This window comes from Triturus cristatus, chromosome 9, assembly GCF_964204655.1.
Source record: "Triturus cristatus chromosome 9, aTriCri1.1, whole genome shotgun sequence".
Taxonomy (NCBI): Eukaryota; Metazoa; Chordata; class Amphibia; order Caudata; family Salamandridae; genus Triturus; species Triturus cristatus.
The window spans coordinates 913,059,256-913,591,838 of NC_140592.1; the positions used below are offsets into that span (position 1 = coordinate 913,059,256).

General features: G+C 44.7%; 1 protein-coding gene and 2 pseudogenes across 2 annotated transcripts; 2 read left to right on the plus strand and 1 right to left on the minus strand.

The window, feature by feature from the left end:
• Nucleotides 1-126,634: 126,634 nt before the first annotated feature.
• SYNE3 (spectrin repeat containing nuclear envelope family member 3) lies at nt 126,635-483,660 on the plus strand. 2 transcript variants are annotated; one of them, XM_085626453.1, is made up of 19 exons: nt 126,635-126,775; nt 213,196-213,325; nt 342,356-342,516; nt 345,246-345,418; nt 347,665-347,974; nt 370,516-370,674; nt 390,487-390,831; nt 412,669-412,805; nt 414,843-415,017; nt 415,330-415,512; nt 419,292-419,435; nt 424,523-424,657; nt 429,162-429,323; nt 430,141-430,313; nt 447,706-448,870; nt 452,039-452,194; nt 460,154-460,309; nt 470,034-470,072; nt 482,797-483,660. In XM_085626453.1, exons 2-19 carry the CDS (start codon nt 213,322-213,324, stop codon nt 482,989-482,991), a joined length of 3,972 nt encoding a protein of 1,323 aa, XP_085482579.1. In that variant the 5' UTR covers nt 126,635-126,775; nt 213,196-213,321; the 3' UTR covers nt 482,992-483,660. The 2 variants fall into 2 exon arrangements, with proteins under 2 accessions (XP_085482579.1, XP_085482580.1); XM_085626454.1 differs by lacking the exon at nt 213,196-213,325 and having other exon boundaries at nt 126,660-126,775.
• Nucleotides 293,337-293,433, minus strand: LOC146799051 (Nuclear RNase P; annotated as a pseudogene).
• LOC146799052 (transcription cofactor HES-6 pseudogene) lies at nt 421,108-421,757 on the plus strand (annotated as a pseudogene).
• Nucleotides 483,661-532,583: the final 48,923 nt, after the last annotated feature.

Below are 532,583 nucleotides of genomic sequence, written 5' to 3' on the forward strand. Positions count from 1 at the left end.
TTGCTACCTGCCTACATGTGCTGGCTGATTGCAAGGTAGCCGCCCAGTGTAGCACTCTCGGGCCTTCCTCCCAGACTGAAACCCCATGGGAAGCCTTGGAACGATAGCTTTGTGTCTTCCTTTCATTCACAGTGGGAATGCCCCAATTCCAGTATGTCCAACTTGAATGAGATAAGAGCCTGTATCTCCAGAACCTGTCCGCCCCTCCCAGCCTGTGGAAAACTACAGATGCCCATGTCTTGCTGGGCCACTGGACTGGCCCCGGCCCCAGCCATGTGCCAATGCCTGTCTGCGCCTCGTAACGTTCCTGTCAAACTTTATAATGCTCCGTCGTGTAGCACCTTTCATTGCACTTTCAATAAGCTCCAAATTGACCACACCCTACTTTGACGAATCCCCTTACAACTTCTGGGTTGGGGCGCCCCTGGAATGACTGGTATACGAATGTTGTACCTAGTGCTGTAAAACAGTTTACCAACCTACCTGGATCCATATTATGGTACATAACCACAACGTTGTCTAAATGTGCCACTGGATAGTGCCTGCGTTCGTCATCCTATCCTGCCCAGGTGTAAATTCCATAATTTATTTGGGCTTCTGACTATGTCAGTCTGTGAAATTAGTGAGACTGTCCGAGGACTCTTCAGAACACTCTAGCATAGATAAAAATGTTGCCGTCTACGTCTCTGTAAACGCCGGCACCTCCAGCCGTTTGCACAGCTCAAATTCCTCCTCTTTTGACCCAGTCTTGGCCCTTAGCTCCCTAGGTAATCATTTCAGTGTCTCCTCTCACTCCCTTCCTCTTACTCCCCGTTAGTAGCAACATGTGATGAGCCCCAATGGCCTTGGATGCCCAATATAAGGAAGTAACTCCCTACCCCTGTACACTTGTCTTTCCCGACTCCGCATTCTGGTCCCTTTTGCACCACCCCCAGTCTATGCTTGCACTCCTGTCTACGACATGAATGGGGAACCCATATTGTTCCGAAACTGGCTCCACCTACCTCCTGATGTTGGTCCCCCTGTCCCCGTGGAGAAGCAACTGTCTGTATGGTGAGCCTTTCCAAAACAAGACTTGTACCCTCCCATAGCGACCTTTCCTGAGATGGGTCTCCCCGCTCATACGAACGCCAACTTAGGCAGGCCTCCCTACTTGTATCACTCAGGCGGGCCTCCCCGCTCATACAGACACCAGCATAGATAGGTCTGCCCGCTCACACCGCTGTGGCGGGTCTCCCCACACACATGAGGCTCCTTCGCCTCCACCAGCATAGGCGGGCCTTCCCACTTGTACAGTTTAGGTGGGCCCGCTCCCAGGCATTTCCGTCACCTCCTCTAACAGATACCCTTTGCGGTGTCTGCCCTGTAGCAGCTTACCTGCACCATAGCTAGTGCCCGCTCCGGGACCCGGCACTTGGCCATGTCTTCGAGCTGCACAGTTCCACCCTTTCCACCCTTTCTGCCTTGAGGGTCCCGAGAACCTGCAAAGTATTACTGGCATGTGGATTAAAAGCACCCCCCCACCCAGATACTTGTTAGCAAAAACTTGGCACCCCCAATGTACCTCATCCTCACTCTCAATTCCTCTACCTCATCTTCAGGCACTTGCATACGTACGTCATGTTTTACCACCAGAACTTGTTGTAACAACTTATGCTGGGAGCTGTACCCTGCCCTCCAAAGCTACACAATGATGCAGGATGACCCATCCTGTTCTCTTGTCTGCTGGGGGTTGAATGAAGCCCTCCAGCTTGTTGCATCACCGAGGCCACGCCGGACCTATTTGGGGCAATGATCTTGCTGTACACCGTCACCGACCAGCTGGCCGCACAGCCCGTGCCTTTTCTCCCCCTCGGGGCAGTAAGACCCGCGCTAAGCTCTCCCGAGTCTGCCACCCCAATCACCCCATCAACCCTTGAAAAATAATTACCGGCCCGGCGGGCTGGTACCCCCTAAACCGAATGCCTCACACTACACTGCTTAAGCTCGAAACTCATGCCAACCTCACGTTCTGCCTGAGCCTGCAACATCAAACCCCTGTAGTACCGCCCAATGTCCTCTGTCAGGCCCCTGTCAGTCCTACCCTGCTCCAGGCAAAAAACATTGTAGCAATCAAAAGAGAGTTTTTCCTTAAATGATGTGAAGGGATCCCACTCAAATTCTTCCTGATCCTCTGAGGATCAGGGTGTGCTAAGACATTTTTTACTTTCTAGGGAGCACGCTTTAAGAAAAAGGTCTATATGAAGTGATGGTTAAAATTGCCAAGGCGGTGCCCATGTCAGTTTTCATTCCGGGGTCCATCTGGCAAGATAAAAAATTGGGGAAGAGGATCGAGAAGCACTCGATGGTGAAACATGTCACTAAATAACTTTCAATGAGTTAGAGTTCCTTTTAAGAAAAGGGATTTCTCCTAGAACGTGTGTGTGCTCCCTTCACATGATCCAAGATTGACTCTTTTCATTGCTAAGCTGTATGAAGCAGAATAAGTCTCAACCTCCTGTTCCTCTCTTTCTGCTCCCTCTCTTGATCTTTACACCAAAAAACATTGACACAATTGGCTTTGCCAGCGCTTGCTTAAAATATGCCCAAATTGATACTTGTACAACTCTGAATTGAAGGTTACCCATACTGTCTTACTATTATGATGGCAATTTGCAACCCATGTATTTTCTTGCACACTGGCTTACATTTAGTAACCAAAAATGGAGAGAAATGCAATTGATAATAACAAATGTTATAAAATTCTGTATTCCCACACCTCTCCTCAATATAAACAGCACCTCCTTTGTGTGGCTGGGACAAGGACTCACAACATGATAGGCTCCTAAAAGCAATGTGGAGACATCAATTTTTTACCATGAAAATTGACCTATTGTGGCGATGTGGGTAGCTGTGGTATTTGAGGCCGAACTCAGTCACAACCGAAAGAAGCATACTAACCCCACCTTTCAGTTCTAGAATTGTCAGGGATCCACAAAATTTCCCGAACCCAGCTTTCCCACACTTCTAATTAAAAATGGTGCAGCCCTAGTCACAAAAGCAAAAAATTAATTTAATTGGGATGTGACGGGAGCTCACTCGCAGTTTTTCAACAGAAAATCCATCTGTTCCTTACACAAGATGGATTTATTGCTTTGGTTTGGTGGACTAACCGTTCATGACAACTGTACTATAGCGTTTATGTGGTGAATGTGACATGTTTTTCCACTGCATTGAAGAAGCTAGGACTAAACGTTCACTTGCTGTTTTGTTGCTCTTTCGCGCGCGGGCACCTTCTGTTGCACCACGCGAATATGCTTTCCTCTGCTTGGTGAGGTGCCCTACAGAGACAGGTTGACTACTCTCCTCTCTGGGTTGCTTTGTAGACCAAATGCCTCGTTCCACTCCAGTGACACCAGGGGGTAGCTCCCAGGGGCTGTGCTAGGTTCCTAGGCACCCTTCAAGGCAGAGACAACCTGAAAAGGTCTGCTGTACACCTTCTCCTCCCCAGTGGTTAAATCTTGTTCCTGTACAGTGTGGGGGCTAGTCAAGGATATGAACAAAAACTTGTTTTGTGTATAAATAATTGCACCATTTTGTGTGTGTATGAATATATATAAATATATTTCACAAAGCCACGATGGTAACTTTAGTTATGGCTCAAATACTTTGTCCATTGAAAATGTAAATTTTTAATTGCTTAATAAGTCAGGGTCCTTAGGACAAATCTGCATAAAATGTGTCATCGTGCAGATCTGTGCCGTGGTAAAAAAAATGGTATGGGGCATGGGGGGATTAAACTAGAATGTTAGATTTTGTCTCCCATAGGGAATTTTGGACTTTTTTACAGCATAAGCAGATGAACTGGATTTACTCCAAACATGACATGACAGAAGAACTTCACTCAGAAATCATACTTTTTTGATTTGGTGTAAATCCTTTGAGTGACTTTCCTGGTTAAAGTTTGAAAAATGTACAAAATGAGCATGCAAAAGTTACAATTTTGAGAGATCTTGGCCATTTTCGTCCTTGAGCAGCCATCTAACCCTGGCTGAATTTTTGAAGATTCAGTACAAAAAATATATAATAAATGCATAAAGGAAAGCTAGAGTATGATGGAGCTAGGTTCCTCGTCGTCCATTTCGGGTTCACACAGGGCTGGACTGGGAACTGAAATCAGCCCTGGCAAATTTTGCCAGACCAGCCCCTGTCCGTCGTGTAGCGAGCGAGCGCAGTGAGCCCAACTACTACTAGAGGGGTGTGGGGGAGGGGGTTCTTCCGCCCAAGAAAATTTTGAAAAAAGACAGACCAAAATGCGCCACTCTTGTCCTGAAGAGGAAGCGCTCTCCTTGGCTGAGTTGTAGGTAATGAACATGAAATATAGGCGTTATTAACTACAAATCCTCTCTTTATTCTGGATGCTACCTGGTGCTGGCAGAGGGGACATTCCTGGTCGAGTCTAACATTGCCCAACAGGGGTATTGCAACGCAGCAGGGTGGTTTTTGAATAGCATGAAAATGTGAAGTAGTAACACATCGTGTATGATGGCGTCCGGGGGGCGTATGCTTCATTCAGACTGTGAGTTTGTGTGTGTGTGTAATGTGTGTGTTTATTTAAGTCATGTAGTGTGTGTATGTTTTAGATTGTGTGTTTGATGCAATGTCTGCTTGACAACGTCTGATTGTTTATGATTAAGATTGTGTATGTGTTTGTAAAATGTAATGTGTGAGTTGGTTTGGTAGGTCCAGCATGTATGTGTTTGATTACGCGTGTGCCTGTGTGTGTGCGCACATGTGTGTTTAGCTGTGGGTGTCTTTTGCTGAGACTTTGTGTTTAATTTAGACCAGGTGCTTTACATGGAGGTCGGGTGTCATTGAATAATATTGTGTGTTTTTATGCAGGTTGCCTTACAGTGTGTGCTTCAGCACTGCTCTGTGTGTGCTTGTTGTGTGTGGCTGTATATTATTGTTACCCAGGTCAGTGGTGCTTCCGTGTGTGCTTGATACTGTGTGTGTGTGTGCTTGATACATCATCACGATTATGGCTGTTTGCAGTGTTAACATACTTCATTTTCCTGCAAGTGCAGGCGGCGGAGCCTTCCTCCGGGTGTGTTGTGTGGTTAACCGACGGTGTGCTTCAGTGAGGCTGACCCGCGTCCACGGAAAAGACTGCAATGCCTCAGCAAATCTAGAGATGTCAAAGTGTCCGCATAAAAAGAATGATATTATAAATACTTTTTTTCAACATTCCAGTGCACACTACGTGCTTTTGCCAAATCATCCACCCACATTTCCATGGATTCAATTTGCCACTCCGAGTCTCATTTAACATAACCAGTAGCATTCTGGGAATAGGTTTGGTTCACATTTACATAAACTGTCAGATTACAATGTTTTTGAAAGGAAACCCGACGCCAGACATTGAACAGGGTCCTTTAATAACTCCCTTACATGTACCTAGAACACTACGATTCAAGTGCACAGGGTGATCAGATGGGTCCATGTCACCGGGACACCACTATTCCATTTAGTAGACTTACTTTTTACATACCGCTATCAGGTGTGTTAGTTCAAGTGGCTCAATTAAGATAACCCAAGACGACAAGTCCCAGAATGCACTGATAACTCAAAGCAAATCCCAGAAATGGAAAAGTGGTGTTTCGGGGGACATGGGTCACCTGGTCACACTGCAAGTGATGTGTTTTCACTTAAGGAGTGGAAGTATTTCGTAAGTTGCAGTGTTGGTAAATTCAGTTAAACCAATATAACTACCACTTCAAAAGTGTTTGTAGAAATAAAGTAAACTGAAACCGTGTGCCAGTGAAACAGCCCGTTTTTAAAAGGTTTTCTGGAGAAGAAAAAAAATGTCGACAAAGCACTATGTTGCATTTTTATGGGAATAAAACAACCACATAGGCGGGCTACAAGCAGCTGAAATTAGAGCTCCCAAGTTTTACCTTTATGACATCTGTATTTCATCCAGTCCAAGTTTATTCGTGTCATTCCGATACTTGTAGTCCTGTTTATCCAACTACAAATACAGGACTACAAATACCAGAGTGCAAAGAACCCCACTGGACTCAATAAGCTAGCGACGCCTGAAACTGGGAACCTCTGAAGAAGCACTGTGAATTTTAAAAACTTTGAGCATATATATATTTAAGAAAGTGATGCGTGAGCCTAGAAAAGTAAGCAAACACCGTAAAATGTAAAACCTCCCGCAAGAGTCACTGCACGAGTGCTGCCAAGCAGTACACTCTTATTGTGATCCTCTTCAGCCAGTCCGTGTTTTTAAATACAATACCACTTTGCATGATCGGCCTTATAATTTCACTGCCCTGCATGGGTATGAATTTATTGGAAATTATATTCTCCCTTACTTGCGTTATCTCTACCCAGGAGTCAGTTGCCACCACCCCAAAGCGGCACGGCACCACATATTTTCCCACTCCTACATTTGCATTACACAGACGTATTTGCACACTGTAAGGACGGGGTGTTAAAACGACTGAAGAAGATAAACAAACCTGTTAAATTCTATACATCGATGACCAATAAAACATGCCCAGAGGTCCCTTCCTACCAAACAGGCTGCCATTTTGTGCCCACCGTTTTAGGCTCCTTACCTTCGGATTCTTCCTCCAGAAGGAGCCCCGGAGGAACATAACCTGCGTCACCACCTCGCTCTGCCTACTCACTAATCCGCTGCGCAGAACCGGGCCGGGCCCTAAAAGGCTATATACCTTTTGCTTTTAATCCCGGCCCGGTCGCGATGCCCGCCCAGACAGTGCCATGATGAATGATGATTGTATACAGACGACTGGCAGGACTGACACTAGACTTACCTGCGGCAGGCAGACACGGGGTAGAATTAGAAATCATTAAATTATGGGTCATCTCTCTGGCCTCGGGGATGCCATCTCGACCTCGCCTCAGCAGTCATGTGCACTTATTATTGCGCGAGCCTCAATGCGCATGATTACCAGACACCAGCCCCACCCTAATGGTGAACTGCGCAACCGCGGCGGTGGAGTCGTGGAGACATCTACGCAGGGCATGTACGGTGCAGCATTATTTATGCAGATACTTGTGCTGTTTTTTCCTGCACGGAGCGGAGCGAAGAGACACGGAGTAGTACAGTAGTCTGTCTGATGACCTCCGCTGCAGCAGAGGACAGATAGACTAATGAACTGACACTGACTCACGAAAATCGGCCCCAGCAACAAAACTGGCCCCCTGTCAAAAAACCGGCCCCCACCCCATCCAGCCTACCGGGGATTTCCCGGTGCCCGGAATTCCCAGTCCGGCCCTGGGTTCACACACCATAAGATGTACAAATTTCATTGGCTATTCAGTTTTAATTCATAATATTGACTGTGGTACATAATCTGATATTGTGCCACGTTTGTATTTACTGTCATGACATAACCTCCGGACCCAATATCTCAACGATAGAATCTCCTTCCACGTACCCAAGAGAAACCTCTGATCCTCCTACCTCGACCTCGCCGAATCCCCGTGCATCTGCAGAGCAAGAACGGGTGGAAGAGCCTTCTACTACATTGCGGGCAAGACCTGGAACAAGCTCCCGATCGACATCAGACGCGCCTCCACCCTGTACATCTTCAGGAAGACCCTCAAATCCTGGCTCTTTGACTGACCGGAGCTGCTCCCCCCCCCCTCCCCCTAGCGCCTTGAGACCCTCACGGGTGAGAAGCAAGCTTCAAAATCCCTGATTGATTGATCGATTGAACTATATACACACATGAGGCTATAATTGCATCTGTGGGTACCTCTGCAGCAGTTTAGCTGATTGCAGTTAATAGCTCTTTTTAAATGATATTGGATAAGATTATCATATGTTCCTAACACACAGAGTGCAACTCAATAGTATGTTAAATATTCTGAGCTTAAACACACCGGCGGCCAACACGGATCAGAGGTTGGGGGAAGGGTACAGGAGGGGGGAGGACGCGGGAGCCGGGGGCATTCGGGGGGAGGACATATACATTTTTAAAATAAAAACTTACCTCTTCGCTGAGTCTCTCCTCCGTAGTCCTCCCTCGCTAGGCCACAGAAAGCACACCCAGGCTATCAGTCAGCCAATCACAGCACTGCCTTAGAGTTGTGATTGTTCTGAGCGTCGCGTTTTGCCGCTCAGACGCTGACTGGAGGCCTGAGCATGTTCTCCATGTGCGCTTTAATGCAGCCTGCATGGAGAACATGCAAAGTGTGCAAGACTGTTTGGGTGGCCCAAAAGGGCCGTCCAAGCAATCATTGCGTACTTTAGTTGGGTTTTACCACTCCTCTTGTGCCCCGTCCCTCACGCAAAGCTGTGGACAGATATAGGGGAACATAAAATGATAACGTGAGTTATAAATTAATTTTCTCTGTGTTTCACTGCAAAAAAACCAGTGGAGCGATGCCCCCCGGCCTTAGCAAAAGGGGCGCCACTGCTTAAACAAGAGACTGTTGGTCACTTTACCAAATTAACAGTTACTTTAAGACTAAAGGCAAGACAGCAAGGGCGGCTTACAGATCCGAAGTTTCTAAACCACTGTTCTTCCCTACTACATTCATCTCATCTGCTCCTTGCCTTATGTTTTGTATGTTACAGTAAAAAAAAACAATTGCACTACTAAAGCAGATTTGCCTTGAGTTTTCCATTAAAAAAAAAAAAAAAGAAAACACCCTCTCAGCGATTAAGGTTCATCATTATGTTCGTTTTCTATATTTGTACTTGTACTTTAAAACAGCAGGTGGAGCCAAAGATCCATATGAAGAACACTGACCTACATTTTCCTGTTGTGATCATTTTTTAAAGTTATTAAGAACCAAACGTCGAATCTGATCCATCGCGTTAACCTCATTCTTTCTTCTCGTGCTAGTATTTTGATATTGTGTGCCTTCAAAAAAAAATATGTATGTTGGGAGTATTAGCCCATACATGCCAAGTCAGATGGCTGTGGTGCAGTGCAAAGATTGCCCACCCTTTACACATCGCAGACCATTAAGAAACACACATATGAAAGTGCACTTAGCACGTGATTCATATATGGTTTAAGAACTAATGTAAGTGTTGCACTTGACATTATTAAATAGTGCTTTCACTGTAGGATTAGTGACCATACTCGCATAAAAGTTTTACCATAATTAAGTGTGATTATTCAAGAACCACCCTTGTTTAGTAGATAATGTACTCGCCATAGAGATGAAATGTAATATTCATAATGTGCGTGCTACTTCACATGAAGAACATTTGATTAATTGAAATTTTGATTAGACCCGTCCTCATGTATAGAATGTAATCTTCTTGGAAACGACATTGAATTTATGTAATGTGTGCATTAATATTCCATATATTTGATTTAAATGTAGATCTCAGTCATAATTACAATTGAATCTTTTAAAGACCTATTGAATATTACATGTAATATGAAACCTAATGCATTAGAAACATATATTCCTTTGTGTTTAAATGTGCACGCGCATATTAAATGTGCGCCATTACAATTAACGTTATACTTGACATGCGTAGGCCTGTATTTCACCATGCTGCATAAAATTGATTTAATTTGTCTGCTAACTTGACATTTCTTGTAGGTTTTCACATGCATTGTTCGTTTAGAAAAAATACATTACTATACTAGAGATAGGAGGAAAAGAGCTTGAGAAAAGGACCTTGACTAAGGTACACGGAGAAACAGAATGCTAACTGAACGCTAACTAAACTAACCGTTTGGCAAAAGTTACCATCTATTTGTGGCTGAGGGAGAGATGTCATTCCCATGTCTATTGTGGGACACACCACCAATGTTGCAGTCTGCAACTTGAGAATTGAATGAGTACAATAGGCCCCTGATGGTGTGATCATGGAAGTGTCCCATAATGAACTTTTCAGGTAATAATATACCGTTCCCCTTGGACTTCAGATCCAATCCCTTTCAGATGCTACTCAGATTCTTCACAGATGCTTTTTTGATCCCTTCTTACCTTTTGCCCCAGACAACTTAATTGAGTGCCTGTTAACTGAATGGGCTTTGAGAGGTTTTATACCTCAATGCTTCCTTTGATTGTTGCTTAAGTGCGGCTTAGACAAACATTTATTCCTGACCCATAGAAGACTCTTGACTGAGATTCTAAGATGCTAACGTTTGCCTACTTGACACCTTACTTCCTTTATGGAATTTCTCTGATTTGCTAGGGATTCAATACCCAAACCAACCTCTGGACCGTGATATTTTGGATTACTAATGTATAGGAGAGAGAACTTTAGATTAATATTGGAGTTCCAGATTTTGATGCTGTTCTGCCTTGCTGGCACATATTCACTTGTTTGTTTTAATACTAATTCACCTTAGTTTCTTAGTTAGGCGTTAGGGACTCACAGTTGTTATTCTGTGTCTTTACAGCACGGTGCTGAGAGGGGTGTATTTCAATTTGATTATTAACTTGTAATACAACTTGGTTGAATTTGGCTACCAATTCCTGGTCCTGATTGTGTAGCCAAATGGGTTGCACTGTTCCTTGAATTTTTAATGATGTCAATAGTAACTCCTATCACCTCTCAGTTGGAGAAAAAGGTCTATCAGAGGACCAATGATAAGCAAGTGGGCCCAGAAAATGCTGATCAACAGTTTTTATCCACCAACACCCTAATAGAAATAAAGTATATTATTGTCATATAGTGCTTGGATTAAGGCACACATTAGCTTCCATGTATTGATTACTATAACATCCTCCCCAGCCTGGGAGCAGGCAATAAATACATCACACACTGAGCTCTGTAACAGACATCTTTATTCCTCACCCTACTATTACACAGTGCACTCTCATTACGTCATAACCGTTAATACCACACTTTCACACCTCCTAGCAAGATGCATGATTCCCCTGAGCCTCTGAGTCTGCCCAGAACTGCAAAGGTCCTAGAGCACAGTCTCACAAAATGACATCTCCCCCTTTGTTAAATAGGAAGTACAATCAACAGTCTCATCACATTTCTTCAATAAGTCGTCAAGCTGCTCACACAAGTCGGCCAGATTGAGTGGTCTGAAATGGTTGAGATGCATTCTGATTGTGCACTGATAGCAACGGTGCTGATGATTGATCTGGACTGTTAAACATGATCGCCTCATTCATGATTGCAGAAGCTGGCGAACGTTGAGGTAGGTGCTTAAAGTGTGACTAGTCCTGTGTGATGAACTTTCTGGGACAATGTGCCATCACCATGTTCCTTTTGCACGTCACAACCCTCAGAGGATCGATGGCAAATGGAGTGTCTGATTTCTGCTTGACGGGAACTCAGTCACCTTTATCGAAGACTGTTATCTGAAATTGTCGACGCCGATCAGCATATGTTTTCATCTTGCACTTTTGAGACTTGTCTGTGACACGAACCTCTTCAAAATTGAAGGGTCGGTCTACTGCCCACCTTGGCAGTTTGGTTCCGATGACTCTCTGATACAGCAAGGTGGCAGGACTCTCACCAGTTGTGGAGTGAGGAGCTGAGCGATAAGCATGGAGGGCTGTACACAGGACTTGGCTTAATTTGATTCCCTCCATCGATGCTCGTTGAATTACCCTTTTGATGGTACCCATGATTGGGGCCTTAGAGGTGCACTCTTGTGATGCTTGGCATTTAATCTCACTAGAAACTCCCTGAATTTTATGCTATTGAACGGCAGACCATTGTCAGATTTGAGAATGGCACCGATACAACATGCTGCAAAGATGTCATCCAGTCGCTTGATGACCTTCTCATGGGTTATTTACTCCTCTTCTAAAGAAAAGTGTGAATACTCATCAATGACTACCATGAGATGATGTTCATTCCCTAAGGACCCAAATAATTAAATTGCAACTCTTTCCCAAGCATGGACTGAAAGGTCAGACATTGTCAATGGATGCTGCATCACTTTGGCGGAAAGGTAGTTGCAAAGATGGTATTCTTAGTTCCCGCTCCACTCACTCATCTAGGTGCGGGAACCAGCCTCAGTCTCTTTGGGCTCTTTTGGTGGCTACAATGCCACGATGTCCTTCATGGGCTAGTTAAATGACTTGCTGTCTTAGGCTTTCAGGTATGACTAATCACAAGTCTATCAATACAACACCTTACCTGGTCACCGATTTTTAATCCTGTACACTTTAGAATTTTCGAAATTCAAAATTGTCAGCAGAAGGTCGAGCATTCTTCTTACACGATTGAATCGAAATGATGTCTTTGACGATAAGCATGCTCGTTTCAGCAGTGTTAGCATCAATAATCTGTTCAATGGATGAAGCTGCTTGTGTGCTAGACCTCTCAATTAAGTTAATGTACTCCTCAGCTGGTTTGAATGTCAAACTGTGAAAATGTAGCAGAACTTGTGAAATGTAATCAGCAGGGTTCTCTTCTTTACCTGGCTTGTGTGTAATTGCATAGTCGTACTCTGGCAGTTGCAACCCACAGCTCTCCATGCAAGGGGGCATCCTGGCTTCCAGGTTTCCAAAAATAGTGAGCAGTGCTTGGTGGTATGCATTGATAGTGAACTGTTGTCTGTATAGAAACACATGAAAACATATGCCCAAAACTACAGCAACGCTCTCCTTCTCTGCCTGAGAAAAGGCACGTTCTGTGTCAGACAGGCTTTGACTGGCATAAGCTACAATTTGTCTCTGAGCATACAGATGACCATTATGCTGAGCAAGGATTGCCCCCAGCCCAACACGGCTTGCATCTAGTATGATCTCAGTATGTAACTAGGGGTCAAAATAGGCCATCTCAGTTGCATTTTCAATTGCATGGTCTATTCTTTTGAAACTTTGATTGCATTCAGCAGACCACTGGAAAGGAGCATTTCATTTTGTCAAGTCTCTCAATGGGGCACTCACAGTAGCAATGTCACAAATGTACCTTGAGCAATAACTTGTTGTGCCTAAGAAGGATCGCAGCATTGTGACATATTGTGGGGGGCAAGTAGCTGTCACTGCTTGCAACCTATCTGGGTCAGCCAGGAACCATTCCACCTTCAGAGAATATGTGCCCAAAGTGTTTGGTCTTGTAAAACTCACACTTTGAAGCGTTCATAATGAGACCTGCCTCAGCAAGTAACTGGCATACTTGTGTAAGAGCCTTGCCATGATCTTTTTGCATTGCTCTTAATACCAGTATGTCTTCACTGTAATTAAAAGCATGCGTGACAGGTTGAATTATTTGATGTATAACATCCTGAACTATTTCTGCAGCTGATGACACTCCAAAACACAATCTTTTGTAGCTGAAGAAATCAACATGAGTCAAAGTAGTGATGTACCTACAGTTCTCTTCCATCTCGAGTTGATGACATCATATAGTTGCATGATCATGTCTGCTATGCGTGGATCAGCATGTCTTTCTCTCTCGACTGCTTTGTTGGCTTGGCACATATCAACACAGATACACACTGCACCATCACTATGGGAGAGAGCCATGGCCTATGGCTGGTGGATTGCTCAATGATGTCTTATTTCAACAGGGTTTCTAGTTCTTTCTCAATGGCTTCTTGCAAGTGAAAAGTGACTCTGCAATGCTGCTGGGCAACAGGGAAAATGTCATCATTAGTATGGAGTTGCAGTTTCATTGTCTTGAGCCTTCCTAGGCCATGAAACAATGACAGGAATGGACTCACAATTTCAGATTGAGTGTGGAGGTTGTATCTGAGAGATATCAGTCCCATGTCGGCAGCAGTGGCAAAACTGACTAGATATGAACTGGACAAAGTTCCTTGAACGTGAACTGGCGCTTGCACTGGTAACTGCTTTAAGTTGCATTGTCACTTTGAATAACCCTTGACTATGCAATGATTTAGAAGCTGCCCATGTGTATAACTTCATGTTTGACGGGTCGAGGCGTGGCATATGAGACAGGCTATTGAAGTTCTCGACTGACATGATGTTAATTGCAGTACCACTGTCTATGATAAAGGTTATGGGACAACCATTGACTTTTATTATATTCTTGGGGCAGTATCCAAATAAATTCAGTTGTTTCATTTGGTGGTTTGCTTTTGTCTTTTGATGTTCTCTGCAAGCAGCCAAACTTACATGTGCCTGTCATTCCTCGGTCGATATCATCATCGCACATCGATCTTCTTAACTGGTGCTTAATAATGATATTGAATACCCTTTGAAGGATGAACTTGATGACGATCGACTTTGTCTGGGTTATGCTTGTCGTAACTGATTTTGCTTTTTGGCCTTTTGGGCATCGCGAGAATGCTTCTGGAACGTTCTGGGTCTCATTTTCTCTTCTCGTTGTGGCGCACTTGGTTTCTCTATTGCTTTACAGACCGTTACAAAGTGGTTTTCTTTCCTACAGGTTTTGCATGTCTGTCCCATGGCTGGTCATTTACCTTCATGGGGAAATGAAACCCACATCGGAAACACAACTTTTTCTTCTCTGAAAATGTTGACTTATGTGCATCTACGTTGTGCCTGCTTTGCAGGTTCACACTGATTCTCTTTGAGTTTTTCCAGTTTCCATATCAGCGGCCTGTCAATCTGCATGTTCTTCTGCGGCCATTGGCACTTTCTCTGAACTTGGTGTCTCTCTCAACATGCGTCTTCTGAACAAGTCTTCTTCATCATTGAATTCACTAAATGTGCAGTGTTTGATAAGTACATCAAGTCTCTCAACAAACTCATCCATTGTTTCACCAGCTTGCTGTCTTACTTGATTGAAAATGTACCTTTCGTAGTTGACATTCAGCATTGGATTGAACTTGGTTTCCAATGCTTTGCTGATCTAACATTACAATACTGCATCAGCCTGCCAGATTTGCTTCAGCACTTTTACTCCATCACCGGCAAAGTTCTTTAAATACTTACTTATTTTCTTATCTACTTCTTCTAGGGCATCAATGAAGTCATGGAACGTCTCCATCCATGTAGTCTACCTGGCGCCAATATTCTGCTTCTTTGTGAACAAGTCTGGGTGTGGCTCTAATCAGCAAGGCTGAGCCCAATAACTACGAGAACAAAGGAGTGCCAATGCTGATGCAATCAGTCAAAAAACTTTTACTCGACATGGAAGAAAATTTCAAACAACCATGGAGGTACTATTTAATAGTATTTATTATGAAAATTCTTCCTCTAATTTGTGTAAAGAAAATTTTTTTTTAGATACAAAATTCAGAAGCCGTCGAAACCACTTAAAGTACAAAAACGTACAAACATTTAACGCAAACTTTGTAAAACAGAACAAAATTATTGAAAGAGAAAAAACTACATTACATTAATCTGCCGAAGTGACAGACTGGAAATCATAAGCCACCATTCATACACCACTCCTCATACAACCAAACACCCAATCACACGTTTTTTCTTTCGTTTTATTCAAATTGACCCACAGGTCAATCAAACCTGGTGAAAGTTTAGCGAAATTGTTCGAAGGTGCATATCCGTACTTGTTAATCTAATCGTTCACAGTTCAACGAAATTCATATGGATGCACCAAGTTTTAATTACCACCAGTGTTTGAAAACAAAGGAAACTAAATTAAACACAAAAAGCAAAAGGTCGACGCGTTTCGAACCCCTGATCCTTGTTTACAGGTGGGGGGTTCTCCTCAGGACCAAGATTCAGAGTGGCAGCATGAATAAAGATTCTTCGACATAAACCAACTTTAATAGACTCTCCGCAAAAGCGCAAGTGCTTGCTTGAACGGCAGATGGATATCTTTATGAACTGGCGACGAATCGCAAAGGTGGAAAAACTTGATCAAAACGTCTCTGGGATGTCTCTTGTCCCAGAGCGCTGGAGTCTTAGCGAATAGGGACGGCAAAGCCGAATCTTGTATTTTCGGCGGAGCGCTCTGCTCTTTGCGGCGGAAGACGGGTTCCGCCGCAAAGAGCAGAGCGCTCCGCCGAGAGTATATTAAAGTTGGTTTATGTCGAAGAATCTTTATTCATGCTGCCACTCTGAATCTTGGTCCTGAGGAGAACCCCCCACCTGTAAACAAGGATCAGGGGTTTGAAACGCGTCGACCTTTTGCTTTTTGTGTTTAACTTAGTTTCCTTTGTTTTCAAACACTGGTGGTAATTAAAACTTGGTGCATCCATATGAATTTCGTTGAACTGTGAACGATTAGATTAACAAGTACGGATATGCTCCTTCGAACAATTTCGCTAAACTTTCACCAGGTTTGATTGACCTGTGGGTCAATTTGAATAAAACGAAAGAAAAAACGTGTGATTGGGTGTTTGGTTGTATGAGGAGTGGTGTATGAATGGTGGCTTATGATTTCCAGTCTGTCACTTCGGCAGATGAATGTAATGTAGTGTTTTCTCTTTCAATAATTTTGTTCTGTTTTACAAAGTTTGCTTTAAATGTTTGTACGTTTTTGTACTTTAAGTGGTTTCGATGGCTTCTGAATTTTGTATCTAAAAAAAATTTTCCTTACACAAATTAGAGGAAGAATTTTCATAATAAATACTATTAAATAGTACCTCCATGGTTGTTTGAAATTTTCTTCCATGTCGAGTAAAAGTTTTTTGACTGATTGCATCAGCATTGGCACTCCTTTGTTCTCGTAATATTCTGCTTCTTGGCGGTGTCAAATATTGATGGTGATTTTAGGAACGCGGTTGCATCATACTTCGGGCTCCCTTCTGCAGCCATTGAAAAATGTCACTATACCGATGGCTTTCATTACCCTGGATGCCACTTGCCACTGTGCATGCATCAGCCTCTCACCTGGTCCTGTGTCATCACACCCGATTCAAAGTTGTGTGGCACTTCCCTCACTCTGCTGGTAAGTACGTTTGTACTTTCATACCTGGTTATCAGTGCCTTTAGCATTTGCTTTGCATGGATGATGAATCTGTGTAATGGCACGATGCAGTATTTTTTCTTTGGCCCTTAACTGTGGGTTTCTGGTGTGCTTTTGAGTGTGCTCCTCTGCGGGGCCTTCAACTTCTTCAACGGCCGTGTCTGGGCTGGAGCGAGGCTACGACTCTTGTAAACTCTCAGGGAGAGCTTTTGTAACATACATCTTTATTCCTCAGCATACGATCACACATTGCATTCTCAGTACGTCATAACCGTTAATAACCACACCTTAACACCTCCCAGCAAGCTATGTAATTCCTCTGTTGAGTCTGCCCAGAACTGCAAGGGTTCTAGCACACATAGTCTCACGACACTACATCTACTGTGTTTTGCAAATGTTTGTTTTATTGACACTCCAGTGTTCTGACTAGCTTTTATTTTTGCATCTAATATTTTGTGGCTTATTCATATATTATTTATGATTACTGGAAATAGTACTACAGGATTACTCTTTTACATACTTTTACATGTCTTAGTGAATTTGGCAGAAACGTTTACCACCCGATAGTGAAAGTGTTAAAAGGACAGTCTTTTTCTATGTGTACTAATTACATATAACTATTCACATTTTAGATATTTTGGGGATAATTCACAAAGGGAAGTAAGAGTATGTAAAAGTCACTGAAGCTTTGAAAAATAGTTCATCAGACAAGACCCCCAGGCCTGATCGGGTTTCAGTGAGTTTTGTTTATGTAGAATATGGAATTGTGGGCTACTTTGCTGGTAAATGTTTTAAACTCTGTCAGTATTGAGGAGATTCAAAGCTCCTGGTCTAAATCAATTATTAGTCCAGTTTATTAAAATGGAGACCCATGTGTCTCAAAATGTTATCACCAGTTCTCATTGGTTGATTCTACTTTCAAAAATTCTGGGTAGAATTCTGGCAGCTGGAATCCAGGTCTGGGCTGCTACAAATTGCATCTGTGGTGCAAGTCCATCTTGGCTTTAGATCTGGGTAAGGCACTGTGGAACAATGTCTCAATTTACACCTGGTAATGTGTAAATAAATGGTTTCCTTTAGCGGTCCATTGCACATAGCTTTTATGGACCTCAGCTCGGCATTTCATAGAGTGAATAGGTCAAAGCTTTGGCCTATTTTGAGGATCATAGGTATAGAATTGACCACATTGTTTTTTCTTAATCCTCTCCATTGTAATTCAACAGCTACAGTTTGCATGGGGGAGAATTCTCTGAAAGTTTCTAATTTGACAACGTGTGTTCGCTAAAGTTGTGTATTGGCCTGTCTTTTTGGGGGGGGGGGGCTTTTTATACTAATTAATTAGAGGGTTACTTAAGGGAAACTAAATAAGACAGACCCAGGTTGGGTTCTGAATTTATACCTGCGTTTCTCTCTGAGAGTGAGGCTGTTGTAATATCTCTTGGTGCTAACGAATTAAAGAGCCTGAAACATTTGTGGCTTTTATGGTCAGCCTAGACCCCTTTATTTTTTTCTAAGACATATGGCATATCAGTAGGGCCCATGTCCACTAGATCTCAAACTTTTCTATTATTATTAATGATCTGATTGTGAAGAACATTACTTTATTTCCTACTTAAGCATCCTGTATGATAGTACAAAAAGATGTCAAAACTTATACAAAGCAGGCGTCCTCAATTAGTACATTGAGAACAATTTTTCATCTTTTTCCCAAGACATTTAGTAAAATTTCACATTTTATTAAGACCACAAGTGTGATCATATGAAGATCACATATGTCACTGGTGTAGGGGGACAGCACTGATGTTCAAAAGCTGCAGTGGAGGTTTGGCAGGTACTTACTGGGTCTTCCCAAGAGAGTACCCCTCATTTTATCTGCCATCTCCATCTGGGGTTAAACTATTTGGAGGATGCATTTAAACTTGTGCCAATTCTCCTGTTGATCTGTTTGGACTAATCCATCAGCTACTTTGACTCAGGAAACTATATGCAATTTTTTGAGTTTGGAGTCTGTGCTAAAATAAAACGGATACATTATATTGGGGCCTCCTATAATGAAATTGGCCATACTAAATTTTTTACTAGACAGTGGAATAATGTAAAACCTGGAAATTTGGGTAATAAGAGCTTTCATCGATAGAGTAGCTGTCCTGGAGGAGACCATTGTCAAGCAAACAGTTATATCTTTTGATATGATACACCTTGTGTTCTTCAACATCTATGAACGCAAACTCTTTCTAGATTCAAAGTGGGCATTGCATGCTCCCTTTATTCATTTCCAAAGGGGTCGGCTTTTGGTCAGCCATCAAAACTAAGTCTTATTGATCGTTAGTCTGCGCAAACCATGATACACTTTGTTTGATTGTGACATCTACAGACTGGTCCAAATTAAATACTCGGCCCTTTAATCTGCCAGGAAAGATGTTCAATTGCAGAAGTGCCTTACTACTGTCTCCATATGTGTTGGTCAATTTCTCAAGTGTGCTGTGAAGAAAAGATCTCGAATATAATAATGAGTATTTAGTAAAATGCTGGTTTTAAAGCTGTGTGAAAATGGATTACACATCCTCGTTTTTATTTATCGTATTTTTACAAAATAAAATTATTTTAAATGAACAAGTACGACAGGAGTGGGCGTGGCTTGCGAGCCGGCAATGGCGGATGTATGAAACCAATGCTCGGCGCCGACCTGTGCTATTCCCCTGGAGACGCCCTAGGAGTTTAATGTGCTCGAACTTCTCTCTTGGACTATAAAGGCTGTGGCAGCCCCACCCTGACCTCGCACAGATTGAGGACTGGCCCATTGTCATTCTGACTGAGGCTGATTGTCACATATAGAATGACAATGGGCCTTGGGGTAGTTACAGCAGGGGGTGTGCCTTCTCACGAATTTGCCTAGGGCATGACATTCTGCGTTTGTCTCGATGTTCTAAGTCCTGCATAAGAAATTAGATGTAAACTGATGGGAAAGCCGTGCATAAACTCCCTCAAAGGAAGCAACACGCTCCTCAAAGTACATGTTCAGAAAGTATTTTTGTGGGACCAAAGCAACTTTAAAGGTAAAACATACAACACATGAAATCCACAACCCAATTTAATGAAAGGAATACTTTCATGATTAAAACAACAAAAACCTTTTTTAAGGGGATCAAGATGCATGATTATTTTTTTTTTTTTAAAAGCAAAACCAAAATATGCCCTTAGAAAGCAATGACTATCTCATCTGTCAATGTTGGACTATGTGGATTAGGCTGGGTTGTAGGTACCTTTTCAGGCTAACCACAATAATGCACGGGTCCCAGCAGTTCGCTGTAATCAACAGTTTTACCTTGGGACTTTGGGGGGGTGTTTAAAAGTATGGCAGGCAGCCCAGTGGGTCAGTGGAGGCCCTTCCTCACCAACCTTGAATTGTCGACCAGGCTTGGAGATCTCCACCGTGTCCGCAGACATCATTTTGCCATAAGAGCTTCCACCAGTGCAGCAGAAGTACTTTTGTCAAAAGCAAAATACCAGCTGACCATCATGATATGGTGGCCAGTAGACATTTTATTTTGCAGACACAATCCCCCAGACTGGTTTTTATTTATGCAAAGTTAAACAACAGCAGCTCTAGCATGTAGGCAGAACATTTTTTTTAATAAATATTTTTTCTATTTATTTTTGATATGTATAATAAACAGATATTCATCACAACTATAGCATCTGTTGTGAAAAGTACCTTCACAAAGGACATCGCTACATCAGCAAAGTCCATCCGAGCAGATTTTCCAGACTACTCTCACCAAACATGCCTGCTTAGGACCATAAACTGTAAACAAAATATCAGACTGGACAACAGAGTGCAGTAACTATTGAAATAAATTATGATAATGTGAAATACCACAAAAAGACCTGCACAGTTGCTCAAAGCTGTGCGCATACTGAAAAACGGTGAAGTGCACGATTGTCAACCTAATCTAAACGTATTTTGACTTTTACTTATGTTGGTTGTCTATTTACTTAGTTATATACTATTGCGCGACCACCTCTGATGTGTCTGTAAAACATACCTTTTGTCCCAAATTTTTGTCCTGTGTTTTGACCCTCTGTCCAGAATTTTTGTCCTGAATTTTGATCCTTTGTCCTGAATTTTTACACTCACTGTCCTGAATTTGCACCCATGCCAGTTGGTCACCCTACCTGATCCGGGTGGATTGACCAAGGGTTGACCGCCCTGAATTGTGAGGGAACCGGGTGTATGCACCGAGCGGACCCTGGGGATGATCGATATATGGAGTGAAAGAGAGCCGACTGAGCGGCAGACCCGGAGCCAAGAAGGCGGCTTCAAAGTACGGAGGTCGAAACCCGGACTCTGCACTAAGACCTCACTGCCGGAGCTAGCAGGTGGCCGATCACTGTGTTCCACAAAGGCTACCAGTTGACCTGAGGAACCAAGTTTGTGGCAGTTGACCTTGGGAGAGTGTCACCGAGCGGCTGAGCTCTCTGGGAGGAGGGAATCCTTCGGCTGCGCGGCGGCGACTTGGTCCTCAGGCAGGCCTAGAGCAATGATGATTAAAAGGCCTGGGCTCTTTTTGTATCACTTATGATGCAGCGCAGCGGATCCTAGACCCAAATGATAACCGCTCAGAGCGGCAGGGACTGAGGCCTCCCATTGAGACCCCTCTATTGGACTTAGTAGAGGGTCGTGATCTACAGAGCTAGCCGACACTTGCCAGTCTGAGAAACTGGGCGTGTGTCATGTGGCCTGGGGATATGGTGCGCGGCGGAGGGAGAGCCTAGAGCTCTCCGCGAAAAAGGAGCTTTTCTGATGGTCCGGCCCGGATCTCTAACTGGGCCTTGGTTGTCTGAGGCTGGCCGGCCCGTATTGCACACGCAGCAGTTCCACAGAAACGGGGTGCGCCCCAGGTGAGAGCCGTGCTGGGAACGGGGGCACCTATTGGCTCTGAGACAACATGAGCCCTGGGGTGAGGCCATTGGGGTGAGACTGCAAGTGCCCCTTTCACTTGTTGCCCCTATTGCTTACTGATCTTGACATTGGGTGTTCCCCTCATGGTGTGGACGAGCCCCCGGCTCACCTCTCAATTTGGGGCGAGATGTAAACCGATGAACTTGGGATAGTGGAGAGCAGTAGAATTCATCCACGACATAGAATTAGCTTACTCTGCCACTCCCGTTACACTCTGGATGACCCGCTTTGGGAATACTGTTGCGAAGTAGTGCTAGGGGCAGCATTAAAATGTCTCCCCCCCCCCCCCCCCCCCCCGGAGTGGAATACTTCCTGACTGCTGGAGCTGAGAACACTGGCTTTGGGAAGTTTCCAGTACAGATTTGGAAGCCTAGGGGGCCTTTAGTGAATAATATAGCTGCCGCACCTATTTACTACCCCAGCATACGGTGGCCGTAGGCAAGATGCAAGCCACCTGGGAGGCTGGTGGGAGCACTGATGTATAAACCCAGGGCAAGAACGACCAGCTTAGCGGCGGACTAGGATGGGGAGAATTATACTCAGTAATCTGGGCCCGAGTTCGAATTAGACCCGATCCAGCAGCAGCTGGCCAAAATCCTGGAGGCAATAACGGACACAAAGTCCACCCTCGATCAAGACATCAGCACAGTCTCTGTCGGCCTGGGACTGCTGCAGGTAGAGCACCAGAAACTAGTGGAACGAGTGGGAGCCACAGAGACCTCTAATGCAGAGCTGCAACCAGCGCAACACAAGCTGAGCAAAATGGTGGAAGAGCACAGGAATTGGAACACAGGGCAGAGGGGCGTAACCGCCGTAATAATATACGAGTGGTTGGGAGGGAATAGAGGGCACCAACATGCTGGCATTCCTCGAGTCATGGATTCGCAAGGAAGTGGCCCCAGAGGGCCTCTCTACCTTCTACACCTTGGATAGAGCCCACAAGGTCCCTGCCTGACCACCTGTGCCTGGCCGACCACCGCAGCCCGTGGTGGCGCGGCTCCTGCACTTCTGTGATAGGGATACCCTGTTACAAAAGGCACGCTCAGGAGGACCCTTTATGATTGATAACAGCAGGGTGTCTATCTTCCCGGATTACACCCCGGAGGTGAAGCGAAGAAGGCCCGCCTTCTTGGAAGTGAAGAAGGTCCTACGCGAGGAGGGCTTTAAATATTCCCTTATGTTCCCGGCCAAGCCTTGCGTGATATTAGACGGGAAATCCCACTTTTGTGAAGACCCCGAGAGAGCATGGTAATTAATTGTAGTGTAGTTCCTATTTCCCTTATAGGCTCTGCGCATTGGAATAATATACACTATAGTTTTGTGCATAGGACTGAGGTCAGTATGCTCCTACCGAGTATATTAAACTTAATTACGTGTGTGCCAGCTAACTCGGAGGTCACTAGGAACTTCTCGAATGAACAAGAAGGGATTAGTTTCTGACAACAGCATAAACATGACAACTTTGTTTCCTTTCAGAATCGGAACGTGTCTCAGAGTCGTGGAAACAATAGATAACAGTTTCAAGTAGTCAATCGTGCATGCTTAGTTTCTTCAGAGTTACACAGAAAATAGGAAGACGGGCGTTTTCAATAAAAAAGGATTTATTGAACAGTATTAGTTCTTGTGTAAGATAAATGGGCTGTCACGATCATTAGACAGTAAGCAAGATATAATATGCACAGCGTCAGCAGTAAGAAGTAAAACTGCAACAGCATTGTCTTTTAGCTATGACCTATATCTATATACATACACATAAATGCACAGGCTAAAAGTGGATACTCATCTGGTGCTTCTAAATAATTCTACCCCAGTGTACCTGACTTGAATGTAGTGCGAATAGGGAGTAGGTGCAGATTTAAGCTATAGTTGGTCTGAGCTTAAGTTGGTATTTTATATGAGATGCCAAGAATTTCCTTAGGTTCTAGTCAGCTCCATACCTTAAAATGAGAGAGGTGGGAATCCCTTTCCAGATCGCGAACTCTAATACCCCGCAAGGGGAGTTGGAACACTGGAAGCTGGAATCTCTGCGTGCAGGGAAGACAGCGTCTGTTCAGTGCGTCGGCAGGGACTCGAACTCCTTCAGGACTTGCCGTGCGAACCGTATAGCCGAGCTGTGCCGTGCAATGCTTTGCTAGGGCAAGTGAAGGTATATTTATACCTGGAAGGTGTCTAGGAATGCTAGCATTGACGTAAAGTCTGGAAGAGGAAGACGTCATGAAAGAACCCCTAAGGAATAGTTCATGCATGATAGATGAATTCTTGGAGAAATCAATAATCCAAGCAGGGAAAATCCCAACGGCTTAAGGGTCTGGTTTCTAAGAACTCGTTGTGACGTGGGATGGACGGATGTAGGTGACCGTGCCTGTATTTGGATCTGCATGGCCAATGCCTAAATAAGGACTGGAATATTATGCCTAAATAAGGAGAAGTCGAATTGTGCCTATATAAGGACATGAATCAATAGACCTATATAAGGGTATCTAAAGCGACACACAACAGGATTGAAGCCTATAATTCAGGAGGGCCAATCACGAGCCTGAACCGCCTCAATGGGAGCCAAAACCCCCTCAAAAAAGGAAGACTCGTAAGAGACTCAAAAGAAAAACCCGCCCGAATCTATCGCAAACAGACAAATAAAGAGAGGGGGCCCTACGGGCATTGGTGGATATCATGCACGCTAGAGGGTCACTGCCTTCTTCCCACGCAGATAGTGTCCGAATGTCGGTCATAACCCCCAGGGCGGCAGATGATCTTTGACTTTGAGACCCTGATGAATGAGGCACTCTGTGCCTGTGTGCCTGAATATTTGAATGCTGTGCAGTTACAGGGATCGGCATCAGCTGAGCATTTTTTCTCCTTGGGTCGATGTGGACGGCCGTAGCTGCCAGGATGAGCTGACGAGCAGCCACCCCCTCACAGAGGCTCACACAGACGATGGGTTGTGTCCTTCTGTGGAACATTATACATTATTCACAGTTTGGGCGGATGGCCATTGCCGAAACCGGTCCCAGGATGTTTGTTTCCGCTCCAAGGAGGACCTGGCTTGGCAGTTCGGGCTGGACTGTTCCCATGAGGAACAGGAGCAAGACTGATTTGCATAAGGCTGGGTCTAAACTGGGGTGGCATGTTGAGCAAAAGAATAATGGATTCACCCCAGATCGCCTGACTGGGTGTGAATGCATGATTTATTCAGAATTCTGTCCATCATTTGTTTGCGCACAGATATTTCTAGAGCCACGGCTGACAGACAGTGGGAGTTGGGGAAACGCATCGACAAGATGTTCTGTTCTTCTCGGAGACCTGGTTATCGCCAAGTTCAGACCCAGCGCGCCTTCCTGATTACCTGATTCAGCGCTTAGATCGAACAAGTAGCAAGGGCGGCGGGATCGCTATTGTCTACAAAGACCATTTAATCTGCCGCATCTTGGCCAGCCCCCTCCTAGATTGCGAAAATGTCCAATTTTCTATTGAATTCACCCCCTCACTTACTTTTGTCGGCATTCTCCTTTACCGTCCCCCAGGAGCACAGGGACAATTCTGCATCTCGCTACTTGAAACTGTCCTAAATCTTGCCAGTGCGTCGCCCAATTTTAACCTTCTTGGAGATTTTAATTTTCATTTTGATGACCCCTTAAACAAAGTGGCTGACGACCTCGCCGCCTACCAGTTACACCAAAAGATTCACCAAGCCACTCATATGAAAGGTCATCTTCTTGACCCTATTTTCTCAAGTATAGCAGAATTAAAAGGAAAGGAGCCCATCCCCCTCCCTTGGTCAGACCACTTCCTAGTCCCTTTTTCGTGGCACCCATTCACCCCGCGCTCTCATTTGCTAGCGTCACGCATCCAAGCCCGCCGCTGGCCCAAATTGATTGTAGAGGACTGGACCCATGAATTGGAATTAACCATACCCACACACGACCCCTACCCTTCAGAAGCCAACAGAAAGTTCTCCTCGTGGATTGAGAATTCACTAGATGTAGTACTACCCAGAAAAACCATACTAAAAAAAAAACGGACCCAATAAATCCCCCTGGTTCACCCCTGAACTTCGCAAACTGAAATAGTGTAAAAGATTAGAAAGAGTATTGAGGAAAGACTTTGCAAATGAGAAAAAAATCAGACTACAGGGCATCCATTGCCTCCTACAAAGCAGCACTAAAAGCAGCCCAGGCTTCCTATTACGAGGAAAAAATCCTATCCTCCTCCAGAGAAATATTTCGGATCGCAAAAAAACTCATGAAAGATCCCGACCCCCCACAGTCCCTGACCCGTCTGGCCACCGATGCCAGGAATTAGCAGGTTTTTTCTCCACCAAAATATTCTTAATCTCCTCCCACTAGCTAACAATGAGCACTCACCGAGCCCCACGAACTAGAACCTCAGAATAATGCCTTTCACCTAGAATCATACACTCCACTCACTGAGGAACTTTTCCCTCCTATCCTAGACTCGATCAAGAGCGGCTCTCCGCTTGACCCTGCCCCCTCAACATCCTGAAGTTGGAAACACCCACCATCATCTCTCCCATCACTAACTTAATCAATGCCTCTCTAGCATCGGGTATAGTCCCCCAAGACTGGAAGAATGCCATGGTGAAGGCACTACTAAAAAAACCTCACTTAGATCCCACGGAGATGGGCAACTACCGCCCCATCTCCTTACTCTCTGGAATTAGCAAGGTCGAAGAAAAATATGTCAATCGCCTACTTTCTGCGCACCTCAAAACTTTTAAAAATGCTCCACTCCTCCCAGACTGGCTTCCGCCCTGGCTAGGGCACTGAGACTGCATTGATAGCGGTGGTGGAGGAGTCTAGAAAGATTCTTGACTCCGGAGGGTCCTCAGCCATCATCCTCCTGGACCTAAGTGCAACCTTTGACACGGTGAACCACCGCACCTTCGTACACCGTCTCAAAAAAGTGGGAGTGACAGGCACGGTCCTGTCCTGGTTGAAATCGTTCCTGGATGAAAGATTCTTCCAGGTATTCGAAGGCAACACCCGGTCCCAACCAGTGCCGCTCCAATGTGGGGTTCCCCGGGGCTCGTCTGAGCCCCACACTTTTTAACGTGTACATGTCCCCACTAGCAGAGATAGTAGCCCCTTTCGGAATGCAACTAGTTACTTACGCGAATGACACACAGCTTTTCGTGGCAGTGAACCAGGTAGAGCAGTTCCCCACAAACCTGTGCTCCTGTCTCAAAGAAGTCGCTAGCTGGAGCAACCAAGCAATTTTTAATTCTAACACTCTGTAGCCAACTTGCATGGGGCCTGTGAGGTTCTGTAGCGATCCGAACCCGTGAATTCGGTATCGTAGTACTGACACGATTTCGGTACCAATGAACCGCAAATGATCCATTACATGCATGACAGTGTTTTCGCTACGCAACTAGCATGAGTTCACTGAGAAATAGGGCATTCTGTTGTAAAGTCATGGCATCCATTTTAGTTACGGCATCCATTTTGTTTCTTGCCCTCACATAGTCAATGAACGGGCGATGACCCCGGCAGAGTCACCTTGTTAAGGACTCGTAAGCTCAAACCCCGAGAAAGGCTGACGCTACATGACTAGGCAGAATCAAGCTGCCTCCCCTGCCTGAGGCCAGTCCTGCTATACTGGTTCTCTTGTCCGTTGTCCTGACTGAAAGGCCAAAGACGGTAGCCATGCCCGTTTATGATCCATAAACACCTCTTATCCTACTTTTCAATCCTTTGCACCTGGCTCTGCTCCTCTCCTTCTGGGCTTTTACAATAGGGAGGTTACGATTTTTATGATGGGGAGGATCGGACAAAGAATGGAAAACTGTCAAGGGAACCTGATCGAATACCGAAATCCTACGACTAATTATTGTTTGATGTCTATTTACTGTTTGTTTGGGATACCGGGTTGGGTATGAGAAATATTTGTGTAATGTTGCCTAAAGACATTTTTCGTGTATTTAAAGAATAACCCACTTAATGCAATTCGAACAGTCTCGTAGATTCTGCCTCTGTGTGGTTCCTATGACTTCTGTGTCCCTGCAGTAAATAAACCTTGGTCTTTGACGCCACCATCGAGAAGCCCGTGTCTCTGTTTATTTGTGCACCGAGACAGGAGGAACTCAGGGGTCTTTGGGTGTTGTTTCCCTGACACCTCTGGTGCCCAACGTGGGGCGACGTCATCCGGTACCGGTCCAAAGCCTGAAAAGTTCGAGAAGTTTCGTGTGAAGATTCCGGAGGGAGGTACCCCGCTTCATCGATCCCTGCATGTCGTAAAAGTGGCCTGACGATCTCCTCCACGAGGGTTCCCGTTCCCAGACGGCTACAGAGGACCGCTGCCCTGACTGTCGCCCTGTCTTGGACCCGAGGTGCAGACCTTAGTACGGCGAGACGTAGACGGGTTCTCCTTGGTGACGTCTTCCACATTTCAGTTAAGTATTAAGTGGGCTACGCTCAGTTTGGTTGTTCCTTGTTGCTATGGTTTAATTCGTAGATTATCACTGGTTGCTCTTGTTTAGATAATCTTTGTTTTGGTATTAGTTCATTTTGGTAGGCCTAAGTTCTTTGCGCATTTTTGGTTGGAATTTGTCTTTGTCTGTCATGACTACCAGTAGTAATTGTTTCTTGTCCTGGTTACGTTGCAACGGGGATTCCCGGTTGGAGGATTCGTGTTCGGTTCCTCCGATTGGAACTCCTACATATGAGCTCTATTGTAAACATGGTGTTGGTCCTATTACGTATAATGAAGTATGGGTCCGTTATACCAGAAAAGATGGTGTCCTTAGTTGGCCACCGCATGGTAGCTTCGATACCGAAATTCTAGACAATCTAGAAATGAAGTTGTTTAAGAGAAAAGCCCGGCCGGCAATGTTTGATTCATTTCGCGTATGGCGCAAAGAAGCCAAACAGAGAGAAATTAGGAAGACGAAGAAAGAACAGAAAGAAAAAGGGTTGACTTTAATGGAGTCTGCTAGGCAGCTGCATGTCAACGAGACTGAGAAAGCAATGGAGATGGCGAATAGAAAATATAATTTGGCAATTGATAAATGTTACCCTGTATTGCCATCTTGTCCTACTAAGCCGATGGAGGATCATGAGAAGGATCCTCTGTTGTCTTACCTGTTGAATTCACCTCCACCGTATGCACAAGGTATTACAGTACCACAGTTACTACCTGTTGTACAGCCAGCTGCTGGTCAGCCTGGAATAGTTGCTCCACTTCCTTTGATTCCAGCTCCTGTCCTTCCCGTGGTTAATGTTCCTTCGGCACCCCCTCTCCCTGGGTCGCCTGCTCCGCCTTTGCCTGTCGTTACGCAAACTGCTTTACCTACTACTCCCACCCTTACTATTTCATCTGCTCCAGCTGCCCTGTCCCCGAACCCTGTGAACATTCTGACTCCGCTTTTCGTTCGTCGGAAAATAACCGACTCTGTAACTAATATCTTAACTCCTCTCTACAGGTCTTTAATTGGGACCCCCGTTTCTGACTCTATACAGAGACGTAGCCAGCTTCCTGGTCCTCAGGAACGAGACATGTTAGATTCGACAGCTCTTAGGTGGATGTCGAAAGCTGTGAAGTACGATGCACAAAGAGTGTTAGATACTTTTATGCAATGGAATGAACCAACTCAACGTTATGTTTTTGAGGTGATGTGTTCTCTTGTGCGTGAAGAATGGGAAGATGATGACTTAGATTCCGTCCCCTCTGATCTGATAAATATTCAACAGAAGTTCGCCGCAGGAATGGTGATAGGTTCAGAAGTAAGAGGAGCGATAGAACTGATTTTAGCCCATAGGGATGATTCCCCTCTTCGAGCGACAAGAGACCCTGATGGTTCACCGATTACTACTAGGAAAAAACGAGGTCAATATCCGATGAGGGAAGTTCCGCCGATATGGCGTGATGCAGTTCAAGCTGATGGGGCTAATAATATTGTAGCTGCCCCGGCACATTTCCAGAGGGTGTGGATACACATCCCTTGGAAGCGGGCCGAAGTATTAGCAGTAAAACAAGCGTTACCAGACCCACGTAAAAATCCTGCTGGTTATTACAAAGAGTTAACGCAGACAGTTCAAGCGTGCATCATGAATTTGGCAGACATTGAAATGTTATTTGGTAATGTAGTGCCACAGCCTATATGGGCCAAGATTCGACAAGAGAACCACCCAGTCGCCTTAGGAGGTGATTGGCCAGTAATTGTAGCAGCAGATGCGCAACAAGTTGGCGGTGCTAAACCTGAACCTCTGATTGCTGCCTTGCCTGGCAGAATAATTAATCTGATGAAAACGCTGATGCCAGCGTTACGAGTCAATTGGGATAAACTATCGGCATGCAAACAAAAGAAGGACGAAAGCGTTTCTGACTTTTTCACTAGATTTGAAGAGACATTCGTAGACCACAGTGGGCAAGATATGAGTACTGAAGGAGGCCAGAGATTGTTCGTCGACAAGTTTGTGTTTAATTTACTACCTGAGCTTAGTAACAAGTTAAAGGATTCTGAAAGTGCATGGGCAGTGTCGACAACAGCACAGATACTTGCAACTGCTCAGTATTACGAGAATAGAGAGAAAGAAGAGAAGGAAAAGTCAGAAAAGAAAACAAAAGATTTAAAGACTAAAGTTCTTTTGCAACAGGCGTATCCGCCTCGTTCGAATCAGTCAGATTCACAGCAGCGACCCCAGTTTCAGCAACAGCCACAATTCCAGCAAGGGACGTCCCAAAGATTTAATTATGGTTTTTCCCGACAACAGTTAGCATGGAATCAGTGTGCCTATTGTAAAAAGGAGGGTCATTATAAGAATGAGTGTCCGGTACTGCACGCACAGACTAGTGGTGTCCCAGCTCAGAGAGGTACTGTTGGATTTATGCAAGTTCCTAGAGGTAGAGGACGTGGTACTATGACACCACAGGCCGATCGCCAATCGAATTATTTCGATCAGCGAAATGCACAATCTGCGCAACCAGGTAGATCTTCACAGTATCATGTTGAAGATTATCATGATCATAATGAGGAGATTCAGAAAAGCGAGTACTAGGACAGCCACAGGCAAAGAGAGGGAGTAGTATCAGTTCCAGTTGATCAGAGTGGACCTTATGTCGCAGTAGTTACCTCAGGCGTGGTCGAACCGTTTCTGTTGGATACTGGTGCGGCAAAAAGTTCAATTATGCATGCGAAACTCCCTGGCGCACCTTTGTCTGGCTTAACGAACACTTCAGTAGGTTTCTCAGGCGCCCCTGTTCACAATCCTGTTTCTAATCCTTTGCCAATATCTGTGGGGCCATGCGAACTAGAAGCACCCCTTATCCTAACAACCGGTTGTAATGAGAATCTACTTGGTTTAGATCTGTTGAAACGCCTGCATGCGACACTGTACTGTTCTCCTTCGGGAGTACAGCTCACATTAGGCAAAAGAGTTATCTCTCCAATGTATATGTCAATGGATAAGCTCCCACCGGAGCTGCGTTCTCTCCCTGATACTCTTTGGGCAACTGGTCCTAACGATGTAGGCCTCTTGGAAATTCCCCCTTATGTGGTAAGTCTGAAAGCGAATGTTAAATTCCCACGAATCCCACAGTATCGGATTTCGAATGAAGGGGAACGTGCACTCTTACTGATTGTGAAAGACTTAATACAGAAAGATGTGATTGAGGAAACTAGAGGAAATGTCTGCAATAGTCCTGTTCTGCCAATTTTGAAACGCACTGACCCTTCCAAGCCTCCAATCTACAGATTTGTGATTGACCTCAGAGAGATTAACAAAATCGTGATTCCGCAGTTTCCTGCGGTCCCAGATATCACTGCATTATTGACGTTGATTCCTGCCTCAGCCTCATGGTTTACAGTTATCGACTTGAAAAATGCATTTTTCAGCATTCCGATAGCCGAGGAAAGTAGAGACATTTTTGGTTTATCCTTAGGAGGTCGCAGTTTCAGATTCAAGCGCGCTCCGCAAGGTTACTGTGAGAGCCCTTCAATTTACAGCCAAGCATTGAAGAGTCAATTAGATGCTCTTGTACTTCCTCCTGGTGTTGCTCTGATCCAATACGTAGACGATCTTTTACTAGCTGCTGATGACAAGGAAACTTGCAAAGCAGCTACAATTTCTCTATTACGTCATTTGTCAGACTTACATCACAAGGTGTCACCTTCTAAACTGCAATATTGTTGCCAAGAAGTGACCTACTTAGGTCATCTTTTGTCAAAGGAGGGAAGACGGTTGACCCCAGAGAGAATCAAAGCAATCTCGCAGATGACTGTACCAAGCACACAGAGAAGTGCGTGCGTTTTTGGGTATTACGTCATACTGCAGGCAATGGATCCCAAATTTTTCTCTCATGGCAAAACCATTGGTAGCCCTGACTGGAAAAGGTGTTCCGAGCCCTTTGCCATGGTCTGATGAATGTCAACAAAGTTTCTCCGACTTACGTGATGCGCTGTGTTCAGCTCCTGTGTTGGGTACTCCTGACTACAGTAAGCCGTTTACTTTATATGTCCATGAAAGAGAAGGTTGTGCGTTGAGTGTTTTAACGCAACAATTTGGTGACAAACAGCGACCTTGCGCATATTTCTCATCCACATTAGATCCGGTAGCCAGAGCATTGCCAAGTTGTTTGAGAGCTACAGCAGCAGCTGCAGTGTCTATTCGACAGTCTGCTGGACTAGTCATGAACAACATGTTAGTAGTCATGGTTCCACATGCTGTGGATACACTCATGAATCGAACGAAAACTCAGCACCTCACCAGTGCTAGACTATCAGGCTATGAGCTGACGCTTTTGGCAAGTCACATTCAGATCAAGCGATGCAACATATTGAATCCAGCAACGCTGTTGCCGACTACTCAGGAGTCGAGTGATTCAGAGCCCCATGACTGTTGTTTTAGAACTGAGGAAGAGACAAAAGGTAGGATTGATTTGAAAGATACTCCGTTACTAGATCCAGACGGCACCTTATATGTCGATGGGTCGTGCTTTAAGTTACAGAATGGTGATGTGACGGCCGCGTATGCAGTTACGACTTTGAGTACGATTGTTGAGACCGCAAGAGTAAGTCAGAATTCTGCCCAAGCTGCAGAATTAATTGCACTAACAAGAGCATGTGTTTTAGCTGAGGGAAAGAGAGTGAATGTGTTTACTGACAGCCAATACGCCTGCGGCGTATCACATAGCTTTGGACGTCTCTGGAGAGAAAGAGGTTTTCTCACGTCCCATGGGACTAAGATCCAACATGGACAGTTAGTCAGTGATCTATTGGAATCTCTGACCCTACCGAATGAAGTTGCGATTGTGAAGTGCAGTGCACATCGGAAGATTACGGATGATGTTGGCCGTGGGAATGCGTTTGCTGATGAGGTCGCCAAAGAGACGGCCAAGAACATGACGAGCCGAATGTATATTGCAACGTCTGCAAGATGGATTGCTGAATCAGGGATGTGTGAGAATACGATTGAAAGTGTGAAGGCAATCCAGAATGAAGCAACTGAAAATGAGAAGAATGAATGGAAGGAGAAAACGGGTAAAATAGATTCAAGTGGATGTTGGGTTGATTTGTCTGAGCAGCAACGTTGGATGTTACCTGATGCGTATGTACTTGCGGTAGTCACGATGGCGCATGGAGCGGCGCACATCAGTTCGAAAGGGATCTGTAAAATGTTAGCTCCAGTATGGAAGAACGATGGAATTACCAAGTGTGCGGAAAGAGTGGTGAAAAACTGCATGATATGCCTGATGCATAATCCTGGCAAGGGAACCCCAACCCCAACTGGTCATTTTGCTCCCCCTTCTTGTCCCTTTGAAGTGATTCAGTTGGATTATATCCACATGGATAGGTGTAACAATCTTAAATACGTCCTAGTGGTAGTCTGTGCCTTTTCAAGATGGATTGAGGCATATCCGTTAAAGGATAACACTGCTATGTCCACTGCCAAAATCCTCCTCAAAGAGTACTTCCCCAGGTATGGTATGCCACGGATTGTTTGGTCGGACAATGGAAGTGAGTTTGTAGGGAAAGTTATGAAGAGTGTGTGTGCGGGTCTGGGTATTACCCAGAAATTCCACAGTGCGAATCACCCACAGTCAGCGGGTTTGGTTGAAGGGTACAATGGCACCCTGAAGCTGAAACTTGCTAAAATTCAAGCTTCCACTGGTCTCTCTTGGCCAGACGCACTGCCTTTAGCTCTACTGTCCACCAGATCGACTGTACACTCTCGAGTAGGGCTTAGCCCATATGAGATTGTGTTCGGTCGTCCTGCTAATGTTTGGGGAGTCCCTAGGCCAAAGGAATTCAAACAGATTGAATACCCAATGTTGATTGATTATCTTTATGATCTGACTGCTAAATTAAGCCTTATTCATCAACAGGTATTCGAATCCTTGCCTAAACTGCCAGAGAGTCCAGGCCACACGTTGAAACCAGGCGACCAAGTTGTAGTTCGGAATTTCGAACGAACTCGGAACCTCCAGCCAAGATTCGTGGGTCCGTTCCAGGTACTCCTCACAACAAGAACTGCTGTACGCCTAGCTGGAAGGAAAAATTGGGTGCACGCTAGCCATACGAAGCGTGTCCCTCTCCCACTCCCCTATGACAATTGGGTTAGACAGGGATTTGATGTATCCGAGACAGAACCTGTTCCTAGGCACATCCCTTTCAGTGATGCAGAGTACATAACGGACCACCCACGAACTGAAACACAGAACTTTGACACCTCAGCAGGAACTGCTCCTTTGAATCTTGGACCAAGTATTGTACAAAGTGAACATTTGCCACCTGTGGAGTCGAACATTTCCGCACCTGTAGACCAGCTATTTCAAGATCAGACAAGACCCGGAAAGTACAGATATAATCTACGTTCTCATGTTATGAACTAATGACATTGCACATTTACCTTTTCTGTTTTATAACTGTTTTGATCTTACTGCATTCCATTCAGTCAGGAAGTTTGCTCTAAATTTTTTTTCTTTTTGTTTTTATTGTTTCTCTCACCTTGCCGTCTGGGTTACCGTAGGGTCGTAACGTGTGCCTTGTTTTAATTTGCAGGGAATCAGACACAAGGTCGGTTTCTTCTGTCTATCTTGGGAACTCCCAGGGTAAACAGAGGCAAGTTTTTAACAGGTACAAATCATCCGTTGCGAACGGTTATAGAAGATGGAGCTTCCTGAACTGAGACGGGTTAATGTCATAAATGTGCACAAGACAAAGCTATATGACATATTACATAGCAAATGTTTTCTAATGCAATGTACTCTGACACTTCTAATTGTTTTGATAACTTTGGTAGGCGGAATCATTTTTGGTATTCAGTTGATCTTTACACCTGTTACATCTACAGTATCTCCCCATGTTCCTGTTTCTCCGACTGTTGTTTCTCTCCATTCTTTCCATCCTTTTCCTGCCCACGAGCAAGCTCGACGCTCTGAGTTTATAAATAACACTTTCATTCAGCTCTTGCACCAACATCAACTAGTGGTTAACACAACAAACTGCTGGGTGTGTGGCTTGATACCACATACCATGGACAAGGGCATCCCTTATCTGGTCTTGCCCTTTAGTTATAATGGATCATTCTGGGCGTTTCAGACCATGTTCGCTTATGCCCTAGAGACCTATCCTCCACGACCTCCGCGTTCCACTCGGTATAACTCTGCTAATAGAGCCTTGGTAAAAGGAATCACTGACATGGTTAGAGATGTCAATAACACTCCGTTCATTCCCAAGGATGAATTGCGAGTTTACATGGGTTGGAATGTTACAGAATATGGCATTACTCTCGGTGAGAACAAACGTAAAAGCTCGACTCCGATCTGGGTCGTACCCCACCAAGGTCAGGTCTGTTTGCAAGGAAATGGGAGGAATCCGAAAGCTCGACTAGGGAAGAGTGACTGTATCGAAACATATGTTTTCCCGTCACAGTCTTCCCCTGCATTCTTAGCTGCTAAGGGTACCTATTTTGTTTGCCAAGACAGAGCATACACATGGCTGCCTGCTGACTTCTCAGGCTCATGTTATATCGCTCAACTGCTACCTCCGACATACACTGCTGCACCGGACTATCACAAAACTAGAGTTGTGAGAGGTGTTTTCAGTAAACAAGATACTGCTGGCCAAGAAGCAGGAGACTTCTTCAAAGGTTTCCTTCCGTTCTGGGGGCCTATGGCCAACAGTAGAAACTTACGTCAACTAACACGGGTAGTTGAATCCACTATCACCGAAACTGCGGGTGCCCTTAGTAACCTGACAGCTGAGCTTCAAGCGGATCGCCTCATGACGTTACAGAACCGTATGGTTCTTGATGTGTTACTTGCAGATCGAGGTGGAGTGTGTAAGATGATCCAATCGAGTTGCTGTGTTTTTATCCCAGATAATGCGCCAACGGTGTACAAGGCCATCTCTAAGTTACATAAGATTTCTGACTCTATTCATGTAGAGGAAGGTGATTGGTCATTAATGGGATGGTTCTGGAGCCTGTTGTCTACGTGGGGATGGATGGTTCTGATAGTCACTGGTGTTGCGTTGGTATTTTTATTTTCGTGCTGTCTCATTGTTCAGTGTGGTCCTGCCTTATGTAACCTTTGCATTTCAACATGCGTAAGAAGACCACCTGTTTTTAGAATCACGCCACGGGATAGAGTAATGCTTCAACAACATATCAGTGACCTGATGAACATAGAAATGGATTCTGACATAGAGTGAGTTATTGCCTATGTAAGGGCAAAAGGACGGTCTGAGGTTCTGTAGCGATCCGAACCCGTGAATTCGGTATCGTAGTACTGACACGATTTCGGTACCAATGAACCGCAAATGATCCATTACATGCATGACAGTGTTTTCGCTACGCAACTAGCATGAATTCACTGAGAAATAGGGCAGTCTGTTGTAAAGTCATGGCATCCATTTTAGTTACGGCATCCATTTTGTTTCTTGCCCTCACATAGTCAATGAACGGGCGATGACCCCGGCAGAGTCACCTTGTTAAGGACACGTAAGCTCAAACCCCGAGAAAGGCTGACGATACATGACTAGGCAGAATCAAGCTGCCTCCCCTGCCTGAGGCCAGTCCTGCTATACTGGTTCTCGTGTCCGTTGTCCTGACTGAAAGGCCAAAGACGGTAGCCATGCCCGTTTATGATCCATAAACACCTCTTATCCTACTTTTCAATCCTTTGCACCTGGCTCTGCTCCTCTCCTTCTGGGCTTTTACAATAGGGAGGTTACGATTTTTATGATGGGGAGGATCGGACAAAGAATGGAAAACTGTCAAGGGAACCTGATCGAATACCGAAATCCTACGACTAATTATTGTTTGATGTCTATTTACTGTTTGTTTGGGATACCGGGTTGGGCATGAGAAATATTCGTGTAATGTTGCCTAAAGACATTTTTCGTGTATTTAAAGAATAACCCACTTAATGCAATTCGAACAGTCTCGTAGATTCTGCCTCTGTGTGGTTCCTATGACTTCTGTGTCCCTGCAGTAAATAAACCTTGGTCTTTGACGCCACCATCGAGAAGCCCGTGTCTCTGTTTATTTGTGCACCGAGACAGGAGGAACTCAGGGGTCTTTGGGTGTTGTTTCCCTGACACCTCTGGACTCTTAAAAGTCCAGAACCTCACCTGCTACAACGCCAAAAAAGGAGATCAAGAGCCTGGGCATCTGGCTCGACCACGATCTCACTTTTAGAACCCAAGCCAGGAAAATCGCCGCCACCTGCTATGGGCTTGTCAGGTCCCTCGGAGGCCTCTCAGGACCGGTTCGTTGCTCAATGGGGTCACCTATTGACAACCTCAATTCCGAGTTGCCGTAAAGGCACGGAAGCTTAAGGGGGTCAATCGGGGGAAGGAAAGGAAGGGAACAGCGGGGAGGGAGATCTGTAAAGGAACAAAAGGTTTGTTAGCACAATACATTACAGACTATACTCAATGCCCCACTAGTTTAATCCACCTTAAACTTCTAGGTCCTGTAAAATAAAAGAACCAAATCTGGCAGTACCAGAAGAAGGGCGATTAATATTTGTCAAAGCCTCTTCTGGGCCACCTAGTCTCCTTTTGGGGGTAGGAATTCGATACGTAAAGCTCAGCTTGTTGAACTGTAGGTAAACAAACACCACATAAACACTAGTCCACACCACATGAGAATATGCACTCTGCCAAGACGTAACACAATTACCCACCCAAAAGGGTGTGTGCGTAGACTTCACTGGGGAAGATGGTTTTATGCTGCTGTCTAGCGACCACTCTACAAACCCCGGCTCGAAGACGAGACAAACACACACTTATCACACATAATTGTTTGGCATCATGTTTAGCATCTGGCATTGTATTTGCAATGAACTTATAAGGAAGAAACAATCCTGTCTCAAGAATCCATAGCGCGGTATTAGCAAAATAGCACCTGATAATGTCACCCAATAACGTGTACACACGTACTATATCGGCAACGAAATACTCAATCCACATGAAACACACTAATGGCAGTTGGCGCTGAGAGTCATAAGAGATTGCTAGCGAAGGAAACGCTAGCGTAAGTAACGGAGTCTTGGCAGTGTCACCGACACCCTTACCACACCCTTGGAATCACGGCAGGTGGATTCCCCCCATCAGGTTTTCTCCGGCGCTTCAGAATAATCTGCGGGCATTTCTTCTCCGGCTTACGTAGCCGCCCGGACCTCGCGCCGCATTACTGGATGCACAGGCCGCTGGGAGCTGTAGTTGCCTGGCTCCCGCGGCAGCCTGCCAAATGTACCGCATCTCGCGGAACAGCACTGTGGCCCGTTTCCAGCGGCCGACCTCCACTGTAGAGGCTAGGAAAGGTGCAGCGGTCTGGGCCTCATACATGACAGCTCTGCTCCAAACTGCACAAAAGGTACTTCCTCTTCTACCTTGCCACTCTAGAAAGCTCCTGATTCAGGCGCGTATCCTCTCCAGGCTGGACTACGGTAATGCCCTTTATCTGGGTGCTCCCAATTCAGTCATTTCTAAACTACAGGTGGTCCAAAATTCGGCAGCAAGACTTCTCACGGGCACAAAAAAACGCTGCTCAGTCAAGCCTGCCTTAAGAGCACTCCACTGGCTCCCGATACAGGAGAGAATACATTTCAAGGCCCTCTGCATCGCGCATAAAAACCTTCAGGGCAAGGGTCCGCCTATCATCAAAAACCTTATCAAACCATAAAAAGCCACCAGAAGCCTCCACTCGGATGAACTCCACCTGGCTGAGATCCCCAGAATTAAGAAGGCTCGGACAGGGGGCCGCCTTCTTTCCTACAACACCTCTAAGCTCTGGAACTCCCTTCCTCTCTTTATCCGCAAGGAAGCGAACCACTTAACATTCCACAAACATCTGAAGACTTGGCTATTCCCATAATCCCATCTGCTCCTCTATCCACCTCCGCAGCGCTGGGATGCCTCCGGGTAGCCATGCGCTATACAAATACATTTTACATTTTTCATTTCATTTCAAGTTGAGTCCTTGTGGCCAAAGCCCAGATTAAATTTCCTGCACTGCTTAAAGTTATGCATGATTATCAGATGCACAGCTTTGGGGGGAATCTGAGGAAGTGGATCAATTTATCCTGCAAATCAAGACAAATAAGCATAAGTGAGCATGGGTCCTGGAGGTCTATGGAGGCTATTTTCTTTTTTTAAATAAGCTGGAAGACTCAGTGGTCTAGCTCAAATGCCACATGAGAATAATGTTGTACAAGATGGAAGGGTCAGGGGAAGCACAGGGTCGAGAGCTTAATGGGGAAAAAATGTATTTCCTCAAAAAATAAAAACATATCACTGGAGAGGGTAAGAAGTTGCTGTTGGAGGGTGCTCAGGATTAGGCTGGGAAGCCTTAGATAGGCAGATTGTACAGAAAGGGGGTGGGGTCAACCGTTGTCATTCTTAACTTGGAATATAAATGGCATGAGGATAAAAAGAAAACCAGTTTTAGGGACTCAGTATTCAAGGGAATCACAAGGCAAATATAATGATAATTCAAGAAACCCATCTTAAAAGATCAGAATGTTTGACCCTTTTTAACAAACAAAGGTGGCTGGATCAGGTTAAATGCACTACACAATCAAGGTGCACAAGGGGAGTGGCAGTACTACTTAGGAAAAACTCAGGAGTGTAAGGCTTGGGATAAAGAGTAGATGTAGGGGAGAGGTGGGTAATAGCGAAGTTGAGAGTAGCGACCAAAGACTTGCTCTGTGTGGGTTTGTATGTCCCAAATATCGATAATCCTGGTCCTTTGAGGGAGGTCTTTTGCAACCTCCTGGATTTGTAAGAGCTGGTTATAATAGGTGGGGATTTCCGCATCATTTTGTATAATACCTTAGATAGATCAGTGAAATCTAATCTTGTGCATCAATCTAAATCCCTTTCATACCTATCCTTCTTGAGAGGGGTATGGGCTTAGCGTCATCTGGAGGTTAAAGGCTGGGAAGGTAATAGGATATATCCATATCTGTAAAGAAAACACACAAAAAAACATGGTCACTTCTTGCATACTTTCTTGTGATTGGGATAGAAGTTCAAAATGTGACATGTGTAGCACCTCCCTATCCACATATCCGATCATGCTGCAGTTGCGTCAGAGTTGCATATTGACTCCTTATGTGGGGACTCAAGATGAACCCTCAATAAGAGAATACTACTTGAAAAGGGGGCTCTTTTAGAACTGATGAAAAGTACCGCTACTTTGTTACTTGAATGAAGTTTCAGCGGAATTGCATGTACTGTGGAACACCTTCAAGGCCTTCCTTAGAGGGAAAGTATCAGGTCTGGCCTCTTATCTCAATAAAAGGAAGAGGGAGTAACTCCAGAAAATGGAAAAGGATATTATGGATATCCAACAAGAATTAGCTAATGTAATTTAGATGAATCTGCTAGGGTGCTGTTGGCACTGGATCTCCAGGATGCTCAAGACAAGTTAAAAGGGCACCTAGAAACCATGATGAGAAAGAAGTGGAAGGCTAATAAGCTGTCCCATTGTGAATATGGGGAGAAGTGTGGAAAGCTGTTAGCTTAAAAAGCTAGAGTTGATCTAAATAATAACCATATAAAGGAGATCAAGGATAGCAGCATGTCTGCGCCATTGAGCTCCAATCAGGAGATAGGGAAGGTCTTTTTTACTTTTATTAAGCCAAATATCCCAGAGTTGAGTCATGGCTCAAGTTGAAAAGACTGCCAAAGTTGAGTCGAGAACAGCAAGGGGAATTGGGAGAAGGAGAATTTAGTGAATCTGCGTTATATCACATATTAAAAAACAGAAAGAGGGAAATCTCCTGGCCCTAATAGCATCCAGACAAAAGTGTATTTGAAGTTAGCTGAATGTTTGGTTCCAGTGTTGTTACTGTTCAATATGATATTTGAGGGGAGTCTCCAGATGTCGGTTTCTTGGCAGGAGGCAGTTATCTCATTGATCTTAAAACCGGATAATCTCCCTGCAGGTGTAAATTCTTCGTCAAATATCACTGCTAAACTACTATTACAAGATATTCACTGCTATATTAGCAAAAGAGGTTAGCTCAGCATATACAAACATTTGTTCATGAGGACCAGAAAGGTTTTATTCCTGGCATGAACTTATACGACTGATGCACTATTCAGTAGGCTCTATAACCTTAGCCTCTATGTATTCTGTACCCTTAGCTTTTGTGCTAATAGATGCAGCTAAGTCTTTTGATCAGGTCAACTGGGCCTATTTGAGAGAGGTATTAACCCACTTGAGGGTAGTAGAAACATTCTTCAATATGATCCAGTGAATTTATAGTACACAAGCAACTAGTCTATTGGTAAGTGCCATCTTAACAGATCAAGTGACTATTAGGAGGGGTGCGAGGCAATGGTTCCCACTATCCCCATCTCTTTAACCTGTATGTAGAACCTCTTGCTCAGAGTCTTAAATTGAGTAACGGGATAGTTCCTTTTTGCTTTAAAGGTTTTGAGAAAAAAGTTGGCACTTTACGCAGACGATTTAGTCATTTACACAGCTACTGTTCAACAAACTTTTGGGGTATCTGGAGCTAGAAAAAGAAATGTGGGGCGAGTTTTCAGGGAATAAAGTCAGCTTAGGCAAGACAGAGACAATGTGCTAAAACTGTAACTGGAAAGGGGACGGAGAGAAAGGTTATTAGGTGTCTAGGAATAGCGGTAGTCAAGGATTTGAGGAAAATAACAAATAAATCTATGAAAGGCAGTGAAAGGAATTAGGTGGAACTTTAGCAAATGGGAGAATGTCCCGGTGACAATATATAGCCGGGTTAATCTTGACAAGATGATGACACTGCCAAAGTTGACATTCCTATCCAACCCCATTCCCCTGTCCTTTGATAAAGAAGATCAATAAAATTCAGGGCAAAATAAGTCGTTTTATCTGAGGGGTAAGAGTATCCTGTTAAAAACTGAGCAGGAAACTAATTAAGGGGGGTCTTGGGCTACCCGATATACAACTTTATTTGCTGGGCCTTCCAACTGAAGAGGCAGTTGACCCCTGTGGGGCTGGTGGGTTTTGGCACTGCTTGACAGAAGACATCTCAGAGTTTAGATTTATATATAAATTGTATAAATTCAGAGCACCAACATTTTTCCAAAAAGTGAGGCTAAAGGTTTTGCAGGCTGTGCCAAAGTTGTCGTTTGAAATTAGACATATTCTTGGCATCCCTTATCTTAGCTCATCAGCTCCCATTGCCCTGGGACCCCAGAGTGCTTCAATGATGGACTATGTTGTCGAATTACAAGGGAAAGGGTGGCAAGATGGGGGGACGTATGGTATGAAGGTGAACAACTGTCATGGGAACAATGGTCAGAGTGGACAGGGGGCTGAATTTCAATCTTTAAATACCTGCAGATAACTTCCTGGTTAAATGCTCAAGAGGCTCAGAAGCCAGGGGTATGTCAGATGGAAATTGTCTTGCAAGACACTACAGAAAAAAAGGGAAGCCTCAACCTGGTATTGGTATTTGGTTTCACCTGCTGATGAGAAGCTCTAGGCCCCTACACCCAACTTGGGCGAGGGACATGCCGGAGATGAAGGAGCTATGGTAAGTAACATTAAAATTGTCATATAGCACAGAGGAATTGACTGCACTTCAGATAAATCATTTTTCCCCATCCACAGGTGATATTGCCGTCATCCAAGAATGTCCAAGGTGGCTAGGAATGAGGTGTGTATCTGTAAGAAGTGCGGCCACCAAGAAGAAGGAGACATAAACATATTCCTGGAATGTCCGGCTTTAGGCCCTTTCTGGCAAGGAGTGGGTAAGGTTTAGCATCTGTTTTTTAATACCAACATTGAGGTGAGCCCATGTTTGTCCTTTTTTGGCATTAGCAAGAGAGTTAGCTCTGAGCTAAATGGGAACTGCAGCTAGTTGCTTTTTTGACGGTGTTTCTTGCAAGGAGGGAGACCTGCAGAACGTTGATGCAAGTGTACCCACCGATAATGATGGCCTGGCAAAGAGCTGCAAAGCAGTTGCATGTTATAGAGAAAACAGGGCAAGTTAGGGGCTCTGACAGACTCTGGGCCTTGCTAGAGACTTGGTCCTATGATTCTAGTTGATCCTCACCAGGAAATGGATGTGGTGAAACCAAAGCATCCATTGGGGTACTGGAGTAAGAAACAGAACTCCCTGGCAATGAAGTGGGACGCCTTCTGACAGCTTGATGTTGGTTGCACTTGTGTAGGGTGATATGAAGACCTAAAAATAAATAAATAAATATATATAAAAAAATAACATCATACCACACACCTCAAGTGAGGGATTATGAGACAACAGAGATGAAAATTCTTACAGCAGCACAGGTTAGAGTTTAGGAAACAAAAGACCGAAAATTAGAATACAAAAAGGCTATGCAATTTTTTAATGAAACAGGCGAAAGGATAGAAGAACTGATATTTATTAATAAGACAGTCAAAACGGATCAAGCTAAAATAAAACACCTTATGTAGAGAAGACTAAAAGGAGACGAGACTGTTGCATTGGTGTTCATATAGGACTTTCTTATCGCTTTCGAGGCCAAAGCTCTCCCTGGGTTTACGAATAAGTATCTGCAGGGGTGTAGGGTATTTGACTTTGATGTTGCTTGTGGATGTGAATGAGGATTGGCAGTGTGCTGCAGTTGTATTTTACCAGCATTATAGCATTGTACCATTGCGTGTGGAATGAGTAAGAGATAGATTTGCAGCTTGCACATACAAAGCCATAGTTCTTGTTAGTTGTGTCCAGTTGGATTTATATTTCATGGAGGCAACTCTCTTTCCTGCCCTCCTAAAATGTAGGTGACTGATGATTTCCCATGCTTTCTTCTGCAGAGTTTTCTAGAGAGTCCTTAAAGCCCAGTCTGAATCCCATTGGCTGGGTTAAGGTGTATAAGAGTTCTAGAGGTCACACACCAATGGAAGAGTCCCTGGTGCGGAAAGACCACCTGCGCAGGATTCTCATGGTGAAAAATGCATTTCCCTCACTTTTGTTTTTAAAGTATGTTTTATTGAGTTTTTTGTGATACACAGAAAATTCAAAGCGCGACAGATAAGGAGATCCCCATATACATATTATCAGGGGCTCATACAACTGCAAAAAACTTGAAAACCTTTGGACGTCTGTCCTAAAGTCAGTGTGAGGGTCAAGGAGCCTAATAATAGATATGTATATATTATGACAAAGTGGTGAGTAAGTGGTAGGTATATAAGTATCATAGAGAAAGTAACTAATAAATTAACATGCCTAGGGCCGTCAGAGGAAAGGGGCAAAGCAGAGGAAGAGAGCCAAGGGGTAGGAGAAGGAGGTGGAGGCGCTAGTTGCATCTAGGATGTGGGAGCGGGGCAGGCCGGGGGGCCCAGTCAGTGTGGATCAAATATTCAGCTGGGGGGGGGGGGGGGGGCAAGTGCTGGACAATCTCCTCAGGTGGGCAGCGTATCATCTCTGGGGTTCTCGGACAACGGCAGCCAGAGCTTGTCTTAGTCTTCTGCTATCAGATATTCCCATAGGCCTCTGCTCTCCTGTCTGTGCAGGATTTTGCTTTCGGCCCTTGACCCTACCTGCCAACTTGAAGAACAATCTCACAGTGTGAGGAGGGGGTGGGGCCTTGAAGGGGGGTAGGCCTTGTGTGGAGAATTTTTTAACCACACCCCGGCCTCAAGCACCCGCCTCCCAAAACAAAAAAAGCTTGCTGAGGCTGGTGCCAATGTCCTGGGCCGTTTTCACACCTCTTAATAGTGGCAGTTCAAAACCTCTTGAAAACGAGATGGAAAACCACTATTTACAGCTGTGGCACAGCGTGAGTTGGCAGGTATGCTTGACCATCTCCTCAATGTTGATGGCTAGAGTGGGACTAAAGTCTAAGAACAAGAGTTCTTTGCTTTTATGAGCGTGCCTGAAGATTCCTAGTGCACAATGCTCCCATGAGGGTGGAAAGAGTTTTCCAGTACAGCATGTCAAAGTTTGGAAAACCTGCGTCCAAAAAGTAGTCGGGGATGAACAGTCCCAGAGCACTTCATAGAGGTCCTGCTTGAGCGGTGCCATCGGGTTATGAGACAGACATCCCAGGGAAAAATCTATTGAGTCAGACGGGAGAGAGGTAGATTTGGTGGAGTAAATAGAATGTAATTAATTGAAAGCATGCATTCTGCCAAATCGTGCATGGGTATTCAAGCGCTTTGGTCCATTCCTCACAAAGACATTGCAGGGAGAGCTTTGGATTAGGGTTTTGCGATGTGTAAAGCCAGGTCACACAGTGATGCAGATGTATAAGGTGTGGTTTGGTAGAGGTATATTTGGTTCTTCATTCACCATTGCCCACGTGGTCTGAAGCATATGCTGGAGTAAACTGCATGTTAGGAATCAGCCCTTGTGAAGTTTGTGACAGTGGGCGAGGTCCTGGAAGCAGTGGTGAAGCAAGGAGGGGTTCCAGCAACCCCCGCTCGCTGCTGGGCGGCAAAAGCAGTTACCACTATGGGCACCAAAAGGTCTAGCTACGCCACTGCCTGGAATGATTGTAAATGGTTATTATCGTAAAGGGCTCCGTTATTGGGTATCCCCACCTCCATCCAGGGGGAAAGAGTTGGGAGTCCAGGTTTAAATGCTGGAGTGGCAAGCACAGGAGCGGGATATTAGATGCAAAGGGGTTTTTGCATTGCGTAAGAATGCAGAGTCATGCAAGAGAGTGAAGAGCCATTGTAATTGGGCAGCCAGGTAATAGGCTTCAAAATAGGGTAGATCCCGGGTCTCCTGGGTGGATGTAAGGTGTAAAAGTGATAAAGCCACTTATCTGCAGCTGGTTGCACATATGAGTTCCACCAACAATGAGTCTCGAGTTCCAGGAAGAACTGTCGCATGGGTGGTAGGGGGAGATTGACAAAATAATACATCAGTCTCAGGACTACCTCCATTTTAGAGATGGCGATATGACCCCTGACCGAAAGTGGAAGTGTCCTCCAGAAGGTCACCTGGGATCTTAGAAAGGTCATCAACCTGGTAAGGTTGCCATCCCAGAGGTCATCCTCATCATTGAATATATTAATTCAGAAGTATCTGAAGGTACCACCTTGCCATCTCAATCGGTCAGTTACTAGAGAAAGGGCAAGTGGGGGGTGTCTCCAAAAGGGGGAAGAGGCAAGATTATCCCTTGTTGACTACGACGCTGGAGGCTCTACCAAATGCCTCAAGGGCCAGAGCAATCAAATGAAGTCCCTCTCTGATACCACAGATGTATATGAGGATATCACCGGCATATAGAGATATAGCCTGATGGCTATCCGAGAGAGGGATTCCCCACGCCTGGCCCCTGATGCATCTTGACCCCAATGGGTTCTATTGCAAGGGCGAATAACAGGTGAAAGGGGGCAACCCTGAAGGGTCTCCCTACCGACCTCTATCGGGGGGGATACATTGTCCTCGAGCTTGACCCTGGCCTGTGGGGTCTTTAAAAAGGTTGGACCATTTGAATGAATATGGGCCTGAATCCAAACTTTCGGAGGACTGCAAATAGATACGACCAGTTTAACTTATCAGAGGCTTTTTCCATAATCAAGAATTAAAACAGCTGAGAAAGGCCACCATCCTGGGGCTTTGTTCCTGATTCTAAATAATCTCTGGTTACTAAGAGAGGTTTACCTGGTTGGTAATACCCGTTCTGGTGCGGGTTAACTATGTGAGAGATGACCTCATGTAGTCTGTCTGCTAATTCTTTGGTATGTATTTAATAATTTATATTTAATAGCTTGATTGGTGTATATTTTGTAGGGTTGAGGAAGTCCTTGTAAGGTTTTAAGATCAGGATCAGGGCCTCCTCATGCATTGAAGGGGGGAGATTGTGTCCCAAATCCAGGTCCACCTGAAAGAATTTGGACAACTTAGGAGTAGAAGTTGCTGAGTATGTTTTATAAAATTCAACTAGGAGGCCATTGATTCCCATAGTCTTGATCGAGGCCAAGTATTTAAGTGCCCCTTTTATTACATGGGAAGTGATGGGTTTTTCCATTACTGCACGGAGATCACATGAAAGTATTGGCAGATAGATCTCAGTTAGGAAGGGTTGGATTTCTGTCACTTGTCTTGTTGAGTGCATACAGGCGATCCTGAAAGGTCTCAAAGGACAGGGATGGGATGTCTAGGTAGGTGGTCAGAGAGGATCCAGGCCAAGAGTAGGCCTGATTTATCCACTTCAGAGTGGCCCTAGTGGCCACCCAATCTAGACAGTAACGTTTTTCAAGTAATACTGCCTCTTCTATATGAAGGGCAGGATATTCTTCCCCCATCATGGCATCGGACCCCATTTTTCATTCACTATAAATATAGGCATTGTTTTACACAAAGTAACTCTTGTTCCATGGACCTGTGCTCTCCAACACTGGCTTGAATACAGTGGCCATGAACCACCAACTGCATTGCCTTCCATACCAGAGCTCTTGTGGTAACTGTATTGTCATTTAGCTCAAAGTATTCAATTAGTCTAGTTGGCCAGCGTCTCTCGGAGGGGTGCATCCTCAAGAAGGGAGGTGGGAAGTCTCCAGGTTGGAATGGGTGGACGGGGCTTGCACCACTCCATGTCTAGGATCGGGGGGCAAGGGTCTGATGTATCCCATCCCAGGGATTCCATCTCTGTGATGGCTGGGGAGAGGCTGGAAGAACACTCCACCCTATCAAGGCAGACACATAGGTCGTAGACCAAAGAATAAATAGAATACAGTTGCAAGGTAGCCTCCAGATGTCAGTCTCATAATATTTTAGCATTCAAGAACTTTGGAGTGCTGGGGTAGTGGGGGTAGGACCTATTAAGGTCTACGTCCTGTATGGAGTTGAAATTGCCTCCAATCAGCAACAGGAGAGTTGCCCACCCTGCAAGATGTGCTGATAGGGATGCAAAGAACGAATATTGGTAGATATGGGGCTCATATGTTACTGAGTAGTAAAGGGAGACAGGCTAATCTGCCCCCCAAGAATATGTACTGACCCTCTGGGTCGAGGATGGTACAGGTGACAATAAAGGGAGCTCCCACACGTATCCATATCATAGTCCTCCTGGCGAAGTGGGAGTAGTTAGTCGTGAATAACAGACCTCTCCAGCAGCTCTGTAGTTTCAAACCCACATCGTGTGATATTGGACTCCTGCAATAATGCTATATGCAACTTCTGACTCTGTAATAGGGAAGCGGATTTTGCAGCATTTGGTTCAGTGTGGCATGCCCTGTATATTCCGTCTGAGTTTCCTGTACTTGTTAGGCGCCATTAATTAAGGAACCGCTTGCAGTACCCGAATTCATCCCCATCCCCGAGTACCACCCCCTCAATCAACTCCCGCCACCAACAGAAGCCCTGGCAGAATAAGAAAAACAAATCAGTAGAAACAAAAAATGAAAAAGAAATTGAACCTGAAAAGGACATGCTGCAACCAGTAGCCTGCTCATAGAAAACTTGCAATATCTTGGACAGTCCATGTAGGGGGGAGTGTCAGTAGACGACCAGAAGTGGCTAAGGCTTGTAACCTTGAAGGGTTGGAAATATCAAGATATGAGCATCTAATCTATTGCCTGCCCTCCAAGGGATGGGGAGGGAGGGTCCATCAAAGCTTAGGTGAAAACATTGAACAGTCTGCATTCATCTATTTGCTGACAACAAGGACTTTAGATTGGAGAAATTAAAAAGTGAGAATGTGCTTAAATACCAGACCAGAACAAGATATGGGCTTCTCCACAATCCCCTCTCAAGAAATTTCTGCAGACGTTTCATGCTGGGACTGGAATGTCTCCTGTGTGGCTTACTGTCATCTTCCCTCCGTGCACAAACTGTGAATGTCTGGTATCCTGGTTTTGAATATTGGCCACAGTATTGAGCTGATCTAGTGTGTGCACAGTGGCCTAAGCCTACCTTTTTATAAAGTGTCAAGTCTTGGACCTGGAGGTGCACATCAAGCATGCCCTCCACTGTGGCAGAGGACTAAAGTCCTCATTGTGGCTTTCTGTGTGTACCGTGGTGGTGGCGGCAGCATACCATGTTTTATAGCAATCTTAGTATGACCAGACAGGTTTATCTCTGTCACAACAGTGGAGACCTACTGGCCCACTCATGTAAAGTTCACTGGCTATCAATAAACCTGGATCTTACCACCAATATCCAGAGTGCGTGGAAAGATGTGTTTGGGCAAGTGTAGTACACACGGAAGGATTGTCTGAGTAAACCAGAGTGGCACAGTCTTCTCTAGGAGCTGGCTCCCTACAGCTTTTCCCTGCGGGAAAAAACTTCGCTGATCAATCCCGAGCAGTTGCAAATCAGGAAACGGAGCACACAGGCAACCAAAGCCTTATGTTTTATTTTCAAGGTAGCTATAGTGAGAAAGTATGTGACTCTGAAATAAACTGCAATTCATTCCATTTCTGCAGGCAGAGTCGAGGCAATAAGCTGCATCACAGCTGCTGGTGGTGCAATAAAAAACTCTGAAAGCAAAAATGGGAAATGGGGTTTACATTGAATGGCAATAAAGCCCTGCAGGGGGGAGGGGCTTGCAGGAAGAGGGTATCCCTGTGCAAGTAAAAACAAAAGAAAGCAGTTAGTTCAGTCCAGATGCCTCATCGGTGATGGAAAAATGTATGATGTTTCAACACTGAATAATATGTAACACCTCAAACAAAAGTGATGAACCCTTTAAATACAATGTTCTAGATTGATACCACTGGAGTAGACTTTTTTCATATCACTTAAATATTGTTTTTCGCAACTAAACCTCCTGGCATCATGTTATAGCAGTCTCTACAAATGGACCAGTTTTTAGCTCTCACCTGAGACAGTGCATGCGCTGTCGCTTGTAAGTCATTTTGTTGGATTAGAGGGCTTAGAGCCTGCCCATTGCTTGCCATTGGTGGATTGATTGTCACTCTCCTTCTCTTCCTTCACTTTTGCCAGTGTGTGCCGGCTTCATTGCCTCTTTGTGTGTTTGGTCCTCCCCTGGAGGATCGTCCAAGTACTTGTGTCCCTTTTTTGGTCGAGCCAGGGCAGTACATGCGCTGCTCTGCGAGGCATTTTGTAGTGTAGACTGTTTCTTGCAGCACCTCCCATCTTTTCAATTTGTTCGTGTTTGTGCCCTTCATACATGCCTGCTATTGACTGTATAGCATACTTAATTAATTTAGCTTTTTCGCATATCAGACTCTCCCAGCAGACTGCCCCTGCTACATTTGGTCTTTCACATATTTTAAATTTATGGTACTTCCTGCACTATTTTTTTTAAGGCTCTGTGGTGTTGCTTGTCTCCGTTGACTCTTCTCTCCCACTCTGTGTTGTTGCTTGGCAACTTCCACCCGCGCCCTGCAATGTTGTTGCGTGCCCCTTCCTGCCAGAAAAAAAAACTCTGAGGCCGCATCACAGCCTTTTCTTTCTTCAGCCATCTTGTTGCTTGCCCACTCTGTCCCTCCTGCACTAGTCCTGCGTTGTTCTGTCTCGTATACAAGACCCTACTAGTGTCCTGTAATGCGGTGGCAATTTTGTGAACAGTTTTTCCCTTTAAGTGCTCTTTTTTTTCTTTTTCATTCATGGAAACCAAAACGAGTAATGGCTCAGGTGTACGGCGTGGAGCGGGCGGGATGGAAAGTGCTTTGATAGTAGACTGAACAATACACAGGGCTTATGCAGAAGAGTTTAAATGGCTTAACATCGTAAAACCTCAATACATAGACGCAGGTGCACCAAGTTGGAAAAGGTAAAAAAAAAAAAAAAATAGCAAGAGTTCCCATTAGGTTTTGCAGTCATTATAGTTCATAGACAGAATATCGATGTAAAAAATATAGATGTAAAACATATTAATGAAAAAATAGAGAATGCAAAAATATCGACTCCCTATACTTACACAGGTAAGTACAAAAATATCCGAAAAAATATCGATGTTCAAAATATAGTTGTACAAAATATCGATATATATATATATGTATATATGTATATGTATGTGTGTATACATATATAAAAAATAGATAATAAACATTAAATATATTAAATAATAAAATTATTTAAAAAAATAAAGCAGATTTAGTATACATTTTAACAAATATAACAAATAAACGTAATAAAAAAAGGTAGACACATTCATGTTAATGTCCCCACAAAGTCCAATGCTGCGCTCTCAGTCACCAGAAAATACCAGAATCCAAAATAATATCCAAAGAGGTGTTTATTCCTCACACAACGCGTTTCAACTCTATGCAGAGTCTTGATCACGTAAGGAAAGAAAGTGAGTGAGCAATGGATAAAGTTTTCTACTACCCAAGATACATAAAAACTGTACAAAACCACCAGGACGCCCGATCGTGTCATCTAGGGGATGTGTAAAAGAACATGTGTCAAAGTATGTTGATTATTTCCTGAGGGGTTTTGTCAATAACTTGCCCAGTTATGTCAGGGATACAAAGGATTTTCTGGGTAAGATCAACAACTTACAGTTAGATGACGAATGTCTATTGATTACCTTAGACGTACAATCCCTATATACGATCATCGATCATGAACAAGGGCTTGCAGCGTGTGAACACTTTCTTAACACCAGGCCCCTACACTACAGGGAACACAACAAGATGATTTTGGGCATGATCAAGTTTTGTCTGTCTAACAACATTTTTCTTTTTGACGGTACCCTGTATAGACAGACTACGGGTACCGCGATGGGTTCCTGCTTTGCGCCGAGTCTCGCGAATCTGTTCATGGGCAAGTGGGAAGAAGAGGTATTCACTAATCCTAATCTTGTCAAATACTTAGGACAGACAGTTATGTGGTTAAGATATATCGATTATTTGTTTCTTGTCTGGAAGGGCACGGAAACTGAAGCCCTGGAATTTATTGACCATCTTAACACTAATAACTGTAACATTGTTCTTACCAGTACCATCAGTAAGAGTTCAGCAGAGTACCTTGATGTCAAACTGAACATTGAGGGCAAATCCGTGCTGACGACTCTTTACTCACTCACTCACTTTCTTTCCTTACGTGATCAAGACTCTGCATAGAGTTGAAACGCGTTGTGTGAGGAATAAACACCTCTTTGGATATTATTTTGGATTCTGGTATTTTCTGGTGACTGAGAGCGCAGCATTGGACTTTGTGGGGACATTTACGAGCCGGCGTGCTCCGCCGGCGTTTGCGCCACCTCTCTGGGGTCGAGCAATCCAGTAGGAGCGATCTGTGTGTTACATTCATATTAATATATAAATATTTATTTTAAAACAATATATATTATTAATTTTAATTTCTTTTATAATTTAAAAATTATATAAATATATACATATATATATTTTCACCAATCTCCTTAACGAGAAGAATGGAGCGTACTCATGGATAAAGATTCACAGTTTTTAATCCATTTTCCAATGTTACACAGACACATTACCACCAAATAACCAACACGTTTCGGTCACCCTGAGACCTTGGTTAGTTTTCGCGGATTCACTGTATCAATTAAATTCAAATACACAATCATGTGACTTCCTGTTTCTCCATTACCAAGCCTTATGTGACTTGTAGTTTTTCAACAAAATAGGGGAAAATGCATTCTACAAATAATCATATTATTAATAATATTGCATTCGCTTGTTAATATTCCAACAGGTTTACAGCAAATTTAATAATTTTTCCAACAAGTTAATCTTTAAAGGTTTAATCTTCATTATCCTATCCCTCCAGGCGTTCGTTTTACCGTAGATAACAGTCTTACTATAACTCCCTCTAGTGGGTATTTTTCAACCACAATGGTACTAATCCTACCTTGGTTATCCGGTAATCATTCACCTTACCATTTATCAAATGCCGCCTGAAATGTATTTACCTTTGCCTCCCTCCAGTGGGATGTGATTACTTGTGTAGATATGATTGCTAACAATACCATCTGTAATCCTATTCTGTATTTCATTACTTTTTCGTAGCGAACTTCAAATTATAAGGTTAACAATAGGTATTAAAGACACAAAGCGAAAAACAATTTTTGATTTTTATGTGAATTTAAAACCCAGTTTATGATTTTGGAAGCATTCTCCTTGAGCTTGTTCACTCCAAATGTACATACAGTTCCTCGTCTTGATTCAGACCGTGCGGTGTAAATGTACGTAAAGTCAATATATGGCATGATTCTCTCTAACAAAGTCTTTTTTCTCTGTTTCCACCTCGTACATGTTTCTCCACGGTTTCAATGCCATAAAATTTAAAAAGTTTCCAATCGGTTGCGTGTTTTTGTTCCATATGCTTTGCTACTGCAGTACTGCGATCCTTATTTATAGTAGCTCGTACATGCTCGAGAATTATTAGTCTGATGGTTTCAGGTTCCTCAATTGGTGTTTTCACTTTGATGATCACCTCTCTTTTTTCAGTTCTGATCTTTCACGACCTCTCTATCATTCTAGTTGAATATCCCCTCCGTTTGAATCTCTGTGCTGTACAGTTGCTGTGTTTTGTCCATTCCTTTTTTTCAGAAATTATCCTTCTGATTCTTAGAAATTCTCCGTGCGGGATATTTTGGATTATGGTATTTTGATGAAAGCTATTTGCATGCAGTACTGCATTTGTAGCTGTTTGTTTGCGATGTAAAGTCGTCTGAATCTTTCCTTCATTAATGTATATTTCCGTGTCTAGAAATATCACTCTTTCATGAGTGATGTTATATGTGAACCTTATGTTCGCTTTAGTAGAGTTTAAAATCTTGAAATATATTTTGAAATCCTCCTCTGACCCGTCCCATATTATCAAAAGGTCGTCAATGAACCTTAACCAGATAATAGTTTTATTTACATATGCGTCATTGTCAGGATGCCAGGCAAGGTGCTGCTCCCACCAGCCCATTGCCAGGCAAGCATAGCTGAGACTAAAGGAAAAACCCATAGTGGTGCCGTTTGTTTGTGTATAGATTTCTTTTCCCAACAGAAAGACAATTTTTGTTAAACATAAATTTATCATGTCTAACAGCATTTGGGTATGTTGATTGTAATGTATATTTCATTTCTTTAAGAAGTATTCACATGCTGTTATTCCAATTCTGTTTTCAATGTTTGTGTAAAAATAAATCACGTCCATTGTGATCAATTTATACAATTTTTGCCAAGGTATACCTTGCAGATGTCTAAGCAAGTCACTCGTATATTTAATGTACGATGTTAAATTTTGGACAAAAGGCATTAGAAAAAAATCCACATAATTTGCTACCAGTTCATAAAACAAACCTTTCGCTGCAATTATTGGTCGCCCAGGTGGTTTGGTAGGATGCTTGTGGACTTTCGGCAGAAAATAAATGGTTGCCATTATTGGGCGTTCGGTCATCATCATCATCATCCAACAGGTTCATATTAAACCATTCTTTCAACTTTGTATCCAGTTCTTTTTTTAAATTTGGTGTTGGATTTGTCTTTAATTTCGCATAGTACTCCAGATTTCCTAGCTGGTGGTGGGCTTCTTTGATATATTCTTTTTTGTCCCAGATGATGATGTTTCCTCCCTTATCCGCAATTTTAATTATAATTTGATCATCTTGGGTTGAGTCTGTTAGAGCCTTTCTTTCCTGTTCATTCAAATTATCCACATATTTTGATGTTTTCATGTTGTAGATATCATGTATTACAGTCTCATGAAACATGTCTATTTTGTTCCCCGGCATTAGTTGTGGATAAAAGTGTGATTTCGATTTCATTCCACTCCGGCCTGATCCCATCTGGGGACATACTGTGTCTAGGTCCACATTCCTGTCACTGTTTGTTCCATCCAAGTTTATGAGAGTGAGGAGAGGTACCGCATCATTGGCAGTCAATTCCAAAGTTGGTCTAGTTACCACTTTTTTATAATCTCACATTTTTTGATTTTCCTTTAAAGTTTTTGCCAGCTTGATTTTCCTGATGTATTAATATAAGTCAATTTGTGTTTGGGCAATACCCATTCGGCCAATGGGACAGAAGTTTAAGCCCCGCTTTAGTAGTGATATTTCCGCATCTGATACTGTTCGCTTTGATAAATTCACGATTGTTAGATCTTTCACTTCACTTTCTATACTTGCTTCTGTCTCATGCTCCTGGCTAGAGTGCCCACTTTTTCTTGCCCCTCTGCTCCTTTTTCCTCTCCTCGTTTGTTTCCTCGTTGTCCTCGTGGGTGGCATCTTCCTCTCCCCCGGTAGGTTTGTGGCTGGATGCTAATGTTCTGCTCCCGCTGTCGCTATTGGAGCACCAACCGCATGTCTCCTAAAAATTTTCTTTTAGCTCTTTCCGCATTTTTATCCGTTTCACCTTTACTTCTATCCGTAGATGTTAGGGAGGATAGACTTGTAGAGACATTAGATTCGCTCTCCACTTTTTCATGTTGTTTTAACATATCGAATTTACTGGCGCAAGTGAAGATTCTACCTTCCAAGTAATCCTCTGTGTCTCGGTAAAATTTTGATTGTTTTCGTACTTGAACACTTTCCGCGTGTTTCTAAATCTGTTTCTCTAGTTCTTCTTTGAACTTTCCAATCTCTCCATTCGAATCCATAGCTGATATTTCCATTTCTCGATTTTTTTTTTTCTAATGCGATTTCCAAACGTTTGACCAATATCACCATCTAACCCATAGATGAATTTAGGATATATTTTATATATATATAATATATATATATACCAATAACAAATGTATTTTTTTAAAACATTATATTATAAATTAAAACATTAAACTATTTAACAATCTTTAAACTTAAATTTACCACTCCAGTCAGTACAACAGTAGGAAAAGTGTTGGATAGCGGAGAGGTAAAAATTACTATTCCCACTCCAGTGAGTGCAACAGTAGGGAAAGTGTTGCATAGCGGAGGGGTAAAAATTACAACTCCCAATCCAGTGAGTCCAACAGTAGGAAAAGTGTTGCATAGCGGAGGGGTAAAAATTAAAATTCCCAATCCAGTGAGTGCAACAGTAGGGAAAGTGTTGGAGAGCGGAGGGATAAAATTTACTATTCCCACTCCAGTCAGTGCAACAGTAGGGAAAGTGTTAGATAGCGGAGGGGTAAAATTACTATTCCCACTCCAGTCAGTGCAAAAATAGGGCAAGTGTTGGATAGCAGAGGGGTAGAAATTACCATTTTCACTCCAATAAGTGTAACAGTAGGAAAAGTGTTGGATAGCGGAGGGGTTCAAATTACTATTCCCACTCCAATGAGTGCAACAGTAGGGAAAGTGTTGGATAGCGGGGGGGGGGGGAAACTACTATTCCCACTCCAGTCAGTGCAACAGTAGGGAAATTGTTGGATTGCAGAGGGGAAAATGTACTATTCCCATTCCAATTATTGTAACGGTAGGGAAAGTGTTCGATAGCAGAGGGGTAAAAATTACTATTCCCACTCCAGTGAGTGCAACAGTAGGGAAACAGCTGGATTGCAGAGGGTTGACTTTTAATATTCTCACTCCGGTCAGTTCAAAATTAAAAACAAACAATAGTAACAACAAAAATATTTAAAAAACAAAATAAATCAAAAAGATATAAATATGTTAAAAATTAAACTACAAATATATTTAACTTTAAAAAAAAAAAAACATGTTAGAATGTTAAATACATATGACAAATACCTAAAAATATTATATTAAATAAAAGAAAAATAATTTTTAAACAAAGAAATATTTTTAATGAGAAATTATTTAGAAACAAAAACATAAATTACATAAATTTACTTTTTTATATTTCCTACCCTATAAAACCACACAATTCACAACCCACATCTAAATTTTAAAAAATGTACTTCCATAATTAACATAATTAATGACCAATTAAAGAAATATTATTAATTAACACAAAGTAAAACTCATAAAAATATATAAGCTTCCCACACTTTACCCCTATAATCCCCACAACATACAGCTAAAAATAAACTGGAAAAAATTCATGGCACAATTAAAACTTATTTTCAATTAAAAAACTAATAGTATTTAACAACTAATTATAAAGGAAGTAAAATTAATTTACTCCCCAAACTTTCCCCCTTTAAAAGTAAAAATCAAACACAAAAAAATATAAACAATTACCCTAATTGAATATCAATTAATTAATATTAATGATCAACTAATTATTAATTAATTAAACATAAATTGCTTCTCACCCTTTACCCCTGTAAACTCAACCCACACCTAAAATTAATTACACAATTTCCATGTTTAATTTTTAATTAATGAATTAACTAATTATTAATTAATCAAAAATAAATTACTTCCCACAATTAACAGTATAAAATATCAATTAAATAAAAGTAAATGAAAAATAATCATTAATTTATTATAATTAAATTAGTTCCCACCCTATTCCCCTATAAACTCACAACATGCTATGGAACAAAAAAAAAAAAATTCTTTCAAATAAAATTGATAACTACTAAAAATGTAAAACATATATTAAAAAACATAAACAATACTTATACAAAAAAACATACACCACATACATTTAAAATATAAACTAAAATACATAACACTAATTAAAAAATCGATATTTTAAACAACTATATTTTTGCGAACGATATTAATGACTTATATTTTTTTTAACGATATTTCTTACCTTAAATTCGATATTCTTGACCACGATATTCAAACTGTTGATATTTCTGTGTCACATTTCCAACTTAATATTCTGTCTGCATACCAGTCATTATATAAGTATGCACTGAAGATCCACTCATTGCTTGTTACGACAAATAGCACTTATTACTTTAGTTACAAAAAGAAAGTTGGATCTAAAAATATATTATGTTTTAATGTTTACATTTACAAACTATTTTACCGAACCAATATCCATTGACTTTTTCTCCCAAGTATGCATTCAGTGAAGTTGCGCTTTTCCAGTTTAATTGAGAATGAGTTTAATGACTTCCCGAGTGACACTTGACAGGGTTAATTTTGGTGCTGCTTCAAGACTGGGGTCTTGTAGGAAGTTCAGAACGCCTAATCACTTTTGTGGTGAAATCTGCCCGGCACAAGTCCTAAAACAAGAAGGGGGGGGACTAACCAAGTTAGTCAGTTTGCAAGTGATATAATGGCGCGTGCCATTATAGCGCATGACGTCACGAAACGTGACATCTGATTTGGAATCACAGGAAGTGACCTCACTGGCAGTAACATCACAAGAAATTACATCAGATATTAATACCTTACACCTATGTGAAAATATTGGGTGGACACAGTGTACCCGGGTGTACCCCCGACTTGTGCCCTGGAAATACGTTTATGAAAGTGCACATTTCCATTCATTGCGAATATTCATATTCGATACGAGGGTATCCGATGTGTGATGCAGGAGCCTGGGCGGGACTTTAAGTGGGCCGAGTCCTGTCGGTGCTCAGCACTGATAGCTCTAACAAGCAGGTGCTGAGACAGGTCCATATCGACCTCTCCATTGTAGCCCTCACCCTCAGGGTAAAAAATAAAAATCTTAACTCTGCAGCAGTACCACCCTTCAGTAATGCAACTTCAAAGAGACTCATTATAGTTCTTTCACAGTCCCCTCATTGCATAACATTTTCTTATTTTCGCGGTTTATATAGCACAGACTCGACCAAAAGGTATTGGAATGCTTTATATGAGCACCAGTTTCATTACACAAGGCCATATTAATTTTTTGAATCACAGGATGTTAAGCCCATGCTGATGCTCAAACCTGCTTCCCGAGCTCCAAAGTAGCAGCTCTAGTCGTTTAAGCTCTAGCCGTTAAGCCACAATCTCTCCCACAAGAACTGAGACATTTTCAGTATTATATACAACGAAGCCATAGTTGTTGCTAATTTATCTTATGCACATAACAACCATTGACAAAGCCAATAGTCCTGACTTGTTGTAGGTGTAATGTTACTTGTTGTATTATATATCTTGATGCAATGTGTTAGTGTTTTTAAGCAACACCCTTAATTACATCTGCAAAGTCCCTTTGAGAGACCCCTCCCCCCCCCCCCCGTTTTTTCATCCCACTTAAAGCACTGAGCTTGGCTATCCTGAAAATCCTGAGGCTCAGAGACCAAGCATTGGTAGAGACAATAAAGCTTACTTTTTTTTGCCATGTTTCACAGCAGCACAGCTGAATTATTATTATTTCTTTTAAACCACTAATACGCAACTAGTGCTAACCACATTATAGCACTTTTTTGTTTTTACTTTCAGTCATGCTGTAAAGATGCCGCGGTGCGGTGAAACAGGGATAAAACTTTGACAAAGCCAATAGCTCACACAAGCGAGACCTATTGGTTCTGCCAATGCTCATTTACAATACATACTTCAATGCAGTAGTGTACATTACGTGTACTGTAGGGAAGCCATAGCACTTGTGTTAATAAAGAGATCTCAGTGATAGCAAAACATATAGTAATAGGCACTCCCCACATTACAAGTTCCAAAACAACGCCAAACCCATGGGAAATTTGCACCAAAGTTCTCCAACCGAGAGCAAATAGGATATGTTGTAAATGTTACTAAAATGGACAAGTGTACATTTTAAAGGGTGTCACAAACACGACTTCAACAACACTAACATAAATATTGATTGGAAATACATTTTTATCAAAGTGAATTTATGTATATCGAAACAACTCCTACTATTGTAGAAGACCAGGGACCAAATATAGTCAGACATGGATCCACTGAAGCATAGGTCCCATGAATGCAGGCCAAACTTCCCACAGTCAATCTACAACGTGGAGCAAGCACACTTTAAATGGAGTCACACGATTGTCCCATGCGCAAGCAAGCTTTTCTACAGCTAAATCAGGAAAGTGCTACCAGCTGCAAAAGGACTTTCCATCCCATAGCTAGATGAAAAGGACCATAATTATTAGGTGTTCACACGCCCTTTAAATGTCCTGTCTAGCTACTTACTAGCTGCACATGGAGCCCATCTTGGGAGAACACGATTATACTGTCTGCAGATCCTTTGGGCCAGTTCACTTATGAGTTGGAGTACAACTATTAACTCCCCTAACAGATCGTGGGTGTTTCCAACGTGGGTGTTTCCAACGCCTTTGCTGGTTGGGCGCTGCTTTGGCATAGGCACCCGATGCAATCTATACCATCACACTGCAACGTTCTATTGCAGGTAGGCAATATGTGCCAATGAAAACTCAAGTGATGGTGCAGAAGACTTGCTTGTGGAACAAGGCCAAAAGTTTCAAGGTGTCAATGCTGCTCTTATCAGATTTCAGGAAATGTTTAAAAAAAATAAACCTACTCCTTCCCTACGTGCCTTAGTCTAATTACCTCTGTAATCACAAATACCCCAGTAACCTTACAACGGTTTCCCATCCTCACTCTATCCCCAACTTACCTATCATCAAAACCTTGATACTAAACCTAACCTACCCCTATCTACCCTATCATTCTATCCCTCCTTAAGCCAGCCATCCATGATCCCTGGCAGCACTAACTAGCCAATCACCTACACCACACTGGCACCACTAATATCTGCATCTATATACAGTGGGACCCTAATGAGCCTTCTCTTTAGGGATGTGTCCTGCTATAGTCCTCGGGGCTGCAGATAGACTCCTGTGAGGCCCAAGAGGTGACACCTGCTCGTGAACTGGGAAGGAGGAAGTGGGTGGGCAAGGAGAGGGGCTTATGATGCTTCTGCCTCTGGATTTGGCTTTCAGCTAAGTGGCTGGCTGACATCTTCTGCCATTCATCCTGTTCCTGGATCCAGTTATACCCCACAGTAGGGTCAACTACCCATTTGCACATTATTAATGGCAGAGGTTTTGCTTCTCGCGACCTACTCTGATTTAAGCTGTATGACTACAGCTATGGGCTTTCCTTCTGTCCCACCTCTGCCAGATCTAATTTCATATAGCTGACCTGGCCCTTTAGCCTGGAGCAGAGGAAAGGGTATTGCTGGTTATGTGTATGCCAGAGGACAATGCCAGTTGTATCATTCTACCGGGGTGTATGCATGTTGATTGCTTTTCAAGGGACTGCTTTGAGACATCTCTATTATGTGTCTCTGATGCTTGTGGTAAGTTAAAGTTAACTTCTGAATAGCTGAGATTGGCAAGAACACATAGATGTGGCATTGAGGTAAACGCTTAGCCAGCTTTCTGGCTTGGGCTGTATTTTCCACATAATGATACTTTATGAAATGTTGATATATTGCGAGGTGAGAATATAACTTGATTGAATGTTCCATTGAGGTGGCAGATGCCTTGGTCAACTATGTTTTGCAACCATTTTGTGTGTTATAGTGCTATCATTGTGTACAATTAGTACTGTTCGTGTAGGGTGAAGTGTGAATATAACCTTACGGGTGTGTTGTTGAATATGCAAACATTTGAACTGCTGACTTGAATTATGTGGCTTGGAGTAGTGTTGTGCCCATGGTGGTGCCAAAGGTGTTTTTAGTGGGTACTGTTGGTGTAGCATGAGCTTGATATGCTGTTGAGGTTAGATGCATAGCTAACTATGTTGCTTGGAATTGTGTTGTGTGCATGATGGAGTCGTAGGTTGTATCCAATATGAGATATTCTAAAGGGAAGAAGATGAATTTGATTGTATTTGATATGGGTGTGATAGTGAAGGAGAAGAATATGAATTCGATTTTATTTCACGTGGATGTGCTGTTATGGGGGCAAAGAATAGTAAACTAAATGGCTTTTTGTTTAGGCATACCTGTGCAATGTTGCAATTGTGTACTTTGGTCTGTCTTCTATGTTCTGATTAGTTTTGACTTGCTGAAGCACTCTGCAATTAACAGAAGTTTTACAGTTAATGGTGCATAGATCACATAGCTGTAATTTAATTGAGATAAAGGTTTTTTAAAATAAATATTGAGTACAGAAGACAGTACATAATACACGCAAAACAAAGAAAGGGAGATTAGATGCTAGGTGTCCTGCCTTGTACTTGCGTCCACTCAACAATGCTTTAACAAACGAAATCCATCTGGTATTTAAGGATCCAGCTTGAAAACAGTCAAAAGAGGAAAGCCCTATAAGAATGCAGAATAACTTTCCCTACTAGAGAAATAATCAGAGCCTGGGCGGAACAATCTACCAAAACTAAGGCCTTTTCTTTTATTGTCTCCAAAACATTCGCTCCATATTGGCAAAAATGTGGCTTTCCACAACAAATGGAAGAATTTAAATGGAAGGGTTGTGTGATATAATTGCTGCAAAATTTAAAGTTCTCATGCAATGAAAATACTTAACGTGTTTTCTATATATAGATGATTCAGCTTAGTGCCTGGAGCAAATTAAGAAAAACAAAGTTTGGATGGAGGCTAAGGGTGTTGTGGTGAGAGGGAAACATGTTGGGCCTTGAGGGGCAATTATTGGAATGTTTCTCCAATCTTCACGCCCTTCACCTGCTGTGTGAGTTCTCCACCAGTAATTGGGATAAAACAGGAGTTCAGCTGCCGAGACATTAGCCATTGAGGGGAGGTGGGCCCTGTCATGATACTGTCCATGCTTATTTCTTCTTGTTGTTCCTGCACGGAGGCACATTACTGCAACAGTCCTGAAAGTACATGCTATTAGAAGCAGAAGATGCTGGCGGTGTGCGCAGTGTAAGAGCTTTGGAAAACAAGGAGAGGGGCTCATTAAAGTCCAAAGAGACGGAGCACCAGGAACTGTATAGTTAAAAAGATTTTACCCTTTGGACTAGTTAAGCGGATTTAGCTTAAATCACCCACTTGCACCATTCAGTCCGATTCACCAACTCCAAACTGTCATACACTACAGACCACTCCAGATGAGATGTGGAAAGATTACCCTAGAGAAAATATTCATTTGTTAAAAATCTCACATTGAGTTTATTGACGCATTAAAAATCCCATTACAACAATGGGTAATGCAAAGAAAATATCATAAATAAAATGTACATAAAAAAACTTGTCAATGTGCACAAGACAAATGCATCGTTAAAACAATAAAACAATATTCAAAATCTCATACATAAATGACAATGAAACATCATGTGGAAGGAAAGACAACAACTGACACAAAGATTGTGTCTTGGCAATGTTAATTTGTAACCAAAGTGGACAAGAAGGGAACTGGGAATAATTCACCCTAATTTCTAAAGTTCTTGTCCCAGAGCAAATTAAACCAAATGCTTATGCTTGTTCACTTTGGTTACAAATTAACATTGCCAAGACAAAATCTTTGTGTCAGTTGTTGTCTTTCCTTCCACATGATGTTTCATTACTTCATTACTTTTGTGAATAGCTCCGGTAGATTATAAATTTCCTGTAGTCGAGGTTTGCTGTACACCTGTGATACATAGTGGCTGCAGCTGGGGTCTTGTTGTCAGAAGTTTTGGAAACTTTGTAGACTCTTATTTTCTTCAGAAGTCAACAATAGACTGACCTGGATACAATTGTGGTATTCACGTAGAAAGGTAAAGGCAAACTGACTTGAACTTCAACTAGGCCAGCCTCACTAATCAACACAAATGCTAAAATCTGTTAAAAGTTGCTAGTAAACAAGGTGGGGGAGCTTCAACAGAGACGGTTCACCAATACAGGAACGTAAGAAGAATATGAATAAACATATGACTACTGTTACTGTGGAATGATTTTAGAAATTGGGAATTTTCACTGTGATAAAGAAAAGCCGCAGACCAAGTTGGCTGGTGATACTTATGGAAATGTCTTAAGACAATGGGCTTTGGAGAAGGCTTTACATAAGTTATAATTGTAATGTACCAGCAACTAGAAGCAATAATATGTATCAGCCAATTAGGAGATAAAGTTACCATAGAAAGAGGGACTAGACAACTCAATATCTGGCTAATTTGTTATTAGCAATATATATCAAATCTGCTGAAAATCTAAGAAAACAGAAAACATTACGCCAGTAATCATCAATGCATACGTTAGAAATCTATGCCGTACGCTGGCAAACATCTGATGTTCACCAGCAGCATATATCTATTATGGGCTTTTTTTTTAATTGGCAGTGAAACGTACGGGTATTGCATACTTCTAAAAAAGAAATTGTAATTTGAAACCAGACAATCCTATTTCCTATTTGCTAAACCCAAATATTAAGTACTTCAAAATCAATGTCACAAATATTCGATCAACTCTTTGACTAAACATCTGAAGCTGTGCAAAGAAAAAAGTAGTTATCCATGTCTGTGGTTGGCACAAAGACTCAAGCAAATGTTTGTCCTAGTCAATCTATCTTTGGCTCACCATAAGCAATCCCTCGCCCCTCACACCTCAGATGGATGCATGTCAAACACAATCAGTTAGGCTTGGAAGCTTTACCTCCAAAGCGATTGGATCTGAATGTGAATCCCCACAGGGCTCCTTCCTATCACCTCACTTGTTAACTTGTCTATGAAATCACCAATAACTGCTTTAACATCCGGCTGTCGAGTCTACAGTCATGCAGATGCTTCTCAACTAATTTTCCACATCGATAATACTCCAGCGTCACAGGGAAAGTTCCAAGGGGGGGGCTTACCAGAGCGTCCTCAGAATAATGTGGCTCAAAACGCTTGGGTTGATTATTTCAAACCCCAGTATGCAGCTACCAGTGATGAAGTAAACCCCGGTGTTATCTACAGCCATGTGTGTTATGAAGAAGCCATATTTCTTCTAAAAGACGTGGAACAGGCATTAGATAAAGTCATTAGGGGCAAAGCCCCTGGTATGGATGGAATCCCCGCAGACGTGTTTATTGGCAATAGACACTTATGGTGTAGATACATCATGCGCCTTGCTAATGCAATTGCCCAGGGAGCTGACATTCCCGTCTCGTGGAAGGGAGCAGAAATAGTTCCTGTATTCAAAAAGGGGGACAAGTCTATTGCGGCCAACTATAGGCCAATAAGCCTAATAGATTCAATACAAAAAATTGTGGGTCGTATGTTCCTACATAAGATCTTATTATGGACAGAAGATCAGGAAATTCTAAGCCCCATGCAGGCAGGTTTTCGCCGGCGGATAAGCACGATTGACCAAATCTTCCGCTTTGTCATCCTATATTGGAAGACGGTGATTTTAGGAAAGGGCGCATTATATGCGGTGTTTGTGGACCTTAAAGCGGCCTTCGATCTGGTTCCACGAACAAAACTCTGGCAAGTCATAAGAGATATGGGACTCGCACCTGAACTTCTCTCTGTAGTCATTCGCTTGCACGAGGATAATGATGCTCGGGTTCGTTGGGGGGATGTGGGAGAGGTGACGGAAGTCTTCCCGGTTGGCAGGGGAGTGAGACAGGGGTGCGACCTGGCGCCGACCCTGTTCTCGCTCTTTGTCAACGGGGTGGCCGACTTTCTCTCTCAGACCCCCACTGATGCACCCGTTCTGGCTGGTTCACGCGTCCCCATCCTCATGTTTGCGGATGACACGTTGATTATTTCCAAGACCCCAAGCGGCCTACAGAAGGCTCTTGGGCGCTTTGACAAGTTTTGTAAAATGAGGGGAATGGTAGTTAATACCGGGCAAACTAAGTTTATGTCCTTAATGCACATAAATCCTTCAGGGGGAAAATTCTTATGAATGATTTGCCCCTGGAGGAGGTAACCTCTTTTACATACTTGGGCATCACACTGCAGAGGGATATGTGTTGGGACTCCCAACTGGATCGTGCCGCTTTACTGCACAAACAAAAATCAGGTGCTCTTTTAGCCAGATTTAAAAGCTCATATACAAAACCAATCTCACCAGACCTTGAAGTTTATGGGACAATGGTATTGAGCACATGTCTATATGGGTCTGAGCTTTGGGGCTTTGGTAATCTGAACAATCTGATGGTGCTTGAAAATGCGTTTATACGCAAGATTACAAGCCTTCCAGTTAGCACTCCATTGCGTCCCTTATTCCTCGATTTAGGTAAAAAGCCAATAGCACATCTTGTGAAGCTTCGTCCAATACTCTATTGGCGCCGGCTTTGGTGCACAGACGAACTCGTACACTACAAGAGTGGCTTTAGTGATATATTAAAAACTGATCTATCACACAACATACACTGGTTGCGTAGTATCAAGTCTCTTTTGGGCAGCATAGGATTGATTGAACTATGGAATGACCCATTAAACGCTACTTTCCCTTCTAAAGATAAGCTGAAAGCTATATATTGGGAATGGGTCTATATGATAGAAACCACGCAAGGTCTTTCCACCCATCTAACAGGTCGTTTTCTCGATCTAAAAGCTAGTCCATCCCTCGAGAGGTACTGGGATATAATCGAGAGGTCCTCCGATTGTAAGTTGTATTTTCAGTTACGGGTGGGCACCCTGCCGGTTGCTGAATTTACTTCTGGATGGGAAGGCCATCAAAATAAATGTGACAAATGCTATAGATGCACAGAGGAACGTGAATCCATAGGACACCTGTTATTCTTTTGCCCTATGTATGCGGCCCCCCGGAAAAACTGGATAAAACCCGTTTGCAGAATATTGGGTATCAGGAGCTATATAATAGCCCTTCGTATTTTGAGTACTGACACTGCTCCTTTTATTTGCATAGCAGTAGCCAAGTTCCTAGGGTGGGCATGGGGCATACGGTCTAAAGCCTTGAGACATGATGGTAAATCCCTGTAAACATTTGTAATTGTACTATGTTTATTTAAAGTTAATCCCAGGTTGGAAATATAAATAACAATTTTATAAACTGTGTTATTTTATCATGAGAACAAATGTATTGGTCTTAGATTGATTTTCTAGCTTTCTGACGGTTGTTATATGAATTTAATCCTAGTTTTAAATATTTTAGGTAATTTAGATTGTATTCTATGATATGATTGTAATGTGCTTTTATGACTCAACTGTCGAATAAAGCTTGATTGATTGATTGATTGAAATCAGCTGAAACAAAATGCTGATAAAACCGAAATCGTCCTGATGAATAAATAACAGGACTCCTCTTTGGAGCGATAATATCTGGACTGCTGTCCTTGGCCCAGCACCCACTCCAGCCTCTTTTTGCCAATAGCCCAGGGCCGGCTTTAGCGCTGGTGGCGCCCTGTGCAACAATGTTGGTTGGCGCCCCCCCCAATGATCACCTGCACCACGGGTATCTCTCACTAGCACCCTTTAACAGTGACCAAGTCTCCACAACCACTCTCTTAGATTCTTTGAATTAGTTATATAGCGCCACTCATACCAGTAAAGGGTGTCGGAGCACTTTGCATCACACACACATTTCATAGAAACAATTAAACTAAGGTTTGTAAATCAGTTTATAGGAAATTTTACATAAGCTAAAGGACTAATAGTGTAGGAGTCACATGTCATCCATACTGGTAGGCAGTATAGTTTAGGAGTGCTTGGTGTGGAGAAGCACAAACTCAGAGTCGAAAAAGAAACAGCATAGTTGGGAGTTTTCTTTAATAAAAAGAATCGATTTCTACCAAAAGTTACCCTTTTTCCAACATTAATCTATGCTCTAATTTATACTTTGCAGTGTGTATGCAGCTCTATGATGAAACTTAATAACTCATTGTGCCATATTAGGACTTTAAGTTATCAATTGCAAGGAACAAAATTATGTCTCTTTTAAAAGCAGTAACCCGCTGATCTATGTATATTATATGCACTGTTTAATCTACATGGTACATGTTTTTTGCAGCAGGCACATTAACCCTCTGCACTACCTACACAGCAATCAAAACATCAACTATACAAAACTCCAATCTATCTCCACGAAGAACATTAATTACAAGTGTTAACTTTACATTTTTGTGAGGCCTGGTAATTACCGGAGGAAAGGAACGCGGCAGCAGGCGCTTTAAAAACTTAATAAACTTGAAAGCACGGCGCCCCCAGGAAGCCAGCACCCGGTGCGGTCGCACCGGTCGCACCGCCCTAAAGCCGGCCCTGAGCCTTGTGGTAGTGATAGATGGAAATCTCTCACTTAAGTCACAGATAGGAGCATTAGTGACAAAATGCTCCTTCTTGCCAAAAACCCTGAGGAAGATTGCACAGCTGCTGTATTTTGAAGCTAGGAAGGTAATTGTAACTTCAGCTTTCAATCCAAGGCTGGATTATGCAAACAGTGTCTATTGTGGTCCCCCTCACACTGCTCTGCATGAATGGCAGAGCATCCAAAATGAAGCGGCGCTTCTGATGTTTCTTCTTCTCTGTTGTTCACATTTGACGCAATTGCTTAGAGAACTGCCCAGCCTCCCAATGCAAGAGTACATGTGTTTTAAAATATGCAGCATGGCGTTCAAGTGCCTAAACAAAACTGGCCTGAACTTTCTGGTGGAAAGAGTGGCATACACCTGTTCACAACCTGAGATCCACCAAGGCAAACTGGCTGGGGGCGCTACCAGCCAGAATCTGTATGGAAAAGGACTTTCGTACATTTTGAAGATTCCTGAATACATCACTACTTACGGTTCAATTCTTTTTATTGAAATTTTTTTTAAAAAAGGAACAAAAAGGGCCGACAGCGGCATTGCTTGGTCCCCAGTGAGTCTGAAAACCATTAAGTGACACAGACATGTGTATGCTGCTGTGAAGTCGGCAAATAATAACCCAACCCCACCTCCCTACTATCCTACTCTTACCTCCACAGTGTGATGTATATAACCTATCGGCATTGGATTTGCTTAAGAATTGTCTGTTTGTGGCTGTGTGACCGATTTCGGAAAGTGCAGAAGGCAGAGATACCTAGGTCATGTCAGTTCCCGATAATCTTGTAAAAGTAGGGACAGGTAGGGGGCACCATAAGACTCTAAATGAGGCTCCCTGTCCAGCCAGTGTTAGTGTGATCTTTTCCATGCCCAATAAGTGCCACAACCTATGGAGCCGGCATGGGTGGGGACCTGCGGGGTGCCCCAGTGTGTAAGGATGTTCTCTATGGCTGATCCCAATGCTAAGCTGATCAGCCGCCATTCCTTGAATTTCAAAGGGTACGTTAGTGGATTAGGTAGGCCCAGGATAACATATGCAGAAAATTGTGGCAGTTGGGTGTCGAGGTGAGTATCTATGTCAATCATTATCTACGACCAGTAGTGCAGGAGCTGCAAACAATCCCATAAGATGTGAACCACTTTCTCCGGTGTACCACAGCCACACCAGCAATCCGCGATCTGTGTTGGGTTGAACCTGTGGAGTTATGCTGGGGTTTAGTACAAGTATGTGGTCACTTTTGTGAGCGTTTCGGAAAGAGCAACATCACTGGCTGTTTGTCTGGCTCTGTGATATATCCCTTACCATTCTCTGGCCCCTTGTGTCCCCCCCAGGTCCCTTTCCCACCTAGCCTGGCCGAGATTATGCATGTCTGTTGCGTTGGTTCAGGAATGCATATAATTGGGAGATTTGCCTCTTGTCTGATTCTTTACTGAGGAGCCATCTCTCGTACTAGGTACTGCCAAGTGTCATAGTTACAGATAATGGATTCACTCTGTCTCAGGGAGTCCATACTCCTCACGTACACGGAGAAAGGAAAGCACACCCTCTACGTCAAACATATGGCCCATGGAGTAACAGACTGATTGTTGCCACCTTGCAAACCCCTCTGCATCCACCCCTGGGGTGAAGTCTGGGTTGTCCAATAATGGTGTCGGGGAGGGGAAGGAGGTCAGTCTGTGTCTAATGCTAGTCTGGTCCCAAGCCACCATTGTCACCTGCGTGATCGGTGACCGGTATAGATTCCGCAGCCTACATGTTTTTTCCAGGAAGGGTAACCTCCATAGGGTCATTGCGGCAACCGCTCTATCTTGGAACAGCCAGTGTTTCTCAGATTCGGATCAGCTCCACTCAGCCAGGTAATGCAGCTGCGCCGCCTGGTAATAGAGTTGAAGGTCTGGGATGCCTAGGCCTCCGATATCCAGCGGGAGAAAGCCCAGGGCTTTCTTCATGCGGGGTCTCTTACCCTGCCAGATAAATTGTAATAATTCTGCTTGAAGTTTGGGAATCATGCCCTTAGGTGGAGGTAGGGAAAGAGTCTGGAACAGGTACAATATTTTTGGGAGAATTGTTATTTTAATTCCTGCTATCCTTCCTAAACAGGATATCTGGTGGTGTTTCCACCGCCCAAGGTCCCTGAGAATTTGTCTGAGCAATCAGTGATATTTATTCGAATCTGTGGCTTGCGTGGTAGCCAGCAAGTTGATTCCCAGGTACGGAATCTTCTCAGCCGCCCACTGGATATTAAACTGCTCCGTCAATTGCTCCACCAAGAGTGGTTGCAGGGAGAGGTCAAGGGCTTGCGACTACCCAACATTGACCCTGAAGCCCGAAACTTTGCCAAAGTTCTTGAGTTCCCTCAGGAAAGTCACCAGGAAAGTGGCCAGCCTATCTAGCGTCACAAGCACATTGTCTGCATAAAGACTCATTGTGTGCCGGTCACCTCCAAAAGTCACCCCCATGATTTCAGGATGGTCTCGGATTCTTTGGGCCAATGGCTCCATGTAGAGTGCAAATAAGGCGACAGGGGGCACCCCTGGCGTGTGCTTCTACGGATTGGAAAAGGTGCGGAAGTATAGCTATTGATCCGGACTGTTGCTGTGTGTGTGTGGTAGCAATTTAGAATTTGTGTCTTGAGCTTCTCCCCTAGGTCAAAATGCGTGAGACCTTCTCTGCATCTATTGCTCTGAGCATGTATTTGCCTGGGGCACGCAAGGCCTTTTCAATAATATGTAGGGCATGTTCAGTGTTATCACTCATCTGTCTCTGGGGGATGAAGCCCACTTGGTAAACATCACTATTTAAACAGGTTTATTGCAAAAAGTATCTCTCAGTTAGGGTTCAACTGCTCAAGGACTGTAACCCACAAAAATGGTGTACATGTTCTCTAGAAATATTATTAATAATGATAATAATATTATTAATAATAATAATACCATTGCCTCTATTATTCAGGACACATCTGATATACTAAAGTATTCATCTCATACAACACTCACAAGTTAAGAGTCCTCAAATCCAGACGATGCAATGGTGCATCTGGCCTCAACAGCATTCCTGCTTGCATTTTAAAGTACAGTCTCTATGGGCTGATGTGTTTCCACTTTGTATATCACCACTGCTTTTCAGCAAATGTAATCCCTGACAGCTGGTGGGTCTCGCTATTAGTCCCAATCCACATAAAAGGATTACAAGATCTCCTGAAAGCTATGGATGAATTGCCCTTTTGAAGGAGCTGGAGCATAGGGTGGCTGAGAAGCACCTGATACCGTATTTTCAAACAGGGTTTCAGAAAGGCAGCTGCATCGAAGGCAACATACTGACCCTTCTGGCAGATCAGACCACGTCAGAAAGGTCAGTCTTTTACACGCTGCTATTCGTAGATTTCACCACAGCATTTGACAACATCTGCAGAGGCAGCCTATGGCCAACTTAACAAAGTGGAACACCCTGCCTCTTTTTCTCAGAGCATTCATCAGCCTCGAAGCTGAGGCCTGGGTAACTATCAAGTTAACATGGAAACACATTAATTAATACTTTATTTGTCCAATTTCTTCAAATCATCACAAACATTACAGATCCATGAGTCAATAAATGTCACACAACATAATAAACGGACTAAAAACTAAAAACTTACAATTGATCAGTAAGAACGGTTAAGAAAGCACCATAAAACGAATTGACATTGGTTCCTAAATTCACATGGCCCCTCTTGTTCAGCTCTCAAGGTCGATTGGTTAATACAAGTTGACAAGAATAAAGGGCACATGCAATAACTATTAGGTGTATAGGCTACTGTTTTCAATCTTCCTCATCCCCCAGTGACCACCCTCCCTCGGTCTTTTAGGAGTACAACTTCATTGCTTTTATCCAGATTACCGACATCCCGAACCAGATGTGCCCTGCAGATGTCTTTAATTCCGAACAAACTGGGAGTAAAGTTCTCATAAAATAAGTATTAACTGCTGGGTCTAAATTTATAATTAACCATCAGTTAGGTTAGGATGACACCATTAAATACGAAATTGAGATTGAATTTTTAGTTAACATATCCCCCTCTGATTCGATACTCAAGTTAGATAGAATTTAAAAAAATAAAGTGCACGAACAAAGAACTGAAGCAAGGCTGCATATTAGCGCTCCTGCTCTTCACCCTCTATTTGGATGCTATGGAGAGGGCACTCTGGCCCGCCAGAGCCTGCCCCCCTCTCCCCCCCCCCCCCAAATTGGCGGCCTTATCTTGAAGATCTTACAAAATGCAGATGATAACATTTTACTCGACCAAAATTGCAGTGGAGCTTTTACAGCCCCTGGACAAATTAGCTCCCACCCATCAGAGCCACCTCCTCAGTTCTTGAATTCCACAAGAAACTGAAGATCTGGTTCTTCAGCTAGCTCGGCCCAGGAGATGCTTGCCAGAGCACTTTCAATCAGATGCTCTAAGATTTGATTTCCAAAGACCGGTGGAAAAATGGACACCAACTTTTTGTAAATGGATTCATATTTTGTGAGCTAGCGTATATATTAATAGGTCAGTTCACAAAATAGAGAATCGCAGAATAACCTGCCTAATTAATATTCATTAAATGAACCACGGCTGGTTTAAAACAAAGTGTGCAGTATTTTTAATCTGGTTGGGTAGGAAGCTGCCCTCTGGACCACTCCCTACCCCATGCCCTCCAGGCTGCCACCCGGATTCACAAAAGGGCAAGTCTTTCCCTTTGTGAATCAGTTAGGGCCCCAACTTGTCACTTATCAAGGGTTTGCAACCAGACTTGCAGTCATAAACCATTGATACCTACACTACTGAATCACACATTCCAAATAGAGATATTGTATGAGTCGCTATCCCCAATATGTGATTTGGAAAATCTTTTCCGATTTGCATAATTTTTTTTTTGCAGTTGAAGATTCAGTAATCATGTGAATTGCAGGGTTTGTAACTGGAAAATCCCTTCGTATAATAAATTATATTTTGCAAACCACATTTAGTGTGTTGCTCAAGGGTCCAATAAAATTCTTGTTGTGGAATGGTTTGAAATTTATGGTTGGGGTTCAAGATGCACAATGGCTTCTTTTGTAATGACCAGTGATCTGCAGGAAACCCCACAGTTTACTAATCATCTCACACATATTGTGTTTGCAGTATGCATACCCTAGTCGTTTTTGAACTTTTTAGCAAGTAGGAATGTCAATACAAATCTGGGGTTGTTGACCTTGTTCGGCAAATGCCAGTTTATTAATTCAAGTTTTTTCACGACATTGCACGCAGTTTCAAATATAGATACACATATCATTTAGGGAACATAGTATCTTTTTGTTTCTTCTCATTTAGCTGACTGTAGTTGTAAAACCTCATATGCTTCATGGGTTATTTAAGAGTTCACAAGGCAAGCATATCTCTAGAGGCCAGTACATGAACTTCTGTAATGTAAAACTCATTATTTTCACAATTCCTTCGTATCAGCAAATTGTCAAAGAGGCTGCCTGGTTGGTGAATCGTAATGCAGTAAAATGTTATGTTCTGCTCAACGTGCAGAACACCCTTCGTTTCTTTCATTGGAGAGTCTGACAGTAAAGCAATCAACTTCTTAGAACTATGACAGCAGCATAAAGTCCTATTATGTACAAGTCTGTTTAGAAAACCCATTCAACTTTGGACCAGATATTTCATGCCCATTCACAAACCAGGGAAGTGCACTTTGCACACTGACTGGTTTGTGAATGGAAATGCATGGCATTTGTGATGCTGCCTGTGTACTAATAGGTTGCATTGCAAATTGTGCTTTCCCAGAGAGTCACAATATTATTTATTATGAAGGCCTCAATTTGCGCCCCCCTGTGATTGTCAGCCAGTGTACGGATAGAGACCTGCAGTGCACTTCAGCCCTTCATCCCCTCGTTCAATTTTCAAAATAAAAAAGTCTTACTTGAGGGACCGGTGCAGCTTTTTAAAAAATGTCTTCCACTTGAAAGACATAAGCGAGAGAATGCAGTGGACCTCTGGACCAATGCATGACTCCGCCAAGGCCACAGACATGATTCACAAAGGGGGAGTTTCCCCAAAGGGACACTTGCCCTTTGCAAATCACTTACCGGACTAATTGTGGGGTTAGTAACTCATCAACGGTTTGCAACAGCATTGCTGTCCAAAACCATTGAATCGATCCATTCTGAATCCAACCTATAAGGGGGACTTGCCTTTCAAGCTTCCTTCTGTTTGCGATTCAGAAAGGATTGCTAAAGCAATTTTAGGAGTTGGAACGCATTTTCTGACTCCTAAATGGGATTTTGTACATTACAAAAAACACTTTTGCTGTTGCAAACCATGTGGCTTGCGAATGCATAGTTCGCAACTGCAAAATAGCTTTGTACCATAGTCTGTTTCCACCACAGCAGCTCTGTCCAACCTTCTTCTGATCGGGGAGCTTTCCTTGCACATAAAATCCGTTTGCGCCAATGATGTAAATTCAGATGCTACATTGACTTTTACTAGAGAGGGCTCAGGAATTTGGCTGAGATGGAAGACAATAGAAAACCTCAAGAATTGGAAATGACGCGGAGAGTCACAAAAGATTTCTCTCTGGTCCATAAAAAGTCTTGAACCCAAAGAAGAGATGTTGCCATCTGAACCTGTTGCCACACTGTGACCTCAAGCAGCAATTAGAAAAGCATTGCATCCAAGGATATTGTTGCTCAGGCTCCTCTGGCCCTTCAAATCACAGTCGTCAACTGCAGAAGCTTGGTAAAATACCAATGGGGTGTATGATGTCCAAAAGAATACCTAAAAAAACAGATCTCTTCATTTGAAGTTAAGTTGTGCTATTCAGTCTCCTGGTTAGAATATGGCCCACAGTTCACTCCAGAGGCACAGAATCTACAGATGCAATTAAAAGGCTGGAGAGCTTGTGTATTCAAAATAAAGGCTACTGAGACATTTTACACCATGTTTCTTAGCCAGCTGGTATCACTTACCACTTCTGATGATTCTCAACCTCCCACAGGTCGAATAAATCCTTACTCTGCATCTCCTCCATTAAGTGCTGGATTACACAGGAGTAAAACTGTACCCGTTGAAGACTTAACCAGGAATATATCTTGATGCTTTGATATTTTATGGAAATATACAGACAGGATGAATAGTGCTCTGCTGCCAGATTTAAGTAGGTGATACTCGGAACGGGAGTCGCTGTGGGCCTGTCGATACCAGTCTGCTCCTTCTTTGACAGATCGAGGAAATTGTCAAAATCCCCTACAACATCTCAGATGGGAAGCTCAGTCAACGTTTAAATATGTCAACTGCTGGCTCAGTGCTCGTCCTAAACAAAACTTGGAGACCTTTTGCAGGGACCTTTGTTTTTATGTACCACTCTCCAGTGAATTCAAGACTGTAAACAGATATCTTGTTAACATGCGTCTTAACTCCACACTAGCCTTTTTGTTTACCAAAAATAGACTCCTCAAAAAAATGTATTGGATGAGAATGCAATCAGCACTTCCTGAAACTACTTGAGTACCTCCTTGTCCGTAAGCGCACAATCTCTTTGCGGTGAATGGAATGGGAGTGGGTCTCTGGTTAATGAGAGGGGATAGGTGAATTCAAACACTAGCTAGAGAACCTAAGCATCCTTCAGTTCTCTTCTGCCTTCTGGGTAGAGACACCACACTTCTTCCCCTCACTGCTCGTCCAATGACTATGATGAGGATATTCACCGTTCGTAGAAGGATTCTTTACGTGGAAAAAGTGTCGGCTTCTATTCCTATAGAAGGAAGAGAGTGCTATGCTGCCTCTGCTCCTGGCACTAAAAGAAGGCACTATGGCCTTCCTGCTTCCAAATTCTACAAAACCGTCACCTGGAGGGTTTTAATTGAGTTTTGGTCTTCATTAAGGAAAGTGAACTTATCAAGGTCCTTCCCAAAATGATCTGGTAATCAAATACCTTGGACCACTTTTCCTGCTTCTGATGTGACTAGAGCACCCTACTTAGAGTTTCTGTATCAGAAGTCCTCTGTGACTCTTTGCTGAGATTTCACAGTTTATAATTGCCAAAAGGTATAAAGCCCATGGGTTCATCCTTCCAAGATTACTCGAGATCTTATTGTCTTGGAATCTTTGGCTTAATTCTGGACTTTTAACAGAGGCCTCATCATGTCAATCAGGGTGTCCTGGCAAAACTACTGAGATGTATATATCCCTTTTCTAGGGTCTCTAGTATACTTGGTCAGGGAATTGATTATTTTGGGGTTGATCTCTGAGACTGTCCCCTTTCCCTCTGATATCAAGTAGATTCCAGACACCTTTCTGAAAGTGTTTTGACACCCAAGAAGTTTGTGTTTGCTTCAAGAAGTGTGGATGCATATGGTCCTCTAGATTGAAGATGGGAACCTTCCCTCCCTTTGTGTGAGTCTGGATGACCAATGTGACTGCTGACTTCTAGTCTGCTCTCAAAGTCTCCTGGGCTGAGTCATAAGGCCCCATGGAACACAAAGTCCATGTTTGAGATGTGGAGTCCATAGTTGCCTCATCCTTTGACAGAGAGTCAGCAGCCACTTTAACACTAAGCTTGAGGGTGCTGGCAGTGCATAGAAACTGATTTTAAGGTTTATGTAGTTTATCAAAGGTATCATTGTATTCAGCCACATGATGTAGTTATTGTGCATTCCTTCATGTGGGAAGTTGATGCTGGTTAAAAAGTGCTTTTGTGGTCCTGGTTAAAGAGTGCTTCCTTTTCCAGGAAGTTTCTTTGCTGCCCTTTGATTCCATTTATCTTACTTCTAGCCTGGCCACCAAGATTCCTCTGATGCCAGCACTAAGGAACAACTGTTCAAATCAACGTATGCCTGGAGCTGGGCATGGGTTCATGGACACGTAAGATAAGCTGATATGGATCTGATGAAATAACTCTAGGGTTTCAGTGATAGCTCTTCAGACCTGGTGGTTAACAAAAGTATGGAAGCTACTGCTTGACTATGCACTTGGAGCCTAGGGCCCAGTTGTCTCAAGGTTACTCTCAGTTCAGGTTTGTGAGGCCCCTAGGACTCATATTGTGGGCAATAATTGAGCACTATTTGTGCCTGCAGCCCTAACCCAGGTGGAAGCCATGCAGTGTTCTTACTTGGCTGAAGATGGTCACTTTTTACATCTGATTCATTTGGTAATACTCTTGGCCTAAAGTTCCCAAAGATCATCCTTAACTGGTGAGGAAAGACCTCTAATGGTTAACTAGTGACCACCTATTATAGGCAAGGTAAAGGTCTTATAGCTGTTCCTGGGTCCTGCAGGAAGCATGGAGCCTCAAAACTTGTGGTATTTTTCAAAAAGCAGTGTTCGGCACTCCTCCACATATGGTGATATGAAACTAGTTCAGCACTGTGTCGGTGAAGACTTGCAATAATAAGATATTTGGACCAGTGCACTGTGTAATCTGAGGATACTGGGAATGGGCATGATGCTTTTTTGCTTTTTTTACCGAGTTCTTTAGAACTCTGACCTGCACAGAATCCATGGTCCACAGTCTATCATTTGATAGCATCAGTTATGAACGTCAGCCACATTTATACAGTGTGAAACAAAAGCGTCCATTGTTATGCTCATAAATGTTTCAAGGTAGAGAGCAGGAAAGAGAGGAAGCAAGAGAAAGAGACAGAGCCAAAGAGATATAATAAATAATACTCATTTGAAGAAAAAGTAAGTGTGATGGAAGAAGGGATTGGAATTAGGGTATTGCTGGAATAATCATGAAAAGACGCTGGGGATGGATAGGTCACACTCTCCGCAAGCCTGTATCAAACTCCGTCAGGCAAGCCCTGACCTGAAACCCTTAAGGGGAAAAGAGGAAGGCCGAGAAACACCTGGTGCTTAAGGCTCGAGGCTGACTGGAAGGAGATGGGTTACACATGGAGTCAGAGTGAAAGAAAAGCCCAAGACAGAGATGGCTGAAGTGTCCTGGCTGATGGCCTATATCACAGGAGGGTTAGTAGGCATCGATAAGTAATTATTAGCTAGAATAGTTAAATATTTTGATGTCGATCTGACCACAGAATTTCAGAAGATAGTGCCAAATGTAACCTTGAAATATTATTTCCTTCACTGCTGGGTAACTTAGTAAAGAACAAAAACATGGTAAGTACCTCTATATCTTGCCATAGGTATACTGCTGTTTTTTTAAAGACCACTGGTGCTTAGTAGATTAAATAAAGAGTGCTGATGCCCGATGTATGCAGTAAAGTTTACAGGAACTAATTATGTAGATTACTGAGGCACAGTAGATTCTGTATGTATCAATCCAGCACAGTTAATGATTTATGATTCACTGAGGCATTACAGTTTGCAATGCAAATAAACTCAGTGTATTTTCCCCAAAATACTGGTCTACACAGAAGTAAGACTATATCAGTTGAAGGTTTACATAAGGAAATGTTTTGAGTGACTACATATTTTAAGGAAAAAATACAGCGATCAGGATGAACAGCGAAATCAAGCTTGTAAGCAGAAGTTGTCCTATGTCTATTGATACCAGTGCACTATTTCTCTAAAAGATTGAGGCTAGAGCCCATAAAACAGCAATGTCTCAGGGTAGAAGCTCTGCCAACATTTTATTGAGGATAGATTTCTTCTGCTGGCTCAGTGCTACACATAACCACCCTGAACAAAACATAGATATATATCATAATGCCTGAGTGTGCCCTGTTGACTCTTCTCAGCTCTGTAGTAAGGGCCTTTATATGGATGTAACACAATCTCCTGCATTCAACACAAAAAAACACAAATCTCTTGCCCATGAGGTGGGGTAATTATTTCTATGCATGTTTTAGTAAGAATATTGCTGCTACTTCAGAGGCAACACTAGATCCTGCCAAGTTCTTCTAAGCCCAAGGGAAAATATTTAATAAAACTGGTATTTAACTTAGTAGTCAGCTGGCAAACTTAAACCATTCTGCTTCTTGAGAGTTTCCTGTTTACTCAATCAATTCTGTTGTGCCTGGTGGTGCTATTTTTTTTACCTTTTAGGTATGATACCTGTAGGCCCAGCAAGCCCCCGATAGTTTCACCTTGCCAGACACTAAATTATTATTTTTTATGTATATTTGCCCAGCTGGGAACATTCTCAGTCTTGCCAGTATCTAATTAGCTGCTCCCAGCATTGAAAAGTGCACTGTTTCCTATTATAAAAATATATACTGGATGTAAGAATTGAGGTGGGTTTAAATTAACCACATATAAAACATTTCGAGCACTTCCTGCCTGGTTCCATTTCCCAAGAGGGCTGTTTTCTTCTGAAGCAAGATCTGTACAAAGCTTCTTTTGTGTGTAGAAAGTGCAGGGTATTCTGAAAATAATTGCTAATCAGAGAGATTCTGCTTTCCTGTTTGACATTGGAAACCCATTTAATAGAATATTCCTTGTATTGCGAAAGTAGGCATTGGATGAGCCCTAATATTTAATTTGTGGCCTTAAACTAGGAGACTTGAGTTTGAAGCCCGGCTTCCTACTGTCAGAAATTGGGTCTGTAGTTGCTGGAGGTATGCATCCTGTCCATGTAAGGACCACAATTCTAGTCAGGGTAAGTCTGATAAACATCCTAAATTAACCTGTGCTCACCCTAGGGTAGCTTGACACAGAGGAGTCAGGCTTAATTTAAGAGGCAATGTGTAAAGTATTTGTACAACACTTAAATTACAGTAACACAATGAAAATACAACAAAAAGGCCCCACACCAGTTTAACAAAATAGAGAATATCTATCTGAGTAAAACAAGACCAATACAACAAAAATACAATAAGTAGAAATCGAGATCTGAATTTTTAAATATTAAATCCCAAAACAGTGCTTAGAAGTGAATAGCTCTATAAGGTTACTTGAGGTCGTGCTAGGGGTATATAAATCCAAAGTTCAGGCTGACAAAGATGGGCATTCCAGCTATACGACTCAGACAGATCCCGCTGAAGAAATACCTGGGCTGGAGCAAGTGTCAACATTGAGAGCCTGATGCGCCGTTGTTGAGCCGCGCAAAGGGGTTCCCGTGTCGTCATCGAGCTCCGTTGAACTGCAGGACTGTGTAATAGTCGAGCGGCTTCAGTAGTAGGATCACTGTCATTGTCAATTCCTGTTGGCAGTAGAAATGCTGTAGTCGAGCAGCTGCTGCATTGGCGTTTAAGGGCGATGTGTCGGTGCTGATCGGTGCAATGTCGCGTCAACTTTGATGTACATGAACCTGCAACAACCCACTTCTGATGCCCTAGGACTGGAGTTGGCACCTCAGACAAGAGAGGACTCACAGTTGGCAAAGTCCAGCAGCTTTAGCAGGATTGTGGGCACTGAGACTTCAAGAACAGGAGGCAACTCAGCAAGCCCTTGGGGAACCTGGGTGCAAAGATGTAGAGGATAGATCCAGTCCTTCTCCGTCCCCGGAAAGAAGCAATAGGGAGCAGGACAATACAGCAAAGCAAGTATCAAAGTGGCAGTCCTTTCTATAGCACAGCAATCAGAAGGCAGCAGGCCAACACACTAATGCAGTTACCAAAATGGCAGTCCCTCCTACAGCGCAACTTCCTTGAATGTCCCCGGTTCTAGTAGAGTTCTTATTTGGTGGTGTCAGGGGTCCAGTACTTATACCCAAATTTGCCTTTGAAGTGCGGGGGCTTCAAAGAGGCCTTTGAAGATCACAAAGTATCTGCCTTTCCTGCCCCCAGACTCACTACAGGGGGGTATGCAGCTCTTTTGTGGGGACAGGCACAGATCTATTAAGATTGCCAGCTCCTGCTGCAAGAGCCAGCTCCTCCATCCCAATCTACCTGGTGATGGGACATCAGGATGCAAATATGACACCCCAGCTCCCTTTGTGTGACCGTCTAGAGGACATGCACAAAGCCCAGCTGTCACCCAACCCAGAAGTGTGTTCAGAGACAGGCAGAGGCACAGAGTGGTTAAAGTAAGAAAATGCCAACTTTTTTAAAGTGTTTTTTTCAGACTTCCAATTTAAAATCCGACTTCACCAAAAGGTTGTGTTTTTAAATTGTGAACCTAGAGACACCAAGCTTCAAATCTCTATCTTGTCCCAATTGGAAACTACACTTAAAAGTTGTTTTACGGCAATCCCAGTGTTAACCTATGGGAGTGATAGACCTTGCAGTAGTGAAAAACACATGTAGCAGTGGTTTATTATCAGGACTTTTAAAATTCAAAGTACATGTTCTACCTTTTAAATACACTGAACCCTGCCAATAAGGCTGCCTAGGGCCTACCTTAGGGGTGACTTATAAGTAATGAAAGAGAAGGTTTGGGCTTGGCAAGTAGGTTAACTTGCTAGGTTGAATTGACAGTTTAAACTGCACACACAAGCTCTGCAGTGACAGGCCTGAGCCATTTTTACAGGGCTACTGAAGTGGGGGGCACAATCAGTGCTGCAGGCCCACTTGTAGCATTTAATATACAGGCCCTGGGCACATATAGTGCACTTTACTAGGGACTTAAAAGTAAATTAAACATGCCTATTTTGGATAAGGCAATGTTATCATGTGTAGAGTACAGAGCATATGCACTTTAGCACTGGTTAGTAGTGGTAAAGTACCCAGCAAAACAGGAGTTCAGAAGGGGGCGTGGCCTAGCGTGCTAACACGGCGGCCGCAACTTGGGCGAGCTCCACTGAGCCCGTCTGTATCATCCTGCTCTTATCCTGCCCCATCGGTCTGCATCCTCCTAAGAGACACCTGCGGAGCCACCTGAACATCTGGCGAACGCAACGACATTGCGGGCAACTGGCCGCCACCTCTACGGAGCTCGCTTTGGTCAGACACGCGTCAGGCAGGCCTGGCTGTGCCTGAGAGGGCGGGGCTCCCGTGACGTCTGCTGGGCTCGCGTCCGGCCAGCTTCTACGCCAGGCCCCGGCTTCTCTTGCCAGAGTGGGCCTGTTGATCGCGGCTCTTGGTGGGCTGCCGCCGGCGACTCGTACCAGCAGCCTGAACATCACCCTCGCCCTCATCTACAGAGCAGAGTGTCTGTGCTCCTCGAGGTCAGAGCCCACCATCAGGACTGTGGTGGGTCTTTACCTGCCCCTGCATCGTTGGCGCTGGGGGCGCCTGGGTCTGCAAGGGTCAGCGACCTTCCTGGCGACGGTTCGCTTCCTCCTAGATCCCACATCATCGGCGGTAGGTGCGCCTAGATCCGCTACATTGGCGGCCGCCGTGTGCAGTGGATCGCGCCAACTGGGCTTGGCGCACCAGTCCCATTGTCTTGCCCGCTGCCTGCGGAGGGCTGCTTGAGGGGCCTGCGGTGCTGCTATCTGCTCGCTCCTGCCGCACGGCCGTAGTGGACTTTCTTGTGCTGGCTGATCCTCGGTGAGATTCCTGGTCCATGCGGCCCTGGCGCCTCCCCCCAGAGTCTCCATCGGCGGTCGGTTCGGGCCATGGGAGGGTCTTATGACAGATGCTGGGTGACCCGCCGGCTTCCACGCGGCAGATGAGACGGCCGAAGCGGTGGGCTGCGGGGGGTATGCTAAGCTCTCCCCAACCTTCCTTTGCCCTCAGTCCTGACTGTGCCTGGACCACCATCTGGGGGATTTGAAGATCTGCGGCCTGCTGTGTCCGGAGGGGTGCCTTGCTCTGGTGAGGTGGTGTGCGGCGACAGTGGTCCTTCAAGGAGGTGGGTCAAACTCTAACTTCTTTCTGGCTGCGCTGGTCTGGTCCTGCCGGTGTGCGCCTGGGTGCTTCCTAGAGACGGGGGGTGACGGACGGGTGCATGCCCGGAGGGGCTGAGGATTAGACTGCCTCCATCTGGCTCCACTATCACAGAGGTCTTGCCTCGGGTGTCTGGCTGGTCGTCCATTGCCTTTGTTGGCCACGTCTTCAACCTCGCCCAGATCCTCTCCCCCTTTGTTTGCCTGGTGGCCCCCGCAGCCACCATGAACAGAGACAAACCCCATGGAGCGGTGGCAAAGCACAACACGATCGATCGATACACGGCACCCGGGGCCTCTGCGCCTAACTCGGGGGTCGGGCCTGTGTTGCTGTTTTTGGGCTAAAATTGACTTCTGGCCTGCATCACCGATGTGGCTTTCATATACTTCTTGTGGGGGCGTTGCTCTACGATTGTATCACCCAACCGATGGGGCTCCATAGGGGGCCCCTCCCCTGATTGACCGTCCGAGGTCCAGGGGTCAGGGCTCAAATGTTGTATGGGCTCTTTGGGATCCATTGGCAGGATGACCGGAGTGCTCCCGTTGGGGCTCCCGGGCTGTCTTGACCGCGACAGATGCTTCAATGGTTATGAGGTGGTGGGGGTGTTGTTGGGGTTCGGGGGGGTTTCTTACGCACTGTCTCTTCTCTTTTGTTGTTGATATACGTATCTTGATTGATCCTGCTCCTCTCCATAGTGATGGCATTTATTTTTTATACACTGTGTATGCTATTGCATTCTTAATGTGCCGTCTTGTAGAGGCGGGTCCTGGTGGTTCGCCCCATGGTGTCATTACCTCCGCAATGTTACTTATACATGTCTTCTCCTATGGCAGTTCAGCTGTCTAATACTGCAGGTCTTCGCATAATCACTTGGAATGTGCGGGGGCTCTTGATAAAATCAAGAGGGGCGCTATCCTCCGACACACCAAACGCGACCATGCTGATCTCCTGATGCTCCAGGAAACCCACCTGCTGAGTACCAAAGCCCCCTGTCTTCTCTGCTATGGTTTTGCACAGGTCTTCCACTCTGGCTTCTCCAGGGGTTCCAGGGGGGTGGCCATCCTTATTCACCGACGGGTTCCATATTTACACTCCAGAGCGTGGATGGATCTACAGGGCAGGTACATTATACTACAGGGATCCATCTACGGGGAACAAGTGATACTAGGCTCTGTCTTCTCCCCTCCCCCCCTGTCTTGGACCTTAGTGGAGCGCCTTTTGACTCTTTGGGAGGAAATCCCCTCTGGTTTGGCTGTTATTGGTGGCGACTGGAATGATGTGATGGATGTGTCCCGAGACCGCTGGAGACAGGGTGGCCTGCCCACGGCCTTCCCCGCAACTAAATTGAGTTCCCTTGTGACTGGTATGGGATGGATTGATACCTGGCGTGCATTACACGGTCTGGACCGAGGCTACACTTATTTTTCCTCTGTTCATGAGTCCTTCTCCCGCCTGGACTATTTATTTGTCCCGGGTGGTGCCATCCATAGGGTACAGGGGGTAGATATTCTCCCGCGGGGCCTTTCTGATCACTCCCCGGTGTCCTTCACATTGCAACTCAGCCCGGCGCGCCCACCTTTTCCGATGGCGTCTCTCCACATGGAGCCTGCAGGACGAGCAGTATCGTGCACATATGGATAAGGCCATAGATCAATACTTTGAGCTGAATACTGGTTCTGTGGAGGCGGCAGAACCCCTTTGGGAGGCCATGAAGTCCACGATGCGTGGGGTGGACATCTCCTTTTGTGCCGCGGCCTGCCGGGCACGGAAGGAGGAGTTGCTGAAATCTGAGGCTCGCCTGCTTGCTTTGGAGCGATCGAGCACAGAGGAAAGCGGTGCGCTGGCACGCCATCAGCTGGGCCTTGCATGCCAAACCCATGTGGATTTATTGATGCAGGAGGCCAGATTGGTGTGGCAGAGTCTGTCAATGGGGAGATAAATCGAGTAAATTACTACATCGTCTCTGTCAGGGAGCTGTTTGTCCCCTGACCCTCCCCGCTGTAGTAGGGCTGAGTGGCGAAACTCTGGACAATCCCCACGTGATCGCTGAAGACTTTGCGCAATATTATGCAACGCTCTATACCCCTCAGGAGAAGGTATCCGAGATGCAGATTCATCAGTTCTTGGATGCCATCCCGCCACATCGCTTTTCTGATGTGGCTCGCGATAGCCTGGATGGTCTGCTTACGGTGGACGAATTGGGGATAGCATTGGCCGGCCTAAACTCGGGTAAGGCACCGGGCCCGAATGGGTATCCCTGTGAATTCTATGAACGTTACTCTAATAATCTAGGACCCTATCTTTTAAATACTATAGAGGAGGCGAGGGAGCTTGGTTGTCTGCCACTGGACTGGCGACACGCTGAAATAGTGGTCTTCCATAAACCTGGTCGACCCCCTGATTGCCATACCTCATATCGACCTATTTTGCTGCTCAACATTGAGGCTAAGATATTGGCCAAGGTCTTGGCCAATAGGCTCGTACCTTATATTACCTCGGTTGTTCATCCAGATCAAGCCGGGTTTATGCCCCATCGGGCGACACGGCATAATATCCGCCGCGCCCAGGTCGCAGTTGATACTATTCCATGTCTTGGTCTCTCGGGAGCCCTCTTCCTCGCAGACATGGATCGGGCATTCGATTCACTCAGCTGGACATATTTGTTTGCCCTGCTGGACCCACTAAACTTAGGCCCGCGGTTTCTATCCTATTTAAGACTCTTGTATACAAATATTACAGCCTCAGTCCGCGTTGCAGGATCCATCTCGTCAACGTTCTCGATGGGCAGAGGAACCAGACAGGGATGTCCACTGTCACCATTTATCTTTGCCCTGGCCATGGAATCCCTGGCGGCATGGGTACGTGTTGATGCACAGGTGGCAGGCTTTGAGTGGGCACAGGGGGTGTCTGATCGAATTGCCTTATACGCAGACGATGTCCTTCTCTTCCTGACCGATGTTAATAGGACCAGCCCTAGATTGCTCCGGATCATGGAGATCTTTGGAGAGACATCTGAGCTATATATGAACCCTAATAAGTCCACTCTTTGGGTTCTTGGCCCTCAGCGGGCTCTTGGCCACTAGGCCTCTACGGTACAGACGACCGCGCTTGGCATGAAATATCTAGGGGTCTTTTTGACATCTTCTGTTGAAACTTCGTGGGAACGCAACATCCAATTGATTTGGGTGCGGGATGAATTGAAAACATGGTCCCGTATGCCCCTCTCTTTACCGGGCCGCTCGGCTATTTTCAAGATGGTCTCCCTGCCACGCTTATTATATCAACTACAAAATTATCCTTTTAGTATCCCTCCATCGTGGTTTTGCCAGGTTAACTTGGTGCTGGGGCTATTCCTGTGGGCTGGGAAGTCCTCTAGGGTGGCTGTACGCACGTGCTTCCAATCTACCTATTGTGGTGGCTTAGCAACGTCCGATATCCTGTCCTATTATATGGCCTCCCACCTGCTTGTCCTGAATGAGTGGTGGTATGGGGATCGTACTGACCCGGCCTACTTATTGGAGCGAACACTCATGGGAACCCACTCATTACATACCATACACTATTCTGCACCGATCCGTCGGGTCCTCCTGTCTAACACTACTGTGGTGTTTCTGGTTTGGAGGCAATCCTTGTGTAAAATTGGATGGTGGGGTAGACTTACCAAGGAGACCCCTTTGTGGTCATATGGATTGCTGCCCCAACTGGCTGGTCTGGCGGGCTTCCGAGACTGGGATGCCATTGGGATCTCCACTCTCGGAGATGTGATGCAGGGTACGTCTCTTAAATCTTTTATGCAACTTCAGCTGGACTTTACTATGTCCAAGACCCAATTCTACAAATATTTGCAGCTCCACCATGGCCTTCTCCCTAGTGTTTCTAAACTGGAGTCCCTTCCAGACTTCAGTCCTATTGAAGCCAAACTGTTCATGGGGGATCTCCAGGATCATAAAATCTCCAAAATATACCAGTCCTTAGTGACTAATAGTTCCACCACTTTGGGTAGACTCCTGGGGTCCTGGGAGGAGGATTTAGGCCCCTTGGAAAGCGAACCTGGATGGAGGCTCGGTATTCCCGTAGAGAGGCTGCTATCGCAATGCGGCTCCTCTTAATTCAATTCAACTATTTACACCGGGTGTATTATACCCGTGCTCGTCTATATAGGTCCGGCCTGATCGCCTCTCCGCTTTGTCTGCGCTGCGGGCAAGAAGATGGCACTTTTTTTCACACAGTTTGGCAGTGTGGGGTGATTGTGCGATTCTGGCAGAGAGTGTTGGCGTGCCTGTCGGAGGTTTTGGGTTGGGACCTTCCCTATTCACCTAGGCTAGTACTTCTACATGTTATGGAAGGAATTGGAGGCCACATTTACAAACGCCACCTAATGTTTTTGGGTTTTACACTAGCTAAACGCGACATTGCACGCCATTGGAAGGCGGCTGCCTCACCCCCCTTGACGGCATGGAAGAATGGCTTAGACTTCAATATGGGTCTGGAGCTCCCGATCTTCAAGGCCAGGGGATGTCCACGTAAACACACAAAGATCTGGAAGCGGTGGGCTGATTATAGAGGACTTTCGTTAGAACCCGCATCACTTGGTATGGACGCACACTGAAGGAGGTATGTTACAGTGTAGTACGGGAGTGGCTCGGCCTGGCCGGGGCCTTCCTCTGTACTTCTTTGTGATTTTGTTTCTCACTTTGAGGGATGAGCTGCAATTGCTGGGGGAGGGTATTTTGACAGTGCATGGGAGGTGCGGTGGGGGTTTATTATTGTTCTTTTGTTGTCATTATATGTTGCCTTATAATTTGTAAAGCATAAACGTCAATGCTTTTCTTGTATCACATATGTGGCAGTTGTTCTCTGGGTTTCAGGGCTCGGCTGGATATTTGTGGCTTGACACAATAAGATTTGTTTTTAAAAAAACAGGAGTTCAGAAGGCAAAAAGTCTGGGAAAACAACGCCAAGGATGCCAGGTCTGACACTACTTGAGTAAAAATATATGTGCTAAGGATGTAGCTTTAGTTCCCGATGCCTCAGTTCTACTATTTGAAAAAAAGGGATTGCTTAGAAACAAACTGAACTTCATTATTAAGTTATATTGAAAAGGAAATAAACACTATCTGACTATTTTATTTAACCCTTAAGCACCTTACAAAAGGTCCCTGGCTCACTACTGGGTATTGGCATTTTAACAGGGCCATCCAATGGGAATAAAATCTAATCCTCTTATCCAATGTTGCATCATCAGCATCAACAATAATAAGGGTTCTATCAAGTCCCCTTTTTAAGGAGTCCTTGTAAAGTAGTCAAACCTATTGTGATATCATTCACTGAATGGCTCCTTTTATGCCTCTTCCCAGAGCAGCAGGAAGGGGGAGTTGTGTTTGCTGCACCAGATAAAATTGGATCCATATCAAAGCTTCCTGTGCAAGTTTGTGGTTTATTCAGCTCTCTGATTTGAACCTTATGCTACAGTGTTTTCACATTGCTCTATATGAAGCATATTGTTTCTGAGACTGACTTTTCTTCTGCCCATATCCCTGGCAGTAACGTTTTTTTTTTATCAGGGGATCTTTTTCGTTTATTGCATTTATCTCATTATCACAGGCCAAAGGTAAAGGTAAAACGTATAGCATTTAAATAAGAAAATGTCATGCTTGCTGGCAGAGCTGAGAAGTAGAAGTTTACTATAGCAATGTATATATTAATGTATGAGGGACACTGCAATAAAAAATGTATAATCTCGGAATAAAAAAGTAATACTTCATTTAGCTATGGAAGCATAATTAAAGGGGCACATTATCGTGGACACCGACTAAGGAGTGTCCCACTGTGATTCTGACCTGGGGGCCTGTGTTGGACCGAGCAGGGACTGTAGCGCGGCTCACGGAGGCGGACGCTTTCCCCTGAGTGGCAGCAGCTGATCGAGCTTGTTCTCCCCCGCTCAGCGTGTGCGGGCAGAACTACGGATCCCAGGATTCCTGGCAGCACCACAGCCCGCTCCACACACGATCACTTCCGCACCTGGTGGCCTCAAAAACCAACGGCTCCCTCGGTGGAGTGGGAGACTTCATCGTGGACACCGAGTAAGGAGTGTCCCACTGTGATTCTTACCTGGGGGCCTGTGTTGGACCGAGCAGGGACTGTAGCGCGGCTCACGGAGGCGGACGCTTTCCCCTGAGTGGCAGCAGCTGATCGAGCTTGTTCTCCCCCGCTCAGCGTGTGCGGGCAGAACTACGGATCCCAGGATTCCTGGCAGCACCACAGCCCGCCCCACACACGATCACTTCCGCACCTGGTGGCCTCAAAAACCAACGGCTCCCTCGGTGGAGCGGGAGACTTCATCGTGGACACCGAGTAAGGAGTGTCCCACTGTGATTCTTACCTGGGGGCCTGTGTTGGACCGAGCAGGGACTGTAGCGCGGCTCACGGAGGCGGACGCTTTCCCCTGAGTGGCAGCAGCTGATCGAGCTTGTTCTCCCCCGCTCAGCGTGTGCGGGCAGAACTACGGATCCCAGGATTCCTGGCAGCACCACAGCCCGCTCCACACACGATCACTTCCGCACCTGGTGGCCTCAAAAACCAACGGCTCCCTCGGTGGAGCGGGAGACTTCATCGTGGACACCGAGTAAGGAGTGTCCCACTGTGATTCTTACCTGGGGGCCTGTGTTGGACCGAGCAGGGACTGTAGCGCGGCTCACGGAGGCGGACGCTTTCCCCTGAGTGGCAGCAGCTGATCGAGCTTGTTCTCCCCCGCTCAGCGTGTGCGGGCAGAACTACGGATACCAGGATTCCTGGCAGCACCACAGCCCGCCCCACACACGATCACTTCCGCACCTGGTGGCCTCAAAAACCAACGGCTCCCTCCGCGTCGCGGGACGCGCGCGGGCTGAGCCCGGGCAGAGGGCGGGCCGTCTGTGGCCGTCCGGGGCAGGAAGAGGCAGGGCTGGGCCCACTCTCTAAGAACTGTGTAACAACTTTAAAGGTACATTTTGCTTTATTGAGCATTGAAAATGTTATAATTTTATGGTTTCCTGGTCAGGATTGTGTTACCTGCTTTTCTGGTGTTTAATACTACTAATTTCCATCAATTCACTTAGTGGCCCTACCCAATTATTATTATGCCAACACGCACTCCAACACGTAGATCATCTCTGTTGGGAGGCTCACTGAGAGGCACGCTGGACAATTTTATTACAAGGGCAGCTTCTGTTCTTGAGAAGGAGATTGCCATGGTGGAGTGACGCTTATCGGCCGAACATTTACAATCTAAACGTTCCTCGCTCGGGCCTATTCAGTTGGCCGCTTCACCTGTGACGGCGCCGCCTATCCCTTGCACATCAAATACTTCTCAGACTGTTTCCAGATCATCTTCGCCTATTCAAGTTCTAAATACTGCGATACAACTTCATACGCATTTAACTCCGTGTACCTCTAATTCTCTTGTTAATCATTCTTCTGATGGTTCACTAATGGACTTGCAAGTACCTAGGGACACTTCCATAGCTATTGTCGCTAGTCCACAAAAGAAAGGTGGGAGAACTAACAATGTAGGCCCTCCCCCGTCGAAGAAAAGTAAGAAGGGAGGAAAGAAGTATAATAAAAAGATCCATCAAGGTAGCGACAAGTGCATCCGTGTGGAAAATCCTGTGATCCATTCTCCTCTAGTTGCTAAACAACCACAGGATTTAGAAACTCAGTCGGATTCACTCAATTGTGATTTAATAACAAATGAAATTGTGGGTCGTCTAGAACCACTTGTCAAAGTACTCCTCCTCCCCTTGATAGAAAGAATGAAGGGTATTTCGAAACAACTTGGGCTAATGGAGAAGTTGATTTTAAAAAACATTGACCAATCAAAAGAGCCCTCGCCCATTGTAGTGGCACCTTTAATAAGTACCGCTCACTCTAATCCTACGTTAGTGCCAGATGTTAGCCAAACTAGATCTGAGATAATTAAAAATAAATCCCTTTTATCCTCATTAAATCCTACTAATTTGGCACCTAATCGGAAGATTAATTCTGAGCTAAACCATCGCCAGATAACTACCAATGCTTGTTTTGATGGTCTTGATCTCCCGGTACATAATGTACCTTCTGTCCCTTCTTCGATTAATACTCCTGGTGCTAACTGTCATCATATAGACTTGCCCCCGGAAGCGGTTCCCTACGCTGTATGTATGGCAGGAGTCCCAGTTTTAGAATTAGGAAAGAAGGAAGGTTATTATGACCTCAAAAATAAGGTCATGCATTGGTTAGGAAAGAATAGGCCTCTGCCTCTTAACATCAATGGCGAAATTTTGAATGTTCGCAGGCTTGGTTGGGTGGGTTCAAGGCCGAAGGATATTGAAGGTGATGTCATTATTGTAAATTTTAGAGACAACAGGGCAACTAGCCATATAATTAATTGGTTTCAAGGACATTTCCAGAGTGCTATTAGAACCCTTGACTTAACTTATTTTTATCCACAATCACTATCCGGGAACTTAACAAAATCTAGTTTTTACCCAAGGCCCCAAGGAGGGTCCCGTAATTTTAATTTACCCATTTTTAATCGTTTTTCCCCTCTTACAGGATTAGAGGATATTGATTGACTCTCCCCAGAAATCTGTACACAACGCCCTTCTTGTGGTACATTGAAGGTCCAGGCAAATAGCGATGACTCCCCTTTTTCATCGGCCATCGCTGTCTTGGACAGCGGAGGGGGTATTTCTGGAATAATCCATATACTCTCCTGGAACATTGCAGGCCTCAAGAAGCATCTGGTTAATCCGGATTGGCATGACTTTGTCAATAACCATGAGATCTGCATGTTCCAGGAGACTTGGAGCTTGGATCCCCTTTACATGTCCGGTTACTCTACCTTTTACATACCGGCTGTGATCCAGGGTGTGGGTCGCCCCACTGGGGGACTACACATCTGGATCAAGGTAGCATTGAATTTGGATATTAAAGTCCATAACGCCAACTCAGCAGATATTTTGCATTTATCTTTTAAAGGGCCATGGGATGGTGCTAGAATTGATCTTTTTAATGTCTATGTAAGAGGAGGCCCTTCTAATCACAACTCTGTCACCATTTCCTCCCTGGAAAATATTTTAGCAGGTATCCCTCCACTTTCTAATATTATTTTGGGAGGTGATTTAAACTGCACATTTGAGCCGTTAAGTGATGAAGACCTTCTTGAGTCCAATGAGGATGATAATAAATATTTCATCCCCTCTTTAAACCTGAGTCCCATTAAGAAATGGACAGCGAGGGCTTTGCAGATCACTGGTTTAAATATGGAATTTAATCTTCGGGCACTAAATGGAAGAACCCCCTCTGACTCCCATGGGGCTATGACCTTCAATAGATTAAACGGGCCATCGCGTATTGATTATATCCTCCTAGATACAAAATCATGGGGGTATGTGGTTGACATGAAGGTAGAGCAAATGCCAGATAGTGATCATAACCCTCTCTGTGCAGTTATTAAGTGGTACGTAAAGGAAAGTATTACACCTACGAATTTAGCATCAAAAGCAGTAATACCCTCAAACTGCAACAGAAGGCTTAAATGGCATAAAGTGTCAGGTCATGAGGACATTTTATCTGCTATAGACCTTCAAGTGGCCTCTAGGGCAGAAGAATTTGCCCTCCTCAATTCTACGTTGGCTGGGAAGAACTGTATAGACCTTAGCAGTTCTTATAAAGCATTCATAGAAGGCATAGGCTCCTATTTTAAAACAAGAGGGTCAAAGGGTGGGACAAATCCCGTAAAGAAAAGAGGTAATCTCTGGTTTACTGCCGAATGCAGAACCCGGAGAAAGGCTATTTTATTAGCCTTAAAGGAAAAAGACCCGGTAGCCGTAAGGCTGGCTAGACAAAATTACCGAAAAACTATTGAAGCTGCTAAACGGACATGGGAGGAGGACCATTGGCAGGAATTAAAAAATGCCGCCTTTTTAAAAGATTCTAGCACCTTTTGGGCTTTAATAACCCAATTAACCAAAAGAGGCTCTGACCCTATCTCCAATAACATAACAGCTCAGCAGTGGTTTCTGCACTTTTCAAATCTGTATTGTAGTGAGGTAGACTCTGATCACCCCATGTCTGTTGATCCAGACTCTAGCCTAGTACCTATACATTCTGAACCAACAGACTTCTTTACACCTCTAGAGGTACAGTCAGCCATTAAAAACATAGCACCTGGGAAGGCAGCTGGCCCGGATGGCCTCCCAGGAGATTTGATCCTTCATGACCCCGCAGTATGGGCAAATCTTATTTGTAATTTGATGAATTTATTGCTGCGGGGCCATGCAGTCCCAGACTCTTGGAAGGGTGCAGAGGTTGTCACAATTTATAAGAAGGGGGCGAGAGAGGACCCTGCCAACTACAGACCGATAAGTCTAATCAACGTCGTCCAAAAGGTGGTTGGCAGGGTACTCATCTCACGTATGGGGACCTGGATAGAGGAGGGTAACTTTCTTACACATCTGCAAGCAGGTTTTTAGAAAGAAAGTAGGTACTATGGACCAAGTATTCAGATTCGTAGCTACCTACTGGAAGACCGTTCTAATTGGTGGGGGATCTTTGTACTTGGCCTTTATTGACCTTAAAACCGCTTTCGACCTTGTTCCTCGGGTTAAATTGTGGCAGGTATTACATGACATGGGACTCCCCCAATATCTTCTGGAACTCATTAAAAGATTACATGAGGGAACGTTTGCAAGAATTAGATGGGGGAGTGAAGGCCAATTGACTGACAGAATACCTGTTCAGAGGGGGGTCCGCCAGGGATGTGTGATGGCTCCGACTTTGTTCTCCCTCTTTATTAATGGGGTGGCAGACCATTTGAGGGAGGACCCAGCGGATGCCCCCACTCTGGCGGGGGAAAAAATACCAACCCTCCTCTTTGCAGATGACACTCTCCTCCTGTCTAAAACACCCTTTGGGCTCCAGAAATTGTTGGACAGGTTCGGTACCTTTTGCAATAGTCGTGGCCTCACTATAAATACCACTAAAACCAAATTGATGGTATTGTCCAGAAACAAAAAAGCTAGGAAAATTAAAATTGCATTAAATGGCGCCTTATTGGAGGAAGTGGATGCATTCGATTATCTAGGGGTCAGGATAAATTCAAAAATGAAATGGGATTTGCATATCTCTAAGATGTTACTAAACTTCAAGAAAGTGACAGGAGCAATTGTAAGAGATCATCGCCTGTCCTTTAGCAAGCCCATTAGCCCCGTATTACTGGTTTATGAGGGCAAGGCACTCTCTGCCGCAACTTATGGCTCTGAACTATGGGGTTCAGAAAGAGTCTCCGACTTGGTCTTAGCTGAACATAAATTTATGAGAGAGCTAGTGGGTCTTCCAGTTTCTACCCCGATTAAACCATTATTATATGATTTGGGTCGTCGCTCAATTAAAGATATCGTTGGGCTTCGCCCCTTACTTTTTTGGGTTCGCCTTAGAAAAACCGCAGAACTTAGCAATTATGCTTTAGTTCTTGACGAACTCATTGCATTAAATGGCTATGGGGTGATTCCGTGGCTGAAAAAACTAAGAGATCTGGTATTCAACTTGGGGTTAAAAGATGAATGGTTATCCCAGCAGCCCCCCCCAAAAGATACCATCAAGAAATTATACTGGGCAAGCATAGAAGCAAAGGATGTGGGTAATCCTAAATTGGGAACTCTTACTAACACATTTTTGACTCACAAGCCAGCACCTAAGCTGGAGCCGTTTCTTGATCTTATCTCCATACCTAGAGATAGAGCTCTGTTCCTCAAAATGAGGCTAGGCACGCTACCCCTGAATGAGTTTACAAACAGCTGGAAAAATTCTAAATCTCTTCACCCAGTTTGTCCGGGGTGTCCTGATCCAACTGAATCACTGGGTCATTTCCTGTTTGCCTGTAAGGCATACAGGGGACCCAGGAAAAAATGGCTAACCCCAGTTTGTAGAATCCTGGGAACCAGGCAGTGTTCAGTGGCCCTTCGTATCCTAACAACGGATACTACATCCCCGTTGATAATATGTGGAGTTGCTCAATTTTTGGGGAAAGCGTGGCAAATACGTTCAAAGCTTGCTGAATCAAATACTGGTTAGACCTTTTATATGGTGTAATTGTGCCACTTTAATGAATTTATGTTTGAATAACTGATATGTATTTGCTTGTCTGTATTCTCTGGATTTGTTGCCTTTTCTCCTTATTAAGGTATTTTAAGAAGTTTGAGTGTATTTGTACATTGTTTTTTAGCAATTTGTATTAATCCATTTTAATATTGAATGTCATTTGATCTACGTTGTATTGTGTTTACTTTTATGATACCTTGCTATCGAATAAAGTATATATCATCATCATCATAATTAAAGGGGCACATTATATAAGTTATGCTGTGTCAAGAGTGCCAAAAATATACCTACGCCATATGCGGAAAGGGAAACACTCATTGACCCCGCCCTGCGGGAGTAAGCACACAGCTACTCCTGCCAGGCGGGAGCAATGCTGGATCGCAGCGCATGCGGGTAGCCGCGGGGGCCCTGGGGCATCCTCGTGACCCCTAGCTTGCTGCTTGGTGGGGTCTGTAGGGGGGCACTGGGGCACACACCTAAATGAAAGACAGGCCCCAAGGGATGGGGACCCCTCCCCTTTTTTAATAACATGTCCCTAAAGCCTATTAAGGCTCAGGGAGGGGAGCTGCATGGTCCCTCTTCTTTTTTGGGGTAATTCACACCTGGGGGCTGGGATCACGGGCTCTATTGAGGCTTGGGGAGGGAGTCTGTGCACCCCCTTTCCCTTATTTTACAGATCGGCCCCAGAGGAAGGGGTCCCGAGGCCTCACGGAAGTTTACGTGGGGGGTGGGGGGTACATGCCCTTTAAATTAAGGCATAAATCTGAGGTCTTGTCTTTTAAATAGGAGCTTGCCACCATTGACCTTTGCTTGGGGAACCCCTGGCTAATTGTCTTGAAGATTCACACTCTACTAATTTTTGTTTTGCTAAAGCACTCTTCCAGAATCCTATTGGTGTATGAGAATATTTAATTTGACAGTTCCCCGTCAAATATGGATTTCATCATCTTAGTGTTACCAAAACTACTCTGCAGAGCTTTACCATTGACAGGGCTACTTGGATTATGAAGTATAGAGGGTGAAACTAGGCTGCAAGTTTATCTATTTTACTGGCAAAAAATGCTAATAAAACAACACAATCTTTGGCAATATTATTCTGAGCTACAACCAACATTTTTTGTGAATTCTGAAAACTATGCAAAATACGTGACAAATTGTGTGCCAAATGCAGTAAATGTAATAAACTCACGGTAAACACTGCTTGCATCCACAAAATCGCATGAGTCTACTGGTGTTCACCATTGTCCATTGTTTTACAAACAATGCATTCATGAAATGTAAACAAAACCTAAACATTCTAATTTCTAAACAAAAATGTTCATTTTCATAATCGTGATTTTGTATTAAAATCAATAACAACCTTTGGCAGATACATCAAGAGGGGGGAGTACGGTTAAAGTGGGGGTCAAAAAAGCTTTAATTTGCCAATAACATTTTCATTTCCCGAATCTGCCCAGAATCTGTCAGACTGCACTTTTAGCCTAGTTTTGTTAGACCATGCTTTGTGCGATTCTATCTGGGGGCGGTGAGTTAAAGGGGCAATAACTAGTGTGGTCCATTTTGAGTTCCACAGGAATTGTAGGTGCTGGGAAATGGGCCACGTAAAGGACACCATTAACTGTGCACAGATTTTGACCTTAAAAGTATCCTATTGGGCTTCTGTGGGGAATGCGTGGATATGTGAATGAAATGCACATCCTGATCAGAGACCCCCGCTACACATTGCTCAAGAATGTCATGCACAGCTGTTTAGGTGGCAGGGAGACGGGTGAAGGGCATGGATATATGCACTCCGAGCTTGAGGCACCTCTGCTTAGGGTGGCTGGGGTATCGAGGCATAGCCTGTGTTTTGTTATGCCTTTGGCCATGTTCTCCTCGCAGTGCCTTAGGGATGTGCAGATGTTTTTGGTGGGTCCGGAGCTGGGTGTAAGGTCTAACAGACCAGGCTCTGACCATGTGCCATGAAGCCATGATCTTTGAGGTAGGTAGGATATTTGCTGTACTGTGGTGGGCAATCGGCCAGACCCTTGCCCAGAGCCTTACATACACAGCTGGAGGCCAAGGTTTGTTGGCTTGGGTGGAACTGGGATGTTGTGGTACATCCATGACGTAACGTGACCTAGTGCTTGCCTTGGCTCAGTTCCATCATTTATCTTGAAAGCCAGGACTTTCTGGGTTGCTTAAGTGCTTAGGGAGGCAATCATTAATCATTCAATCCATTGTATTTTAAAACAAATTGCAATTCTATGGCCGATTTAAAGAAGGCCGACTTACGTTCTGACTGACCATCTTGATTGTGGTTTGCGGTGCGTTGCCTCGGCACTTAGGACAGTCCACCACTTGGTGGCGCTGTCTGTCTTACATTGAGATGGGCACGACAGTTCATTTAATAATTCCATAGACGTTCAATTGAATTACTCCTGCAGCCCACGCCATGCTTCTAGCTCTTGGTGGCCTGGAATTGTCTGAATATTCACAGGTGTCGGACGGTGCTGGTTGGTAGTTGTGTTGGTTCTGTCATTGACCGCACTGGCAGAGGCAATGGGTGCTGCAAGTTGGAGTGGCCTTCTGAGAAGAGCCCTGGCACTTGTTTTTTGAGTGGACAAATTAAGCACTGGCTTGTGACCTCATCATGTGTGTACTATTTCAAAGCAGTGTTAGTCATGAGGCACATCTAAGCAATTCACAGCACGAGATGGCCCAGGAAAGGGCCTGCCGCAGATTGCGATGTAGTCTGCCACAGTTGCCTCCCCCTGGCCGATGAGAGCTAGAGATGGGTGGGCCGAGCTCAGCTCGGGTGGGCAAGAGAGCTCCCTCTTCCGTCGTCGCCCATGCGCATTGCACGACCTATTGATTTAAGCTGCTCTTCTAGTTTTTTGTTGCACAGGACAGGCTGAGCCTTGATCCTGACCTGTCCAAGCCTGTCCTAATTCCCCCTTGCTGAAGCAGTGCCCCCGCCCATTGGTGCATGTGCCTGCACCTGCTCTGTTTCCCCCTGGCCCCGTCACTGGCATGACGTGGTACACGTGTGGTGAACAGCAGCCGAAGCTGCAGCATAACATCGATGCATGGATGCCTGGCAGGTCTCATACTGACTAACTGCGCGTGCTCCTCCGGAGGTGCGGGGGCTGCCTATAGTGCTTAGTGTTACACAGCAGCCCCTCAAGAGTCCAAGAGCAGCAGTCGACACACCTGCCCTGATTCTTTTCCCTTCTTTGTGACGTGTCCCTGGTGCTTCAGCAGTGCTACCTCTTGTAAAGTAGTGCTGGGGGAACTTGGGCAAGGCAGTGTTATGGCAACTCGCCACACCCAGCCCGAGAAAAAGGCAGCAAGACAAAGGTCAGAGGCCGGCAAGCCATGTCGAACCAGAATCCATGTCCCGTGCTAGCATTTCCAATTATGTGCTCCAAACTAATGGAGTGACTTGACGTGTCTGCTTGAAGTGTGAGTCAGTGAGCTCCGGATGTGACTAACAGCCAGTGTGCGGCAGCGCATCGAGCCTCAATCTACCAGGTAAGAAGAAGATCAAATTAATATCAGTTTCAAACTGAAATGCTATTAAAATGTAAATGCCCAGTGTAGGAAAGTAGGATCTGCTTTTATGGTTACCCCCACTTTTTGCCTGGTGCTATGTTGTTACTGACTAGTCTGACTGGAATCCTGCTAATCAGGACCCCAGTCTCTCTGCTTTCTCCCCTAAATTGTTATGGTAAAAAGTACTTAGGTACACCCCAGATTGGATACTAGGGTACCCTTATAAGTCCCTACTATATGGTACTAAGGTAACAAGGGCATAGGAACCCCAGAGGTCCCCATAGGCTGAAGCATGTATTATGCCACCTATGGGAGACCATTCAAACTGTCACTACAGGCCTGCAATTGCAGCCTCTGTAAGCTGGTGCTAACACCACTTACGACAGTAATAGGTTCTCTATATCTATGGTCACTGCACCTAAAACCTATAAGTCACCCCTACAGCAGGCCTTTTCAATCCTGAAGGCAGGGTGTTCGGCTCTAAGTGTGAGGGTGCCCCTGCATGAGCAGGACATCCCTACAGCCTTCGAAGTCCATTCTCCCGGGTTGTAAGTGAGACAGCCACATAACATATAGAGGGGCACCGCATCATTACGCGATGACCATCTCGAAACTGGCTGCAACGAACCCTGTCATGTTTGGTATTAAACATGTTGGAATCATACCCCCACAATGTAAACAGTGTAAACCGGCCCTCAGTGCTCCTGGACCAGTCTTCTAGACCCGGACAGCACCACATGCTGCTGCCGACCAGAGACCTGATTCTGTCCTCCTGCTGCTGAGCCAAGCTTGAGCAGGGGAAGGCAGAACAATAGGTATACTGTCACAGGGAGGTGTGACCACCTCCCAGACAGGGCTTAGTGTACTGGGGCCAGGTGGGAGTGCCTGCCAGCATCACTCAGTCTGCTTGAAGGGCACATTTGGTGTCCTCCTGGCATAGTCCAGATCAAACCAGCTCAGGGAGCTGTTGGCTCCCGCTCTGGCGCGACACTGGACAAAGCACATGGGAGAATCCTCCCCACTGTCCATCCACTCCCCTGGGAGGGAACCCTGAATTGTCCCAACCCTTTTATTAAGGTACTTAAGGGCTTACCTGAGGGTGAGTCCCTAGATTTGTCGTGGGACACGATTCAATTCAGACACCACTTCAACTTCGACCATCTGTGCACTCTGGACTTCGCTCTGGGCGTCAAGGCTGCAACCAGGAAGACTCCTGCAGATCCTTATCTCTTCATCTTGCTCATCTGCTGCAACGTCCATGCCTGTGCTCCATTCAGGAAACCTTCCAGGGCCTGTGGGCATCCAAGACACCTGAAGGAATCTCCCTTTAAGTGAAGGAGTAACTTCCCTGCATCTGAAGGTACCGCAACTAAGCTGACCGGTCTGCTTATCCTGGGCTCCCACGGACCTTAAAAGGCTCAGCAACACAGGTGGTAGTTCTTCACATCCCTTGAGGCCTGCCCTGTCCTCTCACCAAGTTTTAGGCCAGTATCCTTCGTCGGAGCCGCAGAAACCAAACCCCTGTGCACTGCGTCAACTTGCCATTGCAAAGGCCTGTTGGCCTCCTTCCATCAAGAGCTTCAGGCTCCAAGTAGCCTCAACCTCAATCTTCGACCACAGCACATCGCTTACACCATTGTCCTTCTTCTTTGATGAGCTACTCGAGGTCCTCATGCGACTCCTGTGCCTCCGGCCTGTGGGTCCTGTTGAGGGGCACCTTTGAATTCTTTGGGCTTTCCTGATTGCTCGGTGCTTGCCCTGACTCCTCTACTTGTGGTGAGTCCCCTGGACCTTGCTGGTCCCGACACAACACCTTTTTCGCTTTCCACGTTGTTTGCAGTTGCCGAGGCTTGTTGGTGCTCCTGACGGACACCGACCCCATAACTCTTCACATCTGACGTGGGACAGCTCATGAACAGCTCCTGGTCTTCCACAGCATCGCCTGGTCCTCACAGCTGCAGCTCCAAGGTCACCGTCATCCTTCCTGCAGTCCCCTTTGGTGGGCTTTCTTCTACTGTGCCCCCTGGTCACCCCGGAGTGACCAGGACTCCATCCCCTCTGCTTGCAGGTACTCTCCACCTTTAAGTCCCACCGGACACTTTCACCTTCTCCATCAGCGGCCTTTTCCTGAAGTCTCCCATTGAGTTTGACGACAGTTTCCGACGCCACTTCACAACTATACACACCACCTCCTTGGGGCTCCTAGATACTCACCTTGGATCGTTCCTTAGGTCCCCGGCACGTCTACGTCCTCCAAGTATTGTCTTGACTCGAGTCGTGGTTCGCATACCACTATTTTAGTATATGGTTTGGTCTCCCCCTGGGGACCACTGTGTATTCTGTGCTACTTACCTGTTTCTATTGCAAAGTATTGTGTGCATTGTATATATCTCCGGCTAGGAGATATCTGTATGTGTTATTGAGTGTCTTATAATAAAAACATATTTTTATAACTACACTGAGTGGTTCTTTTTCACCTAATCTATACCTATACGATTATATTCTGGTACAACAAGCTGCTTTACACTTCTTCTGGACTAAGCCTGAAGGCTGCTCTCCAAAGCTACCACTTAGAGAGCTTTCTAAGGGTCTCTAGGACCACTAAAATCACCATAAGTGTTGTCTGCATCAGTGCAAGGTTTCCACTTCCATAAGTATACATCATATACTTAGCCAGCCTCTCACACCAAGGATTATAAAACACATACCATGCAAAATAATGGGCCAATTTTCTTAACATTTCATGAAATGCAGAGCCGCAACCAAAGTTGATGCGTGAAAAGGAGAAACTAATACACTGCCATATCTACTAAGATATGGCACTGTTTTTCTCGGCCCCAGCAATGGCACAATGTAGGCTGTCATGCGCCAACGCATACACCCTTGCACCAAAGGGGATGTGCGTTCTCTCAAGTATAGCTTTTGTGGGGGACGGAGCTTGCCTGGCTTCAAGATGGCTGTGTTCTAGTGCAGCTCTGCCGTAACAGGCTCATTATCCTTCGATATCCTCATAAATAACAGGTGCCCTCACCACCAGTCTGCAGCCCCCTGCCCCGGAACAGAAGTGGATTTGACTGGCGGTAGCGGCTGGTTCCCTGGTGCACTGGATCACTGAGCCACGTTCTGAGACTGTTTTGGGCCTGGGTGCAGCCTGGCTGGCCTACCTTCTTGCGTGAAGGCGTGCGGAGCCTCGGCCACGGACCTGGGGCACGGGGCCCGGAGTCGGGGGCCTGCCTGCCCTGGACCACTATTGTTGGACACTGTGGACCACCCTGCTCGATACCTTGCTGAGGTGCAGCAAATCGACGCTGGGTTGGTTGAATTGGCCAACTGAGCTGGCGTGCGACTCTGTGCTGACAGCGGCTGGGACTTCGACATGGCTGGCTCTGTGGCTGGCTGCGCTGCACCCGCTGGTGCGGTGACTCCTGCATTGGGGAGCACTTCCACTGTAACCATCATAGACCCCCCTGGTGCCTGGGACTTCTCACGGATTTGGCACCTATTTGAGACACAGTGCTCTATCTGGAAGGGGCGCTGTGGCCTGGGCTCGTGCCCCGGTCCCGGACGTGCCGGGCCTCTGGGGTGGCATCTCGAGCTGTTCCGCAGCGCTCCACAGATTGTTGCTGTGGGTGCCAGGGGGGCACTTATGCTGCCTATTGATCGGACCAGTGCGCGCCCGAGGGAGCGGGCGAGGTACCGGAGAGGCTCCGGCTGCTGTTGAAGTGCATCAGCCCCTGCTGAAGACGACGATGCATGTGAAGGTTAGTGCATCCGCAGCATCGGCCCCTTATTCCTTCTTCGCAACCCGCATTTTGGGTCTGGATACAGCACCTGGGGGAATGCTGGAGCGGCGGGACGGAGCACTACCTGGCGACTGGGAGGCTGAGGGCGACCCCCCACTCATAGAAGGCCCCTCCATTGTGTCTGGTGCGGGGGCCATCTCAGGTGTGCTGATGACATTTGCTGTGCTGGAGGGGTGACGCTCCATACTTGCTTGTTGAGACGTGGGTACTTAGGCACTCTGCATCCGGCAGTCCAACTGCCACTAGGGACTGTGTTGATTTGGATGTACTTGAGGGTCCTTTATATTGCACTGGTGCAGTGGCCATAGTGATCCTGGCCTACGCTTGGGAGCTGTCTTCAGTGGCTTGAGGCACTAGTGGTGTTCTTTTAAAATGGGGAAAGTCTGACAAATCACAATCAAAGCTACCATTTGAGCCCAGGAAATCTCAAAGGCAGCAGGAACACGACAAGAACCCTTCAGAATTGGGCTCTGAAGCCAGCGATGCCGCCTCTGACACGAATCTCAAAGCAACTGCTCACTACTATGCAACGCTGTCTAAACAAGATAGATGGTAAAATAGATGCCCTGTCATTCAGAATGGACAGGATGTCAGAAAGATTAGACAAGCAAACGGGCAGGCTTGACTGCGTCAAACAGTGTGTATCAGAGGGGGAAGATACCCTAAATACTGCCTCTAGAACTCAGGCAGCCATGGAGAAGCAGCTCCAGGTGGTTCAGGCCAGGGCAGAGGACTTGGAAGCCCACTCCCGGCAGAACAACTTGCGGATTGTAGGTATTGCAGAGTCCACGAATATCTCCAATATGGAGCTATTTGTAGAGCATCTCCTCACCACGCTGCTGGGCGTGGATCGTTTCTCTGCGATGTTCATGGTAGAAAGAGTGCACCAGTCGCTGGTTCAGGCCGGTCCCGGGGGCGCCATAGCACCCCATAATAGCGAGACTCCTCACCTACAGGGACCGCCGTATTCGGCAAAGCTGTGGGTCACAGTGGATGACAAAAACACACATCTTCACTAATCCCTCCCAAGTGCTGCAATTTCTCAAGCGAAGGAACACGGGTGACTCCCAAAATGGCACCGGGCCAGGCAGTGAAAATGAGACTCTCTAGTTGGTAGAACTCCAAATGGCGGATCTGATATGGTTTGTAGGGAATCTGCAGGTGGTTGTATCACAAGCGGAAGCCCACCATATCAACCCAGGAACTTTAAGTGACAATCTATCAACACAGACACAGACACTAGTCCAGTGTGGGACTCATGCAGTGGGATAGCGGTCCCCGGGGTTACTGATATCTGGTGGGATGAACAGCTTGCCTTAGGCTTCCATTTGGGGGGGGACTGCTCTCTCCCCCAGCCGCTATGATCCCGCTGGGCATGGGCTGGGTGGGTGCGAGCTGCTGGTCATCATCGATGAGGAAACACAATATTGACTGAATGATAAAGATTGATAACAATGCTGGTTGGCACACTTTATGGTTTGGGGCCGGGCTACATCTACCCCGCAGTGTGATCCACAGAGGGAGTATTTATTTTAGGCCATTAAGGATTAATTGGTCTGGGTTCTAGTGGGTTTTACAGGATGAGTTAGGGGGGCCATGTGAGGGGGCTTTGTTTACGCACAGTTGGGGTCTGCATAGCGTGGGTGGGGGGTACTGGGGGAAAGGCAAGACATCCATTGGAATAGCAGAGGACTTCTAGATGCATCCATGTTTGTTGGGGCCAATACTGCTGAGCATATTGCAGGAAGGGCTTTGATGCGCGGTGTCGCTTTCACTTCCATTGACCATCGGTAGCACAGTACATCTCTTAACATGGAATATTTGGGGGGCTTAACGATCATAAGAAGACGCGGAAGGTTATTGCGTACATGAAACGGCATCAAATAGATGTTGGGCTGCTACAGGAGTCTCACTTGTCCTCACATAGCAGCATGTTGGCGCAGAAAATGTTTCAGGTTAAGGTTTCTGCATCAGGATTCACGTTGCATGCTAGGGTGGACTTGACTTGAAGTAGCCCGATGTCTGGGATTACAGTGCAGGCAATTGAAATGGACCCTAACAGCAGGTATTTTATTGTGCAGTGTCAGAAGGAAAGCCTTGAAGTCGCGCTTGTAAACATATATGGGCATAACTATGATGACACACAATTTTATCATGGCTTGGGTGGTAGTCTGCTCCACTACAGGGGCTCCTCAATAGTAGTGGGCAGAGACTTCAATTGTATTTTGGATCCTAATAAGGATGGCCCAAAGGGTCCACAGCGACGCCTCTATGGCGGTGTCTGGTGCAATCCTAGGTCTCATGCAGGGCTTAGAACTGACGGACGTCTGGAGGCACCTCTCCCTTGATATTGCTGTCTTTACCCATTACTTAACACCGCATGACACTCACACGAGAATCGACTACTGGCTAGCGTCCTAGGGCCTGATGGGCCAAATCACAAAATGCTACCTCTGGGAGACCTTTAAAGTCTATATTCGGGGTATGGTCATGGCTAAACATTCGGGGATGCTCAGATCACTAAGGAACCGTCTGACCAAACTAGAGCAGGATATTTCATTGCTAGAACAAAAGTTTCAGGAGACAAAGGGCATCAGTGTGTTGGGCGGCATTAAGGCCGCCCTAGAGGAATTCCAGGACACAGCTGACAGTGAGGTTAAACACCTAGGCAAGTATGCCACGGCCAGGGTTTATGAAGAAGTGGACGGTTCAGGGGCCACGTTTGCAGCACTGATGCACCCCAAGCGCGAAGTGGACACCATTACCAAAGTACTTGATGAGGGTGGTCAGCCACTGCACTACAGTCAAGACATAGCAAATCGATTTTGTAGGTATTACTCACAAATATACACCTCGCAGACCCCCCCGAATGTTGATGCTATACGTGATTATTTGAAACACATCCAAATGAACAGGTTATCGAACGTGCACAGTGAGTTTCTCATGTCCCCTCTCATGCCAGGAGAGGTTATGGTGGCTATCAATTCCATGCAACTCGGAAATGTTCCTGGTATGGACGGGCTTACTGTCTCCTTCTATAAGACCTTTCAAGACCTGTTGGTTCCACACCTCATGACTCTGTATGAACATATGGCTTAAGCCGGCATTATGCCTCCTTCCATGAGAGAAGCGTTGATCATTATGCTGCTAAAACCAGGGAAGCCAGCCAAGGCCTGCTCCTCGTACAGGCCATTGTCTCTTATAAATGTAGACACCAAGATATACTCCAAAATTCTAGCAAATCGTCTGGCCCCACTGCTTCCAATAGTGGTTCGCCCAGAACAGATGGAGTTTGTCCCACGCTGCAGCCTTACTTCTAATTTACGTACCATATTCGGCACCATACAATGGCTAGACCCGGGGATCAAAGCAGCAGCTGTGTTTTTAGATGCCGAGAAGGCTTTTGATTCTGTAGAGTGGGCCTTCATGAGGTGTGTCTTGTAGAGAATTAGGGTAGGTGATGTCTTTCTTCAGTTGGTGATGACCTTGTACTGCACTGGACGGGTCCGGCTTGGCAAGGAAGTTACTGCTCCTATACGCATAACCAGAGGGACTAGGCAGGGCTGCCCATTGTCCCCGCTTCTATATGCCCTGGTTGCTGAGCCCCTTGCTTGAGCGTTGCGGAAATATCACTCACACAGGGGACTGGGGTTCCCGGGATACCGGGTAATAATATCTGCCTATGCAAACGATACCCTGTTATATGTTCGGGACCCAGGGCAGAACCTCAATCCAGTCCTGGCGGAGGTGGTTCAATTCGGGAGTATGTCAGAACTACGTATTAATTGGTCCAAATCGCTGGTGTTTCCTCTTAACTCAGTAACTGCCCCAGTTGCATTAGACTTCCCAATGCAGTGCATCACAGACCCAATCCGTTACCTGAGGGCTCAAATAAACGTTGACTCAGCGGTTGTCATAGCAGAGAATTATGGGAAGGCTAGCTCTTAACTAGAGGATGACATCAACAGGTGGATGAAATTACTCCTATCGTTGGTAGGCCACATTTCCTTAACCTCTTCAGTGCCCATGACGAGATAGTCTCGTCATGGAGCACGGTCGCGCTGTGCCCATGACGAGACTATCTCGTCATGAACCCCACCCACTAATAAAACGCCCGGCACAGGAGGGGGAAAGGGCGTGGCACAGAAGGGGTTAATGAAGATGTTTATCTTGCCTAGGTTCCTCTTCCTATTTCTGAATATCCTGATCACACTCCTATGCTCTCTCTTTGGGGTTCTTCGCAAATTATTCATTAATTGGACTGGCCTGGGTCGGGAAACAGCCATGGGTCAAATGGGACACACTGACACTTCCCTACATATAGTGTGGCTTGGGGACCCCGGGCTTAGAACTTTACTATAGGGTTGCACAGGCTTCGCATGCATTTAGCTGGCTGTATGGCCCTCATGATCTGCCACATTTGTTCCTGGAGCGGAGTGCAGCAGGCCCTTTGATGCTTCCATAGATTCTCTCTACTCCTCCGGTCTGCAGACTCGAGATTATTGATTCACTGAATTCCACAACACATACATGGGGAAGACAACTAGACTTAAAATCGGGAGTACTCATGTACTTCCTGCTCATGCCTCTGGACTGGTGCAGTTTGCTCCCGATGTGCGTAGAGCAGGCAGTCCTCAAAGTCATGGCACATATAGGCATTCATACGGTGGGCGATTTTTACCAGGATGGGGAACTGCGCGGTTGGGAGAACTGCATGGCGGGCTTGCTTGGCTCCTCGCCATTGGATAAGTTCCAATATATTAGAGTTCGACATGCATGGCGTCAGCTGCTGGGGGAGGACATGCAGGAACCGATGGAGTTCCCGGCTCCTTCTTATATTATTAAAGCTAAAACACCGGTGAAACTTATCACAGTTCTATATTCCTTGGCCTAGGAGCCTTGTTAACTTCACACCCATAGAGCCAGGATTTAGTGGCAAGGCGACCTGGATACAGTTACAGACGACAGGTGCTGGGTGTATTGTTGCGAAGCTACGAGGCGGATGTCACTGAATGGTAGGCACTGACTGATTCATTATAAATATCTTAATAGAGTGTACTACACCCCCCGCAGGCTAGCGTGATATTGGCTGAGGGAGAATGTTAAATGTGACAGATGCGCTGAGCCGGACGCTGGATTTCTACACGTAGCGTGGGCCTGCCCTAAGATTTTTGCCTTTTGGGAGAAATTATTTTCAGTGCTGAGCAAGATCGTGGGACGACCCCTAACGCCCAGCCCTTTAGTCGTACTACTGGGATATGACAAAGATATTCATGTAGATTGCAGGAAACTGGTTGCTATAGTACTGCTACTGGCCAAGCGCAGGGTTTCAATTCGGTGGGCTAGGGGTCCCAAACCACTTATTCATGATTGAAAGTCAGACATGCTATACTGCAATACACAATCTGACGCGTATAATGATCTTCTTCCCCCACAGCATCGCCCTAAAGGCTTTTGGGACTTATATCAGCAATACTTAGTTGGGAAGGAATCGGGTGAGCTGGAGGGGGGTGATGAGTAGAGTGCTGTTTGAGGGGTATTGTCTTTTGTTACTGTCAGTGATATTTCGGTCTTTGCAATTTTTTTTATTGTAGGGGGACTGCTGCACACCTTGCTTATTCCTGATTCTTCCTATGTTATTTACGGGATCGTGCATTCGTGCGCACTTGTGTTCTTTTTCTCAGGTCCTAGGTGCTGTTGTGTGCCGCAACTACTTCAATAATGATATGGGTATGTCTTGCTCGTTGGGAGGGAAAGGAGGGCAGGGAGTTGTTGTTTACCACAAAAACATTTCCCCGCATGGAATTACAACATGGTCATTACAACGACTGCGCTCTAACCACGCATACCATTACTCCGCAAGTCGGAAGGAAGACTTGCGGAGGGGGGGAGAAGGTGTTGGATTTGAAATCCAACACCTTCCCCACTGTCACGCAGACTGGAGTTGGAATAGTAAATTATACTATTCCAACATCCAGCGCCCCCTGCAGGTCGTTGTTACGACTTGCGGGGTAATGGTGTGCGTGGTTACAACGCGGTTGTTGTAACTACCGCGTTGTAATTCCCTGCGGGGAAAAATGATGCATAAAAAAGCAGTATTTTCACTTACTATAATTCAACCAGCCACGATGGTATAATCGCTGTATGTTGTGCAACTCTGTTCAAATGTTCTAAGTGCAATAAATAAATTTATAAACATATTTTTTATTTTAAAGTATTGCTTTTGTACTGGAAGGGGACCCTTACAGTACAAAAACTATGTTTGAATCCTTTTTCCACTTTCTATATGTGCTGTGCAATGCAGCACACATGCAAAGTTTTAAAAATATGGAGAAATTAAAGAATTGCCCTCTGTTACACTTGCCTAAAGAAGGTGTTAGCACAAATTCCTGTCTACAGTTGTTAGTAGATAGGAATTTGTGTAAAAATACATGGGTGGTAGTACGGGGACGCCCATGTAACACCCATGGAAAGCACCCTTGACACAAAGTTGCCATAACACTTTGTATTATCTTGGCCAACTTTCCAATGGAAATCCTGATTTGGAGCAGATGTGGCCTAGTGGCTCGAGCTGCTGCTTTTGGAACTTGGGGACAGTTCCAGGTTTCAAGACTGGCCTCGGCACTAGACTCAACATTGTGTAATTCAGGGCAAATCACTCAACCTCCCTGTGCCTAAAAAAACATATGTGTGTAACCTGTAAATGACTCATGTAATGTACGGTGCTTCTATAATTCACAGATAGGTTTGCACTATATAAATACCCTTACATACAAAGTAAATACAACCACAGAACTTTGTGGAGGGCTTGTGTTACAAAAGTGAGAAAGCAAAAGACACACAATTGATGGACGGAATGCAGAACAAATCAAAACATTCACCCCCAGTCAAGAGATCTGGGTTAAATCCATCATTCTTTTGCTCACCATGCCACCCCAGTTTAGACCTGGCCATATGCAAATAAGTCTTGACCCTGTGCCTCATGGGAACAATCCAGCCCGAACTGCCAAGCCAGGTCCTCCCTGGACCGGAAACAAGCATCCTAGGACCGGTTTCGGGGTTTCACCCCTCTTCAGCCAGGATAGCTTGATTCCAGTGGCACAGTGAACCCAGGACCCACGTCTGGGCATACCTGGCGCACGTAGGGCGAGAAAGCAAAAGACACACAATTGATGGACGGAATGCAGAACAAATCAAAACATTCACCCCCAGTCAAGAGATCTGGGTTATATCCATCATTCTTTTGCTCACCATGCCACACCAGTTTAGACCTGGCCATATGCAAATCAGTCTTGACCCTGTGCAGAGATCTGGGACTAAAACCATCGTTTTTTTTGCTCACTATGCCATTCCAGTTTGGACTCAGCCATATGCAAATCAGTCTTGACCCTGCGCCCAATGGGAACAGTCCAGCCCGAACTGCCAAGCCAGGTCCTCCCTGGACTGGAAACAAGTATCCTAGGACCGGATTCAGGGTTTCAACCCTTTTCAGCCAGGATAGCTTGATTCCAGTGGCATGGAGAGCACGCCACGCCTGAGCATACCCGTCCCACTTGGGGTGACAAATGCAAAAAGAATTATTGATGGACAGAATGCAGAACAATGTCATACATTCACCCCAGTACAGAGATCTGGGCCTAAATCCCTCGTTTTTTTGCTCACCATGCCATTCCTGTACTGGGGTGAATGTATGACATTGTTCTGCATTCTGTCCATCAATACTTCTTTTTGCATTTGTCACCCCGAGTGGGACGGGTATGCTCAGACGTGAGTCCCGTGCTCTCCATACCACTGGAATCAAGCTATCCTGGCTGAAGAGGGGTGAAACCCCGAAACCGGTCCTAGGATGCTTGTTTCCAGTCCAGGGAGGACCTGGCTTGGCAGTTCGGGCTGGACTGTTCCCATTGGGTGCAGGGTCAAGACTGATTTGCATATGGCTGAGTCCAAACTGGAATGGCATGGTGAGCCTAAAAACGATGGATTTAGGCCCAGATCTCTGTACTGGGGTGAATGTATGACATTGTTCTGCATTCTGTCCATCAATACTTCTTTTTGCATTTGTCACCCCGAGTGGGACAGGTATGCTCAGACGTGGGTCCCGTGCTCTCCATACCACTGGAATCAAGCTGTCCTAGCTGAAGAGGGGTGAAACCCCGAAACCAGTCCCATGATGCTTGTTTCCAGTCCAGGGAGGACCTTGCTTGGCAGTAAGGGCTGGACTGTTCCCATTGGGCGCAGGGTCAAGACTCATTTGCATATGGCTGGATTCAAACTGGAATGGCATGGTGAGCAAAAAAACGATGGATTTAGGCCCAGATCTCTGTACTGGTGTGAATGCACGACATTGTTCAGCATTCTGTCCAACTGTTCTTATTGCATTTTGCACAAGTTATTCAACTATGGTGTATCTTTGTACCCTTTTATTTCATTTTTCACTTAAGTTACACAGGTATAATTTGTTTTGTGAACGAGGAGCTCGGTGTTCAAACTCTAAAATACTAATTAGCACACACTGACCTTTCTACCCAACCTGGTCACTTGTTGGCAGCAGTGGTGGTAGCAAACACAAGAGAGTAGGCAGTGCCCTGACGGTTGAGGGCAGCAGATGATGCCAGCGGTGGAATCAGCATGTAGTGCTGGCAGGAACAGTGGGCTGCAGCCCCGTAATGCAAGTTTTGGTACTTTATACTTTTATTTTTAACAAATTAAGCACCGATATATAATAAAGAAAGGTAAATTAAAAACATTGTTAAATGTACGTAATGGGCTGAAAGTTTCTTAAAAAATTATCATGAACCTCATATGACATCACAATGGCTCAGTGGATTTCACTGATGACATCTCATGGGACATGATTGATGACATCACCAATGAGATCATACATGACATCAGCAATTACCACGGTTTTAGAGATACGGGTGTTGTGTGTAGACTAGCTAAAAGCAACACGCTTGCCGGAGTCTGCACTGCACATAGCAAAAGACAGTGGGTTCGTTGCACTAACAAGTATAGATGATATTGAACACTGAGGCGCAGGGCTGTGCACATGGGGTACGTGGACTCAGAATTTAGGAGGTTACTGAAAAAAGATGGCAGCACTGGCAAACTACTAGTGTTTGTGCACTGTGCAAACACCACCCTTCATGTGACCGAAGGCTACCCGTTGCTGGTTTGAGTGGGACAGAGGTTGAATGCAGCATCTGACTATATCCAGGCTCTTTGCCAGAGCCTGCAGTGCACAGCAGAAGGCCGTGCACAGTTGGTTTATGTGCCAGGGAACTCGGTGCAGGCCCTATGCCCAGAGATTTCTGTGCACAGCCAGAGGCCATGAACAGCTGGCTTGTGTAGGGTGCGGCTTGGTGCAGTACATAATAAAAGAATGCAAAAAGTCAGTGAAAAACTTTCTTAAAGGTAAATACTGGGTGTTTTCGTATATAATATATTAACATCTCTTTATAAAATTTCCTTAACAAAATTACCGTTAAGGTGATGTTATGATGACGGTGCAAAACCTAAACAAGCATTTGCAATGCAATAGGTCTCGCATTTGCAAGAGTTTAAGCTACTGGCATTGTAAATGACAATGCTTTTTAATTATCTGTTTTAAAAATTAACACATAAATAAAAGGCATTGACATTTTAAATGCCAATAGCTCAAACTCTCGTTAATGCGAGACCGATTGCATTGCAAAGAAGCGGCCGCCATTGTCCCGGCTGCCTGGAAAGTTAAAGCGTGCATGGTGCGCTGAATGTTGCAGGAAAGCAGTTGTGCATGAAGTAGGATAAACTTATAAACGAAAATAGTGCTTACAGACTCAATAAAGCATCCCATGTAACAATCGAAGTAAAAGGGCTAGTCCACGTGGGAAGTTACAAGTGAAGACAATGCAGTACTAAGGAGGGACTAACAAGCCTATTAACGAATCAGAATCCAGCATTTACAAAGAACAATGACACAAGCCAATGAAAAATATGGGCAGAGAATGGGCGGAGCTTCAAGTTCATACTCGAATACAGCATGCCTCGCAAAGCAGCTCATTGGCTATCCAGGCTCGACCTAAGAATACCGCCTTAAACCAACAGACGTCATTAGACACCAATAACCACATCATAATATGTTTTTAATTAGGGCCTTTTTTATTTTTGGTCTTTTATACAGCGCATTTCATAGCCCAGTAGAAGCAGAGAGCATCTTATATTGCACTTTTTAATACACACCACCTGTTTAACGGGATTAATCTGTTTAAGTGTTTCATTTGCAGACTAGTAGAGGTCAAAAACAACATCCACTGGATCCAATATAAATCATTAGTAACTGGCCTATTGGAAATTCGATCAAGGTGAAACCTTAAATCCATCAGTTTAATCAGAAGGGATACTCTGAAAGATTGTCTAAACCTATAATCCACTTGTGCGTTTCAAATGTATATATGTGTACATGAGACTGGATAGTAAGTAAGCTATTGAACCCAGATCTCCTACCCAGCAACACGCTGGCTCCTATTTCATAGGTCAGCTGACTAATGCTCTATTTAAAAGCGAGACACCCCAGATACCAGCCTTTCCTCTGTGCTAATTGGCAGCAGGTTGTCACACAGAGACATATATTTCTGTTTAAGTTGTAAATAGATCTCAGACAAAGTTGCACAAACATAAATCGATCAGTCAAGAGAAAGCACAGCGCATCTGAGCTCTGCCACACAAAGATAAGGACGATAAACAAAAGGCCGCCTGCCAATAGCTTTATCGTACGCACTTGGAAAACTGTGTCTACCAACTGCGATGTTAATGGTGCCATTGAGGAGACGTGCAGTGTCTTTCGGGGCAGTTTTATTCGATGCGCCTTTACAGCACGTGCTTTGCTGACTAGTCTTAGTGTTTTTTGCCAGATTTTATTAATACATGCGGAAACTAATCAATTGAGAGGGCAAGATGTTAAATAGACACAATTGTGCTTGAAAGTGGCCAGCTTAGCGGTTCCGATAGGCGCAGTTTTCTATTCATCAGTGGCGTAGTTTAAAAAAAAAATGAGTTACGCAACGAGCTTTCTGGCACCAATATGGGACACTCGTTTTAGAGCATATTCTTCCGTGATTTTTTATTTAAAAATTGTGGTGGTCCAATAGGGTTTCCAAAGCTGGTTTGATGGAGTTGCTAGTCCGGAAAATGTGATATACATTTAGTCGGATTTATGGTGTTCTGAGTTCTTTCTTGCTGGAAGACCTGGAGAAGAATTGTATGAATGGCAGAAACGGCTCACTACCCAGACTGTTTGTTGCTTTTGTGAGTCTGGAGTTAGGCCGAACTCTGTTGTGCTCGGCTGGCTAGCAGTCACAACACTATAAAATGAACTTTGACTTGTATTACATACCAACAAAATTGGTTGGTATTCGCTGCCCTCCTTGTTAAAGCCAAGGGGGCGGATTTGGACCATATGTTCAGTACATGCCCGTCTCTAGAAGTACTTTAGCATGAAATCACCAAATTGATGGGAAATATGCTAAAGCTTGATGTTACTTTGACCCCTCACCTGATGTCGCTAGGCATGTTGTCAATCAGGGCACAAGTCCTAAACAAGCGGCCGTGCGGCCGCAAAAGAGATCGCGATCAAATATCAAAGCGGCCGCGAAAGTGAAAGTAATCGCAGTAAACATCAAAGCGGCGCGCGCACCCGCGGACATGCACTGTAGCTCTAGGCTGGCCTGGTAGCACTTTTTGAAGCCCTCTCAAAAAGTCTCGCCCAGACCAGCGCATGCGCTGGGTCAGGCGAGACCTAAAAACAGTGACATTCACTATCACTGATAAGGTCAGTATGACATCAGCAATAACCATGGTTCGAAAGGTGTGTGACTCGTTGTAGGCTGTGGACAAAAACCATACTCGGTTCTCGGACCCCAGTACGTACAGGCAGTGGGTTCAACGTCTTCGCACTTACGAATGATACTGAAAAAAATAAGAAATCCAGACATGGGGTCTAAGCTCACTGTGGGACTGGGCCAACGCTGCACCTCACCAATGAGGCCTGGTAGGTCCAAAACCAGTCTGGGTTTGCTTTTGATCCTGACCAGAGGGGACCTGGCCAGGTAGTTCAGTCTGAACTGTACCCTGTCGACCTGGATAAAACAGATTTTCTTATGGTTTGTCTATGCCTGTAATAGCACAGGTGAGCAAAAAAATGAAGGACTGACAAGTGGCCCAGGGTAATAATTTCAAGCATTTCACTTATCATTTTTTGTGCTTTCGATTTGGCCAGGCCATTTGCTAGAGCCGGTTATGCACGGCCATGCATAGTGTGCTTAGCTGTCAGGGAGCTAAATGCAGCCTATGGCTATGCCAAGCACCTAAAGTCTTGACTGTGCATATCTTATTTGATTGTGAGGGGGACATGGCACAAGGCCTGGCAGTGGGCATGCCCAGGCACTCAGAGCTTACTGTGTATAGCCAAAGGCCATGCTCCACTGGATTGGTTGGGAATAGGTTGTGCCCTGCATCCACAGACTACTGCACATGGCTGTGTGTGGCTTGTTTGGGCTTGAGGGGGCTGGGCGCTGCTCCATTGGTAGGCCTGGCTCAGGTTTGTGTAAACAAATATTAATTTGTTATAACCAAAGACCCATAACATCCCTTTAAGAAAACATTGTTTTTGATGTGTTTATTGTGGTGTGCATGTCTGTTGTGCAAGATACAGATTCTAGTCTTAACCATAACTTGCACATTGTCGAAGTTTTCAGATTTTAATTCATAACCATAACTCTATTTTAACTGTGTGCTTTCCTATTATTTTCTCGTTTTTTTTTAAATATGCTAATGTGTAAAGATAACCCTAACTTCACTTTAACCCTTGCTTTTTGAGTGACTGTCGAAATTCATTGATCATATACCACATGCAACAGTTCTCTGCACCCAACATCCATGTGCTGTCAGTCCTCTTAGCGCATGGCCTTTGGCTGTGCAAAGTTGAGGTTCTCCATAGAGACAGTCCGGTGGCTGGGACATGTGCCCAAAACTTCTGTAGGTGGTTGAACCTCACTGCACATTGTCTCATGGCCCCTAGCTCCGCGGGGCCTCGGGCGGGCTGGGCCACCTCCCACTCTGGTAGCAGCAGCCGGGATGCACAGGAATGTCGCATTTAAATGTAAGTATAACATGAATGCAATCCTGAACTACTAATAATATTTGCATTTATTCATAGATGTAAGTGTACTCATAGCCACATTTTAGCCACATTTTAAACGACCTCATTTAGTGATCTTGTTAACATTAGCCTAACTAGGCCTGTATTTCTAAAACATGAAGATATATTTTCTCATTTTTCTTGCAATACCGTTTTCCCTTGCATGTGCCTTCTCGTGACTTCATTAGCAAGACTTAGAAGGACAATGCATTAGAGATAGCAAGGCTGAAAAAGTAATCTTATTCAGGAGTCAGGAGTTTTTTGTGCTGTTGCAGTTTTTATTTATAGGAGACTTTATCCTCCCTGCCGCAATTCAGCCTCCATTTTCCTTTATAGCGTTCAGCATGATTGTTTGGCCAGTCTAAGCTCTTCATTGAGCCAGGGTTCAGATGGAGAGGTTCTATTATTATTGTTTCCTCATTTGGCTTGGAGTAAGCTATCAATAGAGTCACTAATCCATTCATGGTAGTCCTCCGTTGCTTGATCCAGGTTAGGTGCTATAGGCATATTGGAGTCTTTAAGGGCCCTTGAGAAAGTCTCTTCTGAGATCAAGTGACAGGGTCGATGACTAGTCGTAGTTACGCTCTTGGTCTCTCTCAGATTGTGATCTCCTACGTTCAGGTAGAGCATTACTGCCCTCTGGTCCGACCATGTTAATGGTAAAGACTGGGTAACCTGAATGAGAGGACAATCTGAGAAGATGCCATCTAGAGTATGGCCTGCGGAATGCGTGGAAAATGGTGGCACAGCACTGAAGCTCTGGAGGCCGTCACCCGTTATCCTGGAGGTAGCATGTGATATCCATACCCATCTGCATTATTGGATTGTACAACCCGTGCTGTCGCTGACCAGGCTGAAGGTGGGAGCCGATGACATTCCTCAAACTCAACACTTAAACTATCCTCTTGGAAAATACATAGCAATATTGTTCATAAGTAAATACTGCACATTGAAAAAGCCCTTCTGTGTCCCTGCCTGCATTTAAATAACTGCCCACTATTGCTCTGCCCGGCATTACCTGCCTCTATATGCTTTTTTGGTACAGGCGTATTGATTAACACTGTTTTAAACCCAACTGCTCCTGTTTGTTTGGGATCGATCCGGCCCTGTATGAACCACTGTTTTCTTAGAATAGTAATAACCACCCCTGGTTCAATTATTGGGGTTCCCTTGGTTTTTTTTCCATTACATGCAAAAGTAATCTTGGCAAGAACATGATGTCTGGCATGTTACAAGTGAGCGTTCTGTGCGGACTGGACCAGGAGAGGCAAGTTGTTCAAGGCTGAGAACTGCTGGCTATGCCGAGACATTGGGAATTTGGAGCTATGTTGCAAAGCACCTGAACACTGTTTTCTCATTGGATGCTGGTGGTTTGATCAAGTGAGCACCACCTGAATCTCATGTTTTTCCAATATCCTAGTGTTCATGCATTTCACTGTAGAGCAGATTCCCTTTGGACTTAGAGAGGTACAGACCTCTAAAACGTCTCTTATTCCTTTTTGAGTGTGTCTTCATACTAACACTTGATCTCTTTTGGAATACTTCTTCAAACGTTTCCACAATGCTGACACCTTTCCTTCATGCTCTTGATTCTTCAGAGACTCATGCTTAGAACTGTCCCTATTCTAATTTAGAACTCAGAGTAGATGATTTTACCTTCCTAAACTCTGTTTGGACTTTAACTTGATGACTTTAAAGCTTAATCATGCCTACTGAGGAGAATCAGGGTTTCCTTAAAGAACACCAATTTTAATTTGTAACTATATGTATCTTTGGAGATTGCTTTTGTTTCATGCCTTCTACTTCAAAAGCTGAATTTATTTTGAAATCTAAATCTGCCTATTGTAATTCTATATATTATTGACATTATAATGACTTGCATAAATTCTGGACTAATTGCAAATTTGTAATAAATCTTCTGAACCGTATCCTCCAATTCATAGTCTTCTTTGTGTAGCCAAATTGGTTGCACAAATAATAATTTTTCTTATTGCATGTTAACTCCCTTTTTGCCTCAATCGCGCCAATACGGTTAGGAAGGAAGGAGAAGCGAGAGCCATCTAAATTCACTCCAGCATCTGTAAACTAAATAAATAATATAGGTCGGATGTTGTATGTGATAGAGAATGAAATTAACTAAAAAGCAAGGTTAAAATGAAGTTATGGCAATCTTTGGTTGTAACATATTAACGTATGTTTAAAAAAAACTCTGAAATGTACTTAAAACCACAGTTAAAGTACAGTTATGGTCTTTTAGAACCAGAAAAAACACTCAATTTCATAATTGATGGTGAACTCATCAAGCCTCAATTTGCACAACTGCCACACAACTTAAAAATCTTACCCCAAATGGAATGTTTATGATCTCAAAGTATTTACACAATAGGTAATAAGTTAACACCTAAAACTACAATGTAATAAATAAGCACACATACTAAAATCACTAAATACAACAATCATAGTTGTCCCTCCCATAATGTTAAGGGAAATGTGATGTGTAATCTCACTGTAAGATTATTTACGACATTTGTAATTGCATCTGTCGCATCAATGATGAGGTCATGAGCATTGCATTTGGTGTGCGAGTTATGGTTTGCATGGCTGTTGAACGAGTTATTGATTACACAGCTAACCATATTTCAGTGGCTAAAAAACTGTGTTCTAAAGTGAAAATGTGTGTGTGCGCGCACATTGTGTGTGCGTGCGTGTGTGTATATATATATGTATATAACTTTGTTAAGGGATTCTGCTCATGACTTAACACATGATTTGGTAGATCACATTTCCAAATGACATCAATGGCATCACTACTGAAAGTACATGTAATTTTACCGCTGACAACAAGGATGACGTATACTAAAGCAGTATAATTTATTTGGGTATGTGTTCATATTAAATGACAAAGTTATCAATTTTTATTATTTATAGGCATAAATATTGTGAGGTTGTAAGTGGTGAATTAGGTGGGCAAGTAGATGACAACTGAGGCCAATGACACAAGTACTCTCTGGGATCATTGACGGTGTCAGAGAAGCTTATACAGAGTAGATCATTTCATTTCAAAAATCTTTATTCTGCTAAATAATGGCCATAGAAGAGCTAAGTAAGACATTATTTCACACACAAATAATAATAATAATAATAATAATAAAATAAAAAATGATAACATTTTAGCCAACATAATCAATACCCAGGAATTCATTTTCCAACGATGTTGCGGAGCCGAACTGCAGTGGAAATGTACTTATAAACCATAAAACAAGCGAATTTGTCATTTAAAAGAAGTAGGTGACATAATGCAGAGTAGATCAATCTATGCTATCTATGAAACATGATGCAAATACAGAGTGGGGACATTGGTACATGTACTACCTGGGGCCAGAGGTCTATTTATTGCCTCAATCCAATGATGCGTAGATTATTTGGGATTATTGATGCACATTCAGCCTATGACAATGTATGTATAAATTGCATTGGACAACTGATGTATTCTATTAGGATATGGTTAAGTGAATTTTTGAAGTTTTTTTTTTAAACACACCTTAAAGTGTTATGACTGAGGTGAACCATAACTTCGCATTAGCCTTGCTTTTTTTTCTACAGTGAATTTCTATTTTTTCATCTCATACGACATCCAACAGTTGAGAACAGGCCCTGGTTTACACCCCCATCCACTGGTTGGCCCACACCCACCCGCTGTGCACGTTTATTAAAATCAAAAGCAGAATCCCATGTATGCATCTATTCAGGAAATGAGTAGCTGTAGACATAAGTGTTTTCCTTCCTCTGTGTCTAACCTCCTCCACTCGGAACAGTGTCTGCTGGGGTGTGTTACACTGTAAATTCACTACTCACAGCGATGCACTTTTACTTGTGTTTCTGGGCCCTAACTAAGGGGTAGCATCCATGATATATAATATGTCAATATCTGCAGCTGTGTGGCGCGGGCATTTCTTATGCTCCGCTGCAAGTTGTGTTGTTTACATCCCTATACCAGGTGAAAAAGATGTTATGTGTTTAAAGCAGTCAAGTAAATGTGTTACAACACATAATGAACAGAACACACACCAACATCGGGCATATCAAAGCATGACACGGCCTAGCAGAACTGGATATACCATAACAGGGCATTATCCAATCTGACATAATGCTATGATTACTTACCGGTAATCCCCATTACTCTTAGTCCTACTCGTCCTCGACCCAGTCATCACTAATGAGGTATTCCACAAGACAGGAAACAAAACAGGAAACGCTTTTGTAGGCTCCACCCACCCTCCCGTCAGGGGCTATAAGAAACCAGCCAACCAAAAGCACATCCTGACATACCAAGCAACAAAGGCCTGGAAAGGGAGGGCGGGCGGGAAGTATGACTGGGTCGAGGACGAGTAGGACTAAGAGTAATGGGGATTACCGGTAAGTAATCATAGCATTACCTCTACGTCCCTCGTCCTCGACCCAGTCATCACTAATGAGGCATACCAAAGCACCCCCAACAACAGGCCTTTGGCAAACCACACAGAAAACAGAGACCGAACACAAAGAGGCGTGCAGCAAAAACAGTTTAATGAAAAAACACAGAATCAGGGAGGCGGAACAACCTCCACAGCACGCAACACACCACTACCGAAATTGGGTCGGTCAGACAGAGCACAATTCAAACGATAGTGCCTCACAAAAGTAGACTCAGAGGCCCACGTCCCAGCCCGACAGATTTCATCAAGGGAAACCCCATGAAAAGCAGCCCAGGAAGCAGAAACACCCCTAGTGGAACGGGCCTGAACACCAGAAGGACAAGGCAAACCAGATCCCTGATAAGCCAAAGAAATAACAGACTTAATCCAGCGACCAAGAGTAAGCCGAGACGCAGCTTTACCCTGACCAGCCAAACCAAAAGTCACAAAAAGAGAGTCCGAGGAACGGAACCCCGCAGACCGTGCAACATAAAGGGACAAAGCACGCCGCACATCCAAAGAGTGAAGCAACAACTCAGCAGGGGAAGAAGGAGAAGGACAGAAAGAAGGAAGAATCAACTCCTGAGAGCAATGAAACTTAGAACGAATCTTGGGAACAAAACCAGGATCCAAAGAAAGGACCACCGCGTCATCCAAGAAACGCAAAAAGGGAGGAGAACAACGTAAAGCAGTGAGTTCACCCAACCGTCTGGCAGAAGTCACAGCAACCAAAAACGCCACTTTAAAAGAGAGAAACTTAAGGTCCACCGACTCCAATGGCTCAAAAGGAGCAGACTGCAGAGCACCCAAGACCAAAGAGAGATCCCAAGGAGGAACCGGAGAGCGAGAAGAAGGAGATGACAGAGAGAAACTCCGGAACAAACGGGAAACCAACAAACCATCCTCAGGAGGAAGAGAAGCCGGATCCCGGAAAGCCCGAAGAGCAGCCCACTGGCCCCTCAGAGTAGACAAGGCATATTTCTTCTGAAAACCCTCCAAGAAAAACTGCAGAACGGAAGTGATAGGACAAGAGACAGGAGAGAGACCAAGCCCCGCACACCAAGAGGAGAAAGAAGCCCAATGTTTAGAGTAGGAGGACAAAGTGGAACCCCTACGAGAACCTTGCATCACAGTGATGAGGTGATCAGGCAAACCCCGGACTCCAAGCGACAGCCGTTCAACCTCCAAACCGCCAAGGTGAGAGGGACCAGGAGAGAAGGGGAGGGGGACCTCAGGGGAGACGGATAACGTGGCAGAATCCAAGGAGGGCCCACCGCCAGGCTCAACAACAAAGGGAACCAGGACCTCCGCGGCCAGTGAGGTAAGACCGCTACCACCTGGGCACCCAACCGCTGGACCTTCAGCAAAAAGGCAGGAATCAGGGGGAAGGGGGGGAAGGCGTACAGCAACCAAGGGGGCCACCGAAGAGACAACGCCTCCACCCCCCAAGCACCCGACTCCGGGGACCGAGAACAAAACAGGGGGAGTTGAGCATTCGCCCGGGATGCAAACAAGTCCAGCAGGGGAGTCCCGAACCTCCGACAGATCAACCGGAACACCCCGGGGGAGAGACACAGGGAGAGGGAAGATGGAAACCTGCGACTCAATGCGTCCGCCACCACATTGTCCACCCCCCGGATATGCTGAGCCGAGAGAGCCAGAAGATGACGCTCCGCCCAACCCGCAATTGCACAAGCCACCAAATTCAAGGAAGGGCTGCGAGTACTGCCCTGGTGGTTGATGTAAGCCACAGTCACGGTGTTGTCTGACCTCACCAGGACATTGCACCCCAGCAGACGGGAATGGAAGAAACGAAGAGCCCTGGCCACAGCCGACAGTTCCCTCCAATTGGACGAGCGACGGGATTCCATCCGGAGCCAGCGAGCCTGAACAGACCACTGCCCCAACGTGGCCCCCCAACCGGCCGCACTGGCATCCGTCGTCAACACCAAAGGGGGCGGCAGGTGAATCCACATCCCCTTCGAGAGATTCGCGGAATCCAGCCACCACTGGAGATCCGACACCACCCCCAAGGACACAGGCACAGACAGAGCATAGTCCCGAACTGGAAACGGCACCCAACGCTGAACATGCCACAGCAGAGGCCGCAGATGAACCCTGGCCCAGGGCACCGTGAAGACAGTAGCGGCCATATGACCCTGAACCTCGAGCCACTGAAGAAGGGGGGCCGCAGCCTGGGACAACAAGATCCGCAACAGGGACTGAAGACGTTGAATCCGAGAATCCGGCAGGAACACCTTGCCCAGGACGGAGTCGAAGATGGCCCCAATGAAAGTCCGTCGAGTGGCAGGAAGAAGCTGGCACTTTGGAAAGTTCACTAGAAAACCATGACTTTCTAGCGTAAGGATGGTCAATGAAAGGTGCTGAGACATGACCTCTGGGGAGGGAGCCTGGAGCAGCCAATCGTCCAGGTAGGGGAACACAGACACCCCCCGGAGGTGAAGCAGGGCCACCAAAGGAGCAACCACCTTGGTGAACACTCGGGGAGCGGACCGGAGACCAAACGGAAGGACACAGAACTGCCAATGACGACCCTCCAGGCAGAAACGCAGGAACATCTGATCCTCCCGGGCCACCGGTACATGAAGGTAGGCGTCCTGGAGATCCAGAGTAGTAAACACCCATCCGGCCTGAATCAGCGGGACCACTCGTTGCAAGGTCTCCATCTTGAACGGGATCTTCTTCACAAATAGGTTCAGACTCCGGAGATTGATGACAAGCCGGAATCCCCCCGTGACTTTCGGCACCAGGAAAACAATCGAATAGGTCCCCAGACCCCACTCCAATCTGGGGACGGGAACAATAGCGTTCTTGAAAAACAGGGCCTGAACACCGTCCCTCAAGGATTGGCGACGGAAGCGGCACAAGGGAGTCGGAGTCCGCACTACACCCGAGGGAGGCGGAGGGGACAGGAACTCGATCCGATACCCCCGGTCCAGGACATCCAGCACCCACTGATCCGAGGTCGACAGACGCCAGGCTGGAAGGAACAACCTCAATCTCCCACCAACCACGGGCGTCACTCCAGTGGGATCCACGAACGGAGGGGCATAGTCAGGAACGCTGCGGTCCAGGACCAGCATCTCGAGGAGGCTTCTTCTGGAACTTCCGAGGGAAACCACGACCGGCTCCACGAGAACCTTTAAAGGAGGATTGCTGAAACCGGGAAGGTTGACGAAAAGACTTGGCCTGCGAAGAGGAAAAATCTTTACGGGAAGGTTGCCTCCGGAAGGAAAGGGAATGTTTACGTTCTTTAAACACTTTATGCAGTTTGTCCTCCAAGGCATCCCCAAAGAGACGAGGGCCAGTAAAAGGTAAACGTAAGGCCATGGACCTCTGTGCGGCATCAGTATTCCAACCCTTCAACAGCAGATTCCTACGGGCAGCGATAGAGGAACCACAAGACAGAGCAGAAGCACGTACAGAATCAAAAGCAATATCCGAAAGGAATTCAGTCTGACGCTCCATAGATTCCAGCAAATCAGGACAGCAGCCACCCTCCTGCATAGTTGAAAACAAAGTCTTAAAGTCAGTCAGGAGTGATTGAGCCACATAAGCACCGTAGATACCGGAACGTATGGCAAGGTGAGAACCAGCATAGGATTTACGCAAAGCAGAGTCAATCTTCTTATCCACCCCATCCCGAAGAATGTTATCATCAGCCATGGAAGGACGGCCAACCAAACTAGCGACAATGGAGTCCACCTGCACAGACTCAGGAAAAGAATCCTCCATGCCCTGCAACGGGTAAAGCTTTGACATGAAGCGCGGCAACATAATATGATCAGGGTCCTTCCACTCATTCAAGAGTACATCCATCACAAACGGATGCACAGGAAGCGAAGACGAAACCGGCTTCCTAAATTGCGGTAGAACAGCATCCGAAGAAGTACTGGCCACAGCGTCATCCGGGAACCCCATGTTCACACGCACATGAGAAAGTAAGTCTGGCAACAGTTCCCTGGAGATATACTTTCCCTTTAGATCCACCGCATCCAAGGAAGCATCATCAGAGGATCCCGAAGAGGAAATGTCAGAATAAAGGACCGCGTTCCCACCAGAACGACCCCCAGCAGACTTTTTGGAGGACTGCAGGTCAGACAAGGTCTCCAAAATAAGACGTTTTAAACGGTCATCATCCAGCTTAGGACGCTTCCCAGGGGGAACAGGATCCGCACTGTCCAGAGGAGAAGAGGAAGAAGACACAGGAGACACATGCCTCCTCTTCTTATGATGCTTCCCCATCAAAGCAGCAGACAAGTAATTCAGAAGAGCAACAGTAAGATCACACGGAGCAGCGTAGACTGAGAATGAAAAGCAGCCCAGCAGACAACCAGCCTCCTTTTCAAGAAAAGGAACCGAGAAAAACTCCGCCCCCAACAACCCGGCAGAGAGTGAAACCGAGGCAAAAGGGGGCGTGGCCAAAAAACGGAACCAGAAAACAAGGCAGCGCGCGGCCGCCGAAGGTAGAAACCCACGAACTGCAACTGCGCAACCGGAGCCCACCCGGGCGCTGACCACATCGCCTGAAAAGGAAGGAGCACTCGGCCCCCAACCCGAGCGCTCCGTGGCCGGAGACGAGCAGCGCAACCGGAGCCCACCCAGGCGCCGTCGACAGCGACTGACAACAAAGGAGCACACGGTTCCCCAACCCGAGTGCTCCCAGGACCAGGAGAAGCAGCGCCACCGGAGCCAACCCGGGCGCAGTCCGGAGCCAGCGCCAGCACCGCAACAGAAAATCGGAGCACTCTGCACCCCAACCCGAGTGCTCCAGAATAGCAGCGGAGAATGGAGCGCCCGGACCCCACCCCGGGCGCCACACACAGAAGGCAGGGAAGGAAGCAGACGGAGCGCCCGGCCCCACAAACCCGGGAGCTCCAAACCCACCACCATGCCGCAAAGGCAAGGAGAAACTCACGTGACCAGCGAAACAGGCACCCAGGAAGCCAGCACAGCCCAGCAGGACCAGCAACCAGGAACCTGGAGAATCCAGGAAGCCCCGCATCCCGATTCAACGAAGTCCCACGGAGGTCCAGCAGCGCCCCCAAAGCCCAGCAGAGGAGGACACCACAGGACAACAGCAACTAGAAGCAGGTAAGTGCCCGGCACCTACCCCAGCGTCCCCGTCAGGTCTACTGACAGGAAACAAAACAGGATGTGCTTTTGGTTGGCTGGTTTCTTATAGCCCCTGACGGGAGGGTGGGTGGAGCCTACAAAAGCGTTTCCTGTTTTGTTTCCTGTCTTGTGGAATACCTCATTAGTGATGACTGGGTCGAGGACGAGGGACGTAGAGGTAATACAACATAGCCAAACAAAGTGTTGTATAACTCGGCATAGCGTAGCATAACCCGACCAGGTATGACACCGAAGAACACCAAACTACATAACATTACAAAACACGACATCACACTTCTCTGACAGTCGACTCGTGCCATTCCTTCGAACACAAACAATAATATGCCAACTGCTTGCAGAAGTGTCGGACTCCGTTGGCGGTTTTAGAGGATGTGTGAGCTGCCCAGCTACCTAGTAGCGGTATGCTGTAAGTGACCTATCTTACTTGTCTCCCAGAAGAAAGGAACATTTTAAACCTCATGGCGTGTTGCTAAGTACAATAAATGTGCTCGTACATCTCTGGGTCGGGAGGTATATCCATTCCTCATATCGCGTTTTCTACACTGATGCCCCTCATAGAACCAGGGCTTTAAGTGGGCCGGGTCTCACCGGGTCTGAGCACCGGCAGTTTTTTTTAAAGGAGGCCTCGAAACGGGTCTCTATCGGGCTCTGTTTTATGCCCTGGCACAGGCGGTCCGTTTTTTTGTTTCCGAACTGCAGTGACAGCAGGCACATCGATGTGCGCGTGATGAGCGTTGTAAAGGAAGGGAAATCCTTTAAAGAGAGTTATTTTCTCTCTGGATTTCCCTTCTCTTTGTAAAATTTAGGAGCAGCAACATTGTTGTGGTGTCACCAGGGCATCAAGTGGAAGTTTTTTCAATATTGTATACAAGCCATAGTTGCTACTTATTTATCGTATGCAACTCGCAACCATTGACAAGGCCAATAGTCCTGACTTGTAGGTATGATGTGACTTGCTGTATCATATAACTGGACGCAATGACAGGAACAGCAAAATACTAGTCGGGCGGCACACTGTGCTAAACGCAGATTTTTAGCTGACATGTTTTAAGCCACGCCCTTTATTACATTAGCCACGCCCCTTTGAGAGACCCCCGGTTTTTTCATCCTACTTAAAGCTATGCATAAAACCTCAAAGCCAGAGGAAGGGATTCAGCCACAGGCATTGGGGACAGTTTTGCCATCGGGTTTCAGCGCAAGCATCTCTCGGGTTGTCATTGCTTGTGGCCGGTGTGCTTCAGAGCGGGTCACCTGATTCATACATTAAAGCCTTGTCGTCATCAACGCGGGTCCGCTTCTTCTGCTGCTTGTGTTGTTGTACTGTGGGTCCTCTTGTTGCTGCACCTTTCCCTGGTCCTTGCTTGAATTGATGCCTGGTCGCACTCCTCGGGTGGCTGCACTGCTGATTGCATGGTTGTTTGGTAGTCATGCCGATGCACTGTTACTTATACTGCGTTGGCTGTTGCTTGCGTCGTTGTACTGGCACTTTTTACTCGTTGTTAGCTCACTTTTACCTGGGTTTTCTTGACTGATACCTGGCCCTGATCACCGTAGTGTACTCTAGCACTGATGAGAAGATGTGAGTGCAGCATCCTTTGGTCCTTCCCCAGGAGTGTAAATAGATGTGTGACGGTCGTGAAACAGCTGCACTCATTGCTGGGCGTGCTCCTGCTCTCTGCCTTCTATTGCTTTTCCCTAGCCGCTCGCGGCAGCGTCCTTCTCACAGGAGGAGGGAGCGACGGGGGAATGGAGGAGGAGCGGGAGGGCACCCTGTCACTGGAAGGAGAGGGAGTCTCCGAGCGCCACTCACACACGTCCGTTGCGGGTTCGCGGGAGGGCGTGAAGCGCTTCAGGAGGAAGCTCGGGTAGGTGCCGCATGTGACACTGATGTTGTGCATTAGTGGTGATCTGGTGCGTGGGGTGGGGGAGGCCGGCTGCTGTCACCCATCACTGACAGGTCATGTGTTCTGCGCACCAAAGCGACTAGAGTCACACAAGCGATGAACCAACGCATGGGCTGCTCTGAGGATGCAGGGGTGCTGAGCCCCTGCAGGGATATTCATCTGTCACAGTCTGCTCACATAGTACAAGCGGAGCTCGGGCCATCTGCGGCTAAGCGCTCGCTTCAGACAGGATGTGCTTGTAAACACAACGTCCCTTCAGCAGGACGTGCTCGACTAATGCATAGAGGTCTCAGCTGAAACAGGTGTTCTGTGGATGGGGGGTAGGGGGTTCTCGGGCAATGCAGGGGATAGTCGGCAGTTTCAAAGAGTGCGTAGTCAAGAGACATGCAGCGCTTTGCTAACCCATGGAGCCATGAGACGATCCGCAAATGTTGGTGGATGCGGGAGTGCTCATCTAATATATATGGGGGGGAGGGTCAGTTTATATTATCGGGGCGCTCCGCAAAGTCATGGGGTGATCAGCTGATGCGGGGAGTCTCAGGTGATCCAAGGGTGCTCTTCGTCTGCTCAGTTTCTGCAGGAGGTGCTCACCACAACATCCCTTCCGCGGGGTGTGCTCAGCTAATACACGGTCCTCCGATAAAATGCAAAGGGCTTCGAGCTATGACAGGCGGTGTTTAGCCAGCACGTGCGGAGGCGCAGTAAAGTAGTGGGTACCTCGTGAATCTAGTGTGGTGGCGGGGGCAGCGGTGGTCCGGGGGGAGACTGCTAATGTCGGAGGTGTTCATCCTGTGCAGGTGACATTCTCTACTACCTGAGGAGCTCAGTTATTGCGGGTGGGCGGGGCGGAGGAGTCAGCTGATATGCTGAGCTCTCAGATAATTCTATCGGTAATACTATCGGTTTATTTAGGGGGTGCTCGTTAAGCATAAAGTCTCTTAAACAAGAGGGCGGAAGGCTATCAGAACAGAGGTGTTCCATTGGGGAGGGGAGGAGTTATGTTCTATAGGGGGCGCTGAGGTGATGGGGGGATACTCAGGTTATATGAAAAGATAATCTGCTAATGTAGGGATGTACGGATGCTTGGCCACCGTGGGATGCCTGGCCTCACACAGAAGACAGGCAAGAAAAGAAAAAGCGACTCGTTTGTCATCTTCAGGGGAGTTTCCGAGTCATGCAGATCTGGGGTACGCAGCAAATACAAAGAGCACGAGCCAGTAGGAAATGTGATTAAGCCAGTATGGGGGTGTGAGTGTGTTGTTTTGACTCAAGTGCGGTGGCCGAAGGAATGTCTGGCCTTCGAATAGCAAACAACCTGGCTGTGACGTTTGCCATAAAAAGTTGCCAGACTGCATAACTATGAAAAATTAACCGGACTGTGTTCGCGTCGTTCCCTCACAGGGCGAGCTATGTGCAGGAGGTGCTCGGGAAGTACTGGGTGTGCCCAGTCAATCAATAAAGGGTGTGCTGGTCTGATGCCAGGTCGCTTATTGCAGAATTCAGCCAATACAAGCAGAGTCACTGTCAGGCTACCCTGGGGTTTCCGTGGAAGGGTGACTGGCGCGACTGGCATGCAGCATTCTTTCAGGACAAAGGAGGGCATGTGGGATGAGTGTCACCGGGTATGGGAGCTGTGCACACAGCACGGCGAAGGTCGGACTGGCCTTGAGGACAGCCTGGCAGTGCCAGGAGGGCTTTTTTGGTAGATCAGTATGTGTGTCGGTTTTGGGGTGTTTGTAGGCCTGCTTTTTAGTCTGGAGGGTGTATTTTATTGTTGGTTTCCTTGATATTACCACAAACCTTCCCCACAGCAAGCACACATACCCGTATTCTCCCACAACATGCCTAAAATCTCTACTGCATGTCTTTACAAGTTAAAAACTCCCCGAGACTTCCAAGTGTTGGCCAATGTTTTAGCGATCTAACTCACTAATGAAGGCCCTTTTATGACGGTGCCCGGGCCGAGTCTGAGTACGGTGTGGCCTCTCCAGTTAAATAGTGTTTTCAATACACACGAACATATTTTTGGTCCAGATATTCCTATCCGATTATTGAGTTTTTCAGGCTGTCCAGGGTCATGCAGGTGTTAACTCGAGCAGTTCGGTCAGTGCACAGACAGCATGCAGGGGCGCTGGTGCGGCAGGTACAGTGGCACCGAGGCCCGGTGGTGTGAGGGGCCCAGTGCACCCCACTTATGTCTGTATTTTGCTACATAAACCTGTGGTAGCAGGGGGCGTGGTCCTTGTCTGCATCAGGCTATTTTGCTGTGTGCATCCTGCAGTCGGACTGTGCAAGGGGGTTGTGCAGTACTGGAAGCGGCACCTGTTGAGGGGTGGTAGATTTCTGTGCCTGTTTCTTTCTACTTGCTGATGCTGGATTATGTTCGTCATTCACGAGAACGTCCTTGTTCAGCACTGTGTGCTTGTGGGCAGCGAGGGGAAACGGAAGCACGCAGAAGGAAATGACATCAGCTGGCATCCTCATGACGGGCCCAAGCTCTAACCACGGCCTCGAGCTGCCAGCACTGAATGCAACGGAGTCCTACCCAGTATATGAGATCTGAGGGGCTGTGATGACAGTGAACTTTCTTAAACTGCATTATACACACACTGCAGAAATTGTTTTCTCATTAGCGAGAAAGAAGTGGTAAAATAACAAACTATACAGTTACCAATTTCAGTTCGACAGTGACAAAAAAAACTCTAATTTCGTAACGGAGAGTGTGTGTGTGTGTGTGTGTGAGCGCGTGGTGAGGGTAATATCGGAATATTCTTCACAGGAAGTGAAGCGAATGCCTCAAACTCTCACCGTGCCTAAGCAGTTGTGACAAAACGGCACATGGTTTGAAAACCGCCCTGGGTGGATATGGGCACGGCAGAGTAAATCTAGAAAGTGCACAGTGTCTCGAGCGTGCAGGAAGTGAGCAAAATAGGGTGGGCCTGGCTTGTTTCTCTTGCATGCCCACGAATTCTTGTTACTATGCATATAAGAGTTGTCAAAAGTGTAATAATGTGCCGCCCACCTCGTGCTCTCTATTTTCGTCCCACAACTCTTGGTCTGTCAAAACTTCTTGAAATCTGCCCCGTTTAGTCGCTTTCTTCATTTTTTTACGCGGCGCCGCCCCTTGGGCACGCGCTGACTCGAAAACCTTCAAACATCTCTGGTAGTTCCTTGATAACAAGGATATATATATATATATGCTTTGCCTGGACTCTGATTTAGCGCCCGGATGCCGCTGCGTTTCGAGCTTAAATAAATCACTCTGTGGCTGTGTCGCCGGCAGCAGGCACGCCCTCCATGTGCAGCATGCACGCTGCGTCTGCAGTATATTTTTAGCTGGATCATACCGAATAACTGTCTCGTAAGGGGTTTGAGAGTATCTTTAATCCGATTGCACAGTCAACAGACCAGACAGGAAAGCGGCCGTGCTGTGGAAGATGTCGGTGCACACAGACAGACCCTGCTCGGTGCAGGGATAGAAAGTGCTGTTCGCAGTTGGGTGTAATTGTATCTGCGGGTGGCTCACGTGCTGGTGCCCATGTGGTGTGGGTTTATGTGGGGAGTCCACTGTCCGCAGCAGACTGCCTTCTCTGGAGCCAATCAGCCCAGGCTGTAAATATTCAACATTCCTGCGCGTCAGCCAGACCGGGAGACGTGTCCCGGCCCCAGGGCATGCCCGTTAAAGCCGCAGTCAACCCAGAGCGCGAGCAAGCTGTGGAGAACAATAGCGAAACAAAAAGACACAAATATTAACTGCGTCACATGGGTCAAAACATTTTTGTTTTCTGTACAAAACAGGAATGGAACAGCCAATCAACATCCAGCATCTTAGATCTAACAGAAAACGCCGTGTTGTGATGTTTTTCATTTGGAACTTGATACCTTCTCGGTATGAACAAAACAAGGGCACATGAGAGAGGAGCATCCAGAGGAAACAAACAGTGGTAATGCCAATGGGTGTCGCTTAAAAGAGAAGTCTTAGCTTTATCAGTGGTTTTATTTAACCATGTTGCACAGCCCCACAGCAAGTGTGCATTAGGGCTGAAAGTTAAGAAATTGAAAACAGTGTGAGGCAGTCAACTCTTGCTATGTCATAACGCTTTTTTTTTTTTAACTTTCAGCCATGTTGCAGAGCGGCACGCTGCAATGCAACATGGTTTAAACATATAGACAAATCCAGTAGTTCTCATATAGGCGAGACTTATTGGCTTTGCCAGTGCTTACTCAGACCAGCATCCCCAGCACTGTTTGAGAAAACATACCGCACCTAGGCCGCACATTTCTGAGTTGTAATCAAACTGGACACGGCCTGAGCATTCCAAAAGGTGAAATCAGAAATCTCCCAGAGCCGAGCACTGCACGAGCCGCAATTGTTTTAATGGCTCCAGCATGAGGCGAACCCTTGTTGCTTCAGAGCTTCTATGACGGTAATAATCATCTCTTGTACTGCTAAGCACACAATCTGTCAAAAGAGCTTCTGGAAACTACGGAAAGCCAGGATGGACAAACAGTGAGCGTTGGAATGAACGGGCTGCGCGAAACCTTAAGCAAGTTAGAATGCACATTTATTATATAACTGTCCGTCTAGTCATAGCTCATACAAATCTCACTATGATGGACGAGGTGGGGGGCACTTCTGCACAGCGATAACCTTTTTAATATAGCGTGGTCTCTAGATATACTCAAAGTCACACAGTCAAACAGGGATACGGACAAAAAAATGCTTACTCACATGCATAAAAATCTGGAGACCCAGTGCAACCCATGCTTTACTGCTGACGTCATTACGCATTACTTACAACCTGTTTACTGGCATTAATGAGTCAATGGGTCCCCCCCATCAGAAAGAGAGACAGCCTTTGGCGGGCACAGGGAATGCTGGCACTGAGGCACTGCACTGCGAAAAAAACAATCAAATTAGTGATTGCTGTTAAAATAAAAATACAAGAACTGTACCCCAAAACAAGCTGTATTACAAGTTGCTAAACTAGCTCAGTGGGTTGAGCTCCCATTTCATTGAGCAAGAGGCCAGAAGTTTCATCCAGACAAGGCCACCTCAACCTGTAATCCTTCCTGGGTCGACAACACTGGTACCACTGAGGTAAGTAACAACACAAAATACTGAAGCTTCAAGCGGCAATCTGCACCAGGTGAATAATCACTATTATTAAACAACGTGTCACAAAGACAAATACAAATTAATAACCTGTGATTCTTTAAAAGTGCATTTCACGCTTCAGCTTTCGTGTGAAGGTGTACAAATTCATGACATGCGCTACAAACACTTTCAGGAAATAAGATACTTAAAAAAGAATGCCTCAGATCTCTTTTGGGACTGGCCTTAGCAGAAGTCAGTGCTCCTTGAGTCGACCCTACAGCTTGGGGAGTTTAGTGAAGGTGTGTGTGGGATTGCAGCGCCTCAAAGTTGTGATGCTGTCAGCAGCCATTGCTTTGTGCTAAAATTAAACACGGCTGCAACAAGACCCCACGGATGGCTGAATCGTGAACGTGAAAGTGACTGCTGAGTTCTCTTATACACGGGAAAGAGTTGCAATGGTGAACAGCATGATGAAACAAGCAAAAATGCATTAAAGGGGGAGCAGCAGGAGTCAAAGGGAGGAATAAATATCAAATCAATCATGTGAGGAGCAGCGGATAGGCACTGATTAAGTGAAATCAATCTGTGCTTGGTCTGTGCTCCACAGCAAGCATCAGAAGTGACGTTTCGGCTGGACTATCCAATTAGAGACGCTGCAAAGAGGAGAAGGGCAATAATCGTAAGCAATGGGCGGGCTCCAAGCCTTTTTTGTAAACAATAGTGTCTTGCAAACGAGACACCTGCACTAGCACATTTTTTCGCAGACTCGACCAGCATTTGCGGAGCTTGAATAAATCCAGAAAAGAGATGAAATGGGCCTAAGCCTGAGCGAAAAAGGAACAGAAAAACAGTGACAGAACTGAAATAGTCAGAAAGGTGCCAGAACGGACACGAAAAGTGCCAGAGTTAGTTGTGTTGTTACTCAATATGTTTAATCTACAGTCTGTGAGCACTATTTTCTTAAATGATTTTCTCCTATTGCACGTACGACATGCTTTCCTGCAATGGCGCCCGCTTTTCCACTCTGTGACAGTATTACTTCATTATTTTGCCATTTTTACACTTGTTAATACTGTCTGTTTATTGGTTGCACCTCATTAGTGGCAGTTTAAAATCCAAATATAGCAACAAGCAACAGAAAGGTGACCAGTCAGCCTTTGCAAAGGGCCTTCTACTGCATGGTAACGTGTGTTTCTGTGTTTTTAATAGCTTTTTAACCATTTGAGCTACAAACTATTTTCTTTTTGTTAAAATCTGCAGATTATGCAGTTGGTGATGGAATATCTGGCAAATGCGGCAAATCTATAATTTAGGTGAAAAATGCAGCGGCCTCACCATCGCATAATTCCAGTGGCCCCAGATACACCCAGATAATTCCTGATAAAAAGCTTTCAACAGTTTTGCAGAGAGTGGCGCTTAGAGGGTACTCAGTCCAGAATATTTCATGATGTTTTATAATGTTCTTTCGTTGCAAAAGACCATAGATTAATTCATATTGATAGCGACTACGAGACGCCCGTATATATATTATAATGGCCATATTTTAAAGTATCTTCTACGCAATATTGTCTGACAGAAATATTGTGTCCTAAATCTTGCTTAAAAAATATTGTCCAGTTGGGTGTAGATTTTCTATTGTTGACTCCGTTGAAGAAATGTTTTCATAGATTATATTTCTTATATTTGGTTGAGACATTGTTTTACTATTACTCCAATCTGAATCTATTTGTATATCCTATTTCTTAACTGGCCCCTAGGCTGGTTCATACTGCATTACTTCCCTGTGCGTAGCCTTTTTGACCTTTCACTGATTCCCCCCAGTCCTATTACCATCCCTGCTGAAAGGTGGTCACTTGCATTAATGTTCCTTTTTTAAATAAATATATTATTAGTTTTGCATCTTAACAAGCTCACATGTTGTCCATATGGTATAGGACTGTCCATCCATTAGTAACCACTACCATAATTATAATTAAGATCTGAAATTGCGCATTGTATATAATAACCATTCTTTCATCAGTATAGAGAAGGTCCTGCCTTTGTGTGATCCAAACAATGCACCATCTTGGTAATGCCTCATGTCTAAACATTTGTGTTTCGCTGTAACTTAGACATACACCCTAGAGCAGCTGCAGCAGCATAACATTAAGAGATAGGTGCATTAATAAAGCTTGAATGTTTTAACAGTTTGTGAAATGCCAGTAAATTGGGATCAAGCCAGGAGACTATGCCAAATGTTAGTCCCCAAGACTGGCACTGACCTACCACCCATCATTCTTTCTAAGGCAGAAAGAGCGATACACTACTTATTCGCTTATTGTAAAACTCTATCTGGAGGGTACCATTCGCAGAGAGTCTTCAAACTTAAGTTGGCTTGAGACAGTAATACCTTGTGGCCTAGGGTGGCTGCCTTAAATATAATTGTTTCTCGAATGACAGCCAATTTCTTGGGTTTCATATGGTATTTCAGAAATCGAGTCCTAACTGTGTTTATGCCGAAATAAAGATTCTAAATTGAGCAAAATTTGTGCACATGCCATATATTTTTGTTTCCCGCAAATGACTTCAGTTATAATTCGGAGGAATTTATGTGGGGATAACAAACTGATAATGGGGAAAACGTGCTCTTAATGTGTGGAATGTGCTCTTAATGTGTGGTAAGACTACAGTCCTAAGTCTGGATTAAGCAAGGCAAACAAGCTGGAAATAAAAAGTATTAAACGGAACATAAAGCAAACCTTAAACCAAATCCGTGCACAGCCTAAAAAAGGGCCTTTACAAGATGTTCTACGCAGTTTAAAAGCAAGCCTAAGAAAGACAACCTGGGAAATCAAAAGACAGTCGAACGACGACCTCTGGGCAAAAATAAAGCACGATTCGAAACTAAAAAACAGTGCTAAATTTTGGCAAACAATCCACAGCCTGCAACGGCCAGGCCACCAAGGAATAAACTCCTACATTTCAGAGGCAACTTGGGCCGACTATCTTCACAACCATTTTAACGATACCAATGATATCCCCACATCTCTGATAACACTAGAAACAGATAATACTCAGAAGGACAATGAAACAGGAAAGAATGAAAAAGGGTTCAGAAACCCCAAGGAAATCACAACGGGAAAATACGATCAAAATAAGACTGACGGGACCCAGAACAACAGCATATTACCAAGCAATACAGAGAATAAAATCAACATAACAGCGGACCAGATAAAAACTCAAATAAAAAAGGGAAAAACGGAAGGAGCTCCAGGCCCAAATGGGATACCACCGATGATATTCAAACAGGACATTGAATTCTGGAGCAACGCATTAGTACCGCTCTTCGTGGGCATACAAGAACAAGAAACCTGCCCGGAATCCTGGCAAGGATCAATAATAAGCCCAATTTATAAGCAAGGAGACAGGAGCAATCCCTGCAATTATCGCTTGATCGCTCTACTTGATTTAGAAGCAAAGTATTATGCTGGCATCCTACTGGATGAATTGACTTCCTGGGCAGCATCAAAGCACATAATTCCGGCTAATCAAACAGGGTTCTGCAAAGGACAAGGAACTACCACCAATATCATGGCACTGACTCTGCTGATAGACGCGGCCAAAGTAGGAAAGAACTCGCTGTTTCTATGTTTCATTGATTACAGCTCAGCTTTCGACCATGTGGATCGGGGCAAACTCTGGCAAAAACATGACAAATTGGGGATACCGCAACCCCTCTTGAAGCAGCTAATCTTACTTCACACCAACACCTGGGTTAAGATCAAACTGGGAGACGGGACGTACCTCTCCAGGCGCATCGACACCTCTAAAGGACTTAAGCAAGGGTGCGTCCTAGCCCCCACTTTGTTTAACCTCTTCCTGGCAGACCTACCAGGGGAATTGGACAACATCAAATCACCTGCCCCACGGCTGGGGGACATCACTCTGTCCCATCTCCTTTATGCCGATGACCTGGTTCTAATAAGTCGAACTCCAATTAGCCTCCAGCACCTTCTAAACACCACCAGCACATTTTCACAGCGTAACGGATTAAAAATCAATCTAAAGAAAACAAAAACAATGGCCGTAAACTACAAGAAGGCCAGAAAAAACTGCTGGTACCTGGACGGACACAAATTGGACCATGTAACGTGCTATAAATATCTGGGAGTCCTAGTAGATAGCAGAGGCTCATTTAAACCGCAATTAGGGATGCTACAACGGAAAGGCTCCATGAGTCGTCTCGCGATGATCCCCTTGAAGAAAATATTGCCAGACTATACGCTTGATCCGCTCTTACAAGTATTGAGAGCTCGCCTTCAACCGACGCTAACATACGGGAGCGAAACAACGCTCGGAAAAGATGCTCTTACCCTTGATAATGTGATTAGTAAAACTTACAGGACCATCTTTCGATTACCTAACTATGTATCTCCTGCCCAAATTCGATTAGAGTTCGGGGTTCAAAAACAGACAGTAGAAAGAAGGGGCAGCTTCATAAAATGCTGGCATAAGATTAGAAACGCCGAGCAAGGCACTTTAAATGCCTATCTCTGGATTGAGCTGCAACGTCGAGAACGGTCAAACGCAAGGAAATACCTGATGGAATCATTAGAAGTACTTGAACTGACAGACCTCTGGAACACCCCTGTAGACCATAGACGTTTTAAAAAACTAGTAACAAAGACGACAAAAACAACATCACTATTAGAGGATAAAGAAACTTTAGCAAAAAGAGCACATGGATAGACAGTCCTAAGCGACTACAAATCATTAAAGATTCAAGCGTATATGGATCAAGGATTCACACAGAAGATCAAAGAGAAATTTTTAAAACTGCGACTCGGTATACTACCAATTCTCCCCCACCTGGCCCCATGGAAACGGACTCAGGAAGATAAAACTTGCCGTCTCTGCAACACAGGACCTGAAGACCTAGTCCACATAGTATGTATCTGCCCAAACTTAATGGACAAAAGGAGATCCCTATTACGCGTAATATGGAATCAGAAGGGCATTAGAACCTGTAGGCATGCAGTCAAACTATGCTTTAACCCGCAGGAGACTCAATTAAACTGCAGATTTACAAAATATTTCGACGCAGTGGCGGAGAGAATCAAGCAGAAACAAAACGAGAAAACTGAGTAAAAGCCAAATAGCGCCCCCGAACATATCTTATGGGCTCACGAACAATTAAAAAAAAAAAAAAAAATGCAAACCATTAATATGAATCCCACAATTTTAATTTCTGATAATTAAATTGTTTTTATCTTTGATATGTATCTCTTTTAAACGCTGTGTATCTGAAATTGTAAGTTTTAATTAACTGTGCAATAAACTATTACTCCATCCACCTGGTGGGAAAGAGACCCCCGCCTCACAGCGGCATGCTACAGTCACACATAAAGCTTTTTTTGCTAAATAGCTCTACCATTTGGCATTGTCAGTGCAGTAGAGCTAATTGGCGCTGTCATTTTTTGTCATTTTGTACAGCTGCACCGCAGCTGTGCAGCATCGTTGACGTCTATGACGTGGGCAGCGTTATCAGCATCATAGCGCTTTATAAAACACTTTCAGCCATACCGATCACATGGCTAAAACAAACATTGACAAAGCCAATAGATCTTGCACAGGCAAAACCTATTGGCTTCGGCTATCGTTGTTAAGCAGTGTTGCTGCTCTGGGATTGTTTGCCTAGACCTTTATGATGGAAAATTACTGAAATTCGCATACGGAATGCACAGCTGAGGCTTATGTGGTTTGTGGGTTCATGTGGGTTTTAACACGCCAGCAAAGGTTTTATTTGGTAATATGAGTGTCTTTTTGATACTTTTTTTTGTCTTTCTAATTAATGGTCGCATAATATTTTGTGAACTAAGAGATCAGATGACATTTAAAATCAGTTTAAAAACTGTATTTGAGGTAAGGAAATAAGGAAAAATTGTAAACAAGGTACTTTGACATAGGTGATCATGTAATTTTCCCCAGTAAAAATGTTGATGGGAAAAAATCTTTGCAGTTCATTAATGGTGTTATTCTCTTTGACCCTTGTTAACTGATTCTCTGTGCTTTTCAACACTCGAGCAGTAAATGTGTGCAGCACAGGATCTGGCCCCAAAGTTGGCTACTTTTTGTGCCTCCAAAAGGGGTCCACTTTGTTAGGTGTGAGGGCACCTGTGGGTTCTGGCCCCTTCTCTGCTTGTGCAAATCTCAGCCGGGTGAGGGAGACAGCTGTGGGTGCTGCTGGACATGTGGATTTTCTGGCACGCACCTTATGAGACTTGCAGGATGGGGACAGGAAGTTGGGCTTGTAGGTGTTGTTAAGTAAAAAAAAAAGGGGGGGGGTGGACCTGGAGCTTGTTCTGGTCCAGTGTCCGTGCTCCACAGATGACTGTTAAATCGTAAGGGACACTGTTCCATGTGGAGGGTGCAAGGTGTCACCCTGTCAAGAAGGAAAGATGTAGAGTAGGAAAGATGGGAGAGGAAGAATGAAAAAGAGAGAGGCACAAAGGTTCATCCCCAGTATCAAGGATCCAATCCCAAAGGGGAGGGCCAAATCTAGCATCTTAATTGCCCTCACTCACCCCGAAGGATGTCCTGCTTCATCATTGGGCTCTTGCTCCTCGTCGGGCCGGCGCTGCAATGCCCGATGGGCCCCCGAAGGGTCGCTTAGACGGAGGTCTTTTAAGTTTTAAGAGAAAAGCCATTTGGTGAATGCGGGTGTGTGGGTGGATCTGGTAAAAATAGGTGGTGAGGTGCGTGCAGGAACAAATGCAGTAAAACTACCATGGGGTATCCACTGGTAGACTCTTTAATAGTGTGGTGTCCCTGGTAGGTTAAAAAAACGAGTGGTTACTAAAGGGCTTGATGTGCCCGTGTAACTGAACAAAAGGTCGACATGTTACACGCCTTGGGAGTCTGAATGATCAATGGCGTTTCTTCAGGACCTATCCAGTGTGGTGAGTGTGCAGGTCAGAAGTGAAGGGTTCTAGGATAGAGATAGTAACCTGGGTGGGTGAGAGGTTGCTTGGAGGTGACCGCAGGGTTAATTGCCCTATAGTGTGGTCAGGAATCTCGTTATGTAGATATATCCAAGCGAAGAAAGTACCTTCACAGGATATAGGAGCATTCTCCCTAGGCTAAACACCGCTGGATGCCCGCACCCTATTGGGGTTTTGTCGGGTGCTAGCTCCTAAGCACCTACCCTTGACCAGCGGCTGCCTGCCTTGTAGGTGTTGTGTCACCTCCTTCAGTGACCAGGGATTTACCCGGACACTCCCGGTTTTTCACCAACTGTCCCGGCAGATTTCATGAAATTTAGCTCTGGTCCCGGTTATTGGAGAGGGTCGACTAAAAACGTCAGGAGGTGCTTTTATATGTTTTACAAAGCTGAGATAGTTAGCCATTGTTTCAAGAAAGCAATTTAATTAACAGGCACGCTTCTGGGTTTAAAAATTGTATTTTATGTATGTTCTAACTGCCTGTTCTGTAATTCTCTGCTTAGGAGCGCTGTCATTCTGTACGCTCCCTTGACGTAAACCTGTAGTCCTTCTTCTATTTCAATGAAATGTCCCGGTTTTTGGCTTTACAATTCTGGTCACCCTACGTCCACCCCCGCTCCTGCCATGGCCGGGGGGTATTATTGCAGGGCCATCATTCTCTCTCCCTCTGACAGCATTGCAGCGGTGGGGCAAACTGTGGGGCACTGCAGCAAAGAAGGCAGTCAGTCGCAGTGCCCCACCCACCCAACCCTAGTTGTTATGGGATAGTGAGGGTATGGATCTTGAAGGTTGCAGGATTTTGGCGCACATCCAATATTAATTCACAAAGACAGATACACACTCCATCGATTTCTGTAAGGGACAGCAGTTAGGTGACAGATCCCAACCATCATTCTGCAGTTACATTCACACTAAGTTGGGGACATGCTTGGCATAAATCAGAGGCGATTGAGAAAATAATGCTCAGTTAGAACCCTGTACTTATTTTTAAATATGCCCATGATACCCTGTTAATAGTAATTCTTTTGGGGTATACCATGAGGCATTTTTGAGACTCTTCTTTCAACTGAATCCCTGCTTTATCCAGAAAGATATGGTATATAAGAACTCCCATTCGTGGTTGAGTCCGCCCTGGTGGTACTACCTTACCAGGGTGTGGATAGGCATCAATGATGAAGCATGCCACTATTTAGTGTGTGAGGCGACTGCTCCAAAATCGTTTGATTTCCTAGTAGGACCTCTAAGCGGGTTCCCTCCTTTCTTCTTTGTTTGACTGGTTGCCCTGTTGTGTATGGGGGCATTGGTTCACAGTTCGAGAGGGTATTGGGCGTGGGGTTGTCGCCCCAGCATTGTGTACCCCCAGCATTGTGTAGCCTCCTTTTAGTGGCCTGGAGTTTGGAGGTGTGGGCAGGGCAGGTTCCCAGTGGTTCAGAGGTAGAGGATCTCTCCTCGGGTATGGAGTTGATGTCACATGTGTGGTCTGTGTAGAATGGAGGTAATTTCTGCCTGAGTGCTATGACATATTTCAGAGCACAAAATGTAACATTGCTGTAAATACAGAGTGTTGATATCCTTAGACAGATGCCAAGTGTTAAGACAGGTGAGCTGGGTTGGGCAACAGGGCTGGAATGTTATATACAATTATGCTTTTATGCTTAAATAGTTTCAAGCTTTTGTTATGTTTATGATGTATTATAAACATGCCTGTGTATCTGTCATTGATTCGTTTGAGTTGGAGGGGTGGGACACACACTTGGGGTCTGCCCAGCCTATGATAGCTCTGGTTTTAATTATTCAGTGGCGTGTCCCAGAAAGGACAAATGAAAGTGGAAGTGAATTTATGATTCCTGTGGCATTTTCACTTTGGCTGGAAAAAGAAGACCCCCCTCACGCCCACCCGCTGTCACCCTCCCAATGCCAACGCGCACTCTGCCAGCGCAGCAGTTATTAGGAAACAGCCCAAACGAACTGATTGGCAGCCAAATCCCCGCGCGCAGGCCCGTCTCGCGGCATTTCCAAGGTACATGCTGCACCATGCGCAGCATGCAGAGTAGCTTTCTGTTGGACCCGTGCCAAGCTGACTGACTTGAGCTCTAGACGAGCTTTCTACTGGGACCGGTGCCAACCTGACAGGCTTGGGATCCCGGCGTCACTGGAATTACCGGAATGGGACATGGCTTTTCTAAAAATGGCGCAGAACAGAGAGTGTCAAACACTTTGGCAGCTCACAATTTGTTCGACAGTAGATGTCTTTTTTGTGTGTGTTCCTGAAGCTTTATTCGGTTTTTAATAATGACAAGCAATACAGAGGAAACGAGGAGGGAGAAAATCAAATCAAATAAAAAACCTGACAATTGCGTGATGTGTACATAATTGTGGTACATATAGTTGTTGACATTAAAATACACAAAATAACAATAGACGTAAGCCCAACTCTCAGGTTATAACAAAAGCATGTGGCGTTGGGCCAGGGGCGGAGTCTAGGACTGGATGAGATGAAACCGGTGTAACTGCAAAGTGTACACATCTCAAGGAGTGTTCCTGATGGGGTGTGAAAGAAGAAAGGGGGGCAGGAAGGACAGGGGAGAGAGGGGGAGTCATGCAATGCCAGAAAGAGTCGGACATTTATTTGTCTTTTATTGGAGATACAGTTTTGTGAAGTTTAAAAACTGCCATTTGTGCATTTCCGGTAACACTACCAAACATACCAATTAGCCAGAAGCGGCCAGATTTAGGTGTTTTCCGTGAAAATATACATTTGTTGCTTTATTTCCCAAAATGTCTCACTAACTGGTTACCTTGTTGCCTATGGACAAGTGTTAGCTGTCTCACCAGCATCATGGTTTTCTGAAAATTAGTAAGAAAAATTATATACACTTGTAAAAACATATAAGGGCTTTTGGTTAGCCCCCTTCATCTCTGGGTGTGCAAGTGTTGTAGGCATTTTGCTTCTGTCCTAAGTAGCATGGGGCAGTGGTTCAGCCGCTTCAACCGCTGGCTGTCTTGTACTGTGAGTGATGCCATGTTGTCTGATCACAGGTGCTCAGTCGTCTGTAAAGGAGTGCACCCACTGTCCAGGAAGTGGTACCTGGGCTGCCAACTGACTCTTTTATATTTTTATATTTTTTTGTACGTTTGCCATTTTTTGCCTATTGCTAATGGTTGTTAAAGAATTGATTTAAAAAATTGCACGTTTCTAAGGCCAGGCCTGTTGTCTGTGGCAATGCTTTTTGGACTGTACCAGCCATGATAAAGTAAGGGAATAGTGACAAATTACCCTGCATAAATGCATATCCATTGTGTTAGAAATTTTAAAGTCAGGCATTAGCCAAGACCTTTCGTTTGAAATAACATTTCTTGTATAATGTACTTAATTAAAGGGGCCTTAAGCCAGCTCTTTCAATCTATTGGTCTGGATTGTGTCAGTCATATTTTTCTTCTGCCCACTACAGCGTACAGTATGGGGCACTGGATCAGACTACGCCAGCCAGTGACTAGCTTCACTTGAGTGATGGCGTTCTTCTCTTTCAAAGGGATCTCATTGACACTCAAGGTAGTCCCCTTCAGTGTTGGTGACTACTGTCTGTGTTTTTGGGAGCAAAATATATTTTTGCCAATTTGTTTCTGTTTTGGTGAGGGTCAGGCAGCTCCTCTAATAATAAAGATTTTCAAAAAACATGTTAAAACAAAACAATCATTGACAAAGCCAACAGGCTGGTATCCAGAGCCACATCTGTTGGCTTTGTCAGTGCTTGTTCAGAGTTGTCTGTTGCTGATCTGGAACAAAGGGGGATACAGATAGAGTGCCCAGATGTAATTCCACACTGTGACAGTGAACATGATGTCGCTGTCACATGCGCAGTTTTTGGTGTGTTATAGTGTAGCGATACACACTCTCCCAGGATACCACATCACCTCACGTGTATGCTCTCAGACTAGCACACAATAAGAGGATGTAAAATAAGCTCATGTGTTTTCCTACCATGCTGTAACAGTCAAGAGGATGTCACATTAGCTCACTTGTATGCTGTCACACTAGCACACACTGTCAGAAGTTTTCACATTACCTAACTTGTCCGTTGTCACACTAGCAGGCACATTGTCCGAAGATGCCACACATGCTCATGTTGAATCTGCCACCTTAGCAGACACACTCAGAGGTGTCAAGTTAACTTGTTTGCGTTCACACTGGCTCATACCATCACATTTACTCTGTACTCCATGCCACAATCATACTTCATGTTGTCACAATGGCCTACATGCATTATTTTTAAATAAGATTTACGTCATTCAGCATAACACATTTGTTCTTTCACTTGCAACGTACATGCATATTATATCACATGAGGCGTGATGTTATAATGTTCTCAATTAGTTACAGACTTTGTCACCTACCACAGTTGTCTAGTTATCTTACCTTTACATGCTAACACACTCGCACATGATCCCACTGCAGTATTCGCTTCCCAGCTAGTGTGCAATATACTCCTTCGAGTGGCACTCCCGCTGCGGGAGTGACTGAAAGTAGCATGCCCAGGATGGGCACAGAGCCTACGTATACTATTGGGTGTAACACTTCTCACCTTAAACAGCCATGGCGCGTCCATCCTGATTCAGACTTGGGACGCTCTCCAGCGTCTTCCCTTCCTCTAAGAATCCCATGATCAAAGCTGGCCGGGTTCCATACTCTTGCGAGGTTTATTGGAAAAGCCCTGACACAGCAGGGCAAATAAAAATGCAGAAGAACCACAGACTTTCGGAGATCCAGGTGAAACTAATCATTCACGGTCGAATGAAAAATTCTTGCTGCACCTCCCGCTCTCAGCACTAGTGGTTCATAAATAGTAGTGAGGGAACATCACTTCTGTCCATAATGGCCAAGTGGAATATCTCCATTCCTTGATAGCAAAGCATCCCAAACTGGCCTAGGCCTACTCTAGAGTGGTCGCTCACTAAACGGAACCCAGGCAACTATATCGGATGACCAGCTGTGGGTTCAGTCCGACCTTTAACACTCACCAGCCCATGCATTTGATGGGTAGGCCTTTAGTCTCAGTTTGGAAAATGGGAGAACTTTGATGCATGGCAATGGCTGGGAGTCAATGTCTCAGGAAATAAAAGCCCTGTTACCACTTCTGAAAAAGGTCCCCACCTAGTGCCCTATAACTGACGCATGATTTTAATAGATGTTAGTGGTGACTTGGTGCTTTTTGCCCATTCCCTGCCTACACAACAAATTGCCAGGTCAAGGTTTGACGGTTCCTCACCACCCTCTGAGGCTTGGTGCACCTCTAGAGGGAAGGCCAGTGGGATTGCCATGGAAAGCATTTGGAAATCTGCTCACTGGTGGCTCGGTAATGCCTGGTTGTGGGCCCTCTAGCTTTTGGGGTCACTCTGTTCCAGTCCTTCTCTGGTTAGTTTCCTGTCCTAATAGGCCCCCTCCTCTGAAGGAGGATGTACAATCGCCGCCACCCCTGCCAGGAATGGCTGGTTAGTGCCCAGTGGACGGCCCTTTATGCAGTAACCATGAGCACCACTCATGTTCGAAGGAACTTCTCTTCCTTCGAAGACAAGCCTTCAGATCCCAATTAATACTGGAAAATTTCACACACTGATACACTTCAGTGCATACACACAGTTGAAGCACACCGGTACCAGGGGGTCGCTGTCACTCATCCAGAAATCTGTTGTATTACCACAGCTTCCTTAATTTCCACAGCTTCCTTAATCCTACCTTCGTGGATGAGTTACACCAGCTCCCCAAGGCCTCCAAACACCTTGTTTGTCTTGTGCTCTATGGCCATTGCACCTGCTGCAAGCATACAGCGCCTTGCATGCAATACATAGATATCGGTTGGGAAAGTAGGCCTATTTCTTTTTTCCTCAGACTCTCACATATGGACTCATTAGCACAGCAAATTGTCACTTTGCTCTTTTACCACATGAAGCCTCATTTCCCTGTGATATGCTAAAATAGTTTTTTACACAAGTTAGTAATACACTCCATGTTATTACCCAGTTAAATAATCCAAATGTTAACTACTTCAAAATGCTAATACTGTGCACTCTGGATTTAAAGCCCTAAACTGCAGGCTACACACAAGTCCCTGGACCACGAGTTCACCCTGATGAATTCGTTCTTTCTGTTAAAGAAAGGCACAGAATGATCAAGGTTCCACTTGTTGCCTTAATTTCTAGTACTGTCTGATGTACTAAAGGTGAAAGAATAGTCGGGCCACGGATGTGAAATGAGTGATTTTATGGGGGCGTAAGCTTGGTGGGAGACAATTTATGTTTTCACTGCATGGAGACATTCCTGCTGACCGGGGTATCTTGTGGTGCTGGGCGAGTACAGCTATTTCCAAACACCCCTTGTATCTCATGCTCAGACTGCCCCAGCAGCCCTGCCTTCACAGCTGCCCCTCCACATTCCCCTTTGTTGGTGAAGGGTAATGGGCTAGGGATGCCGTGGCCTGCCACAGTCATAAAGGCCATGCATGTGTATTGAATCTGTAAATATTGTGAGACATTTTATCAGCATTCCGGGACAGTCAGCAAATACAGATCAGGATTTGTGGTAGCTATTTCTATTTACAATGCCTGTCTCCGGGCCAGAGGGTTTACTTTACTCTTATTGGATAATCAAGTTACACCCTTTGCACACTTGACTCTTCAAGTGTACAAAGGGGTCCCTCAGAGATCGCTCATTTTCTTACATTGCACCCAAGACATGGAACGGCTTCCCTCAACCAACACATCACATCAGAGCCTCCTTCTCACTTCTTGAGTACAGCAAGCGGCAGAAGACCTGGCTCTTCGCATAAGCACTAATTATAAGACTTTCGGTATTCACAGAAGGCATTTAGGAGTCCTAACTTTAGGACTCCTAACTTCTGTGAATACCGAAATGAGTAAGTGCCTTCTGTGAATACCAAAATGAGTAAGTGACTTCTGTGAATACCAAAATGGTAGTAAGTTTAGGATTTTGTTTTAAGTTAGTTCTGTGAATCGGGCCCGATGTCTCCTATTAAAAGAGTCATGAGGAGTCGGTACACACAACAACATGCGGTTTGGCGAGGGAGGGCAATAACACTTGAGGTCTGAACTTGCCTCATTGTAGCATTTCACCCGAGGTGTACTACAGAACGGGAGATGGTTCAGCACCCAAAGAACACCCCAAGAGGTACAAACACCTAACTGGAAAGCATCGCAACAAGTGTTGGTGGTCCAGGTGTACAGTTGGCAAGGGCACACATGCGGCCGGGTACGCGTACCGCACCTCAGTCTCCAAATGTAGAGCTGTAGGACTGACAGTGGCGTCCAACGATGACCGTGTTATGTAGAAGGCTATAAATATAATTTAAACACATTAAGGGGGATGAGCCACAGCCCAGTTAAAGTTTATTATTGGACCTGCGGTGCCTGGTGATGCCAGGCTCTAACGACTCTGCTTAAAACAGAGGACAGTCCAGAGCAAATGAAACTAGCCCAGACATTTGCATCTTTTAATGTGTCTGTGTAACCAGGGAGCAGGTGCAGCAGCTGCTGTATCTGAGTCATGAGCTCAAGGGGCTGGTGGCTTTATAACAGTCAGACAGGAAAGTAAACGAACAGGTGCAGGATATGCAAATATGTTCCCTGCAAATACCCCACTCTAGCAAACCTCTCACAAACTCTCTTCCGAGATTAGGAGCCAAGCTTTTAACGCAGCATAACCAATCGCCTGACGTTGCTGTACTGTGAACTAGAAATTGATAGACCATGAAGCGCTCTGAAGTTAGCTTGGTGGATTGCAGCGCTTTTCAAAAACCCTAAATGAATGAAGGCAAACTGGCAACAACTATAAGATAATATAAAACAAGGATGAATTATTTTGTCATAAGTCTAAATAAAAACTCCAAGTGGCTTGCATGTGTGGTAACAGCCATATTATTACAATGTCTAAAAATACAGCTACGAATATGTTTTGTACATCCAATGTTTTCATCGTTACACCTCAATTGCAGCTCATGTTTGCTCTATTCATAAGGCTGTTCGTTGATGGAGTCAAAGTGATGAACATTCTGTTTTGTTTTCATTTTAGGGTGCATAAAACACTACTGCAGGAGTATTACTTCACATACTCCCAAAATGCCTTTTTGTGTGTACCTCATTGAGCATGTAGATGGTTGGAATGCCCACTCAAATGAAACCATGGACTTTTGATTGCAGTCAATTGCAGATTTTGCTGATGGGCTAATCAGAGATCTTTTTTGGCACTGAACAAAAGTTGTGCCATTGTGCTTAGGTTGCCTGTGGGGTGGCCTCGCCTGGCAGTGTGGGATGGACTGTTCCCATGAGGGGAAGCGGCAGTACATTTTTTGCATAAGGCAGACATTTGTCTAGAGTGGCATTGTGGGTGAAAAACGCTGGACTGGAATGCGGCTAAGGGATTGCCAGTGGCTGAGATTAATTAAAGCATCCATCTGTCACCGTTTTGCAGGTTGCCTAGGAAGTTTGAAGAAGTAGGTGACATACAAGATGGAAACAGCAGGTGTAGCCCATGGCCCCTGAGACGGGCAGAGTGAAGGGTCCTTGTGTAGAGTGCTTCTAGTAATATGATTCATCGGCTGCTCTAACCCTGTCCAGACAACTATGTAAATAAGAAATTAATCTAATTAAGTGCCCTTAAGTAAGGGCCGGCTTCATGGCTTCATTTGCTTAGCAGTGGGTTTCTCGAGTGTCCCCTTTCACTGGACTGAGCGTTTTGGGAGAGTAGGGAGGGGAGGATTCCTCAATCTGTGGAAAATGCTTTCAGAGCAAGTCGCAGTCATGGAAAAGCTGCCAGGCAGCACATTTTCACTGTCATTTTAGACAATTATAGTTGTAACAAGTCGTAAAACTATAAGTTTGGTAAATGCACAAGCCCTGGGGTATCCGCAACATAGTCATAAACGTTTTTAAGGCTACTCGATGTAGCCACCAGACAGAGCAGCCAAGTGTGCTGTACGGATGAGCCACACAGATGGGGCTTGCCCCAGCATTATTATCAGTTTTGCTTTATCTTTCTCTATATATATATTCATTTGAGGCTAGTCTCTTCATTCCTCGATGCCTGTGTACTTTTTAGAGGTTGGATGAAGGATGGCAGATGTGGGGTATCATTTGGGGGTCGGGGCAGGGCACCAGGCAAGAAGTCGTGTTTGTGGGCGGGAGGAAAATGGCAGCCATGATGCCAAGTAGTGGTGTGAGTGGTAGGCTGGAGGCAGCGGGGGTGTAACCAGTTGATTGTCACCCATTTTCTCAGTCTCAAAAGAAAAGATGGAAGGAGGAGTAGAGAACAGCAGGAAGGCGGTGATGGGTGGGAGGCTGGAGCCGTTATATGTTTTACGGATTTTTACAGATAAATACAAACCGAATCCATATTTTCCTCCATCTGTATTTATTTTTAAACATAGTTAAAACTGGAAAACACATGTTTGAATGACTATCAGTGCCATCAGCCAATACTGCCAAGCCAGTAGCTGTATAAGACGACAGCTTGGGACTTTAAAAAAAGGAGAACGTTCTTTAATGAAACATGAACATAGCAGATATGAATGTGTGTGAGACTTTGTGTATCATATACGAGTATGTGTAGCATCAAAACCCATCAGACATTTAAGTGTGAATGTATGTTAAACATATATATATAGAAATATACTTGTTGCAGCTTCATTGTCTCACAGAACCTAATATAAATGCAGCTAAAATAAGCAAACAAATTAATATGAATAAATACAGACAGATATGTTAAAAAAGACATATCCCCAAAACGGGAGCCCTGTGTTTGTTTCTGGCATGTTTTAGGGGTATAAGCATTACTGCAGATGTTTTACTTATAAATTAAGAAACAAATAATCACTGTGACCAGCACAAGGATGTAAGTACTTAATACTCATGCAGCTATTAAAGTCTTCACAGTGTTAAATGTACTGCGCCTTTCTTCTGCTACATGTACGAGGAAGTACAACTTAATGATTATGCATCAGGGTTTAAAAGTCAATGTGAATATCAAGTGCAGGCTTTCTCACCTCCACTCCTTTTGCTCCAGTTTACAGCAACAGGTTATACATCCTGAGCATGAGAGTGATGTGCAAAATCTTTATTTACAATGTGACTCATTTGGTAATTTAATTGAGTATATTGCTAGCCTTAAGATGAATCAAGTTGCATATACTTGGTAAGTGGAAATGCCCACTGTACTCCTGTACTGCCCCTGTTTTCTTTGATATTTCTATTAAACATAGGATCACGTGACACATGTCCCACCAATCATTTTGACATACTGGCTCAGACTCTTCCCATGAGCTAACTATACGAATCCCTTCCCTTTTCCTAAAAGGCTGATGATCCTTCCAGGTATCATGAACTTAAGTGACAGCGTGTGTGCATAAACATGGTGACACCCTATTTGTAAAAGCATTTACAATTGTCTCTAAGTTCTTTGTCATTGCCAGAAACTGTCATGCGCACTAAGAACCTTACCTGGTAGAGCGGAGAGGAGGGAGTGAGGGCCCTTGAACTTGTGTGCTCCCTCTGACTTCATTGGAAGTATATATACATCACCAGGAATGCTCCTCCTCCCCACAAAAACATGAAGCGGCAGTCCTGGGAAGTAGGGGGATGGCGTAGGATCCTGGTTCCAGTAGCTGTTTCTGGCCAAGATCTAGGATCTGGCCAACTCAGGGAAACATGGCTAAAGTCGTCTTTGTGTCATTTTCCGACACCCAGACACAATTCAGTAGTGCCAGCATGTTGTCTGTCTGCATTCCTTTGATGCAGCAACCTGTAGGCAGGCAGGGGGCTTTCTTATTTCCACGTCCAGTAGGGCACAAACAAAGGCCTGATTTAAAGGGCCCATTGGCCCTTCTTTTGTTCAAGCATCATCCTTGCTAGCAGTTATCTGGAGGAAAGACCTAGATGCCAATGCAATGGAAGGAAAAAAAGGCACAAAGCTTATCACTTCACAAGTACTTCACAGAAACTATGACTTGGAGGCAGGGTTTTGACATTTTTCAACACCCTAATGTAAGAAATGTGAACACAGTTTTAGAATGCAAGATTTAATTGTGTTTATATGTAATGGCACTAATATTTATTTAAATGGCAGCTACCAATTTATTTTTTACATAGTCCTATAATAGTGCTATTCATCTCGGTGTAGGGCCTAAGAGTGCTTTACATCCCATACAGAGACACAATCAATCATATGCGTGCATATCAGTCTACAGGAAAATAACAACAGATTCAGAAAGAAACGATAAGGATCTAAACCCATGACTTACAGTTTGCATGCAGCCCCTTCATGCCGGTAAATAGATCACTGTGCTGTAATAGAAGGTTTACAACTGCAATATGCTCTTGGTGTCAAAAGCAGTGCCCCACATACCTATCTACATAAAATACAAATCTGTGATCTTTATTTCATACGCTGTCCTTTGCAGCAGGCACATGAATCCGTCTAAGCTACTTTATGAGTCAAAGCTGTGATTGGACAAAACACAGAGCTCTCCCAGAACTGCAATAATCAGAAGAGTTATTTTACCACTACTATAATCCCCTCATAATTGCTTGGCACACAGAGATCTCTGCAGCAGGCGTGTTAACCCTATAAGCCAGTTTAAAATTCAGCTTCTTTGTGACCACTTAAGTAAGCCAGAACAAATTTGCTGTCACATTTGTCATTGTTGCCAATTACTTTGCAGCAGATTTTTTTTGTAATAAATGTATAAGCTGAGTGTTAGAATCTACTTTTGAAGCAGCGCCCCTCGTGACTCCACCCCCTTTTGCTCTTCCACAGCTTGACTCAAAATTTAAAGGTGCCTGGGATACTTTTTTCCAAGTCTGGCACTGGGAAGCGTGCAATAGATTGCAGTGTGTGGTACTCTGTCCATAACCTCCCAGACACTTAAGGAAGTGCGAGTAAGCCTCTGCGTGGGACTTGGCTACTGACTTCACAGGCTCTTGTAGGAGTAGGCCTCTGCATGGGACTCTACTCTTAACATCCCAGACACTTAGAGGAATAGAAGTAGGGCTCTGAAGAGCGCTCTGCTCCTAACCTCCCAGGCACTTGTAGGAGTAGGCCTCTGCATGGGACTCTACTACTAACATCCCAGACACTTAGGGGAATAGGAGTAGGACTCTGCACAGGACTAACATCCCAGACACTTGGGGAGTGACAATAGGCCTCTTTGCAACTGTGATATGGTAATACTGCTTTATTGCAGATAGATCTTAGCTGGAGATGCTACACCCAGGCCGTGTTGCCTTGCAAACTAACTAACCTATCAGAGTTAACCTATAATATTAACATCATGCCTAGAACATTTGTACCTCATTCTTACTGTCCCCAGCGGTCCCCATTGTGTGAGCTAATGGTCATACCCCTTTGACTGAATGGCCTTTCTTACCTTACTGTGCATTTTCTAACTTAACAGCAATAGCTTCCCAACCAAATATAGTTTTGTTTATCTATGTGAAGTAATTGTCTTCTACCTAACCTGCTCTCACTGAGATAAAGTTACCTGTTCCTGTCCACATTGTTCTTCTTTATGCAATCCCTTTGTCTGTGTCCTAAAATGCTGGCAAAGCTTCTGGCACCCATACAGACTATCCCTCAAATGTGGTTACTTCTGTCTTTTCAGTGAATGCATTTTTTGCCTTATCTTCACTTCCCCATGCACCTTTGCCAAATAACTCCACCTCCCATTAAATGACAACTGCACGCCATCCTGACAAAAGAAATCAGAGGAGTCTTAAGTAACCGCGTAATGCTGGAAGCAACCTACTCCATCAGTGGAACAAATCCCAGAATCTATGTGTTCCCTTCTCCTAAGTCTTGTCAATAGCAGCTCTAGGCATGAACTAGCCTGTCTTAGGAAGGAGGAATGGGCAGAACAGCCAGCCAGTTGTTTACGCTGTGTAAACACTTTAAGGTTTCTTATAATGACAACGATCGGATTCACCCACGTTAGCTATAGCAGGTCATTTTTCAAATATATATTAGCAAACTTTCTGGCATTTTCCTGTGAGCCCTTCATTTCTAAAGCAATCAGCATCAACTGGTCCCATCTCATATCCCACCACTGTAACACTTAACCTGCTCCTGTTTACAGTGTAACCTCATCTACCCCATGAAAGGTCTTCCCCTATATGTTGATCTCCGGTCCACCTCGCAGTCCACATCCAGACTTCCTACTTTTCTGAAAGACATTCTGATATCATGTCTATAAAAATGTCCAGAAAAATGTATTTATATCATCACATTAGTTTGCCATTCCCGGTACTCTTACCCTGTAGTCTTAATCTTCTCTGTAATGCCAACCCTCTCTTTTTTTAGTTTATAGCAGGCTATTTTGTTTTAACATACTGAAAGCGTGTTGGGTGAGAGAAAATAAAAACAATAACTATATTGCTAATGAACAAAAGCGTAAGTACTAGGGTAAAAAAATTAGGATCAACGAAACTTGTTGAGATGGAAGTTGCCAAAGTTACATGTGTTGTTTACATTGTATGCGGGAGGGTGGAGGGGTGAGATGTGTGTCACGGGTTAAAGCAAGATTAGCATTGACTATAAGTGGGCACCAGCTGCACAATATCACCATGAGACATTCTAGAGCATAAGCTAGGAGGTGTTAATCAAAAAAAAAAAACATAAGGGATGAACGGAAAGATCTTAGGGTGAATCATTTAGACAATATTAAATAGGTTTAGAAGCCCACAAGACAATGGATCTTAGTCGTGCTCACTTCCGCCGAAGTGAGCGTAATTTTATTTTGCAATTAAAGCAGTAATAAGTACCACAGAAAGTAAGAAAATATTTAAAGTATATACATTATGTACAATCTGAACGTGATTTTGTGAGCCCCAGTAGAGTGACCATAACCTAACCGTGATGTAAGAAAAGTTGTAAGGTAACATAAGTGAAAAAGTGGCTATTGGAAGCATAGGGGAATAGGAGCCTTTAGAGTTTATGATACATTGGATTGTATTGGTGTTTTTCAGGCTCTCTCTTTATGCAGTCGACGATGTTTCGACCTTCTCGCAATATGGGGTCTCTTCAGGACGGGAGTGCTGGGGACTAGTACCGAGTGGGACGGGTATGCCCAGACGTGGGTCACGTGCTCTCCATGCCACTGGAATCAAGCTGTCCTGGCTGAAGAGGGTGAAACCCCGAAACTGGCCCTGATATGCTTGTTTCCAGTCCAGGGAGGACCTGGCTTGGCAGTTCGGGCTGGACTGTTCCAATGAGGCACAGGGTCAAGACTGATTTGCATATGGCTGGGTTCAAACTGGAATGGCATGGTGAGCAAAAAACGATGGATTTAGGCTCAGATCTCTGTACTGGGTTGAATGTATGACATTGTTCTGCATTTTGTCCATCAACTGTAGTTTTTGCATTTGTCACCCCGAGTGGGACGGGTATGCCCAGATGTGGGTCCTGTGCTCTCCATGCCACTGGAATCAAGCTATCCTGGCTGAAGAGGGGTGAAATCCCAAAACCGGTCCTAGAATGCTTGTTTCCAGTCCAGGGAGGACCTTGCTTGGCAGTTCGGGCTGGACTGTTCCCATGAGGCACAGGGTCAAGACTGATTTGCATATGGCTGGGTTCAAACTGGAATGGTATGGTCAGCAAAAAAACAATGGATTTATGCCCAGATCTCTGTACTGGGGTGAATGTATGATATTGTTCTGCATTCTGTCCATCAACTGTTGTTTTTGCATTTGTCACCCCGAGTGGGACGGGTATGCCCAGATGTGGGTCCTGTGCTCTCCATGCTACTGGAATCAAGCTATCCTGGCTGAAGAGGGGTGAAGCCCCGAAACCGGTCCTAGGATGCTTGTTTCCAGTACAGGGAGGACCTGGCTTGGCAGTTTGGTCTGGACTGTTCCCATGAGGCACAGGGTCAAGACTGATTTGCATATGGCTGGGTTCAAACTAAAATGGCATGGTGAGCAAAAAAACGATAGATTTAGGCCCAGATCTTTGTACTGGGGAGGATGTGTGACATTGTTCTGCATTCTGTCCATCAACTGTTGTATTTGCATGATTGCCAGTACGGCAGTGCTGAATAGTAGGAGCAGGGGTTAGGTGGGCTGACTTTGAACTGGTCTTGCATGCCACATTAGTTCATTGTAGAAATAAAATATTTGAATATTGTTGATGTTTCCTTTTTTTGGCTCCTGGACTCTGCTATCACTATGTGCTCACTCACACCGTGAGTGCACTGCTGGGAAAGAGCTGTCTGACGTTGTTTGGAGACTGCGGCATAGATGTTAAACGTGTTTTTCTGCAGCAAGTACTTTAACCCATTGTTCTATCTCAATAGCATTGGAACCTGTGACCAATAATGTTACGTTGAATTCTGTGCAGGGGGTACACTGACCCACTGAGCTTTCTCGCTAGGCTTTGAATTTGGAACATGGAGGGTACAAGCAGATACCCACTGCCCATTTACTGTGAGAGTTATGAATCATGACCTGAAAGCTACAGCCCCACACTGTCGCAGAATGATTGGAATTCATGAGCTGAAGGTCATAAATGGAACTCATTCATCCCATGAGCTTTCTCAATCTCACTTTAGGCGCAACATACAGAGTCTCTTTATGTTTCTGCCATTTCTTTCTATGGATTTTATTTCCTAGGTTCTCGATTGCCCTCACTATTGCACCACGAAAGCTGGATACACCTGGCCATACAGCGCGGATTCATGCTGCCTCTGCCTAACCATTACCTATGTATTAACTGCTAATCGGCACCGTTGCACCGTTGCATTGTACTACTTTGCCTGGGGTGATATTTGTCTGTTTTAGCTCATATAGTGTTTTAAAGGATTTCTTTATAATTAATTTCATTTTCTTGGGTGTTTGCCAACATTCTCAAAATGAGGCCGGCTCCGCTTTTGCCAATGGTGAAACTGCCTATTGGTGTCACCAGAGTACCATGGCCCTACACGCGGTCCGGCTCTTCCAGAGCTTGGGCACTCCTTTGTCCCCTCGCCCCAATCCCAAGGAATTCCCCACTGGCTTGGAGTCCCAGTGGTCCACTGAGGCCACACATATATCACATAGTTTACCAACATCAGATATGAGCATAGCTGCGGTGTGAGCCGAGGTTTCATGACAGGGGAGGGTCTGGTGCCCCCTCGGTGGGTGGTGGGGGGGAGGTCTACGTAATGCCACTGTCACAATTATGCCTCATCCAATCACAGCGAGCCACCTAGAAATATTATAAACATTTTCTACCTACAACGCTCTACCGAAGTAGTACCGACCTATGATTCAGATTTGGGCAGTCGTCCTGGTTTACACTTCCACCCGAGCCAGGTGCACAACAACACTTGTGACACTTGTTAATCTCACGCTCGGTGCCGAGGACAGGCGCGTTGGGCGTCTCTAGAGCGTCGGAGATTATAATCATTACATATCTTGGCAGGTTTGCTTTAACATGCCCGGAAGCTGCTCGTGTAATGAGTTTCTTACGTGCTCGTAGGGAGATTCCATCTCTCTGCGGGGGGGTTAGCGCAGTTTACACTCGGTTAGTGACTTCCTGCACTGCACATGGGCCGTATTGAGGGGAGAGGTCCGCTTGTACGACACAGAGGCACAGCAGAATTGTCCTCACAGTAGGTCGTGCCTGGAGATGTGCACTTGTTGCCAGTACACCTGCTGTAGTAATTGCTCCCGCCCAAGGGGCCCACACCCATCCCAGGTTTCGTTGATGGATCGCTGAGGCATGTGACGTACATCAGCAGCAGGCGGGCTCGCGGCGCCCTGTGATAGTGTGGAACATGCTTTCACACCAAGGGGCTGGAGATCACGGCCAAGAGAGATGTGTCATGTGCCCTGAGCCCCTTCCGCCGGCGTGCCGACCAGATGTGAATGATAACTGCAGCTTTCACTTCCGTTTAGTCACCGCTTTTTTGTGTACAGCGCGCTGTCCCTACTTTCTTAGCAGACGCTCGTAGTTTTGGCAAGATGAACCCGGAACTAGTCGCAGTATTAGAAGCCAATTAAGCAGGTATACTTACTGCACTTTTTTTCTCAAATATGTAAAGATACGCATGACATAGCGCTTAATTCTACACCTGCTGTTTATAAGCTCTGTAACAGATTGTTACTAGTGCACAATTTATCGTACACAGAAGAGTGGACGTCAGAAATTGCTTTGCAGGGTGTGAAGTCATGACCTCTAAAACGCAGCATTTGTCAGCGGCGAACATTCAGCTTACTGTGCCATATACACACCTTACCCCTTCGTGTCTCATACACACACGGAACTGGTGCCCATGCAAAGCGCTCCAAAACCTCCTGGTCAAGCGCGCACCATATAAAATTGCAAAAAAAAAAAAAAAAAAAAAAAAGGCTGGAGCAGTGTCAATTGAACTTCTTTTGGTCCAAAAAAGAATTCTGGCAGTGATAGAAAAAAAGTAACCATTTTAAATATCGTTCTTTTGCGTCTCTAAACAGTATAAATAACAAATGTTACTACCACACAATTTAATGGGATTCAATTTGATTTGCCTTTTAAGAATAAAGGTCTCAGTATTGCTCTGGTTCAGATTCTTGGCATGCCCATTACAGTGGACGTCAACTGCAGCTTGTTAGCTCGCTGTGCTTCTTTGCTGATTCATTCCAGATGGCGCTGCATTTTATTCTCTAAATGTCTCGCCAGTGTAGTTAATTCATCCGTAAGTAGAAGGCTCAGCAGTGGGGCCATGCTTGGAAGGGGCATAGAGGCTGAGGTTTTCAGAAAGGGGCCTTACCTCGAGAGCAAGGCTGAGGTGGTCGGTGAAGTCCCCACTCCCTCTACAGGTGCCATGTTTTGTGTCTCAGTTGTTTCTATAAATGATTGCAGCCTTGAGGTCGAACACAAGCCCCCCAAACTGATACAACATCTTTCCTTAGTGTCTGACATTTAAAACATGTGTGCCACAAGTAAAAGTTCTATCGAGGCGTTTTGCTTTCATTACCTTACTTCGGTGTTATTACCGTTAGATGGTGCTCATGTTTTCCTTCTTCAGGGGATAAAAAAGCAAAGGTCTCGGTAGCCTACTGGGATTTAAAACGGATATGCAGTCTGCACATTGACCTCCGCTGTAAATGTACGAGCCCTCTGAGCTGTCTATCCAAAATAATACGTTTGGTTGTTATTTATTAATCACAGCATGCTCCAGTTTTGGTGGTTGTGTAGTGCTTGGTGGTGGGTAGGAGGCGGGGTAGAAAATGAGAGCTCGGAGACTGTCCTGAAGATAAAGGACAGTCTACTTAGGTCTCTGGTGGAGTCTGCTTGCAGTCAGCTTCTTTACGGCATCCCCATGATGATGGATGGAGGTGGTAAAAGCCTTTGGTGGTAGCAATGCTCAATTCCAGCTGATGGTTGCAGGTGAGGCCCACCCGAATTCATTTTTGGGGACCAGCTCTTATTTTTCCTCATCAGACTTTGATCTAGAGCAAGAGAGAGAACAACAATTATGGGGGAAAGGAGGATAAATAATCACTCACAAATGGAAGAGAGCTAATTGCGTTTGCAGTGTGTTTTAGTCATGTTGTACAGCAACATGGCTTCTTTTTAGCATGTCTAAAAGTAAAAAAAAAGAAGCGATATGAGGCGCCATGGCTGGGTGCGTTATAGTGCTTGTTTTAAGCAACATTGATGGGGCAACAATGCGGTCGGGGGTAATGGGGCACGCAACAACACAGAGCCAGACATAGGAAGCAATACAAGGGACCGGTGGAGGACTGCAGGAGGGACCAAAGAACACAAAGGACAGTAGGAGGAGGACGGGAGTAGGAAGAAGGGTGGGAGGGAGAGGTCCTACTAGCATATTCACCCTTATGGAGTGCCGCTAGTAAAAGAAAAGGTAGCTTTGGTTCAAAAGCGCGAGCACCAGAAAGACACTCAATTGGGCAAATAAGCAGTATTTGGGTCATGTTCCAAGGGAGGGACAGACACACAAAGAGGAAGTGGAGCTGGCATGGGCTAACCAAAGAGAAGCAACAAAATGAGAGTGATAATGAAGCCAACCAATGGAAAGCAATGGGCAGATTGAACTCCCCTCAAGCTAACAAAATGCAATGGTGCTTGCAAGACATTTTTTTAGTTTAAGGGGGTTTGAGATAGCGCCTCTCAGGCAAAACCTAAAAATGGAAAAACAGTGACAAAGAAAAGAAGCAGGGATGAAAAAGAACCTGAACTATTGAGACAAAAGGGCAGGGACTGTCTGGTGATGGATGAAAGAGGCATGAGTTGGAAAGAAGGCTATAAAGCCTTTGTTCGCTACCTCTAACATTTCATAGCACCGGCTGCAAGCATATGAGCCAATCTTTGAGCCCTGACCTGTAATCATTTACAAATCAAAGACTCGGTTATAAGAGCCAGACATCCTAAAATGAAGAATGATATACAGTTGATGAGAGTAGCAGGTCTGCCAACTCAAACGGTGCTGGCATGTGACTCATGGATCCATCCCTCGTTATACAGGGATCCAGTGAAGAGGCACATTCACATGGTGTGCTGGAAACCTTGTCCAGAATAGGTTTCCAGTTCAGCTGTATATTCTCTTCACAGCTGGACTCTATTTACCACCTACCCAGGGCATAGATGATGCCTCTTGATGTTTTTGTTGTTGCTTGAGGCAGCGTAGAGGTGCCTCGTTAGTCAGTGCCGGGTCTCTAAAATACCTATTCTCCATGGTCCCACCTGTTTCTGTTTGGATAATCAGAGGATGGTAAATCTCCTAAGGTTGATAGGCCTGCAGTAGGCACAGTGTGCAAAAACAATAAACTGGAATTCAAACCAGAGTAATTATCAGTGGCTGAGATTAATCAACCATTCCCCATCATGTTTAAGATCTCATCACTTATAAGGTCTTGCTGAGACAGCGCATGCGCTGTCGCTTGCGTGACATATTAGTTAATAACATAACATAGGGCTTGATTACAAGTCTGGCAGTCCACGGACTACCAGACTTGCTGGTGCGCGGCGGTGGCAGTCTTCCGAACGTCCTATTACAATTAGGGCGGTCAGACCGCCATTGCCCCGCCGCAGCTGACAGGGAATCGCTGTTCCCTGGTGGTGTTGCAGCGGTCCTGAGGCCGCAATATGCTGGGCAGGACCGCAGTGGTCACACCTAGCATATTACGAGTTTCCTCTCTGCTATGGTTTTCATGGCAGGTCCTCCTCCATGAAAACCGTGGCTGAGGAAAACAAAGGGGGCCCTACAGGGCCCCCTAGTGCCTCAGGGCAATGGGGTGCATGCAGGGGGGCACAACATATGACCCCGTGTGCATGATCCCCAGTTTCTGCGCAGGATGAACTTTACAGTCCATGCAGTGCAGGAACTGTTTTTGGCGTTCCCATTACAGGGCTCATTTTCTGAGGTATCACTGTGGGAACGTAAAAAAAAAAAGCCCCGAGACACGAGAAACACTCAGAATTTGGAGGGTGGCCCAACCACAGGTTTGGCAGTGCGGCGGTGGGGCAGACCCAGAGCCACACCGTCACACTCATAATCAGGCCCTTAGTGTCCGTCCATTGCTTACAATTGGTTGGTTTAGTTGTCACTCTCATTGCCTTGCTTCTCTTTGGTCAGTGCTTTCCAGCTTCACTTTTACTTCATCTGTTTGTCCCTCTGCTGGAGCAAGGGCCACAAGCTGCTTTTATGCCTAATGTGAGTCTTTCCTCTGGCAGCACTTTTGCAGGTTTTTTTTCTTTTACTTGCACACGCTTCTCCCGTGGTGTTGCTTGTCCCATCTCACTCCTCCCCTTCCTTGTTGCTTGGGCAATGTGTACCATAACCAAGCGATTAAAAAATTGCAAGAGTGGTTACATTATGTTTACACAAAAACAACTAGAGAGTAAGGAAAAAGTTAACTTGTCCTTTTCCCTGGGTAGTACACAAATAAACAAAGTGGACAAGTAATTTTAGAAGTTATCAGGTCATAGGTCTTGACCCAAACTTTCGAAAAAAGGAGCGCAAACAACTGGAAGTTGTTTTAGGATACCCCTCACCCACCTACCTAGTAGGTGGCATGCTTCATCATCGGGGCCCAGCTGGATCACTTAGTGCAATCCAGCTGTGCTACAACGCCTGAATTACAGCGGAGCTGGTTGTTTGTGTGAGAGAAGTGAAGTGCTATGTGAAGTGCAGTTATGTGATAAAAATGCCTCTAGGAATAGCCCTTATAAAAGTTTTAATGAAAGGGTCCTAGGACTTAGGTAAAAACATCATCGGGATCAGCGTGAGGTTTTAAAATGTACCTCTGTATCTCTTAAAAGATTTAGGTCTACTAGTTTTAGCCTTCAGATATGTTCAAGAGGCTTTCGTCAGGACCATTTAAGTGTGTGGCCAAAAAGAAGAAAGTCAGTTACAGTAATGAGATGCACACCTGCTCTTCATATTTTTCTCTGCTTTATCCAATGTTATTCCAAGAATGCGTGCACACTGGAATGGTGCCATGCCCAAAAGACACCTTGAAAGTCACAACTTATTAAGGGGGGCGTCATCTCGCCCCCTCCAGTAGCACAGCAACGTTGTGCCGGATTGGCGATTATGTCAGTTTCTCTTTCATATTAATCAATTTGTTCGTTGGAGGGGCACAGCTAAAGCATGGGAAACCTGGAAAATGGCATAATATTCCGCGTGTGGAGCGAAGAATAAAATTCATGTTGAAGAGAGGATGAAAAGAAATGTGAGGAACACAACGAACAAATTGATTAATATGAAAGAGAAACTGACATAATCGCCAATCCGGCACAACGTTGCTGTGCTACTGGAGGGGGCGAGATGACACCCCCCTTAATAAGTTGTGACTTTCAAGGTGTCTTTTGGGCATGGCACCATTCCAGTGTGCACGCATTCTTGGAATAACATTGGATAAAGCAGAGAAAAATTTGAAGAGCAGGTGTGCATCTCATTACTGTAACTGACATTTAATGAAGATTGCCCAACATCGGGATAGCACCCATTAGGTTTAAAAAGGAGTAAGCAGTATAATTAAAGAACATGACATTTGTCCACATGCATGGTGAAGCAACTGGGTTCGTCGAACTTGCCGGTGTTAAGATTGAAAATGAACTTTAAAACAATTTATTTATTTATTATTCAGTGTTTTACAAAAAAAGTCACATTTATTGTGTTGATAGAAGCATTAAAATGTATTTTATATTACGAGCACAACTAGCCACAAGATGTATTAGAGAAACCCGACAACACATGTTTTAGTTGCAGCTCCATAAGTTAGCTGCATTATGGGTAATGCAGTCAGGTACTTGATAGGCAGTGAACAAGCAGATTAGATTGCGGGAAAATGCTAATTAGTCAGCCAATCGGGAGGGATTAGAACGGGTGTATTTGGTTTAAAATAGGGGTGGGATGCGAAGGCATACAACTATTATTCGTACCGTGAAGGGGATGGAAGAGTTTCAGTGTTTGCGGCAGGGTTGAAACTGACCTGTTATTGTGGATTTTGGTAACTCATAGTACAAGACGATTGTAAAAATATGAAAGCAGTCAGATGTTCTGATTAGATAAGGGGTAGTAGGTTGAGTCTAAGTGTATGAATGAGTTAGATCGAGAATATTCTAGTTGACAGGAAGCTTGTGCAGAGCGTGAAGGGAAGTGGAGCGAAACTGAAACTGTTTTAAAGAAAAGTTAGACGATGGTTGTGGAGGAGTAGAGGGGGAAGGGGTTAAGGTATTATCATGGTGTAACAGTAGGAATATTTGGCAAGACGCCCAGAGCACCATCATTTGCATAGTTCACGTAGGAATTCACTATGGGGGAACACGAGAGGGTTAGTATATTAACATGGCATTCTGGCAGATTATATATGTATTGTTGGTGATGGATTATTTAAGCTGAATAATAATAGTCAATATAGCAATGGTTATTTGTTTTATTGTCGTTTACAGTGATCCCTGACGAAGGGCACTAGTTGCCCGAAATGCATTGGGTATTTTCAATAAAACACTGTCTTGGACAAATCATGCATCAGTCGTGTTTTTTGCAAGAGGTCCGGAGGGGCACAGCTAAAGCATGGGAAACCTGGAAAATGGCATAATATTCCACGTGTGGAGCGAAGAATAAAATTCATGTTGAAGAGAGGATGAAAAGAAATGTGAGGAATACAACGAACAAATTGATTAATATGAAAGAGAAACTGACATAATCGCCAATCCGGCACAACGTTGCTGTGCTACTGGAGGGGGGCGAGATGAGGCCCCCCTTAATAAGTTCAAAAAGCAGAAAGGCTGCAGTGGTACAAATATCAGCACACACCCTAAAGTGTGCTGTGAGTGTGGTGGGATCTTGTTACTTACAGATCCTCAGTAGGGAGTACCTGTAAAGGAAAGAAGTATTAAGTGCAGGTACAATGCGACTGGTTGTTTTTCCATGCATGTCGTTATATATAAGCGCTCCTATATGCAAAGAATATTGAGATGATGGCATTATGCATGTGTCTGGGTGAAGGCATGCATGATGGCTATCCTAAAAATAACCATGCGTGGCTACAATGTGCCCAGGTGGTGCTTAGCTTGATTAGTGTCCAAGATTAATGGCACATTAAGACTGTTGTGTTTTTAGAGCAAAGGTGGACTGAATCTAGTCAACAAATGTATCGCGTTATGGCACATTTCGTGAAAAATGTAAAATTAAGGGGCAGATCTACAAGCCCCATGTGCCACTTTTGCGTCACTTTTCCCATGTTAAAAGTGACGCAAAAGTGGCGCAAGGGGCTTGTAAATCTGCCCCTAAGTATCTAGTGGTTGCACGTGAATTTTCACAAGCGAGAACACGTTTAACACAGACTAACACATACTGGTGACTGACAACATGTATGACTAACAATAGCGGCCTCACTTTGACTCTGTAGGAACATTGCCTCATGGATCCGATCGATCAATACTACTCCCCATTCTGACCCTAGAGAAGGAATAGAAATGGCCAGGACAGTGGTTGCGGTAAAATGCAATATTGAATCGCGGCTCCTGCATTTAGCCCGCGGGCGCTGGTACACACGTTTGTCAGGGGAAATAAATTGTTATGACCTACGTTGACGATCGGGTCCCGCCGTTTGCGGTGAGCGGTTGCTCTGTCTGTTTCTAGTAGGACGAAGGCGGAAGTGCTCGTATCACGTGGGCGTTGCTGAGCAGCTTGCCTGTCCATGCATCTAGTGCGCTGACCTGGCGCTGACTATGGCCCGATGCGCATGCGTGTTAAAGTGCATGTGACTGGGGGCTATGTATCTGAAAATCGAGCCCTGGCTTAACGCCCTCTATTGCTTGTCATGGAGGGACGTATGCCTAGGCTGGCCTTGTAAACAAAGTGTGGATAACTAAGTGCGTTTATATGGATTACTTACAATAAATGCAGCGCTGGCTACATAAATATCGTGGTCATATAGCTGTGATTTCATGGGGCGTAATTAACAAGCTGGTTAGATGTCGGTGGCATAAAGGTTCCTAAAGCTCCTATTGTAAATGTGTAGGTTAAATACCTATTTATTAAAACGTGAATGTGTCTGGGCTTTATTTCAGACGTGTCCTAACGGGATGCATTGGTATTACATGCTTCTCACAAGGAGTTTATTAAGGATCCCTTACACAGGTCTCTCAACTGTGGGTTCCTATTCAGTTGTGCATATCCTCTGATATGGAGTTTATCTAGGATCTAGGGAGGGTTTCCTTGTTATGTATCTTGATTGTGAGGTCCAAATGATGTGATGTAACTATTTTCGCTGTATACTATTCCATGGCACATTGTCATTAAGACCCTTTATTTGAGAGGCTAGTCTGTACACCCAACGTTGCTCTTTTTCCAACAGCTATTATGTTTACATCATTTGCTAGTGTGTTCAATATAGCGTTCCCTAGCTCAGTGAACACCTGAGCGCTTGGGTTATTTCAAAAGGGATTATCTTAGAGTCCCTTTACGTTTCACCATCTCAAGTAATCCCCTTGTGGATGGTAATGTTGGGCACTGAATTTTAATTACTTTGATAGCATTGCGTGCTGTCCTTCAATAGTGGAATACATTAGTGAGTGTGGCTTAATTTGGCACTGGATGATGGAAAAAGCAGGAAGGAAAGAGAAGCCTAACAAAATGCAGTGGACAAGGGCATTTAGAGAGAACACGTACTTTGAGTCAGACCCAAAGCATGGTAGCACATGGGTTGAGTCCCCACGAAATAGATTTGCGAGTAAGCCAGCCTTTTATCCTTCTTAATCCACTTGATGGGGGTATAATGGTTCATATAATCCAGAAACAACACTAAACATATGGAAAAGGTTGCAGTGTTACAAGAGGCTGTGTTTGACTATGGCTGGCTAAGTATAATTCTATAGCTGTAAAAATAACTGGCTTTTACGGTGCGTCTTACCACAGACTTGGCGTGGCGTACCTCTAAAACCTTGCATCACTGTACTCCTTTTACCGACTTAGAAAGGATCAAAGGCCGAGCTAGTCCCACTTAGAATCCAACGTGTATCTGTTTGCATAAAACATTTTATCAATGGGTCTTAGGCCACATGGAGGGACAGCTTTATTCCCTTTGTAATGTATTTAGGTGTATGCTTTAAGTGTGGCGTTGAGCAGTTTAAATCACATTCACTTTCTTATTGCAAACCAACAAAGGCAATCAAATACAGACCATATCTATTCACTAATAGCTCGGTTTCCCCGTGCATCTCTGCAGCAGACCCTTAGCCCACTGAGATGAAACACAGTGGGTTTTATTTTAACCAACCCGTTATCAAACAATATAAATAGAAACCTCAACACACTATGCAACAAGGGACAAAATATTCCACGGGCCAAAAAGTTTGGGCTGTGGTGGGATCAGGGATTGCAGGATGGCAGCCGAGGGGGTGGAGGGGTTGTAAGGTGGGCATAGGGGACACAAAGCATGCACATATAGTGAGTGAATAATAATACAGAAGCACATGCTCACATATAGTCCAATATATGAAAAGTCTAATAGGCTATGGAGTGCAAGAAATTAAAAGTGTCTTTATTTCTGCTTCCGTCCACCAGTTTTCATATGACTTGATTGTGAATTAAGGCAGCTGAAATGTGTTTCGTCAAACAATTACTTATTGAAGGCTGCAGCAGTATTTCAAAATAAAAACATAAATGTAGGAACGATGAAGATGAGACTAGATGTATGAAATTGCTTTTAATAGCTAAATGGAGATAGAAACCCCAAATCACCAAAATGTGTACTACCACAACATTCAAACAATCCGTAGGATATTTATTCAGAATGCACACGCCTACCTCCATCTGAGGTGTCCCTGCGCTAGCAGCGGATTCGGCAGTAAGAGAAAAAGTTGGGGGGGGGGTTAGCTACGGTAGTCCGAAAAGCCTGGTTTTCAGTGCTTTCCTAAATGCTTGTTCTGACTCTAGCTTACGAAGGTGGTCAGGCATAGAGTTCCAGAGTGACGCAGTTCTCACGGAGAAAGCTCAACCGCCAATCCTGGCTTTAGAGAAACGAGGATTCCTGAGTAATTTCTGGTGATTAGATCTCAAAGCCCTATCCTGGCGATATTTCTGGAGCCTCTGTTTCAGGTGTCCCGGGCCCCTGTCCCTGGTGGCTCTATAGGCAATGGACAGCGCCATGAACTGAATCCTCCTTTTGATAGGCAGCCAATGGAGGCTGCGCAGGTTGGGGGAAATGCGGTAGTGGAATGGCACATTCCTAATGAGTCTGGCCGCAGCGTTATGAATAATTTGCAGTCTTTGGATTAGATAAGCTGGAAGACCCATATACAGGATATTGGCATAGTCTAGCTGAGACGTGACCAATGCATGGACCACAGTCTTCCTGCAGTCCATGGGCAGGAGATGAAAAAATCTCCGCAGGGCTTTTAGTTTCCAGAAGCAAGACAAGGAGACTTGGCATATCTGGGGCCTTGCTGGAGAGGTTCGTGTCAAATTTGAACCCGAGATTCGTAGCTGAATCTGCTGGGATTGGTGGGGGGTTTAGCTCCGACGGCCACCAGAGTTCGGATAGCAGAGGAGAGGATTGATTGAAAAACAATACCTCTGTTTTATCGGTATTTAATTTCAAGCACCTATCCGTCAACCAAGTCGCGATGTTGATCAGATAATGCTTAAAGTTGTCGAAAGCTGCCCCGAAGTGTTCTCTAAAACAGAGCACCAGCTGAGTATCATCAGCATAAGAAACAACTTTCACCCCCCATTGCTCGACTAGCGATGCAAGGGGGGTAAGATAGATATTAAATAAAGTAGGGCTCAGAGCCGAGCCTTGGAGAACCCCACACACGAGGGGTTTTGGTGAGGAAACATGGGGGCGGAGAAATACTTGCTGAGACCGACCCTCTAGAAATGAATGGAACCAGGCCAGCCTGGTTTCCGTCACTCCCAGATGCTCAAGTCTCTACAACATAATCCGATGAGACCCCGTATTGAATGCTGCGGATAAATCCAGCAGCACAAGCATTGCGGAGCTGCCCTGGTCTTAGGATTCATGTACAGTTTTTGCCACTTCCATAAGAGCTGCCTCTGTGCTATAACCTGATCTAAAACCAGATTAGGAGCCTTGGAGACAGTTGTTAGACTCCAGGAAGTTGGATAATTGCTTCTGGACTTCCTTCTCAAGAATTTGGCCAGTGCTGGCAAAAGGGAGATAGGCCTAAAATTCTTGAGCTCTGCTGGATCCGCGTCTGCTTTCTTAAGAATCGGCAGAACATAGGCCATTTTTCACGCGGTTGGATAAGTGCTCGTTATCAGAGAGGAGTTCCAAATAGGGTTCAGTTGCAGATTGAGCTAAGAAGCAAGCAATTTAAAAAACTTAGCCGGGCATGAATCGCCGGCGAGCCCGATTTACATTAATGTGCTTGTACGTCGCATTTGTAAAAAGTGATCACATGCCTCTAACACCAATGTTATGCAGTTGAAACCAATAGTGAAAGATCGTCAACAAGACCCAGAGTCAACATGCATGAGCACCAGTGTGACCAATCTCAATCCATACTTAAATTGGTCCAATTTGATCTTGTGCTGAAGGGAGAAGGTATCATTCCTACAACCACAATTTAAATCAAACAAAAAATAAAATACCTTAGAATGAATCTTTGTGTGTGGCTCAAACCGTATTAACCAACATGATATCCAAGCGTTCAATAAATACATATAGTGGCTGAATTGTACAATGTGAAACCAGAAAAACTAGGATCAGCCCAGCCTTTTCCACTTGACCAAATTGTGTGATCCTTGACAATTGCTTTATTTCACGTTTCATCATTTTTCTTCATTATCACATTTAAGAGCATCTAGATATATATGGGTTCAGGATGTGAGCTATAGAAACCTTCTCTTGTGTTTGACTTAATCAACTATAATGTTGTCCATTTATAATAGTAACCCAGGCCACCCAGAGAATAAACATAACAACTGACTTACCTCTTAGTTCTCTGTTGGCATTGTTGTTAGTTAGGATGGAGGGAACCATGGATGTTTCTAAATTCCTGTTTGAAACGTATCACTAGGTGAAACACTCCTGCATGTTAATAAGATACACTTTTTGAATTTTGAAGAGACTATCATATTTTTGCACATTTGTTGCAAGATGTCTTTAAAAATGAAGGTGTTCCTAAAGTTAAGTGGTTCAGGACACCTTAGTTCCTTCCTTTCTTTAACTTAATTTAACCTGTAAATAAATGCTTTCAGGTTTACTTAACACATTTCCGAATGTTATTGCCGAGTCAAGTAAACTGCAGCCCAGCGCTGCTGTTGACCTGAGGGCTGCTTGTAAAAGGTCAGGAGGACTGCTGGCTCCTGAGCCTTACTTTCAGTGTCACTGCAATGTAACATGTTCTCGACCCTGAGAAGGCAGTTTACAGTACTACAAGGAAGAGGAGTTAAAACAAAGACGGGCTTTTGACAGGACCCTCATTCCTTTTTAGGTCTCGCTAGCGTAGGCTGCGCACATGCGCAGTCTCGCTGGCTAGATTTAATGCTTTGGGGATTTTTCAGTAAAGGGCTTTAAGCCCCGCCCCTTTTTCCCATTGGCCGACGTCACTGTTTATGCTAAACGGCGGCCAGCCATTGAGAATGAGCTGTTGGTGACGTTTTCGCTCGGCTTTTTCTGCTGTCCCACTTGGACGGCCTCGTCTGCTTTCCTTCTGAAGTAAAAGGTTTCTTATCTTTATGGGGCCAAACACATGGCCCCATAACGTCAACCGCTGCTGCCTGACGAGCGCTTACAGACTTGTTTACTTCACTCGAAAAGGGCAGCTTCTCTTCGCAGAACGCAGCATGGCAACAGAAATCTCAAGGCACAATGCGTGGTGTTTGTACAAAGCAATCCATAGCGGCTTTTACTGTCTAAGTTAGATGTAAAAGTACGCACAGCTGCAGTCCATTTTGTAAGAGAACCTGCGAGCATTCGTGGCATAGTAAAGGGCAGAAAAAAACAAGCCAAGCATGTGGTGCAATGGTCAGAGCTGCCGACCTTGCAGGTGGGGAACCAGGTTTGAATCTCAGCGTCTCTCTTAACATGCTGTGATTTTGGGCAAATCGTTTAATCTCCGTGTGCGTACCAAAAATGAACATGTCCTGTGTAACATAACTGGTGCTCATCTAAAGCGCTCCAATACCTCTGGGACGAGTTCGCGCCATATTAAATTAAAGTGCAAACAAAAAAAAATGCTGCAATTAGTCCTGGCGGGTACGTGGCGGGCGCTTACTCGTGGCAATGTACATGGTTGTGCACAATGTTTTGCAACCACACCTATTGCCACAAAGCATGGCATGGATTCACACTGTGAAGGCAGGGGGTAACTGCGGAGCTCGCTCTCTCTCTGCCTGTACCGACTTGGAAGGAGCTGACAGCGGTCCTACCGACTGATTTATGCTGCCTCCCACTTCCCATTCATAATGTTTAATTCTTTGTTGTGGCTGCTTACTATAAGGGGCATTATCTGCTCTGTTTCTTTAAGGGACAGGGATCTCAGTGCCGACACTGCAAATTCAGATGCTGAGAGGAACGTCTGCTGTCGCAGGCAGGTCACTGTCTTGTCATTTTGACTTTAGTGCGCCATTACTGCCCCATTCATAGCATGGAGAGAGGGGGTACGTCACTGCTCACAGCCCCACTCCGCTGTGAAGGATTAGTGAATCTTTTGCTACACAAATGCAGCTCGCAGCAGAACGGAAAGTTCTGCACAGCAAGCTCCCATGATCCCTCCTGCTGACATCACTCATCTGAACAGTGCATGTGTTTAAATCTTTATTTATATTCTATCAAGGGGTGTTCCAGTAGTTCTCCCCAAGGGAAAACAAGCATTACAAATGCAATAGGTCTCGCCTTTCATTAAGTTAAAGCCATTTGCTTTGCTATACAATACCATTAGCAAAGCAAATGGCTTTAACTTAATCAAAGGCGAGACCTATTGTATTTTCAATGCTTGTTGTCTGTGTCCCTGGTACTCCTTTTAACACTTGCTGGGCGAGGACCAAAATGACTCATGCGTCTTATAAAGGAGAGCAAACACTTTATTGCATCCAAAAATGTAGTGCTGCTTTTAGGTAAGGCACTCTAAGACTACCGCAAGGTGACATTATCACTGTAAGAAATGCTAAACAAACAAGCATTTACAAAGCAGCAGGTCTCACCTATGTGAGAGCTAAAGGTTTCATGAATGTTTTTTCTAGCCTTGTTGACCAATTGGCTTTCGCATCAGCAAAGGAGCTAAGATGAGAAAAAGGAAGAATGGGAGCCCCCCAGTCAAGTTGCTATTGACCTATCAGCTTTGCCAATGCTTGTTTTTCTAGTGGAGTAGGTCTTTGGAGTCCACCAGATCTTGGTAGTTGATGGAAGAGGACTAGTTGGGGGTGTGGGGGATCTAGTGATTGGAAATGTGTGTTTTCAACTCTCACTAAAATCTTAGGATTTCTCGTTTTGCATAAAGGTGTGATTGAGGCCATTCCAGAGGGTGGTGCCTTCAAAATATATTGTTCTTCCTCCTTACCTGGGTACGTAGCAAGCTAGGGTTGGAGGATCTTGAGCGTTTGACCAAGAGCTCGGCTACATAGTACGCTGCAGCCTGCAGAATGGAAATGAATGCGCTAAATAAAATAGACCTTTAGTGTTACGTTGAGTAAATGAAGTGGGAATACAAAATATGAAATCTGGTGCTGTATGAAAATATTCCTTATGATTGTTAATGCGTCATGCTTTTCCAATGAATACATTTTTCGGGTGTTTTTAGTATAAATATAAGGTTCATATGCAAATTTTCTGTCAAGCAAGCTCTGCCCTCATTTTGCCTCAATGTTTTCCAAACCAAAGCTCAGTATAATGTCAACATCTAAGACACGCACCAGGGCAGAACTACCCGTGCTTTGTTTGTAGGTGAAGGCTTTATTATTAATTGGTGTATGTTGACACACTTGAAGTGATGCTCCTGGGCTCGTGATCAGGTTTGGCAGGGTCAGGTGGGAATGGGATAACCTTCTCCCAGTTGTCCCCGAGAGGACATTCCTGAAGAAGGTGTGTCTTTCATGGTTAAATTCGAAGAGTTGACGCCTTGCAAGTCATTCGGCGTATCATGGATGCCGGATGTCACCAGTTTCACATTTTAAGCTGTAATATGATTATTTCTGGCACCAGTCCTTTTCAACTGACTCATTTCATGTGCAGAAGTAGCTCTGTTCATTGTGGGAACCAGGAAAGACTACCAAGTCACAGGGACCCAGGAAGACAAACTTCGAAGTTCTCTTTGTGCTTAGTTTTAAATGAGAGAACCCTTTGTTTCTACTCTAAACAAACATTCCTCCTTCAGGGAGAGACCTTTAACAAACTGGTTTTGGACAGCTCAGCTCACCCGTTAAATGGTAAATAAACGGTAGGGCATTCCCTCACACACATACATTCTCGCACATTCTCTCACACTCTGTGTTGAGATTTTCACTTCTAGGTAAACTGGATACTGTTCCAATGTACAGCAAATAACACGTTGAATGAGTTTGGTGGTCTCAGCTTGTGTGATGTCCATATAGTTATTCTTTCATTTGCTGCACACCCACAAAGCCATTACAACTGCTTGGTAGACATGGACATTAACTAAAGGCTCCCAATAGGAACACTTGAGTGAATAGATATCATTTTTTTACTCTAAGGTATTCAAGCAGGGTATGTAAAGCAAAAACATTGGCAAAAAAACACAAGGAGGGCCTGGTACCAGCCCTCTGAACTTAAGAAAATGAAACTGTTTCTTCTAGAAAGCAACTTCAGAATGGCTGTTGTGCATCTGGATAGTAGTAAAGCCCTGCTCCATTGCCTCCCAGACTCCACACTGGCGCCCCTTAAGGGCATTCTACATGCAGAAACACGTCTCATCCGGATCCTGAAGAAATATGATCACATCACCCCCATCCTGATGGAACTCCATTGGCTCATCTTGCTGGCCCGCCCCATCTTCAAAACCGGATGCATCATTTACAAAACCATCACAGCCGCCAGCCATGCTTACCTTGCAGAAAAGCTCACCATAACTGGTGGTTCTCGAAACACCCACAGCCAGAACAACATCAGACTGCAGACTAACAAGTGTAAGAAAAGGCAGCAGGCCTTTTCCATCTTTGCACAACATCCCCGTATCCATCAGATCTGCCCCAACATTACTCCAATTTAGGAAAAAGTTGAAGACTCACCCTTATAAAGAACAATACCTCACTATGCATAAACTGTCCACAACTCAGCTTCCTCTCCTGTTACTCTCTGACTTTATTCTTGCCTTTGACCCTGTACCATGCTCCTCTTTCTTTTGGCTAGGTTTGCATTATAGAAATACCATATACATACGTACATACAAAGGTTGGAATGAAAGGCATACTTCTATTTGCCTCCAGAATTGAGTAGAGTGTAGTTATTATATCACAAAAAACAGAAACCCAACTATGTCAAGCGGACGAAGCCTCCACTGGAGAATACAGAGTTTTATTGTAAAATCCTCATCCACTAGGGTTACCTCTTGGTGGAATGCTTCATCATCGGGTTCATCCCGTTCAGTTACGGAGCAGGGCGTGCTGTGACCTACGGACTACGTGGGAGCACTTTAGAGATTATGCAATAATAAAGAAGGTGTTAAAAAAAGGAATGGGGGTTTTGTGTTGAAGTGTAACTTAACATACCTGGCTAGTAGTAGGTGTATTCTATTGATTATGGCTTCTAGTATGCATGATTAACAAGCATTGGCATAGCCAATAGGTCTCGCCTTTGGGACCTGATAAGTGTTTAGCCATGCAACAGTTGCATAGCTAAATACTTATAAGGTCCCAAAAGCGAGACCTATTGGCTATGCCAAGCGGCCATGCGGCCACGAAAGTGAAAGTGATCGCGATAGCGATCAAACATCAAAGCGGCCGTGTGACCCCGAAAGTGAAAGTAATCGCGGAAAAGCGCGGTAAAGCACGGCGCGCGCGCCCGCGCATATGCACTGTAGCTCTAGGCTGGCCTGCTAGCACTTTTTGGAGCCCTCTCACTAAGTCTCGCCAGACCAGCGCATGCGCTGGGTCAGGCGAGACCTAAAAAGGGGAGGATTAGGAAAGTAGGATGATATGCACCGGCATGTTTCAAGCCGTACCCCTATTGGCTTTTCATCAGGAAAACTAGCTCCCTGGTCCCACTCCTGCTGATTCACCTGGACGCACACTCATTACATGCTCAAGAAAATGGTGCCTATACATATACCACCCATTAGGCGATCACTGTCTGTATGTGTATGTATATATATATATATATATATATATATATATTACCTACTGGCGGTCGCCAGTAGGTAGTTATAGTTAGGACCACGTTTCCATAGGAAAACCTCAACATTCTATTTTGAATAACTTTGGCGCCGGTCGACGAATCCTCGCGAATTTCTCAAAATAGGTGGGGCGCTATGCTCCGCTCCTACCCTGAAAGTCTCGGGGGGATTCGTCAAGCGGGGGCTGAGATAAAAGGGGGGTCCCAAAACGCGTTTTTCCCATGCATTTTTCCATAGGACCTTTAGAATGAGCTACAGCCCGAACGGCTGAACAGAAATACTATAAATTTGGCAGAGAGGTAGTCCCTAGGTCAAGGAAGTGCCTTTTGTAGGTTTGGTGTAAATCTGTTCAGTAGATTCTGAGAAAATAGCCTTTAAATCAATATATATATCTGAGCCCGCTTACGGTACGCTTACCGTACGCTTACCGTACGCGTACGGTGGCGTGCGCGAGCGCGATTCTGATTGGCTCTTAGATCTTAGTAAACATTCGAATCGGCCGAAACCAGGAAGCGGCGTCCGCCATTTTGTCTCTCGCATTGAGAGTTATTTATCAAACTTGATGCCCAAAAACATGTTACGGGGCAGTTTTGACAACTCCCTCCCACACAGTCATCTTGAGGGAGTCCCCAAACATCCCCAAAGAGCAAAAACGGTTATATTTTTTTTTCGGCAATTTCGCCGAGTACGCTTACCGTACGCTTACCGTACGCGTACGGTAATTAAATAGAAAAAAAAAAACACTATCCACACCTACCCCACCCCCTGTGCTTTTGGTGGCTGCAGGCCACCAAATGAACTGGGCTTATTCAAATTCTAAACACTATCCACACTTCCCCCACACCCCCTGTGCTTTTGGTGGCCGCAGTCCACCAAATGTACAGGGCTTATTAAGTGTTGAAAAAAGAACATGAAATTATAAAATCGAAATAAAAAAAACACTATCCACATTGACCCCACCCCCTGTGCTTTTGGTGGCCGAAGGCCACCAAACGTACAGGGCTTATTAAAGTTGATAAAAACCGTGCACGGAACGAACTGCGTTAAGTGGGCGCGCACGCCTCGAATGGCGTAAAGTAACTTAGCATTTAAAAAAACGTACAAATTCACTGAAAAAACCATAGGTTTCACACACGTTATAGTTAGGAATTAGCATTTAAAAAACCTTGCAAATTCACTGAAAAAACCATAGGTTTCACACATGTTATAGTTAGCGGAAATTTTACTGATAAAAAACCAATGAAATTGCCCCGTTATAGTTAGTGCTGGCAACTATAACTCACGCGACCGCAATCTTCTGCTGATGACATATGTGTCTTTATAAAAAAAAATATTTGTAATATATGTATAGCTAAAAATGTATGGAAGAAGACATGGGCAAATAAGTGTCTAAATACAGTATTAGCATCAGCAGAGGATTGCGGTCGCGTGAGTTATAGTTGCCAGCACTAACTATAACGGGGCAATTTCATTGGTTTTTTATCAGTAAAATTTCCGCTAACTATAACATGTGTGAAACCTATGGTTTTTTCAGTGAATATATATATATATAAGATGCTTCAATATCGCATCATGGTGCCTCAGGGGGAGAGGGTAGCCTTTAGTCACATTCACTCCATGGTTCCGCCTCTGCCTCGTTACCTACTTGGAGCACCGCTGGGCACTGCATATTGTAGTGTAGTTACGTCAGAGCTCTCATGTTTTCAAATCCACACACAAGTAACTCATCTGGGGCAGATTGCTCATTTAGATTCTGGGACTTTGTTGTGCTCATCCCTTTATAAAATGTTGACTGTAAGTCCCAGAGTGGAAATCTAGCCTAGAGGAATTACTCACAGATGGCCCTGGGGCACTTGAGGAATTGGTTAGTGAATATATTGATTCCCCTTTCTCCTCACTGTGCACACAGAAAACCCATAAAAGGTAAAACGTACACTGCTGTACCGTTCTGTGCTCAGACGTACAACACCAACTACAAAGAGTTAGGGGCTGCTCTGTGCATGGTAAGTTTCTTGTTTAGATATTTGTCTGATCAGCTGCAAATCCAAGTAGACGTGCATTACTTCAGCCCCCATGCCAGCCAGATCCTTGCCTTCATTCCACTGGAACCTGCCTACCCAGGAACAACTCGTCTGGCACCTTTCACAGGGGTTATGATTGGTGCCTATTTCCCTTTGCGACTTACGTTCCAATCTGCGGAAGAGTGGCAATATAATCCTGATTAAACAAAACGATTTTAGAAGCTTTCCCCATGGCAAGGGTTGATAAGCTTAGGCCTTAAAACCAATCTCTGCCTGGAAGACGGGAAAGTTTGTTACTGGCACAGCATCACAGAACACATCACTCCTGCAACAGGCATGTCTCGGCATCGTTTCCCAATAAATGGAGGCTCTGGAGATGGTACTTTTCTCGGTATCTGTAGTCTCTGTTCAATAACAACCCTGCTCCCTGGCCAGCTAAAGGGCCTGTGTGATGACGGCGTCCAGGGGTGTGGGTCCGTGTCGAAGGAACATGAAAGCGTGTCAGATGGAACAGTGAGAAATGAGAAGGCCACCTACACTAGCGCGGAATGCATCCCTGAGGGGAGAACAGTACTTACACGTTGAAAGCTTTGACCGCATTTAATGTATTCAAACATAATTATAGTGGTGGAGTCGGTGCTCCATAACAGAAGCAGTAGATGACAGATGAAGTGCACTGTGATGTTTTTAAAGTGCATTGTGTTACTTGTAGAGAGGAAGATGCCTGTACACAACATAAAATCGTAATGAGAAGCAGGTACCGTGCTATAAATACTGAAAGTTGGACTGCCCATAGAAGATACTAGCGCTTCAAGATGTGACAAAAGCCACCCTAACCTTCTTCAGGCGACCTACCCATCAATCCCACCCAGCCTACCTCCGACCACAAAGCCTGTCACCGCTTACATAGACCTTTCCTAGGTAAACCAGCTCACAAAAGGAGAAGATGGACGGAGCGCTGAAACCTTTCAGACACTCACCTCCAGTCACAGATCTGGGTTGAATCCATCATCATTCTTTCGCTCACTTCTCCACCCCAGATAAACCCGCTCAGCACCCCTAAACATCTGAGACAACCTAAGTCTGACATACATTTATCGTGTCGTGACATCCATCCTAAGGCTACATCTGCATACCCAAGACTGTCACCCTCCTTTAGGCACTCACAACTTGCCTCAGATTGCCCCATCACCCCTCGACTCGTCTGCTTCATATCCCTTTCTTTGACTGCTCACCTGAGCCTACTTCCTCCTCCTACACCTCACTTGGTTTTTCCAAGATCACCCACACTGACTCCAAACACACACAGAAACATATTCAATCTGAGGAAGAAGGTCAGCACCCAATATAACACATCTGCTGTTCTCCTTTTAAAAATCAGTGGGGCCGGTGGATTCTAGTGCAAGAAGTATCACATAATGGAATACAATACACCTGAATATTATCTGAACACTGAGCTGTAAAGCAAAATAAATATGAAAATAGAGGGCGTCCAAGTCTGGTTAAAGCTGGCTTAATTTGTACGTTTTCACCGGCCGTTGCTCTTTGGCAGCTGCTTAGCTATCTCCATGAAATAAACATGCAAACTTCTCCTAACATACAATGACTAGTGTGAGCTGCTGTGAATGTAGAGAAACGCATTGTACTCCAGGCTTGTATATTAGTTATAAATACCTATGGGAAACAAGCATTGGCAAAGCCAATAGGTCTGGCGTTGACTGCTCACTTTTTACGTTGCAAATGCTTGTTAATATTTGTGGTAAAACTGTAGAAGGGGACAACTTTTTGGTATCAGTGCACATTGTGCAAGAGCAGAATGCTGTCACCCAGAGAAGGTAAGCCAGTGGATGTTGTGGGATGATCGTATGCCCATGCTGTTTGCTGTGGTGGACGGAACAAATATGCAAATAACACACTAAAAGACCAGCTGATGAAGAAAATAGGCTGAAAGCCCCTGTAAATAAGTATATATGCATATATTCATTAAAATCCAATCTATGGTACTCCGTTTAACGAGATGCCACTCCACCCTATTACACGCCACTCCACTGTTCCTTATGCCACTCCACTGTTTGATTCTCCACTCTATGACACTCAATGCCAGTGCACACTTTGACACATCACTCCACAGTAGGACATGCCACTTCACTCTACCACATGCTGATCCATTCTATGGCACTTCACTTACACCCCTCCAGTCTAAGACTCTAAACAACATGTCAGTCTATGCCACTCTACTACTCTCTAATTCTATGACACACCACTACAGTCTTTGCCACTCCAGTCTACTCTAGCACACGCCATCCCACTGTACGCCACTCCACTGTACACCACTCCACTATGCCACAACACTCTGTCAGAACACTGTACAACACCCCACGCTACTCAGCTCAACTGTGTGCAACTCCACTGTACTCCATTTAACGAGACGCCACTCCACCCTATCACACGCCACGCCACTTCACTGTCCCGTATCCCACTCCACTGTGCGACACTCCACTCTACGAAACTCAATGCCAGTGCACTCTTTGACATGTCACTTCACTGTAGGACATGTCACTCTACTCTTCCACATGCCGCTACAGGCTACGGCACTCCACTTTACACCCCTCTGCTCTATCTCACTAAACAGCATGCCAGTCTATGACACGCCACTCCACTCATTCTCTTGACACACCACTACACTTTATGCCACTCCAGTCTACTCTAGTGCACTCCACCTTACTGTGCGACACTCACTCTATGTCACTTTACTCTACACTATTCCAATCTACGCCTCTCCACTGGTCGCTATGACAATGTACAACACAACAGTACGCCACAACACTCTATGCCACAACACTCAATGACACTCCACTGCATGGTACTCCACTCTATGCCACTCTGCTTCATTCTACACCCCTCCACGACACTGTTCTCTAAGACACACTACTCCACTCTACCCCACTCTGTACCACTCCACTCTAACACACTGTACAGCATGCCACTTTGTGCCCAATGCAGACACAGCGTAGTTTGCTTTGCTTATGTAGTAAGTTTTCTACTTTTCACAAGCTTTAAAGAGTGAGGTAAAAACATGAAAGCATGCTTTTGTCACCTGAAATGATCATTGGGATCCGCAGGGGATTCTGCCTGACGCGCGCCACACCTGCTTAGCCAGCCTCCCTCTGCCCATCAGAGTGTCGCGTCAAAGACTTCCCAAAGAAAGGGGACAATGCAAGCTTGTCCCCAGGCCCCTGCAGCAAGCGGCATGGTGCAGGGGTAACAGTACACTGGGCGCAAACAAAAGGACGTAGAAATGCAAGAAATTGGAGCTTACCTAGCCAGGAGCAGATGTAAACTGGCGTGATGGAGTAAATTCTAATCGCCGTGAGATAATGGAGGCCACAGTCAAAACGATGCAAGTAACAAACATAGGATTTAAGCTTAAGATGTCTGACGCCAAAACAGCACAAATAGGACATGCCAGGTATGCAAATTGCTCTGACATTCTAGATAGTTATCTATGAGCCAGTTGTGTTGTTCTTGCTGATACTTAGTGGCTAGATGGCCTTGACACTGAAAAGGAAGGGCGGATATTTTGGAAGCAGTAAGTTGATTGATGGTGCTCAGAACTTGCATACTGTAGGGTCACCTCCCATGTCATCAGGCAACAGGTGAATGCGCCCAGAGGTGATTTGTTAAGTGGAAGGCATGCTAGAAATTCCTTGCATACTATTACATAACTATACAAGCTGTCTCGGAGGGCACTGGTGTTGGAAACCTGCTCTTTATATAGTTGGTCTGGACAGCCCCAGCTTCGCCTGCGCGTGTCTGGTCTAGAATCTCGTGAGGTACAGTGTTAGAGGCAATGCATGCCAGTGCCACAGAAGAATGAACCTGATAACCATCAACATCTGTATGGATCTCCGCCTTCATGTTTTTGTGGAATGTGGTGTTGTGTTCTGTGCGCCTCTGCTGGGAGTGGGGGTGGGGGGAATCTTAATTTTAAGCTCTTGTCAATCACGCTTTAGCTTTTAGTCCTTGGATGTTCCATCTGCCGTGTGCTCAAAGTCTGAGATCTGGGTTTCATCTTCAGTGCGAGGGGAGGGGTGGGAGGGCAGGATGCTGTTTGGCTCGAAGTCAGTTTTACAAATTACACTGGGTTAATAATCTTTACCAGCTTTACTTTAGCAGGACTTTCTACCGTATGTAAATGTCATGTACTTTGCTAACCAGGCGTAGAGAGTGTCGTGTTTATTTAAAGGGCCCGCTGTATTCCAGCTGAATAGACTCCAGATGGTCCAAAATATCGATTCTTTGCCACTTCTCATACTCATCACAGGAAACAGGCAGCCGGGGGCCACGTCTGCTATTGAATTCAAGATCCTGTTGTTTGTTGTATGAGGGTGTCAACCTGGTTGTATGTACTGTGCCATCCTGGAAACCTGGCGCATGGCACAGAAAAGATCTTCTTCACCAACTTTCGAAAGACCACAAAAGAAGGAAGTAACCCCCTCCTGTTATCGGATTGTAGCTCTCGAAATCCCCCATACTGAATCTGAAAGTGTCACTGAAAGAGGAAGTGGTTGCAAGGTTGCCTTCAGATTTTTTCACTTCTTCCGTGTTTATTCAGTTCTATTTTGGCATTGTCCCCCCTCCCCCCCCCTTGATAATATAGTCCAGTGTCTTCTTTAGTGGACGTCAGTCAGTACACACCCCAGACCTAACCCTTGGAGCAAGTTATTTAGTAAATATGGGTGAAGGCTCACGTACACCTGCATCAATATTCTTCTAATTTCGAAAAAAAGGTTCTTGTTGGCTGTCCATCTGAAAGCAGTACTGTTCTGTGGATGCTTAGCTGATCTCTCTCAAAATAAGAAGACAGTAAATTTGCCCGTGACTCCAAAAATATCTCTTTAAGAGAAACATTGAATCAGAATTAATATTATTGTTTCTCTTCATTTATTTGTATGTGGCTTACATTATCTACCCCTAATACAAAGTCATTTCTTAAAGCTCCTTCATTAAAGGTTGCATAGTTTATAACCCCGAGGAATCATGATGCAGCCTAGAATGCAATCGCAGGAGTGGTCAAGGCATGCTAAATCTAAAACTGCCTATGGAGAGGGACTGTAGGACATCCACCGGGTGAACTGAGAAGGAGACAGTGCATAGGGTAGAGGCGAAGGACAGGTTGGGCACATTCTGTGGTCAGCAGTTGAACACGGTCAGAGGGACATTCATATATAGTCTTTCCAGGGTGGCAGACTACGCACCAGCACCCATGTAGCGAGACTGACGTTTGCGAAGGATGAAGGCACTGGACCGGGGCAATGAAACATGCACTGGTGTGGCCACAACAAAAAGATATGCCAATTCCAAAAATTCTTTATTTCGGTCATATAGACCATAAAAGATGCAATGAAACATTACAAACATTAAAACATTATTAAAATACATTTAAATAAAAATGACTCTCCCAGCGAGGAATGGTTTAAAATTGCATTTACAATGTTCTTTAAAAAGTTCAAGGGGCTTCAGACAATTTTTTCTTTCTGATCAGCCATATGGCCATAAGAAATTTGGAAACAGCGAACACAATGTGGCCCAGGGTACTAGTTTTCAAAATCCTGTATGCTTGTGCATACTCTCTGAACCCCAGGTTCTTACAGAGTGGTGCTATCCAATATTTTCTGGGCCTTTGGTATGCAGGGCACACAAACAGGATGTGGGGGTCGTCTTCCACATGGTTGTTACAGCAGGGACATGTTTTATCGCCCCCATTTGTCCACTTCGAGGTGTATGAATTGATAGGTAGTGTGCTATGCCTCCATTGAACATACAGTTTCCTTGCCAGGATGGGAAAGATAAAATCCATAAAAGGTTCGAAAACATAAGAATTTTTGGATTCTAAAAATCGCAAGGTTAGGGTGCCGCTATTTTGAGTGTCCATCAAATGTGCAAGGGACCTGGCTTTGTAGATTTGTGCCAGAGCTTTGCGCGAGATTGTACGGCAGCCTCGTGCAGGGTCCTCCCACAGGACACGGAGATTAATGGCAGACAGTTCGTTTTCCACAAAGGTGAGCCAGGGGATTTTGCCACTGGAGTTTAAGCTCATGACATGGGTGAGATCCTCCCTATAATGATGGAGTTCGTCCGTAGACCAGAGCCTGTGCCAGAACTTCACTGGCTTAGTCACAATCTCCTCTGCAATAGGGGGGAGACCCATGTCCATTCTTAGAGGCTGAAGTGGCGTGGCACTTGGAAGGGCTAGAAGGCGCCTTAGAAAGCTATTTTCCACTATTGATAGGCCCTTCACCGTTTTATGTCCCCATAGCTCACTGCCATACATGGCCGCAGCCTTGGCCTGGGTCTTGTAAGTTTCAAGGGCCGGGCTTATGGGCTTGAAGGAAGAAGTGTTAGCCACTTTCAGGATTGCACCCGACAGTTGGGATAATTTGGCCTTGGATCGTACTATCTGTTGATCCCATGCCAAGTTTTCCTGCAGTGTAACCCCCAGATATATGAAGGTGGACACCCTCTCAAGGCTAGTGGTCCCCAGGGTAGGATTGGGCCTAGTTTTAGTTGGTGGGTTGAAGATCATGAACTTGGTCTTCTCTGTGTTCACCTCCAACCCATGCTGGTGACAGAAAAGACCAAATCCATCCAGGATCCTCTGGATCCCCATGGGGGATTTTGAAAGGAGGAGGGTATCATCGGCAAACATGATTGCCGGTACCCTCCTACCTGCCAAACAGGGGGCGTCGTTGTCCTTGACGTTTTCCAGGTGTGAGATGACGTTATTGATGAATAAACAAAACAGGGTCGGTGCCAGGACACAACCCTGCCTCACACCTCGACGCACAGGAAACCTGGATGAAAGTCTACCATCTTTCCCACACCTAACTTGCGCATAGTTGTTCTCATGCAGCCTGGCCAAGATGTTAAGTAGCTGGGGGGGGATTCCTAGCTTTTCCAGCACCTCCCAAAGTTTCCTGCGCGGGACTAGGTCAAAGGCTGACCTCAGATCCACGAAGACCATGTACAATCTCCCGCCCTCGATCCTCACCGTCTTCCAGTAGAGGAGAACTAGGCGGAAGATCTGGTCCATGGTCGACGTGTTTCTCCTGAAGCCAGCCTGCAGGGGACTCAAGATGTCATTTTCCTCCACCCAGTCTAATAGATGGTTCAGAATAAGACGCGCAAAAAGCTTTTGGGGAACATCTATCAGGCTAATAGGCCTATAATTTACAGGACTCAAGGGGGACCCTTTCTTATAAATCGGGACTATTTCAGCCCCTAACCAAGAGGAAGGGATCGCCATACCTCCCAAAATAGCATTGAAAAGGACAAGAAAGTACGGGGCCCAAATGTCAGGGTGGTATCTGAACAAATCACCGGGTAGCTTGTCCAGCCCCGGTGCCTTCCCCAGCGCTAAGCCCTCCAATGCTAGCTTCACCTCCCCCAGGGAAAATTCCAAGGCCACATCTGGCAGACAGGGGGACTCCACCACCATCCCTTCCGGCCAGAGAGTGGTTTCTTGATATAGTGACCCAAAATGGGCCTCCCAAATAGAGGGGGCAATATTGGGTTCTACTGCGGATAACAGATCCCCTGTTCCATTGTTTACCAGAGCCCAAAATTTTCTAAAGTCTTTAGATTTAAGGGCTTCAGACAGGTCATGCCAATGACTCCAATCCCACTCTGCCCTTGCGTTGGCCAGTACTAACTTGTACCCCCTCCTAAGGGCAGCAATCTTCACCTTATCACTACCCTCTTTAATTGCGGAAAGAAGCTCAGACTTAGTTTTCCTGCAGGTGGAGGTGTACCAAGTCGGAGCACGAGTCTTTTTCCTTCTAGTAGGCAGGGCCGGATTGAAGACATCTGCAAGGTCCCTTACTAAGGCCTGGTGAATGCCAAATAGTCTCTCATTGTAATCTGAGGGTCTAGATTGGTTAATGAGGGCATCCACCTCCTGGAACCTGGGGAGTGCTATACCATAGAGGTTTTTTAAAGCTTCTTCTTTGTCAACTAGCTTCCCCCATTTCACTCGGCGCCTACTTGTAGTGAGTAATATGTCTCCCTGGTCGATTGCAAAATCGGTAGTTAGCATCCCTATGGCAGGGGCTGGGTGCTGGATCTCCAAGAGAAGGGAATTGTGGTCACTATCTGTCCTCGGGATCACTCTAAAATCTAAGACTTTGGGCCACAGGGAAATATCTATAAAAATGTAGTCCAACCTTGACTCATGGCCCTTTTTGTTGAAGGTGCACACCGAAGGAGTGTCAGAAGGGGTGCGCCCATTACACGCCCTCAGTGCAAAGTTCAGGGTGAGAGAGGTAAGTTGTACCGCCAACGGAGACCAAGCTTTGGGGTGAGGTGATGAGGAAGGAGGGACTCCCCAATGGTCGTCCTCGGCAGTAAAGGCACCCTCCATTAGGCCCTCCAGGGGTTCAAAGTGGCAGTTAAAATCTCCTCCCATCACTATTTTCAGGTTACCTGTCAATTGCCCTAAAAAAGATGAGAGATCAGCTAGGGTGGGGGATTCTTTGCCCACAGCGACTGGTCGAGAGTAGACATTAACAATAGCCCATGTACTTTTGTCAGGCCATCTGAGGAGCACACACTGAATGTCCGGTGAAAGTGTGTCCATTCCATCCACCTGACACCCAATGTGGCTCGCCACCCAGATTGCCAAACCTCCCGAAGGTCTCCCTCTCCCATTCGACTTTGCCGGGATTTCAAAAATGTCATATCCCCTCCTGAGCTGTGGTACCCTAGCCCATGTCTCTTGGAAGAGGAGTATGTCACTTTTGCTAACCAAAATTTCCCACTCCGGGGTATCCACCTTACTTGAGATGCCAGCTACATTCCAGGACAGGATGGTCAGACCTGGACCTTGGAATTGGGGACCTTCTTCACTTAGTGCAGACGGGATGTCATGTGCAGAATTACCCAAGTCACCCAAGCCAGTGGTAATGGGCGACCGGGTGGGTAATTCAACAACCTCCACCAATTGCGTTACAGCAACAGTTAATGTGTTTGGTGGATCCTCATCTAAAGCTTGTGTGCTTCCCAGTGTGGTCCCCCCGTCATTTGCATGGGCCAGGCACCTTTTTTTATTTACGGGAACAGATGTACCTTCCCCCCTGAATGTAGACCCATAGGCAGAATTTATTGGGTGTTGTGGGATGTCCCCCCTTATTGGTCAATCTACTAGGTCCAGACAGGAGAATCTATTCTGAAGGACAAAATTACCATGGGCGGGCAATGAGTTGTGCTTGGGTCTGTACCGTGAACCATCTACGGCGAAGCCCACTCTGGTCCAACTCTGTTCCCTCCCCACTACTAAGTTGGAAACATTTGGGTAAAAATGTGAGAGAGACACTACGTCTATGTTGGATTTGTCCGGCCTTACCAGCCAGTTGCAGATGTAAGGGGCAACCAGTGGGCTTTTAAAACTAATTATGATACAGTCCCCTGCCCTGTTTTTGGGGGTAATTCCAATCCATGGGATCCTTCTGACCATTAGCACATCACCTTTGATGTTAGGAGGGAGGGGCCTGTTAATATTAAGCCAACTAATTACCTTATTACGAAGTGAGTCCTGTGGCTCTTTGGTTTCACCAGTGAGCTCAGGAACTCCCACCATAATCGCTGTGTAGGGCACAGCCTCAGGGGGCAAATTAACCGCCCTGCGCCTAGTGTTAGGACTAATGGGGCTACCAGTATATTCATTATTAGCTCGCCCCCCACTCATTGGGAGGGGTAGTGTTGGTTGCTTAGATCTTCTGGGTGCCGGGACAGGGGGCCTAGACATATGTAAAGAGGGCAGTGGGGGAGCATGACTACCTGTAACACTATCTTGTGCCCCAACCGGGACCTGTGTACTTGTTCCAGCAGTAGATGGTCTCATCGCTGCAGAATCCCGGGGAGCCGTCTGTACACTTGGACCCAACCCCCTGCTAGGACTATTCCTGTTATGTGCATCTTCTATAGCCTTGAGTCTAGTTGTGGTAAATAGTCTTTTTACCTTGACTGAATTTCATACAGAATCTAAAATAAAGTAAAATAGCTCAGAATAACAAGAGGCAGAATCCGTGGTATAAGAGATTTTCTGAATGGGCTTTATTCCAAAATGGCCGACTCGAGTGGCGGCCTTCAGGTTCCGTCACCACGAGGGTTCAGGAAGTGAAGTACAATACTTTATTGACAAGAAGTAACTTTTATAGGTCATACATTACAATGAAACGAATGCAAAAGGCGTAACAATTGATAAGAGAAATGACATAGTGTTACGTAATTGAAACTAGGCGTAATAAGGAGCAGAAAGAAACATGATTGGCTCTGATTATCATGCATAGGTGGATCTATAAGATAATACTTAACATAGATGCGCGCGCAGCAGCATGACGTGTGATTGACGTGCAACTAGGGGGTGAAGGGGACTTGACATTTAGCTCTACATGTGGAGACGAGAAGTCTGGGGGGTCAAGTCAACCTAATCCCAAATCATATCTAACATCCTATGTTTAGAGAACTATGTTATCCACAAGAAAAGACTCTCGGACAGAATCTATTCTATACTGACTGTGTGCGTGTACAAGCGTCTAAGTGTCTATATGAGATGCGAGGGGCAGAAAACTTTCCATGGCAACAGGGCTATGAATTACTTGCAGGAGGACGGAAAGGCCGAGTCCTTTTGCTTATGAGCTAAAGGAAATGTTTACCTAAATCACTAGACAGGAATGCATCGGCTGAAGAGCAAAGTAGATAATTCGAAGGTGAAATACAGTTTCTTGGCAGGCCGGCAAAACTGGCCGAGGCAGGCACCGTTAGCTGCACAGGGAGTAGGACAAAGTTCATGGATACAGATACGAGCTCAAGCTGAAGCTGTCAGAGACAGAGAGCAGGGAAGGCTTTGAGGACAGAATCGGGCCTACTTGCCTGAACTGTAAAAATGAAGTAACTTAGCCATATAAAGTCGGTGGCCTTTCATACTTAGGAATCGAATATCCAGCCCATTGATGGCGGATCTGACAGAGAACATGTTGACGGTGGACGCACATATGTTTGCGTTTAGAAACTGGAACTGGAGGGAAACATACATGTACTTGTGACATGCACATAGAACCGTTGGGGTCCAAGATAGGGGACATAACTGATCAGGAAAATCCACATTTCCACATTCCCTCCTTGTCCCCTACTTGCCCTTCAAGAGATATCAATCTTCATCATTCCATCGATTTGCTCATGGAGCATCATTTCTTCTTCCTTCTTCTTCCGGCATTCTGAACGAGAACTTTGATATGGGATGCATGATGTGGCACACAGACCACAAATCGCTGGTCCACATTGCAGGCATAAACAACAACTGAAGAGCATAAGAAGGCCAATACCTAGGAACGATAGAACTCTCCACCCCCAGGCTGATATTACACTCCAAAACCACCCGGACCACGTCCAAGTGCCTGGATTCTCGTGTATCTGGCTCACAATCTTATGAAGGCGTGTTATAGCTTTATATACAGATGGCGAATTTTCTGGTATGAATATGCAGCAGCTGGATCCGATGACCCTGCAAGCTCCGCCCCTATCGGCCAGGATGACGTCAAGGACAAGACGATTCTGGAGAACAACAATTCTCATCACTGATTGTTCCTCTGTCAGATTGCCTGGGGCAGCTATAGTCTCGTTTACTACAGCTTCAAGAGTCTTGGTTAGTCTACGTATCAGCTTACTATTTGATATTGTACCTATATAGGGAAAGATACCTTTATTGAAATCTACATACTTGTCCCATGCCGTCTCAGTATAATCGACAACTGGGAGATCTCTTTGCTCTCTATTGTGCACTAAATGAACATTCCGATAATAATCAGGGGGAGCTAGGAAAACAGGTGGTAAAAGGAATGCTATGTAACAGGTACCATCCCAATCTAGAGGCAGACGCATATATGCCGTCTGACCACATATAAAGTAAGAATGGCGAGAAGCTCTAAATGAGGATTTACCTTGATCACTATATTCTATTGTAGTAACGCATTGGCTATGGCCCATATGTATGGAACCAACTTTTCTTACACATAATTCACCCTTAACTGGAAATACTGACATAGTGGGCAGAATTAGTTCAACTTCGGATTTGACATTCAGAATCATAAGATTAGGTGTAAAATTACCTAATTTATACACTTCATTTTCTAGATCAGTTCCTGTTCTACTGGGGCGACCCTCCTTATTAGGATGACAGACTTTGAATAAAACTAGATTCAGATTTCCCCATATCCAATGTTGTTGATAAACTGCTGTGTCTGGGTCTATGGAATTTAGTAAACTAAACCATGCTCCACAGGAGCCATTGTGTGTGAACGGATGTGGAAAGAAAGGCAGAACTCCTTTGTTATTCTGATAGGGAGGGAGTCGGCCACACACCCAACAATTGGTGGCATTACTAGTCTGATGGGAATGATGTAACATACTAATGAAGGTGTTATTGCGCAGCGCAAGTCTATAAGATAATTCATGTGGCGGTAGGTCACTAAAAGAATGTTCAGCAGCAACATTATAAACATGTCTAGAAATAGGATGATATATGTGCAAAATCACACTCGTAATAATTATTAAAACACTCAATAAAAACAAAATTAATAATGTCCTCATACAGTAGCTACGCAGTGATTTACAATACGCCTGTCGTTTCAACATTTCTCGGGTATTTTCTCTACTCAGGTCCAAGGGATACATGTCGGAGACAATTCAACCGCTTCACCTTGGAGAGGACTTAAACAATCAAATTGCTCGACTGTTTGGGCCTAAGCTTTAATTTATAGCACTGAGAGTCATTCTGTTCAACAAAAGGAAGTTTTGAATCAGTCTGTGAGGGAGTGCAGGGCACAGTGTCTATATCCGAGGATAGTCCGTGAAATTTCTTAATGTGGCTGGAATGTATCCAGCCCTTGCGGCCCTCAACTTTCACGGCTGTTCTTGTGGTCAGCAGGACTAGCTTCGGTGCTTTCCACCTGGGCTCCAACTGGGTCTTCCGATCAAAATTTCTCACAAACACCAGATCCCCCGGAGCAACGTCATGGGGTTTCACCTCAGTGTTGTCAGGAAAAGCTGCAGCTACCTGTGAACGACAAGATTGTAGTGCAGACATCAAGGAAGCCAAGTAATCTGTCAGCATATTACAATTAACATCAGTTATTTTACGTGGTATAGGCGTCCCCCACATATTTGGTGGTCTACCGAAGATCACCTCATACGGGGATAGCCCTGTTCTAGAGTGTGCTACCATTCTTATGTAAAAGAGTGCAACTGGTAATGCTACTATCCAGTCGACACCTTTCTCTCTGCATATTTTGGACAGTCTGATTTTCAGTATCTGGTTATGTCTTTCTACAAGACCTGCTGCCTCGGGGTGTCGGACACAGTGGAATTTCCACTGATATCCCAACAAAAGTGAGACATGTTTCATTAATTCGGATGAGAAAGGCTGGCCGTTATCTGAATATATAACACGTGGTAAACCGTACCGCGGGAAGAATTCTCGAACTAACTGTTTGGCAGTAGTCGGGGCCGTGTAATCTGATACTGGGTACGCCTCAGTCCATCGGGAGAGAGCGCAGACAACTACCAGGACATATTTGAATCCTCGACATCGTTCCATCTGGATATAATCCATTTGGAGCACTTCAAAAGGATGATCAGGAGTCTGGAATCCACCCTGTTCTACGGGAACACTTTTTCCTGGGTTGAACTGACAACATATCATACAGGTACGGACTTTTTGTTTAGCTGCTGCTCGTAAATGTTTGTTGAACCAAATGTGTTGAATGCTATCTAGCATAGCTTTCTCTCCTAAATGCGCTGGGCTGTGAATTGTAGCTATAATGGCTTGGACCATAGAGTCAGGAAGAAACCATACAGATTTCTCCTTCGTCATCCATCCCTGATCTGTCTGGATCCCTCCTAGTTCAGTCCATTTCTTTAATTCTTCTGCAGTAGCATGTGTCTGTATGTCAATTACGTCAAGTGCGGGATCCTTAATTGTCATACACTGTGTTGGTGTCTGAACTATTGGCTTTGTCATGTCTAATGTGCGATTCTGAGCAGTCTGTTTAGCTGTTCTGTCAGCTAAATCATTGCCTTGAGAAATGATATCAGTAACCTTCGTGTGTGCTTTACATTTCATAATCGATATGGCAGTTGGTAGATGTATTGCGTCTAACAAGGCATGAATGAGGGTTCCGTGCTGAATGTGGGTACCATGGGAGGTTAAATAACCTCTCTCTCGCCACAGCACGCCGAAGTCGTGTACAACTCCGAATGCATAACGTGAGTCAGTGTATACATTAACTTTCTTATTTGTGGCTTGAATACAGGCTTGTGTTAGAGCAATAAGTTCTGCTGCTTGGGCTGACAAAGTATCTATACAATTTGTCTCAATAACTTCAGTGTCTGTTGTGACTGCATACGCGGCCACTAAGTCTCCTGTACTTGCTCTCATGCACGATCCGTCTACATACAACGTCAGGTCTGGATCTAACAATGGAACGTCTGTCAAGTCTTGTCTAGGTTTCGTCTTTATTTCAATAATTTCAACACAATCATGAGCTAGTGGGTCTGTTCCAATTACAGGTAATAGTGTAGCAGGATTCAATGTATTACACCGTCGGATCTCTATGTGTGGCTGAAACAATGTCAGTTCATAACCGGTAAGTCTTGCTATGGTCAAGTGTTGTGTTTGTGTTCGGTTCACAAGAACTTCTACTGCATGTGGTACTTGTACTGTCAATGGATGTCCTAACACTATGGCATCGCTTTGTCTGATTGCTAAAGCTGTTGCTGCCACTGATTTCAGGCACGCGGGCAAAGCCTGAGCTACGGGATCTAATGTACTGGAAAAATAAGCACATGGTTTGTGTGATCCTGCTTGATCCTGAGTGAGTACTGACAAAGCAGTACCTTCGCGTTCTGTAACGAAGAGTGTAAAATGTTTGCTATAACATGGTGTTGCTAAAACAGGTGCTTGGCATAAAGCTTCCTTTAGGCTTTCAAAAGCTTGTGTATGTTCCTGAGTCCAAGGGAGAACAGTCGATGTGGCTGCCTCCTGTGTGGTTAACTGAATGAGTGGTTTTGCTAGAAATGCGTACTGAGGGATCCACTGCCTACAATATGAAGTGAGGCCTATGAAAGCCCGCACCTCCTTTTGTGTCTGGGGTATTGACATATTAGCAATTAACTGGATGCGATCTGGTGTAAGCTGCCTTCCCTCCTTGGACAGCGAGTGACCAAGATAAATAACTCGCTGGACACAGAATTGCAGCTTAGAAGGAGACACCTTGTGCCCCTTGTCGGCTAGAAAATGTAAAACTGTCAGTGATGCTTTTTCACATTCGGGTTCGCTTCTAGCGGTGATCAGCAGATCATCGACATATTGAAGCAGTGCAGTGTTGACTGGCATATGGATACTGTCAAGTTCTCGTTTCAGTGCTTGGCTGTAGATGCTGGGGCTTTCTGTAAATCCTTGAGGTGCGCGTGAGAATTTAAAGCTGCGCCCATTTAAACTGAATCCGAACAAATATTGGCTTTCCGGATCTATTGGGACGCTGAAGAAGGCATTCTTGAGATCAATTACAGTAAAGAATGTTGCTTCGGAATCAATTGCTGTCAATAATGATGATATGTCGGGGACCACAGGAAATTGTGGCACAATGCACTTGTTTAGTTCACGCAAATCAATAACCAATCGGTATACTGGCGGAGCAGTAGGGTCAGTTCGTTTAAGAATCGGAATTATCGGCGAATTACATACATTGGAGTCTGTTTCTACAACTACTCCTTGGGCAATTAGCTCATCAATGATTTTCGACAAAGCCACTACAGCATCTTGCGGTAACTTGTATTGTCGCATTCGTGGTAATACCACTCCTGTCTTTAGTGTGACTCGATATGGTGTAATGTTCATGCAACCAACATCAGTAGGGCCTTGTGCCCATAGATGTGCTGGTAAAGTCTGTAGTCGGGGATCCATGTCTCTAGATACATAGTGACCTTTAAAATCACGTAAAAACAATCTTACTCCTTCCGGAGAACAACATATTATGGCTCCTAGAGCTTTTAACGTTTTTATTCCTAATAAATTTTCTGGACATGATTTAGTAAGCAGTAAATCTGTAGTTCGTGTCAGAGGTCCTATCGTAAGTGGAAGAGGCTGCGATACTTCATTAACAATGGGCTTTCCTGAAAAGCCAAGGGAAATATTTTGTGAGCCTGAGAGGGGTGCCCCTGGAACTTCACTACGTTTTATAGTTGTTCGACTTGCCCCTGTATCGAGTAAAAATTTTCTATCTTGACCTAATAATTTACTATGTACATAAGGTCCTTCTTGATCTACAGGAATCTCGATAAGGGGTAAGTCAACTTCCCTCTCTAGGCTGGTTCATGCGTAACGCTGATACTCAGGATATTCATACTGTGCAGTCTGATACATTTGTCGTGTTGTGGTTTGTGTGGCAGTAACAGGCAACGGTGGTGCAGCTGGCACGAACTGTACTGGCTGTTGTGCGGCTGGCATGGCCTGGGAATGCGGCATAGCTCCTTGTTCATTCTGATCTTGTCTGTATGGCCTTGATCTTTCTTGTGTTTTACCTATGGCGATATTATGTTTTAAAACTGGACAATCGTGTACGTAATGACCTGGCTTTTTGCAATAATTGCATGTCCCTTTTACCGGTCCTGCTGAATCGGACTGTGTCATACCCTTTTTATGTCCTTCAGCCGGTACTGTCTGAGACACTAGCATTTTCATTTTTGTATCTTTCATACGTCTTTGTTCGTGTTCTTGTTCATCTCTAATTCTATTGTGATGATACTGTAACATTTGTAGCATTTGTGACGGAGTGTTACTTTGCCAGGTACTCTCGAATTTCAATATTCTATTCTTTACTGGAGGTAAAGCATTTTCTACTAATTTTGTCACAAATAAATGTGGATACGACTCACTACTTGTTTTTATACCACTATTTATTCCAAAACATTTTTCAAATCGGGCATAATAGTCACTTGTGTCTTCATCATGTTTTTGTTTACAGGCCGTGATTGCACCCCAATCTTCCTTTTTCGTAGTTAATAAACGTGGCAGTACTTGTACTAGTAAACCTGGTAATGCTTTGACTTTATCCCCGAGCCCTGAACCTGCAGCTCGGGCCTTTTCTTCCGTTTCTAATGCTGTCCAATCTATCTTTTGGTCTCCCACTTCCCACTCTTTTTCTTTCAGTTTTTCATAAATGCCAGCAGGTAAGAGCACCTTTAATATCGTCATAATATCAGGATAGGTATACTCTCCCATCAGCAACATGTCCTTAATTTCTCGGTGGAAACCCGCTGGGTCTTTGTCATGACTTGGTACTACTTTCTTCATTTCTAACAATTCAATTTTTGATATGGGTGTGTATACAAATACACGGTGAAACTCATTGTCTTCGCCTTTTATTGGGTGCACTTCTCGTAAGGGATTTTGTCTATCCATATAATACGGCGTTCTTTCTCTGCGGGGCAGCGAGAAAGAATCCGGACTTACAAAGAGGACATACTGTTTACGTGACACTAATATTTCCTTAATTAACTTGTTACTAGAACCTCTCCATCTGTTCGTGAGTAGTTCCGTTAATATATCAGGTAAAGGACCAGGGTCAGCATGTTGGCTCTTATATAGTATAAGGAGGTGCTGAATCATATAGATTCCAGCTAAACGTTGTTCATCTGCACTAAGGTTAAAAAACGTGTGTGCTACGGTCTCATCACCGTATTTTTCAGGACTGTCAATCCAGTGAACGGCTGATCTGGCTAATTCTTGTTCATCCATGGAATCGAGGAGATGGTAACCCCTTCGTTCTCGTAGTATTTTATCTGCGGCTTGGAACAAATGTTCAGGAGACTTTAAATTTATTACAGGCGTCGGATACGTTCTGCTATTATTTGGACATTCTGAGTGTATGGGATCAGAAAAGCATCTAGTATTATCACAGGATCTTCCTCTGCCTACGTATGCTATGGTTTCTGACTGTCTTGCGGAATTCCCTGATTCGGATACTTCATTTTGCTCGAACTCGTCTGTTTCCAATCTTTCTTCGTGAATACGTTCTATCTCTTTACGGATTTTTCGGCACATGGCTATTATACAGTTTTTCTTATCGTGTCTCCCTTCTGATATATTCTGGCTCCATCTTGTAAGAATAAGCATTGTATTCGGGTCTACCCCCGGTCGGTCTTGATTTCTGATCACACAGTTTATGAGGAAACGTAACAGTTCCCCCTGTATCTCTACTTTCTGGAATTCCATAGCTCTGTTAATACATTCTGGGTCTCGCCCTGTTTGGACAAAATGATATATTTTATCTAGATGCGTAATCATTCCTGGTAACCTCGCTAAATACTCTGCGGCTCGTCTGATACGTAAGGATGCCAGGACCATTTCGTCCTCTTTACCGACCACCGGGTCATATCTACAATCTATAAGGAGTTCCTTAAGCGTACGTTCACTTACGAATTTGGGTGTACGTGAATGCGCTGATTCTTGAAAAACAAGTTTATTTATTCTAGGTGGCGTAAAAGTATTGCTTGCACCTCCCGTGGCCCCTTCAGGGGCGTCGGGTGTGAATGGATTCGTCGAACGTGATACAGCAACTATAGGTGTCGATACCACTGTAGAATCGATTGCGGGTACAGATGCGGAAACAGATGCGCTTGCCGGAGCTCGTGTCGGGACTTGCTGTTGCACGGGGACAGATACCTGATCCTGACGTTGAACCCCTCCGCCAGACGGTCTATGTGGTGTGGGGTTAGCATACTCGGGAGCTGCGTCATCTAGATATGAGGAAAGAAAAACATCTTCTGCGGTTCTGGGATGCCCTTTTGGATGTACCTTAATTGGAAATAATGGGGGTGGTAAGTCTTTTGGCATCTCTGGAACAGCCTTAGGTAGTCCGTCGGCTAGGAGGGGATACATACCACTCATAAGAGCGTTTCTTTGTCTATCTACTTGTTCTGATTTCACTCGGATACCTTCCTCAATTAATATATTTTCTTGGACTTCCTTTGAACTCTCTTTACTCCTCTCTTTTTGTCTACGTGCTTTTTCTGTACGTCTATGAGATTCTTTACGCCATAACTCAACAGCGTCTTTCTGTGACTGTCTGACTTTTCTTTTCCATAACTCTTCCTCCACTTTCATGATGCACTCTGCATCCCAGGTTCCCGCTGCGGGCCACCTTTGACTTTCCGGCAATCCCTTGGTATAATCTACCCATAGATCAAGAAACAATATGGCATCTAAGCCATGCTTGTGGTACATAAAATGCCCTGGAGTGTCCCTAGGAGGAATAGGAACTGCTTCTTCAAGCACCCCTTTTCTGGTAGTAATCTGTCTTAACTTCGAGAAGAGCGGCATCTTGACAACTGATCTGATACTTACTCTTGAATTCACTTAATACGAAAAACACAATAATGAACGGTGAACAATGAACAATCATTCATACCACAATATGCAAGACATTTTTAACACTTTAAACATTAAACATTAAACATTTTTTAAGAAAAATGACCGACGATGATGACAGTCTGCATAACTAATCACCAAGCTGAATTCTTGACAATAACTAGATACTTCGGAATACTTGATATACTGCTAAACAGTACATATACACTGCTAAACAGTGCAGACCGGATTTGTGTACCCAAATCCGTCTTGACCGGCACAACCTATGTGCGCGTCAACACGCCTCCCCGGCGATGGTACTCACCGGGTAGCTCCTTGAAACGGAAGGCCTCAGAGAATGAACGGGACTCGATGACTGCGGACGGCGGACCCTCTGGACATCGGGATTTCGAAAACCTGGTGGGCCTCTGTATACCTCGGATCTTGCTCTCTCAGCTAGGCTCTGGTCGGGATACTTCGCACTTCTCACCGCCTCGTCTGGGTTGATCGCAGCCTCAGTCGCCCCCGCTTGACCGGAGGGAGCTTACAGGAAATCCTGCTGGTACGCGTTTATGGTCCGTCCAGCTGTGGCAGGAGACCGGGCCTGCAACGCACCGCCGGCGCGTGAGATGAGAAAGTGTCCCTGTTCGGGCGCCATTATGTGGTAAATAGTCTTTTTACCTTGACTGAATTTCATACAGAATCTAAAATAAAGTAAAATAGCTCAGAATAACAAGAGGCAGAATCCGTGGTATAAGAGATTTTCTGAATGGGCTTTATTCCAAAATGGCCGACTCGAGTGGCGGCCTTCAGGTTCCGTCACCACGAGGGTTCAGGAAGTGAAGTACAATACTTTATTGACAAGAAGTAACTTTTATAGGTCATACATTACAATGAAACGAATGCAAAAGGCGTAACAATTGATAAGAGAAATGACATAGTGTTACGTAATTGAAACTAGGCGTAATAAGGAGCAGAAAGAAACATGATTGGCTCTGATTATCATGCATAGGTGGATCTATAAGATAATACTTAACATAGATGCGCGCGCAGCAGCATGACGTGTGATTGACGTGCAACTAGGGGGTGAAGGGGACTTGACATTTAGCTCTACATGTGGAGACGAGAAGTCTGGGGGGTCAAGTCAACCTAATCCCAAATCATATCTAACATCCTATGTTTAGAGAACTATGTTATCCACAAGAAAAGACTCTCGGACAGAATCTATTCTATACTGACTGTGTGCGTGTACAAGCGTCTAAGTGTCTATATGAGATGCGAGGGGCAGAAAACTTTCCATGGCAACAGGGCTATGAATTACTTGCAGGAGGACGGAAAGGCCGAGTCCTTTTGCTTATGAGCTAAAGGAAATGTTTACCTAAATCACTAGACAGGAATGCATCGGCTGAAGAGCAAAGTAGATAATTCGAAGGTGAAATACAGTTTCTTGGCAGGCCGGCAAAACTGGCCGAGGCAGGCACCGTTAGCTGCACAGGGAGTAGGACAAAGTTCATGGATACAGATACGAGCTCAAGCTGAAGCTGTCAGAGACAGAGAGCAGGGAAGGCTTTGAGGACAGAATCGGGCCTACTTGCCTGAACTGTAAAAATGAAGTAACTTAGCCATATAAAGTCGGTGGCCTTTCATACTTAGGAATCGAATATCCAGCCCATTGATGGCGGATCTGACAGAGAACATGTTGACGGTGGACGCACATATGTTTGCGTTTAGAAACTGGAACTGGAGGGAAACATACATGTACTTGTGACATGCACATAGAACCGTTGGGGTCCAAGATAGGGGACATAACTGATCAGGAAAATCCACATTTCCACATAGTAACTATGGAATCCAATTTTACAGACAGGGGCTCCAACATGCTCCTAAGGATATCCCTAAAAGAGCCAATCAGAGCCTCTGTCGCATTTAGAGGATCTCCGCCGAATATAAACGGGCCAGAACACCCAGGTACCACTTTGGCTAATGGCGAGTCTGATTGATCAGACCCAGTTCCCGGGGAGGAAACCACGGTAGAAGCCGGGATAACTGGGCTAACATCTAATGTTGGGTTGATTTTATCCACTTTGGCCCTTTTTGCCCCTCTGAGTTTCCTTAACCTTTTCCTTTTCGGAGGATGGTCGACTCTACTGCCTACGGGATCTGTTGGCGCTGCAACCTGCCCTTCATCCTGCACCTTAGACATTTCTGCACAGTTGATATACGGAGTGGTCTCCACCGCCCCGAGGGACACAGAGACTCACTATCCCTCAATAGATTAGACGGAGTCCTCAGTTGTTGAAGGACTGTCTCGATTGTCTGATCGATACTATCCATGAGAGATAGATGGGTGGCGTCAAAGGGTATTGGAGTACTAACATCAATGGATGAGGAGTCCGAGGGGACCATTGAGACGGAGACATTTTCTAAGTTTACCTCAAGGAGAGTGTCTGATGCTGTGCGACCTTTACTGGCCGCAGCACTAGTCTTCAGAAAGAATTTGTCCAGTGTGCTAGAGCACTGTTGGGCAGGCTTACTCCTGGATACTCTAGTGGCCATGGCGAGAGGAACAGTCACAGCCGCAGGCTGATGGAGTATGGTGAAGAGCCTTGAGACAGGGACAACGTTAGAGGGGGGGCCCGGTCCGGTCTCTGCCGGCCTCTAACGGCCTAAAACGGCCCGCTCTTTGCCCGGTCTTCGCGCGCGTCCCGCGTACGCGTTCAGGGCGGGGTTAAAGTAGAGGAGGAAAGAAGGGGGCGGGAAGAGGAACCAGGTGCGCGCGGTGGACGGCGCAAGCACTTCTGGACCTCGCAGTCCCGCTCCCTATGCAGGTGACGTCTAAGGCACTCCCCCAGCCGAGATGACCGAGCCGCAATGCTCCCAGGCCACGCAGAGGGTCTTGATAAGGGCTCCGCTGCTGCTATTGCCCCTCCAACGACAAGAACACTATCCACACTTCCTCTGCTGCACGAGCGGCTCCCGCGCCAGCGGGGGCCGCGAGGAGTTAAATACACAACCAGGAGGGTCCAGGGAGGGTCCAGGGAGGTCCGAGGGAGAAGGGGGCGGGAAGAGGAACCAGGTGCGCGCGGTGGACGGCGCAAGCACTTCTGGACCTCGCAGTCCCGCTCCCTATGCAGGTGACGTCTAAGGCACTCCCCCAGCCGAGATGACCGAGCCGCAATGCTCCCAGGCCACGCAGAGGGTCTTGATAAGGGCTCCGCTGCTGCTATTGCCCCTCCAACGACAAGAACACTATCCACACTTCCTCCGCTGCACGAGCGGCACCCGCGCCAGCGGGGGCCGCGAGGAGTTAAATACACAACCAGGAGGGTCCAGGGAGGGTCCAGGGAGGTCCGAGGGAGAAGGGGGCGGGAAGAGGAACCAGGTGCGCGCGGTGGACGGCGCAAGCACTTCTGGACCTCGCAGTCCCGCTCCCTATGCAGGTGACGTCTAAGGCACTCCCCCAGCCGAGATGACCGAGCCGCAATGCTCCCAGGCCACGCAGAGGGTCTTGATAAGGGCTCCGCTGCTGCTATTGCCCCTCCAACGACAAGAACACTATCCACACTTCCTCCGCTGCACGAGCGGCACCCGCGCCAGCGGGGGCCGCGAGGAGTTAAATACACAACCAGGAGGGTCCAGGGAGGGTCCAGGGAGGTCCGAGGGAGAAGGGGGCGGGAAGAGGAACCAGGTGCGCGCGGTGGACGGCGCAAGCACTTCTGGACCTCGCAGTCCCGCTCCCTATGCAGGTGACGTCTAAGGCACTCCCCCAGCCGAGATGACCGAGCCGCAATGCTCCCAGGCCACGCAGAGGGTCTTGATAAGGGCTCCGCTGCTGCTATTGCCCCTCCAACGACAAGAACACTATCCACACTTCCTCCGCTGCACGAGATATGCTTTCTTGGGAGTTGGGAGGGACATTGGGCACTTCTTTTGGGCTGTGGAGAGGGAAATATAATTGACCAGAGTGGGAGAGCAATCAAGACAGGAAAGGAGATGTGGAGCATGGTTGGAGGAAAGTAGTTGTCATCACTGAACACACACTGGGAGTGTGGGGATTGAGTTTGGGCACTGGCAGGACATGGGGGAGACTAAATAAACATGACAGCAGAAGGAATTACATACACGCTCCAGGCTGGTGGGTATAGTAAGGCAATAGATGCAGGACGGACACATGGATTGAACTTTTACCTATGACAAAGCATACTTGTATTCAATGTGTCATGTTTAATTGGAAACAAAAGAGTTTGATGTGGTGCTGTAAGCTGCATCCTGTTGATAAATCTCAATTTAAAAAGAAATGCTTACTCCGGTGGCGCACACATCTCTGGTCTCATCCAATTATGCTTTCAAAAAAGTAATTATTGCTGGAATCAGTACATTTGTGTAGCACGTATTCTATAGTTTAATAAATTATCACTGTAAAAATTGTATAATGCAAATTGAGCCTCCACTTTTCATTTTAAGCGGGTGCCTCCCTGCTGAGGCACGTATATTTGATTCGATTTATGATTTTGTATAGCACTCGAATGCCCTGAGGCGTCTTGGCACTGCTGCTGTACCAAACAGGAGAGGAAAGAAAAGGCAGAGATATGAAAACTCTTTATTGATTGAAAAGCCAAGTCTGTATGCTCTTCTGAAATGATAGAACATCTGGGCATTTCCTTAAATTAGCGGGAAGGGAGTTCCATAGCTTTGCGGCCTCAGGACAAAACTCCTACCTCTCCATGTAGCTCAGTTGACCTTGGGTAATACTAAGAGTTTTGCATCTGAGGATCTGAGCATCCTCTGAAGGATGTACTAGACACATTTCTCACAAAGGTAGTGAGGTCCAATATTGTGCAGTGCCTTAAACGCAATACAGAGTGACTTGAATTCCATCCTCCCAACTGGGAGCCAATGTAATTTAATCAAGGCCTGTGATGCTGACTAATATTTTAGAATTCCTGCAAGAAGCCGGGCAGAGGCATATTGCAGCATCTGGAGTTTTGAAAGGGATGTTTTCTGGATGCCAATGAAAAGAGCATTTCCCTAAACCAGTTTAGCTAAGACTAAGGTAGTAACTACCGTTTTTTGAAGGTCCAGAGGGAAATAAGGACAGATCTTTCTAATTATTTTTAAGGTAAAGAATACTGATCAGGCGAGAGCACTGACCTGGTCTTCAAAGTAGATTTTATGAATATACAGATCTCTTTCCAAAGCTTATATTCATGGGCTTACATGAGATAACAGCACCCCTCAATCATCCCCTTTTCTCCAACTTAAACAACCAAAATAAGTTGATTTTTTTTACTCCTACTCCAAGTCCTCATCCTCTTTGTTTAATTTGGAAAAAAAATTCAATTCTTTGATATTCGTTTTCACTATTGGGTTTAAAATGTTATTATAAACATGGCATGAATAGGGTACTGTGCAGTGGTAAAATGGCTTCTCTCTCTTTCTTCCACTCTTCCAAAAATGCAAACTCTAGTATGTCAGCAGCGGCCTTACATTTGGGTATTTACAGCTAGTTTATCATTTAGGTACACCTCCACCAAGTTTTTAGGTCTCGCCTGAGCCAGCGCCTGCGCTGCTCTGGCAAGACATTTAGTAAGTGGGCTTTAGAAATCCGACCACATGCTTTTTGTGTGGCCTAAAGCGTGCGTTTACGCGCACAGTTACAAGCACAGGCGCCATCTGGCTTTCCTCTCTCTTGTCATGGCTCATTAAGCGAGCGGTCTGCCTTTGCCACTTCAAGCGCTATATTATCTTAATTGCCAGCTGATTCTGTTTGCAGCCGTGACCCGTTCTCCCGAGCAGCTCTTTGAAACTAAGTGGCCTCCTCCAATTCACCAACTCCTTTCCCCACTACCACTTCCCACTCGAACTCATGCCTGGCACGCCTCGGAGGTGTGACACTCTGTGACCTGCGCTGGTGTCGGTTCTCAGCTTGGGTTTCCCATGGCTTGGCAGTCACATGCTCCCGAATATGTTGTCAGTTGCTAGGAGATTGCAGGAGGGCTGTACTCGCCGAGATGCTGCGGGTTTTCGTTTACTGCTTCTTTGACACCCCTTCTCCGAATCGCACTTAAACCTTACATTTGCTTTATCAATATGGCCAAATTAGATCTGTGCAGCACATGGTGCTGCTGATGTGTGCTGTCATTAGTGCGGCCCTTGTGCATGGTTTAAGCTGTTGCAGGACATCGGTGAACCACGCCATTACGATTTCTGGCGGGCTCTTGGCATTTCATTGATGCAGCTTGTAGTAAATAAACTTCAGACTGGGCAGAAAGTAATGCAGCGTTGACACCATGTGCGTGCTTATTAAAGGTGCACTAACCTATTCAGGGTCTTCAGAAGAACACTTAAGAGAGGCAGTGGGGTGTTGAGAAAAACGCACTCCTGGGTTATTTTAGAAACAAAAATCAAGTTTGCGGTATTGAATGATGTTTTCAGAAAATACACGTTTGTTCACCGTTAACTGTTCAGACTTGTGTTTTTTTTTGTTTTGAGTCATAGATTTTGGCATCGGTAAACATGCAATCAGAGGACTGTTTGTTTGCATATTTCTGTCTACTGCTCACGAATACCCACTTTAAATCATTCAGTGGCATGCAAATAATTTAACCGTATCAAAGTGATACCTGTTAATAAATGAGAGGCCTGTTCATTTTCTCTCATACATAGAGTGCCTAAAATTCCAAACTTAACTAGGTACGTTTTATGCCAATGTGTGTGGATTACACTGTGTCACGGCAGCATCACTCAGCACCACCACAGCATCACTCAGCGCTACCACAGCATCACTCAGCGCTACCACAGCATCACTCAGCGTCTCCACAGAATCACTCAGCACCACCACAGCATCACTCAGCACCACCACAGCACCACTCAGCACTACAGCAGCCTCACTCAGCGCCATCACAGCATCACTCAGGGCCACCACAGCATCACTCAGCACCACCACAGCATCACTCAGCGCCACCACAACATCACTCAGCACCACCACAGCACCACTCAGCGCTACAGCAGCCTCACTCAGCGCCATCACAGCATCGCTCAGCGCCACCACAGCATCACTCAACGCCACCACAGCAACACTCAGCGCCACCACAGCATCACTCAGGGCCACCACAGCATCACTCAGGGCCACCACAGCATCACTCAGCACCACCACACCATCACTCAGCACAACAGCACCATCCCCCAACACCACCACAGCATCACTCAGCGCCACCACAGCATTACTCAGCACCACCACAGCATCACTCAGCACCACCACAGCATCACTCAGCACCACCACAGCATCACTCAGCACCACCACAGCATCACTCAGCTCCACAACAATATCACTCAGCACAACCACAGCATCACTCAGCACCACCACAGCATCACTCAGCACCACCACAGCATCACTCAGTGCTACCACAGCATCACTCAGTGCCACAACAGCCTCACTCAGTGCCACCACAGGATCACTCAGCGCCACCATATCATCACTCAGCTCCAACACAACATCACTCAGCGCCACCACAGCATCACTCAGCACCACCACAGCATCACTCAGCACCACCACAGCATCACTCAGTGTCACCACAGCAATCACTCAGCACCACATCATAATCACTCAGCAAGACCTGAGTATCATTCAGCATCACCTCAGCATCGTCTCAGCACCAGTCACCACCACCACCACCACCACTACCACCTCAGCATCACTCAGCACCACCTCAGCCTGCTCTCAGAAACTGTAGTTTCTCCCCTAGCGTCCGCCAACTGCTAGTGTTATAATACAGGTACTAGTTTCCAACCTTCACCCTCCGATTGTTTATGCCCCCTCAAAAAAAAAGGTTTAACAAACAACCATTGGAATAGGCAGAAACAAGTTGCCAGCATTACAAGAACAAAAGAAAACTGAGGAAATTTTTTATTGTAAATACTTTTTTTAATATGTTTGTTCAGTTGCACATAATGCCTTCTTGGTCATATATAAGGTAACAAAAATGCTTCTGACACTTTTTATTAAAACTTTTCAGCATGCTGCACAGCAGCCACACTTCTCTACAGCACAGCCTAAAGACATTGACAAAGTCAACAGCTCTGGTTAAATACTTATAAGGCCCCAAAGGCGAGACCTAGTGGCTATGCCAATGCTTGTTTTCTAATATGCACTGCCAGGTATCAGCTCATATTTCCATTTGCAATTTGCGCGTTTGTAGAAAAAACGTATCATAATGTATATATGCACATTAAATATAATTTAAGAGAATCTTACCTTTCAATATTTTCTTGATCCATATGCATAAACAATTCAAATTGTCACCGTGTCACACTGTGCTGAAAGGTTTGTCCTAGTCCAAATGTATATAATCCTACTTTATTTCAAGATCACATTTTTGCTCATCCACTCAAAACACTTGTCAGGTGGATTTGGCTGGGCCATGCTGACTAACAGTAGCTTAACTTAATATATGTAGGCAGTGGTGGCTGATACATAACGGCAGTGCTTAGATGGGGCTGATGGGCCATCCACATCCTGATGGGCCATCCTGGGCAAGATGGAAGGGAGAGCTGACACTTACACATGAAAGGGCTATGTCCTATCCCCACACAAAGGGCTACTTACTCCCATGTAGTGAGTCTGAAGCCAGGGCGGGAAAGGCAGGGACTTGTGCACTTCAAAGGCTTCTCTTTGAAGTTCTCCCCCACTGAAAGGGCCCAACTGGGTATAAGTACTGTATCTCTGACACCACCAACTCATAATACTTCTGGAACTGAGGTAATTCTACTGGGAAGAAAGGGTGATGTGCTGCTGGAGGGACTGCCACTCCCCTGGACTGCTTTGTTGTGCTGGCCTGCTGTCTTCTTGCCTGGCAGTGAGAAGGACTGGGCCTGCATCTCTACATCCCAGAGCCTAAGTATCTCCAAAGGCTTGTGGGCTTGCCTCCTGTAATGAAGTCTTAGTAATATCATAGACCTTCTCTTTAACCTACAAACAGCACCCAGACCTTGCTTGCTGTAATTCCTGCTCTGTCAAGGGGTGCCAAAGCAGCCCTGGGCCCTTGGAAATGAGTATAAAGTGCTGCATCTGACCAGAATCCAGGCATCGACTCCTTTGTGCTGATCGGAACCAATGCATTGCCGCTGTTGCGAGAGCCAGATCAATGCATCACACTTGGAACTGCCGCATTGCCTCTGGAACTGCCGTTTCACCTCTGGAACCACAGCTTTGGAACCGATGCATCACTGCCACTGCGCGGAGAAGATCAACGCATGACCTCTACAGCGTGGAGAAGCCTGGTGCATCACTGTCAGAACTGCGGCACCTCGGAACCAGCGCATCACTCACGAAACAGACGCATCACCGCTGTTGCGTGGAGAAATCAGGCGCTTTAACCCAACTGCATGGGGATCACTGATTCATTGCTCGGCTGCACCCACATTTCTTTTTTGTGACCAGAATCAAGGTATTTTTGCTCAGTGGGCCCTGTTTGGGTCCTGTATTCAGCCCGCGCTCAATTGCGGTCGGCCTAAACTTTTGACTTTGTCCCGGTCCAGCATGACCAATTAACTCTTTAACTGCTTACTGCTTTTAAGCATTACTTTTTAATTTAATCTTTAAAAATGTATATCTCGACTTCTGCTCATTGGATTTTTCTTGTTTTGGTCTTGTTTTATTTCCAAACTGATGTGGAGTCTTTTTGTGATGTTTTCAATGTGTTACTGTTTGATGTGTTGCACACATACTTTACACATTGCCTCTTTGAGCTTGGCACAGAGCCTAAATGCTCTGTGCCAAGCTCACAGAGATGAGCACAAGATAATATAGAGTGTGTTGTGACTTACCCTGACTAAGAATGTGGTTCTTGCTTAAACAGGGTGCATACCTCTGCCAACCAGAAACCCAATTTCTAACAATATGTGTATACATACATAGAGGGATTTGCATCAGCCTTCATCGCCTAATGGTCTATTCAACTGTTATTTAATGTTGCTTCCGTCCACCGCAACACGCAGCATGTACAAATGGGTCAGGCCACTTTAGTCATTGGCTCTCTTGCTCTGCATTTTAGCACAGCATTTTTTCTAATCACTTCTATGTATCTGCGTTGAAAGAGGTGCCCTGGATGGTGTGCCAGTACTTTACTCTACCAATGCTTTTTTTGTTTTCATTCTTTATCCTTTTTTATTTTTTAGCCCACCTTGTGTGTTCAAACTGTGCCTTCCGGTTACAGTAACTTCTCTTTGCACCAATAAGGATCATATTTTCCTGTGATGTTCAATAAAAATGAAATGGGTTTCCAGACCTGTTGTAAGTACAACTCCCTACTTCGAAGCACACATAGCATTCTATTGAATGTATATGGTTATTTTCTTAAATAAATATATTTTTTATTCCAAGATTATGGCGGTCACGTTTAAGGAGTGGCATTCCTTCTTTAACTTTTTGCAGTATCTGCTTGAAGGCTATATCTTTTGTTTTTGCCTATGCTTGTTTGTGGTGTTACTTACACCTTATCGTTCATTCACATTTCATATCCATGACATGCAATAAGACTGCATTGCACTTGCCATTATGTTTTTTAAGCCATTTATTGTGCTAACGAGGCATCCGAATTCTCTAGATCATGGTTGTTCATCTACATATACTTATTTTTCAGCTGAGTCTCATGCTTGTTAAAGCTGATGAGTTGAATGCACTGTAAATAAAGCAGTGTAATGCATTCCAGGAATCTAGAGACCAACCACATAACCTGTTATTTCAGAGCAGAGACACCCCTACCTACTTCGGACTATACATACATCCCAACTATATTTGGTGCACCCCTCAGGCTATCCTTCAAAGGCAAGTTGTTTCTGCCGATAAGGCTTGGGCTTGAAAAGATGACGGATATGATCCATGCGATAAACCTTTGGGTTGCCCAGTTCACTTGTGAAGAAATGTTTAATTCAAATAACCGATTTCACTACATTTCATTTATTGATCTTGACTTTTCCTACCTTATGAGGGTCTGACCTTTTTCGTTACGTCACTGTTGCAATCTCAGAAAAAATAACAACGTTTTGGTTTAAAAGGAAAGTCTTTCTTAATGCAAAACTCATCGAACTAGAAATGGCTGGTGCATCTTGGGGTGCTCCACCGATCCACTCGCTTCTGATTTCGTATTATCGATTATAATGTGCGATGCCAATGCCAGAATGATTGTTCTCTTCCCCAGATTTCGAATATTTGCATTTCTTAGAACACATGCAGAATTTGGTTATTGGACAGTTTGCCTGGGCAGATGCCAACCAGTAACTAACCTAGGTGTACGAGCCATGGCAACAGCCACAGGTATACGCCAATGTTGATTTTTTTCTTCGTTTGCGTTGTATCTGATTGAAGTCGTGCACAGACATTCAAAAACGGACCCACATGTATGTTTTTGCATCTAGACATGCACAAACACGTTTCCACAGAGAAACTACACGAGACCACAACATCTAAACACACTGATACAATTCAGCTTGGAATGAGGCAGCCGTCCGTGTGCCAACTGTGCACAGCCATATGGACATTCATACTTAGAAATATGCAAACCACGATGTTTATTCGCACTGAGGTGAGTCCATAGATGCATATCAAAGAAAAGTGTTCAGATGCACACATTTCAAAAAAGCGCATGCATAATGGCAACAGCATACACACATACATATGTATCTACACATGGACACACATACCTGGATGCACGCATGTGCAAACTCATGCATACACATCTGAATAGGGAAAGTTGTGTATATTTTAATGATTGGAAACCACTCACGCACATACACCTACAGACATGCAGCGATACACCAGCTCACTCACTGGACATAAGCAACAAAAAATCCTAGGATATACACATAGACACGTGCAAAGATTTGCCATCTACAATCACATCGACTCGAAATAATCAAACAAAAGAAGATCTTTGCACAGACACATATAGTGTAACAGACAATGTGCAACACCCGTTGGTACACACACCATGCACACGCGCCTGTTTCTATGGACTCCACTTGTAGAAATGCAACCATGTTCATATATATGAAAAGCATGGGTGGCTGGTTATTTTGAGCAATAGGGCTATGCCCACTCACATAAACACACTCATTTTCTAACTTCTATTATAATAGTAATTAGAAAATGAGTGATGCTTGGCTGTCATTTTCTGACCCTTGCGTGAACGAAGATCAGAGAGCCAGATACTTTTCACTGGCACATGCGCTAGTGAGCATGTGCCATCCTTCGTAACTTTGTGGCTAGACCAGGGCTTGCCTTAATTCTACCCAGGCAGGCTATTCTTCAGAGCTTCCTTGTCACACCCCTACAGTGACGCACAGCAAGCCGTATCAATTTCAAAGTGGTCCTGGCCCTTTAAGCTGCCTATGTAGGAAGTTTGGAGTGGGACAGTCTATAACCATGTCACCTGGCATCATCAGAGTCATGAGCTCTGATGACTCTGACGTCAGATCACATGTAGTAAACATACACTGTGCATGCTGTAGCTAGGCGCACACACACAGTGTATGTGTTTAAACAAGTATGTGCTTTCACTTTCTCCATTCTGCTGCTGTGCCTCTCATTTGGTCGGATCTGCAGAAAGGACACAACCAAGGCTGGGAGATCAGGTCATAAGCAGATGACTACCTGTGTCTCGTGTTCTGAATTCAGGGCAGGTATTATGGCACACCAATGTCAGATATCACCAGCCGCCACTGATGAAGAGACCATTTGACTGTAAACAAATAATTTCAGAAACTCCAGGCTCCAGACTGGATCCGGAAACTATGATAGCACTTCCCTTGTGGATTGGCAGGTTGTGTTGTGTGGCTCCACATCGGGTCCATCATTGTAGAATGTGAGGTTGCAGCCACTAAAAGACTGCAACCTCTGCATGCTTATGTTAGTTCCTTTCTTTAAGCGCCTTCTGACACGGATCCGGAGCTAGCGGTCCACTCTCTTGACAGAACAATTCTTTGCAGTATGAGGTTACGGGCATGAACACTACAGGGTTGCCAATGACAGATGTCTGTGACACGCACAACATGAAGTCATGTTCGACCTGTGCAACAATTCACCAAAAGGCAATTCAAGACCGTGCCACCAATCTCGCTGAGCTTCAGAGAAGTCGGTCCTGGATTTGGTCGAGGTCGAGGGTGCAGTCGTACTCCTACTCCCACTACCAATCCCAAGACCGCTCCCCTTCGAGATCTAGGAGTTCAGTTAAGTCAAACAAACACAAAAAACATAAGAATTTGAGACATTGTTTTCCATTGTCTCTCTGCTCCCATCGCTCGGAGTGGCGTGATGCCCTTGGTAAATCTAGGCCTCAGAGCCACCCCACAGAGCAAACTCCACAAGCGCTTCTGTTTAACCTTGTGCTTTCTCATAGTACAGCTATCTCTCTCTGGAGCACCTTCGGGCCCTATGTATTCAAGGTGCTAGCCTGTCGGAGGCTCATCTACAGATCCTACCCCAACTGCTCCACCTGACCTCCACCCAGGGTCAGACCTGCCCTTGTGCATGACGCCTCCAGCTCCGAATTGCTGGACACCATCCTGTGCCACCTCTGAGTGTAAGTGCCATTCATGATTCACTAGAAACAGGCGGGTGAGTTTGTTTGGTATGGCATTCAAATATCATTCCAGGTGTTGGGAGATAAGGGAGATACCCTGAGGATTCAGCCACTTCAGAGGTGCTGCTTTGGTATTTATTCACAAGATGAGGAATCTGCAGCTAGAAGCCTTTTTCAGAACAAGTTACTTACCTTTGGTAAGGTATTTTCTGGTAGTGACTCTATCCAACTGCAGATTCCCTTACTGACACACCCTCCTGTCTCTTCTGTGGAATGGACTCATATAGTCTATTAATAAAAGATCCACATTCAAAACCTCTGCACACAGCACTTCTGATTTTAATGGCTCTGTGTCTAACTATGCAGAAGAGGATCAGAAAGAAACTGACGTCAGCACGAAGAGGTGGTGGTCCTATAGTGGCCGTGACTTAACTATGCGCTTTAGAATTGTTATCAAAGTTTCCAGATCCAGTCTGGCACCTGGGGAAATTTTCAAGGTGAGGATTCTGCAGTGAGAAATCTATCAGCAAAGGCATTACCAAAGGTAAGTAACTTGTTCTTTATGATTAAATGTCTCTTTGGAGATGCCCCATTGTTGGGTGTTACATGACCCATTGCATGTTGGAGGTTACATGACCCATTAAAGACCTGTACTGAAGTTTTAAAGCCCCGAATATTGTTTAAGCCGAAGATTAAGTGAGTGGGAACTAATGGGAACTGAGTTCCACCCCTTTTTTAGGTCTCGCCTATGCAGCGCGCATGCGCTGCATAGGAAAGAGACCTGTAGCCATCGATTGCCTTTTTCAGGCTAAAACGTGCACGCGTTCCATTGCCTTCCATGGCAATGCGTGCACGTGTGGCGATTCCCTGGCTTACTCCGGCAAGAGAAACGCTTTGGTTGCTCTGGGCTGCACTCCCCTCAACCCTCCCACTGTTAGCGCGATGCGCCCGCGCTTGTTTTCCTTTCGCTATGGCGTTATGTCTGGATGTCTGTGAAAGGTACCAGATTCCGCTGCAGGAAGCAAAACCATCGTCGTGGACCAGGTAAGGCAGTGTGGACCTGTGAACGTTCCTTCCGGTTTGGGACATGCTAGTTTCGGCTGATGGAGTTCAACTGTGTAAACATTTTTAATACATGAAGAAACTTTCTTTGCTGCCAGGGATCTTCGAATGACTAACTGTTCTTTCTTTTGCGTGGACCACAGGAAGTTCTCTAAATCAAACAGCTCATTCTCATTAAGGGGGGACTGTGATAAAGTAAGCACAGAGGTGATTTTCAGTACTTCGTTGTGTGTTTTTTGGTCTGATTTGTTGTGGTTGTGTATATTATGAGGCACTGTGTCATCGCTGTACATTACTTACATGTAATGACGTTGCCTAGCTGACGTCATTGCTCAGGGAGTCTCGTGTCATTTAGGCCTCGCGTATGTTATGGTTGCCAGAAGTGATGGGGAAGGACATTAAAATTCCATAGTGTGGAACTGGGTGACCGATGCAGAGTCTATAACAGTCTAGCGCTTAGAAGGGAGAGATTCACGTGGTACCGTGACTACCTTGGTCGTGTGTAATAATCACACTGCGATTTTGGGTAAATTAGCTGTCTTGTTTGAAATAAATGCAGAAATCACCAGAGCATGATAGTCTGTAGTGAGAGTCGAGAGTGAAGGTCGCCATAAAACAGTAGCGCACATGGAGGCCTGGAATTTGATTCTGGCTAAGGCACCGTTTTACCTGCAGACTTCTGGTAACACTAGTTTGTTGTTGGATACTGTAGCCTTTTGTCCCTGATCATGGCCTGTTCCCTTTCCGTCCTCCTCTCCCCCTGATAATCCGGAAAGCTGACCTGTGACCTCTCAGAGGAGCTTGATGCAGCAGATTCACTGTCCCACCTTGCCCAGGGCAGACTCTGGGGTGTGCAGTTATGGTCATCACCCCATCCCACTTCCGGCCTGACTACTGACTCTTCATTCGACTACCATGGCCCAGCTTCTGTTTACCTACCACCACTGCTATCACACCTGCTATACGAGTACTTTGTTTGAGTCCAGGATAACTTTAGGTCTTGAAGTGAACACCACAGACCGGATCCCTGCACATGCGCATGACTTGGGCTCAGTGAGGCCACTCAAACATTTCCAGAGAGATGAAAGTAGCCAGCTGGTGTTTGAAATCCCAGGCAGAGCCGGACGGTAATGGTATTCCATAGCACAGGCTCAGCTGTGAGGAATGCTTCATTGCTGCTGGAAGCCAGCTGTGCCCTTGGAATCTGAACACGAGGGCATCCTTCGTCCTTGACCCGCTCAATGGTGTATTTGTGTCTAGGGCACAAGTCGAGTAAACCACCATCATCACACCTAGTGTCAATATCACCCACTTCACTGGAAGGTAGTTCATGATTATCAGACCGTTTTCATTTAATTATTTTAGGTTTGGTGACGCATTGTGTAGGCTGATTAATTCATTAAGTACTCTTCCAAGGCACACTATACGTTGAAAAGAGTGCCTTTGGGCTCCGTCTAGGCACTGCACATGGCAAAACCTGGTTAATAAAGACTATTCAACACAATGCAAAGTTACAGTAAGCGTGTTGATACTACAAAGATAAGACCAGTCCATCCCTCATTTACTTGCACATTTCAGAAATAAGCTGTAAAAATAATCGAGCAGCTTGCATCATGTCAATGCTCCCATTAATCATTCTAGGTTTGTTTTGATTGCTTCTACTGACTGGTGGTTAGTGAAGGTGTTTTTTGAATAACATTATTTTTAATTATTGTTTAAATTCCTTTAGTGTGCAGACTTGCCCTGTCGGGCCATGAATTACATTTCCAGTGTTCATTTAAATAGCACGAAAGCCAGACCGTGGGTGTGTGTGGTCTTTCACCAGTGGCACGTGTAGTAACAGTAGATGTTGTAGTGCACTGACCATGAGAGCCAATGATTCTCTGTAAGATTTAGCTGTTTTTGAGAGGTTACTATGTAGCCAAGCCGTAGTTTAACCCCATGAGCCTTATTCTAAAACATTTTTGCTCTCCTAGGGGTTACTTAGTTGAACAGGAAATAGGGTTTATTGCAATCTTGAATTGACCAACCATGGCGCCTACTGAAAATTTTGGGAAAATTTTGTGAAGTCATAACTTTGTGAGTATAAGAAATATTTCCAGTGGCGTTTTCTGCCGCATTTACATTCTCTAATTTACCCCAAAAAGGGGTATGAGTAAGTGCGTAAATGGGTTGAAGAAGTTGCCTAACTTCCCCATTTCTCTGGAAAAATGTGTGCCTGAGAGTTTGACCCATTAAAATATTTCACTCATGAATTTTGTGCAGTTACACATTTCCGCCACACTAACTATGGCTAGTCCATTTAGTGGACAAATCCGCATGGCTGATTGGAAGAGGCGTGCGCCTGATGTTGTAGATATTCCGAGTAACCCATAGATGCTGGAAGTAGGGTTGCTGCAGCATCCCCAGAATAACCATCCTACAATTTGGAAGGTGAACGAGCAATAAAGATGCCTTTACATTTGGTTTTTATCTGGTAACAGAGGTCGAATGTCAGGCAATAATGTCTGTCAAATACCTGTTTATTATTTTATCATAGAGAGTGCTGCTTACTTTAACTGGAAACCAAGATGATATTGTAAAGTAAACAACTTGGCAGTCTTGCTGGGATACAGTAGATCCAGTAGGTGTAATTTTCTCAAGCACATAATAAAATGTAACTACCTGTAAATGAACTATACAAATATTTCAGCCTATATCAGCAGTTCAGAAAGCACAAATAAAGCATAATTTTTTTGTAATTCTGAAGTGTGATGAAAACAAAGCTCTTACTAGCATCAAAATAAATCAAGACATATTTCCACATATTATCTATCACTTGTGTGCTTTTTATCAGTAAAAAAGTGTTTGAGCAAATTTAGTGGCCATTTCAAAGGGAAACAAGCATTGGCATAGCCAATAGGTCTCGCCTTTGGGACCGTATAAGTGTTTAGCCATGCAAAAGTTGATGTTGTTGCACCAAAGATATTATGCTGCATAACTAAATACTTATAAGGTCCCAAAGGCGAGACCTATTGGCTATGCCAATGCTTGTTTTTAATAGGCCTGCACGCTTTAGTACTATTTTCATAGTTCTCTACTTTCTTTTGATTGTTGATGTACACTACACTTAACTGTACAATTGTACATGATACTATATGAAGCTGTTTATAGTACTGGAGTGCTTGGTGAACTGAGGGGCTTTTAAACTGTAAATTGCTTTGCTAAAAAGCTAGAACCTGCATTGTGGGTGCTCGAAGCTTGTGATGCAGACATGACACCGGATCCTTCATCTTTGTAGCTGTACCCCACTATCTCAACCATCTCAGCATGTCTGTTCTCCTCGTAATGTTCTTCTTATAGATGTGTACACTTTGTACACATATGCACTATCATTGTACTAGATATTTAAACATGCAGATCCAGTTAGACTGTGTGTAATATTGAGAGTTGTGGTTACTCTGCAGTGCCCGATGTTCATCTTGGTTTTCTTGCTCTACTGCGATACAACTCGCATGCCCTTCACTCGTCCTTCTGCATTAAGTGACCTCGTCCACAGAGTGTGGTACCTGGGCAAGAAATTATTTTAACCAGTACATTTCTCTATTGAGATTTTGTATTTCCATTAACGAAGATAAGTCACTATGCTCAAGTTTTTTTAGGTAATGGCCAATAACATCATTTTCCAGTGCTCTCTCGTGTGTTGAGTAAGTGGATTTACAAAATATAGCAAATATTTGCAAAGTTCACACCACAAATTGAAAGGTGTTTTGCTGCTTAAAAAGATAAGAAGTTTAGCTAAATACAGAATTATATCGTGAACTTGTGAACTAAATCTGACAGTTCAGAACACTGATCTCATACTTGTAAGTGTTTCTTTCACATGGCTGAAATGTGAAGATTCTCAGAGGAACTGGATTATGAGGAGTAACTCATGCAAGCAACATTATGCATGCATGTATTTGCGTGTGCGCACATAAAGCCAGACATTGCTTTGCCAAAGCTTGTTATATGAGAGGCTACAATTAGAATGACTTTAAAATTCCCTGCTACATAATGGACATGGATAGGGACTGTGCTTCGGAAACAATGGTTGTTTCTTGTAATATTTAGCAAACAGATCGTTGCTGGTATTTCTAAGGCCTACTTTGACCTTCCCGAACCCATCATTTTGGGTGATTTTGATTATCAATTTAGTTTTACATTTTCATATTCCGCTCTTTGTCATGAGTGGATGTCTCGACTGAAGTGTGGGATTTCTAAATTGGCCCCAGGGAACCTCTATAAAAGTGTGTCTTATTCACTTCTTGCTAAAAGGCTTCTTGATTTGCCTTTATCAACGAGCATGTCTCCCAATATGTCTACAGTGCCTCAATCCTTATCCTTTTCATTTTTAGGATCCTATGTAATTAGTCCAGTACAACAGCAATAGCCTGGATATGCATTGTGGAATAAGGAGTGGATTACTCTAAGCATCCAGTGGGGTGTGTGAAGATTGATCTCCTAGCCATCCTTGCTGTGGAATGGGTATGTTAATCTATTTCTGAAGAATTACTCTTAGATTTCTGAATATCATTGAAAAGTATTAATGGGTACTAGCTTAGCCTAAGAAAAAATCTGAGATTGTATACTGTTTTTGGCTGGTGAAGGAAGTGTACAGCGTTTGCATTTATAATTCTAAGGGCTAAAGATCATAGACCATGGGTAAGTTTGGAGTTCAATGTAATTTAAAACACAGTGTAAAATTTCAATAAAAAGAGACCTAACGCAAATTATACTTCCATTTATGATGTTTCCAGTTATTGCTGTCATAATGCAAAAGCTAAAAAAACCTTATATTTTCAATTTTCATGGTTAATTATACAAATTCATCAGATGAATTTAGGTGCATTCAGGTTATAATAGACGGTAGATATAAGACTGTAATTATTTGAACCTTGACATTAACACGATTCTGGAATTTTATTTTGGGTGCTGGACAGCAAGACTGTGGAAAAGCGACCACATAAAATCACTCCAATTACTCCCGGTGCTGTCAAGAAATAAATGCAACATTTTGTGCACCACACGCAAAGCTTTCTGGTGGATTGACATAGGAGATTTACAGATACTGGCAAAACACAATATTCAAGTTAGATACTTGAGCTCAGCTACTTCCAACTTGAATAAACCACATGGTTTCAAAAATCAGAACCATGAAAGCAGCTCGTTAGCACCACAAGATCCCGAGCGGTGGATGATCTGAACTCTGGTATAATGCCATATTGCACAAGCTCATTTTTCATGTGACTGTGCCAACAAGCATTTAAATTATACTTCCTAGTCGGAGGCACCACATATAATTGTAATACAAATCAAGGGGATTGGAGTGTGTGAAGCTCACACCCTTATTTTACGCCTCAGACGTTTTATCAGTTTCCATTCTCATCCTGTGTCACTGTCACTCAGGAGCACTTTGGCTCAGTGTCATCTCATGATGTTGAGGTTAGAATCATTTTTGTGTCGCTAGAATCCCCACATAATCCCAGTACAAATACTTAGTTAATGATGAACTAGTCTTGTGTTCTGTGTAATTTTGCAATAATGTACTGTTGCGGTATTTTAAGGACAATATTTTGGCACCCCGAGGTTCAAGGAGAATTGTATTGGCTACCGAAAAAGTATTTTGGGCAATTCACAAAAGCATTTCCAAGCATTGTAAAGTGGAACTCATAGGGCACTCTTTTATTACGCTTAAATGCCTATAAATTGGCCACCAAAACATTTAAAATTGGAACAATATGTGAATAAACGTTGATTATTCAATATCTATTTTGTACAAATATTATGCCCCCTTTGCACTGTTACTGTTATGGAGTTGAACATTTTGGGGCCAAACCGCGAATGCTTGAAAGAGTCTGTAATAGCTTACTTATAAAGACTTTGTGGTGGGGCCCCATAGTTTTTATTTTAGAATGCAACTATTCTGTTGCTCACCATCTCAATTAAAATCATTTCTATTGGTTAAGGAGAACAGATACTTCTTTTTATGACGCATTACATTTAAAATTGGAAAAATGCATACAGTTTTGTAAATAAGTAAAACAATGTTCCCATGGCAGCCGGGATTTCTTTCCATCGTTTGTTTTCTTTCGTTTTGCTTGTGGTTCAGTCATTTATTTGGAGTGTTCCAGATGTTTAATGTTTAAGAATGTACGAGTTCATATGTTTGTTGGTATTCGTGTTTGGTCCCTGGTAAATGATTCAACCAGGCTTCTTTGCCAATGCCAAGTAAACTCTGTGAAAGCGGAATCAGCTGTGGCAGGCTGTGGGTTTGAGAGGAACCTGGGGACGATACAAGTGGCGCTTATCCACGGCAGAGGGAAGCATGGACCATTGCTTCGTTGGTGCTTGATGCTAAATGAATAATGAGATGAATAAATTAAAAAAAATATTTATAGCAAATAATAAAGAAACTTCTTGATGCATTTGTACAGAAGAATAAACTAAAACAGTGTAGTGGCAGAAACAGAAATCCTGGGCAGAAGTCTGAAGACGGATAGTCTTCCAAAAGTGATCATGGTTGGTAATTCTGCAGATGCAGAAAGGTTTTAAGTCTGTGTAGCGCCTCCCCATACTGCCTGTCTCCTTCCGAGACTCAGGAAGTTAGCAGTTAGAGTGATGGACACGGGATACGTAAACTCTTTGAATAGTGTGGACTGGAGATGAAGGTAACAAGATGACAGGATACGTGGACAAGTTAGGGTACAAACAATGGAAACATATATTAACATATTCACGTAAAGTTTACTCTTGGGGCCTCCACAGTGAAGGAGCCAATATAAAGAGCATCACCATACGCAAAATCATGCAGAATTGATCTTGAAACTGATTATGATCATATGATGAAATGCAGGTGACTTTCTCCAAACGACACAGAGAAGAAACACAAGACCCAAAAGGACGACCTTTGTGATTTAAGGCTCCAAATGTAAGGTTGTAAGCAAGAAACTTGACACTGGTGTTTCATGTTTTACTTGTGGAGACCAAGCCAATTCTCTCTATACCAGTCCCAAATCCTCATCAGGCAGGAGGAAACAAATTCCTTATCCTCTATCCAAAGAGATTGATGCCTTTCTTGGTGAGTACCACTGAGTAATGCAGTGTCCGTCGCTGAAACCCATCATTTTAATGAACTAGATGTTTGCATTACTATGCAGTGCACCCCCAGATTACTAGTCTATTAGAGAACAATGCAATGGTCAATGCTGTTGAGTGCCACAAACATCTACAGTAGGGCCTGATCTGTAGATTCCCCCCTCATTGTAAAATATCGACATACTACACCTGGACTGGAATTCATGCTATGTCATTTCCATTGTGTATGTAATAATAATGAAAATGTAAATATTGTGATATAAAAATATTGTGACATAAATGTCGAGAAGCAAAACATTGTGATGACAAATATATAAATGTGAGTATAGATGCATTATAACTCTACCTTTATGTACCTTGAAGATATAAAATACACCCTGCTGTACATTTTAAGGATTTTGCATTTCACTGAGGAGTTCCCTGACAATCTAGAGAAATTAGGACGAAGGACGAGTTCCTTTATAAGGTCATCGAACTCCGGGGTGACTTGCGGTATCCATATAATATACGTTTGGCGGTACTCTATTCCCTGTAATACATGGCTGCACCATAACCTTTCCCCTATCTGCTTAAATGCTTGGTGCTATAAAAGACATAGGATGTTTGCAAACATAAACAATAAAAATTTACAATCGTTAGCGCAAAATTAAACACACCAAGAACCAGTTATATATCTGTTGCAAAAAGATATTAGAATCAGTTTAATACAAGTCAGATTAAAAAAAACACTGTAGCTCAGAATATGGAGAAACATGTGGATTCTACATTTCCTATAATTCCTTAAATCATATACAAACAGTTTAAACAACAGCTTTAATAATGCTGTGTGACCTGCCTTTCACCTTGGCTGCTGGCTCTTGCAGCAGGAATTGAGTGGCAGTCAGAACTCTACTGTAATAAATAATTCCAGTTGAGTAGCTGCATAATTTCTTTATTACAGGTGACTAGAGACATCACAAGTGGTCTGTAATAAGGAAATTAGAGCCAATCATTACTTTAGGGAATGCAGGCTCCCAGGTATTTTGTATTTATATCATTCATTTACCTATACATAGAGTTCAGAAACCTATACCTACCTGAATATACTCACCTCCTTAATATGTTTTACCCACAATATTTATACATCCCAATATATTTGCCAGTATATTTTAGTAATATAACCATTACCAAGAATTCAGAGTTCAGTGTAGCTTTGTTTTATTTGCTGTATTTCACATTCCTCTGGACGATTGGGCTTTACCTGTGATTAATCATTCATAGATGGTGTCATGTTCAACTCTGCCTCTCTTATTTGTTATATTGTCTTAGTAGCAAAGGGACAGTTTCACTATCAAGAGTATATTGTGCTCCTGCATTTTTAATTAAGTTATGCAAGGTCACATGCTGCTACTGTGGGGTGTCCACACAGAGGCAGACGTCCATAGCAGGTTTTTAGGACACCTGCTGGCCAGGTACATGAACTCATTTTAGATTCATTCCTGTAAATGTATCTTATGTGGCTATTCTAAACATCTTGAGCTTTTCAAAGATGCTACTGGGCCATATTATGGTGTGCTACCTTCCACCTTCCTTAGTAGTTGTCAACCAGTTGTTATTCACCTGACAAAAGTGTTGCAACGTAATTGCACACCTTCTTTATTGCTCTTTCATCGAATATGTCCTTCTGTGGAAATCAGCGGAGTTTTACAGGTCTTTGATGTCTGTCAGACGTTTCCTTTGTGCCACCTGAAGCTGCCCGGGTGACAGTAACCAGTCTTCACACCGCCTCTTTATAGATATTGATTTCCCAAATGTTTTATTCATTGTAGTTGTCTTCGTCATTGAATAGGTCACGTGACTGGTGCGGCCCTGACACCCCCCCACCCCCGGAGATCTCTGTGCTGTAAGAGGCTGTCTGAGCACTGCTGCCTCCGCCCGTGACATCTCAGTCTCTGGGCCCGCGCGTGGCAGCGGCTGGGTAACCACTCGTAAACCGAGTACATTTCAGTGAACGGTTTATAACTTTCTGAATAAACGCAGGTGTGCACGATATAGCTTGTTCGGTGCCAGGAATGCAGAAGGTGTGGGATCCGTCAAGGGCTCGGGTTGGCAGACGCCGATGTTATATGAGATAAGGCGCTGTCTGTCTGTTTGCTGGAAGAGAATGCGGGCGCAGTGCCAGGGCAGCTGGTGGGGTGCCACCTGCGCAACTTCTGTTCTATATTGTAAACATGGGTGGTTTGGCATGTGACATCTCATTTGTGTCTACACTTTAACGCGTCAGCCTCGCCCAATAACTGGCTCAATGCGGCTTTTGTCAGAGTGAAACATCAATTGGTCCAAACGAAGATAATTATACCGTGTGTGACGATGAAAATGGTTTCGCAACGTTTGGTCTTGGCGCCAAGAGATGCAATGTGTGTTTCCTCACACAACAAACCAAAATATATTTATACACGCAATGATGCACTACATACTTAACATACAGAAACAAAAAAGCACAACCACGTGGAATCAACTAGAGCGAAGAAAGCAGGCACACACGTCTGTGTGTGTGTGTGTGTGTATCTATCTATCTATCTATCTATCTATCTATCTATCTATCTATCTATCTATCTATCTATCTATCTATCTATCTATCTATCTATCTATCTATCTATCTATCTATCTGTCTATCTGTCTATCTGTCTATCTGTCTGTCTGTCTGTCTGTCTGTCTGTCTGTCTATCTATATATACCGAACACACAAATACACCTGAACTCACTCACTACAAAAAGTACACAGATAAACGCACATATTCACTATATATAAAGCACCCACATGACACAAAATGCACTCATAGTATACACATTCCACAAACCTTTTACGCAGCGCAAATTTGTGCATGCTTGTTCGACTCCTTTCCTACTTCACCCTCTCTTCCGACCTCTCTTCTTTTTTTCGCGCCCTCTCTCATCTCTCATTTTGCCTTTTCTGGGGCGCCTGGCTGTTCTGTAAAAACTTTAATTCTGTTTGCTGCGGGTGTCAATTCGTCCCCCTTCTCCTACGTAGCACAGTTTCTCCCTCTTCTTCTAACTACTTCCCACACATATTTTTCTCTTCCTGTATGGTTTGTGTTGCTCCTTGACCTTAATGGTGCTTGCATTCTCTCTCTTTTTGCACTCTCTTGCAGAGTTTTCTCCCTCCATTCTCGTCTCGCTCCCTCGCTTCTTTTTCTCTTCCTCACGGCTCTGTCTGTTGTCTTCACCGAGGGCGTCTCTGCATTTTTATTCCGGAGTCAAGCTTTTATTTGTGTTAGCAAACACATTTGCCATGCAGTAAAGACAGTCCTTGATAAGGACACGGGGCTGCGATCATGCGCTGTGTTTATCTTATTCACAAATGGCCGCTTGAGGCCAAAGTACGCACACCCATGGCCTTTATTGGGTTCCATTACGCACCCTGTAAAACGCGGAACACAAAGCCGGTGGGAAGGAATGCAGCTGAGACGGGAAACTATGTTCCACATGCGGTTTTGGCATTCTGAAAATACAGCCTTAGAATGAGTGCTATTTATTAGTTTCTAAGTTGTGACGAGCTTCATTGTGGAGAGCGTTTCTGTATGCTTTAATTGAACAGGAAAACCCTCTTTGAAATATATATTTTGAAATACAAAAATACAAATATGCTCCTTGAAGGGTTGGCCTTGTATGGAATACTTTACATCTTAAGGCAGTACGGTGACATGTTTGGATGCGAAAAGGACACATTTATAGCAAACAAGCAACGTTCTTAACTGGAGTGGACCTTAAGGAGCAGGGTCATTTTGGCTGTTTTTTATGTCTCGCGACCTGCGTTGCACTGCGCAGCAGTGCTCGCGCAGGCAAGAGTCCTTTTGTCCGGGGTCCAGAAATGGACCCTGGAATCGCACACGCTCGTGCGTGTTCGTTTTTTTTTCAGCTCTTTCATTGGCCCTTGCGTGCGTCTTAGTCTTAAAGACTGCACGCAATTGGCCCGAGGCGCACGCATAGCTCCTCCCATGGCCTATTGGTGTCTATTACGCACACCAAGCACGTAATAGACACCAATAGGCCGTGGGAGGAGCTATGATCGTGCCCAGAGTCAGGCGGGATGCGCGCGCCACTTGCTTTTCTTTACTTTTGGTATAAGCGCGGCACCCGCGCTTTACTTATAACATTGAAAGTAAAGCGGGGGTGCCGCGATTATACCAAAGGTAAAAACATTTTTTTTTTCTATTTCTTTACTTTTGGTATAATCGCGGCACCCGCACTTTACTTTTGATTTTATAAGTAAAGCGCGGGTGCCGCGATTATACCAAAAGTAAAGAAATAGAAAAAAACATCTATTTCTTTACTTTTGGTATAATCGCGGCACCGGCGCTTTACTTATAACATTAAAAGTAAAGCGCGGGTGCCGCGATTATACCAAAGGTAAAGAAATAGATTTTTTTTTCTATTTCTTTACTTTTGGTATAATCGCGGCACCCGCGTTTTACTTTTAATGTTATAAGTAAAGTGCGGGTGCCGCGATTATACCAAATGTAAAGGAATAGAAAAAAACATCTATTTCTTTACTTTTGGTATAACGGCGGCACCCGCGCTTTACTTATAACGTTAAAAGTAAAGCGCGGGTGCCGCGATTATACCAAAGGTAAAGAAATAGATTTTTTTTTCTATTTCTTTACTTTTGGTATAATCCTGGCACCCGCGCTTTACTTTTAATGTTATAAGTAAAGCGCGGGTGCTGCGATTATACCAAAAGTAAAGGAATAGAAAAAAAAAATCTATTTCTTTACTTTTGGTATAATTGCGGCACCCACGCTTTACTTATAACATTAAAAGTAAAGCGCGGGTGCCATGATTATACCAAAGGTAAAGAAATAGATTTTTTTTTCTATTTATTTTTTTAAAATGTCTCGTTTTATTGAGGACAGGTCTTGCATGTTTTGATAAAAGATTCAAACCTTTTCTGCACTGAGATTACTCTGACATCTTGGTTCAGTGATGTTCCATAGTAGTGTAATATACATTTCAACATAAAACTCTCAAGATTGATCACGGACTATCGAATGAATGAGAAATATGTATTCACTCTTCTGCAGATTAAATAAAAGTCAGTTTGAAATGAAATGCCAAGAGCAGAGTAAAGTGATGTCCTTACTGTTCTCCGATGTCTGTCTTGTAGTTGCAAACAAGTCTCAGAGCAGGGGTTTAGCATCAGGCACAGCATTGCTTTAAGATAACCTCTTACCAATTTGCCAAAGTTCAAGAGACGAGCGACATACATGAACCAATTCACATCTGGATATTCTTCCTCATTTATTAATTCTCAGTCACCCTGAACTTTAATCTCTGCCACCGCACCTGTCAGTACCTACAGGAGTTTCATTGACCGCACTAGTGTAGCTGCCCTAACTGATATCCAGGCCAGCGATATCCTTCAAAGCCGAGCACCTCACACAACAACTAAATGATTACACAGGTCAAATCAATAGTAGCCCGTAGCAGAAATCACCCACTATTGGAAAGAGAGCGACACGAGAAAAAAGGATTGTGTTGTCCACGATTGATGATGGAGTGAATTCTAGGCAATAATCATCCTGACTTAAAAGCTTTAATCCCTGAGACATTGTCTCTGGAGAGAGGTGTTTCGTGAGGGTAGCTTCACAAATCAGGAAGTGCATTACCGAAGGCAAGAACAGGAGATCGATCTATATGCGAACACACACAGCTGCGGAGCACTTCAGAGTTATGGAGGCTTTGTTAGCTTCTGGACTAGGGAATATACCAAGAGCAATCACAGGTGCAAACAGCTGGAGATTTCCATGGCATATTTTACGTTACCGAGGGAATGTGGCAACAATACAGGTAAGCACAAGCAAACGACAGCCAGAGAGGACAAGCTAAGATGCCCTGGGCTGTTTGTGTTCTAATGAAAGTATGGCATCTTATAAATAAAAGTCCAACGACCCAGAACCACAGGCCTAGAAATGGGACCTGGACACGAGGGTATCTGAAGAGAGCGGATCTACTTTAAGCAACCTCTACATTAGTAGGGCATTGTGAATAGGGAGGCAGAGAAACAACTGCCTGTTTACGGGTCACTTTTCCACTGCAAAAGTGTCATTAAAAGACAAGGAAGGTGGCGTAGCAGGGTCATGGCAACTTGCTGATGGTAATCATGGCAACCTACCATAGACCTTTAAGAATGGAGAAGACTTGATAAACTGTTGACTTATGTCTTAGTAGATTACATTTGGACATATCTAATTTATAAACTGTGGTCTCTTGTGGGAGTTGAACAGAACTGCAAACAGTTTCAGAAGACAAACGCCCAATGGAATATAGCCTTACCTTATTTTTTTATACCGAATACATCCTAAAAGGCTGTAGGGCTCAGCTCTCACAAACTACATTTGGCCAATCAGGAAGGAGTTCTTCCTAGTGCAGATGAGAACAGTCACATTTCTTTAGGGGGCATTCAGATTGATAGGCTACAGTAGTTTACAAGCTAGTTTAATATGGCTGACCGAAATAAAAAAAAAAACAAGCATTTTCAATGCAATAGGTCTCGCATTTGTGAGAATTTGAGACATTGGCATTGTGAATGACAAGGCGTTTTATTTATGTGTTTTGAAAGCCTGCAAGCGCGCGTAAATTTTCACTTTGTACTTATAGTCCTTGCTTACGAAATGCACTGCTGGCAGTAAAACAAGCACAGTTACTGACAGCCTTGCTTCTCGTAAGCAACTACTATAAGTACAAAGTGTGAGTTTATGTACTGATTGCAGGTTTTCAAAACACATAAATAAAAGGCATTGTCATTTACAATGCCAATAGCTCAAACTCTCACAAATGCGAGACCTATTGCATTGAAAATGCTTGTTGTTTTTTAGGCAACAGCCCCCTTACCTTCCCTCCCCTCCACATGGACCCTTCGAGTCTCTTGAACTAACAGCCATCAGCACCTTCCATTGTGGCTACGGATGGTCATCCTCTCCTGGCCCTGTTAACAGAACCTACCAGTCCTTTGTGCTCTCAGACACAAAGTCCTACTCTTACTTTCTACCCAACAGTATTCTGCCCACTTAGGTGCTAGTTTGAGAAAGGCCAAAAATTGCCTTCTTCAAAACCTTTTTTTTCACAGACGGCGTGCTGGAAATGTTATGCATCAGAATGTACTTGTTTGAGTGGTAAGTATTCTAAATGTAGACCCTAATATGTGTTTTCACCTCCCCTATTCAACACTGCCCCAACACATGCTAATTTATTCTGAAATTCTAATACTCAAAGGGGCGTGTGAATCCGGAGGGTGCCAACAGCTCCAGGAGAGATGTGCAAGAGGGTACATCAGGTATGTTTGCACCAGTGCTTTAAATGGGCCGGTGCTGCCCAGTACTGAGTACCGGCACTTTTTAATTTTGAGAGGGGGGGTAACCGGCACTTCTCAAGAAAGACATAATAATTTTAATTGGAGAGTACCAGCACTTCTCAGAAACAAACTGGTAATCTGGTGCAGAGTACCTGCACGTCTATTTTTCCATTTCAAGCACTGGCTTGCACTAGCTCATTGACCTGCCTTTGCCCTCCAGAAAGGGGCACAGTGAAATCCATGCCTTTTTAATACCATGCACGTGTCCAGAACCTTCCAAGTTACAGAGTAATGGTAACGTTTGCTCTGAAAACTTTCCTCACCCTTCAAAAGAAACAAGCATTGGCAATGCAAATAGCTCTGGTGTTGGACGCCAGCCATTGGCTTTATCAATACTTTTGTTTGGTCATGGTTTTTGCAAAACTTTATTGGTAGGAAAGCTGCCAGGTCCTCACCAATCTAAGAATTATTTTTTGTCTAAAAGCCAAAGTATTGTATATTTCTCACAAATCACATCCTGCCATAGTAGTTGATTGCACTGAAGAGAACTACTTTGTGTATGGATGTGCTCCTTGTGAAAGAGCAAAATTCTGTCACTTACAGTGAAGGAAGCCAATTGCGGAAGAGGGCTGATACAGTGCCTCATGATGTGTGCTGTAGTGGGCGAAATAAAAAGGTAAATGGCACAATAACAGACCAATGGATAAAGAGGGCTGCTGAGAGCTCCTACAAGCATATTATATAATTAATTTTAACTGCTGATACGAGTGCTGTTCACATTACTGGGCCACTGAGAGGGGTGCTACGAGAGGACTGACATTCCCCCTGCGTCGCTGAACATCTTGGAAGAGAAGCGGGGAGAGCCGCTGCAGCAGGCGGTCGCAGGGGACCACAAGTCTCACAATGCCTGCTGGAGCCTGCACCTGGATCCAATTCCTGGCATTCAGAGCACTAGAAAAGTGTGCCGTGGTCCTGTGGCATGGGACATGCCCGTCCGTGGTCAGTCGAGGCTGTGCCACGCCCTTAATATCTGCATCTCTTACTGTGATGAGGGACCTACTACTAACTCTTCTCACTCGAGCTGGCAAACATTGATTGAGCCTCTCTCTGTTAAATTTGGTGCCTAAGTTACCTACATGCTGAGATAAAGGAGACTGGATTGAGTCGGACTGACTGCCATACCTGTTGTTATGCCTGGGATTCTCTGACCGTGCGTTATTGTGTGGTATCTTTGTTTTTGAAGGCCTTTTTGTGTTGTATATATTGTTGTGGACCCTAAAATACTGTTTCAAAGTTCCTAATATGGAGTCCTGGTCAGTGCTTGCTGAATTAATGGGATGGACCTTTCCCAGTATATGAATCCTGGTTATATTTGTACTGCATATTCATGCTAGCTAGTCAAGAGAGTCTCCCCGTAGTATATATCTCTACTGAATGGATTGACCAAGAGATGACCCTGGGGTTGTACTTGTAGGCATGTGCATGGCAGGTGATGTATCTCTGCTAATTCACACCCTACTATCCCATTTGCGCTGCGTTAAATTATAGATGGTAAGGGTATTTGTAGGGCGGGGGTGTGCTCCTATGAAATTTTAGGTTATTGCATTCTTTTTTCTTTTAAGTTACGGTCCTGCTTAGTCCTCATCAAGATAATACTTTCTACCTAGCTCCTCCTTCTTCACTAGCTGACAAGACGGGTCAGCGGAAAGCTCTAGATAATCATCCTTTATTTACCTCTACACCTCCAGCTAAGATCACATCTATATATAGGATGCTTCATAGAGGATGGGGGCACTCAGCACGGAGATAGAACTATCAGAGCTATGATTATCCCTCCAGGGAGAGCAACCTCCAGGGCTGAGTTCTCCCTCTTCACTCTGCAACCTCCAGCAGGAGCATCTGACATCTCCTTATAGTTACACTTGCCAGGAATCCCTAGCTAACACAGCATCCAATCCTCGACCCATACCCAACAGTCCAGTCAAAAAGCAGTCTGGGAGAGCAAAGCGTGCGAGGCATCCACCACAACAATTTGCTTTGACCTCTTTCTTAATATCCAGAAGGACTAGGCATGCTGATAATGCCCCCACCGAGGGTTGCGCCAGTGAGGGCCACATGAATAAGCCAGTGTGGACAGAGAAATTTATTGTAGACTGTATGACAAATATTAGACCTACTCAGGGTTGAACTTAGACCCCTCTGTGCCTGCCTTGAATCTATAGAAAAAGACTTCACGACCAATATTAAAGATTTACTTAGGGCTGAATTTAACACCTTTTCTGCCCGCCTTGAATCTATAGAAAAAGAATTGTCCCTTTTGAAGGGAGCGGGTGCCTATCTAGACACAGGAAAACCCAAAACATTAATAGCACTAATTGCACTGGGCCTCTTACCAGCCCACAGCAGATCGAAGGGGCAACTTCTGTAGCTAATCCACAACAGCCCCTCGGCTCCATGGACTCTGCTCATCCATTATCTATTCCCACTCCCATTCAAGATATACCACAACGTAGCAAAGTAGGGACGAACTGTAAGGGTACCCCTACCATGGGAGATCACAAATATAGACAGTACTGCAGGGGGGTCAAGACTTCCAAGAGTAAATCTTCCACCAGCCACATGCCCATATGTTGTTATACTAACCTGAGTACCGAAGTAGCATGTTGGACAGGATCAGTCCCACGACATGTTGTTTGACAAAACATTGGATCGGCTTGCAAAGCATAGAGACTTTCCCTTGGCACAGTCTGTAACATTCTACTTCCCCATGGGTGGCTTGGTTGGTGCTAGGCAGAGTGACTCGTGAAGGGGACTGTATTATTATTAACTTCAGGTTCCCCCACTTGGACCGCCAGATACTTACTAGTCAGGTGGGAAATAACTTTCAATCTAATAGCCGCATCGAGCCACTTCCGTACGGGTATTTTTTATAAGACATCTATTTATCCCCTTATGGCTAATTATCAGCAGCCACAACTGCTTACTCCGCCCTTCGACCATCCCCGTAATGTACAGACCAGAGGGGGAGATACTTATGCAATCCCAGTCCATAATGGATTCGAACAATTAGATGGAGCAGACTGACCACTAAAAAGTAACTCAAAGTCACTGTCCCCCAAACTGCAAAAGCCTTAAATGCGGGGACTTACTACTTCTCCTAGTCCCATTGCTATCAGTTCTCCTCCTGTGGAAAATGTAATGCTCACTAGGAAAGACATAGCAGCTTTTTCTAATGATGCTTGTGGTATGTCATCCCCCGGGGCTGTCGATGTAATCCCCTTGCCTGCCCAGGACACACACATTCATTTAATTTCCTGGAATGTGGGAGGTCAGGGTTATAAATTGTTCAACCTAGGTGTGCATTCATAAATTACTCTTATATTTGTCTCTTTGAAGAGACTTGGGCTTTATCGCCTTTATTTCTTCCTGGGTTTGTTATCTTCTCAAAGGCGGCTATTTCATCTGGGGTGGGAAGGCCATCTGGGGCCCTAATGACATGGGTAAAAACCTCCATTTTAGGCCAGCTGCAAGAGGTGGTGGTGGACTCTGTTGATTTATTATGTGTATCCCTTAGTTTGTCGGGTGGTGAGACATGTTATTTTTATAACTTTTACTCAAGGTCTGTGGGCCCTAAGTTGGAGTCAAATGCATTAGATATCTCCAACGCCAATCTGTCTATTATTCCGCCCCAGTCAAGGAAGGGGTGACAAAATTAATTGCCAATCAGAGCCTCTTAGCACAGATAGTTGGCCGCTCTTTCTCAATGAGTATGCTAGTTGGAATATTCCAGAGACAAGGATTGTAGCCGTTAAGAAATTGTCAACAGTTGCAATTCAAATTAACGCCCTTACTCTAAATCAGGGGCTGCGTGCATGCAATGGTAGAACTAACTCTGATAGATATGGGGCGCACACGTTTAATAGGGTAAACCACTCTAGCTCAATCGATTAGTTAATGTTAGGTGTCAGACATTGGCCAAATCTAATCGATATGGAAGTGGTGTCACACCCTGATAGTGACCATAATGCCTTGTCTTTAAACCTGACTATACCCAATAAAGGTAACACCATTGCTATAGAGGTACATTTTGACAGGAGCCTGTTAGTTGGTAGCAATAGGCGTAGGATCAAGTGGAGCAGGGTGTCTTATATGCAGGAGTCGATTAGTGAGGTCTTTAGTTTGGTTGCTGACTGGAAGAGCTGATTATTTTAGATCAAACTGGGGAGACCTTGGAGGAGGTGATGGCAGCAAATAGCCAGCTGTTCACAAACATTACATATAACTTCTTCTATAAAGAGGTTGGACGAGCTAAAGGGGGGAGGTGCTCCTGTACTTGGTACACTTCAAATTGTAGAGAAGCTAGATCTAAACTGGTTAAGGCACTGAAGGCATAAGTTGGACCAGAGATTTTGGCCACCAGGTGTTGTTATAAAAAGCTCTCCTGGATGCCAAAAAAGAAGGGGAGAGGTAAAAATGGGTGGGCCTCCTTAAGGCTGTGAGACCCAAAGACCACTGCTCCTTTTGGAATGTGGTGACAACTGGAAGTCGGGATGGTTCATGCACTATTGAAAGCAATATTGCAGCTGGTGGCTGGGTTGAGCATTTCACTAGTCTCTACACTGAAAGTGGGGATAGGATTGCCCCAAATCAGGCAATGCAGTATTTGGGGCTTTGGGAAAGGCCAGTAGTGCCAGAAGGAAAGAAGATACAGGCACTGCGGCTAGTCTTCATCAGACTACTATACATCTACCCCTTTGAGATCGCAACCCCGGAACTGCTAAAAGCTATAGGATGGATTGTCCCAAGTAAAGCCCCAGGTCTTGATAAAATTCCTGGCGACCTGTTTTTAAACGAACCAGGTGTTTGGAGTGCTTATTTTGCAGTTGTATTTTCTGCCATTATGAAATGGGCCCCAATTCCCACCACGTAGGCAGGGGCCGAAATTATGCCAATTTACGAAAAATTCCCCCAGGATTCCCCCCTCAACTATAGGGCTATTAGCCTTATTGACAATGCGTAGTAGATTTTTAGTAAAGTAGTACTGGGTCGGTTCCAGGAATGGATGGCCTCTAACGACATACTTACCCTGTTGCAGGCAGGATATAGGGAGTCTGTTAGGATTGTATCCTCCTGAGGCGGAAGCCGGGAGTAAGTTAGTTGTTTTTAAAATTTGAGTGTCACTGTTGTTGTATTTTTAAATTGCTCTCACCTTATTCCGGGCATTAATCAGGGCTCAAACTCGCCCCTGATAGGGATTTGCAGCGGTTTTAGCGCCGCCGCAGGACCTGCTTCACACACCTCAGACGCCATTACCGTCGATCCGTCAGGCCACGCCCCCTTAGTGTGGACACGCCCCCTACCGAGACTATTTAAAGCTCTCAACATCAGAATCAGTCAGAGATTGTATCCTCCTGAGGCGGAAGCCGGGAGTAAGTTAGTTGTTTTTAAAATTTGAGTGCCACTGTTGTTGTATTTTTAAATTGCTCTCACCTTATTCCGGGCATTAATCAGGGCTCAAACTCGCCCCTGATAGGGATTTGCAGAGGTTTTAGCGCCGCCGCGGGACCTGCTTCACACACCTCAGACGCCATTACCGTCGACCCCTCAGGCCACGCCCCCTTAGTGTGGACACACCCCCATTTACCCTCTCACTTCTCTCATAAATTATGTGTAACTTCCGGTCGCGCAGCGGACGCGCGCAGCGGGTGCGCCGCCAGCGAGCCAAAGGCGCGCTAAAGGCAAGCCCGTCTGCGCCCGTCCACGCCTCGCCCGTGCCCAGTGTCACCCCCCTGCACAAAAAATCATTTCTATAAGAGAAGCCCTACTAAAAATCAAACCAGACCCATTGTCCTGCACTAGACCACTTGACCTGACGACCTGGACTGGGTCCTGGAGCTGCAGATGCTGCAGTTACAGTCTTGGCCTCAAAGCGAGAAATCAGCCACCTATACGAGCAAGGAACCTACGGTGTGGACTGATCAACGTCAGGTCCATGGGAAAGCACGCCGCACATATTTTTGATCTCATAATGGAAAAAAAGCTAGACTGCCTCTTTATGACGGAAACCTGGCTGACACCCAATAGTAACCCTGATATAACAAACTCCCTCCCCCCAGGATACCTAATCTCTAGAGAGGATAGACCTATTCAGAGGGGTGGAGGTATTGTTATTGTCTACCGCAACACCCTGAATTGCCAAACCTTCGCCATACCTGGCCTCAAAGGGGCGGAAAATGTTGGCTTCGCGCTAAAAATACACGATTCTTTCACTTTCTCAGGGGCCCTGATTTACCGATCACCTGGTACACATACTGATTTCATGAATAGCATCGGTGAAGCTATAGGCAACTTAGCCCTCAAATCAGCCAATTTCACCATCCTGGGAGACGCCAATATACACTTAGACGCCCACTTAGACCAGGCTACAATCTGCTTCACCGATACTATGAATGTACTCGGCCTGAAAATTCTTACCACCTCCGCCACACATAAGGCAGGACATATACTTGACTGCATATGCTCCACTGCATATGCTCCAATATCGAAGCACTTAAGGTAGACACCCCACAAATATTAACTTGGACTGACCATAGCTATATCCCGTTCGAATTCCCTGTGACATTTCACTCTCGGACCAAGAAAGCCAATGACCTCCCAGGGTCTGCCATGAAAGGACCCTGCTGGAAAGATCTGATAGGTCAACCAGACTTCCTGATAAGAGCTGACAAATCCAGACCGACTCTGTCAGGAGCTCCTGACAGAGACAGTCAGGCCTTTAGGGAATGGATCAACACACTCATAAAGGGCCAGGAGTCCATCCCTCCCTGCTTGAGGACCAGGAGAAAACAGAGACCTACTGCACCGTGGTTCTCCCTTACTCTAAAAGAGGAACAAAGGAAAGTTAGGGCGCTTGAACGAAAGTGGCGACTCAACTATACAGATCCTGACCAAGAAATGTATAAAATCGCCCGTCGCCAATACCATGGGTCGATTAAAACGGCCAAAAGGGAATACTACACGGAAGCCATTAATAATAGTAATAACAAACAAAAAGAAATTTTCAACATTGTTACTACATTTATTAACCCTAAAACTATGCAGAAAGACATCCCCCCGTCACAGAGTCTCTGCAACACTATTGCAGACTTCTTTGAGGGTAACATTTTAACACTAACCAAAGACTTTTCGCAACCTCTCAACAATGAGGAGAATAAGGTAACTAACTCTGGATTAAAAACTAATATCTTAACTTCTTCTCAACCGGTAAGCAAAGAAGAAACTCAGACAGAAATCCTCAACATTACATCAGGATCCCCCTTTGATCCCTGCCCCCCGTTGGTGCTCCACTCACTAATAGAGATTGTTAATCCATTCATTAATAGTATTATAAATTCTTCACTTACCCATGGTCTGGTCCCCGAGGAATGGAAACTCGCAGCAGTCAAACCCCTGCAAAAAAAAATACTACTGGACCCCGCTACTCTCACAAACCTTCGTCCCATTTCCTTACTCCCAGCTTTCTACAAACTTATAGAGAAAGCTGTTGATAAACAACTCACTGCCTTCTTGGAAAGCAATAACATTTGGCATCCCAATCAAGCAGGTTTTAGATCCCAACATTCTACAGAATCAGCTTTAATCTTCTCCTCTGAAACCCTTCGTGGAGCACTAGATCAGGGAAAGAAAGCAGTCCTGGTTCTATTGGACCTGTCCGCGGCGTTTGATACGGTGTCCCATACCATTCTGTTGGACCGTCTAGCCGCGGCAGGAATTGTTGGAACCGCACTGAGCTGGATAAAAAGCTTCCTTACAAATAGGAGACAAGTGGTGGTCCTAGGACAGTACAGATCAGAAGAAAAGTTAGTAGGATCTGGAGTCCCTCAAGGCTCCTGCTTGAGTCCTATACTTTTCAACATATATATGGCTCCACTAATCACCCTTATCTCATCTTTTGGTATAGATACTATTGCATATGCAGATGATACGCAGCTCATTCTGGTACTGGAGAATGACACCTGTTAAGCCGAAAAAAGGTTCCAAAGCTGCCTTACCGCCACGTTCAGATGGATGAACTTAAATCATCTCAAATGCAATACTGGGAAAACTGAAATTCTTCCCTTCGGCAAAGAAAATACCTTCAATCCCTCATCGTGGTGGCCTAAGGATGCCATTGCCCCCCCCTAGCACTGCCTCCTCAGTACATAATCTAGGGATCAAATTTGACCCCTCCCTGAGCTTCAAACAGCAAGCCACAGCCGTAGCAGGGACCTGTTTCGGAATCATCAAAGGGCTCAGGAAATTTTACGACCTAATTCCCTTCTCTGCAAGGAAAACGGTCGCAGTAGCCCTCATTACCTCCCGCATTGACTATTGTAATAGTCTATATGCAGGGACCAACAGAGAAGTCTGCCATAAATTACAAATGGTACAGCATGCGGCTGCCAGACTAGTGCTAGGATGGAAAAAGAAAACCTCAGCTACAGCAGCAATGAACCTTTTACACTGGCTGCCCATCAACAAAAGGGTGCTCTTTAACCCCTTGCATGCCCGCCCCTTTCCCCGCCCAGTGCCGCGCCTTCCATTAGCGGGCGGAGTTCATGACGAGCTGGACTCGTCATGGGCACAGCGCCACCGCAGCCCATGACGAGTCCAGCTCGTCATGGGCACTGAAGGGGTTAAAATTCTATTGATCACCTTTAGGGCTTTCAATGGAAAGGGACCCAACTACATACTGAAAATGTTCAAGCATTATAATTAGGCCTGGGCGGCAAATTCCGTTCCGTTCACGGAATTTGCGGAATTTGGGTAATTTCGCGTTCCGCGGAGAACGCAAAATTACCCAAAATTCTGCTTTCCGCGACTTCGCGAAATTTTTGCTTGTTCGCGTTCTCAAAATGCGTGTTCGCGAGATATTTCTCCCCGAGCACGCGAACAAGAAAAAAGCATCGCGAACAAGCAATTCCGCGTGTTCGCGGAATTTCTGCGTGTTCGCGGAGATTTTTTACCGTTTCGCGGAGATTTGCGTAACGCGATTACGCGAATTCCGCCCACCCCTAATTATAATCCCACGCGATGCCTCAGGTCTCAAGCGGCCAATTTTCTTACCATTCCTAATTTCAGACTAAAGACTAAAGGAGGAAAATCTCTGGCAGTACTAGGCTCCAAGGCCTGGAACCTCCTTCCCTCTTCTCTCCGTCAAATTCCCTCAGAAGCAACTTTCAGAAAGGCCCTCAAAACCTGGATTTTTGCTCTCTCCGAACGGGAATGCAAAAATCTAGTCTAAATACTTCCTCTCTCCGCCTAGATCATTAGGATTCCTGAATCTCCTCTACAGCGCAAAGATGCTCCTTGGAGTGCAACCTGCGCTTTATAAAAACCCCATTACATTACATTAGTACTATCGATCAGATGTTCAGGCTCCAAATGCTTTATTGGAAAGCCATCACCCTTGGCAAAGGCCGATTATATGCTGTGTTCGTGGACCTACGCTCGGACTTTGATTTAGTCCCTAGAAAGATCTTGTTGAAGGTCCTTGCATAGATGGGGGCCCCGGCTTATTTGCTCAACATCTTGGTGAGGTTACGCATGAGATGTGGTAGTGCAGGTGAACCCACAGAACCCATCCCAGTGAATGGAGGGGTAAGACAACGGTGTCCTTGCTCCCACACTGTTTTTGTTGTATATTAATGGCCTTGTCGATTACCTTGAGCTGTGTGACAATGACGTACCCAGGCTGGCAAATTTGAGGATTCCTGCACTTATGTTCGCAGATGATATCTTGCTCCTCTCTAAATCGTCAATGGGATTACAGAAGCTGCTGGATTGTTTCCACAGCTTCTGTAAAGAGAGGGGTTTCGAGATCAACGTGAGCAAGACAAAGTTCATGATCTTGAACCCTGGGAGCTTTAATAGGGCAAATCCCAAGTAAGCAGGGATCTCCCTTGAGTGTGTAAGCATGTTTGATTATCTGGGTATAACTTTAACTGAGCACTCGGGGTGGCACACACACCTTATGAACTATAGGCTTAATTTGGAACAAGTAGCAGGAGGGATAATCAAGATGCTACTAAGATTTCAGTGTTGACCAATTATCCCTGCTCTAGAAATCTATAATCCCTAAACACCGGGGATGGTGTGCTATTGAGCTGAATTGTGGGGACATCTTAATGTGGGCTCTTTTACAGCAGTAGAAAACTGCTTTGTGCGGCAGCTGATAGGGCTCCCCGTATGTACACCCCTGCTCCCGCTCAGGCTGGAACTTGTGTTAACACCAATCACTGACAAAGTGGGGCTACGTCCCCTACTTTATTGGAGGAGAATCTGGCCTACCCCAGAGGTTACCCCCTATCCTAGGAGCCTGGAGGAAATTCTGTCTATACCTGGTTTTCTAGAAATTCCCTGGATAATGTATATCAGGGCTACCCTATTGGAGGTAGGGTTTGAGAGCCTGTGGAGCTCTCCTAGGGCCACTTCTAAGTCACCCCTTAAATTAGTGTTTCAGCAAACCAAAGATTCAGTGCAACTCATTCAGCGGAGCTATGGACCCCTGGGAGAAACGTTTCTTTCTGTCAAGGACTCATACTGGAGAATTTTCTGGATGAAATGCAACCGCCATTAGCTAGGCGATTGTACGTGCATCTTCAGCATGAAACTCTGCCCCTTGACTCATTTACAGCCAATTGGACCCAGTCTAAGGAGGCTCATGATGCCCAGTGTTTAATGTGCGGTGTACCCAAAGAAACTGTCAACCACATCTTGCTTTTTTACCCTCTTAATACTAACTGTAGGAAACAATTGATTACCCATTGTGTCGGAGTTTGGGAGCTAGAGAATTTAAAGAGGCCACTAGGATGTTTAAATTTGATGTTTCCTGTTGGAAATGTGGAGATTAAGACAAAGGTTGCGGGCTGGTTTGACATTAAAGGGCACGTGAGATATTATATATAGTCTACACCCCATCCTGTACAAAAATGTTACAGTAGCGCTTGATACATGTTGAACTCCGCTTCTTCCATATAACTAGTAATGCACTGCCTTTCATGGAGTTCTTCTTTAAGGAATAGTCAAGAACTGTTGAAAATGCACAGGACACTTTACGATGTGTTGTGTACTAAATTGTATATTTATGGTATTTTATTTAAAGATGTTTTAAACTAACTATGCACTTGGCACCAACAGAAACAATGAGAGTAGAATTGTTTTATAATGTTGTTTCATTATATAAAACTGTTATAAAGTGATTGGGAGACTGCACTAAAAGCGTATTATGGCCTAGCGGAATACATTTTATGATCAGGGCTGGACTGGCTGTAATTGGCACCGGAAGGTTTCCTGGTGGGTCTGAAGGATGGGGACTGGTTTTTGACCAGTGGGGGGGCATTTGTGTTACTGGGGTCCGGTTTTGCAGCAGTGCTGCAAAATCAGCCCCTTGTAACAAAAGCAGCAGCTGTGTTTGGCACCAGCAATCCCACCCCTGCCTGTCCAATTGCCAGGGCTTGGTTTCGTTCTCAGTCCGGCCCTGATTGTGATATACTTTTATGTTTTTATAATGTATTTTTTTAATTGAAGTTGATTTTATTATTTGAATTTTATATTTAAGTTTTATCTTGCTTTTATGGCTTTGTGCCGAAACAAAGCTCATTTGATTGATGTATAGTTAATTTTAAGGAAATCAAAAGGTCTTGGCAACCCTAGATTTTAAAACAAGTCTCTATTGATTTGAAAGGGTCTACTTTTCAAAAACGAACTGAAACAATAATCAATATACATTTATGGTCACTCAATTTGTCACTTTTTAGGTTTCGCCTGCGGAGAAATATATTGTTTTAATTATAAACTTAAAAGGGACTTACATCCCACCTCCTCTCTTTCCTGGCTTCTCATTGGTTCCTGTGCATGCCATTTACCTTTCCACCATTTCTATTGGCTGTAGCAGATTTTCCTGCATTTACCAATGCTTGTTCTGCATCTGCTTCTCTTATCAGTTTCCCGCCACCGAAATACTGTTAACATCCGCTTTGGTAAAACAATATTTTCATAATGTTTTGCCTTTTACTCTTGCAGCATATTTATATAACAGTTTTTCACCCAGAGATATCCAGTGATTTGCATAGAATCACAGGATGTTGTGCGGCACAGCCGAGACTCGAACCGGATACCCCAGCTCTCAAACCTGCAGCTCTGGCCGCTGCGCCACATCCTCTCCACTCCAATGTTATCTGTCAGGGAGCTCTTTCCTTCTTCTGGATGATGATTGATTAAAACAGCTCTTTATTCATTACATAGGCAAAACTGATGCATTACCAATGCTTGTTTAGGTTTTGCATGCACAGTGCTTGCTTTGGTGCTTGTAAAAACTCTTGTATTCAATATATCTTAAAAGGTAGCTCTTATCAGTTCCCATAGCCGAATTGCTGTGTTCATTCACTTTTGTGTGGAACTTCTTTTTTGTTAAATTCCCCTGGTTGCACGCATTTACAATACGTCTACTAAAGCTGTTTGAACTGTTTAAGCCCCATTCACTTTCAAGATAAGATCTCTTCCAAAAGGCAGACAGTTTCTAACAGTATGCTGGAATGCTTGCTTTCTTTACTTATTTGTGTAAAGCAGATGCTGTAGCCTTAGAAGGTTTGTGGCGTTTCCTATTCATGCGTCAGGACTTTTCTTTGCACTTTGTAGGCATTATTGGATTGATTTTTTCAACTTCATATATTTGGTCATTATGATCAAATTCTAAATGTTGTAATAACATTGCACATTAAAAATAAAGTCAATATATACAAGAGCTATGCTATATTTCACTACTAAATGGGCAGTAACAATTGCTTATATTTTGCAGTTAAAAGGGATTTGATTTGAATGGTGCAGCAGGTGCAGTGGCACCGGGGCCAAAAGCTGTAGGGACCCCACTAAGCCCAGATTATTGCTAAAATTGAAAACTAAACAGCCAGTCACAAGTGCAGATACCTTGCAGACAACAGGGTCATGATTTCAATGGTGAAGAAGGTGCAGTGGCATCAGGGGAAAAAGCTCTAGGCACCCCTTTAAACACCTAAAATTGCTATATTTTACTACTTAACAGGCAGTCACAAGTGCAGTTACCTTGACGACAACAGGGTCATGACTTGAATGGCAAAGCAGGCGCAGTGGCACTGGGCCCAAAAGTTGTCATAACTCCTCTAAACACATAATAGTGCTATATTTTACAGCTAAACAGTCATAAATGCAGTTATCCAGCAAACACTAGGGTAATGATTTGAATTGTGCAGCAGGTGCAGTGGCACCGGGACCAAAAGTTCCAGGTACCCCACTAAATACCTAACATTGCTATATTTGATTCCTAAACAGGCAACCAACCACAAGTGTAGCAACCTTACAACCAACGGGGTCATGATTTAAATGGTGCAGCAGGTTCAGTAGCACAGGGCCCAAAAGTTGTCACAACTCCTCTAAACACATAATATTGCTATATTTGACTATTAAACAGGCAGTCACAATTGCAGTTACCTTGCAGTTAAAAGGGACTTGATTTCAATGTGCAGTAGGTGCTGAGGGTCCGGGGGTGGGGGGGGGTGGGGGGGGTAAAGCTCTGGGGACCCCACAAGAAATGCAGAATATTGGTAAACTTTACTTCTAAACAAGCAGTCACAAGTGCAGTTCTCTAGCAGGCACTAGGGCCATAATTTCAATGGTGATGCAGGTGTAGTTTCAGAACTCCTCTAAACACCAACTATTATTATATTTAACTACTAAATAAGCAGTCACAAGTGTAGTTACCTTGGAGGCACTAGTGTCATGAATCCAATGGTGCAGCAGGTGCTGTGACACCAGGGCCCAAAGCTCTAGGAACCCCTCTAAACAACAAATATTGCAATATTTTACTCCTAAACAGGCAGTCACAAGTGCACCTATTTTACAGGCAATAGGGTCATGATTTGAGTGGTGCAGCAAGTGCAGTGGCACCGGACCCAAAAGTTGTCAGTACTTTAAACACATAATATTGCAATTACATCAATTAGTTCTATTATTTCCCTCTTTCATTTAATTTTTCAGAATTTTGCTATTATTTACCTGCACTATAGCACTAGTAACAGCACAATATATTGCCTTTTTGTACATAAACATAACAATTTAACAGACTTTCATGTAACTCATACTGTACAACTATAGCAAGCTACAACTTACAACAAAAACAGCCTATTATTAATCACATAGGCAAAACCTAATGCATTTACTAATACTTGTTCTTATGTGGGTTTGGTTTCTTTCACTTGCAGTTCCTGCAAAAATCTTTTCCACTACCCACTTGATTGCAATTGAGCAGTCGTAATATTCTGTTGACTAAAAAATACATTTTGATTCTGCTGAATCGATTATGACTATGAAATACTGTTTATTTCCCTTTAGACTCTTTTAGATTAATTCTAGACAGAACCTTGTCTGTCCTATTGTATACCCAGATTACGTCCACGCAGGATTTCCCGCCTTATTACATTGTTTTGCTAAAAATGAGTTCCATGTGTACGCTTGGTCCGAGTTCAAAGCCAAAACTGGGACATGCACACCTGAAACATCATTGGAGGTAATTGGCAAGCAGGCTAGGTTGTGCTGAAAGCAGCATAATTGCTAGGCCGAGGTACATATTTACTGGAGATGAAAGCAAGAACGCATGATTTGTTGAACTGTCATATGTACATGCCAGAGCCCCGTTCTTGCATTTTCCATCTGCGCTCTCGTCCCCTCCGGGTCTGCTGGATTCCGGAGAGGTCAGAGTGCAGTTGGGCAGGTATTTTCACAGTGCTTCTATTACTCTTTGCTTTTTTTTCTGGGTAATCCTGCTTTTCTGTCCGCAGAAGAGTTTAACGCGATTTTAAAAATATTTGAGCTATCTCAGATCTTCCCAAAAGAAAAAAATTCGGGGGGGCTGAATCTTTTAAGCCATAGGCAGAGTGGAGCTGCAGGGGCTCTTAGAAGGGGTGAAACAACAGCGAGGCCTCATTAACATGCAAATGGTCTTTTAAAGACCTGTGAAGTGCTCGGGTGCAGCTGTGTGAGCGCCGGGAAGCTGTCTCATCCCGGGCTGCCACACACGACAAGGGGGGGGGGGCGGGGGGGGGGGGGGGGGCGGAAGCCCTGTGAGTTCATCGGGTGTTGCGCGCCTGGCTCTGACGAATGTTCATCCTGATGTATGAAGGTCAGCACAAATAGTGTTTGGAATTGTCAGATCTTGTTTAGCTACGTCTTTCCTGTTTATGGGAGATAGGCCTCTTACTGTGCCTTTTGACACTCCATTAGCCATATTTACTTATTTATTTGTTCAGTTTTACATGGCAAACTCGACCTGAGGGTATTGGAGCACTTTACACGAGAAGCAGTTACATTACACAAGGTTACATTTATTTGTTTTTAGGCACGGGGAGATTAAGTGACTTGCCCAGAATCACAATATGTTGAGCCAACAGCAGGACTTGAACCCGGTTCACCAGTTCGAAAGTAATCAGCTCCTACCATAATGCCACATCCTCTCCCCATTTAATGGGGGCACCCAGTCTACCTCGAATCGTTCTCCCCTGGTCCCTTCCTGCCGGACCAGCCTTTTGAGTTCTACCACTCTCTGTTTCTTTCCCTTTGCATGCTCCCATCATTCCTCTCTCTCCATCACCTTTCTGTCCCTCCCCCTGCTCTGACCTGCCCGTACATTCTTACCCTTTTCAAGAGTTTGCTGTTGCTTTGCTTCCTGTTTGTCACACTCTGCTGTCTTTGGATTGAGTCAGGAAAGACAGAAGAGTGCGCAGCACATTCCAGGCTATTTTGTTGCCCTGAAGTACTCTTCTGGTCTAGCATTCATAATGTTTTAGGAAGTAGGCACATTTTTTGCCTACTTTTCTTTCACCCAGCCCAAGGTTTCAGTACAGGGTTGGCGGAGCTCATTTTGTCAATGAATTATTCCTAAATATACTGATGTTTTTGTGAAGTGGGCTTTTGCCTAAAGTGAACTCTACGGTTTGACACTGGACGCCAAACAGCTGCCGGATGGAAATGACCTTTGGCCACTCCTGATTGGCTGTCAATGGAACGAGCAAAATAGAGGGGAAAGGCTGTCCGTCTGTCCCTTGCCATTGGCAAGTGCCATTCAAGTTCCCTTTCTCTTTACGTTTTCAGAACTTCTGTCTATATATGTCAAATCTCGTATTTATCCATGAGCGATAGTCACTCAGTTGCTCACGAGAATTACACATTGTAATATTTTTGATGACTGTAGACTCTGTAGTAGGTGGGCAAGCATGAAGAATGAAGTTCCTCAGGAACATGTCAATGTCATGTAAGCTTCCTCGTGGTTCTACCCTCAATCTCTGTAAGAGGCCAGGAGCCAGGAATAAATACTCTTTTAAAATGAAATCAATCTGTATCCTCAAATATGTGTGCGATTTCATTACTTAGATTTAATTTCATTCACATTTCAACATATGCATTTCAAAATATCCAATTCAATCGAAACGTGCCCTTAACATTATGTGGTTGATTTGACACTTTTCATTTACACCTAACTAACAAGCATTGTCAAAGCCAATAGGTCTCGGGAATCCGAGGGCGATTGGTGTTGTCAATGTCAATGTCTTTTAGCCATGTTGCCTAGCAGCACGACTGCTGTTTAGAAATGCTGAAAGTCATGGGAAAAATGTCTTGGAAAAAAATGCAAAGATGCAGTCTGTTTCATAGTGCTAGTCTTTAACTTGAGGGGAGCTCTGAAGTGTAGCAGAACTACCAGTGTGAGCCCCTGTATAACGTGCTGCATGGGTGTCATGACTGCTTGTAGTTTGCATGTATGTGGTGGTTGTGTGCTTGCATTTGTCTAATGTACAGACGGCTGTGCTGTATAAAGTGTGTGCTCTGTCCCAATGTTGAACATGTCTGAATGTGTAAGTCGGAGGGAGGGCCGAGGTCTCAGCCTCCATTGCTAAGGTGCCATTGGGCAAATTCATAGGACGAGGGCTTTCCTACACAGACCACCCAGACCAGATGGGCAGAGCTCAGAGTAGATGTGTGAGCAGCTGCACCCAGGCTCATAGCTGAGGATGCAGCGCTTAGGGTTTTAAGAAAAGTAGACAGATGAGGAAAAGCAGAATATGAATGAGGGCAGGGTGGGGGCTAGGGTAGAGAAGAAACAGACGGGGCAGATGGACGGGAGAGAAAAAAAGCAGCATGAATAGGGACGACGGCCTGAAAACACAAGTACCCATCTGGAGTGCTTGAGACAAAAAAGTAGCTTAAAAAACGGGAGCATTGGAAGGAGACAAGTACTTGGTCCATGCTCTAGTGGAGGGCCAAACACAAGAACATGACATGACACCTGCATGACATGATGAATGGAAAGAGAGTAAATGCTTTCAGAGATGCTGAGGCTTACCAATGGTAAGCTATGGGGGAAGAGGTTTGGCGCAGCGGCCAGAGCGGCTGACTCTGGAGCGCAGGGCTCACAGTTCGATCCCCGACGGCAGCTCAGCTCAGATTCATGTGACTCTGGGAAACAGCTTAATTAATCTCCCCAATGTCCCCCAGCGCCTTGAGACCCTGGTGATTAGTTAGTGCTTTAGAAATACCGTATTTTCTATTTATTTATGGACGGGCTGTAGGCTCACTGATTGAAAACAACATGTCTAGAAGAAACAGAGCATAACTGTCTAGCCAAGACCTAAAATTTTGCCATTTTGATTACAATTTTCAGTGAGCAACATGTGGATCTTTCATGGCCGGTGCTGTTGTATCCAATGCGCCATCCAATGCCGTTCAATTTTAAAAACCTTGCACAAGTCAAACTCTCCCAAAAATCTATCCCAATCAGGGTTAAAGTCAAACACCTCTTTGACCAGTTTTTCTGCAATTTTCTACCTATTACCAGTCTTCTATTATTTTTGTGATGTATTCTAAGTGATATTTAAATACTATATTTTTCATTCTATTTAGGCGTTTTAAATAATTGTTATTTTAAATGAATATATATCAATTAATTTGTATTGTGATTAATTTTCTGGAACCAATTTGTGATCAATGCCTCCTAAATGCCATTTGTTGGTACTTATTTTGTTTATATGTGTGTCTGTCAATCAGTGTTTCATGAGTTTACAGAATGATTTTTTTTTTGCCATGGGAACCTTTTGTAATCTATTGACACCCATACTGTCTTTCCAAAGTGTGGATTCCTAACTTATTCTCCATTACATAAAAAAACTAGCATAATAGGATCTATATAAATAATGAATGTTTATAAGAGTTTACCTTTTCCTGCTGTCACCTTTGAATCCTTTTTCTTCCCTTGCAAAGAGATAGATTTAAACTTGCGTTGCTCAAAAAGCTAGAAATGACACGTAGGGCATATAGAAATAAGATTGACTTATTGGTAGGCTTTACTGGAGGTTTGCAATTAATTTTGTACCGTTGTGATTGGTGTTATTGTATAGCATGTACTAACTCATAGAAAACTTGCATGGGTACATCCTACCTCAATCAATCAATCAATCAATCATGGGTTTGTTAAAGCGGGACTACTCGCCCGTAAGGGTCTCAAGGCGCTGGGGAGGAGGGGGGGTGCGGGTTCCACTCCATCAAGGAGGGGGGTCTGTCGAAGAGCCAGGTCTTGAGGTTTCTCGTGAAGGTGGGGAGTGATGTTGTCTGCCCGAGGTGGAGCGGTAGGGCGTTCCATGCACTGGCCGCGAGGCAGGAGAAGGAGCGGCCTCCTGATCTGGTCTTTCTGGCGTGGGGGACCACAGCGTAGGAGAGCTGGGCTGATCGTAGGGTTCTTTGGGGTGCGTGGAAGTTGATACAGCTGTTGCGGTATGCTGCTCCAGTGTTTGAAGGGCTTTGTGTGTGTGGGTGAGGATCTTGAAGGTGATTCTTGCCTCGATGGAGAGCCAGTGGAGTGTGCGCAGATGTTGGGAGATGTGGCAGTGTAGTGGTAAGTTGAGGACCAGTCTTGCGGCGGCATGCTGGATGTTTTGTAGCTTGCGGGTCAGGTTTCTGTTTATTCCGGCGTATAGTGCGTTGCCGTAGTCGAGTCTGCTGGTGACGAGGGTGTGGGTGATGGTTTTTCTGTGCTCGAGGGGGATCCATTTGAAGGTCTTATGTAGGAGGCGGAGGATGTGGAAGCAGGAGGATGTGACAGAGTTGATTTGTCGGTCCATTTTGAGCTCGGAGTCAAGGATGATTCCAAAGTTGCGTGCATGGTCCGTGGGGGCGGGTGGGCTGCCGAGGGCGGTGAGCCACCGGGTGTCGTCCCAGGCATCGGGGTGTGGGCCTATGATGAGTACTTCTGTTTTGTCGGTGTTGAGTTGTAAGCAGCTGCTTTTCATCCATTTGGCAACAGCTTCCATGCCTTCTTGGAAGTTGTGTTTGGCTGTGTTGGCTTCATTGGAAAGGGAGAGGATGAGTTGGGTGTCGTCCGCGTAAGAGACAATGTTGAGTCTGTAGGTTCTGACAATGGGGGTGAGGGGAGCCATGTAGACGTTGAAGAGCGTTGGGCTGAGGGAGGACCCCTGGAGGACTCCACAGGTGGTTGGTGTAGGGTCCGAGAGGAAGGGGGGAGTCTGACCCACTTTGTTCTGCCAGAGATGAAGGAGTAGATCCAGTCGAGGTCCTTGTCCCGGATACCTGCGTCGTGGAGTCTGCGTATCACGGCGCGGTCAGATACCGTGTCGAAGGCCGCCGAGAGGTCGAGTAGGATGAGGGCTACTGTTTCTCCTTTGTCCAGTATGGAGCAGATGTCGTCTGTTGTGGCGAGGATGGCGGTTTCTGTGCTGTGGTTTTTTCTGAAGCCGGATTGTGACGGGTCGAGGATGTTGTGTTCTCCGATGAAGGTGGTGAGTTGGCTGTTGATGGCTTTCTAGATGACTTTCGCTGCGAATGGGAGCATGGGTCTGTAGTTTTTGAGGTCGGTGGGGTCCGCCGAGGGCTTCTTTAGGAGGGGGTTGATCTCGGCATGTTTCCAGTCATCGGGGTAGGAGGCGTTCTCCAGGGAGCGGTTGATGGTGTGGCGAAGCATGGGTGCGATGGTGTTGGCGGCTCTGTCGAAGATGTGGTGGGGGCAGGGGTCTGTCGGGGGCCCCAGAGTGGATTGACTTCATCGTCTTCAGTGTGTCTTCCCAGTATACCTGGGACTCATTGTGTTTAAAGACTGTGTTATATAGGCAGCAGCTCTATGATTTAACATATGGTTTTTGTTGGTCTATAAAAACCATGTGGGAATGGAAGAAAAGAGGGTCTTAACTACATACACCCTTTAAGTTAAAAGCAGAACGCACTTCCAGGTATGATGTCTAGATTTGATTTGATATGTGCATTTATATAGCACGCAAATGCCCAAGGCTTCTGAGGGCTGATGACCAGAAAATCCAGTAATGTTGCTGATGAAACTGTAGATGAAAATGTTAGTTGGCAAAGAGTCAGGTTTTTAGCGATATCCTAAAAGATAACAGTGTAGGTCTATTCTTTATGCTGGCCCGGAGCGAGTTCCATGTTTTGACCGTCCCTAACAAGAAGCTTCCTCCACCCCATCGAGCTTTCTTGAACGTGGGAATTTGTAGGAGTTTGCTATGCACAGATTTTAGATTTCTGGAAGGTACGTTCCAGTTCAGATGTTCCTTCAGAAAATGAGGACCTGCACCGTGCAATGCCTTGAAAGCTAGGCATTGGGATTTAAATTTGATCCTCTTGTCCACTGGGAGCCAGTGCAGGGTTCTCAGACAGCGGGAAACTGGCTAGGACCTTGGGAAATCCAGCAGTAGTCTAGCTGCCACATTTTGGAGATGCTGTAGCTTCTGTAGATACTGCGATTGTATACCCCTGTACAAAGCATTACCAAAGTCCAATCTGTACAGGGCTAATGCTGTTACAAGTTTTTTTAGGGAGTCGGTCGGGTTGAAAGGGCAAATCTTCCTGATTATTTTTAAGATGTAAAAGATAGTTGAGGTGAGGGTACTGATCTGATTTTTGAAGGTCAATTTGCCATCAAAAACGAACCCTAAGTTTTTCACCTTCTGCCCTGGAACTGGAAGGTCTCCCAAACTGTGGGAACACCATCTGGGTGACCAATAGGAGGTGTCAGAAGAACCTCTATCTTTCCGCCGTTCAATTTTAGGCAGTTGGAACTCATCCACTGGTTGGCCTTCGTCATGCAGCTATTAAACCGATCTGCTGTCTCTTCATCGTTACTTGAAACTGACACCATTAACTTGGTGTCATCAGCGTATGAGATCACTGAGAAGCCGAACTGTCTGATCACTGTAGCCAGTGGGGTAACATAGATATTGAAAAGCATAGGGCTCAGGGAGGAGCCCTGTGGCACCCCATAGGGGAGTTTAAATTGTTTGGACGAGAAATCTCTGGACTCTACTGATTGAACCATATCAGAGAGAAATTATGTCAGCAACTTATGGGCGGTACCTCTGATTCCCAACTCAGATAATCTGTTGGCTAGTATTTCAGGGTTCACTGTGTCAAAGGCCGCCGATACATCTAGCAGAATCAGGGCGATCTTACCAACAAGCGTCCAGAATTGCTCTTAATTCTTCAGCAGCTATGACCAAAGCTACCTCACTGCTATGCCCCTTCTGGAACCCATATTGTGAGGGATCTAGACAGTCCATGGATGAGATGAATAGTGTGAGCTGTACGTTTAGTATTTTCTCCAGCACCATAGCCGTGAAGGGTAGTCTACAGATAGGTCTATAGCTGCTGGGAGTGGCTAGATCGATATTGGGTTTTTTCAAGAGTGGGAGAATCGAGGTTATTTTCCAATCGTATGGGAAAGTGCCTAAACAGATTATCTCCTTGAATACAACCCCTAATTGTTCACTGATGATTTCAGGAAAAAGGTGCAGTATTTTGGGAGGGCAAGGGTCAGATGGAGCCCCTGATTTGGAAGTTTTTACCACCTGAGTAATCTGTTCTGTGGGGGGAGGGGAAAAGGAAGTAAACAGATTAGGTGGGACAGGAGACATGACTGCTAGAGGGTTCCCAGATATGGTTTTGTCACAGTCTCTAAACGATTTATACACTGTCTCCACTTTGTCCCTAAAAGACTGTGTTAATAAGTTACAAAATTCGGCACTGCTTTCCATCCTGGGTGACTCTGGTAGTTGAGCTAGGTTTTTAACTGTAGAGAAAAGTTCCTTACTAGAGTTCTTTGCCTGCACATTTTTTGAGAAGTATTTACTTTTTTCTCCCATTATCAGTTTCTTATAGTTGGCCAGTGATTGTGCATATTTCATTTTTTTTCTGTAGGGTCGTAGTTCGCTCTCCACTGCCTCTCTTTCCTTCTACAGACTTGTTACAGATGTATTGCAAATAAATATATTGTTTCCCTTTTGATTTGCATTTATCTTAGCTCAACTCCTTTGAGTGAAAATTCAGGTTTTATAAGCATATCAAAGGAGGCTTTTTTATTTAGTACTTGACAGGGCAAATGAGTCTTAATAGGTCTTTTGATTGCTCAACATTTTATGTCCATCTGGATATGTACGAAGTCATGCAACTGTTTACGAAAAGGATATCCACTGGCTCATGTGTATTTTATTTATCAATCAATCAATCAAGGATTTGTAGAGCACGGCAAATCACCAGTGATGGTCTCAAGGCACTGGAGTTACTGCTGCTTTGTGGTAATCTGTTCATTCAAACAGCCAGGTTGTGAGTCCTTTCCTGAATTGCTGGAGTGATAGGGTGGTCCAGAGGTGCAGAGGGAGCTGGTTCCACGCATTGGTCACTAGGTGTGATAAGGAGCGCCCTCTGCTTTTGCTTTGTAGGATCTGGGGGGGTGTCTGGGAGGAAGAGGGAGGTGGAGCATAGGTGTCTGCTAGGTTGGTGAAAGGTATAGCGTTTGTTGATGTAATTTGGTCCTTCATTGTGCAGGGCTTTGTATACATGGGTCAACATCTTGAACTGGCATCTCTTCTGGATAGGGAGACAGTGTATATTCTTGAGGTGGGGATGTGAAGTGGGACCATCTGGGCAGGTCGAGGATGAGTCTGGCCACTGAGTTATGTATTCTATGTAGACTCTTTAGGAGGCATGCAGTGATTTCTATGTAGAGTGCATTCCCATAGTCCAGCCTGCAAGTGACGAGGGCCTCTGTGACGGTCCTTCTGGTGTTGACTGGGAGCCACCTGAAGATCTTGCGGAGCATAGGTAGGGTATGGAAGCAGCCGGATGAGACTGCATTTACCTTTTTCTTCTTGGAAAGCTTGCTGTCCAGGATGATGTTGACTATACTCAGGCTAGTCCTAGATTACAATATGCAATATGGTCTGTTGATGAACATAAGAGCATTACAGTGAGCTATTTGTTTGAGGGTAAATACATTGAACTTAATTTCTTCAAAAACAGGTGCCAGTGCATTTGACAAGTAGCAGATGTTATATAGGCGGTCTTACTTCTGTTCATAACATTATTGTTTTCAACATTTTTAATGATTTGCACGAAGTGCACTATTCATTAGGTATAGTGTGTGACAAGGAATTTTAATATCTAAGCTTGGAACAAAATAATAATTCCAGCAATAATAGCAGAAACATTTTTCTCCAAGGGTGCTCAAAAATCTACAAGAAAATGCAGGGAGGTGCAAACAGCCTCAAAACATTGGTCCGCCATAGATTTGAAGTGATGTATTCAGGACTTTCTCAATGCTTTGTATAGTTCTTGGACATGGATGTTAGCAGTGGTGATGTTTCAACACAGGTCCGTCACCTTTTCATCCTGTTGAACTCTGGTTAGTATAGTCAAATCTGCCAATTTAAGTTTTATCTATTTGTAATACCACTACAGGTTTGTTGCGTTTATATCATGTCTTCTGAAGCTCTTATGCTGATTCAAAACATCCGTATAAAGAAAAAAGAAATGTGAAATGTTACATCCAGACAATGTAGGTTCAGCATACGGATTAAACAACTAATGGGGATAGACACAAATCCTGTGGTTTCCATATTTAACCAGTTCCTGGTCTTATTAAACATTCTCGGATATAAAGAAAAGTAAAAAACCATCTCTTACTGTGCTCAAATATCAATTTCACAGCTACAAAAATGGGCAGAAGTCTGCAGTAAGGGGTCTTGTATGTCCAAGGTGTCTTAAAGTTATATGAGTTTCATGAGGGTGGATTTACCTAGAATCATGGTAGTCAATATCCCAATCTACATATTCAGCAAGGCACTACATGTGCCCTGTATCAGTCATAACAGACCATCAGAAAAAGGGACTGATATTCTTCAGTTAATGGGCAAAGTCCATTAAGTGTGCCCTGTATGGTGGCATTCAGTGGAACAGGGACCTTGATTATAGCTGTATATTTTTTGATCAGTTATTGATTTTATCAACAGAGGAGATAGTTAATGGTTTCATGCATGATACTGAGAGAAGAATTGCTACCTATATTAGAGAAAATTACCAAATTGTTCAGAAAGAAAGTGCTACCAGAGCAAGGGGTTGCAGTACATTTATTGATTGCCCTAGATCCAACTCCTTAATTAATGCCCTCCATTCATACTTTATGACGCACAAATCATAACATAACAGGAAGAGAGGGCACCATTCGTCCCTAAAGCATTTATGTTAGGGCAATACCTTTGGGCATCAGTTTATTGAAGGCTTTCACAACACATTGCTACCAGTTTTACATCACCAAACATACACCATACAAGCTAAAGAGTGGAGCTTTAGAATTGTCAGTCGGTATCTTACTTAGCCATGAAGCGAAGACACAGAAGACATTTAGGCAAATAATATAAAGGCTGCCCTCCGTCAAACTATTCAAAAAATGAACATCAGTTACTTTATCATTACTGAATGTACAGTACTACTTTCTCCAGCAGTATAACACTTTTTGGTACACTATCTTCGCATTAACCCCTTCCATGCTCATGACGGAACGGTTCCGTCATGAGCATCGGTTGAGCTGTGCTCATGACGGAACCGTTCCGTCATGGCCCCGCCCGCGCTCGAACCCTTCAGCACCGCGGAGCAATCCGCGCAGCGCTGAAGGGGTTAAATAATAGGTCTTTAAACTGTCAATTATTATGATTAAGGCTTTCAATGTTGGCAGTTTGATTTTGTTTTCTAAAAAAACCAGGGTGCCGCCTACAGATGTTAATTGCGTGTGATAATGAAACACAACCTCACAGATATTTGCTGGTCATTTCAGCAGCTCTTGGTCTGTCATCATTTCACATTTCTCACAGTCTTTAAATTTCTTTAGTTACATATAGAACTAGAAAGTAATAAAACCATAATATTATCCACTCATAGATTCTAGGTGCTATAGAAAAAAAGTCTGGGTCAAGGGCATTAAGTCCTTTGATTAAATCTTGGACCTTTACCATGTGTTACCTGATTTTGAGAGTCAATCAGTTTTGTGGAGGCCAACAAGAAAGGGGTCCTGTGAGGTTTGGTCTAGGACATTTAGAGAGTATTACAATCACATAACTTATAGCCTTATATCTTCAACAGAGTGCTGAGTAGCAAACTTGTGAATGAATTTGAGAGACATCCCTCACCGATTACCTGAGAACCAGGAGAAGCTCCCAGGGTTGGGATCAGAGATGGGTGGAGGTTGTGGAAGATGAAAAATATTAAAAAGAAGAAGAAAGACGTTGTAGAAGGGGGTATATTTGTAATATTCTAAGGTATCTATGATTTACAATATGAGTGAAAAACAAAGAACGAGTGAGATGAAGTTGCCCAAAGGTCAATCTCCCTACAACTTCAAGTATACAAATAGTAGGATAGAGGGATGAACAAATTACTGTATTCAATCAGGATGCCAAGTTCTTATCCAGATTCTAGGACCACTAACAAAAGAAAAATCAAATGTTCTCATTTTAGACCAGTAACAGAGTTCGATAATAGAGTAAAGCATTGTGGCAGTACTTTACAGGAGCACCTCAGGGAGGGTTATTAGATGTGTTGTATACCACTCTTGACTTCTCATCATAGGTATTCCATTTGGACAAATTTCATAGATGCTCTCCTTGGTCAAAAATTATTCATATTGGTCTAGGTGAAGTGGGAAATTAGAATGTAGGGCAGATACCATAATTGTTTCCCCCTATACTTAAAGCTACCACTCTTCCTTATCATTAGGCTGCAGTAGCGGCTGTCAGGGATAGATGATGGATGGGCGACGGGAGAGAAAATAAAAATATAAATAAAAACAATACCACTTACCTATTCCCAGGCCGCCACCTCTCCTCCGTCGTGTTCAGCTTTCTTCTTCCTGCAGTCCCGGCAGCAGGAAGCACCCAGCTCCGGGGCTTCCCAGTGCAGCATTGTGATTGGTCTGAGTGCCGTGGTTCAGCACACAGACCGGGACAAGGAGGGTTTGCATGTTCCTCACCAGGTTGTGTAATGCAGCCTCATGGGGAACATATAAAGTGTGCATGACTGTTTGGTCGGCCCAAGAGGGTTGGCCAAACAGTCATGTGCACTTTGGGAGTGTGCAAACCACTCCTCCCCCTGTGCCAACAGCCCCACCCGCCATAACCCAGCCCCACAGCTACAAAAAATAAAATGATAATAACGACGTTATCATCATTTTATTTTTGCCGCTCTGCTCTGGGAGCAGTGGGGCAACGCTCCTCAACCTCAGCGGAGGCGCCGCCCCTGTTAGAGTGTACAATGGAGCACCGTCTCAAATCAAAACCATAACGCCAACATAACAAACTCAGTTTTGATGTCTGGAAGTACAGTAATTAAATGAAAAGCCCTTGGTGCTAGTGACAAAATATTCAAGTACTCTGCTCTACCTTACTGGTGCCGAGGACGTGAATGTTTCATCCTTGCCCCAAAGGTAGAACATCCATCTCGGGCTCTCACCAGGAGCATTTTCTATTTATACAGAAATCTCGAGCTGTGAGAGAAAGGCTTCCCTCACAGCCCAAGATTATGTTTATTCAATCAGCGTTAGGAGCAGCATGCCATGCACACTTACGTGACTCTGAGTGAAAGTGAAAACAGGCAGAGCCTCTAGCCCCTGGCTGCTTTTCCTGTGATTGGTGCTTCGTGGGGCATATGTCAACTCCCTGAGAACCAATCAAGATGGTAGAGTACCGTTTGAATGGGGAGAATGGCACCTCTTCCAGGTGGATCCCTGCTTGGGTATCACCTAAGGAGTATAATCCCCAACCAGGCATCCACCAACTAGCCACTAGGGATGGCTGTTTGTGGAAGTGCTCCCCAAAACATGGGGCATATTCAGTCTTTCTGCCTTTCCAGAGATGGTGATTGGTAGGTTTACCCTCAGTCTGCCCCTCAGGGGAGCAGAAAACCCACTAAATCCACAGATTTTATTTTAATTATCAATGGAGGAGGGGTGCCCCATCCTGGATTCAGGCAGTACCTCCAACCCTAAAGGCCCCAATAGTCTTTCTGCCCCCCCCCCCCCAAGGCAGATTGGGTGGTTTACCCCCAATCTGCCCTCCCTGGGAGGAGAGGGAGGGGTGAAAGCCTAGTACTCCCCAGTGATCAGTTATATATATATATATATATATATATATATATATATATATATATATATATATATATATATATATATATATATATTATCTACTGGCGGTCGCCAGTAGATAGTTATAGTTAGGACCGAGTTTCCATAGGAAATCTGAAAATTCTATTTTGAATAACTTTGGCGCCGGTTGACGAATCCTCGCAAAAGTTTCAAAACTAATGGGGCGCTCCGCTCAGCTCCTACCCTGAAAGTCTCGGGGTGATTCGTCAAGCGGGGGCCGAGAAAAAGGGGGGGTCCCAAAACGCGTGTAAATCTGTTCAGTATTTCCTGAGAAAATAGCATTTAAAAGCAGATATATATCTATACACGCGCAGGGTGCGCGCACCTTGCGCGCACCGTGCGAGCACCCTAACGTGCGCGAGCGTAATTCTGATTGGTGGTTACATGTTAGTCAACGTTCGAATCGGTCGAAATCAGGAAGTGTCGGCCGCCATTTTGTTTGTTTTCAGTGCGAGAGTGAAAAAGGAAGGTGGCGAACGTGAAAAGGGGGCAGGGTAGAGAGTTCCTGACCCCCTAGCCTTTGTCAGGGGGTCCCTGAAGGACCCCGAAGGCAAAATTTTTTTTTTTTTTTTTTAAATCGCGGGGGTGCGCGCACTGTGCGCGCACGGTGAAAAACACAAAAAAAACATTTTTTTTTTTTTTTTTTTTAAATCGCGGGGTGCGATAAATGTAGTTTATTGTAAAATAAATATATAAAAAAAATAATAATACATAAATAAATTAGCATTTAAAAAACCGTACAAATTCACTGAAAAAACCATAGGTTTCACACACGTTATAGTTAGGAATTAGCATTTAAAAAACCTTGCAAATTCACTTAAAAAACCATAGGTTTCACACATGTTATAGTTAGCTGGGCATTTCCCTCGTAAAAAACCAATGAAATTCCCCCGTTATCGTTAGTGCAGGCAACTATAACTCACGTGACCGCAATCCGCTGCTGATGACGTCAGATATTACATCACTGATGACATATGTGTCTTTCTGAAAAAAAAAAAAATTTAATATATGTATAGCTAAAGATGAATGGAAGAAGACATGGGTAAATAAGTGTCTAAATACAGTGATGTAATATCTGACGTCATCAGCAGCGGATTGCGGTCGCGTGAGTTATAGTTGCCTGCACTAACGATAACGGGGGAATTTCATTGTTTTTTTACGAGGGAAATGCCCAGCTAACTATAACATGTGTGAAACCTATGGTTTTTTAAGTGAATATATATATATATAAAATATAAAAATATCTCTTTATGTTTTTTTTCTTCAAAAAATAGTTGTGCCTGCTCAGCAACATATGGTCCAAAATGTCATTGGTTCCTGCTGTGGGTGGTATGCCCACCCATTCTACTGGGGTACCTTTTTTTGGGAGAAGTGTGGGGAGGCTGGATTTCGACATTTTGTGAATGCCCACAGATTTCAGAACTTTCCCTTAATCAATCAATCAAGGCATTTATATAGCGCACTACTCACCCGGAGGGTCTCAAGGCGCTAGGGGGGGGGAGGGGGCGGGTCCGCTACTGCTCGAACAGCCAGGTCTTGAGCTGCTTCCTGAAGGCAAGGTGGTTCTGGGTCAGGCGGAGGTGGGTCGGGAGGGAGTTCCAAGTCTTGTCGGCCAGGTAGGAGAAGGACCTTCCTCCTGTGGTGGCTCTTCGGATGCGGGGGACGGCGGCGAGGGCGTGGCCGGTCGACGAAGCTGGCGAGTGGGAGTGTAGAAGTTGAGGCAGCTGTTGAGGTATCCTGGGCCTTGGTTGTGTAGGGCTTTGTGTGCGTGAGTGAGGAGACGGAAGGTGATTCTCTTGTTGACCGGAAGCCAGTGCAGATCTCTCAGGTGTCCGGAGATGTGGCTGCAACGGGGGATGTCCAGGATGAAGCCCAGGTTGCGTGCGTGGTCTGTTGGTTTGGGTGCGCTGCCCAGGGCGGGGGGCCACCAGGAGTCATCCCAGGCGGAGGGTGAAGATCCCAGGATGAGGACTTCCGTCTTGTCCGAGTTCAGTTTCAGGCGGCTGTTCATCATCCACTTGGCTACGTCTGTCATCCCTTCGTGTAGGTTGGCTCTGGCGGTGGCGGGGTCGTTGGTGAGGGAGAGGATCAGCTGGGTGTCGTCGGCATAGGAGATGATGTTGAGGTTGTGTTGGCGTGCGATGGCTGCGAGGGGGCTCATGTAGACGTTGAAGAGGGTTGGGCTGAGCGAGGAGCCTTGAGGAACGCCGCAGATGACTTCGGTGGCCTCTGATCTGAACGGGGGGAGGCGAACTCTCTGTGTCCTTCCGGCAAGGAACGAGATGATCCATTCCAGTGCCTTCTCCTGGATTCCGACGTTGCCGAGGCGCTGCACTAGGGTACGGTGGCAGACAGTGTCGAAGGCCGCGGAGAGGTCTAGGAGGATGAGGGCCGCTGTTTCTCCGTTGTCGAGCAGGGCTCGGATGTCATCGGTGGCTGCGATCAGGGCGGTCTCGGTGCTGTGGTTGGCCCGGAAGCCAGACTGCGAGAGGTCGAGGGATCCGTTCGTCTCGAGGAAGGCGGCCAGCTGCTTGTTGACGGTCTTCTCGATGACTTTTGCAGGGAACGGGAGCAGCGAGATGGGGCGGTAGTTCTTGAGGTCGGTGGGGTCGGCTGATGGCTTCTTTAGTAGAGCGCTTAGTTCGGCGTGCTTCCAGCTCTCCGGGAAGGTAGCGGTGTCGAAGGAGGTGTTGATGATGTCCCGCAGGTGGGGTGCGATGACAGCGTCGGCCTTGTTGAAGACGTGGTGAGGGCAGGGGTCGGTCGGGGATCCGGAGTGGATGGAGTTCATCGTGCGGACGGTGTCTTCGGTGCTGATCGGTGTCCAGGCGCGGAGGGTGGTGGTGGGGGGCGGTGGTTCAGTCATGGCGTGCGTCGGATGAGTGCTGAAGCTGTTGTATATGTCCGCGGTCTTGTTGTGGAAGTAGGAGGCGAGGGAGTTGCAGAGGTCTTGTGAAGGGGTGATGTCGTTGTTTCCGGCGTTGGGGTTGGAGAGCTCTTTAACGATGTTGAAGAGTTCCTTGCTGTTGTGGGCGTTGTTGTCCAGTCGTTCCTTGAATGCAGTTTTCTTGGTGGCGTGGATCAGTTGGTGGTGTTTTCGGGTGGCGAGCTTGAGGGCAGTCATGTTGTTCGGTGTTGGGTCTCTGCGCCAGGCTTTCTCGAGGGCTCGGCAGTTCTTCTTGAACAGATAGATATGTGAGGAAACTTAGGCAAAGTTTGTAGTTTGAAAGGCATTCTTCTCCTTTTTTAGGTTTCGTCTGCACAACAGCTTGCGCTGTGCTTGAGAAATTTGTTGTTTTAAATATAAACTTAAAAGGGACTTACATCCCTCCTCCTCTGTGTCCTGGCTTCTCATTGGTTCCTGTGCGTTCCAATTACCTTTTCTCAATTTCTATTGGCCGTAGCATATTTTCCTGCATTTACCAATGCTTGTTCCTCGTCTGCTTCTCTTATCAGCAATTTTGACCGAGTCATAGCGCTTTCTTTTTGTAACTTTCAGCCATGATGAACAGCAGCTGCCCTGCTGTACAACATGCCTAAATAAACATTGACAATAGAGCTTGCATAGGCGAGACCTATTGGCTTTGCCAATGCTTGTCTGTTTTGACTTTGAGTCCCTGAGACAACTCGTTTTGTGGAAAGAGTGCTAGGCCTGTTTACGCTGAATCATAGTATAGTTCCATCATGTGCCTTCCACTAATCAGTGGGTCTGTTGTACTGGTGGTGTTTGTGCTGCCTGAAGCGTGGCAGCGTACTAATCGAACAGACGACAAGGGATGAAAGGAAGATTAAGCCTTAAATAGGGTTAATCTGATGAATGCTGTAGGCATTAGTCTGTATGTAGACATCAACCAAAGCGGCTGTTTTCACGTGCTCTTCCCATAGGCACATTATGGGAAAATCCCTTTCCAGGATGAAAGCTTTCCATCAAAGTCTGTTGTGGTTGGCTGCCAATGAAAAGCAGTTGAGAGCAGAAAGGATGAAGACCTTTAATGGCAGCGTGAGGGGGGCTGTGACGTGCGACGCAGCTCTGACTGCACTGTTCTGGTGTGTTTGCAAAGCCATGGTTAATTACTGCCACGGGAGAAACCCTGTTTTCTCCTAAAATGCACATGTCAAGTAAGCAATGTTTTCTCCTTTCCAGGCCTCTCAGGGTAAAATATGATATACTTATTTAAAGTGCATCATTCACAGTCCATGCCCCACTTTAGACAGGAACCTAAAGCAAGAGAAATATGAATTACTAGAAATAAAATAATAGAACCATTCTAGTGACATAAGGACCGCCAGAGGGGCATTTTCTGAAAGACGGGCCAAAAATAGGGATCTCCTGAAAAGAGGAGGTAACCCCTAGGCGAAGCCTACGCTCAGCCTCCGGAAATAAGTAAGTGAAATTGAACAATTGGTCTGAGAAGATGGGCACTCCTCATAGACGTACATCTCAGTCTCTGGCATGTAGAATATTTTCATCTATTTGTGAAAGTTCCCTAATCTCAGTCTAGCCACTGTCCACAGAATGGTAAATCCACAAACTTAGGTTTATAGAAAATATCCGATTGCACATTTTTCCCTTTTATATTCATGTGGAAAACATGTTTCCATGTGAATAAATACCTTTTACTTCACCCCCCCACCCCCCCCAAAAAATAGGAGTGCTAAAAGCTCACATGGCCTTAACCATTCTCGCCTTCTTCATATAGAAGTGCTGTAAGTATGGGAATATCGTTGTAACTTCATGTATATACTGAAATGTATAATTTGGGTGTATTTGCATATCTTCACTCTGATGAGAAAAATGTATTTCCCCTCCACTCTGTTAAATTGATTCTAAAAATTAAATCATGTATGAAGTAGTCCGAGTTAGATTGCTGTCATCGGTGTGTTTAGCTGTGCATAAAGGAGACTTTGCAGTTTATTCTTATTTACAATAGATACCATCGAAAACGTTACACCCCAATGTTTGGATTCTTGATAGTACTGTTGTATCCTTCGTTGTAGGAGAATGCACTGTGTCTATCTTTCCTAGCCCTTGAGTGAGTGAGTGTAGACTGGGCTGAGGGTTTTGTGGTATGTGTCTTTTGTCTCTGTCAGTTGGTTCATAAGTTAGACCAGCGGCTGTGCAACAATGGCACCTTTGCGCCTGGTGGGGTGTAAGTCTAGTCATGCACGACGTAAAAGGACGTAAAATGCTCTTCTGCTCAACCGCTGTTCCACGTGACAGCCCTGGAGAGTGACCCGGAGCTGCGTCCCCTCTTGAGCATCTTGGCTCCAGCTCAGGTGATAATCAAGGGAAGCAAACCTGAGTACAGACTGGCATCAGAAAATAAATCAAGGAGTTGGCTTATACAAAAAATAAAAGTCTTCCTTGCTAGTAAGAGCTGCTGAGCAAGCACGCTAAGTGCTAGAGTGGAGGACAAGTTGGTCTGTGTTGGACATAATTTTGTATGACGTGTAGTGCTGAGAGTAAAGGTTTTTTGTTCGTGTACATTGTGTCTATGTGTGCATTCATGAATCTACATCTTAAGCGCGTGTTTGGGCTGGAGGTTACTTTGTTGCAGAGCATGCACTCCTCTGGGCATGCTTGGTGTTGGGTGCTGTTGTTTTGGGTTATAAACTCTGGTGTACATCGTCTCTGAGTTTATGTCTACATAAGGATACATACTGTAGATGTAGTCTTTATGTGAGTGTTTAATATATGCTAGTAAACAAGGATGCTAGGTGTGCGAGAGTCTCATGTGATTGCAGGGTGCGTCATTGTCATGCACTACGTTTTTAGTTGGAGTTGCTAGAAAAATTGTGGTATAAGTGAGTAGGATATTGTTGGGATAGAAATGTCCCCTGCAAGGTATACCTTACCCTGAGTGCCCCCACTGCATTTATGTCTGGTATCCTTACTTTTTATTTTCGTCCTACCTTTATGCTAATCTAAGCATGTGTATGTAACAAGCCCCATTGTCTCAACAGGTAGTATTAACAGATGGTTTAACCAGGCCTGCTCCACTGTTCTAAGGGAACTGAAGTGGGTAACCCATGCTGTCCCTAGGAACATGGAAGGGATTAGGAATGTGAGTAGGGCCTACAGGCCTTAAGTCAAGGAGGAAGGAAATCATAGAGATGGCATGGGAGGATTTCCAGCTCGCTGGTAAATCTAGAGACTCTAAGGCATTTTGCCATGTGGATAATCATCCATATTTTTCAGCTGATGGGAACTCAGAAATAACATGCCACATCTCGCCGGAGGAGTGGTTGCTTCATTTCTCGACGAATTTTAGTTCCCCTGGCTCTAGTCCTCCAAATAGCCTTCCTTGTCTTCCAAATTCCCCCACCACCCAAGAGACGGATTGTATTCTCCCCATGCTTTCAATCAATGTGTCTGATGTCACCATTGCTATTTTGAATAGCTCCCCTGGGAAGGCCCCCGGTCCAGACGGGGTCCCAATAGATGTCTTTAAATGCAACTTACCATTTTGGACTCCTCTACAGGCAAATGTGTTTCGGGCCATTCTCCAGGTGGGATTACCTAGGTCCTGGAGGAGATCTATCATTGTCCCTGTCTTTAAGAAGGGTGACGGGGAAATCCTACATGCTATCGTCCAATCTTATTGTTGGACTTCTCTGTCAAGATTTTGGGTAGGGTGATCCTCCTGAAACTGGAGGAATGGGTGGAAGATAGAGGGTTTCTGTCAGAGGTACAATATGATTTTCGACATGGTGAGGGCATGGTCAAACAGTCACTCAACCTGCTCTTGATCACGGGGAAGTACGTAAGGGCCAGGGGCGGTGCTTTGCACCTGGCCCCTTATGGACTTGTCTACTGCTTTTGACCTTGTGGACAGGGGCAGGCTGTGGACTCTTATCACTGATGCTGGGGTTCATACTGGCATAATTGAACTTTTAAAGAGACTGCACAGGGACACTTTAGCACAGGTTCAATATGGTCTTTCCGGGTAGTGTACATCTGCTTTTAAGGTCACCAAAGGGGTTAGACAAGGACACGTTCTGGACCCCTTTTTATTTCTTTTTTATATTAATTCTTTGGAGAGGTTTTTCAGACAAATGAAAAGGACCTGCCTAGAATAGGAGACAGGCCAGCGCCTGTAGTATTGTACACCGATGACAGGGTGTTGTAATCACAAACTGCTAACAGGCTGCAACTTTTACTGAATTCTCTTAATGATTTTATGACCCACTTAGGTTTGAAGGTCAATCGCACTAAATCTTTTATTATGTTGTGTGGCCCTGGGAAAACTGGCTTACATAGATTTACAATCGATGAGACTCCTATTTTGAAAGTTTCAAACTTTAATTATCTAGACATTTTAATTGATACTAATTTTAAATGGGATAACTTATTGACTCAACAAGGGCTTAAAATGGGAAATGTGGTTGATGCAATATTTCTGTTTTCCAGGAAACCTAAACACAAACCAATAAAGGGATCTAATCACCCTATATAAAGCTAAGTGTCTTTACTTGGGCACTTAAGGGACGTGTGTTTGTGGGTATGCCAACTCAAACATTCTACAAATGGAGGAGAACAAATTCCTTTCCAGATTACTGGCAGTCCCAACGAGTACTTCCAAATTTATCACTTATACGGAGGACAACTTGCCATATATTGAGGACTTAATTAAATGACCTCCCCTTTTTCTCTGGGTAAAAAATTGGTGTTCTTCTTCTACAAATATTTCCCGCCTTGTCCTTACTGGCTGCAACACTGTAGACCATGGTAACATCATCCCTTGGTTGGCTTATGTTAGAAAGTCCTTCACAGACCTGGGTATGCTTCAATTCTTTTATTCTCCTACTGAAATTGATAGTAACTCAAAGGCTCTGATTCATTCCCTTTTTTGCGCAATAGTAATTTAAATTGATCTAAAAAATTCTCGGTGACGGTAACTGTAAGCTACCACATGGAGATGGTTATCCCGCCTTGACCCAGCTTTTATTTGGACTGGATCCCTAATTCAGAGCACCAATTTTATGTAACACGTTTCAGGTTGAACGTCGTTCATTTTATGGTTGCTTACCCTCTACCAGGGAGCTGGTTTCACATCTCTACTCTGTTACCTTTTGTAATGGTACTAGCCAGCAATCTGGCGTACATTTTATGTGTCTGTGCAGTTTTTATTCTGTTCCTAAGGGAAAATAATTACGCTTAATTTTTCGTTCTTTAGACTGCAGATCTGCCAAACAGTGTCTCAAACTTTTGCAGTGTCTATCATCAGAATTTGTCTGTCATGCTGTTATCAGTTTTATTTGTTCCTCTATTAGGATTAGGGAAACACACAACAGTGATTTGTGTTAGTTTTGCACTATTTTAAATGTATTTTATAGCAAATTTGTAGTGTTTGTATAAGCTTTAGATAACTTTCTTTTATGGCCTCATGGCTGAACAAAGCTTATTTGAACCTTTTATATCAATCAATCAATAAGATTCTTGTAAAGCATGACTACTCAACTGTGAGGGTCTCAAGGCGCTGGGTGGGTGGGGAGGCTGGGTCTGCTGTTTAGTCGAAGAGCCAGGTCTTGAGGTCCTTCCTGAAATATGGCAGTGATGGTGATTGCCTGAGGTGCAGAGGCAGGGAGTTCCAGGTCTTTGCCGCAAGGTAGGAGAAGGATCTTTCTCCAGCCATGGTCTTGCAGATCCGTGGGATGGTGGCCAGGGCCAGTTGGACAGACTGAGATGTCTGGTGGTAGTGTAGAAGGAGAGATGGTGGCTGAGGTATGCAGGTCCGGCGTTGTGGAGGGCTCTGTAGGCGTGCGTGAGAAGCATTGAGGTATTTCTCTTGTTGACAGGTAGTCAGTGAAGGTCTCCCAGGTGGCTGGTGATATAGTTGTGGCATGGGATGTTCAGGATGAGTATGGCGGAGGAGTTCTGGATGGTCTGCAGTTTTTTGGGGAGTTTCAGGGTGGTGCCAGCGTAGAGTGCATTGCCGTAGTTGAGTCTGCTGCTAACTAGCACATGCGTAACCATGTTCCTAGAATTGGTGGGGATCCACTTGAAGATCTTACGAAGGAGGCGGAGAGTGTGTAAGCAGGAGGACGAGACAGCTTTGATTTGGCGGTGAGAGCGATGAGTCCAGGATGATACTGAGGTTTGTGCGTGGTCTGTGGGGGGATTCTGAGCACTGCGAGTCAACCAGAGTCTTCCCAGCTAGTATTGTAAATGGCACTTTTAGAAAGTTAAAGAATGTTCAGGAGAAGTGAACTGAAGAGTTGTTATCTGAGGTCTAATATTTATTCCCAGTTCTGCCTTTGAAGAGGGGGAGAAGCTTCTAGAGGCTTTCCTTTTCTAGAGGTGCCCTGCCTCCTCTGCCCTGGCTCCAGCCTAACTACAGGGGGTATGCAGCCCTTTGTTTGGAGTCAAGACACAGCATATTCAAGTGTAAGAAGGGTTGTACCCAGCTCCTCCTTCCCATCCTGCCAGTGATGGCGCATCCAGACACACCTAAACTCTCTATTGTGTGTGACAGTCTAGAGGAATAAACAACGACCAACTGTCAACTACACCAAGTCTTGTGACCCAGATACAGGCTGCAGGCACTAAATGGTTAAAGCAGAAAAATGGCAACTTACTAAAAGTATAGACCAACAAATAGGGTGTACCCTACTTACTTTTATCGCAAGGAGTTGGGGTAACCAGTCTCAACCAAATTATCAAAGAATGATCCCTGCACATAGACATTTTCAAATGGGCTAAACTATCCACTCATAGGAGGGAACATGAACAGTAATTGAAAAGAGTAAAATATTTTCAAATACATTAGATTAAATTGAATCTAAGTACATGGACAGATACCTATGTACCCCAAATCAATCAGAAACCCCACCAGAACCTCCCTTTTAAAACACAACACCAATGGATTGTCTCACAATACAGGCCTCGCGCTCCAACAGGTATCTTGCACCACAGGCCACACAAAGCTGGCTCATGCTTAAAGAAGTATCAAGCACTGCAGGCGCAGAGCCAGTTGAAATATAAATGGTGATGGCCTGGAAAAAGGTAAACAATGTTGGTAAAAACATTGAGAAGTTAAAAAAAAAGAAACTCACCAAACATTTTGGTTCCACAGTACAGTAGTTTAGAAATATGGAGCACCCGGGCCATTAACAAACTCACTGCCCAAACCACTCACCAACACTGGAGGTAAAAGATAAGCCAATCCTTGTGAAAAGTACTGATAGAGTGTTGAGGTGCTCTATTTGCCCACTCATCGCCACTATAAGGATCAACAATCCAAGAAATGGGGTTCAGATCAGGTTTATTGAAAGTTCCTCATCCACACCAACATGTAATTCCAGTATCTGACTCAACTAACTAGGGCTACAATTCCAGGTTAGATCATCACCAATCTAGAACCACTGACATTATACCTTCTGCATTCTAGAATTGAGGCAATAGCTACGACAGATAGCGGTCTCAGACAGGGAAATCATTAGGCACTCGACATTGTATCACTCTCCCAATATAGGGCAGGCATCCATGGTCACGTCAGATGTACATCAGTAAGGGATTTTCCGATAATAGGTCCAGTTCTGGCTTTGCTATCAGAAAAATGTCACTTTTATTGCGTGCTAAATGACGCTATGGAGTAGTGAGGTTTGTGAATGGGGCATCTGCCAATTTCAGGCAGATACCTTGTAAATGTTAATATCTTTAAAAGTCTTTAATGTTTCAATCTACACTCGCCAACCAACATCTTCAACTTTGAATCAATTAGGACAACAGCACATCAATATTCCTCTAACAACCATGCAGAAATCCCAGCCTAGGCCTCCATTCACACAATGCATCTCATCTCCGGTCAAAAAACACTAGTAACACCTCCATTCATCTTCCATTCAATAGCTCTACACCACATCCACAAATCTCTAACCATATAAACAAACATCTACTAACATTAGCAACTGTCGTTGAAGCAACCACAGCAACAAATTAGTTTTCAAACTAGCCCATCTAAAACCCATTTCTACTCAAAAACAAGCTATTCGTAAATCATAAATTCCATCAGCCTTTATATCACAAACTAATCTCAGATTATAACAGTCATTCTCAGAACTAATTATCCTCGGAAAATTGTACATAAGCATGGTCCTCTGCAAGAACAAAAAAAGAATTTCCAGGTGCAAATATCCTAGTTCCCCTGAAAACCTTCCCCTTCAAGGTCCCCATCAAAATGACAAGAAACGTCCCAATCTTCATCTCCTCTCAGCCTCTGCAACACATATATATCGAATACACTACTCAAAAGTAGGGGGGCTAATCTTTATCTGCTCCCTCCTTATCTCTGAATATGGCATTACAGAACATACATATCACTGTCAATTTCAGGGTTGTGTTCAACTGTAGGGTTCCAAGTGACATCTAATAGATAATGAGAAAAAAACTCAAGTCATTTTTGTCACTTGGGGCACCAAGGTGGAAAACAACGTTACTGACTGCTACGACTGTTCAATGTTATTTATGGCCCCCTACCTCTTTTTCCCCTGGACTAGGTTAGAGAAGTAACGGATAAGCCATGAACAATATGGTCTTACCTCCCTCGTGCCCCTATTTTCCAGCTACATTTTAAAGGCAATATATACCTGCTCTACTGCCAACCCCCCCACAACCCTTTACATTACCCTTTTCCCACCAACATATACAAAACAATATCTATCATCCTTCCACTCCCAAAACCCTTGATACTACCCAGTCATTTACAAAATCAAATACCTGGCTCCTTACTAGTCTTAGTAACTCAATAATTTATATATATATAAAAAATACCTACCACAGTATCCCACTCATCCGCCACTATTGGAGCACTGTCTCTCCCTCCATGCTTGCATTGGCTATCTTCACTCTCAACTAGAAAACACAACACAAAGCTTCTTGTCAATCACAATCTACTCAACCTGTGGTTTAACAGTGAAGCAATAGTTGACAGCAAGAATGTCACCTGCATTCCCCTACTTTCCTCTGGTTTCTGAAGGTGTTCATCACCATCGCCAGAGCACCAGCGTTGGAACCCATTGTTTTCTGCTGCTGTGACTTCGGAGCAGTGGCTAACCAGGTTTCTAAGCTGTGCTTACAATCATGGGTTCCTAAGGAAGACATACATGGAAGTATGAATTCATCAAACAGGTCCAGGGGCAGAAACCCTGGCCTCATCTCTAAAGAAAGGGTAAGATAATCAGCGGAATCTTTATGTTCATTTAGAGATAAGGCACCCTCTCATGCCTGCCCCCCTGAGCAGCTTGAGAGGTGGGAACAACACTGGTCCTTTGTAATTTCTCTCTGGCTGGGCCCAGGAAGGTAGTACCAAATCACCTAGGTCAACAATTTTAAATATTAGTCTCATTCACTTTAGATCTCTTCCATGCCACAATCTATACTCTGGTTGAGGAAAAATAGTTTGACGCCCCATTTCTAACCAAGACTTGGCTCAATAACTGCTTCATGCCTGACATTAATCAAGCTCTACCCCCTGGATTGATTCTATATTTGTAAGAAAGATTGCACACATAAAAGTGGGGGAGGGATTGCTATTGTACTAAAAGATAGCTGTAACTGTTCATAAAACTGGGTTTCACTATAAATGTTTCTTCAACCTTCTCTTTTTCCGGAATTCTACTATATAGACCTTGTATCAGGTTTAAGGATGCCTTGCCTAAGATAGCTTACTATGAATGGATACAACTAACTTCACCCTGCTAGGGGATTTCAATATCCATTTTGAAGAGACTAACAAACCCATGGTCTCAAGTCTTTTGCAAAATTTAGGATGTTTGTTACTAACACAAAGCGCCCACTCATGACAAAGGTCATCTGTTAGACCCAGTATTTAGTAATCAGATCAGTCTAACTTAAAAATTAGTGGCAGTTTTCCTATGACCTGGACTGATCATTTCGGATTCTTTTTACCCTAAAGGGCCCTTCCCCATTGCTGGATATTAAGGACCCAACAAGTCAGAGTCGGAGATGGTGAAAGTGAAATAAAGATTCTGGCTTTCCACCTTAGCAGCTACTAGACCTGCTCCAGATCCCTCGGCAGCAGATGCTATAGTAAATTAATGAATTAATGAATAATTGGATTACATTATCCCCACCTCCATTTTAAAAAAAGGATATAAAGAAAAAACTTCACCATGATTCAGGGCACATTTAGTCTCACTTAAAAAAGGATATAAAAAATGAAAAAGAAAGTGTAGGCTAAATTACGATGGAGATCCAAAAATTGCTAGCCATCTGAAGGTATCATCTTAAAGATTAAAAATGCGCAATCTTCCTGGTATGAAGATTTAAAGGTCAAGGCATCCAATGCCACAAGGGAGCTGTTTCAGATAGTGAAATACTTTACCTCTCCTAAATCTGAAAATTCAGTGCCCATTCCCTCTGAAGCTCGCTGCAACAAACTTGCAGCTTACCTCAGATGAAGTTCATATCTGGAGATGTGGTTTGTCTTTTTAAGTTTCCCCTGATTACTGAAGATGTATTCCCCACCCTGTTTGGCAAAGTTAAATTGGGTTCCCCTCTAGATGCGGTCCTACACCTCATCCTACTACATGGAAGCCGAGAACTCTGTCCTCTTTATCCGGAACTTTTGGTATAATCCCCAGAGATTGGAAATATGCTGTGGTCAAGCCACTGCTAAAAAAGCCGAATCTTGAATCTGCTTGTCCAGGAAACTATAGACCCATATCTCTGCTTCCAGCCATAGTGAACAATTTAGAAAAGCTCATCAGCCAACACCTGTCTGTACATTTAGAAGAGAACTCCATACTTGATTCCACCCAGGCCAGTTTTTGTCCTAAACACAGTACAGAATCAGAGCTACTTGAAGTAACAGAGGCAGTCAATGGCTTCTACATAGCGGAGGGGCTGCAGCTATCATTTTCCTCGACCTGAGTGCAGTGTTTGACACGGTTGACCAGGAGATCTAGGTACTCAGGTTCAGATAACTAGGGATCAGAATGGTGCCTTAAAGTGTCTCTCCTCATTTTTAGAGGACAGGTCTTTTCAGATTTGTGAACCTTCCTGCTATTCAGAGGCTATCCTCTTGAAGTGCGGGGTCCCGCAGGGATCTGCTCTTAGCCGTATACTCTTTAACATTAATGTGCGGTCACTGGCGAGGATCGTTAGAGAATTCAGAGTGTCAATTGTCTTCTTTGCCAATGACACACTATTGGTTGTCTCCCTTGCCCCAGGGGTGGTATCCCAGCTTCAATTTGTGTCGAGAAAGTGGCCCACTTTCCACTAAAACTAAACGTAGACAAAACCGAATTGAAATTAGTGGGGAATGATGTAACTACATAGACAATGCTAGATTGGCCCAATTGTTTGGGTACCCCACCCTCCCCTTCCTCTCCAATAAAAAGTCTGGGTATGTGGCTCAATGGTTCACAATCCATGGAAGCTCAAGCAAAAAAAAGTGACTATTTCATGTTTAACTGTGCTGAGAACGCTATAAAATCTTAGACTTATTACCTGCACATTCCAGGGGAATTGTGGACCATGCATTCATTATTTCCCGCCTGGACTATGGGAATTCTTTGTGTTTGGACTCACCAAAAGTGGTTGTCAAGAGATTTCAAGTGGTACAAAATACGCAGCAAGGGCCATTCTTGAGCTGTTCAAGTACTCATTAGCCAAAAATGCTCTGACCTCATTGTACTGGCTCCCAGTGGAGCATAGAATAAAGTTCAAGGCATTATGCATGGCGCACAGGGCAATTAACCACAGAGGACCTCCCATGTTTAGGGATCTCCTGGACGCTAAGATGCTCTTAATCAGGTCTTTTGAAAATCCCATGCATTCAAAGGGCCAGATAGGGTGGAAGATCTGTTCCTTTTCTATCCCCAAAAATATAAAATCCAGTGCCAATTGATCTGAAGACTGAACTTAAGGAGAGGAAATTTAGAAGGCTGTTAAAAACGTAGCCAATCCAGTCTGGTATAGTTTTGGACATCTAACACTGCACCTCATTACTCACACAGCGCTGGGTAGCCTAAGGATAACTACGGGCTTTATGAACTACCATAACAAAACAAAACATAACATAACATCACCCACCACTTTCAGCTACTACTGTCATACAATCCTCATTTACCCCATCTGATGATCCATCTCCAACCACTGACTCCTACAATGCGGAGAAGCCAGCTTAGTCACAAGTGTCATTAAGTGGGACACCATTATACTGATCCTCAATTACCACTCTATGCTCCTACATATCCCAAACCCTAAAACACCCTTACCAACCAATACCCCTACCCACCCCATAACCCTAAAAACGCCCTTAGAACCCAATACCTCTACCCACAACCTAAAACCTAAACAATCCCCTTACCACCCAATACTCCTATCCATCCCATAACCCTTACAACACCCTTACCACCGTATTATAACCTTAACCACCCAGAAACCCTATTTGACACATATATATCATATATATATATATGTGTATATATATATATTACCTACTGGCGGTCGCCAGTAGGTAGTTATAGTTAGGACCACGTTTCCATAGGAAATCCGCAACATTCTATTTTGAATAACTTTGGCGCCGGTCGACAAATCCTCGCAAATTTTTCAAAATAGGTGGGGCGCTACGCTCCGCTCCTACCCTGAAAGTCTCGGGGGGATTCGTCAAGCGGGGGCTGAGATAAAAGGGGGGTCCCAAAACACGTTTTTCCCATGCATTTTTCCATAGGACCTTTAGACACAACTACAGCCCGAACTGCTGAACAGAATTACTAGAAATTTGGCAGAGAGGTAGTCCTCAGGTCAAGGAAGTGCCTTTTGTAGGTTTGGTGTAAATCTGTTCAGTAGATTCTGAGAAAATAGCCTTTAAATCAATATATATATCTGAGCCAGCTTACGGTGCGCTTACGGTACGCTTACCGTACGCGTACGGTGGCGTGCGCGAGCGCGGTTCTGATTGGCTCTTAGATCTTAGTAAACATTCGAATCGGCCGAAACCAGGAAGCGGCGGCCGCCATTTTCTCTCTCGCACTGAGAGTGTGGAATAAAATACAAAGCAGAAAAACATGTAAAGGGGCTGTTTGGACAGCTCCAAAACACCTAGCCTTATTGTGGGATTCCCCAATGATCCCCCAAGGCCAAAAACCGAATTTTTATTTTTTCGCTAATTTCGCCGATTACGCTTACCGTACGCGTACGGTAAAAAAATATTAAAAAAAAAAAATTATCCACACTCTCCCCACCCCGTGTGCAAATGGTGCCCGAAGGGCACCATTTGGGCATGGCTTATAAGAGGTGTGAAAAATGTAAATATTACCTTTCAAAACGAAGTGCATCATATGTCCTCAATGTGCGCACGGTGCGCGAAGCGCATCGTGCGTACATGGCCCATCTAGCGTAACGTGGGCACGCGGTGCGCGTAGCGCACCGCGTGCCCACCGTGCGTGCATGGCACTAACTGCGTAAAGTGGGCGCGCGGTGCGCGAAGCGCACCGCGTGCTCACTGTGCGCGCACGGTGCGCGTAGCGCACCGTGCGCGCATGGAACGAACTGCGTTAAGTGGGCGCGCACGCCACGAATGGCGTAAAGTAACTTAGCATTTAAAAAACCGTACAAATTCACTGAAAAAACCATAGGTTTCACACACGTTATAGTTAGGAATTAGCATTTAAAAAACCTTGCAAATTCACTGAAAAAACCATAGGTTTCACACATGTTATAGTTAGCGGAAATTTTACTGATAAAAAACCAATGAAATTCCCCCGTTATAGTTAGTGCAGGCAACTATAACTCACGCGACCGCAATCTTCTGCTGATGACATATGTGTCTTTATGAAAAAAAAATATTTGTAATATATGTATAGCTAAAAATTTATGGAAGAAGACATGGGCAAATAAGTGTCTAAATACAGTATTAGCATCAGCAGAGGATTGCGGTCGCGTGAGTTATAGTTGCCTGCACTAACTATAACGGGGGAATTTCATTGGTTTTTTATCAGTAAAATTTCCCGCTAACTATAACATGTGTGAAACCTATGGTTTTTTCAGTGAATATATATATATATATATATATATGTTATATATACACACACGCATATATACATACACATATATATATATATATATTATTCACTAAACAACATAGGTTAAAGGGACATTATAGTTAAGCACAGATTTTAGATGCTCACAACCATAGAAATTCAGCAGTTATAGTTACCTGAGCTAACTATAACTTATGCCCCTTCAATGGACTGCTGATGACATCACATATTACATCACCCGTGACATAGTGACATCACTGATGACATCTCAAATGACATCACTGAAAAATAAATCACTGATGGGTGAGTGAGTGGCTGTATGGGTGAGTGAGTGGCTGTATGGGTGAGTGAGTGTTGTGTGAGTGGCTGTATAGATGAATGAGTACCTGTGTGAGTGGCTGTATGAGAGAGTGAGCAGCTGTGTGAGTGGCTGCATGGGTTAGCGAGTGGCTGTTTGAGTGAGTGAGTGGCTGTGTGATTGGCTGTATGGGTGAGTGAGGGTGTGTGTGAGTGGCTGTATGAATGAATGAGTGGGACTGTGAGTGGCTGAAAGGGTGAGTGAGTGAGTGTGTGAGTGGGTGTATGGATGAGTGAGTCAGACTGAGTGGCTGCATGCATGAGTGAGTGGACATGAGACTGGGGGTAAGTGGGTGTGTGAGTGTCTCTATGGCTGTTAATTGGTGTGTGAGTGACTCAATGGGTGTGATAGCTGGTGTTTGAGTGGCTGTATAGGTCTGTGAGTGGGTGTGTTAATGGTCGTATGAGTGGCTGTGTGAGTGGCTGTAAGGGTGAGGAAATGGGTCTGTAAGTGGCTGAATGGGTGAGTGAGTAGCTGTATGAGTGGTTGTATGGGTGAGCGAGTGGCTGTGTGGGTGACTGAGTGGCTGTATGGGACAGTGAGTGGATGTGTGAGTGGCTGTATGGGTGAGTGAGTGGCTATATAGGACTATGAGAGGGTGTGTGAGTGACTGTGTGGGTGTGTGAGTAGTTGTGTGGGTGTGTACGTGGGTGTGTGAGTATGTGAATGGGTGTGTGAGTGGTTTTGGGGGTGTTTGAGTGGCTGTATGGGTCTGTGAGTGGGTGTGTGAGTGACTGTGGGTCTGTGAGTAGCAATATGGGTCTGTGGGTAGGTGTGTGAGTGCCTGTGTGGGTATAAAATGGTAATAGGTATGACAAAAATACCAAACCTAATATTTACCTACATTGGAAAGCATAATGCAGAACACTGGCAAAGTGTACCTAAAACCAACATGCCATCAGCTAATGGCATGTCATCACTATGTATCTAGGTAATACAGCAAAATAACCCCACATTTCGCTAAAATATAGTAGCAAAAGATAACACTAAGTTTAAAAGCCTTAAAACCTGTCAAATAGTTACACTACTAACCTGCATCATCCAAAATAATCATCTGTGCACCATAATATGTAATCCTGCCATATTTGAACAAAATCTGAATGACGTTTTTGCGCTCCACAAACGATAAAACTGGATGTAAAATACATTGGATTTAATTACGTTTGGGACCCCTTATTTTTTCTTTGCAACTCCTTGACCAAACCCCACTTAAAAATTTACTCCTCCAACAATAAGACGGGTGCAACAGGTTTGCAAAATTTGGCAAACATTCGTTAAACAGGATCAAAATTAACAAAAATCCAGATGTCGTTTTTATGTACAAATTTATAAACAAAAAAGTTAACCTATTACCATGTAAAATAAAGTGGTAATAGGTTGTTAAAACAATAAAACCCAATGCTTAAATATATGTAAGATTCTAGCCCAGAATGCTGCGAATCACTGACCGTACAATAATGCAAAATTGTGATAAAAACTACATGGCTAATTTTTACTTTTGGTAAACACATCCATCATCTAATTACATAACCAGGTCTCAGTACCATGTACCTTGGTATACCATCTACTTACCGTGGTATACGATAGCACAATATGTAACTACACTTTATACAACTAATAAGTTTACCATTACTTACACTATTCACATATACAACCAGAAAATGAATATTTACATATTACAATATTTATTTCAGAGATTTAACATTGACATCTTTGAACACAATTTAATGATAAGTTTCCTTTAATTTACACACTCCACTTTATGCCACTCCACTATATAAAAAGTTAACTTTACGCCACTCGACTAAACTCTATTTAGAGCATGCCACTCTAGTTTATGACATTCAAGTATATGCCGCTACATTGTATGCTAATCCACTGTACGTTACTCTACTCTAGTCCACCCAACTCCACTGTACTCCACAGCAGCCTGCACCACTATACTCTACGCTATTATACTGTTCACTCCTAAACCGTACTGCTCACAACTATATGCCATTCCACTGTAAGCAACTTCATGTTAGGATATTCCACTATATGCTATTCCATTATGCCCCACTTGATGGTACACTCCTGGAGTGTACGCTATTTCAGTATATGCTACATCACTCTACAGCGCTCCATTGTACTGAAATGCAGTAAATGCCATTGGACTATACCACAATCCACTGTATACTATTTCACTTTACAAGACTACATTCTGCGCCACTCCACTAAATGACTCTCCACTGTACGTCACTAGACTCTACGCTTCTATAATTAACCAAATTGAATTATACAACACTCTACTGTATGCTAATCCACTATGTGCTACTCCAAACTCACAAAACTCAGCATCAATATATTAAACACTACTCAATTACATGCTACTCCACTGTAAGGTATTGCAGTGTACCCTATTACACTGTATCCAACTGTAGTGTACGCTATTCCACTTTGCACCACTACACTGTACGGCACTCAACTTTACATAAGGTCACTGTAGACCACTCAATTGTAACTCACTGCTGTACTATGCCCTGTGTTCTGGCAGATAATATAATTTTAGATGTCATAAAGTGTTTTCATTAATGCTATAACTTATGTAATGTCCAAGGGTATAGCTAGTTTAGGGAGAAGGGGCGAGTTATAGTTAATGTAGTGTGGCGAGTGAGGTCACAAGACTCTACAGAGGTGCGTGACTGATATTAATTTAAAGGAGGTGTGTAGCTATAAATATGATTTATAAGTATGGCATAGTAATTTGAAAGTGGTGCATAAGTGAAATATTTAACACATTATTATAACTTGAATTTCTTATGTTAGTGTAGTTTAAGTTGGGCATATCAGAAATAAGACTTAAATAAGTGCTTAAGTGGTGCTTAAAACATAAATTTACGAGATAACTATAACTTTAGAATTTCTAATCTTTGTGTACTTTAAATTGAGTCTGTTTACCAAACCTAAATAAATGTTTCCTAACTATACCTTATTTTTAACCTTTGGTCTTTTTTTGTGAATATATATATACACACACATATACATACATACACACACATACTTATCTTAAATACACTTACATTGCACTGTAAAGGCGTGCGTGGTAAAGATATATGCGTGGTCAAGGCATGTGTGTTAAAGGCACTCTGTTGTAAAGGCAATGTGTGGTAAATGACGGATGGTAAACACATGCCTGGTAATGCATGCGTTGTAAGTTGTTTCTCATCAATAACAAACCACCATTGCATCCAAACAATAATCACGATGCAATGAAAGAATTGGTCAGAGCCTTACTTTTGTCTCTCACGTAGTCAGAGAGGACCCTGGTGAAGGTGCAACGAATTTTCTTTTACTTGATATGGTTTCATTTCAGACTGGGATGGGATCATTAGTGATTATTCCAACATTCGCAACACAGTTCTTGCTACTTTCCGATACTCAGTTTTCACATCTTTAAAACGTAAGACATTAATTGCTAATTTATTATTACTAAAGCTAAATATTTATCCTAACTATATAAGAGAGACAAATGGGCCCAGGGATAGAAACTGCCTCAGCAGAGCCATGTGGCAGGGTAGAGACTCTGCGAAGAGCATATTGCCTGCTATGATAACAAGAACATGTCTCTTGGAGTCACTGCCAGCCGCCCATCTGTTCACCATAGCTCCTGTTAGAGGCTTTCTACGGGGATTACTGTGTTCATTCATCATTGCTGGTTACTGTAAGTGCGCCGACATCAGCAAGACAAATGCCTCGGAGAGCTGCATTTTATCTTAGAGACGTTTGACATTACTGAAACTGCCTTTACTGTAAATCACTGGAAGTAAAATTTAATGTGGCTACCAACCCACATCCTAAGTCAAACTACGTTATCATTATTTCGGGTGAAAGACTCTGATGAACTTTATTTCACATTATTTGACGAATTTATATTGTGCAGAACACCGAATGGTAGGTACGAGAACGCTACACACAGAATAACCGAGGCGCGTAGCCTACTATGATCATCACTTAAAACAAAAACTTGTTCAGAAAAGTTGGCTGATGTACCAGCCATGGAAGTCTGCATTTCTCGCCATTAAATGCTAACAAACCATGTCGCCATAAAGTTTAAACGGGCTAAAATGGCTCATCATTTTTCCTAGCCAATGTTACAATCAACAATGGTAAGTTATACCTTTTTCAAGGGTTCTCATTAGGTATATCCGGGAAGATTTGGTCTATTGTTCCATCTCCTCCCCCCCAAAGTTTATTTATAGTCTAATTTTCAACCATTTCTAAACAGCAACTGCGAACGAATGAAATGAAAAGGGAGGGAAGGAACATTTGAGACAGACTGACTCCAATTCCAGGAGAATATTACAATCTACCACTTAGCTAGCCGCTTTTATTTAGCAAATTCCAATTTCAGGAAATAGGACATTTTGAATTATCAACAACTTTGAAACCACATCTCATTCTCCATCACTGTAGGGGCTCCAGTAACTGAGAAGAATCCATTTAAGGTGTCCAAGGTCAAGATTCCCATTCGGTATGAATCGGAATATGCCTGCCGACAACACGTACCTGCATATCTAAACCTCCCTTCAATCACCCTTTACACAACAATATCACCACATGTCATCCTGTACCCAGTTATCACAATAGAACATCCACCCATTTTCAATCTTTAAATAAGACCTAACAACATTCTAATTTATCCTCCAAACAGCCAGCACATTAAAAGCACATTCCACGCAACAACACCGAAACAAATAAGTCCTCTGTTTGAGACACAACCTTATGCAAACTGATAAAGTGCATCAGGGCTCTCCCTTCACTCTCCCTTCTTTAAATATCAGCTAACCCCCTATTCTGAGATGGATTGCCAAAACTAAATGAACAAGCATTGGCAAAGCCAATGTGTCTCACCAATTAGCTTTGGCAATCGAATGGGTGATGGCTATCAGGGGCAGGTGGGGCTGGATAACAGGATGATTTAAAAAGTGATATATAGCGGGCAGCGCTGTCTGCATTATAGTGCTTTTATTCCCCTTTCTGTCGGGAGGGGGAGAAGAAACAGAGACTGGAGGACAGGGAGGAGGGGAGAAGAAACAGGTAGGGGCTAAGGAAAACCAGTTCAGCACACATGCAAACCTGCTTCAGATAATTTACATTTAATTTCAAGGACTGGACCTCCGTTCAGTAGTTCTGGTTTCAATTTATAGTTTCCCTTGGCACTCAGTGTGATCTTGGACAAGTACCTCTAATGTAACTTTTTGCAGGAGAGCCAACAGTTGTTCTACAGTTAGAAAACACTGTCCTGACTGTGCTGTTTCTGCAGAGGAAAACTACGGTATCTGGGACGAAGTATCAATCACATTGGTATTTGTCCCAAGAGCGAGTTGGTTTCCAGCATTTTATGTTTGAGAAGCCAATTGAAACAAGCATTGGCATAGCCAATAGGTCTCGCCTTTGGGACCTTATAAGTGTTTAGCCATGCAACAGTTTCATAACTAAATACTTATAAGGTCCCAAAAGCGAGACCTATTGGCTATGCCAAGCGGCCCTGCGGCCGCGAAAGTGATCGCGATCAAACATCAAAGCGGCCCTGCGGCCGCGAAAGTGAAAGTAATTATGGCCAAGTGCGGCGCGCGCACCCGCGCACATGCACTGTAGCTCTAGGCTGGCCTGGTAGCACGTTTTTGGAACCCTCTCAATAAGTCTCGCCAGACCAGCGCATGCCCTGGGTCTTGCGAGACCTAAAACGAGGAGTTGATGTCTTTTCTAGGAATGCTGGAATTTCATGCTAAATTCATCCCTAATTTGGCATCTAAGACTGTTAATATGAGGCAATTGCTCAAGAAGAGGAAGTAATTTGGTGGTGGAGTGATGATTGTGAGAAAGATTGTGAAGAAAGATTTGGAGTATGTGAATAATTTGAAATGTTTTGATCCTTTGCAGCTTTGTTTTATAATGGCATATGCTAGTGCTGTAGGACTTGGAGTTGCTTTACTGCAGAAAGAGAATAGTTCAGGTTCTTATAAGGCATATCTCCTGGTCTTTGCGTGGAATGGAAATGAATTATTCGACCATAGAAAGAGGGGCATTCAGTGTTTTTGGGGCCATAAGAAAGTTCAGGAATTTTGTGTGAATAAGACCATTCACATTAATGACTGATCACAAACCGCTAGTGAGTGTTTTGAGTAAGAAAGGACTGGATGCAGGATCAATGCATATCCACAGGTGGCTAGTGGGTTCACAAGAACATTGTTATGAGATTTGTTATGTCTCTGGCTCTGGTAACAAGGTTGCTGATTGCCTTTCAAGATTAAGTATAGATGTGAAGGAGGAGAAATGTGAATTAGATGAACAAATGAAAGGGTGTTGTGTTACTGAGGGAACTATTTCACAGGAAGAGTGGTCACTTGCAGTTTCTAATGATTTGGATTTGCAGAAGCTGTGTGAAGTCCTATAGAACGGATGGAATTCAGAGGAGAACAAATGTTGGTTTCTGGAAATGTATTGGAAAGTGAGACATGCATTGTCGTGTGTTGTTGGAATTGTCGTACAAGGGACTAGATTGGTTGTACCAGTTACTCTTAAAGAGAGAATCGTTAAAGCTGGGGCATGAAGGTCACCAAATGATAAGTAAGACTACGGCAGGAATTAGGCCATAGTATTGGTGGCCTGGAATTGACATTCAGATTGAAAGAGTGGTTAGAGAGTGTTGGGCTGTGTGACAATTGATAAGGTTTATAAGGTGAAACCTCCCCCTGTGGAGTGTATGGAAATGCCCAGTAAACCATAGGAGATGATTGGCCTAGATAATATGGGACCTTTACACTTTGGAAGGTCATCTAACTATCTTTTGGTTTTGGTGGATCCATTTTCCCACTGTACTGAGATAGGGATTGTAGAAGCGAATGAAACAAAGAAAATAACAGATTTTTTAGCGATTTGTTTTTGCCGGAAAAGTTTACCCAATTCTATCCTCACGAATAATGGACCACAATTTATATCTAAAGCGATGGAAGATTTTCCAATTCAAAAGGGACTAAAACATACAAAGTGTTCCTTGTATCATATTGAATGTACAGGTACTCTAGAGAGGTTCAATCGAGCCTTAAAGGAATGTGTACAACTGGAAGTGAATGCTTGTAGGGACCTGAAGGAAGGTTTGAAAAAATTCCTGTTTGCCTACAGATTTTCTCCTCATTCCGATGGGTAGTGCCTTTTGAGCTGTTTAGAGGAAGAAAGGCTAACACATAAATGTCTCCAGGGTGGATGTGTTGGGGAAAGGAAGGTAGTGTGACATGGAAGTCTAACAATGGTTGTTTCAAAAAGACGAGGAGTGTGCAGTTGAATTAAGTTTTGCAGAAAGCATTCACACATAAACTCAGGGTGGAGACATTGTTCTGATGAAAACATCCTAGAAAACTGAAGGACATATCCACATTTTCTGGCCCACATGAGGTGGTGAAAGTACTTCGTAATGCTATCAGGGTTGAAAATGGGAGGATATGTAATTTCAACAGAATTGAGTCCTAGAAGGGTGTGTTGTCATGCACTTATTTGCAATACTGTGCTCGTATCCATCCTGCTTCATAAGGGTGAGATGTCTTGTATTTACTGTTGATTAAGGTACTGTACTTTTTAATTCACATATTTTTTACATTTTGTCATTATGTTATGTATATGTTTTGTTATTGCCTTTCTGATTTTAAGTTTTTGACCTTTTGTTTTTTGAGGAAGACATATGTTACCATTGCCACACTCATAGAATGTAGAGGGTATAATTAAGTCAGTAGATTATAGTTTGGTGATGATCTGTCTGGATTCCAGTCCTGGTCAGTTGAGTCAGATCCTGGGAGTACGTGTTGGAGTGGACGAGGTGGTTTCAATAAACATGAACTGAACTCCATTTCTTGGATCGTAGATCCTTATACATGCATGTCATGACCAAACTGGACAGAAGAAATAAACCCTACCCTCGCACAAGGTGGGAAAAACTAAACGTAAAAGACAATGACTTTTTGTTCTTCAAAATCAAGTTTATGCTATTTGGACCGGCCTGCATTCTTTCGTTTTGCCTAAAACCTATAAATTTTGGGGTGGGCTATGGATGTGGTGGCAGAGGCAGCAGGTCTCAGAACCCGTATAGTCTAGGTGTGTGAGGAGGGGTTTATGTGTCATTCTTTGGTGATCTGCAATAAGTCAATTTGGCCAACATTTTTTGTGGTTAGATCAAAGTGACAACAGTTTTGAGGATGATTTCACAACTGCATGGTAGACGTCTGCTGTTCTCTTGGAATTAGAATAATTCGGGCAGTGCGTGGGGACCTTCTATTTTCCTTCTGCTCTTCAGTTTGGCACAGTCGCATTGCAGATGTTATTTGTTTCGCTTATCTAAGCCACTACATTTGAAAACATGGCTTCTGGTTAAGAAATTGAACAATAGGCACCCTAGTATGAAATTAAAGTTATGAATTTTTAATAACATCTCATTTATGATCACAGATGTTGGGGATTAACTAGGAACCCTTTCGGAATATCGCAGTTGCCTAACAAACTGTCATGGCTGACAGACAAGAAACTAGTGACAGCAAATATTAAATTGTTTGCTGCTGCTTGTACCCTTACTGTTCTGCACAAACAAAGGATGCTTGCGCCTCTGCGTGCGTGTAGTGTATGATGTCACTTCATTAACACGTCTACAGTTATCTTTGCGAAGAGAAATTTGAAGACCTGCAGTGAAGTTGTTTTAAAGCCTTAACTGTTTAATATTCAGTCTGTCCCCATCTCTAGAGCGCTCCTGGCCATCGCCCATGACCCATGAGAACAGAATTGGATCTGGATGATGGAGAGGTTGCACTACTGCTCTCAAACTGTACCTGTTTTGAGAAGGAACAGAAGCTTGCACTGTTCTTGCAGCTCAAGTTGTACCTTTTCTGAGAGGGAGACACATGTGACCAAATGATGCTCCACAGTACATGTTTGGAAAGGAAGGGAGCATTACACTTCTACTGCCTAGTGAGTTGCGTCCTCAACAATGCAGGCTAGCCCTCCATCCAACCCAGAAAAGCTCACATACTAAGGTCCCATTGGTGCTTCTCGAACATGATTTTGTACTGCTCTCCAATTCTGAACCCTTCATTACTCCACCCATCTTGCCCCTGTACCGCGCTTTACCAAGACACTGCCATACTCTTAACCCCTGATTTCTGTGCTGTAGCTTCACCCAGGATCCTACTCTGCTCCTGCCCACTGGACCCTACCTTGTTTTTCCCTCTCTGCAGCCTGCACTGCTTACCTCACGGGATGTCTGGACTCTGCACTGCTTATCTCACTGATCTCTGCAGCCTGCACTGCTTACCTCACGGGATGTCTGGACTCTGCACTGCTTATCTCACTGATCTCTGGACTCTGCACTGCTTATCTCACTGATCTCTGGACTCTGCACTGCTTATCTCACTCGAACTTTATGATGCGCCTCTTCCCTGGAACCTGTGCTGATCCGTACCGGACTCTGGTGCTTCTCCCACTATAGCCTTTGCACAGCTCTCACCATGGACCCCGTATTGCCCCTTCTTCTCTGGACCCTGTGCTTATCCATAATGCCTTGTGCAGACTCTGTCGGATGCCCTTCCCCCTACCCCCTTGACCCTCACCTGCAATCCCCCAACCCTGTGATGCTCGACCTGGGCTCTTCATCTACTGGTCTCCATCCAGCCGATCGTGAGCTGCCCCTTTCCCACATTGGACCCTGCATGGATCTCACAACCTTTCCAGCCGTGGTCCGTGTAGGTAACAGCGGTGGGGCCATGTGTTAGATAAAACAATTAAATTCCCCTCAGCATTGTACCTCGAAATCCCCCCCCTCCCCCCTCAACGCTGACACACTGCCCTACCGCTGTTACCTGCATGGACCGCGGCTGATTACCTTTCCCTAACAGTAACCAGTTATTTTCACGATGGTACGGGTAAAATGCATTCGCCAAACTTCACTAAAATTACACACGGGTGCAGCATGGACACATCCATATACTGTAATGTTTTCCCTCTTCATTTTCACATATAGGTGTGGCACATTTCTTTCATCCTACACTCTCCACCCATTTATCACGAATTATACATTTGTTTAATTCTAATATACTATTTAGAGTCTTAACTTTTTCAAACGAGGCAAGAGAAATAGTGACTTTGTAGTTATGGTTGAGTCTCACTCTGTATTAAAATTGTCTTTGGTAGTGTTTGACAAATCTGCCCAAACTTTGACACACAAGTGGTGCATCTGATTGAGTTTCAGCAAGTCACGTTTTGTACAGGTCAGTCAGAGGCGGGAACAACCATTTTATAAGGTTTTCAAAAAGAAGCATTTTCCATTTTAGTTCTGAAAGAAATATTTGTTCTCAGCTGCAGGAGAAACTGCAGAACACACTCACACCAATCCAACTAACTTTACTCAGAATAGGCACTTTTTGTTCTTTGGTGTAATTTCATTTAGTATTTTTGCGATATTTCCATTATCAAAAGGTAATGGCGCAGCTCATATCTTATGGAGGAGGTTATCTGTCTAAAATGTTCAGTGTGTATAAAAGCCAACACATTTTACTCCATTATTGACTAAATTGTAAGACTGTGAACGATCTTATTTTGTTTCCATGCCACTACTACTGTTGGTGTGTGAGTATAAAACCTCTCAAGGTATAGGATTCACTTGAACTGTACTTAATGAAATTCATATACCCACATTTATTGAGGGTATAGGTGTTCACAGCAGTGATGCCATTGATCATGGCGTATGTGATAGCATCCTTGATGTTAACAATGACATCTTTTGATGCGACCAATGCAATTACAAATGACTTAAATGATCTCACGGGTGAGGTTACGTATCACATTGCCCTTAACACTATCAGTGAGATGGGTAGGAACAGAGTTTTTTTAATTGGCTTGAGTACGTGCTGTTTATTGATGTGCTGTTATTTGTTTTTATTTATTAATATCAATTTTGTGGGTCCATAAGTATTACATTTGGTGCGTGAGTTATGGCCAGCATGGTTGTTTTGCAAACAATCAATTGCTGAGCTAATGTATCTGGTGAACTTTAGTTTTTTAAAAAGTTTTCATATACTTTAATTGTGTTTTTTAAGTATCATTTTCAAATAATATTAAGGAATTGAGCTCAGAGATAACCATAACTTCGCTTTAAAGGTGTTTTTTCATTGAAATTCTTCTGTTTTTTTTAAGGCTAAACTACGCATTTGAACCCGCACAGGCAGCCAGATGTGCAACCCTGCTGGCTCAGCCAACCATTGCTGGGCATGGCCTATGGTCCTTCATGGCTGGGGCTGACCGCAGGGCCTGGCAGATAGCATTGCAGGGTTTAGAACTAAATGGGGGCAAGCCTAATATATATATATATTTATATATTTCAAAATACAAGGAACATCCATGTGAGCGAGGCCACAGAAATGTTGTGCAGTTGGGGCAAACAGGAGTGCAGGTAAGGTCAATCTTAAATCATGGGCATAGCCAGATGCGTTCCCTTCTTCAATGGCAGCTCAGTCCCGCAATTACCGTCTTGCTCAACTACCACCCTTTATATTCTTAGGACTGCCCCAGTGGGCGGAGCCAAATCTTTGGCATTCTGGTCCTAGTAGTGGAGTTGGATACTTGCTCAAGTGAGCGCATTTCGGTAAAATGCAGTAAAAAAATTAAAACACCCAAGTGGGTTAAAGAACCCTCCGCTTCCTTCTGTTGTCCGTCTTACAAACTGCTGTCTCGCTCGTTGCTCCCGATGTAAAGAAAACGCCGTACTGGCTGTATTACGGGCCCGCGCTGGCGGTGGCCCCTCTCGCGACCGGGCTCGGCCGCTTCAATTTCAAAATACAAGGAACACCCATGTGAGAGAGGCCACAGAAACGTTGTGCAGCAATTTTAATGGCAACAGTTGGGGCAAACAGGAGTGCAGGTAAATTCAATCTTAAATCATGGGCATAGTCAGATGCGTTTCGGGAACCCCGGTTCCCTTCTTCAATGGCAGCTCAGTCCCACAATTACCATCTTGCTCAACAACCACCCTTTATATTCTTAGATATGCCCCGGTGGGCGGAGCCAAATCTTTGGTGTTCCTTGTATTTTGATATACAAGACAAATGTCATAAATCATCCCACTGGTGATGTGACATACAACACTATGATTAACATTATGAACTAGATATCTATGTATACATTACAACTGCAATTATAACTGCTCTTTAAATGCATGTTTTTAGGTGAATTTCATAGTTTTATTTAAACATATGTTACAGTGTTACAACCAAAGTTAAGCAAAAGTTCACTTTAACTGTGTTTTTCATTGAATTTCATTTTTTTCATAATATGCTATATACACCTTCCAACGTGCCAAGTGGACAAATCACCCAACCCCCTCCTCAAGGGACATCCAACCCTTCTCAGGCAACCAACCTCTGCTGTGCACAGCACAGGTTAGCCACTAAGCCTGGCCTTTGGCCTGGCCAAGTGGCCAACCCTCTACAGGCGGCCAACCCCGTTGCACACAGCACTAAATCAACCTCAAAGAAACCATTTTTGCTTTTAGCTTAATATGTAAAGATGTACTAAATCGGGCCACTTTGCATAGTTTTCCTTGAGTAAAGAACCATAGTCAGGAGACCTTTTACACTACCCAGTAAGTAAAGCTCCATAGGTAGAGCCATTGGAATTAATATCAGTGCAGAATGTGCCATAGTTGCACTATTACCCTTGCATCTAAAGCACCAGACTCATTTAGTTTCATAATGCCCCAAAATGTGAAGCAACCACGCAATCAGGCAAGTGTCCTCCTTGCTCTGTATGCAAAGCACCATAACCAGTCCCACGTTTGCAATCCATTAGTATATAAGGCTCCACAACCAAGATAGTTTTCACAGTGCACCAGAATATGAAGTGCCATCATCCAGTTTTGCCTCAGTATGAAATGCACATTACCCCAGTATGAATAGCATCTTAACCAGGCTAGTTTACATATAGCCTTAGCATGGAAAGCACCATGACTAGGACAGTATGTCTGGGAAAATATCCTGGTCTTTTTACACAGAAGTATTATGTTAAGCACCATAGCCGTTCAAGCTCTACATCACCCCAATACGAAAAGCACCTTAGCTAGACATACAAATTCCTCCAGTGATGTGACCAGTTCCACATTATCCTAGTACACAAAGCAGCATAGACCAGACTTTTAATTTTAACAATATGTATTGTACCATATGCGGACCAAGTCCACATTGGCCCATATGTAAACCACTATGATCAAACCAGACTTTCCATTAATCCGCCATGTTGGTGAGCCCTTCTTTTCTCCTCCATCTCCCACTTACCAGTGCTCCTTTTTGTCAATTGCATGATGCCTCTACTAGCCACCTGCACAGTGAATCGGAATCACTTAGGGGTCACGCAGGATCATCCATACGTGTCCCCCCTTATCAACCATGTATGCAGAGAGTGCCATCTATGCCATAGCTTTGAACTCTACAGCACATCCCCGCTGGCCAAGTAGCCCTTGGCTATGTTACATGGAGAGATAAGTGTCATATCTGCACTACGCAGCGGGTCAGATCTCCTGGGCTGGGCCAGGCTGAATGAATGTCTAATCTGATGAAATGATGAATAGTACTTGTTGGAAAATGGATTACTCGTTGAGGGGTGTGAAACCCTAATCAAGCAGCAACCACAATTCTTGTCAGGATGAAACACAAGCAAGCCCCACATTACCCTATGGTAAACTCTCTGGTAGATCAGCACAAACCAGACAGGCTTAACCTAGAGGTAATATGTAAAGTATTTATGCAGCACTTCAAACAGTAATCAAGTGAAAACACAACACAAAAAAATCCCACAACAATGCAGGAAATTAGAGTAAAATGTAATGAATTATTTGAGACCAAACAACAAAAATTCCAATCGATAGAATCGGAGATATGCAATTATAAAGTTTTAAGTAAAAATACACCTTAGAAGCACAAAGCGCCAAATGTAGTTACCTGGTAGTGCCGGGCCAGCACAAAGCCACAAGTTCAGGCTGACCTCGAAGGAGCACGGGCCAGCTACAGGGACAACATTAGGCCCGCGGAACAAAGTACCTTAACCCCTTCGGTGCCACGCCCTTTCCCCCTCCTGTGCCGGGCGTTTCCCACGCGGGTGGGTTTCATGACGAGATAGTCTCGTCATGGGCACAGCGCGACCGTGCTCCATGACGAGACTATCTCGTCATGGGCACAGAAGAGGTTAAATCCTGGTTTACGGAGCGTTGCGAAATCCTGCGTTGAGAAAGTGTCAAGCAGCTGCGTTTTTGAGGAAGTTGTGGGGCTGCGATGGAAACTCTGGTCTGGTGCTTACGATGATGTTGCGGGGCTGTGATGCGAAGCCCTACATGATCATCAAGGAGGCTGTCAACGAGGGGCTTGCTGCAAAGGCCTGTGGTGTGGATGTGTTACATAGCAGTGGCTCAGAGGAGACTACGAGCTGCAATCCGAGGTCTGGCATCAGGGATGCATTGCTCTGTAGCTGTTCCGAAGTGGGTTGCGAGGAGATGCGTCACGCTGCTGGGTTCTGCTCACAGGACCACAGCTGGACTGGCATAGCACCATCAGGCCCACTTCCAATGGTCCAGGGTTGGGATGGTACCACTTGGGGATAGGACTCACAGCAGGCATTGTCCAGGTGCTGGATTCAAGGTGGTTGGAGCCTTTTCTGTCACTGAGGCTCTGATCAGTAGGCCAGCCAACTAGCCCTTGGAGACACTCTGATAGTCCTGGGTTCAAGATGCAGGTCTAGTCTTTTTTGCTCTGGCAGCAAGGCAGCAGAGTAGCAGCCCTTCTTGCAGAACAGCACAGAAGTCTTTCTGAGTTCTCCACAAGTCCAAAAGTGTTCTAAAGAGTTGGGTCTGAGGACCCAATATTTATACCAGGTGCCCACTTTGAAGTAGGAGAAGGTTCTGGAGGTTTCCTTCCTTAGAGGTTTTTGGAATTTACGAACTCCCTGCTCTGCCCCACTTATCTGGGGTCACAAAAGACTAGTGACAACCCCCGTTGTGAGTGTGTTCAAGCAGAGCCTTTGTGATGTGCAAGTGTGGCAGGTGACAGTTCCTCCACCTCAAGTCAGGGATGGACCATCCTGCCAACACCTATTTCCCCTTTGTCTCACTGTCTGGGAGCAATACACAAAGACGAGCTACACCTACTCATGTGACCTAGGATACAGGCTGCAGGCAACAAATGGTTGGGACAAGAACATTTCAACATTCTAAAAGTGGCCTTTTCAGAATTGTGATTTAATCTTCGACTTTACCATTAAAGAGGGCTTTAAATTACAATTCTATAGACACCAAACTCAACGTTTTCACCTGATCCCCAATGAAAGTTATCACTTATCAAATGTAATAAAGGATCCCAATGTCATCCTATTGGAGAGGTAGGTCTCACATTAATGAAAAACGAATTTAGGAGTTTTTCACTAGCAGGACATGTAAAACTTAAAGGTGCATGTCCAACATTTATAATACACTGCACCAAGCCCTCCGGTTGTGTAGGGCGTATTCTAGGGGTGACTTATATGTATTAGAAATGGGAGGTTTAGGCCTGGCAAAACGTTTATTTTGCCAGGTCGAAATGGCAGTTTTTAACTAAACACACAGGCTGCAGTGGCAGGCCTGAGACCAGTTTTAAGGGCTACTTAAGTAGGTGGCACAATAAGTGCTGCAGACCCACTAATAGCATTTAATTTACAGGCCCTCGGTACTTGTAGTACAACTTTACTAGAAACTTACAAGTAAATTAAGTGTGCCAGTTGGTTGTAAGCGAGTTTTACCATGTTTAGAGGCGAGAGCACACGTACTTCAGCATTGGTTAGAAGTTGTAAAGTGCACAGAGTCCTAAAAGCTAGGAAATATGGGTTCAAAATATAGAAGAGTGAAGGCAAAAAGTTTAAGTATGACCATGCAGAAAGGGCTCTCCATTGGGCAACTTACCGGGGATCCTATGGTGAATTGACTGGCCATCCCAGCACTGCTTAAGGTCAAAAATGTTTTGACTCTACTGATTTCAAAGTGGAAAATTCTAACTGGGGTTAAGATTAGGCATCATTTATGAAAATCATCTTTGTTTTCTATTATTTGTTGTAATTTGCAGTGCATTGTTGATGCATAGATTGCTCTCTTTACAGCACAACTGGAGCAGTTGAAAAACGCTTAGCCTTATGGGTTTTTTGCCTTCATGAAAACATTTTTTTTTGGGTGGAGTAGCAAAAGTGTAATTGGAGTATCCTTATTTTTCCAGAGCCGCCCAGCGGCCATCATCCTGGAGAATGGATCTCAATTTAACCAACAGCTGGAAAGCATTTAATGAAAACAAGAGCCTTTGCCCACAGCCCGCCCCTGCTAGATGAGTCTCTGCCAGCCAGAGCAGCAGAGGAACACAATGTCTCTTCCATGATCTTTGGCACTCTTTTCGCATTTCACTAACATTGTGTGTGGTGGTACGAGATGCAATGTTGTGTAGCCTGCACCAGTGGCATGAACAACTGTAAATTAAGGTTGTGAAACGACAGTTTGGCTACAATTGTCCCCCGTCCGGATAAGACACTCGGACACAAATTTCCGCCTCCTACCGTTTGTGACTCTGTTTCCAAAATTCTTCAGGTTAGTCAGGACTCGCATGCTTGCTCAGCCAATAGGATTTCCCTGTTTGATTATCAAAATCGCACGCAAACCAGATGTTTTCTCAGTTACAAACAATCACTCTATAAAACGACTGGAGGGAGAATGACTAACCAGTGGAAACTGCTGAAGCACAGGATAAAATGAGTCACAGGAAAACTGCCCACTTAATGTCCTTCCAAAAATATCCCCCCACCGCCGAAAAAAATACGACCCAGAGGGGGACACTTCCTCTTTCAGAAGCCTTGCAAACTGTCTCAACGTGACCCGTCTAATCTCCAGCACAAAGGAAATCCCGCTGCAAACTGCAATGTGTGCCACCCTGCTTCTCTGTGGCATGTTTTGCCTTAGGACCTTAATTACAAATATAAAATATTGTCCTATTGCACATGTACATCCCATTAATTGTCTTGCTTTTAGCTAGTTCCTGTCCATTAAATCTTATTTTAGACCTTGCTTCAATCCAGCGATTTGAAATAAAAGTTAGGCATTTTCTTTTTTAGCACAACTATATTTACACATTTTTTTGCAGTTCGTAATTGTTTTGTTTTATTGATAGCTTGTTGTTTTCTTGAAACCATTTAAACAACCACAAACCACTTATAACCTAAAAACAGGGATCTACCTCTTCAAATTCATTCCACATTTTACAAACATCCTTAATTATTATAGGACAGTCACTTGTGCTTTTTAAATGCTTTAATTACTACTTTGCTTTTATCTACCGTACTCTGTGGCTGTACATGCTGCAGAATGCTCATAAAAATAATGACATTAAATGTGTAAAAGATTTATTGGACTTGCAAAACTTCCAACTATGTTGCTCATATACAGTACTCTAGACCTGTTTGTTTCTGAAATTACATTTTAGGCATTGTTTCAAGGAAGGTTTTGGAGTAACATTTTGGCACCTTTTTAAATGTACCCTACATTTACAAATGTATGATTAAAGCGCAGACATGTTATTTTTTCATGTTAATTTTGAGGCTACTATTTGCAATTATAGTTGTAGCATGAGAAACACCAGAGCAGTGCAGTTTTTTTAACCTAAACAAAGCAACAAGCACAAGCCGAGTTAAAATTTACCCTTTTCAGTTTTCCATTGTTTCACACTTTGGGGCCGATTCCGATGTCAGACGGACTCTGGTCCATCTGACATCGGTCAGGAGCCGTAACCGACCGACCTGCTGTCGTCGGTTACGGCTCTGCAAGTACGATGCGACCGAACCCTGTTTGGTCGCACTCGTATGCTTCACAATGGTGGCATGCATTCCAAGCGTAATGCATGCTTGCATTGTGAAAAGCAGGGGTGCAGTTCATCCCTGCACCCTGTGGCCGGCACCCCAAGGTGCCCGCCACCGGGTGCAGGGATCAACAGAGGGTCACCATAGGTGCCCCCAGGCTGCCATTCGGCGGCCTCGCAACCATGGGGGCCTCCAAAGACAGTTTCCGACTGCCTCTTCGTGCCGGAAAGACCGGCACGAAAAGGCAGTGAAAAACTGCCATCGTACTCCCTCGGTCTTGAAGAGGCGGCCGGGGGAGTACTGAAGGATTTCCGGATGGCGGACAGGCTCTCCGAGCCCGTCGGAAGCCATCCGGAAATCCGAGTCGGATTCCTCTCCGACTGAGCCCATCGGAATGGCTCGTCGGAAAGGAATCCGTCTGACACGTTCCGATTCGGTCGGAAGGGCTCCGACCATAGTTCGGAGCCCTTCCGGACGAAATTGGAATCAACCCCTTTGTATTAACTTTATTTATTTTTTCTTTCCATTTGAAATAAACACGCCCCTTGTTACTCACTCATTCAGAGAAGAGAGTGCTTTGCATGAGAAATACCCCTTCCAAAGTGCTTAATTTGTTTTTTTTTAAAGTGCTGAGGTCCAAAGTTTTTCTTAGGAGCCATTGCTGCTAAATGCTGTGGTTGCTGAGTACTTAGGATGTCTAATCTTGATTCCTACCAATGCCTCCTCTTTCACCACCCTAAACTTCCTATCTTCTTATCACACTCTTGCAGGTTCTTTTTCATCCCTGCTTCCTTCATTTGTCCCAGTTTTCTTATATTCTTTTCCTTCTCTTTTTTCTCCCCTTTATTTCTTTTTCTCTCTCGCTCTGGGTCAAAGCCTTTTGTTGATTAATAAGTCCTGGACCCCAAAAATTAGTATTAATGTTCGCCACTTTCAGCCTCCAACGCAAATGAAACGCTTCCCTACCAGAATGCAGTTAAATTTAGTGAAAGATATTTCTTTTTCCATGGAAGGTTTTAATATGTTTATGTTTTGCAAAACGAATCAGTAGCAGCCAGCGCAGGTAAGAGCGGTGGGTGGGAGGAGTCGACAGACGATGATGAGGGGAAAAAAGAAATGGAAATCCATTAACCTTGCGCTTGCTGCATCGCAGAGTTGTATTTTTCTTTTTTTAATTTTATCTTCCCTCGCCGAAGTCTGTTGACTCTGCCCCAACCCCCCCCCCCCCACCCCTTCACTCTTCGCGGCAGAAAATAATAGATTCAAATAGTATTGCACAGACTAAAAACTACTGCCTTGTGCTTTTATTAGCAAATTAGTTCCCAGCAAAACTCAAAGTATACTTAGAAATGCAGTTTAGTAGCATACAATGATTGCTCTTTAACTGCAGAATGCCTGGATGTACATTTAAGTACGAAAGTTCTCAGCTTTCTCCCTCTGCTATTTATGTTAAAGGCTGTTATCACTGCAGTAGATTTGCTTTTCTGGAATTTTTTAACAACTTTATTAGATTTGTTTGGTAGAGAGTAGGGGTGGGCTAAAAATTCTTCTCCGCCGGCGGAGTTCACTGAGTTTTGCCCACTCAGCGCACCACGTAGAGCACAGAATTCCACAAAAATCTTAGAAGTGACGCAGAACATTAAGCTGCTGAGCGCGAGTGAGAAAAATCGTGCGCTAGACCTCCTCCCAGCGAGATTTCTCAATGCGGGCGGTCACAGCAGTTTGCGACCACTCATTTTGAGAAATCTGCCATTGACGTTGAGGAAGCTGCCGCTCGAGTAGAAATAAGCAGAAATAAGCAACGTTCTCTGGTGTTACACGTAGTGCCGTTTCAGTAATTTTACACAGTACGGGACAAACTCAGTGCGAGCAGCGCGATTTACCATACTCTTCTGCTTGCGGAACTCCGCAGAGCACGGAGGAGTTTATTTGGCACTTCGCGGAGTTCAGCGGAGCAGAACCCCACGATCTCCACCAAGGCCTAGTACAAAGCAGCATTCATCACACTTTCATATTGCTTAGTTTTTCATCAGAAGGGTCCATTAACATCTTTAGGTGGGGGTACACAAGGACGGACTGGTCGTACTTGGCATTGGGCATTTCCCTGGGAGACTGGAAGGGTGGGGCCGCTTTTGTTTCTAGCTGCCTGTTTTGTAGCAGTGCAGCAGTTTTAAAAGCACTGCAGAGTTCCTTGTATATCCAACAGTTTTCAGGCAACAATAAAAGTGCCAAGGTAACTCTGATGAATACTGTACCTGCTGATCTTAGTTTTGTCTAGTGGCAGTTTTGACTCATCTAAGGTAGCGCAGAAGGTTAATATGCCTGTCACAAAGACTGTGAACTATTCAGATCACAGCTCAGTGGGTTACTGCTTTTGTCACAGAGGTCCTTTTGTTACTGTGAGGTTCATAAATTACAGTTGTAATCTATGTTAGAAAGGTATGTTTTTTCCCCAGTTCTTTATTATCCTAATTTTTCTAAAATGGGTTTGTTTAGGTAGAAATAAATTCTTATTAGTAAAGTCAACCCTAACCACTGTGTTACGTTCTGAATCCTTAGTTTGTGCTTCCCCAGACCAAGGACTCCTGAAAAATGCCTGCCAGTATGGATGACATTAATCCTACACCTTGTAGTCCCCTTGTTTTATGCATCATTTTCTTTAAACCGATTTACCATGTATGATTCATTGTCTCCGTATGTGTGATGTAAAATGCTTTGACAGCCTATACTGGTATGAGAGGCACTATAAAACAAATGAAATACATGTGAGAGAGGGGCTATGGAGAGATGGGAGGCACTGTATGGAGGATGTAAGTGAGGGAATCATTGAAGAGACCCAATAAAGATTGCTGTATCCTGGTGTACTGTAAGGTCATCATTTACTGTGTTTTAAAAACAAATGCAATTAAATATATAATGAAAAATGTGTTGTAGAATGCACTATTTTTGCAATTTTTTCTCAAACTCAGAACTCCCCCAACCCAGTGTAGTGGTCAGGCTCGCTCGCGGCATTCACTTGCTGCTCTGCGCGGGGGCTGGGCTGGTCTGACAACATTTGCAAGGGCTGATATGGGTTCCCAGTCTGGCCCTGGTGGTACATTCTTATCATCAAAATTATTTATTTGCTGTTTTATATCGCATGAACTTAGTCCAGTTAGGTATCAGAGCACATTATATCATTTAAAGAAGGAGCATGAGTACATAAAAGGTAAAGGTGTGAAACATCTGTAGAGTGGCTGAGATGTTCATGTATATGAGTGATTATATACTACAAATAGAAATTTAGAAGGTATTTACACAAAAGGGAGATATTTGCTCGAAAGCATATCAGGTGCAGGGGGAAAAAGGCGAGTCAGAGAAGATTTGAGCTCATCTATTGTTGGAGGATTGTGAAGTAGTGGGTGTCATAGGTAATGCTTGAAAGGGCAGCTTCAAGTGTAGCACTGTCGAATGACTCGTCAGAAGTGTTAACGTATTCTTCATGGGTTATTCTTCGGCCATGTCATTTGTTCATATTTCGGCAGTTCATGAGTAGACATATTTGGTAATTTGTGGCGTGATAAGGTTTTGGTTCTTATTACTATTGGGATGGGGTTCCAAAACATAGGCACGTTGCCTGAGAAGGATTGGTTGAGTGAGCAAGATTTTTTGAAGAGAGAAGTTTAGAGACATAGGGAGTTCACACTTCTGAGAGTTCATAATCGTCCTGAAACAATACGTTTGCAGGCAAGATAATTTGGATTTTCACTGTGTAAGGCTTTGTAATGCCGGTTAGTTTGAATTGACTTCTGGTTTTGATTGGGAACCAATTAAAAGGGATCTGTATGAGTGTAATATAACCTCATTTGTTGATACTGGAAGCCAAGTGTGCAGCAGAGTGTTTTTCTCTTAGAAGTGCTAGGTGTCTTTTGAGCATACATCATGACAGCATGTCTAAATCACCAACAGGCACGGGAGGGTACGGGGTGGGGGGGCACTTCATCCAGTGCTCTAAAAAATGTATGTGGTGGATATTATCTGCAAACTTAACCTTCTTATCATTTCAGGAATTAATAAGGCTGCCACATTTGGCATAGGGTTGTTCTTCACATATGTAACAAATGGGGGCACACACCCTCTCAAATGTGTTGAGTGTTGCAAATTATCACTGTAAGCTTCTCCAAGGTGTAAACATTCCATAGTTTAGTCCTCCAAATTCTCAATGAAAGTGTAGTGTGCGACCTCCAGAATTGTGTGACCGAGAGCCATCCTTCTAGCAGCATAGAAAATAATTTCCCAGTGTGCTACATGGTCAGAAGAGCCGTGGGGACAGTACATTGAACCACTGGTGACAAGGGAACTTCAAATGACATATCAGTACGTTAATCCCTGGGGGACTACCCGTTATGCTGAAATCAAGAAAAGTGTATGGAAAAGACTAGGCTTGGTTGACGAAACCTATAGGATCCTATTACGCCAATTGTAAGAAGGCCCCAATGAAACTCCACAGGCATGTTCTTTAGAGTAAAGGATCTAACTGATACAAGGTTGAAACCTGAGACAACAAACAAAAGAGGAAATGTTACATTTATTTGGAACAATTTCTGAATTCCCTTCATTCCCCAGTCCAGCGTTGGGCAAAGCAACACAGCAATACTACCCTAGAAACTGCTGTGGATATAAGTGGGGCCAATAGTAGGGTCAAGAATCTGGGGGTATATGCGAGGAACCCTCCCAATACTCGTGAGGCCTCATCTGGCATAGGGGGTAAACACGTAAACATAAAGATTGGGAATGGGGTAGCCCCTACCAGCGGGAGTATCAACCTGTTATCCCAGGGCCTCAGTGTTATCAGTGTGGAGGATGGGGCCATATAGCCCTATTTTGCCCACAGTAACTCGAACCGATGGAGATCAGAGTGTCTAAATCCATCTTGTATGGGAAACGAGAGTCTGACAGTCCATATCTCTGTTCTTTGGAGGTTAATTGGGAACAAAGTGAGAGCCCTCATCAATACAGGGTGTCGAAAAATGGTCATGAGACCACATTTTTTGGCAGCAGAAACCCCAACTGCACACAGCAATGTTACTATCCAGTATGTCCATGGAGATAAAAAAAATATATCCTATGGTGCAGGTGGAGGTAGAATGAAAAGGGGCACCTCCCATTCCACTTACTGTCGGTTTGATTCACAGGTTACCCTAGGCTCTAGTTCTTGACATCGATTATCCACAGTTGGATGCCCTGGTACAGGATATGTGGAAAATCAAAGAATCACGGTGGCAGGAAGCACCTTTTTCTGACATAGACAGTTGTGAACGGCCTGTTCCTACAGAAAGGAAAAGGAAGAAACAAAGACGTCAGAAGAAGTAAAGGGGTATGCCAGTGCTTTCTTCATGAAAAGAAGAGACTATGGGAGAAGCAGATAGGAACTTCAAGGCAGGATCCCCTATTCCAGGAAGTCTGAGCCAGAGCAACAGAGGAGGAAAACCCAGAGAAGGAGGTAGGTACGTAGTCTGCTGTATAGAAAGGGGGGAAACCCAACTGGTACAGTTGTTAGTCTTAGAACCCTTAGAACCATAGCCATTCAATAAGAGGGCATTTTGGACAGGAAAACACAGAGAAAACCATTTTAGACCACTTGGCCAAGGGATATATAGCCAGGTAAAGAAATACTGCAAAGAATGTGACATCTGTCAAAAGATGAGTTGTTATTAACCCCCATGATCCCTTTTGTATCCTTTACCCATTATAAAGGAACCTTTCTCGATGGCGCAAATGGATATTGTCGGTCCTGTTCTACCCTCCCAGACTGGACAGTGATACATATTAGTTATGACTGACTATGCCACGAGGTATCCAGAAGCCATCCCTATATGGCAGCCCACTACAACTCAGATAGCCAAGGCTATGATAGAGGTCTTCTCGAGAGTAGGATTCCCACAGGAGATGCTAACCGATCAGGGATCTCCTTTTACCTCAAAATTATTGGCTCAGATTTGTCAACAGTTACACATTAGTCAGATCCGAGCAGCTGCCTACCACCCACAAACTGATGGGCTTGTGGAAAGGTATAATTCTACCCTAAAACTCACATTAAAAAAATTGTTGGAGTTTGAAAAGAGGAAATTGGATCTGATGTTACCTGTAGCGCTATTTGCCATAAGGTGTAAAGAATAAAAGAGTACAGGATTTTCTCCATTTGAACTACTGTTTGGAACGAAACCTTGAACCTTACTTGATATGGCAAAAGAGGTATGGGAATAGGAGAAAGATGAGTTCAAAAGTATCCTGGAGTATGTAAATCAGCTACAAACAAGATTAAGAGAAATTAGAGAAATAATCAGGAACAATTTAGAAAGAATCCATCAGGGATAAAAAGCATTATATATGACAAAAAACAAAACTATGGCAACTTTCCCAGGGGATTGTGTTCTCCTCTTAATACCCACAAGAGAGAACAAATGTTGAGGCAGTGGCAAGTGACTTTTAAAGTGGTAGAGAAAGTTACTCCGGTCACCTACAAGATAGAAATGAAACAAAGGAAATAAAGCACCCAAATATGCAACATAAACCTTATTATAAAAGTGGGAGGGGCCTATTCCTGCCTTGTATGACTAAACCTTAAAAATACAGACCCGGAAATCCAGTGTATTGATTCACAACTATGGGGCCGATTACGACATCATTTGGAAACTCTTCCGACCGAATCGGTTTCGGAATTGTTTCCGACCGAATCGGATTCTGCGAGTCCAAGCGACCGATTACGATGCTTCCCAACATCGTTCAGCCAGACGCGCATTGACTTCAATGGGAGCCTGTGTTCCGAATAAGAGTACATGCTCCCATTGAAACAAGCATTTACAATGCAATGGTCTCGGCATTGGTAAAGTTAGAGCTATTGGCATTGCTCATGACATTATTTTTGTTTATGTTTTTAAAACATTTAAAGAAACGGCATTGTCATGAGCAATGCCAATAGCTCTAACTTTAACAATGCTGAGACTGATTGCATTTGCACCCACACAGAGCCACACACACAAAGCCACCCACACACACAGAGCCACCCACACAGAGCCACCTACACAGAGATATTCACATAGAGCAACACACAAATAGAGCCACCCACACAGAACCACCTACACACACACTGTTACCCACACACAGACAGAGCCACCCACAAAAAAAGCCACCCACACAGAGCCACACACACACAGAGCCTCCCACACACACACACACACAGAGAGCCACCCACACTTACAGACCTTCCCCAAGGTTCATGAGTGACATACGCACTCTGCACGTGACCTCAGTGATGAGCTTCCTCCGCTTCATACCTATACGTCTCCCACTGCTTTATATATGCCTCCATTACATGCACTTGGTAACTGAGGGTGGATTATATAATTTTAATTAAGAGTGATTGAGTGGAAATATAAAGACAGAATACTGAGGGTGTGAAATACAATTCTAAAATGCACACTACCAATTCGCCAATAGCCAGGTTTCAAAATCAAAACAGATAATAGCTCGGGACTCCTAATATGTAAATCATGCTCTGACGTTTGGCTTGTCACTTGTTCCTAACCGCACACCCAATCATGGACCACGCTATGGAACGGCCATGTTGGAAAGGTTCGATTTTAGAGGAGCTAATTGCTTCCAGCGCACTGTGTCTTCTGTAAAGCAAAAGTACAACTTTCAGAAAATAACATGAAACCGTGATCCAGAACAGAGTGAGAATGCACACTCAGTCAGTTACCAAGGTAAGATCGTATCAAGAATTTTACCTTCCTCCAAGGAATACAAAACTACACGTTTTGTAGATGTGACTTCAAGTGTTATTACACCGTTTGCAGATAACAACATTATAATCACCCTTATGCATCAAGCCAAAATCCAGTCGGTAAAATACCGATTCCTTATTAGCTCCCGGTATTAAGTAAAAAATACCCAATCCCAATGCATCAACCCAAAAGCAGAAATCGGTATTTAAGGAATCCTTAAATAGCGAATCTTTAAATAGGGATTCCTTAAATACCGATTCCTTAAATAGCGATTGCATTTAAGGAATCCCAAAGTGAGATTCCTTAAATGCAATGCATCAAAGTTAAAAAATTAGCGATTTCGCTAATAAGGGGAGCAAATTACCATGAAGATGAACTGCATGGTAATTTGCAAAAACTTTGAAAAATGCACTTTTGTGCATTTTTCAAAGTGTCATGTTGCGCACACACATGCCCTTAGAGCATGTGTGTGTGCAACATATGTGCACATATCATTTTCAGGGGTGCAACAGGGTGTCCTTTTGACACCCTGGCACCCTTGAAAGTGCTCCAGCTATTAGCGATTCGGTAATACCGAATCGCTAATACAGAATGGCTTTACATTCATTCCTATGGGCCTCCAAGGCCATAGGAATGAATGGGTAGGTATTCCTTATTACCGATTCGGTATTACCGATTCGGTAATAAGGAATGTTAAGGAATCGCTATTTGAATAGCGATTCCTACATGCATAGCCTTTTGCTATTCCTTATTAGCGATTCCTTATTTTTCGCTAATAAGGAATCGCAAATGCTAATGTTGATGCATATGCCCCAATATCTTTTGGTCACTCTATTCTTTCCCCTTACTTATTGGAGCCTGTCGCTCTAGCCGCTTTGTCACTGCGTCATATTAAGCTAGTCCTTCTTCAATGTCAGTCATACACGCTGTATATAACTCACCCGGTTGAGAAAGGAGGTACGGGAGCTCAATTTTAGTGCACAAAACAGCGCTCCACCGCCGCTCAGCGGTGACATGACGGCCAGCACCAGATACGGGGCCGTTCTTCTGCCGAGAACGCGCACGTCAATGTCACCAGCCCAAGCTCCGTACACTGACGCATGCGTGCTGGCGACTCGCTGAGAGTCGTGTATGTTGCACTGCGCAGGCGCTAGATTCGTTCGGGTGAGATCGCGGAATATTAGTGTTTTAATGCTTGTGCAAGCACGACGATTGCAGCCTGTCTAGAGTTAAAACCTAATGGATAAGTAGTCTTTCGTAAAACCTGCCAATTTAGAACAAAAAATCATAGTTCATTTTTTTGTTGTTGATCTTTTGTGGGCCAGGGTTCGGTTGGAGGGCGCGTAGAAAGTGAGCCGAGGGTGGGTTTGTTATGGGCAAGTTTCTACAGCACCAAGTTAACCTCGCCCTTTACACCCCCGGGGCTTGTTTACATCGCCGTATTCGTGTTTGGTCAAATAATATAACATCTTTGGATTGCCGCTAATGAAGCTGCTTGCATTCCTTGCTGGACAAGAAAGCACTTTAACAACGATGCGGCCAACTTCTGGGGGGTTTGAGGAGGAAACCAAGACAAGAGGGAACAAGCACACCACTGCCTTTCTCCGAGGTCAGCCAGAAATGCCTCGGAGAAAGGCAGTGTCGTTTTCGGATTCGGGGGCGTGTTTTGCTTTTATCTCCTCTTGCCATTGGCTGGAGGAGATAATTAGACTTTCTGAAAAAAACACGCCCCCCGATCAGAAAAGGACGGGGCCTAATCGGAATGACGGACCTCTTCTCCAATGGCTGGCCAGCATTTAAGAGGCCAGCCAATGGAGAACAGGGGAGAAGAGGGGTGGTTCAAGCCCCTCTTCTCCAAGTCATTAAATCTCGCAAGCGAGACTGCGCAAGCGCAGCCTTCGCTAGCCGAGACCTAAAAAGGAGTCATTGGGGAAAACCTTACACTCTGTGGTGGGCACCAAATGATGCCTGCCACACTGTGCATGGTTTATCAGGAGGATCCCTTGGCTACCCCCACAGACCCCAACCGGAGACCTCAGGGTGAAGTGGGGCCTGCTATGGGCCCCAAAGTCAGATTCCAACAGCTGTTTCATGGCGGGCAAACCGATTCGGAACGGCTGTCAGAATTGGCCATCATAATTGCTCGGACGCAAACCGTGTACATAGAGCTGTATGATTCAGTTCCGAATGACTTGGGCTGTCCGAATGCTGATCTGAACCGATGCGGACAGCCTGAACGGTTTCCCTGCATCGTAATTGGTCATCCGGAAATGTATCCGATTCGGTCAGTAACATAGGTTCAGAATCGGATGTGGAGAATTTAAATCCCGTTTGGAGCCTTTGCAACCAACATCGTAATCGGCCCCTATGTTGTGAGAAAAAGCTGGAACTCCTGAAGTTTCTTAGTTCTTATCCTGGGATATTCTCGCTAATCACAGAATGAACATATGTGATACAACATTCAAATACTACAGATCTAGGGAAAATCATCCATCTCAAACCCTACAGGGTCCCAGAAGCAAGATGTGCAGCGATAGAGGAGGAAGTCCAAAATATGCCCAGCCTAGGGGTAATAGAACCTACAGTAAGTGAGTGGAACTCCCCATTAGTCTTGGTCCCAAAGCCTGATGAGTCAATCTAATATTGCATAGATTTTAGAGGAGTAAACTAAATATCAAGATTTGATTCCTTTCCCATTCTTCGCGTAGAAAGGTGATTGAGAGATTAGGACAAGCTCAGTTGGTAAGTGCATTAGACCTTTGTAAAGGCTGCTGGCAAATCCGTTAACTCCACAAGATGAGAAAATGGCCAGGGAGTTAGTATCAATTACAGTCCTTCTATTTGGATTTCATGGGGCGCCTGCCACATTTCGAAGAATGATGAACAATTTTTTGAGGAAACATGAAAAGTATGCAGCAGCCTGCATTGATGACATCATAATACACAGCTGGTAGTAGGAGTAACATCTAAATCATTTGATAAAAGTGTTACATACTTTGGTACAGGATGGGATTAAAGATAACTCAAAGAAAAGTCACTTAGCCACAAGACAAGTAAAGTACGTTGGCTACCTACTCAGAAAGGGGGCCTTTTATCCGCTAGAAGAAAAATCGCTGCCATACTTAAAGTTCTAATCCCGAAAACGAAACATGATTTAAATATTTTCGGGGATTGGTAGGTAGCCACCGATTCTTCATTACACACTTCGAGCATTAAGCTACACCTTTAACAGACCGCATAACCAAGAGTCTAGGAGTTGACTGGGAATTATAATACCCATCAGCCCTAACAGTAAATGCCTTCAAAAAATAAAAAGAGATATCGGCCTCCCGTCCAATACTACAATACCTGAAGTTCTCAAAAAAGTTTCTCCTCCAGGCTGACGCTTCAGGAGTAGGAGTGGGGCCCGTAATAGTTCAACTTGAACGGGAAGGGAAGGAGAGACCTATCCTGTACGTTAGTCATAAGCTGTTTCCAAGGCAGAGGAGATATGCAGTTGTTGAAAAAGAGGGCCTAGCAATACAGTGGGCCATTGAAAGTCTGAGTTATTACCTAGAAGGAAGAGAATACAACCTATATACCCACAATGCCCCTCTGGAAGGGTTGGCCAAGAATAAAGGGAATAACTCAGGGGTGTTACAGTGATTTTTATCTTTACAACCCTTTAAATTCACTATTCAAGCTAAAAAAGCACTAGAGCAGACCAGTGCATATTTTGTCTCGAGATACCCCAAAGACATATTTCTTCCAAGGAAGAAAGTAAGGGATGAGAAATGTGAGCAAAAGGGAAACTTACTTGCAGCCGAGTCTCTTTCATCCTGGCCACCTGATGCGCTGCCCCACCTATGGCGAAACAGAGTGTCAGAGAATGGGTGGAGACAGGAGAACAGGAGACAAAGACAGCAGACATGAAAAAAGGAAGAGTTGTGGGGAGGACACACATTGAAATGCAAAAACTAATAAAGAACAACATTCCACAGGAGGAAGGGTGGAACAAAGGAGGTCAAAAGAGTGGAGGAAGTTGACTAGGGAAGAGGCAGAAGGAGGTGGAGTAGAGGACACCGGTAGGAGGACACAGAATCGAAGGACTGCTGCGGAGCAGAGAGGGGATTGCCTCACACAGGGGGACGATGCGGACCTCATATATTGCAAGTTTCAGACCGAGAAACAGAAGAGAAAGCTGCCTCAACCAACGATGTAAACGCTAATGAGTGGTACGAGGAGTGATGGATGCCACCAGCATTTGAAAGAAAGCCTGCCACAACTCAGGAGAGTTGTGGCAGACTGGGTGAGTGACACGGACCTCTGATTACATGCCCAGGAAAGGGGAATAACAGGGTGCACACTTTTGGTTTTTGGATTGTAATTTTTGTTCCGGGAAGAAGGGAAGTGGGAATGGGTGGAGCACAAGAAAAAGTGAAAAGAAGACCTAACCACTCGACAGTGGTATATCGAGGCATCCCTCCCAGGGAGACAAAGAGGATTCTGTGTCAAAGGAAGAGTGTAAAGCTGGTTAAACTATGCCAGTTACACCATCTCTCCCAACTCCCCTTAAGTGCATGAATACATGTGGGTTAAGATGCATAAGGTTTTGTGAAAGAGTGAAAACCACTCTAGTAAGGTTCGATAAATACTGGAGTAAAGGATAGAGAATTCATATTCTTGATAGATATTTATCTGGGTGGTCTGGTCTTCTCCCGAGGGTGCTGGCAGCATCCTAATGCCCATCATGAAAAAAATGGGAACATCAGAAAAGGAGCCCACCATGCATAGCAAACTGGAGAGATTTACATGATCGACAATACCCAGAATATTCTGATAACTCAAAGATAGTTTTTGTTATCCATCCCATATTATTTTTCCCTTATCCTCCATATTTGAAGGCTTTTTTCTTTTTCTCTGTAACAGCCCTACATTAAGATAATTATCTGAAAATCTGAGAAGCCTCCGAATCCATATTTCTGACCATCCCTCCTACACACCTAGAACAACTGCTTGCATCTATGCTTTCTGGTCTTTCCAGAGTTTGAGCTGGCCGCACTTCTTGGCGGAATGCATGTTCTCTGGAGGACCCCACTGATTCACTTCAGTGGTAGTTTGTAGATTTTGATTTGATTTGATTTATACATTTATAAAGCACAACAAATGCCCAAGGCTGTCTTGGCGCTACAGACAGGTGGGCCAAGTAAGGTTGCCAATATGGTGTACATATCACGTTACTTGGAGAAGAGCAAGGTTTTTAGCGCCTTTTTGAAGGATAGCAGTGTACGGCTGCTCTTTTTATCGACCGGGAGTAAGTTCCACATTTTTGCTGTCCCTAACAGAAAGCTTCTTCCTCCCCAGCAGGCTTTCTTGAACCTGGGTATTTGCAGGAGTTTGCTGTGTGCAGATCTTAAACATCTAGCCGGCACATACTATTTCAGATGAGTCCTCAGGAATTGAAGCCCGGCGCCATGTAGTGACTTGAGGCTAGGCATTGGGATTTGAATTTAATCCTCTTGTCCACTGGAAGCCAGTGAAGTGTTCTTAGACCGTCAGAGACTGCTGGAACCTAGGGATGTCCAATACTACTCTGGCTGCCGCGTTTTGTAACCGCTGCACCTTTGTAGATACAGAGCTTGATTCCCCATGTACAAGGCGTCGCTGTAGTCCAACCTGGACATGGCTAATGCTGTGACCAGTGTTTTTAGGGAGTCAGGAGGAAAGAAAGGGCGAATTTTCCTAATCATTTTTAGGATGAACCAAATGGTTGAGGAGAAGGTATTGATCTGATTCTTGAATGCCAACTTATTGTCAAAGATGAAGCCAAGATTTATGACCTTAGGCACTCGGGCTGGGCAGTCGCACAGACTGGTGAGCCACCATCTAGGTGACCAAAAAGATAAATCAGCGCCTAATAACAGGACCTCGGTCTTTCCGCCGTTTAGTTTAAGGCAGTTGGACCGCATCCACAGGTTTACCTGTGTCATTCAGCTGTTGAAACGTCAGCTGTCTCCTCAATATTGCTTGAAACCGACACCACTAGCTGTGTGTCATCAGCATAAGAGACCACCGAGAACCCAAACTGCCAAATGATGGAGGCCAGTGGGGCCACATATTCGTTGAAGAGTGTAGGGCTCAAGGATGAGCCCTGAGGCACACCACAAGAAAGTGTAAAAGACTCGGAGGAAAAGGCTCCAGATTCTACTGCATAGGTCGTATTGGCAAGAAAAGATGTCAGCAGCGTAAGGGCGGTATCTCTGATCTCCAGCTCAGATAGCTTGCTGGCTAATATTTTGTGGTTTACAGTGTCGAAGGACGCCGATAGATCTAATAGAATCAAGGCGGCCTTGTCCCCCCATGTCCAGTATTGCTCTCCGTTCTTCTACAGCTATAACCAGAGCTGTCTCCGTTCCATACCCTTCCCTGGACCCATACTGTGAAGGATCTAGGAGGTCCTTGGATGTAATAAATGCCGTGAGTTGTGCATTTAGTATTTTCTCTAGCACCTTGGCCAGAAAAGGTAGTCTGGAGATGAGCCGATAGCTGCTGGGATCCTCAGGGTCAAGGTTTGGTTTCTTTAAAAGTGGGAGGATTGATGCAATTTTCCAGCCGTCTGTGAAAATGCCTGATTAAATTATCCCATTAAATACTATGCCTAATTGTTTGCCTAATAATTCAGGAAACAGGTGCAGAATTTTGGGAGGACATGAGTCTGCAGGGGCCCCTGATTCAGATGTTTTTACCGCCTGCATGATCTGTTCTAATGGAGGTAGGGAAAAGGAGAGAGATAAGTTAAAAGGAAAAGAATCCCTGACTGCTGTAGTGATCTCGGGGAAGGAATCCACACTGCCCCTGAAGGATTGATACATCATCTCAACTTTGCAGACGCTCCTACAGAGGGTAGGTGCACGCACGCTCGATTGTACCTAATCTTATATTTTCTGCAACACTTTATGCTTCTACATAGTGATGTTAGGGGACCATGCTTAAAGAACGTCTGCAAACCCCTGCTGCCTCACTCAATACCTCCCACATAGGCTAAGCTACAATCAATGCATTTCTCAACCATGCGCTCAGAAAAAGATTTCTAAAACCTAATGAAAGTGGAGTGATATGTGACCTCATCAGGGGTATAAAGTGCGGTATCAATCTTATTATAGAAGCCAAGATGTCTTGTTCCTAAGAACCAATGTTCCTTGTATCTATTCACTGAAATCACAAGTGTTCACCCCCTCTCCCGACGCAGTCCGTGCAGATAGCAGTGTGGCAGACTCACCCTTTCAGCCATCCAGGCCAAACCTGCAATCTCTGTGTGACTGCGCCCATCGTGCGCCGGCACAGGTTACAACGTGGGGTTAAATGGTTCGCTCGCCCATTAGCAACAAATGTGGCTAAAAGTAAGTAAATCTAACAGAAAATGCACCAACATTTCTCAGAAAGTCCTCCCGAGAAATGCCATCAGATTGTAGACTCGTGCCTCTAAGGAAAAGTAGAAAATGACAAGTACTAAAAGGAAAAAAATAAATCAACAATCAAAATATAGCAGCTGTTAAACTGAAAATGTTCGTTTATTTCTGAGTTAATGTGTATTATACGATCGATGCGCTGTGAATGATGCTGTTTATTTATGCATTATTTGTGCTGGCTCGTACAGGAGGTGCTTCCGGGTGTGGTTGATGGCGGCTGTTAAAATATATTACAGCTTCTCCCATGAAACTTGCGGATCACGCAGTTTTCATATTTGTTTAATCAGTAACACCTTTTCGGCTCCTGTGACTTTAAGCCCCGTGTTATCAGGCAAACAGCTCTCAATGGAATGATGCGTTGCCAATTGTAGTATTTATTGCTCATATCAAGAAAGTGTTGATAAGCGCCACAATTGCCGCTGTATAAAAACGTTTATTTTTTGTGACCATGGATACCTTTTTCTCGGAAAATCATACATTACAAAGTTCATTGTGGAGTTAGCTGTTGAAATGAAGGCGTCCGATAAGGACGGTCCCAGCAGCGCTGGGTGTGTTCCAGTACAGTGTGGGCTGGGGCAGTTCCAGGACTGCGATTACAAGTGTGTGATACAGTCCACAATGGTTTCCTGGAAAGTGGGTGTTTTGTTTATAATAGAGGGAGGAAGGAAATTGTTCCTGGGGTTGTGATAGAGATGGACACCGGAGATCAGTTTCGATCAATGATGACATGAGTACGGGTAGAAGTTTTCAAACACTGGGGGCCATATGTAGGTAAATTACATTTACCGATTCTTAAATACCGAATCGGTAATGGGGGAGGCATCATCATGGGTGGCAGGGTGTCACATTGACACCCTGTTGCACCCCTGATTCGTCCATGTGTGCACATGTGGCGCACATACATGCCCTAAGGGCATGTATGTCTGCCACATTGCACACTTCAAAGTGCACAAAAATGCTTTTTTACACCTATTCGTCATTTAACATCAACTTTTAGTTGGTGGTAAATAACGAATTCCCACACCAACGACACACTCCCCCTACATCTCATTTCAGGATTCGGTATTTACTGAATCGGTAAAATTACCGATTCGGTAATTTTACCGATTCGGTAAATTACCGAATCCTGAAATGTGCCCCCTACATACCAAAAGCCTAAATACCGGTCGGTAACGGTTACTGACCGGTATTAGGCTTCCTACATATGGCCCTTGATGTTTAGCGGTAAAGTGAAAACGGGTAAGGGGACCACGCAGGCCCCACTACTGGGCTGATTTAGGCCCCAATGAGCCCATCCCCTGGAGCCTGGCCAAATGATAGAATAGGGAGGAGGGCCACATCGCCCCCCCTCCCCGGGCACATTTCGGACTGGGGATCCTATCGCCCGGGTCCTGGCTAATCAGTTAAGAGGGAGAGGGGCCATGTGCCTACCTTTCGCCCGGGCCATTTCCGATCATAGGGACTCCTGGTGCCCTGCGTGCAATGAAAAAAGGATGTGGGCCACGCAACCCTCCTTCCGGAGCCATTAATGGCCCTGTGACCCTATCCCCTAGGGCCGGTTCAGCTATGCCCCGGGGGTACCCACTCTCGGAACATAGCTGCGGGCAGGCAAGCCTGTTTGTTCTCGCTTGGCGGGAGCAATTTAAAGCTCCCGCCAAGCGAGAGCAAACAGCAGGTCCGCGACAAGCGGACAGCAGCTTCAAAAGTGCTCCCGCCTGCTGGGAGCCGACTTTTCATCTTGGATCAGATGAAAAAATTGCTCTCTCCACACAGGGAGCAGCATTTTTAGCTGCTCCCTGTAGGCAGGAGCAATGCCAGCTCCCACTGGAGGCAAGGAACCGGCTGGGGCCACGGGGCCTCCCCTGCGGTCCCCAACAATGGTGAAGTGGGTGCCCTGGGTGGGCTTCAGGGCACCCATTCTTTATTGACTGTGCCCCAGGGGATGGTGTCCATGGGGCTGAAGTCAGCCCAGGGAGGGGGGCTGTGTGCCCCCCACCCCTTTTTTTTTTATATGGCAGGGCCCTGGGAGATGTTCCCTGGGGCAAAAATCGGCCTGCAGCCCCCTCTCCAATTAATAAATGCCTAGGCCCGGCGGGATGGAGTCCCCAGGGCCAATATTGCCCCAGGAAGGTGGGCTGTGTGCCTCTGTCCCCCTTGTTAATGTGGCTTACCCCCCAAAGATGTGGTCCCCAGGGCCAGAAATCAGCCTGGATGGGGGCTGCATGCCTCCATCTTCCATAATTTAAATATGGGCACTGGAGGATAGGGATTTACATGGCCTAGGGAGGGGGCAAGTAACTCGCCCAGAAAAAAGGCAGTGAATCCCAGGGAATGGGGTTCATGGGCCATAATCCGCTAGGGGATAGGGGCTGTGTGCCCCCCTCCCGAGTTTGCTGCTTTTGGGTGTTGGCCACAGGGTCTGGCCTTCGGCTGTGTGCAGCATGGGGTTGGTTGGTAATTGAATATTACTTTGTTAAAAGGGAAATTCACTACAAAAAAACAAAGGTTACAGGGATGTTATAGTTAGGTTCACATACAAAAATATAGAAATTCAGCAGTTGTAGTTAGAGTTATCTCAAGTAACTATAACTCATGCCCTAAGGTAACTATAACTTGTGCCCTCGCCATGCACTGCTAATTACCCCACATATTACAACACTCATAGCATCTCCTATGACATTATTGGTAATATCTCTGCAACGTTTGCTGTAAAATATTGATGAGAAAACTGTACACGGCTGGGGTGTGAGTTATAGTTACCTTGGGGCATGAGTTATAGCTACTTGAGATAATTTTAATTGCTGAATTTCTATAGTTTTGTGTGTGTAAAATGCAAATATTCAAAAGAACAGCCCTGTTACCCCCACTGCCAAGAAGGGTATCCACAGCACAGGTACGGACCACACTAGCACTCCAAGAGATAAATTGCAAATGTTGTTCCTTCATAAACACCACAAAGTTTATCAGACCAGTGTCCGCCCAGACGCGTTTCGATCGTTGGCAGCAATCTTGCTCACATATATATATATATATATATATATATATATATATATATATATATATATATATATATATATATATATATATATATATAAAATAAAGTATGGAATATATATAATAAACTATTGAACAGACTTAGAGAAAATTAAAAGAAGCACTCTTTCTGGACCAAGATCTAGTTTTCTGCCAAATTTGGTGCAATTCGGTTCAGCGGTTCAGGCTGTAGTCGTGTCTAAAATCTCTATGAGAAATTGCATAGAGAAAATTGGCTTTGGGACCTCCCCCTTCCTTTATCTTAGCACCCACTTGATTGATCACCCTAAAACTTTCGAGACAGCAGCCGAAGTGAGTGGCGAATTAGTTTGAAAATTTAATAAAGATTCATAAAATTGCGCCAAAGTTATTAGCAAAACAAAAAAGGCCTGTAACCTTTGTTTTTTAGTGAAAAAATTATATATATAAATATATATATATATTACCTACTGGCGGTCGCCAGTAGGTAGTTATAGTTAGGACCCTGTTTCCATAGGAAAACCGCAACATTCTATTTTGAATAACTTTGGCGCCGGTCGACGAATCCTCGCGAAATTTTCAATACGAAAAGGGCGCTATGCTCCGCTCCTACCCTGAAAGTCTCGGGGGGATTCGTCAAGCGGGGGCTGAGATAAAAGGGGGGTCCCAAAACGTGTTTTTCCCATGCATTTTTCCATAGGACCTTTAGACACAGCTACAGCCCGAACGGCTGAACAGAGTTCCTTGAAATTTGGCAGAGAGGTAGTCTACAGGTCAAGGAAGTGCCTTTTGTAGGTTTGGTGTAAATCTGTTCAGTAGATTCTGAGAAAATAGCCTTTAAATCAATATATATATCTGAGCCAGCTTACGGTGCGCTTACGGTGCGCTTACCGTACGCGTACGGTGACGTGCGCGAGCGCGATTCTGATTGGCTGTTAGATCTTAGTAAACATTCAAATCGGTCGAAACCAGGAAGTGGCGGCCGCCATTTTCTCTCTCGCACTCTGAGAGGGGGTTAAAAAACAAAGAGCAAAAACATGTAAAGGGGCTGTTTAGACAGCTCCTAAGCACCTAGCCATGTTGAGGGAGTCCTCAAAGTTCCCCTAATGCCAAAAACGGAATTTACATTTTTTCGCTATTTTCGCCGATTACGCTTACCGTACGCGTACGGTAAAAATTAAAAAAAAAAAAAAATATCCACACTCTCCCCACCCTATGTGCAAATGGTGCCCGAAGGTTACCATTTGTGCATGGCCTATTTAAATGTTTTGAAAAATTAAAATATTACCTTTCAGAACGAAGCGCATCATATGTCCTCCATGTGCGCACGGTGCGCGAAGCGCATTGTGCGTACATGGCCCATCTAGCGTAACGTGGGCACGCGGTGCGCGTAGCGCACTGCGTGCCGACCGTGCGCGCACGGCACTAACTGCGTAAAGTGGGCGCGCGGTGCGCGGTAGGCTGCAGCACTACATATCCCAGCCAACACTGGGGTTCTCATTCGAGTAGCCCATTGGAGGGCAGGTATTTAAATTAAATGCTGCAGCATTGCGAGACTTTGGACTATGCCTATGATTAAGGGAATGTTTTCCCGAAACGCGTCAGGCAGCATGGATTAATTAAAGCGTCTGCTGTGCTTAATGGATGATTCTTGTGTTCGAGTGCGCCCTTATTTTGCTGAAGCAAATTGTGTTTTGATATATATATATATTATCTACTGGCGGTCGCCAGTAGATAGTTATAATTAGGACCGTGTTTCCATAGGAAATCTCAAAATTCTATTTTGAATAACTTTGGCACCGGTTGACGAATCCTCGCGAAATTTTCAAAACTAATGGGGCACTCCGTTCAGCTCCTACCCTGAAAGTCTCGCGGTGATTCGTCAAGCGGGGGCCGAGAAAAAAGGGGGGTCCCAAAACGCGTTTTCCCCATGCATTTTTCCAGAGGACCTTTAGACGCAGCTACAGCCCGAACGGCTGAACAGAATTACTTGAAATTTGGCAGAGAGGTAGCCATAAGGTCAAGGAAGTGCCTTTGCAGGGGTGGTGTAAATCTGTTCAGTATTTCCTGAGAAAATAGCATTTAAAAGCATATCAATATCTATACGCGCGCAGGGTGCGCGCACCGTGCGAGCACCCTAACGTGCGCGAGCGTAATTCTGATTGGTGGTTACATGTTAGTCAACGTTCGAATCGGTCGAAATCAGGAAGTGTCGGCCGCCATTTTGTTTGTTTTCAGTGCGAGAGTGAAAAAGGAAGGTGGCGAACGTGAAAAGGGGGCAGGGTAGAGAGTTCCTGACCCCCTAGCCTTTGTCAGGGGGTCCCTGAAGGACACCGAAGGCAGAAACATTTTTTTTTTTTTTTTTTTTAAACGCGGGGGTGCGTGCACCATGCGCGCATGGTGAAACCCCCCCCCAAAAACAAAAACATTTTTAATACGTAGTTTTTTGTAAAATAAATATATTAAAAAAATTATACATGAATAAATTAGCACTTAAAAAACCGTACAAATTCACTGAAAAAACCATAGGTTTCACACACGTTATAGTTAGGAATTAGCATTTAAAAAACCTTGCAAATTCACTTAAAAAACCATAGGTTTTACACATGTTATAGTTAGGTGGATATTTCACTCGTAAAAAACCAATGAAATTCCCCCGTTATAGTTAGTTCAGATAACTATAACTTGCGCGACTGCCACTCTATCACAAGGATGATGTCATCAGTGATGTCACGAGTGATGCCACTGACCATGTCATGAGTGATGTAATATGTGACGTCATGAGCAGTGGATTGCGGGCGCGCGAGTTATAGTTATCTGAACTAACTATAACGGGGGAATTTCATTGGTTTTTTACGAGTGAAATATCCACCTAACTATAACATGTGTGAAACCTATGGTTTTTTAAGTGAATTTGCAAAGTTTTTTAAATGCTAATTCCTAAATATAACGTGTGTGAAACCTATGGTTTTTTCAGTGAATATATATATATATATATATATATTCACTGAAAAAACCATAGGTTTCACACATGTTATAGTTAGCGGAAATTTTACTGATAAAAAAACAGTGAAATTCCCCCGTTATAGTTAGCGCAGGCAACTATAACTCACGCGACTGCAATCCTCTGCTGATGCTAATACTGTATTTAGACACTTATTTGCCCATGTCTTCTTCCATACATTTTTAGCTATACATATATTACAAATATTTTTTTTTCATAAAGACACATATGTCATCAGCAGAAGATTGCAGTCGCGTGAGTTATAGTTGCCTGCGCTAACTATAACGGGGGAATTTCACTGGTTTTTTATCAGTAAAATTTCCGCTAACTATAACATGTGTGAAACCTATGGTTTTTTCAGTGAATTTGCAAGGTTTTTTAAATGCTAAGTTTTTTTCCCTTATAATAAGCCCTGTACATTTGGTGGCCTTCGGCCACCAAAAGCACAGGGGGTGGGGTAAGTGTGGATAGTGTTTTTTGCCCTTAACATAAGCCCTGTACATTTGGTGGCCTTCGGCCACCAAAAGCACAGGGGGTGGGGTAAGTGTGGATAGTGTTTTTTTTATTTTTATTTTTTTACCGTACGCTTACGGTAAGCGTACGGTAAGCGTACCCCGCGAAATTGCCGAAAAAAAAATAAAACCGTTTTTGCACTTGGGGGATGTTTGGGGACTCCCTCAACATGACTATGTGGGAGGGAGTTGTCAAAACAGCCCCTTTACATGTTTTTGGGCTTGATATTTTAAAAATCACTCTCAGTGCGAGAGACAAAATGGCGGCCGCCGCTTCCTGGTTTCGGCCGATTCGAATGTTTACTAAGATCTAAGAGCCAATCAGAATCGCGCTCGCGCACGCCACCGTACGCTTACCGTAAGCGTACGGTAAGCGTACCGTAAGCTGGCTCAGATATATATATTGATTTAAAGGCTATTTTCTCAGAATCTACTGAACAGATTTACACCAAACCTACAAAAGGCACTTCCTTGACCTAGGGACTACCTCTCTGCCAAATTTTGAGTAATTCTGTTCAGCCGTTCGGGCTGTAGCTCGTTCTAAAGGTCCTATGGAAAAATGCATGGGAAAAACGCGTTTTGGGACCCCCCTTTTATCTCAGCCCCCGCTTGACGGATCCCCCCGAGACTTTCAGGGTAGGAGCGGAGCGTAGCGCCCCACCTATTTTGAAAAATTTGCGAGGATTCGTCGACCGGCGCCAAAGTTATTCAAAATAGAATGTTGAGGTTTTCCTATGGAAACGTGGTCCTAACTATAACTACCTACTGGCTATCGCCAGTAGGTAATGTATATTTCAGCATACAGTCCAAGTAAAACGCTCTCTCGGGTCACTTCAAGTGTAAAGTTTTTAATGCCAGTTGTGAGCAAGGGGACGACGCTCTCCGAAACGCGTAACTGGCATTAAAAACTTTACCCTTGAAGTGACCCGAGAGAGCGTTTTACTTGGACTGTATGCTGATATCAAAATTTTCCGGTGGGCTCTGCCGGTACACACTCCATTTACCATGGGTTGTGTGGGGCGGAAGGAGCAACTCTGGAAACTTATATATATTCACCAAAAGGTTTCCCTTGACTTGAGACCGCACTCCACATCAGGATAAAGTGTCCAACTTTCTTTTATTTTGAAGACATGCAGCTTTCCATCCTTGTTATATCGTCCCTGGCCTGACGCGTTTCAAAGCATTGTGCTTCTCTTCAGAGGCCCGTTGCTGCAGCCCTTTCAGGATCGGCCAGCTACCACCATCCCCTGCGCTGCTCAAAAGTACTTGGCTTCCGGTGTGCCACCATGACGGAACTCCTCGTTCTGCAAGGCACGCTGGGATTCGTAGTTTTTGGCCTTCATTTTCATACCCTCCAGTGGGTGTGGCTGCTGGAACGAAAAATTGGGGACACAATTAATCACCCTCTATTAGGCTTTGGAGTCGAGACTGCATGGCTACAGTAATGTTCCTAAAGTGTCCTCTCACGAGTAACTAATTCACTCATGCAGGCCGATCATTTATCGGTGGCGCGTCGTCCCTTACGGCCTGGGAACTGCCGTTAAATAGATTCACCAAAAGGTTTCCCTTGACTTGAGACCGCACTCCACATCAGGATAAAGTGTCCAACTTTCTTTTATTTTGAAGACATGCAGCTTTCCATCCTTGTTATATCGTCCCTGGCCTGACGCGTTTCAAAGCATTGTGCTTCTCTTCAGAGGCCCGTTGCTGCAGCCCTTTCAGGATCGGCCAGCTACCATCATCCCCTGCGCTGCTCAAAAGTACTTGGCTTCCGGTGTGCCACCATGACGGAACTCCTCGTTCTGCAAGGCACGCTGGGATTCGTAGTTTTTGGCCTTCATTTTCATACCCTCCAGTGGGTGTGGCTGCTGGAACGAAAAATTGGGGACACAATTAATCACCCTCTATTAGGCTTTGGAGTCGAGACTGCATGGCTACAGTAATGTTCCTAAAGTGTCCTCTCACGAGTAACTAATTCACTCATGCAGGCCGATCATTTATCGGTGGTGCGTCGTCCCTTACGGCCTGGGAACTGCCGTTAAATAGATTCACCAAAAGGTTTCCATTGACTTGAGACCGCACTCCACATCAGGATAAAGTGTCCAACTTTCTTTTATTTTGAAGACATGCAGCTTTCCATCCTTGTTATATCGTCCCTGGCCTGACGCGTTTCAAAGCATTGTGCTTCTCTTCAGAGGCCCGTTGCTGCAGCCCTTTCAGGATCGGCCAGCTACCACCATCCCCTGCGCTGCTCAAAAGTACTTGGCTTCCGGTGTGCCACCATGACGGAACTCCTCGTTCTGCAAGGCACGCTGGGATTCGTAGTTTTTGGCCTTATATATATGTATATATATGTATATGTAGTATATGAATATATATATATATATATATATGTGTGTGTGTGTGTGTAACTATAACGTCCCTGTAACCTCTGGTTTTTTGTGTGAAATAATAATACAAAAAAAAACAAAGGTTACAGGGATGTTATAGTTACACATATATATATATTATTTTTTCACTAAAAAAACAAATGTTACAGGGACATTATAGTTACACACACACACTGGCGGTTGCCAGTAGGCATTTATAGTTAGGAGCTAATTTCCATAGCAATAGCCTTTTTTGTCTTGCTAATAACTTTGGTGCCATTTCACACACCCACTCACCGAACCACTTACACACCCACACAACCACTCACACACCATACAGCCACTCACACATCCATACGGTCATTCACGCATCCATACAGCCACTTACACACCCACTCACAGATCAGGAAAACCATTCACACACCCACACAGGCACTAGACAGCTTCTCACACACCCACACAGTACCTCACACCCAATTACATACCCACACCACCACTAACACATCCACTCACACACCCATATAGCCCACCACATACCCACACAGTTAGTTGCACAGCTATTCACCCATCCAAGCCCAGGCAGTGATATAGTGATTTAAATTGTAATAGGATATGTTTGAATTAAATGTGTTGTTGTTTTGTAGTCAATGTGTGCCTTTGGTTGGGAAACCTAGGTCCCTGTCAATGGCTCTCTTTCTAGCACTCTCTGGCCCATGACACAAAACTATGGTCTGTAATCATGACCATGAGTCTCCAACCTTTTCTGTAGTGAGAGCTACTTCTGATCAGGGAAAATCATTCTGAACTACTGAAGGCCAAGTAATTCACGCATTGTTATCAGACACCAGCATGCCCAGCCCCATTGACTGTAAGTCTAATGCCCATAGCCAGATACTATGGTTTGAACAAAATACTTTGACTAGGCGCAGTATGACAGGACTGCAACGTGTGTTAGTGAGACTGTAGTCTTTGGGGATGTATAAACAGGTGTGCTTATGAATGTTATATATATGTATGGGAGACTAAGAACCTGTGTCGTATGTACTTGTGGCACACAACATACATTTTGCCATATGTGGCACTGTTACACGTGTAACACAAATATACACATGTATTTAAAATGGGAGACAACGTTCTGCAAAAATGCTCGTAATATGGAACATTTTTCTGCACTTTAAATTTCTCCCACTCAAAACAATGGCTGTATTTTTCAATTATTAATATGGCACCATCACCATATCTACCAACCTCTAGGGGCAAGATGCCTACTGTGTGTAAAAGTGACACTTTGAAATGGGAGAAAATTAAACTGAAAAGTTACCTTTGTTATATGGATCCCATAAACCTCATCATTTCAAATTTCTCCGATTTACAAGTGTCATATTTACAAACAGAAGGCATCTTGCTCCCAGTGGCATGTAGATACAGTGCCATACTTATAACAGAAACATACAGCTATTTGTTCAAATGGGTGGAATTTAAAGTAAAGAAACACTCTTCATAAAACATGAAGATGCAATTGACTTAATCGAAAATGAAGAAAAATATGAAGACAATGTTTTATAGGAATATTATTCTCTACTTTAAATTTCTCCCATAAAAAAATGATATTTTTCAGTTATAAATTTGGCATAGTGCCTTCTGACCGCTGGGAGCAAGAGGCCTGCTGTTTGTAAATGCAACACCTTGAAATGGGAAAAATTTAAAAGCATAATTTTGTTCTGATGCATTTTGTTCTCACATCCAATATTTAGTTGGCAGGGACTTTTATTTAAGAGTTAAATACCTTGCTGGTTCAGTTCTTCACCTCTGTGCCCCAGCCCTTGTCTCATAAATCTGACAGAGCACTGCTCATTATGAGGCCTCAACCTGATGATAATGTAAAATAAACACAGCCTGCCCTTATTTTTAAAAATAGAGATGTGACCCTGTGCCTATTTAAAAATGAACTAATGGCTGGGAGCTTCTCTGAAGGTGCTTACGAGCTACTGGTAGCTTTTGATAACTGGTTGGAGACACCTGATCCAGACTCTGACCATTTTGGAGACAAGCAGGAGTAGCAGATAGGAAAAGGCTGCAGTAGAAGAGGCAGTTTTGAAGACAAAAGGCAGTTACAATGGAGGACAACAAGTAAAGTGTAAAAGAACATATTTGATTGAATGGTGAAGATGTGCAGGGTACTAAAATTAGGTGGAGACTTTAAGAAAAAAGTGACTATCTGTGGTGATTGTCTTTGGAAAAATAAAGTTATGTTGTTTTGGATATGCTTGGAATTGCAAACAGTCAACCACAACCTGCTTCAGTTAATGTGAAGCTAGTATGCTGCAGAGAGAAAGTCTTATGAATTTTTGATTTACTGGTAGGCAGAGACTGTTGAAAACATAAGGTTCAGATTTTACACATACAAACTCATAAAATTCAGCAGTTAAAGCTAACTGATTTAACTATAACTTACGCCCCCACAATGCACTGCTTATGACATCATATATAACATCACTTATGACATGATCAACGATATGACTGATAACATCTCAGATGACATCACTGATGACATTATGGTGCACAGATGATCCTTAAGGGTACTGCAGGTAAGTATTTGATAAGTTATGAGTTATTTTACCTTAGTGATATCTGTTGTTGCAGTATTTTTGTGAAATTTTGCAGCATTTCGCGGAAGTACTGGTGTACATATCAATGACTAGTCATTATGTAATTGGCTAATGACTGCCTTTTGCAAAAGTTAAAGGCAGACATACTTTTTTAGGTACACTTTGGCAGTGTTCTGCGTTTCGCCCATAGATGTAGGTAAGTATTTGGTTCGATATTTTTCCCCTTCCTATTACCACATTATTAAAGTTGTAATAGGCAGGAAAACATGTATATATTTCTATATTTTTTTTTAAATGTACAATATTATATACAACTAAGTATATTAAAAATTATAACATTAACACTTTTTATAATATTCACACATACTACCAAAAATGACACCAAATAACCTATTTTCCTGAAACATTACATATACATCTGTTAGTACTCTTTAACGCTATGTCTGTTTCAATTACCTCTTTCCACTGTATGCAACTGGACTTTATGCCACTCCACTCTATGCCACTCCACTGTATGGTAATACACTCTATGCCACTGCACTCTGTCACTCCACTATACGCCATTCTGCTCTACGCTGATATACTGTACTCCGGCATAAATTTTGGACCTTGTAGTTCTTGCATAACTGGTACTATTGTGAAATTGGGTGCAAAGGTTTTGGTCCTGCAGGCACAGAGCAGGTAAGCTGTGCATTCACACAGCTGCAGCTTCCACCCCTTTCTCTGGCTGCGATTCATCCTACTTTGATCTGTCTGCTCCAAAGAGGAAGATATATTGTGCAGGACAACCCATATTTGATCAGGTGGAAAAGTGAGGTGTTGAACTCTGGTCTCATGGCTCCACATTCAACTACTTAACAGCTAGAGCTGATCTCATCATTATTGTCTTGCATAATATAAGGTTTGCCAGTGATGATTTGCGATAGTAGTTGCCTTTTTCTTTACAGGAGTTTGGTGCACTTTTCTGACTTAGTTCAGCCTTAAGTGGCAAATTGGTTAACCTTTTATTTTATTTGTATTTTGTATTTTTTACTTTTTTACCTTCATTCACCAACGGAAGAAGTAGTAACAATGGGTGTGTGGATCTAATTTTTCTGTGTCCATCACTCACTAAGGCAGATTCCCAGATGGATGGGTTAGCTCCAGAATACAACCTTTAGAGACAAATACATATTAGTCAAAAGGTTACCAGTCAGAATGACTTAAAGACCAGGTTCTTTCGGCCACTGCCTTTCTGATTACTTTCCTTTCAGCCACTCAGAATTGGCCCCAGTCTTTAGGCTACTTGGATTGGCTACTGCAAGGCCCTTTGGAATGGGTGGAATTCCACAGCTTTCCTGTATAGTTTTGAAGTTCACTAAGGTGCAGGAGCCATGATGGACAGAGTTTGCGGAGGAACAATGGATTGCTCCTTGCAGGTGGCATGGACACAATTACTGGCTGAATAATTTCACTTGCACTACTTTTAACTATTTGTCTATGCTGACATTGCGGGTCTCTGGATCTTATCATCATTTTCTCCTGCTTTCAGCCTGCTTCCCCGCCTTTTCTTTCTCTGCTTACACTTTCTGATCTTTTTTGCCGTCTATTTCTTTAGGCATGTTGTTTAGGCATGCTCGATGGGCATTACCTCCCACACCCCCGTGGGACCATGTGCACAAACTCTGCACCAGAGGCTTAGACTAGGCCTAGCAACTGCATCTCTCATCCAATCCAGACGCTTCTCCCTTGCTGTTACACAGCATGAGAGCAGCGTCAGAATTGGCTTGAGCGGGCAAACTCACTGCTCATTAGGAGACTGGGGGATCTGCGGGTTTGAGCAATCCCTGCTCACTAATGAATAGTAGAGAGGAGCCTCACATGCCCGTGTCGGGCTGGCCAGAGAAAGCAGCCATCCAACTCAACATGCACACTTAGTAGCCTAAGTGCTCTGCGCTCACTGCCATCCACCAGCACCAGTATGTATGTGACTGTCTATCAAATTGAAGCCCCACCCCCTTCAGGACCGCTGCTGCGGCTGAAGGCTAATTGAATAAAATATAAAAGTTAAGGCAAAGTGTATTATATTCACATATAATAAAGGGGTCAAAATATCAGTGGGGTGACACCTCACCACCCTAAGGCAGAACACCCCCCCTCCCTGACCTCCAAATGCCTTAGAGTGCTTTTGCTCCTTTACACTTCTTGCTCCCTATTTCTGAAATAACTTCTTTATTTCTGTCTGTTCTGCTCCTACTCGTTCTGTTTTCAGGAAACTATTAAAGGAACTTCAGCTGACTGTTGGAAACCAAGTATTTTGTTGTAAGTTTAGATACTCTCACTATTATTCTGTATTTTATCTGCATGTGAAGTGCCGCACGTAAAGACACTATAATAATTAATTAAATAAATAAATAGTAATGTCTGAAGGCATGGTTATATTTTCTCAGAGTTGTTGAACATTTCTTCTTTAATATTTATGGATATGGTTTCTGTCCCTTATTGTTAGTGGAAGGTCATTAGCCTTCAGCTACCTGGCCTTATGGAAGGGTTGTGGTTGTTTCCAGTGCATTTTATATGCTGGGATTGTGGATATTGGTCTATAGTTCGACATGGAAGAATGATAGGCATTCGGTTCCTTAGATAAGAGGAGTGATGAATGAATGCTTGAATTATTGGATGAAGCATGTGGCATTGATTAGGTATCATAATCTATGTACAGGGCCCAATGTACGCCACCCCCCCGCCAAGAGGTTGGGCCCCATAGAAATATGTTAACTTGTCCTGGTGAAATTTTGAGACACCGGGACACGTTCAGCAGCGCCTGCACGTTGTCTGCGTTCCATTCCCAGCAGCAACATGCAGCCAGCGAGGGATCTTTTTTTTCACCTTCAGCTCGGCCGAAGTTATTGGGCCATCAGGCTTCATTTTGTTTGAATATCCTGATGGGAGGCGGCCTGGAACCTCACACATAAATGTAAATGCACAGAGGGGAAACAAAGGCCCACTGCTTGTTTTCTCTTCATAAGTACTTAAGAGAGGCATGCTTTTGCCTTTGTTCAGTCCCTGTATATCAGAGATGAATGCACTATAAGAATGTCAGTTGGGTTCGTCTGTCCCAGTAGTTACACAAATAACAGTTTCAATAGCACAATTGTATTTCTTTTATGGCGCTAGCAACCCAATGCAGGGTGTCACAGCTCTTTACATAACATACACATTGTACATTGACATTAAATCACGTACATGTGTAAATCAATGTACAAGATGAGTCACATGAGACAGGGTCACAAGGTGTAGGAGTTATGTCCTTCATAACTCATTGTGCTATAGTACAAATGTATGAGCTGCAGGTAACAAAGGATCTCTGTGTTCGAAGCAGTAACCCACTTACCTATCTACATAAAATAAGAATTTGTCATCTGCATGTTACATGAAGTGCTTTTCAGGAGACACATTAACCTTCTATACTAGCTTGATTAAAATCTGGGACTACACAATCTCTCCAACAAATGTGTTAACCTCCAAAGTTATCTCACCATTATTGTTATTCCCTGAGATTTACTGGGCACCTCTCCAACAGTTGCCTTAACCCCATAAAATATTTTAATGTACAGACTTTGCAGCCAGATAAGCAGAGCAGATCTACTGCCATGCTTCTCCTTGTTGCCAATTTCTTTGTGGCAAGGTTAAAAAAAATGTATTTGTGCGAGGCCCAGATTTTGCGTCGGGATTGCGCCACTTTTTTGGCACAATCCTGATGCCAAATCTCATTTGTTAAATCTCATAATGCGCTTAAATGTACTCATGATATACATGATATACATATGTGTGAGGCCTTAATATCTGATGCCACTTCCTGTGATTAAACATGCAGTGTCGCTCGTCGTGACATCATGCGCTGTGAGGGCAAGCGTCAGGGATTTCACTTGCATACTGCCTAACCTGGTTAGTCCCCCACTTGTTTTGTAGGTCGAGCCTAGCATTGCGGCGCATGCGCCGCTCGCTTTGCGAGGCATGCTGTAGTAGGGTATGTTTTAGAAGTGGAGTGGAAGCCCTGCCCATATTTTTCATTGGCTGGTGGCATTGTCTTTGGTAAACGCTGGCTTCAGATTGATAATGAGGCTTCTTAGTCCCTCCTTGTTACCGCCCTGTCTCCTTTTGTGACCTCCCATCAGGACTGGATCTTTTACTTGCGGCGTTACACTGCCTCCTTCATTAGTTGGTAAGCACTCTTTTGTGTTCATTTGGCTTTGGCAAGGGCGCCCATGCTTCACTGGCCGCCATGTACATAACTTAAGTATGCACAGCGCCGCACTATAGCACAGTGCTCGCTTCTTTTTATAGTCCACTGCTTTTTTTCTATGTATTTACTTTTTTTCACATTGGCGGCACACGCCGCCAATGTGCTGCGATTGTTGAAAAAGTAAAGAAATAGATTTTTTTTCTATTTCTTTAATTTTGCAGCAATCGCGACACTCGAGCTTTACTTTAACATGGTTAATGGTAAAGCGTGGGTGCCACGATTGTTTAAAAAGTAAATAAATAGATTTTTTTTCTATTTCTTTACTTTTGCAGCAATCGCGGCACCCGTGCTTTACTTTAACATGGTTAAAGGTAAAGCATGGGTGCCGCGATTGTAGCAAAAGTAAACAAATAGAAATAAAGAGTGGCCCGCCATTTTTTTATTTGTTAGCACTTGTTTACAATTTCATAGGTTACAAACCCGCAATTGCGACACCTATAGCATTGTAAATGCTTGTGATTTGTTTCCCAATGGCCCCGCCCCACCTTTCAATCGCAGGACGCGCCCTTAAGACCCAGGGCACCTCCTCTACCCCCCTAGGCTCTCTGAACGTGCAGCAGGAGTGGGGAGGGGGCTGCACGCACCGGGTCACGTCTCTGCTGCATGAACCAACCACACATGGCGGGTACCACAGGTTTCACCCACAGACCTCCCCTTCACCGTCTAGATGGACTGATGATCGTGACCAGGGTTCTAGGCCCCCCCTTTGCTTATCCGTTTATATTCTGCTTGTTGGTGGCTGTAGGGTGGTTCAAGAAGATCATGGCTTTAATCCCGGCTCCAGTACTCACCTACAAAGTGTTGTTTGACCCCTGAATGCCAGTAAAATCCACAAGATGGTTGGAGGGGCACTTACATTTCGGCCTCTCGCACCGTATACACAGTATCCCAATGCAAGTCAACAACTGGACACTCGGCCTGTGAGAGCAGCATCCCCTCGGATGGTGTCCATGGTGTACAGTACATCTCCTCCCTTCAGCGTCGCCTATTAAACCCCTGTGTGTCACAGCAGCCGTGGGGCCACTTTTGTGCTCCTCTGCACAGACACCTCATCTTGGATGTAGGTTATCATCCAGCACGTGCGATAAACATCCTGTGCCAACGGAGCCCCGACCCCTGCAGGTACCACCAGCCTTGGACCCCTTCAGATCCTGCAAACCTAAGAACCTCTTCTCCTCCATGTTTTGTGAGCGGCAAAGACAAAAATGGATAGAATTTTGCATATGTTTTTAGTAGGGTTTGCAACAAAGCAGCGTTTAAGCTCCGGTTTGCCATTTCTAAACGCTATGAATAACTTTGTACTATTACGTGATTTAACATTACTCTGCTTTTCGACCTCGGAAGGATGATGGGCTGAGATGGCCCTGCAGTGTGGCAAACTCAATTTTTCGACCTTGACTCAGTTTGAGGGAAACAAGCCTGTGCCACGTGCAGAATGTCAGCTGTGAGTCTGTATGTTTGCTTTAGGGTAAAAATAAAACACTAATTTGTTCTCCAAGATATTAGGTATATTTTTCAGGTAGGAAATATTGAATGCAGTGAGGTGGTGTGACGAAGCAGCGTTCGTCTTGGGAAGTGTTCGGAAAAGTAGTGGATGAGTGCGTTGCACTTTAAGACGCGCTTAGCCTGTAGGCACTGGGTATACCATGTATCTCCCAGGGCACCAACCTCAATACAACAGGGCGCATCTGATCGCTTTAGGAGATACCTTCCCTTTGAGGAGCTGTTAATAGCATAGTTACCTGCCTAGGATCACACATTGTGGTCAAATGGAAAGCCCGGAATGGAACCTAGACACTAAAAATCTAAACACAACTTGACCTTACTCTGTGACCTCCCAGAGTTGCCTGGAGCCGAAAAACAGAGACTTTAAAAAAGTTATAATAATCCGGCTGGGCAGTGCGGCAAAATCTAAGACGAAGTAAGCTGCAAGCTGGTGGTTAGAGGAGGGTAACATTTTCTTTCTAAAATGTTGGCATCTTTTATAGATTCGCATGACTCTCCTTACTCATCAAACTGCAATTACTTTCCCTTGGTGTCTTCTCATTGGACTGTGGATTTCGACCTTTCCACTTCTTTGGCTCTGTGCAGAACCTAGCAATGAAGCAGATGTTCTCCAGATATATAGTTTAAGCGCACAACACTTTTAGAGCGATTTACATCTTAATGACATTTAATTCCGTTAAATATTCAAAAAGTAATGGATGGTATCCTTGAATTAATCTGAAACACTGGCCATTAATCTGGGCCGGATCCCCAGACATCGTTATTTTGATCACCATGACACCTCACTTTTAACCCAGCCTTATGCAAATCAGTCTTGAAAGATGTACCCTACTGATTGCCCTAACTGGGGCAAAAAGCAGTCCTGGGTTGCTTGTGTTCCCGTTCATACATAAATAGCCCAAACTCTTGCAAATGCGCGACCTATTGCATTGCCAATGCTTGTTTAAGACTTGTGCCCTGTCTATATATTTTGAAAATGAAAATCCAGGGGAGGACACATGACAAGAGACAACTGAAGTCTTCAAGCAAATACGTTTTGGACACGGAAAAAGAAAATGGAAGTTATTGTAGAACTTGAATAACGTTAAGTGAGAAGTGTCATACTCTTACATCTGGTTGCCTATTTTTATTCAACCATCTCACAGAATTACACACTTTAATTGCCTGTGGTGTCAAACACTTGAACAGCAGGTGCACATTTAGGAAGAGGCTGTTGTTGAATGTGGTTTGTTGATGGGAAATCCCAGTGTTTTCTCTGTCACATATAGCAAGTGATACTGGTAATCACTTTGTTGTCAGGTTGAAGGCTGTGTTGTTATTTAGCCACACCTGTAGATGCCCTCTCTTTAATGGATGTAGGTAGGTAATGAGATGGAAAGATAAGAAAGTCACGCTAGATGAGCTGCTGTTACACACCTGTGCTGGCACATTTATTGGTGTGCTAAAAGTAAATAAGAAAGGTATATAAGAAATAAGGTTAGGTATTTGTGCTCCGAAGCAATAAAATAAATTGCTTAATAGCACATGTCCACTTATAGGTCTAGAATTAGCAACCTAAAAGAGACCTGATCTAATATGGGACAATCCTTGTTAGCATATCCCAAGCCATATATTGGCTTAAATATTCAGCAACAGCTATTCACAATGCTGTCCACTCCTAGGTGCTCCTGTCCATATTCTTTAAAAAAAAGTTGTTCAGTGTCATTCCCCATAATAAATCAATAACGTGCATTTCACGTGAAAAGAAACAAATTGTGCAAAGGTTTTGAGAGCAGCTCCATTGGTGGTGTTTCTGTGAGGCGTCTCCAAACCTTTGCACAATTTTTTCTTTTCACGTGAAATGCACGTTATTGGTTTATAATGGAAAATGACACTGAACAACTTTTTTTAAAGAATATGGACAGGACCACCAAGGAGTGGACAGCATTGTGAATAGCTGTTGCTGAATATTTTAGCCAAGATATGGCTTGGGTATGCTCACAAGGATTGTCCCATATTAGATCAGGTCTTTTTTGGATTGAATATTATGAGATGAGGGCGACCTGATCTTTAGTCCTCTGGAGCTCCTTTGTTGTGTATGCTAGAATTAGCAAGGCCTTTTTTATTTTACTAAAATTAAGTATAAAATATACTTATTTATAGGATCTTTCAGCAAGCCCTCTTCCATTGCTCTGTTGTTGTCATTCACATTTTTCTTCCGCCTACTACAGCATATAGCATGAGGCACTGGGTCAACCCACATTAGCTATTGGCTGACTTCACTTTCAGTGATAGCCTTAAACTCTTTTACAAAGAGCCCATCCGCACACAAAGTAGTTCCTTCCGTGCCAGGTATTACTTTAACAGTTCGTGCGTTTTGAGACCCAAAAATATTTTAGATTTTATCCAACTAGGTTTTCCAGCAATAAAAATTTACAAGAACCAGGAAATAATAAAACAAGTACTGAAAAAGGTAAAAGGCTGGAAGCCAAGCCAGGCCTATTGGCTTTGACACAACTTCTGTACACTGCTGTTTGTCCAAAATGTCCTACTTTTAGCATATACGTGAACAGAGGCACATGAAAAGTGTTCAGCTTTCACAGAACCACACATTTTGAACTGGAAACTGGGATTAGAACTCAGCTCTGCTTGTCAGGTTGACAGTTATTTGTCCACTCGCCTGCATCACTCAATTGAAGCGTAAGGGAAGCATTAGTGTTGAGAGACCATTGGGTTCCTGCCCTATCTCCTGCTTGAAAGGCTGACCTTCTCCTTAAACACTAATGCAATTTTGGTTTATTTCTCGCTGCTCTGCATTGGACCACAGCTCTTTTCTGAATCCAGGAATTAGCCTGGTTATTACTTAATTTCGTTATTCTGCCCGAGTCTAGGAATGCAGTTATTGCCTGAGCCAGCATCAAATTTGACACAGCTGGGCATTGAAGAAAAACTTTCCCCTACAATCCTGGACTCCTAACATCCCCCGAGATGACATGCCTATGACATGATAGAAGCAGTTTAGCAGATGGAAAACTTAGCCCCGCCGCCCCAAAGAGCTATTTTGGATTTCCTTGGGGGTTTTCCTGAATTTCTCTTCAGTGTTTATTTGAGCTCGCGCAGAGCCAGGTCACGTGTTTTATAGGAAGAATGTACTCGAAGCTTGTTGGTCTAGTTCAAAGCGTGCGATGTGTGGAGTAACTCTTGCTATTGCACATGGACCATGGTGGAGTTATGAGTTTTCATCGCACATGGCAAATGCAGGGCTTCATAAAATCACATTCCATGGATAAATTTCGCCAGGGTAAAACTGCCGATATTTAATAGGGGGTGCGGGGCGGTGGGAGGCGGGGATGCCTCTCTAAATTCCAAAAAAACCTAATATTTTTGTGCTGCAAGTATCAACATTTGCACCTTATCCCCCATTTTATGGAAAAGCTTTTAGTAGATGGTACTTTCCACACTCGTTAAAAATGAAACACTAAAGTACTGTTATCAAGTGTAATAAAATTCCCACCAAAATCCAGCCCACTCTAAATGAGGGGCTCTGTGGTTAATAAGGTGTGTAAATGAAGCATACGTTGTTGTCAGTTATCCGAGGTCTGTGGTAAATGAATGGCCGTACTCCTAAGCGCTGGTCTCTATTTCATCAGTGAATTCCATGGACCAGTTACCACTAGTTACACATTTCTGTTGATTTCAGCTGCATCTTGGAACTGGCTATTGGTATCCATTTGCGCGATTTTTTTAAGAAGTAGAACTCCACTTCGTTTTTCTGCTGTTCGAATATAATCCACTGTGCAAAGAACCTATTATACTTGAACTGAACCTAGTAGAAACCCGTTGCAAATGGTCAACTGGCAGTTCCTCCAGGAAACTATAAAAGTTTTTTTTAATTAAATATTATTGTTTTCCCAAATATATCATTACATAGAGAACAAAAACATCAATATCGAGTCTCTGATGTCTTCCCACAATACTGGTTTGTACCCATTCACATTTTTCATGTGTTCATCCATTACATCAGTGTAATCTTCCATATCATTTAGAACCTTATACCACCTTATTCAGTCCACAAGACACTGATATCGGGCCGACCACCCTCCCCAGATTTTCAGGTGTTTCTGTGGGCTCCAGCTCACTTCGAATATAGGCGTTTTAAGTAGTCTTTATTCATCAAGGACATTCTTCTGCTTTGCTGATCTCGGGACCAGTGGCAGGCGGTACAGGTAAGCGCGGTGGGCGGGGAAGGGCGCCGCAGGAGGAGGAAGCTGACAGACGACGGAATAGGTATTATTTATGTATTTAATAATACCTATTCCGTCGTCTGTTGACACGCCCCCCAAAACCATGTTCCCACAGCACCGCGTTCACCTGTGCCACCCACCGCTGCTCGGGTCTGATGGAAGCCACCTGTTTTGAACAATATCTCACTTAGCCACTAATTGAGCTATGCCCAGGAATATGTTTTTTAAATCTAGTCAGGCCGGTGTCCTAGAATGTCCAGGAGAACTATCTGTGGAGTAGGAGGAACATGGTTGTCTATGGCATTTTTACATATGGTTTGAGTGGCCCTCCACAACCCTTGTATGGCCCTATAACTCCATGTCATGTGTAGCGGATAGCTAGCTGTCTTCTACCTGGCAACTTAGGCATGTAAGTCAAGAGTCTAGGAAATTCTAAATAATTCTGATTAATTAGCTAAGAACTTTAGTTATTAGCATACCTTTTTAAGCCTTTACAACTTTTCTTGGCCTCCCATTGTGGACACTTGGGCATTGTTGTGGCATATAAATATATGATAGTACATTATTTCCTCTCCGCCTCACTGTTAGAAATGGGGATCTCTTGTTGGCAGTGGCTGGCGCCAATGTCAAAATAGGGACCCTTCTTCCTAAGTCAGAGTAAGGGGGCTACACCCTTTGATAACCCCTGCTCAACCCTGTGGTAACGTAGCACGAGCAGACAGGCCTATCTCAGAGGCAGTGTGTGAAGCATTTATGACCATACACAATAACGCAGTGAAGACACTACAAAGGGTCACCACACAAGTAGTTATAGAAAAATGAGTATCTTTATATAGGCTTAACACAAGGCTCAAAAGCGATCAAGAAGCCACCATGCACGTAAATATAGATTCACTTGAAAAGCAATAAAAGCAATCAAAAGTATGTGAAACAAACTTAGTTCGAGGCCGGGGTTTACGCGACCCGGTGATGCACAATGTACCTGAAGTTTAAAGGGGAATGGCACGCAGCTTCGTGAGGAAGCCACGAAGATGACAGGCGGACTTTCAGCGGCCACAACCCCCAACTGCAGCGGTCCGCGGCGTGCACTCGCGATGATCCTGAGACGGTGATTAAAGGCGGGCACTCAGCGGCACAGCTCCTCTGCTGCAGCGGCCCACCGTAGCGATAGCGATGATTATCATAGCACAGACAGATGCGGGCTCTCAGTGGCAACAGCTCCTCAGCTGCAGTGGCACACAATAGCGATGGCGATGATTCTCGTAGCACAGGCAAATGCGGGCTCTCAGCGGCAACTGCTCCTCAGCTGCGGCGGCCCACAATAGCGATAGCGATGATTCTCGTAGCACAGGCAAATGCGGGCTCTCAGCGGCAACAGCTTCTCAGCTGCAGCGGCCCACTATAGTGATAGCACTGATTCTCGTAGCACAGTCAGAGGCGGGCTCTCAGCGGCAACAGCTCCTCAGCTGCAGCAGCCCACAATAGTGATAGCGATGGTTCTCGTAGCACGGACAAATGCGGGCTCTCAGCGGCAACAGCTCCTCAGCTGCAGTGGCCCACAATAGTGATATCGCTGATTCTCGTAGCACAGTCAGAGGCGGGCTCTCAGGGGCAATAGCTCCTCAACAGGAGCAGCCCACTATAGCGATAACGCTGATTCTCGCAGACCACAATAGCGATAGCGATAATTCTCAGCCCGCGTTCCCCGCAGTAGACCCAGAGGCTCTGGAATTCTCAACAGAAGCCTCACCTGCGAGTAAAATACCCCTCAATAGGAATTCGGTAGGCTGATGGGTGAAGTCTAATGTCCCTGAGACTTCAGCAGGAGGCAAGCTCAAATCAGACCCTTGGGTAGTTGCTTCAGCCAGATGGATAGAAGTTTCAAAGTAATTTCCCTCTAGTTACTCAGACAGAGGTTCGTCTTGACATCCAGCAGTAACACACACTGTAGGGGTTTTAGCACAGATATTTATACCCCAAAAGTCTTTGTTCTCAAAAGTCACAAGTCACTGACCCCAGCCTGAACCAGTGCGGTGTGGTCCTGGAGCACTTTGTGTACAAGGCGGCATCCTGCCTTTCAGGAAGAGGGGGTCTGCCACCAGAGGCACAGTGGGAAGTGGAGCCATCATTCACTTTGCCAGGCACAGGCCTGCTCAGATCAAAAGGTCATCCCTCCCCATACTCCAACTGCAGATCTCTCGGTTCAACCCAGGTCGGGCTCAGCCTGCCCTGTCCCTCCAAAATCAGACAGCCAATACACATAACAACAGAGCACACTGGAAGACTCAGGCAAGAAAATACCCACTTTCCAAAAGTGGTATTCTCAAACACAGAATATAAAAATAATCCTCACCAACAGATGCACTCTAATATTCTGAGCTCAGGCATACTAAATTCGACTTTCCAAACATGTTCCTTGAGTCAGCTAGGATTATAGGGAATACCAATTCATACAGTCATTTTACAATAGGGAGTATTCGCGCTGTGGCACTGGATGGCAGTGGCACAGCGCCCAGAGCCTCTAACACCAGCAAACACAGAGGAGACAAAAGCGAAAGGTGGAAGGGATACCCACGTCAATGGTGCCAGGTCTAACACTCACTCTTTCTCCTCCTCTCTCAATCTCTCTCTCCCCATCACAAATTATCACAGTTCCATTTTTTGTAGATTAAACATTGTGTGTTTATCTGTATTTTTATATATGTGTGGGAAGATTTTATAAACTGCCTATTGCAAAGACGGTCATATCTTTAAGCACTTGGTTCACCTCGGTGATATCTGTAAAGGTGCAAAGATCACTAACAATATACTCACTCAAACCCCTGTAAAAGAAATGCTTCCCAGAAATACAAGGAGATAGCTCAAGGGCGAGTTACTGATTTGCTTTCTGCAGCCAAGGATTCCCCATCATGTACTGATTTCTGGATGGTTCACGCCTCACTTGGTGGACAAAGAGGAGAGGAGCCTCAGGTTACCCTACTTTTTTTTAATGCAGATTTATATAGCGCAAACTTGACCCAACGGTATTGGAGCTCTTTACATGAGCACCGGTTACGTTACACAAGGACACATTCATGTTTTTAGGTCTCGCTAGCGTAGGCTGCGCGCATGCGCAGTCTCGCTTGCGAGATTTAACGTTTATGGGATTTTTTAGCAAGGGACATTAAGCCCCGCCCCTCTTTCCCATTGGCCGGCGTCACCGTTTATGCTAAACGGCGGCCAGCCATTGGGAAAGAGCTGCTGGTGACGTTTTTGCTCGGCTTTTTGACCCGTCCCATTTGGATGGCCTCGCCTGCCTTCCATCTGCTGCAAAAGGTTTCTCATCTTTATGGGGCCAAACACATGGCCCCATAAAGATAAGAAACCTTTCAGCAGGTGAGGCCGTCCAAGTGGGACGGCAGAAAATGCGAAACGAAAAGTCATGGCGAGCGCTTGTTAGAAACTTCCCATTGTTCCTCGCAACTAAAACCACACTGCAGATCAAGAGGTCCCTGGTTCGAATCCGGGTGTCCCCTTCAGTGCTTTTTAGAAACTTCCCATTGTTCCTCGCAACTAAAACCACACCTGGATTTAAACAGTAATTCCGTCTTTTCAATCGGTCTCTTAAAGGAACGGTCACTTTTCTGATCATATTTCCCAACAGCTGTAAAGTTATTCAAAGTTTTGTGATTTCACTTTGACTTAATTTAAATGTCTGTTATTTGCACCTTCGCTTCATTTCTTTACAGGGTTAAGAAAACAAAGCAATACGGGAGGTAAGAGTGACGTGTCATTAGTGAAATGGTTTGAAGTGTAATCGTTCCCTCTAATGTATAAACTGAATCTAAGTTACACTCAGTACGCACACAGGTTCACTAGTCTGGAACGAGTCCTCTTTTCCTCCAGTGAGAGCCGATCAGACCTTAAAGCGCCACATTTCATCCATGGCAGGCCGGGTGAAATGGTCTCCGACCCTGATTTGTGTGTTGTATAAACAAAGGCCCCCCGCGCGACTTCCTCCATCTCCCGACTCCCAGCCCCTCCTCTAGTTAAAGTATTCACTCAAGTGCAAGGTTACACCGCACAGGAACTCTCTGACAGAGCTCCCCCCTCCCCCCTGCCTTTCAGAGATATCCAGCACAGGGCAAAGAAAGAGCGCCTCGAAGCCGCTACCCAGCCCTTGGACGCGCAGGCAGCACTTGGGAGTTTATCCAGCACAGGGCATAGAAAGGGCGCCTCAAAGCCGCTACACAGCCCTTGAACGCACAGGCAGCACTTGGGAGTTTATACAGAGACCAGAGGCACTAGTGAATAGCTCCTCGAAGCAACGTGCAGCTTCTCAAAGTGTGTAAGAGCTTCGCCCGTAGTGCGTGGAATACTTGTTTCGGTTATCTCTCACTGTTCAAAAGGGGGTGTCATTGACGTGGCTCGAGTGGTTACCAATCATCTGGACTATGATGTCACATAGATAAAAGTTTTGAGAGTGTGATAGTAGTTTACGCGGAACCGCGGTACGTCAAAGTGCTATATAGCACGCATAGATGCAGGGATAAACTAGGCAAAATATGTGACGTGTTATGCAAATAAAAACAGCTTATAGGCACATTCTAGCATAAATAATATCTAACATTTTGGTACTTTAACACACATCGATACAAAACGGTTTCCAACGCTAAAGAATTGGCTTGTTTGCCAAGAAAAAAAAACAGTGCATGCATTTGCCAGATCTTATTCAAAATGTTGTTCGTCCACAAAGAATAATTTTATCGTTAATCAAAGTATAGAAACACCGTTTTATAAGCACTGACCGCATAAAATAATGTCGCAGAAAACAAACATTCAGGTTCACACTTGTGATAAAAGGTTGTTTCTTTATACTGTGCACAAGACATATTTTCTAATTCGTCTTCCATGTCAGCCTCCTTGTCTTCACTATAGTGCCTCTCGAGACGCTACAAGACTCCAGAAAGCAGAGATGCAAAACTTTTGAGATGTTTCTATGCTGGCCATTCCCGATTGACTACTGCGCCGAAAACAATCTATGTGACATAAACACAAATTTGCAAAATAGCACGTTCACGACAATAAATGACATATATTGAAAGTTTTTGTTTCCCTGCAGATGACTGCACACATGCCAACTTTTCAGAACAAGAAAGTGGGGGATTTTGACACAAAAAATCAGGAGAATGCATTTTCCCTATTGACTTCTATTGAGGCAGAGGCAATTTCAGGCCAGAGACAGCTAAAATAAAGCCGGTTTTGGCTTAAAAAATTTGGAGTCTCCCACCTGAATCAGGTCTATTGGCATGTATGAGACTGCCATAGTAGAATGGTGAGTTTTTAAGTAAAACAAAGTGATCACAAGCGCAAAAAACATAGCACAGTAGCAATTTACAGGTTACAGACTCTGCTGTAAAAAGGAAAACAAATATAAATAAATAAAACGCATTGAAACAGGATTGGGTGTGAGACAGGGAGAAGGCGAGAGCAAAGAGAGCACAGCAACAATCAAGGCAGAGAGCAAGAAACCCATGCTCTCCCACGGAGGGCCGAATGCAAAACAGGGTACCATCAAGTCAGTAGCAGAAACATTCAACTCATCCGTTCATTATACTGTCAGACTGAAATGCTCCTGGCCAGGAAAAACACAAGAATAGGGGGGGAAACCATTAAATAACAAGCGTCTGCAATGCAATAGGTCTCGCCTTTGTAAGAGTTTGAGCTATTGTCATTGTAAATGACAATGCCTTTCATTTATGTGCTTTGAAAACCTGTAAGCGGTGCGTAAACAGGCAGTTTGTACTAATAGCTGGCAGTAAAAGAGGCGCAGTTACTGCCAGTCTTGCTTCTCGTAAGCAACGACTATAAGTACAAAGTGTGTGTTTACGCACTGCTTGCAGGTTTTCAAAAGACATAAATAAAAGGCATTGCCATTTACAATGCCAATAGCTCAAACTCTCGCAAAGGCGAGATCTATTGCATTGCAAATGCTTGTTTTGGGTAAGCACAGAATGTGGACGCGACCCCGCGGCTCGAACCTTGGTTTCCAGCACCAAAGTCGGCAGTCTAACAGTGAGACCACATCCTCTCCCCTTGATGCGCTTAAGACTAGGGTCATTTAATGCATCGGTTACTGTAGTATTGTAACGTACTTTCAAAACCTGCAGATACCTAGAAACCATTTTATGCTCATTGTAGTGGATAAGCTGGTCCTTGCCATCCAGTGCTAGTGCCAAGCATGCCACAGATTGTCTCGTGCAATGAGAGACCATTGTAGGCCGTGCCGTCACCTTTCCAGATTCTGAAATGTGCCAGCCCAGAGGCCAGACCCATACCACGTTAGTCCTCACATTGTTAGCGAAAATATTTAGCCACAAAAAGTTTCCAGTACTTCAGTGCTGTTCTAGCAAACACTAATGCATCTTTTGAACAGTGAATGTCTGTTCTGTACAATAGTTTCTCACAACCGCCCACACCAACCACAAACTGACGAGCCTCAGATCACAATGACGACATAGAATGGAGCATTGTATATAAAAATGTTTTAAAAATCTCGTTTCAAACTTGAGGCCTTTCTAATATGCCTGCTGTCCAAGGTCTCCCTCTCATTCTTCTCGCTGTTGTTTGATTCACTATTTAGCACTTTTTTGGGCGTTTGCTAAAGTATTGGCAGAATTCCAAAATCGGAAGGTTCATTGGCAACTGCCTGGCACAGGCACTCTACCTAATCATAAACAAACATTAGCAAAGCCATTAGGTATGGCACTGGTTTCCATATTTTTGGCTTTGTCAATGCAGGTTTTATTTTGTCACTGTCATTGTATAACTTTTTTGCTGCAGTTGCTGTTGGGTCCTCGATATTAAAAAGCAATAGTGAAAAGTCAAGATATTTCTTTTGTTGTAAAAAACACACATTGCCATACTTGTCCCTGTACTGAAGGGAACTACTTTGTTTGCTCCTTACAAGAGAGCAGAATGCCATCACCCACAGTGAATGAGCCAGTGGTTGAAGTGACCCATTGCCCCATTCTGTATGCTGTATTGGGCATAAGATCTATCTATCTATCTATCTATCTATCTATCTATCTATCTATCTATCTATCTATCTATCTATCTATCTATCTATCTATCTATCTATCTATCTATCTATCTATCTATCTATCTATCTATCTATCTATCTATCTATCTATCTATCTATCTATCTATCTATCTAGTTATCACAGACCTAAAAAAGCCTTCAGAATGTGTAATGATGTAAAAAGGTTTCATAGTAGATGTTACCGAAATGTGTATTTATAAATAGAGGGTAAATCAGGAGCAGATCCTCAGTGATTGCAAAGGAGCGTCGCTCCGCAAAAAAATGCGCCAGAGCAGCTAAAAAGTTAAATGGTGATATAGTTTATTTATGACCATTTTATTTTTCAACTACCCACCCTGAACCGAGTGTCAGGGTTGGGTGGGGCATTCGCTACTGAGTGGTAGCAGGGAGCTGTGCACTTATTTTTAAAGTGCACATGTCCCTTTGGCTGGCCGTCTTGCAACGTCAGCCAGACATGCGCATTTTAAACTTCTTTAACCTAGCTATCTTAGACAGCTGGGTTAGAGGAATCAAGGGCCTCCTGCACTCGTAAGAGCGCTGAGAAAAGCTGCTCCCTCCAGTCTTCTCTCATGCTGTTTTATCAGCACGAGAGCAGCGCCAGGATTGGGTAGTGCAGTTTCCTGGGCCCAGAGCTTTGAGGAGTTAAGACACTGAGTGAGAAAGGTAAGTGGCATTTTTTAAATTATTTTAATATCACCCGTATTTTGCCCGCCCACCAGTCTAATTACATGCCAGTCGCCACTAGGGTACATCTTGTTGGTCAAAGAGTGTGGATATAATGGGAGGTTTTGGAATAAGCTGTGTCGTCAGTCTAAGTGGTTGGACAGGTTTTGTGGTGCCTGAGGCTTGTGGGTAGTGGGTTAGAAGCCTAACTGAATATTCTATAATGCATATTGAGTATTCTGGTCCTTTGTTTGTCTAGCTGGGTACAATGAGGTACTGAATTTCCTAAAGTAAACCTGCCCTTGGTGGTCGACCACTCCATCCTTTTAGTTTTTAAAAACGCTCAAACCAATGAGAACCTTTTAACATCTATGTGCAACCTCAATTTAAGTTGTTGCCAAAGACAAGCCTTTTACCATTCATTAGCGAATCGGTGAGGCTCGAACTGTTGTTGCTTTTAAGACTCTATGTGAATTTATTGTGGGCTCTTGTGAGGAATTGGGGAGAATAGACTTAAATTGATTTATTTACTGAAATTTTCGCGTATTTGCACATTACCTTGCTGCTTGCACTAAAATTACAGAAGGAGCTGTGTTCAAGGCTCCGGGGGGACACATAAACGGGCTTTTCTTCGCTGTCGAGCAGTCTAGTTGTGACGCCAACCACGCCCACCACTCCTTTTAAGGGACGGATGACGCGGCTGCGCAGCTAGACAAGCCTTTTACAGTTCATTAGCGGATCGGTGAGGCTCAGCGGCTAATTGCTACAAACTGTTTTTGCTTTTAAAGACTCTATGTGAATTTATTTTACTTGTGGTCTTTTGTGAGGAATTGGGGAGAATTTACTTAATTTGTTTTATTTACTGACATTTTTGCGTATTTGCACATTACCCTGCTGCCTGCACTAAAATTCCAGAAGGAGCTGTGTTCAATGCTCCGGGGGGAAACATAAACTGGCTTTTCTTCGCTGGCGAACAGTCTAGTTGCGACGCCAACCACGCCCACCACTCCTTTTAAGGGGGGGATGACGCGGCCACGCAGCAGATGCGCAGTGCGGGCGCGCCGCTGGCGCACCGCTGGCGTGCCTAAGGCAAGCCCGTCTGCGCCCGTCCGCTCCCAGCTGTGACCAGCCGTGACCAGGGGCCAGGACCGCTGATCCATTGCCCAAAGGTAAGCTTTCTTACACATGTGACCAGCTACTTGCTTACAGATACAGCCCACAATCCCTTTGCGTCCACCCAATGGCGCCCACAAATATTGTTAACAAATGCCCCCAGTGCCCGTTTGAATTTATCCCTTCCTCGACTATTACTAACTCAAGCCTGTTGCTGACATCGGCTTTTAATATGGCTTTCCTGAACTGTCGCTCTCTACCCAAGCACACCACTGAACTATACTTACTGCTGGATGAGCTAGATCTTGACGTTCTGCTGTTCACCGAAACTTGGCTCACTGACACTTCTGATCTGGTGGTAGTACAAGCTCTTCCTGCAGGCTATCTTATTCAAAGACTAGACCAGGAACTCATTAGGGGTGGGGGTCTAGCCATCATTTATAAAGAAAAAGTCAACTGCCGCATGTCTGTTAATAATATTGCTGTCTGTGAAAACTGTTTATTTTCCCTTGGCTTCTCCCCCACGTGTACCTTTACTGGTGTCCTTATCTATCGTCCCCCAGGACACATTGCTCATTTTATTAGAGACCTCCCGGATAATATTGCTAGATTGGCCAGCTCGTTCTCCAATTTTTCCGTTTTAGGAGATTTTAATCTCCATTTTGATAAAGAATCTGCTACGGATGCTGAAGCCGTTATTGACAGCATAGGTGCGTTAGCTTTGAAACTTAAAATCTCTAGCCCCACTCACCAGAAAGGTCACCTTCTTGACCCACTCTTCTCTAATAGTAATAATTTGACAGTAGGAAAGCAGATCCCCCTACCATGGTCTGATGAATTTTGTATTCCTTTTACCTCGACACATCAGGATGGTGTGCAACCACGGGGTAAGACAAAAAGGTGGAACAGAAACAGGTCCAAATTGGACATTAACGGGTGGGCTTCGATCTTGGAAAAATCTAGACCTATTCTAGGTAAGAACCCTGAACTAGCCAATAACAAAGTGACTAAATGTCGTTAGACTCACTAATCCCGAAAAAACTGATGACCAACAAAAAAGATAGTCACCGTTCAGAATGGTACAGCTCCAAACTTAGGGAGCAGAAACAAATTTGTAAGCTCTTGGAAAGAAGGTGGAGAAAGGACTTCTCGGTATTCGAGAAATCACAGTATAGAAAAGCCATCAATATCTATAAGGCTGAAATCAGGCTGGCACAAGCAGAATATTATGGAAAAAGGATCTTCTCTGCCTCCAATTCTCCTCGGGAAATTATTAAAATTGCAAAACACCTTCTTAAGCCACCCGAGCCTCCTCTTCCTTCAGACTACCCCTTAGGGAGGTGTAATAAGTTGGCGCATTTCTTTTTTTTAAAAATCGATGATATCTATTCTACCTCCCCTCCTACATCAGGACTGATAGATACTTCCTTTCCAGATAGCTCTGTCAAATTTCCTGTCCCATGCATTGAGACCATTCCCCCCATGGACCTGGAATCCTTGAAAACGTATTCTTATCAGTTGAAATCTGGCTCTCCCAGTGATGCGATAACTCCGGTTTTCATAAACCAGGTTTTTGGTTCTATTAGCTCAGTTATTCTTGACCTCATTAACCTTTCACTTTCCATGGGGATTGTCCCATCTCTATGGAAACGGGCTATGGTCAGAGCCCTCTTAAAGAGACCTACCCTGGATCCAGAAATCTTTGCTAACTATCGGCCAATTTCAATGATGCCAGGGTTTGCAAAAATTTGCGAAATATATGTTAATTTGATTCTCTTCGCCTTTTGGAGGAGAACGATCGCTTGCACCCCTCTCAAACTGGTTTCCGGCCACAGCAGAGCACTGAAATGGCCTTGCTAGTAGTGGTTGAGGAATCAAGGAAAATTTTAGATGTCGGTGGGTCCGCAGCTATTGTACTACTCGATCTTAGCGCGGCCTTAGACATAGTCAATCACCAACTCTTGACTGAAAGACTTAGGGAGATGGGGTTTCAGGAACCCTACTTAAATGGCTGGAGTAATTCCTTAGAGATAGGTATTTTCAAGTCCTTGAAGACAACTTTATCTCGGAATGAACGCCAGTGCGCTGTGGGGTTCCTCAGGGATCCTCCCTGAGCCCCACACTTTACAATGTGTATATGCGACCCTTGGCAGAAGTGGTCATGCCTTTTGGGGTCAAGATCGTTTCATACGCAGATGATACACAGTTAATTGTGTATTGCCTGGCAAATTGTCTAGAGAAAGTGTCGGCTTGGATGGATACCTCCTTTTTAAAATTAAATGCTGCCAAAACTGAATTGATGTTTTTGGGAAAACCCACTAACATCAACCCTTGTGTTTTCTGGCCTAAATGTCTAGGAACTATGCCCACACCCAAAAAACATATAAAAAGCCTTGGGGTATGGTTTGATCACAAACTAGAGTTTAGATAGCAGGCACGTAAGGTAGCTGCTACCTGCTTTGGGATCCTTAAAATGATTAGGAAAATCCTACCCTTGCTCCCTTTTACTGCAGGAAAATTGCTGGTGCAGGCCTTGATCCTGTCACGGCTCAATTACGCCAATGTGCTCTATCTAGGTTCCTCGTGCGCTACCATTAAAAAGCTTCAAATGGTGCAGAATTATGCTGCACGCCTCCTCATGCAGGCCCCTTATCGGGCATCGGCAAAACCCTTGCTTATCTCTCTGCACTGGCTGCCAGTGGCAGAGAGAATTCAGTTCAAGGCCCTGTGCATTGCTCACAAGGTATTGTTCTCTATGGCACCTCCGATTCTCAGAACTATCATCAACCCCTACCTCCCAAATAGCACACTACGCTCGGGAATGAAACATCTTGCAACAGTCCCAAGAGTTAATCGAGCACGGAGTGGTGGTAGGATGTTTTCCATTATATAATCGAAAAGTTGGAATCAACTTCCAGATTATGTTCGGCTTGAGACTACTCACCTTTTCTTTCGTAAATCTCTGAAGACTCTGCTGTTCCCCTGATGTTCCTTCTGTAATTGGTCTTTGTCGTTAGCGCTGGGAGGCCTTTGGTAGCCATGCGCTTTATAAGTACTCATTCATTCATTCAAGTCCGGTTGAGTTGAATGAATGAATGAATTAATTAATTAATGAACAAATGAAATGTAACTTATAAAGTGTAGCTGCAGCTTCATGAGAAGCATCCTGGTGCTGAAGAAACATAAGAGTAGGAACAGAATCTTCAGTTCCTGAAACAAAATCAGGTCTTCAAATGAGCCTTAAACTTGCTTTTACTGGGAGTAGTACGGAGGCGCACAGGTAAAGATTTCCAAATACTTGTTGCAAGAAAGAAGAGAAAAATATTTCCAGATTTTGCTTTCTGTACTTCAGGAATGCAAAGCAAGTAGTGCTTTGAAGGACGTAATGCCCTTACAGTGGGGTATTTTATTAACCTGTTATACAGCGGGCTATTCTTGTGGAAAGCTCTATAGCTAATCAAAAGCATTTTGAATTGAATTCTAGACTTGATTGGAAGCCAATGCAATTGGTTGAAACCGAGTGCCTTTTTGAAATGTTTAGCTCAAGCCGGGCAGCTGCATTCTGAACACGCAGAAGCTGTGTAAGCAGTTCTTGAGACACTCCTAGATAGAGGACATTGGCATAATCTGATCTGGAATAAATCAAGGCATGAAAAATCCCTTTCCAAGTGGTCAGAGGGAGGTATTTTAACATCTGTTTCAAAGATTTTAAGAGACCAGAATAGTAAACTCATAACAGGAGATTTATTGGTGATATCATGGTATGCATTTCTTCTTCGAAAATTAATAAACTTTACACACTTAAGTAATATTTAGAAAACATGGGCAAAGGACTAAGACTAAAATCAGAAGAAAAATGCATAAAGAAATTAGGTGCACATTTTTCGGTCTCGCCTGACCCAGCGCATGCGGTGGTCTGGCGAGACATTTAGTAGGTGGGTTTCGAAAGTGCTACCCACATTTTTGTGCTGGCTACAAGCGTCAGTGCACGATGGCGTGCACGCGCACAGCTGCTCCCCGCATTCCCCCCTCCCTTCTCACCCAGCCATCTGCCTTTCCTACGCGCGCATACCTAGCGTGCGTCATCGCGATCACTTTCGCTTTTGTGATCGCGATCGCGATGAGAGCACTGCCACCCAATAAATGGAGGAAAACAAACCCTGTTACACTGCCCACGCGATTCACACTCTCTCTCGGATTCGTCTTGTGTTATTCGTATCTGGGCTGCCAGGACACCAGAAAGGCTTCCTTTCACATGCAAATGAGCTACATGGGAAACACTAATTCCGGCGCTTGCTTTCATCCAGACCCAGTTCACACTGAAGTCACGTGACCCGGCTGATCAATAGCCACACGCCTTTCAGCGGGATTCCCAACATGCTGCGGGACTGATTGCATTAGGGTAACCCAAGTCTAAGTGTAGCTTTCTCTTCGATAATGCACCGAGGGTCCAGAAAATTTGCAGGTGAAGAATACCCGTAATTCATTTGTCACAGAGCAATTTACCCCCATTTCCGTTTCCCCTAAGTGCAACCGAGTACTTTTAAGATGAATAACAGACCGTTGTTTGTTATCTGATCTGGGGAGTCAGATGGGATTGAATTTTTTTTTATTACAGCAGATGAAACCTCTTAAAATTTCACCGGTATTGTCATTTCACATCAAACTAACCCTGCATGCTTGAAGACCCCTGCAAAACTGAAGAATGCAATTTATTTCGAAGTACTAATATGAAGCAAGCGCGCTACCTAGTGTCGACCAACTTCAAGTTTATTATGATCGTAAAAATTCCATCTGTCTTTTTACTGCATATACTGTTCTGCGTTATTTATTAGGCATGGCCTCGAGGCCGTTTTAGCTGTGTCGTCATTCTACTGTAATAAAAAAAATCATGCATACAAAAATAAATCTTTACTCTGGGCCAGTCCTCTTTACCATTTGGTGTGTTCGACTGTCATTCACATTTTGCTTTTGACCGTAGAGGCACGGGCAATTAATGTATAAACCCATTCCAGCCTCTCCTGTAACATAAGCGATGGCAATTTCGTAATCACCTTTACATCTGGCTCAAAACAAGAACACGTTATTCCTAGGGTTGGTGAGACAACAGTGTACTTTGCCATTGCTTTTCATGCTGCATTCTTTCATAGGGTTGTACGACGGTACAACGCAGGGAAATACATGGCATTCCTTTATAATGTCAACTCCTATGGACACGCTTCCGTGTAGAATAAAAGTTCATCAAATGTAGGTAAGTAGAGGGAAGCAAGTAATGTCTCTTAACGTCTTTTCTTTGTCTTTATTCAAGAAAACAACACAAATTCCAGCCAACACCTGTTTTGTCGTTAGGGAATTAACCCTCGACTTCTTCAGGGCTGTAACATTTTATATAAGGAATTCAACACCTAACTGCCTGTTATAATTCCAACCCGGCTGGTCATTAATCATTCCAGTATCACTAATCCAAATAATTCTGTGCCGTAAATCTAGAGGAGTAACAACTTTAAAGTAATAACATCCGACGTGTATTCTTTAACAACCACACACACAACCACACACACAACCACGCACACACACAACCACACACACAACCACACAACCGCACACACACAACCACACACACATACACTACCACACACATAGACAACCACACACACACTCAACCACACACACAACCACACACACACACACAACATATACACACACACATAACAACACATACACACCAACACACACACACACAACATATACACACACTCACACACACAACAACACATACACACACAACCACACACACACGACCACACACACACACAACCAATCACAACCAACCACACAACCACACACACAACCACACACACACACAACCACTCACAACCACACACACACACAACCACACACACATAAACACACACAACCACACACACACACACAACCACACACACACTCAACCACACACACACACTCAACTCTCACATGCACACAACACATACACACAACCACACACACAACCACACACAATCCCACACACAACCCCACACACAACCCCGCACACAACCACACACAACCACACACACAACCACACACAATCCCACACACAACCCCACACACAACCCCACACACAACCCCACAAAACCCCACACACACCCACACACAAGCACACACACAGGCACACACACAACCACACACACAACCACACACACACAACCACAACCACACACACAAACACACCCACAACCACACCCACAATCACACACACAACCACACACAAAACCACACACACAACCACACCCACAACCACACACAACCACACACACAACCACAACCACACACACAACCACAACCACACACACAAAGGGAGGAGACAACTGCAGCAGGACCTTCGGCTCAATCATGACAGCAGAACCACCGGAAAAGGAACCCCTCGGTACAACCTGGGCAGCAAGAAGTTGTCACTGGAGACATCGTGATCCTATGAACAATAGTGTCATCAGTGATCTAATCCAAACTGTAAACTGTGACAAATAACATCCCTATATATTGCAGCACCACAAAAACAGCAACAAGCATTGGCATAGCCAATAGGTCTCGCCTTTGGGACCTTATAAGTGTTTTGCCATGCAACAGTTGTTGTTGCACCAAGGATATTGTGCTGCATAACTAAATACTTATAAGGTCCCAAAAGCGAGACCTATTGGCTATGCCAATGCTTGTTTCTTGTTGATGACCATAATTACATTATCTCTGGTTGGCACAATATTCTATTGAGTAAGAACGGAGCAGTCTATTATACAGTGGATTGTTTTCTGTGTCAATGTTGGTGTTTAGTAGTTTGTTCTCTGCGCCTTGGATTGCTGTAATTTAGTACGAATATTTTAACCCTGAAATTCCGAGCACCTTCAAAACAGAAATCGCTATTTCCTCTTTACTTGACAGGTATAAAGACAAGACTCAAACTATTTTTTTGTAAAATAATTTCATATCTATTTTCAATCTGGAAGCATTCACAATTTAAAACAATTTTTTAACAATTTGAAGTAACTAGACACACCCACTCACGAAGACACTATACCGCAGTGTACGTCATTAAAAGTCACTAAGGGCCATATGTAGGTAAAATGTGTTTTGCGATTCTCAAATTGCTATTTTTAGGGAATCGCAATTAGAGAATCGCAAAACGCAATGTAGGTAGGAATAGCAAAATATTTTGCAAATCCCACATATTTCTTATTTGCGAATCACAAATTGAGATTTGCAAATAAGGAATACCTTGCCATTCATTCCTATGGGCTAGAATGCCCATAGGAATGAATGGGAAGACATTCTCAATTTGCGATTCTCAATTAGAGAATCACAAGTTGAGAATGCAATTTCAAGGTTGCAAGGGTGTCAATAGGACACCCTTTTGCACCCCTGAAATGCACATGTGTGCACATGTGACGCACATACATGCGCTAAGGGCATGTATATGCGCCACATGGCACTTTGAAAAATGCAAAAAAGTGCATTTTTCTAAGAAATCGCAAATTACCACCAACCTGAAGTTGGTGGTAATTTGCGATTCCTTAAGCCAAATCGCACAACTTGGGTGCTTCCTACATTGCATTTAAGGAATCGCAATTTGGGGTTCCTTAAATGCATTTGCAAAATAAGGAATCGCAAATTTTGCGATTCCTTATTTTGCGTGTGGGTTGTTGTTTGCTACATAGCACATTGACCAAATTGCGATTGCAAATGCTGAAATTCTGCGAATTTCAGCATTTGCGATCGCAATTTGGCTTCCTACATATGGCCCCAGATGAGTTAATCATCAATCCCATAACAAAACATTATGAGAATGAACAGGGATGCTCAAAAAAGTATGTGTATTAAAATGTTAAGAGGCCAGTACATTGCTTTTTGAGAATTATAGGGCACGTCTCCAAGACATGCGAAGTGGGTCTGCAAACACCAAGGCACCTTTATAACTATCTGTACCTTAATATGATTGTGTGAGTCCTCTGTGGAAGGCAGTACATCGTATTTTAGTAACATTTAGGTTCTGAAGCGCTATGTCGATGGGGGGCGGCATGGCATTTATAGGATGCTTACAATATAATTGTTTACAACGAATGGGGTTTGGACATAAACACGTTCAGTGTAATGGCAACTAAAACAGTAAAAAAAGCACAAGTAACGTGCGATGCAAAAGACAGGTCCCCCAAGGTCATGTACACCCCTCTGTCTTCGCCTCCCAGCTATTTTCAAACGGTTTCATCAAAGGATCGAAACACGAGCAGGATGTGTAGGGGCGTCACTCCTCCCCGAGCGACAGAGGGACACAGCGCTCTCTTTGATTAAAAACTGCCAAACTTGAGCTGGGAGGAATGTTCTGTCTGGCTACCTACTCAGCAGGTCTTTTATTTAGACAACAGGATTGACTAAATGCTTGCCATTCTTGCCTTGCCTAGAACTGGACCATTTGGTTTATATTCAGTGCAAAAACTCCACTGTCGGTCTCTGAAGCAAAACTCGTGCGACCTCTCTCGTTTGTAATCTGTCGAGCACCTTGTAGAAAAGAATGTTTGTTGAGCAAAGAGCAAGCATAGTATTTGACACCACCTAGTGGTATGTCTGCGATTACCGCACCATTAAGGAACAGGTCAGGCCTGTTTCTTTTGTTTTCTTATTATTTAAATGTATTTTGTAACGAAGCGCCAGGGCACAAAAGTGCAGGCCTAGGGTAAAGGGCCCTGACTGCCGCCCCTGAATCCAGCTGAAAGGAGGCGAGTGCTAGAACTTTAGGGGCAAACAAGACGCCAGGCTCCTGCACGGCCAGACCAATTTTAAACGAACATATTGAACATTCCCAATTACGATCGATTTAAACACATCTCAGCTCCCCAGTAGCGTGTCATTTTAAACATACACACAGCCTAGTGCGGTAAAGTTTCAAAGGCCTCCGACCACAACCAGCTGTGTCATACATATTTAAACACCACCCCCACTGCCCTGGTGGAGGGCGTGCACTTTTAAACTCCAGCCCCACTGCCCTGGTGGCTGCAATTTTAAACACCACTCCACTGCCCTGGTGGAGGGCGTGCACTTTTAAACACCAGCCCCACTGCCCTGGTGGCTGCAATTTTAAACACCACCCCACTGCCCTGGTGTCGTGCAATTTTAAACACCACCCCACTGCCCTGGTGGCGTGCAATTTTAAATACCTCACGACTTTCGCACAATTCCAAACGAACACGCACCTCCAAGCATTGTGCAGTGTTACAATCACAGAAGTAAAGTTAACTTTTACGAAGGGATACAGACACAGAAAGCAAACACTAACATACACACATATATGTCTTCCTTCCCTATGTCAAGTTGTTCTTGTGGGTTGTACAGTTATGGACTTAGTCAATCACAGAGAAAGCTTCTGAAAACCCCAATAGTTGAGTGTGATCAGCTATAAGTACATTCTCCTTATTGGATAGATGTAAAACCTGCAACTCCATATCAATCTGCTACTGAAACTAAAGTTATCAGAGCGGTTGTTGCCACTAAAAAATGAAGAAGGAAGAGGCCACAACATCACGCTGGTCATTGCCAATGCCATTTGCTGCCTGCGGACTCCTGTTGTAAGCTCAGTATTTGACTCATGCTTCTGCTGTGCATTTTACCTCGAGCCCTGTCATTCTCCCAATTCACTTGCTTGTATGAAGAGTTTTCGAGCATTACTTTTCTTCTGGAATAGGAATAGTTTTCAAGGATTCCTTCTGTTTTTTGGGTTATGCATGTTGGGCTTATAAAGACCCACAGTTTGGTGAATTAGTGCACAACCAAGACTCATGCACGTCAACTTCTTACAGCTTCATCAGTGTATTACAGTCACACACACGGTTGCTACTACTGCGATTCATTTGACATGTTTTATGTTTGCTGTTAAGCTGCTGTTTTGTTTTTAATTTGCTTGTACTGTTATGTATGATAAAAATGATAACTTATGACATGCCACTTAGGTAGTCTGAGAGTGCGAGCTCCTGGAAGTGAAAGAAATCTCTGGAACCATAGATAATGAAAAGCTATAGTGCATGCATTTGTTTACAGGAAAAAAGAAGAAACTGTCCGTTTTGACCCGAGTGAAAGCACTTTGGAGTAAGAGGGAGTTGTCATTTTTTTCCTTGAGTGAAAGGAGTGAAGCACAGTTTTTTTTATAGAGGGCCACCTTGGATGTATTTCCTTGTCTTCTGATCTTTGGCCTTTAACCGAAGAAGGTGTGGGAGGATGCAGGCGGACTATTGTAGGATGCTTGGTTGCTTGGTTGCTGGTGATGTGAATGATGCGGCCTTGATTTCTAGAGTTGTTTGTTAGCCACTGTAGGTTGACCAGAGCTGGTTGGTGCTGCGGCTCGAAACTCAAGATCGTTAAGGTTGTTTGTTTGCCGCTAGTCCTAACTTTCAAATAAGCCATTTTAGAAGCTGGCATGGAAATTATGAATCAGATCATAGAAAATAATATGACAAAGTGGGAATGGCAGCTGCAAGAATGTCATGGCTGTAGAAAACGTTTGATTGCATACTAAATATGTAGAACTATATCTGCATACATATTTACGCCATGTCGTCGTCAGTCAGCATTTATTTTCATTGTCCAATTTTGTCCTTCTAGTTTCTTCCAATGAGATGACGCACCATCAGCCGCAGGATGAGTTTGAGAGCAGTTTGGAGAGTGCCAAAGCCTGGATGAAGGCCATCCAGGATAGACTGCGGCTAAATGACAACACCCAGGGGCCCAGGTCGGCGCTGGAAGCCAGACTGAGGGAGACTGAGGTGAGAAATATGGAATGAGGCCTGTTTGAAGGCGACTACTCTGAAATCCTCATGTCTCTTGTTAGGTTATGTTGATTTGTACAGCGCACTAATAACCTGAGAGAGGATCCAGACGCTGGAGCAGATGTGTAGGTTTGTGGTCCTCAAGGTGCTTATACAAAGAGCCAGGGCTTCCGCTTCTTGCAGGACTCAAGAAGTGAGGAGGAGGCTCTGATGTGTTGAGGGAGGTCATTCCATGTCTCTTCCCATAGGATTTTTACGTCTCCATTTCCCTACTCTGTTCTCAGCCTCTTTTTTACATTTCCTAACTGTTCTGTTCAAACCCAGCCATCTTCCTCATCACTGTCCTTACACACAGAGGGTGAGGCATCACATAGCACATGGGCATATAGCTGTCCCTTTCCTTTTCTTTTCTTTACCTTGTCTCTTTTTTTAGCAGCCCCACTGGATTCAAAAGGCCACTTGTAATGAGAGCCTTTGGCTGCTACATTATTAGGACTGCAATTACCCTGCTGCCCTAGTTTGATCTGTTTTGCAAACATCTGTTTTTTCTGTAGGTTCTGAATTATGAATGTGTAGAGTCAATGGCAGCAACAAGATTCTAGTAGAGTACAGGTGTAAAAACTAAGTTTATGAAAGCGCGCAAGTTGTTCACTATGAAACCAGCAGACCACTGATCTAATCCCATCTTCTCCACTGACCAAATTAACTTAAGCCCAATTTCTAAGAAGTGGTGCAATCTTAGCATCATAGACTTGTGCCTTCATCTTGAGTGGATTTATGCTTTTAGATGATTTCCTAAAATTTCCAGAAATGCTAATGGAAACCTATGAAGATTTCAGGCTTCCTCCTCGTTGTCCCAAGCCTCTGCCTGGGAACTGTTCACAGGGTGACATTTTGTAGGTTTAGCTATAGGGAAAATCAGATTTTTCCAGTTTTTTTTCTCCACATGGAAAACAATTTGGCATGTGGAGAAATCATTTTCTATACTCCCTTACGAAATTGAGACACTTTCCTACAACAGCTTTTTTTGAAGTGACTCCTGTGCTGCAATTCAATTGCCATACGTACAACTGCAGACAATCTGCCTCCTTAGTGGATGTTCCACATGTATAAGGCCCATCTGTACCTATAGATGTCCACAGATCCTGATCTTCAAACCAGGATAGTTCATGCGCATTATCAGATGGCACTTTTTTAAGCTAAAGCATAGGATTGCAAGACGTTTTGTGACCTGGTGTCCTTAAACTTCCTGTGACTCTGCTCCCTCATGTGCAAACATTGAGAGTAGTTTGATGTAGGATAATTTGGTGGTGTTTATACAAATTTGGCCATGTTTTAATTATCAGACTCTTCTGATGCGATTGAGAAGATGGCTTTACTATCTTTCACCTGGAGGGGTGCTCTAATAGTTAAACTAATCTCATTCGATAATGTCTAAATCCAATAACTCAAAAGTTAAAGATTGATCATATTCAAATCGGTCTCTCACCATTCCCAGGTAGATAATACAGAAAGTGACTCAATGTGAGCTTTGCCTGTTTTATTGCATTAGTTTGCTAAGTGGGTCTGCCACATGTCCTTCCTTGGGAATGGTCCCACACCCATCGCTACATACTACACAAGCACTGGCAATGCCATAAGCTTAGTTGTTGGCCACTGGCCTTTTGGCTTTCTCAGGATTTGTTTTCTGTGTCATGGTTTCTGCAAAACGCTGTTGGGAAAGCTGTCGGACTCTCTTGAATCTAAAAAAATAAAAAAATGGGTAGAGCAAAATGTTTTTAGCCCTAAAAAGCACACATTGCTGTAGAATTCCTGGCACGTAAGGAAGCTTTGTTGTGCATCTGTGTGCTCCTTGTGAAAGAGAAGAATGCCGTCACTCACAGTGTAGTTTGTCATCTGTGCCGTGCCGTATGCTGTAGTGGGTAGAATATAAAAGTGAACGACAACAACAGGCCAATGGATTAAGAGTGAGGATTACGAGTAGAGATGGGTCCAGATGCACTACTTGCACCTCCTGGTCTCCTTGTTCGTAGGTTTGACATGACCACAGAACTGTCTGCATGGCGTATTCATACCAGTTCTTTAAAATATTCATAGAATGGTCTCTGACACCACTCAGAGGAGCACCGCTATCTCACCTCATGCTATGTGCTGTTGCCGCATCTTTCCTCCTTCGGGGAGTGCTTGCACTGGAATGCAGGAGGGGATATTTTACACTTGTTTGCACATCCAATTCGTCAACTCCTGCATGTGTTCTGCACAGAAAACATTAATTTTTGCTACTTCATTCCCAGCATTGTCAAAGACATAAGGGCACACTTTATTGCGATAAACAGCATTTCTGCGTGTAATACGTGCTCACAGCAGTTGTGAAAGTTAGTGCTCACATACGTTGGTATGTTAAAGCCAGTCCTAAAAGCCAGACCTAAGGCCTTTTCAAGTGGTTTTCTTTTAAAGTGTTGCGGCACACTTTCTAATCTGACACACAGAAACCTTTCAAGAGCCCATTGCACTAAACAAGTGTGACTTTGTCACCCCATATTAAGTAACTAATAAGACATGAACCTTCCCTTTGCAATGTACATGCAAAACCACACCCCAATCCTAACCAGTGTGCACATCCATCATGAGAGTCCTACTACTCTTGAATAATGAGAGATTGCATTTAAGGTAACTCATTGTAATGAACCTTTTCATGTGCCTCTTTCATCTTGTTTATGCCACAGAGAATTTGTGAAATGGAGCCTGAAGGCCGGCTTAAGATGGATTTGGTGCTAATGAAAGCCGAGGCTCTTCTTCAGGACAGCAGTGAGGATGAGAAGCATGAGATACAGACCAAGCTGAAAGATATTAAGTCCATGTTCGAAGACACCACAACTTACATGACGCACTGCCATAGGTAAGTACCATCTAAGTTAGGGAGGCCCTCAAATTGATAGAGCTAATGAAAGAGTGGTCCAGTTAATTTTTTAACTGTTTACAAATAGTCAGGAGAACACGAGTGCACCCTTCTAGAGTCACCTCGAGCGAAAACAGAAACTTCAAAAGCCTTTCAGCGAGAGTGGAAAGTAAAAGGTCTCAGTAAATCAGTAACTGAAATGTTTCCCTCTCTGAAATAGAAATATGATTACACGAGTCTTGATGAAACCTCGTGTTATAAACAACACAGCTATAATAATGACACCAAAATTGATTTTTCCCTTTTTGGTTTTAATAATGTCTTGTTTTTTTTATATTGTATTGTATTGTATTGTAATTTGTAAAGCGCGGTTGCTGCCCATATATAGCACACCATTCTACACACTGCCATTTCGAAGTGCAGTAAATAACAAATGTTACTGTTACCCAGTCTTATAGCACTCAATTTACTGACCATGGAAAGATTGAAGGTTGAGACATCTTCGTGATGTTCAAACTAATTATCAGCACAACACAGGGGTCCATATGTATCAAGGGTTTTACTGTTTGCGAACGGTAAAAAGCCTTTTGGGATGTATCAACCTAAAAGGCATTCGCAAAATAGGGAATCACAATTTGCGATTCCCTAAATGTAATGCAAGAAGCATTCACAGAATCACAACTTCAAGTTGGTGGTAATTTGCAAATCCTTAGAAAAATGCACAAAAGTGCATTTTTCTAAGTGCCATGTGGCGCATACATGTGCCTACTTACCTTTTTCGGGGGTGCATCAGGGGTGCCTTATGTCCCCCTGGCGCCCTTGCAATTATATACGCAATTTGCGATGACCTATTTGGTAATCGCAAATTACGAATGCCTTCCCATTCTTGCCTATGGGCCAAGATGCCTTCCCATTCATTCCTATGGGCTCTAGTCCCATAGGAATGAATGGGAAGGCATTCCCTAATAGTGAATCAAAATTTGCGATTCTCTAATAGGGAATCTTAAGGATTGGCAAAAAAGTTTTGCAAATCCTACATACATTGTCTTTTGCGAATCTAAAATAGCAAATCAGTAAAATTAGCTATTTAAGAATCACAAAAACAATTCTTGATATATCTGGCCCAGGGTGTTTCTGTAGCAAGTATCAACTCTGTGCACCACCTGCCACAGACAAATGTCCAATGCTGTGGTACACATTTTATTGAGGTCAGAAGAAGAAAATGCTGAGCTATACTTGCTATTGTTGAAACCTGTGTCTCGTGTGATAGAAAAAATCTTAGCAACAGAAGCTCAACTCGCTTAGCTGTCTCATCAACTGTACTAAAAAGAGAGCTGACAATCTATTAAGTTATTAAAATTACCTGGTGGGGTTACACAGAAGCAAGCCTACTTCTGTTATCAGGGAACTAGTCAAGCAAGTTATTTTCACTGTGTTTTACAGCATTGGAGACTGTTAATTTACATATTCAAATCTGTAAATGTCAGAATATTAAGTGGCACTGCATTGCACCACTTCACAACAGTCTTCTACACCACCTAACAATGTAATCAATCTCCTGCATATCTCATTATATATGTCATGATACAATGTGCAGTATTTGTGGGGTAGTTTGTAATTTCATCAAAATTTTACAAACACATGTTGTTAGTATTACATGTAGGTGTTTTAATAGATCTGTCTTAACATACAGAGTTTGTGATTACTGAGATACAAAATAAATAACAACTGCTATAACCTTGATGCTCTAACGTTAAGGAGTTAATCTCGATTCAGAAACAACCACAATTTCGAGTTTAACTAAATAATGTTATGAAAAATTAACTCTGCAGTTTCAACAGTTTCACCCTGTTGCTTGCCGACGTAGCCCTTAGCCTGTTTCCTTTCTGTTGTCATAGACTTTACTAGCCATTGGACTTTTCATTACAATGCCTATTTCAACGGTGTGTAAACTAAATCAGGTGGTTTGCAAAGTAGGCAACGAAACATTTCCGCTGTCTACTATGTTCATTTATTGTTGCTTATGTAGCCATGAGAGTAGTGGCTTTATCTACAAAAAACTCACCAAATTAACAAACCTATTGTTGTAAACAATCATATGTTTATTACTTTCTTATATAGAACCCTCCCAATTTTTATATGTTCATATTTAAGTGACTTGGGCCCCACCTATGATTATTATTACATATTCTTAATTAGTTACTACATATCCTTCAATGCTCATAAACTATCCATTCCCCTTACAGCCGCATCGAGTGGGTGTGGCTCCACTGGAGCGAGTATTTGAAAGCCCGCGATGAGTTCACTCTGTGGATCCACAACATGAGACTCACCCTGGAACCTGACATAGAGCTGCAGCTAGGCTTGAAGGAGAAGCAATGGCAGTTCAGCCATGCCCAGGTCCTGCTTAAAGATGTCCATAACCAGGCCACGTTATTAGACCGGCTCCTGGAAGAGGCGGCCTCCCTGTACAATCGGATTGGAGATCCGAGCGTAGACGAGGAGGTACAGAACCTGATGAAAAGGGATTATGAAGGAATCAAGAAAAAAGCACAGGTGAGAAGCAGAAGCAAGCATCAACATATCTATCATACTTGTGTATCATAATTGATCAAATAGGTGCAGGGAAATATAAATAATAAGTCACTGGTTCTGTGGGCTTAAGAGCTTGCAATGTGATGTGGATGTAAAAGTATTATTTTGGATATGTTGATTGTGTACTTTCAGTTATAGTGGATTTTATCATTCGAAATAAAATGAATTTGACAGATTGATGGGTTTAAAAGTATAATTTAGGATGTGTGGCAGAGTTTGAGTTGCGTTTGATCCGAGCACACACAAACAGGCTGGCATGGAGCATGTGTTTACAAACCCATTCTATAATAAAGAAGCCCCATTTAAAATGTCTGACTGCAGCCAACACCTCTGGAACTCAGACACAGGATGAGCAAAGCTAATAATACACAATTTGTCTGTTAACGTTATGCTTGTTTTCCTTACCTCTTGTTTTATGGATGCTGTCCTCTCTCTAGGTGCTATGACGAGTAGACCGCATCATCTCTCTTTTGATATCCTGTAAAACGGCATTAATACTACAAAGCGTTTCATCGACTCTTGTCTCACCATTGTAAATTAACAGCATAGAATTAAACCAAAGTGAGTTTCCTTCAGTGACATACCAAATTGTCTTGACAGCTCTGTTTTAATTATATGGCTTGGAATCGGAAAATTGTACTCCGGATTACCAGATTGAACTATTCCTGGCATATTCTTTTTATTTCCCTTTCAGCACCCTCTATCAAATACAGGGAGAAAAACACACCAAACTCGTTTTATTTTTTTCACCAGGTATGAAGAAATCACAGTACAATTAAAATATTTTGAAAAGATCAAGATTTTTTAAAAGCAGCAGAAAGTACCAACAGTCTTCTACTCAAAGCAGGACCCTTCATTAAAAGAGATCAGAGAAGACAGGGAGCATTAAAGGTTAATTGGACTAAATGGTTCCCTCTCACCATCAGACCCATGCTAAGCACAACATTTCTGGTCTTTGTTGAGGTCCTGGTTCATTTGCCTGACCTCGCCAGACATTACAGAAATCAAAACGTCCACCTACATCCAGGAAAAAGCCCTGAAGGCACAAAGCAAAACCAAGCACCCATGCTGATCTGTCATTGACCTACCACCCTAGAAAGCCTGTGCTTCACTTCCAATCTTCCATCCCTTTTAAACATCTCACTGTAGTTTATCATGAAACAAATCCAAGGCCACTCAGTGGAAAATCTGTGTTGGAACATTTACCAGTCGTGATTCTAGCTACAGTGCAGAACGAAATAGGTTTGCATTTTTTTCAGGAAAAAAACAAACATGCAGAGGAGTGTCTTTGTGATGGTCTAATCAAGCTATACCTATTGTCAGTGTTTGGTCAAATGAGTCACATGTTGTCTCCGAGGGCAGGCCACATTTATGGAAATTACAGGAGAAGGCACAGCAAATCAAGTGTCGAGTTCCGAGCTGTCAAAAGTAAATTTTCCAGATGGATGCTCAAAGACTTTGTCAAAAATCCTTTTCAATACATAGTTCAGATCACTGGGCTAATCATTAAATGCTACAGCCTTTGGTTTCGAATGTAGGTGGACAACGTGTAAGTTCAGATTTGGCAAAAACGTCCTATAAAATATAAATGGCTGCTTCTCCTGGATGAATTTAGTGGCTTATGATTAGAGAACCATCTATGGATAATTAAAGAAAACTTATACTTTCAGTCTGACTGTTGCACTTCTAAGGCATATTTTAATAAACAATGGATAGAATTGAGGAATTACCCTTTTTGATATGTATTGGGTGTGTTGACCTGTGTGCATGTTCTAGGTGTGTTTTCTGTTAAAAAGAATGAATATGCTCCTCATTTTTACTTGACCTAATGAACAGCATGAGGAAAAGGTGAGCAAAGGGAGTAATAAACTTTATTTGCACTTAAACAAAAAATATAAACTTCTACGTTTTGAAAATTACTTCTTTTTGAATTCTGCACGGAATCTCCTGATTTTTTTAGGGCAGACTTTTGACAAATCTTTAGCTGTCGCACCAGGCTGTTTTTTTAAAATGTATATATTGAATACATGCAGAGAGAGGCATTTGGTCAGTGGGCTTCATCCATTGGTCTGTTAAATTGTCATTCACATTTTGCTACCACCCACTTGTAGCATGTTGACTGTGGCAATGGGTCAACCTACTTTCCCAATAGCTCCCTTCACTATGAGTCACTGCACAAAGCCGGTACACATTATTCACATCTGCCTATAATAGTTCATTTCCCTTGGTTGACAAAGGGGATTCAATGTGTGCTTTATTTGTTTTATTTTTGTTATTAACTTTAAATATCAGTTAATTAGTTTGCTTACACCTTGGTGCCCAGTTTGATGGGGATTTATTTTCCGTCTCCTTCTTAAAGTTTCTAAAATACAATGTTTAATTGACATTGTTAAAATCGTAGCTGCCTGCCATATGAGTCCTTGGTTTAGTGGTCTAAAACAAATGGCACAACTGAAAGGATTGTTATTTAAAAAACATCACTACTAAGGCGTCCACCACAGTGAATAATTTTTTAATCTTAAGATTTTTATTGTGATCATATGGCAGCCTCGTTTAGGGGGCTGCTTTTTTATTTTGTGGAATATGCTTGCAGTAACAATATTATCAGTCGCACTAATGAAGGCTAGATCTATTGGCTTTGCCAATGCTTGTTTGTCATCCTAATGATGTGGGGAATGGAGCAGATGTAAGCAGGCGAGGGTCACACGTTTCACAAATATTTTTTAAAGTGCTGTCTTGAGCTCTACAGAAAGAATAATACGTGTAAGTAAGTATTAACCGAGCTAACCTCTCATCTTGAAGTCTCTGTGAGGGCATGAACTTCAATGGGACCAAATACTTCATCTAATACCCCAAATACCTACAAAGACTCATTTTGATTAGCCTCCTAAAATAGTTTATGTTTATTAAGTTTAAAAAGACCATTTTCTAAAACATCCAATCTCACCGATTTGGAACATTAATATGTTGAGACGTGTGCAGCAATGGATGTTGAGTTTATTTTTTTATTTAAGACCAGAAATTGGCTCTGGAGACATATCCCTGCCACATGTTGCTTCTACTTTTCAGGTCCAAGGAAGAAATACTAGGTCCACAACTCACCACACTTGCTTCCCAAAAGTCAAAAATAAACTCATGTCGAACTACTCGTATGTTTTGTGCCACATTTTGACTTTTTTAGGAGAATCGGAATGAAAGCCTACAGTAATCAAGCAAATGTAAAACTCTTGTTGATTTCAGTGAGTACTCAAAGTATAAAATAAATGTACCCAAAAATATTTTGCACCAGGTGAAATAAGATCCATCTGTATATCAGGCTCAAATGTATACTTGCACATTTAAACATTTTTGCACGTAGAAAATGTTTCTTTATGCCGAACACCTTTCCCAACTTCCTGATTAAATTTGTAATTGTTTTTCAAAATCGTGTAACTGTTCAAGTTGGTGCTATGATATTGCAAACAGGCGAACACAATCATAGATCCTTGTGGCGAGTGTACAGGGTAGCTGAGGCCTGCACCTAAGGAATATGCGCAGCCCATAATATGCTGTACTGCCGCTCTATTTTGGACCACTACATGCCTCGTATAAATGTTGCTTATGTTGATCACATTATACGTTTCCACTCAATACACCTTGCTTTGGTGTATTTGCTTACTGGACATTTAGTTGTAATTATCAATGTCTTTGTGACTTTCATGATTAGTTTTTTTTTTTTTTTTTTTTTAAACAAACTTTATTGGCGTCCACAAAATTACAACTTCCGTCATCATCAATACACTGCATAACAGGGTAATATCAACAGATGCTCCAAAGAGGCCTCAATCTAGTAAACCGCAAGACAGGTCCCAGCCACAATGCGTGGGTGCAACCCCGTGGGGCAACCAGTATCTTCAGTATGTGCAATCGATGCCTCAGTGAATTCGCTATCCCCAAACCAGTTTGAAAAACAGTTCCCCCCTCCCACCTCCCAACCGCGTCCCCTAACCCAACCGCCCCCCCCTCCCCCTCCCAATCCCTCCCCCCCCTCTGCCGGGTCACTGCAACGCAAGGTTCGCTTTCCTACGCATTCACTCGGGGTCTGCGACGATCTCCCTCTCTCGACCTGGGGTCTCTCCCACCCCGATGGGCATGTCAGCCGTACTGGATATAGTGATCTGGGAGGCTTGTCCCGCTATTTCCTGCATCATCACCCCCCATGCTAGTAGCACCTCAGGCAGCTTAGGGTCTCTCCTGGTGCTCCGCATGTGCCCCTCCTCGGCTAGGGCTCATTCCCGTAAATCTGATCTCCACTTCGCCAATATAGGTCCCTGCTGTGTCAACCAGTGGATAGCTATACGCCTTTTGGCTATCACTAGCCCCAGGACCAGAAACCGCCTGCTTATCTTGCGTTTCGGGTCTCGCGGAATCAGGCCCAGCAGACACACACGAGGATCCGATGCAATCTCCCAACCGGTTATCGGGGTCAGCTCTGCAATAACCGCCCCCCAGTACGTCTGGATCGTTGGGCACGTCCATACCATATGTAGAAAATCTGCTGGGGCACCCCGACATCTTGGACAGTGGGGGTCTCTGGAGCCATCAATGGCATGCAACCGTCTAGGGGATAAATATGTCATGTGTATTATGTTGTACTGGATTTGCTTAAAGCGATTGCTCACTGCCACCTTCCGCACCCCTTCATGGATTCGCACCCAGTCCCGCGGTGTAAGATCCCGCGGGCACACCTGCTGCCATTTGTCTTCTATTTTGAGGGGGCCGGTTTTTCTGTCGTCCCGCAACGCCTTATAGAGGTGAGTAACAAAGTGTCCCCCTCCCGCCATGGCTATCATGGTGACCAAAGTCCGGGTGTGCCCCGGAGCCTCTGGAAACGTAGGCCACAATTGCCGTGCTGTTGCCGCTATTTTTGCATACTGCAGAAACTGCCCTGCTCCCAGCGCAAAGGCGGTCATTTCCTCCTGATACGTAATAAATGTATCATCCGGGTACAGGTCGGCCAACATCAGGCAGCCCCCTGACTTCCACGCCTCCGTGGACATTACGCGGTCAATCTGTGCAAAGGGTGGCATCTGCCAGATATCCGCCTCCGGGGCAAAGGGTCTATCTGGAATCACTTTACATATCACTCAATTCCAAATTGCAGCCCCAAGCTGCACCAGGGGTGGGTCCAGCCCCCCAGCCCGCCACAGCAAAGCCCCGAGCTGTCGGTCCCCGTATGTGCCCGCCAGCAGGGACCTCTCCCACGAGGGATCTGCGTCCAACCAGGCTATGGCATGTTGCAATTGCGATGCAAAATAGTAGAGTTCCAGATCCGGAATCTCCAAACCTCCCCTACCCCAGCTACGTTTCAGGACCTCCAAGCTGACCCTGCATCGTTTCCCATTCCATAGCAGCTGGACCAGGAGCGAGTCGAGTTCCCGAAAAACCCGGTGTGGGATCTCGAAAAAGGACCCTTGCATGGTATAGAGGCACCGGGGCAGGACCACCATCTTTATGAGTGCGATCTTTCCCATCAGGGAAAGATGAAGGGTGTTCCAAAAGGTAATACTACCCTGCAACCCCCGGACGATCCTCCCCATATTACGCTGATAGAACCCTTCTGCGGACCTATCCAGCCAAATCCCTAAGTAGCGGATCGTGTCCTCCACCCAAGGGAGTTCCAGATCTGGTCTCTGGTCCGCCTCCCAATCGATCTGAGCTTCAATCGAGTAGAGCTGTGATTTTGCTCTGTTAATAGAGTCCGGAGGCGTCAGCGAAGTCGGCCAGCGCTGCCAACAATATCGGCAGTGATTGGGTCGGTCGACTTAGGTATATCAACGCATCGTCGGCGTACGATGACACCACATGCTCCGAGTTCCCGACCCGTATGCCCCGTCCCTCGAGTATCCTGCGCAAATGGCACGCCAACGGCTCCATTGCCAGGGCAAACAGCAATGGGGAAAGCGGGCAGCCCTGCCGCGTTCCCCTCTGTATGGTAAATGCCTCCGACACGTATCGACCCGTGCGGAACCGTGCTAACGGCCGAGCATACAATAACTTGATCCAGTTGACGAATCCTGCCCCCAAACCCATCCGGAGCAGAACCTGCCAGAGATAAATCCATCCGATTGAGTCGAACGCCTGTTCGATATCGAGGAACACTAAAGTGTTCTGCTGAGCTCGGCCCTCCACGGATTGCATAATATGCGCCAGGCGTCGGATATTCCTCAAAGCATTTCTACCCGGTATAAAACCGGACTGATCCTCATGGATCAGTCGCCGAAGATATGGGAGGAGCCTGGACGCCAACACCTGACTGATGATTTTAAGATCCACATTCAGCATGGAAATGGGCCTGTAAGAGCCGGGGAGGAGGGGATCCTTCCCCGGTTTGGGGATCATTACAATCAGTGCTTCCCTCATGGAGTCCGGGAGCACCCCTCGTGTCCCGGCCTCCAACGTGGTTTCCAGCAATTTGGGGACCATCAATCCACTGAACTCTTTATAAAGCTCCGCGGGTAAGCCGTCCATTCCCGGGGATTTAGCAGTCTTTAGGTGGGCGATAGCTGCCCGTATTTCCTCCCCCCTGAGGGGGCCTCCCAGTGCGTCACGGTCTTCCACGTCTATGCTGGGCAAGTCCAACCCACCCAAAAAGGCCTCCACCGCCTCAGGGGCCGAGGGAGACTGCGTCTCGGAGTATACTTTACGTAGGTGGGCCACGAATACACTATTTATTTCCTGTTGGGTATACACCATCTGTCCCAAATCGGTTTTAAGGGCCAAAATCGGGCGCGGCTGAGTCTCTGTTCGAATCAGGCGTGCCAGCAACCTCCCTGCTTTATCTCCTTCCGTGTACCAGCGACGCCTACTCTCCGTTCTAACATATTTACCTAGCGAGTCCCATAGGTCTCCTATCCGCCGCCTCACTGCGTCCCTTTCAGCCGACCGCTCCGCATGCATGGGGAGTTCCGAGTCCAACTCCTCCAGCCGTATCTCCTGCCGCCGCAAGTCACGCTCCAGCACTGTTTTAACCCCTACCTCCGTGGACCGACATATCCCCCTAACCACCACTTTCATTGCGTCCCATTCGGTCGATCTGGTGCCGGCGGAGCCCCAGTTGATCTCCATATATTCTGTCAACCCCGTCAGGATAGCGTCGTTATAAATCGGGTCCCCCAAGGCTTCAGTATTGAGCCTCCAAAGTGGTATTCTCGATCGCGGTCGGGCCAGCGAGTAGGTGATCAGGAGCGGGGAGTGGTCTGACAAATAACGGGCTAGATATTGCGTCTCCGCTACCCGATAGATCGCCGTCTGTTGAATAAAGAAGTAGTCTAATCTGCTAAAAGTGTTGGCAGCAGGTGTGTGGCACGAGTACACTCTGCGACTAGGGTTACGGTGGCACCACACATCCAGTAGGCCATAATTAAGTAACATGCGGCCCATCGCCTCTCTGACATGGGGCTTAGCATCTGGCTTGGGTGGGAATCTGTCAAGCTCCCCATCTAGAGCACAATTGAAATCCCCTGCCACCACCAATTCTGTATCCGGGTCCAGATCCAGCACTCCCAATACACGGCCCAGAAACCCCCCGTCATCACTATTCGGGGCGTAAACATTCACCAGGCAGATATTGCGTCCATCAAGGGTCCCCTTCACTGCCACGAATCTACCCTCTGAATCTTGTTTAACATGTAGAGCCTGGAAGGGGACTCCTGGTGCCACCCAGATTAGCGCCCCCCGGGCAAACCCAGAGTAGGATGTGGCAAAGAGCTGGCCCCTCCACCTGCGTTGGACATATTTAAGACAGTCTCCCCATAAATGGGTTTCCTGAAGCAGAGCCACAGCGACCCCATATCGCCTCAGATAAGATGCCACCCGGATCCGTTTCACCCTATTATTGAGCCCCCTCACGTTCCACGTTATTAGTTTGTAACTCTGTGTACCTCCTGTCATAGGTAAACCGTCTTCGGCATTCTAGCTCCCCGCCCGTGGTGCGTGGACCCCCCATCAATGCCGTACCTCGCCCCCGCCCGAGACCCAGATCTTCGATCCCCCATGTGCCAACATGAACCCGACCCGGCAGCAACCCCAACAAACCCCCAACTGTAAATCCCAACCCCCCCCCACCCACAGGCGGTAGCCCGTCGTTCTCACAACCTATCCCGGTCTGAGGACTCAGAACCCCGCCCCAAAGCTCCTCCCACCCCTCAAGATCCCCCTCTCAGTTTAACAAAACAAAAACAGGTACAACTGCAAATCTTCTCGACCTTCTCACCCTTCGTGAAACAGCCGACTGCCTGGCACCGAGCAACCCCGCCCGACCAAGGTCTAGCCAGGTTGCATCGGCACTCCACAGCCGGCACACCTAACCAGCGCTTTGGCGGAATACTCTACCTCCCTTCAGCAGGTCTCAAACCCCCCCCCCCACCAGCGCAGAGGGCTCAATGTTCGTGCTGCAATGTCTCCCAGGAAAGCCAAGTGCCTGACGGGCCAAACTCAGTACTTACAGTGTCCATGTTAGTCTCTCACAGAGTCCCAGCGTCCGGGCTTTCCCTCACCTGTGGTCGGAGCCTACCATATCCGGGCCGACGGCACCCTCCAGGTCCGACTGTGTTTCCTGAACCAGACAGAGTGGGGAGAACTGATTCTGCGTCGGGATACCCACTCCTTCCGCGAGGAGCGTGCCATCCGGTCCCACCACAATACGTCCCCCATCCGCTTGATCATGGTCGTGCCTCTGTCGTCCCTCCCCGCGACGTTGCCGGCTGCGTTGTCGATTGCTCCGTCGTCCCTGCTCCTGCCATCCCTGGTTGTGGTCCGGACTGGCCAAACCCAGCGAATCCATCCATGCGGCCGCTTCCGACGGGGTACCAAAGAAGTGGACTTTATCCGCGTGTTGTACTCGGAGCCTGGCTGGGAACATCAGGCTGTATTTAATATTATGGCTGCGCATCCGTCGCTTGACGCTCATGAAATCGGTCCTCAAGTCTTGCACTTTTTTGGTGTAATCGGGATAGATATGTATGTCGCGGCCTTCGAAACGAGGAGGGCCTTTAGCCCGAATATACTGTAAGATCATGTCCCGGTCCCTGAAGTTGAACAGCCGGGCGATCAGGGTTCTAGGCGGGGATCCCGGTTTCGGGGGCGGCCCCAGCGACCTATGCGCCCTCTCCACCGCAAACATTTTGGATAGTCTCAACTGAGGGAACGCGCTACCGATCCAGTCCTCCAGAAAGAGGTCCGCCGCCGGTCCCTCCGCCCTCTCAGGAAATCCCAAAAAACGGAGGTTGTTTCGGCGCGAGCGCCCTTCGGCATCGTCCGCCCTGTCCTCCAGCCGGGCAGTATGGTCTTGGAGGGCCGTTACCGTCTCCCGCAGCTGCCTGACTTCCGACTGCAGCGTGGTCAGGTCTCCCTCTGTAGTGGTAACCCTGTCCGCCACCTTCCGGAGGTCCAGGCGGAGGTGATTGATGTCTATGGCCATCCCGTCCATTTTGTTTTCTAGCGCCACCCTGGAGTCCCGGATCGCTGCCAGTATATCCGCTTTATCCTGCGCGGCCGCCTCCAGGTGGGCTCCCCGGTCCGGCTCCGCCCGAGGGCGATCCGTCGTCGCCTGCCCCGGGACCGTGTATTGGTCAATTTTGTTCGTCTGGGCGCCGCGCAAGGCCCGGTCCTTCCCCATCGTCCGCAGGGCCGTCCTCCGGAACACTATCGTGCCCCCTCCGTACAACCAATCCAGGGACCGGAATCCCTGAAGCAGGTCACCGTCGCAGCGGGGGGCTCCACCAACCTCCAGGCACTCCGGGCCAGCCCAGTGGGGGGTATCTCTGCGAGGGCAACCCCGTCACCCAATACTCGAGGGAAGGAGACCTCTCACCTCATCTCTCAGGGGCACCAGCTCCAGGCGCACAGCACACCGCCATTCAGCCGTCTTCAAGCCACTCGCGGGCGTGGGGAGCGGCCGCACCACTCCTCCCGGTGTCTCCAGGAAGGCCCTGCCCCCCACCGCCGTCTCAAGGAGCAAAGCACTGACTTCCCCGGAATGGGGGGCCCCCCAGCGGGCAATCCGGCTTTACTATGCCAAAGTCCGCCCTCGCGGGTCACGGCCTGTTGACCCCCAACTTTGCCGGAAGGAGTCCAGAGCAGGCCGGCCAACCTCGGCCCTCTCCAAGCCCCGGGGCCGCGTAGAAGGTGCCCCCGGGCACACCGGCACTCCGCGGCTGGCGGACGTCCACTGCACCGCCCCCCCCGGGTCAGAGTCCTCTCCGATGCGGCAGGAGTCCCGGTGCTCCAGCGGCGGTCTCCGCAGCAGGGTCGGCCCCGAACAGGCTGTCCGTTAGGCAGTCGCGGTCCGCGCCGCCATTGTACGCGTGGGGAAGCTGCCACCACTCCGGGGGAGAAAAAAGTGAGATTCCTCGTCCGCCGTCATTCAGAACCGCACTCGGCCCGGTGTCTTGGGACCAGGGGGGGTTCCGACCCCCGCGTGTAGGAGAATGGGCACAATTCCGCCAGGATACAGGTAGGATGTTTTCATACGGGGCAGGAGCTGCAGCGATCAGCGACTAGCCCGCCATGCGACCAAGCCACGCCCCTGACTTCCATGATTAGTGTACAAGTTCTATTTATATTGAGTCTTGAAAAAGTCTGAATATTGTATAGGATGAAACCCGTGTTGGCAATCTGCATTTAGAAACCGGATAAACAAAGTACTCCTCACTGAGATAGCAAAGTAAAAACACATTCTGAAGTTGCAGTAAATGCCTTGTACCTATTTTTTATGGCCTGCCAAGAATTTATTTGTGCAGTTGGTGCCTTGTATTTGTTAAAACTTAAAGTGATTTATTATAAATCAATACCACAATATCTTAGACCGGTTTAATTTGGCAGACTGATGTGCATGGATACAGAAGTACTTTGTCAACTGTTTGATTTATTCTTCCAGCTATCTTTTATAATAAGAGCACAACAACAAGAAATGAGGGAGTGGGTCTAGCACCTGAATTTCATAGGAACATAGACTTCCATACCTCTTCACCACATAACTGAGAGCAATAATTCTCATCATGAATGTCAAGTGAAGAGTCCTGTCTAAATGCATTCCCTTCCTGGGGTTACCTTATCACAATCGTACCATGCAGCTGCTGTTGGGTTCCTTTGGTCCTGTTCAACATTCAGGGACCAATGAACTTCTTCACGATTTGGATACGTGTTTTGTTCAGCATGGTTGAAGTCTCCTACATTCACATGGATTATTTTTACACATATTAACCTTTTGAAAGTAACAGTACATCCAAAATGGCAGCCTCAAATATCAACTTTTACATTAGATCAAACAAACCTAATTTAGCATGGCATGGTGATGAAGCCAGTCGCTTTTCCTACCACAATAAGTGTGGAGGCACTGGCAAATCACACATTCAGGCCCATAAAGAGTGAAAACAATAGCTTTAGCATTGTAGACATTAAAGGTGGGTGTTTTTGAAAAAAACACATTTACTGTTGATGTGAGGTACAACTGACAGAGAACGAACACAGATACTTTTCTGTCCTATGCCGCCCAGGCACCTAAATTAAAAAAATCCCTCACATACAAGTAATCAAAATTGAGCGTTGGCCACTTTCTGTTACATGATATTTACATGAAAAGAGATTGAACTCTGCCTGCTTAGAGCAAAGGCAATTCTTTATCCTGTGCTTGGGGACATGATTGTGAAATGTATTTAACAGACCGAAATTTAGTTTGTGCAATTAGAGCTTAATGGTCTGTGTAACTCAAAGTCATAAATGAAGTGTTGTAAAGTGTTTAAATGTTGAAATGAGGCCGCGAAGAGTGTGATATCAAGTTAATTAATAAATATGTTGATGGAGTATTGGCATAAACTTGTCTATATTTATGAACATGTTAGTCTACTCTATTGCTAATGAGTAGAGTGAAAGGCCCTATTGATCAGCACATTGAGGCACAGATTTTCATCTAACACTGTTCTGGCTTATTAACACAAGAAGGAGGGATTCAATATGGAGTAATGTGAATTTCTTTTTCGTTTTTCCGTTTCTGGGGTTAATGCTATTTTGTTGACTGACCTGAATAAATCTATTCCATGAGACACATGAGTGGCTCCTATAAAGCCATAAAAAGGGCCCAAGAGACCTACATTAACAAATGCATGAGTGAAGTTTCAAGTTAATCACAGGAAATCATTATGGTTTCTCAGAAACTCATCAATATTCAGTTTAGGTGCCTATCATATTCTGGCATACATTCAATGCAAGGACTGGATGTCAGTCTTTGAGAACACATTCTCAAATATCCACAAATCGATCCCTCACCCCATTCACATATCCCACTCCACAATCAAAGCTGTGGAATTGTATCTGGAGACAAACCTAAAAGAGAATTCCAGCCTTGCCTGCCTCCAGACAGCATCAATTCTTCCTTCACAAACCCCCAAACTTCAGTTGGGCCAGAGGAGCTCTCATAATATAGGATGGCATAGGGTTGCCTGGGCATTCTCCCTCTCACTCCTTTTGTTCAATAATATCAGGAGCTTTGCGACACATGTCATTATATTCTTGAAGACAGTAGGTTTGCGTTCAAATGTATCCTGAATACATCCAAATCCACATCCATTTGGGTAATTCAGGTTCCCAGACAAATGTCACAGAGTACTGAATCACACAGTCTACTGGATTAAAAGGAGCTTCAATTGCATGAGTGGAATAAAAAAGAGTATTCTGGCTTTTCGTGAAGCAGATCACAGCAGGCTTCCTTTAACAGGCCATCATGCACGTGAATACCCATGAACACTTTAGAGAAAGTAGGAAATCTCCAGGTAACATCTGACTCAGGTTGATCGTTCAGACCCCAATGAATGGTGTAGTCAAGGGAATTAATCTACATCTGTCTCTAATCAGAAAAATATTCCTTTAAATGAAAACCAACCATCATGTGGTCAAGCTCACTGGTGATGTCCAACTGGATTATTGTAACCAGGTGAACACATATCCCTCAACAAACTTTCACTAACAGTCTTCAACAGGCTACACATTCAGGGTGCTAAACTATGCTTACGCCATTGAAAACATCATATAAAACCAGCCTCAAAAGCACTCCTTTAGATTCTAGTGGAGCCAAGGATAACATCCAGAACTAATTGTAGTGTTCACAAGGCCTTCGGAAACAATTGTCATGGCTACCTGCTAAATATGACTCTCCTTTACATTTGGGGCAAGAAATAAGCTTCTTGCAACCAACAAAAGATCCACTAGCGGCCCTTCAGGTGACAAAAACACGAAGGAAGGTCACTTGGAGTTCAGAGCCCCTGACTGTGGAATGTCTAGAACCACAGTGTACAGATGCATATTATTGTCATCTCCAAAACCTCCTGAAAACTGAACTCTTTAGGGGCAGCAGCTGAAGAATACTGGGGAGGGATCATTATTTTACATCTGGTCAGACTCTTAACTACTATTACTATTGGGTACCCAGTATCACAACAGCCTGAAATAACCATTTACCAGGATTGGAGTGCTATACAAAACTAAAAAATAGATAAATGATGATGCACTGCCAATGGGAAACTATGATGTACCGTTCTTAGGCTTCCTCTGAAACCTTTAACTAAAGTTTAACCTGATGAAAGAGCAAATTCCCGAACAGCTTCCATGCTGTGTTGCTTAGAAGACATGGCAATAAGTACTAGTGAGTGACTCGGTGATTTATGATCTACGTGCTAGGTGCTAAGAACCACACCAGAAAAGTGAATCACATTTGCTCCTCTATTCACAAGGGGAGCTCAGATAACCATAACTAGTGCAGAGTATTGACAGCTCAGGTGGCACTCAAGGTTGGAGCTGTTATGTCTCCAGAGGAACGCTAGAAATGGTAGCTTCCAGGGATAAACCAGTATGAACCTCAGAAGCAGAAGACACTAGAGGTTACACATCAAAGATTCCCTAATTGCCGCAGGATTAAAATTCCAGGTTGTCGTTAATTGCTATGTGTTTCCCCAGATTACCAGATTCACAAAGTTGGGGGAACCATGTGGTCTTAATGACTTCTGTACTTTATACCAATTATTGCAGAAAATGCAACATTTTACTATTAATGTAAAATTTGTATGAGCACAACATCTAGCCTGCGCCGTTAAGTGGAGTTTAGACTGAGGTATTTAACCGCCAGCAGAAAATCTTGCACTCCTTGTATACAATCTCTGTTCTGCCAGGAAATCTTACTATATATCATAACAATAAATATTTGCTCAGAAGTTTGTTTAAGCATGAGTATGATTTTAAACTGTTTCAATATTCCTTAATAGTATTGCTCAAGGATCGCTTATTTCTTCTTGTAAAAAAGATTTAATGTCACCAAAGCAGCTAAAACAGACTGAGTAATAAATTCATTAAGATCACTGAAATCTCATTTTAGTTAAATGCTGTTAGAGGTACCTTCACCTCTTTCCGCATTATTGTTCCACGTTGTGTTCAATTTTAGCTACAAGTAAATAATCTAATGGTAGTATCCTGAATAGTCTGAAATCTGAAGAGGGTTTGAGAATCAACACAAACGCAAAACCACAATTCAGACTAAATAAGCATATGATGAATTAAATTAGCCCTAATAAGAGATCCATAGTGGCAGACTGACCATTAATAACCGTTAGGCAGCTGATAGTTATAGATTGAAGCTGAGCAGCACTATGAGAAAGTCACAAGGAAAATTGGAAGACATATTTGAAATGCCCTGAACTTTTTTACATTAGTGCATGTCTAGGGATTAGGATTTTTAATATGTATAATTCAAGTCATCCTCCACCATGTGTATATTTTCATTGGCCTTCAAGCAGTTTTTTTAAATTTTTATGAAAGGTATTTAACAGACTGATGGTGTGGCTAGGGTTTCATATTTAGTAAAGCATGTGCTTTTTAAACTTCTCAGGCAATCCCAGTTCCAGCTGACCACATTTACATGCAGGAAAAGGATCTAAGATGGGATGGCTGTAGAAATTATACAAAAATTAAGGTGGAAATTATATGGCTTTAGAGCTGGGCTTCAGGCCCCCTTTTGAGCAGGAAATGTACGTCTGGTTGATTTTCAGATCTAAGAATGGGCTGCTTTTTGCCAGCCCACTCCCTTCACACCATATGAGGCTAGAAATGTCCACAGCAGTCCACTCTTTAACCACTCATGTCTATTGATTCTCATGTAACCTTCCAGGCTCTGGGATACTTTTATCTTTATTGTGTTCGTCTAGCTCATCCTGCAAAACTGAGTTGCTTCTAGGCAGTCTAGCCATGTGGCAGGGTCACATAAGCTTAAGGAGGCAACATGGAGGTTACGTATAGCCCTTAGTGACATAAACTTCACAATAACCTGGCAGGCAATGTTCCCGCATTTGAACTGGGAGAAGGCATGTTTAGTGATCGCTGTGAGAAGTTGGCCTGGTATATGCTGTCCACTAGTTATAGGGGGCACCCTGTACCAGTCCAAACAACCCCTTATTGGTTATAGGTTAAAGAAAGCTATCCTAGTGGTAGCTATGGAGAGCAGCCTTCAGGCTAAGTCTTGAAGGAATGTAAAGCAGCTTGTCTTACCAGTCTATAATCTCTTGAGTTCCTAAATGAAAGATATCCACACCAGGTATATATATAAAATATATGTATTTATTACTAAACACACCCTCCTAGTATCTTTATGAGACTAGAGGTCAAAACACATAAGTTACATTTCAATAATCACAGTAAAATAGCACAAATACACGTCAGGCCCTAGGGGCCAGCCAAACCATATACTAAAATAGTGGTATAAGAACCATGACTTAACTAGACAGAAGACCTAGAGCCTGTAGAATCACTGGGACCCCAAGGAACCACCCAATGTAGTGACACAGGGGATCCACGGGGGCCGTGTGCAGTGTGTGAGCTCCCGTTAGCTTCTATGGGGAAAGTCGCGGTTAGATTTTTAAAGACTAGGGACACTTAGAATTGAGTCAGGGCCAAACCCTTTAGGACTTAGTAAGTTCTAGGGCTAGCACCCATGGGAGCACCGGAGTACTTGTGTTACCTCACCCAGGTTAGCCGGGTGCATAGGTGTCTTTTGGTGTCGGGCGCTTTGTCGATTTAAATGGGAGCTGGCGAAGAAGTGCTGCTGCCGTGGAGATGCGAAGTGTCCAAAGAGATCCAAGGCTGGATCGAAGATGAGAAGAACCTGAAAGCAGTGGGGACAGAGTCTGGGTCACTATCAAGTGACCAGGAAGGTGATAGGCAGATGCCCACCGATGTCGGGTGATTTCAGGTGAAGAAGGTGAAGCTTGACTCTTCAGCCACGAGGGCCAGGAGGCGTCGAGGACGACCAGGAGCTGGATTCGAGCTGTCCCATGAAGGATGTCGAGTGCTGCAGCGTCGGTGCCCGAATTGGACACAACAAGCCTTGGCACCAGCAACCCACGCAGAGACGAGAAAGATGCTTCGGTGCAGACTAGCAAGGTCTGTGGGACTCACCACTTGGTTGGGAGTCAGGGCCCTTCTGGGGCAACCAGGGAAGCCCAAGGAAAGACAAAGTTACCCCCTCAGGGACCCACCAGTCAACGGACCAGGGATCGCGAAGGGACCTCAAGACGAAACACAAAATGGCGGCCCACAGGTCACTCGGGGTGACTAGGCCGACAATCTTTGGTGGATTCAGTGCTCGAGGGGGGGCTACAAATGAGCCCAAGCACGACTTCAAGAGACATCGAGAAGTCAATGCACTTGCAGAAATGCACAGTGACAGGAGTTCCGGTTCCAAGCTACTCACGAGGGCTGTGGGTCTTAGCATTGCTGAGGACTCGGGTCGGCCTCTGAGATGTCTGGAAATCCTCTTTCTGGGCGGCAAATACTTCGGAGTCTGGCGGGAGCTTCGATAATGCAGACTGGCAAATTGCTTCGTTGGTGCCTGCCAAGCAGGGGAGTCGCTCCTTGACCCCAAGGGAGATTGGACTAACTCTGGGGACCCACCTATGGGAGGGTTTGGAAAGAGGGGTGGCTGCACCCATTTCCTTTGTCCAGTTTTGTGCCAGTGCAGGGGCTGGAAGCCCCTGAACCGGTTTGAGCTGGACTATGCACAGGGACATCAAATGTGCCCCCAGTGCAAGACCTCAAAGCACTCAGACAGTGCTCCCACCCAGCCCCAATACACATAAGCCTGTCAGGGAGGTGGTTACACCTCCCTGTGACAGGAAACCTAGTGTCCAGGCCTCCCCTGCCAGAGTTTCGGTCAGCAGCAGGAGGCCAGACCCGTGTCTGTGGCTGCAGCATCCATTTTGTGATGCAAGGGCTCTATTAAGTTTCTACAGGGTAACCCAATACTGCCATGTCTCTCCCTCTAGAAGGGTGGGATCATGCTCCCACACCAGTTACTGGTGTGGGGTATGATTCCAAGGTGTTTGACACCAAACACGACATGTTTCCGTGCAGCCAGTCCAAAGTTAGCATTTACCGTTTGGTTATAATGCACTTAAGAGTATATGGTCAGGCCGCACTACAAACAGCATCAGAGAAGGGTCTCCGAATGCTGCTGAGGGGCTCTGCTCATGCAGGGGCACCCTCTCACATAAGAACCAAGCCCTCTGCCTTCAGGATTGATAAGGCCTGCCATAGGAGTGACTTATAGGTTTATATGTGTGTATATATGTAGTGATATAGGTAACCTATATACCAGTAAGGGGTGCATGCACCACCTTACCCGGGCTGCAGTAGCAGACGTGTGATGTCATTTTGGGTGGCTTTCCAGGGGTGGCATAATACATGCTTCAGCCCCTGGTAGGCCTTTGTTGTACCTATGCCCTGGGTACATAGTATACCATATACTAGGGACTTATAAGGGCACTCCAGATCCAATCTGAAATGTACCTAAAGTACATGCAATCAATTTATAAGAGAACGCAGATAGGCTGGGGACCTGAAAAGCAGGTTCCCAGCCAAACTAAGTCAAAAACCATCAAAACACCAGGAAAAAATGGGGGCAACCATGCAGTCAGATTCCACCTTCCTACAAACGCTATATCTGAGGAACACCACGAGTGTTCAAATGTGTTGAAGGTCACTGCAAGGCAGAATGCAGTCCTCATTAGACTCATTGGTCTACAGCCTTTGGCTTCTAAGACACAGCCAGCACAAATCTCTTTTCATGACAGGTGCGATGGTGGTTTTAGTGACATGGTTTTCTCACCGCCCACATTTTCCAAGAGCCAACAAAATTGATCAAATTTTGTACACACACCCCCTTACTTTTAAGACACATATTCCCTATAGTAATTTGTTATTAGGCATTGTAATCAGATTAGAAGTAATTGAGTTGTCTTAGCCAACTACTTTTACAGATCTGTACCTTTGTAGTGCACCATAATTACTTATTTACTAGAAGTCATTTTGTATTTACCTGCATTTAGCAGTATTTGCCCAAGAGCTTTCATTACATCCAAATCTTGGCACAGCTTCAAAAAGGGATTTTGTGCTTTGAAAGGCAGAGCCTGGCCTCTCTTTTGTTCTTTTGTTAGTAGATTAGAAATGAAAGAAAATAGTAAATACATCTCGTCCTAGTTTGTATATAAGACAGTATTGACTTATGGTATCTAGACAGAGAATGCAGAATTCCCACTGTTCAAATATGCTTTCTAGTACAAAGATGAAAATAGTAACTAAAACTAGTCATAGTTTGTATATAACACTGTGTTGTTTATGGTATCTTTTCAAAGATTGCAGAACTCATACTGTTCAATTATTCTTCATAGAGCAAGGCATAGTTAGGATATTAGTCCTGATAAGGATCGTTTACCCTTCCTCGAAGGCCCATTCATAAAAAAATGTCTTTGGTTTCTGCGTTGAGCAAATAACTTACTTATCAATGGACATGGAAGGCAAATGTTTGCAAATGATCAAAATGAAATGTACAAGTGATTAGCAAACGTTTCAACCTGTCTAATTGAATGCACCCATGTTTCTGGTCTCACAAGAGCCTATCACTGTTACTACAATTTTTTTTTTGTTATCCCATTTTACTGTGGTCTTCTTATAGCTTGGGATTATTATCTCAAAAGTTGATCATGGGAGTGGAATCGGTGGTATTATGATCCTGAATAATTATTAGCCTACTGAATGGAATGTTGTGCCAGACGTCTTTGCTTGTGGGCCATAACTGCCAATATTACCTGCAAGTTTAGCTACTATGGCCAGAAGATAAAAGGAGGAGAGCGGGCGAGGAGTCTTAATCCGCCAGGTATTCAGACAGCTTGTACATTAATTTGCTGAGCTACGTAATAGTTTTACTGGGCTAACAAACAGAAAAAGGAAGCACAGTTACTGTATGTATAACTTACTAAATGATTCTAGGGAACTCTAAACGTTAGGCAGGATCATTCCCTGATATTTATTTGCCTGATATATATTTGCAATAGTTACAGTTTCCTCACTTCTGCTTTACGTTCCTCTGCAAGTTTTGAGAAAAACAAGGGTACCCCAATACGTGAACCTGGGGTGAAATATGCGGTAATAAAACAATGGTTCGGGTGTGGCCAAAAGGTCCAATAATAAAGTGATCCTAAGGAGAGCACTTATGGTTAGAGTGTTGAAGATTAATTATTTTAAAGGAGCAAAAAAATCAATAATGTACATAGGGACATAAGTCAGTTCATGTGAAACATTTATTTCCACAACAATAGAATTCAGGTGCTCACACAATAAGTGAAAGAGGCTTGACATGCAGAGTGATGGTGAAGTTTAAAATAACGGCATCGCATTGACAATAGTGTAAAACTCCTTAAGCAACTTTATAGAATAGGAAGAGTTTTGTTGTAAAGGGTCAACGGTGTTTCGATCTCAACTGTTCGAGATCATCATCAGGACATATAATGGGTGAGCAAGTTGAATTGATGCAATTATTCGTAGCACAAGGAAGAGCAATTGAGGGCTTCAGAAAACAGCTGAGGGTAGACGAGTTCACCCAGATTAATTCGCTGAAGGTACGAGCGTGAGAATATCACGTGTGTGTAAACTTGAAAGGCAGGGTCAGCTGTATAAGTTGCGCATAACGATTTGCTGCCAATAAATTTAGTTAAAGTCAATCCCAGTTCATATTTGGAAAGTCTTGGGAGAGGAGCTCAGCGGGTCATGCTGCTTGGTCTGTTCACGCGAACACGTTAAGCGCAACTTATACAGTTGACCCTGCCTTTCAAGTTTACACACACGTGATATTCTCACGCTCGTACCTTCAGCGAATTAATCTGGGTGAACTCGTCTACCCTCAGCTGTTTTCTGAAGCCCTCAATTGCTCTTCCTTGCGCTACGAATAATTGCATCAATTCAGCTTGCTCACCCGTTATATGTTCTGATGATGATCTCGAACAGTTGAGATTGAAACGCCGTTGACTCTTTACAACAAAACTCTTTCTATTCTATAAAGTTTTTTTTTTTTTGATTTTATTATACTCCACCAACAAGTGTACAATTCAGCATCTGGCCTACATCCCCGTCGGGGCCGGCTATGCGATAATACAAATGTGTAGTTCACATAATGCAAAGGGTGAGGGGAATACACAGCATGCTGCCTACAACCCCTTCGGGCCGGCCGCGTTGGGAGTAACTTTAAATTGTCATCATGAAATTAGCATTGTACACACGGAGCATTAAACAGTTTCCAACTACGTCACAGCTCGTATTCGGCTCCACTGATTCACCCCCACCAATGTGTAATGCATCTGAGAGGATGTTCTATTCTATAAAGTTGCTTGAGGAGTTTTACACTATTGTTGTCAATGCGATGCCGTTATTTTAAACTTCACCATCACTCTGCACGTCACGCCTCTTTCACTTATTGTGTGAGCACCTAAATTCTATTGTTGTGGAAATAAATGTTTCCCATGAACTGACTTATGTCCCTATGTACATTATTAATTTTTTTGCTCCTTTAAAATAATTAATCTTCAACTCTCTAACCATAAGTGCTCTCCTCAGGATCACTTTATTATTGGACCTTTTGGCCACACCCGAACCATTGTTTTTTTACCGCTTACGCTCCTCTGCAGCTTCTTAAAGCTTGTTGGAGTGCATCACACTATGTTTTTGTTTGAATATGTCATATGGATTGTAAGATACTACCTTTTTTTTAGGTTAAATCAAAGAGTTTGGATAAGAAAGATCATATCTCCAGTCCATCAGAGAAGCTTGCAAGAACATTGATTTGCGGTAGCGTTTAATGACATACAGAGCTCTCGGAATGTTTTTTCTACACTTTAGACTACACAGTAAGGCTATATTTGCATACATTTTAACAAACAACAGTGGCAGATTTCTACCAAATTCCTACTTAAGCAACACATCAGTACCAGCCACTTAGTCTCACAGCTATCCTTTCTACCTCACTGATTAGTTTCCATATGTACTTCAGCACTCAGTCCACAAGGCTATAAACAACAGCACACAAATGCGGACATTCAAATAGATGTATTACCTCATCGTTCCATACCTCCTGAACGACGCAAGCCAGGTAAGTCCCAAGCTTGCAAATTTAAAATCGAATTTTACTTCCCAGGTTGTGAGTCAGTAGGAGATGTATCACTGTTCTGCAACTGTAATCTGGCTGCAAAAAAACATGGGAGTACCGATTCCCGAGCTAGGGTGGTAAAGCATTGGCAAAGAGGAAAGCGTCCTCTTGGGGGCCCTCCTCCATTGTGAATCTTAAAAGAAAAAAGTTGAGACTAGGCAGTGGTCCAAGAGACAATTGCACATTCTCAAACAAATTTAAAAAAAGGAAACTTTTTTTATTAATGCGGCTACGTTTCCTTTAAGGAAAACAGAGGGCAATCTAAAAAACACAAAATGCTTTTGTGAGTGAGAGACACAATACTCACAGTGGTCGGCTGACCATAGCAGGCCACCATGATTGTGATGGCCTCCAACCGGAGCGAGTCCTAATTAGCTACCTATGTCATGTTTATTAATGAGGCAAGGCAGATTGCATTTCCACTCTCCTTTATTTGAGAACCGACCTACTCGTTCAATAAGTAGGTTCGTAAAAAATGTTTTTGGTCGCAAAAATACTGGTCACAAATTGCAACCAGTATTTGGGACCAGAAAAAAGTCGTAGATCAAGCAAGCCCGATATTTACTGACAATAAAACTCCCACTCTGTGATTGCGCTTATGTAATATATGTTCTCCTCTACGAGCTACCAAATATGAAATTATTGTATTACTCTGCTATTCAGTAAACATGTCATGTTTAAAACATACAACATATTTTCCTCCCTACCAAATAAAACAGCAAGCACTATACCAAATACATGATTGCATTTGGGCCGTGGCATGCCTGCATGGGTGTCAGAATGGCCGAGTTGTGCGACGTTTTCTCAGACACCGGCTGCAGGCCTTTGATAAGGCAGGGGTGGAGGGAAGGGACGCGCGCGGCTTGTCTCTCAACCGTCACCTGTGCAGAGCCTGACGGGCAAGCCCTGCAGCCATTGCTGTTCTGACTGTCCTTCGTGTTTTTTACAGGAGAGAGTGGACCTCCTCGCGAACATCATGTCGGAGCACCAGGAGTACCAGGGCAATATCGAACAGTTCCGAGCGTGGCTGAACGACGTCGTCGAGAAGCTAAAGAAATGCGTAGGAGCTACGACTGAGTCCACGGAGGCCAGGCTCAAAGTATTTCAGGTACTTCTCTTAGAGTGTTCTACCCGCAGCGCTTCTGCTTCCTGTATTGCCGCCAGAATGCAAGCTGTCGCAGGAAACCTCCAGGAAGCAACAGCGCTGTCCTGTCCAATGAGCAATAATCATTTCTTTCACAGGTGAGAGGTAAAGAAGTAAACAAGCGCGTGAGCCCCCAAACTTTATTCATAAAGCACAGTTCGGGCAGAGGAATGCTTACATTTTAGTTTTCAAGGGTCCCTATGCCATATGTGAGATTTTCAGCCAGTCTAGTCTGTTTAGCCTGCATTACGATGCATTCTGAGACGTGTGGGTTTGCTCTCAAGTTTGAAAAAATGATCTTAAAGATTTTGTGGCAAGCTTTCCTAAATTATGTGGCAAGAAAAGTCATATTATGCAGCATAATGCGCCACTTTTTGTGATAGTTAGTTTTACCTCATTCTTTTATTATTTTTACACATGTTGACACTATCTGGCAAAGGTTTAATGCCATTTACCCGTCTAACACTCAAATACAGCAAAGATGACCAGTCAACCTTTCACTGCACAGCAACATGTCTGCGTTTTTAGTAATGGCAAAAGATGTTCCTATAGTTCCTCAGGGGGGAAGGAAATAGAGAGGTGTAAACGCAAAGGCTTCAGGCGGATAAAGCACACCGTACAGTCAGTGTGGAAATCCTTATGTCGGATTTAAATGCCCTCACACACCCTTGCAGGTGTCATGCTTCATCATATGGGCTGCTCCTCGTCGGGCCGGCGGTGCAATGCCCGACGGGCTCCCTAAAAAGGGGCTCTTTGGCGGAGATCTTCTATCCGACTGCCGTATAGATGAAGTGCGGGTAGATGAAGATAAAGATTGGTGATATTAAGATAAGGTGAGGAATGCCTAGTTGGAGTAAATTTTATTCAGATGGCTTCCTACCTTAGTTAAAAACGTGTATACAGAGCACTTATGTGAGTGTAATGTCTCCTATTAAAGTGATGAGTATAGTGCAATATTGGGTCAACATGTTTCTCGCTGAGAGTAATATATACTCGCGATTCATCAGGACCTATGGGGGGGTGTATGTTTGCTAAAACTATCTACATAACACAACTTCGTTGGTTGGAATTAATGATCAATCTAAGTATTGAATACCTGTTGGTACCGGAAACTACCTGAAAAGAAAGGAAGGTATCATCAAACAAGTTTAATCAGGCCAGTATGCAGGTGCTGGTGGTAAAGGTGATACGTGAAGCCTATAAGGTGACACACTCTCTATAACTCAGATAGTGCAGTGTCGCAACATTAGTCAACATTAGTGGATTAACGTTGACTATATTTAAAAGCGCCGAGGTGGTAGGTCCCTAGGTGAGCTAGAGTGACTAATCACCGGTGTGTGACAGCTGTATAAATCACATAACCGCGTCTAAACAACTCACCCTAGTCAGTCAATATCCAGGTATCAACAGTACTCGGTGGGTTGTACACGAATGTGGCATCCTCTAATTTAAGAGGCTGTAAGGAACAAAATAACAGAGAAAGCACGCATTCACAAGATTCTACTGAGGTATATTTGGTGAACGTGATTTAAAATGGGGATTAAAAGTAAACAAGCGTCCATTAGAGTAATGTGAACTCGTGATGTTACCTCATTATGTATTAGTTGGTATTACATAGTCTAATGAGAAGGAGGGTCATCGTATGCACAATATAATGTGTACAAGATGTAGTGAACAGAGATGTCCAGGAACAATTAGTGGGGAGTACATCTAAAATAAAACCAAAATAAAACGTAAAACATGGTTTTAGATGACCACCGTGGGCCCTCGTGAAATCAGAAAACCACTCGTTTGAGTGTGTATGCGGGGTCGAGTACACTGAATTAGGGAATAAAAAGTAAGGCAGCGATATGGTTAATGGTGACCACCAACGCCACTCGTAAGATCAGAGAGCCACTCGTTGGATGCGTAGAAGAAGTCGGGTACACTGAGTTATGCGTGTGGGAAAAGAGAGAGAAAACAGGGATAGGTCTAACCGATCCCTAGGTGGCCAGAGTGTTCGTGAGGGTATATAGGGCCCGGTCTAGGTAGAACTGAGGACTGGTCATGTTAAGTTGAAGAACGACCAATATAAAAAGATAAAACAATGGACCGGGGCTGGACACGTCTCTGGTATATGTGAACTGTTATGGAATGTTACGACACCAGTGCGTTAATCACATATATCAATTAATAAGGAGCATGATGTTGGTAGCTAATGGCGTGGCGCCTCGTAAATGACTTCGTAGAAATACAAGTAAACAGTTGTCGATTTTGAGATATTGTCTGATTCAAGCAATGGTTAAGTAAAAGCAAAGAGCCGACGGGGTCAGTGTACTCACATGTCTTCCCTTCGAATACCGTGTTCTGACCTACCCTCTCCACCGAGTCCGGAAGGTAATGTTGTGGAGAGGGAGGAAGGACTAAGAGGGTATCGAATGGTCATGTGACCAGATAATCCCGTCATGTGATGGAAACAAAACAGGCTAGCAACAGATATAAATTTGGGTGGCCATTTTAGGTTGGGGCTTAAAATGAGTTGGAACACACAAATTAAAGAAAAGTAAAGTGGCTAAGGCATTCGTTTATATTGAAACATTTGCATGTTTAGTAGAAGACGGGATGTTGGCCCGTGATTAGTTCACGTAGTATACTGCCTGAATGGACGTGTGGCTCTGAGTGCCAGGTTGGACAAAGTGTGAAGTTGGAAGTGTGTTTGAAAACAATACAAAAGCGCAAGATACAAGGATGGCAGTTTGTAATAGCTCAATTCATTATAGGGAAAGAAGCGACACGGGCAGATGGCCTGTTGAGTGGTCAAGTCATATCTAGTCATCTTAGAGGTTGGATATGGCGGCCATGTTGGAAGGGGATTCGAACCATATAGTGTACAAGGAAAAAGTGTTGTTGCAAGTCATTCATTTGAAATGAACTGAATAGGCAAGAGCGAATGGAGTCTAAAGGTGGAAGGTACTATAGAATCCAAAAAGAATGTTGATATCAAAAGGGACCAAGTGTAATGAACAAATGGTTGGACCTCAAAACACACTCGGAATAATGTGTGTTGGATTATTAAAGCAGGTCTCGATGGCAGAATAAGGCAGTCTGGTATAGAGGGATTATGCCAGGTGGGTTTGGGATCATGTTAGAGACATATTTCAAAAATGGTCGTAGAGTTGCAGAACAGGGTATCTCAACCTGTATAGATACTAATATGCAGGGAGTTTGGTATTGGTCTTCCTCTTCTTGCGTTTTTAGTAACTCGTGTTTTTGTGTGTGCTAGAAACGTGTTTTTATTCAAATCTGCAGATTGTTGAAAATCCATTATTATGCAGAAAACACCCCAGCAGCAAAACTGCATAATTCCAAACCCCTTCCAGATGTGCACATGGTCCTTGTCACTTCCGGACGACCTGATCCACTCATACTTATGGAACACACTGAAACCAATTATAGTGCAAATCGGCTGCAGTTTATGATATCTCACATAACACAAGATTTATCATAAACATATCACTTGCCAATGTAACCATAAACCATAACTTGACAATATTTACACAGTTATTGCCCCACTGTTACTTTACCAACACGACTTGTCCCAGCTCTGCGCGATGGCCTCCTAGCAGGTGTCTAGGGTTTGCAGCTTCTAGGCTTCCCTTGCTACCGTGATATATGTGGGTAGCCGTCAGGTCGGCCCGGGCTGCAAGTGCTATGTCCGCCTGAACCTGACCCTTGATGATCAATCGCCTGGTCCCAGTGACCCTGCCGTATGTCATCCTCAGGACACTGACCAATCACCTGCTCTCCGTGCCCTTGCATTTGAGGCATCCAAAGGACACTGTTTGAGGCCCTCTTTCTACTGGGCTACTGATCTTTTTGTGTTTGTCTTTGTGTGCTGTCTCCACAGCTCTGTCTACCAATTCCCTTGCGGCTGCGACGTCTGGATTCCAGTGTGGGAAGGTGAACTTTTCTGTGCAGAGGTCAATTGTGCTGTAGGGTCCCCGTGCCCTTCCTTATGACTTTCTCTCCCTTTTCCACACCCCTGCTACCGCATTGGTCGATTCACAGCACGCCACCCAAACTCTTATGTACATTTTCGCAGGCTTTTCCTCCCGCTCCTCCTGACCTCCACCCTCGATAGGTGTTCATCGCGGGCCCTTATGTGGTTCGACTTCGCCTTCCCGGCCCGCGGCCACTGGGCTTGGTCATGCCTGATTGAAGCGTGGGGATGGAGTGATACACTTGCCAACTATGAAGTCTGTCAGCAGAAGGAGCAAAGCTCACATATTATATGAAATAACCCTCCCCCAGTAGTTTTCATCAGTGTAGATACTGCTGCTCCCCCCTGGGTTCGGTGACCAATAAAGTCATTTGGTCTATGTCTTTTTTGATTGGTCACAGACTCCTCTGTGGCTGGTATTATATTTCTGCTGTACCGTAGCTGGTACCTATTCCTTTAAATAATTGCTCCATAGGAGCAAAGTGACACCTTTAGCCAGTTTTAGCCTTTTAGCGATCAGTACTTTGCATGTTTGGGTTTTAAATCCCACATTTCTAGAGGGATATTAAAACCGCAAGTCCGAGAATGCATCGTGCCACCGTCTGAAATGCCAAGACTGCTTTAAAGTGTAGTATCCAGTGGCAGCTCCTCCGCTCATTGAGCAATGCAAAAAAAGAATATGATAATAACAAGATATTATAATTTTTTTTTCTGTGTGACTCAAAGCCAGGTTAGGGCGACGTGGGGCTCACCGCCATCAAAGGGAGAGGAGATTTTTGCACTCTCTAAGTGCGCATCACTGTTAGGCCGGCCCTTTTGGGCCCACCCAACCGTCAAGCGCACTTAGCATGTTCTCCACCTGGCTGTTTTGCACAGCCCTGTGTAGAGCATGCCCAGGCTCCCAGGCACTGCCTGAGCGGTCAAACAGGCTGCTCAGACCAGTCACGACACTGCTCATGCAGCGATTGGCTGGGAGAGTTTGGGAGCCTGGGTGCTTCCGGTGCTGCCAGTGCACAGACTGAGGACGGGTGAGAGGCAGCAGCGTTGACAGGTAGGTTTCTTCTTATTTTTTTTCATCCTCCCCTGCCTCCCACCCCCGTTCCGAGGCAGCCACCACTGGTAATATCTATAAAGTGACCTTTAATCAAGCACAACACTGGCCTTAGGGTGGTGCGACCAGTGCCGTCGCACAGGGCACTTGACTCGAGGGGTGCCATTTGTCAGTACCAGATTTACAGACAGACCTGGTTTGTGGCGTCGAGGATAGAATGTGAAGAGACATAGGGAGAAGCAGCTGGAAAGACAGAGACTGTGTTTTCCTCTTGCATTCAGTGTTGTGGTGAGCTGTGAGCCGTGCCCTGCAGGGATGAGAATAGAATGGCCGGACGCTTTCTCTGAACAGAGTAAGTATCTGTGCAGCACCGCAGCAGTTCTTCCCTACAAGGAGGGCAACCGCTGGGTTAATGCACCTGCTAGTGTGATGGAGCTTTGAGAGAAACCCAGGCTGAAATGCACATACATACACATGATGTCACTTAAGCTCACTCAATCATGATCTCTTGAACATAAATACGGATGTTATCTGAGATGTACAAACGTGCCAACACACCCATACAAAAGTGCTCGAGTGAACAAGGAAATAATCAGACTGATGTGTCCACAAAGGTACACAAACAAACTATCAGGTACACAGACACACAGGACAACGTGTCGTACCAACATAAAATTACACACTTTATTTTTCGTGGGTAGTAATCCCTTATCTTTCCAGCACTGTTGTCTTCTGTTGTAGGGTAACCCCTCCCAGGGGGCAAGTTCACCCCTTTCAATTTAGCGCCCTAACCACATGCGTCCTTTCCCTCCCATAAATCATTCTGGTGACGACATGATATGGTGCATAGAAAGGCCACAGTTTATTTCACACATGGATTATACATCTCACAACTTATTGGTTGGTCATTCATGTACCTCCATGTCAATTTACATCATGCATTAATTTCCCATGCTTGGTACTTTCCCCTTTCGATCTTGTTCTGGGTTTCTTCCGCTATGCTGCCGCTAGTTCAACGATCGAAGGCAGCTCCCACCTTTTCCGCCTCCCTACCCCCTTTCAAGAGAAACCCAGTTGCTCCAGAACCCCCACTATGTTAAGTATGAACATGTTCATGCCTACCCCGGTTAGGTGAACCCCATCCTCCAATTGGTATCCCGGGCACCTCAGGTTAATCAGCCCATGCCTTACAAAACCCCAAGCTGTTGGCCCTGCATATTTTTGCCATGGTGATGTTCAGTTTGCGTCTGGACTTTTCAACTGAACACTGGTTTATGGCTTCCCTCCATGCCCTGTGCACTATTAATTCTGACCATATTACGTCCGCTGGGCGTATTAACCTGGCTAGGGAGGCTAGGTCCGTGATCATTTTTTCCAGTAGTTTTCTCCTCCCAATGGCTGCTAGCTCATTACCCCCCAAGTGAACCACCACCGCGTCCGGCCAGTCGCTCTCCCAGAGCGCTCTTCGCACCACGGGCAGCAGCTGGTCCCATTTTATCCCGGATTGTCCTAGCCAGGTCACCTCAGTCTTACAGAGCTAGATCCCTCTGGATTCTTGCCGTGCTGCCGCCCACTGTTGTGCCCGGGCTATGTACAAGTAACCCACGATCAATACTTTCTTGTGACCCTCTGACAGAGGTAGATGGAGGAGGGTTAAAACCAAAACTCAGTACACTGTGGGGTGTATGTATCTTTTAAAGGCGATCGCCCCATCTTTTTGATTTGTTCAGAGCCAAAACCCAGGTCTGCCACCGTGGTTGCGGCCCCTATTCGGAAGGAGTGTGACCCGAACTCCCCTGGTGTAAAACCCACCTTCCCCAGCAACCTCCGCATAACCGCTATAAACTGAAACCGGCTGAGGCAAGACCCGTCCCTATGTGTAAATAACGGCCCCTGCGCCAGCCCTCCTTGTTGCACATAGTCCTGGATGAGGCATACTAGGCAGTAGGCCTTGTCCTTGATACACTCAATCCCGGTGTTTTCCCCTTTTTGATGAGCGCAAGTGGATTACCATGTGTCCCACCCCCATGTGGAGGTCCGTCCTGTGTATGCATGCTGCCCCCTGGTTCCCCTTTCGCTGGGGCGACTAACTCATTGATCATGTATGCCCTGAAAAATGCCAGTGCTAATGCTGCCCTGAATAACTTCAGCTCATGTTCCCCAGTGCATATTTTTGCTAATGCTCAAATTGCCTTCTTTAGGACTGTAAAATCAATGGTCTTCCTCCTATACCTAGTCCTCGGCTGTAATCTCTCCAAGCCTTTCATAGCCATTCTGCAGAAAAATGCCCCCATAGGATCCACCCCTGTCGCCAGTTTGGAGTAATAGGTGACCGTGCTCAGGTGTGCTTGAGCCCATGATCTGGTTTTCCTGCTCTGGAATGCCCAGTCTATGAACATTGTTACCTCTTCCTGATTAACAGCCTTCACCCTCCTAGAGCCTGTTTTGTCAATGAAGGTCGCCCAGCACTTACGATATTGTTTCTCCATCTTGGGGGCCATTGCGTGATCCAACACGGTCGTTATCCTTGTCCACCAATTCCCATAGCTCTTCTGGTTTTGTAGTCATTACTTGGTCCTTGTTTGGTGCCAGCTCCCTGAACCTGACCCACTGAAAACGAGAAATGAGTCAGCTATTGAGTTGTCCAGACCCGCAATGTGTCTTGCCCTAATGGCTATGTTCGCCATCAGTTGGCAACCAACTAACTTCCGCAGTAGTTTGACCACTGCTGGGCACTTTGCTGTTCCTAAGTTGATCGCCTGTACCACCGCATGGTTGTCTGACCATAGGGTGATCTGCTTATTGGCTAGTTTTTGGCGCCATATAGTAAAAGTCACCACGATGGGGAAGAGATCTAACAATGTGATGTTGCCTGTGAGTCTACTCTGGCTACAGCTGTCTGGTCATTTAGCCGCTACCCACGCTGTCCCCAGGATGGCCCCAAAGCCGTGACCGCCTGCTGCATCAGTGTAGAGTTCTAGTTGTTCTGCCCACACCCAGGTTCACGCCACATGAGCGTACCGTTGAAACTTGGAAGAAAGTGTCCCTAAGTCTTCCTTCACCCCCTGTGTAATGTGCACCCTTTGGTGTTTCTGTGACATACCCCTAGTCAGCCAGGCCAGGTGTCTGGCGCAGGGGCGCCCTGCAGGGATTACTCTGGTCGCGAAATTCAGTTTACTCAGTAGCTGTTGTATCTCACCTAGCATTACATTTTTTTGCTGCCTTATGATCTGGTGCAGCCTAGCTACCTTTTCAGGTGGCAGTTTGCATATTCCACCCACTGAATCTAGCTCTATACTGAGAAAGGACAGCTTAGTGGTTGGACCCTCTGTCTTGTACGGTACTAGCAGGACTCCTAGTTCCTTTGTCAAGCCTACAAAAAGGCAGAGGAGGTCTGCACATTCCCCCATTACTGCCTTCCCAATGAACAGGAAGTCGTCCAATTAGTGGACCCGCCCCCCCTCCGAGTGGCGTGATCCCAGTGCCCATTCTAGAAAACTGCTAAACGCCGCAAAGTAGGCGCAGGATATGGCACAGCCCATGTGTAAGCACTTGTCATAGTAATATTTCCATTCTAGTTGGAAACCTAAGAGGTGATAACTGTTCAGGTGCACTGGCATTAAGCGGAATGCTGTCTCTATATCTATTTTGGCCAAGAGAGCCCCCCTCCCTGCCTGTTTGATCAGTTTTACTGCATCATCCAGGGAGGTGTAAGCTACCGAGCAGCTGTCCTGCTCCAACAGTCATTGATGGAATCCCCATGCGGGTGTGAAAGGTGGTGTATGAGCCGGTATGTACATGGCTCCTTCTTAGGTTCTACGCCTAGGGGTGAAACTATCAGGTTAGATATTGGGGGGGAAATGAATGGGCCAGTCACCCACCCTTGCTGAACCTCCTTGTCGACTTTCTGTCTAGCTGCCTCTGAGTTGTCCCATATGGATTTTAGGTTGCGGCTAAGCCGCCGTGCCACAGGACCCTTATAGGGGATGGGGAATCCGGATGTGAACCCGTCCGCTAACTGTTTCCTGTTCTCCTCTTTTCGGTAGTTACTTAGCGATGCTATCAGTCTTCTTGTGTTTATGGGAGTAGGAAGTGGTATCCTCCCACCCGCATCCCCCTCACCCCCGGCGCTGTCTCGGCCCCACTACTATTTCTTCGTGTTGCTTTTATCTCTTTTGTTACCTGCCGCTTGTGACTGTCAGCACTGTAAGGCGGGATGGTTGCCTCCGCAGGTCTCACAGCTGTGTTTAAATCTGCATGCAGTCCTCCATTTACACTCATCCTTGTCGTATTCCCACCATGTTGCCATTCGTGTTTTCCCATTCTTCCGCCTGCCTGGCCTTTGCCTATGAACCCTTGTCCTCACCCTTCATATTTTCCTTTGAACCCTGAGGGACAAAAATTGGGTTCCCCTGCACCTAGCCCTTCTCTGGCTGCCACCATGTGATCCGTGAAGCCCTCCATGTCCTGGCAGTCCCATTCAATTGTTGGCCAGGTCTGCTTTTTTTCCCTGAAGCCTTCATCATACCATAGCCAGGTCTCACCCTGATACTTTTGTTGCGCTTCTTGCACTTTCTGCTTGTATAGGATTAGGGCTGCTGCACTTTGTGAAAATTTCTCAATGAATACGTATGCCAGAGTTCTGAAGGCCCGCAGCCAGTTCTCTATTGTTTTCTCCACCCTCGGATTGTGCCTATCCCTCCTGCCCTCGTCCTTCTTGTCCTGAACTGTTAAGTTCAATCCTGCGTGGCGTACTTCCAGAAATGATAATATATCTATGTATTCCTTCCGCCAGAACCTCTCCTTCACGGTCAGATGGATGAGGTTTGCTGGAAGTTGTGTTGCCCCCCCCTTGGGTGTGCTGGCCAGGGCGGCTGGGAGGCCCATGGCCCATGCGCTGCATAGTTGCTTACACCTAGCTGTGTGCCATAATTTGCAATCTGCCCGGGTACTCCCTCACTGCTTCCCTTCTGCCCTTGCCCCCTTTTGCGCTGCCTGACCCATTCGCTCAGTGCTTGGTGCTCACCATATTCATTGTCCGTGCTTGGTTTCGGCGTGCCGCGTGGTGCTGGCTACAGACCCATTGTCGCCACTGCTACCCTCATCTGTGTCTGATTCAATTATTACCTCCTGTGGTGGGGCCGCAGGGGGAGGCCGCTGTGCTTTCCTCGGCCCTCCTTTGTCTGGTTTCACTGGGGCCGCTGCTTTGGCTCCCTGCCCCTTCTTACAAGGGCCATGAGAGGGGTGGCGTTGCTCTTGGCCCTCCTTTGCCCGGTTTGGCTGGGGCCACCGTTTGGTTTGCATGCCCCTTCTTACCGGGCCCCGGTGGGGGGGGTGTTGCTGCTTGTTCTGACCATGCCTTTTTCCTGGAAGGTGGCACCACCATGTTCCGATCCATCCACTCTTTGCTTTTGAGGGTCACCAAAGCCCTCGCCTTCTCCAATAACATCTCCAGGTCACAGTCAAGCTCTGGCCCGGAGTTCTTCCGGTGCTTCCTCTGGTTCCTATGCGTGACCCCTGCGACACGGTGCCCCCAAGACCAGCAACGGTGTGCCTAGAACCAGCTCCTACCAATTCCACCCAGTGCCCAGAACAGCTGCGAATAGCGCTGGGGCTGTGAACTTGTCCTTTCAGCAACCCGTGACACGGTGCCTCCGCGACCAGCAACCAGGCCGGCGGCGTGATTAAAAAAAGCTCCTACAGGTTCCGCCCAGTCCCCAACAACAGCTGCGGTGATGCCGGAGATATTTTTTGCTTCCTGGATGGCGGGCCAGTGGGGATTGAATCCTGGGCCCTTGGTCTTAGCGATACTGCACCAAGAATGGGGGGCTAATGCGACGCTCACTGCTTCCGCCACCCACCAGTTTTTCCTTCCTGCTGGGTGGGAGTGCTTGAGCCGTTTAGCCTGCTTCCTCAACGCTGTACCTGCCCTTGTTGGCGGCCATAGCAGAGGGACGTTCCTCCTTGTTCCAGCCGCTCCTTTGTTGTGACGGTGACGAAGAAAAACCTCGCGGTGCACCGTCCAGCTGCCCACCTCTTCTCAGCTTATCCCAGACAATACAGCTGTAGTGAGGTTGGCTGTGACAAAAAGGGGGGACCTAAGCCCTTTTTGAACCCCCCAGCTGCTTGTCTTTTATTTGCCCTTATTGGGCGGCTACCGGCTTGCTTGGGGGGTGCCCAATCCGGTGCGCCCCCTTTCTTTGTGGGGTTCCTGTCCCCGTGAGGTGTTCCACACGGCCCCCATTGAGTCCAGCTTCACTTCCCCGGCCCGTGTTCCTACTTCTAAGTGTGTAAACATATCGAATTATGCAATGTTATTGCTGATAATTGAAGAATCTTGTGTTAATCAATACCCGTACTTTTTTATATAATGACATACAAAAGGAGTGCTTTATAAAATTAGAATGTGTGGAACTAGGTGGATGAGTCCACTTCCGGGTTCACCCACACTTGTGTTGCACGTACAGAGTTTTGCTCAAATCATCGAGGGAAAGTTCACCAACTCCAACCTAGAGACGCTTTAATTGTGTCAGTAGTGAAGTTAGCACTGCTGACAAAACACATAAATCCTCAAACCCTCAATTTTAATGTGTCAGTCCTGCTTGTTTAAAAATGAACAGGCACACACACCAAACACATACACATATCCTCTCACACACATGCACAGACGCCCGCACACACAGACACACATGCCTAAATACATGCACGTAAACACCCACGTATGCATACACATCCATGCACTATGCATACTTAACATTTCACTCAACATAAAAAATAAGTTTGCGTGGGGGAGGGGGTGCCAACAAAGATGATCGCAGCAGACGCCACCAACGCTGGCCCTGATCCAGCATGACAGCATGATACAAGAGTGAACAAGCGTGCATTTTTTTTAAATGCAATCTATGTGCCACTCAGTTGAAACGCGAGGATAGGGAAAAGCCATAAATATTTTAATGTATTCGTGTTAATCATCAATCGGCGCTGCTGCGCTGCTGCCCATGTTCCTGTTTTTCCTGTATGTTTGTGCAGGTTCCCATAATAGTCTTTCACTGGAAGAAGTTGCTTTTGCTGTGTTGTCATTTCACTAAATCATAGTGGATAAAGACTGTCCCAGGATCACGGTGAGCGAGATATTGCGCCATAGTCGTACTGCAACAAACTCTCTACAATCTGTAGTAAATTGCAGAATAGGAAGTATAATGACTGGAAAAAACATATGGATAGTGTTGGAGAGGAGCTCTTGATTTTAGCCAATGTTTCATTAATGCTGCAGACCCAGCAACATCGTTATTCTGTTGCAGTTGCAAACGTTTGTATTGCTACCGGAAACATTACGAAAAACAACAGCCTTAGTGGGGCACATCAGAAAATGTGTTTTACTGAAACATTGTACTCCAGCACAAAAATGTCCATTTTTAGAAGCCTGTCCTAATATATCTATCAGCATGTCATGATTCTAAATTCTCTTTATTAATTCCCCTCCCTAGCCCTACCCCTTTCCTTACTCTGTTCCCTCCTGTACCATGTCTCCAGTGCCTTTCTAGCTACCTTCCTTACAACTGGCCATTTACATTTTAGAAGGCAGCTGTTCTCTGAACTCTTAGTAGTTTGCAGGAGACCGACAGAGACCAGGCCAGAAATAATACAGATATCTCTAAAAGGCCCGGGTTAGAGTGCCCTCGAGGGTTTGGATATAGTTATTTTACCAGATAACATATGAGACTGTGAGATTCGTATTTATCGGGTGTAATAATCCAATTATGAGTTTTCCACATTTCATAGGGGTAATAAATAACGTGCAGGTTTTGAAGCTTCCCACACCAAACTCACCATTAAAGGGCTCGTTACTCCACTCAACTTCATCAGGTTGGCCCTGTCGGAATTGTAATCCAGGGGTGGGAACTCTATCAGAACCGCTAATTATCATGTACTGTAAACTCGTCAAATCTAATAACTTCAACTCCTGTACAGAGAGGTGTGCACAAGTGTCAGAATAGCTGGCCCACTTGTAATCAGTAATTTAGAGCGTTATACCCACGCCCCCACTTCCGGTATAGCTGTATGGCTCCCAGAATGCAGTTTATCTCAGGGAGCCTCCAGTAAGCAACAGCGCAATGCTGGCCCTCCCAAGAGTGGAAGGCAGAGAAAGAAACGAACCCATGGAAGCCAGGCGCTCTGCTGCTAAAGCTCAATTCGAACAAAGGAAAACAAGTTTTAACTATCAGGTGGTCTTGTGTCATGTGTGAGACCTTCAGGCAGCCCTGACCGTTTAGCCTGTAGCGCATTGCATTCTGGGACAACGTCCTGAGTTGAGGCAGAGGGAGTGATTTAAGGAAGACATTCCCTGAGGTAGTTCCAGTGAGAGGCAGAGGTACATTTTTTCACAATGCAGGGGGAAAGGATCTTTCCATGGTGTGGGATAGTACCACGATAGGGAGTGGAGGGCTTCAGCCACCTCAAAGACAGAATACATCATCTGTTTTAGGTTTGTAGGCTACCTATTACTCAATGGTATAGTGCAATCTTTACTGATTATCAATCAAAATCAATTCAGTTAAAATAAATTGCACACCAAATTATTAATGACTGCATACTTAGAATAATATTCAAATTCTTAAAAATGTTTACGAAGCCTCCCTGTGCTGTCACGCAAGGCCTTCACTGTGCAAAAGCAAAAAAGATTGCTAGAAATAAGCAGTGTTCCCATATTACATAGTTTATATGTTGCGAAATCCTTAGGCCCTTAGGATTTGTACCCATTGCGCGAAGTACCTTCACTTTACAACACTTCTTATAACCTAGTTATTTATCTATTTCACGTATTTTACCTGGACCCCTCATGAAACTCTAAAATGTCCTAACCACCCAGGCTGCATATTTAAATCGCACCAAAATATATTAATGATTGTAGTGTCCCCATTCAGCACTTCTTCCATCCATGCGCGGAGTGACTCCTCCTCCCTATATCTGGTTTTAATGATGGCTTCTTCAATTTAATTTAAGCTGTATTCTCATTTGGAAGTTGATTGTCGGTACTCTATCAACTATCAGGAATAGACGGGCTGCAACAGGCACCGAAAACTCTTAAATTCCAATCCCCATTATAACCCACGCACAAATGTTTCACGGTGTAGATAATCGACCATTAGTTAAAATATTTGAAATGCTCTTCATAGAGTACATTTATTAAAATGGCTTAACATACACATATCATTTACCCATCCTTGCTGGCTCTCGTTTCCTTGATTGATTGCAGTGTCACAGCTTGAAGCAGCCAGACCAAGTTAGCCCATTGATGCAATCTGCCATCAATATCTATTTAGGTATATTTATAGATAAGATAATCATACTGTGAGAATATGGAGGAGCTGGAGACTAAACAGAGTCTAGAAGTGTTCAGCAGACAGTGACACACAGGCGGAGTGGGTTTGATGGTCTTTGCCTGCAATCAGGGGTTTTGACTTGCCCTCTCTGTATAGAAGTACGAGAGAAAAGACAGAACAGACGAAATTGGGCCTGGATCACAAAACCCAGGGAGATCTGTGAGAATGTAGAAGTCACAAACATTCCAGACAAAACATCCTTGAAATCAAATTATATGTCAGATGTTGCCTGTTTCCCACTAACTTTGCTCCAACAGATTTCTCTCCGAGCGGAAAAATCCTCTGCAGTAGAGTTGGGGAAATGCGTATGTATTTCGTAACATGAAAAATATTTTCCATGTGGAGAAGTGGATTCCTATGTAACAAACTTTACAATGCAATTCAATACTTTTGTGGTCTACCGCTGGAATGCAGTTGGTGAGGGTGAAGTTAATGCAAGGAATAGCAAATAATCTGAAAGTTTTAGATTTATGGGTGTTCCTATGTATTTTTACACCCATGACAATCTCCTGGATTCATTCACATTGAGAAGCCAAGCTCAGACTTACCACAGCAGTAAATCCCATTTGTTTGGTGAATTTATCACAGATGTATGCGGAATATGTGCACGGAAATACCTGAAGGTCCTCTTTCTGTGGTGAGGTTTGTGAATTCCATGGGCAGTCCCCCCTTTCTACTCATGCAAGCTTGACTTAAGTGTGAAAAAGCTTTGTCTCGATTGATCTGTTATTGTTAACTCAAAGCAGTAGACCTGGGCAACAGATGCATTGACCCTGGACAGTATCTTATTGTCTGCTTTACTTTAGTGTTTCTGATCATCCCCATGACATTAATGGACATTGCTGTTTGGTGCAATGATATTTATGACTAATATTGTGGATAATTCCTGGTGTTTTAGCAAACTGTATGCAGTTCTAGGACACTATGATTTATTGGGTGGCCAGTCTCACTAATGTAATGTGAGAGTATCATCTTTTATATTGGGTTCACTGCAGACCGAAAACATTTTTTGCAAACTTTCCTAGATAAGGGTAATATCTTAATTTGCTTATTTCCGCCACTCTCTCTTGAAACTAAAATTCTGTTTTGAAAATCAGCAAACAAAGAATTCTTGTCCACACATATTAGGCAACTCTGCTGGTTACCATGGGCACTCCTAATTTGTACTTCCATTGCCACACCTTCGTTTTTTTTCTGTCAGGAAGCTTTGGTCCCTTTCCGCCACACTGGATTCACCCCAGTTAAAGCACCGAGGAATAGCACGATGAACACTGCACATAGTTGGAGCGATGAGTGTTTACAAAAAAAAAAGAATTCATTTTACACCTTTTTTTCAAAAAGGTAGTCAATGTGTTTATCAAGGTTGGTAAATTTGACGCCTATTTTACCACATTCATGAAATACATTGAAAGTGTTTCTACGCTGTGTAAGAAATGTAGGGGTATATTTACAAGCCCCTATCGCCACAGGAACATCACTTTTAGTGACGTTCCGTGATGTTCCTGTGGCGATATGGGCTGCACCTTATTTACAAGGCAGCGTTAAGTCACTTAACGTGCCTTTACGCTGCCTTGTAAATAAGGCCCCCTTTCATGCTATACTTAGTGTGAAAGGGGTGGGCAGGGGGTGTGGTGGTGGATGTTCCACCGCAACACCCATTGATTTTGACACAGCCCTATATTTACAAGGGCGGGGAAATATGGGCCAGTGCCAAAATTAAGACCAGTCTTAAACAGGCGCAATGAAAAAAAATGTTTCATTTCTCCTCGTTTTCGAGAAGAAATGTTTTATTTCTCCTCATTTTTGCTGTTTCAATGTGTGCTATGTTATGCAGAATACATAGAAACAGCAAAAGGCCTTTGATTGTTTATGTGCAGGAAAGTCCCCCTTCCTGCACATAAACAATCAATAAAAAAAAATAACGTTTTGCGACTTCAATGTGTGCCGCACTAAGCAGCACACATTGAAGTTTCATAATGCCATTTAAAGATTGTTTATGTGCAGGAAGGGACACGTTCCTGCACATAAACAATCTTCCCCTCAACGCAGACACCATTGCATAATGGTGGAAGGGTGTCTGCGTTGGCTCTAGGCTGCTAAATGTAGCGCCAGCGCAGGGAGAATTGCAGGGCTGCACCATATTGTTGTAAATATGGTGCAGCCCAGTGTTTCAGAAGTGGGAGAGCACAGCGTTAAGCCATGGAGGCTAATGCCGCGCTTCACCACTTCGTAGTAAATATGCCCCGTAGGTCAATGTTTTCAAATCCTTATTGGCCTTGGACAGCGGGATCTTAGTGTTTGACGTCATACTCCTATTGACCAATTTTGGCCATGTGATTGATTGCATGTGAAGTGAGGGGCAAGGGGACTGTGGTTAAGCTGCAGCATCATTAACATATTGTGTACATGCAACTCTTTGTGCTTGCAGCTTCTTATAGATTGAGCACCATGTAAAATTGCACTCGCTTGACTTGAAATGTTGTTACCAGATTCTTGCAGAATACAGAAGAGTCTTATTTGTTGGTTCAGTAATATAAGGAATAACTGTGTATAACTGTGTATATTAAGAATACATTTTATAACCTGTATTTTGACATTTATATTCTATACAAAATTGTGTAGCCCTCATGGCAAGATTTATGCAGTGAAAAACAAATGCATGAAAGTCCTAATTGTGGATCCTGCATAGCATTTGAGTTGCTGTATTTTATGATTTTTTTGACCAAATACTTAGTGCTATGTTTGTAGTGTTTACTTTCATTCAGTAGATGAATGTTTTTAAATAAAATTAATGTTTTATTTTTGTTGGAAATTTACCATTGTGGAAATAATCTTTGGTTGCACTATACTGTACACAATGCCTTGTACTTTGAGGTAGTCACACTATTTTATCATCATCTCCCAGCATTGTCGTTTGAAGTATTTCTCTAGCCAGAGCAAGGAAAAGGTTGAACTAGCTGTTGGACGGGCTGTAATGGCTGCCTCTGGCAATAGGCAAGGATCCTCAAATTTCTCAGAAATTTTACATGTTGCTGATGGAATTAGATGAAGCAATATCAAGGATTGAGCCATAGCTCTGCTAGCCTTAAAGCATTCTATCACAGATTATGCCTTCTTGCCAAACAATCTAGCCCAACTAAAAGGCGTTCGTGCAGTAACTTAACGGCGGAGCTCCGCCGCACCGGGAGGTGAAACAGCAGTTCCCGGAGGAGCGGCAACTCCAATTTTGCAACACCTGGCATGGAAGGTGGGTGGATCCACCCGGTGACATTTGCTGATCTTTACAGCACCTACTGTGGCCGGACTGCGTCCTGGTAGATGGAGCGTGACCGGTCAGCAACCCCACAAAATGGCACTGAAGTGAATTGGCATAGCGCGAACTGGAGCCCCAGACTCTTGGCGCAGCTATAAGAAGTGGTGCAGAGCTGCCCGGAAACATACCTCAGGTTCGGTGGTGTGTCCCGCGGCCGTGCCGAGTGCGCTCGATTAAACGCAACCAGCTGCCTGTCTTTGAAATGGTGCCAAGGTGAAGTCAGCAGAACATCAAAGGACGGCAGGACGGACTCCGAGCGTGGCCGCCCCGGGCTCCTGGCATTGAGCGAGGAAGTAATAAGAAATAGCTCAAGACCCCTCATAGACATTCATACCGCCCACAGCAACACCAGGCATGCCCGCAGACGAGGTGAGACCGGCTGGTGGTTATGAGGGACGGCAACAGAAGGGAGGTAGCGGTGCCGAGCTGCAGGATCGGGCTGCCTTGGAAAAGACTGTCAGCGGCAGCAAACTAAAACGATCCCTGCTCCTCCGCCTCGCGCCTCCTGCATTGGCCCATATTGCCGCGTGTTCGTGCAGCGGCAGACAACATCCCTGCCGCAAGCACGCTTACTGGGGAGAGGTTCGGCTCAGGAGGGCTTCATCTGCGATCAACAAGGAGGCAGGGGAGGGCAGTAATAATAATTCGAGCTGCCTGGTCGCCCGAGCCACACTGGGTGATTGTAATTCAGTTGTGCTCTCGCACTTTAGCAGTGCTCTCGGTAAACACTGGGATTGACGCCTGACCCCAAAATGGCACCCGCAGTCAGGCAGCCACAGGAGGCTTAGAGGTACACTCTTGAGGGGTTCCCATGCACAATACAGCTCAGCTCACTTTACTCCTTGCGAGGACTACTCGGTTGAGGGCATGGTGAGTCACTGCTCACCTTCCTGCAGCACATCCGTGAATTTGACCCTGTCCTCCAGAGAAAGATGAAGTCCTGCTACATCTACCCCACGCATCTCACCAACAGCCTGGTGACTGGGCCGTCTGTGGTCTCACACGAGCAGGACTTCATTGTGGTGGAGACCAACTACTGCATCTACGCCTTCACAGGGATCTACATAGCCCCGGTCATGACGTGCCTGACCTTAATATGGTGGCCTCCGCTGCCTTCGTTTCTCCAGCTGCCACAATGGCAGAACCCCGCTCCCTCTCTGATACCGAGCTGGTCTACACCAACTACCATCATATCCGCCTCCACGGGGATCTCAGCAGCAGCGTCCTCCAGGGGGGATGTTTCCCTGGCCATTGAGTCCCAGCAGGCTGGCCTCTCCTCCCCATGAGATACTTTTCCTTCACTGCCGGGATTCCAGAACTGATCTTCTTCCAACCCCCTGTTTCTACTCCCTTCCCCCATTCCCTTTATCCTCTAGTGGGGACTTATTCTTCTATGTTTGACTATTCTTATTCTTCCCGACCGCTGAGACCTGAGCAACATAGCTGATACCCGGTGGAGCTGCTAGACAGCTACAGAGGAGATTGGCCCTGGTTCACCCCCTTGACCGTCACCTATTTAGTCGGACATTGGGCATAGTTCTCCGTGTCTCCCCGCTGTGTCTCCGTTCTCCCTCACCGATCGTTACCACTGACCGTTGAGACCTTGCTTTTTGACCGATGCCTGGTGGAGCTACCTTGATAGCTATAGAGGAGATGGGCTGTGGACTTCCCCCCTGGCCGTCTCCTACCCAGCCGGACTTTGGGCAGACTTTCCTTCGTCTCTCTGCCGTATCTCCCTCCTACCCTTTTACCTTACCCTTCCACGCTCCTTTTATCTTGTCTTCTATGCTCTTTAAATGCTTGCAACAGATGTAATTTGTAACTGATGTATCTTTGTAACAATGTGGAACCTCATGTTAAGCGCTCTGATACCTCCGGGTTTAGCCAGCGCTATATAAAACTCAAATAAATAAATAGCCAAGATTCTGTGTTACTCTTTATTAAAAATGATATAAAAATGTTAGCACGAACAGTACTGTCAGTCTTGCTAATGGGTAAATTACAAATATTTTCTGTTGTGTGATCCCTCTTCCATTTGTTTTCTGTTTAGGACATTGCTAATGATGTGAAAAGCGGTGAACAGAGACTGGAGTGGTTGGATGGTCAGTCTGCGCATGTCATAACGCATACTTCGCCACTAGGAGCTGAAAAAATCAAGGCCGAGTTGGATGAGCTCCGAAAAGCACTGGCAAAGCTAAAATTAATGAATGATGAGGAAGCTGAAGAACTTATGAAGACCCATCAGTCTGAGAGTACCTACCAGGCCTTGCTTGAGCACCTTGAAGCTGATGTCCGGGAGTTTAGGAAAGTGATTGGGAGCTTAGAAAAGAGCTTGGAATCGGGGGAAAGAGCGAAGACTGAAGAGGAGTTGTTAGACCAGTGGAGGAAATACACAGTAAGTTTGTGGATGTAAAATAAATTATTGTAAACAAACTCAGAGAAAGCAAATTCTGCTAGACTTAAACATTTTATAGATATATTAATCAGTCTCTTCAGTTAGATACACTTACTGGTTTGTCATATTTAATGTTGGAACTACTCTTCTGGTGGTGGTTGGTCTACCGTCAGGTGTCTAGATTAAAATTAGAACGGTAGATCGAGCCGTCTATAAGTGCCACTCTTTATGTATATCGAGCACTTAGTGTTTTCTAAGCCGAGTGATAGGAAACTATCTAGTCCATTGTAAAGATCATCATTCTCTTCTTCAATCAGCAACCTCCTCTCAAGATTTCCAAGACATATTGAATATCTGTTTTGGGAAGAATGCTAAAGTTACAAAAAGAAAACAAATCAGAAACTACTGCGTCTCTACCGGAGTTTGTGCCTGGGAGAGGGACGTCATCTCACAATAACTCTCTGTCTTCATACCCTCCAGCTGATTATGTAGTTCCCAAACTTTTTCGCCCCGTTGCTCCCCCCTTATGTTTCTTTTTTTGGGTGGGTGGGTGGTGAGGTAGGCCTGACCTCAGGAGTACTTCTATTTTTCTCTCTGAAAATATTTGGGACGAAGCCGATGATGGTATTATAATCATAGATGTAACAAAAACAAAATTGAACAGTTGTTTAATAAAAAAATTGGTTAAGTCAGAAACAATACTCTGTAGCACTTTTTTAAAACTATTTTTTGTTTTATAATATTGTCTCTACCATGTTGCAGGAGAAGACCCTTTTTTCTGTTGTTGGTAATTTGAGGGAAGAGGATGTGATGCATTTTCCAGAGGTGCCCAGTCCTTGCCATGTGTAAATGTGCTGATTTTGCCATTCTTAGAACGGCAGAATGGTGAGTGACCTTTTGAGGAGTCAGACGTATAATTTGAAACTTATGCTAGGATCTCTACACCAATCTAAGCCTCTGAGCTACCTCCTTGGTATATTTTCCTGGCAATATGTCACTAGCAGGGTACAACTCTGCTGCAGGCACTGTAACATTCAAGCTATTCAGCAGGAGTTAAAACATGCTTGTGGTAAACCAAGTCCTGTAGAAGGCACACTAGAAGTTAAGATGGTAATGTGGCTTTCCTATTAAAGTGAACTTGGTGCTTGAATCCTTGGTAGCTAGCGCTGAGATAGTGTGCTCTTCTTTGCTCCAAGTCAGTGGGACAGGAGACATCATATGGTCTAATTTGGGGTGACACTTGAGCTTTAGTGGGGTAGTTCATGACAGAATCTTCTATGGGAATTCACAAGGGCATATTATCAAGCCCATTATCGCCGCTTTAGCGGCAGTTTCCTGCCGCTAAACCGGCGATAATGTTATCGTTGTTCCTTGATAATATGGCCCTGACAGTGGGACCCTTAAAGCTCTTGATTACCATGCCTCACATGATACGGGTATGTCAATGTCACTACCATAATTGGCAGAGTCTCCTCGGGATGGTACAGCTGTTTGATGTCTGGAAGGGATGGGTGTGGCCAACCGAGTGGGGGGAAAAAGGGTGACTGGGAGGGGAGAGAAACATTATGAAGCCATTTACTTAAATTCGGGAGCAGGAAGTGAGATTAAGGAGATGTGTTTGCCTAGTAAGCATAAAACTGTGAAAAAGAAGAGGGGGGAAGGACCCCATTTCTAATTGAAACACTAATGGTGGTGACAAAGGTGAGTATTTGTGAAACGTGCACCCTGGACACATACCTTTATGGATCCTGTCACCAAAGGTAAAGGTTGAGGATTTTAAGAGAATTGGAAGAGCTAGAGTGAAGTCACTGGTCACTAAATAATGAGTAATAGTGGTACATTAACGAAAGAGAAACCAGGGATACAAAACATTGAGGTTTAGCGAAGCTTGCCCTGGGAGTTGGTCGGATTGTTCTTGGTGCATGGAAGCTCTTTTTGGAGTAGGGCATCTATGGGTGGCTCAGCATCTCCGGACTGAACGAGTGGACTGCACGGTCCAGTTAAAAGAGGTAAGCCAGCACATGGATGGTGTGCACATGACACGTTGCGCTAGGCATTCTGTGAAATGTAGCTTTGCTATGAACTGAACAAACGGAACGCGAGCCCCGGTTACTGTGTGAGTGGCATGTGCGTGATGCGATATACCAGTGACTGTTGGGAAATATTATCTAGAGGGATTGAACAGTTTGCAACAAAGTCCTATCTCAGGAACAACTCAAGGACAAAACGTAGCTGAACATATTTCCGTCCGCCGCTCTGGAAAAGTGAGGTACACTCCGGGGTATCTCTAGAACAATTCGTTGACCAAGTGAGGCGAAACATGTTTCCACAGTCTCATTCTGGTACCTCAGGCTTTTTCAGATGATAACAGCTATAGAATAGAATATCCACTGGGAAATTCAAGCAGAGCACGGAAGTGCAGGCATGCCTGTGCATTCCGTGATTGAGCGTCAAAGCTTTCCATGGTAAAAGGGTTGAATTTTCAGACCTCTGGGACACCTGAGCCATAGTTATCCCACAAATATTTAAATAAACCAATATTTCAGAAAAAGGGTGAACTTTAAAAAAAAGGTAAAACATGATGGAGAATTAAAGAAAGTTTTTTTTGTAAGCGCCTCAATGCGTGAGCAAAATGGATAACTGAGATAGTCCAGATGTGCCTCACTGGAGAAACAAGTTGCATTTTTGAGTAATCTGATAGATTTCAGTATGCAGAAACAAATATTCTCATCTGAAGGACTTTGTCAAGGAATCCAGTATTGTCGTTCTAATAGGACGCAATTTTTAAATTGCCTCGCCGCTTTTTCATAGCCATGTGGCTGAGCGGTTAACCAATAAATTAATCATTAATGAATAAAGATTATTTTCAATAGTGCTTGTTATCACTGTTTATTTTGTACTTTGATTGTTGAAAATACAATTATCTTGAAACCACCTTCCGTGTCATGATCTTGAGCTGTTCTCGACATCTCGCACTTGTGGGACCCTTAGGCGCGTTTCAAGCCGCAGCATTGAGACCTTAGTTCACGTGCAGCTGGAGACAACGAGCAGTATGCATTTCTCCCCTTGCCAGCATTTCTTTGAGGCAATGCTGGGAAGTGCAAGCTGTAATCAATCTGACCTTTTTAAAGCGATAGGGGCTGGGGCGTAAAAGTGAAGAGCATAACCCTCTAAAAGTTATTTTGTTATGCAGAGTCAAGATAAAAATATCACTTTGTTTGTAGGGACTGTTACTGCATGCAGTGGTTATCAGACTGTGTGATTGGTGTGTATCTGTACGCGCACCCTTGGCTTGTCGTAATGGGTTGTGGCAACATATGTGACTACTGGGACGGTTTTTGCAATTTTTTGTTGTTGTTAGATCAGGCATAGAGTTTCAAAACAAATTTCTAGATCTTGGATGAGGACTACTGTTCTACAGTTTCCAAATCGACACATTTCTTTCTCATTAACTTGAACATCTTTGATTCAAACCTCTGCTTTCTGGGTTCACCAAGAACAGTTACAATGCTAGATAGAATTATAAATGGGTAACCGTGAATAACGGAGAGTTTTTCACCGAGGGATTCTGAGAAAACCAATAAGAACCCCTGGGATAAAAAACATTCCATTTATTCAGAGTTAACCATATACAATTGTATGTTATATATGGCCCACCCCATTTCCTCACCATATGATCTCATCATCTATAAAGGCATGGAGGGGTATTTGGCCTCATCAGCATCAGACCCCCTCCCCCATCTTAAATATGGTGTCCTGGTCAACGTGGTTTCAAATTTCCTCTCAGCATTTGTCTGCAGAGAACTGCAGCTGACAGGGAATGAGGCGGTTGGACCTGAGAAATGCAGACAAAGGTGACTGAGACCCCCAGCTGCCATTCTACTGCTTGGGTCGGGTCCCAGGGGACCCGGATGAGGTGGAGGAACACAGAGGAAGTGAGTGCTTGCTAGTGTGATGTAGCAACAGTGGAAAGCCGCTTTTGTTATTTCACTGTTGCTACGTCATAGAAGTAAATTAATTGATCCAGAGTCCGGTATTGGAAATAATGGCTCAGTCTGAAAGCCGTACATAACATCACCGTTTCAAGATGAGATGAAGATGAGCATCCCCAACCATTGGAATATCAAACCATAATGTATTTGTACATTTTATCAATTGCTTATCTAAGCAAAACGTTTATATTAATTTCTTGTGCAATGCTTCGATTGGATCTGAGGATATGTCCATTATGAACAATGCTTAGCATCTTTAGTTTCTAATTCAAAGGGCTGTACTGATTACAAATTGCAAAAATACTGTTTTCAACGTTTTCTGGTTCCTTTGTCTCTTTCCAGCGTTGACGTGTACAATGTGGATACTGCTTTAAGGGCCTCAAGAGGGTTCAGCCTTTAGGAACTTAATAGAGAGCAGTAACATTTTGCTCACAAATGGCATGTGCCAAATCCCTACCCTACCCTAACTAATAATACACCAAAATATGAGTTATTTGATATTTTCTCAGAATACACTATAATTGTGAATGGGCACAAAGAAAACAGAATTTGATATTTTCAGTGATGGACGTGCCCTCATTTGTATTTTTATGGGAACAATTTTATCATTACATGAAAGAAGATGAGAAACGTATGTTGAGGCCTTGACTAGACAGAAGTGAGCATTTTCATAAAAAAATATAGTAGCTCAGGAAGATGCCATGCCTAAGGCTTTGAAAGCCTTGAGCCAGATGCACCGTATGCGCTTCCTAGATCTGATAAAGTGAATCAGTCCGTATACATTTATTTCTTATTCTGAATACTTCCCTCTAGCTCTAAATGATTCCTTCTGGTGTTATGTAGCTTCAGGATATTCATTCGCCATGTGTCATTTCCTGTCTATGGATTCCACATACTTCTTTCTCTAAATCACTAGCTTCTCTGGAGTCAGGAGATAATGCTCCTGACTCAGTGGTACAGTGATGTAAGATGGCAAGCCAAGTCCCTGCTTGCATTATGAAAGCTCAGTCTAATCTTCTCTTGGTAGTTGCGCAAGAACAATATTCTCTTTTAGGGTGTTTTTAATAGCAGCCTTCTGTTTTAGACTTGGCACTGACTGCATCAGATGTGGTTGGAGTTGACCACTTGTGGACTTGTTTTCTAATTGTTTTTTTACACCTGAGCAAAAGGTAATCCTTACCCTCGTAAGCTCTTGTTCATATAAAGCTGTGACTTCTAAAAATGTTGGTAGATTCTTGCAGTGATCTGGGTTTTATATCAGCACCATTTATTTGGCATTAAGGGTACAACTGATAACCCTGGCTAGCCCTATGGTGCCTCTGGCACTGTCCTTTGTCCTCTGGTGAGGTGTCTCAGAGGCAGTGCCAGTTACAGAAAACGAACAGGGGTTCTTGCTCCCTGGCCCCTTCTCCAGACCTGAAGCAGCCCTCTCTCCGGATCTTTAGGACCTGGTGCAGACCGGGAACCTGTAGGCTCTACCTGCACCGGCTCCATGCTGCCTTTGTTTCTTTAGATCTCCCAGAAAATAAAGAAGGCATATGCGTTACCAAGATATTATGGGGAAAGAGGTAAAACTCTTGCTCATATGGCTGAAGCAGGAAGCAGATCTATGACTGCCTAGATGGAAATATCAGTAGTGTCTAAAGACCTAACATTGAAGCAAGTTTGCTCATTATGGCAAGAGTACTCTAGAGGATAAATGAGTCTGTCCCCTGGGCTATGAGATTTAACCTCTGCATATGAGAATACTCCTGGCCGTATGATGCTGCACCTGGACATATGCGAGTATGAATAGTGTAGGAGGCTCTCTCGTAGACATTTGTGACAGCTCCCAGCCATATTAGGTGGCCCATGAAGTTTAATGGCAGTACCGTGCACGTGAGACTCTTTAGGTATACGTGACTGTGCCTGGGCATGTAAGGCTGCGACCTTTCTTATAATAAAAGAGGTTTTGCCAAGGCAAACATGGACGGTCCCACGCATATGAGGCTACACATGGTGATGGAAGCCTGTTCACTGGCATGTGAAGCTGTCCTTTGGCATATGATTGTGTACATATGCCTCTTACCTGAGTATTTATTTCTGTTGCTCAGCATATGAAGCTTTGTCTGGGCATGGGGGGATGTGCCTGTCATATCATTGAGGTACCTGGGCATGAGAGGTTATAGTTTGGCATGTGTAGCTTTGGACAAATGAGCTGTTCACGTTTATGAGTCTCTGGTAGGCCCTAAGAGAATGTGAACAGGCATTTGATGTTGTGACCTGAGGCTGTACACTGAAGGAGGAGGCTATACTTGTGCATGGAGGTAGTGGGTGGGAAAGTAAAGCTTATGCATGGAACGTGAGTTCATTCCTTGATGTTTCAGAATATACACTTCATATAGGGTTTTTGTGGAACCGGTAGGAATGTGGCAAACAGGCAGTCCTCTCATCGTTCCAAACCTGCAGTTCCTTTTTCCTATTTAGCAGTGGGTTTTTATCGGGGGTGCCACCACTGGACTACTGAACCACAGTGGCATTTCGCTTGCCCTTGATAGAGCAGGGTGACAGCCACTGATCTTCCCTGCCGGTATCCACCTTGTGAACCATGGCAGACAGGAGCATGTAGAATGCCCCCCCCTTCTGCTGGGAGAAAACACGCTACGCGTAGATGCTTTTTAATTAGAGAAGATTAACTCCTGTTTTGGGAGTTTGCTTCTGCTAAACAAAAGAATAATCTAAGGCTGTATTACAAAATGTACCCTGAGGGTGCAACGGGCATTTGCACATGCTTTGCACACCCTCGGGGCACTTTGGTATTACAGAAGGGGCCGCAGATGCTTGTGCGCCCCCTTCTGTAATACCAATAGCACTAGTGCATATAAAGCACGAGCGCTATCTTCAGGGGACGTTGCCTCCTTTTTATGGGGGCATCCCCCATGCAAATAAGGGAATCCCTAAGCCTCTGTGCCCGCGCCCTATTACAGACATTGGCGCAGAGGCAAAGAAGCTCTCTGGAGGCACACTAACAGTGCACCACCTAAAAGGAGACGCACTGACAGTGCGCCTCCTGAGAGCAGCCCTATGGACCACTCAGACATCCCTTTCCAGACGGCTGCAGTCACTGACTGCTCCCGCCTGAAAAGGGATCTCTAATCCCCTTTAAAAGTGCAAGCGGGCTGCCGCCTGCACTGTGAAAACACGGAGCGGCTTCAAAGCAGCCGCTCTGTTTTCCACATGAATGCACTGCCCCAGGGAAGTGCGAGTTCGCAGCTCCCCTGAGTGCAATGCATTCATCATAATAAGGTGCACCATCCTTCATTGCGCAAGGTGCGCATTTTAAAAGGTGCGAACAGTGCAGTGAAAGAATATGCGCCGCATGTATAATGCCAATGTTCTGAAGACGAGACAGGAGCAGGGCGTGTGGCACGGTGTCAAACGCTGCTGACAGGTCAAAAAGGACCAATTCCGCCCTATCCCGAGCATCTAACGTTTTGCGTATGGACCCAGAGATTTCCACCAATGCAGATTCAGTGCTGTAAGAGGCTCTGAAACCTGATTGTGCCGGGTGCAGAAGGTCAAGCTGTTCCACAAAAGCAGACAACTGTTTGTTTGTGGAAATGTGGATTTTCCTGATCAGTTATGTCCCCTATCTTGGACCCCAACGATTCTATATGCATGTCACAAGTACATGTGTGTTCCCTCCAGTTCCAGTTTCCAAGACGCAAACATATGTGTGTCTACCGTCGACATGTTCTCTGTCAGATCCGCCATCAATGGGCTGGATATTCAATTCCTAAGTATGAAAAGCCACCGACTTTATATGGCTAAGGTACTCCATTTTTACAGTTCAGGCAAGTAGGCCCGATTCTTTCCTCAAAGCCTTTCCCTGCTCTCTGTCTCTGACAGTTTCAGCTTGAGCTCGCATCTGTATCCATGAACTTTGTCCTACTCCCTGTGCAGCTAACGGTGCCTGCCTCGGCCAGTTTTCGCCTGCCTGCCAAGAAGCTGTATTTCACCTTCGAATTATCTATTTTGCTCTTCAGCCGATGCATTCCTGTCTAGTGATTTAGGTAAACATTTCCTTTAGCTCACAAGCAAAGGACTCAGCCTTTCCGTCCTCCTGCAAGTGATTCATAGCCCTGTTGCCATGGAAAGTTTTCTGCCCCTCGCTTCTCATATAGACACTTAGACGCTTGTACACGCACATACAGTTAGTATAGAATAGATTCTGTCCGAGAGTCCTTCCTTGTGGATAACATAGTTCTCTAAACATAGGATGTTAGATATGATTTGGGATTAGGTTGACATGACCCCCTAGACTTCTCGTCTCCACATGTAGAGCTAAATGTCAAGTCCCCTTCACCCCCTAGTTGCACGTCAATCACACGTCATGCTGCTGCGCACGCATCCATGTTAAGTATTATCGTATAGATCCACCTATGTAAGATAATGAGAGCCAATCATGTTTCTTTTTTGCTCCTTATTACGCCTAGTTTCAATTACGTATCACTATGTTAATTTATCTTATCAATTGTTACGCCTTTTTGCACTTGTTTCATTGTAAATGTATGACCTATAAAAGTTACTTCTTGTCAATAAAGTATTGTACTTCACTTCCTGAACCCTCGTGGTGACGGAACCTGAAGGCCGCGACTCGAGTCGGCCATTTTGGATGGAATAAAGCCCATTTAGAAACCTCTTATACCACGGATTCTGCCTCTTGTTATTCTGAGCTATTTTACTGTATTTTTAAAGATTCCGTATGAAATTCAGTTTCGGTAAAAAGAATATTTACCACATAATGGCGCCCGAACAGGGACACTTTCTCATCTCACGCGCCGGCGGTGCGTTGCAGGCCCGGTCTCCTGCCACAGCTGGACGGACCATAAACGCGTACCAGCAGGATTTCCTGTAAGCTCCCTCCGGTCAAGCGGGGGCGACTGAGGCTGCGATCAACCCAGACGAGGCGGTGAGAAGTGCGAAGTATCCCGACCAGAGCCTAGCTGAGAGAGCAAGATCCGAGGTATACAGAAGCCCACCAGGTTTTTCGAAATCCCGATGTCCAGAGGGTCCGCTATCCGCAGTTATCGAGTCCTGTCCATTCTCTGAGGCCTTCCGTTTCAAGGAGCTACTCGGTGAGTACCATCGCCGAGGAGGCGTGTTGACGCGCACATAGGTTGTGCCGGTCAAGACGGATTTGGGTACACAAATCCGGTCTGCACTGTTTAGCAGTGTATATGTACTGTTTAGCAGTATATCAAGTATTCCGAAGTATTTAGTTATTGTCAAGAATTCAGCGTGGTGATTAGTTAGGCAGACTGTCATCATTGTCGGTTATTGTTAAAATGTTTAATATTCAATGTTTAAAGTGTTCAAATGTCTTGCATATTGTGGTATGAATGATTGTTCTTTGTTCACTGTTCATTATTGTGTTTTTCGTATTAAGTGAATTCAAGAGTAAGTATCAGATCAGTTGTCAATATGCCGCTCTTCTCGAAGTTAAGACAGATTACTACCAGAAAAGGGGTGCTTGAAGAAGCAGTTCCTATTCCTCCTAGGGACACTCCAGGGCATTTTATGTACCACAAGCATGGCTTAGATGCCATATTGTTTCTTGATCTATGGGTAGATTATACCAAGGGATTGCCGGAAAGTCAAAGGTGGCCCGCAGCGGGAACCTGGGATGCAGAGTGCATCATGAAAGTGGAGGAAGAGTTATGGAAAAGAAAGGTCAGACAGTCACAGAAAGACGCTGTTGAGTTATGGCGTAAAGAATCTCATAGACGTACAGAAAAAGCACGTAGACAAGAAGAGAGGAGTAAAGAAAGTTCAAATAAAGTTCAAGAAGATCTATTAATTGAGGAAGGTATCCGAGTGAAGTCAGAACAAGTAAATAGACAAAGAAATGCTCTTATGAATGGTATGTATCCCCTTCTAACCGAAGGACTACCAAAGGCTGTTCCAGGGATGCCAAAAGACTTGCCACCCCCGTTATTTCCAATTAAGGTACATCAAAAGGGGCATCCCAGAACCGCAGAAGATGTTTTTCTTTCCTCATATCTAGACGACACAGCTCCCGAGTATACTAACGCCACACTACATAGACCGTCTGGCGGAGGGGTTCAACGTCAGGATCAGGTATCCGACCCCGTGCAACAGCAAGTCCCGATACAAGCTTCGGCAAGCACATCTGTCCCCGCAGTCGATTCTACAGTGGTATCGACACCCATAGTTGCTGTGTCACGTTCAACGAACCCATTCACACCCGATGCCCCAGATGGGGCCACGGGAGGTGCTAGCAATACCTTTACACCACCCAGAATAAATAAACTTGTCTTTCAAGAATCAGCGCATTCACGTACTCCTAAATTCGTAAGTGAACGTACGCTTAAGGAACTCCTTGTAAATTGTAGATATGACCCGGTGGTTGGTAAAGAGGACGAAATGGTCCTGGCATCATTACGCATCAGGCGAGCCGCAGAGTATTTAGCAAGGTTACCAGGAATGACTACGCATCTAGATAACATATACCATTTTGTTCAAACAGGACGAGATCCAGGATGTATTAACAGAGCTATGGAATTCCAGAAAGTAGAGATACAGGGGGAACTGTTACGTTTCCTCATAAACTGTGTGATCAGAAATCAAGACCGTCCGGGGGTAGACCCGAATGCAATGCTTATTCTTACAAGATGGAGCCAGAATATATCAGAAGGGAGACACGATAAGCAAAATTGTATAATAGCCATGTGCCGAAAAATCCGTAGAGAAATAGAGCGTATTCATGAAGAAAGATTGGGAACAGACGAGTTCGAGCAAGATGAAGTGTCCGAATCAGGGAATTCCGCAAGACAGTCAGAGACCATAGCCTATGTAGGCAGAGGAAGGTCCTGTGAAAATGCTAGATGTTTCTCTGATCCCATACACTCTGTATGCCCAAATAATAGCAGAACGTATCCGACGCCTGTAATAAATCTGAAGTCTCCTGAACATTTGTTTCAAGCCGCAGATAAAATACTGCGAGAACGAAGGGGTTACCACCTCCTCGATTCCATGGATGAGCAAGAATTAGCCAGGTCAGCTGTTCACTGGATTGACAGTCCTGAAATATACGGTGATGAGACCGTAGCACACACGTTTTTTAATCTCAGTGCAGATGAACAACGTTTAGCTGGAATCTATATGATTCAGCAACTCCTTATATTATATAAGAGCCAACATGCTGACCCTGGTCCTTTACCTGATATATTAACGGAACTACTCACGAACAGATGGAGAGGTTCTAGTAACAAGCTAATTAAAGAGATATTAGTGTCACGTAAACAGTATGTCCTTTTTGTAAATCCGGATTCTCTCTCGCTGCCCCACAGAGAAAGAACGCCGTACTATATGGATAGACAAAATCCTTTACGAGAAGTGCACCCAATAAAAGGCGAAGACAATGAGTTTCACCGTGTATTTGTTTACACACCCATATCAAAAATGGAATTATTAGAAATGAAGAAAGTAGTACCTAGTCATGACAAAGACCCAGCGGGTTTCCACCGAGAAATTAAAGACATGTTACTAATGGGAGAGTACACCTTTCCTGATATTATGACGATATTAAAGGTGCTTTTGCCTGCTGGCATCTATGAAAAACTGAAAGAAAAAGAGTGGGAAGTGGGAGACCAAAAGATAGACTGGACAGCATTAGCAGAGGAAGAAAGGGCCCGAACTGCAGGTTCAGGGCTCGGGGATAAAGTTAAACTGTTACCAGGTTTACTAGTACAGGTACTGCCACGTCTATTAACTACAAAAAAGGAAGATTGGGGTGCAATCACAGCCTGCAAACAAAAGCAAGATGAAGACACAAGCGATTATTATGCTCGATTTGAAAAATGTTTTGGTATAAACAGTGGTATAAAAGCAAGTAGTGACTCATATCCACATTTATTTGTGACAAAATTAGTGGAAAATGCATTGCCTCCAGTGAAGAATAGAATATTGAAATTCGAGAGTACCTGGCAAAGTAACACTCCGTCACAAATGCTACAAATGTTACAGTATCATCACAATAGAATTAGGGATGAACAAGAACACGAGCATAGACGCATGAAGGATACAAAAATGAAAATGCTAGTTTCTCAGACAGTACCAGCAGAGGGCCACAAAAAGGGTGTAACACATTCTGGTGATTCTGCAGCTCCTGTAAGAGGAACCTGCAATTACTGTAAACAACTAGGCCATTATGTACACGATTGTCCAGTCCTGAAACGTAATATAGCTACAGGTATTGCAAAAGAGAGACCACGATTAGTTAGACAAGATCAGAATGAACAAGGAGCTATGCAGCATGGACAGTCCATGCCAGTTCAGCAACAGTCCATGCCAGTTCAGCAACAGTCCATGCCAGCCTCACAGCAGCCCATACAGTTTGTGCCAGCTGCACCACCGTTGCCTGCTACTGCCACACAAACCACAACACGACAAATGTATCAGACTGCACAATATGAATATCCTGAGTATCAGCGTTACGCATGAACAAGCCTAGAGAGGGAAGTTGACTTACCGCTCATCGAGATTCCTGTAGATCAAGAAGGACCGTATGTACATAGTGAATTATTAGGTCAAGATAGAAAATTCTTACTCGATACAGGGGCAAGTCGAACAACTATAAAACGTAGTGAAGTTCCAGGGGCACCCCTCTCAGGCTCTCAAAATGTTTCCCTTGGTTTTTCAGGAAAACCTATTGTTAATGAAGTATCACAGCCTCTCCCACTTACGATAGGACCTTTGACACGAACTACAGATTTATTGCTTACTAAATCATGCCCAGAAAATCTGTTAGGAATTAAAACTCTGAAAGCACTAGGAGCCATAATATGTTGTTCTCCGGAAGGAGTAAGGTTGTTTCTACGTGATTTTAAAGGTCACTATGTGTCTAGGGACATGGATCCCCGACTACAGACTTTACCAGTACATCTATGGGCACAAGGCCCTACGGATGTTGGCTGCATGAACATTACACCATACCGAGTCACATTGAAAGCAGGAGTGGTACTACCACGAATGCGACAATACAAGTTACCACATGATGCTGTAGTGGCTTTGCTGAAAATCATTGATGAGCTAATTGCCCAGGGAGTAGTTGTAGAAACAGACTCCAATGTATGTAATTCACCGATAATTCCGATTCTTAAACGAACTGATCCTACTGCCCCACCAGTATACCGATTGGTTATTGATTTGCGTGAACTAAACAAGTGCATTGTACCACAATTTCCTGTGGTCCCTGATATATCATCATTATTGACAGCAATTGATTCCGAAGCAACATTCTTTACTGTAATTGATCTCAAGAATGCCTTTTTCAGCGTCCCAATAGATCCGGAAAGCCAATATTTGTTCGGATTCAGTTTAAATGGGCGCAGCTTTAAATTCTCACGCGCTCCCCAAGGATTCACAGAAAGCCCCAGCATCTACAGCCAAGCACTGAAACGAGAACTTGACAGTATCCACATGCCAGTCAATACTGCACTGCTTCAATATGTCGATGATCTGCTGATCACCGCGAGAAGCGAACGTGAATGTGAAAAGGCTTCTCTGACAGTTTTACATTTTCTAGCCGACAAGGGGCACAAGGTGTCTCCTTCTAAGCTGCAATTCTGTGTCCAGCGAGTTATTTATCTTGGTCACTCGCTGTCCAAGGAGGGAAGGCAGCTTACACCAGATCGCATCCAGTTAATTGCTAACATGTCAATACCCCAGACACAAAAGGAAGTGCGGGCTTTTATAGGCCTCACTTCATATTGTAGGCAGTGGATCCCTCAGTACGCATTTCTAGCAAAACCACTCATTCAGCTAACCACACAGGAGGCAGCCACATCGACTGTTCTCCCTTGGACTCAGGAACATACACAAGCTTTTGAAAGCCTAAAGGAAGCTTTATGTCAAGCACCTGTTTTAGCAACACCATGTTATAGCAAACATTTTACACTTTTTGTTACAGAACGTGAAGGTACTGCCTTGTCAGTACTCACTCAGGATCAAGCAGGATCACGCAAGCCATGTGCTTATTTTTCCAGTACATTAGATCCCGTAGCTCAGGCTTTGCCTGCATGCCTGAAATCAGTGGCGGCGACAGCTTTAGCAATCAGACAAAGCGATGCCATAGTATTAGGACATCCATTGACAGTACAAGTACCACATGCAGTAGAGGTTCTTGTGAACCGAACACAAACACAACACTTGACCATAGCAAGACTTACCGGTTATGAACTGACATTGTTTCAACCACACATAGAGATCCGACGGTGTAATACATTGAATCCTGCTACACTATTACCTGTAATTGGAACAGACCCACTAGCTCATGATTGTGTTGAAATCATTGAAATAAAGACGAAACCTAGACAAGACTTGACAGACGTTCCATTGTTAGATCCAGACCTGACGTTGTATGTAGACGGATCGTGCATGAGAACAAGTACAGGAGATTTAGTGGCCGCGTATGCAGTCACAACAGACACTGAAGTTATTGAGACAAATTGTATAGATACTTTGTCAGCCCAAGCAGCAGAACTTATTGCTCTAACACAAGCCTGTATTCAAGCCACAAATAAGAAAGTTAATGTATACACTGACTCACGTTATGCATTCGGAGTTGTACACGACTTCGGCGTACTGTGGCGAGAGAGAGGTTATTTAACCTCCCATGGTGCCCACATTCAGCACGGACCCCTCATTCATGCCTTGTTAGACGCAATACATCTACCTACTGCTATATCGATTATGAAATGTAAAGCACACACGAAGGTTACTGATATCATTTCTCAAGGCAATGATTTAGCTGACAGAACAGCTAAACAGACTGCTCAGAATCGCACATTAGACATGACAAAGCCAATAGTTCAGACACCAACACAGTGTATGACAATTAAGGATCCCGCACTTGACGTAATTGACATACAGACACATGCTACTGCAGAAGAATTAAAGAAATGGACTGAACTAGGAGGGATCCAGACAGATCAGGGATGGATGACGAAGGAGAAATCTGTATGGTTTCTTCCTGACTCTATGGTCCAAGCCATTATAGCTACAATTCACAGCCCGGCGCATTTAGGAGAAAAAGCTATGCTAGATAGCATTCAACACATTTGGTTCAATAAACATTTACGAGCAGCAGCTAAACAAAAGGTCCGTACCTGTATGATATGTTGTCAGTTCAACCCGGGAAAAAGTGTTCCCGTAGAACAGGGTGGATTCCAGACTCCTGATCATCCTTTTGAAGTGCTCCAAATGGATTATATCCAGATGGAACGATGTCGAGGATTCAAATATGTTCTTGTAGTTGTCTGCGCTCTCTCCCGATGGACTGAGGCGTACCCAGTATCAGATTACACGGCCCCGACTACTGCCAAACAGTTAGTTCGAGAATTCTTCCCACGGTACGGGCTACCACGTGTTGTATATTCAGATAACGGCCAGCCTTTCTCATCCGAATTAATGAAACATGTCTCACTTTTGTTGGGATATCAGTGGAAGTTCCACTGTGTCCGACACCCCGAGGCAGCAGGTCTCGTGGAACGACATAATCAAATTTTGAAAATCAGATTGTCTAAAATATGTAAGGAGAAAGGTGTTGACTGGATAGTAGCCTTACCAGTTGCACTATTTTACATAAGAATGGTAGCACACTCTCGAACAGGGCTATCCCCGTATGAGGTGATCTTCGGAAGGCCACCAAATATGTGGGGGACGCCTGTACCACGTAAAATAACTGATGTTAATTGTAATATGCTGACAGATTACCTGGCTTCCTTGATGTCTGCACTACAATCTTGTCGTTCACAGGTAGCTGCAGCTTTTCCTGACAACACTGAGGTGAAACCCCATGACGTTGCTCCGGGGGATCTGGTGTTTGTGAGGAATTTCGATCGGAAAACCCAATTGGAGCCCAGGTGGAAAACACCGAAGCTAGTCCTGCTGACCACAAGAACAGCCGTGAAAGTGGAGGGCCGCAAAGGATGGATACATTCCAGTCACGTTAAGAAATTTCATGGACTATCCTCGGATATAGACACTGTGCCCTGCACTCCCTCACAGACTGATTCAAAACTTCCCTTTGTTGAAAGGAATGACTCTCAGAACTATAAATTAAAACTTAGGCCCAAACAGTCGAGCAATTTGATTGTTTAAGTCCTCTCCAAGGTGAAGCGGTTGAATTGTCTCTGACATGTATCCCTTGGACCTGAGTAGAGAAAATACCAGAGAAATGTTGAAACGACAGGCGTATTGTAAATCACTGCGTAGCTACTGTGTGAGGACATTATTAATTCTGTTTTTATTGAGTGTTTTAATAATCATTACGAGTGTGATTTTGCACATATATCATCCTATTTCTAGACATGTTTATAATATTACTGCTGAACATTCTTTTAGTGACCTACCGCCACATGAATTATCTTATAGACTTGCGCTGCGCAATAACACCTTCATTAGTATGTTACATCATTCCCATCAGACTAGTAATGCCACCAATTGTTGGGTGTGTGGCCGACTCCCTCCCTATCAGAATAACAAAGGAGTTCTGCCTTTCTTTCCACATCCGTTCACACACAATGGCTCCTGTGGAGCATGGTTTAGTTTACTAAATTCCATAGACCCAGACACAGCAGTTTATCAACAACATTGGATATGGGGAAATCTGAATCTAGTTTTATTCAAAGTCTGTCACCCTAATAAGGAGGGTCACCCCAGTAGAACAGGAACTGATTTAGAAAATGAAGTGTATAAATTAGGTAATTTTACGCCTAACCTCATGATTTTGAACGTCAAATCCGAAGTTGAATTAATTCTGCCCACTATGTCAGTATTTCCAGTTAAGGGTGAATTATGTGTGAGAAAAGTTGGTTCCATACACATGGGCCATAGCAAATGCGTTACTACAGTAGAATATAGTGATCAAGGGAAATCTTCATTTAGAGCTTCTCGCCATTCTTACTTTATATGTGGTCAGACGGCATATATGCGTCTGCCTCTAGATTGGGATGGTACCTGTTACATAGCATTCCTTTTGCCACCTGTTTTCCTAGCTCCCCCTGATTATTATCGAAATGTTCATTTAGTACACAAAAGAGAGCGTAGAGATCTCCCAGTTGTCGATTATACTGAGACGGCATGGGACAAGTATGTAGATTTCAATAAAGGTATCTTCCCCTATATAGGTACAATATCAAATAGTAAGCTGATACGCAGACTCACCAAGACTCTTGAAGCTGTAGTAAACGAGACTATAACCGCCCTAGGCAATCTGACAGAGGAACAATCAGTGATGAGAATTGTTGTTCTCCAGAATCGTCTTGTCCTTGACGTCATCCTGGCCGATAGGGGCGGAGCTTACAGGGTCATCGGATCCAGCTGCTGCATATTCATACCAGAAAATTCGCCATCTGTATATAAAGCTATAACACGCCTTCATAAGATTGTAAGCCAGATACACGAGAATCCAGGCACTTGGACGTGGTCCGGGTGGTTTTGGAGTGTGATATCAGCCTGGGGATGGAGAGTTCTATCCTTCCTAGGTATTGGCCTTCTTATGCTCTTCAGTTGTTGTTTATGCCTGCAATGTGGACCAGCGATTTGTGGTCTGTGTGCCACATCATGCATTCCATATCAAAGTTCTCGTTCAAAATGCCGGAAAAAGAAGGAAGAAGAAATGATGCTCCATGAGCAAATCGATGGAATAATGAAGATTGATATCTCTTGAAGGGCAAGTAGGGGACAAGGAGGGAATGTGGAAATGTGGATTTTCCTGATCAGTTATGTCCCCTATCTTGGACCCCAACGATTCTATATGCATGTCACAAGTACATGTGTGTTCCCTCCAGTTCCAGTTTCCAAGACGCAAACATATGTGTGTCTACCGTCGACATGTTCTCTGTCAGATCCGCCATCAATGGGCTGGATATTCAATTCCTAAGTATGAAAAGCCACCGACTTTATATGGCTAAGGTACTCCATTTTTACAGTTCAGGCAAGTAGGCCCGATTCTTTCCTCAAAGCCTTTCCCTGCTCTCTGTCTCTGACAGTTTCAGCTTGAGCTCGCATCTGTATCCATGAACTTTGTCCTACTCCCTGTGCAGCTAACGGTGCCTGCCTCGGCCAGTTTTCGCCTGCCTGCCAAGAAGCTGTATTTCACCTTCGAATTATCTATTTTGCTCTTCAGCCGATGCATTCCTGTCTAGTGATTTAGGTAAACATTTCCTTTAGCTCACAAGCAAAGGACTCAGCCTTTCCGTCCTCCTGCAAGTGATTCATAGCCCTGTTGCCATGGAAAGTTTTCTGCCCCTCGCTTCTCATATAGACACTTAGACGCTTGTACACGCACATACAGTTAGTATAGAATAGATTCTGTCCGAGAGTCCTTCCTTGTGGATAACATAGTTCTCTAAACATAGGATGTTAGATATGATTTGGGATTAGGTTGACATGACCCCCTAGACTTCTCGTCTCCACATGTAGAGCTAAATGTCAAGTCCCCTTCACCCCCTAGTTGCACGTCAATCACACGTCATGCTGCTGCGCACGCATCCATGTTAAGTATTATCGTATAGATCCACCTATGTAAGATAATGAGAGCCAATCATGTTTCTTTTTTGCTCCTTATTACGCCTAGTTTCAATTACGTATCACTATGTTAATTTATCTTATCAATTGTTACGCCTTTTTGCACTTGTTTCATTGTAAATGTATGACCTATAAAAGTTACTTCTTGTCAATAAAGTATTGTACTTCACTTCCTGAACCCTCGTGGTGACGGAACCTGAAGGCCGCGACTCGAGTCGGCCATTTTGGATGGAATAAAGCCCATTTAGAAACCTCTTATACCACGGATTCTGCCTCTTGTTATTCTGAGCTATTTTACTGTATTTTTAAAGATTCCGTATGAAATTCAGTTTCGGTAAAAAGAATATTTACCACATGTTGACCAATTCCTCACAAACCTTGGCCACAGCAGGAAGAAGAGAAATAGGGCGATAGCTGGCAGGAAGTTTGGGATCTAGTGACGGGTTTTTAAGTAGATAGACAATCATTGCTTGCTTCCAAACAGGAGGGATTGTAGCAGATGCTAAGGATGCATTAATCAGTGAGTTCATCATCGGGTTAATCACTACAGAGGAGGCGGCCAGCAGTTTGGCTGGGCACGGATAGGGGGGTGAACCGGATTTGAGGGTGGTAAGAGCAGCAAGCGAGTCCACCACTGGAATGGGTTCAAAGGCTGTAAGTTTAACAAGGCTGAGAGGAGAAGACAGCCGGGTAGGTACCATAGATACTGAATGGCTATCTCGGTCACCAAAGTAGGATTGCAGAGCCCGAACCTTGTTAATAAAAAAGCTAGAGAGTTCCTCATACCAGGGAAGAGACGGGGTGTGGCTGCTGGTCTCTGCTTTAGGAGCTACAAAGCTTTGAACGATGATAAAGATTTATTTGGCGTTATTGCTAGATAAGGCAATACGCTCAACATAGTAAGAGCTTTTAGCTTGAGCAATAGTGGCATAGTAAGTCTTTTGTGCCTTTTTGAGAGAGGTTCCGTCCATAGGGCAATAATCCTGTCTCCATTTCCATTCCAGCTTTTTACATTGCTGTTTCTGCATTTTCAAGGAGCTAGAAAACCAAGGCTTAGTGAGGGGATTTTTAATGCATCTAGGCCGAGACTCAGGGGTGAGGCCAGCCACCACCTTCTCAATCCAATTATTAAAATTCCCCAGTGCAATATTCAGATTGTCAGCTATCATAGGATGTGTTTCGGCTAGAGCGAGACTGAGGCCACTGGGTCAATTCTATGGACAGCTTTACCCTAGTGTACTATCAGTGGCCGTGTCAGCATAGATTTATTTTGGGTTTGCCATGAGAAGTGAATCAAGAAGTGGTCTGACCATGATACTCGCAAGGGGGCAGAAACAGTGAGTGGGGTACTAGAGCAAATTAGGTCCAGAATGTGGCCATCGCGATGCAGTTGGGCCGACTGCAGAGAATTAAGAAAATCACATGTGTCTCCTAACTTAACATTATCAACATGGATGTTAAAATATCCAAGAAGCACAAAGTGAGCGTAACGGAGTGCCCGAGGGGTGATCACATAAAACGCCAGAGCTATCTTCAGGGGGCATTCACTCATTTGCATGGGGGCATGCTCCATGCAAATGAGGGAATGTTTTTCCCTCTGCACCCGCGTCGTAATACAGAAGCGGACGCAGAGGCAAAGAAGCTCTCAGGAGGTGCACTGACAGTGCATTCCCATGAGAGCAGCCCTCTGGAGTGGTGAAAGGGTGCCTATGGACCCCCCAGACATCCCTTTGCAGGCGGGTGCAGTCCCGCCTGCCAGCAAGGGGTTTTCTAATCTTCTTTAAAAGTGCAGGCGGACTGACGCCTGCACTGTGAAAACACAGAGCGGCATCAAGGCAGCCACTCTGTTTTTCACATGAATGCGCTGCCCCCAGGGGAGCGTGAGTTCGCAACTGTTCTGAGGGCAGCACATTCATCATAATTTGATGCGTCATCCTTCATTGCGCTAGGCGCACATTTTAAAAAGTGCGAACAGTGCAATGAAGGAATTTGCACCGCATGTATAATGCAGCCCCTGGTCTAGTAGATGATTCCTAAAAATTATCATCTTGATACAAGTGCTAGAGTTGAAGCCCATTGCAGTGCTTTGGTGAATAAGCCTCTATTTCTGAAACATTCTTAGTGCTTCCTTTATCAGTTGGATGCTTCTTGACATTCTGTTCTGCCACAGTAACTGTGAAAAATCTTTTTTAAGAGAAATGAGTTTTCAGGTGAGAGTGCCCACAGCTCAAGTTGCCAACGCCATCTGGGGCCGTATTACACAAAGTGCTCCGGGGGTGAAATGTGAGTTTGCGCCCACTTTGCGCGCCCCCGGGGCACTTTGGTAGAAGGAGCCGCAGAAGCTTGTACGGCCCCTTCTGTAATACCGATAGCGCTGGCGCTTATAAAGGGCCAGAGCTAACTTCAGGGGGGGTTTGCTCATGTGCATGGGGGTGTGCCCCAAGCAAATGAGGGAATCCCTTTGCCTCTGCGGCCGCACCATAATACAGACATGGACGCATAGGCAAAGAAGCTCAAAGGAGATGCACTGACAGTGCACCCCCGAGAGCAGCCCTGTGGAGGGGTGAATGGGGGGCCTTTGGACCCCCCCAGACATCCCTTTGCAGGCGGGTGCAGTCCCGCCCGCCAGCAAGGGGATCTCTAATCCGCTTTAAAAGTGCAAGTGGCAGCTGCATGCACTGTGAAAACACGGAGCGAGTTCAAAGCAGCCGCTCCGTTTTTCACAGGAATGCGCTGCCTCCAGGGCAGTCGCGAACTCAGCGCATTTACCTTAATGCGGCGCATTTTCCTGGATTGCGCTGGGCGCACCTTTTGAAAGGTGCGACCAGTGCAAACCAGGAAAATGCACTGCATCTTTAATATGGCCCCTGGAATTACAAGTTTACTGAATCCAGTGTATGGGTAAAAAGCCAGGAATGTGGGATTCTGTGCAGTTACCGATTTTTACATGCTGTTCCCCCCAAAATTTGTTATGGCAACTAAGTCCATTCCCAAGAAGTTATTGATGGTTCTTCCGGAGGGAATTACCAAGATTTGACAAACTCGGAAGGGAAATATAAATGATGAAGTTAGCTGAAGTTAATGGGAAAAAATGTTTTAGTATATGCAGATAAACGAAAGTGACTTTAAAAAAGAAAAAATATAAGCCTTTATGGCGCTGGAGAACATTTTTAGGTATTCACATGTTTTCACATTATGTTTCACATTAACATATTTTATAGACTTGCATGTATGTTATTTATTTATTCAGATCACCAGGGCAGCCCTTGCATCAGAGGAGCCGAGAGTAGAGGGACTGAAGTCGCAACTTAAGGAGTTGTTCAGGTTTTCCCAAGATGTACAAGACCCATCTAACAGCGTCATATCTGCAATACGGGAGTTTCAAAGGTAATTTAAATGATAATGTTTCGGCGCTGGTGGTGGTGGTTTTCCGTTCATACCAGCATGACCGAGGTAATTTGTGGTTGAGACAAATAGGATCCCTCATTTATTTCTATTTCAAAGGAGTTTGTGCTGGTGCGGACAGTTATAATTGGTCCGAAAATTATGACAGTAATTGACCTGCCTTCTGCAGGCTGTGTTTCAACTGACAAAATATGCTAATGAATACTATAGTAAATTTGACTGCCCTTTCTTTGATATGTGTGTTTGACGTGCACAATTGTGTGTAGGGAAAGATTTATAATGTGCCTTAGGTGGTGTGAGCCATTTTCTTGCACAAAATGAAATATATTGACACCATTCTCAATAACAAACAGTTCACACAACAGTAAATGTTAAGACTGATTGTCTTTTTTCACGGCTCTGAGGTTAGTGTGCGCACTGCCAACTCCCTGGGGAAAGCATGACACAAAGGACAAAGGACTCACTCACAGAGCTATGAGTAAACCTAAGGTCACCTTTGGTTTGCAAATAAAAGCATGGGATAGGCAAATTTGCATGTCTGATGAACGGACCCAGGAATGGCTGCCTTTTAGCCTCACAATTCCAACTTGTGCATCGAAAATACAATTTGCAATGGTGAGATTTGTGGGTATTTCAAGTTGGGTTAACCAGCAAAGTTCACAGGTTTTGGGGTATTCCCCAAACATTTGCTGGTGGTTGCTGCCACAAAGATGCCTGCAAATGACCTAAGAAAATGCAATTTCTGGGTAAAAAGGCGGAGCGAACACAGCCATAATTCATGGGGTGGAGGAAAGAGAGTGTTTTTCCCGTAGGGAACCGTATTCTCACGTTGAAGAAAATAAGCTGTAAATGTATGTGCGCATGCCCTTTTGTGTTACATTTCTGAATGCAGATCTAGTAATCAATTTGATTCTTTGTGGATAATAATGGCTTGCATTGATCACCATGAGTCATTCCGGAATTATTTCTAGATTCCAAAAAAGACAGAAACATGCTCCAAACGCAAGAGTAACTATTCAGGAGTAAAGAACGGTGCTTTTTCCAGGATGGTTTGCAAATTGGGCCCTCGCCTGGAAGATCTGGATGATTTTGAAAGGCCCGGGCATATGTTCCATTAAATCTTCAAGGCTACCACTGTCCTCTGCGTGCTGCCAGACGTCCTCATTCGAACTCAGCAGAGAACAGGAGATAGCATAGTTTCTTTGAGCAGCAATCATTTTAGTGCCCAGCTGCACTTTATTCTCTCTCTTGCTGTGGGTTATAGTATCAGGATGAAAAATAAGTCCCCCAAAATGATCCCCCAGTCTCCAAAAATGAGCACCTGCACCCACTAGCACAACCTAAAAGTAATGCTGCCCAGATGCCAAAGTGGTACTACGCACAGTTTTTCAGATTTCAAAGAGAGACTTCCAACCACAGCAGTCTCCTGAATTGAAGCTTGTGTGTAGCTTGACCAAGTGTTAACAAACGATTGGCTGCAGTTCCTTTTATTCATGGAAAATAACTTGACTTTTTCTGTCTTGCTGGTCCATTCTCCATACTGAGGTTTCAGGAAGGTATTTAATTCCAACCCATCAATCTTACATAATTAGTTTCAAATGAGTTTGTCTATACAGCCACACCAGAAAAAAGCACTTACTTCCTGGCATTTCTTCTGATAAATGCAATGTTGATTAACAATTATTTACCTTTTGTTTAACCTCTTCAGTGCCCCGCCCTTTCCCCGCCCTGTGCCGGGCGTTGCATTAGCGGGCGGGGTTCATGACGAGATAGTCTCGTCATGGGCACAGTGCAACCGCGCTCCATGACGAGACTATCTCGTCATGGGCACTGAAGGGGTTAATAGTCTCCATAAACTCTTGCAGCGGTTCTATATAATAATTGTAAAATCTTTGTGATGTGATGTGGAAATTATATTTTGCAATCTGTGTGCAGCAGAATGCACCCAATCCAAATCTTAAACTGTGGCCTACGATTTACTCTCTCTATTCCATCTGGCTCCATGTGTATTCATTCCAGCGTTAAAAACAAGACCTTCAAGCAGTGCACGGAGACCGAATCTGCACTCAGACAGTGTTGCCAAAATCCCCTACGAGAATTTCAGCACTGGAAGCCGTTGGCTGAGCAAGTCCTGGACACCACCGCTGACATGACTGACCTTCCGATGATACAGAACTTCTCTGCGCAGATAGAGGTAATGCATCAAAAATTGTGGAAGTCAGGTGCTAGCCCATTTTATAATCTCCTATGGGTTTACCTGGCTGAGTACTGCTGTGTTCTGGGCTTGTCTAGCTGAACTACTGTTGTAACCTAGGGAAGAGCTTTAGACAGGGTGGAATGGGCGAATCTAGGACGAGCATGGGGATCACAATTATGACCGCATAGAGCCCATATAGTGTTGGCCAGTTTTTAAAATGTGTCTAAACAATGCAGTTGCATTCTCCAAATTGATCAATTCTTATGCCTTTTACTATTACATTTCTGAATGCAAACCTCTTTGTTGTAGACATTGCTCGAAGAAAGCTCCCGCCTTAAGGAGAGGCTGATGAGGGTGCAGGTGAACAAGGATTTCATGAGATGCATCTTTGATGATGAGAAAGCAGAGTCTATCCTGAACGAGGTCACACGTGCTGCAAAAGAGAGGGAGACCCTGCACGACAGCCTTCTGCAAAGGAGGAGCAGCTTCAAGGTGACGGGTGGACCTTTCCTTCTTTACGCTTTCTATATCCACGCCACTAGATACACAAAAGTAAATGTGGGTTTCTTCACAAGCCTGCCTGCCCTGGGGGATTGTGGAGGAACCAGCAATAGCCTCACATTTTAGCATGTAGCAACCACCTTGGGAAAGTTGTTCATTCTGGTTTAAAACTTGTATGATCCAGTGCTCTAAATTATTTTAAGGATGCACCCTTATCGAACAATGTGTTTTATTCCAACAATAGATAATGATGACGCATTTTGCTGTATGGTTCTGGTTCTGTAAGGAAAGAGTATCAGCAGGTGGGTTTGTAAGGGCATAAAATAGCCAGCGGAAGAGGTCTGTACGGTGTCACGAGGAAGGAGAGTCAAATAGGCCCACATTGGATGCACTTAGTCTTATTGGGCTAGAGGTGCAACGCTCGGCCTGCACTGGTTGCAGGTAGGCAGTTGATGTATAGCATTAGACTCTGCTCAAGTAATTTTTGTTGCCGTTGGGGAGAGTCTGGAGGGTGTGCCTGGTCGGGGTTCCAGTCACGGGTGCAGGAGAACTGCTAGTTCCCACGTGTTCCTGTTTGTGATGAACAAAGAGGGAAAATGCACTGGTAACTGCCTCCTATAACAGGTAGGCTGGGCGATTATGTGGCCCAAAGGAGCGATCAGCCCTGCCCAATATGGCCGTTCAATGTGGCTTATCATTTTGTTTTCTATTGGGCTCATCCCAAATAGATATGGCTGCTTTCACGGAAACGTCTACACAGCGTGGAGGGACAGCGATGGTGCCTGGCTGACTCTGTCAGGTCATGCTTAAATGTTCCCAGGTGAGGGATAGGGCCCTGTTCCCACCCTGATCCCTCTGCTGATACTAGACAATAGGTTTAAATGTACAGACGAGTGCACCATTGAAGGTAAAGGGATGTACATTTTGTTTGCTCCACTTATCAGTAGCATATCCTTTTCCTTCCCCTGATCTTCTACAGCCTCACACACAACTCTGAAAAGTATTGTGTAGATGAGTGTGGGTCAAATATTAGTTCATTGCCTTTCTTCTTTTGCAAAGACATGTTTCTCTTGTTTACACTTCTGCAGCTTTGTGCCTAACCAGGCTTAGCACCCAGAGAAAAAATTAACATTTACAGCTTAATAAATTAACCAGTGCGTTTAGTATAGAGCAAGTTAGTACTTGCAAAGGTTTGCTCCTGTTCTTCTCTGGTCCGGGACAGACCTGCTGCAGTTACCTCGCTCCTGCATGCCTATTAATCACTTCTCAGCACTCTGACACGGGCAGGCCGCATCCCTCAGCTTTGTTTAAAGAGTAACAGGAATGGAGGCCCGTGAATCGTGCTCTATTGAGAAGCCCTTAGCAGCAGACTTGGAGTGTTAAATGGAGCGCGAAGCGGTGTCATGGCCGCTTTAAGACACACCTTCTCTTTCAACAGGCCAAGTGTCTCTTTGTTGTGTGGGTTCTCGAGGAACAAACATGTTTTGTATGGATCATGTGTTATAGAGTTCCATATCGGTTTTTTGTTTATATTGCAATTATATAACTCCAGCAAATGGAAATGTTCCCTTATAAGCCCTAACATTCGCCATTGATGCATCTATAATCATTAGCATCAGTGAATCTGTGTTAAGACAAAATGGACTTCCAATAGCTGGGGAATGCAAATTCTTTTCTACCAGAAACATAGTAGGGATTATAGCACCGATCTGGAAATCATACCACATCTTCTCGATTAATTCAGGATCTTCTATGTTAAAATGGCTGTCCCTGATAAAGATAACCTCTTTTTGAAAATAACCAGCTTGTGAATGCTCCGTCACCACCAAGTGTAAGTTTTCCTTTACATTGTTGCAAGATCTTCTCACCAGACTTTAAAGCTCTCCAGTGGTGCTTCATGTCGCTGTAGTCACCCAAGCTTTGAAAATAGACAATTGAGTCTTGCAGGATATCAGCCCATCTCTCGTGGGCCGAACAGAATAAGACGCTCTCTCCCCTCTCCACGGCTGAGGTCGTGGACCAGGCAGGAGCTGGATACCAGCCGGCACAGCGGTCTTTGATTGGCGCATTGCTCTTTGCAAAGTGCAGCTCATTGTCTAGACAAAAACCTGGACCAACTACATTTTCACATCCATCAGGACCTTCCCAACGCTGCTCCAATTTAGGAAAAAGTTGGAGACCCACCTCTTGAAAGAATACCACATCACAATGCATTAACCGTCCACAACTCGCCTTCCTCTCCTATCACTCTTCAACTTTAAACTTGCCTTTTGCCATGTACAGCAGACTGCTGCCTTTTAGATAGGTTTGCGCTATATAAATACCATATACATACATACATACCTAAAACAATTCCTTCTTTTTCTCTGCCTTATGGGAGCACCCTGTCTGGAATGAGCAATCTCACCTCAGTGCTGTGGTGTACCTCACCTCTGGAGTTTTTCTGGCCCATTGCGAATTTGTTAGTCCCTTTCTTCGTCTGGCGCCACATTAAGCAAATGTGGCCCTTAGGAAGAGCCAAAACAATGAATAACGGCCCCAACATTGTAATGTATCTTACAATTTATATTCTCAGAGGAAACATATTAGTTAACAGAGCAAGTTGTAGACATGGTCCTTGGTTATTCAGGCAGCCATTCAAATAATTTTGAAAGCCTTTAATACTGATTCTAGAAATTGAAGAATATAAAGATTGGCTTTCAAAATCCTGGTTTGTACTTGTTAGAAAATGGAAGATTTCTGAAGCCACTATCTGAGAGGGCAAGGCCTTGTAGATATACATAATGTATAATCCTTGGCGAGGGGTCAATTGCATATTGGTACTCAACCTCTGTTGGAAGGCACTCTCTGCTAAGTGCCTGCATTTTATGTGGTGAATGGAATTTACAAGTAAATGAATGGAAGGGGAACACCTGATTTTACCTATACGATTTGCTGTGAACCCTTTGTACAGCATTTACCTTTCTACTTGGTAGCGTTTCCAGACCTCCAACCATTCATTTATTGCTTTAGTGATTCTTTTGGAGGACGTTTATTCCTGTTATCTAATTATTTCCTTTAGGAAGTGGGATCACCCAATATAAGATGTGAATAACGTGAAAGTACATAGCAGCATTCTGTGAGTTCTGTAGGCAGAGCCGGGCGGGCCATACAGGCATCCTGGCATTATCCTGACAAGCTGCTGGTTAGTGAGCAGAATGTATGGCTGGATGGACTGCGGTGACCCAGTCTTGAAGTAGCATAACCCAAGTTTTTGAAAACTATATTGTAATATGCACCATTTAGGGATATTCTTTTAAAAAAAAGTACTTAGGGGAGAGGGGGTTGGATTTACCCCAAACTCACTGGAGATGGTCTGGCTCACTCACTACAGTCCCTCCTCCCCTGTGGGTTTGATTTAAATATTTTGCCACGGTCGGTTTTCGCTCCAAGCCCTGCACAGGCTGTTGGGTACTTAGCTATCAAATGGATATGGATGTGAACTGTACATAACAACTTAAATAACATTGGATAAGTATGGTGCATACGGTCCTCAAATGCAGTCACAGCTGGCTGCAGTGTTGCCCAGGTAAGTTATTGGCTTACAAGTGTAGTTCAAAATGTGTGGCTAGTTGGCATGCGTGCTTCTCTTCTGATTGGTTGCAGTAACAGTCCTTAACTTAAATATTCTGTATGTAGATGTGCTCCTTCAGCACACGAAGCAGGAGAATAAGAGGATGTCAGAAGTGTTTTTTGTTAATGAGCCATGTACTCGTTCTCCACATATGCAGATATCAGTGTCGCAGAGTGAAGACTTCGATTCTCTGTTCGAGCCTTTTCAGAAAGGTTTGAAAGCCATCAGAATGAAAGTGGCCGCCGAGGATCAACCCCAGCCTGACGTGGTTGGGAAAGAAGCTCAGCTCCAGAGACTGCAGGTTGGTTTGTATTTGAATTACAGTTCTTGAAAGAAAGTGTGTTTTAGGCATATTCCCATCACATTGTTGGTCGTGATATCTTTTATTTTGCCACATAACTTACACAAGTGATATTCTATGTATAAATTGCTGGCAAGGCAAATCCACTTCTGTCATTAGTAACTTTAACCAATAGCTGGTATCATTTCTTGAAGAAAATATAATCTATTTGTGTATAAAATGAATCTATATGTCAAGGATCCAAAATCGGCAAATACCCAAAGATGACCTTTCAGTTTACATCTTGTTGGTGTAGTTATTTGAGTATTTGTTAAGGACAGCTTGCTGTATTTAAGCTGGCATAAAGCACTTTGCAAAAGGTTTGAGTAGAAATTAGGTCACCATGAGCTAAGGATTATACATACGTACCTGTTCCAGCGGAGAAGGAGGTGTTGAAGTCATATTACTTTAGATACCACCTTGGTGTTAAGTGTTTGAGAGTAAGGCCTGGGTGTGAGTGTACATTGCATGACCCAGGCACAAGTCAACCACTGTCCAGCTCATTGGCCACTCAACTGGATGAGCATTGATTATTGGTGGAAGTTAAAGTGGCTTGAAGCTTGGTGAGTGGGTGGAATTCTTGAAGCGTAGGGCAATACTACTGGGCCATAATGTGCTTCTCCTGCAGGCGTGGCTTCAAATTGATCACTAACAACTGTGATGAAGACTATTTGACTCAAAGTAAAGAAGATCATCTGTAAGTATTGAAACAGTTTTTCATGGCAGATGAGTGCACCAAAATTCTGTGTAGCATTTTTTGTAAACAGGATTAAGTGGTGTGTTCTTACCTGGCCCGATTAGGGATTGATGTATATTGCTTCAGCAGTCGGGACCATCATTCTGTGAAACAGCGGGTGAAATTGTGTGTAGGCAAAGATAGGAGACAGCGTGCATACATGACTTTTGTGTGCACACTCTCATCATGCCGGCTGCAAGTGATTCACTACTGTCCTATGTGTTATTCTTCGCTATAGCCATCCACCTGTCATAGCAGGGAACACCCCGGAATCAAAGCTCTGCAGGTAAGGACTAGTTGGTTGATGAAAGATGGATACAGAAGCAAAGGAGAATAGTAAACAAGCATTGGCATAGCCAATAGGTCTCGCCTTTGGGACCTTATAAGTGTTTATCCAGCACAATATCCATGGTTTTAACAACATCAACTGTTGCAATTCTAAACACTTATAAGGTCCCAAAGGCGAGACCTATTGGCTATGCCAATGCTTGTTGCTGAATTGCTGATGTACTTTGACTGAGTGTGCCCTGGGCTCCTGCCAATCATGTACCCAGGGCCTGTGTTCCTGCCCTAAAACTGCACTGAAGCCTAAACCCAATTGGCATCTCTGGCCACATGTCTGCCCCTGGTAAATGGTACCATAGGTACCCAGGGCACTGTGACCAGAGAAGGCCCCTAAGGGCTGCAGCACTTATTGTGCCACCCTTAGAGGCCCTGTACCCTGACACACACACACACACACTGCCTTTGCAGGCTGAGTGTCTGGGGCCAGAACAAAACAAAGAGACGACATGGCACACATCCCTGTGTGCCATGCCCACAAACCACTGCCCTGGCATACATGCCGCCTGCAGTGTTGGATTGTGTTTACGCTCTTCGTCTTCTTCGTCTCTCTTCATGTCTCCGTCCTTTCGGCCCAGGCCCGGCTCTGAGAGGGAGGATGACAATCATCTGGAAATTCGTGGAGACCGGAAGACCAGGAAGTCCCTGGTGGAGAAGAAGAAACGAGCCGGATCAATGAGAGACTCCAGGAGCTTCGCCTCATCCTGGCTGACAGTGAGTTCCAGTCAAAGATGGAGAATGCCGAGGTGTTGGAGCTCACAGTGAAGCGTGTCCAGGGCATTTTACATAGGCGGTCTGCTGAGACCGACAAGATGCATCGGGAAGCCAGTGAGCGTTTTGCCGCAGGGTATATCCAATGCATGCATGAAGTCCACACGTTTGTCTCCAGCTGCCCTGACATTGATGCCAATGTGGCCGCTGGGCTGCCTAATCACCTTTTGGAGTCCATGCCTTTGAACAAGGGCGGCCTCCAGGACCTGATTGTGGAGGTGCTGTCAGAGGATTCTGGCAGCGAAGGGATGTCGCCAGATGCTTCAATGGCTGCATCAGCTTTCTCTCCGGCCCCTTCTAGCGAAGATGGCTGCTCGGATCTGGACGAGACGGAGAGCGACCGCAGCTTGCTTTCCCCTAGCCCCCAGGACTCTGGCCGAACAGCAGACATGCCATCCACCAGCCACACCAAATCCATGTGGAGGCCCTGGTGAAGACGGGTTGGTGTCCTTGAGGGATCTTCAACGAAGTCTACCAGCTGGTTGACCAAATGTGCAGCCTGATCCTCCATCCCCGACTGCGATGGACAGTGTGATTGAAGGTGACATCTGCACTGGTGCCTTCTTGCACGACTCCTCTAGATGGCACTCCTTGAGCTGTCAACTCCCTGGCAGTAAATAGCGTGGACTTTCCTACCTGTTAACATTTCACCTTTTGAGTGTGATGGAATATTTTTAGGTGTGACTTGGTTAGTTTTGAAAAAAACATAGTGGGTACAACTCTTTGTAGCAAAGCTCTTCTGTGGGTGCGCAGCAGTATTTCACAATGGATGGTACAGACCTGGGTCTCATTCCCTGGTAAGGACACAACATTTGGTGGTTGGCATTGTGACTTTTTGGATGGCATTCAGCAGCCTGTCTTGGCGTTCTTCGGCTTTGTACGGCCGCAGGTGGTATTCCTCCGTTACTGTGTAAAGCTACTAATTTGGCCTTTTTTTGGCTAAATATACATCATTTCCCGATGGACTTCTCAGTTGTGACATAACATTGTCCAGTAGGCCAACGGGGAAGATACGTTCAACCAATTAAATTCACACAACTTGCTCACTTGTCACGATCGTGAAGTGAGGTCACATAAGGGACTGAATGTAGTGATCACCAATTCCTCATTGTTGCAGAACTGCGCTCAGTGTTCCAAACCTGCCGTGACGTTACATGACTGAACATTGCTGCAGTTCATAGTTTCCTCGTGTGAAATCGCATCATCCTATGTCACCATTCTGAAGTGATGCCAGGAAATTTGGCTGCCCTGATCTGCGAGGAACATATGAGAAACGTTTGTTTAAAAGAAAACGTGTGAGAACCAAGTATGCCATCTTTCACGTAGTTTTAGGAAAGCGTACAGGCGCCATTGTACGCATCAATATAAACACAGCTGCAACAGTCTGGAAAAAAAACGAATGCCGACCAGCCTCGTTTTCAAGCTGCTTGCACAATGTAAGTGCACGTTAACAATCGGCAAACCTGGGAAGGGAGTGGCAGAGCTGGCCATATCTGCGGATCCTGATTTTCTGCCTTCCATGAAGGAAGTTGAATGTGAGCTTCAGGCACATTTCCATTTGAATGGGGAATGGGCGGGGAGCTCTGTGGAGCACTTATGCAGATCCTGCAATTAGCACATCTATGCCTTCAATGCTGATATATGTATATTAGGGTGTTGTAAATGCCCCTCTCTCGGATTCATACTTTTAATTAAAAAGGAACCCTTGGCGCCAGAATGATTCCAGGGGCAATTAAACGCTTCCAAACTACAGTACTCCATATTTTTTCTGCTCTTTCATGTTGGCGTTTTACCACATTTGCGTTTCTGCTGTGGAACACTGGTGACGAGCACTTAACTTTTTATTTTCCTATTATTTTGTTATTGAATTATTAAGTGGTGGACCGAGACTCGAATTTTAGGAGGTGTGTTTTTTTTTTTAATAAATAGAGAAAAATAAAATATATGCTAAAACTAAATTTAGGAAGAACGAGTGCAAGCCTCGCGCTAAAGGAGGAGGCAGCAGGGGGAGGGGAGACAGGAGGGGGGCTGCGCCTGTTTAACTTCCGGGAGCGAGCAGGGGCACCATATGTTTGCAAGTTAATTACAAACATATGGTGTCAAAGCTCGCTCCAGCAAGGAAATCGCCAGACGTGCACGCGTTGCCGTTAAAAGCAATGCAACGCGTGCACGTTTTTGGCTTAAAAGGCGCATCAATGGCTAAAGGTATTTCTCCTATGCAGCGCATGCGTGCTGCGTAGGCCAGACCTAAAAAAGGGGGCAAACCTCTGGTTGCTGTCTTAATGTCAAGAGTGATGGAGCAAATTCTCGATTTGTATCTTGATAAGTGTCATATCATTAAGTTGGCAACATGGTCAAATACTTCAAAATTCATGCCAGTGCCGTGATCATGCAACAGCCACAGATTCTCATCATTTGTGTGTGGCCTGGCAATATCTAATGCCATGCACTGTCATGATGAGAGACCTAACCACATCCTGTGCAAGCAACAGAAATATTTGTAGCACTAATAGTGATAATATGTATACTGATTAGCAGTACTATGTGCACAAATGTGGGCTCTGCTTATGGGTAATTAGATGCTCTTGGGGCAATTTGTTTGAGACATTTGGGACATTGTGTGTTGATTCATAGATAACATAAATGTAATTTGCTAGTTTTTCCTATGTTTTGTAGGGCAATCCACATCCCCATTTACTGTAATTTACTGGACTGCAGTATTCAGAGAAATGTGGCGCTAAACATCATCGTTTAAAAGGACAATCAAGGTGCTAAGGTACCACCTTGAATCCAGTAGTCACTTTAATGCATAGCTTACATCATTTTGCTCATTACACTCAGTCACAGTGGACCTGGGTGTGTGTCCTTGAGGTTTGACCTTTTATTATTACGCGTTGCAGGTTATGCAACACTGTCATTGGATTTCTGCACTGCCATTGATTGTAGCTGCCCCATTGGTTCGTTTTTAACTACCTTCTTCCAGTTAGAGAGGAATTCCCTCATTTGTCCCAGATGGTGACGGTCAAGCCCTTTGATTTCATTTCACCCTGCAATGTTTTTTGCTTTCCCCCTCACACCTGTTATCCCCCAAATGATATGCCTGTCCCAAAGCATGAATGAGATTTGGGTCAGTGGTTGGATAATGTGCTACATGTCTTTGTTCCATAAATTCATGCTTAATGTGTTTTGTGTGTTGCAGATAATCCATGAAGACTTGCTGAAACTAGGACTTCAGATGGAAGAGCTGGAGGCTTTTGCTCAGCGCAGCCCCGCCCACAAACACAAAATGAACCAGCTCTCCTCAAACTATCTGACTTTAAAGAGAATTTTGGAGGTAAAATTGCTGTTCAGCGTGCAAACGCCGGCATTGTTGGCATAGACCGTGGAACCTTTAGTGTTAAACCAGTTGTCAAAGAAAATTTGTCTTGTGTGGGTTGAGTCTTCCAGTGTTCATTGCTGCAAGTAAAAACCTATGAGCCCCTGTGCACTCCTTCAAGGGGCGTGTCCTCCACTGGCGATGGAGACCAGCTTCCGAACAGAGGCAAGGGCCACATTTAGACTGTACGGGAAATGGTTTCTAGTATTGATGGAATGACTCAAGTGTGATGAAGCTTACAAGGTCACAGGTGCATATCTGAGCTCAGGAGAGTTGGTTGGGGGTCTTCACCAGTAACTAAAGTAAACCAATTCAGCTGAGCAAGATGGTTTGCAAAATCTTTGTCTGGGGGCATTGCACATCTCACTTCGAAGATGGGCAAATTCCGTGGCCAGAGTTAGCACTGCTCTTACAGGGTACCACAGCCAAGAATTAAGGGGCATATTAACAAGCCAGGCGATACAATTGTCGCCGCTTAAAACGGCGATAATGGGCTTGATAATATGCTCTATGGAATTCCAATTGAAGCCCATGTTAGATGTCCTTCACATTTAACATGGGTTTCGATTGGAATTCCACAGAGCATATTATCAAGCCCATTATCGCCGTTTTAGCGGCAGTTTTCTGCCTGGCTTGTTAATATGCCCCCAGGGTTGTTATCTTTGACACTAGCCAGGATCGGGCCGCAGTCCCTGCGGGGGTGCTCTTGCATTGATTAGAGTGGGTGGGCACACTCAGCAGGATTCAAAAGCGCCATTCTTCTAATACGTTTTATTATTGTGACATTGTGGTTTTGTAGAAAGCACGACATCTTGATAATTCTGGCGGTCGTGGTCTGTCTGATCACCTATCCCTGGTAAGCACGGCTCCCTTAGATTACATTACAAACAGTGCCCAATGTGCTTTCACAATACGTTGTTAGGGTGAGGAGTTAAAGATGATGGTGCACAGTGTGCAGTAATTTCCTCTTTCGTTGATTCGTACCCTGAGAATTCTGCAACCTAAATTAACTAGTTATGCACGTGCATCTTTGAACTCTCTTCATGTTTCTCCGTAAGTGCCTATCCATTTTCCACTACCATCCTTGGTGCTAACAAGTATCGACATGAGTAATCTTCTTAATTAGTTGAAATTGAAACTCCCTTTTATTGTCACAGTTATGCCGCACATAACATGGAGACCCTGGATGCTTTTAGGGGCAGCCATGCTGAGTCGCTCTTGTTTCCACGCCTGGCTCTCCCAGCCCCGCAGCAGCAAAGGGGAGGATGTCGATTGACTAAACCTTTGACTAGGGGCCAAACCGCTGACGTCGTAGAGATTGAGTAATGTCTCTCCTCTTGTAATTTTTGTGAATTTGCTTCATTATGGAGACACTAACTTCCAGGGGAAGGGAAAGAGTCAGATAACCCGTTTTCCAGTTTTAGGTGAAGTTGCTGTGCCTATGTGCTGGATGCATTTCTCATTCATACTGCCCCACCTTGTGTCCAGACTGAGATCTGCACTTTTAATACATTGGTATTTCTCACCCGTACGGATTTGTTCTGAAGGACTATCGAGCTATGGCTTAACCTTCAAGGCGCTGTACTTAAAGCTGCTGTCTATTGCCATGTTTGTGGATAGTGGTAATAAGTAAATCTGTCTGCATTGCTCCCAGCCTTACTATTTAATCAGTGCAGCTCAAATCATTAAATTATGTCCTTATCCCTCGCACACGGTTTCATAAAACACCTTTAAAAAACATAAGAGCAGCTTATTCACATAATTTAACAAGTAATTCTGAACATTTTATGCAGGGGTCTTTTTCTCTTCTCCTCTTCTCTCTAACTAAACAGTTATTTCAGCTCCAGGCGCTTTGGCGGAGGAGCGTCGCCCCACTGCTTTTAAGCAGGGCAAAGAAGAAGCATAAAGTGATCATCACTTTAAGTTATTATCATTTTATGCTTCGTGCTGCTTTGCGGGATTCTGCTCTGCTCTCGGAGCAGGGTAAGGGAGGAGTGGTTTGCCCACTCCCAAGTGCGCAATGACTGTTTGGTCGGCCCTCTTGCGCCGCCCAAACCAGTCATGCGCACTTTCCCGGTTCTCCATGCAGGCTGCATTACAGCCTGTGTGGAGAACAGTCAATCCCAGGCCCCCATTCCCTGGTTGAGCGTCGAGCCAGGATGCTCAAAATCAATCACAGCGCCGCAGTGCAGCATTGTGTTGTTCAGGGGAGCCTGGGTGCATACCAATAACAACGGTGCATTGCAGTGTTGTGATTGGTCAGTGGGAACTGGCTGTGCTTCCATTCAAGATGGAGAAGAGCAGGAGCGGAGGCACGAGACCCAGCGCCACCTGCGAGCCATGCCGGCCGCCACTGAACTTAACCCAGCTCTGATCATCTAACTCCTGCCTCAACACCAGCCTCTATCTAGCTCCTCCGCCAGAGCTTTGTCATAGATATGCAGCGCTGGACTAGCCATTCTCCCACTCCTACGTTTTCCTGGTGGGCTGCAGGGTTGAGGGCTGCTTTTAGAGCAAGATGGACCTCCATGACCCGTCCATAAATCCCCTCATGGTCCTATTCGGGCCTGTTGCGGTGAGAGACTGATTTGACATTTTTTGCCAGTGCTGGTCTTGGCTTCTGTTCCGGCCCTGGAGATAAGCACAGTGCCGCCCCCTTGGGTTCACTAACAGACAGTTGTTTTGGTAGACTTTCAACTGAAAGGTTTCCTGTTTATGGTCCTATTAGCCACGATGACACCTCACGGTGTTGGGGACGACTCATGAATATGGCTGCCTCATTTAAAAAGGTGATTCGCCTTTCTGATCACTTGATTACTGTACCATTTTGTGAACCCAGAAGATGCGAAATCAAACTACCTCTATCGGGAGATCCTTGAAACTTTCAGTGGTGTCCATAGTTTTGTTTTTCAGAAGACGAACGGCATTTACTTTTCCTGAAAAGTGCTACATTGCAGAAGTGTGGGCTAGGAAAGCTTTGACGATCACAGCCCCAAGTCTTTATTGAGACATTAACTCACTATGGATCAAACCTCCGAAGAATGATTGTGAAATCACCAAAAGGAAATTCCATAAATCCAGAGCCTACAATTGTGTAACACAATACAGCCTGTGCTGAGTAGAGGGAGGTAATTGGTAGACCTTCAATATTGACCATTGACCATTGCAGTTGAAAATATAGCAACATTTGAGAGTGAGTGTGGTTGTGGGAGGTTTTTTGTATCTCCATACCCTGACACTCTGTTGGGAAGAAGCAGAACGACCTGAAAGAAGCCTTCTTGGCTACACCCTCCGCACACTTCGTCCCAGAGTAAAGAGACAGGTCACACACGGTGATGGTCAGTCCAGTGAACAGAGCGGCAGGAGCACTGATTGAAGAAAAAACAGATGAGTTCATTGGGCTGGCCCTTAGTGAAGTAACGTTTGATACATTGCGTAATCTAGGACGGATGTATGTATGGCTAGAATGTCTTGCTACCATTTCACGGATCACTGCCAAGGGTAGAGGTGTCTGAACTAATTGGCATACCTTTCATACAATATGAGGAACTATATGTTCACCAAAGGGGATTCCACAAATTCACCAATTACAGCCTAACCTGGAAAATGTTGAAGGTTCTATCTTCCAATGAGGGCATCAGTAAAACCTCTCATAAAATGGCGAGATTGGCAGTGTGCATCGGGCTGCATACAAGGAATAGTTTTCTTCATCCTACGAGGCTCAGCAGGCGTACCCTGACAGCTGAAATCCCCCAGGGGGACCTCAATAAGATAGCCTCACCCAGACTTGTAGAATGTGGTTACTACATATTTTAAATGACACCCTTTAAGTGAGTGCCTCCAATATGATTTTGGTGTTGTATGGCAACTTATGCAGTTATTTAATTATTGGGTTAATTATGCTTGCTTGCCATTTCATTGTCAATACTGTTCCTTCACTATTAAGTTGTCATAAGTGCCTGTTGGGTATTGTGCATGTACGTTCAACTCCGATATGCATTTTATCCTCACAACTCTTTTCATTGCCCAGTGGCCCAACATTGCTGTTCTTCCTCCCCTGCATCAGAGTGGGCAGCACTGGCTTGAAACAGTCCAGTGAATGTAAACCACCATCAGCTGAAAGCATGTCTTGTGTGCTACATTCATATTTCACAAAAAATCTAAGTTCCCGGAGGCAATTTTGCCTAGCATCCTGCACGTAAACTATAACTGAGCGTAAGACCATCCTAAACAGCAGGGCTTTCACTTAGCAAAACATTGTATTGCACTTTTAGAATAATCCCCTGGATCAAGGCTCTGTAGATGAAGTTGTGTGTTAACTCTGAGACATGAAGGTGTTTCTCCTGCCAGGCTCTGCATTGGTGTTCTTATTTGTTCACTTTGAAGAATGAACTAATAGAAAGCCTTGAGTGGGTGCTTTCCTCCTGGTAATATGTTATACCCAACACTGCCTTTATTGTAGGCTATGATCCAAAACAGCAGACACTACGTCAACGACCACCGAATGCTCAATGCCAACTTGTTGGACCTTCAGAGCTGGATCATGGAGACGCGACAGGAGCTGGAATCTTTCCAAGGTGTCAACGGAGAGTGGAACTTCAAGGACCGGGAATCTGATTTTGAGGTAAAGACGTCTGGTGTGGCTTGCTGGAGTTTATATAGGTATAACTCTATTTGCCATTGCACAATCCAAAGCATAGGACACTCGCAGGTGTGCATTGTTGACGTTCCCAGCCCAGGAGTGGATTTGTAGTTTACTTTTCTCTGTGTCTGTGTTGTTTACACTTTCTACGAAAAGAAAAGACAATGACCTGTGTATTACTGTTCCGAAATCAGCATTTGTACCACTGTCCTAAATACAGGCAATATGGCCTCTGCATATAAGTGTTGAAATTCTTGTAATACTTTTTAATTGCCTCTGTCCTGTTAATTTTTACAGTTCAGCCATACACATTTTATGACCTTGGATAGGATATTGATTTTAATAAAAATCATAAAACATATTCCTAGTGCGTATTCCTGAGTGTCTGTTCATGTTGAATAGAGGTTTGGAACTCACTAACAACAAATAATCCTGTGAGACTCACATGACTGAAAATACCCAGAATGCACCCTCCTCATGAATTGCTCAAGTGGTTCTTGTGCTACAGTCTATCTCTAGTTGGTACGTTGTCATTGAGCCTGCACTTTTGCCAGAGGGACTAGAGAACCTAATCTCTGGATTGATTTTATGTGGAATAGACAAAAAAAAAGTTATCACTCATGAAATAGAATATGAGTTAATAATACAAAATTCACATTTAACACGATCATCAGACTCATCTAGGGTGGTCATTTCCCGGCCTGCTGTGCCAGCACAGACTTCTGTATTGTTGTCATTAAAATTATTTATCCTGTGTGATCACTGATCTGACCGGCTTTCTGAATCATGTGCATTTTAGGGATTGCTTGATGGACTCCCTGTGAAGGAGGTGCAGCTGCATCATTTGGAAAATCAAGGTCAGAGGGTAATGGAGAACTCGTCTGTTGAGGGTTCGGCGCACGTTGCATCAGAATTGAAACAGTTGAATACTTACTGGGCATCGCTGTTGCAGCTTGCTACAAACCCGGCAAGGTACGCTTTTATTTCACTGGCTAATATTCGTAGACATGCAAAAATGATCAGTGACAATGTATGCAGAATTTCTGACACTTGGCTGTGAATGACAGGACTCTCAACCTTTGGGGGGTTTTGCTGACATCATAAACCATTACACAGAAGCTACAGTCTTTTACGGTCACCTGAAACGTAAGATGTTATTAAAGATTTGGAATTCCTAAGAACCTTTCTAAATTTCATACATCCTGGGTGGGAAACATCTTTCACAACGCGGGCATTGCATCGCAATGCCTTTACATCGCGGGCATTACAACGCAAGTCGTTACCACGACTTGTGCTGGATAGCGCTCTAACCTAATGAATAGTATGATTTACTATTCCAACACCTTCCCTACTGTATGTAGACTGGAGTTGGAATAGTAAATCATACTATTCCTAAGTCCAGCGCCCTCCAGCACAAGTCTTTGTTACGACTTGAGTTGTAACAAACGCAATGTAAAGTACCGCGTTGTAAATGTATGCATGGTAACGTCATATATTCATCCTGGGTACGTTTTGGTTTAGTGTGGCATAAGAAAACTATGATTTTGTTGCAAAAAAGGACTATTTAATTTTGTCATATGTTATTTGGCTTGTACCTGTATTACATCCAGGGTCAGGTATGGTAACCGTCTTAAAAACCCTCATTCACGTACAAGAGTGGTCGAGTGGTATATCTTGATTATCCGCTTCTTAGATCAACCTGAAAGCATCATCATTGTTTTTTTTGTTGAAAATATGCTTTCTTCCACCCGGCGATAGACCAACTGATGATAACAGTAGGGATCAGTAATAAAAAATAATTAAGTGCATTGAATGTCTTGATTGCACCTATCAGATAATCTCAACACCCGGCACGGCAAAGACTTTAACACAAAACAAACAACACCTTTAGAAAAGAGTCTTATTTTACAAAATGCAAGGACTCTCTCTCTTTAAAATAAGGCTTGTTTTTTTTTACACTATCCTCTCTAACAGAAAGGCTTTCCCAGATGTCAAATGCACAAGATTCAAATACACAAAGAGATATATATATATGTTTATATGCATGCAATAATAACACACTTGATAAATACAATGCATGAATAATACTGATGAATAAACAAGCAACAAATAATATGAAATAAATATACTGGACGTCCTGCAAGAGATCAGAAAGATATATTATATATAAGGCTCCCGGTTTTCCGTTTAAACGGATTTCTACATATAAATACAGACGGAAAACTTGTTTTCCTTTGTCTGTATTTATAAGTAGAAACGGAAAAATACTGTCAAAAGAAATGGGCAGGTGAAATCTGATATCTCTGCCGTCACACTGCAGCTTTGGAGAGGGATGAACAAGTGCACCCTGGAGCGCTGTGTCTTTCCATCCCAGCAGAAGGAAGCAAAGGGAAGTATTCCAACTTCAAACCTGCAGACCGAGAGGATTATACAGGGCATTAGCTGCTCATTTCCCCACTACACAGAAAGTCACTACAAATCTGAGATAGCAGAATGTTCTGCAGAAATGGAGCACGCAGGGGAGAAAATGTAGTCTGTGCCATCAACCTTAATGAATCTTGAACTGGCCCACGACAGGTACTCCGAACCTGACACGTCATTCATGTGGTCGAACTTCCATATGGTCTGTGACAGAGAAGCAGAGGCGCAACTAGAGTGACATTTTTTGGGGGGGGGTGGACTAATAAAAATTTCGGGGGGGGGGGGGGAGGGGCAGGCTAATTCTTCCAGCAATCGGCAGAGTGAAGATGCAGGGGCTCTAAGAAGGGGTGACAGAGCGAAGCCTCATTAACAAGTAAGTGGTCTTTTAAAGACCTGTGAAGTGCTTGGGTGTGGCTGTGTGTGTGCCCGGGAAGCTGTCTCAGCCCGGGCTGACACACATGACAGGGGGGGGGGGACTGAAGACTTTTGAGCCCATGGGCATTGCGCGCCTGCAGAGAAGTGTAAGATAGAGTATGGCTTGCAGATACAGACATCCATCCTTTCATCCCACCTGTCCATCATGAATCACAGCCATGTATTTACCACTCCCTTGAATTCTAAGTGGTTATGGATGATCCATACCAAGTTCTGCAGCGATGCTGTATGCAAAGAGAAGGAAGAACCATTTTCGGACGTTTTTCTGAAGAGAGGGATTATGATAAAATGTGTATGTCATCAGTCAAATGCACCGGTGCCCCTGCTTGAGAGCACAGATCATCAGGCTTGGTGCCAAGTATGTTGGCAGTTTGAATGATGGTGCACTTTTGAATGTGATGTGGCTGAAAGTTGCTTTGTGCATGCATGGTTACTTCTGTTATTAGCATTCATTCATAAATAGCTCACTACTGAAAGCTACAATGGAAACAACCACTATCCAAAACGTGGAAACAGACTACGAGGCAGGTAACAATAACCAGGGGAATTCAGCCCACCCAGACCTAGCTGCTTCGTACTGAGAGTTCTCCCTTAAGAGGCTCACACAAAAACTCATCTACAGGCAGCAGGCGCCCTTTCACAAAGACAAACTTAAAAAAAAAGAAAGTGTAAAAACACCCCAGGACATCGGCTGCAGCCCCAGCAACCTTTGTTTTTTTGTTTTATGGGAGGGGAAAAGAGGACGAGAGGAGCACAGGGGAGGGGTAAAGATGTCTGTAGCACCATCCTAGTACCAGAGGGGTTGTAAACTTAAGTGTGGCAGAAGCAACCAAAAACAAGCATTGGCAACACCAATAGGACTGGCTTTGATGAGCAAATACAGGCACAAACATATACAAATGCCATTTAGCACATCAACACTAGTCTTGGCTTTGCCAATACTGGAAAAAAAACTAAGGATGGCTTTCTTCATATAATTTAGGAGATAAAGAACTTAATATGACAGACACTAATGATTTAGTTTACTTTTTAGTAGTAATGTACTTTTAAGATTACTCATGTATTCCGATGGAAGCACTTTCTAGAAGGTGCAATGAAGCACAAAACGGCCAATTGCATGTGGTGAGAAAAAAAACACTTGTAGGTGGATACAAAGCTCGTTCTATGTATATTTTAAAGAAGGGGTAACAATAGGACTTTGAAGACAGCTACGCAAACAAGACCTAATCAGTACCACTAATTCACACATCTTTTCCAAGAGCACAGGGAAGACATTTGCATCCAATATGTAAAAAGCACTTACCATAGGCTCCAATTTCAGAAACAGCTGTGGGGTGGCCATGCCAAACATGCTAAAGCCATAAACATTCCAGTGAATGAACTATCCAGAACAATGCCACCAACAACCCAAGTGGGTGTGAACAAACATTGACTACACTCATGCCTAGTCTGGACATGCATGATCCTGCAAGTTCGACTCTAAAATTACACGAGTGCCCTTTCTATTTAAAATTACCAATCGTATTGTGTTTATTTAATTTGGCTAATATATAAATATATCTAAACCGGTAAAAATCGAGCACAAGTATGCCTGGTCTATATAAATAAATGTGGAAAAATACTAGATGCAGCGTCTTCTTTTGCTTGCAACAAAAATAAATGTGGATAAATACAGATAAAATGACCAAAAAATAAATATGGATAAATACAGACGGAAATGTTAAAAAAATAAATACCATAAAACCGGGAGCCCTAATTATATTATATATATATATATATGTATATATATATATATATAATATCACCGCTCCATTGCATCTTGCCAGCGCACTCACAGATGGGTGCTGTGATCGCGGAGGTGCGTCCGCGACAATAAATGACCGTTCAGATTTCCTGAAGTTCATATACAGGAAAGAAGCACTCACGGGGGTTTCTTCACGACATCCGTCAATATTTTATTTTATTTGGGAACAAACATGGCGTCATGTTTGTTCCCTATATATAGGTTTTTCCCTATATATATATTAAACATATTTAAAATTTACAGAAACACACACTCACTGGATGATGTCATCAGTGATGTCATTTCAGATGTCATCAGTGATGTCATCAGTGATGTCACTGACCATGTCATGAGTGATGTAATATGTGACGTCATCAGCAGTGCATTGCGGGGGCGCGAGTTATAGTTAGCTGAACTAACTATAACGGGGGAATTTCTAGGGTTTTGTACGAGGGAAATGTCCAGCTAACTATAACGCCCCTGAAACCTATGTTTTTTTCAGTGAATATATATATATATATACACATCAGATGATTACTTTGGATGTGCACCTCAACTCACTCCTACATCACAAAGAAAACACCTCAAATGATCAAAGCCCCTGGCCAAACATCACAATGGCAATAACCAATACTCAATACATCACCTGGTACAAAACACTGCATCTCAGGCTGGGGAAGCTAAACAGACATGATTGAGAGCCTCAGCTACCAGGGTTCCACTCTGAGGTAGACGTGTCCGCTCCCACTCAGATTCCAAACTCCCGGTTTCCGAGTCAGCAACCCTCAGCTTTAAACGCACTGGAAGGTTCGAGAAAGACGTCCCCCCGGGCTAGAGGAATCTTACCAGGACTGGCCAGGCTCCAAGCAGGCATTCCCATGGCAGGAAGGAGTTCTCACGTCCCCTTCTCCAAATCTCGCATGTTCCAGCCTTTATCTTGACAAAGCTCACAAAGCCTTTCAGAGTACATAAACAATCCCTCAAAAACAAAAAGACCTTGAACGTGAATAACCCAAGCAACTTGCAAGCGCTGCTGTGCACGCAGAAAAGCTGAAGCAAGGCAAAGTCAGGAAAAAAGGATGACATGAAGCCATGTCAAAGCCAATAGTAAGAACTTCATAATTCTCATCAATGTACAACACAATGCACAATTGTGTACAACTGCTGATATATTCACTGAACACTTTGACTCTGAATCTCTCAGTTTACGTGATGCAAATGAAATGCTTTTTTTCCCCTTTCTCTATTTTCTGGCTGAGCACCGCCCCCAATCCAATCTGGCTAGCATCTGTAGTTACTATACTTTGTAATTTCTCGTTGGATGACTGCAGGCATGGTGCCGACTCAAGTTCTCTGTTTGTGCTCTGTTCACTTTTTTCATCCCATATAAACTGTGCATCTTTCTTTACCAATTTATGAAGTGGTTCAATCTTTATGGCATAGTTCTGTATGAATTTGGAGTGGAATTTGAATGTGCCCAAAATGAAGCCATGTCAAAGCCAATAGTAAGAACTTCATAATTCTCATCAATGTACAACACAATGCACAATTGTGTACAACTGCTGATATATTCACACGCTTCATCTCTCAATGTACAACACCGAGTACATGTGTGCATCACTGTCCACAACACTGCACTTCGAAACCAAAGAGTACATTCCACACCTCTCTCTCCCTTTCACGCTTTCAAATGCACATCCCAAACGTTCTATTCTTGGCAAGGCTGTCCTACTCTGTGACAGCTCCCACTGAAAGACAGCAAGATTACAAGAAAGAAACTTGTAAGAGAAGCAGGCATATGCAGGACTGTCGTACATCCAGGCTAGGATAAAATAACACACTAAAGTCAGTTAAAATAATGGTAGTCAAAGGTCATCACTGGGTGGCAAACCACAAGAGTGCCTCTAGAATGACAGTGAGTTAAAATCTACTTACATCTCCATGCTAAAGAAACTTTATTCTCATAGAGATGGGGCAAGGTTAAAATCAGGGTGGTGCGCATATAGAAATGTTACTTATCTATAGCACCTGATTGTCCATGTGAGTGGTTGACATGTTTCAGCCCCTCTTGCGCCCAACATGGTCTGGGGGCTTTCTTCAGGACCTGTGCAAAAGTGAGGTTGCTAATTAAACAGCCTTGAGAACAGGTAAACAACTTACCCTTCTTCATTAGTTGTTATCAGTCAAAAAGTACCTATAACTTATATTTCCCAAATCGGGCTTCCTCTAGGGACTGGTGGGCTTATTAACCTGCTGACGGCATCAGGTTACGCGACTTTTGTCTACGGATAACAACTAATGAAGAAGGGTAAGTTATTTACCTGCCCTCGTAGGCTGCTTAAGTGGGGATGATACAGGGATGATCTTACATGTTCTATGCCATTTATTTTCCACAAGATAAATAGCTCTTGGGTCACGATTTGCACCCCATTGTGAGGGGAACCCTTGCTACAAAACAACTCCTTCAGGAATTTTATCACCTCAGATGTGGTGGATTGTGACACAAAATTAACCTCAATCCACTTACTGAAGTAGTCTACTATAACAATGGCATAATACATTTATAAGGGCAGAGTATTCATTGGTCCAATAAAGTCGATCCCGATCTTTATTCAGGACATTTAGGCAACTCTACAGACGACATGCGGCATCGATGTGTGGTTATGGTTTTATCTGCCTTGACACAAACGGAACAATGGCTAACAAAACCTCTAATTAGTGGTCCATGAATGGCCACCAATATCTTTTCATAAGCTTTTGTTTTTTTCTTGTAATCTCTTCACACCCTTCATTTGTGAGGGATATTAGCTTTCCTCTTAAGGATGTGGGTGCAATCAGTGTCTCACCACGGAGAATAAATTCATCAACAATGGTGATGTCATCTTTTATTTTACAGTGTAGTCTTAACGCTTTGTTCAGTATTTTTTCTTATGTTCATCCTTTGTTTATGTTCTTTTTTATTTCTGCAAATACATTGTCGTTTCTAACAGCTGCCACCGACTCTTGCTTGGTAACAGTGCCATTGGATTCTTCACAATCAAACAAAAATGCAACCAAAAAACGTCATCATCCTCATCTCCCTCACAATCTGATTCACTATCACAAGGGGCACGTGACAGGTAGTAGCGGAAACATTCACTCTGCCTGAAATGCTCCAGTCTAATCTGGTTCTCTTGCAACTTAAACGCTAATTTAGCACTTCTTGGGGTAGGTTTACTAGAACCCTTCCCTTCTAAAATGCTGACCAACAGCTTGTGGTCGGTGCGAATGAGAAACCCCTTGCCCAAAAAGAAACTTTTGAACTTGCTCACCACCCAGACATAGGCCAATAGCTCACTTTCAGTCACTGAACACTTTGACTCTGAATCTCTCAGTTTACGTGATGCAAATGAAATGCTTTTTTTCCCCTTTCTCTATTTTCTGGCTGAGCACCGCCCCCAATCCAATCTGGCTAGCATCTGTAGTTACTATACTTTGTAATTTCTCATTGGATGACTGCAGGCATGGTGCCGACTCAAGTTCTCTGTTTGTGCTCTGTTCACTTTTTTCATCCCATATAAACTGTGCATCTTTCTTTACCAATTTATGAAGTGGTTCAATCTTTATGGCATAGTTCTGTATGAATTTGGAGTGGAATTTGAATGTGCCCAAAATGAAGCCATGTCAAAGCCAATAGTAAGAACTTCATAATTCTCATCAATGTACAACACAATGCACAATTGTGTACAACTGCTGATATATTCACACGCTTCATCTCTCAATGTACAACACCGAGTACATGTGTGCATCACTGTCCACAACACTGCACTTCGAAACCAAAGAGTACATTCCACACCTCTCTCTCCCTTTCACGCTTTCAAATGCACATCCCAAACGTTCTATTCTTGGCAAGGCTGTCCTACTCTGTGACAGCTCCCACTGAAAGACAGCAAGATTACAAGAAAGAAACTTGTAAGAGAAGCAGGCATATGCAGGACTGTCGTACATCCAGGCTAGGATAAAATAACACACTAAAGTCAGTTAAAATAATGGTAGTCAAAGGTCATCACTGGGTGGCAAACCACAAGAGTGCCTCTAGAATGACAGTGAGTTAAAATCTACTTACATCTCCATGCTAAAGAAACTTTATTCTCATAGAGATGGGGCAAGGTTAAAATCAGAGTGGTGCGCATATAGAAATGTTACTTATCTATAGCACCTGATTGTCCATGTGAGTGGTTGACATGTTTCAGCCCCTCTTGCGCCCAACATGGTCTGGGGGCTTTCTTCAGGACCTGTGCAAAAGTGAGGTTGCTAATTAAACAGCCTTGAGAACAGGTAAACAACTTACCCTTCTTCATTAGTTGTTATCAGTCAAAAAGTACCTATAACTTATATTTCCCAAATCGGGCTTCCTCTAGGGACTGGTGGGCTTATTAACCTGCTGACGGCATCAGGTTACGCGACTTTTGTCTACGGATAACAACTAATGAAGAAGGGTAAGTTATTTACCTGCCCTCGTAGGCTGCTTAAGTGGGGATGATACAGGGATGATCTTACATGTTCTATGCCATTTATTTTCCACAAGATAAATAGCTCTTGGGTCACGATTTGCACCCCATTGTGAGGGGAACCCTTGCTACAAAACAACTCCTTCAGGAATTTTATCACCTCAGATGTGGTGGATTGTGACACAAAATTAACCTCAATCCACTTACTGAAGTAGTCTACTATAACAATGGCATAATACATTTATAAGGGCAGAGTATTCATTGGTCCAATAAAGTCGATCCCGATCTTTATTCAGGACATTTAGGCAACTCTACAGACGACATGCGGCATCGATGTGTGGTTATGGTTTTATCTGCCTTGACACAAACGGAACAATGGCTAACAAAACCTCTAATTAGTGGTCCATGAATGGCCACCAATATCTTTTCATAAGCTTTTGTTTTTTTCTTGTAATCTCTTCACACCCTTCATTTGTGAGGGATATTAGCTTTCCTCTTAAGGATGTGGGTGCAATCAGTGTCTCACCACGGAGAATAAATTCATCAACAATGGTGATGTCATCTTTTATTTTACAGTGTAGTCTTAACGCTTTGTTCAGTATTTTTTCTTATGTTCATCCTTTGTTTATGTTCTTTTTTATTTCTGCAAATACATTGTCGTTTCTAACAGCTGCCACCGACTCTTGCTTGGTAACAGTGCCATTGGATTCTTCACAATCAAACAAAAATGCAACCAAAAAACGTCATCATCCTCATCTCCCTCACAATCTGATTCACTATCACAAGGGGCACGTGACAGGTAGTAGCGGAAACATTCACTCTGCCTGAAATGCTCCAGTCTAATCTGGTTCTCTTGCAACTTAAACGCTAATTTAGCACTTCTTGGGGTAGGTTTACTAGAACCCTTCCCTTCTAAAATGCTGACCAATAGCTTGTGGTCGGTGCGAATGAGAAACCCCTTGCCCAAAAAGAAACTTTTGAACTTGCTCACCACCCAGACATAGGCCAATAGCTCACTTTCAGTCACTGAACACTTTGACTCTGAATCTCTCAGTTTACGTGATGCAAATGAAATGCTTTTTTTCCCCTTTCTCTATTTTCTGGCTGAGCACCGCCCCCAATCCAATCTGGCTAGCATCTGTAGTTACTATACTTTGTAATTTCTCATTGGATGACTGCAGGCATGGTGCCGACTCAAGTTCTCTGTTTGTGCTCTGTTCACTTTTTTCATCCCATATAAACTGTGCATCTTTCTTTACCAATTTATGAAGTGGTTCAATCTTTATGGCATAGTTCTGTATGAATTTGGAGTGGAATTTGAATGTGCCCAAAATGAAGCCATGTCAAAGCCAATAGTAAGAACTTCATAATTCTCATCAATGTACAACACAATGCACAATTGTGTACAACTGCTGATATATTCACACGCTTCATCTCTCAATGTACAACACCGAGTACATGTGTGCATCACTGTCCACAACACTGCACTTCGAAACCAAAGAGTACATTCCACACCTCTCTCTCCCTTTCACGCTTTCAAATGCACATCCCAAACGTTCTATTCTTGGCAAGGCTGTCCTACTCTGTGACAGCTCCCACTGAAAGACAGCAAGATTACAAGAAAGAAACTTGTAAGAGAAGCAGGCATATGCAGGACTGTCGTACATCCAGGCTAGGATAAAATAACACACTAAAGTCAGTTAAAATAATGGTAGTCAAAGGTCATCACTGGGTGGCAAACCACAAGAGTGCCTCTAGAATGACAGTGAGTTAAAATCTACTTACATCTCCATGCTAAAGAAACTTTATTCTCATAGAGATGGGGCAAGGTTAAAATCAGAGTGGTGCGCATATAGAAATGTTACTTATCTATAGCACCTGATTGTCCATGTGAGTGGTTGACATGTTTCAGCCCCTCTTGCGCCCCACATGGTCTGGGGGCTTTCTTCAGGACCTGTGCAAAAGTGAGGTTGCTAATTAAACAGCCTTGAGAACAGGTAAACAACTTACCCTTCTTCATTAGTTGTTATCAGTCAAAAAGTACCTATAACTTATATTTCCCAAATCGGGCTTCCTCTAGGGACTGGTGGGCTTATTAACCTGCTGACGGCATCAGGTTACGCGACTTTTGTCTACGGATAACAACTAATGAAGAAGGGTAAGTATTTACCTGCCCTCGTAGGCTGCTTAAGTGGGGATGGTACAGGGATGATCTTACATGTTCTATGCCATTTATTTTCCACAAGATAAATAGCTCTTGGGTCACGATTTGCACCCCATTGTGAGGGGAACCCTTGCTACAAAACAACTCCTTCAGGAATTTTATCACCTCAGATGTGGTGGATTGTGACACAAAATTAACCTCAATCCACTTACTGAAGTAGTCTACTATAACAATGGCATAATACATTTATAAGGGCAGAGTATTCATTGGTCCAATAAAGTCGATCCCGATCTTTATTCAGGACATTTAGGCAACTCTACAGACGACATGCGGCATCGATGTGTGGTTATGGTTTTATCTGCCTTGACACAAACGGAACAATGGCTAACAAAACCTCTAATTAGTGGTCCATGAATGGCCACCAATATCTTTTCATAAGCTTTTGTTTTTTTCTTGTAATCTCTTCACACCCTTCATTTGTGAGGGATATTAGCTTTCCTCTTAAGGATGTGGGTGCAATCAGTGTCTCACCACGGAGAATAAATTCATCAACAATGGTGATGTCATCTTTTATTTTACAGTGTAGTCTTAACGCTTTGTTCAGTATTTTTTCTTATGTTCATCCTTTGTTTATGTTCTTTTTTATTTCTGCAAATACATTGTCGTTTCTAACAGCTGCCACCGACTCTTGCTTGGTAACAGTGCCATTGGATTCTTCACAATCAAACAAAAATGCAACCAAAAAACGTCATCATCCTCATCTCCCTCACAATCTGATTCACTATCACAAGGGGCACGTGACAGGTAGTAGCGGAAACATTCACTCTGCCTGAAATGCTCCAGTCTAATCTGGTTCTCTTGCAACTTAAACGCTAATTTAGCACTTCTTGGGGTAGGTTTACTAGAACCCTTCCCTTCTAAAATGCTGACCAATAGCTTGTGGTCGGTGCGAATGAGAAACCCCTTGCCCAAAAAGAAACTTTTGAACTTGCTCACCACCCAGACATAGGCCAATAGCTCACTTTCAGTCACTGAACACTTTGACTCTGAATCTCTCAGTTTACGTGATGCAAATGAAATGCTTTTTTTCCCCTTTCTCTATTTTCTGGCTGAGCACCGCCCCCAATCCAATCTGGCTAGCATCTGTAGTTACTATACTTTGTAATTTCTCATTGGAAGACTGCAGGCATGGTGCCGACTCAAGTTCTCTGTTTGTGCTCTGTTCACTTTTTTCATCCCATATAAACTGTGCATCTTTCTTTACCAATTTATGAAGTGGTTCAATCTTTATGGCATAGTTCTGTATGAATTTGGAGTGGAATTTGAATGTGCCCAAAATGATGCAAGTTCTTCCTTGTTTGTTGGTGTTGGTGACTTTGAGATTACAGATATCAAAGACGGCTTAGGCTGAACATCATGTTTGTCAATGAGGTGCCCTAGGTATTAAACTGTTCCTTTGAGAAAATTACATTTGTCTTTCTGTATTGTTAGACCGCAGTCTTGAAACATTTGTAAAACGTTCCATAAACTAGATGTGTTCCTCCTCTTTTTTGCTGTACATTAGTATGTCATCTTGAAATGACCTTATGCCTTCCATGCCTGAAAAAGTTAAATCATTACACGTTTAAAGACAGCAGTCACTGAACACAACCCAAAAGTAGGGGTGGGCAGAATTTGCGTAGTCGCGCTACGCAAAGCTCCGCGAAACGGTAAAAAATCTCCGCGAGCACGCAGAGTTCTGCGAACACGCGAAATTACTTGTTCTGCCCATTCGCGATGCTTTTTTCCTGTTCGCAAACGCTGTTTGCGTGCTCTTGGAAAAATATCTCACGAACCCGCATTTTGAAAACGCGAACAAGCAAAAAATTCCGCGAACCTGCGGATCGGCCAATTTAGGGCAATTCCGCGCTCTCTGCAGAACGCAATGTTACCCAAATTCCGCAAGCGGAACGGAATTTACCACCCAGACCTACCCAAAAGGCAATCTTCAAAACTGGTAAGCTCCTTTGGGAGTAATGAACACAGTGCAAATATTTGACCCTTCTTCCAATTGAATTTGATACTAGGCTGAACTGAAGTCTAGCATCCAAAAGAGCTTTGCTCGGTCCAGTGCCATCACCATTTAATTTATTAGAGGGAAGGGCTGACAATCAGCTACTACTTGGCAGTAGAGTTGGCAAAGATGTGTGCATGGATTGAGAAATTCTTCTTTTTTGCAATAACTGCAGGAGATAACAATTCTGATGTGTTGATGGGTTGGATTATTCCATTGTCACACCAATTCTTTATAATGGCTTTGACTTCAATGCGGGCTGATAAAGGGACATTCCTTACAAATTGCTTGACAGGTTGCATGTTTTTTCTTCAAATTATTTAATATTTGAAACTTTTTAAGCAGCCAAGTTTCTCACTGAATAATCCTTTGTACTCCCCAAGATCTCTTTACACATTTTCGTCCCGAATGCTGAACACATAAGGTGGTTGGCATGGATTAATTAACATCCTTAGCTTCTGCTGTTTAAACCGACCGAGGATATTGACACTGAAATGTACTGCATAAACTTATGTTGAAATATTTTTCTCCTTGAATGCCAATTCTGTGTGAAATACTCCTTCCATTTTATTTTGTGGCCCTCAAAGGCCTTGGATGATCTTGCTGGCTTGTAGTGAAGTTTTGCATCCTAAATTACCATAGGTGTCTTTTGATAGAATGGTGAATCTGGACCCACAGTCCACTAGCAGGGCCACACTTTCTCCATTCACATGAACATTACACTTTGGTTGATTCTGTAAATCTTCCTTTTTGATGATGGCCTCAAGTAATGCTATATTTTTCATCATTACACAGTCATCTGAGTCTTCCTTCGACTCTAAAGACCTTCTTGAAGTGAGAGGTTTTGCATACATTAAGAAAATCGCTTGTCTTTCTATATCCCTTTCAGACTTTGCCTAAAGCAGGACAACATTTTCTAGATGCCAAGTGGGTGCTCGACCTGCAACAATAGCATGCCAATTTGTCGCTGGTCGAATTTGAATTGCTATTTTTGCTGTTCCTTCTGAAATGGTTTGTCGACTCTTCTCTTTCATTGCGTACTAGATTGACTTCTGCATGATGGTTGTCAGGTTTGCGAAGTAACTTCACTCCCTTAGCAGACCTCTCAATGTTCTTTATAGTGGAAATCGCCCTCTCCAGGGTTGGATTGTGTTGACACATAGTTTTTCTTGTGCTTTTACACAATTTGTGCGCATCACTACCTGATTGCGAATCATTTCGTACCATGTCTCTGAAGGAGCAGGTTGTGGCCACCATCCTTAAAGTCGCTACATAAGACTCAATTGACTCACCAGGTGCTTGATAGCGGTAGTAAAAAAATGGTACCTTTGCATTATAACACTCATGGTTGTATCAAAATAATTCTTCATTCTTTTTTACTTCAATGAATACATCCCATTCTTGACCTTCCTCCTCCTCTTCTTTTTCTCCAGGGCTTATGTGATCAAACAGCCTTCTTCCTTCTGCCCCAAAACAATTATACATCACAGCTTGTTTTCTGGCTGATCCATGTTTGGTCCCATCAATGACCTCTAAGTGCTTTTCAAAATACCTGACCCCCTGGATACAACTTTCTGTTGGTGATCCTGGCACTTCCAAAAAGGCGCTGGCCATAGTCACTGCCTTCATTATGCCAGCGATGTTGACACCAATTAGTAGAAATCACACAGTTACTGTAATTAAGGCAAAATAACTGTCCATGAATGTTTTAAACATGCAGGGTGATAATGTGTAATGCCTCTGTATAACATTTGATGATTTGGCTCCCTCCGGTGTTCACTTGGAGTATTACTCAAAACACAATCTCAGTGGATTAAGGGTTAATCCACTCACTGTACAGTCCTTGAACTCTCCCAGGGGCTGGTGACACAGTTAGCAAAGTCGTTTGAAGGTCTGGTTTTTGCACATAGAGCATTTTTAATAGAGGCCCCAAATATCTCGCTGACAGGTTTAAATACTATACCACAAACAGAAACTTGAAATCTTCCAACTGTAATCTTTCCTTCATTCCACAGATCCAACTGGTCAGGAGATTGGGACAGTTGTTTCCATTTTTAGCAGCAAAGGCCTGCAATATACCCCCCCCCCCTTGATCTCCAGTTTATAAACAGTGAAAACCTTTTCCGAAAAGAGCTTAAAACTAGGCTTTTCTCCACCCCGTAACACAGATAGGAGGGCCAGTGCAATTTATCACTCGTGGTGCCAAAATGCCCCTTGTCTATAAGGCCAGTTTTAACAAGATCAATATCCATGGAAAGAATCACTTTCCCAGCCTGATGCAGAATGTAGCTAATGTAATATACTAACACCATAACTCTTACAAAGTTGAAACACATGCAGAGGTATTAGCTCAACTACAGGAAATTCGTAGTGCTAATTGAAGAACTATTTTTGTTTTCCAAAATTCGTAGCGACCCCAGTTGCCATTTTACATAATCTTTTCACTCGTGCGACTAAAAGGTCAACTATGTTTGTTGTTCATTGAATGGGAATGCTAACTCGATGGATTTTCATAAGGGCAAATGTGGCTCAAGCTGATTTACACAATTTTGCGGTGGTTTTATAATAGTGAGTGGACCATACACCATCTCCAAGCTTTAAAGAGGACACGTGAAACTCTGTTTCAAATGCAATTTGTTCCATTTTTATCCCTTCAAATAGAAGAAATATTACAACATCTGTTTGCTACCTCTTTTAAATGTGGTATTTTAAGGGTCAAGATTTCTTTAGTTAAATCTCTGTTACTTTTTAAAAATGATTTATAACCAACACATGAGGTACAGATCATTTGACATTCAAATATCTTTAGTTCTGCCCTGATGAAAAAAATCTTTCTATGGTAAGAACTGGAGAAAGGTCTGTGTTATGTTATGTTATGCAGAATTGTAGAGTACACTATCTCCTGGGAGGGTATTGTGGTGCTGAGCAGGTGTGTTTCTAGCCATACCTATGGTCTAGTGAGACTACTCAAAATGCCAGGTCTTTTGTTTCATGCAGTATTCAAGAAGTGAGAGGAGGATTTTACGTAAGGTGGCAGGTATGTCCACACTTTAGGAGCAATGCAGCAGAAGGCTCGACTGCCAAACCTGGTTTTCTCTATGCAGGGAAATTTGGAGTCCTGATGAGTAGATGTGTCTGAAAGGTTTGTGAAATCAGATGCGAATATTGAGATATGATGCTGGGCCAGTGTTGCGTAGTGCCTTGAGGGTGTGGGTGAGTTCGTGACGTAGCTAGATCTACTGCCACCCGGGGCAGCCCCTGAGTTTGCCGCCTGGTGCAGGTAAGAGCAGAGGGGACAGGGGGGGAGGATGGGGTGGCGGCCGACAGTCGACTTGTTCCGGTGGGGGTGGGGTGGTAGTCAAAAGACATGACTTGCTCACCTCAGCAGCCCACAAAAACAGTGCTACCTGGGGCGGATAGCCCCGCTACACCACTGTGAGTGGTGAGTAGTTTGAATTGTGCTTGCTTATGAATTTGGAGCTGGTGAAGCTCCTTCAGGCACACAGTGTGATGTGAGTGAGGCATGGGAGGTTGAGAGTGATTCTGGTTGCTGAGTTATGAATGATCTGCAGCCTTCTGGTGAGTCTTTTGTTGATCCCGTCTTAGAAGGTGTTTCCGTAGTCCAGCTTGTCTGTCAATAGGGCATGTGTGACAGTATGCTAGGTGCTGATTGGGATCCATTTGAAAATCTTTCTCAGCATCCTCAGCGTATGGAAGCATTGACTTGGGCGGTCATGTTGAGTTTGGTGTCGATGATGATCCTAAGGTTCTTGGCGTGGGTGATGGTCCTAGCTCTGTTGGCCACCAGGTGGATTCCTACAGTGATGCGTTCCTCCCAAAGATTACAATGTTGGTCTTATCAGTGTTCTGCTTTAGAAATGTGTTCTTCAACCAGTAGGCAATTTCAATCATGTAGGCTTTGAACTTGACCCGGGTACTGGGCATCTTGTCTGTGAGGAAGTGAATGAGTGGTGTGTCATCGGCCTAAGAGAGGACATTGATGTTGTGAGAGCTAATGATGGTTAGAGGGATCATGTATGAGTTGAAGAGGGTCTGGCTCATGGATGATCCCTGTGAACTCCACAGATGAGGTCCTGGGTGTTCGAGGTGTATGGTGCCAACCTAATTAACTGGTTCCTTCCAGTCAGGAAGGAGCACATCCATTGAAGTGCAGGTCCTAGGATTTTGATGTCGTGAAGGCGTTGGATGAGGATGGGAGACTGTGTCAAAGTCTGCATAGAGGTCCAGGAGGAGTAGGGCTGTCATGTCTCCTGTGTACAGAATCATGTGGATGTCATCCGTGGCCAAGATTAGGGCAAATTCCATGTTGTGATTGGGTTTGAAACCAGACGGAGTGGTGCCAACGAGTTGGTGGTTGTTGAGGTATTCGATCAGGTGTCTGGTGATGATATCCTCAAAGACCTTGGCCGGGAATAGTAGCACCATTCCATTACACTGACAGCTAGGGTGATACAAAAGTTTGTTCCACATTGTACCATTGCAAAGAGTGTTGTTTATAAGAAGTGTCACATTCTTTACCGAACTCCAAGACACTCCTTCCGCGAGGCTCCCACCAAAGCATTGCTATCTCATCAGTTTAATGGCTTTAATTGGTGAATGTTACGTCTAAGGCTGTCCAATCAAGTGTCCTGTGAAACCTAGTGTATAGAGGAATATGACCATTGTAGGAAAGACTCTGTTAATAAGAAGCCTGTGCATAGCTATGTATACCTTGTTTCTGCGCCCAATAGTGATCAGTCACACTTCTTGTTTATTCTTGTCTTTACATTTTTCACTTTAGTCTTTTCTAAACTTCTACCTTTATTTCTCATCAAAATGCTTTTAGGAAGTAGGAAATACTATACTGTTTTTAAATTATAAACTCAATTCAAATATAGTTTGCAAAAAAGCATGCAGGTTGTTTAAATACTTTTTGGGGATTAGTAAATTATTTTCATTATTTAATTCACCCCATCTGCAAACGTATAATTGCATTTTTCTGCTTTTATATTTACTAGGTTTCACAAAGGAAATCAGCTAGACCAAATTGAGATGGATGCTGGGAAAACTGTTGTGAAATGTAAAGACATTTCCAGGTTTCCCTCTCTCTCAAAGGACAACACTGATGGAACTGGAAAGGGAATTGATATTGAAAGAGAACAGGACATGGAAATAACTTCTTCCAGTGATGACTGCAATGGAAGTGAGAAGAGGGGGGCTTTTGGTGGAGTAGAAGATGGAATGGAAATAACTTCTTCCAATGTTGACATTGATGGAATAAGGAAGAAATTGACTCCTGTGGGAAGACAAAAGGAAACTGGATTAACCCCTTTTGTGGATGGCTTTGAAAGGATAGGAAACAACATTACCAAAGGAAGCAGGGAACAAGGAACTGCTTTCAGCTCTTTAGGAGCAAACATTGATGGAACAGGGAAGAGAATCACTGCTTGGACACAAGAACATAGAAGTGGGTTAGCATCTTCCTCAGAGGATGAAAGGATAACATCTAGGAAGGAAAGTGAAGGGAGAAAGACATTTGGGTTTCCCTCTCATTCTGTGGAAACAAGTAAATTATCTGAAAAGAACATTCATGAAAGCGGTAGTAATCTAGACACAAGGTTAATCGCTTTCAAAGAGCATGGTATTACTGTACCTGGGAAGCAAATATTTGCTGCTGGACCTAACTGGAAAATTGGATTCACTTCCGAGGCTGAAGGAGCTGACAATAAAAATGTGTCACAAGGAAGTAGACACGCTGCTGCGATTGCCTCTTCTTCACTACAGGATATAACTGCACACAAAAAAGACACTGATGAAGGGGGATTTGAATTGACAACTGGGCAAGGCTTCCATGGTGATGTAGCAGCAGAATTGGAGATGAATATTGAAGCAGCAAGAGGAGAAACTGAACATACGTTGTCCTTTTTCAATGATGATGAAATGATAGCACTTAGGCATCGAATGGGAACAAGGGGGCGAAAACAAGCCAGTTCCTCTTCTCACTCTGAGGGTAATATTCTGTCAGACAGAGAGAAGATGTCTGTAGTTGATGTTAAAGAGGCAGCTGAGCTTACTACCCCTTACTCAGAGGCTGCAGGTGAAAGTAAATGGACAGTCCAGTTTCCCTCTAATCCTGGAAAAGGAATGACTGCATTTTCTGGACATATGAAACGAACACAAAAGGTGGAGCAGCTTTCTTTGCTCTAATGCAGTTTCACCATAGCCCTGCAAAGTTTTGTGTTGCATGAAGTGTAATTGCATTAAACGGCTAAATATTCTTACATGTTTAGAAAGTCAGTTTAGTGTACACCAGGACAGTGGATCAAATTTTTCATTTACATAGCATCTTTGGTACCACGCATTACGAAAACACTATAACCTGCATTGCACACATAAAATTGATAAAGGAACGCAGATTGGTTTATGTCAGATAGTTAAGTCAAAAATGCCGACCTGTCCAAATACTGTGGCAAAAATATTGACTACCAAATTATCTGGTAATATATATTGATTCTGTTATCTGTGAGTAGAGCAACAAGAGGCTCTTTGTAGAGGTTGAAGCAGACAGGAGACGGTATAGAACCCTGGGCGGGATGCACAGGTGATAGGGATCTCTTGGGACCTGGCGTTCTCATATGAATAACCTGATGTTGTTTGCACAGTTCCTTAGGAAAACCAGTGAAGGACATTAACAATGAATCCCATTCCAGACTCTGGGGTGTGGATGTGGAATGGACCGTCGACTGCATCAAAGGTAGCAATCTCAGGAGGATGGGGTCGTCTTCATCTGTGGTCAGGAGGGCATTGTCTATGTGGTGTAAGGTAGTGGTGTCCTTATTGCAGTATAATCTGAAGCCAGAATGATAATCAAGCAAAATATAGATAGCACTGATTGGCACTTGGACTTGAGCGTAGACTGCTTTTCAATTATCTTGCCAATGAAGGGTAGGTGAGTGATGGACGGGTAGTTGGCAAAGTCATCAGGGTTTCATGTATGTTTCCTGAGGAGTGATGGAATCTGGCCTGTCTTGAGATCTCCTGGGAAGATGTGTTGAATAATGAGGCATTGGCAATGGCAAGTAGGGGTGAGAGAACTTCCCAGGAGAGAGCATTGATGAAAGGATATGGTGAGACATCATTTTTACAGGAAATGGCTTTCAGACATTTCAGTATATTGGTGAGATCTGTGAGAGAAAATGGTTTGAAAGATGACCATTGTAACATTATATGAGACAGGGCGGGTCTAAGAGAAGAAGCAGGCTTAGTGTTATTGATGTGCTGTTGAATCTTTTTATTTTTCACTGAAGAAGAGTTTGATGACACTGCACTTTTCTGTGAAGTGTGTGTTAGGTGGGTCAGGCATGTTTTTGATATAGGTATTGATTGTCTTGAACAGTGTCCTGCTTCTGTTGCTGACTTCATTGATGTTGTTGGTTTAGAAATTGCTTTGGCTGATGTGATGAGCTGCATGTGAGTTGGGAGGAGGGACTTCAGTATCATGAGGTCATCTGGAGTTCTGTGTTTCCAGCATTTTTTCCTGTCTGAGGGTGGAGCATTTAATATTAGCTAGGTATTTTGATCACTAAGATGCTGAAGGTTTTGGCTTGTGCATGTGTGTGGTTTTTTTGGGGAATGTGGATGTTCCCATAGTTTCCCCAAAAATAAGTTGTGTAGGAGGGTACTGGTGTTGGACATGGAGCTAGCAGGGCAAGAGATGAGTTCATGCCTTAAGTTGTCGATAGAAAAGTGTTTGAAAGATCTGAAGCATTGCTCTTCTCTTTTGGGTTGACCTCTGTTTGTTTGTAGGATGTTGAGAAGGGGAATAGGGATGGCAAAGTGGCCGGTCCAGTCCAGGAGTATTGGTGATTTGGATTGGATTGTTGGGGATGTTGAAAAGACTAGGTCAAGGGTGTGACCTTAGGTATTTTATGTCTTGGTGACATATTGTACCACATTGGCTTTATTAATGAGACTTTGTTGAAGAAAAAACATGCAACCAAGAGTGTGTGTGTTGTGTGTGTCTTGAATGAATGATGTAGCAAGTAAATCTGAAAATTCATCTGTGAAGTTCTTGTTCTTCTCAGTATGCCTGTAGATTAGATGGAAAATGGTGGTCTGAGTTGCAGAGAGTGAGAAATCTCATGCCAGTAGTTTCAGGGATTTGAGCGTCACTTGCCTACAGTGTAGGACCAGGAAGACTTATAGATTACAGCAAGGCCTCCTCCCTTCCTAAGTGCACGCCCCACAGGGTGGATGCTGTAGCCTGAGGAAGAAAGACGTCTAGGATGTTTGTGGATGTGGGCGTAACTTATGTTTCTGTGATGAAGAGGGCGTCAAGCTTTTGCTAGGCGATGAGGTGTGCAATATCTGATGCATGCTACATAGAGTACTGCACAGCAAGCATATATGTGTAGTTATGTGTAGTAAACATGACTTTGTGTTAGCTTATCCTCGTGATATTGTGACAGACGATATTTTTGCCACAATATTTTGGCAGGTCAATATTAAATCCTTGATTTTCTGGTAACCTGAGAATTATCAAGCACATAGTTTTGCTGGGATGTGCGCGCAGATGTGCTATACTGGCCTGATTTGGATAAAGCCTGCCAACAAGGTGAATTCGTAATTACAGCTGCATTTCTGTTGGAAAAAACGTTAATTATTTATGGGGGTTACTTTTTTTATAGTATGCATGAATATATGTACAAACTCTTTTCTGTAAATCCCCCTTTGCTCCCCTTTATACCTCTATTTGAACAAAAGTGGATTTACGGTAATCTCTATTTCAATCTTCCATTACGTTTATAAGCATTGGGAGATCACAGAAGTTCGTGTGCTAGGGTATAGACACTATAATGCGCATATTTCATGCTGTAACCCGCATTCAGAATTGTATGCAAAATGGTGTATGAATGACGTGCGGAATTTCTAAAGAAATGTCAGTATCAACACCTTCATGCCTCATTACATCAACGAGGTTAAAGTCAACAAAGATATTAATTAATCTCAGATTGTATCATTCTTATACAGACTCTTCGCAAAACCTTTCACAATCAGTCCAAGTCTAGAACAATTCTTGCTTTTAATTATTTAGTTTTTTTCTGAAAATTAATTTGAGACACTTTTTTTTTATTTAACACTTGCCACTTGGCAGGTGTGTTGGGGCACACACTTTGCAGGTGTACTCCATGTTTAATACGTAATTGTATACTGTTTAGTACATTTACTAATTCCTCATTAGTAAGGCAACCATAGTGCACCAACTCACATGTGTCATTAAAACGCACATTCATATCGATGACGGGTATAAGACTGTGGTGAACAATTTCTCTCTTTTACCATATAATGCAGCTGCCTGTTCCGGAAGTGAAAGATGGTGCGGATTACAGTAGGCTGCTCAAGGAGTTTGAGGAATGGTTACGAATTGAAAATACCAAACTGAACAAGATTCTCTCAAGAACCTCCACGAGTGATGAAGATATGGAAGCAAGGCGCCGAAAGTTGCTGGTATGTAAAACCGTGTGGCATGCTGTTAAAATATGTAGCATACATTGAATGTAAGCAGCCCTTTTTAAATCATTACAGTCTGTGATCAGGCCTTTTACATTTTTTACAGAAGATTTCCTTCTTTTCTGCCTTAACCTGTACCTGCACTTGCTAGAAATATAGGTACACCAGGAGACAAAACATGAACGTGTTTTTGTCGATTTATCAATATGGAGATCATTTAAGTACCCTATGTGTGTAATACGATTTTCATTTTATGAAGTGAAGACTAGACAAAGGGTCTTGTTACTCAAAGATGGATGTTCCCATCCAGTGGAAGGCAAGGCTGCCATCAGTATGAGTTACCACCACTTTACACACTCCTTCCTGTCGGAATTATCCACTGGCATAAGCTTCTGACCTTTACAGCAACATGCAGGTGTGTGGGCTGCACCATATTTGTATAATGGCATCAATTTCCAAATCTGGTTCTTCCCCTTTTCACCTCTGACTTCTACTGCCCGATTGGCTTTATGCAACCAGAAGTGAGGGCCAATACACCACCTGTAAATAGAGCATCTTTGTTTTCTTTTATTCCTCTCTGATTTATTTAAGGGGGCTTTAGCAGATCTCCTTGAAACCTACTGTTACCTGGGCGAGGTCCTGGCAACTGATTGCGACCTTTGTGCATCGTTTTCCTGCCAACGGGCATTTCACCGCCTGCGCTGTGTAATATTTAGATGCAGGTGACAGAATGGCCATTGGCCGGTTGGAAAGGAGGACCACGAGGGCGTGGGAACCCTCCATAAATAAATAAAATATCATGGTGCAATCGCCGCAGGGCAAACACCCTTGACCCAGTGCATCTGTGTTTTACCCTCTGTGAAATATCTGCAAACTCCTGGCCTCTATATACACCCTTGGGTTAGTGGTAATGCTGTATGTCCCTTCTGCATGAAATTGGACTGCTAGTTTAGAAGCCACAGCCTTAATGTGAATTCTGACTAATGTTCCACAAGGCTGAAACATTCTGACTCCTAGAAGGTCTAGCAGCTTTAGTGAGGAATATCTAGCTCATCTATAGTAACCTGGATCAAGCAGTCTGGCTCTTTCCATAGAATGGGTGTGGGTGGTATTTGTGCAACAACTCCAAATCCACAATACAGTGAAGACATTAAGAGAAATACTATAAATCCCCAAACAAAGTTAGTAAACAAAAAATAAATACATCTCAATGACATAGAGAAAACACAGATATAGTGATCAAGAATTACTGCAAAGGCAAAAAGGTTCAGTTGAAATCAGGGGAAAAACCAAGGTTAGGATATAGGGTGTGGTAGATCCGGGCCTAGGCCTCTCTCACTGCTGCTCACAATAGACTGTGCGTGAGATCGTTTGGGTCCAGGGTGGACTTTTTTTTAGCAGGGGTGGAATCTGTTCTCTTGTGTGTTGATGGCACCTTCTTGGAGGAATTTCATGATGGATGATGGCAGAATACTTTTTTTGTAGCAGGTGGCATTGAGGGAGTTCACGATATCTGATTTCAATGTGGTAGATGAGCCAGATGGCATTCCCTTGGATATGGAGCCATGGGGGGTTGGAGGCAGTGTGACTGATGTTGATAGGGGATCTAATGCTGTTTAACTTCTCAGTGAAGAAGTGAGTGATGGCACTGCACTTGTCGACTGATGACATTTGATGGGCTTGGCTGAGGATTGGTGCACTGCTTGACTGCCTTGAAGACTCCTCCGCTTCCTTTGGTCACTTCATTGACGATATTCCTGTCGAAGGTTGCTTCAGCTGTGATAATAATGGGCCTTTGTGCAGAACAAAATCCTTTGAGTTGGGTTTAATTAGTGGGGCATTGGTGTATGTGTATTTATATGCCTAAATGTTTTGGTATTTTTTATATAGCAGACCTAGCTGCGGAGCAAAGGAGAGGTGTATGTTATGTGAACCTAAAGAGCTGTTAACTGTTTTAAGTGATTTCCTTTTCAGTGATGATCCTTTGAGGTCTATGAAGCCTATTAATCCGCAGAGCAGGAAAGCAGACAAGAGTCTCCCCAATCCTCATGTGAGCATAGTCCACAAGGATGAACCTATTTTGAGACTATCTCAGACTTGCCAGAGACTTAGCAGGGTAAATTGAGATACTTTTATCTGAGATGTCAAAACAAGCATAAATCAACGTATAATTTAGTTGTAGTTTTTTATTCTATTTATTGAAAAAACAAATCAAATAACATCACATAAATCAACCAAATGCAAAACAAACCATCATTAAAATACACAATAAAAATAAATGAAAAGTGGACAACCAAAATAATTGTGAATATTACCAAAAGCATTACAGAATGGAGCCTGATTGGAGGATTCCTATTTGCATAATTACAATGTTTCAATATCAACAGCAAACGGAGAGGTGTCAGTAAAAGGAGCAAACGCCAACCTCTACTCTTGTTCCCATGGGCCCAAATTTTCATCCATTTACACGGGCAACCACTAATTTCGTATACCACTCTCTCAGCCTACATGCACCAGTCCATATCGGACTACCAATCAGTACATTTCAAATCAACCCCTCCCCTTCAGGATCTGGTGATGTTGCACTTCCCAACCATGCATCCCAAAGTGACCCACAGCCGCTCTGGCCTAGACAAATCAGTGGCGTCCCAGATATTCAAGAGACACAACTTCGGGGTGGCCTCCACCTTTTCACAGCAAGTCTGAGATACAGCAACGATGACTTCCCTCAAATAACCTTGAAGAATCAGACGGTCCCGCCATTGGTGCAAATATGTATCCACGTGGCCACAGCCACAGGGACATAACGGAGATGCCAGAAGACCCATTTTAACCAATGCGGAGCTTGTGTAATAGGCGCTATGCAATAGCTTGAGTTGGATCAGTTTGAACCGGGAGCGAATTGCAACCTTACGGGGCGACGCCAGAGCCTCCCTCCACTCCTCATTGGAAAGCTCACCCATATCACAACACCACTTTGTACGGACTTTATCGAGGGGGTCAGGTGAATTGTTGAGAATTTTATGATATGTGAGAGATATGACTTTCTTGGGGAGATAGTCGTCCAATATCCTGTCTTCCAAAGGGGAGGACACCGGCAGTTCCTCGCCTCTAGAAAGCACCTTGGTCAATACACTGCACACCTGTAGATAGCGAAAAATCTCGCCGTCTTGAAATTGGTATTGCCGCTGCAAATCACTGAAAGACACCACACCGTTCTTAACCCATAAGTCTCCTACCATGGACAGGCCAATTAAATCCCATTTATCAAACCCCGGTTGCCGCCCGAGGACACGCAGGCGACAGGAGTCAAGTAATGGAGTCGCCTGCATAATTTTACCCTTCCAGCCCAGCACTGCATTCGCGATATGCCAAACAGAGATTGTCGTGGAGGTCGGGGTGAATTTGGGCTCAAGTTTTGACCCTCCGTATAATGCCCTCAAATACGTACCAGGTAGCATGTTATGCCTAGTCATCCGATATGCTGGGTCATCAACTGGTTGATTTGTCCAGTGATTAAGGACAATAAAAGCCCAGTAATAAGCTCTGATGGATGGCAAAGCAATGCCTCCATTATACCAGCTCCTAATAAGTTTGGCGAGGGCAATGCAAGGAGTGCCATTGTCTCACAAAAGGTTGCGGACTTCAGACTCAACAGAATTAAAATACTAAGCTGGGACTGAATGCTGTGTATTTTGCAACGCATAAGGGAAGTGAGGGAGTGCCATCATTTTATAGAGAGCTGCTCTTCCCAGGAGCGTAAGAGGAAGAGTCCTCCAATGTAGTACATCCGCCTTAAGATGCTGAAGGGGAGGCAGCAGATTATGTTGATAAAAAACCGCCTCATCCGTCGTAATGTAAATTCCCCAATATCGGAAGCCATCGGTAACAATTTTAGCACCACAACTCCACGGGAGACGCGGAGGGTGTCCACTCAGGACATATATTAGGGACTTATCCCAGTTAATAGTATAGCCGGAGTATTTCTAAAATAGAGTAAAGACGTGTAGGACTTCATGGATAGAAGATCAGGGATTGGCAAGATAAAGCAAAATATCATATGCGTAGAGGGACACTTTGTCCACCCACTCCAGTGACCATTTTAGTCCCCGAATTCAGGGGTCCCCCCTGAGCCATATCGCAAGAGGTTCAAGCGCCATGGCAAACAACAAAAGGGACAATGGACATTCCTGACGTGTACCTCATCCCAACTCAAAAACTGCCGATCTGCTCCCGTTCACTGCAACTGCCGCCAATAGAGGTGACGGATCCAAGCTATGAACCGGTCACCGAAACCATACCTTTTCAAAGCTGCAAAAAGGAAAGGCCATCAAATCATGTGGAACGCCATTTTGGCGTTCAGGGACATAATAACCAAATCCTCCTGTATTGTGGAGGCCCGTCCCAATACCCCGAACAAACAACGCAGATTGAGGGCTATATTTTTGGGTGGCATAAAGCCGGACTGGTCCGGGTGAATCAGTTTGGGAAGGAGGGGCGAGAGGCGCAGAGCCAGTATTTTGGCCAAGATTTTGACTTGAGGGTCTAGGAGGGAAATGGGTCAGTAGGAGGAGCATTGGTCTGGCGGTTTCCCTTGCTTATGAATGACTACTATATTGGCCAAATGTTGCGAAGGTGGGAGAACGCCCTTTTGCACACTATTATCATACATGCGTAGCAGATGAGGGGCAATAAGCGAAGCCACAGTCTTATATAGCTCAATCGGGAGTCCACTGGGGCCCATGGCCTTTCCAGACTGCAAGGAGGAGATACCCTTAGATATTTCATCGGGCGTTAACGCCACATCCAGCTCTGCGACCCCTTGGGAATCTAGACACGGCAGGGGCAGTGTGGCGAGCAACTCTGCTGCCTCCTCCTCCGTGGAAGAGGAGACAGGAGAATAAACCGTGACAAAATAAGTGCAATACCAGTTCTGTCATGTTGACAGACAGCATCACCATCCACAATATCTGCAACCCATCTATTCTCCAGATCTCGTCTATCAAGCCAAGCCAGCAACTTACTCACTTTATCACCAATATCATAGATCCTGTGCTGGGTGGCCCTATAGTGAGACCTAGCGATATCACTTGTAATGTCCCTGTATTCTTTTTGCTTAACGGACAATTTATGTGAGATCTCTGATGACCTCTCGGAAACCAGGTCCAGTTCAAAGACCAAAATCTCACTTTCAATAACCTCAAGTTGTTTCTGTTTTTTCTTTCTTATGTCCTGCCACAGCCGTCACCCCACACCCCCGTATCACGGACTTAAATGCTTCCCACTGTACAATGTCCGACTGAACCAAACCCACATTTTCTTCAAAATAGTGTTGAGTGGCCTCAGTCAGTTTGGTACATATTTCAGGGATTTTGAGATACCAGGGTTGTAGAATCATCTCCCGTCGGCCTGCGGGGGGCATGCCTCCATAATAAGTCACAATAGGCGAGTGGTTGATAAATTATCCCTTCTTCCCAGGGGAATATCCAAACATGGGGAGCTGAGCAGCCTTACAAAAGAGATAATCAATGCACGACAGACTACCGTGCACACCAGAATGAAAGGTATATTGTTTCTCAGAGGGATTACAGACTCACCAAACATCTATAATACCAAGAGCCCTCAAAAAAATCAGACAACAATCTACCCGATGATTCGCCCGATCTAGGGGGTAGGTGATCCAACAACCCATCCAAAGCTGCATTACAATCCCCCCCAAAAGCATGTCTCCTTCAGGCAGATTCAACAGATGTAAACCCAAGTCATTCAAGGTGGTAGCGTGTAACCGTGGAGGGACATACAAGAATGTGACATTTAAAGATCCACCCTCCCACTTCCCCGAGACCGAGACAAATCAACCCAAGGGATCATGTATAACTTACTGAACCTGAAAGGGAAGGGAGCTGCGTGCTAGGATGCCAACCCCTCTAGACTCGCGGGTATAATCTGCATGGGCTATGAGCTTATATCCTCATCTATTGAGCGCACAGTAAGAGGGATAATTTAGTTATTTAATACTGTGTTTGACCCAGAAGATACTAAAAGCAAGGTAATTATTAAAGGAGATTAAGAAATGTGTGAGTGGAAGGTAATGTTTGGTTAAGAGATACCAGAGCCTGCATTTCAATTTCTCAAAATTTGGTAGAAATGTACATCCTTTAATCTCCTCATATATCAGTCAGCGATGGTAAGTGTAACCTATATTGATCTACTGTTGAGAATTCAGGGGCAAGGCCCTCAGTTGACCAGTGCAGTGTGCCCCAGAATTCCAGAAGATTCTCGTTGAGCCACTCATTTCCTCGGTTTTTATGCGCTGTTTCACCCTAAAAGCATGAGATCTGCCTTTATTACCTTCCTCGCCAGACATCACGCCACAACTACAAAAAATATACTTGCCTGAGGTAAGGAGAACATTGATAAATTGACTGTGCATGTTAATACAGGCAATAGCATGCTTTCATATAATGTTTCTGAATGTGAATAATAGTAAAAATGAATATATTTTATGGGTTACCCAAATGAAAATCATCTTGACCATCTTGTAACAAAAGATTTTTACCTATGAATTCATCTCATATAAAATTCCATGAGAGTTGGGTTCATGGGTCATAAATGGTGAAAATCAGAACCTGCGGTGTTGGGAGGCAGTAGAAGATCATGTTCATAAAGCAGGAATTTATAATCTTTTAAATTGCATGTCCATATTTACAGTTCAGGGCCGGACTGGGAACCAAAACCGGCCCTGACAAAGTGCTCGGCGTCGCCCCTGGGGGGTTGGGGGTGCGGCCGACTTTGTTACAGCTATGCTGCAAAAACGGCCCTGTAACAAAAGCGGCCCCCAGGGGCCCAAAACCGGCCCTCAGGGGCCCCAAACCGGCCCCCACCCATGCGGCCCACCGGGGAATTGCCCGGTGCCCGCTACGGCCAGTCCGGCCCTGTTACAGTTCCATTAAAATGCAGCTATTTTAAGTGAGGATGTTAAGGGTTTCTGTCAGATTCTCCTGATTTTCAGTAATATGCCAAAGCTGGGATTAGGCCCAGATTCCCAAATTCCAAAGTTGAAAATATAGCACCAGACCACCTCAGTATTTCTTTTATTACTTGTCTGTGGATTACTTTGCAGTACCTTAGTACTGAAGGTTAGAATCTGAAGGATCATGTTTTCAGTGGAGCTTGTGTTGGTGCTTATAAGGTAATTCAGCATAGTATTGTGTATGTTGAAGAGTTTGTTGACATCTGATGTGGACTTTTGTGAATTGGAGCGCTAAATGAGCAGTTTTGGAGGGAGCTATATTTCCATTGCATCTTAGAACTTTTTATCGCATCTCCGCATGTGCAAGAAAGTAATGGTCTATTACTTACTGGTAATCTTCATTACTCCTGGTCCCGTTGTCCTGGTCCCATTCCTAACTTGTGGAGATGGTCATCTCCACAAATTAGGAATGGGAGGAGGACAGCAGGGACCTGGGGATAATGCTTCTTACTTGTCAAGGGATCTAAATTACTCTTCACTGATGAAGTTGTAGGATGTAAAAACATTTCTGTGGTTGCTTGTTAAGTAATAGAGAAGGGGTGTGGTCTAGCCACTTGGGGAAATCTGCAACTTTTGTGGCAGAATGAACCTTATTTGCGCATGGCTATCTCCCTTTTGAAATTTAAGAGATGAGCTAAAAGTTATGTAATGCTTCTCCTAGGTCACAAAAGTAACAACCCCATTTGTTAAGAATTGTTGACAGTAGCATTTAGTTTATGTTCTAGTACCTTTTGTTATTGTTTCGGTGGATTACTAACAGGGTGTTTTTTTCATCTTTTTGGTGAACCCCAAGTAGCTGAAACTGCAAAGAAATTAACAAAGTGATGCTATACGTTAAGGAATCTAAATTAAATGTTCTCTGGATGTTTGATGTTAAAGGAAATGAAAAAGAAATGTCAAGCATGTTGGATCTCTTTCTTCAGGTACTGCAGTCCCGTGTTCCAGAGGGGCAGTGTCTTTTTGAAGCTCTGCGTCATTATCGCCCAAGTATGGGGATCGCTGAGGATTTGCAGATGGAAGATTTGCGCTATCATTGGATGCTCTACAAATCTAAATTAAAAGACTCCAGTAGTATTTCGGTAAGAAAGAAATGCTCATTGCTTTATTGCCTACGGTTAAAAGGGGGCGAGACAGAGAATTTAAGGTGAAATCCGAGCCAGTGGTCGAACTTGGCTTTAGGAGCCAACCCACGGGACGAGCCAGTCAAAAATGTGTGAATAGTGAAAAAAATGTGCAAGTGACATAAATAATGCAAGTTGTGGTAATTAGATGGGCAGATCAACCAAGATTTCTTAACATTTTTAAACTACATGTTTATTTACTAAACATTTGTGTTCAACTTTCATTAACAATAGCTGTAGTTTGCTTTTATTAAGGCCAGCACTTCAAGATGAGAAGGTTTTAGGCATAGCTACATACTATATGTTATTAGTATTACTGAGCAGCTGCTCGCTGCGTGTGTTCTGCATTAGATGGGTCTGTCCCAATTCCCACGCCCACTAGACCAGGTCACCAAATGTCTTGATTTTTGCCTGCCATGGGATGATGCAGGCTCAATGACTTTAGAAGCCCTCTCAGAAGAGAGAGAAATTTGCTCAGAGCTTCTAATCAAAGGATGACATACAAATGGGCTGCCAGCGAAGAGTGCTTGCTTGGAGGGTCTCCAGCTCAGGTATTGAACACAACCTGTGAACAGAAGCATGGAAGTGGCAGATACAGTAAAACAAAGAGTTTACTCTTAGCAGTGACTTATCTTTTAGAATTGTTACCACCTGGGACCGTATTATGGGAAGTGCCCCAGGGGCACAAAAGGCATGTGCGCCCGCTTTGCGTGCTCTCGGGACTCTTTGGTATTATAGATAGGGCCGTAGACTGTTGTGCGGCCCTTTCTGTAATACAGATAGCACTGGGACACATATAGCTGCAGTGCTATCACCAGGGGGTGCTCCCTCATTTGAATGGGGGCATGGCCCCATGCAACTGAGGGAATCCCTTTGCCTCTGCGCCCATGCCGTATTATAGACGCGGGGATTAGAGGCAAAGAAGCTGTCTTGTTTTGGAATGTTTTTACCACTTAACACAAGCGCTTGTGTTTTGAGCCACAACGCGCTCCAATGCTCATTTGTTTGTTTGTTTTCAGAACTTAACACGAGTGCTTGTTAAGTTTTGGTTTGTTTTCACCACTTAACAAGAGTGCTTGCTTTGTTGTTTTTCACCACCTAACAGGAGTGTTTTGTGTTTTCGGAGGCGTGCTCTGATGTGCATTTTTTTCTTTGTTCTCAGCACTTAACTCAAACGGCACTCTTGTTGCGACCGCTATCTGTAGTGTATTAATTTCTACAGAGTGTGGAGTGCGTGCTATCCTCAAGCGGCATTCTTGGGCGTTTTTAAGCATAAGGGAGACACAGTGATTTACCTAGAATCCCAGGAAGTTGAGCAGAATCGGGGACTGGATTCTGAATTGCCAGTTCCAAAGTAGGCAGCTCTGGCCGTTATGCCACATCCTCTCCCCATCCTATTGGTGAACACAGCTCACTGTTTTAATCTCATCTGTTGGGGGATCTGTGAGTGCTGCAGAAACACACCGATGCTATTTAACGATTGCTGCCAAATGCCAATCATGTTGCCGTGATGGTTGCATTATACCGAGGGCTGTACTAACATACCAATACAAGATGGCTCAATGCCATGCGCAAAAGTGGAAAAAAACAATGGTTTTTAAAGAAGAACCCTCACCCACCAACCTAGTTGGTGGCATGCTTCATCATTGGGTTCCCAGCTGGGCTTCCGAATGCAACCCAGCTGGGCTGCGACGCCTGAATTACAGTGGAGCGGGTGATTTTTGTGAGAGGGGTGAGTTTTGGTGCAGTTTAAAAGTACCTCTAGGATTCTCTATCATGGTTTTATTCCTGAGGTCCTACGACACGGTTAAAAATGTAAAGTGGATATTATGAAGTCTTAATTGGTATTCTTTATCCACATAAAATGGTCATTTTAGGACCTCAGGAATAAAACCGTGATACAGGATCCTAGAGGTATTTTTAAACTGCACCAAAACTAATTTGCCAGTTCCAAAGTAGGCAGCTCTGGTCGTTATGCCACATCCTCTCCCTATTCTATTGATGAACACAGTTCACTGTTTTCATCTCGCCTGTTGTGTGTTCTGTGGGTGCTGCAGAAACACACAGATGATATTTAACGATTGTTGCCAAATGCCAATCATGTTGCCGTGATGGTTGCATTACGCCGAGGGATGTCCTAACATACCAATAGACATGTTTCAGCCGATATCCTTGTTGAACGTGTAACCTGCCTCCTAACAGCTTGTGATGCCTTAGTTATTGCCGCATCATGGACCCTGATGAAACTTACAGCCGATGAGTGAGGTGGTTGCTGTAAATACAAACAAACTGGCAATTAAAGGTGGCAACGCGTTATATTACATGGTATTTCAAACTAAAGGCAGCCAAGTGGCTCCATGCTATCTGTGATATTTCTGCTCTGTCTAGCTTTTTAGTAAACGGCCTCTGCATGCTGAGACCTGTAGTTTCTTCCTTCCCGTTATATGTGTCGACTTCAATGTCCACTATGGAAAAGCAACAAACAATACAGTGCACAGATGGATCTACACTGACCAAACAAAATGACACCAGGTGACTATGACATGAAAAATCCCAGGTCGATACAAAGCAGCGAGCCTGTGGAAGCACTGCGATGCCATACAAATGTAACACAGGCGCTCTGTACAAAAGTTGATGAGATAACAAAACAAATGTTTGATACTTTCAAAAGCCAGGACTGGCTGAAGGTACCAGACATGATATGCGCCAGGGAACAGCATTGCCATTTTTGTGTATAAAAACGTTGAAGATGTCCATTGCTGTCAACATGAATTACAGAGCTGTTTCTGCACCAATCTGCTGTTGCATATACTAACTCCAAATAACTACAACAGTGCAACAATGTAAACTGCAAGATAATTATTATCGGTTGTTTTAATAACGGGACTCAATTCTTAATGCAGATCGTTAGCCCAATTTCCAGCTGTCTCCCATGAATGCTTCCACCCCCTTGAGTTCCAGCTGTCTCTCATGAATGCTTCCACCCCCTTGAGTTCCAGCCACCTCTCATGAATGCTTCCACCCCCTTGAGTTCCAGCCGTCTCTCATGAATGCTTCCACCCCCCCTTGAGTTCCAGCTGTCTCTCATGAATGCTTCCACCCCCTTGAGTTCCAGCCACCTCTCATGAATGCTTCCACCCCCTTGAGTTCCAGCCGTCTCTCATGAATGCTTCCACCCCCCCTTGAGTTCCAGCTGTCTCTCATGAATGCTTCCACCCCCTTGAGTTCCAGCCATCTCTCATGAATGCTTCCACACCCTTGAGTTCCAGCCATCTCTCACGAATGCTTCCACCCCCTTGAGTTCCAGCCATCTCTCATGAATGCTTCCACCCCCCCCTTGAGTTCCAGCTTTCTCTCATGAATTCTTCCACCCCCTTGAGTTCCAGCCGTCTCTCACGAATGCTTCCACCCCTTGAGTTCCAGCCGTCTCTCACAAATGCTTCCACCCCCCTTGCTTTCCGTGTCCTTCTCTCCCTCGTACGGTTCAGTACCCCTGCTCCTTCTTCCTCGTCTGGTTGCTTCTCCGTGCCACGATGTTGCTTCAACTCTTCCCCCACTTGCAAATAAGAAAAAGACGCCCACTTCACAAACTGTGTTTTTCTCATTTATACAAATTATTCTTTAATCAGGTCTCTTAAAGATGTGTTAAATAGCAAATACATTGCTGGATCTTTTGCAGAAAATGTTCCTCTCTGTCTTGTACTACTCCGAGGAAGCATCCCCTCAATACAGAGACACATGATTTATAGTTTTGTTTACAGAGATGTGTCTTATCAGTCAGCAGCCTGGCCATTCCATTTGACAATGTAATAACTTAATTGCAGTACTGCAGTATTTAAAACATGGGCAGCCAAGGAACTATCAGTGAATGGGCAATTGTTAATAACCCCCCCGGTTGAGGAAGGAAGGAAGGAGGTACGAGAGCTCAATTTTAATGTGCAAAAACCAGGCTGCTCCAGTGCGCCGGGGTGACATGACAGCCAACACCAGCGACGGGACCATTCTTCTGCAGAGACCAGTCCCTGCGCTGTGCACAAATCCATTAACATTGCCAACGCCTATATCTCTCAGATTGTCGAGATATACTGGCTTTGCCAATGCTTATCACTTGAATGCACTGCCCCCAGAGCAGCATGACTTTACAGCTTCCCTGGGGGCAGCTCATTCAATTTAATAGGGTGCACGTTCCCCGTTTGCACCCAGCATACCTGGCTTAACAAACAGGGAAAGTGCGCCCTATGTGTAATAGGGCGCCTGAAGTGATACTGATTAAAAGAGCAGAACGGTGGCTGTAGGCCCTAAATGCCTCTGTGAATGAGGCCCAAGGTCCAGTAGATCCGTATTTTTTAAAGAGTTAACTCTGATTTCGAAGAGGGCGGTGTGAACTGAACCCCAAAAGTGCGCTCCATAGCAAGTCTGTGCCCGCTCCTAAAAAAGCGTAACGTAACAAACGTCTGCATTACCTAAAGTTGTTCGTCCTACGCACACATACACAGTGATTGAAATGGAAAAATAGAAGTGCACGTACCCTGTACCAGAGAACCTGCTTGCTTCTGAGAAGTGCAGGTGCTTTCTAAATAAAAATATTGCAGTTTTGCTAAGAACTGTATGTACTGTCCCTCTCCAAATAAAGAAGTACAGGTATGCAGTACCCGACAGTACTGGCTCGTTTAAAGCCCTGCATATGTACAACTAGAATAGAACAAGTTTTGCAGCTCCTGAATCATCATTTCATGAAATCCACAAAAATAATGTTGATTTCTTTGGGAGGTTGGAGTTATTTTTACTCCCTTCACACAGGTTGATTCTTTGAGCACTAGCCATTAAAATGCAGAAAAACATAGAATCGATAACACTGTTGCTCATATCTGGTGCATTTATTATTTTTTATTTCGTGCTGTTTAGCGGAGTTCTGTTGTGCAAATTCCATGTCGTTTGTGACATAGCACAGAAGTACCGTGAAGAAGACAATAGCAAGGTTTCTGTAGCTGAAAACAAAGCATCACTGCACATGGCCCGCAGCCTGCAGGTCAGTGCATTACGCAAGTGCTTCCAGGCTAGCGTGAAATGGTCTTGATTTTAGGCTTTCATTTGGAGTCTCTTTGTGGAGATGACTTCCTCAGATACAATGAGTTAAGAGACAGGTAAAGCTTTTCAAAATGAACACGATGTGTGCACAGAATGGGCATTTTTCAATTGTTTTACATCTGGGGTCTGAAGAGATTTGAGGTTGGAAGTTGTTAGTACTCAGCATGCATGTTGCATGCTTATTACGCTTTTCGCAGGTTAGATAGATACACACAGAAACACACCCAATCACACACACAGACACATGCACAAGCACACCCACACAACCTCCTCTGTAGCCTCGTATCCGGAGGGACCAAACACGGTTCTTCTTTGGCTCCAGTGTCCCAGAGGACCTCGAGGTGAGCCAGAGCCGGCCACCTTGATCAAGCTAGGCTTGAGCTTCAGGGGCTCGCCCCCCTCTGCCTAAAATTAGCACCAGTATTTATCCCACGTGTAATAAAAGAGATGTTGAACCCTGATGTAGCCTAAACAATATCTGAAAGCTGTTCCACTGATAGTTTCCTTAAGTGAACTATTGTAATTGGTATGGGAAATCTCCGTTTGCTGATAATGGACATGCGAGGAGCTTTTCCCCTATCCCCTGCCCCCATCTCCCAGAGTTCTGTCTCCCCAGTTCGGTTGTACATATGGATCGTCCCCCTGAACCGTCACACATAGACGACACAGGTCCAAAACTCGCTCCCGGGGAATGGTTACTCCATAAGGCCTCCCGATATCCCCAAACAGGCATGCATATAGGCCTGCCCCACACACGAAGAGCGGCATCCACCCCTCAATAGACACGCAGTTATCCTTTATGGAAATGTTGATAATGTATGTTGTGCAATGATAAACTCTGTGGAGTGTTGTATAACTTGTACAATAACTGTAAAATCCAATCAAAAGTTTTTTTTATTAAAAGTGAACTATTGTAATTGGTAAGGAGCCGCCCTGAGGTGCACCTTCTGACCACACCCTAGCCGTCTGCTCTTTATCCAACAGCATCATAGGTTCTGGAGCGTTGGAATTTTGGTTATTGAGCCACTATGTACTAATGTAAAATGTTCTTGGTCTGCTACTGTGGTCATTCAAACTTTGTGTTCTCACCTTATCAGCTTCAGATGCAAGAGTAGACGGATTTAAAAGAACATCCTTAATGATTTTTTATTAATGTTTTGGATTTGTAAGGCATTTTCTCCAAAATAATCTACAAAATTTAAAATATAATACAAAGAGTTGGGTTAATGGATATTATGTCATAGTAACCATGAAACATCACAGTAAAAATCAAGAATGGGTGATGTGAAAGGAAACAGGCCTAACTTAGAAATGAGGTGAAAGAGTTTGGCATAGTGTCAAAACAGAAAGGAATTGGAAGAGGATAAAATAGCAGATTCATTTGCGTGAGTGGAGCAAGACCCAGACTAGGAGAGACAGTGCAAGGAGGGCAACTGTAAACTGATATGTTTTCTACTAAATTGCAGAGAATTATGAGTCTGTTGTTTTCTTGAATGGGAAAAAACAACAAATAGATGAAAAAAATGTAAAAGTTTAAAATGGAGTACAAAGTCCTGAATCTTTGAGAGTTTTTGTGAAATAGTTTGGAGATTTAAAGGGGAAGATGAATCTTCTGTATGTTCATCCTTCTGATTAGCGATAGACTAAAATAATTGGATTTTGCATTCATTTGTTACTGGGAAGATATGTGTACGTCTTTCTTAGTGAAATAAGACACACAATGTAGGAAAAAAGAACAGTTTTATGTGCCCAAATTACGCAAAAGGACATATTTTAATAGGTGGCAAATAAAGGAATACATCTCAACTCCTTTTAAATTACTTTTTTAAAAGACGACTTACAATTGTTAAAAACGTATGAGAGTTAGCACCTCCCCGAAAGTTCTCGTTATGGTGACAAATAAGACAAAGATGTGTGTGAACCCGATCTTTGAGTTCATACAACAGTTTATTTCACCAATGCTTACATTGAATTTGATCCTAAGTGTGTCAGACATTGTGGTCCCGATTCACAAAGGCAATCTGAGACAAAAGTCTAACTTTATGACTATGTGACAGGGTGCTGCAGCTCCCTATAAGTGGCAGAAATATACAATACAAATGTCTAGAACATAACATCACCCTCTCCTTACCACTGTATAATGATCTGTTTGTAGTGTGGCCCTTCTAGGTTCCTTACAAATGCAGGGGGAGACATCCCTCTCTTGCTACCCTGTATAATGAACTGTTCTGTTTGTATGCTCCTCTCAGGTACAATGTATGTCGAGGAAGACAAAATAGTGTCACATCAATTTTGCTCCTGAGGGCTGATCATAAGTGTGCCGGATGGGTACATGCATTTTATTGTGCCCGATAAAAAAGCAATACACCTGGTTGCAGAACTTATCTCGGGTGATAAATTCCACCTATTTTTTTGAATCACTGGGGAATAAGGTGATTTTGGTGCAAGCCGCACTGGGCCTTTTCATCCTGTGGAATTCCAGCAGGTTTGACACGCTAATATTTATAAGCAGATGCAGACATTATCGCACCCAATGAAGACCAGGAGTTTTAAGTCTGCACAGCTCGAAATTCCGACCCCACGCAAGCAGTTGGATTTTCCGTCATACTTTATAATCAGGCACTAAGTGAGAAATATTGATTAGTGGGTGACTTACTGACTAGTGAAATACATCTTATATAATACTGTTTGTCGCTGTAAGCAATGCTTATGTCAAAATGTAGCATATTAACAATGTGTTAGTGAAAAGCAACATATTACTCATTATTACAACAGCACACTTCTGCAGAAGGTTCTTCTCACACTCCACACTCCAGCCATAGATAAGGGCGTGGGCAATGAGGGTGAAATATCTTTGTTTGGCATTCATCTGGATTCCACACCAATAAAGTTGAAGCTGCTTTGCCTAATGGTGTTTTATGCATCCACCATACCGAGGGGACGTGGGGCGTTGTATTGTAGTGTTGCAGATATCATGGTGATGGACTACTTAGATTAGAAGCAAAGAGCCGGTGCTTTACTTTATCCATCCGTGGCCTCTCTGATGCTTTTCCCGACAACACATCATCTGCCTGATTGGACTCCATGATTATTTTCCTGTATCACTAAAGCATATATGGCATAAACCAGGAAGATTCAGCCCACAGCAAATATTTTGGAGTAATCTAAAAGTACGAAAGCAGGGAAAAAATTTGAAAACGATGCAAAACACCAAATATAGGCCAACTGCTGACCAAACGTATTCTGTCAAGATAAAGCCTATAGAGAGACGATAGTAACTCTAATCATGGGTGGATAGTAGCCACTCTCAGTGTGGCTCTGATTTGCACAACCTGCCAGCCGCTGAACATCATCAGTGTCACCCATATCACTGCCATTTCCATCTGTCTGGTCCACATAATGTGACACTATTGCTGTTACCACCCTTGCTGTCACCACCCACAGAAGACCGTCACCTGAAGCTTCTGTTTTGATGATGCAGCTGATTTTCCATTGTAGTTCGAGACCAACACCTGGTTGGTTTGGTATATATTTGGTGTAAATGATAACTATTGGCTACTATGAGTTAAGCCCTTCAAAATACATCATACCTTGTGGCTTTTGGTGCTTTGCATGCCATAGTGTTTACTGGGAGTTTTCCCATGGTATTATATCTGCTGGTTTGACCAATTGATATTTACCTTTTCAAAACTGCAGGCATGCAGACTCAACAACAGTCAGTACTTACTACAGCTGACTTTACCGTACCTGGTACTGACTACATGCGCTAAATGACATTCAAATTAGAAGTCCCATTAATGTCCGAGCAGGGGTTTGCTTAGGAGTCAAAATGTTGAATTGCTTTTGCAATCAGGGTCCAAGACTGTGGGTTCGAATAGTGAGTGAAGTCTGGACTCAGGATGGGAGTCTGGTTGACCACCTGGCAGGCACCAGGTATGGGCAGTGCATTGCGATGGTGAAGGGCAGAGAGATCTGTCTGTGTTTGCCCGCCACTCCTCAGCATGGTCATCCAGGCAGCTCCAACCCACAGGTACAGGTGGGCCAGCACAACACCTGGCTAAGGATGACTTGCTCCTGGCTTGTGGAAGTTCTGTGTTTTTTTGTACCATGGCCTCTGTTAATGGACTGTTGATTGTTCAGGTGACTACTTGTCACCATGTTATGTGCCATATGGTGCGACTGACACAGCAGCATGCCTCAGCCTGATCCTGGTGGACTTGTTTGTGAGTTAGGTTGCTGGGCAGTCCTACCTACACACAATCAGGGAAACACACAAAGTACATCTGTCCCAAGAAGGGTACACTTGGGCAACACCGGCACAGATTAAGCACAGTATACTCCACTCTGATGGACTGATCAGGACTACATATTAAATGGTTCTTCGCAAAAACTCTAAAAATAAACACAGGTTGGTTCAGTAATCGGGGTAAGAGCTTGCAACATTGTGATTTTGCTCATTTTCATTATCTGCTCCAGAATAATTCGCTTTTCCCGAAACATGTAAATATATAACTTTCCAGAAATGCCAATAGAAGCGTGTTCTTGTGTGCAGTCTCCTCATCTTTACATTCAGTCATTTGTGTCTGTTTTACAGGCTCTTGAATCGCTGAAGGAACCAGTTCGATTGCAAAAAGTATGTATGCCCAATTATCTTCTGTCTTCTTACATCTATATCCTGTGTGTGAAACAGACGTCTAACATTGACGTGACGTCATGTGAAACTTTAAGCAAATGCTATGCAACTGCATAAAACAAGATAGTGCTACGAGCCTGAGATCTAGACTGCGGCACTATAAACTCACAGTACTTGAATCTTTTGTTTTACTCGTAAACTTGCTATGTATTTTATAAGTATTATAAGTATCAGAGGGTAGAACCCATTCTGCGGCTATGGGCACATGACACACAGGATACCTCATTCTTTCACTACAAGCAACAGTTTCACAACACTCGATTCAACGTGGGCACTGTTCAGCGCCCCTGGGTTTGGCATTGCAAGCCAGAAGAAACCTGAATGGATAGGGGAGTTTGGGTTTAGATGTGCAAGACACACAGGTACACACGAGGTGGCTTGTAAGATAAGTGCACAAGATGATGTTGTTAGCCCCCGTGTACAGCTCGTTTCGTTTTTGTTGATGAAGAGTTCAAATAACTTGAAGCTTAGGAACAATATCTTGAGATTGAGGAGATGCATTGGTTGTTTTGGTAACTCGGTTGCACTGTGCTGTTACTCCATGCCTGTACTTCCATGAGCCTACCTGTGAAATGCCGCTAACAATAGTGACTTGTGGCAGTGGGTGTTTCCAGGTTTTCCTCTTGCTTGTCTCTTGCCCTGTGGAATACTTTAAATGCTGGGATACTGTTGGAAACGCCCACTCCCACTCCGCAGGGTGGTGGTGGACTCCCCGAACACACTGTGGTAGCTTGGCTCGAGTGGTCAGGAAACAGGCGCAGTGCTAAGCATACAATATACCCATACAATAACCATGCGTGCATCCGTTCCAAAAACGACTCTACACCGTAAAAATTATGAAAATATTCTTTCTTTATCTTTTTCTCTTAGTTGCTGATTGGAAAAATGAATAGGTCAATCACAATATACAAGTTTCAATTAGTGCAGGTCAAATAAATATTGGCTGTTTGATGAAATAAATAGGGGTGATCATAAATAACAGGGCATAAATACAAGTGCAATATATACAGACAATTAAATACTTTGAGGCAATAAATACTGTACCAATAAATATTGTACACCGTCAAGTCCTGTGGACCTATAAATATAGTGCAGCAATAAATAGGTAAAAATTCAATAAATACAGTACCCCCAATAAATAATTAAAAGTATACAGCAACACTCATGTAATCAGATGACACTTCAATTCTTAAGGGCTGATTTGGCCCAGGCACAGCTTGTAGGGTTGTGGAAGGCTTGAGGGGGGGCTACTCCCTGGCTGGGACAAGGCTGAGGCCTAATCTGAGGTAGATCAAAGGGGGGAATACCAGTGCCCTGGCTTTCTCTCTCCACACAACCTCTCTAGGTTAGTCCCAGTTCCCCCCTTGCACAGTCAGGTTGGTTTCAGCACCTCCCTAGCCCCTTAGAGCAGTCTCTCAGGTCTCCACAGGGCCTTAGGCGCCCTCTACTCCACTTACTGCCCTTTTTCTGATGTTCCGACGCCGCTGGAGTCGTGTCGACGCCGTGAGGCGGTTCCGGTTCGGTCTCGGCGGCCTCGGCACAATGTCAGTTCTTTGACGACGCCGGCAGGCGGTTCCGGTCCGATGTCGGTGGCCTCGGTTCGATCTCGACCTCCGATTCGACGGCGTCGGGCAGTCTCTTCACGATGTCGACTTCGGGCGGCTCCGGTCCGATGGCGCTCTCGGCTCCGATGACGTCGGCCGGCCTGGCCTCGATGTCGACTTCCGGCGACTCCGGGGTGCGATCCTCACCCCCGACCTCCGGTGCTCCTCCTCACAGGCTCCGGGCGACTCCGGAGTGCGATCCTCACTCCCGACCTCCGGTGCTCCTCTACCTCGGTCTCCGACGACTCCGGAGGGCGGACTTCACTCCTCCGATGACGCCGCTCGCTCGACCTCGGTTCACTTCCTCCTCGACCTCTGGTATTCCTCACGACCTCCGTCGGCGCCCTCTCACGACCTCAGGCGGCTCCGGGTACGACGTCTGCTACTTCAGTCAGCGCCGCTTCTCCACCTCGGGCTCCAGGTCTTCAGGCTACTCGACGCCGGACTCCAGGGAAACCAGTTCTCAGGTCAGAATCTTGCTGTTTTCTTGGTTCTAAGGCCTGTTCCTGCTGTCCAGGTCCTTAGGATAAGTTTCTTCTGTCTTCTTCCCACACAGGGCTATAGGCTGGGATCCATCAGTAGGGACAAGTATCAAGGGTGGGTTTATGGACCCCACTCCAGGCACAAGTTTCCACCCCTGCTGCTTCACTCCTTCCTCCTTCACTGTTGTGCTCCTCTCTCTTCACCAGTCAGGTGCCAACTGCCAGCTCCAACTGCCAACTGCCTCTCTTATCCTCCCAACATTCTAAACCGCCTCCAACGGTCACAGGGTTCTGGAAGCTCCTGGAATGTTCTGGAAGGTGCTGGTAGGTTCCAGTGGATGCTGGTGATGTCACAGGTGGCCACCATTTTGTGCTCCAGGCCCTCAGACAGAAGTTTCAGGGGTAGCTAAAATGGCTCCCTGAATCTGTAGCAACACGAAAAAGTCTGGTGGTTCCCAAAAAGGAAAAATTCAAACAGGGTTTGAGGCAAAAGTGGGACAAAATAAATAATGATGAGGAGGGACCACCCAAAGGGCTGACAGGTCTAACACGCGTCCCCCCCAGCTGAAAGTGGGGAGAGCTACCCAACCCCTTGGGAGTTCTCATCACTAAGGCGGAAATACCTTGAGAGACCGTCTGCATTGGCGTGGTCCACTCCAGGCCGATGTTCCACCTGGAAGTCCATCCCCTGTAGGGAAATAGACCACCTCAACAACTTGGGATTCTCCCCCTTCATTTGCATCAGCCAACGAAGGGGTCGGTGGTCGGTCTGAACTAGGAAGTGCGAGCCAAACAGGTATGGCCGCAACTTCTTCAGAGCCCATACCACTGCAAAGGCTTCACGCTCTATTGCACTCCACTTCTGTTCCCTGGGAAGTAGTCTCCTGGATAGGAAGACCACGGGTTGATCCAGACCCTCTTCGTTGAGTTGCGATAACACTGCCCCAATGCCATGTTCTGATGCATCTGTCTGGACAATGAACTTCTTGGAAAAGTCTGGGGCCCTTAAGACCGGGGCCTCGCACATGGCTTTCTTCAATTTCTCAAAGGCTTGCTGACAAGCCTCCGTCCAGACTACCCGTCGAGGTTGTTTCTTGGACGTGAGCTCCGTGAGAGGGGCTACGATGGTACCGTACCCCTTCACGAAGCGGCGATAGTATCCCGTGAGGCCCAAAAATGCTCGGACCTCAGTCTGTGTCTTGGGGGGTTCCCAGGCCATGATGGCCTCGATCTTCGCCTGGAGGGGTTGCACCGTTCCCCTACCCACCAAGTGTCCAAGGTACACTACCGACCCCTGCCCGATCTGGCACTTGCTGGCCTTGATCGTCAATCCAGCTTGTCTCAGGGCCTGGAGAACAGCTTGCAGGTGACGCAAGTGATCCTCCCAGCTGTTACTGAAGACGGCTATGTCATCCAGATAAGCAGCAGAGAAACTCTCCATTCCGGTGAGGATCTGGTTTACCAGGCGCTGAAACGTGGCAGGTGCGTTCTTGAGCCCAAAGGGCATCACACAGAACTGGTAGTGGCCATTGGGCGTGGAGAAGGCTGACCTTTCCCTTGCTCCATCAGTCAAAGAGATCTGCCAGTACCCCGAAGTAAGGTCAAAGGTACTTAGATATTGGGCAGCTCCCAGCCGGTCAATTAATTCATCCGCCCTAGGGATCGGATGTGCATCAGTCTTTGTCACTGAATTCAGTCCCCGGTAGTCCACACAGAACCTCAGTTCTGGTTGGGCACCCGGTGGTGCAGCTTTTGGTACTAACACCACCGGACTGGACCAGGGGCTGCTAGAAGGTTCAATCACTCCTAGCTCCAGCATCTTAGTGACCTCACTATGAATGCTGGCCTTCACCTTGTCTGACATCCGGTAGATCTTGGACTTCACAGGTGGGCTGTCTCCTGTGTCCACGTCATGGACGCACAGGTGAGTCCTACCCGGGACAAGGGAGAACAACGCAGAGTACTGCCCCAGGGCCTGGCGACAGTCCTCCTGCTGTTCAGGAGTTAGAGATGGGGAGAGAATCACTCCCTCCACCGACCCATCCTTTTCCTGAGACGCAAACAGATCAGGGAGAGGCTCGCTTTCCACGTCCTCTCCTCCGTCAGTCACCATCATCAAGATGACTTCGGGCCTCTCGTGGTGGGGTTTGAGGCGGTTGGCATGCAGCACCCGCAGGGGCTGACGAGGGGTCTTCAGGTCCACCAAGTAGGTAGCCTTACCCTTCTTCTCCAACACCTCAAAGGGTCCTGACCAGCTGATGTTGGCGGATCTAACGGACCCACAATGTCGATGCCCACCCTTTCAAAGGGGGTGCTAACGACAGGAAGTGGTTCCAGGGGAGCTTTCAGCTTCACCCCTGTTTTCCCACTGGCTTGGCAAGACACACATGTCCGGCAGTAGGTATCGGACGACACTTTCATCTGAGGCCAATAAAAGTGTGGGACAAGACGGGCGAAGGTCTTGTCTTGCCCCAGGTGTCCTGCCAATGGTATCTCGTGAGCCAACTCTAAAAGGAAGGCTCGATAACGTTGAGGAACTACCAAGGCTCGTGACGATCCATGTAGGGGTGCCTTGGGTTCACTGTAGAGGAGGCCATCCTCCCAGTAAACACTGTAGTTCCCTTCAACGTTCCCTGCTGCCTGGGCTTCGGCCTGTCGCCTCAGCCCCTCAAGGGTAGGGCACTCCCTCTGGCCCTGGCAGAATTCCTCCCTGGACGGGCCTCCCTCCACGTGCCACTCGGCCGGGATGGGTAGGTCCTCCAGGTTGGTAACGTCCCCCTCCGCAGACTCCTGGTCCACCACCTCCGGTGGCCTATCCGTCCTACGGGGTGGAGACGCCGAGGCAGGCTCCTCCTGTCCTCGGTTCTTCCCTTGACTGGCAGCTGGCTGGGCCTTTGTTCCAGGCTCCAGCCGGAATGAACTCCCTCTTCGGGTAGTCGCGGACCTTGTGCTAACACAGGCCCAGTCAGGTGTACCCAGCATCTCGGTGTGAGTCCGGTATTCCACCTCCTTCCAAGCGTTGTGCTCCATGTCATTGCCCAGCAGACAATCGACTGGCACGGCAGGGCTTACGGCAACTCGAAGTGAACCTGCAACCCCTACATGGATCGTCACGAGCCTTGGTAGTTCCTCAACGTTATCGAGCCTTCCTTTTAGAGTTGGCTCACGAGATACCACACTAGATACAGATACAGACACTAGATCTGCTCAGTGCCATGCTTACTGTGCCCATGACAGTTGAGGCATTTGTGCAAAGGGTGGCACATACTTAGTAACGACAAGGTTTGTGCAGCATGCCATCTCGCCCAGTAGAAACACAAACGTTCAGGTCAGATGTGCTGACATCGCTTTCACAACATTGATCATGGCCCTTGCAGAAAGGTAAAGACATCTGGCTTTGGGCTTGTTTTACTTTTTCTGGGCGCTTGTGAACACAATGATTAGTGCTTGTGTTTGGTTGGAGGTCACCCATGTGCACATTACCAGAGTACACGCTTCTACCAGCTAATTGGCAAGCACAAAAAGTATTGGTAAACAGGAGATCTTGGATATCCTCTCATTGCTCATTTTTTTAATTATAAGAAGAGCCCCCATGCTGCACCTGATTTTAGTAGAAGACCACTGTAACGTGCGTTTTTATTAGTCCAGGAATGTTTTGTTGGAAGGCATACACAGTTGTATCAATAGCTATTTTTATGTATCATGTGGAAGAATTTTCAGTTGATCGAGTAGTAACCACTGGCAAAGTGCAGGTTTTTCTCTGGTGTATAAAATTTGCGTACAGGAGACCTGATGATAATCAGGTTAATACACCATACACTTATATACAGATACAGTCGTATCAAACAACATTTGCAATAAGACCCCCTCACCCAGTCCCACCCCAGAAGCTTCCTCATACATGCCAGTATCTATCACAAGAATGGGCAACTCTCAGTCTCAGTGATGGTTCTTGTGAACTCTTGCATATCTGAGTTAGCTGTAGTGTGCCAGGGAGCCCATCGAACCGAACCTATGATTACGTGAACACAGAGCCCCGGGTGATTAGTCAGGCACAACCTATATCTGATCTTGGGGTCCCAACAGTGCCTGGGTCATTGTGGTCCATGGAAGCAAGGTGTTCTGTGCTTTATCATCCTTTATGGTCCTCCTCATATGTGCCTCTTCGGCCCCTGCCCATTCTAGCATGTCCTTTTCCTAGTTATCTCTAGTCGGGGTCGATGGCCCACCCAATTATGGCTACCTGTCTTTTTGCCACCATAAGTCCCAATACTGTGAGGCGCCTGCTCAGACGTCGTTTCGGGTCATCAGGAAAAAGCCCCAACATACATTTAGTAATTGTGTATGGAACGTCCCACCCCAACGCACGCTTATGCTGGGTCAATATTTCAAGTTAGTACGCAGCCACCACCAGGCATTGCCAAACCATGTGTAGGAAGTCAGCCTCTGACTCCTCACATCTGGGTCAGCGCTGTTCTCTAAATACATATATAGCATGCAGCTGTTTGAGGGATAACTAAGTCACATATACAATATTATATTGTATTTGTTTGAACCTAGCGCATACGGAGACCCACTGGACCCCGCATGAATCCTGGACCAATCTTTAGGGGGGAAAAGTTAATCGCTATAGTGCTGCCATGTCTCCTTTACGTGAAGTGGATTAACTGGTCTATCCATACGCAACGCTCGATACAGGTGCGTTATAATTTTGCGACCTCCAGCCATTCACAACATAGTGGCAAGTGTGTGTGTAGTGTCAGGGCCATCAGGGAACATCGTCCACAGTTGGCAGGCCGTAGCAGCAAAACTTGCATATTGAAGAAATTGACCAGATCTCTATGCGAATGTCTCCATGGCATCCTGCAAGGTGATAAATCGACCCTCAGGGTAAAGGTCAGACAAAAAAAAAACAATGCACCTCCTGCCACTTCTCCACAGACATAAGTTGGGAAATCTGTGTAAAGGGACGAATAATCCAGACGTCTAAATCAGACGCATAAGGTGCTTAACACCCGTTGCACCACCCATTACTAAAGTCTGGCCATAAGACGGACCAAATATGGGAAATTGTGAGTCAGCCCCCTGCTGCGCATCCATGAGTTTCATTCAGCAGGACCTTCTCCCAGCTGGGCTCTCCATCTAGCCAATGTACAGCGTGCTGTAGTTGGGCTGCCACATGATATAGTTGCAGGTCAGATGCTGCCATACCCCCTTGCATGGACGTTATTTGGGGGTAGTCAGGGGTCGCAACTGTAACCTCTAGCTTGCTCCCTGCTACCCCGGGCCCTTCCTTTGCGATCCCTTGCCCTGGAGGAGACAAACGTTTTGCCCCCTCTGAGGACAGTGGTGGCAAAGGAAATGTCCCCTTGGTCCCATTCCCTCCTTAATGTGGAGAGGCCCACCCTACATCTCTTTCTGTTCCAAAGGAGCTTGAACAAGAGTGAGTCTAGCTCGTGTAACACCATCCTAGGAATTTCATTGAAGGACCCCTGCATCACGTATAAAGTCCATGGCAGTACCCCCATCTTAATGCGCGATATCTTGCCCATCAGAGATAAATGCACTGTGTTCCAGAACTGAATAGAAGGATGCAGACCCTTCATCACTCTCCCCGTATTATGCGTGTAAAACTGCCGTTCACCCTGAGTAACATATATCCTCAAGTAGCGGAACTTCTCAACCGTCCAGGGGAGGCCCAAACACTGTTGTCACTCCCCCAGCAAGCCCGCGAGCTGACCTGGTGGAAAGAACAGTGATTTAGTCTTATTGATCTATAATCTAGAGTCCACCCAGAACTTCATCAGCACTTTAAGCATGATGGGTGCCGATATATCTGGTTGTCTGAAATACACCATGGCGTCATGGGTGTGCAGCAAGACAACATGTTCCGTTGTACCTATTTGTATACCTCACCCCCTGAGAGTCTGAAGTTATTTCTTATGCTGGAGCTGTATGATTGTATGAAAGTAAGCGTCTTATAGGTCTGTCTTTGTCTTGTAATCCCCTTCTTATATTCTGGGTATGGTATACCAAACGCTGCCATACTCCTTTCTTACTTGTATGTTGGTATAAGATGTAGAGTGGATCTTGGTGTCTTGTTTCAGGGCATACAAATAAATTTCAAACACAGATATATGTACAGACACTTGAGTGTAGACCATACCAGTTTTCATGAGCTGATTTGTTTGCATTTCCTGTGTGTAAATAATTACTGGTTACAGGCATTGACTGGGCATGGTTTTGAATGTGTGGGACTAATGCCACAGTAGCCATATAAAATGGATTTAGATAAAAAATGCAGTGTGATCTCTCTTTGCTGATGTGTCATTTATTTATGGCTATTAATTTGCAGATGGACTGTGGTACAAATTATATTCCACATGTCTTTTCCCTGGATTCTTGCTGGACTCATTTAAGTACCTGCCCCTCCAGCCCTCGTTATATTATCCAACAGGCATGTGTCTCAAGTGATTGCTGCCATTGCCACAATATGGCACAACAGTCAACTGCTAGATATATATATGAGATGCCTATAGTTTCATAAAGATTTCCTAAAAATTCGGTAGTATTTGTGTGACACCATACTTTTGTTTCACCCACAAGCAACTGAATTTCTTCTCATGGCCTTTTTATGGGTCTGTGTCCCTGCTTTATGGCTAGGGCAGGACTCTGAGGTGTGGCAATAGATGAGATAGATGAGAGAAAGCGGGAAGGAAACTGTTTTCTTAAGGCTGGTCTTTGACGGGGGAGTCATATCTTCAGCCTAAAATTACTCAGATGAGAATGGCATTTAGTCAACGTGTGGTGAGGAAAAATAAGTGCTGGTTCCCAAAATTGAGTGACTGTGAGCCTCAACGGCAACCACCGGCTCAAATTAAGCACTGTGTTAAGTCCATTGTGGGTCTTGTACGGGTACATTAGAACTACTAAATAAATCGCATTTAGAATATTACCCCACGTTGCAAATGTAATGAGTTGCAAAGCAGAGAACTATACATGGTTCTTGAGTCATTTTTGTGTCTGTCATTTTAAATCATGGGCAAAGTAGGCAGTTGCCCAGGGCCGGCACCTTCCAAGGGCCCCCCTGGTAAAGTGAAAGGCATATTAAAATTTCCTTCCCCAATAACATTCCTCATAACAACCAGCATATTTTTCTTATTTGACAGCAGAGCATGCTCAACAGAAACTTATGACCAGTTATTACGCTGGAGCATAAACTTCTGCAAGGCTGTTAACTTTCTAGCACAAAAAAGTTTTTAGTGCTGGAAAGATGGCCTTTTCTCAGCGCGAAATAGCACTTTGCACTGCTTTGCACCATTTTGTGTGAAGGGGCAGTATTTGGGTGCAACTTGGGTGGATTAGTGTAAGCATCCCCAGGTTTTTATGCAAACCCTGATTTGCTAAGACAGGCTGACCAGGATTTGCAAAAAAAATGCTTCCTTGAAACAGGCTTAAAAGGAAGAAATATTTTAATGTTTTCAAACATTCCACATATTCCACGTGCTCTGCAGCGTACAGCACACATGCAGCGTGTGAAATGTTTAAGATTTGTCTAGCCATGGAATTGTGTACTGAAATGATAGGCTACAGGTAGAAATCCTACGCAAGACAGCACGCACACACCTCTGCACTGTGGTGTAAGTGTCATGTGCAGTGCTTATTTTGTAAAAAATGTAATGCCCCTGCCAGCGCTGCCAATCACAGTATCAAAATAGCACCTAACTATCACACTCTAACAAGTGTGACAATTCAGACTATTTCAGGCCACACAAAGCTTTAATAATGGTGTGAGAGGCTGGTATTATCCACTTTTAATGCAATTTGACTTAATAAACACTGTTGTGCACATCTCAGACAGAGCCACCATGTGGAGGACTGTCAATTAAGTGCTGAGCACCAGAAATCACCGGCTCAAATTAAGCACTGGTCATGCGTGGTGACGGCCTATTTTTGCCTAAGTACAAGGCAGTTGCAAGCATTTATTAATAAATATCGATCTGCACTGCTTATTCCCCATTGAGTAATGCAGCGCAGCAACTTTGGTTTCTAAGCTGCGTTGTGCTGTAATAAGCAATAATAAATCTGCCCCTTGGTGTGCATGCTTGGCCTGCCCAGACTTTACCCTCGCACTCTCATTCAGGTGGTGGCAATTAAATAAAAAAATAATCTTTCTGACATTTCTCCCTCCTTACTTCCCTTCACCTCTCCAACCTTGACCCTCTCTCTTAACCTTTCCTTTTCTCTATCCTTTCTTCTTTATGCATCTTCATACTCTCTCTCTCTCTCTCAGCTCTCGCTACCTCACCTTTGCCCACATGTTCTCTCTCTCAGTATACTTCACTTGACTTCCTCTCCATGTACCTCTCTTTCAAGGCCTTTCCCCTCTCTTCCACTCATGGTGCCTGCATCGTTATTTACCACTCTTGATCTCCTCTCTCTTCATTAACTCTCTACCTTATCCCTCTCTCGATCAGTCACTGCTCTCTTTTTTAATCTGACTTCCATTTCTTTCTTCTCCCTCTACTTCACTTCTTACACAACCTCTTCTCTATCTTTGCCTCGCCTCTCTCAGTCCATGTATCTGCTACCTACCTTGCCTCTCTCAACCTCTCACTCAGCCTGTCTTCTACCTCACTACTCCACCTCACCTCTTTATTTATTTCTGTACCACACTCCTCCCACACCACCTCACCTCTTTCTACACCACTACATCCTCTCTTGCTACCTAACTTCTTAATTTGCCTCACTATTAGTTCACTGCCTCGCCTTTCTACCCTGCCCCCCTTTTTCTCTAATTCTACCTCTGTTCCCTTTCCTTCACCTCTCTAATCATCTTACTCTTTTCTGGCTACCTCTATTTCTCGATCTCCACCCCTTTTTCTCTATCTTTAACTATCCCCTCTATCTCCCACACAAATACCTTTCTCTCTGGACCTCCTTCTCTATATCATCTTATCTCATCCCCTCCGCCATAACTATTTCTCTCAGCTTCTTTATGGAACTCTCTACCTCTACCTATGTATAAACCTCATATAAACCTGTATAAACCTCATCACTCTTTTACATTTGTCTCTCAACTTCCGCTTTTTGCTCTACACCACATTTCTCTGTCTAGCCTTCACACCTCACTCTACCTTGATTTCTTCTCCAAAACTTTATACCTGACTCCTTTTTTAATCCTTTACTCATTTTGCTCTCTCTCTCTTTCATGCATCTCTTTGTTTTTCCTCCAGTATCTGTGTCTCTGTCCACCTCTCAATGCCTTCACCTCTCTGATTCACCTGATTTCCTATATTCTCTCTCTCGTACTCATCCCTTGGAGCACTGTACTCCTTCTCCCCATTTCTATCTTTCTTTACTGCACTCCAAAGCCTTACCTATTTTGTACAGCTACCTCACCATTCTGTTTACTTTACCTCTCATCCTACCTCAAATATGTTTTTAAATCATTGCTATCTCAACCATCTTGTCCCTCTCCTTTACTTCTCTCGCTATACAATTCTCTTTATGTCTTTGTCATCTTTGGTATCCTGTGCAGGTCCCTTTCCCTTACTCAACAGCGACACAGGTAAAACAAGGGAAGCGCACACATAAAGAGGAGAAGAGGGACACGGCAGGGAAAATAAATTAGGAGAAAATTGTTAGATTTAACCAATGGAATGGTGAAAATCCTCAGAGCAGCGCCTTGATCTTCACTGTTGTTGAAGAATGCCACTGGTGAAAGGGCCGCAGGGCTTTTTATATATTTGGCAGCTAAAGCTACAACTTCAAGTGCTGTGTGTATGTATTTTATTTTAATACCTTGCACTAGTCTACTAAATATTTTAAAAGTCACCCTTAGCATATTTTTCCTACAAAGGGTGTACCAAGCTGGTTAGATACTGAATTCCACATAAAATGTTGCAGGTGTAAGTAAAACAAATCTACACTCAAACTCAAAAAGAAGTGACGTTACCATTTCTTGCTCAAATGTCTTTTAGTACTGTTTGGCTGGCAGACACCAGTCAGCTTGAGCTTTCGTCTGTTTTTGCGTGTTCCTGTTTCTAAATGTTTAACATATAGTTCAATGTTGTTTGGCCTCAAGAGGGTTGGCATGAGTAAACACTGGGTAATTAATTTAACATTGTTCCAAACAGGGGTCCCCAAAATATATGTTGGCCAGGCTTCACGAATCCTTAAGATGTTACTCCAGATATTCTCTCGCCTGAAAGCTGAAATTATTGCACAAAATGCTGTGATCCGCTTTTACCGGTGCTCAGTCATGGCCCGTGCAGGTAAGCACGGTGGGGCGGTGGCGTGGAGGAGGGCGTGGAAGTCGACAGACAACAAGATAGGGAAAATCAAATAAACAAATAAATAAATAAAACCACTTACCTTGCACTCGCCGCATCGGCGATGCGGTAAGCGCAAGGTAAGTGGTTTTATTTATTTTATTTTCCCTATTCCGTCGTTTGTCACTTCCACACTCCGACCCCTCCTCCCATGCTCTGCCCACCACACCGCGCTTACCTGCACGGGCCGCCACTGCCTGTGCTGCATGATGACCAACTAAACGTTTATTTCCTCTGTTGACAGAAGGCTCCCGGCATATGCTCTTTCCTGTATCGAGTGTGCTGTGCCGCCCTACCGCTTCAGCTGCTGCTCCTGCTCCTGCTGCTCCTGGCCTTCCTGCTCCCCCTGGCGGAGGAGAATCACAGTTGCACCCTGGCCAACAACTTCGCTCGCTCCTTCAGCCTGATGCTGCGGTATGAGAAGCCCCCACCAACATAACCCCTCACCGTTTGCAGACTCGACATGAGGCTTTCCTGGGGCAGATAGTGAGGGCTTCTTTCTTTTGATGGAAGTCATCATGGTTTTTAGCATTTCTTGCACTTTTAACAATTGAGGGAGGGCGCCACATCAACTGATAATGGAGATAAATGCATTCTTTTTGTATAAATAATGTATTCAAATGATATTTCCCCATATTTTAATGTATGCAATACTTTATTTCCGCATATACATAAATATATACATTTATATTTATACTGTACATTGAAAGATAAAGCGACAACTAAACAGCCACTGTAAAAATTATATTTGTAACACACTCAACTTCTATTTTACTTAAACTGGATCCTATTTTAAATGTACTTTTGTGTTACCTTTGTCCCTTCTATTGTGCATCCTGAACTGACCTGGAGAACGGTGCATGAACGGCAGAAGCTGTACAATTTTAAAGAAATGTATATTTTTAAGTACAAAAGTGCACAAGCATATTTGTGGGTTGCTTTCGTATACTGTAATGACAATTATAAAGCAATATATTTGAGGCAACAGTCGCAGGACTTGACATTTCACCCTGCTCTGTTGATTTGAGCAGGGCATGTTTCATTCCACTGCAGTTGTTTGCCTTGGAAGTAAAGCATTCCCATCATAAAGCGTCATATTATCATGTTATCCCGTATCTTTATGTCTTTTGATTTACATTTACATCTTCAGAGGCTTGGTTTAAACTGGGGCATTGTTTCATTTATTTACCACTGAACTTTTAAGCTTTCGCTAGATCACAAATCTCTCTGTAACAACGGATGATCTGCTAACTGGACATACGTAGAGGGACACTGATTAGGCAGCCTACTGCTTGTCAGAACCAAAGTGTGCTGTTTTTTGTTGTTGTTGTTTGTTTTTTAATACTGCATAGGCAGTGCTTAATTTGAGCCGGAGCTTTCCGGTGCTGAGTACCAGCACTTAATTGGTTTCCGGTGGCTGGGCACCGGCATCTAATTGTCAACACCACACTTAGGGCAGTCTCCCACAAGGTGGTGCTGCTCATCTAATTTAAAGATGAGCAGTATAATAGTTGTTTAGGAAAACAATATACATAAAGAAATTACTAATACCTGCCACCCCAGCCTTTCCTTTAGCTTTGGGGACCTGGACTAATCTGAACTATCGCATTTACATACGAGAGAGATGCTTAGTAGTTGTTTTGGCAGCGATGACAGGGGCGATGGGTGGTGCAAGCTGCAGTGGCTTTCTGGTCAGCGCCCTGGAACTTAATATTTTACAAATTAAGCACTGTTCACAGGTGACCAGCGACCCTGTGTCCTATGCAGTTCATTCAGCCTGTTCAGTTTTTAATGCTGGGATTTGTGATTCATTGCTTACAGTATTAAAAGTAAAAACTACAAGTCCCAGAATGCAATATTTAGTAACCGGCTGAAGATCCAACATGACATGCAACTGAAACTAATAATTAATATGTAGGCTGGCAAATCCCAGGGCATCATAATGGTGTGAACGTTTTGCCATCCTCCAGAAGAGTTGGAGCTTTGTGGTTTCAACCAGCTGACATGATATTCAAAACGGTTCAGTTACCCAAGATGCTCATGGACAGAACTAAAAGCAGAGACCTCTTAGCCATCAGCAGGTTCTATGCTAGGAAAAAGTGCAGCTTGAACACCCAGCATCCTAAGTGCTTTTGCTTGAAAGCGAAGCCTTGAAAATTGTGTTCCTGAGTGAGGAACGGTGAAAAATTAAATTGCAGTCCCACTGGATGGTCCATTTACAATTAAACCATTACTTGACATTTAATACCAGCTTTCGGTAAATATGTATAAGGTATGGGTCCTTAAGTGCCCCTCCCTTGGGACCGCTCAAGTATTCGCTGTTTAAGAGTACTATGTGGTGCAGCCCGCCTCGGTGGATGCGATCTATCCACCCTATAGATTCTTGTAGAGTTTGTTGCAGAGTCCGCGCCGTCCTTTTACAAATCCCAAAAATAGGTTTAACAATCCACTGTAAAAATGGGTTTAACAAGCCACTATAAAAATGGGTTTTACAATCCACTATAATAAAAAGGATTTTTCAGTTTGTAAAATGTAACTTTATTCCAGTTGAATCTCATAGCCTCATCATGTCCCGTTGATCTTCTGTAAAAATCAAACTGCGGTCTTATTAGATTTATTTAAAAGAGAATCATTACTCGGCAATGAATACGATCTTAAGTAAAATGTAAATATGATCTTTAAATTAAAAAATATTAACGTATAACTTAGGAAGCATCAGCTGACAATCATCTACCTTATTCCGAAAATATTTCCTCCCGCCTGATCCCTGCTTCACATTGCCAATAGAGGCAGTGTTACTTCCAGGTTTGTAAAATTCAGTTTTTGTTATGTCTTGGCCACAGAGGCCTCAGCTGTCTGTCTTTTAGCAGGACATGCTGTTTTCAATACATAACATGTGCTTAGAGTGGGCTTTGTGGTATGACTTTACTCATGGTTGGATTGCTTTGTGGTCTATCTTCCCCCTCCTAATATAATGACTTTCCTCTCCTTATGTGTGTCCTCCCCAGGAGAATTACTGTCATACGGTGTTCTTTCTGACTGACTGAATTGTATTCTTCCACAGCATACATGAGAGGATTTTTTTTCTTTGTCAATGGACACTCTGTGGGAGTGCATGTGTTTTCTTGCTGTCTCCCAGACGGTCCCACACCTCTACACTCTTTCCTGAAGCCCCAGATGACCCCACCCTGCTCCTCATTGCACTTCTTCTGGTTTTTTATGTTTCCCTCTTCTCAGTCCTTCCCCCTCCCCCAATGATACCTCTCTAACTGCCCTCCACGCCTTAACATTTTTTTATTTTATTTATTTTTTTGTTTTTATTAAGGATTGGCAACTGCGAAGTACTGCCAGGCTGCTCCCTTTCTTTTTCTCGCCATGCACAGATTTCTTTTTTTAAACATTTTAATTTACTATGTTAGCATGCCCTTCCGCCATGTTAAGATGGTAAATTAAAGAATTCCCGCCTTGCATGATGATGCATGTGCATTCTTCTGAACGCATGCATTTATGATTCTTGTGATTCACATATGATTTATGATTCACATATTAATGCTAAAAAGCAGTGGCAAAGCCAATAGCTCCGGTTTTTGTATTAAAGCTAATAGCTGTTTGCTTTACCATTGCTTAGCACTTCTATCCTGTTTTGTACATCAAACAAGCCTATCCACTATTGTAAGTCAAGTATTTCAACTATGGCTAGTTTTCACCTTTAACCTTTGACTTCTTTCTTGTCCTTGATCATTGGATGGGCAGATAAAGTGTGTCTGTCCCTAAATGTCCTTTTATGCGAAAAACGAAAGGTAGATCATAGTTTTTCTGAACCTGTTTGTTTCCCGATTTCTTCTTTTACACATTTGTTTTTTTTCGGCCTCTTGAAGTTTGTGATTATTTGACTGTCAGTCACTCTCAAGAACTTTCTGCCTGTTTTGCGGAGTAGAAAGAAAAGACAGAACCCTAGAAAGGGTTCCTGTACAACTGGTCGCGCCCTGTCGGCTTTAAAAATGCATAACCCTAAAAAAACGCAAACCTGGCGGTGGCTCTGTTCACAGATGTGTTAGGCAAACAAGAAAATATTTTGCATAACTTCACCGGAGCATGCATTTGTTTTTCTTTAAGTATTCAGCAGCCGCCATACCTGTTGCACGGTCCTTTGGATGTTCTGCCATATGACTTAGGAAATGGATGGTTATACATTTTTTAGTTGTTTTGAAGAGCATCAGCCCATTGAAGAATCCTGGCATATAATTTTAAAATACTTCATTAAATCTCTGTCTCTTTCGCTTGGAGGGTGTTCTGTGCACTCCTTTTCCCGGAAAGGAATTATTTTGAATTGTCCTCATGATGGCAGATATGTGGTCATCAAAGCTGTCTAAACTAGAAGTCTGATTTCTCGATAACACTTAATAATTTAACACATGCTTGTGTTTCTGGCATCTCTCTGAGCCCCAGTGGCTTTAGCTGTACAATTCTGAGGAACTAGAAACATGCCAACTAGGAAGCTAAGCGTTATTAAAACTAAACCCTTACATATGAGTTACCTTATGGTGTCATCTGGTAACCTCTTGTCTGAGTAATATTTTCTCCTGAACACTGTTGGCCATGCATTCATTACTCTTGCATATAGATGTTTACAATCTTGAATTTCTCCCCATATAACTGTTGGCTTATGGCACACATAACTCTAGGCTTTGGTTCTTGTGTTGTTCCTACAAGCTTCTCATTTATCCTAACGGGCCCACCAGATGTATTAAGGAGGTTACTGCATTTAAGGAGTGTGGTAGTACTCAGTATTGTCATGGATGGAATCGCACAGGTAGGCCTGGGCGGTGAACTCCACTCCGTTTGTGGAGTTTGCAAAGTTTTCTGTGTTCTGTGGAGCATGTAGAATTCCCCAAAACTCAGCTCCGCAAAGCGGAGCAGAGTTTTTTCCTCTGTCGCGCTTGCCAATGTAAAGTTGGGAAAATAGGAAAATCCAATGCTAGACAAACCCCCAGCGAGATTTATCAACGCGGGCAGTCACAGATAGTTGCGACCATTCACATCGAGTCACTGTCCGTTTGCATTGAGGAAGCTGCCCCTCGAGTCGAAAATCTACTTGAGTGTCAGAAAGAAGCAGCCCCCTCTTGCGCTGTGCATGGCGCCGTTCGCGCTGATTTTCTAGCGCAGGACAAACATCCAGTGCTAAAAATCAGCATGAACGGTACGACCTAGTGCACTCCGCCGCTTGCGAAACTCCGCGTAGCACGGCGGAACCCTGCGAATTCCGCCCATACCTACACACAGGAACCAAAGACCCACCAAAACCCAATATCAACTGAATACATTTGATACTACAACGAAATGCAGGAGTTGTCAGTGGGGTATGGGCAAATTCCCTGATATTGGAAGCAGTTTTGTCAGGTGTCAAATTAATGTCGAACCTTATTACTGCAACACATGTACCTGGACTGGAACTTTGGAAATTGAGACTGAGGGTAAATGCCCTACGGGGTTTCCTCCCTCACAGACCACTTCTGTGCTACAGCAGGCTATCAGTGTTACTTGTGATGAATGGTGTGGTCATTTAAGGTAGTTTGCTTTTGCATGGTTATGCAAAATTGAATAAACTTTTTTGACATGAGAATGCATTCAATGAAAACAACACAGGTGGTGCAGATTTTGTCTTTCGTACCTTTACCCACAATTACATTATAGTTCAAGATTCTTCTATTTACTTGAGGGGTTCAGGAAAAAGCAAGAAATTGCAGAAAGAAAATGGGGCTTTTTAAACCATGTTTGTTTTCTATTCCTGCGCTGCGTTCTTGACCCTTGAGAGACTAGGGGTAGAAAGATCAGTGCCAAGAGTACCAAAGGGCAAGACAGGGGTACCTGACTGTCATTAAGTGAGTTTAATTGTTTGCTATTGGCCAATTCTGCAGTATGACTGCCAGGCAGGTCAGTCATACTTTTAATTGGAATGTTCAGCCCTTATGTACAGAAAGCTGTTTTTGTTTGACTAAGTAATTGCAGCTGTCCTCAATTTTTAGGAATTAGAATGACAAACCATTTATATATCAGACATCATAATTTGAGTGTTGAAGGCATAATTCACACTCACTCCATATCATTGAACTGGTTTAGCCTACAAAGAGCCAGGTAATCAGTTAAGTGCCCTACCTGAGTGGCAGTCGCATAGCTTGGTCAGTAAGATTGGGGGTGTTAGCATCAGATTTTCCGACCATCACACTGGCACATAATGTTAAAGTACATTATATGACAAGCAGGACACGTGAGAGGGGCTTAAGTGACAGTGGAAAGAGCGAGAAATACATATTAATAGGAGTGCTAAATGAGAGAAACAATATTTGGTAAAATAAACATTTTTTAGAGCTCTCAAAAAAGATAGTGTGTGTGTTTTTGTCAGTGTGTATGCAAAAATCCTATGTGAAATCCAACAGACACCTCACCATACCTGACTGAAAGCACTTGTACCCAACTATTCATCAGAAAATGCATTTATTAGGGTGGATGTAACACCCATACACCTCCCTGAAGCTACACCCTTGCCGAGGGGCTGAACTGTGCAGCACCCTCTAGAACAAGGGCTCAGATAATTCGATCTTGTCAGTCCTTTGTGATAATGACCAGATGTGATTGGAGACAATTAAGGGCATATGTACAAGCCCCTATCGCCACGGGAACGTCACTTTTTGTGATGTTCCCGTGGCGATAGGCGCCTTGCCTTGTGTACAAGGCAGCGTTAAGCCACTTAACGTGGCTTAACGCTGCTTTGTACACAAGGCACCCTTTCACGCTATGTTTAGCGTGAAAGGGGCGTGCAGTGGGTGATGTGGTGGGCGTTCCGCCACAACACCCATTGTATTTGCCGCTGCCCCTTATGTACAAGGTCGGTGTACATAGGAAGCAGCGCTAAAATTAAGACCAGGAAAACCCTGGTCTTAAGGTGGCGAAACGAGCAGAAATGCATTATTTCTCCTCGTTTTTGCAAAATGCCATGAATTGTTTATGTACAGGAAGGTGTCTTTTCCTGTACATAAACAAACCTTTTTAAAAATGCCATTTTGTAACTTTCAAGTTGCAAAATGGCATTTTAGGATTGTTTATGTGCAGGAAAGGACACCTTCCTACACATAACCAATCCTCCCCTGCACACAGACACCCTTGCACTCTGGTGCAAGGGTGCTTGCGTTGGCGCTAAGTTGTGAAACTTAGCGCCATCGCAGGGGTAAATGCAAGGTTACACCACATTCTTGTAAATATGGTGCAGCCTTGCGTTTCCGAAGTGGCGGAGCATGTCGTTAAGCCCAGGAGGCTAGTGACACACTTCGCCACTTTGTCGTACATATGGCCCTTAGTATTTCTTGACACCAAAGTCTATTTGTGCTTGACCCAGCGTTCTGTGCATGACATCACACTAGCTGACACCTACACCTTCAACAGGTTTTGTGGGAGAAGAAAGGGGTGTTGCTGTATAGGTTGCATCATCTCTATGCAGCCTGCCTTTCCTATCTGCATCATTCTCAGCTCCCTGTGCCCCATAGCAGTAAACACGCCAGGCAGAACTTTCCCTGTGTCAGTGAACCCACAAAATATTGTCCTGTGCAGAAGAATACTGTGTTAGTTGTGCTTGAGCCATCCAGCTCTGAAAGAAAATGAACATCTATAGGAGATTGATTCTTTTCCTTCATTTAGTATCTTCTCCTTAGCTGATGATGTCTCTTTCAGAAAGGCTGTGTAACTCTATGAAATGAGATGAGGCATCTCCGCATTTAAGAGAGGGACCCTATTTGCAGATCAGATCAATGTCTTGCTCTGTAACATTTTTTCTTTCAGAACACTTGTTGACTGGAATTTGTGCCATTATTCATGCACATCCCCTAAGATGAAGTTCTAATTGCTTGACTTGGATGCTTGAATATAGATAGTCCTATGAGAAAACTTGAGGAAATGATAAGCAGCGCAGTATGTGGACTGGAGAGCTGTAGAAAGAGAAGCAAGTTAGAGAAGACCTTGGACACTTAAGAGATAATAAAGGTCTTGGTAAGACAAATGAAAGTACAGGAGGAAAATTTGATTTGAGGGAGATGGTCAGGGGTGGCAGTGTAATTATGCTGTGATGAAGTTAAGGGTAGAGGCCCACAGGGGACCAGTGTAATGGTGAGGCTTCCACATCACCGTATATTATCTCTCAATAAATGTTGCATGGAATTTGTACCAGAATAAGCCCTATCCAGGCCTCATTTAAAATAGTGTATTAAAAATGGGATGTATGAAAACAGATGTTGGTGAAAAGAAAAAAGGGGACCACGCTCTGAGGTATGGGGGAGTCTTGTTGGGCCAAGGCTTGTTCACTCTGAAAAAATAGACGAGATGTTACAATGATGCAAATGGCCATGCTCCCCGTTTTCTTGAACTCTCTCCCCTCACAGAACAATAGATGCCCTCAGTACGGCAGAAAAAGCAGGGGTTTAGTCACTGTGGTAGAAGAGGATATTTTCAAACTATGGAGCAGTCTCCAGGTTGATCTGATCATTATTGGTGGAGTGCTCAGAGTTGCACAGTCTCAGGTGGGCACCAATGTGTCAGCTCTATATTTAGGTGTTGATACCGGAAATATTTGATTGCAATGTTTGTCACGAGGACAGGGTTGGTCAGTATCCAGTATGGGCCAGTGTTCTTGTTTTCCTTTTTGCCAGCACTAGCACATTTCAAGACATTTCCAGAGCTACAAGCCCAGCAGTGAGCGTACTTAACTACAAGTGCTCCGTCCCTCTCGTCCAGAATTGACTGAGTTGAGCCATAGGTCTCTTTCCAGATGGGAAGTGTACTAGTGGTCAAGTCTCTGTCTGGAGAGCCAGCAGCATACATCAGCCTGCGTTGCACATACTGACTTCGAAGCGAGAGGGGTGTGGAATATGGAAGGGAGTCGATGTGGATCAAGGGAACCAAGGATAGCATGTCTATCACTGTCATCCAGTCTACAAGCCTCCAATATGGGAAACAGTCTCACTCTGTTGCCCTGTTTGGAAGTTGATCTCATCAAACTGCGTCAGATGATATCCTGCAACTGTTGTAGCTATCATATCTATTCCACTGCATGCAGTTATCATAGAGGGGGGACCTTGTTCACTATAGCAATGCATTCAGGCTCAGCAGCTCTGTTTATGTTCAGCAGCCATAAGGAAGCACTCATAGGCTCTGTGGGACCTAATGACAAAGGCATTGTGGAATACATATAGTACTCCTTCATGTACTCCAACATTCCACTGGGAACTGGTCCCAAAACATATCAAATGGTAACATTCTAGCAATAGTTATTTACAATTCTTAGAAATTAAAAAGACGGTGCCGTCTTTGCACTTCTACTAATAAGGGCGTGGATGTTTTCACAAAGGCATGCCCCAATATGTGCTCCTACCGTGAAGCTTCGTCAGACATTGCTGCCAGTCCTGGTTCTGCACTGTCAGAAAGCCATGAAACATCAGATGTACATAAATAGAGTTAAAGGGAGAAAATGACTTGTTCTATTCTTCGGAATCTAGCGGCTTCTGCACAAACAGCATATAAACACTATCTTCATACACTAAAACCAAGCATGGGGGCATGCATAACCATGCTTGCTCGGATAGGTGCTCTCTCTTATAGCGCTTAGAGACCTGTAGGTGATAAGGCGCTTTACAAATAACAATTACAATAACCGAGATAGGCGGTTCCTTTTGCATCTTATCTGTTTGATTTCCTTTCCAGCGGTATTGTATCTATAAGTGGTTTGCTTACTTCTTTTCAGCACCTAGAATTGTCTACACCCCAATAATTATTTGACTCACGTTCATTTCATTATCAGGACTAATATATCTCAAAGTTTCACCATAGGTAAATATTTTTTAAACCATTAATTCAAAGTTGTTCATTAGTTTTCTCCAGTCCTTCCTCCATTTCCATGGTTCTCCTTCTACTGTCAGTTTTCATGAGGTCACGGTGTTTCAAATTACTTAATGTTATTGTCTCGACGTTCTTGTTCTGTTGGCCTCAGACCTGTAAGCCGTGTGCCACAAGCTTTCAGATTGCACCTCCTTCACTGACACGAGTAAATCCATTTGGGGAGTTTGCCAGATATAACTTCCAAAAAGGAAATTCTGCAAATATATATATGTGTATATGCATGTAAATATACTTTCACGCTTATATTTGCCTTCATCGCAGCATGAATCAGAATGGAATCTTTATTTAAGAGTTTCAACTCTGTACTTGCAAAGTTTCTCGTGAACGGTTTCCAGTCTCGCTTCTGATATGTTGCGCATTGGTACTATTCTTGTGAGCATCTGTACAGTTTATATAAATTTGATTTATGTTTTATGGCCTTTCTCATGCTCTGACTTTGAGCATGTAGAGATACTCTTACAATGGATTTGCCATTCTGTTTGGACAAGGGGTCCTTTTGAAGGGTAGTCTATGACAGTTTTACATCTTATATGCAGTCTTTTCCTATCGAACCCATACTATGCATCCGCACAATTTCCAGGCCACTTGACATCCAGTAAGTCATATTTTTGAAGTTATTGCTAGAAATAAAGTCCATTGTTGCAGATCTTTATTTCCAAGAAATAGTACTATAAATTATTGTGGTGACCCGGTTATGAAAATGTAACTTAAACTCCATGTAAAGCATCTAGTAACATTCTTTTCCGGTTCGGACTTTCTTCCCAAGGCCTCATATGCCTTCATCTGCTTTTGGTATAACTTTCAGAGCTGTTGCCAGATGATATTTCTTATAAATTAAATTTATAAGACAGAATGAATGAGGGGAAGAATTATCTTTAAAGTTCAATCCTCTTCAGAAATTAATTTACAGAATGTGAATGTATCTCTGTCGCCCCTCCCCTCGGTTATTTTTGGACGAAGCCCTGATATTTTTATTAACTCACAACCAGCAGCTGGAATCCCTATAGCTTTTGTCTCAGTATCTTGATTTGTCATCAAGCTGAAAGAAAGAACAGGCTAGTATTTCATTTTTAGCAAAATACGCTGGCTGCTCTAAACACCAAGAGCCAGATTTACTATAAATGCTGCGCGAGAAGGAGAGCAGGAGAGATGTACTGAACTATGGCACTCGCCTCCCCTCTCCCTAGCGCCGGTGCTGAAATCAGCTGCCGTGCGCCACGGAGACACATTAGCGCCATGGTGCAAGGGTGTCTTCATGAGTCTAGCATAGGTTTTGTACTGGAAGGGTAATCTTCCAGTATAAAATACCATGCATTGAGTGACTTCAACCCTTTTCCGACTTTGTATGTGTGCTGTACAGTGCAGTCCATGCACATAAGTGGAAAAGGAAGGAGAAATTAAAGCATTTCTCCTTCCTTGTGCCTTCTTTAAAAGGGCGCAGTTTTGTTATGCTAAACCCTGTCCACTATGTTTAGTAAATTCAGTTTAGCATCAGAAACCGTGGGTAGTTGCATGGGAACGCCCATGCACCACTTGGCGCTAAGTGATGCAAAGCAGCACTATGCGCTGCTTTGCATTTCTTTCACGTTATTTCCAATGCTAAACAAGTTTAGCGCTGGAAAGTAAATTGGAAAAAAAGATTTTCCGCCGACTTGCATCACCCTTTGTGACGCAAACATGGTGCAATGTCTTTGCAAATCCCCCCCCACCCCCAAGTGTTCTGTTGTTACCACCATCTATTCCCCTTTGGGGGCCTCTAGTACCCGGCCTTGATTCATGACAAGGGCATCAACTAGGGTACTGGGCCTGTAGTTGCTAAAACTGGCTTACTGTCTTATACCCCTAGTGTTGTACTTTTTATCCATGGTGTCACAGGGCTGGTCTGGAAACTGAAAGCAACCCTGGCAATTTTATCAGACTAGCCCACGGTGGGGTGGGCGTTTTTAGAGGGGGTGTGCAAGTGTGAAGCACTGTTACGTTTGGTACAAGGGGCCGATATTGCAGCACTGCTGCAAAACCAGCCCCCAGTAACAAATCCGGCCGTCACCACTGCAAAAACTGCCTCCTTCCAGCCTCCCAGGGAAATGCCCGATGACGTTACGGCCAGTCCGGCCCTGGTGTCAGGGATTATGAAAGCAGCGGTAGAGCTGAAAGTAATTCATGTTTACTTCTGTCAATTTCCATCATCCTCCCACCTTTTCGCAGAGAACGGAGGCCATGGAGAGGCTAGCCGTGAGACAATAGTGCACCTTTATAATGTCATTGGCAGTTAAAAAGTATATTATATCCACTGCGCCTGGTAGTTAAGTAGATTGATATATTCATTACATGAAAGCTAACAGATGCAAGTCAGAACATTGAGGATAAAATATCAACCTGGCAACAATATCATGGCCTAAATAGTGACTACCAAAATACTGTGAAAGAAGGTATATAGAGCTAATTATAGATTTACTAGTCAAATCTCCACATCTACCTACCATGAATTTATATATCTAAGTTGCAAAGGTACATGTATCTGCCATACTCCCAGACTTTCTAGTGTACTAAGTTCCATCTTTGGGTATAGATGTCCCCAGGATTTAATCCTGTCAATCAGAGTCTTTGACCTTATGGGCAAATACAATTCATAGTAAATCTGCTTTTTATAGTACGGATATGTTACCCTTCTACAACCCCACATACGACCCCACTATGTTATTTTGATATACTTGTTTGATAGCCACAGTTCGGAAAATTTCCCTTTTGCGGTTTGCTCCTGAAGCTGGGTGTCTGCTTGTTAAAACGTTTTACTTCCTGGTGATAGTGGCCTCTTTCCCAGATCTGAGATTTAGCCAACCCATCACATTTTATCTTCTGCCTGCAAAATGGTTCAGGCTGTGATTATGTTTTAAAGGAACTCCATCCATTTATTATGATGGTGGCCAAGTGTTTCTCTGGAATAGGGTTTCAGAAATGAATTAAATCTCCCCTTGGATAGGAGGAGACAATATTCTACTTGAAAACATGTTTACTGAAGGTTAACCCAAAATATATTTTAGCAAAAGAGTTTGACACAAATAAGGCATGGATTATTACTAGTGTTTCTAGCTTTCTGTTGCCTTACTATGGAGTAATGAGCATTATGAACTTTGTCATTTTCGCACATTTGTGTTTCCTTTGGAAGATCTTCTGATGCATTAAAAGGTAGAATTATTTAATTTGATTGTTTATAGTTAAGGGTTGGATTCTGGACATTAATGGGTGGGAAAACCTACAGAGATATGTGAACATCCATAAGCTTGTGGGTATTCGTATATTCCTCCTGAAAATGCATGTACATTTGCTCCTATCAGTGAAGGAGGTAGGCAGACTGATGAAAGCTTCATATTCTTAAACCTCTGTGTCACCAGAGAGTTTTTTTGAACACATTTTACCATCATAGTAATGGAAAATATAATTTGTGTATAGCTTCGTACAGTGGGCTTCCATTAATGCTCCTGTTTGGTACCTAGGGTGGGTAAATAACCATATAGCAAGCCTTTATGGTCGCTATAGTTTGCTACGGCAGTCTATAAGACCAATGCAATATAAGTAAATGTTCAGCCTATAATGCCTAAAGTCTTCAGGTGCCAATCTCCTTTGCTTCTCCAAACACTGGAAATTGGCAAAAGATTGTAAGGTATTCTCTGTCTTCATACCTAAATTGTGGAACTCTCTCTCTATATATATATCTCTCTGCCGGCAATTCATCATCACACGCACACACGTACCTGAAATTCTGGAGTGTTCTTAAACTTGACTGTTAGTTTGGGAAATTACCAGCAGTTAATGACCTCAGCAGAGGCCTATAAAATCTTAGTTTCAATGTTCCTCTAAATCAGTGGTCTTCAAACTTTTTAATACCTCCAGTGAAAAAAAAAATCAATCATCGCGCCCCCTCAGATTTTTTCACAATTATTAAATCAAATTGGCAATTTTTAAATATGTCTAGACTTATTTAAACGCTGCAGTTGAACAATGTTACAGTTTTAAAAATGCTATCAAATACATAATTGCCAAACATAGGGCCTGATTACGATGTTGGTGAGTCTGACACCAACGGCTCATCAGTGGCAGGCCCACCAACATCGGCCCCTGCAGTACACCTGCCACATTATGATGCGGCGGGTGGAGGCATCTGGCGGAGGGACTGTCCGCCTCTCTTCCGAGCCCATCGTTGAGTCAGAGGGTCAGTAATCCCTAAAGTGAGGGCAGTGCCTGCTCAGGCACCGCCGTAGGGATTACAAAGTCCCTTTCCGCCGGCCCTTTCATGGCGGTTCACCTGCCATGAAAAAGCAGGCGGAAAGGGACTTTGGGGGGCCCTATCTGGCCCCCCCTCCCACCTGGCCATCTGCTATGGGAGCTGGGAGGCACCTGTGGTGCCCCCCTAAACAGCCCTGCACCATGTGGCAGGCCATGTGTGGTGCCTGCCACATAGTGCAGGGATGTTTTTACTGTCTTTATTTTCTCTTGGGGCTTGAGCTGCAACACACAGCACACGCCACAAAAGAAATATACACATTGCGACTGCCGTGAAGACAGTCGCATTGTAATCTGGGCAGAGGGACTGCTGACTTCTATTCGGCGGTCCTGCTTCCGCCACGGTGCCGGCCGGCATCGTAATCAGGCCCAAACCATTCTGGTCAGGCAGGCCTTACTAACGCGTACAAGTATCCACAGTGTGATAATTAGAAAGGGGTGGGGGTTTTGAAGAATATTTTGAGTCCCTTTACTTTCGACACATTACCCCAGGTAGGATATAAATGAAAAAACATATTAGTGATGGCCCATTACAGAGCGGCTTACTGCCGCTCCTGTTTTTCAGCTTAAAACAAATCACTGTTATCAGCATAATGGTTCCTTTGGCCGGAACCTGGTGCCCCCCCAGGATCACTTGATGCCCCCACATGGGGGACCGCCCCCCAGTTTGAAGACCCCTGCTCTACATCAATGGATGGACGATGCTGAAGTGTGGGTGGAGCTACAGAGCATTTGTTGAAGGTTTGATGGTCATTCTCAGTACATTCATCTCTGCATTAAAGTGCTTAAGTGCTTCTACTTTTGTAGCCCACCAAGTTTTAAAAAGTTATATATTTCACTTTTTTTGTTTAATTCAACTAATCTGAATGCGTTACAGTGGTTCTTATGTGGTAAATGCTGATAGCCAAAGACTGTTATAAGCACTTTGATGACTGGCTCCTCAGTTTTTCATACCCCGCAACCTGTGCAATGCATGCTATGTTTGCTTGTAATTCTCCTTTTTCATGAAAGGCCAACAGTGGGTTACTGTTTATTTTTAAATGCCTTTAACATTAGAATACATATGTAACGGACCATGCCATCCTGTGTTTTTTTTTATTTATTATATATTTTCCTTGTTTCTGTTAAATACTGTATTTTTATATAAAGACCTGGACCAGTATTCCTTTTGCCTTTTAAAATGTGACCTCTGTATTTTTATATTACTTAAAATCCATGCAGAAAAAAAATCTGTAACTGTAGCCGATCTGTAACTATCAGCTTATTTGTGCTGCGTGAAATAAAATATATTTTTTCCTCTAAGAATCATTATGGCATTTTTGTGTACTTCACATGCGATAACTGTCAGACTGAATGCTGGACATGGTACTGCGAGCACAGGCAGCGTGCGATGGGAAGTGAGGCATCTGTTGATAAACTGGATATCTGTGCAAATGCATTGTCTGCAACGGACACTAGGGGGCGTGGTGTGTTCTCAAGAAACAGATCTATCTGAATTCTCCTGTCCAGGTTAACTCTACATTGCACAGGCCATCACAAAAGCGGCACAAATGGCAGCATCGATTAAGTCTCCACACAAAATATATTTTGTACGGAAAATTGAAAGTGAGAGCAATGCCAAATGGCTTTGTGTTATGTAGCGGCACTCCCTGATTTTAGCACCTAGACACCTCCAGTCATTAGCACACTTTACAAATCCTGCTAACATAGCATAGCATAACATAACATAATGAATGCAAAGCTGGTGCAACAGGTATGGGGACAGCACAAAAATCCTTAGGATGTAATTCAAGGCCACATCTATTGAGGTAGCCCGACTTGGCTTTGTGTGAAATTCTGACTCCGAATGAAACCAGGCACAAACATTAGGCAACTGGAGGGTCGCATGATATCCCCGTGCGCAATGTGTAATATCAACAGATTGACAAATTTGATGTGGCTTACACATGGGCGGTTGTCATCACATAGCGGAGGGTGTACCTTGAGTACAAATTTTAGGCAGTATCTCGCTGCCACACCTGTGCACCACGGCACAACAATTAGGGCCTGATTTACTAATTTTCCACACAACGAACGGCAGCAACCAAATTTGCTGTGCTGAATCGCGCAGGGTGGGGAGAGGGGAAAACAAAGCGCTGGGGTATATCTATTAGGATTGGCCTGCTGCTGCTGTCATCTCCTGCACTGTCGCTCTAAATGGCTGCCGTTGGTGCTGCACAGTCTCACAGTGGTCAGTGAGTGCAGTTTAGCATAGGTTTTGTAATGGAAGTATACCCTTCCAGTACAAATGCTAGTGCCTGGACAGACTCAAAGGACCCCATGCATTGGATATGTGTTGTGTACTGCAGCACACATGCACTTCATAGGTGTTTTAGAAAAATGAAAACATTTCTCCTTGTTATCACCTGCCTTTCATGCAACACCTGGTCTGGCTATCTCAATAAATCGGAATTTGCATCAAAATATTGGTGTTCGCATCGATCCACCCTGGAAACCCACCTCTGACCCAAAGTAGTGCACAGTGCTATATGAATTTAGAAAAAAGGCATCATTGCAACGCAGAGTATTTACTGCGCTGGAAAGTAAATAGCAATGCAGTGCCGTGCAGCACATTGTGATGGTTCAAAGTCTTAGTAAATCTGTACCCCAGAGCAATTTTTGGACCCGCCATGGGCAGTGACATCATGAAGCTCACTCTTTGTAAATATGCTGCTGCCCTTATTTTTTCATCATTCACAACGCAGCACTGTCAGTTGTGATGGAACAGTGAGCTGCTCGCCTTTCTTTAGTGTTTGTGATTGTTCATTCGAATTAGGATTTTGCTGTATTTGCCAATTAAAGCAACATATAACCCTGATTATTTCACATTCAGAAAACTCTCCTTTCAGGGACATGCAGTAGACATGCTGGAGACAGGCTTCCAGACACTCAAACCAGGCAAAGAACACAGACACAAGCAGGTTAATCAGAGTTAGATGTTATGGTGTCCTAAAGACTGAGCATGACCAATGGGGGGTCCTGATGTTATAGCGAGTAATATACAGTTTTTTAAATAAGTAACTGTATTCCAAAATGACAGTTTCAAATATTATCAAAGCTCAAGAACAAGATGTGCCTTAAATATGAACTGTAGGAGATGTAGCAAGATACTGTCATAAAAAGGCCAGCCCATTAGCAGAAGGCCAAACTGAACATCAAAACTCCACATTTGTTCCTGAGTTAAGGTGTGTTTTTAAATGTAAAAATTATCATTGCTGTGATAGTTTCAGATTACTTGAAATCATGTTTGCCCAGAAAGAGGGCCGGCTTTGGCACTGGTTGTGGCCGGTGCGACAGTCTTTTTTGTGCCTCCCCCATCTCACCAACGACCTCCTTCTCCATGGGTTCCCTCACTACCATCACCCTCCAACGGTGCCCCTCATCTCTCCATAGCCTCTCTCTCACGTGCATTTCATTTTTTTATAGATCTACTCATACCAGTGCTCTTTACATCTGGGAACGCCGGTTCTTGATCTCATCTGATTATCTACAAGAGCCTACTCAGGTCGCCAGGATCGTTTTACTTGCAGAATAGCGTAGAGGGAAGAAACACAATTATCAAATCGTATTTACCGCAATTTGACATTTCAGAAAGGAAGACTCATAATCTGGGAGGTTGACCTTTTATTATCAGCAAAACATCTGAATATATAGGCACCTCAATACAAGGCACAAAAGATAAATGGGGACTAATACAAATGCTAGTCTACGAAGTATCCGCATACGACTAAAGATAAACAGGATTACAGCTTCCAAAAGCATCAAGTACCCTATGGCAATTGTGATATCGAAGTTTAAAGTCATGAATCAAATCATTACTGTCCCTACTCTATTCTTAGGTGACATCCCTTCTCAACATTCCCTTCCAGGTGAGGATCGCATAAAAGGTGTCAGCAGTGAAACTTCCTAAGAAGTCTTCACCATATGAGAGCTCGATCTATAATGCTCCTTCCAGTCCCTCTCCTAAGTCTCGTCTGCTCCACCCACGGGGCTCTGTCCCTAATACAAAACCCCAAAAAGCGGTACACGCCCTTCAACACACCCCTCCAGGCAGCTTCTTCCTTCAGTAGATTTCCATTTGGATCCTTTCATCTTCCTTTCCACGAATTCGACCTTGGGTCCCAGGCCTTTTCTGTACCAGGAGTTGCAACTTTACATTCCAATCCACTCCCTTCCTGTCTACTCCTTCTGTCTCCATTCCATTTGAACAAAGACTTATTCTAACTAACGAGCTACATGGCCTTGTACCTGCAGCCAAACGCTGAACAGAAAAACCCCTAACATCATGAGGTTTCACAATTCACTGCAATTTAAGCTTTGCTAAAATCCTGTCGCCCTAATAAAACATGGCTAAAATAAACGAAGGCCTTCACTTTACATACATGGTTAGGCCTCAAACCAAACACTCTACCATTACCAATTCTAATTATTTGTCTCATACTTAAGAGAACTACCTTCCTCATTCTTCTAACATGACTTAATGTCTCTTAATGCATGACATTATTATAACTAAGTATTACACATACACCAATACATTTCGTGATAACTGGTGGCCTTTTTCTCTTCTCTCGAGGCCTGTTTACATTTCTATTTCAATGAATACATTTCTATTATTCTTGGATAACATGCTTAGTTATATGCGGGTGCTGACTAACAGTGAATATGGTGCACCCCTACAATTTTCGCATCGGCAACGCTCTATCACATCATACACACATTATATGGAGACAATCAATCATAGGTGTGTAATTCAGCATCTAGGAAACGCTACATAAAACAGTGAGGTGTAAAAGGTGCAGAAATCATGTCATCCATACCAGAAGGTAGTATATTTTGAGTGTTTTCTCTGGAGAAGCACAAACTCAGAATGTAAAAGGTACTATGGTAGGGGGTTAGCTTTACAAGTAAAAATGTATTTCAACCCAAACTAACCCTTTTAGCAACATTAGGATAATTAGAGACTGGGGAAAGATCCTAACCTTCTAACCTATTTTATGCAGTTTGCATGTAGCTCTTTGAAGGCAGTTAATGAGTCACTGTGCTATATTATTATTGTGATTTATGAACTGCAAGTAACAAAATGATGTCTGTGACCAAATCAGTTACCCACTGAGCTATCCACATAAAATTCAGTCTCTAATCTGCATGGCAAAAGTTCTGTGCAGCAGGCATGTTAACCCTTTGTGCTACTTTATGATGAGTTAAAACTGCCGTTAGATATAAATTCTGAACTCACTGCAGCAGGAACATTAATCATTAGAGCGATCTTGACATTTTTTTTTTTAAGTTTAAGTTTATTGAGACCAGCAAGAAAATACAATGTACAATCAAAATCCGGTCAGACAACATGAATAATTATGATATGAACAATAAAGGATAATAAGCATAATGGTTACAATAAACACGGTGACCTAGAAAAGAAAAAGGGAGAAAGAGGAAGAAAAAAGGGGGGGGGAAGCAATATGAATATCATTGGAAAGAGTTCAGAGCAATCAATGGCAACAAAAGAGGTAAAATGAAGCATTACATTGCATGTACTTTAAAACTCTAAAACGAATATAGTGATATAATGGGAGGAGTACAGTATGCAAGAACAATAATAAATTATTCAAACAAAAGACAACGAAACTAAATCAGGGCGGTTTGCGGACATCGTCCGATGTTCTCACAGTAGCAGTAATTGAAATATTCGAAGGGGGGGAAGCAGATAAATATGTAGTGAGAGGGAGCCATAACAAATCCCTTTTAATTGCTAGTGATATAGGGGTAACATAGTTGGTGTCAAGTCTGTGATTAAAACAGATGGCGTTCCACCAGGCTCTGTAAGTGACTTTATCGGCATGTTTCCAATTCAAGGTGATTAGATGTAAGGCTATGGCAATTAACAAATCTATTAACTGACAATGTGACGAAGGTTGAGGCCATGAGGGGGATAAAGAACCAAGAAATATATTTGAGAGGGAAAAAGGAACTTTAGTGTTAAATATTTTGTTAATTTGAGACCAAACTAAGAGCCAAAATTTAGCAATGTTAGGACAATCAAATAGCATGTGTTTTAAGTCAGCCTTTAAACATGAGCAAGACCAGCAGTGTGATGAAGTGGTGGAAGAAAAGGAAGCCAATTGTGCGGGTGAATATAATGCACACTGATATACAAAATAAAGAGTCTGAGTGGTATTGGCCGCCCGTGAAGTTTTATGAATCTTTAACCACAACTTATCCCACAAAGAGACAGACCAGGATTGTAATAAGTCCTTTTCCCATGCCAGCTCAGTCCTTGTTTTGCACCGCGTCGAAAGAGATAAAAGACCTTTGTAAAGGGAAGATGCAGAAGGGGAAGCGTTTAACAATGGAAACAATGTAGAGCAAGTTGTAGGGAGATTTGGAGAAGGTGGGAGTGACGAAAGATATTGGTGAAGAGAGGGAAGCAGAAGGTCATATTGCTTCTTACAGGAGTTAGGAAGGGCAAAGTTAGATTTGAGGACTGAGAAGGATAGAGGTGTATCACCCATCAAGAGTTGGGAAATCCACTTCAAACCCTTGGAGTGCCATACCTTCCAATAGAAAGCACGATTTTTAATACGTAGTAATTTATTATGCCAAATAGGTTGTTGAGAAAGTGAGTTAAGCGAGGGGTAAGAGGCTGGTAGGAGAGGAGTTAAGAGTTTTCGTGTGCGAGAGATAACAGGATGACGCAAAGAAGAAGTGTGCGCAGAGAAAGCAAGGGATTCCAAAAAGGCGAAGGGGGAAGTGAAAAACTTCTCGATGCTAAGCCAAATTGGAGGATAGGTAGGAAGGTCCAAGGAAAGCCATGAAGAGGCTTGTTTTAGGGAAAATGCGTGGTGATAAGATTTAAAGTCAGGAAACTTAAGCCCACCATTTGATTTATCTTTTTTGAGAGTAGATAAGGCTATCCGAGGGGGCTTACCTTTCCAGAGGAATTTTAGTAAAGTGCGATCTAATGTCTTAAAGTAATAATCTGGGATATGTACAGGAATCATTGAGAGAGAGTATAAAATAACGGGAGCAAGCATCATCTTAATAGAGTCTAACCTACCCCACCAAGAGAGAAAAAGAGGGTGCCACTTGGTAATAGAATCATTTAGCTTCTTAGTAATGTAATCAAAATTGTATTTAAGAGTTTCGGAAATAGACGGGGAGAACCATAATCCCAAATATTTTAATTTAGAGGATTGCCAGGAAAAACCGGTATGGTCAAAATAGTGTTTAAGACACAAAACATTGAGGGGTAAGACTTCACATTTATCACGATTTAGGCATTATCCTGAAAGTTTTGAAAACGCATCTACTTGGGAAAGGAAAGGAGGAAGAGAAGTATCGGGATTGGAGCAGTATAAAAGAATATCATCTGCATAAACAGACATTTTGACTTGGCGGGAGCCTAAATGGAATCCTGTAATTAGGGAATCCTGTCTAATTTTGGTAAGGAAAGGCTCTAACGCCACTACAAATAGGAGAGGGGATAGGGGGCAACCCTGCCGTACACCTCTTGAAAGAGAAAAATAATCGGAGACCTTACCATTAGCAAAAATAGACGCCTTGGGACCAGAATACAAGAGAGAAATCAAGGAAATTAACTTAGAGGGAAACCCTATCCACTGAAGAGCATGGAACATAAAGTCCCAACCAATCCTATCAAAAGCCTTCTCGGCGTCTAAAGCTATGGCAGCAAGCGGGTAGTCTAAGGAAGAGGCCTTGCTAAGAATGTTAAAAAAGACTCTAGAATTATCAGAGGATAAGCGACCTTTTACAAAGCCCGATTGCTCCGAACCAAGAAGCTCAGGTAAGATTGGGTCAATACGTAAGGCAAGAATTTTAGCAAAAATTTTATAATCCGTGTTCACTAAAGATATCGGGCGATAATTTTTACAGAAAGAGGGATCTTTGCCTTCTTTGGGGATTAGGCAAATCATAGCATCCTGGAAGGTACCTTGAGATGTTCCGTTTGTGATAAAAGAAGTAAACAAAAGAAGAAGTTGTGGAAGAAGGAGTTTCGAAAAGTGTTCATAAAATTCAATGGTAAATCCATCAGGTCCAGGGGTTTTCCCTCGCCTCAAAACCGATACGGCATGAGAAATTTCTGTTAATGTGATATCTAGCTGCAATGAATCAAAATCAATATGTTGCGAGGGAGGAGAAGAGATGGATTGGAAGTAGGAGGAAAGATCAGATTGAAGAGGTTGGGCCTCAGGGGTATAAAGAGTTTTATAAAAGGAGACAAACTCATTTAAGATATCTTCATCTTTGAGAAGAATGTCACCATTGGAATCCTTCAAAGACTCTATCCTAGTTCTGTCCCGCCGAGATTTTAGATAGTTGGCCAATACTTTCCCCATTTTATTCTGACCTCCATAGTAACGAGCACTACACTTCAGAAGATAAGAAGAAGCCGCTTCCGTGGATGCTTTGTTGAAGGTAATTTTAGCAGTGATAAGATCTTTCAAAGAAGCTTCAGAGTACGAGTGGTAATAGGCGTATTCTAATTTTTTAATTTTGGCAAGCAATTGAGCCGAATGTTTCTCAAAAACTTTTTTCTTCCGAGAAACAAAGTTAATAATAAAGCCTCTGGCAGCTGCCTTAAAAGAATCCCAAATCATAGCAGGGGAGGAATCATGAGTTGTGTTTATGGTGAAGAATTCCGAAGCAAAAAAACTGAACTGGCTGGAAAAATTAGGATCTGCAAGCAGTGAATTATTAAAACGCCAACGTCCAGCAAATGGGGTGTAAGGAAGAAGATCAAAATCAACAGAAACCGGGGCATGGTCTGAAATTAAAATGGACCCTATTTCTGATTGAAGTACGTGTTGCGTTAAAGGTTTACTCAAAAAGAGGTAGTCAATACGGGATTGTGATTTGTGTGGGGGGGAGAAAAAGCTATATTCACGAAGATCAGGGTGACACAGTCTCCAGATGTCAACTAAAGACTTTTGACGAATGGTGGAAGTAAATTGTGAGTGCATTTTGTTGTTTACAAATCTGACTGGGGAATTCCTATCTAAAATGGGATCACAAACTTGATTACAATCACCCCCAAAAACAATATAATCGTCTGCAAGGGAGAGCAACTTATCAGAAATATGTAACCAAAAAACATTGTCAACTGAAACTGGAGCATAAACATTAAAGAAAACCACTGGTATTTTGTCAATAAGTAATTTAACAATTAACCAACGACCTTCAGAATCAGTCTCTTGAGAAATCACCGATACATTAAGCTTTTTATGAGTAAGAATAAGAACACCATTTTTCTTACCTAAAGCTGGAGAAGAAAACACATTACCTACCCAACATCTTTTTAATTTAGATGCTTCAGCCTCAGGAAGGTGGGTTTCCTGAAGGAAAGCAACATCAGTTTTTAACTTTGCTAAATGGGATAGAACTCGTTGTCTTTTAATGGGATTGTTCAATCCTTTAACATTCCATGTGATAATTCTGAACTTGACTGGATGAGATTGAAGTCAAAAACCATGAACATACAATGCGATAAATAGGGTTGAGAATGAGAAGAGTAGAGAAATGAGAACTCAGGAGTGTACAAAGAAGAAGATAAGAGAGGAAAAGATTAAAAACAATAATATTAAGAAATTCGATAAGGGATAAGAAACATAAGCAAGGAATATGAATTTGCGAATGACCAAAGAAAGGGAGAAGAGGATAGAATGAGGGAGGCGTAAGCGGGAAGAAAAGAAAAGGAAAAAAGAGAAAGAAAGAGGGGAGAAGAGGAACAATGTCAGAAGACAGCAAAAAAAGCATAGAAGGAGAATATGAACAGGAGGCATACTTACATGAAGAAGATCCAAGAGAACAGGGGGGAGGGGAAGAAGCCACACGAGACAGGCAGCCCATCCAGGCTGACCAGACGGAGGACGAGGGGGAAAACGCCAATAAAATAGGATATCTACGGATGCGAGAGAGAACAAAAATCAAAAACATAAAAACTATTTAGCACAGTAAGTGGTGAAGAATAGAAGAGTTAAAACAGAACAAAACGATTAGGTACCAACTCAAATTAAGAAGACCATCCAAGCTACAAAAGAACACCAAAGAATACATGAAGGACGATGATAAAGAGAAGCAATGAATGAAAGAACCATAAGAAAAATCATCAGAACATCAAGTAACATTTGAAGACGAGGGTCCCGAAGCTTCCATGGTCTCCGTCTTGTGAAAGTTTATGAAACTCTGTAACTGCTGCGGATCTTCATAGGATGTCGTCTTGTTATTGAACGTGACCTTAAAGAGGCAGGGGTGAAAAAGACCATAACGCGCTCCCATGGCACGAAGATTAGGTCTCATATCAAGAAAGGCCTTACGTCTGTTGGCTGTGGACTTGGCATAATCTTGAGCGAAAAACAAAGTGGCGCCGGACCAGGTGACTCGTTGAGAGGATTTAGCCGCTGACAAAACCTTTAGCAAATCCGTGTACTCCAAAAAGTACAAAATGACACCTCTCGGCCTCTGTGAAGAAGATGCATTCGATGGGAGACGTCCTAACCTATGGGCTCGTTGAATGTTGAGAGCAGTGCCTTCCGGCATATGGAGAATCTTGGGTAGAAAAGTTTTAAAGAAGGTAGGAGGATCCGACCCTTCTGATCCCTCTACCAGACCATAAATACGCAGGTTGTTCCGCCTATTACGGTTTTCAAGATCCTCGACTTGGCGTTGGAGGGCAGACACTTGAGATTGAAGGTGAGATACATTGGTGTTAGTGTCTGTAAAGGAAGACATATGACTTTCAACTGCAGTAATTCGTGAATCAAGTTGAGCCCAAGTGTCAGTGAGAACTTGTAGTTTATTATTTGTTTCCTCCATAAAGGGACGAAGGGCCTTAATTTCTTCCAGTAGTGTTTCCATGGAAACAGGCGAGGTCGATTTAGGAGGAGAAGACGGGTTATGCTTTAAACGCTTGGTGACAGACTTCACAGCAGGCACTGGCGAGGGAGAGGGATCCATATTTTCCGTGGGGTCTTGTGAGAATAACAATGAATCCTCTAGTTTGGAGAAGGCAGTAAAAACTTTTGAATTTTTGATGAGGGTATGCTTAGGCGTAGGGTGTTTAGCAAGTGAGCCTTTCGTTCTCCCCATAAGAGGCAAGTCCAACAGTCCAAGTGAGAGGGGCAGAGACGTGGCCCAGAAGTAGAGTAGCACTAGTTAAATGGTTAACGTCACTGTCAGATCAAGCAAGCATCAGCAAACCTCATTGAAGCGCGCGTTCAAACGGAATTGAAGAAATAGTCACTGAATTGACGTATCCGAAAAAATGAGGCAGTTCCATAAAACTATTTCAATATCTGAGACAAAAACACTCGTCAAGAATAGCCATGAGTGAGGAAGAGCTGTGTTATCTGAGGAGGACAGCACAGAAAAACACTCTCGTGAGGTGCATGCACAAAATGGCGGCTGATTCGGTGAAGAAAACGCTGCACAAACTACGCACCTTCCGTATTCTCCAGATATGTATCATTGAGATTATCAAAAGTTGGTGAAAAAATGAAGAAAAAGCCAGAGTTAATCAGAAATAATAGCCAAGAGGGGCAAAAACCACTTTTGCAGCAAGCTTCTTCAAGCCATTAGCTTACATTCTCCTCAGGCGAAAAAACAAAATGGCGGCCGTTCCGAAAACGGGACCTCCGAGGGAATTAAAGAGGATTAAATGTAGCTTACTGACATAGCGACTGCAAAATTCGGCGCTCCGGATGTTCAGACAGCCTGTCCTCACTTTGTGGCATCCTCGCACTCGCAGTTACGCGAGAAAAAATCGGCGTTGTCCTCCCGACCCCGGGAGCGTCAGGGAAAAGCCGCCATCCTCGTAAGGCGTTAACCACGCCCCCCCGATCTTGACATTTTAAGTGCTGACTGAAATCTGTGGGACACACAACGAACTCTGCAGCAGGTGGTTTTGAAATCGTGAGTTATTTATAACACAGTGACTGCTGATGTCAGCGGTCGCACCGCCCTAAAACTGGCCCTGCCCAGATACATGGGTGTGATACGTATTGACACCAGTAAAATTTGGTTTCTGTATATTCCGATTACATTATCCATCAAACCTGGGTATTTCAGATTTGGGGGAAATTTAAAATTATTTTCTTGTTCCTTTCCAGCCATTGTGTGTATTTCAAGACAGCGCTTCATTATTTTGTAGGGAGTTGTGCTCTATATAAGTAACAGTACATAATACATAATTTCTAACAGCTACACTTCTATTGTGTTGAACGTATGTGTCACTCCGTATAGCATTGCTATACAGAAAACACATATTGCTGGTTAAATGTATGCATAACGGTTATAATACAAATAATGCATGTTTGGATTCATCTTGATTTTTTCTTTACTTCTTTGTAAATTGTTAAGAATTCCCTTTATTGTTTTAGTTTTTTGTACCGTATATCAATAGCCAGTATGCTTAGAATCGGATAGCCCTTCACAACCATTTACTATGCATGTAATATATAAAAGAGGTTTGCCAGCTATGGCTTGTGCATATAGAAAGGAGTGTGTATCCTAAGCCAAGGAGAAAGAAACAGGAGGAATGTCGCCTTCAACGGTGTTTGTGCAAGATTCCCACACTGCCACAAGTGTGTCTCACTATTTACACACTGATCCTAGGAGGACTTTGCTAGTTGTGGCCAAGTGAATCAGCAGTACATGTGGGAAGGTACCACATAAACCCTTGGAACAGATCACCCATTTACAACTATGCCGAGCACACCCAGATCATTCTCAAATTAAACACCTCATTCAAGCGTGTTCTCCTGAGCCCCTACCCTCCCCCCTCCTAGATGTTGGCCAATGGTGGTGAGCAACCCTCTAATTCTTAGCTCTACAAAATAGAGGTCCTTCCTTGCATTGAGTGGTCCAAGCACCAGCTCACTACCATGCAGCCCCCAAATCTAGGACCTGCCTTAAATACCACCAGCAAAGTCAGGAACCATGGTGCAGTCATGTCTCCAACTTCTCACCACTTTGCTAGGACAGTCGGGTTACCAGCCCTCTTGCCTTCACCACGAGAACCCTGCATTTAACATAACGTGTATTTATAAAGCTCACGTTCACCAAGGGTATCTAGGTGCTGAATAATAAATATTGTTACGGAACTCAATGGTACTCATTTTATCAACCTTGGAAGGAGGAAAGGCTGAGTGGACCCACAAAGATTTGAACCTGTGACCATGAGGTCAGACACAGACCCCACAGTGGAAGCATTAGTCGACTAAGCCACCTGACCCGGCTTCACATTTGCCAGCACTTTTGTTTGCCTCACATGGTACAAGCCACCATCACCTTGGTTGTCTCTCACCTAGATCAAGGGAACGATTTATATCTCGATGCAGCGGTGTTTGCTATGTGTATATTCCATTGTGTTTAGAATGCCATGGTGCCACAGCGTCCACATTTGTGACTATCACCCCGCTCTTCAAGCTCTACACTGGATCCCATGAAGCTGATCTTCCTGCACTGCATACTCTGCACCTGCCACCCACGAAGGACCCTTAGAGCTAGATGACACCCTGCCTGGCTATCCTCCAGAAAGTCCGGCATTGTTGGAACCATCACTGGAGGACAGACCACCGGACAGCAGAGCTCTCTTCCAGCAGTAGAAATCTTCTGAGTCCCCTAGAGTTTCACAGAGGTGCATTTCGTTCCATTTATATGGCATGAAAGCGCATTCATTGCTAAGCTTTCGACATTTAAAGCCTATTTACGTTCATGATAAAAAGTGCCTTTAATGGAAACTCTTTGCCACTTTAATGCTCACTGTCCTTTAAGAAGGAACTAACACGAGAGAAAGAAATGCACAAGGAAACTGATGCACGAGCAGCACACGCGTGAAGTACAAAAGCCTCGTCGTCTGGCAGTTTTCGTGAAAGTATGCTATTATTGACAGAGTGGGAAGTATGCATATTAGTCACCGCAGTTTGTCACGGTACTGTTCGGCTGCGCTATGAAACAAACAAAAAAGTGATGGGTGGGGTGCTTGAATTCATCTCAGCCGCTGGTGATTACTCAGGGCGCCATGCCTGTCCATCGTGTTTTTTATCAAGCATTGGACCCATCATTGTTTATTTCACTGCGACTGACCAACGATCAGAGCCCCTTAACGCTACATGATGCCTACATCAACAAAATCGTGCACAGAATTTTACAGAGTACCAAATACGAGCGCACTGCGTAAGTACTGTGCACATTACTGCACTGCTCTCTAATAAATCGACACCGGACTTTGCCTGATTTTAGGAGTGTGGTAACGGAGCCACCCGGCCCGTTCCAGCACGCTGAGCACGCACCCACGCACCCGGAGGGCGGGCACGCCCGAAGGTATAAATAAACGGGCGCGAGACCGCTCGTGGTCTTCGGCCCACTCCAGTGACCCTGACTGTTGTGTCCCTTCTTTAGTTGATTGGTCCCCCATGCCCCTAGGCCTACCCTGTCCCTCTGGACACTACATTGGCGACGAGAGCGGAGCCTACCCGCGCCTCGCCCCTCCTGCGCACCTGCTGTCTTGCCTGGCGGTGTCCGGCGCTCTCCGCGGAGGTGGAACGAAGCGGACCTCGTCGAGCGCGCCCTCGCGCTGAGAGTCCTGAGCCGTGCGCACTGCAGGTGAGCTCATATCGGAGGGGAGGAGTCGGCCCTCGTGAGCCCGGCCAGCGTCTGACACTGAAGAGCTCGTCGTAGCTCTGGCAGGGAAGGCCCCGAGGGAGACGTGCAGCAAGAGGCGTCCTCAGGGGTGCCTGCAGGGGAAGATCGTGCCAATAAAGCTCAAAAAAAACAAAAAAAAAACAGGTGGTCTCGCCCACGCGCAGCACCAGCCAGGCAACTTGTCTGTGTCACGGAGCACAGCAGTTGGTCTCGCCTGCGCGCAGCGACAGGCAGGTGGCCTGCATCGGCCTGGAAAGGGAAAGGAGTGTGACGGTGGTCTCGCCTGGACAGCAGACCTGCAGCCACGGCCTGGGAGGTGAAAGTGAGGAGCGACGAGCATGTCCACCCCTGCCACCAGCGGAGGTGGTGCAGCGCAGCCGCCACAGCCAGCGGCCGCCGCGCAGCCCGCGGCCGCCGCGCCTGGACACAGCGCGGTAGCCCCGTTGCCGCCGTTCAGCGAACAGTCGGACCCCTCCACGGCGGCGGTGCGGTGGCGCTCATGGATCGGACGGCTGGAGCACTACTTCGTCGGGGTGCGGGAGACGGACAATACGGTCAAGAGGTCTCTCCTCATGTGCTATGGTGGTGAAGAACTGTACGACCTCTTCGAGACCCTACCGGATAGGGGGAACGCCAACGACTATGCGGGCGCCATAAGGGCCCTGAACCGCCATTTTGATCCCCAAACCAATCCCGACTTTGAGTGGTTTAAGCTCCGCCGGGCGCGACAAGAGGAAACCGAAAGCATCGACGTCTTCTATGCCCGCCTCCGAAAACTCTCGCTGTCCTGCGAGCTACCGGACCAGAGAGCAGAGATTCGGGCTCAGCTCATACAGGGTTGCAGGTCGGTCCCGTTGCGGCGCCTTATCCTACGGCAGCCAGGCATCTCCCTAGATGACATCCTGATCCTGGGCCGGTCTCACGAGCTGTCCAACGCTCGGGCGGACGAGATGGAGGCTGCCCTCAACCGGCCAGCTACGGCCCGAGACCGCCGGCAGTCAAGGAAGAGAGGGTGGATGTGCTGCAGAAGCGACCGAACCAGCAGCGAGGAGCCGCGAGGGCTCCGCAGGGCAGTGCCTGTGGCAACTGCGGCCTAGGTCACCCGCCTGGCGGCCGGTGCGTCGCAATGGGACAAACATGTCTGAAGTGCGGACGGGCGAACCATTTCGCGAAGGTCTGCAGAGGCGGCAGAAGGGGGCGCGGCGGTGCTTCCGGCCTGCGTGGGGCTGCGGCGCGCGTGCACCAACTGACGGTGGAGGAATCCGCCGCCCTGTGCGAAAACACCAAGACAGAGTTCGATGGAGAGGTGGAGGAAGAGGAGGTATTCTTCGTTTCATTCGTGGGCCGGGAAGGCACGAGGAGAAGACCGCCGCCCATGTGTGACATCACGGTGGCCGGGTCCCCGGTGAGCGCTCTCATCGACACGGGGGCGTCGGTGAACGTCATGGACAGCTGCCAGTATGAGAGGCTGTCGCCACGACCACCCCTGAGGCCCTCCAAAGCCCAAATCTTCACATATGACAGTGACAAGCCACTGTCCCTGCGAGGGGTGATCGACGTTGAGGTCGTCAGTGATGGCAGGAAGCTGGCCACGACGTTCCACGTGGCGGAAGGCAAGAGGGGCACCCTGCTGAGCTGTCACACCGCCGAAGATCTGGCGCTGGTGTTCTTCGCGAATCAGGTGCATGACCTGCATGCAAGGGAGATGTTGAAGGACTTTCCAATGCTGTTTCGAGGTCTAGGGTGCCTACGCGGGAAACAGTTCAAACTGCACGTGGACCCGACGGTCCGGCCCATGGCGCTGCGTCACAGGAGAATACCATTCCTCCTGCGACCACGGGTGGAGGAGGAGTTGAAGAAGTTGGAGGACCTAGGGGTAATCGAGAAGGTATCGGGTCCCACCCCGTGGGTGTCCCCCCTAGTTGTGGCGCCCAAACCCAAGCAGCCAGGCGCCATCCGTTTGTGTGTGGATATGCGCCTCCCGAACAAGGCAGTCAAGCGCGAAAGACACCTCACGCCCACCATGGACGATATCGTGGCCGACCTCAACGGCGCGCAGTGGTTCACGAAACTGGATCTCAACGCGGGGTACCATCAGCTCGAACTCCACCCAGACAGCCGCAACATCACCACCTTCTCCACCCACGTTGGCCTGCGGAGATACAAGCGGTTGAGTTTCGGGATTTCGTCAGCGGCCTAAGTGTTCCAAAATGCCATAAGGGAGACTCTCTCGGGTCTCCAGGGAGTCATCAATTTGAGTGACGACATTTTGGTGTTCTCAAAGACTCTGGAAGAGCACCATCGGCATCTGCGAGACACGCTGCAGCGGCTGGCGGATAGCGGCCTCACCCTGCACGAGGCCAAGTGCTCCTTCTACCAGGAGTCGGTCGAGTTCTTCGGCTACATCTTCTCGAGGGAAGGCCTGAGAGTGGATCCGAAGAAAGCGGAGGCGATCCGAGCTGCCCCGAGGCCCACCTCCGCCACCGAGGTCAGGAGTTTTCTAGGGATGGCAACCTACTGTGGACGTTTCATTCCCAACCTGGCGTCCCTGTCGGAGCCGCTCCGGCTTCTCACGAAGAGTGGTCAGCCCTGGACCTGGGCGGCGAAGGAAGATCTGGCGTTCCAAGCGGTCAAGGACGCGCTGATCGACGACAAGGTCATGGCGTACTTCAGACCCCACCGGCGGACAGAGGTGGTGGTGGACGCGAGCCCCGTTGGGCTGGGCGCGGTCCTGATGCAGGAAACGGAGGCAAAGGAATGGGTCCCGACCGCATACGCCAGCAGGGCCTTGACGGCCACGGAGATGCGGTATGCGCAGATTGAGCGGGTGGCGCTGGCCATCAAGTGGGCCTGTCAGCATTTTCATCTCTACCTATATGGTCACGACTTCCGGGTGGTCACCGACCACAAGCCCCTTGTCCCGCTTTTCGCCGGCACGGCGCGGCTAGGGCCCCCGAGGATCGAGAGATGGGCAGTCCAATTGCAAGCTTACCGATTTGAGGTCGTATTCCGACCCGGGGCCAACAACCCGGCGGACTTCCTGTCCCGGCACCCGGAGCCGGCGCACCCTGATCAGTCAGATGAGCGAGGCACGGAAGAGTTCGTCCGATTGGTGTCGCAAGCGGCATGCCCGGTGGCACTCACGCTGGAAGACATCGGAAAAGCCACGGAGCTGGACGATTGCCTCGTAAAGGTGAAGCGCACGCTGGCAACCCACCACTGGCGGAACTTTCTGGACGGGGTGCAGGCCCTCACTGAAGATGAGAGAGTCTATCGGCAGCAAATGTGGAACGCGCAGAGTGAACTCAGCGAGGGGCCGCATGGCGTGGTCTTGAGAGGAGCAACACTCGTCATTCCGAAGAGTCTCCAAGGAGAGGTGGTTAGGTTGGCGCATCAAGGGCATCAAGGCGTCTCCAAGACCAAGGCCAGGCTGCGGAGCAAGGTGTGGTTCCCTAGGATGGATGCATTGGTTGAGGAAGTCATCCGCAACTGTCACTCGTGTAACATCACCGGGGGCGAGCCGGCACCTCATCCGGTGATTACGGAGGACCCATGTCTGGAACCCTGGTCCAAGTTGAGTGTGGACTTTGGATCTTTCCCGGATGGGCGACACACCTTAGTGGTGGTGGATTCGCACTCCAAGTTCCCGGTGGTGGAAGTGGTTTCCTCCACAGCATTCAACCAGGTGCGAGCGGCGCTGGACCGCATATTTGCCATGATGGGCCTACCTGAGGAAGTCCGGTCGGACAATGGGCCACCATTCCAGGGACGAGAGTTCCAGGACTACTTAGCAGCTCGAGGGGTCAGGCACAGGAAGATCACCCCGCAGTGGCCCCAGGCGAATTGAGAGGTGGAACGATTTATGCGCACGATGAACCGGGCTCTGAGGATCGGAGTCGAGCAAGGGGAAGACGCGGATCAATGCCTCTCGCAGTTCCTAAGTGCATACCGCCGGACACCTCACTGTACGACTCGGTGTGCGCCAGCGCACCTTCTGTTCAAGAAGGCCCCCAGAGACAATATCCCGGCGAGTCACGTGTGGCAGCCTCGGCCGCTAGACCAAGAGGCGGCTCAAGGGAGAAGGCGGACCTCCAACGAGAAGGCCAGTAGGACGAGGAGAGCCCAGGCGAGGAGTCTCCAGGTGGGAGACGGGGTCATCCTGAAAGACCGGTACCCGAATTGGAAGTATCGCACCCCGTTTGAACCGGAAGTGTGGGAGGTGACCGGGGTGCAGGGCACCATGGTGTCAGCCCGGAGAGGAACACGTACTGTGACTCGAAATGCGTCTTGGTTCAAACGAATCACCTCAGTCTCCCCTGAGACTGACCCGCTGGAGGAGAAGCTCGAGGCCCGAGAAGGGTGCAGTTCACCAGGGGGGCAGGCGAGCACCTCGCAGAGCGCACCCCCACCGCCCGGCGCGGGAGACCGAGAGGACGGGCCCTCCGAAGAGGCAAGGGCACCCAGTGGCAGAGGAGCTTGTGGAACCGGCCAAGGAGACGTCCCCCGGAGCCAGCCGTATGGCCTTCAGCCAAACCCAGCCCCAAGTAAGAGACTCAGAGACTTTGCGTGGTGTGCGCAAGAGCAGAACTGTTCCGTGATAAATGATCTCTGTATCTAAAAGATTGGAGGGATGTGGTAACGGAGCCACCCGGCCCGTTCCAGCACGCTGAGCACGCACCCACGCACCCGGAGGGCGGGCACGCCCGAAGGTATAAATAAACGGGCGCGAGACCGCTCGTGGTCTTCGGCCCACTCCAGTGACCCTGACTGTTGTGTCCCTTCTTTAGTTGATTGGTCCCCCATGCCCCTAGGCCTACCCTGTCCCTCTGGACACTACAAGGAGTACAACTGAGCTGTGAGCGAGTTAATGCTGTAGGTAACAATCTACCATCTCTGAACGAGACACCGCTGAGAGGTAAGTTACTGAAACTACTAGCTGAGTTTTAACCCGAAGTCTGGGGCAATCGTGTACTCTAAATACCATGAATGTGAATGCTTTCCTTTCCTCTGTAGACTAGAGCAACTTAAACTGTTATTATGGTCACTTACTGCAGGTGGCGCACGAGGACTAATCTTTCGATCATACTCTCTGGCTATATTTTATTCTTATTTTATACTTCTCATAATTTCTGCCTTATTTGCCCATATTCATGTAAATATTTCTGTACGTCTGATCTGCGCAGAACACTCAGGTACAACAAGACGGATCGCCTCGTAAATAATAGCACGTTAATTGTTTTATTTTGAAAATATGGTTGAACAGTTGGAAGTCATCTTTTCATTCAGATTGTGTAGTGCTGCAACAAAAACTATATTTCGCCTATTTTTCTCAGAATTCTTTGCGCGATAATATACTGAAGCAATGTGTTAACAATCTAAGTTTTTTTTGGGGGGGGGGGGGAGGAGGTTATACAGCAATGCCGCCTTGAATGAAATAAACGGGGAAGAGATAACTGTCGCGTGCAGTAGAGATGAAACCAGGGCTTTAAGTGGGATGGGGGGTCTCTCGAAGGGGCGTGGTCAATGTAATTAAGGACGTGGCTTAACATGCAAGCTAAAAATCTGTGGTTAGCACAGTGTGCCGCCCAACTAGTATTTTGCTGTTCCTGTCATTGCGTCCAGATATATGATACAAGTCACATCACACCTACAAGTCAGGACTATTGGCTTTCTCAATGGTTGCTAGTTGCATAAGATAAATAAGCAGCAACTATGGCTTGTATATAATATTGAGAAAACTTCCACTTAAAGCCCTGGTGACACCACGACAATGTTGCTGCTCCTGAGTTTCAAAAAGAGAAGGGAAATCCAGAGAGAAAATTACTCTCTTTAAAGGATTTCCCTTCCTCTTCAACACTCACCAAGCGCACATGGATGTGCCTGCTGTCACTGCAGTCCGGAAAAAAAACATAGATCACCTGTGCCAGGGCACAAAACAGAGCCCAATAGAGACCCGTTTCGAGGCCCCCTTAAAAAAACTATCGGTGCTCAGACCTGTTGAGACCCGGCCCACTTAAAGCCCTGGATGAAACGCTCCCTAAACCACGTTCACCTACACACCATACATACGCTCAGTCACTCTCTATATTCATCAGGGCTTTAAGTGGGATGAAAAAACTGGGGGAGGGGGTCTCTCAAAGGGGCGTGGCCACTGTAATTAAGGGTGTGGCTTAAAACACTTAAGCTAAAAGCTTAGCACAGTGTGCAGCCCGACTTGTATTTTGCTGTTTCTGTCATTGCATCCAGATATGTGATATAACAAGTAACATCATACCTACAAGTCAGGACTATATTGGCTTTGTCAATGGTTGTTACTTGCATAAGATAAATAAGCAGCAACTATGGCTTTTATATATTGAAAAAGCTTCCACTTACAGCCCTGGTGACGACCACGACAATGTTGCTGCTCCTGCGTTTCGAAAAGAGAAGGGAAATCCAGAGAGAAAATGACTCTCTTTAAATGATTTCCCTTCCCCTACAACGCTCACCTGGCATAACGTCATGCTGTAACTTCTCCACTAGTGCCTGCTGTCTCTGCAGTTCGGAAAAAAAACGGACCGCTTGTGCCAGGGCACAAAACAGAGCCCGATAGAGACCAGTTTCGAGGCCCCCTTTAAAAAACTGCCGGTGCTCAAACCCGGTGAGATTCGGCCCACTCGAAGCCCTGGTTGTAATTAGATTTATATAGCACTTACTACCCCTGACGAAGCGTTGATTCGGGGGTGAAAACTTTTTAGAATTTTAGAAGCCGCCATAAGCACTTGTTTTCTCAGAGTCTGGCCTAGCATGGCCTCGAGAACCAGTGGGGTTAAAGGCAGGTCAAGATGGCATCAAGGAAAAGAAAGGTTTTGCTGCGCAATTATATTTCTAGTGAGAATACGTATATTTTTTATGACACTGTCACACTTGCTCTGCATTTTTTTCATGTTAGTTGATTGGCTGTTGAGCAGGGCCAATATCAGCTGCACACGGGCATTCTGATTCCTGGGCAACCTGAAATTATCGCTTTTGGCACCGATCTGACCTTGGGACGCATCATACTGGTTCTGCTGACTGCGAGGGACGACCAGCAGTGGGCAAAGCAATTACACCTGTCTGTGGGTTCTGTAGGGTGCCCAATTCTATGACGGGGATCGTAGTGCACCTGACTAGGCCCCACAGCGCAGCGCATGAATAATGCACATGGACACAGTGCTACACTGCGGGCCAGAAGTACCGAGCAACCTCCACCCGTTTATTTATGCTCTCTGGCCATGCCTGGCCAGAGAGTAATACAATGTGTGGTGGCCCCTCCGGGCCAAAAGGTTTCGGGGAGTGTCCATGATGCGGCATCTAGACCGCTACCTCCCTTCTCAAGTCAGCCTTCAAAACAACCAAATGAAATTAACACATGAAGTCTGTGAGTCTTTTTACTTGGCTTGGGGTTAGGTCTAAGGTGGTATCGCGATGGTTTACTGCGCTGACTCTCCACAGCACTACTTGGCAGCGCTGGGTGGATGAACACATTTGTCTCAGTGCCAGCGGTCCTGGGAGAGTACGGTGCAGACACAGTCGAGCCGTGCTCTTGACTGACTACGCTATCCTCTGCCATATCGTTGGATCCGGTCACCGGGCTCACCATCACATTGGTGACATCAGGGCTCGTTGTTTTCTTAAACCTGGATACCTTCCGGGTAATTGTCTTGTCACCTCGCTGTGCCATTGGTCGACACTAAAGTCCATTGACCCGAGTCATAGTTTGTGTTAAATTTACATCTGCCACGCCGGTTTCCGACCAGGACAAAACTCCCTGGAGCTATGACCCGGGTCTTGGCTTTTCTCTTCCAGCTGGCTCTTTCATTGTTCACTGCCCGTCGTACCTTGGTACCAGCAGGGTCATAGGGCTCCGGAGTCCAGCTACTGGCTGCGGGAATGACGTCCCAACGAGGTCCAGCTAGCATCAGAGATCAGGGAGACCTCTGTGTTGTAGAGTGTGGGGTGCTTCGATAGTCCCGAAGGAATCTATGAACAGCATGTTCAGGGTCGGATTGTTCCGACACGGCAATACGGATGGTCTTGTTCAGTGTCTGCATAAAATGTTCTACCTCTCCGTTAGCTTGTGACCATTGGGGAGTGACGTGATAATGGTGGACTCCAAGTGAATCGAGCATGTTTTTAAATTGAGCTCCTTGAAATGGGGGTCCATTATCGATTTTGATTTCTTGGGGTAATCCGAATAATGCAAATGTTTTTTCCAGAACAGGTTAGAGATGCACGAAGGCAGTAGTTGCGATTATTTCCACAATGGGATAATTAGTGTAGCTGTCGATCAACACCGCTGTTACCCTTCCGTCCAGAAAACTTCCAAAGTCGAGGCTCACTCGGGACCAGGGAGATGTTGCGGGTTCATCGGCGATTACAGGAGCGGGGTGTTCTTGACTGCTGGTTAATTGGCAAGGCTGGCAATTTCTCACCAAGGGTTCCACGGCTTCCTCTAGTCCGGGGAACCACACCTTCTCTCTCATCCGTGATTTCATTCTGGTGGCTCCTTGGTGCCCCTCATGAGCAAGGATCATGGCACGTTCTTGGAGGCTCATGGGGACAACAATTCGAGCGCCTGTTAACACCACGCCTTCAGGGGCAACGCTTAGCTCATCACACACCTTTCAGAGTTTTCCGAAGCGGTCTCGGTCGGCTTCATCCCAGCCATTGGCATCGCGAAGGAAGCTGCTCCAGGGTCCCATCTGGATCGACTTCAGTACCTTCATGAGCACAGGATCTGTGCTGGTTTGTTCTTTTATCTCGTCCATGGTCAGAGCTCGTGGGCATGCCCACTGCGAAATCATGTCGAAGAATTCTTTCGTCTTCTGCTCTTGTTCTCCTTTCTGTCCAGTCACCTCGGGGGGGGGGGGGGGTGCTGTGATAGAAAGTCTGTGGGATTCTTTGCCCCGAGTCAGTACACCACCTCCATCTGGTAATGCTGTAACTGAATTGCCCAGCTTCAATTCTTGGTAGTGGATGTGGCGCAGTCCCCTTGAACAGCGGGACTAAGGGTTGGTGGTCCGTCACAACCCTGAAGGAATGTCCACTTACGTACAGGTGGAAGTGGTTGCAGGCCCACTTAATTGCAAGCACTTCTCTCTCGATCTGGGAGTTGCGAGCCTCCATTGGTGTGAGGGCTTAGCTTGCAAATGCCAGTGGAGCTCACTTCCCTGGCTTTGTTTCCTGGGTCAGGGGTGCTCCCAGCCCTACGGGACTGGCATCCACCAGGAGTTCAGCCATCCGAGTCTTGTCAAAATATGCCATGGTTGTCTTCCCCAGCAGCACAGTCTTGATCTTCTGGAACGCTTGTTCCTCTTCTTGGCCCCATTTACAACTGGCATCCTTCTTCATCAGAGCTCTCAGGGGTTCTGCCTGTGTGGCCAGGTTGGGTATGAACCGCCCGCAGTAGGTGGCCATTCAGAGAAAACTGCGGACCTCCAAGGCTGTCGTGGGGGCAGGCGCTTGCTGAATGGCGTGTGACTTGCGAGGGTCTACCTTGAACCCGTCTTGGCTGAATACGTATCCGAAGAATTCTGTGGACCTTTGGAAAAACGAACACTTTTCTCTATGTAGGGTGACCCCATGGTCTGCAAGGCGTTGGAGGGTTGCCTTGAGGTGGTGGTGATGTTCCTCAGTGGTGGCGGAATGTATTATTATATCGTCACTCACGTTGAGCACTCCTTGGAGACCTGACAATAGCTCAATGGCTGTGTTTTGAGATATTTCCACTGCCGAGATGATTCCAAAATTCAGCCTCTTGTATTGGCGCCGGCCGATGTGGGTTGAAAAGGTTGTAATGTATCTACTCTCCTCCGCCAGCCTCAACTGATGGTACCCCGCATTGAGGTTCAGCTTAGAGAACCAGCGGGATCCATTTAGATCTGCCGGTATGTCGTCGACCGTTGGGGTCAAGTGTCTTTTTCGTTTGATCACTTGGTTGGGCAAGTGCATGTCAATGCATAGTCTGATCTTCCCTGGCTGTTTGGGCTTTTCCGCTATCACCATGGGCGAGACCCACGAAGTTGGGCCAGTGACTTTTTCTATTACTCCTTGACGTTCGAGGTCTAGAAATTCTCGTTCGACGAGGGGCCTGAGATGAAACGGTATTCGTCGATGTTGCAGCCCAACAAGTCTGACCACTTTATCGATATGCAGCTTTATCAGGGGCCTTTTTACACACCCTAATCAGCTGAACAGTTGTGGAAACATGTCCAGGATATCCTCCGTTTTTAGGGTCTTGACTGCGTTGACGAATGTGATTAGGCCAAGATCTTCGGCCATGTGGCTCTCTACTAGGATGTCAGCCTCCCGGTCAACTACATGGAACGTCGTGGTGATTTCGTGGTTTTCTGATTTTACTGGCACTACCATCTTGCCTTTGAGGGGTAGAGGCGTATGACTGCCATAGGTGAATATTTTCACATGTGATGGAGCTAGCATGGGTCTTGGGTTAAGGTGACACCCCCATCACATTAACTGACGCACCCATGTCAATCAGGGTGTGACGGACAAACCAGATAGCTCGATGGTGCAGGTAGGTTGGGGGCATCTCTTCCGCTTGAGGTTGCTAGCAAAGGATATGAGGTAGCATTCGCCTTTATCAGTTCCAGGCAGGTCGCTCCCCACGCCGCACAGCTCCACCTGCTGTGCTCGTGTTTCCGCTCCCTGTTCTCGCTGCTGCTGCGAGTTCGAGGCCCACCTCCACCCGCAGGTACCAATCTGCGCCTCATCCCTGGTGGCCCAGTGGTGAGCCGTAAGTATCTGTCCGCTCACTCTGTCCCTTTTGACTGTTTCTGCCCGTTTTTTGCCCGGAACCCTTCCTAGTGTCTCAGCCTTCTCCTTTCCCGCCACTGCGTCCCCTGCGGCCCACCCCCTCGCATGCCCATTCGCTCCCGCCCCCAGCTGCTCCTCCCTCCCACCTCCCCTTCTTATGGTGGCCGCTGCGCGGTGAAGAGAGCGACCCTTGACCCTATTCCAGTCTGGTCGCTACCCACGCCGCACAGCTCCACCTGCTGTGCCCGTGTTTCCACTCCCTGTTCTCGCTGCTGCTGGGAGTTCGAGGCCTTCCTCTACCCGCAGACACCCACCTATGCCTCATCCCTGATGGCCCAGTGGTGAGCCGTAAGTATCTGTCTGCTCGCTCTGTCCCTTTTGACTGTTTCACTTGTATGCTATTGTTTGCATTTCTGTCTCTGCTATTCTATCACACTGTTGTACTCTGCTTCTGCTTTTATCTGCATTACACTTTTGTAGTCTGTTTCCCACTTTGTACCCCATCTTGCATTTTGTTTTCAGCCCGTAACCCTTCCTGGTGTCTCAGCCTTCTCCTTTCCCGCCGCTGCGTCCCATGCGGCCCTGACCCCCTTGCACGCCCATTCGCTCCTGCTCCCGCCCTCAGCTGCTCCTCCCTTCCATCTCCCCTTCTTATGGCGGCCGCTGCACGGCCGCACAGCGGGCGCACCGCTGGCAAGCCCGTCTGCGCCCGTCTGCCCCTGGACTGTGCCCAGTGCCAGTCCCCCTGGCTCCTGCGTACACCACGACACCTGACGCCACTATGACGCCAGCACCCTCCACACACTTAACGTTGGCCGATCACACACCTGCTTCCGGGCCACTCCGAAGCGCACCCAAGGACCCTTCTCCTGCCGGTACTGCAGCTACACTAGCCTCCAGGCCGCCATCTCATCCACCGGGGTAGGACGCAACAACCTTAGATGCATACTACTCAACACCCGCTCCGCCCGCAAGGACGCCATCGAACTCTGGGACCTACTCGACTCCTCCTCCCCAGACATCACCTTCCTGACAGAGACCTGGAAGAACCCCTCCTCGGCACCCGACATCACCATAGCCATCCCTAACGGCTACAAGATCACCCGCAGGGACCACACCAACGGAGCAGGAGGAGGAATCGCCATCGTCCACAGAAACACCCTCAGAATTTCGACCAGCACCGACGACACCCTCAGCGCCGCCGAACACCTGCACTTCCAGATCCACATCGACCTCAACACCACCCTCAAAGGAACCCTCATCTACAGACCCCCTGGACCCCGGCCACAGTTCAGTGACTCCATCGCCAACTTCGTCAACACGCACACCCTTGCATCCACGGACTAAATCCTCCTCGGAGACCCGAACTTCCACCTCGAGAACACCAACGACAGCAACTCCACCACCCTGCTTGCCAACCTCGCCAACCTCGGACTCAAACAGCTCGTCACAACTCCAATCCACTCCGCCAGACACACGCTCGACCCCATCCTCTCCACCAGCAACCACGTCACCTTCAGCCACACCACCTAACTCCACTGGACCGACCATCGCTGCATCAACTTCACCTTCGAGAAGCCCACCGCACACCACCACACACAACGGGCCCCCCGCCGCAGCTCGAGCAAAGTCACCGAAGACCAGCTAATCACCAACCTCGCCCGAAACCCACTAACTGACACCACCAACACCGACCCTGCCACCCACAACCTCATGCAATGGATCAATGACTGCGCCAACACTCTCGCCCCGATCAAGAAACCCTCAAACAGACGCACCAACAGAAAAGCCATCTGGTTCACCGCCGACCTCCAGGCATCCAAGCAGGCCTGCCGTAGGCTCGAGAAGAAGTTGCACCACGAACAGACACCGGACAGCAATGCAGCCTACAAGAGCACCATCCGCAGACACCACCAACTCAACCGAACCGCCAAAAGGACCTCCTTCAAAGAACGCATTGACAACGCACACAACAGCAAATAGCTCTTCAACATCATGAAGGAACTCTCCAACCCCAGCTCCAACTCCAACGACATCCTGCCATCGCAAGACCTGTGCGACTCCCTAGCCACCTTCTTCCACCGCAAGATCGCAGACATCCACGACAGCTTCAACAACCAATCCCCCCCGACAGCCACCAACACCTCAGACTCACCGCCCCCCAGCCACACCGACCCCCTGCTTTCCTGGGACCACGCCAACGACGACGATACCATCAAAATCATGAACACCATCCACTCCGGCTCACCATCAGACCCCTGCCCACACTACATCTTCAACAAAGCAAGCTCCACCATCACACCCCATCTCCGCAATATCATCAACAACTCCTTCGAGACCGCCACCTTCCCGAAGAGCTGGAAGCACGCCGAGATCAACACCTTACCCAAGAAACCCAAGGTGGACCCTAAGGACTTCCGGCCCATCTTCCTACTTCCGTTCCCGGCGAAAATCATTGAGAAGATTGTCAATAGGCAACTGACCTCCTTCCTCGAAGAGAACAAAATCCTGGTCCTGTCCCAATCCAGATTCCACAGCAACCACAGCACCAAAACAGTCCTCATCGCCGCCACCGATGACATCAGGGCCCTGCTGGACAATGGAGAAACCGTGGCCCTCATCCTCCTGGACCTTTCGGCCGCCTTCGACACCATCTGCCACCACACCCTATGCACACACCTCCACAACGCAGGGATCCGCGGCAAAGCCCTGGACTGGACCACCTCCTTCCTCACCGGCAGAGTGTCCGCATCCCTCCATTCCGATCTAAAGACACCAAGATCATCTGCGGCGTACCCCAAGGATCGTCCCTCAGTCCGACACTCTTCAACGTCTACATGGCACTGCTCGCCAACATCGTCCGACAGCACAACCTCAACTTCATCTCAGACGCTGACAACACCCAGCTGATCCTCTTCCTCACCAAGGCCCCCACCACTGCCAAAACCAACCTCCACGAAGGAATGAAGGCTGTCGCCGAATGATGGAAGAACAGCCGCCTGAAACTGAACGTGGACAAGACGGAGGTCCTCATCATCGGATCCACCCCCTCCGCCTGGGACAACTCATGGTGGCCAGCCGTGCTGGGAGCTGCATCGACGCCCACTGACCACGCACGCAACCTGGGGGTCATCCTGGACTCATTGCTGTCAATGACCCAGCAAGTCAACGCCATCTCCTCCTCCTGCTTCAACACCCTCCGCATGCTCCACAAGATTTACAGATGGATCCCCACCGGAACCAGAAGGACGGTCACCCAGGCCCTCGTCAGCAGCAGATTGAACTACTTCAACGCCCTCTACGCAGGAACCTCGGCCAAACTCCAGAAACGACTACAGCGCATACAGAACGCCTCTGCATGCCTTATCCTCGACTCCCCCGCCACAGCCACATCACATCCCACCTGAGAGACCTGCACTGGCTCCCCGTCAACAAGAGGATCACCTTCAAGCTCCTCACCCACGCTCACAAAGCACTCCACAACACCGGACCAGCATACCTCAACAAATTACTCACCTTCTACACCCCGAACCACCAGCTTCGCTCCGCTGACCTCGCCCTTGCCACCGTCCCCCGCACCTGACAAGCGACCGCCGGCAGATCATTCTCCCACCTCGCCGCCAAGACATGGAACACCCTCCCCATCTGCCTGCGACCGACCCAGGACTTACTGACCTTCAGGAGACTTCTCAAGACCTGGCTGTTCAAGCAGTAGCAGCACCCCCAGCGCCTTGAGATCCTCACGGGTGAGTAGTGCGCTCTACAAATGGAATGATTGATTGACTGATTGATTGATCATCTGTGGAGGAATATTCCAAATACTGTCATGATCGCACTGTTGTCCGGGATGTCTTTGGGCTTTCGTGGTCCTCTAGTGACAGGTGTTTTTTCTGATCTGGATGGTGGTCTCCTCCCTCGGGCACCTCGGCTCCATGGTCCTCCTCGGCACACTGCTGCAAAATGGTTGGGGGTGCTGCATTTCCAGCACATCCGGCCTTGTGTTGGGCATTCTTCCTAGTGATGTTCTTCTCCCCCACAGTATCCACAATGAGCCTTTTGCGTACTCCTGCTCAGCCACCTCCCTTGAGCACCTCGGGTCGGCGTGCGCACAGCATCCGCTCTTTCAGTTTTGACAGCTGCTGGTTTCTCACCCTGTTGTGTTATGGCTATGTCCATTGCAGTTGCCCTGGCATCCGAGAGGTCGTGGGCTCGTGCCCAGATGAGGATATCTTCAAGGGTGATGCCAGGTTGACACAGGATAAGGGTCCGGAGGTTTTTGTTTCTGCACCCCTGTATCATCTGGCCCGTAACTCTTTGTTTTGATCATCTTCCGTACATGTGCTGGCTAGTTCCCTGAGACGCATGTAAAATGCATCCATTGATTCACCTTCCCTCTGCCGTGCTTGGCGTAACTTAAAACTTTCATAATCAGGGTTAAGTTGAGGATTTAAATGGGCATTTAGGGCCGTCACAGCGGCATTGTAATCGTTGGGTGCACCGGTGTTGGGTAGGTGCAAAAACAGCTTGTATATCTCCTCCCCCGCAAAATGCAACAGCAGCGACCGTTTTACTGCCCCATCAGTTTCATGTGTCGCTGTGAAATAATTGTCTAACCTGCTGATCCAGACGGTCCATCGGGGGGAAGCGGTGGCCGGGTCAATAAGTTCACTGAATGGAGGCAGGGCGTTGATCTGCGAATAGTGCGCCATCTGCTGGGTGACTGGTGGTCGCCTCTGCTGGGCAGATGGTGGTGGTTGCGGTGCTGCTTGACCAGCTTGGTTGTCCTTTCTGGCGTGTGCTCTCGGCGAGTCAGGCCACTCTGGGGCGTAATTTTACGTGATGAACTGCCCCTGGTTGTGTTTGTCTTGGCAGGTGCTTGACTGTTTCTTTGCCTTCCGTATGTCTATGGGAATATGATGCCCCTCACAGTGTCTGTGTCTTTGTTTGCTGATTCTTTCCCTGCTGGCAGCCTTCCTTTCTCCTCTTTCCCCTTTTATCCTACTTATGATTTCTTTTTGTTGCCTTTGCTCACGTCGACCTGCAGCCTTTGGACAGCTGCCAGAGCACAGACCAGCCTCCTTAGCACAGGGAGAGGCTCCAGACCGCGTCTGAGTGCGACCACCTTCACCCCGGCAGAAACGGCACAGCGGGAGTTAGGCACCTCAGGCAGTGGGACTTGGCCGCGTGGGGGAGATGAGGGGCTGATGAAACACATCTGCGCATGCGCGCACTGGTTGATGCGACGCGGGCTTCCACAGGCACTTCACCGGGAGCTCCGGCGTCTTAGCAGGACACGTGGGGAGCGATGCAGGACCAAGGCAGGCTCGTACCTTGGGCTCCAGTCACAGCAGGAGCGACAAGCAGCAGGTACGCCGTTGAGGGGCACGCACTGCTCACACCGCTGGTGATCCTTCCTGCCGCGCGCAGCACAAATGGGACAACGCTCTGCTGGGCTGACGGGCTGGGAGCAGCTCGATGCTGCGAGGATGGTGCAGGCACTGGTGGCCCACCCACCCTCGTCGCCAGTGTAGGGTGCCCAACTCTGTGATGGGGATCGTTGTGCACCTGACTAGGCCCCACAGCACAGCGCCAGAATAATGCACACGGACACAGTGCTACACTGCGGGTCAGAAGTCACAAGCGACCTCTGCCCATTTATTTATGCTCTCTTGCCACGCCTGGCCAGAGAGTGCTACAATGTGTGGTGGCCCTTCCGGGCCAAGGAGTTTCGGGGAGTGTCCATGATGCGGCATCTAGACCGCTACAGCTTCCACCCTACGAGTGTCCTGCTTGACAAGTGGAGTCAGTAGATGTCCCAGTAGCACCGGCCAGTCAGCAGCACCATCTCACGGCGCGGGAGGAACACAGTTCCCACCCAAAGCAGAGGAGATAAGGAAAGGGATAGGCGGGAGTCCTGTCAGCAGCTCGAGGAGTCCAGGGACTCCACCTGTGTACGGTAGCCTGGAGGGATAAAAAGAGGTGTGAGGGCACATCTATGAAGGGAATGAGAAATCAAGTTGGTGGAGGCCAGTCGGTTCAGAGGTCAAACTGCATGAAAAAGCATGGGCCCTGTGATCCCAAGTGTAACAGGGCAGGTTCAGTTCAGTGAGTGCAGGATGGAATCAGTGCTGTGGCTAATAGGATACACATATTCAGTAACTATTTTGTTCCCCTTCAACAGCAGGTAACTGTCTATCAAATATTTGGTCTAGCTACTCATTTAACTGATACTAGAACACGTTTTTTATTTGATTCCTTCAGCAGAGATTGTCGACATTTAAATACATCTGCAAAATGTGATAAGCTTACAGTTTAAATCAAAGGTCAGGGGCTGGTCTACTAAACTTTCTTTTCGGGATTAGAATCTGTGGCCTGCAAAATACATGCACAACTCTGTAGAAGGGGTGTTCACCTACTCTCTTTTCTGAGTGGGATTACAATCTGCGATTCGCAGACTACACAGGTCCTCTGCAGTCAGTGGTGGAAGGGTAGGAAGAAACTTGTGGCTAGGGGACTGAAGAGCATGGTGAACAGCTCGACAATTGTGAGAGCTGTAGCTACTGATGATAAATGTTTGAATAGGGCGTTGGGAACGTGGGAATCGAAAGACACCTTATAGCTACTTATCCTTAAAACAAGCATTTGCAATACAATAAGCCTCGCATTTACGCGAGTCTAAGATGTTGGCATTGTAAATGACAATGCCTTTTATTTATATTTTAAAAACAAAAAGAAAAGGCATTGTCATTTGCAATGTCAATAGCTCAAACTCGCTTAAATGCAAGACCTATTGCATTGCAAATGCTTGTTTTTCAAAGTAACTGGACAATGTTATTTCCATCTAATGTGATACATTTTTTTTCCTTGCCTGCAGGCCCACTACATGCCTTAATTGCCCAGACTGACCCATTGTCATCCTGTATGCCACAATCAGCCGGCAGACAGAAGGACAATACAATGGGTCCATCACAGTCTGAGAGAGGCTGGGGAGGGTCTGCTCTTGAGCACAGAGATGTGCGAGGCGGCCCCAGCAGGGTGCTCTCAGAACACTGAGGCTTCTCAGAGGTGAGCAGTGCAGGTCGCTGTCACCCCCCAAATTACGGACACTGAGAGGGATCGTAAAGGACAACGGATGGTCTGTAGGAGAGTAGGATCTGCTTCACATGGGTACCCCCACTTTTTGGTGTGTACCACTGTTTTTCGACCTTAGTCTGGCTGTGGCCCTGCTAATCAGGACCCCAGCCTACCTGCTTTCTCTCTAAAATGGGTTCCATGTACATTAGGTACATTTCTAATTGGATTCTGGAGTGCCTTATAAGCCCCTAGTATATGCTATACTATGTACCTAGGGCATAGGTACCTCAGAGGCCTACCAGGGGCTGAAGCATGTATTATGCCTCTCCTGGGAAGCACTCCAAAATGACACCACAGGTCTGCTACTGCAGCCTGGGTAAGGTGGTGCTTGCACCCCTTACTGTGGTATAGACTACCTATATCACTACCATTGCACACACATATAAAAGCAATAAGTCACTCCTATGGCAGGCCTTAACAATCCTGAAGGCAGAGTGCTTGGTTTTTATGTGAGAGGGTGCCCCTGCATGAGCAGAGCCCCTCTGCAGCGTTCGGAGTACCTCCTCTGATGCTGTTTGTGGTGCAGCTTGACCATATACTCTTAAGTGCATTATAATCTCGCGGTAAATGCTAACTTTGGACTGGCAGCACGGAAACATGTTGTGTTTGGTGTCAAATGCTTTGGAATACTACCCCCCCCCGCACCCCCCCCCCCCCCCCAGTTCTGGCGGCGGGGGTAGCATTCCACTCTTCTAGAGGGAGAGACATGTTCACACTGGTCTACCCAGTAAAGACTTTCTAAAGCCCTGGCATCACAAAATGGATGCCACTTCCACAGACACGGGTCTGGCTTCCTGCTGCTGACCGAAACTCCGGCAGGGGAGGCCTGGACAATAGGTTTCCTGTACCAGGGAGGTGTAACCACCTCCCCAGACAGGCAGATGTGTATTGGGGCTGGGCGGGAGCACTCTCTGGTGCTTTGAAGTCCTGCACTGAGGGCACACTTGGTGTCCCTGTGCATAGTCCAGTTCAAACTGGTTGCAGGGGCTACCTGTCCCTGCTCTGGCGCGAAACTGGACAAAGGAAATGGATGTAACCACCCCTCTTTCCAAACCCTCCCATAGGTGGGTCCCTAGAGTATGTCCAACCCCCAAACTTGGTATAAGTATGGGAACCCAGTCCTTGCAACTTTAGATTACCCTGGACGAAACTCTGCAACATATATCCTGGACCTTCAACTTTCTATTTCGAATAGAAGACGGAAGAAATCTCCCTTGGGGTCAAGGAGTGACTCCCCTGCTTGGCAGGCACCAAAGAAGCAACTATCCGGTCTGCAATTCTGAAGTTCCCACCAGACGCTGAAGTCTCTGCATCCCCAGAGGGGGATTTCCAGACTTCCACATGGTTACCCTGAGTCCACAGCAAAGCTGAGGCCCGTGGCTATGGTGGGTGACGTGGAACCGTGACCACTGGAAACTGTGATATTTTGCTGATCCATCATCTTCCTGGTCTTCCTCGAAGTTGTGCTTTGGGCTCCGAGTAGCCCCACCCTTGAGCACCTCCTGCTCCGAAGATTTCTGGCTTCCACTCCACGAGTGACCCGTGGGCCAGTTTCAAGTGCGACCGCTCGAGGCTCCTTCCTATTGGCTAGTGGGTCCCCACGAAGGTGACTCCTCTTCTGATTTGGCTTTCCTGGTTGCTCCAGACGTGCCCCAACTTACCCTTGCTGGGTGAGTCCCCCAGAACTTGCTGGTCTGCACCAACGTCCTTTATCTATTTCCAAGTGACTTGCCGTAGCCAAGGCTTGTTGGGTCCAATCTGGTCGCCGACACCGCAGCACTCGACAGACTTTGTGGGGCAGCTTGAATCCAGTACTGGTTGTCGTTGACACCTCCTGGACCTCGTGGCTGAAGAATCAAGACACCTGTCAACTCACCTGAAGCACCCAACATCTGTGGGCATTGGACTATTGTGCCCTTGGTCACTGGTAAGTGGCCCAGACTCTGTCCCCTCTGCTTTCAGGTTCCCTCCATCCTAGATCCAGGCTTGGATCTCTCCGTGCACTTCTCCTCTTCACGGCAGCAGCACTTCCTGAGCAGCTTCCATTGAAAACAGCGACGCGACCCGACACCATTTGACACTTATGCACACGGCTTCCCTGGGTGAGGTAACTCGAGTACTCTGGTGCTCCCGTGGGTGTTGGCCCTAGACACCTCTAAGTCCAAAAGGGTTCGCTCGTAGTCATCCTCTAAGTGTCCTTAAACTCTTAATTTCCAACTGCGACTTTCCCCATAGAAGTAAACGGCGATTCGTGGCTGTGTTCTCACACTGCACGCGTCCCCCATGGGTCCCCTGTGTCACTACCTTGGGTGGTTCCTGGTGGTCCAAGCACTTCTACAGGTTCTAGGCCTTGTGTCTAGTTCAGTTGTGGTTTTTATACCACTTTATTGGTATATGGTTTGGTACGCCCCTAGGGCCCAAACGTGTATTTGTGCTTTTACTTATGAATACTGTCTTGTAACTTAAGTACTTCGAACTCCAGTCTCATAAAGAGACTAGAGGGGTGTGTTTTATCTTAAATACATATATTTTAAATATATACCTGGTGTGGTTGTCCTTTCATTTGATTATTCAAGAGATTCTAGACTGGTAAAACAAGCTGCTTTACAGTCCTTCAAGACTTGGCCTGAAGGCTGCTCTCCATAGCTACCACTAGGATAGCTTTCAATAAAGGTTGTCTTTAACCTATCACCATAAGGGGTTGTTTGGACTGATACAAGGTGCCCACTATAACTAGTGGACAGCATATATCAGGCCAACTTCTCACATTGGTGTGCAGCATGTGGGATTCCAGCTTGCTATTGTTTTACCAGATAAACTCAAGTGAATTGATCAACTGAAAACCGCTAAAGGTACCTTAGGTACATATAATATCAAGTTTAGTATACAGTAAGTTCTACTGAACTTAGAGTTGTGTGTTAAGGGATAGCACACCCTTTCTACAACTCAAGAGAGTTTAGTAGGACACACTACTGTAGGTAGTGCAATACACCACACCACACTAGTAATGTCTAATCAGCCAGGAACCAGTGGGTCCCTGCCAGAAGCCAGTGGGCTTCTTCTGTATAAACATGAGGATCTCACCTTTGCACAGCTTAGGGCCTTATGTTCCATTAGGAAGCTGAAGACAGGCAAAAGCCCAACCACCCAGCATCTTTTAAAGATACTCAGGCTGGATGA

Coding starts and splice junctions, on each gene's coding strand:
- SYNE3 (XM_085626453.1), top strand. Junction 342,517..345,245: donor CCAGACTGAGGGAGACTGAG/GTGAGAAATATG, acceptor TTTATGCCACAG/AGAATTTGTGAAATGGAGCC. Junction 460,310..470,033: donor AAGACTCCAGTAGTATTTCG/GTAAGAAAGAAA, acceptor TCTGTTTTACAG/GCTCTTGAATCGCTGAAGGA.